Source organism: Leguminivora glycinivorella, chromosome 16, assembly GCF_023078275.1.
Source record: "Leguminivora glycinivorella isolate SPB_JAAS2020 chromosome 16, LegGlyc_1.1, whole genome shotgun sequence".
In the NCBI taxonomy this organism is placed as follows: Eukaryota; Metazoa; Arthropoda; class Insecta; order Lepidoptera; family Tortricidae; genus Leguminivora; species Leguminivora glycinivorella.
In genome coordinates this window covers 3,538,073-4,076,162 of record NC_062986.1, presented here as the reverse complement: position 1 = coordinate 4,076,162, position 538,090 = coordinate 3,538,073, and the positions used below count along the sequence as shown (strand labels likewise).

At 37.4% G+C, this 538,090-nt stretch overlaps 13 protein-coding genes, 1 long non-coding RNA gene and 2 other non-coding genes across 22 annotated transcripts; 7 read left to right on the top strand and 9 right to left on the bottom strand.

Annotated features, from left to right (window-relative positions):
* Nucleotides 1-3,039: 3,039 nt before the first annotated feature.
* On the bottom strand, nucleotides 3,040-5,072 carry LOC125234613. The gene is made up of 2 exons (XM_048140937.1): nucleotides 4,968-5,072; nucleotides 3,040-4,765 (listed from the first exon to the last, which is right to left on the bottom strand). The coding sequence occupies exons 1-2, from the start codon at nucleotides 4,979-4,981 to the stop codon at nucleotides 3,850-3,852; spliced, it is 930 nt and encodes a 309-aa protein (XP_047996894.1). The 5' UTR covers nucleotides 4,982-5,072; the 3' UTR covers nucleotides 3,040-3,849.
* A 53,584-nt stretch (nucleotides 5,073-58,656) lies between these two features.
* Nucleotides 58,657-131,758, top strand: LOC125234446 (alpha-protein kinase 1-like). The gene is given in 4 exon segments (XM_048140692.1): nucleotides 58,657-58,756; nucleotides 127,127-127,724; nucleotides 127,727-130,703; nucleotides 131,285-131,758. Coding segments are annotated over 4 exon segments (3,930 nt in total). The 5' UTR covers nucleotides 58,657-58,738; the 3' UTR covers nucleotides 131,622-131,758.
* On the bottom strand, nucleotides 91,627-94,661 carry LOC125234447. The gene is made up of 2 exons (XM_048140693.1): nucleotides 93,575-94,661; nucleotides 91,627-92,792 (listed from the first exon to the last, which is right to left on the bottom strand). The coding sequence occupies exons 1-2, from the start codon at nucleotides 94,634-94,636 to the stop codon at nucleotides 92,400-92,402; spliced, it is 1,455 nt and encodes a 484-aa protein (XP_047996650.1). The 5' UTR covers nucleotides 94,637-94,661; the 3' UTR covers nucleotides 91,627-92,399.
* On the bottom strand, nucleotides 95,271-97,534 carry LOC125234448. The gene is made up of 2 exons (XM_048140694.1): nucleotides 96,707-97,534; nucleotides 95,271-95,907 (listed from the first exon to the last, which is right to left on the bottom strand). The coding sequence occupies exons 1-2, from the start codon at nucleotides 97,523-97,525 to the stop codon at nucleotides 95,815-95,817; spliced, it is 912 nt and encodes a 303-aa protein (XP_047996651.1). The 5' UTR covers nucleotides 97,526-97,534; the 3' UTR covers nucleotides 95,271-95,814.
* Nucleotides 131,759-133,494: 1,736 nt separating the features above from the next.
* On the top strand, nucleotides 133,495-305,041 carry LOC125234813 (oxysterol-binding protein-related protein 9). Its single transcript, XM_048141219.1, has 17 exons — nucleotides 133,495-133,738; nucleotides 188,105-188,233; nucleotides 188,618-188,797; nucleotides 190,481-190,558; nucleotides 193,635-193,685; nucleotides 195,236-195,305; nucleotides 198,351-198,449; nucleotides 198,913-199,021; nucleotides 269,123-269,220; nucleotides 281,146-281,252; nucleotides 283,733-283,818; nucleotides 284,326-284,503; nucleotides 286,108-286,236; nucleotides 286,793-286,926; nucleotides 287,526-287,748; nucleotides 301,623-301,850; nucleotides 302,416-305,041. Exons 1-17 carry the CDS (start codon nucleotides 133,637-133,639, stop codon nucleotides 302,500-302,502), a joined length of 2,088 nt encoding a protein of 695 aa, XP_047997176.1. The 5' UTR covers nucleotides 133,495-133,636; the 3' UTR covers nucleotides 302,503-305,041.
* On the bottom strand, nucleotides 134,824-171,105 carry LOC125234814 (elongation of very long chain fatty acids protein). Its single transcript, XM_048141220.1, has 5 exons — nucleotides 171,022-171,105; nucleotides 165,168-165,358; nucleotides 152,649-152,892; nucleotides 142,039-142,181; nucleotides 134,824-135,118 (listed from the first exon to the last, which is right to left on the bottom strand). Exons 1-5 carry the CDS (start codon nucleotides 171,068-171,070, stop codon nucleotides 134,927-134,929), a joined length of 819 nt encoding a protein of 272 aa, XP_047997177.1. The 5' UTR covers nucleotides 171,071-171,105; the 3' UTR covers nucleotides 134,824-134,926.
* A 254-nt stretch (nucleotides 305,042-305,295) lies between the features above and the next one.
* LOC125234811 lies at nucleotides 305,296-308,380 on the bottom strand. The gene is made up of 2 exons (XR_007178027.1): nucleotides 308,159-308,380; nucleotides 305,296-307,964 (listed from the first exon to the last, which is right to left on the bottom strand). It is a non-coding gene; the product is annotated as an uncharacterized LOC125234811 (long non-coding RNA).
* Nucleotides 308,381-313,348: 4,968 nt separating this feature from the next.
* On the top strand, nucleotides 313,349-325,208 carry LOC125234810 (RING finger and CHY zinc finger domain-containing protein 1). 2 transcript variants are annotated; one of them, XM_048141218.1, is made up of 7 exons: nucleotides 313,349-313,655; nucleotides 316,611-316,772; nucleotides 317,719-317,877; nucleotides 318,673-318,855; nucleotides 318,992-319,087; nucleotides 319,525-319,610; nucleotides 324,124-325,208. In XM_048141218.1, exons 1-7 carry the CDS (start codon nucleotides 313,545-313,547, stop codon nucleotides 324,158-324,160), a joined length of 834 nt encoding a protein of 277 aa, XP_047997175.1. In that variant the 5' UTR covers nucleotides 313,349-313,544; the 3' UTR covers nucleotides 324,161-325,208. The 2 variants fall into 2 exon arrangements, with proteins under 2 accessions (XP_047997175.1, XP_047997174.1); XM_048141217.1 differs by having other exon boundaries at nucleotides 323,741-325,208.
* A 10,697-nt stretch (nucleotides 325,209-335,905) lies between these two features.
* Nucleotides 335,906-345,169, bottom strand: LOC125234732 (ceramide-1-phosphate transfer protein). The gene is made up of 4 exons (XM_048141112.1): nucleotides 344,955-345,169; nucleotides 344,670-344,881; nucleotides 341,077-341,252; nucleotides 335,906-337,471 (listed from the first exon to the last, which is right to left on the bottom strand). The coding sequence occupies exons 1-4, from the start codon at nucleotides 345,071-345,073 to the stop codon at nucleotides 337,343-337,345; spliced, it is 636 nt and encodes a 211-aa protein (XP_047997069.1). The 5' UTR covers nucleotides 345,074-345,169; the 3' UTR covers nucleotides 335,906-337,342.
* A 171-nt stretch (nucleotides 345,170-345,340) lies between these two features.
* LOC125234731 (optineurin) lies at nucleotides 345,341-376,826 on the top strand. Of its 3 annotated transcripts, none has more exons than XM_048141107.1 (15): nucleotides 345,341-345,523; nucleotides 345,840-346,057; nucleotides 352,170-352,412; nucleotides 355,494-355,688; nucleotides 356,306-356,416; nucleotides 357,161-357,262; nucleotides 359,903-360,031; nucleotides 360,538-360,639; nucleotides 361,763-361,899; nucleotides 363,686-363,835; nucleotides 366,328-366,415; nucleotides 366,943-367,091; nucleotides 368,720-368,840; nucleotides 373,598-373,738; nucleotides 374,697-375,359. In XM_048141107.1, the coding sequence occupies exons 2-15, from the start codon at nucleotides 345,854-345,856 to the stop codon at nucleotides 374,901-374,903; spliced, it is 2,079 nt and encodes a 692-aa protein (XP_047997064.1). In that variant the 5' UTR covers nucleotides 345,341-345,523; nucleotides 345,840-345,853; the 3' UTR covers nucleotides 374,904-375,359. The 3 variants fall into 3 exon arrangements, with proteins under 3 accessions (XP_047997064.1, XP_047997068.1, XP_047997067.1); XM_048141110.1 differs by lacking the exon at nucleotides 374,697-375,359 and adding an exon at nucleotides 376,353-376,826 and having other exon boundaries at nucleotides 345,342-345,523; XM_048141111.1 differs by lacking the exons at nucleotides 373,598-373,738; nucleotides 374,697-375,359 and adding an exon at nucleotides 371,534-371,902.
* A 5,135-nt stretch (nucleotides 376,827-381,961) lies between these two features.
* Nucleotides 381,962-499,994, bottom strand: LOC125234499 (CHH-like protein). Of its 4 annotated transcripts, none has more exons than XM_048140762.1 (4): nucleotides 499,743-499,994; nucleotides 388,396-388,616; nucleotides 387,024-387,144; nucleotides 381,962-383,715 (listed from the first exon to the last, which is right to left on the bottom strand). In XM_048140762.1, the coding sequence occupies exons 2-3, from the start codon at nucleotides 388,614-388,616 to the stop codon at nucleotides 387,024-387,026; spliced, it is 342 nt and encodes a 113-aa protein (XP_047996719.1). In that variant the 5' UTR covers nucleotides 499,743-499,994; the 3' UTR covers nucleotides 381,962-383,715. The 4 variants fall into 4 exon arrangements, with proteins under 4 accessions (XP_047996719.1, XP_047996718.1, XP_047996717.1 ...); XM_048140761.1 differs by lacking the exon at nucleotides 499,743-499,994 and adding an exon at nucleotides 494,028-494,669; XM_048140760.1 differs by lacking the exon at nucleotides 499,743-499,994 and adding an exon at nucleotides 449,216-449,391.
* Nucleotides 439,071-439,838, top strand: LOC125234893. Its single transcript, XM_048141314.1, has one exon. The coding sequence runs from the start codon at nucleotides 439,071-439,073 to the stop codon at nucleotides 439,836-439,838; it is 768 nt and encodes a 255-aa protein (XP_047997271.1).
* Nucleotides 498,967-499,055, top strand: Trnay-gua. Its single transcript is given in 2 exon segments — nucleotides 498,967-499,003; nucleotides 499,020-499,055. It is a non-coding gene; the product is annotated as a tRNA-Tyr (tRNA).
* Trnav-cac lies at nucleotides 499,603-499,675 on the bottom strand. Its single transcript has one exon. It is a non-coding gene; the product is annotated as a tRNA-Val (tRNA).
* Nucleotides 499,995-513,706: 13,712 nt separating the features above from the next.
* LOC125234408 (peroxisomal leader peptide-processing protease-like) lies at nucleotides 513,707-531,233 on the top strand. Its single transcript, XM_048140636.1, has 11 exons — nucleotides 513,707-513,856; nucleotides 514,548-514,741; nucleotides 517,662-517,825; nucleotides 525,589-525,692; nucleotides 526,410-526,537; nucleotides 526,930-527,096; nucleotides 527,770-527,876; nucleotides 528,383-528,551; nucleotides 529,042-529,183; nucleotides 529,914-530,074; nucleotides 530,765-531,233. The coding sequence occupies exons 1-11, from the start codon at nucleotides 513,713-513,715 to the stop codon at nucleotides 530,848-530,850; spliced, it is 1,566 nt and encodes a 521-aa protein (XP_047996593.1). The 5' UTR covers nucleotides 513,707-513,712; the 3' UTR covers nucleotides 530,851-531,233.
* On the bottom strand, nucleotides 521,111-525,441 carry LOC125234410 (NADH dehydrogenase [ubiquinone] 1 alpha subcomplex subunit 11-like). Its single transcript, XM_048140638.1, has 5 exons — nucleotides 525,106-525,441; nucleotides 524,909-525,012; nucleotides 524,101-524,210; nucleotides 521,723-521,929; nucleotides 521,111-521,257 (listed from the first exon to the last, which is right to left on the bottom strand). Exons 1-5 carry the CDS (start codon nucleotides 525,196-525,198, stop codon nucleotides 521,199-521,201), a joined length of 573 nt encoding a protein of 190 aa, XP_047996595.1. The 5' UTR covers nucleotides 525,199-525,441; the 3' UTR covers nucleotides 521,111-521,198.
* Nucleotides 531,234-538,090: the final 6,857 nt, after the last annotated feature.

Below are 538,090 nucleotides of genomic sequence, written 5' to 3'. Positions count from 1 at the left end.
GTTTCTTATGCTCACTCAATCCTCACACTTTTGAAAAGCCGAATTTTGATGAAAAACATAAGATTTAGACCGCTATTATATGTGTATAGTTTAGTAAAAGTGAAATGGGAATTTGTAAAATACAATACGAACCACTAACGTTTTTTTATAATAATTTTTTTGTAAGTGCTCACTCAGTCCACACGTTTTGAGAAAGTTAAAAATGTAAATATCTTAAGATTTGTAGCACCTAAGACACTCGAAAGTACTTCAACATTTAGTAAAAATTTTTACTAAATATCCACCATCTAATATGATCCATTGAAATCGTATCAATTAAGGGGTGTCGCCTTGCATCAAATGAGGTAGTTCTAATTTGTATTATATATTATAAGAGATGAAATAGTGATGTCAAATCCAAGTTTTCCACCTCGAAAGCCGATGGGGTCATAATTAAATTCATGAAAATTCATAAAAATTTTAGGACCTTTTCTGACTTTTGTTAAATTTTACCACCAAGAACCTTTTTAACGGCAAAAGTGGCTATGAACAATTTTATGTCTATTAAATTATCGTGTGATACTATACAGCACGACCACGGATGATTTTATTAATTCTGATGCGGTACAAATTCACGAAAAAAAATGTACTTTTCTGTACTTACCTTTTCATAAAAAGTACCCTCATGGTTTCGGAGTTTCGACATGGGTTGTGGTCGTGCTAGATAGGTACTCCCTGGCACGACCGCACTAAGTTTTTGAAGTAATTTACATAGTACACTTTCAAAACACTTGTTTAGTATTCATTTCACCATCAAATTAAACATAAATATAGTGTGGTCGTGCCAGGAAGTACCACCTATCTAGCACGACCACACCCCATGTCAAAACTCCGAAACCATGAGGGTATTTTTTTTTAAAAGGTAAGTACAAAAAAGTACATTTTTTTTCGTGAATTTGTACTGCAACAGAAATTTAAAATCTCATTAAATATAGTGTGGTCGTGCCAGGGAGTACCTACCTAGCACGACCCCGGGCCCTATGTCAAAACTCCAAAATCATAAGGGTACATTTTTTTACACGTCAGTACAAAAAAGTACATTTTTTTTCGTGAATTTGTACCGCATCAGAATTAATAAAATCATCCGTGGTCGTGTTGTATAGTATCACACAAATTATCGTTATTATGAATATAATTTTGTCTTGGTAAGCCACTCAATAGTGAGCATAAGAAACTATTTGTAAAAAATTAAATACGTCACTAGGTGAATTAGGTGATCTAAAAATAGAGGTAAATATAAATGTATATTAGTATATAAATATTATATGTTAAATGAATACATTCACTGTTTTCGTTGGTAGTTTGTGAGATCTGAGTGAGCACATGTTAATGACTGTATCTTTTGATTTATCTTTTTACAAATTCAGAGATTCGTTTTACAATTGTTTTAGAACTTTTACTAAATGATCAGCATATTTTTTTTAATTTTCGGAAGGTGCTCACTCAATCCCCACGCACACAACTTTAAGGCTCCGCGCACACGGGCGACAAAGTTGCTCGGCGACTTTCGTATTTGTATGAAAAGTTGCGTCGCCTCGTGTGCGCACCTTCATACCAGCCCATAGACCGAGCGACGGAGACAAAAGTTTTGTCGCCCGTGTGCGCGGAGCCTAAAATATTCAGTTGAGGCAAGAAATATACACAGGATGTCCCGAGACCATGGGACATGAAGGGAAAGTACCTTAAATATTGTAGATAGGGTATTTTTTTGAAACAAGACTATTTTTAAAACTTCAAAATCTTTTAATTAGGTATACGTACAAAATTTAAGGCTACGAGCATGTCATGTAATAGTATTTTATGCAACTGGTGGTTAAAAGAGGTCAAAAAAGGTGAGTGGCGTGGGTAACAATTTGAGGCGAAGCCGAAAATTGTTAATAAAGACGCCACGAGCATTTTTTGACTCAGTTAAACACCGTTGCATACAATACTTTTTCTACGACCAAGCACTTATTTTGAAAGAAAATTATAAATTCAACAAATACCTACTTTCAGTCATCTTAGTTATCTAGGTGGACCGCCTACCATTTTGAATATGCAGTTTGAGTGCAAACATGAAAATAAAACTGTCTATGGTATGGTTCTTTGAAGCCTGGCCACTAAGACGAATCGAGCCGAGTTGAATCGAGTTCTATACATTTGAATGCGATTCGACGCGTCGCCAATGAACGCAGCAGAAAACGAAGGAGTCTCGACTCTGCGAATTGGTTTGTTAAGTTGGTAGCAATGTATTTACTGAACTGTAAAACAGCTATATCGTGCGACTGCTACTAAATGTTTTCAGGGTATAGACTAGATAGACTTGTCCTGACATCTTTTATGTAGGGTTTTAAAGTTCTATGCACGACCTTGTAACTCACGAATAACAGTACGGGAGTAGAAAAAATGTTAAAATTCAACTAAGGCATTAAGGCAAAGGCCTTGATATTTTTTTTTGAAGTCCAACGCCTTATGTTAGAATCCTTATCAAACACAGACGAAGGAAATGTTTGAAACTAGGTTTCTAATTCTGTAGCAAAAACACATATCAACAGTTTTATGAAATAAGTTTTATTAAATTCTAGTTTTCATAAAAAACACTCATTTTTTTAATGAAATAAAGACAGTAATCAAATATTAACCAATAGCTTAATTTCCAAGAAATACAATATTAAACCTGATAATGAAATATATGCTTTATTAAAATTCTAGTTTGCATAAAAAATACTTATTCACAAGAAAATAAAGTCAGCAATAAGTATAATTATATTATTCAACAATAGCCAAGGAATACAATCTTAACATAAAACCCACTTAGAAGTAATAGTCGGGTCATGTAGGTAACTGAATGGCATTTGAAATGAAATAAAATAGAAACATCAATAGTAGGTAAATTGAATAAAACTCCTGTTAATTGAATGTTACATTCATATCGCTTGTCTGTCAAACTTAGTACAAACTTATCGACTTACATTATTCACTATGTTCTATGTAGTACGTCAGATTATCTACAATTTATATTGAGTTTTATAACATAATTGAAATTACTTTATTGAACATGTAAAATCCGTATTGACATGAGGAATGCTAATTCTCATTTACAAAATAACACAAATGTAAAATTTGAGAGACAAATCACATCGAAAACCTACCCATTAACTAACAAAATTACAACATACACATCATTTCCTAAATTATTTAAATTGCTCAGCATGGAGTCTAGCCCCATGCTTTCTGTTCTTAGCTTAAGTTTGGTACCATTATCAGCATTGAAATTTACAATGAGAAGAGGTAGGTTTTAATTAACATTTAAATTGCTCAGCATGGATTCTAGCCCCATGCTTTCTGTTCTTAGCTTAAGTTTGGTACCATTATCAGCATTGAAATTTACAATGAGAAGAGGTAGGTTTTAATTAACAATAAGCTGTCACATCCTTCCATGAAATAAGTCTCTAAATTTACTTTTCTGTTTTAAGATCTGACCAAAAACCACTTGTCCATGTATACTTATAATAAAGATTTACATTAACACTGAGTTATGTTATGGCTTAATATTGAAGCACAGACACAGTCAGTATTACAAGTCAGTTTGGGTAAAACCAGTTAAGGTACAAGTAAAGGTGTCCAGTTACAGCGAACTTATCGAGGTAAGGCTAACTGTACAATTTCCCCAGCGTATACATGTATAACATTTTTTTTTGTGAGGCTTACTTAGACCTAAACTTGCCTTAGCCATTGGAGATTTTCCAAACTCTGCATTATGATGCACTATAATTAATCTAAAGTCAAGATAGAATGTCAATCAGATATGTAACATATATAACAGGGAGATCATTCTCTTTCCTCTTCCTCCTCATCATCGTCATCACCATCCTCCTCCTCCGTCCGCTTTTGTAGCACATAAGCTTTGTTGACAACAGAATCTGTAGTCACCTGTAAAAGTGCAAAGGGTAACTCAGGAATATGATGCTCACAGGCAAATTCAATAATTGAGAATAATCCTTCCGGGGAAACGGTCTCCGCAATCTTCTTAATGCAGTGTTTTTCCAGGTCTTCTATAAGGTAGCGTCGGGCGATCAGCAGCAGCGAACATAGCTCATCCACAACATCAGGCACAGTACTCAAGTATATGTATTCCTTTAACTGTTTAAGTGTGTCCAGAGTTACTCCCTTCATATTTACTTGTCCTTCAACTGTCTCTTTCCACTCCCCTTTCAGCATTCTATTGAATACATCACTATGAGCAGCCAGGCATACCTTGTGTACAGGCAGAGACCCGTCGGTAGTTGAAAGGGCAAAATCAGTGAAGTCTGTGTCTAAATATAACTTAGGAAATGTCAATTCCATATTAAACTGGTAAACAGTTATCAAGATATCTATAATACAAGTTTGATACAATTGTGATTCTGATTCTTTTGCAGATTTTGTAGTTCCTATGAGTTCCCATTCTGACCATTTTTTGGGAGTGTGTATAACGATTTGAGAATACTTCAATTTTTCACTGATCAGACTTATTTTTATGCAACTTTTATTGTCAGCATCACATTTAGAAAATGAATATTTGGTAGATATTATCAATTCTGGAGTATCATTATCCTTACTAATATTTGAACTGAACATAAAACGAACCTTGACCAAACCATCAATCAATAATTCCCTAGATGTTTCTCCTTTACATTCACCTGTATATGATAGTGCAATAATCAGCTTCAAAGTAGGACCTCCTGTTTTAACATGCTTCAAAATTCTGAAAAAAAAAAACGTTTTGAAGTTAGTAGTATTGTCGAATCGGTACAATCCTTTAAAAGTTTAAGATAATTCAACCGGCGCGGCGTCGTTGCTCAAAATCTCAGAAAACATTGGACCAATCATAATAAAATTGTGACACAGAATAGAGGTGATAATCATGAATATGATGAGGAATGTCATAACAATAATGTCTAACTTACCCAGAACAAGCCATTCTGTTAATAAATTTTTATAGCAACAATAATTAATAAAAATATTCAGTGATTTGATTAACGTATTCTCTGCACTGGTCCACATGCGCATGCGATGCGAATACTTGACATCAAATTAAGCTAGGAACATACTACGCGGACGTCCGTCGTAAATCGACCGCGACCGCGACCGATCAGTGTGCACGGAACATAGGCTTGTGTCGTTCACGAACTATGAACTGTTAGGAATAAAATCCCATCAATGACCGAAATGAACTGAATCTTTCCGTGGTCTGAGAATCGGTCTTTGCTCATTTAGTTCAGTATAGGATCGGCGAGCGCGAGCGGTTTGGATCGAGAACGAATGTGTGACTGCGCCGACCGAGAGCGAGAGCTATTTAGCAGAGCATCAAAAAAAGTCAAGTTTTCATATTAAACTTCGGTTACTTACAACCTTTCGGCCCGGAATGTTACTATCTGTGGACTATTCGTATCATTTTGACACTATTCGGTCCTATTCGTTCTGATCTTTCCGACCGCAGTGGTCGCTGGTCTGGCTGAACTAAATGAGCAAAAGACCTAAAAGAGCGAACTAGTTCGTGGGAGCGATTGAACGAGATCGGAGCGCTCCGATCAACGAACGAAACGGCACAAGCCTAACGGAACAAAACATCCAGCGAGCCAGATTTCGAACGGACGTCCATGCGCTCAAGGCCACGTCCACGTCCGTCGACCGATAGTTTGCATGTAAGCTAGGAACACACTACGCGGACGTCCGTCGTGAATCGACCGCGGACGGGAATCTGGACAATGGAAATACACATAACCGTGCAAACTATCGGTCGACGGACGTGGACGTGGCCTTGAGCGCATGGACGTCCGATCGAAATCTGACTCGCTGGATGTTTTGTTCCGTGCACTGTTCGGTCGCGGTCGCGGTCGATTTACGACGGACGTCCGCGTAGTATGTTCCTAGCTTTATACACTTTTTGACCTAACTACTCATTCTGGTTTAACTGTAATTCTGTGGTTTTTAATAAGTAGGTGTTATTCATGTTAAGGCGTGTTTCATGAAGTCAATTTGCCGCTGACGCCGCTTTTGGAGCGATTATTTCCGAAAATATTAATAATATAAAAAAATTTAATTATTAATTAGATTAGTTGTAGTAAATCCCTATTGGTTTTTAAATACCTACCTAATAATTATCTAAAAATACACATAGTGAGCTACGCCCGCGGAATTCTCCAATCTCTGTGCATAAGTTACCTACTCGTATCTGCCGATGAAATCCGTCAGACCGCTTAATTAAATTGACTACGGAACCCTAAAAAGAAATGTGTCATACGGAAGACCACAATAGCGGACGCTTACACAAGCGTTTTGTACCCATTATTTACACTTCCTAGATATGTATCTGTCCGTCTGTATTGCGTAATATGCTATGTGGTCTAACTGAGACTTAATGATAGTTTTTAATACTGAGGAATTTGCGAATTCGTTGTAGCTGTAGGAAGTCTGAAAGATTTCCTTTCTTATTTCGAATGTCATAATCGCGACGTTTAATGTCTAAGAGCGTTTTCATATTATCTAATCCGATATCGGATGTAGGAAGAATATCGAATATGGCCTCTTTATATATAGGATATCGGTCCTATATCCGATATCAGACCGGATGTTGTGAAAACATACGAAAGGGTACAAAACAATAAGGACCATTTTATCAGAATTCTATTGTACCTAATGACGGATGGAAAGGACCTGCTTATTATACCTGAAGCATAAGAAAATATAAATAATTTGGATAAGAACCAATCAGGCCCGAGCCTATAGCGGCAAAATATTAGAAGGCGGTAGTCTTCGTGTAAGATGGTGGATGCCAAAACTGCCTATTATAGAAAGGGGCGGGACCACCTGGCCAAGCATGGTCTCTGGCAAGGCAATCGACTGGCATTAGACACGTAGACTGTCGGGGCAGCCTTGTGGCGTGGAGATGATTGCTTTGAGACAACATGCTGGTTCAACTGCATAGAGATGGAAGCTTAGGATCGTGAATAAGTACCTAGTGGAAAGAGCTTTATGTCCCTAATGAGTGAAAAGCCGTAGGTATTAAATAGAGCCAAAATAACCTGTAAAAATGCAACAGACTAGTAATCAATTTGATCTGCTAGCTCAACTGTATTCAGGTGCCTATTTCAGAAATTATTCTACATACAGGGTCAGATACCTACTCCGAGCCTACTCCGTTATTTTCTTTACAATAGGTACATAACACCAAATTACGTAAGGCCGGCAACAGACAGTATTATATTTAATAATCTTAAAAAATCATAATCTTATAAAATAATATTCTTCCTTGCCACACACATTCTTAGGCCGGCAACAGACAGTCTTAAAAATTCATAATCTTAAAAAAAAATTGTATGCAAATTGACAGTTCAAACTGACACTGACAGATCTGTCAGTGTCAGTTTGCATACAATTTTTTTTTAAGATTATGAAAATTAAGACTCGTCTGTTGCCGGCCTTAAAATTCAAATTATTTGCAATCTGTCAGATCAATCTGAAAAAAAATCATAATCTTAAAAAATAAGGCTTCCCACAGACAGTCTTAAAAATTCATAATCTTAAAAAAAAATTGTATGCAAATTGACACTGACAGATCTGTCAGTGTCTTGTCAGTGTCAGTTTGAACTGTCAGATTGCATACAAGTTTTTTTTAAGATTATGAATTTTTGAGACTGTCTGTGGGAAGCCTAAGACTGTGTGTGGACAGTTGAGAAATTGTATGGGAATTCGTGCACTCGATCTGATTTCATAAGATTATGATTTTTTAAGATTATGAAATTTAAGACTTGTCTGTTGCCGGCCTAAGTATCAGAGATCGTTCACCAACGAGTATTTTAGATCAATTTCCCTTAGCTATCAGTTCCAAAATACTATTAACGTTTACAAAGCTTGTAACAATTAAAACAATACTCTTCAAGGATGAAACTGCGATACCGATCGCATCACACGCGCTCAATAATTTGAAACTGATTTTTACGAAATAGAAAAATAGAGCGGTTTAGTAAAACAATGGGTTTCAAAATATAAAGACGTCGCACGGGGTTAAGGCCTGTTCACACGTTGGCGTTTCTAATAAATTAGGAGCCTATAGTTAGATACCAATTATTTTGGTAGAATGATGGCAAACAACATTATTGTGAAGGGCACTTAGGCCGGCAACAGACAGTCTTAAAATTCATAATCTTAAAAAACAAGTGTGTGTAGACAGTCGCGAAATTGTATGGGACTCCGTGCACTCGATCTGATTTTTGTAAGGTTATAATTTTTTCAGATTATGAATTTTAAGACTGTCTGTGCCTTAGGCTTGCCACAGACAGTCTTAAAAATTCATAATCTTAAAAAAAAATTGTATGCAAATTGACACTGACAGATCTGTCAGTGTCAGTTTGAACTGTCAGTTTGCATACAATTTTTTTTAAAGATTATGAATTTTTAAGACTGTCTGTGGCGTGCCTTAGGCTTCCCACAGACAGTCTTAAAAATTCATAATCTTAAAAAAAACTTGTATGCAATCTGACAGTTCAAATCTGTCAGTGTCTTGTCAGTGTCAGTTTGAACTGTCAGATTGCATACAAGTTTTTTTTAAGATTATGAATTTTTAAGACTGTCTGTGGGAAGCCTTAGACACGGGAGCCTACAGACGCTTATGGTGCTCCCACACTCGGCTGCTATAAATGTTAAATAACAGTCAGTGTGAGAGCACCATACAGTTCTATATAATTTAAATGTGTCTTAGTCAAACTCATACCAATTGTGTTTTGATAGTGGGTCAGTGAAAACGGCCTTGGAAGATCTTCCCTCGATTAGCAGCTAGCATCATTGACCACCTATCAACCCTTAATAGGGTAGAAGAATTTCGGAAATTAGTCAAATTTAAATTCTGTCAATTTGTCAAATAGTCTGAACTATGATGGTAAATATATACCCCTTGCCCTAGGTTAAAATACACCTTGTATAGTAGGTACTTTATATATATATATATATATATATATATATATATATATATATATATATATATATATATATTTATGATCTGTTCTAAGGCCTAATTTAGAGTTTAGACGGCGTGCGAACTCGCTTGCGATTTTAGTTACATTGCGGGCTGTTGAAGTACAATTTAGTGCAGCCATCAAATACCGCAATGCAATAAAACTCGTATGTACGAGTTCTCGTACTGTCTAAATGGGCTCTAACTTAGTGTAGTACAGTGCGCTTTTGGTTCTTTGAAAATATATGACGCTCTGAAGGCAAAAAAGTTGTTTAAGTAATAACAGTTACGGTGGTAGGTACATGGTTCCATACAACTGAATCCCAAACAATCAAACGAAACAAAGAGTATATATAGCAAACATGGATATACTTCTCACGACACAAGACTTGTAAACACATCAAAGCAATATCAAAATACCTGAAGCAGTTTTTGCAAAACTAGAATTCTCTCATTAGATGCCAGTAATCCAGATACAGTAACCGTTAACTATATAACTATATAACTCGCACAATTTTCAATTTCAATTTCAATTTCACAATAAGATGTTATCTTGGTACTTAGTGCGTTTTCACATTATTCGATCCGATATCGTATGTCGGACCGATATCCCATACATTACAGACGCCATCTTGGATTTTTTCTATTGAAATCCTTCCGACATCCGATATCGGATCGGATAATGTGAAAACGGCCTGGATTGTATTCGTCACTTAGATTTGTTGCTAGAGCTATTTAGTATGACAAACTTAAACGAACTTACCTGAAGTTCAATCTTGATTATATGAAGTACTAGCTTTTGCCCGCGGCTTCGCTCGCGTTAGAAAGAGACAAAAATTAGCCTATGTGACTCTCCGTCTCTTCAACTATCTCCACTTAAAAAATCACGTCAATTCATACTAATATTATAAATGGGAAAGTGTGCGTGTCTGTTTGTTTGTCCGGCTTTCACGGCAAAACGGAGCGACGAATTGACGTGTTTTTTTCAAGAGATAGTTGAAGGGATGGAGAGTGACATAGGCTACTTTTTGTCTCTTTCTGACCCCCACTTCTCTAAAATGGGGGGTGGTAGTGTGTATGGGACATTCCGCAATTTTCGAATTTAACACAAGCGTAGCCGCGAGTAAAAGCTAGTTGTATACAGAGTGGGACCTGTAACAAAGGCGAAGAATTGAACTCTAGGCTATTCTCCTTATACTGATCAACATTTGTTCGGCGACTTTTAAAAATAACTTGTATTTTGATTTTTATCACCCTTGAAAGTTTTTTATAAGAGGTAATGTATTGCGAATTCTGCTGTTAAGTCTAAAGTGTGACAGACAACGTCAATGACAACAATAATGGCGTACATTGAAGCTAATATTTATTTTGTGTGAAAAATTAAAAACTTAAAGACTTCCTAATTTTTAAGTCACTGAACAAATGTTGATCAGTATAAGGAGAATAGCCTACAGTTCAATTCTTCGCCTTTGTTACAGGCCCCACTCTGTATAGGTACTTACAGGTGGAATAGATAAAGATTTAAGTTAAAAGATTTGAAAACTAGGTTAAAGTTCACCCATAACATACTTAACCCAATTTAGCAAACTTTTCTGCGGTTAAGTTACACAAATGCGCGATTCTCGCAATAAATAACAAAAGACAAAACCTCTGCGTACCATCTGCGGACCTAGCCAATGTCGCAATCGCTTACGCCTCGTTACTAGCTGTCCCTATCGCTCTTCTGTAGATGCGCGACAGAGTTAAGGACGTAGGTACACTCAACATACACATTACACTCCACAGATCATCACATACACACATCACTCTCCCGGATCACACAAACACACACTCAGAAATAAAGCGTATACCGATAGCGCCGAATTTCTAGTAACAAACTACTACACAGGGTGGAGGGCTTTAGTCCGTAGGCGGCTAGGAGGAAACCTCCAGCATAGCCGAGTCGGGCATGCTGTCGAACACCGGGTCGGCAGTATCCAATGACGATTACCTCCACCTCTGAAAAAAAAAAAATGCGCCACAGAGTCAGACTGCGATTCTATCGCCACGTAGCGTTAACTATCATGTCTTCGGCTAGACCGGCCGCTGTCTGAGCGGCGTCTGCCTTCTTACATAACAAATCTAACTTCCACGACCTCGTATCTTCCTTATTATCGCATTGAACTTCAAACTTTATGTTCTAGAGACTAGATATATTTATTTTACAATAATATAGACAGGTATGAGGTTATTTAAATTATTTGATACCTATCTTAATTGCTTAGAAGCCGGTATTTGTTACCAGTTTCCACATTTTGTCAAAGGTTTTGCTGATCTTTGAAAAGATTGCGAAGTTAGACATGTTGCAGTTTTGTGCGCCATGGTTGGGTAAGAGATACGTTTATATTTTAATGGGTAATAAAATGGAAAGGGCGATAATTACCGAGTTGAACGGTCCTCATTTCAGCATGTAGGTACAAACATGGTTTTTTGTTCGGATGTTTTCCTCCACAGGTTTCATTTCTTAAAAGATTTTCGCGAAATGGGTACTATGAGCAGGTTAGGAACTTTAAAACTTATACCTATACATATATTTCCGAGCTCATATAAGTGCGTTTACACACTATCCGATTCGATATCGGATGTCGGACCGATATCCTATAAGTACATTAAAGGAGCCATCTTTGATTTTTGTCTTTAAAATCCTTCCGACATCCTATATCGGATCGGATAATGTGAAAACGGTCTAACCCGGTAACCTTCAAATTACAGGCGTCTTCTGGGCGAGCTCACTCCATCGTAGGCCACGTCTTTGCCTTTGGCTAGTCTGTGGCCAAGAGTAAGCTCATTTATAATAATAATAAAAAAATGACGATTAACTTTTTATGCAACAGAGTATACATTCGTGACCATCTAAATACCCTAATAGGTACTTTAAAAAAATAATGCTTATGTTCGAAAAAGATATAGATAGATAGAATACGCTGTAAGGAACACACGAGTGGAAGGAAAACATTCCTAATTCTTATCATAACAATCACTCTAAGCTAAAAGTCGTGACCTAAGGATCAATCCGTTCAGACGTAGGTAACCTTTAACACGGGAACACACGCAGGCATCTAATTTTCAAATATGTTTCAAATGTTTGATATGTGTCAGCCCTTTTTTATAAAGAGAAAGCTGGCTGCATGATAAGTTTGGATGCCTGCTTGGTTTTGATGAGCAGATAATGTCTAAACGAAAAAGATTTGTAGAGAGGCTGATAGAAATCCTTTGTAAACTTGTCTGTAAATTGTCCTCAAGTAAATATTGGAGCGTTAGACACCGAAAATATTTATATACGAGAATTTAAAGCTACATTTTATTCAGCACCCTTATAGGCAGGATATATATTAAATTTAGTACAAGCTTTGCTTAGTTTTGGGGCTAAGTAGATCTGTGTAAGGTGTCCCCAATATTTATTTATTTATTTATTTAAAAGTGGAAAATGTCTGCCTTGGTAAGTGCAATATTATGACATGTGTTTTTTTTTACGAAGCGTGTTGCGGATAATCTTTTTGTGAATTGCAGTTATGACGAAGCCTGGCCCCGTAGCCGAATGGCATTTCTACGACGCCACGAAACGCCGCGAAAGGTAGTCTGACTCTGTCGCGCCAATACGCAAGAGCGATAGAGATAGATATCTACGAGCGTTTCGTTTCGTGAGCGTGTGTGCCATTCGGCTACGCACCCAGTGCTGATTATGGTTTGTTAGTTCGTTTGGTTTATTTTAATAAATACTCAATTGTATGATATTATGACGAGTTCAATATCATCACAGTAATGTTGTTATTTTGCACTCGCCTGTACCCGTGATAGCCGATAGCCATCAAACGGTTGAGCAAATTGAGTTACAACAGGACGAAGGCTATTATTAAATTACTGGGACATTGCGTAATCGTTACATTATACGTATTAATTAGACCATTGTGTCGACATCTTTGTCTCAGATTTGCAAGTCACATTGTTATTGTTAATAGACTTATCTCAAGTGTTGCTATTTTCGGCTGCCTAACTAATCTAGATATATTTAGAGAGGTGGATTATTACACATTCTATGCATCTAATGATTGATTTCCACATGTATCTCTCATAAACACATCAGTGGAGAGGCAACTTAGAGGATTTCCGATTTATCAAATTATTAGCCTCCTAAGTCCTTGTGTACCTACATTTTACTGTACATATTCCAAATTTTTTATGAGTAACAAAAGGGTCCAAATTCAAAAACACAACAAATACTTCCGGGACAGGATAGAAAATGTCACATCGGACCGTCCCATTCCGTCCATTTTGAAAAAAAATAATTTTTTTTCATGCATTATCAGTGTAGTTATGACTTAATAGTTGGCGCTAAAAAAATTAGGTACGATTCTTATACAAATCATCTTTGGTCACAATTAAAGCGTACGTTATTTAAATATTCATTGTTGAGTTATGTAACTTATGCTGTCTGTCTAGTGTGATTGGTGCAACTGTTACGTATATAATGGTAAACAAAAAACAAATGACTCGGCACGGTCAATGACCTTATTACATTTATCAGATAAGATAATTAGAATACGTACAAAAAGTTCTATCACATTGGCTTAGCTTCCGAATCATGTGTTTTTTTACATCGTTGCCAGTCGAGTATTGAAACAGTGACAAGGCAAAGTAACGTGTTATCTATTTAAGAGGGGGTCGTACGAAATCCTCGAAAAGTGCATTCGGCGTTTAACAAATGCTGCTCACATTTCTAAATTAAATGAAATAAAATAAATGTAGTTATTATCTTAAAGAGTGTGTCTACAACTTTTGACTATTCACAATCTCCAATTATTAACGGTGTAATAACTAAACCCACACAAAGTTGACCTAAAATGAGAAAAACGTATGTCGCCGTTTAGTAAACTTTGTTAAAAAAATTCAATACTCTAGTTATAACATTATGTGATTCTGAAAGCCAGATAAATGGACTACAAGTTTTGAGGTTTTTTATATTTTTCCTCTCAAAGGCAACAAAGAAATTTTACCTTAAATTTAAACTATCGTAAAATTTCCATACATTCGCCATTGCTGTCAGAATTTTCCTTTCGATTAGATGCCGTGAGCGGCTCATCGGAGGCAGACGTGTCGCCGGTCGCTCCGCGTTGACAATTAAATTTGACAAATATTTTGACAGAAAATCGTGTACGTACACGAAAAACCATACCAGTGTAAAACTGTGCTCAAAATAAATAGGGTAAGTCGATAATGTCAGGTGGAGATCCAATCTCATTTAAAGTGTAAAGGTGCATGGCTTGTGCATCAAAAATAAATAAAAATATATCACATTATTAAAGAAAATAACGAACACAACCGAATGAGTATAAATAATTTCATTCTAGTTCGGTTAAATTGAAAAGAGTTTCATGTTTTCTTTTACTCATTGGAATAAATTTTCATTACGCTGGTATTAACAGTACGTCATTTTAAAAATATATATGACAGCACCTACGTCAAATTCTGTCAACCAGGTTGTATGCATGTTGTATGTAAACAATTATTAATTTAATTTATTTTTACATATTTAGATACTTATTAATCGATTCTTACTTAGAATAGAAGAAAGGGAAATGCGGGCGGGTATATAAGTACCTATTTATTAAATACAATATTCCGTATGGTGTGCTTCTGGTTCAAATTTTTATATAAAAAAATGTTTTAATTTCATTAAAGATTACCCTGTGCATACCACGAACACGTAAGTAACCGTAAGTTCATCGTTGTTTAGAAAGTAACGCTCGTCTTGAATGGCACTTCTCCATTCAACTAGACCAGATGTTCATGGAACAGTCACCAGCATACGTATATGACTATGAACGGCCGTGACAATATATCCGATTCTCTATAAAGGCCATAAGTATATGACGACATATTCCCGGCAAAAAATTGTGATGCTTCGTGACCGGCAAAAACATACGGCCCAGCCACGACATTGGTCTAAGCGCGACAGCGGTGAGCGGCAGCCATACGTGCGAATGAAAAGTCCCATCGCTGTGTCTCGCTTCAATGTATGGCCGCCGCTCACCGCTGTCGCGCTTAGACCATTGTCGTGGCTAGGCCGTTAGTGTCTCTTTCTAGCGTCTCGCGAGCGTAGCGTCGGGCCAACTGTATGGAAAAAGACGCCGCGTCGCGTCGGCGCGGCTTAGCCATACAGTTGGCCCGACGGTACGATCGCGAAACGGTAGATGTGGGAGGGTCCTTATTCGTATAAATATCTGATCGGGTTGCTTAAAAATATTTGTTTCCTTATAAAAATCTAAATTACACTCTCACTCGCATAAATATCTATCCATTGTTAAAGCAAATATATATCTTACGGGCTAGAAATCATTAATATGTAATTAAAGTGCAATAACAAACCCTACCTTAGTTGCCTAGGAACGTTATCTACATATTTAGGTAAATTTAAGTCACATGAGACATGAACAGAGAAGGAAAGCTAGATGATGCGAATTTTTTCTCTGTCTTCTTGTATGCTACCTTTTTTACAGTTTAATTTCTCAAAGGAGGTAAGTAGTTGACTACAAACTCAAAATAACACTCTTGAAAAAAATTAAGGGTCACTGACCTTTCACAGTAAATTGAGGTAGTGTGAGTGAAGGGTGTTTGTGTGTGTAATGGGGTAATTTGAAAGATTCAGAAAATTCTCCCTGCTCTACCCCCTCCTTTCTGGTTGCATTTAAAGGTCTCGGAATGTTGTTACGCTAAGCTATACCGGTACGGCTGCACCGGCAATGCTGAAAGTCGCAGGTTCGAGTCCTGCTGGACCGGAGGTGTATATTTTTCCATCTTTTCATTAATCCCAAAATATGTAGTATCGCTCGCAGACGTCACTGCATGATAAAAATTAGTTTAAGAACTTTAAGTAAGGGTCTTTATACTTCATCAGCAATAACTGCTACTTATAAGAAAAAAGCGCTGGTGGCCTAGCGGTAAGAGCGTGCGAGCGTGCGACTTTCGATCCGGAGATCGCGGGTTCGAACCTCGGCTCGTGCCAATGAGTTTTTCGGAACTTATGTGGGAAATGTCATTTGATATTTGCCACTCGCTTTTCGGCGAAGGAAAACATCATGAGGAAACCGGACTAATTACAATAAGGCCTAGTTACCCTTCGGGTTGGAAGGCCAGATGGCAGTCGCTTTCGTAAAACTAGTGCCAATGCCAAATCTTGGAATTTGTTGTCAGAGCGGACCCCGAGCCCTCATGAGCCGTGGCAAATGCCGGGATAACGCAAGGAGGATGATGAACTGCTATAAGAATGAGTTGCTGATAAAAGTCTCGATGAAAACGTCGTCCTTATTTGACATGAAGTGCCCCTTAGCAGGCCTACGTCACTCACTCGCGCGTTAAGTACCTACCCGGCTAGCAGTTGCCTCGAGGTAACAAGTGGCCGAGAGGCGCCACGCGTCAATGTACCTAGGTTAGTACTATTCTTCTGAGTTTTACTTAGTAAGTTATTAGTATTAGTTAAAGCGTAGGTGTTTGTCGTTTTGCGGCCAAGTATCTACAGGATCTGTTATGTTAGTAACTTAATCTGTGCCCTTAGCTTCTTCTTTGAGGGTCCTTGATCCTTTTGTGATGCAAAAGCAATAAGTATTTGTTTCGTAGTGGAAGTAATTTAATTCATCGCCACGGGCACGGAGCAGGAAGTCATGGCATCGCAAGGACGCGCTTTCTCCTCCTTTCTAGCGATGGCGCGTGGCGATGTGTTTGCACACCGTATTATGTGCGAATATTAGCAAATTAAGGTACACAGAGGAAGTAATTTTTGCAAGTAGCTAGGAACATACTACGCGGACGTCCGTCGTAAATCGACCGCGACCGCGACCGATCAGTGTGCACGGAACAAAACATCCAGCGAGCCAGATTTCGATCGGACGTCCATGCGCTCAAGGCCACGTCCACGTCCGTCGACCGATAGTTTGCACGGTTAAGTGTATATTCATTGTCCAGATCCCCGTCCGCGGTCAATCGACGACGGACGTCCGCGTAGTATGTTCCTAGCTTAATGCATGTGCAACTATCCAACTGACCTTGACAACAATATATAGGTACCTATCTCAAATAATGGTCGAACAGTCAGAATTTCGTCCAGCACGGGTAGCTTGGTCGCGCGATAGACGATAAAATATCAGGCCGTCCCTATCGCACTATTAGTAAGTGCGATAGGGACGGCCAGATGTTTTTATCATTTATCGCGCAACCATAATTGCCCGCCTGGTGACCCTGGTGAACATAAACAATCATGCATTTAAGAATTAAGGATAAAGATAAAAAATGGCGGAAAAGTGTGAAATAACTGGATGATGGCGATTTTTAGTACAGGATTCAGGCAGATTTTTTCAGAGTTAGTAACTATTTTATGTTTAAACATTTTATCATAAGGGCTTCTTAATTATTGTACCTTTGTAATTATAAATGTTACCAACAATTATATTTGTTAGACTTATATTGACCGGGATATAGACCGTGATTACCTTTTTGATTTTTGATTTTTTGTCAATATAAGTCTAATGAAAATAACCGTAAATCATTAAAAACTCTTAATTATATTTGTATTTATATAGATAAGATTGAGCCTTTTTACTTCTAAGACTCATTTAGTATTAAAATCGATGTTAAATTTTTTTTTTATTATTTTTCCTAGAGTCAGAAAGCCATTGTCTATCACATATATTAATTTCTCGTCAAAAGAAAAAATCATCCATTTAAAGGTTAAGATAAAATCAATCACATTCCTATGCGCACTATCAAGCAACACTAAATAAAATATATAAATAAATATTATAGGACATTCTTACACAGATTGACTGAGGCCCACGGTAAGCTCAAGAAGGCTTGTTTTGTGGGTACTCAGACAACGATATATATAATATATAAATACTTATATACATAGAAAACATCCATGACTCAGGAACAAATATCTGTGCTCATCACACAAATAAATGCCCTTACCGGGATTCGAACCCGGGACCGCGGCGCAGCAGGCACACTACCGATTGCGTCAGACCGGTCGTCAAATAGTAGTTATCCATTACTCATCATTACAAATAATGTGGTGATAGAAGATCTGAGTGCCGTAATTTAATTCGCTATCTTAGATAGAGTGGCGATAAGCGGCCCTTGTAATAAATTCGGTTGCAGTTAAGGGGGAGCACTTTTTTATTTAGTTTGTATTTTGTGAGTTTGATTGTTGTGATTGTTAACAGAGTTCACTTAATTGATACAATGAAATTTACAATCACTTCTAAAAAAATTACGATCACATCTAAATTACGACTGTAAGTATCTAAGTAAATAAGAAATTTTCTTTTTTAAATAAAAGTATTTTTTTACAGTTTGAAAAAGCCTGTGTACTCAAGAGGTTATCAAAAACGTACCTGTCACTTGCAAAACTTCTGATTTGTTTTTTTTTTATACTCTTCCCATCCCGATTAATTAGGTACTTATTATGACATTCATTGTAGGTAGGTATTGTCAATTATTTTACATCTAGTGTTTCCGACTGAATACGGTACCTACTGATAATATCAAACCTGTTATCATCTTGTACTATACGTTTTCTGTCAAATAAATAAATTCTATCATATTCTGTAGTAGGTACTGCCCCTTAACCGTCGGTCATCTCGATCCGTGCCCCTTTCATATTGCGCAAGCGCGGAATGCGCGCGCGTCACTCATGACCGACATTACTTACACTCCGCTAGACGTCTGCTTTCTACGCACAAAATGTCATGTTTTCGAGAAAAAGGTTTGTGCCAAGGGCGGATCTAGCTTTGTACTTAAGGCACAGTATAATAAAGAGTACTATCGTGTCATTTTCAGAAATTGGGACCCAAAATTAGTGACAATTGTTAACAAAAATTAACTCGATGTCAGTTTTGTGACGACAATTGAGACACAAATAAAATTTGTCTAAAAACAACTTTTTTCATGTTCTAAATGTAGATTATTGCTTATAGTTTACGTACTTAATTAACACAGAAGCAACAGGAATTTTTATTGAAATTTCATGCTTAATTGTCGTCACAAAACTGACATCGAGTTAATTTTTCTTAACAACTTTCACAAATTTTGGGTTTTGAAAATGCTCAAATATATCGTTGTTTCCATACCATAAATTATTAGGTAACTTTTTTGGTAAGTAAATTGTTTTAGTCACAGTAATTTGTAAACAAGTATTAAATAGTATTTTTTTATTGGCACGTGGATAATCCATACTAATATTATAAATGGGAAAGTGTGTGTGTCTGTTTGTTTGTCCGTCTTTAACGGCAAAACGGAGCGACCAATTGACGTGATTTTTTAAGTGGAGATAGTTGGAGGGATGGAGAGTGACATAGGCCACTTTTTGTCTCTTTCTAACGCGTACGAAGCCGCGGGCAAAAGCTAATGTATTATAATCGTGAATCGTTATTGAATAGGTAAGTACGATAGCCCTAACGAGACAGCAAAAGTAACAAAGCAATTTTATAATCCGCATAATCATAATGCTACGTAACTTTTTCCATTATTAGGAAGTAATAAAAATAATAAGAATATCGAATAACTATGGAAAAAGAAAGCAAAATCGTTTCTCTCACGTACCAGCTACATACTTAATTGCCTCCACTAATATCATCATTTCTGACACTTATAAAACTAAAAAATCGCTTTTTCTCACGGACTACAAATCAAAAATATACCTTACACGCTCGCATAAAAGTCTGTGTTCTATTCGTACGAGATGCGTCATATTAAATAATACTTTTATGTAATCTGGACAATAGTACATTGAATTTTGTGAGTGATAGGTTAGGTCATGCTTTGATTATATTTAGGTTATACTTTGAGTGATCTTTTATGCTGTTTTTTTAATAAGATCTTAATTGATTCGCCCTTGCTCGATAATCTTTGAAGTTATTTTTGATTTTTAATCTCTTTATTTACATGAACATATTTACATAATTATATAAGAAACTAAGACTAAACTTAAAAGCTAGCTAATGTCTAAAATAGGCCCTTGAGGCATTGTACCAAGGATACTGGCGACATTTCCTCGCTGTATCGCAATGCGGATACGATACTGATATTTTTAATTAATTATTAACCACCGACAAAAATGACGGGGTGTTATAAGTTTGATTTGTCTGTCTGTCTGTGTCATCGTAGCATTCGAATGGATGGGCCGATTTAAATTTCGTTTGTTTTATTTGAAAGTTGAATTAGTCGGGAGGGACTAGTCGGGAGTGATCTTAGCAATCTTAGTGACGTGTATAATCTTAGCCAAGTTTGATAAAAATCGGTCCACTATGTCGGGGATTTTGATGAGATAGGTAATTCATGAATATTGAAATCATTTTTTGAATATTGTATAACTAGCTTTATTAATAGTGTGTGAACCTGCCTTAGAAATCTATATTATTTGTGGTCATGGTTCGTTAATATTTCTTGTATGTGGGTAGCTTTTGCACATTTTAATTTTTCCTCAGTCACCCGTTGACCACGAACGCTGTAAAGAGTTCGAAACGTCGGGATGTATTTTAAATTCATTATACGCGATTTAATCCGTTTCCATAGTTTTATTTCATGAGTAACTATCGCGGTAACCGAAGACAATATTGAGATAGGTAATTATTAAGTCCATCAAAAACTTTAATTCTTAAACAGTAATAAAAATTATCTATTCGAATATAGTATCATTTTCAATTTCCATTTTCGAGTGAAAAGTTGAAAACTAAAAAACTCCAAATACCAGTGACAGTATAAGCAGATACATGTACAGTCGGCCAATAAAGTGGTCTACCAGTTTTTACAAGTTTCTGTGAGCTCTAACGATCGCTAAGGTTGACTTGACACACGGCAAATATCATATATAGACAGAGCGATTGTCACTGACATAATATTATTGCAAGCGGAAATCGACCTTGTTGTCTCATGACGTTTAAACGAACCTCACCCGCAGGGTGGTAAACCACATTTTTGGTCAACTGTACGTACAGTAAGCTGCAAAATTACATGGATAAACACACATTATGATGATTCATTGATAAATTCTCCATGAACTTTTGCAGCTGATAGTAATACACGCAAATAGTGTGCATAAATGTACATAATGTAGAATAAACGTAATGATAAAAGATACAAGAAAACACAAATACACTAATCGATCATGTTTTTTCGCATTCTCTCATCTATTTACGACGTGAACATGAGAAAATGCATACGGTATTATCTAATAGCATTCTTGCTACAGAACATTAAAGCTGATGGCAGGTGAGATGTACATTCGCCATAGATATCGAAACGCTGGAGGTACTCACAAACATCTACACGCCTGTATTCTAGGCGAGTGTTTAGATTTTTTACCACCCCTGTCGCTCAGATATATATGATCAGATGTATAGCATGATGAATGGGTTCGCGCTGAATGTCTTCATTTGTAAAACAATCGTAGCTATTACAATCATGGGGTCAGACAGGGTCAGGTCCATCAAAAACGTGGTATTACGTAGAGTAGATTTACAAATGGGGGATATGGTAATAACTACCTAGATTTCACATGTGAGGCATGTTGCAAATGGTTGTTAATGTTAATATTTGTGTACCTAACAGAAAATGTAGGCAATCAAGGTCCCTATGAAATATGACAAGGACAGAACGCTAAAAATATACCTACATAGCTAACCTACGCGTACATCATAAGTATATCATAACCTCGTATGTATGTATATTTATCTAGATTATTCTATTTTATTTTTATTTTCTTCATTGGAGAAACTACAGGGATGAATGCACATAAGACACAGTAAACAGTTTCTTCGAGTAAACATATAACCTTTAAAAGTTCTGACTAAAGCATATGGGTTATAAAGTACTTGATTCTAGATCGACAGATGGTAGTTTAGGTAGGTACATCAGCGGGCTGTAATCATTACAAATGGCAGGTTTAGTCCATCGACAGTGCACTTAGCAATGCGGTTAGATGTTACCACAGACATTACTTAGGAAACCACGCAAGTGCTAAGGATTTTTACTCTACAATCTACAAGGTATACGTAGCCAAATGCACAAACGCTAACGATAATATATTATCGTTATCGCAGCTAGAGCTAGCTATCTTTATCGCCCTTCCGTATTGGTGCGACAGAGACAGACTGCGTTTCGATTTCGATCGGCGTCTAGCACAGAACTAAATCAAGATAGAAGGAAAAAGTGTATCTACTTCGCGTGCGGAAAAGTTAAATAGCGAGCAACATTGTTCGCCGCGCAAGTCAGTCTGCTCCCAACCGCTGCCCGCGAGTGACATACAGTGAAAAATACAAAATGGGTCGGTATTCGATAATTAACTGTTCAAACACCACCAATAAAAGCAAGAGTGTTAAACAAAGTGTTTCCTATCATCGGTAAGTACCATTTGTCCTAAAATATTTTTTATTAAATAAAAAACACGATTTTCCTATTTTTATCATCAAAACATTAGCTGACGTACGGCCGTCAAACTAGTTTCCATTGCGGCTTTAATTTGACGAGTCCGACTTGGCGTGCGTTTAAAACAAGCGATATAAAAATAGGCTATTCAAACTGTCGAGACAAAGTGAAGGTAGATTTGTTATTTTGTCCGTCGAACTCACGTCGAACTTAAGAATAGTGGTGCACCACGGAACTATATCGTCATGTATGCTGCGATTTCCTTATTCGATTTAAATCGATTTTGCGAAGCAGTGGAAATTATAATTATGTTTTTATATTCTTATGAAACTATACATATAAAGTACGAGTGAAAAGTAAATTTAACTTTAAAATAGGTTACAGTTACGGTATTAACGTTGAATTTGTGGTCGGCAGAAAAACAAATACAAACATAATACGCTCTATATTTATTATGAATAAAAATAACTCTAAAAATGTGTTAATGGTTAATTATATTTATATACATATTACTAAAAGTTGTAACAAATAACATGAGGATAATGAAGTGAGTACATGGTCGATTTTCTTAAAAATATTACGAAATATTAACTAGTATTAATATCTACCTACTAAAATCTTTGTTCCTGGTCTTAGGCAAATTATATACCTACTAGTGAATTGTTTGTCATCACAGGAATACAGGTATATACTTACTTTATTTCACAACGAAGATGAACATCCGATATTTTTAACTTCGGCGGGCATCCCGCAAGCAACCTCCACAATCGATCGAATAGGTTACGCGGCGACAACGTTCCCATCACTAAAGTACACTCGTGACGTCATAGGCTCGACACAAAACGTTACACGCTCGGTTTCGCTGTTAATCGCCGAGCATTTTCCTTCTATCTTGATTTAGTTGTGTGGCGTCTAGCGTCAACGATTCTCATTTGTGCTAGGCCGGCAGGGCACATGATGACATGACAATCAGTAGAGTGGTGATTTGCGAATGAAATATCTGTCTTAAAATACTTTTATAATTTCTCTAGTACAAATCCTTAAAGGTTAACTATTATTGACGTGCTTTATTCTAGTAATAATACCACCCACAAGGCCACAACCATCGGAGGTGGACAAAGCAAAAACGAAATGAGGGCATACGCGTAATTCCGTACCGTAGCTATTTAGTTTTCAATTTGCAAACATGTAATTTTCACTTTTTAAATAACAAGCAGGGATAAAATACATACCTAACATCTTTAGGGACAATCAAAACTAGCTAATTAGGTACTACCACAAATTTTTTGAGATGAAAAGATGGTTTTTGAGCGGGCTCTTCCCGCCACGTGTAAATCTGGTTTGTTTGGAATAGCGAACCACAGCTGTTTTGGCGGACCCTGCAAGCTAGCAAACCTTCGTCCAATGCTTAGGGTGGCGTTAGAGCTAGGTCAAATGTTAAAGTCCGTCAGAGGCTGCACCCGAACCCTTTTCTGGTCGTAACGGTCTTCCCTTCCACCAGATACAGAAAGGCAAGGGAGAGTGAGTGCTCCTGTGTCTGCGCGCACACTTAAGCACTATATTATAACCTGTGAAATTGACTGGTACTGGTTGACGGACCACAAATAAAAAAAACTAAAGTTTTTTTTTTGTTTTGGGATATTTAATGGTCAACGTTATATGTCTGTGACTATTACCTAAGCGAATCATCCTTTCACTGCGGAGGTCACGCATCGGGCCATCTGCCTACTGCAGATCAACTAGGCTGCACTGCACTACCTAATTACTTACTGCTACTTTAGAATTTAAGCTAGGAACACACTACGCGGACGTCCGTCGTAAATCGACCGCGGACGGGAATCTGGACAATGGAAATACACATAACCGTGCAAACTATCGGTCGACGGACGCGGACGTGGCCTTGAGCGCACGGACGTCCGATCGAAATCTGGCTCTCTGGATGTTTTGTTCCGTGCACACTGATAGGTCGCGGTCGCGGTCGTTTTACGACGGACGTCCGCGTAGTATGTTCCTAGCTTTAACGATCTCTTAGCTTACCCGGTGGAAACGCTGAGAAGTAAGGTCTCCGCGGCAGGTATGTACACTTGTACAGTCAACCAATTATGACATACGTACGTAAAATTAGGGAATATAACGACCGGTCTGGCGCAGTTGGAAGTGACCCTGTCTGCTGCGCCGCGGTCCCAGGTTCGAATCCCGGTAAGGGCATTTTTTTGTGTGATGAGCACAGATATTTGTTCCTGAGTTCTGGATGTTTTCTATGTAGAGGTATATAAGTATTTATGTATTATATATATCGTTGTCTGAGTACCCTCAACACAAGCCTTCTTGAGCTTACCGTGGGCCTCAGTCAATCTGTGTAAGAATGTCCTATAATAATAATATTTAGAACGAGCAATCACTGTCTAAAATACCTTTTATTTTCTCATTGACTATATTCCCCATAATGATTAGTCGCTGGACTAAATGATTATGTTAATCACATTAATAAAATATGTCAAATATCTATTCTTTTCTGATGTTAAAAAAGAAATACTGTTTTCCTAAATAAATAAAAAAATAACCTAATAACTATGAAATAAAAAATATCGACCTACTGGATTGGTTTTTATTACTTTTTAGTTAACTTACCTACCTATGAACTACTGCAAGAAAACTTGCTTTAACGTAAAAAAACACATCGAAACAAATATAAGTAGTAGGTTTAAACGATGGGGGTTGAAAATAAGTACATACTCCCCCCCACTTACCCCTACAAATGAAATGCAGTCCATTCTATAGATGGCGCGACTGCTCAGCGTCCGTCCGTCTATTTTTACCCGGCCAGTGTAAAAGTTACCGCAAAAGCTGTGGGGCTACTTTCGTGCGCCCTTGACTCACTAACATACGGCGAGAAGGCAAGATTGTTGCTTTACACCTGTAATAATAAATAAATAATAAATATTGGGGACACCTTACACAGATCAACTTAGCTCCAAACTAAGCAAAGCTTGTACTATGGGTGCTAAGCGACGATATACATACTTAAATAGATAAATACATACTTATATACATAGAAAACATCCATGACTCAGGAACAAATATATTTGCTCATCACACAAATAAATGCCATTACCGGGATTAGAATCCAGGACCGCGGCTTAGCAGGCAGGGTCACTACCGACTGAGCCAGACCAGTCGTCGAAGTGTGTCGTGTAAGGACCACCAAACAAGATAATTTTAGACCTTTATTTCTAAAGGCCCCGTGTTTCATTTTCAACTTTTCTCGAGTGGGTGTCGTGAATTCGACGCTGGGGTCGAATTCATTGTATGTTTGCCTATTAACTAGAATGCCAATTGTGTTTACTGAACAATGAAACACATGTGCCATTTAGGTGATAATTATAGGCTCAATGTGCCCAGTTGACACATATGAAACGCTAGGTCATAATGTGCATAAAACATAGAATAACCTAACCACAAAATTAAAATTTTGAAAAATCCCCGACCGCGACATAGTGGACCGATTTTCATGAAACGGCTAAGATCACTCCCGACTAATTCAGCTTTCATAAAAAAAAACAAATCTAAATTGGCTCATCCGTTCGGGAGCTACGATGCCACAGACAGACACACACACAAACAGACCGACAGACAGACAGACACGTCAAACTTATAACACCCCGTCGCTTTTGCGTCGGGGGTTAAAAATAAATAATTATTTATTAGGTACATTACTCCACAACCAGGAGAGCTCCTTAAATTTTTTTGAAAGCCTCATCATTTTATTTTATTAACGTATATTTAACTTACAAATATCTAACATCTACCAGTTTGCATCGTATAATGATCTTTAAATGATTTATCCCATAATAAAGCTGCATATTTGTCCGGCTACCTCATTTCACGCTTATCTCTCCACCTGATACTTAACATCCATCATTTCATCTGTAACCATATTTTACAATATGAATAGTTCATACACTCTAGCACCGCCTACTCCGACAAATAAAGTGAAGCAAAATAATAGAGAGCCATACATCAAGTCAAGGTTGTGAGATGATTTGAGAAAACACTCGGAATAGGAATGCACGTTCTAAATTGTATGAACCTTGGCTGGTTGTTGGAGAAAGGTCATCCTATTCTAAAGCTTAGTTTTAGGTTTATATTTAACTATCTAGAATATACCTTAGTTCAGTATTCGTTACATTAAATAGGCCACTAGACTCATATCAGAATTGGCACAATAAATCATTGTTTTCTATAGAATTTGACTTAAGATACCAATACTTATAGGTTTGCGGTGTTGAAAGTGCATGATAACTACGTATTTTTGACTGAAATTATAACGATTTTTTTTAAATTTTGGACAACGATAACGCTGTCGGCAATATAGTGACGTCGTTGGATTCAACCTAACTTCATGTCGAATCATAAAGTGATGGGATTTATTTATATGAACATAGTTAAATGACATTCGTGCCTCATGTTTAAATGTCAGAAAAAGTTGTTTTCCAGCAGAATGACGCCAAACACAGATAATGTTCCTAAATGACACCTTTCATAAGAAAACATCTACTTACTGTTAACCAGGTTAGATTATGAACGTAATACCCCTTTCCCAAGCTTACAAACATCTACATAATTCCATGTCCACATTATGTAACAACATGGTAAAGAACAAAAAAAAACGATTACAATATTAAATTACCTCAATTAGATCAAAACCAAAGTTTACAAGTTTCCGTGTTTAAGAAAAACCACAACATTTTGTATGTTCAACAAATTATAGTTACGTCGGCACGTGGTTGTCATTACGTATGTAAATCATTAGCGATTACATTTGGAAGACAGAAGAGTGTGTTGACCGATATAGAAATATGCAACATGTTCGTGGTCCAAGTTACAAGATTTTTTCAGATTTTTTTTTTTTATTTATTACTAAGTAAAAACAAAACACTTAAATCTTACAATAACTTCGTCAAACTGCGGAACAGTTTGTTGGATACATACTCACGTTGCTGTTTTATGATGAGCACTTTCTAAATAGTGAGATTTATTTATGTGCTAATGTTTGGTATTGCCTACAGTCGTAGTATGTTTTTTTTTACTTGTTCGCCTACTCGGCTGTGAATATAAATAATTTAAAACAACTTAACCCCCTTTTAAAATAAATTTCTATTTCACTATAGGAAACACCTTGTGTACCTAACTACCTACCTAATCCTCTTGTATGATACTTATTGGCAACGTGCGCGTGAAACAGTGACGCTGATTGTACAAATAATTACTACTACTTAAATAATCTTATGGGCAAGTCAAACATTAATTTTAACGACGCCTTTGGAACGGTTTGACTCGTGGAGCTCCCACTTCATGGTTATCTTGGGCCACAAGTCGTGGACCTACCGAATAATATTATAACTATAATAGGAGTACATTGATTATTAATATTTTCAGTTGCTATAACACTTATTTATTGTGCAGCAACTGACATCTTTAAACGGCCCGCATTTGCTCTTGACTTAGACCACAATAATCTTCACTTGATGAGAGGTCATAGTGGCATGTTCTGTTTAAACCACGCTATGCACCACATGTAGGACACTAACTAACAAGCTACTGACGTAACATCGTGATGTCGAACTTAAAACCACATTAGATTGTGACTTAATGCTGATTACAGTCACTTGGGTGTGGTTTGGCGAATCTAGATCACTATCTAGATTTGGTAAAAGGCAAAGATAATATGAGTTCTTATCGTATAAGATAAATAATGACTATAAGAAACGTACCTGGAAAACGCCAAGAAAAGTTTTGCGCTTTTGTATGGCTCCTACCCTGCCTTTGTTTAATTAGTCGATTAGATGGCGACATTTTTTTAATGATATATAAGAACAGACAGGCCACCTGATGGTAGGTGGCCACTGTCGCCCATAGACAATTGGACACCCGTAATACCAGAAGGATTGGAGCTGCGTTGCCGGCCTTTAAGATGGGTGTACGCTCTTTTCTTGACACTGACAATTTTAAGACATATCAAGTAAAGCATATGGGTCAAATTATCAAAAGTGATGTTCTAAAACTTTTAATCCTGTGTACCTACGGTATCGGGAATATGGTAGTAATGCACTGTGACTACAAATATTACTTTGACAATAATCCTCTATTCTATATCCATTCTCTTTGACATTAGATAAGTCTAAAGATGATTGACCGCGTAGTCTAGCCTACAATATAATTAGCGTTGTAACAAGTATATAATGCACTTAATGTTGTATTGCTTTATTTATAGGATGACCTAACGTTATTGGCTTGTTTATACGGAATATTGTCAATAATGTCAATATTTTATCGAACTACAACGGGTCTTCCTAATCGATTACTTTGAATTTTATCTCCTACGGCGCAGTCCAAGTGTCTCGGCGATGTTTATATAAACTTTGTAAACTCTTCTGTGTTTATAAAAGTCTACAAAAAGTACTATGTTTATGCTTTTGAAGTGAGACTTCTAATGGTTCTAATGCGACTTCCAATTGATAGCGTTAACCGTTTAACGCTCAGTGTTGCGAATTTTGAAAAAAATGCTAGACTGATGCCAGGAATATGCCAAAAATTGAGTTTCACTTCAAAAATTGGCAGCTTTCAGGAATATGCCAATTTTTTGAACTTATCCGTATTTTATGAGTTTAAGTATGTTTGTTTTTTCAATAATTTGAGCAATTAGCAATGAAAAGTATTTAAAACAGTAAAACGATGGAAGTAACTGAACGCAAAAAGAATATTTTTAAGATTATGTTACGAAGTTTCACTTTTTCCGCGCGGAGGGACTCGATGCACTATTTTTTTTAACCCCCGACGCAAAAACGACGGGGTGTTATAAGTTTGACGTGTCTGTCTGTGTGTGTGTCTGTCTGTCTGTTTGTCTGTCTGTGTGTGTGTGTTTCTGTCTGTGGCATCGTAGCTCCCGAACGGATGAACCGATTTCAATTTAGTTTTTTTTTGTTTGAAAGCTGAGTTTGTCGGGAGTGTTCTTAGCCATGTTTTATGAAAATCCACACATGTCCACTATGTCGCGATCAAGGGCTTTTTTGTTCAAAATTTTAATTTTGTGGTTAGGTTATTACCAAGTAATTGTAGGTTTTCGCTCGCTTGCATGCACTCGTTGATGTCTAATGCTCGAGAGTTGCATGTTGCATGCATCGGGGTTCGTTCGAAGCCAAATGTACAAACGCTTACGATCATATCGGACCCACAAGTCACTCTAGTTTATACTTAGTTAAAAACGTGGAAAATATTACGATTAGAGCATTTCTTTTTTTTTTGCCACCATTTTCCGTACATGTTGTATGGAAAAAGAGGAAAGTAACAAAAATGTATGGAAATTCTGGGACACTTTTTGTCTCCCTGTGAGATTGAAAGTACTCGTGATTCTGAGTACAATTGACCTAAAATTCCCTAAAACAATCAAAATAAAAAAAATGGAAAGAAAAAAAGAAATGCTCACTACTTGAATTTAATTTACCTTTTATTTATTCTTCTTTAGAGTTAAGTGTTGCAACATTGCAGACCCTTGCAGCTCACAATTCCACACCTCCCACGCGAAGATGGCGAAGATGTGATCTGCCGAAAGGGTCAGCCTTCAACTGCGCTGAATTTCACAACACAATTATAGTATCCCAAATATGTCTAGTTTAAATGCAAATGTGTCGTAATACGCCTATTTTATGTGCGTGTAGGTTTCATTGCCTAAATGTCTAAATAAATATTGTCCACGCTGCTATAGTCCAAGTTGCAGAAGGTACCACTTTATCGGTTAATCATAAGGACACGTTATCATACATTAGGTAATATTAAGTTATTTCAAACGAGCTCCTTACCTATGGTATGCGACAATGGGGCACCTTTTACTTGAAATCGTCACAAATAGTCATAGTTACGCTCTTGAAAACAACTAGCCAACAAGAAACTTTTTTTTATGAAAGCTTTATTACATTGTTAATTTTATTTTTGCATTTGTCGTACGATTGCCACCTTGACTAGGCCTCCACTTTAGAAGCCAATGCATGTAAAGACTAAATATGTTCATATTTTATCATCTCCATAGGTTCCTTTCCAGTACAAAAGGGTCAATTCGTCCTTATTTCAGATTCTTAAGGACCATTTAGACATGGAAAATCACATATTGCCACAAAGCTCCAACAGTTAGGTACTAAGTGTACCTTACCGCGATTACCACAAATCTCTAGTAACGTTGCCCAAGCCTCACGCATCAATCACGTATTACCATGTGGTGCGTTACAAAACTGATCTGTGAGCGGTTACATTGAGTTACGGCACGATATCGAATAATCCGTCAAAATTTTCTGTTGAGTGACGAAACCAATATAAATATATAAATATAAATATTGGGGGACACCTTACACACATCAACCCAACCCCAAACTAACCAAAGCTTGTACTATGGGTGCTAGGCGACGAAACAATACGCTATAACAACTACTGAGGAAAAGGAAATATAAGTATGCAATGGGGGATGTCTGAAAATTTTAAAAGTGGCTGATATTTTTTCTGGTGATAGGAATAACCATTTCTATTTACAGAAAAAAGTTACAGCTTTTTTGGTAGCACCATACATTTTATAAAAATAAAAACGTGTTGCTCAACTGCACGTACGGCCCACTCCGGCTGTTATGAGATTTGTCTTAGTCTAAAAAAATAAAACCTTTTTGAATCTGTGCTGGCCAAAGACACTGACAGTTGATTGTCAGCTTGACATTCTTCTCGTAGAATTCATAACCTTATCTGGTGAACTGTTTGCGACTCATTTTCTCTCCCTGGCCTCTGATTTTGCCTCCTTCTACCGCCTACCTTCGCTCTTGAACCCCGGACCTTGATTTTACTGGCTTCATATCACATTGACATTATAAATATGTCACACAAAAGAGCATGACATAACAGAGCAACAACAAAACAAATAGCAAATGTAAAGTAAAGGACACATGTACTACAAACCTGCTTTAATTGACAAGTCGATAACAACATATTGTCCGGCTAACTGATGGCCAGTAGGCCCCTAGTCACAGATTATTAATGTTACTATGCCCTAGTGTAATGAAAACATACTCCATGATAGTAATGATGATTAATATGAAACGAACTCAAACTATCGTGCGGAAGATATACTTGTAATTAACCCGTTCGTCGCTGACCTGATGATTGGACACATTGGGCAAAGGTATTAAAAAACCAGCTACGCTTGAGCCGCGATTCTAAGTAACTTAGTCGAAGCTAGAGGTCAAATTAATCTAATTGGTATTAAAGGTTTTAGGCTCACAGAATATTAATTAGGAGATTTAGAAATTAACATCGGTTATTTATTGCACAATTAATTACGATTGGATTTTAACGCGTGCGTTCACTTTTGGAGTCAAAGTTGAACCTTTTTTGTGATTTTGTGTAGGTATTGCGTTATGTGTGTTGTGAACGCTGTTAATACTTAAATCTTGGGATTTTATACTTTTATCTTTATCTCATCAATCTCATCATTCGCTTGCCCTTACCCTAATGAGGAGGCACACTGACATTTTAACCCGCCAGGCGGCGCCTGTGCAAGTGCCTAAGCATGTCACTGTCATTCATATGTGAGAGAGAGAGAGAAAAAACATATCATCTTCTCGCTCTCACGTATGAAATTCTTTATCTGTGCAATGGACTAATAGGGTGGCGCCATCTGTCATAGTCTTTGAGCTATGCCGATAGCATTAGCTGATGACTAAGCTAATGATATCGGAACTAGGCAAAATGACTTCGCTTCGCATGCTATGAACCAAGGTTCAACAGTAATTGACAGGAATCTATTAGCCGACGGTTCCAAAGTATGGTCGATTAGACAAACTATTAATCATTTTAAAAGCTTGAACGACCACGGCAAGGCTGACGCGAAAAGCACTAAATACAGTGTAAACTCCATGTAACGTCACTCGATTTAACGGCACACTCTCTAAAGCGTCGAAACCAATTGACTTTGGTTGGTTTAGCTTGTCTACCATACAATGATACACTCTACATAGCATCACACCCACTCTCAATAACGGCATTAACGGCAACAATCTATCTAAATATATAAAAGAAGAAGCTGACTGACTGACTGACTGACTGACTGACTGACTGACTGACATATCAACGCACAGCCGAAACCGCTGGTCCTAGAGATTTCAAATTTGGCACGTAGGTTCCTTATATAGTGTAGAGGAGCACTAAGAAAGGATTTTTCAAAATTCACCTCCTAAGGGGGTGAAATGGGGGTTCAAAGTTTGTATGGGGAAACAAGATTAGTTTGACTGTTCTATTCGAAACTTCACAGGAGGATTCCTAAAGGCATATGACTAAATACGTGTTTCAGGTTTTTCGAAAATTTAACCCCTAAAAGGGTGAAAAGGGGGTGATAAAGTCAAAAAACCAATATGGGTATCGTTTTTATGGTTTATCGAGTCGCTGATCACGATAAATACAACGCTTTTAAAATCTAACGAGGCGTAAGTGATATACTTTCTCCCCTGTTGTGGTGCAATGGGGTTAAAATATTTAAAAAAAATACAAAAGAACAAACTGACTGACATATCAACGCACAGTCGAAGCCGCTGGTTCTAGAAATTTCAAATTTGGCACATAGGTTCCTTATATAGTGAAGAGGAGCACTAAGAAAGGATTTTCCAAAATTCATGTCCGAAGGGGGTGAAATGGGGGTTCAAAGTTAGTATGAGGAAACAAGATTAGTTTGACTGTTCTATTCGAAACTTCACAGGAGGATTCCTAAAGGCATATGACTAAATACGTGTTTCAGGTTTTTTAAAAATTTAATCCCTAAAAGGGTGAAAAGGGGGTGATAAAGTCAAAAAACCAATATGGGTATCGTTTTTATGGTTTATCGGGTCGCTGATGACGATAAATACAACGCTTTTAAAATCTAACGAGGTTGAAGTGATATACTTTCTCCCCTGTTGTGGTGCAATAGGGTCAAAATATTTAAAAAAAATACAAAAGAACAAACTGACTGACATATCAACGCACAGCCGAAGTCTCTGGTTCTAGAGATTTCAAATTTGGCACGTAGGTTCTTTATATGGAGTAGAGGAGCACTAAGAAAGGATTTTTCAAAATTCATGTCCGAAGGGGGTGAAATGGGGGTTCAGAGTTTGTATAGGGAAACAAGATTAGTTTGACCGTTTTATTCGAAACTTCACAGGATTTCTAAATACGTGTTTCAGGTTTTTTGAAAATTTTACCCCCAAAAGGATGAAAAGGGGGTGATAAAGTCAAAAAACCAATATGGGTATCGTTTTTATGGTTTATCGGGTCGCTGATCACGATAAATACAACGCTTTTAAAATCTAACGAGGCGGAAGTGAAATACCTTCTCCCCTGTTATGGTGCAATGGGGTTTCAAAATCAAAATTGTCATATGCATTTAGTTTTTATGTTTACTTCTGGTTCAAGAGATTTCGAATTGACACGTGATTTCCTTAGAGGTGCACTAAGAAAAGATTTTTCAAAGTTGACCTCCTAACATGATCATTTGACAGGGACAGGGGATGGGAGGGGATAGGGATAAGGATAAAGATAGGGACGTGCTGTAAGAAGATCGTCGTTTGCTTGCTTTTTATAAGTTTACGTTTGCAATAAGTATAAGCAAAATGCAAAAAAATTGTAAGCGATAATGCGAGAAAGTACTTTTTACCCACTGACCATAGATACTGGCTATGTGGGTTGTATGAAGTTTCCCCAGAGTGTATATAGAATACATACCTACTCGTACCCACTACCTACGCCGTGGTCGCTGTGTAACATTGCTACAATCTTTGCAAGCATTTCGTTAAAAAAAATAGTTATATGTGTTATCTAAATAATCGCAGACAAATGTACCTATATAGAAACCTATGGATCCAAATGAAAATCTTAATTTTTGTATACGTTTGAATAATTCTTTTAGTACGCGGGCGAAGCCGCGGGTACAAGCTAGTTAACTAATAAAAAGTACCTTTAAAGTTGCTAAAATTAGTAAAAACTGCGCAGCTGTGTACGTTCTTTTGTCGCTTTGTTATCCTAGCCGGCAATAAACTCGACGTCGGCATCAAGCGTCCCGAACTTTCTAAAAAAATGGTTCTTTTGTTTACAAATTGGGATTGCTTCCATGTGTAGGCCGTTTTTGACCATGACTAACGTATATTACTACTAACACTATTCTGAAATAAACTTTTTCTTTTTCTAATTCCGATTTTTCTTCTCTCCACTTAACGGCAACTCTCTATAACGCCATAATATGCACAGTCCCTTCAGTGCCGTTATATAGAGTTTACACTGTAATGCCCTAATTTTATAAAGCCTTGAATTCTATTATTCTTTAGATGTTAACTTGTGAATGTATTGAATACCTGCCTAGCTGAGCTAATAAATGCTAAGAAGATATTGAAGCTTAATTTAGCCTAGATTTATCAAGCAACTCTATTTTATAGACGACGATAAGATTCCCATTGTGAATTTTGTGATTTGAGAGCGATTTATCATGCAAAAGGCCCTTGGAGGTAACAAAAACTCCATGTATCTTTAAAAAACATTTTTCTCGTTGAAAAAATCCCTAATTGAAGGTACAAACAGCGAATAACGCAGGCGAGAAAAATAGTTCTAAACAGTTTGAAAGCCATTAGCTCTTAGCCCTGGGGACTACCTACGATACATATTTGCTTAGTATTAGTGCGTTTTCACATTATCCGATCCGATATCGGATGTCGGACCGATATCCCATACATTACAGGCGCTATCTTGGATTTTTTCCATTGAAATCCTTCCGACATCCGATATCGGATCGGACAATGTGAAAACGGACAGGCTGCTATCACAGAATACATAATAGTAACGTACAGAAGGGTCACTCCCTTTGATATTCAATTCACACAATGCCGCCATTCTAAATTCATTCTACATTAAGAAACGGACCGCACGCGAACATTGAATTCTATGGCACCGCGTGAAGGTCGTCACCACTGAACGGCATGTACAGTCAGCTGCAGAGAAAAGTAGACCCCCTTGCATACAAATTTTACTACTTTTCTCTGCAGCTGACTGCACTTGTAACGCGGCGATAGAATCGCGATCGCGGAGTGAGCCGCCCCTGCTGCTATGGACTTTTTAGATTGCTTTAATTACATACAAAAATTTTCAGTTTTTGACATTGAAACTATTTTTATCTAACCCAGTTAAATTGTTTGCAAAAGATATGACTTACTAACCAAAAAAAGCCAATCATGTCCAGCATTTGCATACAATGCGATATCGTTAGTTGCATCCTTATGTAACAGTTACATAAGTTACGTAAGGAGAATGTGTTATTCCGGGAAATCGGTTACTGTTTACATTTCTAGAGATGCCCGGAAATGAGGGTATGAGGTTATAATAGTTTAGAGGTTGAGGTTAATCAGTGAGGTCCATGTTAATGTTTCAGATTACATTGTTTGTTAATGATTCAGTTTTCACCGCAAGGCAATCTAAAATCAAAATATTTGATGAGAATTCGGAGATCAATTCAGATTTAACACTTTTTTGTCAGACTTGGGTTACGATAATATGATAAGTGCCTATGATACGGCGTCCTTAAACTTGTTGATTAGTCGTAGGTCGCAGGTTTGAGTCATACCGGAGGTGTGAGTTTTTCTATTTTGCCTTTTATTTAAAAAAATATGTATCTAATATCGCTCATAAACGTTTCTGAATGATAAAGAACAAATTTTGTTAATTAATATAAGTAGAATTAAGTTTAATGTAACTATTCTAATCCAATAATACAAGAAAACTATATCCAATCATCATCATTGGCCACGACATCTTAGCAGATGATTGTTGCAGTGATTTTATTGTGTGGTGCCGATACATCGTCTTTGGTGGCTTAGTAGTCCGATGACAGCCCGACACCTTTTGCCACATCTGTCACAGGTGAAACGCGAGTCAAGAGGAGCAGTAGGCCTAGCACATGATGGCCGCGAGAGTATGTCGCCGCGTATCTCGCGTGACACGTCTTCCTCTAACTGTATTAATGACATAAGGACAGGTAGTCTATCTCGGGGCGACATACTCCCGCGGCCATCATGTGCTAGGCCTACAGGAGCTCTGGGAACGGTAGGTATACAGAGAAACGTAGAATGTTATAGATCAGTGTAGCCAGCTAAAAATGTTACTTATTACAAACAAACTTTCACTTTCAGTGAATTTCGGGGGCAGGGTAGGACAACTGCGCTTAGTTTCAGTGACTTGAGTCATTTGAGTTGAAATTGAGGTAATCTTGACCCGTTTCCCATCACTACGGCCAAGTAATACAAGAGTTCGTGATCCATTAACTCGGTTTATTTAGGTTGTACCAGGAAAGATGCGTTCTTGGAAACCTCATTCGGCCGGCGGGCATTTCCATCTAAATCTCACAGTAATATATGGCCTCGGTATGGCTCGGTTGCTAAAGGCACTGGTCCCACCAAAAGCGGGTAAGAGAAGAGCTATCAGCGATAGAAACGAACAAAAGACAGTCGCTCCCGTGTAAATAAAAACCGGCCAAGTGCGAGTTCTACTCGCGTTGTAAGGGTTCCGTACACTACAAGAAGGGCGCCTCCTTTTTAGTAGGAACTTAAGTCATTTTTGCGAATAATCAATATTTTGAACAATACGAAACAGAAATGAGTTTATATGTAGTATTCAAACGCGCTCAAACAATTTCAAGAGATTTGGTAACTCCTTGCAGCGGCAGTGATTGAAATTCGTAATTTGAGTTTTTTTTCTTTTAAGTCCGACTTACGCTTTACTGTAGATTTCTAATAGGTTTTCCTGTAATCTATATATTGAAAACTATCTCGTGTATTTTTTTGAAAATGTTACGCATAGTAGTTTCGGAGATAGGGGGGGGATGGTCATTTTTTGCCTATTTTCTTAAATAACTTGAAAATTACCTTACTAAAAATTAATAAAAAAATATTTTTGAAATACTTATAAAAACCTCTTTCATTTGATATGTAACACAATATAGTTCTAGAAACTTTGATTTTTAATTTTCACTTTTACCCCCCAAAAGTGGCCCCTATAATTACATTTTCTTAATTTAAATTATATGTTCGTCTTTGGGTCACAAGTTTACATATACGTGCCAAATTTCAAGTTAATCAGTTCAGTAGTTTCAGAGAAAATTGGCTGTGACTACGGACAGACAGACACGAGTGATCCTATAAGGGTTCCGTTCCTTTTTGAGGTACGGAACCCTAAAAAGAGATGCGATGATAGCGCGAGTGAGTCGTCGTCGTCGCCGAGCGATGAAATATAAATCTCTCGCTCTCTCTTTTATTTACACGGGAGCGACTATCTTTTGTTCGTTTCTAACGCCTATATCTCTTAGTTTACTCGCTTTTGGTGGGACCAGGGTCTAGTAGGCACTATAAATAAATAAATAAATAAATATTGGGGACACCTTACACAGATCAACTTAGTCCCAAACTAAGCAAAGCTTGTAATATGGGTGCTAAGCGACGATATACATACTTAAATAGATAAAATACATACGTATATTATATACATAGAAAACATCCATGACTCAGGAACAAATATCTGTGCTCATCACACAAATAAATGCCCTTACCGGGATTCGAACCCAGGACCGCGGCTTAGCAGGCAGGATCACTACCAACTGAGCCAGACCCAAGCCAGACCGGTCATCAATCAACGTTTAGTTAATAGTGCAGTACATTGATGTAAAATATAGACAGAAGCAATGAGAACGTGCAGAACAAAACGTAGTAATGAAATACGGTTTGAACTTTGAAGTTACTATTGTTTTGGTTTACAAAGGCACAGTATAATAAATAGTACTATCGTACAGTATGGCCACTCCCGCTCCCCGCTGAAAGTGCCGCGCACCCCCTCTCGGTTACCTCACAGTTACCACCTGTCAAAAACGCGAACCGTCAACCTGTCATATCTCACTCATACAAGCATGGTACGCGTTCACCTACACGAGCTTAGAATGTGTGCTAGGAACGCGCCTCTTTCATATATTTGATCGCCAGTGTCCGAGATGTGACAAAGGCGTCAATGTCTAAGAGGGTCTTAAACAAAAGTTTCAAATTATTCGAGGAACAAGGTTAAGGATACCTACTTGCCCTGCTGATTATTTTTAACCCCCGACGCAAAAACGACGGGGTGTTATTAGTTTGACGTGTCTGCCTGTCTGTCTGTTTGTCTGTCTGTCTTTGGCATCGTAGCTCCCGAACGGATGAACCGATTTAGATTTAGTTTTTTTGTCTGAAAGCTGAGTTAGTCGGGAGTGTTCTTAGCCATGTTTCATGAAAATCGGTCTACTATTTCGCAGTCGGGGGTTTTTTCAAAATTTTAATTTTTAAACTACTTATTACTTTTGGCTCTGAATATTCGTTATCCTCCTTGCGTAATTCCGGCATTTGCCACGGCTTATGGGTATCTGGGGTCCGCCAAATTGGGATTAGTTGTCAAAACTAATCCCAATTTGGCGTAGGCGCTAGTTTTACGAAAGCGACTGCCATCTGACCAACCCGAAGGGTAATTAGGCCTTATTGGAATCAGTCCAGTTTCCTCACGATGTTTTTCAAAATTTCAAAATATCCCATATGAAATAATTCACTTAATTTAACCTTCACCACCTTTATCTCAACAAAGCGTGCGACCGTGTCGAATCCCCGAAAGTGTAAAGACAAGAGTATCGTGAGTATCTCGATCTCGTTGTGCACCGGAAGGCGAAATGGCAATCGCAATTAGCAGTTAAATGCACGATGGGTCCATCAGTGCAGTGCTGTCGCACATTTGAGAGAGGCCGCTGCCTCACACAAGGCTATTAAGACTATTTTTCTTCTTCACAATTCAATAGACTGCTCTTGTCGGTGAAGCAATCTCTAACTCGTCCGGTCCTGTGCTATCTTGACCTTCTAGTATGACACGACACTTTTTATTACGTGATATTATAATTATTTTAAAACAAGTTAAGCGTATCATTGTATAGTCAGGGTGGCTAGCCGAATGGCACAATCGCTCACGAAACGCTCACGAAACGAAGCGCTAGTAGATATCTATCTCTATCGCGCTTGCGTATTGGCGCGACAGAGCCAGCGGCGTATCGCTTTCGTTTGGCGTCGGAGAAATGCCATTCGGCTACGGGGCCTGGCGTCTCGTTTCGTGAGCGATTGTGCCATTCGGCTAGCCACCCAGGAATGCTATTAGCTTAGCACTTTTGCATTCAAAGTTCTATGGACGGGTATCATTTTTTTCTGAAGCTGACCGAACCTACGATAAAGCGTATTTTTAACCCCCGACGCAAAACGACGGGGTGTCATTAGTTTGACGTGTCTGTCTGTCTGTCTGTCTGTGTGTGTGTCTGTATGTGGCATGAACTCCCGAACGTATGAACCAATTTAGATTTAGGTTTTTTTTTTTGTTTGAAAGCTGAGTTAGTCGGGAGTGTTCTTAGCCATGTTTCATGAAAATCGGTCTACTATGTCGCGGTCGGGGTTTTTTTAAAAATTTTAGTTCTGTATTGGAGTTATTTCTTTGCATTTTAGCCTCTAGCAACTTATTTCAACAAAGCGTGCGACCGTGTCGAAACCCCGAAAGTGTAAAGACACTCGTATCGTGATCTCGTTGTGCACCGGAAGGCGAAATGGCAATCGCAATTATTGTTAATCAAATACGTGTAAATGCTCCGAAGATGATTTATTGAGTGACAACTAGAATACAATGTCATGAACATCATGTCATATTTAAAATTATATTTAGAACATTGCATTCCTTATTCAAACATACACTGTAGATGGCGCTGCTGGATATTAAAAAACAACACCCCCACTATATCTAAGCATAGCCATCAGCATCATCAGCATTAAGCGAAACAGGTTTAAAACCAACTAAACATACCTACTACTACTACTTAGGCACAAGTCCTAACTTCTCAAGGAATCTAAAGTGCTTGACAAACCCTAGACCCTTAGTCAGCAAATCGGCTGGCATCTCAGCTGTCGATAAGTATTTTGTTTCTACTAAACCTTTAGCAACTCTCTATATCTCTACTAAAGTGATAACGAATGTCAATGTGTTTCGACCTATTGTGAAACACAGGGTTGGCCAATAACTTCAGAGCACCTTGATTATCATTGTATATTCTAATCAATGAAATTTTATTTGTAATTTCATGGTATAATGACCGTAAGTACATAGCTTCTTTGATACATTCAGAAATACTAATGAATTCCGATTCACAACTGCTCAAGGACACGCTAGTCTGTTTCTTACTACACCATGAGATTACACTTCCCGACAAAGTGAAACAATATCCTGAATAGGACCTCCTATCAAGAACATTACTGCCCCAGTCTGCATCAACAAACCCGGTAAGTTTTGAATCAGAATCACTACTATACCTGAGGCAATAGTGTTTTGTTTTCTTAAGATAACGCAAAACACGTTTAGCATGAGCCCAATGTTCTTTACCATGGCATTTATTAAACTGGCTCAGATAACCTACACTGAAAGAAATGTCGGGTCGCGTCAAAACTGCTAAGTACATGAGACTACCAATGAGTTGTTGATAAGGTAATTCAGTATCACAGCACTCACCCTTATCTAAGTTCAACCTTTCCTCCATAGGAGTCTGAACAGTCTTACAGTCTGTCATATTGAACTTATGCAACAATTTGTCGACATAATCTTCTTGATCTAAAGTTATAACATTGTTTTCTTTATCAACACAAACATTCATGCCTAAACACTGTTTCACTTGACCAAGATCTTTTAATTTAAATTGTGAAGACAGTACCTGTTTCAAGCATTTTGTTTCTTCAGCGTTGTTTGAAAAAACAAAGAAATCATCGACATATAGAGCTACTACAGTCAAACCGTTATCGTTTTTCACATATAAACAAGGTTCTAATTTAGACCTTGTATAACCATGCTCGGTTAAACAATCATCTACCCTCCTGTACCACGCTCTTGAGGATTGTTTGAGCCCATATATGGCTCGCTTCAACTTAAGTACCTGCCCTTTACCTACAGGCGAAGGAAAACCTTCTGGTTTCTCCATATAAATATCCTCCTCAAGGTAGCCGTTCAGGAAAGCAGTGGTCACATCTAAATGACAAATATCTAAGTTCAACTGCACAGAGAGAGCAAATAAAAGTCTTAAAGTTGTATGCCTTACCACTGGCGCGAATGTTTCCTCATAGTCCACTCCATACTTCTGAGTATAGCCCTTGGCTACTAACCTGGCTCTGAACCGCACATTGCCCTCACTATCATACTTCTTTTTAAGCACCCACTTGCACTTTACCACACTAGAGTCTTTTGGAATACTGACAAGCTCCCAGGCCTGGTTTTCTTCAAAACTATTCAACTCTTCTGCCATAGCTTGTCTCCATTGCTCTTTCTCTGGTCCGCGTAAAGCCTCAGATAGTGACAGACCACTGGCATCGTCCCTCGGGCTAGCGTCTGAACAAAGATTTGAAATTCCATACCTTTCAGGAGCTTTTCTTTGTTCTGCTGTTCTCAGGACTGGCCCGGTTCTCTCAGGAGCAGGAACATTATCCGGAACTGAAACACTTTCCGCTGTGGTATCTGGATCCTCATACTCACTAGGATTGATCGAATCATATGATGTATCAGTCAAAGTTCTGGAATTATCTGGACTCTCATCCCCCACTGAACTTTGACATCCTACCTCAGCTTTCTGTATCTGTGGTTGAACTTCAATTTGACAATACGTCACTTTATTTTCAATAATTTTAACATCCCTTGCTGTAAAAAAGGTTCTCTTTTCTGGATCAAATAGTCTATATCCTTTGACCCCTTCTGGGTAACCCATTAGGATAGCTTCTTTAGACTTCTTCTGCCACTTCAACCTTTTCTCTTTGGGAATGTGGACCATGACAGTACTGCCGAAAATCCTTAGATGGCTCAGGTCTGGCTGTGTCCCTGTCCACATTTCAAAAGGAGTTTTGTTGTTCAAACCTGAAGCTATTGTCCGGTTCCTTAAGTAAACTGCACAATTACACGCTTCTGCCCAGAACTCTGTGGGTAGCTCAGCATCAAATAATAAGCATCTAGCTTTCTCACAGACCACACGATTCTGCCGTTCACATAATCCATCTTGTTCAGGAGTATAAGGATTTGTCCTTTGATGCAGTATCCCATTTAGCTTCAGGAACTCGTTGAACTTCTTACTTGCAATTACTGATGTCTATCTTGCCGCCAATACTGTAGCCTTGCACTGCATCCTTCATTTTCGCCATGTAGGAGCCATTAACATGTGCGAGACGTCGGTGCCAAGTCTCGGCAGACACTGCCATAGCAACGTTGGTCGTATCTTCTGGCATATTCAATTTGTAAACGCCATTTGTCAGAGCGGCCGTAGCAACATGCTGTCCACTTCTATTGTAAATCTTACAATCCTTTTTAGTGAAGTCCACTCTGTTCCCTTTCTTTATCAGTTGGCTGACCGATAAAAGGTTTGTAGTTAAACTCGGTACACATAGAACATCTTCAACTGTTATTCGAATTCACTATCTGGAGTCACAGTCGCAATCTGTACGTTTCCGGTACACAACACAGGCAAACATGCCTTATTTGCAACTATAATTTCACTAGTTGCCGGCTCGTACGATGCATTCATAACCCAACATTCGTTTGGTGTTAAATGGGTACTAGCGCCACTATCAATATAGTACTCGTCTTTCTTAAAATCGGCACTTAAAAACACAGCACTGAATGCATGAGACTGTTTCCGTATACCAGTTTTATTTTTAACTGAATTCTTTTCGTAATTCGGGCATTGATTTCTATAATGACCCGATTCTTTGCATCTGAAACAATTGACTTTGACATTTCTGACTTTTGTTGTCATTTCGCCGCCATCCTGTTTACCACAGACAAATTTCGTTTTGTTTTTCTTGTTATGTTGGTAACTTGACGTACTTGCGAATGCATTCTCAGTCTCGTTTCCATTCCCTGTCAAATTTGAATTTTTCTCTTCCATGTCTAAAAGCTTTGTTTTGATAGCGTCTGTCGTGATGGAAATGCCGGAATGCTCTATTGCCATAATCATCGGGGAATATTTCTCAGGCAAACCTGCTAATAATAGCGAGCCGATCCACTCATCACTAATGGCAAAACCTGTGCCACTTAATTTCTGACCATTTTCTACCATTTTTGTTACGTATTCTGTCATCGAATTTGAATTTTCGAGCCTTATGGAAATTAAATTTCGTAACAACGTAATTCTTCTGGCGAAACCAGAGTCGTCAAATAAGCTTTTGAGTTTTGTCCACAATTCAAACGTAGTTTTGACACCTTTTACATGGACATACAAGGAAGGGTCGATAGTCAAAATCAATTTCGCACGGGCTTTTTCGTCATCTGCAACTTCTGTACCCGTAGCTTCTGGCTTACGCGTAACAAACTTCTGCGTGCCTTCTAGGATAAGAAAATTCTCTGCTGCGAAAACCCACTCACAATAATTTTCTCGGCCACGTAACTTGGGCACATTCGCCACATAGTTTGGTGACGACATCTCCGGAGATTAGTCACAGATCACTTCACAATATAAATAAATAACACAATACACTGTAAACTGCAATCTAATACTTGACTAAACCCCCCGTATTGATCAATAAAATATACCCATAACCTATTGTTAATCAAATATGTGTAAATGCTCCGAAGATGATTTATTGAGTGACAACTAGAATACAATGTCATGAACATCATGTCATATTTAAAATTATATTTAGAACATTGCATTCCTTATTCAAACATACACTGTAGATGGCGCTGCTGGATATTAAAAAACAACAGCAATTAGCAGTTAAATGCACGATGGGTCCATCAGTGCAGTGCTGTCGCACATTTGAGAGAGGCCGCTGCCTCACACCATGTAAAATATTTTAATGATATAATGATAAACTATTATACATACCAGACATACAATCATGCCTGTATCCCATAAAGGGGTAGGAAGAACACATGAAACTACTAAAGCTTCAGTGCCACTCTTGGCAAATAAGGGGTTGAAAGAAAACGAAACAGTGACATTGCAGTGACAGGTTGCCAGCCTATATCAGCCCATATCCCATAGTCGCCTTCTACAACACCCACGGGAAGAAAGCGGGTGGTGAAATTCTTAACCCGTCACCACACAGGCACGTAAACTATTTTACATAGGTATATTATTGATTTCATCCGTATCATTGCACTAAAGTCTGTGTTTTTGTGCACTTCTGTTAGTCTAACCACTGAAATCGGATAATTTCACACAAAGCTACTTAAACAGTTGGACTCCAAAAAATCTATGTCATTTGTATTTAAATACCTAAAAAACACTCCAGATGGCGTCAGTAAAGTACCTCCGTTTTACTTGATCTGCTAAAAGCATAAAACATGTTTCTTTTGGAGAACCAAAAAACACAAAACTACAAGAGTCTTAGAGTTGGTTAAAGACGCCTAGTCTTACAAAGATGACATATAGAAGATAAATTTCGACGGCTTCCGCTGTGGCGAGGTGGCCTAGGGGTTGATGGCGTTAGCCCGGATTGCTAAAGACGCCGGTTCGAATCCGGCCTTCACCACTGGTGGTGCTCGTCATTTTTAGGGTTCCGTAGTCAACTAGGAACCCTTATAGTTTCGCCATGTCTGTCTGTCCGTCCGTCCGTCCGTCCGTCCGTCCGTCCGTCCGCGGATAATCTCAGTAACCGTTAGCACTAGAAAGCTGAAATTTGGTACCAATATGTATATTAATCACGCCAACAAAGTGCAAAAATATCATAATGTGTGCAAATGCAGAAAATTAAAACGGAAGGTTAAGTAACAGATTATCTTAACAAGAAATTAATTTATGTCAAAGTAGCATGCAATTATGCAAGCGATACGCCAAATATTATTAGAATTTCACAGGTGTAAGCATGACATTTTAAATATTAGGTAAATAGGTAATCTGTAATTTGAATATTCGAATTCGAATAACGGTAGAATATTCTCGAAGACAGACAAACAAATAAATACCTTTAGGTTCAGGGTTAGGACTAGGACATTCTTACACAGATTGACTGAGTCCCACCCCACGGTAAGCTCAAGAAGGCTAAAGGAACGGAACGATCTTGCCTCGACTATCCCGGTAGAAGTCAACACGAGGTTCTACAGAAATTGTCACATTGACCCGTTTCATCATATTATATAAGGAGTGGGGAGGGTAATTTTTACTTTTTTTATTTTCTTAGGGGGCACAGTCACAAAAAGGTGCGATTTTGTAATTAATTAGAGTACAATTTTTTTTTAAATTTTTATGTTTCATTTTTTGCCTCCGGATTTCAGTTGAAGTTTAAGTATTTTGTATGGAGTAGGGTGTAAAATAAGCTAAAGGGGCTAAAAACTTGTTACGAATTATGGTTAATTACAAGTTGGTGAATATGAACTCTTTGACGTGAAAGAGGCTCTAGTTTTCTAACTGATTTCTAACCAATATATCTTAAGATATGGTATTTACTTTAAAAACTGTATAGCAATCAATCAATCGTTCATTGATAACAAGGGTTATAATTATAACACGGCGGGGAGCTGGGGAACAGAACGGCGGGGAGCTGGGGAACAGACGCGAAGTGCTTTGCACGCGAATTAGGCCGTCGACTCAGGCAAAAAGGAGAAAGCCCCCGCTCCGAGTCGTTCCTTGTGCAAAAGCTGTCCATTGTAATTCAACGCGGAAACGCTGCGAGCGTCATGGGCACTTTTGCACCGGGAACGACAGGGAATAGTTTATTTTGATAGTTCTAAGTTTTCATTGTTATTAGTGTTTAGTTATTAGATATTATATTAACGAATTGGTTTTTATCTTTAATAAATTAATAGTTTATATTTTAATAAATAGGAAAAAAGGAAGTACAATAAAAGCAAAAATATGCATTTAATATAAATATAATGTCAAAGATTTTTTGTTAAGATAAACCAAAATTTTATTTACATGCTAAGACCATTTTATATAAAGTTATTTTTATATTGTTATTCAAACCATTGTTAATGTTATATGTTTTATCAATAAACAGATTATAAGTATAATAGATATACATACCTCGTTATTTTTTTACAGACCTAGGTCAAATATCGATCCATGTTAACTAATTGAATGATGACACCAAAACTTCGACGTTTGAATATCGATTATAATCGAATGACCTCAAAAATTCACAAAACTCACAATTAGTGCAATTAAATTGATCCAATAATTGCAGTAACTGACAACTTGTCCATTTAAATTTACATTTAATAAAAGTTTACGCAAATATTTTACTTACGTGATGTAACTCCAACCTCAATATTAAAACGACGTAAGACCTTTTACAAGAGTATGATATACGGTCTTATACTTTTAAAGCTATTATAAGTCATCAGAATTAAAAGGTCGTATGTTCTTTCAAAAATGGTTGAGTGTATGTCGTTCTGTTTCTAGTGTGGTGTGGAATGAAATCGAAATGGTCATATGAATCCTACACATGTGCACGTAAATAGGACGCCTTGCCTAATAGTGATGTGGCATACTGGGTTAGTGTAGAGTAGGTAATACAAACAGATAGGCATATGTATTGTGTTAATATCATGAAATTCATGAATTTTAGGTAGGTATGGTCAATATGGGTAAGTGTGTCATACGGGGAAGTATCTGGCCATTTAACCTTTTTATAAATTACAACTAATCGTGAGTAGCAAGTAGTAATAGTTATTTGTTATACAAGGGGGCAAAGTTGTATTTTAACGCCGAGTGTGGAATTGAGTGCGAGTGGTTCGAGAATAGAATCCTGAATTTGCGAGTTTTTTAACACACGAGAAGTAAAATACATTTGCACCCGAGTGTAACACAAAACTTTTCCCCTCACTATAGCGAGGAAACTACAACGCAAAAAATGCGTTTATCACTGCTTCCAGTAGTTCCACAGCACGGGAAGCATGGTCGCGCGATAGACGGTAAAATATCAGGCCGTCCCTATCGCGCTTACAAATACATAGTGCGATGGGACGGCCTGCTATTTTATCGTCTATCGCGCGACCATGCTTCCCGTGCAGGTGGTAAATCATCTTTATTACTAGATTCACCTACTTTTATCAATTTTAAAGCAGTTAATTTGACTTTATTCAAGGACAAATTACTTTACCCACTAGTGGATAAAATGCGTTTTTACCCGCTGGTATTAAAGGACAAAACACGTGTTTCCGAGCTAGTGAGGGGAAAAAGTATGAACTCGCAATTATACACCCGTGACAATGAGTAAAAGGCTAGGTACAGTAGGTACACTTAACTACACTACAGTTTTAAGATAGATCATTGTTTGAGATAATTTTGCCGAACATTTTCTTGTTTGAGACGTAAATAGTCACTCACCAAAAAAATGAATGTATATATGTTATGTACATACATATGTAATATGTACCTCTAAAACAACAATAAAATACAATAATATAGAATTGAAGTTGGACTCACAATGAATAGTGACTTATATCTATTTAAATTTCTGTTTCATTTTCCGCACCAATTGTAAGTTTCTGTTTGGTCCAATGGTTGACTGGTAGAGAATGCCTTAAGGCATTAAGTTCGCCATTTGTACTTTATGTTAAATAAATAAATAGAGCGAAAACCAAGTTGATGACTAACGGAGCAAAAGATGGGGTCACGGTAGATGGGCAGGATATACAATATGTCGATGAGTACATTTACTTGGGCCAGATAGCATCCTTCGAAAACAGGCAAACTCTAGAAGTCAATAGACGCATCGAAAACGCCTGGAAGAGCTTCTGGTCCATGAAAGCGCTATTGAAGGGTGACCTTCCCCTGTGTCTCAAGCGCAAACTCATTGACATGTGTATCCTGCCTATCCTAACCTATGGTGCTCAAACGTGGTCGTTAACGGAGGCTTTAAAGTCCAAACTCAGAGTTTGTCAGCGGGCGATGGAGCGCAGTATACTGGGTGTTCGCAGAACTGATCGAATCAGAAACACGGAACTGCGCTCCAGAACTCGAGTAGTAGATGTAGGTGCCAAGACCGCTAAGCTTAAGTGGGACTGGGCTGGACACGTCTGCCACATGCATCCTGAAAGGTGGGCCAAAATGGTTACCGAGTGGGACCCACGGACTACGATAGATGGTGTAGGTAGGGGTTCAGGCAGACCAAAAAGGAGATGGTGCGACGACCTGGAATTTTTTTATCCCAACTGGTGGGGAAATGCGAGTGATAGGGTCGAGTGGAGGAAGAGAGGGGAGGCCTTTGCCCAGCAGTGGGACACAAACGCAGGCTAGAAAAAAAAAAAATAGAATAGTTTTATAGCATTATTACTCGTTATGATTAAACTATTATTTTGTTAATTTAACTCTTTTGTCTGTTACGTTTTAAATTTATCTAAACCACGTGCATCTTGAAGGTTAAATATTATGCAAAGATACAATCTAATTATTTCGCTACATTTGCATCGAGGTTTCAAACTAAATAGGTAAATAAATATATACAAATTTTAACATTGAACACAAAATGTCATGATCAATAACATAATGTGGGAATCTATTGGACCTTCTGCTTGTCTTTTTATTAAGTTATTTGTAAGATTTATATTTTTCACTGATTCAAACTTTCACGATTTTTACACATATTTAAAATTGCAAACGGGACTTAATCGCGTATTTAGGTACTATGTTTTAAACACTAACACATAGTAAATACGCGATTAAGTCCCGTTTGCAATTTTAAATATTTATATTTTTTTCAGGTTAAATAAACTAAAAGAAACTCAAACACAGCAAAAAGGAACGGTAAAGGAAGGATATTTTTAGGTGTTTTCTATTTCCATACTTAGGTAGGTGCCTATCGTTCGTTGTCTAAGTACCCAAAACACAAGCCTTCATATCATGAATAAAATGATCTGTCAATCGGTATGGAAAAAAACTTAAACAAAGTGTCGCTTCTATATCTTGTATATCTACTCTTTGCCATCTTCAATCTAAATATGGCAATTTACAATGCCATAGGCGCCCTTCTTCGGCCCACTGATCCAAATCGCGTTCAAGACACTGCTATAAAATATTACATAGCACCTGCTTACAATATAACTATAGCAAACTAAACATCTTAGTCAAGTGCAACTTAACTTTATGTAATACGAATAGTAATAAAAGTTTGCAGCTTTTCGAAATATTTAGGAAGTTACAGTAAACCTACCATAAGTTAATTCAATAGCATAACTAGCTCATAAGTGCATTTCAATTCTACCTACCAATACCTACTAATACTCGTATAAAAGAGTAGTCAATACCACTAGATTCACTAGAAAAAGATAGTCAAAAGACTATCGCAAACCAAGTGTTCGAAGTTCAGAATCGTAATAAGTATTATGCACACTGACATGTTCGGGCCATAGACATATAATCACTTCGTAAGGACATGCCACGAATGGTGCAGATTTGGCGACATACAATTGCGCTTAATCAGTTGTGTCGCGACTTGCACTGTAGCAAACGCTCGAGCGTATACTGGGCGGCGATCTTATCTGTCTCGTCCATATAAATTGATATCGTTGTACGTTCCTATATGTTAATATTCGACCATTTGCAACTCCGCCTACTGCTATGGTCATTATATTGCACTTAAACACAACATTACGATATAATGACAATGACAGTTTGATATGTTACAAAAACATCTACAGTTAGATTACTTGACAGACATTTAAAGTGCGACCAAAATCGGAATAATGTCAAGTGTGATTGGAATATTGTATTCAATTTAGAACCTACATTACTTAAGAGTAATTTGGGTTATCGTACCTCTTAGTGTAAGTCCTGAGTGGACGCTCATATTGGGCGCGCAGAGGGCCGGGCGTGCGGCGTGCATATCAAACACTTGAAGCTCATACAAGTGTCCGGAGTCGACGCTGAACGCCCCGCCGGACGATCCGCTCAGGCTTTACCCTTAGGGACTATCTACACACAGGCGACGCACGTCGTAAGACGCAGAACAGACGCCAGCGCCGCGCCGCCCGAATGTAATTCATTTAAAAAACGTCTCCTCAGTACATTTTGTATAGGAAAGACGTAAGACGCGCCTCAAGCGACAGAGGCGCGCACCGCTTAGGTTACCTACGTTGTCCACGACCCGAGTCAATGGCAGAATATGATTTGCGCGAAATAATACCTCTTTTCCATTACAAGTTTAGCTACATTCGTGCAGCCGCTAATATAAAAGTCAAAAATAGTCTGTCTTCACACTCCTGAAATGATCGTTAAGCCGTCCTTACATGATGCGATCTGATATCGGATGTAGGACCAATATTCTATACAATATACCTATCCATACTTAATATTTATTATAAATGGGAAAGTGTGTGTCTGTTTGTGTGTCCGTCTTTCACGGCAAAACGGGGCAACCAAATGAATTGTTTTTTTAAGTGGAGATAGTTGAAGGGATGGAGAGTGACATAGGCTACTTTTTGACTCTTTCTAATCCCCCACTTGCCTTAAATGGGGGGGTGGAAGTTGTTTGGAGCATTCTGCAATTTTCGAATTTAACGCGAGCGAAGCCGCGGGTAAATGCTAGTATAGTATACATTAAAGGCGCCATCTTCCTACATCCGATATCGGATCGGATAGTGTGAAAACAGTCTTATAATATGTAACGTTTACGACACTCGATCAGTCGGTACTCGGTAGAATCTGAAAGGTACCATAATGAGTTTCGAGATTTGTTCCCGGTTACGATAATCGAAAACATTAACCATGTTTATTGTTTCGCTATGGCCTGTATAATGAGAACCACCGACGTGAGACGAAACTGACACTAATTTTATTTTAATTATTATAATTGTAGGCGTAAGCGTTTAGCTGTCTAATCAAGCAACCGTATTATCATTGCTATTACGGCTTCGAAGCTGTTCCTATTGTATTACGTAGCCGAATGGCACAAACGCTCACGAAACGAAACTCTCGTAGATATCTATCTTTAACTCTCTGGCGTATTGGCGCGCAAAACCAGACTACCTTTCGCGGCGTTTCGTTTTCTTTTCGCGTCGCAGAAATGCCATTCGGCTACGGCACCTGACAGCCATGTACCTATCTTTTGGCTATGTGTACTTATAATGCCTGAGTGGACCCTAGGTCGGCGATGCGTGTAGCGGGGCGGGCGAGCGTGCGTCCACCCTACGCAGCGTCGACTCAGGACACTTGTAGTTATGAGCTTCAATTGTTTGACATGCACGCCGCACGCCCTACACGCCCAATATGAGCGTCCAATCGTGCGTCGAAATCTAGTTTATACGTATTTTAACTGGTAAGTATCTATTGACCGTTTTTGGTACCTAGCCTAGTTATAATAATAATAATTTTCTATCTCGTGAAAGCCGAGAAGGACAAGTCCAGTAAGTACCTAGACTTGGCTCACGAGATAACCGCCATGTGGGATGTTGATTCAACGATCATTGTTCCGATAGTTTTTTCCGCGAACGGTCTCGTAGCGAAGAGTCTCGAACTCGACCAACACCTTAAGAGACTCTCGCTAGGTGGCTGGATCAAGGGTCAGATGCAGAAGGCGGTGATCTTGGACACGGCGCGGATAGTCCGCTTCCTCACTCTGCAGCCCTAACCACCGGCAGCTTGGGTCCTGCCCCGCTGCTGGCGGCACCCTAGGTTAGGTTTTTTATAATATGTTTATATTTTTTTATTGTTTTGTAGGTGGTTTTGTATTTTACTTTTATATTCGTATTATAAATAGCCTAGCCTAAGACTTAAAAGAAATAAAGAAAATAATTTTCTTTAAAATGTAACTGTAATAAAAAAAAGTTGTGTTTGATGCAAAAAAGAATACTATAAGTAACTTCCATAAGTACTGTACCTGTTGAGTATATTTAGCAAAGCGCCGAGATCAGAGGTTCAATCCGGTGGTCACGCGGTTATAAGTCGTAAAAATGCTTAGATAACTTAGGCGGATTCTAGATACTAGTTTTAGTCAGACTTAAGAAAGTCCTTAACAAAGATGCAAATAGCTGGATTATATAACAATTCGTTAATTTACATTTTTAAATCACATTCATAATAATTTTTTGGGCGGATCTTTCACATTTGCATTTTGGTAGCCTTTTGCAGATTGGCTTTTAAGTAATTTCCGTTTTGAAAACATGAGATTTCATTTCATTCTCAAGTTTCTGATATTTAGATTGATAAGACTTGAAAGAGACCTAGCCAATGTCACAATGGCTTACGCTTCGCAAGCATGGGGCCGATTTTTGAGTCTCACGCGTTCGAATTCAGAAAATTGTCACTGAAAATAGTAAGCAAGTCACCGTTTCCAACTGGTATTTTAATGACAAAATCCCGTATGCGAGATTCAATAACCTAACCACAAAATTAAAATTTTGAAAAAACCCCCGACCGCGACCTAGTGGACGGATTTTCATGAAACATGGCTAAGAACACTCCCGACTAACTCAGCTTTCAGACAGAGAAAACTAAATCAAAATCGGTTCATCCGTTCGAGAGCTACGATGCCACATACAGACACACACACACAGACAGACAGACAGACAGACAGACAAACAGACAGACAGACAGACAGACAGACAGACAGACAGACAGACAGACAGACAGACAGACAGACAGATAGACAGACAGACAGACATACACACAGACAGACACGTCGAACTTATAACACCCCTTCGTTTTTGCGTCGGGGGTTAAAAATCGCCCCCCATCGTAGTTAGCTTTCCTATCGCTCTTTCGCCGCAGACAGCCAGTCTGCGTCAACGGTTTTCACTTCAACTTGGGCACAAATGCACAAACGCTTGCGATAACATCGTTACTGCAACTGGGTTTCAATCGGCGTCTAGCGTCAACGGTTGTTTTTTCGGCTAGGCCGTCTAATATGCAGAAAGAGTTGTGTTATATTTGAGATAATTTTTAACCCCCGACGCAAAAACGACGGGGTGTTATAAGTTTGACGTGTCTGTCTGTCTGTCTGTGTGTGTGTCTGTCTGTAGCATCGTAGCTCCCGAACGGATGAACCGATTTCGATTTAGTTTTTTTTTTGTTAGAAAGCTGAGTTAGTCGGGAGTGTTCTTAGCTATGTTTCATGAAAATCGGTCCACTATGTCGCGGTCGGGGGTTTTTTCAAAATTTTAATTTTGTGGTTAGGTTATGTCTTATTTTTTGGCTGCGAAACCATTAGGTTATATAAGAACGGCCATGATATACATACGAAATACAATCCTCTGCTTTTTTAACGAAACGAAATCACCTCTTGACCGTAGATTAATTAGACATTATTACCAATAAATCCTATTGCCTAATAACTTAATACTTTCCTAACCTCAAATATTCTTATTGCTTAGTTTGAAACCCGACCACATTATGTTTAAAATAAAGTTCAAGTTTCAAGTGATGATGGTATTGGATTAATGAATTTAAATCGGAGTGCGCGCATCTTGCTGATAATTGGAAATGAACAGGGGGGTTACCATGACGTACTAAAGACGTTCAGTTTAGGTTGAGAGAAAGGGACACAGCTATAGCAGTTACATAGCTCCGTCCCTCTCTCTCAACCTAAACTGAACGGCTTTAGCACGTCATGGTAACCCCCCTGTTTTGCAAACTCATACGCAATGCGCGGGTGATATTGCTACCGCTTGCAGAGTCACAGAGATCAAAGTAAGCTTAGAGTATCAGGTCATAAATACTTGTAAATAAATGGTACATTAGGATTACGAAAAAAAGAAAACTAAAAATGTAAGTCTAAAGAGGGTCCCTGAGGCATAGTGCCCAAGATGCATTTCCAGTATTTCCTCGCCCAGATTTTATACAAGTATTTGGCGAAGCGGCTGACTGATACTATGGGGAACAAAAGAGCTCGCAGCTTCCTCGCTCAACGTATAAGCATTACGATTCAGCGAGGAAATGCTGCCAGCATCTTGGGCACTATGCCTCAGGGGCCCTCTTTAAATATCCAAATGATCTCAAAACGAGATCAAACATAAAATCTGAATGCTGCTCCATTTCTCGCGGAGCATTGTTAATAAACACAAACAGATGTTATTATGAAATGGTTCCTTAAATTTATAACTCGTGTTCATACGTGGGGGGTCGGAGTTCATAGATTGTAGAGCTATGCAATATGGCTTAATGGCTAAATAAGGCTTTCGCTAATACAAATAAACCTAGGAAGTAATTCCGATAGGTAATAGTAGCTTAGAAAATATGTATGTATTACTTTGATATTATGAGTAGTATATAATTTACAATGTAAAGTAAAGAATAATTATATAAGACATATCAACTAAGCCACCAACTAAGTGTAAGGTACAGCGGGGCAAATCTCGGCCAAAGTAACTGGTCCATTTTTCCATGTTTTACAATTTTTGTATTATTAAATAGAGTGTCCACCGGTATACATATATGGTATTCAGCGGATACATGTAGAACTCAACATCATAGTCTAATAATGGAAAAAATGTATCAGTTACAATTGCCCCCCCAGTCGAGATTTGTCCCGCTGTACCTTAGTCCAGTCCCCCTAGGTTAAGTTAGGTTTAGTTTAGTTTTAATGTGTTTTTATTGTTTTTCTTTATTTTTGTGTGTTTACGAATAAAGTACACAGTCAACCAATTGGAACCCTAGGCAACTCTACAACCATGTCAAAATGACAAGCAGTAAGAGATTTCTTACAACCTGATTTATAACGTCACTATGACATAGTTCTACAGTGGCCTAGGGTTCCAATTGGTTGACTGTACCTACTTAGTTATGGGTGGTTATGGATATGATTCAACTAAGCAACTTTTGCTGATGTACCTACCGTGATATTTGATATATCATGAGATCTGATAGTCATTTTGTACAGTTCTGTTTCATACACTTTGGCTAGTCTGAAGTTGAACCATGGCAGAGTTCATTTTTCGCAATTTTGGGGTTTGTGACATATTCAAAATGGTAAAGAACCTATTTATTTTTTGCTTATAGTGACATTAATACATACTTTCGAAAGAATTGGACCAGCTTTTAATATTTGTTTTTGTTTACAAAATAAATAAGGTTTAATAAATAAATGGGCAATTTTTTTCAAAGTTGTCTACCCCACTTTTTTTGTAACATGGGTATTTTTTACGCGATTAATACTCATAATCGCGAGGTCTTCGATCCTGATAGGAGAAAAAAAATGTCCCAAGATTTCCATACATTTTTCGAACCTTCCATTCCGTTACCGCCATACAAAATGTATGAAAAAATGGTAACGGAATGGGAAAAAAACCTTGGGAAGTTGGGACACTTTTTTTCTCCTATTAGAATGGAAATAGCTCGCGATTCTAAGTGGAAACCACATAAAAGTTTCCGAATCCAAAAAAAAAGTGGGTGGACAACTTTGAAAAAAATGGCCCAAATAAAAAAACAACTTTATTCAAAAGTCTTCGGTATACGTAAAACTAACGACGACGTGTGTCAGCACGTTTGCCGCCTCGCACTCGCACATCGGCCGGACAGTCCGGACTGCTGGAGCAGCGGCTGAACTAGCAGCATCACGGAAGCGCGACAAATATTCGGCGCTGCTGTTGCGGTATCTATTTGTCCCGTTGGCAGTGGAGACGTCGGGGTGTTGTTGGTGTGCGGAGGGGAAAGCTTTTTTGGTCGAATTGGGGCGGCGGCTCAGCGAGAGAGGCCATGACCCTCGTTCCGGGTCTTTTCTGATGCAAAGGCTGTCTATCGCAATTCAGCGTGGGAACGCATCGAGTGTGATGGGCAACTTTGCATCTGGAGAGGGCCCGGAACGATTATTGTGAATAGGGTTTTGTTTTAAAGAGTATGTTAATTTTAATAGAGTAGTATTATGTTAATTAGTATTTTTAAATTAGTTTTACATGTACCGAGGTTTAATAAAGATATTTTTATTTGACGATGATTTCATAAAGCACGCAACATCACACAATATTTTGACCCCACATTACGCATTACTGACCCTATATGGTCTAACTCAAGAGTTTTATAGTGGGCAATAAAAACAAACATCTCTTAATAACTTAATGCATTGCGCAACTTTAATTACGTTTAATAAAATTGGAGTTACGGTCGAGTATTCAAATTAACTATCATTTCAAATATTAGGGGTCAGTATGTGGTGTTGGTGTTGCACGTGTGGAAGTGTAGTTTTCGGATTATTAACAATGCTAAAGGAGTGTACAAGTTTCTAATGGGTCGGCAAAGCGCATGTGGCACCCCTTGAGTTGCAGGCATCCATAGGTGACCGCTTTCCACCAGATCGGCCGTATACCTGTTTGCCACCGACGTGGTATAAAAAAAACCTTTTATAATAACGGCCATTTTTTTCAAAGTTGTCCACCCCACTTTTTTTTTGATTTGGAAATTTTTAGGTGGTTTCCACTCAGAATCGCGAGCTCTTTCAATTCTAATAGGAGAAAAAAAGTGTCACAGGGGTTTTGTCCCATTCCGATACCATTTTTTCATACATTTTGTATGGCGGTAACGGAATGGAAGGTTCGAAAAAATGTATGGAAATCTTGGGACATTTTTTTTCTCCTATCAGGATCGAAAGACCTCGCGATTCTGCGTATTTATCGCGTAAAAGATACCCATGTTACAAAAGAAGTGGGGTGGACAACTTTGAAAAAAATGGCCCAAAACCGTTGTAGCAACTGCCGGCGTATCATGCTTCCAATTTTATCACTTATCCACGTGGATAAGACATCTGTCACTCTCACACTGACATACTTGCCAAAGCGTGACGGATGCTTTATCCACGTGGATAAATGATAAAATTGGAATCATAATACGCCGGCGGACAGCTTTTTAACTATTCACTTTTCTCATGATATTTACATAGCACGATATAGGTAGCCTGCGAAATAAAATTTCTGTTTTATGGCTAGTCTTCCCAATTTTATTTATCGCAACATTCGCAACCAAGAATGTCTTGAACCTCCAAAAACGTAGTGTTATACTAGGCTTTATCTAAATAAATACTTGTGGAGGAAACTCAATACTATAATATTTATGATGGCAACAAACATTTGAAACTTAAAATTAAATACATGATATATAATGCAATATGCACTTTACCTTACTTCACTCCGCCCAAATCAAGTGATATTTGGGTAAATTACCAAACGTGTAAACATGTTTTTTTTTAAACATGTATAAATTAAAAACCGATTTGCCTTTGCGATCCCTACGTGTTGCCAAACAGTTGCCAACTTTTTCCGTGATATAAGATATTGCTACAACGGGGTCGGAGATCAAGCTTATATGTATAAACATAAACAATTTCTTAAATGTATTAACTTCAAAGGTAAAATGTTTTATTTAATGCGTTTTACAGAATGTAAATAGCAATTTAAAGCACACCTAATAATTTAAAGAACATCGCCTATTAAAAATTACAAAAGTTACATCTATTCTACTATTTAAATAACGAAACAGGCATGAAATATAAGAAGTTTCACTAAATTGACATTTAATTAAGACTAACAATCTATTGTTTTCAATTAAAAACTTACTAAAACATATGTTCATTAGGTATACCCGATTAATTTATTTAAATTTAAAATTCGTTATGATTTTTACGACGTTCTAAATATTTGACAGTTACCTAATCGTAATATAAAGGTTAGTCACACGTCTTCTAATTTGGTTTGTAGAATCTTAAATACATCAATTAATATAAATAATACTAAACAGAAATTTTGAGAGCATCTACCTACGATAGACTTGATTCCTACTAATACTACTACGTACCTACGTATTTTCCAAAAAAGGAATGAAAGAAAAGAATAGAGGAATATTTTTATAAGTAAGTAGTTCATTTTACATAATTAAATCATCGATTTGAACATCAAGAATCCAAAACAATCTAAGTTACAATAGCCTGAACGAATTACAAAACATTAACATCAGTTAAGCTTAAAGCTCAAACATAAACTCCTCACCCAAATGAAGACCGACATCAATCAAAAATCACATTCAGAACAATACCCATACTCCTAATTACTGCACTCTAACCTCACAGCCCGACCATCTTTACATAATCCGAATGTGAAGGTTGACTTTCTTCGCCAACCGTCGCCGGCGCAGCCTCACTTCAGTCCGAAGTGACGCGCGCTGCGACGCGCCTGTGCTGTGCTGTTTTACTTTTTAATTTTATTTTTTTTAATTGTGCTGTGCACTCGGATACCATGAGGCTCATTTTTTGGGTAAGCATTTTTTTTTAATAAAAAAGTTTAACTTTTTTAAGTGAAAGTTTTATCGATCTTCAGTAATCAAACTGCCAGTTAAGTTAAAGATAGTAGAAATTTCGTCGTTTATGAATAATTAAGCACTTTGTATGTTTGTGCTAACCGTTTTAATTGCGTGTAATGAGCGGAAATTTTCACGTAAAGTGCCGGTTACTTCAATTTTATAACCATTTTTACTGTAATTATTACGTGAACGCCTCATAAAATTTTGATTTTTTTCAAGTGAAAACAACAAAAAAATTTGAAGGAGTTTTTTTTTTAAATAAGGCGAACATAAATATTATAAATAAGTAGGTCGCCGTGACGTGTTTCTGAAAGGACCACACAATTTTTTTTTGCAAGTGAAAACACAAAATAAGTTTTTGAAGATACCTATATCAAAAAACGAGGATTGTATAGGTATACATTTTTAATATGACAATTTATCTATGACGTTTAATAGTTTTTTATACGATGTAATAAATAAAAATATTACAAATAAGTAGGTCGCCGTGACGTGTTCGCGAAAGGACGCATGCGGATAAGACTCGCAACTGCCGTGCGCTTCCGTTTCTCTCGTCCAGTACTTGCCGTGCATACTTAACTTTGCCAGTATTTTCACTACATTTACCGGTGAATTAATTTAAGTAAATACATATTAGAATAAGGTACCTGACCCATATAATAGGCTACTTTCCTCCTAGTCAAATCAGCTTCTTTTTGAAAACTGTCAAAACGATTTTGAACGACTTGCTAATATGGAATTAATATGAAATCGAATTGAGTGACGTCACGGTCAACTGATTTACTTTATGTATTCTATCTGATTTATAAAATATAAACTGTAATTAAAAATAACTTCTGTCCCCGTTTTTCTTATAATTATCTGATGCTTTGTTTCGTGCATGGTATAAAATATTTTAAGTACCTGCAGTCAAGTTGCCTATTATTTATTAACACAAGAATAAATCTATGAATTTTAAGAAAACTAGGTACAGCAAAATTGTTTAAACCTACGTATCTTTGGCTCACAAAACAATACATCACTGTCACGATTTTTGAAATTAAAAATGTTTGTATTTGAAATTGAAAAAATGGGCTTTGTTAGGCACTGGTCTCACCGCGAGCTAGTAAGCTATGAGCTATCGGCTATAAAAACGAACAAAAGATAAGCACTCCCGTGCAAATAAAAGAGACACGGCGATGTTTATAGTTACTCGCCCAGCGGTGAGCTACCAATATCGCCGTGTCTCTTTTATTTGCACGGGAATGCTTATATTTTGTTCGTTAGTATTGTATAGCCGATAGCTCATAGCTTACTAGCTCGCGGTGGGACCAGTGCCTTAGGCACCGGGCCTGTACCTTACACTTCCTTTACAAGTTTACTATTTTGCACAATCAAATAATTTTTGTTGAATATTTTGATTTGTGTTTTATTATGGGCTGATTATGCTGCAAATTACATTTGAAAAAATTCTGTCAATGTTTAAAATTTATAATCATTACAATTTACGACATTTCATAACAAATCGTAGAAGCGATTGAAACATATTAAGCATTTTTATATCTTACACCAAAAATATATAATCAATTACACATTCATAAAATTCTCTACCACGCTCTAGCGACTCTATATGCGACATAGGAAAGCGTGTGACATCCGTGCAAGCATAGTTAAACGGCCAGCTTAGCCGAATACACGGAGCTAACGCGATTGCCACGCCATTACAATACAATACATTACAATTGTAAGCCGAAATAATTGCGGGTTATATAATTTTTGTTTGTGCTTATTTCGAGTAAATACTTGGAATTCCAGAGGCCCAGTTGAATAAAAAAATAAACATTTCAGATATATATAATTATGAGTAACTATTGTATAAAAGTTTACTAAAGTAGTCATAATTGTAACAAAACAATTTTAGATCCTCTACAACACAATTTTTTTCACAAGAATATCTCTAGTCCGAGGATGTTATACCTATAATACCTATGCATTTTCAGACACTTTAAATTCTTGATACTTTTAAAGATACCTGATACTAAAAAATACTAATATTTCTTAGTATTTTAGCTTAATAGTTGGTAATAGATAAAAAAAATACATATCTAAGTAGAAAACATTCATTATTCTCAAAAAAACGTTTGTAATAAACGCACAATTAAAAGATAAAAACACGATGAAATATAAAAAACCGCGAAAGTTCACATCACCATAACCTACGTCAAATCGTGGATTGAGATTACCGTGGCCATCACGAGTCACGACGTAATGACGTAACAATTAACGTTGTGGTTTTAATTAGCTTTTACGAATCTGAGGAAAGTGAAAGATGAGCCGAACGTGACGGATCACGGAAATGCGCTGAAGTTGCTGTCAATTGCTGTTATGTATGAGTTGTATGAGTCTTACTTGCAGTGCAACAAAAAAAAATACTCAGTAGTAGTAGTAAAAAAAAGGCACGAATTTGTACGTAATTCACATTTTTGCGTTTTTTTGTGAAAATCGTTTGGTTTTATTTTATTACAAGTGATCTGTCCGCTAGTTTGCCTACTGTCTTATAAAAAATACTTACATTTAAACTACACATTATATGTATACTACGTATGTATGTATATGTATTCTGGTGGGCCGGAATATTCTATGATATTTTTGCTCAAATTCTCTAGCTCTTTTGATCCTGAATGGAGGAAAAATGTTTAAAAAATGTTTGTGGAATATTTTTGTGTCTCTGAGTAGGAATTAAATAAAAACTTTCAAATTTGACGACCGGTCTGGCTCAGTCGGTAGTGACCCTGCCTGCTGAGCCGCGGTCCCAGGTTCGAATCCCGGTAAGGGCATTTATTTGTGTGATGAGCACAGATATTTGTTCCTGAGTCATGGATGTTTTCTATGTATATAAGTATGTATTTATCTATTTAAGTATGTATATCGTCGCTTAGCACCCATAGTACAAGTTTTGCTTAGTTTGGGGCTAAGTTGATCTGTGTAAGGTGTCCCCCAATATTTATATTTATTTATTTATTTAATTAGAATTGGAAGAATACCTACTAATCCAAATAAAATGCTAAGGTAATTTCGAGGATCTAACAAATTAACTAACAAAAAACTCTCTTCGAGGAAGAGTGTTTCAGATAATAGAAAGAGAAAATCATGTTAAGCTTCCGAAGATCTCAATCAATCGATAACACGCTAAGCTCGCTCAATCGCTTGATAAGTTGATAGCTACAGTATAATAGTGACAGTGACAGATAAAGTGCGCGACTCATACATCACTGCCGCAGGGTACGAATTCGGACACAGACTAATGCCCGCTGACATTGAACGATTGCAAAATTACCATCAGGCGACCTGTCTGCTCGTTTGCCTCCTATCCCATAAAAAAAAAAAAAAAAACTTAAGCTCTGGTGTAATCTGTGCGATACTGAGCGAACATAAAAAATGCAATACATATACTTCTATAAGTTTTTACTTACACCCATCTGTATAATAATAACTTGTGAATAGACATTTTTGAGTAAATATGCTTCATCCTAGACTGTATCGACACTTTCCCCTATAAAAAAAACTTTACCGTAGCTGCGTAGGCAAAAAAGCATGCAATTTCCGATACATCGTGTTTTTGATTGATCGATTCCAATCGATTCGATCGACCGAATTCGTTGCTAAATAAACTCGGCAAGTCGGTATCGGTAAGCTTGACTTCGTTGAGTAGTAGTCTCAATGCTTATAAGACGATTTTTTTGCGCGTTTTGGAAGTACGCAGACATTAAAAATAGTGGTTTTGAAATGGCCAGTTGTACAAAGGACAAACTGAAGGACTTCGAGAATCTTCAGACCATTCATAGAGTTTTTAAAGGCATACTACTTGAGTACTTTGACAAACATGCCATTCACACTTATGAAATCGTTCAATAATGACGCATAAACTTATTAAATTATCATTTGTCACTATTGCATTATAAATATTATAATTTACAATGGAAAGAAACAAATAGGTAGCTGTCACACGTTGAATTTCTTCACACTAAGCGACCTTGTTCTTATTGGATAATATAGTATTATAATTATGTTGAAAGCAAGGTTAAAAACCTTATATTCGGAGGTATTTAAGTTAAATTAACTAGTATTTGAGTGAAATTTCCAAATGTGTAATAAACTCGTTTGTGCTAAATTACCAAAATTACCAGAATTTTTGACCCTCGAGATCTAAAGACTTTTTATTTTTGTTTGAAATATTCACTTCACGTCATGCACCTCAATAACCTAACTCAAAATAAAAATATCATCCAGAGTGTGCTTTTGATTCCTTCTACTTATTTAGTTTAGATCATGTTACTTAGTTATAATTTGGTTTTATTTATTTGTAAGATTTTAATTTTAGTGCTTTTAGTGATTGATAACCATTAATTATTATTAAATAAATATCAACAAAAAAAAAGTTAAGATCATTAAACTTAATCGTTATTATTACTAAGACATTTCCCAGTAGTCTTACTAAACTAGGTCTTTATTGTCCTAACCTCTTCCACTTCTAATTAGGATACTATAAATACGCCAATGATTACAAACACACCATAAAAGGACATGACATGCAAATGGTCGTAAAGAAAGTATGCAGAATGTAGTTCAATCGGTTAGTAGCCTACCTGGCCGTTAGGGCAGGTGCGTGAGGCGCCTGCCGAACGACCCTTGACGATTACCGACATTATTATGTGACTTTTATTAGGACAGGTTGACTGATAAAAAAATGTTTAACAATAATAGTTTTCGAACGTTCTGAAATTAGTTTTTTGCGTTTTGTAAAGCGATTTTAGCCAAATTTTTTAACATATGTGAGTGTGCTTAGTAAACGTCCGACTTTGTCGGTTAAGGCGATTTACTTGTATCTTTATATGAATAAACTGACAAACTGACAAAAAATGGGGCGTTTTCCCGTGCACGCTCACTTATAAGCAGTCTCTGCTTGTTATCGTTTCTATTGATTTGCACGTCTATACGCGTGGTTGTTTTTAAACGTCGTTGATGGCAAAAAGTAGAAAAAAAATAACGATATTTAAATGTGGGCCTTAATACACAATACACTTATAAACCTAAGAAGCTACTAAGTGGTTTTAAAGACGTAAATATACAAAAAAATAGTCAAAGAGATTTATTAAAAAGTACAGGTAGTAGAATCGTGTGTGAGGTGCCTCCGAACGACCCTTCACGATTACCGACATATTATAGTGACTTTTATTAGGACAGGTTGCCTGATAAAAAATGAATCGAGTTTTTGTCGCAAGTTAAGTTTAAATAAGGTTTCATGGTAAAGATAAAGACTTGTAGTGCCATACTCGTATAAATAAATGCCTTAAAATTTATAAAAGATGGTTTTAACTAAGATTTTTTCGTATCACATTATTCAGATGAGGTAAACACGGAGTAGGACGACAATTATCGATAAAAATGCCGTTCTAATTTGTGACATAGGACCTACCTAATCTACCGATATATATTTAGCAAAAGCTGCAAGTAACTTTTATGGTACTTTTTATAAATATTATTAATAATATTAATAACTAAAAATAATTTTCATCTAACACATAGCTTTTATTCTGTCACTACACAGTAGGAACAGAAACATGGGACTTCAATGTACAGGTAGTGGATTTTGTAAAGTTCTGTCAGCATCTTACATATTAATCAGGCAAGTCTTGTTATGTAAGCTACTAGTCAACTCTAAAGAATGTCTGCATTTTACGAGGAAGATGTACTCAACATAAAAGTTGACATCAGACGATTTTTGTGAGTCATGGTCCATTGAGTAGTGAAAGCCAGGCGTGGGCGTTTTGGTGTGACCCACAAATAAAACATAAATAATTGACCCTATTGGTTATGATAATTTTAACGAGGACTTGTTCAGGGTATCAGGGTTATTGAGATAAGAGCCATTAGAAATTTTGCTAACCATTGTGCGTAGCTATGGCACTGGTCCCACCGCGAGCTAGTAAGCTATGAGATATCGGCTATAAAAACGAACAAAAGATAATCACTTCCGTGTAAATAAAAGAGACACGGCGATGTTTATAGTTACTAGCCCAGACGTAAGCTATCAAAATAGTCGTGTCTCTTTTATTTGCACGGGAGTGCTTATATCTTGTTCGTTTTTATAGCCGTTAGCTCATAGCTTACTAGCTCGCGGTGGGACCAGTGCCTAAGATGAGAATCGTGGTGAACGATGAGTATGGTGGTCTATATTTATCATTAATTTTCGATATAAGAGCCATAGAAAATGATTCACATTCTGGCTAAGCCCAGGCAGGTTCTTTAACCAGGTATTTATTTAAGCTTCACAATTTATTATTGTAGCCTTTGATTGAAAAACTCAATTTCGTCAAAAAGTCACTTAGTCGATATATTTGCATTAATGGAACGATATACAAAATTAACTACGAATTTATCACTAAAGATTTTTTTTTTATATCGGTAAATACCAATAAGAGTGACATACCTTTTATCATTACTACCTTGTACTTGGGGCATGTGTTTTCTTTACTTTTGTCACAATGTTTTTATTTGGGCCCCATGTAACTTATATACAGAGGTAACGCCGCCAGCGTCATGGGGTCTAAGCCGCAGACCGAATTATTGGACGGGGTTTACCCTTTATAACAGTTTTATTTTTATTTTATTTTTGTAGTTAATTATTAGTTTGTTATTTAGTTTTATTTTGAGGTATAATTTTATAGTTTTAATTGTTTAGTAATATTTATTTATTTAAACTTTATTCGTACAGTAAAAATATACAGTTACAAAAGGCGGACTTAATGCTACATGGTATTCCCTACCATTCAACCTTTAGGTCAAACAGAGAAGACCAATAAAAGGTGCGGCATTATTAATGTAAGATGTAGTTCTTAAAATAAAACCTAATAAGTAAAGTATGATATTTAAGATTATATTTTCCATTCTTCACAACACAACTGTCTTATAGAAAGGTACACTAGTAGGTAGATGTACTTCGTGTTTTATATAGGGCACTGAAAGTGATACAATTATGTCACAGCTACATCAAACTCGTGAGTTATGTATGCTGGGCCAGTATCGCGTTTCTGGCTTCCGTGTCGTCTCATTAGGTAATGCTTGCTGACCAATACTACTAATATTATAAATGTGAAAGTAGGTATGTCGAGGGTGGTCGTGAGTAAATCGGTTAGCAAAATATTGCAGATCTTATAAAGATAATTAATATATAAATAAGTAGGATACTTAGTTTATCGCGAATATTGCAATATATGGAAAAAAAATCCATACTAATATTATAAATGGGAAAGTGTGTGTGTCTGTTTCTTTGTCCGTCTTTCACGGTAAAACAAAGCGACGTATTGACGTGATTGTTTAAGTGGAGATAGTTGAAGGGATGGAGGGCGGCGTAGGCTGCTTTTTGTCTCTTTATAATCCCCCACTTCCCTAAAATGAGGGTTGCAAGTTTGTATAGAGCATTCCACGATTTTCGAAATAACGCGAGCCGCGGGAAAAGCTAGTATGTAATAAATTAAGGGGAATGAGTTTCTTTAGGTACTTAAAATTGAGGCAAGAGCACCTAAGAAGTCTTAACACTCTCAAATGTTTCCCTAAAATGGCACATGGCGAAAAAGTATCAAAAGAAATAATTTTCGATTACGAGTAATAAACCAACTAAGGTCAAAATTATTAGCCTTTTATATCCGACCGGTCTGGCTCAGTCGGTAGTGACCCTGCCTGCTAAGTCGCGGTCCTGGGTTCGAATCCCAGTAAGGGCATTTATTTGTGTGATGAGCACAGATGTTTGTTCCTGAGTCATGGATGTTTTCTATGTATATAAGTATATATTTATCTATTTAAGTATGTATATCGTCGCTTAGCACCCATAGTACAAGCTTTGCTTAGTTTGGGGCTAAGTTGATCTGTGTAAGGTGTCCCCAATATTTATTATTATTATTTATTTATATAGGTAATACAGTTCCTTTTACATAACTTGCTCTTTAACTTCGTTATAAGCTCCTCTTATTTGAAAATCGTGTCTACATAAGCATTAACATATATGACAAAATATGAAGTCAAGTTCATTTTTACCTTGGTACTTCGTTAATTAAATATAATTTTCCAGTGACGCATTAATACGAATGAAAGTTAGGTTTCATTACAAATAACTACCTACATCCAGCCCTCTAAAGGTTGTCTCTCGATATGTACTTGTGCAACTTTCTCCAGCCCCGCTTCAATGTAGTGTTCAAGCTTTAATCTTGACCATTAACCAAGTAAGAATATACAATTTTCTTACTATATTTTCATAATATGTCGATAATAGGTAGGCATTGACAATATTAATGTAGACACGTTTCAAATCTTAGGTAACTTAATACCAAAGTGGTTTGATAAGGGATAGGTTGATACTTATCAAGCAGTTGTCATTAATATTAGGCAACTAAATAGCAATATCAATAATGGAGCTTTCAAACAACAAATACATTTTAAAGGAAATATATGAAAATGGATAGCTAAAAATGTACTTACTTACTTACTTTTTTGGCGCGACGACCCAAAGTGAGTCTTGGCCTCCAACACAAGAGCACGCCACTTTACGCGGTCGCGGTCGCGGTTTTAGCTAAAAATGTAGTTGTAACTATTTTGACGAGTATACGGCTATTTATATAATTATATATAAAACTAAGACTAAATATAAAAGCTAGCTAATATCTAAAATAGACCCTGGAGGCATTGTATTGTACCATACCATAACTTATCTATTCTATAACGAGGAGCTTCGACGAATCTTTTATCTTTCCACTCATACTCTAAGTAGCGATTTTTCAAAGATTCAACAGTAGCACTTAATTTAAACCTGAATTTGTCATCCTATTGTTCGCTATTGTCAAACTATCACACATGTCGCACCTGACCTTTGATGAGACGCCAAATGCACACGGCCCATACAAAAGATCTTTTTGTACCTGTTGTCAGCCATTGACATTTGGATCAATAGCACAGTCAAGGCTGGGTGCAGTCGGGCGTGCGTTTGCATAAGATTGTGAATGAAGTGCTTAATCAATGATAGTGGTTCATAGTAAAATTCTAGACGTAACTGATTCTTCGAAGAAATACTGAGGAAAGTTGGGTGAGACATTTTTTTTGTTTCACCAAATATTAATTATATAAAATCTTGGTAAGTATAGAATGATAATTACCAAACAACTTTATGAATTGTACAGATTACACCGGTAAATTAAAAAAAAAACAATTACTTCAGATAGAGGAAGCATCAAATACTAGTCGGACAATGGTGATAGTAGATTTGAACTGGATGATGAGGTCAATTCTCCGCCATGCAACATTGTATCCGATATTATCGACAATTTAAGAGGCGTGGTAGAACCAACATCTTTTAGCTGTCCATTCAATTGTGGATAACACAATAGAGTAAAAGAGGAAATATTTTTACGCAGCTACAGGGACGGAAAATAAAATTACACAAAAAGTTTGTAAAAAGAAACATAGAAAGGCATCTTCTCGGGTGAGAACTTGCAAACAATATCATGTAGCATCATTAACGTCCTTTACGACAAAGCTGCTAGCTGACATGTTGGTAAATTGTATGGTATGATGATGATCGTGATCATTTATATATTATATCCGGGTTAATACCTATACACATTTACACAATCGTGTGAAACTTTAAAGATGATAGACAGTTTAGAAAGAGTTTGCTTGTAAACACATGTTAAGCGTGGTTTACTAATGGCACAAGCATTAGGCCTCGTACACACGTACCGATGTAAAATGTAAATCGCGCGATCGGGGTCGCTGGCCTGTGATCTTTAACGATATTGTGGTGAAAGGGTGTCAACTAGGCGCTTCTTGATTGTCGAGGCCCATGCGATATGCGAAATGTACAGGTACTAGTATTTATATGTCGATATCATCTATTGTGTACTCATATTATATGGGAATTGAGAACGATTTTTTTGAGTTAACATCATAATCACCTTGCATTTTTAGAGTAAAAATTCAATGTTTGAATCTCAAAAATAGAATAAAGAAAATTTAAAATAGGACAGATTGTCCAGGTTCTTACAAATTATGGACATTACATTTTTCACCCATTTACGTGTTTGTCTATTTCATGTAATCTTCAATAAAGAAAGAGTTAATCGATTGATATTTTGTATTGAAATTGAAATTTGAAAAACATTAACATAAGAATTGATTTAATCTTACAAAATATTACGAACCTGCGAGGCCAATTTACTAACCAGTGTCACAATTTGACAAAAATATCAACTAAAAAAATTACTTAGATTTATCATAAACCACATTCTGTTAAAAAATATGAACTTTCAACGTCATATGTAAATATGGTTACAAAATAGCGATATATGTTACATTTGCATTCAGCCGTGAAGGCTGCTTGCACAACCCACTTTTATGTAATTACCTTGAATATATAAATGATTTAAAAGCTTCTATAAGTTGTTTGGGAAATAAGAATATCACTGAGAAATACCTGTAATTAAAAACTTTAGTAAATTTCGAGAAAGATATAAGGGTAATTGTTATCTCACATTTTAACCCACTTTTTTTATACATAATACTGTAGTCAAATGTTGTAAATATAGCCGGATTAAAAGAAAAAACAAATATATTTTTGACTACTTAATCAAAAGATGGTAACATTTGAAAGTAACTAAGAAGTAAAACAATTGAAAAGTAAAAACGTTACAATTATTTTATTTGAAGTAACAAAAAAATATTGGAAGTAGCTGGTGTATGTCATTTTAAATTTCATCCGGAAATACAAACTATAGCTAATTATCTATTATATTTGCAAATACAATTTCTGCATATGTAAAAAGTAAGTCATGTGCAAAAAAGTTGTAACTCGACCTAATTTTACATTTTCAAGTTTGATGTGTTTTAATTTAACTAGTGTAACATATGCTCATTGTACACATTTATAGTCAGTGTCAAATTTACAAGTCTCTAACATCACAGTTCTATCCATATTTCACCAACCATTACTCACTTTCTTCAAAACATCGTGTTCATCGATGAAAAGATGGATTTGCGAACAGTTAACTTTCATAATAGAACTATTACTATAGTAGATAATCAATCAGCCATGCGGTGATAATTTGATAAAGCTTTATGAACTTAAGTCAAAGCTTTTAAGATAAACAATCACATTATTGTAGTTATATGTTGAGTCTTTTTTGTGAGAACATAAGATTTATATTTGAACGAGTATTGGATAGATAGGTAAGTTAAAACATGCGTGTACGCCGGTCAACTAAGAGAGTGTAACTATAGTTATCTAATTATTGATAGAACAGAGTCTATGGAGTGGTCATTGTAAAATAAAATCACTTCAATTATGTACATTGTTTTGTTGACAGTGTCAAATATGCACGTGTAAAATAATGCCTCATCAAATTGAGATGATTATTTTTTTAATTTGAAATCGAAGCAAATGTTAGGAACATTCATTATTACAGAAACTTTGGCCAAAAACTTACGTTTAAAATAACAATTATAATTTGCGATTAGCATGTAAATACTTACTTAGTACTTAACAAAGCGTTTAGCAATACATTGGTGCGCACATCAATATCTAAGCACCGATCCGATATTATCGGATTTTTGTAACCCGGATCTCCGGACTAAGCAAAAACTTGGTTTTCTATAAAGTCGGTTTACCCTGGGCGCACACGGAGGCGACAGTTGCACGGCGACATTTTTTGTCTCTGTCGTTACTACATGCGTCCAAGACAGAGACAAAAAATGTCGCCGTGCAACTGTCGCCTCCGTGTGCGCTCAGCCTTACGGACGGTAGTTTGACGTGACAACGCTCTCGCTTGCGGAACGGAACAATGGCTTACGCACGGTAGTTTGACGTGACAAGTTGACAACGTCAACCGTGCCGCGCTCTCGCTTGCGGAACGGGACAATGGCGTCAACTTTTTCGTACATGCAGCCCGTAGTAACGAGACGATGTAACGTCAAAAAATAGTATTATATTTAGGTATGGGTATGTGATAAGACTGATAATTACAACAAAAACCAACATTAATGCATAGGTATAATATTGCAAATAACAAAATACAAAACAAGATAGACGAGTAACTACTCCACTCCTCTGTCCATGGCGACCTTCTGAGAAAGTACCATCATCTGCCCATGACTTACGTCGGGAGTAAAAGTGTTTGACGTACGATATACCCGTTCACGTCATACTAGCTCTTGTGGTTTACGCAATACGGGCTACGGGGAAACTTTTACTTTTATGGCGCTAACAGACGGACAAATACGCTTTCAAGTACGTTTACGATCAGGGTTCGTTGGAGAATGTGGGAGATGGCCATACTTTTTTATACTACGTCGGTGGCAAACAAGTAGACGGCCTGCCTGATGGAAAGCGGTCACCGGTATGGACGCCTGCAACTTAATGGGTGTCACATGCGTGTTGCCGACCCATTAGAAACATGTTGGTACACTCCTTTTTGCTGTGTTAAGTACAAGTTCTAAGGAGGGTACGGGTTGCCGACTACTTTCCGTAGTTCTAGGCTTTCCGATTAGTTCCGTAGGTCTTCCCATCATCAGCACACCTCACCCTCTTTGAGCTCTGGCAGCCTTACTCACCGGCAGGAACACAACACTACGAGTACTTAGATAACATTAGTAATTATTTACGCGTATACCGGGTGTTCCTAAAATCAACGCCAATACCAAAATGGGTGATAGGACAATGCATTAGCTATGACATTAAGCGAATCTGAATATTATGCCATGTAGTTAGTCATATCGTAACTGTCAAGAACTACGTACTATTTTACTGGATAATCTGTATTTATTTTATTTTAAACAAAGGTTTTAAAAATAATAAGATCTATGAATAATTTTGTGGCCTCTGTTGAGAAGAAAATTGTCTTTTGTGATTATCATCTCTAAATAAAAAAATAAACTAAGCTAGGTAGCAACATTTGGTACAATGTCAAGAACTGAGACATTTACATTAAAATACACATTATGAAGTACTTACATAATACACAATCGGTTAACCCACACTGTTATTCAAAAACGCCTGTACTTTCTTCAAATCAAGTTTACCTATAAACTACAGATATTTATGTTCAAATTTGAATAGAAATGGGTATTTAAAAGCAAAAGCAATCAACTCACTTAAATACTGTGATCTCGTTCGCTCTCAAACTAATCGAGTTATCAATTCGTATTAATTATGTTAATGATCGTTATCGAGTTCTTAAAAAAAGTAAAAGTCTATGATTTAATATATTATCTAACATTAAATATATGTCAGTCTTACGGCCCAGCCACGACATTGGTCTAAGCGCGACAGCGGTGAGCGGCAGCCATATGTGCGAATGAAAAGTCCCATCGCTGTGTCTCGCTCCAATGTATGGCCGACGCTCCCCGCTGTCGCGCTTAGACCAATGTCGTGGCTGAGCCGTTAAGCTTAATAAAAAAACTAAATTTTTTGGAAAAGGTACATATACATACAAGATTAACTGAAGAGTCAAAATATAGATTGTTACTAACCGAACTACACGGTAAAAAATAAAACAATAATAATTAGTTACCTTTCTTTGTGCCCACAATTGCATAAATAGAACACCTACATGTTAAACGATTTATTTCTTATCTTGCACAAACATTTACGAGTGATACAATGTATTTTTAAATCAAAGGAATAATGGAAAAAATCACACCATATGCAGATATATTATGCAGATGCCAGCCGGCGTATTATGCTTCCAATTTTATCACTTATCCGCGTGGATAAAGTATCCGTCACGCTTTGGCAAGTATGTCAGTGTGAGAGTGACAGATGTCTTATCCACGTGGATAAGTGATAAAATTGGAAGCATGATACGCCGGCAGGACGGATATCACATGATTGCCGCGAGAGTATGTCGCCGCGAGATAGATCACACGTCTTCTTCTTATTGTATTAATGACACAAGGACGGGTAGTCTATCTCGCGGCGACATACTCTCGCGGCAATCATGTGCTAACCTTGCATATGCAAAGGCAATCCAAGTAGTCTCTGTTTCGAGTCCTGCCGGAGGCGTAGAATGTAAAAATTCACATTTTTCCTTTGATTTAAAATTATATTAATCGATGTCTAAGATTTATCTTCATTAATTATATAAGTAAAAGTCGTCGGTAAAGTTTCATCCGTCCCTTTAAAATAAAACCCAGTAGCTAGTTCGTGAACTTAAACTGACAGACATAATGGTTACCTTTTCTCGCCTCGAGGGCATGAAATAATGATACGATTTAACTCGGCTTTCTGACACCTTCTAATTAAACTCATTCGGTTACATTGTTTGCAGTTTGTTAAGACATATCGTCATTATCATTAAGTATCATGATAGGTACTTAATGATAATGATTTATGTCATAAAATCTTAGTTCCTAAATACCTACATAGTTGTCGAGTCCTCATAGTAGGTACGAAGTAGGTATCTGTGTCAGGAGGTACGAAGTATCTGTTCAAATTAAAAAAAAGAATTAACTGGGATATTTTACTCGTTAAGGAAAAACAGCAGATTTTTGTTCTTAAAACTGCCTAAGTTTGTCTGTGAAGCCATTTGAGTCATTAAAAAAATAGAAATTAAACAAATAATGTCGGCGCAAATGACTGTCCTCTAGATGATTTAATATAGCGCTTTTTTGTAGTGACAAACTTATTTTATCTACAAATAATTATTAATTAAAGCTCCGTCTCCGTCTTGCAGGGTAAAACGGAGAGACGAATTGACGTGATTTTTTAAGTGGGGATAATTTTAGGGGTGGAAAGTGACATAGGCTACTTTTTGTCTCTTTCTAATGCGAGCGAAGCCGCGGGCAAAAGCTAGTTATTCATATAATGACATACGGAACCCAAGCAGATTTTATCTGTTATGTCAATTTGTGAAGGCAACGGGCGGATGTGATAATTCGGCGTCACATTTTTGGGTGCTAAATGATAACAGTTGAGAAAATATGTTTTTTTTTTTCGTTACGATAGACACTTGGATGACTGGTTTATGTTTAAGCTTACATAAGCCTAAACCTACACTTTTATAAAACCTACACTTTTATAAAACTTTTATCTCGTTAAAAGTACAATCGTATTACCCAAAATAATAAATACATATCATCGATAGAATGTCAAAATAATATTATTCAGCTATTTTATAATGTGTGCGGAAAGATCAAAGCCCATAAAAGTATATTAAATTCTACGAAAACGCAAAACAGCTGTTTTTTCATAATTTGCAGTAAAAAATAAATATGATTTTTTTGCACAATTCATTTTCCGCCTTTCTAAATGGCTGGAACATCCAAAAGATTTAACTTTTTAAAATTTCTCACCGAACCACTTCATCCTTTGATATTTCTCTAACTAATAGCCACTAAAGTACGAAACGTACTCGAGATAAACCACTGACATTTATAGAAACTTTCTAACCACAAAATACTCCAATAAATATAAATAGTGAGTAGTAATAACCTCAATTAATAAAGCATTTTAAACCAGAATGAACAACATTAATCTAACTACATTCTTTGGTAAAGATTTATGTAAATGGACAGGCGGCCTAGCCAAAGTGACTATCGTTGACGCTACGTGGCGATCGACAGTGCGCGTGCGTAGCCGAATGCACATGTAAACGCTCATAATAATCAGGGATGTAACGGATGTGGTTTTAACGGAACCGGAAGCGGAAGCGGAAGTTTTGAATTTAGTTTAACGGAAGCAGAAGCGGAACCGGAACCAGAAGCGGAAGTTATAGATGTTAAAAACGAAATGAAAAAATACCACATAGGTATAACATAAACCAAAACTAATTAATTTACCTAGAACTTTTAGGTGTTTACTGTTCAGCCTGTAATCAGCAGTTTGTAATCAGCCTTTAGGCCCACTTAGGTTTTAAAAACGAAAAGAAAAGTTACCTGATATTTTATCTTAAGTATATCATTCATTACAATCCAAAAATTTAAATCACCTTGAACTTTAAGATTGTTTGTTGTTTAGGTAATCACTAAAAATCACATAAGAATCCTTTTAAACCTTTATTATGCCGTAAAAGGTTTTAGAAACGAAAAGAAAACTTACTCGTAGGTAGTATAATACAATCCAAAACTAACCAGTAAAAATTATATGTGTAATTGTTAGCACACAATTAAATTTTTAAATTAAATGGAGTGATTGTAAAAGAAGTAAACTGTATTTAATAAACAAATCTAAGGGGAGCTTCTAAGGGGATCGTAGATAAGCCCTGCACCACTGAATAGTTGTTCACTCGCTACTAACTAGGTGGACAGGACAAATATTGGCGCGCAATGGAATGAAGCGATTAATGTTTAGTATCGCAGCACGTGGCAAGCGGAGAGATGAGCGAATGATAGGTATAGACCTGTTGGTCTTTGATGTACGCCGCTCATGTCCCACCGTCGCGCTAGGTTCCGACATCCGTTATAACTTCCGTTTGAAAAATAACAGAACCGGAACAGAAGCGGATGTGTAAAACAAAACGGAAGTTCCGCAGTAACGGAAGCAGAAGCAGAACTCCGTTACATCCCTGATAATAATATCTCTTTCGTATCTCTCTATCTCTATCACTCTTGCGTATTGGCACAGTATAATAAAGAGTATTATCGTACAGTATGGCCACTCCCGCTCCCCGCTGAAAGTACCGCCCACCCCCCTCTCGTTTACCTCACAGTTACCGCCTGTCAAAAACGCTAACAGTCGACCTGTCATATTTCTCTTACACAAGCATAGTACGCGTTCACCTACACGTGCGGCGGGGCGTGCGGCGTGCATGCTAAACTATTGAAGCTGATACAAGTGTCCTAAGCTGACGCATTGGACGCACGCTCGCACGCCCCGCCAAACGCTCCGCTCCAAGCGTCCACTCAGTGGCGGAATTATGGTCGTGTTTTTATCACTTGTCACATCATGTGTCTCTTTCGCACTTAGGTACATACTTGTTAGAGCGTAACAGACATGATGACAAATGATAGACAGCCGTCCATTTAGCCCTACTGTAGGTCTTACCATAGATTAAATATAAGAAGATCATACCATCTCATACATTAAAATGCGACTACCTAAGACCGCGCATACACTACACCACACATAGATGGCGCCACAAAAAAAATGTCTTGTAGCTTTCGATTATACATGTAGATGGCGTTAAGTGTCACTTTTGACATAGATTTATGGTGAAAGTGACACTTAATACCAATCTACAAATAATCGATGGCAACAAGGCATTTCTGTGGCGCCATCTATGAGTGGTGTAGTGTATGCGTGTTCTTAGGCGGTCGCATTTTAATGTAAAGGATGGTATGATCTTCTTAATATTGAATCTATGGTCTTACACCATGTCGCGTCACTACAGAAGAGCGACAGTGAGAGCTAGCTATGATACGCGTACGAAGCGTAAGCGATTGTGACGTTGGCTAGATACAGTCTCATATTACGAAGTACGCCACAAACAGTTACATCACACAGATAACACTAAAGACTCGTTTAGGGGAAAGTATGTAAATACGGTGTACAAATTTTACCGAGCGTAGCTTTGATTACATATGTCAATAAAAAAAAAATAAAGACATTTTCGTGTCATAGAATATACCTATTTAAGGTAGCAATTAGTTTAAAAACTATATAAATCATTTAAGTATTTTTCATTGAAATCATTTAATTTTTTTATTTAAATTTTGAAAACTACGATACATAGTAGGTACTTAAATAATTCAGTTACATTCATGGACTATTGGACTGATATTAATACTGACATATCTATGAATAGGATCTGTAAAATAACAAATAAAAATTACTTATAAAAAAAAATTAACAAGTTTCGTGCGGTCATAACCTACCAAGTATTTTTCCCACGCACAGGTAAATACTATTTACTCTTGTAAAGTTACTGGTTTAAATAATTTGCTCGTCATTACACATTACAAACACATCTTCAGCATACTATTACACGCGGCTAACAAATACAAAGTTAAGGGGACAATGACAGTAAGCTATTCGACTTTTTTTTTTAATGGAGGATATTCTTCCACAGATTGATTGATTGTGTTCCACTGTAAGCTCATATTACACAGCTATATATAATATGTAAATACTTATATCAGTGCTTACCGGGATTTGATCCCAGGACCGCGGCTTAGCAGATGGGATCACTTCACTACGCGCTAGGCCAGACCGGTGGCAAATTTTGGCGCTACTTTTGAATTTCAAAATCAACTGACACTACCTTTTAATACTAGGTAGTCGAAATGAAGAAGAGATGTAACGTTCTGCAGTAACCGCCCAAAAATCTCGATAGCGTGATGTAGGAATTGTTGCTCCTGGTACAGCGCCATCTCGCGTGACTTTTGGTAAACTATTTCATATATTATTAATTAATGTAAATATTTGAAGATAGAATACTCGGAACTATATAAGCAACTCTGGCAAAGCGCTCCAACCACAGTCGGTTTGCGGGAGAGATTGTTTAAATTACCAACATTACACAGTTCCGTGATCTTACAAATGTAATTACTCGTAAGGTAGGTATATTAAGAATATTAAGATCTGCGTTCGAAGTAACGTAGGAATAGAAAAGAATAATTAATTACAGTGAAGAATACATACAGTACAGGCTTCAACAGGAAAATAACGTACCTACCTAACAATAGTTTTAAGTTTTAAGCAAATGCGGATCGGACCGGGCGATCTCGCTAACTATTACATAAACCCCAGAGGTTTACAATAGTGGCACTTTTGTAAATGTAATTTAAGAAAAACTTACAGTAAATAAATAAATTTAAAAAATAGTTTTTTTTTAGAATAGGATAATTAGGAAAGACCATATAAGATTACACAATGTATAGTAGTACCCAAATTTTATATTAAAAGCCTCTCTAAACAATAAAATTTGAGAATGAAAAAAAGTACATATTTAATTGTACAGGGTGCATAGCCGAATGGCACAAACGCTCACGAAACGAAACATATACACGGTGATCGTGAGCATTGCGAGAGACTTTAAGAGCATATTCCTGATCCCATTTTAAGACTAAAATGTCATATACACTTTTCTAGACTTCGCCTAGTTTCAGAGTTATATATGACACTTATGACCAATTGAAAAGAAATATTTTCTTATTGTTACTCAGTAAAAAAGGCTTTTTTAACGATGTTGATGCCATTATGGAGAATTAGTCTCACTATCCTCATTGATAGATGTCCAAAAGTACGAAATAAAAGCTTTCAAAAATGTGGTTATTGAAAAAAAACAAAACGTCAAAATTCATTTGAAGTGCTAGTGTTATGAATAACATTAGAAAACAGTAAAAAAAAATTCAAAAAAAATTTTTTTTGGCAAAATTTCCCCATGTGAATTAAAAAAAATCTTTCCTTTAGCCTCAGAAATGCGTGGTTAAAATTTCTCGCAATGCTCACGATCGCCGTCGATTTATGAGGTTTATTTATTAATTTAAACTTTACTGCAGAAAAAACAACTTAATGTACAAAAGGCATTCACTACCAGTCAACCTTTAGTCAAAGCAGAAAAGTTTGTAAGCGGTAGGTTTGCGAATAGGACAAATATTACGATTAAAATGTTTGTTTTTTTGCCACAAACAGATGAGGTGTACGAGAATTTAATATGGTAGAGTACTGTGACCGATTGATTAACCGAATAGACATAATTGTTAAATTTCAATGACTTATGCAATCATGGAAAAACAATAGTCACAAAACGTTATACAAAAATAATGAGCGTATAGAATCGGTAATGGATTTGCTTCTTTACTTTGTCAAATAGAAAATCGAGACTTGCCTGCTTTAAAACGCTTAATATAATGTAAAGCTTAATATAGAGAGTTGTGTTAAAACTTAAATAAATACTATATGGAACAGTGAAGGAAAACATCGTGAGGAAACCGGACTAATTCCAATAAGGTCTAGTTTACCCTTCGGGTTGGAAGGTCAGATGACAGTCGCTTTCGTAAAAACTAGTGTCTACGCCAAATCTTGGCATTAGTTGTTACTGCAGGTGCAGACCCCAGACTCCCATGAGCCGTGGCAAATGCCGGGATAACGCAAGGAGGATGATGATGATGATGGAACATTACATTTGCAACAGTTGCGACCGTCTAATATTTTTACAAGATATACCTATGTACCTATTTATTTGACCAGGGTACAGGGCAAATCTCGATAGGAGGGCAATTGTAACTAATCCATTTTTCCATTATTACACTATGATGTTGAGTTCTACATGTATCCTCTGAACACGCTTATCATATATAACCGGTGGACACTCTATTTAATAATGCAACATTGTAAAACATGGCAAAAATGGACCAGCTACATTTGCTCCCCAGTCGAGATTTGCCCCGCTGTACCTTAAACCAATCACAAAATTTCCAGATACGTTTCATGCTTAGCCTAGTCTTAATACCTATATACCTACAATTTTCTTCATTTTACAACTAGTTACACTTGTAACCAGCTTTTCGCTCTACTCCCGTTTAATCGACCAATGCTCAGTTGACCAGTTGACCATGCAATTAATCGAGATATCTGATCCGAAGTTATTACCTTCAAGCTATCATTTCCCTCCGACATCCTCAGGGCTTTCCCACGGTGCCTGCGGAGAAAACTCGCGCTGCCTGTTTACACTGATTGGAGGATAATATGGTGGAATAAGCACCTGGTAATGGAGATGAAAGATTAGCGAGCGATAGACATTTATTTAACAATATCAGGCAGATTTGATTTCAAACGTTCAATAGCAAAAACAAACACTTGCAAGACCGCAGCCAAAAGGCTACTTGACCCTTTTTAGGGTTCCGTAGTCAACTAGGAACCCTTATAGTTTCGCCATGTCTGTCTGTCCGTCCGTCCGTCCGTCCGTCCGTCCGTCCGTCCGCGGATAATCTCAGTAACTGTTAGCACTAGAAAGCTGAAATTTGGTACCAATATGTATATCAATCACGCCAACAAAGTGCAAAAATAAAAAGTGGAAAAAAATGTTTCGTTAGGGCACCCCCCCTACATGTAAAGTGGGGGCTGATATTTTTTTTCATTCCAACCCCAACGTGTGATATATCGTTGGATAGGTATTAAAAAATGAATAAGGGTTTACTAATATCGTTTTTTGATAATATTAATAGTTTCGGAAATAATCGCTCCTAAAGGAAAAAAAGTGCGTCCCCCCTCTAACTTTTGAACCATATGTTTAAAAAATATGAAAAAAATCACAAAAGTAGAACTTTATGAATACTTTCTAGGAAAATTATTTTGAACTTGATAGGTTCAGTAGTTTTTGAGAAAAATACGGAAAACTACGGAACCCTACACTGAGCGTGGCCCGTCACGCTCTTGTTTTAAAGACTGTCTTATATGATTAAGTACTGTCCAATCAATCGGAATAATATATTAATTACCATATTTTATTATCACTTAAAAACAGCAAAAAATATTTTTAAAGTATACTTTTACGTAATCAGGCGAAAACAACACAGTCATATTAATATAGATCATCTGTGCATCAGGTCATTTTACTCGAAAACAACATTTTCTGACTTTTTAAGTATGAAGGCATAAAGTTCAATATGTCAGTGATTGTTTTGACATGCAGAAAGGTTCGAATTCGATGACGTCACTACATCGCTGACAGCATTTTCGGTGGCCAAAATAAATAAAAAATTACACACATTTTTAATCGAAAATACGTAGTCATCAACATCATACACTTTTAATACCCAAAATCTATATATATTATTTTTTATGCCAAATACTACATAAAACAATCATTTATTGTGCCAAATTCGATATGAGTCTAGTAGCCTATGTAACTCTCCTTAAATTAAAAGAGGCAGCAGTCATGATGCGTACCGTTAGGTTTTTTAAAACAAAAACTTACTTTTTATTTTAAAATACCTGCTTGAATTCCTTTTTCACTACAATGTAAGCATATTTTGCAAACATTATGGGTTTTGTGGCTAAATAGTTATAATCAATTCCAAAAACCTTAGCAACCGCAACTAAGCTTTGTGGTTTTAAACATCTGCTGGATTACTCGCAAAAAGTTGGCAGAGTCTCAGTGCCATTGTCTTCAAATATTTGTGGTTTCAGTGTGCAAATTTAACCAAAAAAAGTTGGCTCTTTGTTTAAATATTTGTTTTCAAAATAACGACTATGATTTAAAAAAACTGCTATACTTAGTAAATATTTTGGCCATTATGGGACAATCAAATTGACCCCTTAGCAGGGGCGGCTCACTCCGCGATTCTATCGCCGCGCTACAAGTACATGCTGGCGGCCGCGAGTTCTCGGCCTAATTAGGGGTGGCGCGCGTTCTCACGGAACGCACGTTCGTACTTTCCATTGTTAATTTACGTCGCAAATATTTTTTTAAGGTTCATATGGGAAGTCCGCATGTGGAATGGCTAATAATGCTTAGTTAAATAGCCATCATGAATAAAATAGGACAATCTTACACAGATCTACCGACGGATGTTATATACCTGGATTATGAAAAAGCATTCGACCGCGTCCCGATAAACCGACTGCTCGTCAAGTTGGACCACTTTGGAATTCGCGGAAAATTGCTCAACTGGATAAAAGACTTTTTGACGGGCAGGAAGTTTCGGGTACGAGTTGGAGAGCACCTCTCGGACCCGCATGACGTCCACAGTGGGGTTCCGCAAGGTTCAGTGCTTGGACCAATGCTGTTTGGGATTTTCTTGACAGATCTCAGACAAGTTGTAGAGTCAGATTTGTTTTTGTTTGCTGATGATACAAAGATCATGGGAAACCCGCTTATCAGCCACAACATCATACAGCAGGACTTAGACCGTATTGTACAATGGACTAAAGATTGGCTAATAACTCTCAATGCGGAAAAGTGCACTGTACTCCACATAGGTAAAAACAACCCTGAGCATACGTATTGTATTGACTCTAAAAGTTTGGAGAGAGTTACTTCTCAGCGAGATCTTGGTGTCATTATAACTAATAACTTAAAATGGGAAGAACACATATTACAGCTTACCAAAAAGGCCAACTCTATGTTATACATGATTAGAAAAGCCTTTCGCTATATGGACAAGAAGCTCTTTATTAGAATCTACAAGACGTACGTAAGACCATTGCTGGAATATGCGTTCCAAATTTGGAATCCATATTTTCGAAAAGATATTAGTCTGATTGAAAAAATCCAAAGAAGGGCAACAAAACTGGTACCATCTCTTCGCAACCAACCTTATGAAGACAGGTTAAAAGAATTGGGTATTACAACCTTGGAGCAACGAAGACAACGCGGCGACTTAATAGAAACGTACAAAATACTCACAGGACACTATAATGTACCTTCATTAAGTGACATTTTCACTCGGAGTGTGTGTGACAGATTGAGAGGACATTCCCTGAAGTTGACACGGACACAGAGTAGTAGCAACCCTAGACGTCACTTCTTATCTAACCGCGTAGTGAGAGTGTGGAACAGTTTGCCCGAAACCGTAATCAGTGCACCTACAGTGAACTCTTTTAAAAACAGACTCGACAAATATTTATTGAATGGACAAAACACAAGTGCATCAGGACATTGACGTGCACGTATCAGCTTTAAGCTGCCTGTGCATTAGCAAATAATAATAAAATAATAATAATTGTCTCACGGAAAAGTTCAATAAGGCTTGCGATGTTGGGACATAAAAAAAAAACTGTATAATATAGGTACCTAGAGAGTACCCAAAACTTGACTATAATAGTATAACATTTTATCTGAGTATTAATTCCTTTTAATCCATAGGCAAATAATGCGAAAGTACCTAAGTTAAATTTCTAAGTCATATCAAAGATTAAAATAAAAAAATAGATTTGCATTAAAATACTTAATGTCACATTTCTGAATAACAAATAAGCTTTTGTTAACAAACGATGTCCCCATCAGTTAATAGTTAATGACTTTATCAAATAAATGTTCAGAGTGCTGCCGAGATGTTTATCTGGGTGGCTAGCCGAATGGCACAATCGCTCACGAAACGCTCACGAAACGAAGCGCTAGTAGATATCTATCTCTATCGCGCTTGCGTATTGGCGCGACAGAGCCAGCGGCGTATCGCTTTCGTTTGGCGTCGGAGAAATGCCATTCGGCTACGGGGCCAGAGCTTAAAATCATTAAATTATGACAGGCCTACTTTTTTACAGTGAAACGGTTCGAGTTTGACAATTTTATATAAATTTGGGTTGGTTTTGATGCGACCTTGTCGATCTTCTTTACGACTTTACTTACATTTTACTGAATTTACTTACATTTTTGATTTAAAGACCTAGTGACGACCGGTCTGGCTCAGGTAGTGACCCTGCCTGCTAAGCCGCGGCCCTGGGTTCGGATCCCGGTAAGGGCATTTATTTGTGTGATGAGCACAGATATTTGTTCCTGAGTGTTTTCTATGTATTTATCTATATAAGTAAGTATGTATATCGTCGCCTAGCACCCATACCTCTAGTACAAGCTTAGCTTAGTTTGGGGCTGGGTTGATTTGTGTAAGGTGTCCCCCAATATTTATTATTATTTATTATTTATTTCACTGAACCAGCGTCTTTTAGTTTATTCGTCTGTCTTACTTAGTACTCGTAGGTCTCACTTTGAGACATCAAGCTGTGTGAGGAGTGTAACGTCTTTTAGAGAAATTTCCTTTATAATAGTGGCGAAATATGCACCATCATCATCCTCCTTGCGTTATCCCGGCATTTGCCACGGCTCATAGGAGCCTGGGGTCCCTTTGGCAACTAATCCCAAGATTTGGCGTAGGCACTAGTTTTACGAAAGCGACTGCCATCTGACCTTCCAACCCGAAGGGTAACTAGACCTTATTGGAATTAGTCCGGTTTCGATTGTATTTATGTATGTATGTATGTAATAAAATAAAACCACATGAGCTTAAGGGCTCGTGTCAAAACCAGGTAAAATAGTAACAACTCCTTGTTTGCGCATCGGACTTCCGACCAGCCGCAAAATTCTTTGATTTATTACCAACATAAGTACCTACTGAAGTTTTTGATGACTGATAATCTTAAATGATCCATCATATTACAATCGCCATTGTACAATATGCCAATTTACCTATTAGGTACTTATCTAACCATCGACAATTAAGGACAGGACTTGACCCCAATAACTTACTTTCTCTTCCGTTGAAAATGAAAATGAAAATGAAATATTTATTTTTCAAGTAGGCATATTACAATGCGCATATGAACGTCAAATAAAGCTACGCCGGCTCTAACCCTACGCCTCAGCCTCGAGAAGATTTCAGTCCCCCCTCAGTTGGGAGGGGGGTATCCACTATGGGACCGGCAGGAAACTCGGCGGGCAACTTCTTTTCAAAACATTACATCTTATAATTAACATGCATTAAATGACAAGATACAATTTAACATGCAAAAGTATTCATCAAAGAATATGAACAGACTAGGTACTCTATGGAAATTAATTTCAATAAATTATATTATTGCTTAATTCAATTTCAATTCATTTATTTCAAGGACCAACTGAGATCATTGTTGTTAGTACGCAATTACATAATAATTAAATATATGGTTAGTATTCTACGAAACTAAATTTTCTATCAATGTCATTACAAAATTAGAATAAATAAATTAATTGAAAACCATGGAAGCGAAATTAAATCAAATATAACTAAAATAAATGTCAGTAAAACAATATTAGTAAATTAATTCACGTAGAATAAAATAAAATATATTAAAAATAATAATAGTAAGTTTAATAATACGTCGTTCTTCTTCAGAGAAAACACATCAAATTATCTTAGAAGAAAAAGATAATATGAATCGTTTTCAATACGATCTAAAATACCTACCTGCTTAGGATTTTGAATAAGTATATATTTATTAAGTACAGCCTAAAATAGTATTAGCTTATTACCCCTTATTCATAAAAGTTCACTAAAGTTATCAAGCCCATAAAGTTCGTTTCACCCTTTCCGACGTATCGTATCGTAGGGGGTTAGTATTTTCCTCAGAACGATCGTTGGCATTAGAATTTCGATTTTCCATTTGAATTTAATCTAGTTGCCCATATTCTTGTCGACGAGTATTGGTGGATGAACACATACAATCACGCCTGTATCCCATAAAGGGGTAGGCAGAACACACGAAACTACTAAAGCTTCAGTGCCACTCTTGGCAAATAAGGGGTTGAAAGAAAACGAAACTGTGACATTGCAGTGACAGGTTGCCAGCCTCTCGCCTACGCCACAATTTAACCCAATAACTAATATAACTGATTCTGATCTGATGATTTGTAACTAATATATTAGTAATCAGAACTGTGTCAAAGTGTATCATAATATGTACATTATTGATAATAATGTATTTTGTCGATTAGTTCATCGGACCGTAGGTTTGGAGGCAGAATCGGATTTTTGTAGTTTTGAACGGGTTTTGATACGACCTGCACGATTGCTATGGTGATTGGAGAGCACGCGGAGCACATATCAACTTTTAAATATAAAATTTAATTTGGCATTCACCAGTTTATGCGAACTTTGTTTACATTATTTAGCCATAGTACAAGCTTTGCTTAGTTTGGGGCTAAGTTGATCTGTGTAAGGTGTCCCCACCAATATATTTATTTATATATTTATTATTTAACTAAACGAGTTAGCCTAACACTTTGAGCGAAATGTTATTTATGTGTTATCATAAAAAGAAATACCGCTTCTTGAACCCAAGACCATCGGTTTCATTGTCCGTGTCATTATGGATCTATTGGTGTAAGTTATGTTCAAGAAGTATCGAAACCAGATCAAAATAATTTCAAATTATTACATTTGAATCGGTCACCAGGGTGACAATGATTTAGGTGGGGGCCAGCATATATTATAAAGGAAAGGAGGCTAATAGTATGCTTCGGACCTTTGTGATTTTCCCATAATATTCAGATTGCGTTGCAAGACTTGTGTGTTAATGATATGGCGATATTTATCTTAGCCGCGTTACGAGGAAATGAGATATAAAAGCCAAATTTTAATTAAGTTATCAACTTTATTTCATTACATTTGAATAATATGGCCAATTTGAAAGAGTTTTCATTTTTAATATGAGATTTGAAAAAGAAAATTATTAAAAATGCCATCTATGAACGTAACTCAGTGGCAGGTTATTTTTAGAGCTTGAAATTGTGCATTTTGTGTACACAATGCAGAATTTTATCTAATCACTCAAAAAAATAATGCGAATATTTTTTAATTGTATTAATAATAAATAAACAATATTGTAAAGTATGTGCGGAAAGAGAAGAGTCACAGATTGTATAGGGCCCCATATCATAGATAAGTTACAAACGTCTTCACTTGCCCGCAAAACGACAAATACCTACGCTTTATTTAACTAATACTTGCTAATACTAAAACTCAGAAGAATACACAGGGGGGCGCTGGCACCTCTCGGCCACTATTGTTATTGTTACCTCGAGGCAACTGCTAGCGGGTAGGTGTAGGTGCTTAACGCGCGACCGCGAGCGAGTGACGTAGGCCTGCCCACGAATTTTCACTTTCCGAACAAACTACATATTAGAAACCTAAGAACGACCTTTGTGTACTTACTGTACTTAGGTACATGCAATTAAACACAATCAACGCGTAAGTACATTCGAGTTACGCGCGATGTCACTACCAATAAAATCCAATACACTATAGAAAACCCATCAAAAACTACCCTTAAGCTTTTCGCCCATAGTAATACAGGTTAAAATCGATTGATGCGCCAAAACGCGTCGCAATTGCGATGCGCGCGCGCCGCTTTCTCGGCATTCCGGCTCAACCTGTCTGTCGATGGACATTTTTGACTGATCCTGAACTTTATGGTGAAGATGTTAAGGTCTATGGTTGGTTAGTTCCAGCGCTGTAAGGTGGTCTTATGGTCTGTGACTGATAATTTGTGAATCTCGTGAAAAAATATGGTTTACTGATGTGCGGATGGTCAGTTGTGTTTGTGTTGTTGAAAGCAACCGAAGACGATGCTAAGGATGTACCGGGAACACCTACAAACTTTGTGGGCAACATTTTTTGTCATGAAAATGTACGACATAGTTGGACACTTGAAATAATACCTAGCCCTCTAAATTGTGCCGATTTGACTAAAATACTAAGTTTGAAAAGGTTATACTTCAAAAAAGCTTGTAAAGTACTCTCATCCCAAAGAAAGCGTCAAAATTCATTAGGATGCCATTCATGTACAATAATTTCGTCTAGATTTTTTTTTCTTCTTTTAAATATCTAAACATGATTTCGTCGTCATCATACACTAATACAAAAAACAACTTATAAAATAATCTGATTATCTTCCTACACTTATAATAAAATTCTAGAATAATTTCTGGTTCCATAAACATTAAATTTAATTAAATTGTCACACTAACATTACCCACATAATTAACACTTAATAGATAACTGTAGCAGATATAATCGTTTTAATGTCAATGTCAGCGCAGACTAGAAGCAGACTAACCCAGATCTCAAATAGCAATGCTAGAAATAGGTTCTAATACTAGGAACTTTGCTAGCGTAACTAACCTACACTCGCACGGAGAAATAAGGTAAGCTTAGAGTGTTCGTTCACTCCATAGTTCCATATAGAGTTTTCTTGCTTCACTTGAGTTTTAACTCACGACGCAAAAACGACGGGGTGTTATAAGTTTGACGTGTCTGTCTGCCTGTGTGTGTGTCTGTCTGTGGCATCGTAGCTCCCGAACGGGTGAACCGGTTAAGCTTTAGTTTTTTTTTTGTCTGAAAGCTGAGTTAGTCGGGAGTGTTCTTAGCCATGTTTCATGAAAATCGGTCTACTATGTCTAGTAGGGGGAAATTAGCTAAAATTACCGCATAATTAATGGAAGGTTTTTTTTAATTGAAATATGTACGTTATAGACCGAAGTTATTTTTCATCAACCCTCCCCACTCCTCCCTCCTCTGCGTCACCCCTCTACCCTCCCTTAAAGTGCCGAAAATGCGGTTTTTCTCGATTTCTGACAAAACTGTTGAAGATACAGAAAAAGCGCGTATGAACGAAGTAATTCTTAATAAATTTACTACAAATCATTCATTAACACTTTGGTTCTAGCACTTATAGTTTACGCGTGATCCGTCACGAAAGTTGGTCCTTTGCTGCAATTTTCTTTAGTGAATGTTAAGTTTTCGCCCAAAATGCATACGAAATCGTCGAAATTTGTTTGATATAACTAAAATATTGTAACTCATGACTAAAATAAAATTAAGGGGGAAAAATCACTACCATGGGTGGAATTTCCAATATGTCTCGGACTTCCAGTAACTATTTAAGACGTAATATTTTCACGGTAGTAGTCGCTAGGAGTACCATTGATCTATATAGTATATCTATGACTGGGGATGAGCTTTTGGTAGCTGTTGGTAGAGCCCTGGAGTATCAATCCAGGAGCCGTGAGTTCAAGTCCCACCCATGGTAGTGATTTTTCCCCCTGAAATTCATTTTCAGTTTATAATATTTTAGTAATATCAAACAGATTTCGTAAGCAATTTGGGAGAAAACTTAACATTAACTAAAGAAAATTGCATCAAAGGACCAACTTTCGTGATGGATCACGCGAAACCTATAAGTGCTAGAACCAAAGTGTCAATGAACGATTTGTAGTAAATTTATCAAGGATTACTTTTTTCCTACACGTTTTTTCTGTATCTACAACGGTTTTGTCAGAAATCGCGAAAAACCGCATTTTCGGCTATTTAAGGGGGGGAAGAGGGGTGACGCAGAGGGGGAAGGGATGGGGAGGGTTGATGAAAAATAACTTCGGCCTGTAATGTACATATCCCAATTAAAAAAAATCTTCCATTAATTATGCCAACATTTTCATACATAACTTTCCAGAAGCAACGGACTAGTCGCGGTCGGGGGTTTTTTCAAAATTTTAATTTTGTGGTTAGGTTATTTTAGAGTCAATCCTAGATTCGTTGGCAACGATTTTAACAGCCCTGCCATAGAAAAGGTTAATTTAAACGTCAAACTTCGATGAAATTATGACTTTTATGTTGACATTAACTCTCGCAGAAGCGAGACTGACATAATCTATACAAACTTATCTTGGCGTGACTAATAACTAATAATAAATTGTACCTCGGTAGTCAAGCGCGGATCCAGCTTCGTGCCCGGGGGGGGGGGGGGGTCACGTGGTAAAGGCCCGGTGCCCCCAGGGGGTCACGTGGTCTATTTGTATGGCCAACTTAGGCTCCAGGTGGGGGTCATGACCCCCATGACCCCCCCCCCCCTGGATCCGCGCATGGGTAGCCTTACCTTACTACAATTACAGTCTGACCAAAAAAAGTAGAAATTAAAAAGTAGCAACATCGTAGTGTCGTCCCGTTTTCTCACATTTGGAAGGGTATAAGGGCATTAAGGGAGTTGAATAAAAGCTTGTAAAAAGTGGCACATACAATGTTGCCACTTTTTACAAGCATTTATTCAACTTGCCTTGTTAGTATGAGTGTGCGTCAAAACGTAGAAACTAAATTTGACCCACTCCACTTCCCGGTTTCCGATTGAGCTAAAATTTTGCACATATATGTAAATCACGTGATAATGCAATATTATGGTATCATGGAGCTGATCTGATGATGGAGCAGAAAGGTGGTCGACATGAAACGTCGTATCCCCATCGAGTAAGGGGTTTTAGAAACGTCTCGGAGAGCAATAGATGACTGTTGAAAGAAAGGAACAGTCGGCGATAAAAGCTTGTGCCAAAAATGAAATTTTTGCAAAAAAACTTATTAATTTCTACTATTTTGATCAGACTGTAGTATATATACCTACTATTATTGCGATTCACACTAGAACGGGATGGGACGGGTCGATATGTAACTTTTTGTAGAAAGTGTCACATGATCTCTATAACGCGGGATATGACGTAATAAACAAATATTAGAAATAAACTGTAAGTACTCTAAAGCCCACTTGCGCCAACCACGTAACTCAGCTGACAGCTGTCATATTCTATGTAAAATGGTGAGATAACCCTCGGGTTAACCCTTCATTTTCTTTGGTGCAAGTGACCCTTGGCTCACTAATTAATAATTTTCTATATTAAAGTTCAAGTTTAAGTTCAAAGATGTAATTTTCAGAGCGTAACTGTTAACAAGATCATTGAACAGATTTAGAATGGCTGTGTCACTTACGTTACGTTATATAACGTGTCGTGTCGTGTCATGCAAGCTAGAGAAAAATTGTGACATGAAACTTGAACTTGGTGAAAACATATCAGCCATATCAGGTGATCAGTGCTATGTTTGCGTATAGGGAACATGACTGTTCTTAAAATAAAATATTTTATACTATGCACGAAATAAAGCATCAGATAATTGTAAGAAAAACATGGACAGAAGTTATTTTTAAATCCAGTTTCTATTTAACAAAGGAAGAAATATATAAAGTAACTGAATTGACTATGACGTCATTCAATTCGATTTCATATTCATTCCATATTAGCAAGTCGTACAGATTCGTTTTGACAGTTTTTTTACTACGCAACTATGGGAACAAATCAAATTATTTTAAACAAATATTTGAAATGAGATGTCATATATTAAAGAAAAAACGACGAGCACCACCAGTGGTGAAGGCCAGATTCAAACTGGCGTCTTTAGTAATCCGGGCTAACGCCATGAACCCCTAGGCCACCTCGCCACAGCGGAAGCCGTCGAAATTTCTCTTCTATATGTCATCTTTGTAAGACTAGGCGTCTTTCACCAACTCTAAGGGCAAGCAGTAGGTGCTTAGAGTTATTTTTTACTAGTCAACACCACCTCAGAAGTCTCGGAACGGTAATAATATTACAAAAAAATAAATGTTCGCCTTGAAAGATGAAATAATTATTTCACTCTAAGCTCGTGTTCGATTATGATACGCTAGACTTCAGATTATGATACGCTACCGAAAACAGAAATCCAAAAAATCCATATGTTTAATGTCGTACATTGTAAACTTTGTCACATTTACCTATTGAATTTTTTTTATTATTAAAATACCTACAAAATCTTCGTGTAAAATTATGAAATTTCCGAGATTTTTAGGAAACTTTTGACAATTTGCACATCTAAGTCAGATTAATATCTTTAAATTCCAATGCCGCGGAAGGCCAGAGCCGGTTTGGCGGAAGCGCGCAGAAACGCGAGCATCGTGCGATTCGTGCGGTGAAAGTGTCCGCCGGCGAACTTGGGCACGGACTCCGGAGGCGATTATAGGCGCACTTACCTTCATCATCATCCTCCTTGCGTTATCCCGGCATTTGCCATCTGACCTTCCAACCCAAAGGGTAACTAGGCCTTATTGGAATTAGTCCGGTTTCCTCACGATGTTTGCCTTTACCGAAAAGCAACTGGCAAATATCAAATGACATTTCGCACGTAAGTTCCGAAATACTTATTGGTACGAGGCGGGTTCGAACCCGCGACATCCGGATTGAAAGTCGCACGCTCATACCGCTAGGCCACTAGCGCTTCTTATATGATACGCGCTTCTTCTTATAGGCGCACTTGCCTTATGGGTGAGAAATTATGATTTGACTATAGATGCTCAAGCAAATCTTGTCACTAAAAAGACGGTTAATTTGAAAAATGTAGGACTCACCGGATCACCGGCCAATATGCTAGTTTCCTAGGTACTAGTCAAATCAGCTTCTTTTTATGAATTGTCAAAACGATTTGTAAAGGTTTCGGAATAATAAACCTTTATGTTTAATTAAAATTTAAATTTTGTATTAAAATATTTTATAATGACGATCTTACATTTTTGTGTGTTATGCCACAGAGCGGCGTTCAGAGAGAGAGTTCAATGTTGCCACACGCAGGAGGCGAAATCTGTTTAAGCAGTTTTTACACGCTAGGACTTAATAATTAGGTGTGTTTCACACATAAACTGGGGGGGCGGGGCACAAATGCTTATTTGAGACCAACAGATTACTAATATTAAGTAGGCGAAACAAATTTAAACAGAGATTTGAAAGAGAAACATGACACTAGCAAGGCATTAAGCAATAATTAACAACAGTGCAACTTTAAATGCAAGGATTGAATATGAATAATAATACTATTGAAACTAACACTTATGTTCTACAACTTTAGGTATCTTATGAGATCAAGTTACATCTATGATGAATTTAATTATTTAATGAGTCAGACATCAGTCTTATTGTCAACAAATCAGTCTATTTTTAGTATCTAACAATTATGTGAAACAGAAATAACTCTTACTATAATGAATTATAACAGACAATAATGCTTAGCAATTTTCTTTTAAAACTCTACATGAAATACAAGCAACAACAAAATCACATTATACACATGTTACAATGAAACATTATTAAACTGTTGACTTTATAATTAAGTTTATAGCCATAAGCTAAAGAAATATAAAGCCCTTATTTTCATTACAAGAAGGGGTGCACTGCTTGTGCTATAACTAAAATAACAATCATTTTTATTATTTAATTAACGTTACATAATTGTCTTACAATTTGACATTACATATGGCTATGCCTCTATTGGCAAGACCACAATTTTTGACACAGCACGGGAATGCAATTTTTTATCTGAGGTCTGTACCTCCACAACTCTTACATTACCATCATTACCATAAAACACTTTGCTGACCCTACCTAAGGGCCAGGTTAGGGGCGGAGTGTTTGGAACCTGTAGCAATACCATCATGCCAACCTTTAAATTAGGTTCTGTTTTTTGCCATTTAGTTCTTTGGTTTAGCGATGATAGGTATTCCTTGGACCAGACACTCCAGAAATGCTGTCGCATTTGTTCGCAACACCTCCAAAATCTAAGTCGATTACTGGGGACTGCTGTCAAGTCAGGTTGAGGAACAGATGTTAATTCAGTACCAATCAAGAAGTGTCCCGGAGTTAAATATGAAAAGTCTGAGGTGTCATGAGACAGCGGAGTCAATGGTCTCGAGTTGAGTATTGCTTCAATCTCTATAATTATTGTATTAAATTGCTCATATGTAAATATTTTATTTGAAGCAATCCTTTTGAAATGAAATTTGGCAGATTTTACGGCGGCCTCCCAGAGGCCCCCGTGATTTGGACTGTATTTAGGAATGAAATGGAACTGTATGCCCTTCTGGATTGCATAATCATTGACCGCATTCTGAAAATAGTCTTTTTTATGTAAGTCATGGAGCTCTTTTAATTTGTTATTTGCGCCATGAAATGTTGAGCCATTATCACAGAATATGCTTTGTGGACAGCCTCTTCTACCTATGAAACGCTTTAATGCAGCTATGAAGGTGTCAGTGGTCATGTCGGTGACTACCTCTAAGTGCACAGCTTTGGAGGCGAAGCAAACAAATACGGCTACATATCCTTTACCTATTACACTGCTTCTAAGAGCTGATTGTTTGATATCAAAAGGTCCACAATAATCAAGACCTGTGTTTTCGAATACCCGAGCTGGAGTGATTCGCTCCTTGGGAAGAGATCCCATTAATTGCTGACTAGCAGTGGCCTTCATCCTACAACATGTTATACATTTATTTATTACAGATTTTACTTCTCTTATAGAATTGATGATACAATATTTTTGACAGAGGCCACTAAGGACAAGCTGCATGTTTGAGCATTAAATGCTCTTGAGTAATGATCAATTTAGTTACATGGCAGTGCTTCGGCAAAATTATATTATGTTTTTTTTGAAAAATCTAAGTGTGTGGCATTGTCCAACCTTCCACCCACGCGAAGAAGGCCTGCCGAGTCAATGAAAGGGGTGAGTGATTTCAAATTGGAGGTTATAGCTTTATCCTTCTCAATACATGAAAGCTCATTATGAAAGTAGTGCCTTTGCACGCATTTTATTATTAAAGTCAAGGCATCTCTATACTCTTTTACAGAAATTAGGTTTGATGAACCTGATTTTCCTTTACATTTATTTATAAATCTCAATGTGTATACAGTTACTCTGATCATTCTGAAAAGGCTTGAAAATCGTTCAAAAAATGGATCAATAACATTGTCATTTACAGTGGCACTTAATGCTACGTGCTCATCTGAGCTTGGAAGTTCTATGCTACACAGAGGTGGACTTATTTCTGACACATGAAAATTGTACTCATTGCCTTCTGTCAAATAGTCTGGGCCATGACGCCACAGCCTGCAATTAATTATTTCTTGAGGATCTGCGCCTCGTGATAAGATGTCACTAGGGTTAAGGAGGCCAGGAGTATATTTCCATGACATTGTGTCTGTCAGCTTATTTATTTCTTTTACACGGTTGCCTATATAGGCTGGTACCTTAAGCGAAGAGGAGTCGAGCCAGGCCAATACAATTTTTGAGTCACTGAACAAATGAACATCTGATATACTTAGTAGAGCGGCTACATGGTTTACCAACTTGGCCAGTAGGAGGGCCCCGTTCAACTCAAGCTTTGGAATTGTCAATTTAGATGAAAGTGGAGCTATTCTCGACTTGGAACAAAGTAAATGTATGTAAGGTTTGCCATTTACTACTGCCTTGATGTATATACAACAGCCATAAGCTGCAACAGATGCATCACAATATCCTATGAGCTGTACGCTGCTGGCTTCAGACAAGTTTATGTATCGTGGTATGGTCATATTAGGCATGCTAATTAAATTATTATAGAATGTTTGCCAGATTTTTACCAATTCAGGTGGCAGGGGAGAGTCCCATTCTAAATCATATTGCCAAATCTGTTGTAAAATAAGTTTTGCTTTGACGGTAAGAGGTCCGACAAAACCCATTGGATCATAGAGTCTGCTGACAGAACTAAGTACCTACATTTCTCTTAGTGGGAACCTCAGGAGAGGTGAGTACACGGCCACTCATCTTGTATGCATCCTCTCGGGCATCATAAGATAGTCCTAAGATCTTAACAATTGATTTATCCTGATCAATGTCTCGCTTGGTAAGGCCAATTTTTTCCTGAGGTATGTCTTGCAATATTTCTGTATTATTGGAAATCCATTTATGTAATTGAAAGCTACCTTTACTCATGAGAGAAATAAGTTCACTTTTTAGTTGTAAAGCTCCCTGAAGTGTATCTGAGCCGCTCTGCACATCATCAACATAACTGTTCTTAATGATAGCTTCACTGGCCAATGGAAATTGAGCTTTATATTTTTTTGCTAGCTCTACAAGACATTTAGTGGCAAGGTAGGCACTGCTTTTTAATCCATATGTTATGGTTTGTAATTGTAAACACTGCAAAGTGTCATCGGCCCGCCACAGAATGTTTTGTAGGCGCCTATGCTCAGGGTGCATAGCTATCATTCGGTACATGTGACGTATGTCACATTGCACCGTGTATTTGTATGTACGAAAAAGCATCATGTTATCAAACAGTGAATTTTGTACTACAGGCCCGTTACATAAGTAGTCATTGAGACTATGGCCTTCCTTGGTTTTGAAACTACCATCAAAGACAGCCCGCAGCTTATTTGTGGCTTTATCGGGTCTGAGAATTCCATGATGTGACAGGTAAAATATGGGTTGCTCTGCAGGATCACAGTCCTTTAAGTCAATTATTTTGGCGTGACCTAGATCAAGGTATTCCTGTATAAATTGTTTGTATAAATTATGAAACTCGGGTTCCCTTGTAAATCTTTTTTGAAGGCTATTTAACCTTTGCAAAGCAATCACAAATGAATTGGAAGGATCTATTTCACTAATATCAACCTTTAAAGGGAAACTAACCTCAAAACGATCCTCAACTAATGAGGTTGTGTCTGAAAAACCTGTTCGCTATATTGATGCTCGGGCAAGCTCTCAGGGTACACTTCAGGGACCTTCTCAGCTTCCCAAAATTGCTTTACACAAGAATCAAGATCAGGATTCACCACTGTATGCAAAGCGACTGTATTATAATTGCATGAAGGACTTACAGTTGTTCTGCCCGAGACGATGTACCCAAAACGCGTGTTCAGCAGCACTGGATCCTCAGGGCCTGCTTCAATCTTTCCGTCTTGCATAACTCTGCAGAAGATGTCTGCAGCCAGAAGGAGGGGAACTTCGCCTGGAATATTAAATTCATCATCAGCTAAGGTAATAGCGTTAGGTAAAATGAGCTTGCTCAAATCTATGACTTGCTGAGGTTGCGGTGAGGTTATTTTGGATACTATGGAGCATTCTACATCAATCTTATAATCCTGAACCCTGGAATGGACGGTCAGCTTGATGCCTTTGTTAACCTCACCACTCTTGTCCATAAGCATGTTAATGTTGAGTGGATCATCATATTGCGGTAAGCCTAACTTGTTAGCTAGCTCCGCTGTACAAAAACTGTTCTGTGCGGCACAATCTAAGAGGGCCCTAACAAGACGTTTATTGTTGTGTGCATCTGAAACTAATACCTTGACAGTAGGTAATAGCACCCTTGTATTATTCTTTTGACTAATGTGTAAATTGACAGTACCTGATTTGCTCTGGCCCGTCTCCTCGTCAACTTTTGGTTTGGACCTTTCATGAATTAATGTATTGTGAGCCCTGGAATTACATTCTGCACATTTAAAAGTGTATCTACATTTTTTTAAATGCGCCCCAAGGCATATCTTGCATAAATTGTTTTTGTTGACAAGGTCCACTCTGTTGCTGACTGTCATAGCATTAAATTTTGGACATTTGTAAAGCCTGTGTTGTTCACTACATACAATACATTTTTCTGCGGTGATGGTTACCGCAGAAGCTGCCGGGGCAGGCGAAGCCGACACTGTATGAACCGACACCCTACTTTTAACACTAGCACTTTCACTACTGGAGGGGCTCGCTTCCAACACAGCTGCTCTTTTTTCCAAAAAGTTAAGTAAACTACTTACAGTGTGTTGCTCGCTGTTGTCCCTCTCCGTGTGGTAGAGTCTCACAGTGAAGGAATCCAATTTCCTTAGCAGGATGCAGGAGAGCAGGCTGTCCCATGATGTTACAGGTTGCTCCAGATTTTGTAGCGCGGTGAGGTGCTGGCGAACCTTCGCCACCATGTCTCGCAGCTGCAGCGCAGTACCTCGATGTAGCGATGGTAAGTCCAACAGCGTGTTCACATGTCCGTTGACAATAAGCGCTGCATTGTCATAGCGCTTTTTTAGAAGCTCCACAGCCGCTGGGTAGGAAGCTCCTACTATTGGCAGCGTGTCAATGAGGTGAAGTGGCTCTCCTTTCAAATATTTCTTCAAAAAACACAACTTTTGCACCGCGGACAGTCTCGCATCATTGTGAACTACAGCCTCAAACATCTCTACAAACGGCTTGTAAGCCGATATATCACGGCCATCAAATGTAGGTATGTCTAGGTTTGGCAGGTGTGCAGTTTTCCAAGAACCCTCTGATGCATGCGCATGCACTCTCGGTTTACCATCAATTGTGGTAATTGCGCTTTCGAAGGCGGCCAAGATGTTATAGTAACGCTCTTCTGTTTCGTCCTCGGCGTCCTCTGCGATCGCGTGCTCCGTGCTCATGACCGATAATTGCACGCATATGTCTTGGTACCTTTCAAACGCTGTGATGAGTGACGCCTTCCTTGTCTGCAGGTTCTCTGAAGTGAAGACACGACTATCCTGCTGAATGAATTTTTCTAGTTTGGTCAGCGACGCCTTGCACTGAGCCCTCGACGCGACGAGTTTTTTAATTGCTTCGGTCGCCATGATGGCGTGTGCGCAACGCACACGTAGTCCCAAAGCTGTAGCCGGCGTAGCCCGTGGAATTATAAAACTGAAGTATTTTCGGATTTCGGCACCATGTAAAGGTTTCGGAATAATAAACCTTTATGTTTAATTAAAATTTAAATTTTGTATTAAAATATTTTATAATGACGATCTTACATTTTTGTGTGTTATGCCACAGAGCGGCGTTCAGAGAGAGAGTTCAATGTTGCCACACGCAGGAGGCGAAATCTGTTTAAGCAGTTTTTACACGCTAGGACTTAATAATTAGGTGTGTTTCACACACGATTTGCTAATATGGAATTACTATGAAATATTGAGGAGTGACGTCACGGTCAAATTCATTTACTTTAATATCTTTGTCTTTGACTTATTAAATAGAAATTATGTTTGAACATAACTACTGTCCATATTTTTCTTCTAATTATGTGGTGCTTTATTTCGTGCACTGCATAAATTATTTTATTTTAAGTATAGGAAAGGGATCATCCACATATTACGTCACACCAAATTTCAGGTTTTTGGACCCCCATGTCACGCTTTTTTGTATACCTTTAACAGGGATTGTCACATTTAGTATGACCCCCCCCCCCCCCTTTATACTGTGACATAATATATGGATGACGCCAAACTAGCCTATTTGTCTTCATAAAGCGCGTGATATCCTAAAGCTTGACGTTGACGGAATCATCGACGAGCCATAACACTTAAAGAAATACCTATTGAAAGTTTAGGGCAAAGGTTTATGGTACCATAAAAAAGTGACAATATTTGCATTAATGTCTTTGGTTTGGTCACTCGGCTTATAGCTGGTAAATGTCATGATTTGTAATGTCATAATTTGGTCCGGATAGTAAGAAGTTATGATTAGACTGCACCTGCAGTGAATAAGGAGGCCACTCAAAGGTTATGACAGATGGCGCCACCCTATTAGTCCTTTGCACAGATAAAGAATTTCATACGTGCGAGCGAGATGTTTTTTTTCTAGCTCTCACATATGAAGGACAGTGACATGCCTATTGCTCTTGCACAGGCGCCGCCTGGCGGGATAAAATGTCAGTGTGACTCCTCAGTTGATCCGGGCAATCCGCGCCGATTATAGATGCTTTTACCTCACGGTTTGTTAGAAATCCTTAACTATACACCGTGTTTCCGGTATCACTCAAAACCTCAGACACCCCAACTGATTTTTATTTTTTTAGACGTATCTAGAATATTCATTTTTTAATTTGATGATTATTATTTTTTTAAATTGAATATTTAATTTTCTGTGCAGCTCTACTCGACTTTTAACTCTACACTCAATAAAATAATTGCTAGCTACCATCGTAAACCTTAAAACTGATTAATTATGTACGTTACTGCAACGACATAAGGTTTACCAATATACAGCTATGTCACTGTAAAGCACGTTAAACTGTGTCACAGTAAACTTCAAATTGGACAGGTGACGCAGTAAGCAAATTTAAACCTAACATTCAAAATGACAATATAATATAATAAACTTTAAAATTAAAGTGACGCACAACGTCAAACTCGTAGCGGAAAAAATAATCGTCCAAGCAACCAGCCAGTATTAATACCCCTAAATACTGAAAAGGGTATACAACCTCTAGCAATATGATATGCACAATGTTGTATTACGAATTTGTAGAATGGGCACGTAAACAATAACTAATAATACAAATTAAAACAAAAAATATTACCCCATCAAGATATAGCTCAATCGATTCTACTCTCGATTCTGAACAAACGGTTTTCAGGTTTTTAGTGTTAAGTGAAACACGGTGTATATATATACATAAATATTGATTATTTCACAAGCTACAAATACTTAGCCTAATGAACCTCAAAGGTTCTACATTTCAACGTTCCTTTCTAAACAAACATCTTTTCAAATACCTAAAACAAAACAAAAACTATTAGACGATAATTTGCTATAACCATTAACTTAATTTTCCTTTCAAACGCATCTTTTCAAGGATTTTCTTACGCACAAAAGTTTCATTAGCAAATTGGTTATATTTATTCGTTTCTGACTTACGAAAATGTTTCAGCTCGATTCGTACTTTAAAATAAGTCTTATATTAACTCTAGATAGGATATGGTTCGGATACTTATATCAGAATCAAAAATGACGTTCGAACAAAAAATTACTTCTCACTCTCGTACCGTACTATTAGGCCACTCAGCAAGCTTCGTGGCCTAAACAATCTAAACATGGTACTCGACTGAATCTGATCCATATAATATTAATTTTAAAGAATCTTTAAATCAGGAAGTTTCTTAAATATATTTTTTAAGTTTAGCATCATACTTAAAAAAAAATAGCTCAGAAGGCATAGTTCACAACGCGCTTAGCATATCTCATATTTACCTTATCTCAATTTCAAAACTCGGTCAATAACAAGCTTTATTCTCAAGCAATAAAGTCAAAATCAAGTTGTCAACACCAATGAATAAAAGTAGCTCAAGTGACTATGAAATCGCGCTTTTTGTCATTTCATGTAATGCGCATCGTATTATCTGTGGTCAAGTGTCCATGTTCCACCATATCTAACCTTATTTCCTTAACAATATGGTCTCAAATAAGTATGTATGTTATTATTAAGTGTGTCTGATGGATTATAGCACAATAGTTGTCACAAAGTGGTAGGATCTCTCAATGGCTTTGGTCACGGCTTTTTGAACTAGTATTCTAATGTTATTGAGGTTTTGCAAAGGGCCAAAATGTCGTAAGACTATTAAACTTCGAATATATGCTTAAAATATGCTTACTTTTATTGGACATATATCTAAATTAGACTAATTTAGATATGCATTCCATAAATGTAGGCATATTTTGCTAAATTGGGGTCGATAAAATAAAACTTACGTTCAAAGTACCTACTAATTCGTCGAGAATTCGATATTTGAAACCAGTTTTTTTATATTTCGTGACTCCTAACAAAGTTGACAATAGTTTAAAAAAAATCTATCAAAACTTCTTTGCGTCTGTCATTTGGCTAGACCAGTGGCCCGTTTCTCGAAAGGTACTTACAAGCCTTGTATTACATGTGTGTTTCCATGACAACCCATACGATTTGACAGTTCGCGCACTTGTAATACAAGACTTGTACCTTTCGAGAAACGGGCCCCAGGGGTTTTCAAACTGTAGGACGCAACATTATGACGGGCTAAGGCCGTGGGACAAGTGGACAACTAATAGTTCAGTGATGTCCACTTGTCACGGGGGCGGAAGCCGTGGACATTTCCTTTTACGGCCCAGCCACGACATTGGTCTAAGCGCGGCAGCGGCAAGCGGCAGCCATACGTGCGAATGAAAAGTCCCATCGCTGTGTCTCGCTTCAATGTATGGCCGCCGCTCGCCGCTGTCGCGCTTAGACCAATGTCGTGGCTGAGCCGTTAAGCAACAAGGAGGCGTGTTTAAAAAAAGTTTGGGAACCCCTGGGCTAGATCCTCAGAAAAGAGTTACATATGTCAGTACTTTAACATAAAAAAAATATAAAAAATCTGAAGACATGTGCATGTCCTTCTTACAACATACTATTAGGTACTTATATTGGATTTCAACTAGGGCCATCTACCAGCCTCATCGAAGTTAATAAAAGTCAAACTGGTGTACCTATACCTCTACATTGACCAACGCATCTATAATTTTATACCCGTCTTGCAGCTATGTGCAAATAAGTTCACACCATCCCGCGATTGCAGAAATTGCATAATCTGACGTACCGAGTTCTGCGGGCGTAATAACACCTTTTACTTCTAGACAATGGCAATGTTTTACTTGTAGAACATTTGCATACATTGTTTACCGGATTCACAACATTACATTACATACACAGTACAAAAAGGGTAGCCAGTAGGGTACTACCAACGAAGTAAGATCGTTGGGTACTACGTAGCCAAATGCAAAAACGCTTAGTGAGGCTTGGCGGGACCAGTGCCTAAAGAGTGAAAGCGCCACTATTTAATTTTGTATTCTATTGTAGTGGTCACACTCTTTGGCTAGCCAAGTCAGTGCACAGTTAGCTTAGATCAGCCATACTCAAAGTGTGCTCCGCGGAGCCCTAGGGCTCTACAAATCCTCTCTGGGGGCTCCGTGTGAATTTTGGTTGACGGATATGCGACTTCAACTCCAAAGATTCACCAATTGTACAAATAAAAACAGTTGCATGTTATACCTCACATTAGAATCTAGTGATTAGATTTTACTATTATGATTAAGACTTATTCAAATAAAGATTGCAATAAACTATTTTTTTTTTATTATTTAATTTAAGGGTTCCGTCAGATATTTTGCTTTCTAAAAGGGTTCCACGGGAAAATAAGTTTGAGAATCGCTGGCTTAGATCAACTCTTAAATTTAATACACATACACGGTGAAAAAAAAATGCCTGTTTCATACATTTCGACTGTCATGATGCCGCTCATGTCTATGGAACTGCCATTTTTAGGGTTCCGTAGTCAACTAGGAACCCTTATAGTTTCGGCATGTCTGTCCGTCCGTCCGTCCGTCCGTCCGTCCGTCCGTCCGCGGATAATCTCAGTAACCGTAAGCACTAGAAAGCTAAAATTTGGTACCGATATGTATATCAATCACGCCAACAAAGTGCAAAAATAAAAAATGGAACAAAATGTTTTATTAGGGTACCCCCCCTACATGTAAAGTGGGGGCTGATATTTTTTTTCATTCCAACTCCAACGTGTGATATATTGTTGGATAGGTCTTTAAAAATGAATAAGTGTTTACTAAGATCGTTTTTTGATAATATTAATATTTTAGGAAATAATCGCTCCTACATGAAAAAAAAGTGCGTCCCTCCCCCCCTCTAACTTTTGAACCATATGTTTAAAAATATGAAAAAAATCACAAAAGTAGAACTTTCTAAAGACTTTCTAGGAAAATTATTTTGAACTTGATAGGATAAGTAGTTTTTGAGAAAAATACGGAAAACTACGGAACCCTACACTGAGCGTGGCCCGACACGCTCTTTGCCGGTTTTTTTTTTTTTTGCGATTTCAGCATTGGTCCCATAATAAAAGTTGTTCATTATGACCTCAAAAGTCACTATGCAGTTTGAACGGTCCTTTTTATTTCACCCTGTATTTAAGAGAACCTCGAGTTGAAATGGTGGTTGTTATGTGATACCCCTAAACTAGAAGTTCGTGACACCCTTCCTGTCATATTCATAACTTACTTACTTACTTCACTGGCTCAGCGACCCAAAAAGGATCTTGGCCTCCGACACAAGAGATCGCCACTCTGCCCTGTCCTGCGCCACTTTCTTCCTGGGTACACCAAGTGCGGACAGGTCTTTTAGGGCTTCCTCGCACCAGCGATATCTGGGACGCCACGCGGACGTTTTCCACACGTCATTGACCTAAAGTAATAATTATCGAGAAATTGGTATCTACTGGGACAATGTCGAGCATTGGTAGTACTTTAACTTTACCTTATAAGTTCTCTCCTAGAAATATCAATACCAATAAGTATTACGTACATAGTACTCGTATTTAAATAAACAACTCTGGTCATCCAATTACTAGAGAGTATTATGTCACCACGTGTCTTCCGGACCTTATGACAGCGTGCGTGTACCGACACTTACCATCACTTACCATCATTCACCGTCTTACCGTCGCTTACCGTCGTAATGGTGGTGACAGTCACGGAGATACGCTAGTGAGAGTCATGGCTCAAGCGAGAAGCTATGGCGAGTGAAGAAGTTTTTTTCTTTAGCTTTTTTTTAGTGTCCCGTTGATGAGCCAAGGCATCCCCACTCCTTTTTTCCACTCGACTTTGTTCATCGACATTTTACCACCATTTTGGGTAGAAGTGTCCAGTGTGCGTCGCCGAATGCACAAACGCTCACGAAACGCTCACGATAATATCTCCTTCGTATATCTATCTCTATCGCTCTTTTGGCGAGTTAGAGCCAGACTACATTTCTGCGCCGTTTCGGTGGCGTTTTGCATCGCAGAAATGCCATTCGGCTAATACGGGGCCTGGTCATCCCGCCATCTCCTTTTTTGGTCTGCCCGAACCCCGGCCTGCACCGGCTATGGTGTTTCGCGGGTCCCAGTCTGTAATCGTTTTGGCCCACCTTTCCGGATTTTTATGTTGTTTTAATAAAGCACATAGTTATGGAAAGTCCAATTGGCTCGAGTCAAATTTTGTGGAAAAGTGTGATCTGTAAATGAGATTGCATAGTTTTAACAAATGTCCAAGAGTTTGCAGTGCACCCGCAATTAAACTCGAAGTCAAGTTTAATCTTAATAGGTACCTAGGTAAGTAAAGAAGTTATATTATAAACAAGACAAACACCAATTTAAACAATATAGTTCGTGATAAACTGTGCAACTTGAAAGCATCAAGTTTCCAATCACTTAATTTAGTTCATATAACTATGGCTTCATAACTATAAACTTGCTATCAAAAAGAACCTTTTCAACACTAGAAATAAAGTTGCAGTGTCTTGATATAAAACAAGTGTCTGAAAGCAAAATTACATTGCCTTATACGAATAATCGAAAGTTGGCCTTTTGTTACTCTGTAACCCCACTATACTCTGAGCCCCCTATAGTTACATTACATAGCCTCTTACTGTAGAAGCTCAATATACACAGCCCGAATAACCCGAAAGATTTTAACAGTGTATTCCTGACTACATTTAGAGACTAATGTATAACTTTTCTGAAATTCGCCTAGCTTCAGAGTTATTACCAATTTAAAAAAAATGTTTCTCAGTACAAAAGGCTTTTTTAACGGCGTTGATACCATTATGGAGAATAGTCTCACGTCTCTCTATCCTCATTGATAGATGTCAGAAAGTGAGAAGTAAAACCCATCAAAAATGAGGTTTTTAGAAAAAAAATGTCAAAACTCATTTTATGTGCCAGTTTTATGAACAATTTCACGTTTTATGTGAAAAAAATTTTTTTATAATTTTTGGAGATTTCTCCAAAAATTATAAAAGTCATATAATATTTTTTGTTTGTTTTTACATCAAAAATGCGTGGTTAAAATCTTTCGGGTTATTCGGGCCCACGGTGTATATGGCCGTTTATATATACGATTATGAGAAGGTAAAGTTTTGGATTAAAGCTAGTTATTCGTGCGGCATCAAAGATTTCTATTAGTTTTATAGGCAATTTTAGTTTATGACGGCTTATGTAAGCTTCCGTCATTTATCGGTTTCTTTAGTAATAAGCAATAACCTCTCATTGGTTACTTTTTTATTGGAAATCATCTTAATCCTAAGTTACGTGAGAGACTGCAGCTTATACACAGTGTGTTACCAGCAAGTGGTCTTTTTAAAGTTACGAATTTTTTTTATACTATGTCGGTGACAAACAAGCATACGGTCCGCCTGATGGAAAGCTGTCACCGTCACATATGGACGCCTGCAACACAAGTAGTGTCACGTGCGCGTTGCCAACCCATTAGAAACTTGTACACTCCTAAATGGCCAGCAATGTAGTCTGTCCAGAAATATATGTCTACGGAATTTCATTACAACTATTTTCTTGATACTATACTGAACTCCCGACGACCGGTCTGGCTCAGTCGGTAGTGACCCTGCCTGCTGAGCCGCGGTCCCAGGTTCGAATCCAGGTAAGGGCATTTATTTGTGTGATGAGCACAGATATTTGTTCCTGAGTCATGGATGTTTTCTGTGTATAAGTATGTATTTATCTGTTTAAGTATGTATATCGTCGCTTAGCACCCATAGTACAAGCTTTGCTTAGTTTGGGGCTAAGTTGATCTGTGTAAGGTGTCCCCCAATATTTATTTATTTATTTTTATTTTATTTATAACTGTCAACCCATACATAGAATAACAGTGCTCTCCTGACAATAGTCATCATAATTATATTTTTGGTCAGGTTTTACAGCACATACTTGTCAAGAAAAGCCAATGACAGCTCGTAAGTATTAGGGATGTCAGTAATGAGTGTATTCGTATTTGTATTTATTTATTGCAATTCACATGTACATTACAGGTTTTACAAGTACTTAAAAGTATAGGTAGGTACACAAATGACACATGAAGCCCTGATGGGCGCAGCAATTAATGTAGGTAGGTAGGAGGCATTTCGTTTATACAATATGTTAGGTACAATTTTTTTCACGTCATGGCGGTGCGCCAGCAAATAAGGGTAAACAAAAGAGTGTAATGCCAATTACGAAGTGCACGCAGTACAGTCAACCAATTGGAACCCTACCCTAGGCCACTCTACAACCATGTCAAAATGACAAACAGTAAGAGATTTCTTACAATCTTACTTATAACATCACTATGACATAGTTCTACATTAGCCTATGGTTCCAATTGGTTGAATGTACATTGAATGTGCAGATTTGGAAAATTAATTTGTAGTTTCTTAATTTAAATACAATGATTAAGATTAGCTGATACACTCAAACGATTGCTAATGTATCATATTATTATCGGTTTTAATAAATGTCCGCATGATGATAACACAGTGTATAGGAATTACGTAAACTTCGTCTGAGACTGTTAGGTATTTATGCTGTGAATACATTAGGTGTATTTTGTTAGATAAATTAAAACGCGAATTTACATAAATTAACATGAATATATTTTAATTATTTAACCGAAATATTACTTAGGTGTTTTACTTTAGAGATTAGATATGGCCTGACCAAGTGGCCACTTACATAAAAACAAATGACTAATTATGCCTTGAGGCATTAAGTCCACCATTGTACTTATTTTTTTATGTGCAATCAATTATAAATAAATAAATAATTATATGTGACATTTATACAGAATGCACATTATCACCAACCAAACAAAAAGTTTAATGAATGAATCGACTGATAAGCCCAGAAAATAAATAAATCAAAAATATATTTTTGGTATTTTTAATTAGCAGCCAATGGGGCCAAAATTTTTCTTAATACTAAGAATAACAAATTAATATTGATTATCCACCGAACATGAATACAATTAAAACCCAATTCAAACAAGGCTATAATTAAAACACAAATGACCGATAATTAATCAAAATTAACAAACGCCTATTTAATAACATAAAAGCCGACAAATACAGTGTGTAATATCTTCACATACGATTACATATTAAAGATAACCCATTACAATCATTTTGATGGATGGATGACAATATAATTGTTACCAACGTAGACCTAATAATTATAATATATAGACCTGCCGTTCGTGTACCTACAGTTAGCGAGAACAATATGCAATATGACGAATTTAAAAATACTTTTTCACCACACCAACTGGTAAAGGCTTTCTTTGCTATTCGAAAACAGATAGCAAAATTGCATTTTATCCACAAGGGGGCAAAGTCATTTCATACGAATTTTAACTCGATGTCTTAATCTGGCTGATAGATTTTACCTATAAATGATGATTTTGAATCATTAATATTGAATAAATTGATGGATTTCATTTATTTTGATGTTTTATAGTCAGTATTTTGTTCGTGTTGGTGTGGTGAAAAATTTTGTGTTTCACTCGGTGGCAAAGTTTGTTTAACCTTCGTGCCTTGATACCCTCGCAACGCTCAAGATTCCACTTTTTGAACCACTCGCTACGCTCGCGGTTCAATTTTGGAATCTTTCGCTTGCTCGGGTATCAATATTGGCACGTGCGGTTAAACAACTATTTAATTGCCCCCTTGTAAAACAAATAACTATTGAAAATTGGTCTCACTCAACACATAACAACTCCCGTAATTTGGTCGGCGCCATCTTTGATTTTTGCCTTTCCTTCATCCGATATCAGATCAGTGTGTGTAGCCGAATGCCCAAACGCTTCACGATTCGCTCACGATTCGTCCACGAAGAAACGTTTGTGCATTCGGCTACGCACGCTGAGAATATGAAAACGCTCTAAGAGTTAGTGCGTTTTCACATTATCCGACGCGATATCGGATGTAGGACCGATATACCATACTTACATTACAGGCGCCATCGCGGATTTTTTCAATTGAAATCCTTGCGACATCCGATATTGGATAGGATAATGTGAAAACGGACTAAACTCTTAACAGTTCGGCCATGTCTTCTCTCCTCCCAAGTCATCTCTATATTGTGGTATCTCTATGGTAGCCAATAGCCATAGAGAGTATTGAAAACGATTGTTTAAAACCAACTTACCAATTCAATCATTAAATCAAAAGTTGCCATGTTTTTGTATCGGATTTCAATTTGGGCAACTGCACAGATATGTTGGTGAAGTATCTAATGATGGAACTAATTTAATCGACTTTCGATCAACGATGGCGTTATAGCATATTTTGTTATCGTTTTATAATAGTTTGATATTATCCCTTGAAAGTGAAAATTGTCTTATTGTTCAACGAAGTAGCCATTACATTTTTTAAATCGTGGGTCATCGGGGTCATCAGAATTTGATGTCAATTGTGTTTGTAATTTTTATCATTTATTGTTTCAGGTAAGACAACTGGACTTTCTTTTTTTTTAAGTAAAAAAGTAAGAGTAACGCCAATAGAACTTAAATAATATCCGACGACTGTGTAAGTGCGTTTTCACATTATCCGATCCGATGTCGGATGTCGGAAGGATTTCAATAGAAAAAATCCAAGATGGCGCATGTGATGTATGGGATATCGGTCCGACATCCGATATCGGATCGGATAATGTGAAAATGCACTAAGGCCTGAGTGCACGCTAGAGGCGGAGCGTTTCGCAGGGCGGGCGAGTGTACGTCCATTGGCCCCGTAGCCGAATGGCATTTCTCCGACGCGAAACGAAAACGAAACGCCGCGAAAGCTAGTCCGGCTCTGTCGCGCCAATACACACGAGCGATAGAGATAGATATTTACTAGCGTTTCGTTTCGCGACCGTTTCGTGAGCGTTTGTGCCATTCGGCTACGCACCCTGCGCAGCGTCGACTCAGCAGGGCTAAGATGGTTGTCTATCATTTGTCACCATGTCTGTCACGTTCTAACAAGTATGTAAGAGCGAAAGTGACGCATGATATGACAAGTGACAAAAGAGCATTTTCGCGAAAAAAGATTCAAAAACTTTTTTTCGAAAATAGGCAAATCCAATGTTTTTCCTACTCAGAATCACGAGCCCTTTCAATCCTACTAAGTAAAAAAAGCGTCCCAAATTTAATTTTTCCACTTCGTTACCATTTTTCAAACACTTTGTACAGCGGTTACAAAGTAATATAATAGAAAATACTATATATGCAAAATAATAGAAAATTCTGGGGCCATTTTTTGTCTCTTGTTTTGTGCCCTAGATCGAAAGGGCTCGTGATTCTGAGTAGGAAAAACTTAAAATAAATATTTTTCTACCTTAGAATAAATATTGTTGGTGATAGTTCTCGCGAAAATGCCCAAAAACCCAACGGCCACAGGACTATCACAGGACACTTTGTCTGAGCTTCAATTGTTTGACATGCACGCCCGCAAGGTCCCGCCACAATATAATAAAGAGTACTATCGTACAGTATGGCCACTCCCTCTCCCCGCTGAAAGCGCCGCCCACCCCCTCTCGGTTACCTCACAGTTACCGCCTGTCAAAAACGAGAACAGTCGACCTGTCATATCTCACTCATTCAAGCATAGTACGCGTTCACCTACAAGAGCTTAGACTGTGTGCTAGTAACGCGCCTCTTTCATATATTTGATCGCCAGTGTCCGAGATGTGGTCCCGCCCTGATGCACACCTAATATTCATGAGCGTGCACTCAGTAAGAATCCCTTGAATCTTACCATATAGGTAAAAAAACTCATTCCACTATCTTGAATTTAATCTTACCTAATCCTATTCTCCTATTTCTTACGCCCTACTTTGACCTGTTATCTCGGATCTAACAGATCCGCCGCGAAAAAAACAATCAAAGTTATCCAACCGCTGTGAACCAAATGTAATTGAAGCATTCTTCGGTGGGCCGAATGTTACAGCAATACGAGGCTAATTCTGTTTTATAGTTTGATGTGAATTTATTTCGTTTTGACACGACGTTCATTCAATGCCGTGAGCCTCGAACTCTGATTGGTCCTCACGAAATCCAATCAGTGGGGTATTCACTTCAGTGACATAGACACTAGACACTGACAAGTTGGCGCCTATTTCTGGGTTGATAAGTAACATTGTTACTATTTGTTACTCAGCATCAATATTTCCTCGTTGTCGTAGAACGGCGAATGTCACTGTCGGCAATATCCACTATTGTAAAATAGGCCTCAGAGACTTAGCCAAGACGTTAGTCATACATGGGCAACACCTTTTTTCCCTTTGATATGAAAATTAGAAGCATCGTTAGGGTCATTTCTGCTTGTTAAAATCGGCAACATTTTTTTATTTTATTTTTATACCACGTCGGTGGCAAACAGGTATACGGCCCGCCTGATGGAAAGCGGTCACCGTAACCTAGCCGGTCACCGTAGCCTGCAACTCAAGGGGTGTCACGTGCGCGTTGCCGACCCATTAGAAACTTGTACACTCCTTTTTTGAAGAACCCCATACTGTAGTTCATCGGGAATACCTCGACAGGGAACATATCGACAAAAACACCAAATGAAAAGATTTTTTTCTAGAGTCGCAAATCACGGAATCCAAGTATAGCTAAACGCCTACGCTAATGATTCTCAGGCATATCCGGATGGATTTAGTGACCTTAAGTCACGTTCTATTAATGATTGTCCATCTGCTCATCGGCATTTGTCGGCATCCACATCACATGCATTTAGGACACAGGCACACAATGTGAGTCGTGTCAAGGTCGTCTCATAACAAGCCCAAAACATCAAATCGTATAAACAGAATTGGCTTATAATTCAACGTAGGATCTGACCATCTCGGGTCGTTCTGCGCAATTTCACATTACATAACTCGTATCATTTTGTTTCCCATAAAGAGTGACGGTTAGATGGTCGATAACGGTCAGCCTTTGAAGCTAGCTTTATGTATAACACTTGCTATAGCTATAATGATAATGGTTCATAGAAGTATTGTGAAATGAATGAAACGTGGTGTTTTTGTGTCGCATGCGTGATAATTATAGATAGAATCTTAGAGTCTATTTATTTGATAGATATTTAACATAAAATGTATTATGTATTACCACAGTATAATAAAGAGTACTATCGTATTAGTGCGTTTTCACATTATCCGATCCGATATCGGATGTCGGCTCTCATACATTACAGGCGCCATCTTGCATTTATTCTATTGAAACCTTCCGACATCCGATATCGGGTCGGATAATGTGAAAACGGACTTACTGTGATACAAACCTTTCTCGAGAATCAAATCGATTTAAGGGTTTACTTAGGTACCTATATTTCATAATATGAAAAATCGAGTAATTTAAATAAAATAGGTCGTATTAATGTTAATAACACACTTATTTTTATAGTAATAGAGTAAGACCAAGCCTAATTAGTAGAATTTTCATAAAACATGTTTCCCAAGGGTAATTTTAAACGTCAAACTTATCAGGGTACGTAGCCGAATGGCACAAACGCTCACGAAACGAAACGCACGTAGATATCTATCTCTATCGCTCGTGCGTATTGGCGCGACAGAGCCAGACTACCTTTCGCGGCGTTTCGTTTTCGTTTCGAGTCGCAGAAATGCCATTCGGCTACGGCACGGCACCAGGTGATAAGTTGGCAGGTGCATAAGCTAGATTGGCAAAATCGCAGTCGAAAGTCGAGTCAGAAATCGAAGCTTGGTCTGAGGTCTTGGTCTTATGTGGTCTCTAAATTCGCGAAATCGAATTAAATTCAAATTAATTTATCAATACAGCCAAAATAAGCAACACCTACGCTTGCACCTTTCCTCGCCAATTCATTAAAAAGAAATAAGCCAAGCCATTTGTAACGTAACAAACAAATTGCGATGTCAATATGTAACCCAAATCATCAAAAAGTGAATGCACTATTGCATATCGCTTTATCTTATTACATTTATGAGCACGTTAACGTAACTGGCCTTATTTCATAACGATGCGCTGAAAGACGCTATTTTCGGGCCAAGTTTTGGTGTTATTGTTTTTTTTCTTGAATCGGCTAATGATGGATGATATAATAACGTCAAGTGCAAGCACAGACATATATCTAGGTAGACCACGTTGTAATAGATTTATTTGGATACTAACGACATAAAAGGCACTGTTGTCAATATATGTACATACTGACTAGGTTCGTATATCTAGGCCCAGGGGTCTTGTCAGTAAAAAAGACGGCAAATTAAAAATAAGTAGGCGCCGAGACTATTTTCCACAGAAATTTTTCTTCTTTCTAAAAGCTTGAGTATGACTCACTGCCGTTACTTAAGAGTTACAGAAATCTTATGTTTTACTTAAATGATCGACTAGATTGAAGTTTTGATATTTCATGAATTATTCATCGAATATAATAAATGTCATTCATATACATCATCAAAATATTAACATGTCATAACATTCGCATGCCTTTGGCATGCTGAAATAAAAATCTCATTACATGCTGCATGCAACGTCTATTCTAATATATCTGTGGCACATATTATGTTGAAAACGAGAGTCGTCTAGAGTAATTCGGACATCAACGTCGTTTTAGCGATGCCTGCGGCGGTATGCAACCACAATACATTTATATACTCGTAATGGTCGTAATGTAGCGATGAATTAAACCGATTAATTTGCTACTTATAGGTACTGTTAAGGAAAATGTACATTGTACAGTACTTAAGCTGCGGAGTTAAGTGACCCCCTGCATTAGTATTTATGGCACTTATGGCACTCTTATGGCACCTTTTTGTTATCGTAGAGAACAAGTAAAATGCTGTTTTTTAAAAAGTACGATAGAAAGCGTGAATCTTAGTAATACCAAAGAGGATCGAGTATAATATAGAGAGTTACTGTCGAAGTAAAATGTGTAATCACAATGTATAGACTGCCATCTCTTGACACAGGCTTGAAACTTTTGAACCTCAGTTTTGACAATTTGGCCCATATTCTTAGCTTGATATGTTTTAAAATGTCAAATATTAATATTAGCGCCATCTAGCTAAGCGTACCCCAAAGGTGTAATGCCATCTAGGTCACCGTACCTTTTTCTGTATGGTACTGAGGTACGTTTTTTCCTTAGACTTTATCTGTCTATACGGAGTTACATATGTCTTTGGTTATAGTGATGAATTGATGATTTAAAAAAAAAATTCAAAATTATTTATAATGTGTAATCACAATGCATAGACTGCCATCTCTTGACACAGGCTTGAAACTTTTGAACCTCAGTTTTGACAATTTGGCCCATATTCTTAGCTTGATATGTTTTAAAATGTCAAATATTAATATTAGCGCCATCTAGCTGAGCGTACCCCAAAGGTGTAATGCCATCTAGGCCACCGTACCTTTTTCTGTATGGTACTGAGGTACGTTTTTTTTCTTAGACTTTATCTGTCTATACGGAGTTATATATGTCTTTGGTAATACTGACCACTATTCTTAATGGCTATTGGAGAAATTCGAAATTAAATTAAACCATGTATTGAAACACAATTGACATTGTTTTTCGAATGCGAAAACGGTAAAATCTCATGTTGGTATATCATCGTGTATATAATGCCCGATCAAAAACGATGTCAGGGGCCTCGGTTCAGTCCGGACCCGATTCGTTTATTTATTTAATCTTTATTGCACAAAAGAAAAATCTTGCAGTACAAAAAGGCGGACTTAATGCTTTAAAGCATTCTCTACCAGTCAACCCCGAGGCTAAGCAGAGAGACTGTGAGCGGTGCCACAATTACAACAGTAAAATCAAAACAAAGGAAATAAAAGAACGAATACTAAATAAACTAAACATAAGTACACATATAATTTACAAATGTGACGAAGCCTGTGCTGTGGATTTTTGTTTGTACTTATTATTTACTTTATTTGCTTATTTATTCAATAAAACTTTATAATTTGTAATTTACAAATTATACATACACGGTGTTTCCGGTATCACTCAAAACCTCAGACACCCCAACTGATTTTTATTTTTTTAAACTCATCTAGAGTATTCATCTTTTAATCTGATCGTTACTTTTTTTTTAATTGAATTTTTAATTTTCTGTTCAGCTCTACTTGACTTTTAGCTCTACACTCAATAAAGTAATTGCTAACTACCATCATAAACCATAACACTATTTATTTGTGTACGTTACTGCAACGACATAAGGTTTACCAATAGACAGCTAAGATGTCACTGTAAAACACTTTAAAGCTTTGTCACAGTAAACTTCAAATTGGACAGGTAATCACAGTAAGCAAATAAACTCAATATTCAAAATGACAAGGTTGTAATTAGGTATGAGTTCAATTTGTTATGACTTATGATAAACATTAAAATTAAACTGACAAACAACGTCAAACTAGTAGCGGAAAAAATAATAGTCCAAGTAACCAAGTCCAAGTATTAATACCCCTAAATACTGGAAAAAGGTAAACAACCTCTTAGCAATGCGATATACACAATGTTGTATTACGAGTACAATAGAAGGGGCACGTAAAAAATAATTAATAATACTAATTTAAATAAAAATATTACCCCCATCAAGATATAGCTCAATCGATTCTACTCTCGATTCTGAACAAACTGTTTTCAGGTTTTTAGTGTTAAGTGAAACACGGTGTATACATAGACATTCATATAACATTAGAAACAAAGAGTTTTTCATTCTAGCACGAGATCCTTAATGGAGAGAATAGATATCAAAAACACTTAAAAGAATCCCACATTCCTGTTCAATAAAAATATAATTGATTCACACTTCAAATTTAATATGGAGCTGTCAATCAACCAAAACCTCATCAAAATCACATCCCAATGAGGAAATTCAATTTAGATAGGAATATGTTGCGTTTCATAGTTTCATTACAATCCGTTCAAATACAAAACGTGATGGGACCTCACGCGTTTTATATAGTTTGATTATCTCGAGACCTGGGTCTCTAGCCAAACGTACGTTGACCATGGAACATCAACGATACGCAAGTGACTCTGTTGCACCAATACGGAAGAGAGATTTTTTTATGGGATAGGAGGCAAACGAGCAGACAAGTCGCCTGATGGTAAGCCATCACTGCCGCCCATGGACACCCGAAACACCAGAACTGTTGGAGGTGCGTTGCCGGCCTTTATAGAGAAAAAACTACGAAACGATACGAAGTTTCAATGATTGCACGCTTGGCTAGAGGCAATGTGGTCACATTGCGTCATTTTGATGACATGATAACCGTAGTAATAGATAAGTGTATAACTGTTGACAGGTGTAGTATATTTTTATATTAAAGGAAAAAATGGAAAAATTTACGCTTCCGGCGGGACTTGAACCCGCATCATTTGCAATCCGTGCAAGGCTCTTAACCAATTGAGCTACGGAAGCCGCGCCGGACATCGCAAATCTTTCCACGCCTTTCCTTATGTACACACGTCTTGGGGTTTTTTCCTTTAATATAAAAATGTTTAGAATCGTTAGCAGACGTTTCTGCTTGTTAAAAATAAATTTAGTGTTCACGCCTTGTTTTAAACTTTTAAAGAAGGCCGCTCGAAGTTTAATAAAAACTGTGTTATAAATTCAAACTGGCCTAGATGATTGAACTTCACGTAGTTTATGTACAATTTAATTATCTCGAGAGCTGTCGTCACATTGCGTCATGGTGATGACATGACCGTGGTAATAGAAAATTGTATGACCATAGTATGACCGTTGACATTTGACAGGTGTAGTCCACAATAATATTATAAATTGTCTTCCTTTATCGACTTTATCATTAATCTCAGACCTATTTTAAAATTTCAGTTAAGAAATTGAATAAAACTAGACTATGTACCTGGTTCCGTTTCAAAAGCTGCAGTCACATTGCGTCATTTTTATGACATGATGAGTATGATGACCGTGGTAATAGATAATTATACCGTTGACGGCGCTGACACGTGTAATAATGGACAGTACCTAAAGATGGTCGTCTGAAGCCATTTTATAAATTGCCGTAATAAATTAATTTAGGGTACTGAATTTATTTCAGTTAAGAGCAACTTTATTATTGAATCAAACCAGAAAAACTATGAGTTGGTGTACCGTACTCACACGTAGTATTTGAGTAGGTACTCATAGATGGGAAAGGAATATAAAAGAGGTCTTTATTTGCTACCTTATATCACTTTCCTCTTCCCCATTGCAACAAATGAACAAAGCTTACAATGTAAACAGCCCTGCGATTAGCGAAGAACAGCGTTTACGTTTCGTCTCCCACGGCGCGTTGCGTGACATGGCATTAGCGTGTGGACGATCTTTATTCTTTGGTCAATGTTGAACAAGGAAATTCTGTAGGCATAAGTGGAGCAGAATACTCGGTGACACGAGTTTGGGTAGACAAATTAGATCGCTTAGAAAAAGCTGCTCTTGAGCAAGCTTCTCTTTATATCTAATTAAGTTATAATTTTGCCGCTATTATGACGTGTCGTGTATACGACATAATTCACACAACACATTCACCGCTCAGTTAGTACCTAGGTATTCCGGCAATTCCCTCGTTGGTTTACTCATTACCACTTTAGAAATATCTTGACTAATGCTTGACTTTCGGACCGGCAAAATGGCACAAAAAGACAAAAATTTCTGACTGCCGATGTTTGTTTATTATACAGAACAAGCTGTTGCCCATAGATTCGCTTGTGTTAAATTAGAAAATCGCGGAATGCTCTATACAAACTTCCACCCCCCCATTTTACGGAAGTGGGGCTTTAGAAAAAGGCAAAAAGTTGCCTATGTCACTCTCCATCCCTTCAACTCTCTCCTCTTAAAAAATCACGTAATTTTGCAGTGAAAGACGGACAAACAAACAGACACACAATTTCCCATTTATAATATTAGTATGGATATTTAGCATCTGTTTTGCCAATTTGATATATTACAGTGTAACCTTGTTTAAATTGATTGTATGAAAATGTGCTAAACAAAAACATGATACACATCTAACAAACACATCAACAATGGCCGCCCACTTTTACCGTCCTACGATTAGTATTGTTCTCGCGGAGTGCAACCAATCTGTCAACCACTTTGTAGAGCAAACATGTCACTGACAAGTCACTGACGATGTCAAATAGAAGTTGGTTTACTTTTATTTCACGTTTTGGAGTTGGTCCCTTTTCTTTATAGGTATAACCTACATAATGACCTGGTACATTATTGCAGGTTGCTAGATATAAGTGCCTAAAGGTAGGATAATAGATAAACCTTTCGTTGACAGTGCTACGCTTGTCGACGTACTATCACTGATAATACATACATAAATATGGGTATGTCTTTTCTGCGGCAGTGGTTCAGCTGTCGACGTGGGTTAAGCAATAAAAGGCTTTACTAATGCACAATCCACAAAAATGACCAATCATGGTTTGATAACACTGTTAAAACCAATTAAAACAACATAAATCAAACACCATACAACCCGCTAACATCAAATCTATCATCCAAAATTAGCCATCTTATCCGCTTTGCATAACATCCGCCAGTTTGGAGAAATTATCGCGTATCATCCTCTACACAAGCCTATTTCAACCTTACCCATACTACATAAAGGTGTACAAGTGAAAAGAAAAGTGCCAAACGAATGTGAGGTAACAGTTGCCATTGTAGTTTTTTCTTCTCACGATGAGGAGATAAGCTTATTGTTACCGTTCGGTGTTTTTGTCACTATCTGGGAGGAAGACGGGTCAATAAAAGGCGGAATTTGGATACATTTCTGAATTAAAGAAGCTCTCAGTGGAAAGTTTTTGACAGTTTTTTAATGAAATGTGACAGATGGTATTGTATATCAACATTGTATATGTCTGTTGGTAGGCCAACAGACATATTTTGATGGAAATTCTGTATAGCAATTAAATAGATATACAGCCGTAGTGTCAGTTTCCAAAACTTTAATTGACAAGTTGTTCGGATATTGACAGCATTGACATATTGTTGATAGGTTGCGATGGAAAACTATGTAAGCGTAGAAAAAACTTGTTTAGGAATTCACATTTATTTTAATGAAAGTTCAATTTATTTACTTCCTGCCCCGTACATTTAAACTGTTTACTGAACTGTCGCCTGCGGCATTTCCGGACTGATACAACCTTCAAAGATTTAATAAAAATTAGCGTACTTACTTACTTGCACCCTCTCCACGATCCACATATCGATATGCAACTTACCATCAGCGGGCCAAGCACACTAATGTGATAGTCTATAGAGATATTTTGGCAGTTATTTTCGATAAAATGACAGTTACTTTCGATATAATTATATCGCTCTTATTATGGCAGTCGTTAGAGTGAGTCGTTAGAGTATAAAGTTAGTTATAAGCAGCCGTCCCTATCGCACTTACTAATTGTGCGATAGGGACGGCCTGATATTTTATCGTCTATCGCGCGATCATGCTTCCCGTATGATCAGTATATCAGTAGCCTTTTTCTTAGGGTAATACACAGTTACTGTATAGGCATAAAGTTTTTACTAAAATATTCTCACTCTTGACCCAACGGCCATGGCCTGTTTTAAATCTATGTAAATGCTCAACAGTCAATATTTCGTAGAAATCGTAAGTGCGAGTAGGCAGTTTTCATTTCTATTTGTCATTCAGCTATTGTATGCAAAGTGTAATAAGAGTGAAATGCTAGTTTTTGCTCACTAACGCCAGGGAACTAGAAGTTTATTGTATAGCATACTTACATGCTATTATAGTTTTTATAATCATTATCATTAGTTTTGTGAAGTTCAAGGAACTAAAAGTAATACATATCGATAATATAGTAGGTAAAAGATACTGGTATAAGAAAGATAAAGATAAAGATATTTTTATTTTGCATTAAGCATTACCACATACAAGATGTTAACAATTACATATTGGTAAGTTTACATACTTAACCAAGAAGAAATATATAGGTGCATTTTAATAAGAAATATATAGGTATTATAGGTGCATTTAAGAAGAAATATATAGGTGCATTTTAAGTTGAATAATTTCATACGAAACTATCAGACACATAGTATCCAGCACGGGTAGCATGGTCGCGCGATAGACGATAAAATATCAGGCCGTCCCTATCGCACTTACAAATAGTGCGATAGGGACGGCCTGCTATTTTATCGTCTATTGCGCGACCATGCTTCCCGTGCAGTTGGCAGCTAGAAAAGTCGCAAAAGTTATTCTTCACTTTTATTTTCACCAAACCATTGTACCCCTATATAAACTGTACCTATCCTCTTATGTTGCTAATACAAAAAAATGTAAGTACGTTGTGTAACAAATCATTAGTCATTACAGTTGACTATACTAGTACATATTACTTTAGACGCACCTACGCGCATCACACTGCTTAGATAGACAAACAAAAGCTAGTCCAGTTTACACCTTATAAGAATGGCATGTTACTAAATAGCCTTAAACCAGCCCCAGACATAAGTGGCTACTTTTACTTCTCAATTCGGTAAGAGGTTTAAGGTTACTATTGCAAAACAAGTTGAAATTCGTCTGGTATGCACCAGACATATCTGAACAATCTTTAGAATTTCATTCCTTTTTTACAAGTGTTAAGAGGCCTTACTCCTAAAGACGAGCGTTTTTTGCAAAATGGAACCTTTTTCATTCAAAATTATAAAGAAACTATAAATGATTATTAAAAAAATGATAATGTTCCTAAAAGTACATATCTTAAGCTAGAAAGTCAATTGGTACTACTTTAAAATATGTCTTTTTATACTTCCGAAAAATCAGTTTTTTCGGAAGACGTTTTCAAATTTCGTAGTGGGATAGCTCGTTTAGAATCGTGATTGTGCTGTTAAAAATGTTATTTGGGGTAATAAATGATCACAATCCTATTTGTTATATCCTGTACGAGTTAGCTAATACTTTGACATTTTAAGATTTACTTGAAATGGTGGATAAATAACCTTCCGTATCCTCCCCATTTTTTCGATAAAAAGAGGTTTACATTATGTATTTTTCCTGCGATTCCTGCATTTTTTGTAACTCTTAAATAATATTATCCTAAACTAGAACTTCTTATTGACCTATAACAAAAAAATCATACATATAAGACATACTTTTCTGTCGATAGATATGTTTTTAAAACACCTAAAATTCGAATAAAAGACACTGTGCTAACGCGAGCCCGCTCAGTCTGCGCCGAGCGCTCGAAGACAACGGACCTGCGTTTGATCGTCCGGCGCACCTAGCTTTCGTAAGCAGCTCGATAGTTCCGAGAAGTGCCGTAAACTGCGACTAAACAAATCTTGATCCTTTTTACACCTTATGCAATTTTAGCATTCGACATGCTTTTTATATGATTTTGGATTTTAAGTTATACGTGAAGTTTGTTGAGAGTTTGAATTATTATTATATTTTGGGACCAGGATGAGGTTCTGGTTCTCATGATGATGGAGTCAGGCAGGAGATGTTCAACAGAACTGCTATTCTACTTATCATAACTCCACCATGTTTGGGCTCATTAGATTTGGGCTGATGAGCACCATCGATCTAGATGAGGTCCAAGGTCTCATGATGGAGTCAGGAGGTGGTCAACAGAACTGCTATTCTCCTCATCATAACCCCATCATGTTTGGGCTCATTAGATTTGGGCTGACGAGCACCATCGAACTAGATGAGGTCCAAGGTCTCATGACGGGGTCAGGAGGTGGCCAACAGAACTGCTATTCTCCTCATCATAACCCCATCATGTTTGGGCTCATTAGATTTGGGCTGACGAGCACCATCGAACTAGATGAGGTCCAGGGTCTCATGATGGAGTCAGGAGGTGGCCAACAGAACTGCTATTCTCCTCATCATAACCCCATCATGTTCGGGCTCATTAGATTTGGGCTGACGAGCACCATCGAACTAGACGAGGTCCAAGTTCTCATAATGGAGTCAGGAGGTGGTCAACAGAACTGCTATTCTCCTCATCATAACCCCATCATGTTTGGGCTCATTATAAATATGTGGAAGGTCGTTAATAATAATAAATGGAAAAAATGTTTTATTAGGATACCCCTACATGTAAATAGGGGGCAGATATTTTTTTTCATTTCAACCCCAACGTGTGATATAGTTAGATAGGTATTTAAAAATGAATTAGGTTTTACTAACTTCGATTTTTGATAATTTTCATATTTTCGGAAATAATCGCTCCTAAAGGAAAAAAGTGCGACCCCCCCCCCCTATAACTTTTAAACCATATGTTTAAAAATATGAAAAAAATCACAAAAGTAGAACTTTACAAAGACTTTCTTTGAAACTTGTTTTGAACTTTATAGGTTAGTTTTTGAGAAAAATACGGAAAACTACGGAACCCTACACTGAGCGTGGCCCGACACGCTTTTGGCCGGTTTTTATTTTATTTTAATACTTTTCTGTGCTATTCATACATAGCCACCCTAGGGGATTCAGTATTGACAGCTTCTTTTTTTCTTTCTGCATATATTTCTTTCCGCTTGTAAGTTTGTTGTAAATAAGACTGCTTGCACTTACATTGACATTATAATTACATAATGCTATTAAATTAAATCTAATGAAGCGTTGTTTTATTTCCTAAATCTCAAAACCCTCTAAATCGAATATGTATAGTAATGAGCAAAAATTTTACCGCAGACTTTCCAAACCGACGATGTTTGATCAGCTACTTTTAGAACGAACATGTACATATTTTGATTTTCACCCTTTAAAATGTTTCTAAGACGCAATATTTTGCAAATTTGGTCACGTCATCCACAGTTAAACTGTGGAATGAATTGTCGCCAGCGGTATTTCCGGACCAATGCGACCTTCAAACCTTCAAGAAAAGAGTGTACATCCATCTTAAAGGCCGGCAACGCACCTCCAACACTTCTGGTGCTTCTGGTGTCCATGGGCGGCAGTGATCGCTTACCATCAGGCAGACTATCTGCTCGTTTGCCTCCTATCCCATAAAAAAACGTTTAATATTTTTTAAGAAAAAAAAAACCGCCGCCTTTCGGGTTCTGGTGAAAGCTACTTGCGAATGTTGGATTATGTAGAAATGTGTAGGTATTTTTTAAAACTGCTTTTAATGCTTTAATTATTTGATGGCAACACAAATCAATATACGTATAACGCTAAGGTTTGAGGAGTTTCTCAATTCCTCATGAATCCGATTATAAGAAATCGAAGCTTGATAAACTTTGACTTGAAAACTCAGTATGCTTAACAAACATAACTAAATAAATGTCACTGTTCTGAACTTAAATGCATGCTTTTCTTACAAAAATACCAAAGTCACTATGAGTGTGCCGTTCAGATTTGAGGAGTTCGGTTCTGACCATCATCAGCAGTTCCACTGCACCAAATGTCACTGTTCTGGACGTAAGTGCATGCTGTTCTTATATAAATACCAAAGTCACTATAAGCGTGCCGTTCAGATTTGAGGAGTTTGGTTCTAAGTGTTCTGACCATCATCAGCAGTTCCACTGCACCAAATATCACTGTTCTGGACTGGACGTAAGTGCATGATGTTCTTATAAGAATACCAAAGTCACTATAAGTGTTCCGTTCAGATTTGAGAAGATCGGTTCTGACCATCATCAGCAGTTCCACTGCACCAAATGTCACTGTTCTGGACGAAAGTGCATGCTGTTCTTATAAAAATACCAAAGTCACTATAAGCGTGCCGTTCAGATTTGAGAAGTTCCATTCTGGCCATCATCAGCAGTTCCACTGCACCAAATGTCACTGTTCCGTACCTAAATGCATGCTGTTCCTTTAAAAATACAAAAATCACCATACGTATGCCTTTCAGATTCGAGGAGTTCCCTCGATTACTCCAGGATCCCATCATCAGAACTGGGTTCTGAGAAAAATGGGACCAATCTGTATTCATGTACATACAATATTTTTTTTTTATCGGTCCAGTAACAACGGAGATATCGAGGAACAAACATAAAAAAATGAAAAAAAAAATAAACATACAGACGAATTGAGAACCTCGCCTCAAATCTCTCAGATTTGAGGCGACGGTTAAAAAGTGACACATCATGAGCAGTTCCAATGCACCAAATGTCACTGTTCTGGACGTAAGTGCATGCTGTTCTTATAAAAATATGAAAGTCACTATAACTGTGATAATTTCCGAAAATATTAATATTATCAAAAAACGATCTTAGTAAACCCTTATTCATTTTTAAATACCTATCCAACAATATATCACACGTTGGGGTTGAAATGAAAAAAAAAATCAGCCCCCACTTTACATGTAGGAGGGGTACCCTAATAAAACATTTTTTTCCATTTTTTATTTTTGCACTTTGTTGGCGTGATTGATATACATATTGTTACTAAATTTCAGCTTTCTAGTGCTTACGGTTACTGAGATTATCCGCGGACGGACGGACGGACGGACGGACGGACGGACGGACGGACGGACGGACGGACGGACAGACAGACATGGCGAAACTATAGGGGTTCCTAGTTGACTACGGAACCCTAAAAAACAGAAACTACTATTAAACTAGTCTCTAATTTCAACTTTCAAGTTCCTAACTAAAATTTTCCTAATAAAAAAAAAAACAAATTGATCCCGCTACAAACTTTCACTCCCTTTTTCCCTCTACTAAGGGTGTAAATTTTCATAATCGATTCTTATCTCTTCGAAATTGTGTTAATGCAATCTATACAAATTTCGACTTTCTAGCTTTCGTAGTTTCGGCTCAGCGGTGTTGGTTGTTGAATCAATAAATTAGGAAACCTGAATTTATATATGTATATGTAGACTAATACTATACTTTTACTACATTCATATACCTTATTTACTACTACCATACCATGAATATGAAATTAAATAAAGAGTCCCCATATAAAATTGAAAATTATGTTATTAGCAATTTAATTCAAAACTATCAAGATTATTCGTGTTTGCGTTGAAACGCGCGTTGAGTTGCCGGTGCTCACGTACCGAGCGCCAACGCCATCTATCGATGGCCGTTTCGTGAAATTGATGAGCGCTCTAAGGAATAAGGAGTCTTAAACAAGATTTAAGTATACTGATAGTAGAGATACTAGACACCATCAGCAGATGTGTACTAATAGATAACGAGACGACATTCGCTGTGAGCACAGGTCTTAATAAAATATGGTAGGTACCCTTCGCTCTCGTTTATGCATTCTTCGAAAATATCGGGGGGATATTTCTATTGAACTTTTAAAAGTGCACTCACAGGCACAGGCTGCTGACAGGGCGCTCATTCACACACCTTGCAACCTAAATGGTCGCTCACCGTGCGGTTTCAGAGGAATGTCCTCCCGCGGACGCTCCGGCTGTGGAATGAGCTCCCTGCCTAGTTACCTATCCCCGATAAATTACAGCATGGGGTTCTTTAAAAAAGGAGTGTACCTACAAGTTTCTAATGGGTCGGCACAACGTAGGTAGCACACGGTGACCGCTTTCCATCAGGCGGACAGTATGCCTGTTTGCCACCGACGTAGTATAAAAGAGTGCGTTTTCGATGTAGGACGTAGGACCGATATTAGATTAAAGGCGTCATCTTTGACATTTGCCTTCGACATCCTTCCTACATCCGATATCGGATCGGCTTCTAAAATGAACAGATCGATGACGTATTTACTTTCGAGACAATGCCATCTATATCTATAACATCGATCTATTGGCAGATCCGGTTGCATCAATACACCTACTGTTCGGTTTCGACAATGGTGAGGTTCACGTGGGCTTAGATTGTTTTGATACAGTTTTCTTTTCATCTATTCATGTCAAAAGTCATTAGCATGAAATATTAGGTTAGATTATTTATTATATAATAATTCACGATTTTTCTCTCTTTTCAAAATTGACTCCAGGCAACCATGAGCCATGGCCAAGCCAACGCCGGGATAACGCAAGGAGGATGATGAATTCACATTTTTTCTCTTACAATTTAGGCTTCCTAACTTGACTCGATGATTTATCAAAATAGTGTAGGTATCTACTCGTATTTTCATTTTCTGTTTAATACAAAGTAAATGCTCCAAGAAACTGGTAAGGTACCTACCTACAGCGGGACACATCTCGACTGGGGGACAATTGTAACTAATCCATTTTTTTCATTATTGCACTATAATGTTGAGTTCTACATGTATCCACTGAACACGCCTACCCTATTAACCGCACACTCTATTTAATAATGCAAACATTGTAAAACATGGAAAAAATGGACCAGTTACATTTGCCCCCCAGTCGAGATTTGCTCCCCTGTACCTTACCTATTAGTCTAGAGGTAGGTTAATATAGTATAAGCCGACAATACGCTGATGGATAGAAAAGTGAAAAACGGTGAATTCAAACGGCTGTACAATTGTACATCCCTATAATTAGGTATAGAACAGAAAAAACAGTTCAGTAGCTACTTAAAATATATATAGGATACCTACTACAAGACATAATACAGTCCAATTTTTTTTTTCCTTCGCAGATAACGTAGACTCGTAACCATTAACCTCCATTACTATAATGAATAGTCAATGGTTTCTATAGCGTGGCCACCGTCTGGACTATTGTAAGTCACCCGTTAAGGCGCGGGCTACCGGCGCGGACGCCGAATTCGGTCTACTTTTATTCTTATTGGAATGCCGGCCGACAGGTTCCACGAAATTTCCTTGAGAGGCGGTCTGAGGTAACAGCGGTAGCGATTACATTCGTTTTATTAAATCTGAGTACGAGCAATAAGTTTTATGCTGTGCCATCCGTTATCTTCAATAAGGGCGAACTTTTTTTACAATTTCAGGTAAAACATGTCTTTATTACACTTGAAGGACACAATTAATGAGATTTTTTGAATTTAGACTGCAACTTGATGATTGATTAAGTATGGCTGTTTACAAAAATCTTGAAATATGAAAATCTCAAAAAATATTTGTAATAACTACTAATTAAGGTACAGAAACAAGATGTTATAATAATTGAAATGAAATTATTAATTTCAGACGTTTAAAGGCCATGCATTAAATTTAAATTTACGATTACCTACATCTACATTAAATTAAATTACATTAATCTAACTAATACATAATAACAAAATAAAATAAAAACAAAAACATAAAAATACAATTGAAGGCTATCATATCTTGAATCTCGATTCTTCTCAGCGACTTATGTTGCCATTAAAGTATTCGTACCAAAGAATCCATGGGGCGTTATATGCCCGATATTTAACAGTTTCCGCTTCTCTCGTATCTTAGGCCAGCTCCTCTCCAACGTAAACATTATCTCATACTTAGTGCTTTTACACTTTCTCCCCAAACACCTCTGGCGGCCGTTTAGAATTACCTACGCTCGGTTATCTTCCGATACGGCTCGATACGGCTCGATTCTGCCCGTAAACTTGTTTATTTCCGTTATTATAGAGTCTGTTTGTTTATTTATTTATTTATTTAATCTTTATTGCACAACAAAATAAGTTTCAAATGGCGGACTTAATGCCTCAAGCAAGGCATTCTCTACTAGTCAACCAATGGGCTAAACCAGAAAGAAAGGATTAAACTCTTCGGAAAGAGAAGAGTCGTGATATGTATGGGGTCCAATAATATTCCACGACTCTATTCTACATAGTTACACTCACTTAATACTTCTATCTTCGTTTAATTGACTCGTTGATGGACTGGAAGATAGACTAGAAAAATATTTTCAGCCTGGTCTTTTTCGCCTCAACGTCAGCCAACACCCGGATCTAGTATTAAGAATGACGACTCCCTAATTTTTTAGCTATATAGAAAGGTTTCGTTGCTCTAGAAATCGTACCTAAATTCCTATTAGAGTTTACCTACATACTTACTCTTAATCTTGCATTAAGTATAGAATCCATAGTTTTATTTCATATAAGTAGAACCCTTTTTTTCTTTTTATACCAGTTATATTTGGGCCGTTTCTTAGACGTCTCTTATTAGACTCCTAAACCAAACACAAATAGAAACATTATACAAAAAAAAGAAAGGAGTAAAACACCCGACACAATAATTTAGGAATCGTGAGACGGCGTGAAATCGATTTCGCCCACTCGTCCCAATGTCAAGGCAATAGCCGTTTACTTTATCCGTTTCTTTCGTCTGCCGAATGTTAAAAGGAGAAAATAACAACGTGATGAGACTGAATCGAAGATACTTGCACTACTTTTGTTCTGAGCACGTATTTACAAAGTCCGTAAACTTTTAGGAAGTCGTCAACTGTTGTAATCTAGTAAATTGAATGACTAGGCACCTATCTATTTAAATACCTTAAGTATCGTTTGGATTTTATGCCACTTAGATTTGTTTAATAATGTTGTATTTATATAAAGTAAAAAAAATACCTTTATATTTTTCCCGCCTACAACTTTTTAATTTTTTTTTTTAAATTAGTATTGCAACCCTAATGACTTTGAATAGTTCGGATGCTTGGAAATGGAGAAAAGTAATCGATTCCGCGTTGACTCCGAACGGAAATCGATTAAATTTACTCTTACCGACAGTTATCTGCGAAAGAACTATTTTCATCTCAATAAAAAAATGTAATATTTAGCGTACTCACCTTTGCTTTTTATTTGTTTCAGGTTACAGCCCTGGCTGTGCTCAGCTTAACATACGCAAAGAACTCAACCACGAAAGCGAAACCGAAACGACAACTAGATAATATCCGAACGCCTCAAAATTTACAATACTCTCTTGTTCTTCCTCACTCGAGAGTGGCTTCCTTCCGGTCATTAACAAGCAGCCGAAGAATTTCTCATGGCGTACCGCGAGCTGGCAAACTTCCGCCATACGCCGTCCAGATGGAGCCTGTAGTCCAGTACTCACAAAAGGATCCTCTCTATGACCCGACTCTTGATAACTTGGATGATACTGTAGTCAACCAGAATGAAATCTACGCTCAGCCTAAGATCTTGAATGTTCACGATCAATCAGCTGAAAGTTATGGCCCTCCATTTGGATCACTCCTAACAGCTCCTTTGTACAGCCAAGGAGGTCATCCCCACTACTACGAAGCCCCAGAGCCTATTATTGAGATTATCATTAAAGAATCAAATGAATCATTACCCGCACCACCACCTCAGCCAATCCCGAAAAAGAAGAAGGAACCTGTTCAAGTATTCTACGTAAAATATAGCAAGGATCCACATTCTAAGGATAAGGTCGTGTATGAAAAGCCGGTGCCTGCAATAACTCCCCGACCAACCATCAAGATGAAAATGAGCACCATGAAGACTACGTCACAGTGACTCCTGAACCATTGTACCTGAATCGCGAAACTACAACACTAAGAGCTATTATCAAACCCGAATCTGAGCAATATCACAGTGACAGCAGTGTAAAAGTAACCTTTGGAAATGAAGGTCAAGGCCGGCATTATAGTGATAGGCGTGAAGGTAATTCTCCAACTGAGGATCACGAAGAAACTGCCCCGAGACCGGCTATTGCGTATCCTCAACAACAGCCAATCCATCCACCATTAGAACGTTCAGCTACACCAAAACCTCAATATCATGAACCTGCTTTAAGACCTCAAAGTCATTCAGGTCCAACTCCGCAGACATACCGACCTACCCAACATGCGCAAAGCCGTATTCAATTCCAACAACCCAATATTCCTAACGAGCAGCAACTCCTACGACAAGGTCCTTCGGTTTCTCCATTCCGAACACAAACTCTTGTTCCTCGCCCAAATCCACAGGGTCCTTCTCCATCAGCTAGCTCCATTGGTTCTTTTGCAAACAGCGGCCTGGGACCTTTCTTTGCTAATAATAGCCCTGGACCTATTACTCACTTCAGTAATGGCCCTAGTATCCCAGGACCTGTTGGCCCTACCTTCCCTCCTGCGTTCTCTCGGCCATCTAACAATCCACCATCATTCCATTCTCGTCAGAATCCCCCATTTGCATCTAGGCCGCATTTCAATGGTCCTCCAAGAGGCCCACCTGCTTTCCATTCTGGTCCACAGAGACCATTCCATCAAGGTCCAGCTCAGCCATTCTTTGACGAACCCAAATACTTGCAAGAAAATTATCACACCATAACAACTGAGCAGATTGACCAATCTAAAGACCAGTTGGCACCAAATAAGCCCCCTAACTTTAATTTCATTCCCAAACCTAGCCCAAGCCCTACGCCTTCTCATTTCCAAGAACATCTGTCGCGTCCTCAGCATATTCCCACCAGCCAACAGATACCCCAGCAAAGACCACCTCAACAGTTCTTAGACTCTCACAGCAAACCCTCCTTTGGTGCATCTCCCAGCAGATCTCCTTTCTTCAACCTAAAACCATCGCCTCCGCAGGTCGACGACAATCGTCCTCCTTTCCATCAGTTCTCGTCCGCACAAAATCAACCACAGCAGCCTCCGTTCAGTTTCCACCAAGGACCTCAATCTCAGCCAAGACCTACACCTCTAATACCTACTCAGCAAAGCATCCGCAACCAGCACTCCTTCCCAGGCCCTTCTCCCATCCCTCATACACAGTTCCTTCCTCAACCTTCATCCCCTCCACTATTCAACTACCACGCACAACCATCTCCGACACCAGAGCTACAAAGCCAATTCCATCAAATATCACCTTCCGAGAGACCACATTTCGCTCAACCACAAGGCCCAAGTGAAAGACCATTCTTGGGTAGTCAGTCCAGTTTCCATGACCAGGGCAATCTTCAACATCAACAGAATGTTGGTCAATTCGTTCCAAACGGCGGAGAATTGGTTGCCGCTATACCCAAATATGAGCAACATATTACAGTAACAGGACCTACAACTGACTACAGTAGCCTAAGCGGATCTAATCAACCCACGCCTGCAGCCAGCCATAATGCTGAGCAACAATATCAAGAACAACAAAAGCAACAACAACTGGAACATCATCAGCAACAACAGATTAGACAACAACAACAACAGTATCATCAGCAACAACAAGATCAACAACGGCTTCAACAGCAACAACAACAATATCAGCAACAGCAGCAACAACACCAACGTCAGCAGCAACAACAAAGAGAGCAGGAGCAGCAACAGCAGCAACAATATGATGCTGAGCAAGAACAGGTCAGGCTACAGTTAGCCCAAAACGTCAAAAAACAACAAGAGGAAATTCAACGACTTCAATCCCAACTATTGCAAGCTCAACAACAGCAGCCACAGCAACAGTATCAACTAACTCATTCTCGTAATAACTACAATCAACAACAATTCGAAAGCTCATCACCTAAGTACCAGTTCTCAAATGAAAGACAACAGCAACATACTTTCTCCTCTAGCACCCCATCTCCGACCTACTATCAATCGACCTCCAGAACTGTCGAAATAAAGCCAACCACCCAAAAGTACGTCTCGTCTACATTGAATTCGATTAGCACTACTCCCGAGGCGAAGAAGGAAGAGAAGAAAAACAAAAAGCCTGCCGTAGAACTTCCTGACGAAGTTCCGGATGATCTTCGCCAACAACTGCTGTCATCGGGTATCTTAGACAACGCTGACATTAGCATCTTAGATTATGATAAGGTTGGAGAGACTCCTTTAGAATCTTTGCCTCCAGATCAGTTGGCCAACTTCTTCAGCGCTGGTGGTGGACAACAAATAGCCGCAAGCGAAAACAGGCCATTTGTAGTAAAACCCAACGGGGACTTCATTCAATCAAGAATCGATGATGAAGAAGAGGACGACCAGGAAATCGCTGCATCAGAAAATGTGCCAAGCTATGTAGCACCACCACCGTCACAAAAACAAGCTGTAGAAATGAAAGTAGTCCACTTCGATCCTAAAAGTCACAAGGGCCAGAATATTGCGAAGGAGTATGTTAAAGAAGATGCTACCCAATTAGAGCCTGTCGCTTTAAACGATAAGAAATATAACAGATACTTGCCACTGAAAGTGAGTGGTAACCAATTTCCTCTGCCTGATATCTTGAAGGGTAGGAAAGTAACTTCAGTTGTCGTGTTAGCCCCTGTTGAAACTGAGGCTTTGAATGGTGATCATTCCAGGGCCGAACGTGCAACTAGCACTAGCTTAAAAGGCATTAAGTTCGTCGCTGGTGACAGCCTGTATGACTTGTTGAAACGGCCATCAAAGGAGAATTTCGAGAAATGGCTTGAAACTGAAAAGAAGACAGAGTCAGATCTCCAGTCAGTTATTCTACTTGTGCTCGGGTAAGATTTTCTTTTGGCTTTGTCTATCTATTTCTATCTTAACATATTCATAATTATGTCTTTATTCATGCACATTATCGAGTCACTCTGAACTGTGGAACTTAGGGATTTTAATTTAGATTTTAAATTAACCCAACTCCCATAGACAAAGCTAGACTCTCCCTAATCTTCTTAATTCAACATATCAACTAAATCCTTTTAGTATTTTTTCACCATTTGCGACAAGATTAGTGAATAATACACGTTAAACTTTCGTGAGACATATTCAAATAATTAATGAATCTACAGTTGTACTCACGTTATTATATCGGCCCGAAACATGTCACAGCAATAGCGATATAATAACGTGAGTACAACCGTTGATTCATTAATTCAGATTCGTGAAATTGTGCTCTAATACTTTTTGGCCTGCCTAAACATACACCAAAATTATTACGGTATTCCCTATGTCCCAAAGTTCGTTTTTTCAGTAAAGTCTGTTAGTTGAAGTTCAACTCGTTTTCATCTGTATTCAGTTATACAAGCTAGGTATTGCTTATTATTATTAACATCGTTCTTTAAAAATACTTCTTTATTTCCAGAAATGACACGGCTCCAGAAGAAAAGGAAATCTTCATGTACGACATATCTTCAGGAAACGTCAACAAGCTCAGTGGTGAACTCTCAAACGCCTTTGTTGAAGCAGCTGAAAACAACTCACTCAGCAAAGATATTGAAAAGCTCGCAATAGAAGGAGAGGGAACTCCAGAAAACTTCGACAAAGAATCAGAAGACAAGATCGCTGAAGGATCAGAAAACGTGCCATTATTAGTAGACTTGTCTGGGCTCAGTCTAGACCAAGAAACCAGCAATCAAGTGTCAATATCATCGGGATACAGTAAAACGAAACTCGGACGATCATTAAGAAGGCATTCATAATACGCGCCGCAAGGCGTGTGACCTTGTAAATAGTGTAGAATAGTATTACTAAATTAAAACTACGTGATTTCACGTACTTAGTCCATATTTTTGTACGAAAGTGATAATCGGGTTGTACAATATAAAGTACTTGAAAATAATGCATTTTATTTTCTCGATTTTCCCTTGTGATCCCAATACTTATGCTGATGTTGTTGCGGTAACGATGAAATAAATTTGTATTTTGTTACTTTGGTATTTCATTTGTTTAAAGTACCTACACTGTACGTACAGCACAGGTCAAACAAGTTTGTCACTAAAAAAACCGCGATAGTCTAATTTCCAATGGAGAATTTGACACTGGTGCCTACATTTTATTTGCCGCTCTTTTCTAGTGACGGAAAATGGCTTGACAGACTATTTATATATATGTATCATCATCATCATCACAGGCCTTTGCGTCTATTGCAGACAATTACACATTGCTGCTTCGACAACGGGTTTGGTGACTGTGGAGGCCGATTCGCGAGCGGCACGACCTGCCACATTTTTGGCAGAGGAAACGCATACCACCTGAGGTTCTAGTCTCGGTTTGCTTTCTGCGACACCTTTTACTATCTAAAGCATTATACCATATGTATACTTACTTGATATTTAGCTACATTTGATAAAAACACTAATAACTGAAGTAGAACCTCCAGCTTGGTTAGGCAGAGTCACGGTAATCACCTACCCTCTAGGCAACGGTTTAGGCAATGTGAGTTGTAGCATTAAAGATCCTAGTAGTTTCGTAGTACTTAGGTACCTACTTACCTACGTTTTACCAGCTTACACACCAAATTTATAACTTTTTTCTACTCCCGAACTGTTATTCGTCATTTACACGGTCGTGCATAGATCTTTAAAACCCTACATAAAGGTCTATTCCCCAAAGCCAGCGTCCGCCGGCTTTCCGCGCATGCGCGCAGTATCGAAAAAACTGAAAACGCATTGTTTGGCTCTGTAACCATGGCAACGCCTTATAACGACACTGCGCGCGTGCACGGGAAGGCTTTGGACAGCTGAGCTGACAGTGCAAACCTTTGCGTCAAAATACAGGAAACAGTGTGAATTTCACGAAAGTTATTCAAGAAAACTATTAAAAACTAAGTGCATGGTCGTAGAAAAAGTATTGTATGCAACGGTGTTTAACTGAGTCAAAAAATACTCGTGGGCTCGTGGCGTCTCAATAACAATTTTCGGCTTCGCCTCAAATTGTTACCCACGCCACTCGTCTTTTTTGACCTCCTTTAAACGCCTGTTGCATAAAATACTATTAAGTACTTACATGACATGGTTAAAAGCCTTAAAAGGAAGCGTTTTAAATGCATTAGATTAGATCAACAGTATGGGATGTAGAAATAAAATCCCTCTATATCTCCATAATCAACAGTATGAGAACGACGTATGTTTGTCAGAATCAAGGAAGCAATGGAAACAGTAATTATCCTATTACATAGTTGAAATTAAAAAATATCCAAATCACCCTATAATGCATGTTAAAAAGAGAGCCAAATATAATTTTTCAGAAAGAAATTAACAATATAATTTTATGAAAATAAATAAGCAGTATTTATTTTCAATAGCCTATAATGTGTCCCACTGCTGTGCAAAGGTGTTTCTAATTTATACTCTGTCAAACAAGTCTGTCAGTAAATAAGAACAAAGAAAACTATATGCATCCTTTTCTTTTGGGTGCTAGAGAAAAGGATACCTATAGTTTTCTTTGTTCTTATTTACTGACAGACTTGTTTGACAGAGTATAGTTATATTTTATTTCTTAAATCGATTCTTCATTGCGATAATCGATTACTAAACATACTTAGAATCCGAACATGCACACGAGAAACAGCTGTTACGTTGGCAACACTGATATTCTGCCAACTAAATGTCAAACATATGGATTATTTATGGTGGTGGGCCTTTGCCGCAGTGTAAAATTTACTGTTTTTAGTTTTTTCATGACTTTCGACATTATATTTTCGTTTTAAATAATCATGATGGAGGGTTCCTTGAGTAAATGGACGAATGTGATGAAAGGTTGGCAGTATCGGTGGTTCGTTCTGGATGAAAATGCCGGACTCCTCTCCTACTACACGGTGAGTGACGTTTCACTATTATTTTCTCCGCTGTCTATTACAGTTGATTACAGTGATAAACACTTCCAGATTTTTTGTGTAAACTACGGGTTATCGACACATTAATTGCCTATTACATTATAGACGCTTCTCGATATCTACTAGAGTTAGAATCGAAATGAAAACTATATGTATACTTTTTAAAAGTTTTATTGTTTTTAATCTCTAAAATAATAACGTAATTTAAAGAAAGCAGTGGTTAGTAATGCGTACAGACATGACTCAGTTACTACGTCTTTGACTTTGTTTACTGCAAATTGCATTGAATAAATTGACAATGACTGTTTACTACTTATTGACTTAATGGCCTATATTATATTTGAATAAAAACAATATACTTACTCATTTCGAACTTCAGGTAAATTAAAAAAAGTTATTAGATACAATAAACTACTGAAGATATTTACATAGTATAATGAACTTTAAATCTACATAGAACTTAACTGTATTTTACCAATACACAAACCTGTTTCAAATTGGATTAGAATTTATAATTAGAATACATGAGATAATAGTATTGTGATTTGCTTGCATGAAACAAAATGTTAAAATAGTTCTAACATCAGAAACAGGTACAAGTAATAATAATCTTTTGTGATTTTAGTAAATTAAACACACTTTGCGAGGCTCTTTGATCTGATCTTACGGCAAAAGAAATAAATAATCATGGGGGGTCACCTTTTACAGATCAACCCAGCTCCAAACCTAGTAAAGGTTTTACTGTGGGTACTAGGCAATGATTTTATATATTTTTAAAAATTAATACAAAATTACCTCGCCTCGCCTGTGTGGTGACGGGTTTAGAATTTCACCACCCCTTTTCTTCCCGTGGGTGTCGTAGAAGGCGACTATGGGATATGGGTTAAATTGTGGCGTAGGCGAGAGGGTGGCAAACCTGTCACTGCAATGTCACAGTTTCGTTTTCTTTCAACCCCCTATTTGCCAAGAGTGGCACTGAAGCTTTAGTAGTTTCAGTGTTCTGCCTACCCCTTTATGGGATACAGGCGTGATTGTATGTTGTATGTTGTTACAAAATTACCTATATGTCTATTCATTGAATAAATGTCTTTACCGCTATCCGAACCCAGGACATCAGCTTAGCAGGCAGGGTCACTACCGACTAAGCCAGACTAGTCTAAAATAAATAAGTTATTCTGATTTCTTCTTATTCCCATTTAACTCCACCTTGCCTTTCCTGACGTAACTCTCTCTGAAGAAGTTTAAGAACATGTAGAAGACAATTATCACGTTTGCGAAGAACAAAAGTGCTACACCCGTTGATGCTGGGCAGCTCGGCAGGAATACTTGAGAGCTGTAGACAATCATGAGTGTGAATTGAATCTGAAAGAGAAAGACTTAAGTTAGCCATAGACTCAATTAAGTGAACTAGTCTAGAAATTACTTATCATCTGGACAACCTGAATAATGTTAAATACATACTTAAATAAAGAAAGAAGAAGAAATAAATAACTTTTACTTGATAAACATTTAAAATTAAAATATAAACAGTAACTATAGAAAAACAAGTGCAGTGATATATATGCATCTGCTACCAGCTGCTAGTGTATAATAATATAATAATGATTCGACAATCATTGTCCGATACTCGTATCAGCGAACGGTCTCATAGCGAAGAGTCTCGACTAACATCTCGAGAGACTCGCTAGGTGGTTGGATCAAGGGTCAGATGCAGAAGGCGGTGATCTTGGACACGGCGTGGATAGTCCGACGGTTCCTCTCTCTGCAGCCCTAACCACCGGCAGCTTGGGCCCTACCCCGCTGCTGGCAGCACCCTAGGTTAGGTTTTTTATGATATGTTTATATTTTTTTTATTGTTTTGTAAGTGGTTTTGTATTAAAAAAAAAAAAAAAGTAAAAATATTTATTTACCAAAATGAATAAATTATATAACAGTAACAGTTGGCAGTGACTACCACACTAGGCTGAGCCTGTATTGTGGAAGTCGTTAACATTTGTATTATTTCCAAAGACAGCGGCTTACTATTTTACTTTTATATTCGTATTATAAATAGCCTAGCCTAAGGCAGCGTTCCAACTTAAGCGTCGCGTGTTTCGGGGCGCGCAACGGACGTCTCCGCCATGCCGCCTGAATGTAATTCAAAAAACGTCTCCTCAGTACATTTTGTATTGGAAGCCCCAGGTGGCGCGTCTTACGTCCTTCCTATACAAAATGTACTGAGGAGACGTTTTTTGAATTACATTCAGGCGGCGTGGCGCGGACGTCCGTTCCGCACCTCAGGACATGCGTCTCTTAGATGTGGCCGGTCCCTAAGACTTAAAAGAAATAAAGAGATTAATAATAATAATAAATATGGATGTCGCTTTTTGTGGGGGTCCATCTTGTGGGGACGAGTCAAAGTCTGCCGGAAATAAAATTGGATACCGTTTTATTAGGCAGGCGTCCAGTTTTTTATCCCATAGCCCAGTATTTAGTCCATCACTTTCATCCAATAGCCCAGTTCATTTTAGATTCCATTAACTCTCAAATAGTCCTTACGCCCATGCAGGTGTTGCCTCTGCGTGTGTCCCATGAAACAGGCAAGGGCAACATCCGCTCGGTGTACCCTTTACTTTTAATTAAAGTGTCTAAAGCATTGAACTACTATGTACTACCTACTAGAAATGACAACTCTAACATATTCTGTGCGCCGACCGGCAGCGGCAGCAGCGCGAGGCGCATGCGCGTGAAGCGAACCGTGTCATAGAGTAAGACTTGACCACCTAGACGCGACACTTTTAGTGTAGACCTTTGTTTTATACTTTGTGTGTGAAATACTAAGTAGTTTACTTTTAGCACTATTATACATTAAGTTATATTTAATTTCTACTCAGTGAAATAAAAATAAGTAATTATTTTTTTCATAAATTTTAATTTCCTTTGAATAAAATTAGTTTTGTAAGTTTCTGTCGCTCAGAATAATAATCGAGCCATTCGCCTTGTTTTACCTCCCTTAAACACCGGTTGCATTAAATACTATTTCAGTTTTGGTGTCACTATTTTTCGTCAATAATGAGAATTCAGAAATAATTCAAAATCATGCTTATTGTATAATATTATCGACTAAAATTCGTATTAGAACCGTGTAATATTCAAAACTATAAATTGAAATAAATATTTTTATATTATATATTGAAAACAGAATATGATCACAATTATTATACCTTATTACCTACATGTCATGTCTGCGCGATTCATCTATGATACCAGTTGTCAAAATGGCGGCCATAGCATCGCGTTTAAGGAGCCCGTCCCTTCATTATGATAATTACTTAAATTAAGTTAGATCAAAATAGCTTGTCTACTAACCGATGAAATGTGACACCGTCACTTTTATTAGATTTTCTCGTATGGCTTCAACAGTATCTTATAGCACAGGAAGGCATTTTTTCATTTTATTTGTGTGCAGTCAGAGACAACCTCCTCCCACCACGCGCAGAGACTGACTGAGGCAACATAAGTCCACTGGACTTATGTTCGTGGCGCAAACTTTTTGTTCGCCGTGTCCTCTCTAGTACATTATACCTCAATGGTCTAAAGGGCCTCTACGCGTTGGTTTCGGCCCCGCACCTTTGTTCCGTGAATGGAAAGACATTCAAATAAATAAATTGAGGTAGTCCCACAACAAATTTAATAAAGTACCTAGTTTTTATGTTTATCATTGTTAGTTTTATAATTCAACAATCACAATTAAGATTGAGAGCTGTTGTTATCTCTATAGTAATTATATTAAGGAATTCATAACATCAAGACGGATTCTGTTATGTCAATATTGACAGTCATAACTTACATAATATCCTCAGAAGAAGCCTCATATTGGTATGCTGTTAGCATTAGGTACTAAACCTCAACATTGTAATCCAGATCAAAAGACGAATTTGCATTCAAATAGTATAAAATAAAAATAAATAAATTTTGGGGACACCTTACACACATCAACTTAGCCCTTAACAAAGCTTGTACCATGGGTGCTAAGCGACGATATACAAACTTAAATAGATAAATACATACTTATATATACATAGAAAACATCCATGACTCAGGAACAAATATCTGTGCTCATCACACAAAATAAATGCCCTTACCGGGATTCGAACCCAGGACCGCGGCTCAGCAGGCAGGGTCACTACTGACTGAGCCAGACCGGTCATCGATAAGTTTCTGTAACATCTGTCATCTATTCCAGTGGTGGGCATATTCGGCCTGCGACGGGATTGTATCTGGCCCGCCACCCGTCCTTCAAAATACTGTGTGTATGGCAAGATTGGCCATACTGTAGTAAAAGTGCATTTTAAATCGGGCCCCCTTTGAAAAAAGTTAGCCCACTGGTCTATTTCATACCATAATCACCCTTGAAAATGTTGGTAGGTCTCAGGGTGAACTCTGGTAGCCTATAGTGGCTATAGCCTAGGAAGGTAAATTGCGTCGTGCCAAATAGTCAAGGACCCAGTAGACCCAGCACATGATGACCGCGAGAGGATGTCGCCGCGAGATAGATCACACGACACGTCTTCTAATTCTATTAATGACATAAGGACGGGTAGTCTATCTCCCGATGACATAATAATAATAAAATAAAATAAAAATAAAAAGCCTTTTATTTCCTGTTATTATGTACAATGAAATCTTTGCTATTTGTTAGTAATTGTTAGTTTTTTTTTTTTCTCTAGTTCTAATTTAGTTTTTTGTTAGTGATTACATTTATATTTTAAGTAAGTTTACAATTAAATATTTTTTTTTTTTTTTTTATAAACAGGAACCCCTTAGGTGAAGGCCTCTTCCAAAGCTAGCCATTTTTGTCGGTCTTGAGCAATTTTTTGCCAGTTTGGTCCGGCGATTTTTTTGATGTCCTCATCCCAGCGTGCATTTGGTTTTCCTTGTCGGCGCTTTCCAGCAGGACCTTTCCATGTCGTAACTGATTTCGTCCATCTGTGGTCCTTTAGGCGCGCTACGTGTCCAGCCCATCTCCATTTTAATTTCCTTGCCTGGCTGAGAGCATCCATTGTTTTTGTTTTAGCTCTTATTATGCTGTGTCTTATTTTGTATATCTTTTTCAGATTTAGCATGCTGCGTTCCATGCCTCTCTGACATGTAATTATCTTGTTTTTGGCCTTATCGCTGAAATTCCAAGTTTGGCATCCGTATATTAAACTGGGGATTAGGCAAGTGTCCATAACTTTCTTTTTTAACGATATAGGCATTTCACTTTTAAATATTTCTTTATAGTTCCAGTACTTGCCCCATGTGCTTTTGACTCTCCTCTCTATTTCCAGTTCATTGTTGTTATGGTTGAAGCCAATCATTTTTCCCAAATATATATAATGGTCTACATATTCTAATGGTCTGCTGTCTAAAATTATATCAATTTTTTAAAGTTTGACATGGTTTTGGTTTTGTTTATATTTATCTCAAGGCCTACTTGTTTACTAGCATTGTGTAGAGTTGCTATCATAGATTGAAGACTACATGCTGATTCTGCTAGTAACACCAGATCATCTGCAAACCTGAGATGGCTTAGATACTTGCCTTGGATAAATAAACCTTTGTTTTTCCATTCTAGTTTGCAAATAATGTTTTCTAATATGGCTATGAAGATAGTTGGGGACAGGGGGTCTCCCTGACGTACTCCTCTTTCTACTGGAAAACTTGGACCAATATTATCTAACTTTATTTTGCTGGTGCTCTTGGAATATAAATTTCTTATTATACTTATGTATTCTGGTTCTACCTCCTGAGCATTTAAGGTATTCCATATGCAGTCATGAGAAACAGTATCAAAAGCCTTTTGATAATCAATGAACACGATGTAAAGTGGTCGTCGAAATTCTTGATATTTCTCAATGATTTGTTCTAGGCTGTGAATGTGATCTATGGTCGAGAAGCCCTTTCTGAAGCCGGCTTGTTCTATTGGTTGCTTCTTATCCAGAGTTACTTTTATTCTTTGATTAATGATTGTGGAGAAAAGTTTGTATGTAGTTGGCAGTAAACTGATGGGCCTATAATTGCTAATATCTTTGTGGTTTCCTTTTTTGTATAGTAAAATTATATTAGATTCTGACCATTGTGACGGCGTTTCAAATGTATCTAGTATTTTGTTAAATAGGTTTAGTATAGGTTCCGTTAAAATTTCCTTGGCTGTCTTTATAGCTTCATTTGTGATATTGTCAGATCCTGGGCTTTTATCTAATTTCAATTTATTTATAGCATTTATCATTTCTTTTTGATCTATTGGGGCTACATTTGACTTCATTTTATCTGTTACAGTTATTTGGCTAGGAAATTGTATTTCATGCACTTTGTTTTTAGCATATAAAGTTTGATAGAAATCTGTTGCGATGTTAATGATCTCTTTGCGGTCATATTTTGTTTCCTTTGCGTTATTTAGACCTTCTATCCACGTCTTCTTTGTTTTCAGTTCGTTGTATCCTTTTTTTAAGCTGCCTTTTAGTTCTAAATGTCTTTCAAGTGTAGTAGTTCTGTGTTTCTGGTAGTCTAATTTTATGTACTTACTGGTGAGTTTATATAAAGCTTTAAGTTCGTTTTTCATTGTTCGGGTTTTATTTTTCGTTTTTTGTAGGTCTTGTTTCCTTTTCATCAGGTTTTTTGTGCGTTCTGAAAAAATGTTTTGCTTCGTAGATGGGTAGTTTGTTTTGGATGTGCTTTGTAGACTGCTCTGGATCGCGTGTATCAATTTGTCATATAGGGCTTGCACGGTATCGTTTTGTTTATTTTCTACTTGGGCAGTTATGTGTTTTTCTAAGCTTTCTTTATAAATTAGTATTTCTTCGTCATTTTTTAGAGGATTGTACTGTTTGTTCTGGAAACGAGCTCTACTTTTAGTCGGAACTCTGAGCGATATTAATGTTCGGAGTGGTCTGTGGTCTGATGGGTAATTTATATTTATGGTTCCTATATTTTTAAATATTTCTGGTCGGTTTGAGAGTATAAAATCTATTTCGTTTTTGTACTGTCCGTTTGGAGAACGCCAGGTCCATCTGAGTTTTGGTTTTTCTTGTAGAAAGTGTTAATGATTGCGAGTTTGTTTTCTAGGGCAAACTCGACAAGTCTTTGTCCTCTGGTGTTTCTGTTTCCATATCCATATTGTTTTGTCACTAGAGATTCATTTGCTGCGGGTTGCCCAATTTTTGCATTTAAATCTCCCATTAGTATATAATCTTTGTGTGCAGCGTTGATTGCATTATTTATGGTACCATAGAAGGAGTCGACCTCTTCTTCGGATGCGGCCTCGGTAGGTGCATATACCTGTATTAAAGAAATCCGTTTTTCTGGAAAGCTCATGTTCAGTAGAGCAACTCGCTCTGATATTCCAATGTAGCTTTCTATGTATTGTTTGAGATAAGGTTTTATAATGAATCCAACTCCATATTTACCAGGCGTGTGGCCTGTGTGACAAAAAATTAAATCTTGATATTCGTTTATTTCATTTCCTACTCGTCGCACTTCTGACAATCCTATGATATCATAATTAATGTTTTCCAGGGCTTCTGTAAGTTCGATAAGTCTTGCATGGGTTGATAGAGTTCTAACATTGTAGGTTATTATGTTTAAATGTTTCTCATAGTTTTCTTTGTGTTTTGGACATTTTGTGGTTTGTGCCTTTGGAAGGTTTTGGTCTTTTTCCCCCACGATGACCAGTCGGCTTGGGGGAGGGTTTGCTTTGCTGTTTATGTAGTTTTCCTTTTTTCGTGGTTTTATTTTTTGTTTTCTGCTGTCAGTGACGTTTTGTAGTTTTTTGGTATGTTTTCGTTTCGCTCAATGTTAAGTGTACCCGGCCTTATAATTTGTTTGTCCGCTGTCTGTCGTATTAAGAGTGTATTTGGTGTGTCCGGTTTATACACTTTTGCCGGCCCTTGTTGGGAGGAAGTGGATGACATACTCGGCGGCAATCATGTGCTAACCCCACAAGTTACCGTTTTTTTACTGATTAAAATCCATCCTCACTTTCTCGACACGTGGCAAACCAAGAACAAACGGGTCTCTTGCTCGTTTTTGCCCAGAACGTGCAAGTTGTGGAATGAGCTACCTTCTGAGGCGTTTCCCTTGCGTTATGTTATGGGGTTCTTCAAGAAGCAGATAGGTATTTAGGGTTCTCAAAAGTCGGCAACGCATAAGTCCCCTGATTTTGCTTATGTCCATGGGTGGCGATGTCTGCTTCCCATCAGGCGGTTCGTCTACTCGTTTGCTGCCTATATCATTACAAAAATGTTGGGATTATTTCTTACCATCTGCAGAATAGTGAGCCACTTCTTATATTTGTTGAGCGTTGCCTTGACACCCGGGCTGCCGTCTGCCGACAGCAGATAGTACAGGTACATGACGACGTGCACAGCTGTGTTAAGCATTGTAGAGAAGGAAGCTATACCACCTGTTGACAATAATTATGTATGAGGTACCATATACATAGAAGTAACATGACAAAGAAGAACTGTCAAATATCAACAGTGAGACCAAAACTGGAACAATTTCAAGTGTCATTGGGAGTACGAAATTCAGACATTGTATTATTACGTGAATAATTCTTTTCAAACTGTTTAATCGAAACGGAAATCACCCACTGTATCCTCTAAATGCCACCTTTTCTGCTGAAAAATCCGATGAATCCCTTGAACTTAAATTCATTTGGCCGCTGTCTATGTTAATAGTGGTCACGTTTTCTCATTTGTAGTCTGCCTCTTTTGCACTCATGGGATGTTCTTATTCGCGATCTCTTATCTTTCGCACACTTCAGCAGTCTTTCAGTGTAAACGAAATGATAGGTCTGTGAGAGGTACCAGAGAGGTCTGTGAGTCACAGTGTAAAAGTAAATTTAAAAAATACGAATACGGTGTATGCATACTACTAGGTACCACACAGAACGGATCTGTTCGGAATGCAATTACCGCCCGAAGCAGCTCAGTCTGTAAAAGTGCCTCGGGTGTATAGCTTTGCAAAACGTCTTTGAGCTATGCTTTTTCGCAAAAAATCTCGTCTACTAAACTTCGGGGCATAGGTACCTAAACTTCGTGACGTCAAAACTAAACTTCGTTAGTCTGATTTGCAAAATGTGGCTTGAGCAAAACGGTAACAAAAAAAAATTCTCAATATCTAAAACGCTTTGAACATATTCAGTTTAGGCGTATTACAAAAGTTTGCTAAGCAAAGAGACAAAGCGACCAGAGCTGGGGAGTATAATATACTCGTATTACATAAACCATAAACTATTTCGGGCCTCGACTGCCTTTAGCTTTAGGTACCGACCGCTACCTAGATTCTAGAGTATATCTAGTAACATCAACTAGGTATATGAAGCCCCACCTTGTAGTAATATCCCTGCCGGACTAGCCGAAATGACAGTCGTTGACATAGATGCCGATCGGAACGCAGTCTGGCTCTGTCGCGCCAATACAGATAGAACGATATTAATATATAGTAAGCTTTTGTGCATTGGGCAGGTTGGGCTACGTACGCTGTCCTGACTTGACCATCCGAATAATTAGTAGTACATGCCTCTGATATCACGCACGTAAGCTTTGCTAATTATAACACGCATATTATACGAGGTTGTATGGTGCGTCAATCTGGGTGTAGTGGTATCGAATTCCATCTAAATATGTATACATTACCTAAGAGGGATTTGGTATTGTCGGTTTTTGTCTTGCTCACAATGCTTACAATCCTACTTACATACGCTTTAACCTCCTGGGTATCATTTGCTAGCTTTAATGTAACTCTGTAAATTTGACAAAGAGTCAAAACTTGATTGAGGTTTATGTAGTATAGGTATGTGTCGGACGCAGGTCGTCAGGTTAAAAACGAGCGTAGATATACGTTTAAAACAATCCTGAAATCATTGCTACAGCCAGAAGTTGGACGGGTAATGTTATAATGTAAAGAGGCAGCAGTTTTAATAGTCATAAAAATATAAGGTTTATACAAAATCACGGTAATCTGACTAATCTTATGAAATACTAGCGACCCGCCCCGGCTTCGCACGGGTACTATACCTACATGTAAGACTTCCTCTAGAATCACTCTATCTATTAAAAAAAAACCGCATCAAAATCCGTTGCGTAGTTTTAAAGATTTAAGCATACATAGGGACATAGGGACAGAGAAAGCGACTTTGTTTTATACTATGTAGTGAAGTGATACGTCCACAAATGTCAGTTTCCTCTTTGTGAAAGAGAATGTAAAATACGTCAATATTTTTTATCTATGAGTCCATTGATCATTTCACATTTAGCATTGTCATAAAAATCGTGTTATCAGATAAGATAACACTCGAGAATCCGAAAGGAAAGCCAGTATAGTGAGAAATGTAATTGTCGGCCGATGCGGAGCCGAGGTCAACAAATAAATAAAATAAATAAATAAATAAATATTATGGGAAATTCTTACACAGATCGACTGAGTCCCACGGTAAGCTCAAGAAGGCTTGCGTTGCGGGTACTCAGACAACGATATATATAATATACAAATACTTATATACATAGAAAACATCCATGACTCAGGAACAAATATCTGTGCTCATCACACAAATAAATGCCCTTACCAGGATTCGAACCCGGGACCGCGGCTTAGCAGGCAGGGTCACTACCCGCTAGGCCAGACCGGTCGTCATGTGTCAACAAACATGTGATCTGCCGCTGATTCTTCCTCCAGATTACCTGATCCTGTCCTGCTTAAGTGACCTAAGGAATCCGGTACACAGTGGGTGTAAAGGGCGCATCGCTTTAATTTATTTATTTATTAAAAACGTTTACATGACCTTACAGTATAACCAATGCGTCACGAAACTAAACAAAAACAAACAGAGAAAAAGACAAATAAAAAGAACAATAAAAAGAAAATTAAACAATTCGTTTGGGCGATGACGTCACAGCGGGGCTCCGTTGCGTTGTTTGCCCCGGTGTTGGATTCGGCAGGTTGCCCCGGAACCGCCGAAAAACCGCACCTTACGGCCAGAAGTGTCCTGCAGCGGCCGCGGCACGCGCACAACAAACGAACTGAAGTGCTCGTAGTGACGCGACTATAGCTGCTGCACCCTCAGCGTGTAGCCACTCTTCCGGCTAACGTAGTCGTCTAGTCGACCACCTCGTCGGCCACGGCGGAGTAGTGTAAGCGCGACATGTAGAGCGCCTTGCTCGGTGTGGCAATCCGTAGACCAGTAATGTCGCGTCGCTATTTGTATCACAATTTCATCAACATAATTAATAGGGTTGAATAAGGTACCAAATTTAAAATCAAACCGAAAAAAGTTTATATTTTACTTGAAAAATTACAATCAAATAGCTTGTTTAAAGAAACTTTAACATTTTACATTTAAAAAACAATAATAGAGTGCTATTTTTGATTAAAAAACAATGTAATGTTTTCTAAGTGGCGTTTTGCTTCCGATCCATCAAAATTTAAAAATCGCGTTATAGCGAATCCGCGTTAAACGGGGTCGCGTAAAGCGGGGTATTATTGTATCCGATATCGGATCGGATAATGTGAAAACGCACTGTCTATGCATGTATGTCCACTATTTGGTAGCTGCCAACTGTCAAATAGACAATATCTCCCACGGGCGGCGCCACAGTCACAGAATATAGAAAACGAAGATGAAACCAAACAAATTTAAAATGCCCTTTCCATTCGCGTGTTCGAGATCTCCGAAAGTAATGGACGTTTGTAATTTATCATTGTTTCAAGTCTCGCTGTTTTCACTCTTTAAGTATTGTTTGGAACTGTCAGCAAACGTTGTCGAGCCGCTTATTTATTTACCACTGTGAAATGCAAGCGTTTTTAAAGTTATGTTTGAACTCTCTGTTAAAAAGTTTAAAAACAACCGCATTGTTTTTGGTCGGAGACAGAAAATCCATCATTAAGAACCGGGCCATCTTAGGCGCCAGTGCTTTATTTAACATTATAATACATATGTATATGATTTAAACATCATGTTTGAAGACCCGCCCGCCCCCTTTAATTAGGGTGGCAAAGGCAGCCTAATGATTTCCCTGTTTTCAATTTGATGATATAAATTATTCACATAGGCTTTTAACGCCAGGTTCATAATTGGGTAAAAGGTAAAAGGCCAATCTCAAAGGTGTTTTATTTGATAACAAACTCGACCCTTGGTTTTTATTCGTGTTTAGGTATTTTTTCTACTCCCGTAGTGTTATTCGTCATTTACAGTGTCGTGCATAGATCTTTAAAACCCTGTTTGGCTCTGTAACCATGGCAACGCATTGTTATAACGATACTCCGCGCGTGCGCGGGATGACTTTGGGCAGCTGCGCTGACAGTGCAAACCTTTGCGTCAAAATACAGGAAACTGTGTGCATGGTCGTAGAAAAAGTATTGTATTCAACTGTGTTTAAACTGAGTAAAAAAATATTCGTAGCGTCTTTATTAACAATTTGAGGCGAAGCTGAAAATTGTTACTCACGCCACTCGTCTTTTTTGACCTCACTTAAACGCCAGTTGCATAAAATACCTTTGTGTTGGGAATAATTTCTATTATGCTTCCACCAATATTACAATACTTAGAATTACATAATTGTAGCCGCATTAGGTAGATAACAATAGGTTAATATGTAAATATTGTGCAAATTCATGTCAAAAATATATAAGACTAGCTATTGCCCGCGGCTTCGCTCGCGTTAAATTCGAAAATTGCGGAACGCTTCATACCATATCCATAGAGACAAAAAGTAGCCTATGTCACTCTCCATCCTTTCAACTACATGTATCTTCATCTCCACTTAAAAACTCACGTAAAATCGTCGTTCCATTTTGCCGTGAAAGACGGACAAACAAACAGTGTACACACTTTCCCATTTATAATATTGGTATGGATTAATAAGTGTTATTCATGCCGTACCTGACCTTCGATGTTTTCTAAAGACAATAGCTAAATTATTTCGGCAATTATTTTGTTTAATGTGTAAATCTGTATGTTTTGATGTGGTTTTTAAATAACTTAAAATCTGTGAATACATTTACATAATCTGTGAATACATCTGCAATAATTATTTGCGTTTCTTAAGTTTCTTAACAAAGTTCCTTGGAATTTTCTGTCGTTCTCTCTTTTTCTGCTACGAGTACAGTCACCAGCATAAATACCGGCACTTATTTATGCCGGTGACTGTACTTCAAGAAAGCGCGTACTCTCGTCTTCAAAACCCTCGACGCATTTGCCAATCATCTTATGTGTGTAAATGTCCATGGGTTACCCTGATTGATTACTTTCCAACGGGTGATTCGTCTACTACTTCCTATGTAATAGATATTAAAATTTTGAAAAAACCCCGACCGCGACACAGTGGACCGATTTTCATGAAACATGGCTAAGAACACTCCCGACTAAATCAGTTTTCAAACAAAAAAAAACTAAATCTAAATCAGTTACGATGCCACACACACACACACACACACACACACACAGAGACAGACAGACACGTCAAACTTATAACACCCCGTCGTTTTTGCGACGGGGGTTAAAAAGTGTAAGTTGACAGTTTTATATAAAATAGTAATTAAAAACCAACATGAAAATCATGTAATAACCTCTTTATCCATTTACGAGTACCTCCTTTGAACACGCATCTCCCTGTAAGCCTAACCCAAAGCTTTAAAACTAGGTCCGCAATTAAGGCACCCTTTGTCTGTAGCCTGGGTTGAATGGATTTATTTTTAGTACCCCGAAAGGTCGCGGGCTGGTGTCTGGGTTCGCAAAGAGTAGGGAAATCTTAAAAGATTTCAGAAAAAATACGGTTTCTGCTTGAGGTGACTACGTGAGGTATCGCGAAAATGAACGGGCAAATTTTCGAGCTACTTAATCAACATTTTAGTTGTTGTCGCGGTTTTGGTGGAGCGAAAATTTGACATTGAACTATAACGTACTAGCTTTTGCCCGCGGCTTCGCACGCGTTAAATTCGAAACTTTCACCCCTTATTTTAGGGAAGTGGAGGGTAGGAAAGAGACAAAAAGTAGCCTACGTCACTCTTCATCCCTTCAACTATCTCCACCAAAAAAATCACGTCAATTCGTCGCTCCGTTTTGCCGTGAAAGACGGACAAACAAACAGACACACACACTTTCCCATTTATAATATTAGTATGGATTTATACACAGTGTTCTTGTCTGTACAGTTAAACGATAGGAGGTTTAAAATTTATCAACATTATAATATTGTGCTCTTTCGCGGCACAGATTAGATCATCAGGGCGGAGATTTTACCTGATTTTTTTTTGGGCGTCTACCCGTGACCACGAACATAATGTGATGTTCGAAACGTCGGGCCAAATATAAATGTAAGTGTTTACGCGATTAAGTCCCGTTTAGTTCTAAAATTATGACATAGACAACGTAATGTATCTCTATGAAGTCACGCGAACGAGGTCATTGTCATATGCTACGTATGCTTCAAGCCCAATAAAGGGCCTATTCCCTCTGAAACTTCTTTAGGAATTGTATTAGAATAGTCCATATAGTACCTATCACCACGAAACATAAGGATCCTTATCTACTGGAAACCGTCGCATTTTCACCCTATGAGGCCAATATTCTCGCGTTCGTCACGGTCACGGCAGGGCGGAGATTTTACCGCGTTGACATAGACAATGTAATGTATCTCTATAATGTCACGCGAACGGGGTCACGCTAGCGAACGTGTGCACTTTTTAACGATCAGTGACTCTATTCGACGTGTTTATGATAGCTCGTAACATGGCGGTCTTGTGTGCGAAGCGGGTAACTGATAAATTTTGGTTAAAGTCGAAGATGCTCCAACTCCAAAAAAAGGGCTGGAAAAATGTGAAGCCTGGCCAAAAATATATACTCTCTATATTGAATAGTATGGTATAGAGTTATCAGGGTGGCTAGCCGAAAGGCACAATCGCTCACGAAACGCTCACGAAACGAAGCGCTAGTAGATATCTATCTCTATCGCGCTTGCGTATTGGCGCGACAGAGCCAGCGGCGTATCGCTTTCGTTTGGCGTCGGAGAAATGCCATTCGGCTACGGGGCCAGTCAAGATTTTCGAATGCAGCGTCATCTATTATTAAGTTACGATGACTTTTTATGTGACTTTCCATGCCTAAAGGTTTCTTATAGCACATAAAGCATGTGGACCCTTTAAACATGGAACGCCGCATATTTATGGCGTGATTTTTAAATAGGTTTGATATAATTATTCATCAACCAGTCACATAAAAAACTATTTCTACACGAACTTATTTGCCAAAAAAGATGACAATAACAAAATGTACAATCTAATTAGGCATATAATTAACCATAGAATATCGTTCGCTAGTTTACAGGTGGAACAGCGACATCTAGCGAAAAATTTGGACATCAAAAAATACTTATACATTTTACGACAAGTCGTTAGCCAGTTTGCGGGGGTAACAGTGACATCTAGCGAACAATTTGCACTACGGCATATAATTGTTTTTCACGCCCTCTGTAGTTGAGTTTCCTAAACATATTCTAAGTACATCGGATTTACTATTTCCTTTGACTGAAAACACCGTGATATTATGACTATCAAGTGGGTGCTGTATTCTGTACGAGTATGCGGTGACAGGCGCGTAGTCTGGTCAGGCTTTACGCACTAGGCACTTGACGATGTCTTACTGTAAAGTGCAATAATATTTTAGTATTCGAAGACATCAAAAATGTGTGACAGGCTATTGCAGGTAGGTACTGAACTTCGTCACGCACATGTATTCTTTCCATGATTTATAATGTAATCTGATCTGGACTCCGGACAATCTCTCAATTTTCTTTAAAAAAATAGACGGTACGATATAGGGTTTGGTTGAAGTTATCGGTGCATTTTTAGGTCAAATGTCATCCATATCGGCACGCCCTAGTCCCGAACGAAGCGTCAGATATACGACGTTAGAGGTTACTTACGTAGCTGTTTTAAGTACAGCGACAGAATAATGAAATAATATCAACAAATCGAAATAAAGTAACATCATACATTATGTACTTATAATCAAAAATGATTTCTGTATTAGTCGGTAAACGTGCAAATGATCGACTCCTGAAGAGAAGTGGTTGCCGTTAGTTATGATCATGAAGTGAGAGGCCACAAAAGCATTGCCCAGTGCCCACATGGCAACGCTCGAAAATTCTGGTCTGGATTGGCATGAACCTATTATGATATTATTCAGATTTGAAGAAACCCTAAAGTATTTTTAACAGAATACTTTATCAATTTCACTCGCAATTTCTGTCGCTTTTCGGTGAAGGAAAACATCGTGAGAAAGCCGGACTAATTCCAATAAGGCCTAATTACCCTTCGGGTTGGAAGGTCAGATATGGCAGTCGCTTTCGTAAAACCTATAGTGCCTATGCTAAATCTTGGGATTAGTTGTTAAAAGCGGACCCCAGGCTCCCATGAACCGTGGCAAATGCCGGGATAACGCAAGAGGGATGATGACTATCAATTTCACTGTGGCAACAAATTATGTGTTTTTATGCCTGTTAATGCCCGGGGCAGAGGTAGGCCAAAGAAAAGATGGCGGGATGACCTCGACGCATTTTGCAGCGACTGGCCGGAGCAGGCGGCAAATCGTGATGGGTGGCGGAAGAAAGGGGAGGCCTTTGCCCAGCAGTGGGACACAATTAGAGGCTAGAAAAAAATGATATTTATTTATCCTACTGCATGATAGACACTTTTATATTTACGTAACCGCCCAAAACTGTCACGAACCAATTTTCAATGAAGGCACGTTATAACCCATTACTTACATCGCGTGCAACATTGGCTTTAGTAAAATCACCGTTACACGCGATTTCGTCGGGTTTACACATTATAACATAATAAGGTGATGTTGAAATTATAATGATTATCGTAATGACGGAGTGAAGCCCTGATGATTTTTCAGTCTGTGAATTTGAGGTTCACAAAGTTCCTGCTAAGCTAAATTGGGATGAATTGTTGACCACTGTGTTTTGGACCGATAAGATCTCTAAGAATAGGACCTATCTTAAAGCCAAGGCTATGCAATTGCAACTTCTCGGGAAAACGACCAGGGCGCACCCTGCGTTTGTGCATTCTGCTACGCATAGCAGAATGCACAAACGCTCACGAAACGAAACGCTCGTAGCTATCTATCTAGACTACCTTATGGGGCTTATAGGGGCCTCGTATGCAAAATACAATATTGTGTGATCAATTGGGTGAATTATTGAGTTCTGTCACTGAAAGACAAAGTCCTCTTTTGGTTGGAGAACCATCGTAATTAACATGAATTTCTTGACAGTATAATCATGTATTGTCATTTTCCTGTGTTAGTATTAACCCTGTGACTGCGCCTATGGAATAACGTAATGGCTTCTTTTTTTATTTTCCAGGTGTCATGTTGATTTTTGTTGACAATAATGAGGTCAAATCGAATTCATACCAAAATTGCTAAATCAAAGTGTGTCTTCGGATTAGACAAAAAGTCTGCTAGTGGTATTAATATTTACAGTAAATAGCATTTACCAATTCGAGACTCAATCCACATAAAATTTGCTGAAAATACTTTCTGGTGCCCAGAGCAAAAAACATGATTTTTCCTTTTTAATTACAAGTACCTACAAGTGTGCCCTCGTACCATGCTGGCTGCAAGAACGCCATTTAAATTAATGGCAATGGTTGATTACGAGTGCTAAGGGGGAGGAAAGGGGGAAGGGTGGGGGGCGGTTATTGTCGAAGGAGGGAGGAAATCACATTGAGCCGGGCAGAAAGCAAAAACGCGGTGCCTATGCCATTAACTACGTTATAGGTGGATGCTAGTGAACTATGCGATAACTGCAATCATCTAAGTTCATGGGATAGGAGTCTGATCTCTCAGCGTTAAAAGTGAAGTTTTTGATTTAATGTTTTTGGGAGACTAATTCCCATTTTTGACACAGAGATCTTATCCAAATAGGCTTTGCTTGTTTATTGGAAGTTTTGGTTATAACTAAGAACCCTTATAGTTTCGCCATGTCTGTCTGTCCGTCCGTCCGTCCGTCCGTCCGCGGATAATCTCAGTGACCGTTAGCACTATAGAGCTGAAATTTGGTACCAATATGTATATCAATCAAGCCGACAAAGTGGTGAAATAAAAAGTGAGAAAAAATGTTTTATGAGGGTACCCCCCTTACACGTAAAGTGGGGAGTGATTTTTTTTGTCATTCCAACTCCAACGTGTGATATATTGTTGGATAGGTATTTAAAAATGAATAAGGGTTTACTAAAACCATTTTTTGATAATATTAATATTTTCGGAAATAATCGCTCCTAAAGGAAAAAAAAGTGTGTCCCCTCCCCCCCTCTAACTTTTGAACCATATGTTTAAAAAATATGAAAAAAATCACAAAACTAGAACTTTATAAAGATTGTCTAGGAAAATTGTTTTGAACTTGATAGGTTGAGTAGTTTTTGAGAAAAATACGAAAAACTACGGAACCCTACACTGAGCGTGGTCCGACACGCTCTTGGCCGGTTTTTTTTTGTTCTATTCTTGTGTGTACGTGTAAAGTTTGAGATACGAGTATGGGAGGCAAATGTCTCTCCTATATCTTACCTCCCCTCAACATACCCATAGAAACCGGAGGCTTTTTAAAGGTTAAGGGTTGAGGGAGTGGTAGTAAAATAAGTAACAAGAGGAGGCAAATGAGGTTGCTATATCTCCTACTAGCTTTTGCCCGCAGCTTCGCTCGCGTTAGAAAGAGACAAAAAGTAGCCTATGTCACTCTCCATCCCTTCAACTACCTCCACTTAAAAAATCACACCAATTCGTCGCTCCGTTTTGCCGTGAAAGAGGGACCAACAAACAGACAAACACACTTTCCCATTTATAATATTAGGATGAATGTCTTACCTCCCACATACTTAGTCCCCGCCCAAACAACAACGAGCGTGCCGCAATGATGGTAGACATGCAAGAACGACGCCTGCTTGTCCTTCTTCCTCAACAGGAAGAACATCGTCTCCAGCAGTTCGATTATTTTCACTATGATGGTCCACCATAGGAACCGGAGCATTCTTAAAGGTTCAGGGTTGAGGGAGTAGTCGGGAAGCATGCAGCCGAAGTGGTAGGTCGTTGTCCAGCCGGAGGTCATGATCTGGAAGAAAGGTACGGTGCATGTAAAATAGCTATCAAGTTGTTTAACAGACTTCTAGTCTTCAACGATGACATGAATGATTTCACGATCCTCAGCATTGACGAAACGACTAATGAAGAAAATCAAGTTATTAATGCACGTATCGGAGCGGCCAAGATTTTACAAACACACTGAGGCGTGAAACGAAGGTTTTCAATGCGCTAACGGGCGTGTTTAGATATTTTTTTAATACCTCGGCTGCTTCGATAAATCAAATGGTGACCGTAGTAAATTACAGCAAACTGTTCTGACCCTACTTACTTGTAATGCTAAAAAAATGAGGGCTTCCAAAAGGAAGCTAACCTAACCTCCAAAAAAAGCAGTAAAACAAGGAATTCTCGATCTGTAAGTTTTCAAATATCCCACCACTTGAAACACAGTACGACAATATTGAAAAACTTTAGAATCAGAACAATGTTCATTAGCGAACCTTTGTAGTCCGCCGTCTTCAGCAGTTTAATTAATTCTCTTAGGTAATCGTTCGCAATGCATTAGGCGAGTCGCTGGACTGTGCTTAAACAGACTACTTATTAAGAACTCCGCATAGTGAATCGTTTTAAGACGATACGGTAGGGGTAAATTCTCCATACAAACGCTCTCGACTTTTTCCTCCCTGGTTTTTGAAGATAGAGCAATGATTTTTTCAACAGATTGTTATTATTTTTATCTATGTCGGACCGTTTTGATTTTTTTAATATTCTACTTTTTATAGACTAGAGCCACTCAAAAATTTCCAAAAACGGCCTTTTTCATTGTGGCGCAAAAAAAGGTGTGATACTCAAGATTGGTAACAATTAACCAAAAAAGCTAAACGGTCCGACATAGATTATTTCATTGTTATTCAGATTCTCAAATTTCGTTCCGATTGATTAAGTTTTGAAGGAGGAAAGAGTCGAGAGCTGAACCTCAATTTTAAAGATTTTTTTGAAATATCTTTTGACTGAGTTGTTCTTAATAAACAATTTTTTTTTCGATAAATCTAGTTAATAACACTTCTATATTTAACTTAAATTCCCAAGTTGAAAGGGGGGCTCCATTCCATTTTAGCATTTTCGCTACCGTATCCTCTAAGATTTCTACATTTATATGTTGTAAATAGGACTCGTAGTAAAAGCTTAGTAGCCTGACGATGTATCTACATCTGTATATTTACTAATTGCATTTGCAAATTGTCCATGTGCTTTTAAATATCAGACTGTGTTAAGTTGTTTAATTGATTATTTTTTGGTAATCGTTTGCTATGCATTAACTATGCGAGTCGCTCAGCAGTGGTTAAATGGCAAACTACATTGTTATTTAAACTAAAAAAAATCGCGGGACTTACGAACTTAAGGTATTAAATTAATATAGACAAAGTGCCAGAAATAATGAACGAGACAAGGTTTAAATCGATTTGCGTTAAATACATGGCTAATTACATTGTCAACAGAAAAGCTGTTTTAAAAGAAGCTTTTAAGGCAATTTGCAAACGATAACAAAACAAGTTGTTTATGTCATGGTTCATAATATTCTGAAGTTGTTATTTGAGTGACAATGCGCTGTAACCACAAGTGTTCCATCTATTTGACGAATAATCTACTCGTATGCTAAAATCCATTTATTCCTTTGATGAACTGGTGCAAAACTGTTCCGGAGGACGGCCTCCTGTTTGATGTCTAAGAGGAACTGTGTCAGGGGTTTTTACATCCACGGATGCAGAAAGGGATATTTTACGACTTAAATCTTTTCAGTACAGATGATGCTTTTTTTACGCACTACTGCGAGAAGTGGTTCATTATGTTAGGTCGAAACTTCGGTGGGCCATCTGTACTGAAAAACGTCGTACGATGCACGCGCGAAAAGGAAATTTGTAACTCGTGTTTTAATTTATCGCCACTCGTTTCGAACTTCCTTTTTTACGCACTTGTATCGTAATGTACTATTAGCGATTGAAGTGAACATGATGGTTTTCTGTAAATAAATAATAGTACATTACGATACAAGTGCGTAAAAAAGGAAGTTCGAAACGAGTGGCGATAAATTAAAACACGACCGAAGGGAATGTTTTAAATCGACACGAGTTACGAATTTCCTTTTCGCACGTGTATCGTACGACGTTTTTCAGTACAGATGAGCCTCCGAAGTTTCGACCTGGCATATAATGAACCACTTCTCGCACTAGTGCGTAAAAAAAACACCATCTGTACTGAAAAAGTTATTTTGAATGACTTGCCAACTATAGCGAGAGCTCTTTTTTTAGTTTTATGAACAGACACCTCGCAACACCCATGAATTTCTCCAGAAAGTGATATGTTTTACACAATGTCATTATAAAATTGTGGCGTAGGCGAGAGGCTGGCAACAGTGGCAACCTGTCACTGCAATGTCACAATTTGGATTTCTTTCAACCCCTTTTTGCCAAGAGTGGCACTGAAACTTGAGTAGTTCATGTGCTCTGCCTACCCCTTTATGGGATACAGGCGTGATTATATGTATGTATGTATGTATGTCATTATAAGCACTTTGTCTCTTAATATCACTATCACTACATAGTATAAAACAAAATCGCTTTCTCTGTCCCTATGTATGCTTAAATCTTTAAAACTACGCAACGGATTTTGATGCGGTTTTTTTAAATAGATAGAGTGATGCTAGAGGAAGGTTTACATGTATGTATAGTACCCGTGCAAAGCCGGGGCGGGTCGCTAGTATTTAATATAATGAGTGACGTATATTGATCGTCCTAATCACATCTGTCGCGGCGGTGAACATCACTAGTCACTTAGTCAAGGAAATTAACTACTTCTATCAAGATGCAGTGGCGATGTCAACTAGTACAGAGCAAAATGCAGCTCAAGTGAACACCCTAAGACTACGATCTAAGCTAGACTATGTATTAACATGCCATGCCCATTTATTTGTTTGAGATACATCCATCCGTTTTGGTTGTGACTAAACATACTTAACCTATTCACTATTCGTGTCAGAGTTGAATCATACCTTTCGTTCAGCGGTTTAAGTTAATTCTGCACACACGACGCGGATACGGGTCTGTTACGTCCTATTGAGTCACTGTGACTGATTAAATTAGCGGTTTGTTATGTGCTAGTCTCGGTCTAGAAATTTTAGCATTTACTTTCGTGGTTGCCGAGAGTAGCAAAACACGACAAAAAAAAACTTTTTTTTGTAATTATATGTTTAATATTATTTTCAGTTACTGTGATTAGTGACTTAAGAGACCCATGGAATAAAACTATGAAGACGTATACGAAACATTTCCACTCGAGTGAAGCATAGCCAATATGAGAGCATGTCATGGATAAAGGCAATCACGAAATACAATTTGCTAAGACCCTCGTCCTTACCAACAAAAAACGATCAGCTTATCTGAAGACTACAAGTAGTACAAACTACACTCCCACTAAACTTGGTGGCTCTAAGATGCAAAAAAGATCTACTTCTGACACAAGAGATATACACTCTGTCCTATTTGGAGCTACTTCACGCAAAGCCTTACGATTTATAGGTACTACCTAGTACATAAAAAATCAATTTCATACAAAGCCACACCCACTTGAACTACAAACAATGCCCTTTGAAATCACCGTCATGTCACCGGTGACGATAAAAATAGAAGCCGATAGCCGCATCGCGATTCTATGCCGAGGATCAGACAATGGTTTGTTTGTAAACAGACGTTGGCGGAAGGAGAATGGTTTTATGTCTGTAAATAAGATTGTGGCGGATATTTTTTCCACGCGTTTTCTGCGCGACAAATGATAACAGACAGAGAGATCTTGGCTTCCGACACCAAAGACCAGTTAGACCAGTGTCATGCCACACCTCGGACACTGGATGGCGATCAACTATATGAAAGAGGCGCGTTCCTAGCACACAGTCTAAGCTCGTGTAGGTGAACGCGTACTAAGCTTATATGACAGGTCGACTGTTCGCGTTTTTGACAGGCGGTAACTGTGAGGTAACCGAGAGGGGGTGGGCAGTACTTTCAGCAGGGAGCGGGAGTGGCCAATACTGTACGATACTTACGATAGTACTCTTTATTATACTGTGGTCATGTCATGCTACTCTGTCGGTACTCCAAGCCAGTGAGCCCTATCCAAGTGAACATTTTTGAAAGAGTCCAGTCGAAAATAAATGAATAAAATAAGTTACCCATGGAAATAGTCACGTAATTTTTTGTAGCATATCAAGCATATGTCATTCTGATATTTTTTGCAAATAGTGAGTTGTGATTTTTACCTGACCATCTCTTGTCTTATTTTGAACCTCATTTATATTTTACGAGGCCATATTATTTCAAAATAATGCAATGTAAATATCTTTACACAAATATCAGAAACCGTCGTTTTACGAGCATACACAGAATATAAAATTTTTGGCGTCATTTCAGCGTTTTTTGAATTTGCCTTTTCTCTCTGAAATGTAACAACCTGCCCGAGGTAATTTCAGGATGTTTGACTTTGAAATAAGTTCCCCATTGGAATTCCAGGTAAGTCTGGGACGAGAGGTATTTTAGGAACATGGAACATTATTTGAGGTCTAAAATAAAAGACTGGAAATTAAAGTGTACGGGGCAAGATTTTATACACTTTAATTGGATCTCTAGTGCACTGTACTAGGGAATTATAAGTTTTTGTCGGAAATTTTCGTAACGTATTTTTAATTAGCGCTTAACAATTTCCCGAATCAGTTTCATAATGTTTTTTTTTTCAGTTATTTACCTACTCATACATTCAGCTTTTCTAGCCGAAATCACAATTATAGACGCTAGACGCCGATCGAAAAGCAGGTTAGCTCTGTCGCGCCAATACGGAAGAGCGATAGAGATAGTAGGAGACACAAACGATTACGATCTCTAGGTACGATAACGATATTATCTATCGTTTTTGCATTTGGCGACATACCCAGTTAGATGAATTTTAGCTACTGACTGATACAATAATTGTTTTAAAAGCAAGGTATTTAAATTTTTAATTGATAGAGCTTATTATAGTATTAATAAAAATTTTTTAGATAATAATTCATGATAACTGTGCTCAGCATGCAGCACAGTACATTAACTAAAATTGTACGCCTCACGGCACAACATAGTGACACAATGTGAAATGTATACGAGACCTATACTTATGTATATATTACCTATGTTGTGCAAATAAAAAATGCTTTTACTTTTTACTTTTAATAATATATTATGATCAAAAACATTTTGATTGAAATACATCAAAGTATCACAGAAGTCAGAACCTTATTGAACTAGTATTTCTAATATTGAGAGTTTTCTATCCCGCAAAGGCACCCTTCGCCGTCAATAAAATCCGCCCAAAGCCAGACACGGGTGGGATCTGTGCTTTTGTAAGTTACAGCTTTGTGCTGCCGTCAATAAACCTGAAAACGGGAAAGGTCGACGGGAAACAAGATGTAGTTACACTCACACTATTACCTACACAAAAATATATAGTTTAGAGCACACCTCGGACACTGGCGATCAAATATATGAAAGAGGCGCGTTCCTAGCACACAGTCTAAGCTCGTGTAGGTGAATGCGTGGTTTGCTTGTATGAGTGAGATATGACAGGTCGACTGTTCGCGTTTTTGACAGGCGGTAACTGTGAGGTAACCGAGAGGGGGTGGGCGGCACATTCAGTGGGGAGCGGGAGTGGCCATACTGTACGATAGTACTCTTCATTATACTGTGATTTAGAGTCTGTTGGGAAAGTCAAAGAGTCGTGAAATGTGTGGGGTCCAATACATTCCACGACTCTGGACTTACCGAGCAGACTAGCGATGACAACCGAATCCATGAGTGTACAGTCAGTAACAAAATTATATACCTACGTTTATAGTGCCAAAAAAATAAGGGCTAAAGGTATACTGAAAATTAAGGTCGTGTGTATATTTTTTTGCACTTTGACTGTATATCATTGTTGCTGACGGTGCTGACCACGAACGCTGCAAAGGATTCAAGAAGTTGACATGTATTGTATGTGTTATACGTGATTATCGCGATATATGTATTAATCCTTTTCCAAACTTCTATTGTATTTCAATGGTCTGATCAAATCTTTAGGGGTAAAACCGGTAGGGGTCAATTCTCCATACAAACGCTCTCGACTATTTCCTCCCTGGTTTTTGAAGATAGAGCAATGATTTTCTCAACACAGATTGTTATTATTTTTATCTGTGTCGGACCGTTTTGATTTTTTTGATATTCTGCTTTTTAAAGACTAGAGCCAATCAAAAATTTCCAAAAACGGTCTTTTTCATTGTGGCGCAAAAAAAGGTGTGATACTCAAGATTGGTAACAATTAACCAAAAAATCTAAACGATCCGACATAGATTATTTCATTGTTATTCAGATTCTCAAATTTCGTTCCGATTCATTAAGTTTTGAAGGAGGAAAGAGTCGAGAGCGGAACCTCGATTTTAAAGATTTTTTTGAAATATCTTTTGACTGAGTTGTCTTAATGGACAATTTTTATTCGATAAATCTAGTTAATAACACTTGTATATTTAACTAAAATTCCCAAGTTGAAAGGGGGGCTCCTTTCCATTTTAGCATTTTCGCTACCGTATCCTCTTATTAATGTGCCGTTTTTAAGCGTACCATATTATGACTTAAACTTAAGCTGCTTAAGGGCGCTCTTACAGGTAGTTCGTATAAAGATACAGGCAAATTTCTTCCTTATGGTAAGCGACAATTTAGTACCTTTTACTTAAAAAGGTCATATGTAGCCTCATTAAATATTTACGGTCAGTGTGCCTGCCTCTTAACGCCCACATAACCTCTGTGACGGTTGCGCTTTTCGTTCTTCGTATTCGAACAAGATTAATAAGATATGGTGCGGTACCGTTTTTTTCAAATTCACAATCTCTAGATTTTTTGGTTCACTTAACACCGACAGAAACATTAACTCAGCTTGTTTCTACATCTATTTTTTTATTATTAACCTTTTTAGCTATAGAGGTATAGGTACATCAGAAGTTTCGTTTTTTCTGCCACATGGAACTGTAGCTCAAGTTAAGGGGCTGGACTATCACAGTTACCTATTACGAGTAATAATAATAGGCCTTTGCAAGTTTGCATCTACGACTGATGATTTAAGCAGCATTCTTACGACACTTGCGTTCGTGGCTGTATAGCCCAATTCGAGAGAGGATCCCTCGTCACCACACACAGGGCAGGTGCATGCTCCCCCAGATAATAACCGTGCTTAATATCACTAATCATCAATTCATCACTATAACCAAAGACATATGTAACTCCGTCCGTATATACAGATAAAGTCTAAGAAAAAAACGTACCTCAGTATACCATACAGAAAAAGGTACGGTGGCATAAATGGCGTTACACCTTTGGGGTACGCTCAGCTAGATGGCGTTAATATTTGACATTTTAACACATATCAAGCTAAGAATATGGGTCAAATTGTCAAAACTGAGGTTCAAAAGTTTTAAGCCTCTGTCAAGAGATGGCAGTCAATGCACTGTGATTACACATTTTACTTTGAAAGTAACTCTTTATAATACTCGATCTTCTTTGCTATAACTAAACTCAAGCTAGCAGTTTCATATGCTCTGTCTATTTCCAAATGGAGTAGCCGTTCGGAATGCAGGCGTGAGTTTGTGTATGTGTAAGTATTATCATTCTGACGCTCGTTGAGAATGATATAATAGCTAGTCTTTCTTGAAATGCATGCTTTTATGACATAACTAGCTTTTACCCGCGGCTTCGCCCGCGTAATAAAAGTATTCTTATTCAAACGTTTACAAAAAATAAGATTTTCATTTGGATCCGTAGGTTTCTATGTAGGTACATTTGTCCGCAATTATTTCGATTAAGGTGCAGCGGGGCATTATACTTCTACATGTATCCACTGAACACGCTTACCATATATATTCCCCGTCCCCGTCCCTCCCCTATCCCTATTTCTATCCCTATCCCTATCCCTATCCCTATCCCTATCCCTATCCCTATCCCTATCCCTATCCCTATCCCTATCCCTATCGCTATCGCTATCGCTATCGCTATCCCTATCCCTATCCCTATCCCTATCCCTATTACTATACCTATCCCTATCCCTACCCTTATCCCTGTTCCGGCTCGTCCCCTCCCGTCTCGTCCCGTCCCGCCCCGCCCCGCCCCGTCCCTGTTCCTGTCCCTGTCAAATTATCATGTTAGGCGGTGAATTTTGAAAAATCCTTTCTTAGTGCTCTTCTAAGGAACTTACGTGTAATTTGAAATCTCTTGAACCAGAAGTAAACATAAAAAAGAAATCCATATGGCTATTTTCGATATTTAAACCCCATTGCACCACAACAGGGGAAAAGGTATTTCACTTCCGCCACGTCAGATTTTAAAAACGTTGTATTTATCGTGATCAGCGACCCGATAAACCATAAAAACGATACCCATATTGGTTTTTTGACATTATCACCCCTTTTCACCCTTTTAAATGGTACATTTTTAAAAAACTTGAAACACGTATTTAGTCATATGTCTTTAGCAATCCTCCTGTGAAGTTTCGCATAAAACAGTGAAACTAACATTGTTTCCCCATACAAACTTTGAACCCCCATTTGACCCCCTTAGGAGGCGAATTTTGAAAAATCCTTTCTTAGTGCTCCTTTACACTATATAAGGAACCAACGTGCCAAATTTGACATCTCTAGGACCAGCGGTTTCAGCTGTGCGTTGATATGTCCGTCAGTCTATATATTTTTTTATATTTAAACCCCATTGCACCACAACAGGGGAGAAGGTATTTCACTTCCGCCTCGTTAGATTTAAAAAACGTTGTATTTATCGTGATCAGCGACCCGATAAACCATAAAAACGATACCCATATTGGTTTTTTGACTTTATTAACCCCTTTTGACCCTTTTAGGGGTAAAATTTTCAAAAATCTGAAACACGTATTAAGTCTTAAGGAATCTTCCTGTGAAGTTTCGAATAAAATAGTCAAACTAATCTTGTTTCCCCATACAAACTTTGAACCCCCATGTGACCCCCTTAGGAGGTGAATTTTGGAAAATCCTTTCTTAGCGTTCCTCTACACTACATAAGGAACCTACGTGCCAAATTTAAAATCTCTAGGACCAGTGATTTCGGCTGTGCTTTGATATGTCCGTCAGTCAATATATTTTTTTGATATTTAAACCCTTTTGCACCACAACAGAGGAGATGATATTTCACTTCCGCCTCATTAGATTTTTAAAACGTTGTATTTATCGTGATCAGCGACCCGATAAACCATAAAAACGATACCCATATTGATTTTTTTACTTTATCACCCCCTTTTCACCCTTTTAGGGGTTAAATTTTCAAAAAACCTGAAACACGTATTCAATCATATGTCTTAAGGAATCTTCCTGTGAAGTTTCGAATAAAATAGTCAAACTAATCTTGTTTCCCCATACAAACTTTGAACCCCCATTCGACCCCCTTAGGAGGTGAATTTTGGAAAATCCTTTCTTAGTGCTCCTCTACACTATATAAGGAACCTACGTGCCAAATTTGAAATCTCTAGGACCAGCGGTTTCGGCTGTGCGTTGATATGTCAGTCAGTCAGTCAGTCAGTCAGTCAGTCAGTCAGTCAGTCAGTCAGTCAGTCAGTCAGTCAGTCAGTCAGCTTCTTCTTTTATATATTTAGATATAGATAATAGTGTCGCAGGTCAGCTAGGGTCACTGGTAATGACTGGTACCAAATACCCGATACTAGGTACTCGGGAGTAATCTGAAATGTTTTATTTTGACCACACATTCCATACATAGTTTTAAGCATATATTCCTGATTGCATACACTTCAAATTGACAGAAAAAAACAACGCTTTTTCGATTGATTTTTCTTTGCTTTTGTGAAGGAAACAATTGAATAGGTTCTTGGGTAATTGAAAAGTATTTGAAACCGTACCTGATTGATGAATAGAACTTCTTATTTACATTTAAAATATGTGGCACTTATTTAAAGTATTTAAACAAATAAATAAATATTATATCCATCTGTCACACAAATGAATGCCCTTACCGGGATTCAACCCCAGGACCTCATAGCAGGTAGGATCCCTACGCGCTATGCCATACCGGTCGCCAAACAACATAAGTCAGCAATTCCCGTCAACTTTGTACAAAAATTAAGGGAAAAGTTCAATTTGTTTTTATTAATTCCTATTTTGTTACCAAGATTTTGTTGATTAATTGAGATTTTATTAAGTTTTATTTCGTCATTAAGGTTCTCTAGTATCTATATTTTCTTAATTATAAGAATTATCCTGTATATATCTTACGAAAGTCGAGTTATATTACTAAATGTTGGTAACAAAATAGGATCAATTAAAATTTGCTGACGTGGCATTGTACAAAGTTGACGGGAATTGCTGAAGTAAATATTTTCAATATAATTTTAGATCAAATCAAATTATTTTCATTTGAAAATATTTTAATTTGTATTTTTTAAGTAGTAACGCTACTATTAAGTAATACTGTGACATATACTGTGTTAATTGTGTCACATACTTGGAAATTTCGACCCTTGCTTTCGTGATCCGATGGCCGAGGTTTTACAGGCATCCGTCCGGTTAACGGAGTACGCTGGTTCGATTCCAGCTCGGAACACTTGGAGGCCTTGGTCACTTTTTCTTTGTATATGACATTTATTTAATGTTTAATTTCAATATAAATTAAATTTCACATGACTAGGTTACACGTTACACATTCCAGCCATCTTGTGGGAAACCAGTCGATATTCAATCTATTTCCATATACTTTAGCACCGGATCGACCCGCGGGACCGGAATATGAGATTATGTCGCCTACTTTACGGCTCTCTGGGACGCAAATTACCAATAAGGGTCTTGAGGCACTGATTTTGACGATAGCCTTGAGTTAATTATTGGAAAATATACTAAACATAATGAGACTCTTTTCTAAAAAGTCGTAGCTAAAACCAAAAATCGGTTTGTGTAGTTCTATTTTACCCAGACCTTTCTTTGCGGCCCATTTTAAAACCTACAGTAAAAAAAATCTATACGACAAGGTACGCCAAAGTGTTATAGAAATTAGCATGATACCAAAAATGGTGCCTCAGTAATACCTACCGTATCTACTACGCTACGCGTAGCGGTAGTAATAGCAAAGACATATATAACTCCGTATAGGCAGATAAAGTCTAAGAAAAAAAAGAACAGTCAGCCAAGAAAGTGGTTTACCACTTTTTGACTCTGTTTCAAACACATAAGGCCGAAAAGTGGTAAACCACTTTTTGGCTGACTGTACCTCAGTTCCATACAAAAAAACCGGCCAAGAGCGTGTCGGGCCACGCTCAGTGTAGGGTTCCGTAGTTTTCCGTATTTTTCTCAAAAACTACTGAACCTATCAAGTTCAAAACAATTTTCCTAGAAAGTCTTTATAAAGTTCTACATTTGTGATTTTTTTCATTTTTTTTAAACATATGGTTCAAAAGTTAGAGGGGGGGGGGGGGACGCACTTTTTTTCCTTTAGGAGCGATTATTTCCGAAAATATTAATATTATGAAAAAACGATCTTAGGAAACCCTTATTCATATTTCAATACCTATCCAACAATATATCACACGTTAGGGTTAGAATGAAAAAAAATATCAGCCCCCACTTTACATGTAGGGGGGGTACCCTAATAAAACATTTTTTTCCATTTTTTATTTTTGCACTTTGTTGGCGTGATTGATATACATATTGGTACCAAATTTCAGCTTTCTAGTGCTTACGGTTACTGAGATTATCCGCGGACGGACGGACGGACGGACGGACGGACAGACAGACATGGCGAAACTATAAGGGTTCCTAGTTGACTACGGAACCCTAAAAAGGTACGATGGCCTAGATGGCATTACACCTTTAGGGTGCGCTCAGCTAGATGGCGCTAATATTAATATTTGACATTTTATTTTAAAACATATCAAACTAAGAATATGGGCAAAATTGTCAAAAGTGAGGTTCAAAAGTTTTAAGCCTATGCACTGTGATTACACATTTTACTTCGACAGTAACTCTCTATAAAACTCAATCCTCTTTGGTAATAGGAATGTGTGCAAAGTGTGCTGCTTATGTGACCAATCGGGCGTGAGGTGAACTCACCATCTGCCCCTTTAGCATAACTTGTGCTAAAGGGTCTGATCAACCAATTACGTTCATAGTTAGTCATAGAAGCATCAAACGAGAAGTTTCAATCAAAATTATATGAATTAGAAGTGTACACTTACCCCCCAAGTAACAACAGCGTTGGAGATGATTTGCACCACGTTATACCACCTGATGACACTTCTCAGTTCATAAGGTGGCCTATTCTTCATGTAGGCCGGTACTAGTATCTTGATGGCGGCCAGGTAACCAGTGAGGATGAAAAAGAGAGGCCATGGTGAACCCATAAGCGGCCAGTCTAACACTCGAGGGTCTGAAAAAGAAGATTTAGCTTTATGATCGAGTTTACAAACACATAACTCGTCTCTAAGACTGAGAACAAGGTAGTGTATACACGGTGAAATCAAAAAGACCGTACAAACTTTACATAGTGTCTTTTGAGGTCATAATGAACAAGATTTATTATGGGACCAATGCAAGTCGCAAAAAATCATGATGCCGCATTTATATGGAACAGCCAATTTTTTTTTCGCGATTTCAGCATTGGTCCCATAATAAAAGTTGTTCATTATGACCTCAAAAGTCACTATGCAAAGTCTGAACGGTCCTTTTTATTTCACCGGCCGGGCCGAGTCATACAGAAAACAACCCTAGAACTTTAATAGTCAATTAAAGCTATGATGATAATAACGTTTGCAACAAGAAAGGCTCTTCTAAAAAAGCAAAGTCATATTTCAAATAGATGTACATATTTCTTGCAAAGCAAGCACTTGACACTGACATTTCAGCAATATCAGAAAACAATACCAGAGCGCAGCTTGATGACCTGACATGATACTGACGGATTGACGTTATTCATCAGTTTCGTAAATATCGCACTAATTGACGAATTGTTTCGCAGAAGCAGCCTCAGGCCCTCGTAATTTCGAAGGTGTTGCGTTGCGTTTTTGAAAAGGGGAAATCCATTACGCATACCGCCCAGGCGCGAGGATTGGGTCGGGGATGGTTATGTGGGATTCCCTATTCTGCATGCTGATAAGACATGGTTTTCCCGCTAGAACCTCTTTATCGCTATTTCTTTGCGTGAGGTCCACGGTACAGTGGTGGTTGCGGAAGTACACTTCCGCAACCTTGCCAGTGTTGCATAAGTTGCATTTCGCCTAGTTAATAGATGTGGTGTTTTTGGGGGTTAGAGATATGGACGTGAATGTGGAAAATGTGTTTACTTGTTATGTTTTATAGTCACTGAGGCTGGAGTTTTAAATGATACCTCAACACGGCTCTTTTGAAGGCGGTACTTGTATTAGATAAGGTCCAAATAACATTCTTGATGACCTGACATGATAGTAACGGATTGAATCGATCCATCAGTTGAGAAGAGATCGCAGTCATTGTGCACTTCTAACTGTTGCTCGTATTGCAGTAACAATCTTTTTTAATTGTGTTACGTATTCGCAATAGTGGACTGTAGGAGTTGCGTTACCTATAACTGTTATGACGTCTTTGATCTAGGGGTCACTACTCACTACAGTAAAATATAGTATTTTCAAGCATATATAAGTGCGTTTTCACATTATCCGATCCGATATCGGACGAAGGAAGGATGTCAAGGGCAGAAATCAAAGATGGCGCCTTTAATGTATAGGGTATTGGTCCCACATTCGATATCGGATGGGATAATGTGAAAACGCACGAAGGTATCGCACCAGCTTGAATATAAGATGTGCATTTGTCCAACTTGTGGAATTTTCCATTTTTTTACAATGAACTGGGGGAGAAACTTAGGAGTCTATTTTCAACTGAAAATTTTTATTAAAAAATACATACATACATACATACATATAATCACTCCTGTATACCATAAAGGGGTAGTAGAGCACATGAACTACTAAGTTTCAGTGCCACTCTTGGGAAAAAGGGGTTGAGAGAAATCCAAATTGCAGTGACAGGTTGCCACTGTTGCCAGCCTCTCGCCTACGGCACAATTTACCCATATCCCACAGTCGACTTCTGCGACACCCACGGGAAGAAAGGGGGTGGTGAAATTCTTAACCCGTCACCAAACGGGTCAAAAAATGATTAATTTAAGATTTCGTTTGTTAAATTTCTACATATCTCGATTTCATTGTTTACGGTTATTCATTTCTTAACCCAAAAATAATCAACACAACTACAAAACACAATTCCATTATGAATTTTACATATTGCACAAATAACCCCAAATTGCACTAATTTTCTTATGCAATATGCAGCCATCATTCATTTTATTCGCGCATTCAATCAAAATGGCTCATTTGTAATCGTATTAATGCCTCCTATCTCAGATCTGGCGCTAAAAAACGAATTGTTTACAACATTGTGAAGATGTTGCCAAACGGTGAAAGGAATTTGCATATGAATATCGTAGCGCAGACCTTTGCCTCATCGGTTTTTTTAATAGCCTGCATTAGTGTCCCATTGCTTGGCAAAGGCCTCCCCTCTCTTCCTCCACTCGACCCTGTCACTCGCATTTTCCCTCCAGTTCGGATAATTTTTTTCCATGTCGTCGCACCATCTCCTTTTCGGTCTGCCTGAACCCCGACCTACACCATCTATGGTACCTAGTCCGTGGGTCCCACTTGGTAACCCACCTTTCAGGATGCATGCGGCAGACATGTCCAGCCCAGTCCCACTTAAGCTTAGCGGTCTTGGCATCTACATCTACTAGGTAGTCGAGTAGTACATCGGTTTTTATGGAACAGAAACTATAGTGGCTTCGTTGTATAACTTTTATATTGTACTGATATAGAATAGTTTGATTTTTTAAGTCCCTAGAAGGAAAGTATACACGATTGTATCACTGATTAATTTTACCAAGTATAGATTTCCCAAGCGGCCTAGTTAATTTATGGAGCTGCATATGAAACCGTATTTTAACTTGATACTAGTTTAAATATTATATTATTTAACAATTTTTAGGGTTCCGTACCTCAAAAGGAAAAAACGGAACCCTTATAGGATCACTTTGTTTTCGTCTGTCCGTCCGTCCGTCCGTCTGTCAAGACCCTTTTTCTCAGGAACGCGTGGAGGTATGAAGCTGAAATTTATATCAATTACTCAGGTCTACTGTCCCTTGAAGCTGTGAAAAAATCAAACTTCTAAGCCAACGCAATCAAAAGATACAGCCGTTTATGCCGCAAATTTTCGACACTTGCAAGGGAATCAAAACCTACAGGGTGCTTCCCGTGAACTCAGAATCTTGAAATTTGGTACGATGCAACGTCTTATAGCATAGATAAAGGAAAAATTACGAAAACCATAAATTTTTAGTTACATCACATAATATATTTTTTTTTATCGTAATGAACGAACTTTGTAAACCTTGCAGGTTTGTGCGGAACCCTCGGTGCGCGAGTCCGACTCGCACTTGGCCGGTTTTTTTTTCTAAAGAATCAAAAAATATATAAAAAAATGAACACAACCACTCCATGCAAAAATGAATGCCATAGTGATTATCATTAACCGCGCTAGAAACAAAGAGTCTAGCTTCTGATTTACATTCTCTGCGCATTTGATCTGGTGAACGTACTCAAATCCGGAAACCGCAAGCGCCTAGATTTAGCAAGACGATTAATCTAGACCTAAAATATGACTAAGTTTCATTGCAAAACAGAGAAAGGCGTGTCAGCTGATAAAGTACGTTTTCTACCTCATTGGTATTCGGCCTGCGAAGTTAGGCTGCCTACATATGTTCTGTAGTGTTTGAAAGTATGACCTGTAGGCCTAGCACATGATGGCCGCGGGAGTATGTCGCCGCGAGATAAATAAATAAATAAATAAATAAATATTGGGGACACCTTACACAGATCAACTTAGCCCCAAACTAAGCAAAGCTTGTACTATGGGTGCTAGGCGACGATATACATACTTAAATAGATAAATACATACTTATATACATAGAAAACATCCATGACTCAGGAACAAATATCAGTGCTCATCACACAAATAAATGCCCTTACCGGGATTCGAACCCAGGATCGCGGCTTAGCAGGCAGGGTCACTGCCGACTGAGCCAGACCGGTCATAGATGCCACGTCTTCTTCTAACTGTATTAATGACATAAGGACGGGTAGTCTATCTCGCGGCGACATACTCCCGCGGCCATCATGTGCTAGGCCTACTGGCCATGATACGGTGGATAGTACAGTCAGCATTCGATTCTTTTATACAAAAACCACGACACCAAAATTCGCACACGATTTAAAAATTTGTAATACGCATCCTAGTGTTAGAACATTTTCTACACATTAGGTACCTAGATAGAAAACCTGACTTTAAACAAATCTGGACCTCATATAGGATGACATTACTCAGAATCGTCAGCATTCTGAATCCCGCGACTTATTAAAAAATATGTCCCAAAATACCAGTGACAGCTGGTGAAAATTTCTGCTAGGCAACACCAAAGCAAAAAGAAACCTACCTTAACATTATGTACTCTACTAGTAATCAATTTTAGGCAAGCCGGTGGGAATCGGCTTGTATGGACCAGCCGCTGCTGCAAAATACCTACCCATTCCTTTGTGTCACGTTTTAATAAGGAGATTTTATGACTTGTAACAAATTTTGTCATCAAAATTGAATCTGCTAGTAGTTCTGTGCACAATCAACCCTAAATGATCAGGATCATTGAGAGAATCAGGTCTTCGGTCTCTATCTTACAAAAAGTCAATATTACACTTCCATGTAGGTACTTACGATCAATTTATTTGACGCTGACTGTACTGAACAATATCCGTTTATTCGTAACTACGGCCCGACATTTGTGATATTACGAAAATGGTAATAGTTTGAATGCACCAGGAATTAATTATACAACTGCTCTTTGAAAATGCCGACATCACGCCACTTCAGCGGGGTCCCCTTTTCAATTTGATACAATTACGTATTCTGATATTGATGTATGTTAGTACTTACAATTATTTTAAAAAAAGTTTGATCCCGATGACAAGCATGCAACTTGAAACCAGATTCGGATTTAATTTGTTACGGATTAGATTCTGATTTTACTACGGCCTTAAAATAGCCGCGATGAGTGATTGCTGCATGTCAAATTAACTCTGTCATGTCACACATGACGCCAGTACACAGGTACAAAGATCTTCGGCATCATATCAATTTTTTTTTCGCTAAATCTCGCAGCTCACAGCTTTGAATATTAGCTAAATTCTAATACACAATTATACTGCTAATAAAAAAGTTTTGGTTGTTACGTACGTGATCACTAAACTAAATTATATTTTGCATTACATTACGACTATTCCATATTGTCGATCTCTGCGCTGTGGAGTCAACTCAAAGCACACACACGGGGTAATTTTAAAATTAATCCAGCCCAGCATTAATCCGCTACGGAAGTCGTTCTTTTTTACTCCAACTATAGCGTTCCTAATTCGATTGATAAAAAAGAAAGATGCTCACAACTTGTTAACTCCGGTGTTAGTCGCAGACCTACAAACATTTTTTTTAATACCACGTCGGTGGCAAACAGGCATACCTACGTTCCGCCTGATGGAAGCGGTCACCATAAACATAACCAGTAAGGGACTTCCAATCCAAGAAATAACTCAGCTTTCAAACAAAAAAAAATTAATCGGTTCATCCGTTCGGGAGCTACGATGCCACAGACAGACACACACACAGACAGATAGACAGACAGACAGACAGACAAACAGACAGACTCGTCAAACTTATAACACCCCGTCGTTTTTGCGTCGGGGGTTAAAAAAGCTGAAAAATATGCGACCTAGCCTTAGTTTCCAAAGGGCCTATAGTGGCAAAGACTACAAATCCACCGCTTCAAATGGCTGTATATTTCGTTGCAACAAAGTAATTCACATGTACAGACCACTTAAATCTAGATAGCCGCAGGACTCGTGAGACACAGCCCAGTTTCAAAAAAACAATGCACATAAAACTGCATATTAGTGTAATTACCAGCTCTTTCATAGAACACTATGTCGTACGCTCTCACGATATGATCCATTGTGTCACGACCGCACTACACTATCGCTTTGCACTAATGCGGAGTTTGGACCTTATGCATTATATAGATGGTGAATTCATTTTGTATACAGGTGGATTGTAAATAAGAAAGTAATCAATTCGATGAATTTCTCCTTTATCTATTAAAAATTTATATATTAAATATTATGTCCCACGCAGAACATATCTCCCTACGTCCAGAAACAGTTTCGAGGATATCGGTAATGGCTCTAAGGATGTCGATGAAATTTGCTGTAAAGTGTTTTCTATAGCACATCATATGAGTCATATCTCTGGGAAAACGTGCAATTTTGAGTCTTCATTTGAGCCAATCTCGAGCCCCGGATAGTTTGTTTGAAATAAATAGGTAATTTAAAAATCTACGGAATTTATTATCGTTGCAAAACAGCTGGCAACAAGATGCCTAGTGGTGATAAGTTTTCCTAATGAGGCAGACCTCGCGCTTAAAGCACTCTTCAGCGTCCGAAACTATGAATGACGTTAGTTTATATCTCCTTCGAAGTCAAAATGTTAATTAGTGATATCGCTGAAACTTGCTAAGTGTTCGAAAATGTTACCTATTTTTAAAACCAACAAAAATGTATTATGCTCATGTTCAAAACTTCAGAGGAGAATTCGCTTCAAATCCTTACGCACTCTGACCACTTCTGCATCGAAGTCAATGGAATAATGATTGTACTGTTCATTTGCCTAACTCTCGTTTCAAATAAAGGATTAGGGGTTCATCATTGAACTCATATTATCATTGAAAATGTTTTGAATACCATTCAATACACCATAGTTTACTATCACAAATACCCCCACTGTATAAATAAAACATTGCTGTGGAAATATAACCTCCAGGTTGACATACATTCATACATTGACATTACTGGCACTGGTATCTACTCAAAAACTTAACGAACCGCCCCATCTATTATTACTACCTCTATAAACAGTCTAAACGTTACACAAGTATAAAAAATAACCTTTACGTTTACAAGTAGCATTATAAATTATAAACATTAATCATTTTTAATCAACTCTGTTGTTTGTTCCCGAAATTCACTTAAAACATCACTTCAAAGTTTAAACCGTTCTTAATGGATTTCCGTTATAATTATCAATTTAACAACTCAAGTAACTTCTAAATCACAATAATTGACTTAAATTCGTTTCGCAATTATTAGGTGTATTATGGTAATCGAGGTCGATACCAAAAATCGATTTAACCTTGGTAGAATCGATTCTTTTCGCAATACGTTATGATGATGTTGATTAATATATTTACAATATTAATATATTACAATATATAATGGAGTATCTCGCATATCGTTAGTGGAGCACCTTGTTGATGGTATACCAATAAAAAAAGTATTATTCACTAAGATTAAAGTTATAGGTCAAGACGCAGAACGAAATTATTCAAATACCTTGTAATTTTGTTTTCCAATTCACGGTAATTGCATTTCGAAAAACATGTAGCCATTGTTCGAAATTGCTTTTATCGATTGAAAATCCTTTATATATTTTTAATATATTATACAATATTATAATCCGTTTGCCCATTGTATCCTATCTGTCACACCGTTGACATTGTGTATATATATTTTACGTAGAATTTACACGTATTTGATTAATTTACACCAAATACTTAGAGTGCAGCATGTCTTTATCTTCCATACCTCTCTATCGGACGTCATCTTATCATTCATTTGCATTCGTTTCATATCATCTCTCACGTTTTCTTCGGCTTTCCTCTCCCGGGCTTCCTCCTTCCATATTCATCCGGATTTTCTGCCTTTTCTTCGAACTTTTTTAGCCCGAATTTCACGTCCCTACAACACCATACAATTTGAACTAAATGAAGTCTAGCTTTTATAAACACTGTTATTTTTTCTTTTGTTTTTATTGTAGCTCTTCGTCTTCCATCCCTGTTCCCGTTATTTGGGGTCGGACCTCCTCACATATTTGCGCCGAGAGATTCTATTTTGGGCTTTCTTGAGGTCTCCTTTTATCTTAGATCACCACGTCGATGGTTTGCGGCCGTTGCCTCTGTTTTGTTCCGGCGGGTTTAGCGCGATTTGTACGACGAAGAGGGGGTCGTACGAAATCCTCGAAAAGTGCATTCGGCGTTTAACAAATGCTGCTCACATTTCTAAATTAAATGAAATAAAATAAATGGAGTTATTATCTTAAAGAGTGTGTCTACAACTTTTGACTATTCAGAATCTCTAATTATTAAAGGTATAATAAATAAACCCACGCAAAGTTGACCTAAAATGAGAAAAACGTATGTCGCCGTTTAGTAAACTTTGTTAAAAAAATTCAATACTTTAGTTATAACATTAAGTGATTCTAAAAGCCAGATAAATGGACTAGAAGTTTTGAGGTTTTTTATATTTTTTCTCTCAAAGGCAACAAAGAAATTTTACCTTAAATTTAAACTATCGTAAAATTTCCATACATTCGCCATTGCTGTCAGAATTCTCCTTTCGATTAGATGCCGTGAGCGGCTCGTCGGAGGCAGACGTGTCGCCGGTCGCTCCGCGTTGACAATTAAATTTGACAAATATTTTGACAGAAAATAGTGTACGTACACGAAAAACCATACCAGTGTAAAACTGTGCTCAAAATAAATAGGGTAAATCAAATATGTCAGGTGGAGATCCAATCTCATTTAAAATTTAAAGGTGCATGGCTTGTGCATAAAAAATAAATAAAAATATATCACATTATCAAAGAAAATAACGAACACAACCGAATGAGTATAAATGATTTCATTCTAGTTCGGTTAAATTGAAAAAAGTTTAATGTTTTGTTTTACTCATTGGAATACATTTTCATTACGCTGGTATTAACAGTACGTCATTTTAAAAAATATATATGACAGTACCTACGTCAAATTTTGTCAACCAAACTTCACAGGTTGTATGTAAACAATTACAATTTAATTTATTCATACATATTCAGATACGTATTAATCGATTCTTACTTAGAATAGAAAAAAGGGGAATGCGAGCGGGTATAGGTATAGTGCTTCTGGTTCAAATTTAATTGTGTATATAAAAAAATTACTCAATTTCATTAAAGATTTACTCTGTGCATACCGCGAACACGTAACCGTAAGTTGAAAACAATAATAATTATAAAGTACCTAAATACATCGTTGTTTACAAAGCGCTTGTTTTGAATGGCACTTCTCCACTCAACTAAACCAAATATTCATGGAACACCAGCTGGTGACCAGCATAAATGACTATGAACAGCCGTGCAATATCTGATTTTCTATAGTGGGCCATAACATAAGTATATGACGACATGTTCCCGGCAAAAATTTGTGATGCTCCGTGACCGGCAAAAACATCGTCTCTCTTTCTAGCGTCTCGCGAGCGTATAGCGTCGGGCCAACTGTATGGAAAAAGACGCCGCGTCAGCGCGGCTTAGCCATACAGTTGGCCCGACGCTACGATCGCAAGACGGTAGATGTGGGAGGGTCCTTATCCGCATACATATCTGATCGGGTCGCTTAAAAATATTTGATTCTTTATAAAAACCTAAATTACACTTTCACCCGCATAAATATCTATCCATTGTTAAAGCAAATATATATCTTACGGGCTAGAAATCATTAATATGTAATTAAAGTGCAATAATAAACCCTACCTGGTTGCCTTACAGCCGTAAATTGTATGAGGTGATTTGACAGTTCACGAAAACGAGCCTTTATACAAGCTTTTATTCAACTTGCCTTGTTAGTAGGTATGTTAGTTTGAGTCAAAACGTAGAAGCTAAATTTGACCCACTTTCCGGTTTCCAATTGAGCTGAAATTTTGCACACCTATGTAAATCAAGTGACAATGCAATATTATGGTATCATGGAGCTAATCTGATGATGGAGCAGAAAGGTGATCATAGGAACTCTGTTATGAAACGTCGTATACCCATTGAGTCAGGGGTTTTTAAAAATGTCTCGGAGAGCAATAAATATTTTTTTTGCAAAAAAAACTTATTAATTATTATAAATTGGGAGGTGTAATTTTTTATTATCTCTTACATAGCATTAAGACGAAAAATCGACCAAGAGCGCGTCAATGTAGGGTTTCGTAGTTTCCGACATTTTACATAATGACAATTTTTAGGGTTCCGTAGTCAACTAGGAACCCTTATAGTTTCGCCATGTCTGTCTGTCCGTCCGTCCGTCCGTCCGTCCGCGGATAATCTCAGTAACCGTAAGCACTAGAAAGCTGAAATTTGGTACCAATATGTATATCAATCACGCCAACAAAGTGCAAAAATAAAAAATGAAAAAAAAATGTTTTATTAGGGTGGGGGCTGAGATTTTTTTTAATTCCAACCCCAACGTGTGATATATTGTTGGATAGGTATTTAAAAATGAAAAAGGGTTTACTAAGATCGTTTTTTGATAATATTAATAGTTTCGGAAATAATCGCTTGTAAAGGAAAAAAAAGTGCGTCCCCCCCCCCTCTAACTTTTGAACCCTACGTTCAAAAAATATGAAAAAAATCACAATAGTAGGTTCAGTAGTTTTTGAGAAAAATACGGAAAACTACGGAACCCTACACTGAGCGTGGCCCGACACGCTCTTGGCCGGTTTTTTTTTTTTAATTATAAATGGGCTTACTCTTGACCACAGACTAGCCAAAGGCAAAGACGTGGCCTACGATGGAGTGAGCTCGCCCAGAAGATGCCTGTTCACTCTTGACAATTTAATAAATACCGTAATTTGGGGTGAAAAGGGTTCCGGGGGTATATAATGTTATTATATTTCTTGACATATTCCTTCTATTTTCCGCAATCAAAGTAGGAAAATAATATATTATGTTTTTTTTTATTATTATTATTGGTATTTAGGACAACAGCCGTAAATATTCAACTTACATAGGTATTTTTACATAGTCTTAGGCCAATAACAGTTATCTGTTGAATGAAAAGTATTATACACAATATGTTACTAAAAAAAATGTGTTACATATTTAAAATTACAGTGAAAATGTGCAAGCCACACATTTTTATTTACAGTTTCATGTCTGTCAAAGTTGACGTTCAAATTTATTGGATTTTTACTCATTTTAATCGTTCATTATCCTTTTGAATGTGTATACACTTCTAAAGTTTATGTATAACAGAAAATCATAAGACATATTTTAATTTTTATAATGGTTTTCATGAAGAAAGCGATGCAACTGTGTTGGGGAATTCTTACGGGATGAATAAATATCCGCGGCCTGAGGGTGAATGGGATCAGGAATGGGGGAATCGGGTCGCAAAGGGGTGAATAGGTTTACGAAGGGGCTGATTAGGGTCGGAAGAGGGGTGAATTGGGATGTGTGGTCAATGCTTGTCACATTGTATACAATAACTTACCTAAAGTGGTATTTTTATGAATGACCTCTCTGTATATGGACGCAATTTATACGTCAATGTATTGCTTCGTAGTTAGACTAGATACAAGAAATTAACACTAAGAAATGTTAATCACACTTCTGTCTACCTCCACGTTTCTACTTAAGTCCGCAAAAATCACCCATGGTTGCTATAATATAGACGGATTACTTTAAAATAAAAATCATAAGTATGAAACTATACAACTAGGGAAGAAATAAAATTATTTTATTGAATCATTTTTGATTTGTTCTTTTTCAAGTTTATATAAATAATACATTTTCAATTCGCTCAAAGGTTGGAAGAGATCCCTTATAGGGATAAGTTCGCCTTTGTACATCATAACTATACTGTATTTTTATGTCCTAACTTGTCTTATGTACAATAAAGTGTTCACATACATACATACATATATTGAAATAGATATCATACACGAAAGAAAAAACGACAAGGCCCACGGTGGCTGAGCCGGGAATCGAATCCGGGTCTTCAGCTTACGCAGCTAACGTTATTACCACTAGGCCACCAGGCCAGGTTAAAAAAACCGGCCAGATGAGAATTTATTTTCGCACAATTGTAAAACTAAATTTTTTTTACTAGTTACCTCCAAAATACCAAATAAAATTGGGCTACATAGTACATCGTTTTCTGAAGATTTTGGGTTCATGGGGTCGGAACGGGTATAACTAACGTAATTTATGGTGAATTGGGCCAAAACCGACTTTTGAACGTCGATAGCCGTTTTTTTATATTTATTTATTTATTTTACTTAAGCACCACAAATTACATAATATTTTTTTAAAAGTATCGCTAAACCAGCAAGGTTTGTCTCGATACTCCATTCCACAAGGTAAAAAAAAAAGAAACTAAATAAGTGCACTACAGATAAATACTTACATCCTAAATAACATACTTAATACTGAGCGCTTAATACATATGTGCCATGCTAATTTTTTACACAAAAAAATCTTCCGGCAGTGTGAACTTCGGTTTGTCTTTGAAAATATGTCGTTTTATTTAGTAATTTTCGCTCACCCTAACGTTGGAGTGAATAGGGTCGGGAAGGGGGTGAATAGGGAAAAGGGTTGACTCTTTCGGATTGCGAACAAAATATGACCTGTCACGAGCGTATTATATTTATTTTACCAAAAAATAAGGATTAAATATGTTATGAGTGGTCGGAAATGAAATCTACACATATTATGATAACCCTTAACCAACCTTTATAGTTAGATGGTGCTCTGACGCGATGAATAAGTAAGTATGGTCGTGGGCAGTGCGGATAACGTGTCAAAATATAAGCATAGTTTATTGCTATTTTTCATGTTTAAATAAACTTATAAACTAACGTAGTGGGTATTAAAGTAAAAGGTTCACAGTGAATATTAGGTTGCCAGAAATGTGTTTAGCTGTATAGCTAATTGTATGGTATCATTGTATTGAATTTTGTATCATAAAGTCAAACTAGGTATTTACTACTAAGTAATGATTTACTCTGTGGGGTGTCTTTGATCACTTGCATGGGGTAACATTGACCATAATGACACATAGTTAATTATTGTCTGATTTTGTCACGGTACTTGTTGAGGCTGATAATTTGATCGCTTCTTGTGATAAATATTGAAATAATTGCAAAAAAAGTTGGTTTTTCGAAGATGTTAATTTTTATTCTTGATCAAAGTAACCCCAAAATAGCGTTAAAGAGTTGTAATATTTGACTGCAAACCATTTTTTTTTATCTTTTCTTGACATAAAATACTTTTGTAAGGGATTACATTCGATTATCATTAAAAAAAATATATAGTGTATCAATGTCAGTTTATGTTTGATCACATCGTTTTTTTTCTGCGTACATTATTTTATTTATTTATTTATTCCTTATTGCACATAAAAAAATAAGTACAAATGGTGGACATAATGCCTTAAGGCATTCTCTACCAGTCAACCACTGGGTTAAAAAGAAACATTTCATACGTGCAGGCATTGTGACAGAAAACAATAATCCTGATATCACTTATTTTGTTACCTTGTTAGCTTTTTAGCAGGAAAAGACTGAAAAAGTTGATGGTCCCATTTTTTTCTTCCTTAGTTACGTTACGTTTAAATTCCCAAATTGGTCAATGTAACCCCAGTTTACGGTAGACACCGTCAACCTATTCTAATAATTCTCTTTTTATTTGAAAGAAAATTCGTTACGATAATATGTATATAAAATATGCAATCTAAGATAAAAAATGCTTTTCATATAGTTACAAACTTAGTTCAGATTTTTTTTGTACAACTTTTAAAAATTGTTCTACCTATCAAGTTCAAAATAATTTTCCTAGAAAGTCTTTTTTCTACTCCCGAACTATTATTCGTCATTTACAGGGTCGTGCATAGATCTTTAAAACCCTACATAAAAGTCTATTCCCCAAAGCCAGTGTCCGCCGGCTTTCCGCGCATGCGCGCAGTATCGAAAAAACTGAAAACGCATTGTTTGGCTCTGTAACCATGGCAACGCCTTATAACGATACGGCGCGCGTGCGCGGGAAGGCTTTGGGCAGCTGAGCTGACAGTGCAAACCTTTGCGTCAAAATACAGGAAACAGTGTGAATTTCACGAAAGTTATTCGAGAAACCTATTAACAACTAAGTGCATGGTCGTAGAAAAAGTACGAGTATTGTATGCAACGGTGTTTAACTGAGTCAAAAAATACTCGTGGCGTCTTAATAACAATTTTCGGCTTCGCCTCAAATTGTTACCCACGCCACTCGTCTTTTTTGATCTCCTTTAAACGCCTGTTGCATAAAATACTATTTAAAGTTCTGCTTTTGAGATTTTTTCATATTTGAGAAAACAGCCCTTATGGCCTGAAATACGGCATACGGCAGTGATATTGACATTGACATATGCTTTTTCGTATTTTGATGGTATTTTGACTGCACTGTATTTTTTGCCATGCTAATTTGAACCTTATCTCTAAGCGATGTTTTTTAATTTTCAGTTACATCACAGATGTGTATGACATGACATCTAGGTATTTTTCCATTTAAAAGAAACTACAAGGGGCTTTACAGACGTGGCGACTGCAACTGGTACAGGGCCTAAGCCATAATTTAAAATTATATTGTGATTTTTATATGTATTTGTGGTTTATTTAATACTAAGTATGAGTTTCAACATTTTCAACTCAAGGAACTGAAATTAAGAGAAGGGACTCGGAAATTGGGTAAGATCAAGAGTCTGATGCAGATGCCGATGGCAGTATTGGATAAGATAAGATATGCGTCGATATTCCCTGTCTTTCTTTGTGTCTCTGACATGACTGCTGCTAGCTGTACTCTATTCATTAGGTTTTTATTTTATACACATACTTTATTTTTGTATCAAAATAAATGATAAATTGATAAAAAACCTAACGACCAAAAAGAATAAAGTACCTATCTGTTAGTCTTTAATACACCCCGCATATACGTAATGCACAGCACAGGCCTCCGAAGACCGGCAGGGCAATCATGGTCGCGCGATAAATGGTATAACATCGGGCCGTCCCTATCGCACTTACAAATAGTGTGATAGGGCTGATGGTTTATCATTTATCACGCGACCATAATTGTCTGCCTGGAGGTATCGGCCTTTAGCCCTTCACACACGTCTTTGAATAATGTTTGCGGGGATAGGCAGGCTGACGATTTTTAATCTTAAGTATAGAAAAGTAACGCAAAATGAAGTGCAAAGTAATTTTAAATACACCTAGATAAACAATCAATTGAATAAGGAACGTTATCTACATATTTAGGTAAATTTAAGTCACATGAGACATGAACAGAGAAGGAAAGCTAGATGATGCGTATTTTTTCTCTGTCTTCTTGTATGCTACCTTTTTTACAGTTTTAATTTCTCAAAGGAGGTCAGTAGTTGACTACAAACTCAAAATAACACTCTTGAAAAAAATTAACGGTCACTGACCTTTCACAGTAAATTGAGGTAGTGTGAGTGAAGGGTGTTTGTGTGTGTAATGGGGTAATTTGACAGATTCTGAAAATTCTCCCTGCTCTACCCCCTCTTAACATGTCCGTACCATCTCAAGCTGGTTTCGGTGATTTTTTCAGCAATTGGTGCAACTTTAAAGGTCCCTCGGATAAATTCATTGCGAATTTTGTCAAGCCGTGTTTTTGTTTTTATTGTAGCTATAAAGTAACGAATATGCCCCTGTATTTATGCAGTCCTAGGATTACGTAAAGCAGGCGTTCCTGAGCATTATTTGCAATTTCATGAGCGCATAACAATCAAGCGGGGTCGCGGTGGACAATACCGGTGATATAGGACAGTAAATAAGGCTATGATTATTGAAAATAGGTAGAGATAAAGCTGTCTCTGTATGGAATATGCTATTATAAAATGTGGCAGTGTTGATGAATCATCCTCCTTGCGTTATCCCGGCATTTGCCACGGCTCATGGGAGCCTGGGGTCCGCTTTGACAACTAATCCCAAGATTTGGCGTAGGCACTAGTTTTTTTTTTACGAAAGCGACTGCCATCTGACCTTCCAACCCGAAGGGTAAACTAGACCTTATTGGAATTAGTCCGGTTTCCTCACGATGTTTTCCTTCACCGAAAAGCGACTGGCAAATATCACTGTTCATGAATATAAATCGATGTATATAAATAATATTTTTTGTAGTGATATCCGAACAACAAGTAAATTTTTCGGGCCTTATAAAAATGCGACATTCGAAACGGGTAGGTATGGTCGCAGATACCCGAGCTTATTTTGAGACATAAAATGGTAATATTATAATGATATGATATATAGTTAGATGATTTTACGGTACAGCTGTCAGACATATCGTAGCGACCAAGGTGCTCACACATGTCTAGACACTTGTTAAACAGACTGCATACATTTTTTGAGTACCTTGGCCGCTCTGATTTATCTGATGGTGACGCTTCTATACCTGCTATCTCCCTTCCAACTCAATAAAAGTTCACTGAGAGAAAAAACAACCAATTTTCATGTTCGTTCAACAAGTTTTTTGGTTAAAATTGCGCCTACACGTGCTCTTTGGTTCAAACAACAAGTTAGATTTTGTTAAGTGTAACCTAGCTGTGTAACTAGTACATTCTACAAGTTTCATTTTATTTTAATCAATATTTTATTTGAATCAACAATTCGATTTTATAAAAGCAACATGACTCATATTGTTTTAAACATATGTTTGGTTGATTCTGGCCGCTGGCTGATGGCTGACAAATTCGACTTGTATCATCAACATTGTGATTTATTCCGTTTACTAAAGTACTTTTGTTTCAAACGGATAAACCCGCAACAAGTCGAACTTGTTAAATTCACAATGTAAATTTCTCTCAATGCAAATTTCTTTCATTCAGCTTAGTTGTATTGCATTGGCTTCTATGCACAAAGTTCGTCCTCTGTTGTGCACAATGCTCGTGATGTTATCGCATTTCATTGGAAAATATATCTGTTGTCAATTACATCCGAGTTAGTACCTAGTATCGGTGCTCTATAGTTTTTTTACAAGCTTTTATTCTTGCCTCGTTAGTATGTTAGTTTGGGTCAAAACGTAGAAGCTAAAGACCCACTGCCCGGTTTCCGATTAAGCTGATATTTTGCACACATATGTAAATCACGTGACAATGCAATATTATGATATCATGGAGCTTATCTGATGATCGAGAAGAAAGGTGGTCATAGGAACTAGTCCATGGGCCAGTGAAGAAGTCGGTATAATTTGGGGGTACTAAGTTTCCTTTTTACAGCAGTTAGGTAGGCTTATAAGGATGTTAAAAAACCATGATTGCCATCTCAAAATGGTAGCTAAACAAAATGGCCGCCAATCCAAGATGGCGGATATTGAGTTTTAAAAAATCGACCATAACTCCAGAAGCATTGGTCCGATTTCATTTTTGTTTTTTTTAAACGAAGGGCCTTTTTGTGTACTCAAATACTTGTCATATTCATTGTTTCGATAAATTCAACCATTAGTTAGTAATTAACGAAAAATATAAAAAAAATATCTTTTTTTCTAAGACTTTTTGTCAAAAATCATATTTCTACAAAATACCTTGCATATTCTAATTATTATTTAAATGCAGAAAAATAGTGCCATTAATCACCTTTAATTTGATGTATAAAAGATACAGACTTAATTTACACAAACACATAGAGGCTTAATTTTAATTCTGTCTTCGTTGAAATTCACCGTTGTGCATACAGTACTAAAAGCTTCAGGTCGAAGTTGTAGATTACTAATATGCTGTTTTTAGTATATTTCTGCAATTGTACTTACAAATTAAGAAAAGAACTGAACATTATAGTATCCGAAATCCATTAGCTTTAAGAATATAATAAAATATGTCATAGGTAAAGTACAGTTTTAGATATTTGTATAAAATTTCTTTAGTGATGCAGCACCAACCAACCGAGATAATACAAAATAAATAAACTAGACATAGTTGAGGTCCTATCTCATCACATTAACCTTTTGACCACCATGGGCGGATATGGCCGTCGCTGGAAATGCTTCCTAAGGACGCCAACCACGGCCATCAGTTTTGCCAATTACATTGGGGACCCGTGCGGGCCTTCTTAACGCCTAATTTTGCTCAAATAATCGCGATCCACGTCTGTCTGGTGTCCGGGGCACGACATATTCTTTTTCACTATTTGACGTTAAAAGTTAAGCCTCGAATGCAGAAACTCTGATCCGTATTCGAAAAAACTTATATTTAGTTAAAATAATCCTTGCATACAAAAGGTGAAGAACACACCCCAAAAGAAAAATAGTTTTGAGAAATGCACTATAATGCATTAATAAGGCATATCTATGAAGTATCCGACTACTAAACAACGTGATATAGGTACCTACCGAATAAACCTTAATTTAAGCATATAAATATATTACTTATTACCGCTAATGTAGATTGTAGAGCCAATACCACCAATATCAAGCCTTCAAGACAATCACAGGTAACAGATTAATTTTCTCCTAATTTTCCTAACTTTTATAACAGGTCTTGTTTCTGAGCGATGTTTCCAAAACAATACACGCATATTCCACCTTCAATAACGACTTACGTGCCCTGGCCCGGCCCAAGCCCATTTTAGAGAAGCAATGCGATCTCTATAACTCTGGCCCGTCGCCGCATCAGCATCATCTCATTTCGCTTCCATCGTAGAAAGACATACCGAACGTGTTGTGCTCTATATGCAACTTTTATCCTCTTCATTTAGTACATTGTTAGTGTCCACGTCTCGCAAGCTTATGTCACGGTGGGAAGTACCCAGTTACACACTGATCAAACATGTTGGTCTTCAGTGACTGGTATCCTTGCCCTTAATACGTCCTTTAGCCTACAAAAAGCATCCAAGTCCTCCGTGTGATCTCCGCCGGCAGCGAGGCCGACCCAAGTCTCTGTATTGTGTTATGGTTCACCATAACCCGACGTTTTGTGCCTATTTTGCGTGATGTGGGGGATTTAGCTAGTCCTGCCAGCTTATCTCCTCGAGAAATCCTATTAGACCTTTAATGCTGAGTAGGAGAACTTTGGAGAGGTCTCTCGGGGATCCGAGATGTTTTTTTCCTGTATGGAGCCACTCTGCTCACTCCATCACCAGGTGAGAGGCACCCTCGTCACAGGGGAATGTTCATAGCATCTGTTATGAAAATATGTTTGTTAAATAACTTTCCCTAGTTGAAGGAGCGTCTTTGTGAGTTTTCCATTGATGCTAGGCTCGGCTTGTTTGACTGCAGCATTTGATCTGGTTTTGCCAGTGTGTTGTGTATAGTTTCCTATTGAGCATACCTTGATGAAGGGCATCGGGAGAATCGGCAGTCGACCCCAGCTGCCTGGCCAGCTCGTAGGCCGCATCATCATCTCGAGATCCACTGTGTCCTTTGGTCCATTGGATGATTTTGTTATTATGACTTACCTCCGTTAGTCGTTTATGGCATTCCTTAACCCAAGCTTTATTTGTTGTTCCAGATAACTTGTCCTCTGTTACTTATTATAAAGGCTGAAATATGGAGCTTTGGATAAGCCTGTCCTTGCCGTAACTTTCAATTTGTACATATATGTTTAACTACTTTAACCCAACACTCACCGACGGCATACAGTTCCTCCAGCATCTGACGGGAAACATGTGCTTCTTTGAAGATGACGATGTTATCCGCATATCGAAGATAATTGAGGCATACATTCATACATCTATCATCCCTATTGAGGCTTTTAATAAATGCCTTACTGTTTAAAAACTTGGCCAGATTGCATAACCCCGGAGTTCCTCTCTGCTAATTAAGATTCGTCGATACGGGTGCTAACTTTTCTTCTGAGTCAATAGCAGGTTGCACAGAAACATTCGCATTTTGGTACACCTTTTATGAAAATTCAACTCACGTGGGTAATTAAAACGTCTGTTATTAACGTCTTCTAACGTTTTTCGTTCGGTAATGACCAACAATACAGTCATGTTAATAATATTTGGCTTTACTTTAAGCGGTGATAAATGTCTCAAAGTTTGTTCATCCGGTATTTCACGGCTTCGTTGTTTAGTAATCGGTAAAATATAGGTAAGGAATGAATGCTGCTGAATGAAATATAGGTGAGGAATGCTGTACTAAAGAACATTTCCAAAGTTTGCCCGAATTCTGGGGGTGCTCTTCACTAACCCGCTCGTGCGTAGGTTTTTTTTTCATATCTGAGAGTCCTTGAATGCAGAACGATTTTCAATCCGGAATACGATCTTAACCCTTAAACGCAAGATGATGACGGAGTATTCCGTCTCCCAGGCACAATCGCAACAGAATTGCATTGCGAATTCGCGAATATATGAGCGAAATTATCCGTCCGTATGTCCGTATCGTTGGCGTCCTTGGCAAGAATTTCCGGTGACCACCGTGGCCGTCCGTGGCGGTCAAAAGGTTAATGGTTCTATCTTGACAGTCTCGACACATGTTAGTCATAGTCATATACCTAGTACACTTAAATACTTAATTTTTATCATTGAGGTGTGTTGCACAATATGGTATCTAAACAAATTTTATCCTAGTACTCTCGAATATCTACATACTATCATGTTCAAAACTATTATTCTAATTGTACAATTGCTAAAACAAACTAAAAACAGTATATTTGTACCTATAACATCTTTTAGTACTGTATGCACCCCAGCTGCACACATCTTTTAGTACTGTATGCACTCCAACCTGAAGCTTTTAGTACTGTATGCACAACGGTGAATTTCAACGAAGGCAGCTTTAAATTTAAGCCTCTATGTGTTTTTGTAAATTAAATCTGTATCTTTTATACATCAAATTAAAGGTGATTAATGGCACTATTTTTCTGCATTTAAACATTTATTAGAATATGCAAGGTATTTTGTAGAAACATGATTTTTGACAAAATGTCTTAGAAAAAAAGAGATTTTTTTTACATTTTTCGTTAATTACTAACCAATGGTTGAATTTAGCGAAACAATGAATATGACAAGTATTTAGGTACACAAAAAGAGCTTTCGTTTAAAAAAAATAAAAATGAAATCGGACCAATACTTCTGGAGTTATGGTCGATTTTTTAAAACTCAATATCCGCCATCTTGGATTGGCGGCCATTTTGTTTAGCTACCATTTTGAGATGGCAATCATGGTTTTTTAACATCCTTATAAGCCTACCTAACTGCTGTAAAAAGGAAACTTAGTACCCCCAAATTATACCGTTTGGCAAAATTGGACCAGCTGGCCCATGGACTAAACTTTGTTATGAAACGTCGTATCCCCATCGAGTAGGTAAGGGGTTTTTAGAAACGTTTCGGAGAGCAGTGGGTGACTGTTGAAAGAAAGGTACAGTCGGCGATAAAAACTTGTGCCAAAAATGTAATTTTTGCAAAAAAAACTTATTTCTGATGGAAACATATTTTCATTATGAGCATGAATCATATGGCCTTTAAATAAAAGCCAAAAATGATTTGTTTTTTCACGATGTTCCTCCTTGCTAAACCACGACGCAAAAACGACGGGATGTTACAAGTTTCAAGTCTGTGGCATCATAGATTTCGAACGAATGATCCGATTTAGATTTCGTTTTTTTTGTTTGAAAGCTGATATAGTCTGGAGGGTTCTTAGCCATTTTCGATGAAAATCGGTCCAATATATCGGGGTTTTATATTTCAAATTTTAAATTTTGTATCGGTCCGTGTTATCCCGAATCGCGACTGGGCGTTGTTATTATGTTCTCTTCTCTCTCTCTTCTCAGCATATTTGCGTCCACTGCTAAACATATGCCTCTTTCATGGATTTCCATTCCGTTCTACTTATATGCGGCGGTTTTGTGCCAGGTCGGCCCTGCCGTCTTTTTGATGTCCGACCATCTGGCTCGTGGTTTCCCGTCACCTCGGCTTCTCGGTCTAGGTCTCCACAGCAATACTAGCCGGCCCCATCGATCGTCATCTCGACAAGTATGACCGGCCCATTCCCACTTGAGTTATTATGTTGTTCAATTGTAACTTGTAACAATGCTAATTTAAAAATTATAACTCACCGATAAGCTATGTCTTAAAGAAGTCACACTTTCCAGAGACATATTTAAATATTGAAAAATATTATTGTCCACGGCCGCCGCTGTACTCCGTGCCCTCGCTCAAAAATCTCTGAAAATTTTGAAACATATCTTTGATATCTAAATGTAGTCTAAAGGCTTTAGGTTTTGAGGTTGGCAGCAAAACTAATTCCCCGTAGAAATCCGGCTGGTAATGTCAATTTTTCTGGCCGTTGAGTAAGATTAATGGACTCCGAGTTACTGGAAACGTTCGAGGTTGTTGGGAACGTTTGGGGAAAGCAATCATTTTCTAGACTAGTAGACTAATGTTTGCTCAATAAGTGGCATAATTGGTTTCTACCTATTGTATTTTTTTTTTCATGAAAATCTTGTTTTACTTAGTCTTAGTTAGTCAAATAACCGTCCACAAATTTAATAAGGACTGAAATGACCACCGTGAAAGTCAATTAAAAGTATCACGTTTCTTCTTTGTAAATATTGTGCGGAGTAGGTAAGATATAAGGTAAATTTGACAAACCTTATATGGCTGGCAGTCCTCAGCTGTGCGTTGTGCGTTTCTCCAGAAACTTCCTGCCCTGCACAGCTAAACTGTGAAATAAACTGTCGCCTGCGGTATTTCCGGACCGATATTACGATCTTAAAGGCCGGCAATGCACCTCCAACACTTCTGGTGTTTCGGGTGTCCATGGGCGGCAGTGATCGCTGACCATCAGGCGACCTGTCTGCTCATTTGCCTCCTATGGCATAAAAAAACCTTTAACAAACTTTGAACGTACCTACATGAGTAACATGAGAATAGCACAATGCACTGTAGAGAATCTCCCAATCTATACATAATCAGTCAGATCAGTCCTACTAAATCTAACGGCAAAGCGGGCGAGGTATTTCAAAAATATTCCTATACGTTTATTGTTCAGGAAACTAAAGCCATATAAAATACTTTCAACGCCGCGCCTACGCTCACGTTGCCATATTTACCTCCTTGAAATTCCACAGAAGTTTCAAAATTACTTTCAAAGTAATTTAATTTCGTAAAGAAAAATGTCTTATGGTTTCTTTAATTTATTTCAGTCTAAAGAAAAGATGACGCGGGGCGTGCGGCGTGGCTGCGTCCGACTTCGAGCCGCCGTCATAGGTATAGACGATGAAGACGATTCTACGTTCACCATCACAGTCGATCACAAGACTTTTCACTTCCAGGTGAGTTGGACCATTTATAAATCCTACTTATTTATCTTTCTATTAAGATTGAACAAAATATTGCTGCGTCAGTATCAGTCTATGAGCCGGCGCCGTTATAGGTATTAGACAATAAAGATTTGATTACAATATCCTTCTGATTTAAGTTTGTCTTTAGCTAGTAAGGTATCTGTTTCTGTCGTAGGTAAAGAGGGACCATGGTCGTCGATCACCAGGAGTTTAAAGTTAACTTAACTTAGTTTAAAAATAACTGATTAAAAGATTTTTGTGGCTAAATTGCGAAATGAACTGGTGGACCGGTCTTAAATTTAGTAGGATAGTTTTGACAATAATTAATTTTGTCTTATTTATCTAAATAATAATTGTAACGTTGTTAAATTCCAGGCCCGAGACGGTTCAGAACGCGAGCGATGGGTCCGCGCCCTCGAAGACACGATACTCCGCCACGGGCGTCGCTCGCGCTGGTCGCGAAGCGTTCCCGCGCCGAGCGCTCGCCACGGAGACCTAGAACGACGCATCGCGGAGGCCGACGCGTACTTACAGATCATGATCGAGCTGGTAGAGGTATTAGTCACACTGGCTGTCTCTCATGCCCTGTCACGGTGTCGCCACTCGCTGTCACACTGACTATCTCTCTCACGATCTCCCGCCACGGCCGTCGCTCGCGCTGGGGCCCATTTCTCAAAACTGAAAGATACAAGTTACAAGCGGAAGTCTCTTTCCAACTTGTCATATTAGACATTGACAACCAATTGTAACTTGTAGCTTCGAGAAATGGGTCCCTGGTCGTTCCCGCGCCGAACGCATGCCACGGCGACTTGGAGCGACGCATCGCTGAGGCCGACGCGTATTTACAGATCATGATCGAGCTGATGGAGGTACTGCACAATAGCTGTCTCTTATGCCACTTCGCTGATCCCAGCTTCCCCGCGCCGAGCGTATTGGTCACACTGGCTGTCTCTCTCACGATGATGTCTTGTCACGGTCGCCACTCCCGCTGATATTAGTCCTAGATTGACCTAGAGTGATGTATCGCGCCAGCGGACGTGTACTTACAGAACATGATCGAACTGGCAGAGGTGATCACACACTGGCTGTCTCTCTCACACTAGCCGCTACACCCAGCGTTGGATCGCAGCGGTGGACGCGTACTTACAAATCATGACAGAGCTGGTAGACGTACTGCATATTCTAGCTGTTTCTTTCTAGCTATTCATGCCCTGTCACGGTTGTTACTCCTGTTGAACCGCAAAAAGAGCTACTGTTAGGGCCGGTTGCATCAAATCACCTGTCACCGTTAAAGCGTTCGTTAAATTTTATTTTATGGGAAGTTCCATAGACGTCTGCTGCTTGACGATGATGTGTCTGTCAAATGTGGTTAATGCAACTGGCCCTTAATCTTCCAATCTAGTTAAATGTTCACCTGAGGGCACTCTTGATCGAAAAAATATTTTGACTATTGCTGTAGGTACAGTCAACCAATTGGAACCCTAGGCCACTGTAGAACTATGTCATAGTGACGTTATACATCAGATTGTAAGAAATCTCTTACTGCTTGTCATTTTGACATGGTCGTAGAGTGGCCTAGGGTTCCAATTGGTTGACTATACGCCAGGTTAATTCGCAGGGCAAAACTTTTATACCTAATGAGGTCTGACCACAGAGAACCTCCTATAGAGTAGCAATCATGTATATTTTGTTCGCGATACGAGTCACCAGTGCCAGGGGTGCGAGGAGCGGGCGGGGAATGTGTTAAGCGCGCTGTGATTGGCCGTTTCAAGGACGGCGGGCAGTCGCGCCAGATGAAAGGGACTGTCCCTCTACTGACGCGTAAGTGGCCAATGTAAGTTGACCTATGCCGGCTCTGAATAAATTATAAATATGACTTTTATTTGGAATGTAATGACGTCTGTTTTTAAATTTGAGCTTCTTGTTACCTTTCCACACCATTTCACACTACAGGTGGACATCTTTAAGACATCAAAATACCCTTTTTCAATTTTTTTACTGCGAAAAACACGCGCTACTTTCGGGTCTGTTACTTGGTCGCTACTGATCGGGCACGGCGAGCGCCCGCGCTTATATCAGTGCAAATACTAGGAAGGCTGGCGACCGCGAGTCGTCTTGTAATGGATGTCTATAGGGGTTGGTCTGTGGGTCTGACGCTCATAAACTATCTGTTCTCAAACCTGGCTATTTGAAATATGTTGTACTTTATGTTTTAATGTGTATTTTGTTTCATTACAGAAAATGACACTAAGGGTATCGGAGCTGCCGGATCCGCATGAAAAGGCGAAAGGACAAGTTATACTAGACCATTCCAATGTAAGTACCCTCGTTTTTCCATCCAAGTCCAATATTTTTCACCTCTTTCCTAGTAGTAAAAACCCTAGGATAGAGAAATGCAATCTGTTACCAATGGCACAGTATAATAAAGAGTACTATCGTACAGTATGGGGAAGAAGTAACGGGAGGGGAAAACCGAAGAAGAGGTGGATGGACTGTGTGAGACATGATATGGAACTAAAACAAGTTAATGATGAGATGACGAGTGACAGAGATGTATGGAAGAGAAAGACATGCTGCGCCGACCCCAAGTGACTGGGATAAGGGCAAGAGAATGATGATGACTATCGTACAGTATGGCCACTCTCGCTCCCCGCTGAAAGTGCCGCCCACCTCTCGGTTACCTCACAGTTACCGCCTGTCAAAAACGCGATCGACCTTTCATATCTCACTCATACAAGCATGGTACGCGTTCACCTACACGAGGTTAGAATGTGTGCTAGGAACGCGCCTCTTACATATATTTGATCGCCAGTGTCCGAGATGTGCCAATGGTAACTTTGCATTATCACCAAATATAGTAACAACATTCATGTACTTAATGAAATGATGAAAAAAAAAAGCAATAGTTGAAAAACATAAGACACTGGTCCTACCAAAAGCGAGTAAGCGATGAAATAGACTCTTATCGAATTTGGCACAAAAAATGATTGTTTCCTGTAGTATTTGACATAAGAAACAAATTTTTATAGATTTTGGGTATTAAAAGTGTATGGTGGCTACGTATTTTCGATTGAAAATGTGTGAAATATTTATTTTAACTTTGGCCACCGAAAACGCTGTCAGACGTGTAGTGACGTCATAGAACCTTTTATTTTTGTTTAGGAGGGGAAAAATGCATTACGCATACCACTCGGGTACGGGGAAAGACCCGAGTGGTTATGTGGGAGTCCTTGTTAAGGGCTAATGAGACCCCAAGTCTACCCACTAAACAACCCCCCCGTCTGCCGCCATTGTGCTGTGGCGGTGGGCTGCAGGTACGCTCGCGCTTTACTTCTACAGCACCACCAGCACCAGTCCGCTTTGCGGAGCACCACCTCCGGAGGGACGTCATAGAACCTAACTTAACTTCATGCCGAGTCAATCACTGACATGATGAACTTTATGCCTCATAACTTAAATGACAGAAAATTTTGTGCTCAATTCGATTTACGTCATGCGCAGACAATCTATATATTAACATGGCTAATGATGTTTTTGCCTAATTAAGTTAAAGTAAACTTTAAAAATGTTTTTTTGTGGTTTACAAGTCTTAATAAAATATGGTAGTATTTTTTTCGGTTAATTGGACAGTAATAAATAATATAAAATAGACTTTAAAAAAGGTCAAGTAGCCTATTGGCGATAGAAACGAACAAAAGATAGTCGCTACCGTGTAAATAAAAGAGAGATCGAGCGATTTATACTTCATCGCTCGGCGACAAACTATAACTCGCTCCCGCTATCATCGCGTCTCTTTTATTTACACGGGAGCGACTATCATTTGACCGTTTCTATCGCCAATAGCTTATCGCTTACTCGATTTTGAAGGCACCAGTGCCAAAACCTGCTCTGTACTAGCAGAACGGAGCAGTGAAATGCTTTTGGTTAATTTCCCACGTCTCCAATCGTCTCTCAGTGGACAGCATGTTGCAAAGTTGCAGAATGAAATGGCTGTTTTTGCCACGGTGCCAAACTCATTTACTTCACATCGCTATGCCTAAAGCAAACACAGTAATGTAAATATTTTTAACTTTATGTTGTGATGAGATGATGATATTGTCTTTGGTAAATTGAGACTATATTTTTTTTATATATTAAGTAGTATGTCAAATATTCAAGACCCTTTGCACAACTAGCCTTGTCGCGCGCGAGTCCATACTTGAAGTCGCGCTTGATGCCGAATCCTAAACCGAGTCAGACGACGCAACGGAGCCACGCTGTTACGTCGTCGCCCAAATCTAATGTTTAATTTGTATTCTTTCAGCAATCCCCGATAAGTTTGTACATTTTGGATCGCATCCCCGATTCTGATAAAAATTGGTAGGCTGATGCTGATCAAAATCCACTAGGTTCCCCAAAATGTCTTAGGTAGATTGTATGAAACTTTCCTTTTTTGTTACCGAAAATGTATAGAAGTCTGGTAACAAAAAAGGAAGGTTTTTTTATTCAAAATCGGAGACGTGATCCAAATACAAACTTTTCGGGAATTGCTCATTTACGAGTATCGTTTGTGTTGTTTTGTATTTTGTAGTTTCACAGTGCCTTGGTGTAAACTGTAATGCTGCGTTACTTTTTGATTAAAAATAAATAAATAAATGTATGGACTCTCGCGCGATAAGGCAAGTTGTGCTTAAGGATCAGATATGAAAAATAACTAAGATTTCCGCTTCTTTATTTAAGAAATAATTTAGAGTCTACGCTCAGTTGCGTGATTTAGTGAAAAAAATCTATATATTTATCTCATCAATACTAACTACTACCAAACCCATACATTATTTATTGAAAAACTATAAAAGTACCTTATGCTTACAAAGCGTAAACACAAGAACGCTAACAGCGCTTAATTTTACAAGATTTTTATGTTTTCGAAGTGTAACTTCTAATGCGACTTCCAACTGACAGCGTTAAACGTTTGACGGCCCAGCTACGACATTGATCTAAGCGCGACAGCGGTGAACGGCAGCCATACGTGCGAATGAGAAGTCCGATCGCTGTGTCTCGCTCCAATGTATGGCCGCCGCTCACCGCTGTCGCGCTTAGACCAATATCGTGGCTGAGCCGTAACACTCAGTATTGCAAGCTCGAATGTATAAATACCCCTTCCTATTTTTATTTCCACATTACGAAGTTTCACTTCTAACGCGCGGTGGGACTCCACGCACTATTTCGTCACTACTTTAAAAAAAACTTGTATCTTCGTCTGTCAATGAAAGGAAAATTGTAGTAAGTATGTATGGAATGCATATAGACTTACTGCGTTTTAACTTTGAGGAGCAGCGTGAGATACGAGATTTTTTCAAAGTAGTGACGATTTTTATGTTTTTATTATAATTTCCAATGTTTTCCTTTGCAGGCAATGTTGGATAACATAAAACATTCCATAGTGCTTCTACAAATAGCTAAGGTACTGTAGTTTGATGCTGACATATATATTATTTTCACAATATTTTGTATTTATTTATGCAAGTGGAAACTAGAGATACATATGTACTCGTACATGGAACGCCTTTGCTTTTAGTAGATCTCAGTTTTCCACCTTATATGGTTTAGTATATCGTTCATTCACGAGGACGCCCTGAGTTGTCAAATCCAACCTTTGGTAGCACAAATTAATACTCAATTACCTATAATAAATGAAGATAAATACAGTGAAACCTGGTTAAGTGGGACCTGGATAAGTGAGAAACCTCTTTAATTAGGACAAAAGGCCCGGTCCCGACACTTTTGCACTGCTTTAGTCATACCTCTATTTGTGAGACAAAACAGACCTCTATAACTGAGATAAGCTTTTTCGACTGCATAGTCACATTTACCTCTATTAGTGAGACAGAGTGTTTTTTACCTCTGTTACTGAGACTATATTTGAAAAATTACATTCACTTAATTGTTTGCTTAGAATGTTATAGGAATTTACCTCTGTATTTGAGACAATCCATGACCTCTGTAACTTAGACTTTATTCTAATTTGATTTACATGTTTTTAGTTATTTTTAATCCATCCATGTCAATTATTTGTGTTTAGGTGAGTTGAGTTGAAGGGTTTTCTTATTTACTTTAAGTATGTAATTAAAACTATCGATCTAAAAACTAAAATCTCGATAAAAATTACATAAAAAATATTTCATAATACATAATCATAATATAAAAGTCGAACACGCAATGACATCCGAGTTTTCGATATTGTATTTAAATACAAGGGTTTTTATAGCTTTTTAGAGAGATCAACTACATACATAATAATTACTATATTATGTTCCAAAACACCTTATCTATCACATCTATAACTGATATGCCCTCTATTCTAACCTCTGTTAGTGATACCCTCTGTAAATGAGACAGACATTTTATTTTACCTGTCTAACTGAGACCCTTTATAAGTGGAATACCTCCTTAAGTGACACAAATTCTTTCGCCCCTTGAAGTCTCACTTATCCAGGTTTCATGTACAACATTCCTTATTTACTGCATATATCAATGATGCTTCGACACAGATTTTTTAAATAAGCTTTATACACTACTAGCATTTGCCCGCGGCTTCGCTCGCGTTAGAAAGAGACAAAAAGTAATAGCCTATGTCACTCTCCATCCCTTCAACTATCTCCACTAAAAAAATCACGACAATCTGTCGCTCCGTTTTACCGTGAAAGACGGACAAACAAACAGACACGCACACTTTCCCATTTATAATATTACAATAGTGTGGATCATTTTCAAATATCACATTCAAAACCTAGTGCCTTTGCCAAATCTTGGGATTACTTCTCAAAGAGGAGCCCAGGATCCCATGAGCCGTTGCAAATACCGGGATACCACAAGGAGGATGATTTTCATTTGGCTGTCAGAATAGACTAAGTACCTAAACAACATGAAAGTTTTGATCTACCCATTTACCAAATATATTTTATGTAGTAATTCTATTAAGTTCGCTTTGTAACGCCTTTTATTTTCTTTCAGAATACAGTAAATCCCGTAAACGGTGTCTACCAAGGACCAACAAGTACCTCACAAACACATATCAAACAAGGTAACATACATTACTACACTGCATATTTGTCCCTTACCCGCAGGCCTGCCTAAACCTAAGGGTGCGGCCTGAGTGCAAGCTCATATGTTTCATCTTCAAACAATTGAAGATCATGCAAGTGTCCTGAGTACATGCTACATAGCGGGCACAAGGAACACACCGCCCCGCCGCACCACAGTATAATAAAGAGTAATACTATCGTATGGCCACTTGCACTCCCGCTCCCCGCTGAAAGTGCCGCCCACCCCCTCTCGGTTACCGCCTGTCAAAAACGCGGACAGTCACATCTCACTCATACAAGCACGGTATTCTTTCACCTATACGAGCTTAGACTGTGTGCGTAGGTTGATCGCCACTTTCCGGGGTGTGGCCGCACGCCCCGCCAAACCGAACGTTCCGAGCGACTCAGGCATTACACTAAATAAAAAACGCTCCGAGCCAAGTCATACAGGCCAAGATTAGGCACTGGTCCCACCGCGAGCTAGTATTAAGCTATCGGCTATAAAAACAAACAAAATATAAGCAATCCCGTGCAAATAAAAGAGACACGGCGATATTGACAGCTCACCGCTGGGCGAGTAAGTATAAACATCGCCGTGTCTCTTTTACATATTTACACGTTAGTGATTATCTTTTGTTCGTTTTTATAGCCGATAGCTCATAGTTTACTAGCTCTTTCTCTTCCATAGATACCTCTCCACCGGACGTCATCACATCATTTACTTGCATGCCATTCATATCATCTCATATTACAAGATAAACATAATTTTGACATGTAGCAAATTTATAGTGTAATTTTTATCATGAAATAAAGAAATCTAATCCAATCTAATCTAATAGGTTTTTTATTATTTTTATTTCTTATTTTTTGCTAAATTGTTTAATTTCATCTTTTTTTTTGTAATTTTTTCTCATGTGTTTTTGTTCGGTAGTTTTAACTACATATAAAACTCCCGTGAGACTCATACATATTTAAAAAGCAAGTTACTCACTTTTAAGAGGGTTACTCACGTATTAAGTCGATATAGCGTTCGACATGTTTCGATCCAATTTTCGAGGACCTTTCTCAAGTGTAGCGACCCCGCGTTTACATGTCGAGAGCGCGACGCATACTGGCGTGAGTAACCCGCTTAAAATGTTCTGGTAGTTATGACAATAAAAATATTTTTTTTTATCTCTCACACACTGAGATCACACCTTGTCTTCGGCTTTCTCTCCAACTTATCTCGTAACATGCCCTCCACATCACATGACCGTACCACGCTAAGCAATTATTTTATTTTGATTATTTTTTTTCGTTGTTTAATTGTAATTTTCTTTTTATATTTTGTCTGTCCATGCGTGAAGCGCTGGTGGCCTAGCGGTAAGAGCGTGCGACTTTCGATCCGGAAGTCGCGGGTTCGAACCCCGGCTCGTACCAATGAGTTTTTCGGAACTTATGTGCGAAGTGTCATTTGATATTTGCCAGTCGCTTTTCGGTGAAGGAAAACATCGTGAGGAAACCGGACTAATCCCAATAAGGCCTGGTTACCCTCCGGGTTGGAAGGTCAGATGGCAGTCGCTTTCGTAAAACTAGTGCCTACGCCAAATCTTGGGATTAGTTGTCAAAGCGGACCCCAGGCTCCCATGAGCCGCGGCAAATGCCGGGATAACGCAAGGAGGAGGGGTGTGTCCATGTTTTGGCTTTTGGTCCGCTGTAAGCCAAAAATGAATGTCTAGATATAATAAATAAATAAAATAAGCGCTTCGCCGTTATTTTTTCTGTTATGGGTGCAACTTTCGGGCTTCCTAATATATATATACACGGTGTTTCCGGTATCACTCAAAACCTCAGACACCCCAACTGATTTTTATTTTTTTAAACTCATCTAGAGTATTCATCTTTTAATCTGATCGTTACTTTTTTTTAAATTGAATTTTTAATTTTCTGTACAGCTCTACTTGACTTTTAGCTCTACACTCAATAAAATAATTGCTAACTACCATCATAAACCATAAGACTATTTATTTGTGTACGTTACTGCAACGACATAAGGTTTACCAATAGACAGCTAAGATGTCACTGTAAAACACTTTAAAGCTTTGTCACAGTAAACTTCAAATTGGACAGGTAATCGCAGTAAGCAAATAAATTCAATATTCAAAATGACAAGGTTGTAATTAGGTACGAGTTCAATTTGTTATGACTTATGATAAACATTAAGATTAAACTGACAAACAACGTCAAACTAGTAGCGGAAAAAATAATCGTCCAAGTAACCGGCCAGTATTAATACCCCTAAATACAGAAAAAAGGTAAACAACCTCTAGCAATGCGATATACACAATGTTGTATTACGAGTACAATAGAATGGGCACGTAAAAAATAACTAATAATACTAATTTAAATAAAAATATTACCCCCATCAAGATATAGCTCAATCGATTCTACTCTCGATTCTGAACAAACTGTTTTCAGGTTTTTAGTGTTAAGTGAAACACGGTGTATATATAATAATTTCTTATTATCTTGTTACGCACCGACCTTAACATTCTCATCTCTGCTACATGCAACCTCTTTTTTTCCACCTTTAGGGCCCAACAATCTACATGACGACAGATCTTATGATTGTTATATAATGTTCTCCCTTCAAACGAAGTGGCATCCGGACATCTAAAATAGTTCCCGTTGTAGCCATTTCATCCATCCAGTGCTAATCCGATTTTTCACGTCCCAAAAGTGAATTTCTCCTAAAGAGTAGTTCTCCTTACATGTTTTAATTATAGATACATACATACAATCACGCCTGTTTCCCAGAGGGGTAGGCAGAGATCACGGATTTCCATTTACTACGACCCTGACAAACCACTTTCGCTTCACACAGTTTCATAACGTTTCTCATACACGCTCGTCGGTTTCGAGTACTTCTGACCTGGCCTTTTTGCAATATTTCCCCGATTTGAACAAGAAAAGTTCTTCCACTTGCAACTGACCCTTCCACTCTTTGTTCATATACTTTCTTTTAATTATAGATAAGTTCTCTTATATTTGGTTTCCACATCCAGGGTCATCAGATGTCTCTCCGCACGTGGAGCTGGGCTCCGAATGCCGAGAGCTGTCTACTTCTACACACTCACTGCCATTAGAAGCCATCGACGCGACGAGTAAGTGAATATTATATTATTATTCAAATAAAAACAAATAGCGGAGCGTGCTACTTTCAATCCGGCACGTACCGATGAGTTTTCGAAACGTATGTGCGAAATGTCACTTGATATTTGCCAGTCGCTTTTCAGTGAAGGGAAATACATACATACATACATACAATCACGCCTGTATCCCATAAAGGGGTAGGCACTAGAAACTACTAAAGATTCAGTGCCACTCTTGGCAAATAAGGGAAATATCGTGTGGAAACCGGACTAATCCCAATAAGGCCTAGTAGTTATTTAGATACCTATCCTTCGGGTTGGAAGGTCAGGTGGCAGTCGCTTTCGTAAAACTGGTGTCTAAGCCAAATCTTAGGATTAGTTGTCAAAAGCGGACACCAGGCTCCCCTGCGCATTTGTTACCAAATTTATGTATATTCTCCATGCAATTTTGGATTGAACATAATGTCTGAAACAGGGCAAGCCATGTCGCTACTAGTGCCAGACACGTCCTACTCGTCATCAGAAGGCGAAGACGATTTCTTTGACGCGGACGACGGGGTGGAAGCCACGCAGCCGGGACCTAGGTAAGTGCTAGACTTATTATCATAGTGCTTAGGCTTATGATCATTGACCCTCCAAACGCTTGGAGTTTGGCACGAACACGAAATGTGGCAAACAGCACGGAACACAAACACGGCATCATATACCTCTGCCAAGCACTCGACGAGCGACGTGGGAAGTAGCGACTGCTAGTAAGGGAAGTAGGGAGAGGCATAGTGCGGCCGCGCTACTCGTCATGCCCAACGCTCCTTATTTTGTCGGTTTTTTGGCGCGAGTCAAAGGGCTGGCAACTACCTAGTGCGATAATCGTGCGAGTAGGGCAGTGTGTGGCCGGAGAGGGCAACATCGCGGGAGCGCGAGAAGCAGCATGAGGGGCAGCGCGAAGAGCATAGTGTGGCAGAGGCAATAGAAAACCGTCAAATACCTCTCCTCATGCTCGTGTTGCTTGATATTCGCTGTTTGCCATCAAAGTAACTTCATTTTGACTAATTTCACAATTTGGTGGCTATCATCGCGTCTTTTTAGGGTTCTGTACCAAAAAGGTACAAAAGTAACCCTTATGGCGCCACTCTGTCCGTATGTCTGTCACATTATTATTAAATATCTTGAGTAACTACTTATGCTATAGCTTTAAAATTTAGAATACTTATGAACATCGTTAACCTCTACAAATTCAGAATATTTTTTTTTTATTTATTAATATTAATTACAGAAAATGGCCAAAATGAAAGGAAGGCAAACTGTATATTTCAAGTAACTAGGTTAAGTGGGGTATCCTTAGAAAGAGCTGAAACTGTACATATCAAAACTATTTTTTATAATTTTTTGGTTGTGGAAAAAAAATGTCTTTGAAGGAAAATGTAAAAAAATAACGTCCCTTATCTCCGAAGTTTACCAACATAAATTTATGAAATTTTCACTAAACATGGCTATTATAATGAATATTATAGGAAAAATGAAATCGTACACGTGTCTTGAAAACTTTTTTTTTATAAAAAACCTTTCATATTTACATTTTCAATTTCAACACCCTTGGGAGTATTTATTGTACCTGTTTTTTTTAAACAAGATAACAATGAAATTACCTGCTTTCAAATAGAGGCAAAATGGTTAAAATCGGTTCACGCAAGAAACAATTATCCCATAAAAATCATCTTCCATACTAGCTCGCGCGCATTAGTTTACTCAATTTGCCGATAGATATGTCGCTGTACGTTGAACGCTCATTTCCTACATCGCGTTTTTCCTGATATAATGAGGTCGGTTTAGGGGCGTCCTAGCGACATGTCGTAAACTATTGAAGTCGAATGATCTTGATTTTAATTGGACGTTGTCTAACAATAAAATTATTTAATATTACTTGTTATGTGGGAAATTGAATATTTGGGGATTTAGTCAAGTCTATAGAGTTATATGAATAACATTTTGATGATTCCACTATTGAAAGTTTGTACAGAACCCTCGGTGAGCGAGTCCGACTCGCACTTGACCGGTTTTTTTTATTAATCAATCTAACAGTGACAACATTTGCCTGACCGTCTTTACATTTTTTATATGAAAAGAAAAGTCTACTAAAAATGGCGAAACCTATTGGAGTAGGCTGAAAAGTGATTCGCTTGCAGCTACAGAGGCCATGTGCATGCAGACATCGAGAGCGACTGAAATGGGTCATTTCCATTTAGGGTTGTGCAAGACGCAGAAAAATTACAAAAATTTCCCGATGTATGTTTCCAAATAATAATAATCGAATTACTTAATAAATATGAAAAATAGAGAGAACCTATCTGTTCGCATTTACATTTCAAAAGGTGTGTATCTGTTTGTTTGTCCGTCTTTCACGGCAAAACGGAGCGACGAATTGACGTGATTTTTTAAGTGGAGATAGTTGAAGGGATGGAGAGTGACATAGGCTACTTTTTGTCTCTTTCTAACGCGAGCGAAGCCGCGGGCAAAAGCTAGTAAAGGAATGGTTGGTTGGAATGTTTATTTTATATTTAGATCGAGTGCAAAATGAGTTTATGTTTGTATTTCAGTCATTTGAGCAAATAGCAATGTAGCAATATTTAAAACTGCAAAAAGATAAATAAAAAATAAAAATAAAAATCATTTATTCATGTACCAAAAATAGCAGTTATAAACAGGGCATAAACTATATTAACACAAAAAAGGCTTCACCATGTCCGTGCCTGAACTAGGGAGATCCTGTATCTCAGGCAGAAAAAATAACTTACAAACTAAAACAGGGAAATTATGATGGATGGATTAATTATTAAGATGGATGTAACTAAACGTAAAAACGTGACGGTCATTTGACAAAACGTTTTTCAGGTTATGTTACGAAGTTTCACTTCTTCCGCGCGGAGGGTCTCCATGCACTCTTTTTTTTTTGCATTTACTGCATGTCAAAACTGACCTAGAGCAGATATCATCAATGTATTTTATTGTTTCATTCAAGAAGTCGGTGCCAACCAGCAGGCTGGTCCATACAAGCCGATTCCCACCCCACCGGCTTACCTAAAACTGATTACTAGATTAAACCTTAACTTCTCTAGAACCGGCTTACCTAAAACTGATTAGAGATTAAAGTACCGAATGTTAAGCTAGGTTTCTTTTTGCTTTGGTGTTGCCTAGCAGAAATTTTCACCAGCCGCCACTGGTGCCAACCCTATATCCAGGTGAACAACCTACACGGTTAGTCCGTTACACTGAACGTAGACTTGCATGCTACGTGAAACAAACCACGTGAAACCTAAGCGATACGAGTATTTATTCCAATTAGCTTGTTATTCGCATTGACTGCAGTTAAACAGAGTGACCCAGAGCAGGGGGCAGCCCTGTATTTAGGTCAACGACCTTCAGTTACGCCAAATCGGTTGCATTTGTGTACATTTTCTTTATAACCCTTCGTCTGTGTTTGATATGGATCTTAACAATATGGCGTTGAATTTTAAAAATGTATATCAAAGTTAAGACGCTAACAACACCCAATGACCTTGACGCTAGCGATGTCACTAAAACAGGGCGACTAGGTACGAAAAGTACGGAAAAATATTAAAATAAAATAGAAAGATGCATTATTTGTGCAATATGTTTCGTTAGTGTTTCAGATATGTATAATTTTGTTATTGTAATTTTAATTAAAGACAACTAAGTGAATAATTGAACGACATGGGGGGGGGGGGGTCATACTAAATGTGACAATCCGTGTTAAAGGGATACAAAAAAGCGTGAGGCTTCCAAAAACTTGAAATTTGGTGTGACGTAATATGTGGATGGCCCCTAAACAACTTTGACTTTAAACGCTTCGTATTGGAAACTATACACAACACATGAACAGGTTTAACACAGTGACCCGGAGCAGGTGGCAACCCTATATTTTAGGTCAACGATCTCCAGTTACGCCAAAATGCATTTCTTGTGTTTTTATTTGGGGGTAAAGTTTCGTTAGGAAATGTTTCATGAGGTGATATTTTTGACCCGTTAACTACCGTGTACCTTATACCTATTGTATGTAAGAAGTATAAAATCCATCTCTATATGAGCTGATGAATAAGGCACATCTTCGTATGAAATCCCACCGTAGCGGAAAACCGCGGTATTTTTGTTAAGAACTTACGCTAAGGGGTAGGGGGGTCCCAAATTCTGAAAATGCCCTAATAGGCGAGACGACTAAAATAACTAATTAGTCTATCAGTTAGAATTAGATTATCAAACAATTTTAGACACGTATTTTTTTCTTTTTTCTCGTAAACGAAAAATGGCGTCGATACAGTCAAGTGTAAAAATATGGGTGCGTACAACTTATCAAAAATATGTCCCATAGCACTTTATGTCGGCGGAATAAGATCTCGGTACATATTTTTGAGCGGATAAAATCGATACGTATTTTTGCACTTGACTGTACAGTGCGTTGAAGTTCCGCGTGACGTCACGCCTATAAATTTCGTTTCATTTAAGATTAGAATTATCTGTCAAACGGGTAAACAAAGAAGCAGTGGTCGTAGACCTTCCTTCTTCGATTTCGGCTGATACCACTGATTTCTTGGAACTTATAACTTATAATACTATGTACATAAGTTCCAAGAAATCAGTGGTATCGGCCGAAATCGAAGAAGGAAGGTCTACGACCACTGCTTCTTTGTTTACCCGTTTGACAGATAATTCTAATCTTAAAAGAAACGAAGTATAGGTACAATTTTTACTTAGAAGTGACGTCACAAGCCCCCACTCCGGAACTTTGATGCTCTATATCTTTGTATTTTTTCATTAATTAGAAAAAGCGAAAAATATGTGTTCAGTATTTTTGGACGATCTAACTGACGGACTAAACAGAATGCCTTTTTTTTATGTAGTTGCGACCCTATTACACTGAACGTTGATTTGCATGCCACGCTTGGTATTTTTCAAGCTACTGAAATATGCAGTTCAGCACAGTGACCCAGAGTAGGTGGCAGGTGGCAGCCCTGTATTTAGGTCAACGACCTCCAGTTCGCCAAATCGCTTACAATTCTTGTGTATGAGCTATTTTAAGAAGTTACCTGCAATCGACACCATGTAAACATTCGGCTCGGCTAGGTGACAAACCTAATTTTAGATGATTGAAGTTGAACTCTATCAAAGAGTATTATAAAGAGTTACTGTCAAAGTAAAAATTAAATGTGTAATTAAATGTGCAAAAGGGAATTTACAAGTTTCTAATAGGGTGGCAACGCGCATGTGACACTGTTTCAGTTGCAGGCGTCCATAGGTTACGGTGACCGCTTTACATCAGGCGGGCCGTATGCTTGTTTGCCACCGACGTAGTATAAAAAAAAATCACAGTGCATAGACTGCCATCTCTCGGAACAAGCTTAAAACTTTTGAACCTCAGTTTTGACAATTTGGCCCATATTGTTATGAAATGAAATGAAGGACTAGGGCTTTGAGGTACGTTTTTTTTTCTTAGACTTTATCCGTCTATACGAAGTTACATATGTCTTTGACTCTACTTATATGATATGCATTCATAGTGGCTACGTTAAATTGTACTTATTACGTCATTGAAAACGATTTGATTGTTCATCAACATCAATGTATGCAACGAACAATTTATTTGTTAATAGTTTGCTAAGTACAGTCAGCGTTAAATACATTGTGTCGGCCAAAGCGCCATATATACCCGAACAGATCTTTATTATCATTTTTTATAGTACGTCGGTGGCAAACAAGCATACGGTCCGCCTGATAGAAAGCGGTCATCGTAACCTATGGACGCCTGCAACTCAAGAAGTGTCACGTGCGCGTTGCCAACCCATTAGAAACTTCTACACTCCTTTTTGCTGTGTTATGTTGCTAAATGCTTGCTAAATACACACCCTCTAATGCACTTATGGTGCGGTCAACAAAAGTGTACAGCAGCAGCAAAAATCGATATTGCCCTAATTCCGGCTCTCTCTTGCCTACCGAAATACTCGAGCCACATTTGAGCGTTGAAAAATCGCATCATGATTTGAGTTTAATATTCAGTGTCATCCATTTATTCCATCACGGTATCAGGAGATGGGGGTCATACAAAGTGAGACGTGTTTCATATTGGAGTGCTAATATAGTGCTATTTCTCATGAAAAAGAAAGTGACACGGCGAGGGGGTCCAAAAACTCGAAAATTGGTGTGATGAAGTCAATGGATGACGAATATTTGCATTAACGTTTGCACGATGTCTAATTATATGATGTGACTTCAGGACAGTATCTGAAATTAAGAATGTAATGTTATGTATTCACTCACCAACTTAGATTCTACGTTTTTTGAGAGGACAATTTGCAAATATTACGCCTTGGCCCTCAGACGTATATGCCATATGCCAGTAGGTAAAAAATGAAATCAAATAATAATAAGTCGCTGCGCGGCTAGAGGTTAAGCTATTTTGGTCTCAATAAATCAAGAATTAAATGTCAAAATCCTTGGTGTTTATAACTTGTGGGCATGTTATACGAGTACAAGTATAAGCCCCTTTGAAAAGACACTCCTCAAGTAAAAACGAGACGCACTAGAAGAACGTCAAATCAATATGAAACGAGGTTCGATTTTCAAAGTCCGAATGCGCCTCTCGACCGTTCAACCGTCAGCTGATTGAGTTAATTATGCTGTATCGGATTCGGCAATTATTGTGTTCGTTATTATATACACTTCGATAATATTTCATTTATATGTTTAGTGAATTATGTTCGATTTTATTTTGTTATTGTTTATTTTACAGTACATCCACAATTCCACATCATATGTATGTATCTCTCAGTCTGATACAAAAATAATATCGGAAAAGTAGGTTCTAGGTTATAGCGTAGGTGTTATAGCTTGCTTATCTCTGCCAAATGCCCGCGGACCTACATTTAGTCCAAATACAGTACGAAACGGGTAGATTAGGTATTTGTACACCTGCATACCTTCTTTTTAGTATCCAGTATAGTTTTTTACAGCGAGAATATAAAAATAAAGTACAAAAATAATACAAAAAAAAAACCGAACCTATAGCGTCAGCTGCGGCGCAGGTCCCAAGATGTCAATGGTTACGAGTTGCAAAATGTTAAATGTGGCCAAGAGTAAGCCTATTTATAATACATAATATCATCACATCCTCCTTGCGTTATCCCGGCATTTTCCACGGCTCATAGGAGCCTGGGGTCCGCTTTGACAACTAATCCCAAGATTTGACGTAGGCTCTAGTTTTATGAAAGCGACTGCCATCTGACCTTCCAACCCGAAGGGTAACTAGACCTTATTGGAATTAGTCCGGTTTCCTCACTATGTTTTCACCGAAAAGCGACTGGCAAATATCAAATGACATTTCGCACATAAGTTCCGAAAAACTCATTGGTGTGAGCCGGGGTTCGAACCCGAGCCCTTCGGAACGAAAGTCGCACGCACTTACCGCTAGTCTACCAGATTTACAATAACAATAATAAAAAAACGCTAGGCGTCCGTTGGCTCGTTGGGTGGACGACATCCGAAAATAGCGGGTCACAACTGGATGAGGGGACAAGTGGCGTTCTATAAGAGATGCCTATGTTCAGTAGTGGGCAATAAAAGACTGATATGATGATGATGATGATGAAAGTCGCAAAGTGAGGAACCGACGTCAGCAATTCCCGTCAACTTTGTACAATGCCACGTCAGCAAATTTTAATTGATCCTATTTTGTTACCAACATTTAGTAATATAATTCGACTTTCGTAAGATATATACAGGATAATTGTTATAATTAAGAAAATATAGATACTAGAGAACCTTAATGACGAAATAAAACTTAATAAAATCTCAATTCATCAACAAAATCTTGGTAACAAAATAGGAATTAATAAAAACAAATTTAACTTTTCCCTTAATTTTTGTACAAAGTTGACGGGAATTGCTGACGTACGCGTCGTATCTTAAAATTACGGGCTTCCGCATTATGTATATTTTACTTGTTAGGTGAAAATGTAACGCCCTAACGCCACTTCAAAATGATTTAACAGCAAAAAATAGGACTAGCAATTACCTCAGTGAAAGTTATACCATAAATTATTAGGTAACGAAATCACGCACCGTCATTTGTTAACTCGAAACATTGTCCGAATGTCGCGTGTTTGTCACGATTATCCTCAAGGTTGAAGGTCAGACGACAAATATATACGCAAACGGCGTCAAATTACAATCCTGGAAGAGTGTACTTATAACATAAAATTCGACAAACCATGACAATAACAAGACATACTTACATGCTGAGATTTACCTATTTGTTGTTGGCAAATTCTCTTCGCTTTTTAAAAGGAAATGTACAAAAATATTACGAAAACGTTATCTACATAAGTTATATTTGTGCAGTGTACTGTAGTTCATATAATGTTTGATTGAAGAGATACTTCGATTTTTTTAGCAGGCATCATGAGATCATTCACCATCTGTCATTGGGAGTAAAACCAAATACTATATAAACTCTTAGAGTTAATACGTGCAGCTTGTGACGTTTCCCATACAATGAAGCGGCAACGATTTTAGCAGCGCCATCTAGCGGTACGAGTTCTTCAAAGTAGTTTGTCAGTATAGGCGCAGTACGTAAAACAACACAAAATGCGATTACTTGATGTACTTTAACATTTATGGACGGAATAAAACAAAGAAATAAAAGTATGTGACTTTTTTAAATTTTAAACTGTATGAACTAAACTATTTTGATCAACTCATGCCGCTAGAGGCGCTAGTATCGCGTGTTGCCAACTTTGGCACCAAGCTGCACGTATTATAACTCGTGAGTTTATATAGTATTTGGTAAAACTACACACCTTCCACTGAATTCTGTAAAGTATGCAAAGCGCCGAAGTCAAAATATTTGGAGGCAAAACAAAATTGAATCTTTTGTCTATTTCATTCAAACATTTTGAACGAATTGGTGAAAGTAGGTGCACATTGTGTTATATTTTCGTAATAAATATCATGTACGCAGCAGAGAACACTGCACTGTCAACTTGCCAAATTATATGAACATTAAATTCATCGCGTCTTGCCAAACTCCACATTTATTACGGTTTCTTATTGTGGAATATGCATGTATGGTTACTTGCCATTTACTTTCTCTATACTGCGTGGATATTTATATTTTAAATTGTCAAACTCACAAATCCATACTAATATTATAAATGAGAAAGTATGTGTATGTCTGATTGTTCGTAAATTATAGTATTTATCCTCGCTTCAACCCTTGTTAGTTTCTTCGTTTAATTTTTTTCTATGGCTTATTTTATTTATTTTATTTTATTTTATTTCTTAAGAAACAAACAGTCTCATATTATGACAATTATTACAGTGTAAATTACTAATATTGTAGACTTACAGTTTCCTTAATTTAACTATCTTAACCTAAACATTATCAGTTAAAAGTGTTATAACATTCAATATATTGTTTACTGGTGTTTGAGTGGTATCGGTATACATCGCTAAGTAATACAAGTGAAAATATCTATATATTACAAATAGGGTGCTTGTTGAATACATTGTAAAGATAATCGTTTGAAGCTACCAAGTGTTTCGTGAAAAATGTCTAACTCTTGGAATTTTTCATCATAAAGCCTGCATGCTCTCCTAATGAAACCGTTTTTAGAATAAGAAGTACGACTACGAGATATATGAAAGAGGGGTTTTTTCCTACACGCTCGCTCACAACGCCGGGGTACTCGAAAACAAAGTGTCTTATAATAGCATTATTGTTAAAAATGTCGGACGCTTGTGATCCTTCAGATCAGATTTCGCCTCCCTAATGCTTGCCCTCAACTGATTTGATTTCTCATCAAAAGATACCTTAGCTGATTTCCAATCGACTTATCGTGGCAGATAACATTTTGATGATTTCAATTATCTAGATGTTTTTTGATCTGATTGTTATATCCTTTATCGCGCGACCATGCTTGCCTGCCAGAAGTCTCCAACCCGCGAGGCCTTCCAATCCGATACTGATTTTTTTTTCTGGAGTGCAGTCAACCACTTTCAAACCTAAGCCACTGTAAAACTTTGTCACAGTAAACGTCAAAGTGACTTCTATGCCAAATAAAGCACGGTGTTAATGAGACAGGGTTCTAGAGAGTGGCCTAGGATTCTAATTGGTGATGAACGACTCCTTAAATGCATTGTGGCGTCATGTCCGCCACCGACGTCAGACCACTAAATCATGGCACTCTTTTGAATCCATATTTATATTTGAATGCGTCTGCAGGCTATAATGCGGACTTTTAGTGCCGATTTTTACGAGTTTTTACAACCTAGTTTAAATAGTAGTTTAAATAGTAGATACGTAAAATCTATAACCAAGTAACACATTATACGTCCGTCCATTTACGTACTAAATGTTAACTACTGATCTTACAAGTTACAATAGCAATTCCTGCTCCCCTCCCCCCCCCCACACATTCCTGCTCCCCCCACGGTACGGATCCCTACTTGCCAAGTGTAAATTTACTAAACGTTCATTTGGGAAGTGACACTATTGCGATATGATCATTGGGAAGTGAAATTAGAAGTATGCCAAAGTAAAGTGTGCACGCCGCACGGGATTGCGCCAAAATGTGTACAGAATACGTAATCCTCCTCCTTTTTATAACGCCATCAAGAATTATATTTTTACCGTGTGTGAGTCATAACGTCACATAAGCGGTATCGTAAGAGAGAGCATTACTCCCGGGGAGGAAATGAGTCACTACGACATATGCAAACGGACATGGCTTCGAAATTTGAAACGACATAACCCCATATAAACGATATTTTTATAGGCTGAGCCCTAATAAATGTAATTAACCTTTTTTGTCCGTGTATAATTATAACCGAATGTTTAGTAACCTTTTCGAATATTTTTCGAAAGCATTTTTTTCTGCTTGATTTAGCATTACCAAGGTTTTAAACATTTAACCTACAACTTTCTATCTCTTTTTATCTCTCTGCTGTCAAGACTCGCCTCTCTGCTATCTGCCGGGAGAGAATTATAGGTTTCTTTGGCCATTTGGCCAGACGAGATCCTGACAGCCTTGAGAAGGCGTTGATCGTCGGACCAGTGGAGGGCCATCGTAAAAGAGCCGGATTACCCACGCGCTGGTTCAACACAATAAAGAAGGTCACATGCGTTGGGCTCCAGGGATCCTTTAGGAAGGCAAAAGATCGGCCTGAGTGGAGAGCACTGCAACGTACAGCGACTTATGGTGGTCACGACCCTCAGTCATGAGGTTTCGACGAAGAAGAAGATCCCTAGCCTATTCGAGTGTCCCACTGCTGGGCCTTCTTTCCTCTTGATTTTCACGACTCCCAGTTAGATGTCCTGAACAACTATTGTGATGTCCAGATGGTCCCGCTAACTCCGTTTTGGCCTGCTCCATCAACGACCCTACCGGCATCCACTTGGTGGCTAAACCTATCCGGATGCATGTTTAAATACCATGTTAAATTCCTGAGATGATCCACCGTTACCCGAAGAGAGTATATTTTAATTCGACTTGTTTGCAATACGCAAATACGTGTTTGATCGTAACCGTATTAAGATTTTTGTGCAAACAACCCCTTGACCTGGTTCGAGGTATTGTTCCACATTCGTTACGTCAGCGAGGAAACTTCCGAGAAACGGTGCAGGAAATAAGTTGTTCGGGGAAATGTCGAACCTGATTTATTGCCTGTGTACCTTTGAGGGGGTTAAGCTGTGTTACATACATATTTACATATAGGTAAGTACCTAGTATATCTGTAAAAATTTTGGTGAAATTCGCTTAACGATATCACCCCGACTTAGAATAAATTAAAAAGTGGACGAACTCATGGCCTCTGGATGGATACTCAAGCGCTCTGCCTACTGAGCCACCAAGACTTCAACCAAGCCAACAAAGTTTTCCACCACTTAGGTCAATGGGACCCGTAGCGACATCTACCGCAAGAATATTAAAATTGTTAAATCTCAAACAAAAGTTCTTAAAATATTAAACCAAACGGTAGAAGTCCTGAATAACTGTGAGACCTATATCTTCCGGCGAAAATATTTAGGGCCCGTTAGGTTCGATTCGCCAATTCACTGCCCAAACATAGTTGATTAGTTGAGTATAAGTAAAGAAAAGACGCCTCTCTTAAACATGTTTGTACAATTACTGGGTGTTACTATTTCGCTCTCACGCATCACCAATAAAATAAATAAATGGAGCATATACAAGATCACATGGATGAAGCACTCCATGTTTATAAAGTCGGTCAAATATCAAAACCAACACCATTGTATTTTTAAATAACACCATACAGCACAAAAGCAATCTCAACAAAGCGATTTGATACCATTCGCATGACCTGAAAGCTCGTATTCTGTACGTTCACGTCAGTACGTCAGCTTTCACTCTCCATTATCTATTGTCCATCTCGGTTCGTTTTACTCGCATTTTACGATTCGTTCGGTCTTTTATCCGATCTGACTGACGGTTTTTCGAGTTGGAAATTGGTATTTGTTTTGGCAAAGTTATTTTTTGTGCCTGCCTACGACCTTTTTTACAAAGCCGATGACAAGGAGCTGAGCTAAGATAAAGACTCTTTATATACATTTCTCAAAACTCAAACTACTTACTTCCGAAGTTATTCACCAAGCGCAGTGTAGGCTCCGATTTCAGAACTAAAACGATTTCATATGTTTGTACGGAACTTTTTCAATCAATTCTCGAAATTTCGATTAAGTCGTTTTTGCATAAAATCTGTAGATGTGCAGAGAGAAATCTCATTTGATATTTGCCCATCGCTTTTCAGTGAAGGAAAACATCGTGAGGGAACCGGACCAATTTCAAAAAGGGGCCTAGTTTAGAAGGTCGCTTTTGGGAAAAGTACCTAGTGTCTACGCCAAATCTTTTTATTAGTTGCCACAACAAACCCCGAGTGGTAAATTACTTCAAAAATATTTCTTAGCAAATTGCTTACATTTGCAAGCAAGAAGAAGAAGTATGCAGAGGAAGTTAGTTATCCCAGTCACCTTTGCCGCTTACTGTACCAACTACCAACCCTGAAAAAGAAAACAGCCGTTTACACATTTGTCTTACCCCACAATAGGAGGTCATACAACAGCCTTGACCGCGGGTGGCCGTCATACATACAAAACCCATTATAATTATAACCCATGGCCATTTCACTCCCCAATTTTCCGTGGCAATCAGTGTATGTTTTGGTTTGTTTATTTTAGAAGGAACTAATAGGTACTTTTTCTTTAAAAGCAAAGTTATTATGAATTGTGACTCTCACTACAATTTTATTTAAGAAACTGCGAGTTACCGGTATGTTTTCACAATTGCATATGATATGATCGTATGTCCCATCATAGGATTACACTGTCTAGTGAGTTTCTATTTTGTTATCAAAACTGATCCAAATCTTTCTTTTTCCTTTCTTTCAGTCCGTTTTTTTTGTCACGAAAAATACTGCCAATACCAAATCCAGTAGAACGCATTAATCACTTATCACCCTCATTGCATTCAGCTCTTTTTGCATGAAGGAAAACTGTCTTAACTTTCTTTATTTTACGACTTTGTATTTTTCATCCTCTAGTCTTATCATCAATCCGGTTTGAAAAAGCCAAATCTTGAGATTAGTTGTCAAAGCGGACCCCAGGCTCTTATAAGCCGTAGCAAATGCCGGGATAACGCAAGGATGATGCGTCTTGTCATAAATCCCACCTCTTCCGGGAACCGGGGAGGAGGATGACAATCTAATCAGTAGAAGATACCTAAATCATCAACGAATGACAATTGAGCGTGCATCGGGGCGTGCGGCGTGCATGTTAAACTATTAAAGCTTATACAAGTGTCCTGAGTCGACGCTGAATAGGGTCGACGCCCTCGCCCGCCTCGCTGCACGCTCGGCCAAACGCTTTGCTCCGAGCGTCCACTCAAACCTTACACTTACGGCTCAGCCACGACATTGGTCTAAGCGCGACAGCGGTGAGCGGCAGCCATACGTGCGAATGAAAAGTCCCATCACTGTGTCTCGCTCCAATGTATGGCCGCCGCTCCCCGCTGTAGCCGTTAGGAGTTCCGCAGGGCTATCAGCCTTCGCGTACATGATAAAGGTTAGACTTAACTTCTATAGATATTAACGATATTTACTTAACGCCCGTAATCCAATAAGCCAATCAACCTGTGATGTGTGTGATCCTTCACCTTGCTGACCGGCTGATACATGGTGTTTATAAATAAACAATTAGACGCTCGGCGCAGTCGCACCGCCGCGGTGCGTTTATTATAGACTAATAGTTTTCAGACAGGACAAACACTAGAAGAACTAGTTTCCTTTCTGGGTTGAAGGCATCAAATGTGCCAACCTATGCTGCTAGCGAATCATGGTGTTTATACACCGTGTCCAATAAGTTTGAATACAGCACAAATAGCCAATAAAACAAAATGAACAAATAGTTACTACATTATTATTATATTTTATGAATGGCATTCTTATTTACTACATTCACAACAAATGTTTTGGAATAACTCCAGCATTAACTTGTTTACCAGCCTCAAACGCTTCTCAAACGGATCACACGCGGCACGCACCGTTTTCTTCACATTTCATCCCAAAAACTCTCGATAACCTTTTTGAAATGATCTAGGTTTATGATTTTATAAAAATTTAGTCTTCAAAGCATGTATGACCATACAAAATAGTCTAATACGCCTAAACCTGGAGGCCTGGGTGGCCACTCATGTTTCGGATAAAAAACTGCCAAATTAGTCTGAAACTACGCTAGAATACCATTTGCCGAATGTGCTGGAGGTGCGTCTTGTTGGGACACATGATACTCATTCCCAAGCATCCTTTTTAACTTTAAGGCATTTTTTCTCCAAAACCTTGGTTTTAAAGAAAAAAACGTTGATTTTAACGCTTTTATCTGTAAGTACTGAAGGTAGTTTACCTCGCTTACATACTGCATCCCACACCTGAGCCGATGGTGAGCTCTGGAACCTAGGCACATTTTTCTAGTTGCCCGGAACGTTATCTGTCCTCGGTACCCATAATAGTTTATTTTGGACACGTGGCGTCTGTTTTATCACATACAGATTCTCCTTATAAAAAATAACTCGTCACCTGCGTGCCGAGCAAGTATTTTGTTGGCACTTTACCTCTTTGTTTTTCTTAGACACTTCGGAAATTTCATGTACTTTGTGCTTGTATTTTATTAAGAGGAATATACTCTTTAGTTTAAATAAGAATTTGATGGCCTGTGATCCCTATATCTTTAGAACTGAGGTAAAATGTGAGTATTCGGACTTATTGGACACGGTGTAAATAAACAATTGGGCACCGTTTCAAGCGCTGCGGCGCGTTTAGTCAAAGAATTGCCAAACCGAATACAGTGGGTTCTAGCCGTTCCAGGGCAGATGGCAGTAGCTTCCATGAAAAAAAACCGTACGAATTTTCCACGCGAACGAAATGGCTTGCAAGATGGATACATTTAGCAAACTGGTGAAGTTTTTTCTCATGGCACACGATTTCTTGGCAAAATGGTCTTGGTCGTCATTTCTGCTATTGATTCCAAGTTATTAGTTTGCCATAGAATCTCTTGTAACTGTGTCTCTTTTATACTTTCTTTTCTAACTTGACAAAGTTTGGGCAATAGCTTCCGACTCATAGGTATGACAATTACGTTTTCGCGCTTCGTCAGGCTGAAATTGTAGACCGTATTTTTTAAAAAGTCGTCGCCTTAATACTATACCGTTTGCATCAAGCAAATTAAATTAACAAACAACACCGCAATAACTAATGCCCCATCTGCACATTCCGATTCTTTGCTCATTTCTCCCGTTCAGCGCTAGTGCACGACCGACCGTGCCGCACGGCGCACCTCCGCTGCGCGCCCGCCCCGGACCGATCGATCCCACGCGCCGCACTACCGTACCGAACCCCGTACCCCGGCAAAATTACGTACGTCCTGTACTTTCCGTGTACCGTACTAACTCTCATCAATACTTGTATTTCCGTGTTCCGTACTAATCGAGATTTGAAATTGGAACGCATGTCTTTTGTTTTTGTTTGTGTGCACAACGTCCGTGTTTGTAATCTTTAAGTCGATTCTTTAAGAGCTATTATCGAGAAGCTAACCTAGTTGTAACTGTTTTTGAGCCGGAAGTGCATTTTTTTCTATTGCAACTTTAGGGGTATTCTGTTAACGTTATATTTTGGTTGGTGTTACAGTGTCTCGTTGGTGAAAGTTGGATCTATTTTGACACAGGGCCGGCTGCATGAAACCGGCTGTCACTGTTCCCTAATATTCTATGGCAGGTTCCATAGATATATGCTGAGTGATGTTAAATGTGGTTGGTGCAACTGGCCCTTGTCTGGGTTTTCAGTTTTTTTTTTTTGGATGAGTATACTGCAGTGGAAGGAAATGCGCTTTTCAGCGGCTATTTATGTAGGCGTTTCCGTAAAGAAGCAATAATAACAGTGATTATTTTAAGTCTCACTAATCCTACTAGTAACTCTTTCTACGTTTTAAAGAAAATACCAGTGGAAATTATATCCGTAAGATTTCATCCGTACAATAACTTTTCCACGTTTTCCTCCTTCAATACAATACAATACAATACTCTTTATTGCACACCTTGATAAAATACAACAATACAAAACAAGGAAGCAACACGAACAAAGGTAAACAACAGGCGGTCTTATCGCTAAAGAGCGATTTCTTCCAGACAACCTTCAATTAAGGAAAGCAATAAATAAAACGCAGTTTGGGTGGCGTAAATTAATTATATCATACTTTTTTACCCTTTTCTAATCGATTTCAAAAAATATTCCGAAATAGATACGATAAAAGTTACAATGGTCAAAGACACAAGGGGAAACCAAGTTGAAAATAATTCATGAGAAATCGAAAAGGAACAAAGAAAGCTATTCCTTTTGTAGCTAAATTAGCCATTTTTATTGGAATTACATATGCAGTATTTTTGTAGCACAGCTTTGTTTCTAGTTTAATTTTTTTAACAACCTTTAGAAGGGCATTTTCAAATATTGGGACCCAAAATTAATAAAAGTTGTTAACAACAATTACCTCGTAGGTGACTAAGGGCATTTTCAAAAGTTGGGACCCAAAATTAGTGAAACTCGATGTTAGTTTTGTGACGACAATTAAGCATAACATTTCAATAAAAGTATTGCTTGTGTTAATTACATAAACTATAAGCAATAATCTACATTTAGAAAATAAAAAAAGTTGGTTTTTAGACAAATTGTATTCTTAATTGTCGTCACAAAACTGACATCGAGTTAATTTTTATTAACAACTGTCACTAATTTTGGGTCCCAATTTCTGAAAATGCACCTAATAGTGAATGACGTGCATAGCTACTTTATGTAGGTAGTATCATGGCTGTTTGTTTAGATTTCATGGTGTTATGTTTACACATAGTTTTTAACGTTTGATGTTACATGTAGCAACTTTATAACCTACCAAATTGATAAAATGTTTGACAACTACATTTTTTTTTCTCTAAAAATTATTACAATAATTACAATTTTACTGTAGTATATGTATGTATGTGTATGATATATTGTACGAAAAGTAAACATCCTTGTATTATATGTGTAGGATATGATATATTGTAGAAGACACTTCCTTAAAAGTTCAGTCCACGTCACCCTGAGAACATCCGATGCGGTTTTCTCACTGCAATCGATCGTGTACTCAGCTACTAAACGACATATATACCATACAAACTGTTTTGCACTTACGACGTTTTAACTTTGAGCAAACAGTCCTGTTACACAGTTTTTAAACGACATATAGACTATATAAACTATGGGCGCTTAGGACTTTTTAATATTAAGCAGCAGAAGCCGTTATAAAGGTAATAAACGTTATAAAACTAGCGGTGTGAACTGTAGCGGAAAATGCATTGTCTTGTTGTTTTAATCGTATTTATTAAACTTCACTTCGTTATGTTTGTTTGTATATTATAGCTATTATTTATGTTTAATAATTTTCTAGTTGTAATTGCCTACACTTGGAATTAAAATCGTTGTCATGTCAATTAATACCCGTCCCAAAGGTAGAAAAACATGGCAAAATACTTAGTAGCCCATGAATAGATTCTACGCAATAACCTACATAGAGTAGTTTATTGGAAACTGTGTTTACCTACTGTGTGATGTGTGATTGGTAAACAAAATGATTGATGAAATTATTTCGTCAACATGAACTGATCGATCGTTGACAACTTGACAAGTTGACATCACACAACATCGAGTATAAAAACTTACATTATGAACATATGTGGCTTTCAGTGACGTAGCGTCGATACAACTCGATTCCTAACGGGTTCCCTAAAATTGTGCAGTATCTGTAGAAGTCCATAGAAAACAAATCGCAAAAAACACTCCGGATTTACCAACAAAAATTTTCACGAATCGCCACTGGTGGCTTTCCTCATAAAATGGTTTTCTCCATTAATTCCAATTAGGATTTTTCGAAAAAATAAAACAAACGAAAAAACTCATATAGCAATAGCGGAAAAAAGCGGCAGGTTTTAATCCGAATTCCTCTAAGCATTAGCAATGAAGTTTCCGGAATGGTAGCAATTATTCATGTAGCCAGCCGGCCTAGCAGAAATGACAATCATTGACGGTAGACGCCGATAGAAACGCAGTCTGGCTCTGTCGCGCCAATACGAAAGAGCAGAGATAGATAGCTAGTAAAAAGATATTATCGTAAGCGTATATACATACTATCAGCTGCAAAAGTGTATGGCGAATTCATCAATGAATTCATTCATAATTTCTCAATTCAATTTTGCAGCTCACTGTACATTTTGGCTATGTACCTAGTGGTCCTCGTAAGATTTTTTATTAGGCTGAGAACACAATGAGAGCTCTCGCGATGAACCTTCTTGACTTTGGTATACTTGGGCCGATTTTCCTTTCTAATTAGTGATTGGACATGGGTCTCCAGTCTCCACGTACTTGAAGTTAAGTTTATACGTTATTAAAATTACAATCTGCGTAGAATTAAGGGGACAAAATTGATTTTCTCCGGTCTCGATGGTATTTATTATACCTTCCCCTAATGTATCCCTTCAGCTATCTCCAATTAAAAAATTATGACAATTCGTCGCTCCGTTTTGCCGTGAAAGACGGACAAACAAACAGACACACACACTTTCCCATTTATAATATTAGTATGGATAAATCAAACGATATACATCACATTTTTTGGGGATCAAAAACAAGATAACGAAAAAAGATTTGACCCCTACAATAGGGACAGTGTTTTAAAGGGAACAGGAAAAGCTGTAATGATAACGATTTAATCAACTATAATGTTTTAATTAATGATGGTATGGATAATGATTGTTTAATTTGTCTATAGCCTAATTTTGTAAATAATCTACGAACACTAAACTTTAGGTACAGTCAGCCAAGAAACAAACACATAAGGTCCACTTTTTTTGGCTGACTGTACGTATCATTAAACTCTAAGTTGATTTATAAATCTGTATGTTAGGTACACACGTATTGTAAGGGCGCGAATACACGTGCCCTAACGTCATAAAAGTATTATTTCACGTTCGCTCACTGTTAAAACAATCTCTTTGAGCTCACAGCGCATTGTTTAATAAAACAAACCTTTCTAAACTACGGCACAGAGGAATTTTAATAAAGATCGTTGTCATGTTTCAGGCCATGTAGGGCTTTTACGCACTCAAGGTTATTTTAAAGTTTCCAACGCCTGTGACGAATAAATCCGAGCCACAGATAGCCATAGATCTGTCACTAACCACAGGGCAATAGGTTCGGACTCGGGCAATCGACTTACATGCATATAAGTAGATACAATTCACTTTCGCTTTTGACTATTATATACAATCACAGAGACGGACATATTCTGTGATTGAGCAATTTCCGTTAAGTTTGTACATTTGGATCACGTCTCCGATTTTGATAAAAATTCGTAGGCTGATCTGATAGAGTCCACGATGCTGAGCAAGATCCACTAGGTTTCCCAAAATGTCCTATGTAGTTTGTATGAAACCTTCCTTTTTTATTACCAGATTTCTATACATTTTCGGTAACAAAAAAGGAAAGTTTCATACAGTCAACAAGGGACATTTTGGGAAACCTAGTAGACCTTGCTCAGCATCATGGACTCTATCAGCCTACCAATTTTTATCAAAATCGGAGACGTGATCCAAATGTACAAACTTAAACGGGAATTGCTCGATTAAATACCTTTTTTTAGAGTTGATTTGTTTACTGTGCACTTATTTATTTTAAATCATTTACTATTATTTTTATAGGCAATTAAGGATCTAAAAATCTATTATCTTTAAAAACGTGACCTTTTCTCAACAGAGAAACCAAACATGGCCAATTGCATACACTAAGCAGAAATCCCAAACGTGACACTAAACAATAACATAACCAAGTGCATTTACGTACAATGACTGAGGCGTGATAGTCTGTGATGTTTTAAAAGTTAAGTGAAGTTTTTTGAGAAGAGACGATGATTCGAGCGCTGACTTCCAGGAGGTGGTCATTACGACGGGACAGTGGCAGGTGAGGCAGAACATAAAAAAAAAAATTTTCTACTTCCCATTTTGGCTAAAAAGCGTTTGGTTGACCGAATAGTAGAGGTCATCGCTGTAGCCTATTTACGCCTGCAAGTCCTTTTTTTTTTAAGAAGAGACCATGATCGACTTCTATGATGCAACGAAACAGTGGCTGGTGAGATGAGTTGAACTATTTTATGAAAAAAAAAATGTTAATGGCCAGTACTGTTTCTCTTACTGATTTTACATTTCGAACGGTCACTGAAAGCCACCGCTATTGGATACATGCAAAGGGCGTGGTGGGAAACAAGCGTCGACAACGCATGTAGTGAAGAATAATGTAAAGGTATTTTCGTACTTTTTGACGACCCATCATCCCATGACCGGAAAGGTCACAGGCTTGCACAGATCGAATAGAATGTTCTACGTCTCGATGACGAAGAAAGTATGATCTGATAACTATAGAGTACTAGCTTTTGCCGGCGGCTTCGGTCGCGTTAGAAAGCGACAAAAAGTGTCACTACATCCCTTCAAGTATCTCCACTTAAAAAATCACGACAATTCGTCGCTCCGTTTTGCCGTGAAAGACGGACAAACAAACAGACACACACACTTTCCCATTTATAATATTAGTATGGATTATGTACAAGGCATTGCTGCCTGTAATCTATTTTTCACCTAGATGTTTGAACAAAAATACTACCGTCAATTTTTGTAAAGCCCAAAAAAATATAGAAATACCTACTTGTAAAACTAGTAGCATAGCTGCATTTCCAGGGTCGTGCGGAACGTTTATAACGACTAACTGCCCAAACGGTCCCCTTGGGTCGCTATAAGCGAGATTAAAGCTCACAGCCAACTATTTTCTGTCCGGATATAAGGAAATATAGACCTCTGGGCTACGTAGAGCGTGTTTTTGTTTAAAATTATCACATAATATGTATTTTATGTGCTGTATTTTACGTAAGATTCCTATTGTAAGTTTGCCAATTTATGGAGTAAATCGAAAAGTCAGATTGGTATTTCACGCCCTATTGAAATTAGGTCATATATCACTTATCAGTTCTAAAATTAGGACATACCTATCATAACCTCAGATCGATGTGGAGAATATATCCTAGCTTTATCGCTGCTTCTACCTCGTGTCTGTACTTGTTTTTGTTTGTTTTTACTTATTTACTCTTATTTACAGGAAAAAAAATGTATTAATATAAGAGAGCTGTTGCCCTGTGACAATTTTCTCTACATTCATTTTGAAAAAAAAAATCGGATGAATTTAGAAATTAGTTCCTTTTAAAATTAGTTCTAATAGGTGATGTGCTCTGTTCCCAGGAAAATTCCCTAAGCTGGAAGTACTTTCTATGAAAGGATATTTCCCTTCACGGGAAATATTTCCTACTTACGGAATTTTCCTGGGAATGGCACATCACTATTTCTAATGTACGGTCAGCAAAGAAAGTGGTTTACCACTTTTCGACTCTATTTTTAAAATCACAACGCCGAAAAGAGGTAAACCACTTTTTTGGCTGACTGTACCTTAGAAAATTGAAAATTATTTTTATTACCTTTTTAATAGATACCTTAACATTATCGTCCACGAAGGTCGTATTTCATTCCATTTGAAATACACCTTCTCCGAATTCAAATCTCTTAAATATCACCGTATTTTCTTATCTCCTACCGCGCTCCAATTATTCCCGGTATATACCTGCCCTGTTATTTTTAACTGCTTTGTATTTGGAAATGTCAAAGGTCGACCTAAGAACGTCAAGTACCTATTCCTCACAGGCACAGTCTCTGCGTCAACTTTTTTAGCGTTTTTAGGATTCCGTAGTCAACTAGAAACTTGCGCCATGTCTGTCTATCCGTCCGCGGATAATCTCAGTTACCGTTAGCGTTGATAATATTAATATTTTCGAAAATAATCGCACCTAAAGGAAAAAAAAAGTGTGTGTGTGTGTGTGTGTGTGTGTGTGTGTGTGTGTGTGTGTGTGTGTGTGTGTGTGTGTGTGTGTGTGTGTCCCTCTGACTTTTAAGAGCGCTTTCAAAAAATCTGCTTGCTCGCATTTCGACGCCGGCGGCGCTGGCGTGCGCCTGTGTGCAGACGCACACTATAACCAGATGCATAACGATTGTAGCCTGCGGTACAGACATAGCGTGCGATCCTCTTCGAACCAACCTTACGTGCGGCTAGAGCGAAAGGGATAGCATTCATGGTCGGTACCGCCACGCCGTCAGTAGCGTTGCGGACTAACCATTATTGATACTTGCGTAAAAACACCACCATATATATTACATATTTGCATACATGATTTCGTGCATAAATACTTGACCTTTTAGTTTAATTATTAAACTTATCACAGTTTTTTCTATTAAAACGTGTGTAGCCTTGGAAGAAATAAATTAAAAAACTTTTATAATATAATAAATTGTGTATATAATATTGTCTTCTGTTACCGCGATAGTTACTCATGAAATAAATTCATGAAATCAGATTATATCGCGTATAATGAATATAATCCGTTTTCTTAGTTTTATTTCATTTTGGTGTCATGTTCTTTTCGGTGAAGGAAAACATCGTGAGGAAACCGGACTAATTCCAATAAGGTCTAGTTTACCCTTTGGGTTGAAAGGTCAGATGGCAGTCGCTTTCGTAAAAACTAGTGCCTACGCCAAATCTTGGGATTAGTTGTCAAAGCGGACCGTAGGCTCCCATGAGCCGTGGCAAATGCCGGGATAACGCAAGGAAGACAAACATCATCAGTTTTCTAGGTACATATATATTATGGAACTAAGATCGGTTTTCTTTAATTTTAGGTAGTTTTTTTTATATTTAAAATGTGTTTTTAGGGTTTCGTAGTCAACTAGGAACCCTTATAGTTTCGCCATGTCTGTCTGTCTGTCCCTCCGTCCGTGCGTCCGTCCGCGGATAATCTCAGTGACCGTTAGAACTAGAGAGCTGAAATTTGGTACCAATATGTATATCAGTCACGTCGAAAAAGTGCAAAAATAAAAAGTGGAAAAAATGTTTTATTAGGGTACCCCCCCTACACGTAAAGTAGGGAGTGATTTTTTTTTCATTTCAACCCTAACGTGTGATTTATTGTTGGATAGATATTTAAAAATGAATTACTGAAATCGTTTTTTGATAATATTAATATTTTCGGGAATAATCGCTCCTAAAGGAAAAAAAAGTGTGCCCCCCCCCTCTAACTTTTTAACCATAATTATATTTAAAAAATATTTAAAAAATCACAAAAGTAGAACTTTATAAACTTTCTAGGAAAACTGTTTTGAACTTGATAGGTTCTGTAGTTTTTGAAAAATATGGAAAACTACGGAACCCTACACTGAGCGTGGCCCGACACGCTCTTGGCCGGTTTTTAAATATCATGTTGTTTTAATTGCATGGAGCACAGGAAGGTCCACATCTATGTATTAGTTTTTTGTAAGGAAATACAACTCTACGCTACGCCTACCTACTTTAATTGACTGGTGACACACTGAGACAGTGGATGCGCCAGAGTATAAAAGAGTGATTATCATCTCTTGTCAAAGATCTTGTTGAGACGAATCAAACGAACCCAAACACGAAGCGGTTTCAAGACCTGGTCGTTAAATACTCTTGACTACCTTCCAGCTTCATCATCAGATCCTGGGTACCATCTTTTGTCAAAGATCTTGTTGAGACGAATCAAACGAACCCAAACTCAGAAGAGTTTCAAGACCTGGTTGTTGAATACTCTTGACTACCTTCCGGCTTCACCATCAGATCCTGGGTACCATCTCTTGTCAAAGATCTTGTTGAGACGAACCAAACGAGCCCAAACACGGAGTGGTATCAAGACCTGGTTGATGAATTCTCTTGACTACCTTCCAGCTTCATCATCAGATCCTGGGTGCCATCTCTTGTCAAAGATCTTGTTGAGACGAACCAAACGAGCCCAAACACGGAGTGGTTTCAAGACCTGGTTGATGAATTCTGTTGACTACCTTCCGGCTTCATCATCAGATCCTGGGTACCATCACCTCTTGTCAAAGATCTTGTTGAGGCAAATCAAACGAACCCAAACACGAAATGGTTTCAAGACCTGGTTGATGAGAACTCATGACTACCTTCCGGCTTCATCATCAGATCCTGGGTACCATCACCTCTTGTCAAAGATCTTGTTGAGGCAAATCAAACGAGCCCAAACACGAAATGGTTTCAAGACCTGGTTGATGAGAACTCATGACTACCATCTGACTTCATCATCAGATCCTGAGTACCATCTATTGCCAAAGATTTTGTTGAGACGAGTCAGTAACCTAAAATGATATTCAATAATAAATAATACTTACTAAAAATATTAGTCAAGTTAATTAGTTAGTTACCAAAGTTGTCAACCCAAGGATCAAAGTTTTCGGTCGCAGTATACATGCAACAGTACAGCCAAACACGCACACAAGTGCGGTTTTGGACACGGCGGGTGCCGCACACAATTACAAAATAACTTCGCGATCGTCGAGCCGCGTGCGGAGCGGACTAACATACGTCCTGCCTCTACAAGCTCTGCCGCGGTACTGACATCGCAAGCGCGCGTAACCGGTAATAAGGAGGCATTTTTAAAAAGTCGTCAAAAATATTAAATTGCAATTAATAGAAAATTTTTGCATAAAATCTGTTTGAGTAAGCGTTGCAGATTATTTTTATATTAAAACTACTTCAAAAACACGTAAGTTTTCGATGAAATTGACACTTATTCTGAGGTGATTTCTGAAACAAATTGGATTCATCATATCCTCATTTACTCTATTCTAAAGCCTTATAACAAAGAAGTAGTCTCAGAAGATTGTAGTACAGGATATACATAATACAAATTTACCACTTGAAGCATTCAAAACTATCCAAATTTTACAAATTAGACGGACTAAGTCAGCACTTTTCGCGGGTTTTCCTAAACATGTACCAGAAAAAAAATCATAATTAATTAAGTGAGTTAGTTTTTAAAAATCCAGTCTCACAACATGTAAGTTAAGAAGATGTCCTAATCGAATCCTGAACTTTATAAGTTCTTTAGATGACGGAAAGTGTAGCATTTTGCCGACTAAAACTATCAATTTTACATTATTACGACGTTTTCGTTGAATGGCCTCTTCTTTTAACCATATGTTTAAAAAATATGAAAAAATCGCAAAAGTGGAACTTTATAAATATTTTCTACGAAAATTATTTTGAACCTATCAAAGCTTCAGTAGTTTTTGAGAAAAATACGGAAAACTATGGAACCCTACACTGAGCGTGGCCTGACACGCTCTTGACCGGTTTTTTACATAATGTCTTCAAATGTAATTCTAAATCTCTTTCGGTCCTTACTCAGCCTTTTGATACTTCAAGTAGGTACTTTATATTGGGGATATTACCAGGTTGATGATGAAAACTATTACTTGGACCAACACTTTTACTTTATTCGTTTATAACAAACATAATAACAACCAGTTTACAATAAATAATTCAAGACTTCTTCACTACAACTCGTCTGTACTCGAACTGGCCACCGTCACTGCATTTCCGCCATTTTTATAACAATCCAAGATGGCGGGAGCCAGTGACTAGTATGAGTCAATTGATATTCTTTAATACTTTCATCATAAATAACATTAAGATAAATCAAAATATAAGGCATTAATAAATAATTACTCTTACATTATTTCTCACAGACTACATAGATTCTAGGTAAATCTTTTTAGCGCTTAGTAATTTTGTCTTAAATATAAAACGTTATTTTTCAGTACACATGGAGCTTTATTTCCGCACTGACCTCAGTACATTTTCATGTCATGTCAAATTTTCAAAGGGCCATTTACGTACATACTACAAAATATCTTACAATACACGCGCGAAGGGTGTCCATGGGCGGGCAGTGTTCGCTTACCATCAGGTGACACGCCTGTGTCGCCTGTTTGTTTGCCTCCTCTTATAAAAAAGCTTGAGTTCAAGGGCCGTAACTGCAAGTAACCCGAGATCTCATTTGTTTCTAAAAGCTTGTTGAGCATAAAATTTAATATCGCTATCATATAATAGAAAGAGTGGTATAAAACCCGTATAATGTTACTGTATCCAATTCACTCCTATTTTTGTAAGGACAATAGGAGTGCTTGAGGTGTTTGAGTGCTTTTAAAAAGGGATCCGATTACGTTCTTTTATCTTTGCTAGGTTTCTCTGCTATTTATATTCTCCCTGCATAAGTATTTCAGGCCCCGTAGCCGAATGGCATTTCTGCCACGCAAAACGAAATCGAAACGCCGCAGAAATGTAGTCTGGCTCTGTCGCGCCAATGCGCAAGAGCGATAGTGATAGATAGCTACGAAAGAGATATTATCGTGAGCGTTTCGTGTAGGGAGTGCAAACCGGTTTATCGGTAATTTTTCCGAATTTGGGTCCGGTAAATTACCGGTATTTTTTTTCCAAAACCGGTTTTTTACCGAAATTTGAATTTACTTAAAATTTGACTACAAAAAACACTTCTCTCGCAATTTCTTCTTAAATAAACACTTATATACTTCTAGTAAATACTTTATTTAGCATGAATTCGTTTTTCTCCACGAAAACGTTTATTTTGTGTCATTGCTATGGTTTATTGTGGTATTGAAAGCATCTCTGTTAACTTAATGATTATCTTACCCACTGTAATACGTCGATAGTCAATATGTGTGAGTGGGATGAATGGTTGTCGTTTCATAAATGTACGTTTTGAGTCATATGGAGACATTGGAGACCCATCATCAGGCATAAGGCTACGGTCCGTGCATTGCTGCCTGTGCTGTGCGTAGCTGGATTGTCGGTACCAAGACGCAAAATTCTGATTAATTCTATAAAACCAACAAGTGTGCAATGTGGACGATCGCTATTAACAGTTGGTTTCATAAACTCCAAATTTAGACCGTGAATGAATGATAAAACCATTAATTCACACTTTGTTATATAAATAATTGATTATTTTTAAAGACAAGTTCTCCTTCTCATCGCATCGGTATCTTCATTGCTGAGGGTCGCGAAGTCTCAATAGAGTCAATTTTCTTCTGACTTTCTGTTCCGGTTCTTAGGATTGTTGTCAGTGTTTGTATGGAAAATTGACCCCTCCTGTTTCGTCTACGCTACGGAGCGTCAATGATATTAGTGATGTTGGCTAGAGGACCAGTCTGCTCGTGAAAAATTACATTACATAGACGGACAAAAAGCTAGAAAGGTCAACTAGATCAATATAACGGATGAAAGGTTACAACCTTCTTGGAATTATTTTCTAAATTGTGAAGATATAGCTCTGTTCTTTTTTTTTTTTTCAAACCTTTGTTGCCATGTCTGTTTACAAGTAAATAAGCATGAGAAATGTTCTACTGAGAAGAGGTGAGGCACACGAAAGAATAACCTAACCACAAAATTAAAATTTTTAAAAAAATACCGACATAGTAGACCGATTTTAATGAAACATGGCTAAGAACACACCCGACTAATTCAGCTTTCAAACAAAAAAAAAACTAAATCAAAATCGTTTCATCCGTTCGAAAGCTATGATGCCACAGACAGACACGTCAAACTTGTAACACCCCGTCGTTTTTGCGTCGGAGGTTAACAAGGCACACTGGTAACCGAATCTAGAATCGAACCCGGGCCTTCAGCTTACGCGCCGAACGTCCTGACCACTAGACCACCCGCCAGCCGTTGACTGAACGTATCATCATCATCATCATTGGTCTTAAAGTCCATTGCAGACGGTTTACGGTGTTCGAGAGACACCTTTTTGGTGACTGAACGCATGGCTACCATGAGAATGAAAGCAGCACTTTAATTTTGAGACCATTTTGAATGTCCGCATTTTTTCTGGTGACTGTACCTACTTCTAATAATTAATATACGGGTCACCCTCAGACTCAGCGGTGTAAATCATAAATGTTCTAAATAATTTGGTCTAAATTCCGCATTAATTTTTGTTCTCCGTTTTGACCCACTTTTTTGACTCATGTAATGGTTCAAAAGTGCTTTCATAGGCTTAATTAACTTTTTAGGATGCTTGTTATTATTTTAATGAAGGTTGATTAAAAACAAACAAATAAAATATATTTTTGCGCTACAAAACTTTTAGAAAAACATTACTAGCCCGCTGGGTTATACATTTGTAAGAAATGATCGTGATATATTCGTTTCAAGCTACTGAGACCTTTATTTTTACGTTTTTGAAATCTATGAAGGTTTACTTTTTATGTAGTTTCTCTCCCTCCTCGGGTGCCAGACTGATTTTTGAGTCATTGGAATTTGGATTTTATTCTAATTAATCAAATTTCAAATTTGATTGACGTAATCGGCCGGGAGTCGACCGGTCTCCCGGCCGGCCCGGTACTGTAGGTAGGTAGGTGTATGTTGACAAGAAAAACATTTTCTTTTTTGATTTCAGCAAGGTCACTAAAACAATACATTCACACAGAAAAAGCGGCCCCATGATTTCGTTATTCCGCAAATTGGATATGACAGGGCTAAATTTAGCTAAATAGTAAATTGGTCTGTAGTACACAGGGATTATCAACGTTGATACACCTACGTTTCTCCCAGTGACTGGTGAGGGAACTAAACGCTGTAGGGAATTAGGGCTTGTGCGTGTATGACTGTCTGCCATCTTGTGGCAAAATAAGAAACATAAACTCAACATTCAAACCACACGCTAAAGCACTGCCGAATGCACAAACGCTCACGAAACGCTCACGGTAATATCTCTTTCGTAGCTATCTATCTCTATCGCTCTTGCGTATTGGCGCAACAGAGCCAGACTACCTTTCTGCGGCGTTTCGATTTTGTTTCGCGTCGCAGAAATCCCATTCGGCACACACACAGGACCCGTAACCGAATGCACAAACGCTCACGAAACCCTCACGATAATATCTCTTTCGTAGCTATCTATCTCTATTGCTCTTGCGTATTGGCGCGACAGAGCCAGACTACATTTCTCCGGCGTTTCGGTGGCGTTTCGCGTCGCAGAAATGCCATTCGGCTAGGCCAGTGGCCCGTTTCTCGAAAGGTACAAGCCTTGTATTACAAGTGTTGCTGTCATGGAAACACACTTGTAATACATGGCTTGTACCTTTCGAGAAACGGGCCCCTGGTCCCAAGTGTCCCAACAAAAGTAAGTATTAAGCAATGAACTATCGGCGATAAACACATTAGAAACGAACAACAGCTAGTCGCCCCCGTGTAAATAAGAGACGACGATAGTGCGAGCGAGTTGTTCGTCGCTGAGCGATGAACTATAAATGATAGCTAGCGGGGTTGTGGACTGTAATGACTGACGTAAAATGATGAAAACATGTAATAAAAGCACTTATTTTAATTATTGATATTGTTAAACAAACATAAGCTTATTTATAGTTTCGTGACAGAAGGCAGACTGACTGACAAATCAATCATATTTCATAACATGAGAACAGTTTTTGAAAGTGACATAATATTAAACTATTAAGGAGGTCGCGCACCAGCCAGTCGCCAACATACCGGACCCCCAGTGGAACACTAACCACTGGTGGCTACTGGCTGGGTCGCGGCTTCCTAGGTAACAAATCGTTCCCTCTCTTTTATTTACACGGGAGCGACAATTTTTTGTCCATTTCTCATCGCTTACTCGCTTTTGGTGGGACTTGTGCCATTTTTTTTAATACCACGTCGGTGGCAAACAGGTATGTCCGCCTAATGGAAAGCGCAACGCCTGCAACTCAAGAGCCAAGAAGCCACGCCTAAGGCCTGATTTATACTTCGTTTCTTTTAAGATTAGAATTATCTGTCAAACGGGTAAACAAAGAAGCAGTGGTCGTAGACCTTCCTTCTTCGATTTCGGCCGATACCATTGATTTCTTGGAACTTATGTACATAGTATTATAAGTTCCAAGAAATCAATGGTATCGGCCGAAATCGAAGAAGGAAGGTCTACGACCACTGCTTCTTTGTTTACCCGTTTGACAGATAATTCTAATCTTAAAAGAAACGAAGTATAGACGGCGTGCGAACTCGCATACGATTTTAATTACATTGCGGGCTGTTGAGGTTACATACAGTTTTGCACCGCCATCAAATACCGCAATGTAATAAAACTCGTATGCGAGTTCTCGTGCCGTCTAATTGGGCCCTAAAGAAGGCGCTGCCGCTGCCCTAGCCACCACAGCTACATATATACAAACTAATAAATTATTTACATGTATATATTCTTCCACGTATTGTACCTACTCAAATAACCCTGGCCCCATCTTACAATTCAATATATTCATGAATATATGTAATGCCTTAGATTTCGGAATGTAATCATATTATTTGCGTCGTAAGGAAAAGGATCGTCACTACTTTTAAAAAAACTTGTATCTTCGTCTGTCAATGAAAAGAAAATTGTAGTAAGTATGTATGGAATGCATATAGACTTGCTGCGTTTTAACTTTGAGGAACAGCGTGAGATACGAGATTTTTTAAAAGTAATGACGATATGTTGTATATTTTGTTAGAGACCTTGTATTCCCTTAATACTAAATTCCATTTGCTAGCCAAATGAAATCGAAATCTTTCTCTGTATATGTATTTATAGCTGTGATACTTGAAATTTGGCTCTGTTGTTTTTGTTACGTCAATTGTTGATGTTGTTTGACAATACTAATCATCCTCGTTCTATTCCATACTTTCATGGTGTTTATTTTTGCGGATTGCTAATACTCCTAGCCCTCTCTCTGGTATTTCGGATGTCTATGGGTGACGGTAGCCGCTTACTATCTTGCGATTCAGATGCGTGTTTGCCTCCTGTAACAGAAATTGCATTCACATACATACAATCACGTATGTATCCCATGACGGGATTAGGCAAACCAAATGACGTTTCAGTGCCGCTCTTTGCAAGTAAGGGGTAAAATATAATGAATATTAATTAATATGTATAGTAGCTATTAGCTTAGAAGCGCTGGTGGCCTAGCGGTAAGAGCATGCGACTTTCGATCCGGAGTTCGCGGGTTCGAACCCGGCTCGTACCAATGAGTTTTTCTGAACTTATGTTCGAAATGTCATTTAATATTTGCCAGTCTCTTTTCGGTGAAGGAAAAACATCGTGAGGAAACCGGACTTATTTCAATAAGGCCTAGTTACCCTTCGGGTTGGAAGATCAGGTGGCAGTCGCTTTCGTAAAACTAGTGTCTACGCCAAATCTTGGGATTAGTTGTCAATGGACCCCAGGCTCCCCTGAACCGTGGCAGATTCCGGAATAACGCAAGGAGGATGATGAGTAGCTATAGTAAGCTACTTAAGTCACACATTCAGTCAAAGAAGTTTCATGGGCTTGTACAAACCATTTCCATTTGTCTATTACACTTCACTAGTTAAAATACTGCTTTCTTAATTTCTGTTGGCAATCAAATATACATATGTAGATGTAAATATACGATAGAGTTATAGCAACATACAATATATTAGGCGGCCAATCCCATTAAAACATAGTGAATTCTTATTATAAATTCATAGATCAACTCGATCAGATAATGACTAGATCATACGATAATAATTCGATATCGACTATGGAAGAGTTCTACAGTCGCAATTAAATATATCGGAGCGCTCGAGGTGGTCATAACTATCTAAACGCTCCTCTGCTGTGAAGACATGTTTAGATATTTTTACAATTTCTGGTCTGCGGGTCACAACTGGATGAGATTAGCTCAGGACCGGGAGAAGTGGCGTACTAGAAGAGAGGCCTATGCTCAGCAGTGGGCGATAAAAGGCTGATATGATGATGATGATGACAATTTCTGGCCCTCTGACATATCTGTTACGTCGTCGCCCAAATCTAATGTTTAATTTGTATTCTTTTTTGTAATATTTATCGTTTATGTCTTGTTTTGTGTTTTGTAGTTTCACAGTGCCTTAGTGTAAACTGTAATGCTGTGATTGCTGTGTTACTTTTTGATTAAATAAATAAATCTGAATCAGTGGTACAGCGGGGCAAATCTGGACTGGGGGGCAATTGTAACTGATCCATTTTCTCCATTATACACTATGATGTTGAGTTCTACATGTAGCCACTGAACACGCCTACTATATATAACCGGTGGACACTCTATTTAATAATGCCAAAATTTGTAAAAAATGGACCAGTTACTTTTGCCCCCCAGTCGAGATTTCCCCGCTGTACCTTAAAATTAAATATTACAATACATTCTTACTCTAACTGACTGAGTTCCACGGTAAATAGTATGTACATACTTTGCATTGCTACGTAATCTACAAAAGTATAGACTTTCATGCATGGCGAATTTCAATGAATGCATTCATAATTTCTCCATGCAAATTCGCAGCTCACTTTACATGGGAAAATAAAATAATCATTCTGTACGCTCAGCTTTTTCAGTACCAAAATATTCACATTTCCCCGGAAACTAAAGCGTTACCATAAAAACGAAAAGCCTTCGGGAACATATGAAAGTTCACTGCCACATTAATATGTTAATCGTCGTGGTTATGGGCCTTATCGGCGTTTACGATGATATTTACGACAACACAAACTGTAATAACCCACCACCATTTCGGGTTACGAATTCAGTGTTAAAGCCCATTTAGACAGAATAGACAGTGTGAGAACTCGCATGCGAGTTTCATTGCTGTATTTGATTGGTGTGCTGAATTGTATGGGCATTTTCAGAATTTGAGACCCCCCATTTAGCATAAGTTGTTAACAAAAATTAACTCACTGTCAGTTTTGCGATGATAATTAAGCAAGAAATTTCAATAAAAATATTGTTTTTATGTGTTACATAAACTTTAAGCGATATACTATACATTCTGAAGGTGAAAAAAGTAAAATTTTAGACAGATTTTATGCTTAATTTTACTGTCGTCACAAAACTGACAGCGAGTTAATTTTTCGTATTAACTTTTGGTAATTGGGAGGACCCAAATTCTGAAAATGCGCGTGTGTAACTTTAACAGTCCGCAATGTAACTAAATTCATATACGAAACATTCGAAAGACATGTCACGTGCGAAAATCCTATGACTAATATGACTTTGATAATCGACTTCATTGTTCTGTATAAGCTGCGTTTCCATCAGAGCTGTGTCAGATGCATAGCGAGGGTTGCGTTCGTTAAGAATTATTCGTATAGCTGCGAGGAACGAGATCAGACACTAACTAGTACCTAAATCAAACAATGCTATTAGTTCTTGAAACCCACGTTCCATACTTAATGCATCTTCTTCACATAACTCGTCAAAATATAGAGGTCGAAATCCTCAGTCCAGGATACGAAGAAATTTTCTTGCAAGCTATAACCTTGATTCTGGATACATAGTCACCACTAAAATTATACAGTAATTATTTACTCCGTTGTCGAGTCAAACAAGTTTTCCCAATTAATTTTAATCTATTTGAAGGAGATTGAAGTCGGTAATTCGTCAGTTTAACTTATTTAATTAGCTGTTACCTCAAACCTTCCACATTAATTTTGTGGGGGCTCTTTGAAGATTGAATACTTAATGTAGAAAATTAATTATCTTGAGGAAATTGATGTGTCGCTGATAAAAATTTAGACACATACTGTATGGAGCCTTTTGTATGACAAACTAATTAAATCAAGAAATTCGAGAATATAATCATGCCAAGTTAAAATCGCATGAACGACATCATGAATGACAACCTATTATAAGTTTGAATGTGTCTCCAAGTCACCGAAGCTTCCTTGACGGCGAACAATCGAATGCGCAGCGAGCCAGCAAACGGAATCGCGCTCCGCGACTTTATAGGACATCCTATTCAGCTCGGTGCAGTCTTTGTACAATGGAACTAGTCTGCTCGTGGTTACAAGGTTTTATTGTAGATCTCTTTGAACTAGACCTGCGGAGCCAGTCGTCTGGGTTACAGGAATGGCGTGGTGTTTGGTGCATCCTCCACTTTTTGTTTACGATGGGGAAATGCGTTTACTTATGACGCCTAATCCAGGGAGGACCAGGGGGATAACGATATAACATATATATATAACAACACTATCCGATCCGATATTGGATTTCAAAGGATTTCAAATACAATAATCAAAGATGGCGGCCTGAATGTATGGGATATTGGTCTTACATCCGATATCGAATCGGGTAATGTGAAAACGCACTAAAGCTTTTCTGTTCTGTTCCAAACCATACCCAATTAGTAAAAGGTTATTTACCCCGGTAGTCGGAACGTAAGGTATATATATATCTAGGAGCTAGGAGTACCCAACTACCCATTAAGAAAGTACCAGTGGAAGATTTCAAAACAGTAATGATTAGGGTTGCCACCCGTACTTTAATATAAAGTATTGTACTGTATTTTAGATGTTTGTACTTTATATTTTACGAAACACATAAAGTACGCCAAAATACTTTATTTACGCTATTTATTCATTGATGGCATTTTTATAATCGAAGCACGTGAATTTTTGAAATGTGTAGTATCTCTATGTATATTAGTAAATCTATATTAGTAAATAGTAAATCAGTAAATCTTATCTAGTAAATCAGTAATTAGTAAATAGTGAACACTAAAGTACGTTATGAATGTTTCTGAACGCAACTCAAAAACTCTGAAGTGTATTTAAATTATTGCAGCCATATATTAAATGTATTTGGTAAAACAGTTAATACTGTTAAAAGCCTGGAGGGTGATTGAATTGGGCATTTTCTGAATTTGGGACCCCCCAATTAGCGAAAGTTGTTAACAATTTTCTCACTGTCAGTTTTGTGACGATAATTAAGCATGAAATTTCAATAAAAATATTGTTTTTGTGTTAATTACATAAACTATAAGCGATAATCTACATTCAGAATGTGAAAAAAGTAAATTTTTAGACAGATATTATGCTTAATTGTCGTCACAAAACTGACAGCGAGTTAATTTTTGTTAACAACTTTTGCTAATTGGGGGGGACCCAAATTCTGAAAATGCTCAATTACAGTTTTAGATGTTTTCAATATAATGACAAATATAAAAAAAGATTTACAGAAAAGAAAACAGGATAAATTTTATGGGTTTATTACAATGCATAAAATAGAATTAGTTAAGCAATCTTCACCTGGGCAAAAAAATAAAATTTGCAAAATTTTGACTTGTTCATAGACAAATTTAAGCTTTAAGCTATCTAGAAACATGGTTTAACTTTGATAATGACAATTGGTTAGCTATGATAAGTCACTTTGATATAAATTCAGCATTAAGTCATATTCAATATACTTAGCTGAAATGATAAATATCCAATCTAAATTAGACATGGATTGCTTATATATAGAAGTGAACATGCTGAATGATGTAAGGTAGAAAATTTATAATAGTAGGTTCAAGGAAAAATAGGAATCCATTTTTTCCCAGGAAACTGCTTTCCCCAACTTGTTTAAGGTACGGTACTATCACGTTTACTGTCCGTTCCCGCCACTTCGGCATTCACCGAAAGGGTGTTTTCAGTAATTAATGCGAAATGGCGGGACGACAGAAACAAAGCATCAATTAAATTTATACGAAACGAGTTACTCATTTATTTAAACCTCTGTATGCTTAGAAGCATGAAATATATTTCAAGCCGAAAACAGATTGTTAGCCTGTGCTAAATCTAATAAAAAATATGTATTTAAGCAAAAATAATAAAAGTACTTTAGTTTTTTACTGTGTACTTTTTATTTTGGAACCGTCAGACAAAAAATACTTTATATGTGGCGTGAAAAGGTGGCAACCCTAGTAATGATATTTAGCCCCATTAGTTACCATTAGCTACTTGGAAAAAATTAAATTCTGGTAATGTTGTATAATCATAAAATACCTATACCATTGTTTGTGATTATTTATAAAACAAGTATTCAATGTCGTAACGACATTTAGGTATTTTATTATAAGTTAGGTATACGAAATTTAGGCAATAAAGTACTGATTGTTATATCAGTATATCACACTAATATCAGATATTGATTATTGCAAGCGCTGGTAGCCTAGTGGTACGAGCGTGCGACTTTCGATCCCGAGGTCGCGGGTTCGAACCCCGGCTCGTACCAATGAGTTTTTCCGAACATATATGTGCGAAATGTCATTTGATATGTGCCAGTCGCTTTTCGGTGAAGGAAAACATCGTAAGGAAACCGGACCAATTCCAATAAGGCCCAGTTACCCTTCGGGTTGGAAGGTCAGATGGCAGTCGCTTTCGTAAAACTAGTGCCTTCGCCTAATTTTGGGATTAGTTTTCAAAGCGGACCCCAGGCTCCCATGAGCCGTAGCAAATGCCGGGGTAACGCAAGGAGGATGATCAGGTATTGATTATTATGAACACATTTCAGTTACTGTAGTTGATTAAATTTAAATTCTCTTTCCTAAACTTTGGATATCCAACACGCATTTAAACAAACACTTTTAACGACGTTAATTAATACAAACGAAATTAAGATAGTAATTAATCTAAATTGAAGCCAATCTAAATTCAATTAGAGTTTAAATTGATCTTCTGTTACTGAGATAGTTATTCCCAGACAAAAGTATAGGTACATTTTAATTAATTGATTAAGTAATTACACACGTTACAACGTAAGTATAGTTGATTTTTGTAATCTACTTATCTACTTACATGGCATCTGCCAATCTGTTGTCCTAAAACACTTTTCTTTTCGATTGGCATGTGCCAATTGATATACGATTATCATATTGGCTACGCCACAGGCCTACCAAAAGATTGTCGTGTAAAAAACTCTTTTTTTCTAACTCGAAGCATTGCTATACCAACATAATTGAAGGCGGCTTTTACTCCTTAAGATGCTACAGGAGCGAAAATGCTAAAATGGAAAGGAGCCGCCCTTTCAATTTGGGAATTTTAGTTAAATATACTAGTGTTATTAACGATTTATCGAAAAAAAATTCCATTCAGAACAACTCAGTTAAAAGATATTGCGAAAAAATCTTTAAAATCGAGGTTCCGCTCTCGACTGTTACCTCCTTCAGAACTCAATCAACGAAATTTGAGAATCTGAATAGCAATGAAATTATATTTGACGGACCGTTTAGTTTTTTTGGCTAATTGTTACCAATTATGAATACCACACCTTTTTTTGCGCCATAATCAATAAGACCGTTTTTGGAAAATTTTGATAGGCTCTAGCGTCAAAACGGTCCGACACAGATAAAAATAATAGTCATTTGTGTTGAAAAAATCAGTGCTCTATCTTCAAACTAGAGCTCCTGGTCGTGACCGTGTTTCGTGTACCCGTAGCCGAATCTCCGTTGCCGTGTTACTCGGCAACGGAGATCCGCTCCGTTTGCTCCGTGTGATTCGGCTACGTGTAATTAAGATACGTAGCTACGTGTACACGGAGATACGTATCTTATTTATACGTAGATCGGATCCAGTCGTGACCGTGACGTTTAGTTAAGTGTAGATTTTATGCGTGTCACTAAGACCCCCGAATGTAATGCAAGGGGCGAGTTTTTAATTTCAGTTTCCATATTTTTGCATTTTAAATAAAGTTTTAAGAGTGATCAAAAATAATAAGATGCAAATATTATCATCATCATCATCATCATATCAGCCGAAAGACGTCCACTGCTGGACATAGGCCTCCCCCAAAGATTGCCACAATGACCTATCCTGCGCCACCCGCATCCAGCGGACTCCTGCGACCTTCACCAGGTCATCAGTCCACCTTGTTGGGGGCCTACCCACGCTTCGCCTTCCGGTACGCGGTCGCCACTCGAGAACCTTTCCGCCCCAACGGCCATCGGTTCTACGTGCAAATATTATTTTGGAGGCAAAAATAATAGACCAGTACAAATTGTAAAAGATGTGTATCAAAAGAATTCGCGTATAATCAACATATAAAAAAATAGGTAAAATTCTAATTTTCATTCACATGATACAGACTATAATTAATCAACTTTTTTTTAAATAATCTAACATGTACAGTCAGCGTCTTATAGTTGGTAGTATCCGAAGTAGTCAAATAGTTTGTTATTTTTGCTTTCACTTAACTTCACAAACAATAGGAACACATGGTACTTAATAACAGGTAAATCCCAAAGCCTTGAAGGTAATTATTATCAATGGCCCGCAAACTATTGTTTGTTATCTTTATCTGCACGTGCAACTATTTCTTAGTATTTTCACCGACGAAAGACGGTTGTCCAGCCAGTAATAATATTTATGAACAGTGTATATTATTATTTCACTTAAAATACTTTTAAATTGTTGCATTGGTCTACCTGTAGCATTTCTTACTAGGGAGTAAATATTAATTAGAGATATTAATATATTTATTTGGATGGACTTTCATATTCATCGACATCCCCAAGTAGGTACCTAGTACCTACCTGAGGTGCGATTTTTGATTCTCATCGGGTGGCTTATTTCGTACTAAATAGTCATCGGCTGCATACAAAACAAGGCACCGGTGAGATTCAAAAATCCCACCAATACCACCTCTGGTTTTTTTTGTACAAACTCATAATGTCTGGTTATCAGAGAACAGAATAATACCAATATGTTATTACTTAAAAAAACATCTGGAATCAAATCAATGCAAAGACCACGAGTATAACACATAATGCGAAGGGTCCGTTCGACACTTACAAGCTCTCTTTCAACAACCGAGCGGAGCGGAGCCGAAGCCGAGATTCGCGGGAACGTAGCCGAATCCAGAAACGGATACGTATCTTTGACGTGACCGTGTAGTACGGGATCTTAGCACCGCCGGTACTAAGGCTACGTAGCTACGGTTCCGCGTGTAACACGTATATCACAAGCCCTACTTCAAACATCAGGGAGGATATAGTCGAGAGCGTTTGTATGGAGATTTGACCCCTCCTGTATCGTCTTAAAGTACCTAAGGTCAATATGGGTAAGTGTGCAGGGATACGTATGCCAGGCCTTCTTATTCATTGTCACAGGTGTTTTTGGGAATTCATACTTTTGCTAGTCACGATTTGTGATAAACACTTACCCGTATTGACCTTATACCTTTTTTCAGTACCAACTTAGTCTAAAAAAACGCTTACAACTTGAACAAACTCAAATTACGAGTGCAAGAAAATAAGCCAGTTTTATCAAATCATCACATATGGTTTTAAACGCGCCCGCTCCTTAATATGCCTTTGAATAAGTCATGGAGTCCAATTTTATTATGCACCCTAAGCTAAGCTTCTCAACATAACATAAGGTATAGCGAAAGGTGACCCGGGTACCTACCGAACCAAAATGGCGGCGGTGACTCCTTCCCACCAGGCGGCTCGTCTGCTCGTTTGCTGCCTATTTCATAAAAAAAAACAATCGCTTACGCTTTGTAGTATCGTAGCTAGCTCTCCCTACCGCTCTTCTGGAAGTTCTGGGTACGTACCGTAAACCAATTAGAATCCTAGGCCACTCTAGAAGCCTGTCGTATTGACACCGTGCTTTATTTGCTATAAAAGTCAGTTTGACTTTTACTGTGAAAGGGTTGTACAGTGGCCTAGGATTCAGAAGATTGTTTGACTGTTCGTAGCTAAATCGGCAAACGCGGTGCCACGGTATGGGCCACATGGCACACTCCGCAACGCTGGTTTTCTGTAAGGCCTAGAAGATGGACTAGGTGGCACTAAGTAAATGGACTATGTACAATTTAGACAAAGAAAGCCCTGACGACACTGAGAAACTAAATAACATAAAAAGTCTTAGAATGTTTGTGTGTAATGTATGTACATGTAAATGTGTGTGAGTGTGCACGGTTGCCTAAGTGTTGCTTTTCTGCTTAGCCAGTATGAATTTGCGAAGATGAATTTTGAATGTGGACACGGTTTTAGAATTACGTACTGGTGGTGGCAAATCATTCCAACACTTTGTGGCAGCGAAACGGAAGCTGCCACGGAAGGCCTATCTCTATTGCTCTTCGATATTGACGCGACAGAACCGCGTTTCAATCGCCATTTGGTGTCAACGATTGTCACTTTGGCTAGGCTAGGCTGGGTTATATCAAAGACGTCGCCTTCATGCATGTCAAGTATTTTCATAAAACTTCGTAAAGTTTTCTATTTTGATATTAAACTTACTAGACTTAGCATACTGTGACAAATAAGTCAAATAACTATTGCTGGGCAAAATAGCAATTCTCTGTCCAACGGCTGCTTATATCCTCTCTCATTGTTATTGAATGTACCTAATATAACATATATTCGTCTCAAATATCTATGCTAAACTTCATGTTTCAAGTCATTACAGAGAAAATATTACGTTACAAATAAAATAACAAAACATAGAAGTCCATTAATTTTCAGTTGCGTTGAATAGGCAACCATTTTGACCTTGGGCGAATGAAATAACTTTCGTTATTTTACCACATGATGTATGATGCAGATTGTCTGGCCACAGTACAAGTAGAACAGTAACATATTACTCTAGTTTGTACAGTCAGCCAAAAAAGTGGTTTACCACTTTTCGAACTCATGTGTTTAAAATAGGGTCGAAAAGTGGTAAACCACTTTCTTGGCTGACTGTACATAGATAGATTAGGCCTGAGTGGACGCTCGGAGCGGAGCGTTCGGCGGGGCGTACAGTGGGACGGGCGAGCGCGCGTCCACACTATGCAGCGTCGACTCAGGACACTTGTATGAGCTTCAATTGTTTGACATGCACGCCGCGCCGCCCTCCCCGCAGCACGCCTAATATGAGCGTGCACTCAGACCTTGTAGGACTTGTTGACACCAACCACAATCTGTTTGATCTAAAGCTGAGTTTACACCAGCAAGTTATTGCTGCAAGTTTTGAGATACAACTATGGGTAAAAGTGAGTGGCAAATATCTGCATCTGTTTCTTGCATATACCTCTGTTTCAAAACTTGCAGGTGTAAACTCAGCTTAACTCAGGACTCTCAGGAGTCTCCAAACTTTTTGTCCTCAATGCTCCTCAGTAAATCAGGTAAATGCCTTGCGCTAGGGTTTGGAGAGCCCTGATATAATTTAACGCATACCTATCTAATGGAACTCGTTTTAACCGTGACTCGAAAAGAAAAATCGCATTAAAACATATACGAAAACCTCCTTAACGTAAATTGCATCGCGTTTTTGCCTACAAAAAATGACTATTAAAATACTGTCTGGCACAACACAATCAGACGAATTTGGCATCATCCCATTCGCGCCCACTCGAACTTGTTCACGCCAACGATGACTTTAACACAAGTAAATAAGATCCGTCAATTATTTCTGTGCGCATATACAAAAAGTCATATATTTTTCAGTTAATAACGTCCCTTACTTTCTTTTCTAGCTGGAGAATCTTGTCTACAGAAATGAATTCCTGGGTGGTTAGTAACGCTCTGACACGTGGTCGAATGTAAACAGATTCTTGTTTACAATCGGAATTACTATTTATATGTCTCTTAATTATACTTAATGACATGATACGGAATAGCATTGATTTTAGATTCTGTAGTGAGTAATCTAGTCTTCAACTTATCAGATTTTTATCGCCCACTGATGTGTAGGTCTCCCTTCGAGTACGTCATTTTCGGAGACAAATTCTGCCGGGGCAATTCCGCGTTCTGACCCGCAATGGCCGCGATTTTCCCTAGAGACTATCCACAAAGCCAACGGACGCCAGGCGCTCCTTTTGGCCTGATGGTAATGATAATGCAGTCAAATGTGGCAGTAACATGCACTCTGTATGTAGCCAAATATAGAAAAACCTTAGGTAAAAATTTTGGTCCTGTGATGAATGAAAGAAAGGGATTGTAATTAAGGGTTTGACAGCTTCTAATGGGATGAAGTTGCCATAGAATAACAAAAATGTACCTTGACTGCATTTTAATTACACCTCAGCAGAGAAGTGTCGCCAAGGACACAATACCTAAATCGATAGGACCTTGTAGCCACCCTTGGCATTGAACGAACACCAGACTAGTTCCCATCGTTCATTCGGCTTCTATCCGAGCTTAACCCTAATTTAGGGCCCGAGTTTGGAATGTTTGACCTTGACTACACATGTTACACGTCAGTGTACATTGTACCCGGAGAAATGTCGCCAAGGGCACAGTAAATCGATAGGGCCTTGTAGTCACCCTTGGCATTGACCGGACACCCGCCTGGTTCTCATCGTTAGGGCTGCCAAGCAGAAAGTCGACTGAAAGTAATGCGGTCTAGGCACGAGGATGAAAGTGATAGCAATATGGCGTTGTTGAGTCGCCAATAAGGGTTTTCTGAATCGTTTTTTTTTTCACCAGGCGGCGCTACTAAGGCCTCAGGTTTTTCTGACAACAAACTTCAAAATCTACCAATCAAGAATTTGAATTTTGCTGTCAGAAAGACCTGACGCCTCAGACCTCGCCTGAGATAAAACCATATCAAACTAGTATAACTTTCATAGAGCTAGGAAAGTTTTAAAGACTTTTAGTAGTTCTGGCCGAAACCACTTAGGACTAAGTTGAAACGTTACCTAAATATGCTTAGGAAACCACTGAACACATTTAGTGATGACATAACACTTTGGGAAAGGGAGTATAAACTTTGCTTAGAAATACATTTATCATTTTATCATATGTTTTTGGTACCGTATTGTATCGCCGCCGCATTTGTTTATTTTTAAGTTTATTCTGCTTTAGGCTGGTTTTAGTGTCACGCGGACCGTCCGCGCGGAGCGAGCCACACCGGACTAATATGTATATTATGTATGAAGTTCAGGGAGCGTTTTAAAGTGGCGCGGATGGGTCCGCGCGGACGACAACATCAACTTCATACAAATTAGTCCGCGTGACACTAAAACCAGCCATAGTCAACCATTCTTTATTAAACACTTTCGTAATATTTGTCGTCTTGAATCATTTCAGTTGTTTACCTTTTTCTTGTTTCGACACATTCGTTTTTCGCCCTTTCTATATTTGGTGGTATTCTAAATTCGTATGGATGAACTTACGACTAAGGAAAAACGTAAGACAGCAAAAATTGCTATATATTTTTTTTATTATTATTATAAATGGACTTAGTCTTGGTCACACACTAGCCGAAGGCAAAGACGTGGCCTACGATGGAGTTCGCCCAGAATATGCCTGTTCACTCTTGATTTGATCTTAATCGAAACGAAAGCAAGTGAATGATGAGATGACGGGCGATAGAGAGGTATAGAAGAGGAAGACATGTTGCGACCCCAAATGACTGGCTTAAGGGCAAGCGAGATTATTGAGAATCTGGAAAGCTTCGCCTTTTGTTAAATGAAAATCTACAGGTTTTTAGTACTAATATCTACCAACTACATGACTTTTAAATCATATAATATAGATTAGTATACAAAGTGCTGTGAGTCAGACGACCGGCGGACGGCAGCATTGTCTAAGGTCATCGTATTGTAAATAGACTTTCTGTTCAATCGTTCAATAGATATGAAAGCTAAATGCATTCAATTGAAAAGATATGGTTGAAAATCATTTGGTTGGCATTTTACGAGTATAATCGATCAGTCGGTTTAGTAAAAAGCACTTCTTTTACATTTTTTAAAGAGAATTTGAAGAACTGCGCTGGTAGTAGAAGGTTTATTTATTATACTTTATTTATTACCTACAAAAAACAGATATTATAGTACAAATAAGGGAATTAATGCGTAAAGAGAGATTGTGGGCGTTCGTTGGTGCTTCTTATGAATCCCATATTAGGTCACTCCAATGTGAAGTTCTTTTTTAACCCCCGACGCAAAAACGAAGGGGTGTTATAAGTTTGACGTGTCTGTCTGTGTGTATGTCTGTCTGTCTGTCTGTCTGTGTGTGTGTCTGTCTGTGGCTCGGAGGAAATATAGACTGGAGTAGCCTTCATGTTGCGTCTACGTACAAATAATTCTGCCAAGATTCGCGGGAGGTGAGGAAATAACACATGTAAAGGAGTACTCACAAATGCAAAAAATATTATTGTCAATACACACGCACATTATGATAAAAAAATAACACATGCTCATTATGATGCACACAGACATATCACACATGGAAATACTTCGTAGAAACACAGTGTATACGGACACTAAATGCGCACGTGTGTGTCTCAAACTATAGGGAGGAGGCAGGCATCGATAACTGAAGTCGATAATAATTAATGAAGCAAATTATAATTTTAATGATGTCGTTGTTTTTTCTATATCTGTTTAATGTTTGGCACTATTATAATCATATTAAAATTCACTAATAACAATCCTGGGTAGTAGGTATCACGCGGGTGGACTAGCGATGGATAATAAATAGGATTAGTAGGTAAAGAAATATTTGACATTTTGACGAAACATTAATTTATTTTTCCAGACTAACTAATCAACAACGTTTACTGCGGTTGGTGGTACTAAATCATTATAGACAAACTTGGTTAAATAAATAAACTAGAAATGGTTTAGTCTTCATTAACTGTTTTCAATACTGGTTCAAAGTGTAAAGTTTATTAAGTACATGTAATAAAACTCAAATCATTCTCTTTCGGAAAATTGCAAATATATTTCAAATGAATTGTGTGATCAAGGTTTGCAAATCATACTTTTTTATCGATAGTTGGTATTTCATCGACCATGCCCACATCTCTACGACGAAGTCTCGGTCAAATGATTTTTCTAATTTTCAATTTTATTATCCTTGTCAATGTTATTATAATATATGCTCTATTCTTATTGAAATTAGGTTAATTCTTAAAAAATATATAAATGAAGTCTCGTGGGGAGTGCCTCTTTTTATGAATAAATTGATATATAAATATCGACCCTATTGTAAACCACATTAGGAAACTTCTTAAACAGCAAAAAATCGAAGTCTCGTGGGGAGTGTTCGTGACGTAATTTCTACCCACCAACAAATTTCAAATCGATTGCATTCGATCACATAAATCGATATTCGATGACGTATGACAAAAATATTATCATTTAGATAATAAAAACAGTAATATAACAATATTAAAATTACTTACAAATGGAATATTATGCCATCTTTTTGCAAACTTGAGGTATTTGAGCGCTTATTACAAGTGTTCACAGCACAAGCGGGCATTTTTAATTACCAGTGATATGTGTCGTGGCGATTCTGTGAATGAGCATGAATCGATTGTGAAATTGTATTTACGTGACTTTATGAACATTTGTTCAAGTTTTTTGGCAGAGGAGTAAGTAACTGAAAGGCTACTCCAGTCTATATTTCCTCCGAGGTCTGTGGCATCGTAGCTCTCGAACGGATGAACCGATTCTGATTTAGTTTTTTTTGTCTGAAAGCTGAGTTAGTCGGGAGTGTTCTTAGCCATGTTTCATGAAAATCGGTCCACTAGGTCGCGGTCGGGGGTTTTTTCAAAATTTTTATTTTGTGGTTATGTTAGTTTAACTTCTAGATCTCTATAATCAAATTTGCTTGAGATGCTTCAAAATGTTTTTCCGAATCCTCAGTAAAAGACACCGTGAAAAATCATACCTACCTAAAAGTACCTCCTGTAAATTTGATTGTTTATTTAATAAGAAAAAACTTTATCTTTATGATGAAAATGAAAATGAAATGAAAATGAAATATTTATTTTTCAAGTAGGCATATTACAATGCGCATATGAACGTCAAATAAAGCTACGCCGGCTCTAACCCTACGCCTCAGCCTCGAGAAGATTTCAGTCCCCCTCAGTTGGGAGGGGGGTATCCACTATGGGACCGGCAAGAAACTCGGCGGGCAACTTCTTTTCAAAACATTACATCTTATAATTAACATGCATTAAATAACAAGATACAATTTAACATGCAAAAGTATGCCTTTAAATACTTACCCCCTTATTCATAAACGTTTACTAAAGTTATCAGGCCGATAAAGTTCGTTTGTCCCTTTCCGACTTATTGGTGTGATAGAAAGGGACAAACGAACTTTATCGACTTGATAACTTTAGTGTACGTTTATGAATAAGGGGGTTATTGTTCCTGCTTTTCATCTTCAACGCTGGTAAGCATTCGCTCAGCTGCATACTAATACTACATATTAATGAATGTTCGTCATACATGAACGCAGCTCGTGAACGTACCTTTATGCTTCAAGCCACTTCCAAGTATCAAGGCGACTTCAAAGTCGAAACCGCTGAACCTTAACATTTAGGGCTCATAACGCATTCAATAGGTGTTTACTTTGCTTAGACTTTAGGTTGGGGTTTGTGACCCCTGACTTTTTAAGTGGTTAGTTTGCTTACCTATAGACGTGGGTTGATAACCCCTGATTTTTTGGAGAATATTATAATGATCTGGAAAGGTGAGACATGTTAATCTAAATCAAATATTAAACCATTTTTTCCACTCCCGAACTGTTATTCGTCATTTACAGGGTCGTGCATAGATCTTTAAAACCCTACATAAAGGTCTATTCCCCAAAGCCAGCTTCCGCCGGCTTTTCCCGCATGCGCGCAGTATCGAAAAAACCGAAAACGCATTGTTTGGCTCTGTAACCATGGCAACGCCTTATAACGACACTGCGCGAGTGCGCGGAAAGGCTTTGGGCAGCCGAGCTGACAGTGCAAACCTTTGCGTCAAAATACAGGAAGCAGTGTGAATTTCACGAAAGTTATTCAAGAAAACTATTAAAAACTAAGTGCATGGTCGTAGAAAAAGTATTGTATGCAACGGTGTTTAACTGAGTCAAAAAATACTCGTGGCGTCTCAATAACAATTTTCGGCTTCGCCTCAAATTGTTACCCACGCCACTCGTCTTTTTTGACCTCCTTTAAACGCCTGTTGCATAAAATACTATAAAAGGGTCAATATTTGACGTGTGCACGTTTTTGAAGTGGTAGATTAGATTAGACTTTGATGGCGGATGCGGATGTCTGCCACAACACAAACCTATATGTATAAGACCCGATGCACGTCACTCACAGTTATTTATCATAACCCTCCTTTTCCGTTGCCGTAGTCGGGTAAAAAGAATACCTCAGTCCGCGGAAACTGAAGGTTCGCATGGTCGGGGCAGCTTTCTCTTGTACTTCTATTTATTCAGGCATTCTTTAATTCTTAACCAGAATTGCAGGCAAACTGTTCCTACAGTTTTGCAGGGAACTGTATTAGAATAAGTCATTTAAATATTAATTTACTTAATTTAGCTACCCCAAAGCATGTGTACATAAGGAAAGGCATGGAAAGATTTGCGAGGTCCGGCGCGGCTTCCGTGGCTCAACTGGTTAAGAGCAATTCACGGATAGCAGAAGATGCGGGTTCAAGTCCCGCCGGAAGCGTAAAATTTTCCATTTCTTCATTTTAATATGTTTTACAATTCAAATTTAAAAAATCCGAGACGAATACTGACTGGTCTACGATGGAACGAGCTCCTAAACAGAGATTTAGATCATGTTTTCAACGATCGTCTCAGTGAGCAGGTCATTTCTATGTAATCCTTATTGCTAAGTAGTAAGTACATACTAGCAATAGTCACTTCGTAAAGTTTATTGAATTGCCAGGGGTTTCCATCCGTAACATAAACATCTCACCGGTCACTTCGACGTGGCTCTATTGATATCGCGATCGCTATCTGTGATACCATCTCTTTGATCTAAAAGCCTTTGTTTGAACTTCATACTACAGCAACACTGACCATGAACTTTATATCTTTGCAATAAGAATAAGATTCTAACTGTCGTCAACTTTGTGTATTTTATATATATCGGCTTTCTTGGATAAGCTATTATATTTCAAAGGAATTCTTGAGACTAAAGGGTTCCACAGAATACCGGCAGGCACATGATTGGCTCGACAAAATGCCTCCGGGATGTAGATCACACGTCTTTTTCTAATTGTATTAATGATATAAGGACGGATAGTTATGCCCAGCTTATGCTATCCCTGCTGCTCGCCTGGCGATATAGACCTGTCAATCATGCCCAAAAAGTAACGGTGCCGATAACTGACAGGCCGATATCATCTTTCGAACTGGTAATCTATGGGCCTCTTTACTATACAGGAATTCTTTTCAAAGTGTAATATCTTATAAGGTACAAGATAAAATGTAATGGCTGAGCAGTTGGAGGTTTTTGTGCTCCGTTGTGAGGTTAGTGAAAGTGATCTCAATTGTGGCTGGTGGAATAATATTGGCATTTTGATTAAAGTCGTTTTTCACAAATCGATTAAGATTAAAATAGATCGACAGCAAAACTATTACAATTCGAATCAATAAACAATCCAATTGTTTTAAGCCATCACTTCTGCGTTTGTTCTTTGTTCTTCCAAAGTCCCTATATTCCGTTAGTTTTTCAGTTAATGATATCCATAACTGTATAAAAACTTCTAAAGACCCTAAATGTAATGTTAAAGTACTTGTTATACAACCCAAATCTGTGCTTAACGTACCCGAATCTAATGTAGGTCGGGATCAATGCGCTTTCCTTTGTTTCTGGACCCTGCACTGCGACAAATCTTATGTCATTACATCTTCTATATTTTGCTCCAACATTTTGGATGTTTAAAATGGAATGAGTTTTGTTGTGAGAAAAATAAAGGTGGTTCTGTTTCGACAGAAACATACGTATTATTATGTGTATTGCGTTTGAAAGGTGCCATTTGACGGTTGACATTTCTCAATAGCTTTTCTTCACATGGGTGTATAATTTATGGTTAAATTATAATTATTATTCCAACATGCGTATGTGACACTAGATAGGTAAAACAACTCTTTTGATTCCGACACATCATTAACTAGAGAAAATGGCAAGACAATGACATAATGTATGTCACATCAAAATGCACACACATTCTACAGTACCTACATTGAAAGCAAGCAAGGAAAGAAAAAACGGGCTATTAAATTGTCATTAGATAAAAGAAGCATGTAATAAATACAAGTGTGTAGCGATGAGAACTTATATTGTATGTTACGGATCCCAAAAAACTTTTAATTGCTAGAAAAAAATCCCGGCAATAAAAACAAAACTAAAGTCCGAAATTAATCGGCTACCGTAAATAAGCCGAAAGCTTCAGGTTTCTGATAAACGGTTGAAAAATCCAACGCAATACATCACCAGAATCATTGTAATACGAGCACGAGCGTACAGCCACAGTATAATAAAGAGTTACTATCGTACAGTACGGCCACTCCCGCTCCCCGCTGAAAGTGCCGCCCACCCCCTCGGTTACCTCACAGTTACCACCTGTCAAAAACACGAACAGTCGACCTGTCATATTTCACTCATACAAGCATAGTACGCGTTCACCTACACGAACTTAGACTGTGTGCTAGGTCTTTTAATATATTTGATCGCCAGTGTCCGAGGTGTGGTACCTACAGCTACGGCACTCGTCCCACCAAAAGCTAGTATTGTAAATCCACGTAAAAGTAGCTGCAAATGAAAGGATCTATGCTTTGATCGGGAAAGTAACACTTATTTAGATATAGATTATCACTTGCATCGTGAATAAATGGAACATGCCATAAAATCGTGACTCGTTACTCTTGCCGCGGATAGGCCCAGTAACCGATGAGCTATCATATCAGCGATCAGCGATAGAAACGAACAAAAGATAGTCGCTCCCGTGTAAATAGTCTGGGGCCAAGAGTAAGCCCATTTATAATTAAAAAAAAGAAAGGCGATGATAACGCGAGCGAGTTATAGTTCGTCGCCGAGCGACGTACTTCTATCGCCAAAGGCTCATCGCTTACTCGTTTTTGGTGGGACCAGTACCTGAAGCGGATTTTACCGTTGTTTTTATTTTGCCTGTGAGAATCGATACGCATCAGCGATCAATCGGAACAATATCGATAATCATGGGAACGATTACCGCGACAAGTACTCATGAAACAAAACTATTTAAACAGATGATACTTCCTTTAATTTTATTGGAAATACTTCCATTTCATACCGTTTAAAACCCAGGGGTTATTTCATTTATTTATTTCATTTATTTCATTTATTTATTTAACATTACACGTCATGTTCATTACAAAAGATGTTAATAATTATAGGTAGTCAGTACATGACACCCTGTCAGGGCACAAAATGTTGATAAGTAAGATGGTACACTGGTACAACAGCAACACCCATAATAGGGATTATTAATAGACAGTTATTTATATTTTAACAGCGTTATCGATAGTACTTACAATTTTAACAAAACGTATTAAACTAGTTCATGCGTTAAAGCAACATAGGTAGGTATGTCAAAAAACGTAAATTATGTAAATTAAGTGAATCAGTAGGTAAACAATGCAATGTAATTTCTTAATATTCCTATTTATACATAATAAGTCGCATGCTCATTCCAACAATATTAACCTAATAAAATTGAAACAATTAAAGATCGAATTAAAATATTTACCAATTTCATTCTAACAAATCGTCATCATTCAAAAATTCGTCTATTGTATTGTTGTTTTGAGTCTCACTGTCACTAAAATACCGGTTGAAAACGGTGACTTGCCTATTATTTTCGGTGACAATTTTCTGAATTCGAACGAAGATTCGAACTCAAAAATCGGCCCGCTGGTCTGAAAAATATCATTAAGAGCCACGTTGCGAAATTTCATTAGAACTATTTTTTAACAGCCGACGCAAAACGACGGTGTGTTATAAGTTTGACGTGTGTGTCTGTTTGTCTGTTTGTCTGTCTGTGGCATTGTAGCTCCCGAACAGATGAACCGATTTAGATTTAGTTTTTTTGTTTGAAAACTGAGTTAGTCGGGAATGTTCTTAGCCATGTTTCATGAAAATCGGTTCACTGTGTCGGAAGTTTTTTCAAAATTTTTATTTTGTGGTTAGGTTATCAGTCAAGCTCTACAGCGTCCGTATATCTTCTCCGTTAAAATCAATTAACCGAACACCCCACATACCTGCAATAAGAATTTACATTTAAGTCTGTGAAGCGCTCAGTTGACTGCATAAGGAATTTGTGTACTAAGGCTGACATAATTGCCCTTCAGGAGACGTGGCTATATCCTTGTGACCTACATTTCTTGGGTACCATACACCCGGATTTCGCCTACATTGGGACATCTGCCGTGGACACCTCGACGGGACCTATGCGTGGAAGGCCGCATGGAGGCGTTGCGCTGCTCTGGCGTAAGGGCGCATTTCAGTCTGTATCTGTTATCAGTTGTGATAGTGTGCGCCTTGCCGCGATAAGGATTACTACGGGTGAGCGTTCATTCATAGTTTTTTCTACTTATATGCCAACTGACTCTGTAGATAACCTCGTGGAGTTTACGCAGTGCTTGGGTGAAATTAGTGCGATAATAGACAACAGTGGTATTGATAGCGTTTTTATGTTAGGTGACTATAATGCTCATCCGGGTGAGCTATTTTATCGGGAATTATTTGACTTTTGTAGCGAACAGCAATGGAGATGTGCAGATGTGGATATACTGAATGCGGACTCAGATACCTACACCTTTGTTAGTGAGGCGCATGGGAGCCGTCGTTGGCTTGACCATGTTCTGGTGACGGAGTCCTCGTGGTACACAATCTCAGATATAAAAATACTGTACGATATTTACTGGTCAGATCACTTCCCAGTAGAAATAACTTGTAACATTAGTGTACTCAGGCCGCGGGCCGTTGCGACAAATAAATGTACAAACAAAATAATCTGGGGCGACAGGCAGCCGTCGCAAATAGAAAAATATACTTTATTATGTAACATGAAGTTAAAAAAAAAAAAAAAAAAAAAAAAAAAAAAAAAAAAAAAAAAAAAAAAATTGATTTTCCGACTGAGCTGACAGCCTGTTGCGATAAGTTGTGTAATGACTCTGGACATAAATTAATATTAGATTGTATGTATAAGGATATTATTAGTAAACTGTGTGAGTCTGCGGAGTTGAGTTGTAATTTACCTGACAAACATAATAAAAAGAAATTTAAACGTGTTGTAGGTTGGAATAGGTACGTAAAGGAAGTGCATGAACGGGCCCGGCTCAGTTTCCAAGAGTGGTCTTTAGATGGTAAGCCATCTCAAGGTCCTCTTTATACTAAGATGGTGGAATCCAGAAGGGACTTCAAACTTAAGTTAAAGTGGTGCCAAAATCACCAGGAGCAAATCAAGATGGACATGCTATCAACTCACCACCTCAATAAAAATTTTAGTAAGTTCTGGAAATGTACAAAGAAACTTTCGCCTGAGCCGGGTCGGTCAGTGAATGTTGATGGTCTAAACGAACCGAGTGCGATTGCAAACCATTTTAAAAATATTTTCAGAGTCGAACCCCCACAGAGGCACGCGAAGGGGCGGGTGTTTGATGCAAGCAGTCGTGATCGACAACCAATAACCAGCTTTACAGCCAGAGAAGTACAAGAAGTGTTAAAAAACATGGTTAGAGGGAAGTCACCAGGTCACGACGGTTTGAGTATCGAGCACCTGCAACACGCGGGGCCTCACCTGCCCAGAATACTGGCTATGTTTTTCACGTTGTGTATGAGGCACTCTTACTTGCCTGACGACCTGACCAAAACAATCGTTGTTCCCCTCGTGAAGAACAAAACTGGTGACGTAGCCGATAGTTCCAACTATAGGCCTATCTCGTTGGCAACCATTGTAGCTAAGGTACTGGACAGTTTGTTTGATAAGATACTTACGAAGCACCTCAAGTTGCAAGACGCACAGTTTGGTTTCAAAGCTGGTTTGTCTACAGAATCCGCGGTGTTGTGTCTCAAGCAAACTGTGCAGTACTACACTGATAGAAAGACCCCAGTGTATGCGTGCTTTCTAGACTTATCGAAAGCTTTCGATTTGGTTGCATACGACGTCCTGTGGAGCAAGTTGGAGCGCGAAACTGACTTGCCTGGCGATGTGATTGATATGTTTAAGTACTGGTATAACAATCAAATGAACTTCGTCAGGTGGGCGGACTCGCGCTCGGACTTGTTCCGGTTGGAATGTGGGGTGAGGCAGGGGGGGCTGACATCACCAAAATTGTTTAATTTATATATAAATAGCCTAATCGTTGAGCTCAGCAGTACCGAAATCGGATGTTCCATCGATGGAAGCTGTGTAAACAATATCAGCTACGCGGACGATATGGTGCTGCTGACCCCATCGATTGGTGCGCTTAGGAGACTGGTCAGTGTGTGCGAGGACTATGCGGGGGCCCATGGACTCAGGTATAATTCAAAAAAGAGCGAACTGTTAGTGTTCAATCCGCGCGGTAGTAAACTCAACACAGTACCGCCTGTTAGACTGAACGGAATGCAACTAACGCGGGTGACAAAGTTCAAGTACCTGGGTCACTGGGTGACCGATGACATGTCGGACAACGCTGACGTGGAGAGGGAACGTAGGGCATTGGCGGTCCGGAGCAATATGTTGGCACGTAGGTTTGCGAGGTGTACGAAAGAAGTAAAGATAACGTTATTTCGTGCTTACTGCCAATCATTCTACACCTGTAGCCTATGGGTCAATTATGCGCAACGTACCATCAATGCCCTACGAGTCCAATACAACAATGCGTTCAGGATGCTGTTGGGGCTGTCGCGTTACTGTAGCGCATCAGGCATGTTTGCGGAGGCGCGCACGGACGGCTTTCAAGCCATTCTGCGCAAACGGGTGGCCTCGTTGGCGCACAGGTCGCGGACCAGCTCCAATAGTATCCTCAACGCATTAGCAAATCGTTTAGACTGCCCACTCACTAAAGCGCTTCTCGACCTACATGTTAGACCACAGAGCTTGCGGACTGTATAAATTAAATAATTTTTTAATTAATAGTTCATGTTAGTTAAGTGCCAAAATTTGTGTTGATGTTTAAAATTTCAAATTTCAGGCACACGTCGGACATTTCTTTTTATTTACTTTATTTTATTGAATGAATTTAATTTAATATTTAATTTGTTATATAATATTAATATTCACAAATTATTTTATACTATATTAATTTTAATTTAATTTAATTTGAAATTTGAAATTTTGAATTTAATTTAATTTGATATAATTTAATTTAGTTTGATTTAATTTAATTTAATTCGTATCTATTTTGTTTTAATTGTGGTTTTCATTTTAAATTAATAATTGAATTCTATAGCTTTAATTTTAAATACAAGTGTAACGTAATGTAACAATATGGACTGTTATGTCTGAAATAAACGAATACAATACAATACAATACATTTAAACAACAGAACAGCCGGACATTCAAAAGCATTTTATTCCCAATCTGGACCAGAAACGCTACGCTCGCTCGGCAAATTAGCACTTTGTGCATCGTCTATATTATACCACACATACCTCATACTTTATTTAGCTTCTGATGGGCTTGTATAATTTGCCTCGATAGCGGAATTCATCTTATTTTTGTTAAACGAATCTATAAACTCTTCTCATCTCCCTCACTCATATCCTTCCCGCTTGGAGTGAAAGAGCTATTATAGTCTAGAGCCAATTTGGCCACAAGTCGTCTCCTTCACGATTTTCGTCGACATCTCTTCTAAATACCTAAAACAGATATGGATATGTTCCTCGTTCTCTCCAGATTACGAATTGACCTGTTTTAGTTTAAGGAGGGGGGGACGGGTCGAGAAAAAGGGGGGGAAAGATGGCGACCGACCATCATAGATATTTATTCACATCTCGAGTCCTATGGCTCCAATCTGTTCGTGCGAGGTGTCATTTGAAAGCTTATTAAACCTACTTTAATTGTTTTTAAATAACTATGCTCATAAAAGTAACCGTTTAGGAAATATTTGAAAATATGTCTTTTTTTATCGCGCATGAATTGCACAAGTACTAGTAAAAAATGCGTCTAACTCAATAAACAATAACTTTACCGCAATTGATGTTATTATAAAATTTTCGCGTCTATTCATGCTCTTTCTAAAAATATAAGTTTCATTGGTATATGATAATATATAACCATATAATTAAGAATTTTGTTTGGCAGGGGTTATCCTCCAGGTCGCATAAACGGGCGCTGACCGTAGTAAAGTAGTCAATATTTTTGAGGTCTTATTTTACGGATCCATATGTGAGAGGTATCGTTTGAAAGATAATTAAACCTACTATAATTGTTTACACATAACTATAGTATTAAAGGTAGCTGTTTACATAATATTTGAAAATATGTGTTTTTTATCGAGCATGAATCGCACAAGTACTGGTAAAAAATGCTTCTAAGTCAATAAAAAATAACGTTACCGCAATTGATTTTATTATAAAATTTACGCGACTATTCATGAGCTTTCTAAAAATATAAGTTTTATTGGTAAGTGATAATATAACCATTAAATTACGAATTTTGTTTCGTAGTGGTCACTCCGCCGGTCGCATAAATGAGCGCTGACCGTAGTAAAGTATTCAATATTTTTAAGTTCTTATTTTACGGATCCATATGTAAGAGGTATCATTTGAAAGCAAATTAAACCTACTATAATTATTTTTGAATAACTATAGTTATAAAGGTAGCTGTTTACAAAATATTTGATAACATGAGTTTTTTTTCGAGCACGAGTTGCACATATACAGATAAAAAATGCTTCTAACTTAATAAACAATAACTTTACCGCAATTAATGTTATTATAAAATTGACGCGAAATTTCATGCGCTTTCTAAAAATATAAGTTTTATTGGTGTATGATAATATATGACCAAGTAATTATGAATTTGGTTTAGCAGGAGTCACTGCGCCCTGTCACGATATTGGGTGCTGACTGACGTCGCCAAATTTTCTACGTTACTCAGATCCTATTTTACTGATAAATTTGTGAGAGGTATCATTTGAAAGCATATTATACGTACTATTTTTATTTCTAATATTTCAAGTCGAAACTGTAGAAGTTTACAAAATATTTGATTAGTAATATGTGTATTTTACTGTGCATGAATAGCATTGGCATTGATAAGACACGCTTCTAGCTCAATAAATTATAGTTTTCCGCAATTGAAATAATAACAAAATAAACGGAAAATGTATGACTTACACAAAAAATAAGTTTGGTTTGTATTGCATAAACAATTAATTTGAATTTGTTCAGCTCACCTACTGCGCACCATCATATAAATGGATGTCCACCGTCGTTGCCTTTTTTCATGATTTTTCAGATTTTATTTCACTAATCGTATAATCATAATAAATGTAATCTATCACGTATCGAATTTACTTATATACTTAATTGATCAGTAAAATAAAATCTGTAAAATGATGAAAAAATTAAGGCAACGGCGGTGGACATCCGTTTATATGACGATTGACCGTGCGCAGTGGGTATGGTGGACAAATTAACATTAATTGTTTAAGCAAATCTAACAAAACTCATTTTTTGTAAAGGCCATACATTTTGCGGTTCATTTCGTTATTATATCAATTGCGGAAAAATATAATTTATTGAGCTAGAAGCATGTTTCACTCGTATCAGTGCGAATGCTATTCATATACAGTAAAAATACACATATTGTCAAATATTTTGTAAACTTCTACAATTACGACTAAAATTATTAAAAAGTAACGATAGTACGCATAATATGCTTTCAAATGATACCTCTCACAAATTGATCGCTAAAATAGGATCTAAAATAGATCTATTTACGTCACGGGGGTGCAGTGACACCTGCTAAACTAAATTCGTAATTACTTGGTTGTATAATATCATACATCGATAAAACTTATATTTTTAGAAAGCATATGAAATGTTCTGTAAATCTTATCATAACATTATTTGCGGTAAAGTTATTGTTTATTGGTCATGCACCAAGATACAATCTTAAAAATTATGAAAACGGCAACGAAAATGGTCATCCATGTATATGACGGTGCGCAGTGAGTATGATGGATAAATTAACATTAATTCTTTATGCAATACTGACAAAACTTATTATTTGAAAAGGTCATACATTTCGCCGTTTATTTTGTTATTATATCAATTGCGGAAAAAATATAATTCATTGAGCTAGAAGCATGTTTTACTCACATCGGTTCCAATGCATATTTTCAAATATTTTGTTAGCTACTACAGTTACAACTAAAATTATTGAGAACCAATGATAGTACGCATAATATGCTTTCAAAAGATTCCTGTGAAATAAAATAGGATCTGAAAAATATAGAAAATTTGGCGACGGTCACGGACGGTACGTGGCCGGGCGCTGTGGCCCCTACTTAACCATATTTGTAATTACTTGGTTATATAATATCATACACCAATAAAACTTAGGTTATTAGAAAGCACACGAAATTCCGCGTAAATCTTATACTAACATCAATTCCGGAAAAGTTGTTGTTTATTGATTAAGAAGCATTTTTTAACATCAATTCCGGAAAAGTTGTTGTTTATTGATTAAGAAGCATTTTTTACCAGTAGGTAAAGACTGTATCGTTAAATATGGAGACAACTTTGAGTAGCCGTATTTATTTGCTATTATATTTTTTTCATATAACAAGACATGGGCTTAATAAGGCACATAATAAGGTACGCATTTTGTCCTAGAAACTCGACGTAAAGCATGTGGTTCAGACAGCATTGACTTAATCCTCCCGAGTACCAATTACGATTTCGGACAAATGCTACTAGAAAATTCACAAAGTGCGTACAAGACGACACAATTGCGAAAAAAAAATGTACAGTGCGAACCTCAACGACACATGATCCACAAAGCAAAATATCTAGACATAGTCTAGCCACTGTTAATTTTAAAAAATAAATTTCATGATCTGTGTATGGCGGCCATTTAGAGAATGTGGCATGGCGCTTACGCTAACTCCGACTTTGATGTCGAATTTAACTATCATACACTTTTTATATCGATCTGGTTTAGGCACTGTTCAAACACCATGAATGTCTATTAGACATTGGCCTATGCCTAATTTTTTTATCCATTTCTCTCATCCTGCTTGTATCAAAAATTTACGGCAATCCGGAACGTTACTCAAAAATGCGTTTTTTTTTAATTATATAAATTCACCGCATTTATTCTGTAAGTACCCAATTGAACAACCATGAAGAGGACTCTTAAAAAATATATTTTGGCAGCATATTATCCTATGTTTGTCGAAATCGTACAAAGAGTCTTTGAGATATTCTCAAATTAAGCCAGATTAGGGGTTGTCCGAAATTTATTTGCTAGACCTTAATTAAAGTACCATAAAGTCCCTAAAATAAAAAAAATATCAGACCTTCTTATATCAAATAGTACTTACCAATACCTTCAGATCATACTCTCGGACCATAATAATACAAAATTATGCACATGTCAACATTTAGACGAGGTTTGTTTTGTCCCTATAATTAACGATACAGTCCTTACTTGTGCGACTCATGGTCTATAAAACACATATTTTCAAATATTTTCTAAACAGCTACCTTTATGATTATAGTTATTTATAAAAAAATATAGTAGGTTTAATTAGCTTTGAAACGATACCTCTCGCATATGGATCCGTAAAATAGGACCTCAAAAATATTGAATACTTTACTACGGTCAGCGCCCATTTCTGCGACCGGGCAGAGTGACTCCTGCTAAACCAAATTCGTAATTACATGGTTACATATTATCATATACCAATGAAACTTATATTTTTAGAAAGAGCATGAATAGACGCAAAAATTTTATAATAACATCAATTGCGGTAAAGTTATTGTTTATTGAGTTAGACGCATTTTTTCTAGTACTTGTGCAATTCATGCGCGATAAAAAAACACATATTTTCAAATATTTCGTAAACGATTACTTTTATGAGTATAGTTATTTAAAAACAATTAAAGTAGGTTTAATAAGCTTTCAAACGACACCTTGCACGAACAGATTGGTGCCATAGGACTCGAGATGTGAATAAATATCTATGATGGTCGGCCGCCATCTTTCTCCCCCTTTTTCTCAACCCGTCCCCCCTCCTTAAACTAAAACAGGTCAATTCGTAATCTGGAGATAACGAGGAACACATCCATACCTGTTTTAGGTATTTAGAAGAGATGTCGACGACTTTTTGTAAAAGAGGTCGTTTGGTCCCTGACTATTAGGCTGTGATGTAGTTTTTCAGGTTGATTTGCGAGCTATCAGTTTTTTCGATCATTTGCGCCCTGCGACGAGTAACAGGCAGGATATTACTCGTTTACGATTGATCACTTCTGAAAATGACGTCTTTAGTAAAGGCCAAAGAGGATCAAGTATTATAGAGAGTTACTGTCAAAGTAAAATATGTAATCACCATGCATAGACTGCCATCTCTCGACACGAGCTTAAAACTTTTAAACTGCCAAGAAAACCTTTATTACTGCCAAGAAAACCTTTATTAGTTCTAAATTGAAAGTGTCGGACAACAAAGTGAAAACAACTTGGAGTATTATAAATAAAGAAGCTGGTAAATGTAAATCACGCGATTGTCAAGTCAACATTGTATCAGATAATCAACAAATAGTGTCGAACAGCGATGTTGCCTCGGCATTCGAAGATTATTTCTCAAATATAGCCGTTAACACCACAAAATGTTTACATTCTTCTGCGGCTCAAGCCCATTCATTACTTTGTGCTAATGTTAAGAAATGTAATAATTCATTTGAATTTAGTCAAGTAGACTCTGTAAATATTGTTAAAACATTCAAGTCACTCAATTTAAAGAAAACGGAAGACTTATGGGGAACATCAGTTAAAGTAATTAGTCATGTCATAGATATAATAGCACCTTACTTGGCCGTAATATATAATATTTCAATTTCACAAGGCACCTTTCCAGATCTTATGAAATGTAGCAAAGTCATACCGCTTTTTAAATCGGGTGATTCGAGTGATATAACCAATTTCCGTCCCATATCAATACTTCCTGTACTAAGTAAAGTCTTTGAGAAGCTAATGTTAAATGATCTACTGGGACACTTCAACAGACATAGATTACTTACAAGCAAACAGTTCGGTTTCACAAGGGGCCGTTCCACGACCGATGCTGCTTCGGTACTCATTAAACATATATATAATTTTTGGGAAAATTCTTGTGATGCAATTGGCATATTTTGTGATCTTTCAAAAGCCTTTGATTGTGTGGATCATGGAACGCTCATTTTGAAATTAGAACACTATGGTTTGTCTATAAATGCCCTAAACTTTATGTCTTCTTACCTTAGCAATAGAACACAAACAGTAGTTGTTAACAAAACTCGCTCTAGCGGGACTGTAGTCCAATTAGGAGTGCCACAAGGCTCAATTTTAGGTCCATTCCTGTTTTTGGTTTATATAAATGATTTGCCATGTATAGTGAAAAACTTTTGTGAAATAGTACTTTTTGCTGATGATACATCACTGCTTTTTAATGTTGACCGAAAATCTACGGATTACAATGTAATTAATAGCACGTTAGCTGATGTACTGCAGTGGTTTACTGTCAACAATTTACTTCTTAATTCTAAGAAAACCAAATGTATTCGATTTTCTCTGCCGAATGTTAAACCAATCGATACAAAAATACTTTTGAATGATGAATGCTTAGAGATGGTAGATACAACACTGTTTCTTGGTTTAACATTGGACAAAAATCTACAATGGAGTCCTCATATAAAGAAACTAGCAAGCAAATTAAGTTCAGCCGCATACGCCGTTAGGAGAATCAGGCAACTGACTAATGTTGAGACAGCTCGCCTAGTGTATCATAGTTATTTTCACAGTGTAATGTCATACGGTATTCTGGTTTGGGGCAAAGCAGCTGACATACAGACTATCTTTGTATTACAAAAGAGAGCCATTCGTTCTATTTACAACTTAGGAACACGTGAATCAGTAAGAGAACTCTTCAAAGAAATTAATATCTTAACTGTAGCTTCCCAATACATTTATGATAGTATAATTTATGTTGTTAAGAATTTAGACTGTTTCACTAAGAATTCTGATATCCATAATTATAACACTAGAAACAAAAATAAGCTTGCCATAAAGAAGTTTCGTGTCCGTAAAGTACAGAAGTCATTTGTTGGGCAATGCATTCATTTTTATAATAAGTTACCTGACACTGCTTTGAGATTACCCCTCCCAGCTCTTAAGAACTACTTAAAAAAATCATTGATGTTAAAGGCTTATTACAGAGTTGAGGACTATTTGACAGACAAACATGCATGGCCCGAACCAGAAACTACAAAAAACGAATAGCAATTAAAATAATTGTATTATGTATAGAGGACACAGTTCAGATAAGAAAGCACATCAAATATTTTATATTTTATGTTGTGTAGGTAAATTACATATTTAATGATATTGAGATTCATATTATCTTTTTCTTCTATGACAATTTGATATGTTTTCTCTGAAGAAGAACGACGTATTATTAAGCAATAATATAATTTATTGAAATTGATTTCCATAGAGTACCTAGTCTGTTCATATTCTTTGATGAATACTTTTGCATGTTAAATTGTATGTTGTTATTTAATGCATGTTAATTATAAGATGTAATGTTTTGAAAAGAAGTTGCCCGCCGAGTTTCTTGCCGGTCCCATAGTGGATACCCCCCTCCCAACTGAGGGGGGACTGAAATCTTCTCGAGGCTGAGGCGTAGGGTTAGAGCCGGCGTAGCTTTATTTGACGTTCATATGCGCATTGTAATATGCCTACTTGAAAAATAAATATTTCATTTTCATTTCATTTTCATTTTCATTTCATTTTCATTTCATTTTCATTTTCATTTTCAAACCTCAGTTTTGACAATTTGGCCCATATTCTTAGATTAATATGTGTTAAAAGGTCAAATATTAATATTAGCGCCATCTAGCCGAGCGTCCCCCAAAGCACAGTATAAACCAGTAATAACTCTTCTTACAAACTTCATGCCGCGCGGTGTGTCCCCCTCCCTCCCCTCGCATGCAGCGAAAACATGCGAAACTGGTAATTATTGGGCTGGACAGTCGGGGCCGCGTTTGCGCGCTGTTTTGATGTGTGTGTGAAAATGACGTCAGTGCCGAGGTCATTTCGTTACTGTAGTGTTTATGGATGTATGGAGAACAGTTCTAGAAATCCGGATATAACATTCTTCACAATTCCTAGACTTCCAGAAAAGTAAGTGGTTTTTATACTTATATTTTTGCAGCGTTAGGTAAAAGTGAGATATAGTGATATTAGTGATGCATTAAAATCAATAAGGATTTACCTGTAACGACATTAATTACTTTGCAACCAAATACTTGTTTTTTATTTAGGTAGATGATGCGATCTATCTTATCTCGAAAGTTTGGTACCTACTTAAATATTGTGGAACCATCTATTCAGACATTTTATGTAAATACTATTTCGTCAGTATTTAAGAAAAAAACACGTACCTACTTGAATGGTACGTAGTAGAAAGTGCGTTTTTGTTTTAAATAATATCTAAGTATAACATATAAATTACCACATTATTATAAATTACCACTACGTGATGTGAAAAGCCGTCCCCGTGAATATCTCATTTTGCTCGGGAATCGGGATCGTTACACAATCTAGTATTGCGCTTATGAGACTAAATATATGAATAATATTTTTTTGTGTATTCAATATTGACTGGTGTGGTATTGTTATACTAATACTTACAGTTACCTAATACTTCTAATAGTACCTATTAGATAACAACAACTTACTTTGTACGAAGTTGATTGATTAACTTTATAGTAATTTTGTTCAACCCTGCGTGACCTTGCGCAGTAGAGACCGCCCGCATCTACCTGCCGGAGATTAACTACTGAATATTCCTTATACTGTGCCCAAAGGTGTAACGCCATCTAGGCCTATTTAGTTGAGGTTGTAGCGCCTGACTTAGCAGTTATATTCAACAACAGTGTTGACTGCGGCGAGTTTCCTGATCTAATGAAACATAGCAAAATAACTCCTTTATTTAAATCCGGCAGCCACTCTGACCCCACTAACTTTAGACCAATATCTGTGCTGCCAACTTTCAGTAAAATATTTGAAAAATTAGTTCTTTCTCAATTAGTACGACATTTTAACGTTAATAATTTAATGCATAATAAGCAATTTGGCTTCACACGGGGTCGCTCGACAACCGATGCTGGTGTTGAGCTAATTAAGCATATTTTCGATGCCTGGGAGGAGTCACAAGATGCTTTAGGTATCTTTTGTGATTTATCTAAGGCCTTCGACTGTGTTTGTCATGAAACATTGATCAGGAAACTACATTATTATGGAGTCAGAGGATCAGCACTAGATTTACTCAAGTCCTACTTAAATGGTAGAATACAAAGGGTAGATGTCAATGGACAGAGATCAACTGGGTCATTGGTCTCTATGGGTGTACCACAGGGATCAATATTGGGGCCTTTCCTGTTCCTTATCTACATAAATGACTTGCCATTCCTTGTAAAGACCCACCATGATATAGTATTGTTTGCAGACGACACCTCACTTATTTTCAAACTCAAACGACAGCAACAAGCTCACAGTGATGTAAACAATGCTATCTCTAAAGTAGTGAACTGGTTCAATGCTAATAATTTATTATTAAATGAAAAAAAGACTAAATGTATTAAGTTTGTCACTAATAGTAACGTAAGGAATGAGCAAACAAGTGTCGTTGTGAAGGATGAGGAATTAGAACTGGTAGATAGTACAGTTTTTCTTGGTATAACTTTAGATTCTAAACTTCAGTGGGGTCCCCATATTGTTAACCTCTCGAATAGACTTAGTTCTGCAGCTTTTGCAGTGAGCAAGATCCGTCAGTTAACAGACGTGAAAACAGCTCGATTAGTTTATTTTAGTACTTTCACAGCATTATGTCATATGGTATTTTACTTTGGGGCAGTGCTTCAGAGATAAATACCATATTTATTCTGCAGAAGAGGGCTATTCGAGCAATATATAAAATGAACCATAGAGACTCACTTAGAGATAAATTTAAGGACATTAATATAATGACAGTGCATTGTCAATATATTTATGAGAATATTATGTATGTACATAAAAACATTTGTAATTTTAAGAAAAACTGTGATGTACATAATATAAATACTAGAAATAAACATAAACTCGCGGTGCCCTTCACACGGCTCTGTAAAATTAAAAAATCATTCATGGGTAATTGTGTTCGATTTTATAATAAACTTCCGAATCATATTACTGACTTGTCAATTAATAAATTTAAGAATCATGTAAAGCGTGTACTCATTTCCAAAGCTTATTATACAACACAAGACTACATGAATGATAAAACAACGTGGGATTAATTGTTATTCGAAATGGTTTCTTATTTTTACGTTTATTATTATTATTATTGTTGATGAAATTAATATTGTATTTTTTTGGACATTGGATTTTTCCTAGAAATATTCTAGACATGTATTTTTATATATACATATACCTAATTATATATTTTTTGTTTAACGATTATTTTTATATGAAATTGTATATTATAGACTCAATATTATTATGAACAATAATTTACAACAATAAATTGCTCTGATAATTAGGTTAGATTAAGATCATAATATATATGTAATGAACTATTCATAAGAGCTTGTAACTAGGCCTACATGAATAAAGATATTTTGAATTGAATTGAATTGAATAGGCCACCGTACGTATTTCTATATGGTTTGTAACATGTCAGAAACTTGCTTCCATGTTTCATCATATGCAAGCATAATAATTATATTTTTTGTTTAGTTGATTAAATTCCTGTTTCGGTCTCACGATAATTAAAATTTTGTTTGTCTCAAGTAGATCATATTTTAGAAATACGAGATGGAGAGCTTGGAGATTTATAGTGAACCAAAATATTTAGATGCTTATTTCTAGCCCAATTTGAGTCTTGTTTCAAAGTCATAAAGGTTTTGCAGTAGGGATTTTAAGAAATGCTGCCTGGTCAAATTCAAATCAACAGGAAGATGTGTCAAATTTCAAACTGTACAATTAAATGATACTAGCCAATAAAAACAAATTTGAGCCATATTGAACCATATTACAAAGGGCGTTGATTGAGACAATTTTTAAAGCATGTGCAAATGGAAAAAAGTCTAGTGAGCCAATCCTGTGTCCAAACATGTGGAAAAAAACTTAGTTCGGCCACGCCCTATGAGTAGATCAAATTGGACCTTATTCTGATCAGGAAATAAAACATGTTTTATTTAAATATTGTATGAAATTATGAATTTCAGCGTTGGTTAAGAAATACCAATCAGGAGTGAGGAAGTGGGAGCTAGTGGGGATTTCAGAGTCTTGGAAGGGATGTTTGAAATGGGATGCAAGGCATTGCATGGGATTCATTCATTAGCATTCGGGGATTAGAGAGCTTCTGCTCGACCGTCAGACTGGTTCTATTTAGGTTTAATTGGGTAAATCTAGATTACCTATATTATGCCCTAACCTTGATTTTGCTAGTATTTCATGATACTGGTATAGTTTGGGTTGGAGGATAATATAGAGTTTTGTGTTAAAAGCGTATATTTCAGTGTTTAATTGGTGTAAATTTAAGTGTCTTAATTGTTATTGTTTTGGAGCTCGATCACTGCTAGTATTATAAAGTGTACTAGTAGAGTTTAGAGTTGTAGAACAATAGTGTTGCTAAAGTTTTAAAGTTTGGTTAGATTTGTGAGTGATTCTTATTAGTTAAAGAGTTAATTGTGTTTTAATGTGTGAAATGTTTTAGCTTGGATTGCTTTAGTGGTATTTTACGCTAGAATAATCTTTGTTGAAGGATTTCATATATTACTTAGTTCTGTTAGTTAATTAATAACTTTTGTAAATAATTATTGAGATAGATTATTTTAGTAGGATGAACTGGTCTGATATTTTGCAGTTCTTTGGAGGGATAGGGCGGGTAACCTAACGGTGTTCAACTATAGCCCTAGTCAACCAAGGGACATTTCTTGGGTTATTTTAGTAGAGTCCAAGTGAGCTCTTGGTAGTTTCCTGCGTTTATTAAGACAGGATTTTGCTCCTGGAATCTGGACGATTTGAGTTGTTATCTAAACTTCTTAAATTTGCCAGGTTCTTGTCCAACTTTCCTATTTTACTTTACCCGTCTGGCTGACTTCTTGCTGTCCCAATCCCTAGTGTGAGAACCAGCCCACGTGAAGAAATAGGATGTCAGGTCAAAGGGTTATTCTTCGCCCGTCTTAGTTAGCTTTAGCTAGAGATTTTCCATTGCACTTTCGGAAAATCACGCGAGTAAATTAAATGTGCGATCCGGATCGCTAGTTTGCTAATATGTCGGTAGAGTAGATGGTTAGTTTAGCTGTTAGGGCTAGGATTTTGTTTGGTATAGGAAATATTACTTAGAATTAAAATTGTTTTCTCTTTTTCAAGTCTTTATTCATTTTCTAGAAAGTTCAATTATACATTTTTAACACGGGATTTGGCTACTTAATATGTTAGACTTTAACTGTGTGTGATTTTATAAATTAAAAATAAACAAATAAATAAATTTTATAGGACATTCTTACACAGATTGTATGAGTCCTACGGTAGGCTCAGGAAGGCTTACATTTAATGATATTCAATTATTGATTTGGGATTAATAGGGTTTATAGGAATTTATAATACTATGTTTATTTATGACAAAATGACAAACTCGACATATACATTTATGACTTTATATATATATATTTTTGATCCCTTGTATACCTACTGGTAGTAAATAAATATATTGTGAGGAAATTAAAATAAATAGCTCACAATATAATGTAAGATTGTAAATTCATTTTGTTTTTTAAAATAAAAATGATTATTTTTAATTAGCTTGTCCCTCAGCAGTTTGTCTGTCTATTCTGTTATCTATGAACCTGTGATTTTTACATAATGGCTTTCAAATATAAAGTCATATTATTTCAAATACCTATCATAAATGATTTGTCTAGACTGGATCGAGGCAGAAAGTTGCAAGATCGTGGTTTATTTTGGTCCGAAAGGTGATACAAAATGACTACATTAACAGTTTGGATAATATTATTTTGATAAATACCTACAAAAAAACAATGATGTACAAAGTTACAGAATTCTGGAGAATTGGAGTGGTCAGATACACTGCTCTACTACCAGTATTTGATATTTTAAATTGTCCCTTTGAAAGTCCTCTCTATAGTGATGAAAGTGTCACAACATAATGGCTCGGGCAAATGAAAGTAGTCCTGTCATTATGAAAAGATGTCCCTTCAGGACCACAAAATAGTTCCTTCAGAACTGGGGCAGGGGTCTGACCCGTAACTGGATGATGGCCATGGACTGTCGCGGAGGCGGAGCGACATCTATAACCCCAAAAATAAAATATTTAAAATGTATTATATTTACTATTGGTTTTTTATTTCTAATAATATAGTGACATTTTAGATTATTTACTGACAAACATTAGTTATTTTAATTTTGACATAATTATGCTCATTTGTTTATTTGTTTTATTAAACTCCATCTTTTAATTACAACTTATTATTCACTCTGATTTTTGTTGTGGACTTAATCCATCTATTTTGGCTATTGACTTTTTAGGGTTATTAGGAGTAATAGGGCATTACTGTTTCATAATATGCGAAAAGGACTGGTTACTATTTGCGGCTACAACATTGGGTTCTACATAGACACTAAACGATCACTAGGTCAAAATACTGATCCAATATAAGATATTAACTTAATTGATTGATTTCGTTTCATGGTAATTAATTTTATTTATTAAATATTAGAGTTTCAATTTCTGTATGGTTATGTAGGTTAACTAAATAGGTAATTGGTGTTAGTTAGGTATTTATAGGGTCAGAATATTACAGGTTCTAAGGTACGTTTTTTTCTTAGACTGTAGCTGATGTCTATACGGAGTCACAAATGTCTTTGGTAAAGGCTAAAGAGTCTAAAGTCCTACTTTTTTATGAATACGATGTTTTGATTACGGTAGTACCTAGTAGTAGTAGTAGTAGTAAAACACTTTATTGTACCAGAAAATAATACAACACACAAGAAAAAGAGCTTACGGTTGTAGAGTATGGAGTTATATGTCAGTTGCCGCGTATGACAGCAAACATACAACTTCATACATTACAAACTGGCTTAAATCAAGTGTGTGATTAAAACATACACATACCGAAATTAACCAACCTACAAGAAATACATTAATTTACATACCTACAAACATTTTCCTCGGTAAAATTCGTAGTTTCAATAACTTTAACTAACCGCTTATGTCTTAAATAATTAATGTTTCTCATCAATTTCCTTTCTATTTACCAACGCTTACTACTTACTTTTAAGAGTAAATGGCGGTAAAGTTTAATTACTCGGTCGTACTTACAACGACATAAAATCTATTTTAAGAATGCAATGGTTTTTCTATTTTAAGAAAGCAAAATTAGGTTTCTATTTCTACTAACCAAAGAAGTCTGCTAAGTTTCAGCAAAGATGATCAAGTATTATATAGAGTTACTGTCAAAGTAAAATATGTAATCACAGTGCATAGACTGCCATCTCTCAACACAAGCTTCAAAGGCGCCTAGCCTTCAGAGATAACATACACTAGAGAAATTTCGACGGGTACCTCGGCGGTCGGGGTGGTGTAACGGTTTTAGCACGTCAGCCACGTTAGCTGGAGACCCGGATTCGATTCCCGGCTTCGCCACCAGTGGGCTTGATTGCTTTTTCTTTAGTGTATGGTATCTACTTCAGTTTACAAGCTTAAAACTTTTAAAAATCAGTTTTGACAATTTGGCCCATATTCTGAGCTTGATATGTGTTCAAATGTCAAATATTAATATTAGCGCCATCTAGCCGAGCGTCCCCCAAAGGTGTAACGCCATCTAGCCCACCGTACCTTTTTGTATGGTGTGTAAGCATTGTGAAACATCGATTAAATCGATTCAAAATATCGCTCCTCGAGTAATTTAAGTAATGAAACTGATGCTGAGTAAGTTTGGACTAAGACCCAACTTTGAAATTGACCTGAGTGCTCCTAACGGTAGCCGAAAGTTTTCCATTAGATCTTGCCTTTGTTTGGAACTTGGAACTCACAGACAGACAGAGCGCTTACACTGAGAGAGAAAACAACCAGTTTTCATGTTCCTTCAACAAGTTTTCTGGTTAAAATAGCGCCTACGTGCTCTTTGGTTCAAACAAGTTAGATTTTGTTAAGTTAACTAGAACATTCTACAAGTTACTTGTCATTTAAATCAACAATATATTTTAATCAACAAGTCTATTTTAAAACCGAAATAAATTACATATATGAAAGAAAAAGTGACCAAGTCCTCTGGTGCCTGAGGCTGGATTTTCTTTCATATATGTAATTTATTTCGGTTTTAATTTATATACATAGTAGTGTGACCACTTTAAGACAGCACAAGTTGAAATATTTTCAATAGATTATAATTTAACTTGTGTTCATTAGAAGTCTATTTTATATAAAAGCAACATGACACACATATTGTTTTAAACATGTTTGGCTGATTCAATCAAATATGTTTTAACAAGTTTGATCTTGTTGTTTTTTTTTTAATGGGATAGGAAGCAAACGAGCAGACAGGTCGCCTGATGGTAAGCGATCACCGCCGCCCATGGACACCCGAAACACCAGAGGTGTTGGAGGTGCGTTGCCGGCCTTTAAGATGGGTGATGTTGTTCGTACAAATTGCGTAAAAAACTTGTATTATCAATATTATGATTTATTCCGTTTACTAAAATACTTTTGTTTCAAACGGATAACCCCGCAACAAGTCGAACTTGTTAAATTCACAATGCAAATTTCTCTCAGTGTACATACACTCTGAGAAGTCTGAGGGCGTCATTCATAAATAAAGTTGACTTTTTCTGGCAATCATCTACTTGTAAAACCTATCCGAGGTCCTGAAATATAGTTCGCTATATTGTTATAAATCTTACAATGGTGTAGATGAGCGAATAAATAAATTGAAATTGATCTTAAAAAATCGGACTAGCTAGAGTACAGGGGGGTTACCATGAAGTGCTAAAGCCGTTCAGTTTAGGTTGAGAGAAAGGGACGAAGCTATAGCAGTTCCATAGCTCCGTCCCTCTCTCTCAACCTAAACTGAACGGCTTTAGCACTTCATGGTAGCCCCCCTGATACCGTTTCTGCATCGCCAAATAAGACAAAATTCTAATCATCAAATTCATGAAGTCTGCTAACTACAGAGTGCAAGATACGCCGCAAAAATTTTGCTGAATTATTTCCTAACCAGTTATTGCTAAGCGCTTAAAACTGACATAGCCATACGATATTGATCATATTATTTGTATTGTTGCAGTGCAAGTCGGACTTGCCCGGCAGAGGGCGCGCCTGAGCCGGACTCGGCGCCGCCCGTCGACCTGCCGCGGACCAGAGATGGAGAAATCGACTATGATGGTAAGTACACTAAAGGGCCACCCAACACTCCGTAGAGTTTTTTGAGCGTCAGCGGCACCTAAAAAAGTATCGAGAAGCACCTTTACAAGTTGCACTTCGGGGAGTGTGCTCAAGAGCTACACGAGTTTATATTCCACTGTCCCCGTTCTACCTTTTTCTTTTAGACGCAAGGCTGGTTTCCACCCTCACTTTTTTTTTACTACGTCGGTGGCAAACAAGCATACGGTCCGGCGTGATGGAAAGCGGTCACCGTAACCTATGGACGCCTGCAACTCAACCCATTAGAAACTTGTACATTCCCTTTTGCTGTGTTAAGTACACAGAAAAATGAGTGTACAAGGTCCAAGGAGGGTTCGGGTTGCCGACGACTCAAAGGACAATAAATGGAACAAATTTTGTTCCGTAGATCCTTCCATCACCAGCACGCCGCACCCTCGTTGAGCTCTGGCAGCCTTACTCACCGACAGGAACACACTATATCACTCGGTATTCCACCAATTCGCACGAAGCGCCACGGAGTGGAATTCCTTGTCGGCGTCTATATTTTCCAGCCCATATAACCGATCAAACTTCAAATCAAGGGTGAACAGGCACCTTCTAAGCTTCGCTCCATCGTAGGCCAAGGTGTTTCCCTTGCGCTATGATTTGGGGTTCTTCAAGAAGCAGGTATTTAAGGTACTCAAAGGTCGGCAACGCATAAGTCGCTCCCCCGATGACTGCTTCCCATCAGGCGGCTCGTCTGCTCGTTTGCTACCTATTTCATAAAAAAACGTCTTCACCTCGGCTAGTCAAAAAAGTTGGTAAAAAGTTTTCTAGATGCCGACGCTCAGGAGACGCTACTATGGGCTTGGTCGCAATACTCTGTTCACAGTCGTTCACTCTTGGCAGACTAGCCATTAAGTATATTGAGATGAATGCGCCTCCACTGAGCTCTTGATACCACGAATGGTAGTTGAATTGTTCCTCAAGTTTTATTTTTGTGGTCTAGGTTTGTGCAATTCGGGGTAACCCGCGCGCTGTCTACACTACTTTGACATATCTATTCACTGCCTTTAGTTACCCGTGACCATGATGCATGTAACTGCGTCGAAATACCGGGAGCGAGCCGAGCGAGAATGAAATGTTCAACCTTAATCAAAAGAGTTGGTACATTGCAGAATACAATATTAGATAGATAGATAGAATACTCTTTATTGGCACACCTAGCAAAAGATACAGAAAAAAGATACAGTGGAGACAAAAAAAATGATGATAAATAGAGGCAGACAACAGGCGGCCTTATCGCTAAAAAGTTATCTTTACCAGACAACCTTTGGGTAGCGGAAATAAAAAAAAAAACATAATCAAAAAGAGTAGGTGCTTCGAAATAAAAAATCGTAATCAATGTTCTAAGTTATTCCAAAATTTCCTAACTACCTATCCTCGAGTATATGATATTTATGATTATGATATACCTCGTTCAATCCCTTTTATCAGATCACAAACTTAATTGAGTTTCGTATAATCGATCTCAAGAGTATAATGTATACACTTCGTTATTGTTCATCGTCCTTCATTTGCAAATGGCTTTGGAAAACAATGCTGCGAACTATAGGTCAATAAACTAACACTGCGAATTTCTGCTCACGTGTTAACGATCACTTATTTAAGCAGCGATCCATATCACACGTAATATGGGAACGTATTATATTACATTAGTCATTATCAAATTAGGCTACGACAGGGATAGGCAACCTTTTGAGAAATGCCAACTGAAATACTAAGTAAAACTAGGAGAAGAGGTATTTATCTAAGATCGTCGATCGAAAATTTTGAAAAAAACCCCCGACCGCGACATAGTGTACCGATTTTTATGAAACATGGCTAAGAACACTCCCGACTAACTCAGCTTTCAAACATGCCACAGACAGACACGCACACACACACAGACAGACAAAAAGACAGATACGTCAAACTTATAACACCCGGTCGTTTTTGCGTCGAGGGTTAGAAAGAAGACTTTTGGGTGACTTGAAGAACCACAACCATATCCACCTCATTTTTATTTTTATTGTTGTTAATTTTATTGTGATTATTTGTGATATTTTATGTGTGTACCTAAATTGTATGATCCCAGTTGGTCGAAATAAAGTCATTTAATTTAATATATCCCAAGAGCTGACGCTACCTTTACTTGGCGGAGTACTTAGACTCGAGAAGGTTCTAACCATTGGGGAAATCTAAGCCCGTAGCCAAGAGAACAATCGATCACGCTGCGTGATGTACCTCTATATCGGTCTTCCGTATAGGCGTGACAGACACAGAGCCAATTTCGTATCGTTCGCCACAAAACTTCAAAGATTGCACGCTTAGCTAGAGGGGTTGAAACTAGGGTTGCCACCTTTTCACGCCACATATAAAGTATTTTTTGTCTGACGGTTCCAAAATAAAAAGTACACAGTAAAAAACTAAAGTACTTTTATTATTTTTGCTTAAATACATATTTTTTATTAGATTTAGCACAGGCTAACAATCTGTTTTCGGCTTGAAATATATTTCATGCTTCTAAGCATACAGAGGTTTAAATAAATGAGTAACTCGTTTCGTATAAATTTAATTGATGCTTTGTTTCTGTCGTCCCGCCATTTCGCATTAATTACTGAAAACACCCTTTCGGTGAATGCCGAAGTGGCGGGAACGGACAGTAAACGTGATAGTACCGTACCTTAAACAAGTTGGGGAAAGCAGTTTCCTGGGAAAAAATGGATTCCTATTTTTCCTTGAACCTACTATTATAAATTTTCTACCTTACATCATTCAGCATGTTCACTTCTATATATAAGCAATCCATGTCTAATTTAGATTGGATATTTATCATTTCAGCTAAGTATATTGAATATGACTTAATGCTGAATTTATATCAAAGTGACTTATCATAGCTAACCAATTGTCATTATCAAAGTTAAACCATGTTTCTAGATAGCTTAAAGCTTAAATTTGTCTATGAACAAGTCAAAATTTTGCAAATTTTATTTTTTTGCCCAGGTGAAGATTGCTTAACTAATTCTATTTTATGCATTGTAATAAACCCATAAAATTTATCCTGTTTTCTTTTCTGTAAATCTTTTTTTATATTTGTCATTATATTGAAAACATCTAAAACTGTAATTGAGCATTTTCAGAATTTGGGTCCCCCCAATTAGCAAAAGTTGTTAACAAAAATTAACTCGCTGTCAGTTTTGTGACGACAATTAAGCATAATATCTGTCTAAAAATTTACTTTTTTCACATTCTGAATGTAGATTATCGCTTAAAGTTTATGTAATTAACACAAAAACAATATTTTTATTGAAATTTCATGCTTAATTATCGTCACAAAACTGACAGTGAGAAAATTGTTAACAACTTTCGCTAATTGGGGGGTCCCAAATTCAGAAAATGCCCAATTCAATCACCCTCCAGGCTTTTAACAGTATTAACTGTTTTACCAAATACATTTAATATATGGCTGCAATAATTTAAATACACTTCAGAGTTTTTGAGTTGCGTTCAGAAACATTCATAACGTACTTTAGTGTTCACTATTTACTAATTACTGATTTACTAGATAAGATTTACTGATTTACTATTTACTAATATAGATTTACTAATATACATAGAGATACTACACATTTCAAAAATTCGCGTGCTTCGATTATAAAAATGCCATCAATGAATAAATAGCGTAAATAAAGTATTTTGGCGTACTTTATGTGTTTCGTAAAATATAAAGTACAAACATCTAAAATACAGTACAATACTTTATATTAAAGTACGGGTGGCAACCCTAGTTGAAACTGTGGAAAGAGTATAATGTAGTCGTCGCGTGTTTGTTATCAAGCAGGGTTGGCTTTACTGCGACACTGTTATGTACTTAAATCATTGCCTTTTGTGCCTTTGTGCTGAAAAAAGGCTTGAATTATGCCTGTCCACTTGAAAGGGTGTGAAATATATACCTACTTATAAAAATCTAAGGAGACACTTGCCTTTTGTGACTTTAAGTTCAGGAAAGGCTTAGCCGCCTTAGCAACGCTTTCATGAAATGATCGTCCCCCTTCCTATTGTAAAACGCGATTTGGCAAGCTATCTCAATCGTATATGGACACTAGACATCGGTTTTTACAAGAAAGATGACCCGCATTTATATGAGAGATACTTTACGTTGCTACGCAAATGTGCACCCATTTCCTCGAATAATTCGAAACACAGCTTGAATCTCAATGGAGATTAAATCACCTGTAATATTAGTCACAACCACTCGAGATTACAGTAAACGGCACACATATTTCGCACAGGAATTTGACGTTTGTATACTTACCGGAATCCAGGGATATTATCGTATTGCATAAATTAGGACGAAGAGACACACAGCGTGTGACAGCTTGTATTAATTATTCCTCCTGAGGATGTTGTCTGAACGCCTAGATTGCCGCCTCACAAAATACTGGGTAGAGGTGGTGATAGGCGCAGACAAATAGCCTGGCTCGGTGTTGTCTCCTCTCACTAATTTTAAGTATGTAAATATAGTTATTTTGTATTATTTGTTATATGTATATAGTTATAAGTACATACTAACATAGTCCGTAAGTCACTATATTTTACTAACAAAATTATGGATTTATTTCAGACCAAATGGGTCTGAAATAAACGAATTTTATTTTATTATTTATTAAGGCTTCGCGTTGTCACTTAGTCATGTGTGTATGTTATACTAGTATGGTTGAGATGGCATCACGTCTAATCATGCCAAATTTTTAACACAGTAACATCAGAATGGTATCTGAATTATTAACGAAACTGACGTCTTGCATGTTGGTGCGACTACGAAACTCTGCATTCCTCATTCTTGCAACAACACAACACTTAAATTCTTCTACAACACTTAAATTTAAATACCAAACTCAAAGCATTACAGTAAAACCTTGTACACACACTCCAGGATTTCCGTCTCATTTACATTTACAGTTAGTACTTTCACAAAACCACCAAAAATGTTTCACAGAACGACCGCCATTACAGCGTAGCAAGGAAACATAAGCCGGGATCAACCTCGGGAGCAATGTATGCAAATTATTTGAGCCCTAATGGCAACCTTCACAAATGTCGCACGTCAGACCTCATTCCCTTTGCTTTTGGAGCTACCCAATCCCATCATACGTATTTGAGGCTGGTAAATACTGAAAAGTGACTAGACAGTCAAACCAAGGTAATTTATTTAGCAGCATTTTAGTGGGACTTGCTGATGAGAAAATGTGGTTTTAATCACTGATTTAAACTTTCACGATATTACGCATAATTATTTTTAAAATCGGGACTTAATCGCGCGATTAAGTCCCGATTCTAAAAATAATTATGTGGCGTTAGCCGTCAAACTTCAATATTATCTGACGTTTAACCCCTCGTAAATAGACACAGACACAGATTTCTGGTCTACGAATTTTAATCTTCTTTTAAATCTCAATCACCATTTTCTTATAATTCTTTTGACGATCAGTTGAAAATCTTGAACAAGTTCTTGGGTCATCGAAAAGGGATCTTATCCATGTGTGAATGAAAACTGTGACCTTATTGAAGTGTTTGTATTTGTTTTTAAGGTATATAATAATTAAAACCTTTTATTTAGTACATTTACTTTGTAAAAAAGCAAAGTAGGAAGCGCTAGTAGCCTAGCGGCAAGTACGTGCGACTTTCGTTCCGGAGGTCGCGGGTTCGAACCCCGGCTCGCACCAATGAGTTTTTCGGAATTTATGTGCGAAATGTCTTTGATATTTACCAGTCGCTTTTCGGTGAAGGAAAACATCGTGATGAAACCGAACTAATTCCAATTAGGTCTAGTTTACCCTTCGGGTTGGAAGGTCAGATGGCACTTTCGTAAAAACTAGTGCCTACGTCAAATCTTGTGATTAGTTATCAAAGCGGACCCCATGAGCCATGGCAAATGCCGGGATAACGCAAGGAGGATGTGATTTACTGTGTACTAGCAGTGTTAAAAAAGAGTATAGTCGGGGAACGCAGCCCAATCCTAAAATTCGTGACGGGATAATAGTGATAAAACTGATAAATGTAGTCTCTAGTTTTAATAGATCCCTGATGTTGATATCAGTTTGGAATAACAGGGAAGGATGACAGGTATTAGGCTTAATAACGATTACATATTGTTCACGAGTGAGTTATGGCTCAGTTATGATACTGTCTACATAAATACGAATTAAGTATATTATCGTTTATGTCATGTTTAGACCTGCCACGACTCAGCGACGACTCAACATAAATTATACAAAATAAAGTTTTATTCTATTCTATTATATTCTATTCTATTCAACGTTACGTTACGTGTATTAAAGCTTTCTACAATGCAGGTTTTCGTGAATTTTGACAGACAAGTATTAGGTATTTAGTTACCTTGAAATCCTTGATAGATAGATAGATAGATAGAATACTCTTTATTGGCACACCTCAGCAAAACATACAGTGGAGACAAAACAAATGATTATAAATAGAGGCAGACAACAGGCGGTCTTATCGCTAAAGAGCGATCTCTACCAGACAACTTGATGTTTCATACTTAGCCGCAAGGAGTGACCATGAGTAGTGTTTGATCTTTACGCTCATTTTTGTGTTTACATTAATTGTACGTATTTGTTTTATGCATTTTTCTACTCGTTGACTTTAATCTGTCAATTAGGACACCATAGACTAAACTATACGTGCTTTTCAGTGTTGGATAGTCTTTGACACTTAGGGCCACTTGCACCAAGGAAAATGGAGGGTTAACCCGAGGGTTAACCCACCATTTTATATGGAATTTGACAGATGACAGCCCACTAACCCTGAGTTAAGTGGTTGGTGCAAGTGGGCCTTAGTCAACTATAATATTTCATTACACTTTAGTTAACTGAAAAAAAAAACAAAAATAGACCTTCATACAAGTTCTATACTAATTTGCGATACCTGGCAATTTTTTCTGCATCTGAATCAAACACATTTTTTTAATCTATCGCGTTATCGACCAATCAGAGACGGTTATTACAAACAATTGGTTGCCAGGTAATTCGATGTTACAATACAACGGTGAACGACGCTATTAACATTAATTTTAACATGAATGATGATATTTTTCGTCCATTGATGATGAAGATGATGACTCATAGAAAAACTGTTGTATACAATAGTGATATAATTAAACTTTTCACTCTCGTACCATACTATTAGGCCACTCAGCAAGCTTCGTGGCCTAAACATGGTACTCGACTAAAAACCTTTGTATTATATCACGATTGTATAAATTACTATTTCAATTAAGTCCTAGCTTGATGCGTTATCTTTTTCAATCGAATTACAAGTGTTGTTCTGAGTCTGAGTGAAAATAAGGTTGTTTACTCGCCTTCTCTGACAGTACTAACAAGCCCCGCCTTCGCTAGCGTGTGTACAAACAAACACACTGTAGTAAGCTGTGCATGCAATAATGAATAGTATTACAACAGACTTTAAACGGAAGACTAAAGCTCTGGGACTTTAACTTATATGAATGCAAAAAACTCAATTTATATGAGCTGGGTATTGTTAAATAGATGTAGATTTTAGTGTAGGGACGCCCGGCTCGATATACAGGCTGGCTGTCGATCACATGCCGTATTCGTGCCTAATTGTATATTGTATTATTTATTGTTATTAAAATACAGTGACAAACTTATATCTAACATATAGTCCCACAAAACTCTGGAACAGAACGAGTGTTAATGACTGCCTATCTTAGGAAAGTTTAAAGTTTTAATCACAAAACTATTTGGGGTGGTTCCAGTTTCCAAATATAGGTAGGTACTATCAGCTGCAAAAGTAGGAAGCGCTGGTGGCCTAGCGGTAAGAGCGTGCGACATTCGATCCGGAGGTCGCGGGTTCGAACCCGGCTCGTACCAATGAGTTTTTCTGAACTTATATACGAAATGTCATTTGATATTTGCCAGTCGCTTTTCGGTGAAGGAAAACATCGTGAGGAAACCGGACTAATTCCAATAAGGCCTAGTTACCCTTCGGGTTGGAAGGTCAGATGGCAGTCGCTTTCGTAAAAACTAGTGCCTACGCCAAATCTTGGGATTAGTTGTCAAAGCGGACCCCAGGCTCCCATGAGCCGTGGCAAATGCCGGGATAACGCAAGGAGGATGATGATGACTATCAGCTGCAAAAGTGCATGGTGAATTTATTAATGAATTCATTCATAATTTCTTCATGCACTTTTGCAACTGATAGTAAATACGTCCAATTATTCTGTGATCAGAATATGACCTGGGTACGGTACGTAGCCGAATGGCACAAACGCTCACGAAACGAAACGCTCGTAGATATTTATCTCTATCGCTCTTGCGTATTGGCGCGACAGAGCCAGACTACCTTTCGCGGCGTTTCGCGTCGCAGAGATGCCATTCGGCTGCGGCACCTGATACAGTACAGTCGGCTGCAGAGAAAAAGGTAACAGCGTGGACAATGTAATAACATTATGACCGTATCATAATGTGATTTAGCCTAACAAGTCTTACGTGTCAGCCTTGAGACACGGAAGCACGCAAGTCTAGAGGTCAGCCTGAATCACACCTAATGATTTCAGTGGACCTTGAACTGGCACTGTTTCTTGATAACCCTAAGTCCGTTTTCACATTATCCGATCCGATATCGGATGTCGGAAGGATTTCTATAGAAAAAATCGAAGATGGCGCCAGTAATGTATGGGATATCGGTCCGATATCCGATATCGGATCGGATAATGTGAAAACGCACTAAAACTTACTACTTAACCCATATGTGCCCAACACATATATATTTTTCCCTATTTTTTGTGACAACCTTATTCTTTTACCTACTTATTTTAATGAGTAGTAGCGTGTTTTCAGCAGTGGGTCGAAAACGACCCTGTGGGCATATATGGGTTAATACAGGCGGTTACTTCTTGTTATTTAGTTTGTACTTTTATTAGGTACAATGCGTCATTTAATCGGTCGGATGAATCCCATGTAGGACATTTTCAGAATTTGGGACCCAAAACTAGCGTGTCATTAACAAAAATTAACTCGCTGCCAGTTTTCTGACGATAATTATTAATTAAGCATGAGATTTCAATATAAATATTGTTTTTGTGTTAATTACATAAACTTTCAGCGATAATCTACATTCTGAACGTGAAAAAAGTTAATTTTTAGACAGATTTTATGCTTTTTGGATTTCTTTCAACCCCTTTTTGTCAAGAGTGGCACTGAAACTTGAGTATTTCATGTGCTCCGCCTACCCCTTTATGGGATACAGGCGTGATTATGTTTATGTACCTATGTAAATAAGTTGTTGTTTATACTTGCTATGTTGTTTCGTGTATTGAGGTGTGCAATAAGGAGTATTTGTATTGTATTGTATTGTAAATATGTATGTATTTTATGCTTAATTGTCGTCACAAAACTGAGAGCTAGTTAATTGTTGTCAACAACTTACGTTAATTTTGGGTCCCAAATTCTGAAAATGCCTCATGTTACGTCAATTGTCTGTAATGTATCTAAAATGGCGTACAAGTTCGCGCGCCATCTAAATGGGTCCTTATTCAACATTTACATAGCAAATGCTCAACAAACGCCTCTCAAAGCGAATCCTTCCAAAATTGGCACGTGCCAATTTGCCTTAAGACATCTGTTACATCCTCCTCACATCACAGTCCCTACGTGCTTAAAATATTCCACACTCCAGTGAACAGTCGACCTCTGATGTATCGAAGCGGGCAAAGTGCTCACAAATATCGGAACACGACTCTTGGTAGTAGTATTATAACCTACTACAAGTAGCTTTTTCCCGCAGCTTCTCTCGCGTTAAATTCAACAAGAGCGTGTCGGGCCACGCTCAGTGTAGGGTTCCGTAGTTTTCCGTATTTTTCTCAAAAACTACTGAACCTATCAAGTTTAAAACAATTTTCCTAGAAAGTCTTTATAAAGTTCTACTTTAGCGATTTTTTTCATATTTTTTAAACATATGGTTCAAAAGTTAGAGGGGGGGGACGCACTTTTTTTCCTTTAGGAGCGATTATTTCCGAAAATATTAATATTATCAAAAAACGATCTTAGTAAACCCTTATTCATTTTTAAATACCTATCCAACAATATATCACACGTTGGGGTTGAAATGAAAAAAAATATCAGCCCCCACTTTACATGTAGGGGGGGTACCCTAATAAAACATCTTTTTCCATTTTTTATTTTTGCACTTTGTTGGCGTGATTGATATACATATTGGTACCAAATTTCAGCATTCTAATGCTTACGGTTACTGAGATTATCCGCGGACGGACGGACGGACGGACGGACGGACAGACAGACATGGCGAAACTATAAGGGTTCCTAGTTGACTACGGAACCCTAAAAATTGCGTATTGCTCCTTACAAACTTTCACACCCCATTTTAGGAAAGTGGGGGGTTAGAAAGAGACGAAAGTAACCTATGATCCTCTCCATCCCTTCAACTATCCATACTTCCATACTTACTAATATTATTTATATTATAAATGGGAAAGTGTGTTTGTCTGTTTGTTTGTCCGTCTTTCACGGCAGAACGGAGCGACGAGTTGTCGTGATTTTTTAAGTGGAGATACTTGAAGGGATGGAGAGCGACATAGGCTACTTTTTGTCTCTTTCTAAAAGCTAGTCTCCACATAAAAAAACACGTCAATCCGTCGCTCCGTTTTGCCGTGACAAACAAACAGACGCACACACTTTCCCTTTTTATAATAAATATTAGTATGGATTTACTTTACGATACTTGATAGGCTACATAGAATCGACATATCATGACAGGGCATTTTTCCGACCTTGGCCTTCAAGTAAGACGGGGCGTCGATAACGTTATGACTTATGATATGACGTGTTATGGCTCCATCTATTGCCAATATCGTTCAGTTGATTCATGAAGACATCAAAAACAAAATGGGTTTAAGAAAAAATATGAAATAACTGAGTAATTTTTTGCTTAATTTAGTTGTCTAATACTGCATGGTTATAAGGTTGAGGGCTTAGAGGGTGACTGTGCCCAATTCGAAGGTATTGATATTAATCCAGCTAAACACCCTTGGGCTATAATTAGATGATCTGCCACCTCATTCCCTAAGTCGGAGACATAAGCTTGATGCTTCGCGCTAATAATGAGGGGCCTACCTTTCATAATGTGGGCTTAGGGCTTAGTGTTTAGTACAGAATATTTTTGACTGAATAATTGACAGAAGACAAATTGGGTATCTTGGTGGCGTAATACTGTCTCGGTTTTCATAAGCCATATAGGGATTAGAGATCATATCAGGGGATAGCTTAAATAATACCGATAGCAAAGTAATGGAAAATATCACTCTTTATTATGAAGAAAATTAACAGCCACACTCACTAGAACCAAAAATTACATATGTTTTTCTATGACTTTTACAAGGACCTATACATACATACACACATGTTTCAGTGCCACTCTTGGCAAATAAGGGGTTGAAAGAAAACGAAACTGTGACATTGCAGTGACAGGTTGCCAGCCTCTCGCCTACGCCACAATTTAACCCAACAACCAAATTTAACAAGGACCTATCTAGGACCGTAATCTTAAAAAAGTCAAAATTGACGCTGAGCCTAGTGTTTTGGCTCCCTATTTACTAAAAGCATGGGTTCATACATATACTTACATATACTTACTCCTGTATTCCGAAAATGCAAAACATATTTGTTAAATAAGTCTTACAATCAACTGTTACATCTTGGCAATTTCTCCTGTGTGATGTCGGATTAACAAATTCACCACCCCCTTTCCTCGTGATGTTGCTGTCGTAGAAGTCTACTGTGGGGTGTGGGTTCAATTTATTTAACGGTTTTATCCACAGTAACTAACTAATGGTATTTGTTGCAGCGTTATACGAGGAGGAGTCAGACAGCGAACTCGGTTCGATGGAGAACCATGGGTCCGTGGTCACGCATCTGCTGTCGCAGGTCAAGATTGGAATGGACCTCACCAAGGTATGGTTATGATACTTATCATATACATTCTGACCGAAGACCGGTCTAGCTTGTTAGTGACCCTGCCTGCTAAGGCGGGCCCTGGGTCGAATCCCGGTAAGGGCATTTCGAAACGCCACCGAAACGCCGCAGAAATGTAGTCTCTGGCTCTGTCGCGCCAATACGCAAGAGCGATAGAGATAGATAGCTACGAAGGATATTATCGTGAGCGTTTCGTGAGCGTTTGTGCATTCCGCTACGCACACAAATATTTGTTACGGAGTCATGAATGTTTTCTTTGCGTATAAGTATTTGTATATTATATATATCGTTGTTTTAATCCGGAGGTCGCGGGTTCGAACCCCGGCTCGTACCAATGAGTTTTTCGCAACTTATGTGCGAAATGTCATTTTGATATGTGCCAGTCGCTTTTCGGTGAAGGAAAACATCGTGAGGAAACCGGACTAATTGTAATAAGGCCTAGTTACCCTTTGGGTTGGAAGGTCAGATGGCAGTCGTTTTCGTAAAACTAGAGCCTACGCCAAATCTTGGGATTAGTTGTCAAAGCGGACCCCAGGCTCCCATGAGCCGTGGCAAAATGCCGGGATAACGCAAGGAGGCTGATGATATATATCGTTGTTTGAGTACCACAACACAAGCCTTCTTGAGCTAATCTTTGGACTCGGACACTCTGTGTAAGAATGTCCTATTATATTTATTTATTTGATTTGTTTTATATTTATATGTCCCGTAACGTTCTATCCTATTGGCTAAAGTGTCTAAAATTAACCGTGACCTATACAAGTATTATAAAAGACAGCAAACGACCACGCCGGGTCCAATAACAATCGAGCTTCGGCAAAGTTTCGAAATAATCCTTCAGCGACGTTGTTATATTTCTCGAAACTTCGACACTGAATACTGGAAAAGACTGTCGAAAGTCGTGAGAGAGTTTTGTTTAGTCTTTAAACTTTATTCTTTATGGACAGAGTACTAAAGAGACTTTCGTAGGGTTATATATCTTTGAGGTCACTTATTATAAACAATTAGTTGAAATTGCCCCAGTCGAAATGTCCCGAGTTACCTTATAGCCGTCAATCCTTACCAGATTTTTATTTTACCACATGGTGGCAAACAAGCATACAGCCTGCCTGATGGTAAGCAATCACAAATAAGCACATTTATCACAAAAATAATATAAAAACAAACAAATAAACACAGCAAATATAATATACAATAATATAGAATCAATCAAATACAAATATAGAATCAGGTTTGTGCTATCCCTTGTGGGGTTTCTGATACGACGAATTTCAAGAAAAGATCTTGAATGACGATAACGCACTTACACAGCTGGTGTTACGGATGTAACGGATGTCAATGGGTGACAGTAATCGCTTACCATCAAGCGATGCGATGTCTGTTCGTTTGCCTCTAATAGCATGAAGAAATAATGTACGCTTCTAAAAAACATGTTCAACGTAATCTATCCTGTCATTCATAGTGTCTTTTCACAAGCATCTTAGCGTTTTTGCCTCTTTCGGCGAGCAACCATTTTGTAAGAATAAAAAGTTAGCATTCTCTTGGGAAATACAGAAATCCTTTCGTGTTTCTTTGAATTAAATTGTGAATAGTGTTGTTTATTATAATGTAAAATATGTATGCCCTGCGCGCCGTTGTTTTATGCGATCAATTAAAAGTATGGAAAATGACCTGAAGTAAAATGAACTTATACATTCTATCATACATTCCGTGATCGCATGCTTTGAACGCTGCGTCCGGTCTTTCGCGCTCACAACCGGAACAACAAATTGAATATGAAGTTTCTGTTCATTTGTCTTCTTCTCTTAGCGTTTAAGCGGCAGTAGGCTTTGTTATAGATTTTGAATGACTCGCTCCCCTGTGCCTTATTTATCACACAAAGAATGATAAAATTCACAGTTTCCAATATGTCCATACCTGGGCGTTTTCCAAATTAAATCCCGAAAATCGAATTTCACCTGATCTGGACGTGTTTGGGCTCATTCTACTCAGAATCACGAGCTGATTCGATCCCGACGATAAAAAAATGTGTCCCAAATTTTCCATACAAAATTCGAGTTTCCAATACGTCACGCTCGTAGTAAGTTCATACTAAAATCGTGACGTAAAAGGAAAAAATATTAGGACACTTTTTTTTTATCGTCGGGATCGAATCAGCTCGTGATTCTGAGTAGAATGAGCCCAGACACGTCCAGATCTGGTGAAATTCGATTTTCGGGATTTAATTTGGAAAACGCCCACCTCTCTTTTCGACGTAGTTTAAGGACACTAGGAACTGGAACGAACGTAGTTTAAAGGAGAATTCCGGGGCACGTACGTACCCGGGTTTGTTCACTTTTGTACGCTTAACCGATTCGCTGCGTATTCCATTTTCGAAAACTTTAGGCGTAAAATACCTTGATGACACGGCTCCCGTGTCATCCGCACAGAAACTTAAAAATGAATATGTTTATTTACAGGTCGTCCTCCCCACTTTTATACTAGAAAGGCGATCGTTGCTGGAGATGTACGCGGACTCTTTCGCGCACCCCGACCAGTTTGTCAAGTAAGTGCCACATGAACTCTTGATTAAGGACTTCCAAAATTTCCTTCATCAGAAACGTTAAATAAATGTTGGCTATAAAAGGCTATTCCATCGAAAATCCCCAAATTAAAATTCAACCGCTTCAAGTGATGTTTAGTGTCCTTAAAAGTATTTCAGTGTATTAAATGAAATATCATCAAATCAAATCTAGTTGCGGTTGGATCCTGCATTTTCCTCTAACAAATAAAAGAATATTGTAAAGATTGTCACTGTCATTCATATGTGAGAGAGAGAGAAAAAACATCATCTTCTCGCTCTCAAATTCTTTATCTGTGCAATGCAAGTGCAATGGACTAATAGGGTGGCGCCATCTGTCCTAACCTTTAAGTGTGCCTCCTCACTATTTTCTTCATACTATATTGAACTGTCAACGCAATACATCAGAACAACAGCGCCCTCTTGACATTAGCCAATAGCCATATATTTCTGGTCAGGCTTTAGATTTAAATCCTCCATAAATTGTTTCAGGATAGTAGACCAGCCCACACCCCGCGACCGCATGATCCAAGTGGTCCGGTGGTACCTGAGCTCCTACCACGCCGGCCGCAAGTCCCAAGTGGCCAAGAAGCCATACAACCCCATCCTGGGCGAGGTGTTCCGCTGCTACTGGGACCTGGACGCGAACGAGGCACAACCCCAGGACAAGGTCAGTTAACACTAGGATAGTAGACCAGAAACATCATCCAAGTGGTCCGGTGGTACATCAGCTCCTACCAGCAAGTCCCAAGTGGCCAGGAAACCTTACATCCCCATCCTGGGCGAAGTGTTCCGTTGCTACTGGGACCTGGACGCTAACGAGGCACAACCCCAGGACAAGGTCAGTTAACACTAGGATAGTAGACCAGAAACATCATCCAAGTGGTCCGGTGGTACATCAGCTCCTACCAGCAAGTCCCAAGTGGCCAAAAAACCTTACATCCCCATCCTGAGCGAGGTGTTCCGTTGCTACTGGGACTTGGACGCGAACGAGGCACAACCCCAGCACAAGGTCAGTTGAAACAGTAGTAGTAGACGAAAGACATGGTTCATCTGGTTCATGGTACATCAGCTACTACCAGCAAGTCCCAAGTGGCCAAGAAACCTTACAACCCCATCCTGGGCGAGGTGTTCCGTTGCTACTGGGACTTGGACGCGAACGAGGCACAACCCCAGGACAAGGTCAGTTGAAACAGTAGTAGTAGACGAGAGACATGGTTCATCTGGTTCATGGTACATCAGCTACTACCAGCAAGTCCCAAGTGGCCAAGAAACCTTACAACCCCATCCTGGGCGAGGTGTTCCGTTGCTACTGGGACTTGGACGCGAACGAGGCACAACCCCAGGACAAGGTCAGTTGAAACAGTAGTAGTAGACGAGAGACATGGTTCATCTGGTTCATGGTACATCAGCTACTACCAGCAAGTCCCAAGTGGCCAAGAAACCTTACAACCCCATCCTGGGCGAGGTGTTCCGCTGCTACTGGGACCTGGACGCTAACGAGTCACAACCCCTGGACAAGGTCAGTTGAAACACTAGGATAGTGGACTAGCGGCATGGTTCATCTGGTTCGATGGTACATCAGCTCCTACCAGCAAGTCCCAAGTGGCCAAGAAGCCTTACAACCCCATCCTGGGCGAGGTGTTCCGCTGCTACTGGGACCAGGACGCTAACGAGTCACAACCCCAGGACAAGGTCAGTTGAAACACTAGGATAGTGGACTAGCGGCATGGTTCATCTGGTTCGATGGTACATCAGCCCCTACCAGCAAGTCCCAAGTGGCCAAGAAGCTTTACAACACCATCCTGGGCGAGGTGTTCCGCTGCTACTGGGACCTGGACGCTAACGAGTCACAACCCCAGGACAAGGTCAGTTGAAACAGTAGACCAGTAGACCAGATACATTATCCAATTGGTCCGGTGGTATCTCAGCTCCTACCACACGTTTATATATAACACTGATCCAAGTGGTGGTGGTGGTGGTGGTTGTATTTAAACTACTTATACTACGCGATATAAAAATCTGGCAAAATGGCCCGAATAATTGATTTTTTTTCGGGCACAGGCCTTCTTTCTCCCTTTCCAATCCTGCCTGTGCTAAGCAAGATCCCGCCAATCCCGTGGAAAGTATCCAATAATACCACCACCTCTTTCTCGGTCGGCCTCTGCCATTCATCTGGCAGACATGACCAGCCGAGTACCTCTTTAGCCAGGCTGTCTTCGTCCTAACAAAGACGATTCGGGTTAAATATTTAATTGTATTTATTTTCTTCAGCTACAAGAAGTCGGTGACGGACCTGTGCCTTGGTGTACACCCGAGCAGCTATCGTTCGTCGCAGAACAGGTCTCCCACCATCCGCCCATCTCTGCGTTCTACGCAGAACACGTCAACAAACGTATACAGGTATGTTCAAAGGTTTACACATACTCTAACTTCTTATTCCTGCCATGCTGCGCCGAAATTGGTAAAAAATTACGATGTTTGATAATAGGATACGTCTCGCCATTTACAGAACTTGAGGCGGTTATTTACAGTCCCTTTCTTGTTAACTAACAGTGTCAAAGAGGGCTGCAATAGCTCGTTTACTCATAATCTCCGTACCATACCCTTTTTGCAAAAGCTTTCGTATATGAAATTACCCAATAACCACAAAATTAATATTTTGAGAAAACCTCCGACACAGTAGACCTATTTTCATGAAACATGCCTAAGAACATTCTCGACTAATTCAGCTTTCAAATAAAAAACTAAATCTATATCGGTTCATCCGTCCGGCAGCTACGATGCCACAGACAGACACACACACAGACAAACAAACAGACACACAAACAGACAGACAGACACGTCAAACTTATAACACCCCGTCGTTTTTGCGTCGGGGGTTAAAAACTTAAAAAATATGTATACTCCAAAAAAAAACTTATATTGGTAAAAATTGGTTGTTTTACCTTATTTGCAGTTCGAGGCATGGGTGTGGACAAAAAGCAAGTTCCTAGGGCTGTCGATCGGTGTGCACAACATCGGTAAAGGCACTGTCACACTTCTGGACACGGGCGAGGAGTACACGCTCACTTTCCCTAACGGATACGGCAGGTTAGACAATTTATCCAAAAAAAAATGTTGTTTTCGTCAAAGAAACTAAGTCTTACAGGCGGGGTTCGAACCCGCGACGTTCGTTTAACGGCATGGCCGAGCCGTAAAAGTCATTAGTCTAGTCTTCCAAAGATTAAATATGGTTGGCTTGCCCAAGTGTTTTACTTATGTATGCTTAGAAATGTTTACCTTATTGGACAGACCGGCATAAATAAGTGATGAATTTTGTACCTTGTCACTTTAACGTCGTGTAAGAAATGCCATACGAAATTGTCAAACGATTAAAAGCGACAAGGTACAGAAATCATAACCTATTTATGCTGGTGACTGGACCAAAAGTTGGACGTGAAGTTCTTTTTTATGATCGCCAAATCAAATTTAAAAAAAACAGTGTTGTTCTGTTTGCTAGCACGGAAAGTTATTATTGTATAGTTTTTCACTTTTTAAAAAAATGTCTAGACTAAGGGCTTATTACAAATAAAAATAGCCACCCCGATTTTTTTTATATAGGCAGCAAACGAACAGACCAGCCGCTTGATGAGAATCAGTCATTGTCAGTTTTCCGGCATCTGTAATAAAATACCAATATTGTTTTACAGATCAATACTAACAGTCCCCTGGATCGAACTCGGCGGCTCTGTATGCATAGAATGCGTCCAAACCGGACATAAGGCGAACGTGGAATTTCTTACCAAACCCTTCTACGGAGGGAAGAAGCATCGTGTGACGTGCGAAGTGTTCGCCGGGACGGAAAAGAAACCTTTTTATACAGCGCAGGGGGAGTGGAACACTAGGGTAGACGGACGGTGGACAGAATCTGGGGTAAGAGTTTTAAGTGTATAAAAACTGGCCACTAAGCCAACATGGTCAAAGTCTTCTACGGAGGCAAGAAAAATCGCGTGACGTATGAAGCATTCGCCGGGACAGGGAAGAAACCTTATTATACGGCGCAGTGATAGTGGAATACTAGGGTGAATGGACGGTGGACAGAATCTGGGGTAAGAATAGTATAAGGATTTTAGTGTTACAAGTGGCCACTAGCCCAAGGTGGAGTTAAAAAACTCTTCTACTCGGGCAAGAAATATCGCGTGACGTGCTGACGTGCGAAGTGTTCGCTGGGAAAGAGAAGAAACCTTACTATACGGCGCAGGGCGAGTGGAACACTAAACTAAAATTCAATTCAATTCAATTTTTGTATTATGGCCTCCATCAAATTCTTGATGATTCTGCCAATGTCAAGGTTGGATAAGACAGTGCAAGTATATTTACTTATTTAACGGTAGACTTTCGTGTTCGGTAAAATATCCATCCAACCCGTTGATCTAAAACAAACACAAACTACAACAAACACAAATACAACATACAAAGGTGTTTTTTTTTTTTTTTTTGCTAAAAGAATCGGGACATATTTTTATAGTATCCTATGTGTTCAAACATATAAGGAGGTATTGCAGGTATTATAATTTGATATTATTTTTTGTTAAAAAGTTGTTAAGAGGGGGTAGAGCAGGGAGAATTTTCAGAATCTGTCAAATTACCCCATTACACACACAAACACCCTTCACTCACACTACCTCAATTTACTGTGAAAGGTCAGTGACCCTTAATTTTTTTCAAGAGTGTTATTTTGAGTTTGTAGTCAACTACTGACCTCCTTTGAGAAATTAAAACTGTAAAAAGGGTAGCATACAAGAAGACAGAGAAAAATACACGTCATCTAGCTTTCCTTCTCTGTTCATGTCTCATGTGACTTAAATTTACCTAAATATGTAGATAACGTTTCTTACTCAGTTGATTGTTTATCTAGGTGTATTTCAAATTACTTTGCACTTCATTTTGCGTTACTTTTCTATAAGTACTTAGATTAAAAATCATCAGCCTGCCTATCCTCGCAAACATTATTCAAAGTCGTGTGTGAAGGCCGATACCTCCAGGCAGACAATTATGGTCGCGTGATAAATGATAAAACATCAGGCTGTCTCTATCGCACTATTTGTAAGTACGATAGGGACGGCCCGATGTTTTATCATTTATCGCGCGACCATGATTGCCCTGCAGGTCTTCAGAGGCCTGTGCTGCGCATTACGTATATACGGGTTGTATTAAAGACTATCAGATATTTTCTTTATTCTTTTTGGTCGTTGGGTTTTTTTATCATTTATTTTGATACAAAAATAAAGTATGTGTATAAAATAAAAACCTAATGAATAGAGTACAGAGCTAGCAGCAGTCAAGTCAGAGACACAAAGATAGACAGGGAATATCGACGCATATCTTATCCAATACCGCCATTGCCATCTGCATCTTACACAATTTCCGAGTCTCTTCTCTTAATTTCAGTTCCTTGAGTTGAAAATGTTGAAACTCATACTTAGTATTAAATAAAACACAAATACATATAAAAATCACAATATAATTTTAAATTATGGCTTAGGCCCTGTACCAGTTGCAGTTGCCACGTCTGTAAAGCCCCTTGTAGTTTCTTTTAAATGGCTAAATCCCTAGATGTCATGTCATAAACATCTGTGATGTAACTGAAAATTAAAAAACATCGCTCAAAGATAAGGTTCAAATTAGCATGGCAAAAAATACAGTGCAGTCAAAATACCATCAAAATACGAAAAAGCATATATTATGTCAATGTCAATATCACTGCCGTATGCCGTATTTCAGGCCATAAGGGCTGTTTTCTCAAATATGAAAAAATCTCAAAAGCAGAACTTTAAAAAGACTTTCTTGGAAAATTATTTTGAACTTGATAGGTAGAACAATTTTTAAAAGTTGTACAAAAAAAATCTGAACTAAGTTTGTAACTATATGAAAAGCATTTTTTATCTTAGATTGCATATTTTAGTATCGTAACGAATTTTCTTTCAAATAAAAAGAGAATTATTAGAATAGGTTGACGGTGTCTACCGTAAACTGGGGTTACATTGACCAATTTGGGAATTTAAACTTCTCTAGCTTCTACATTTAATGGGTATTTTTACCTATTAAATGTAGGAGTTAGAGAAGTATAAATTCAAAATTGGTCAACGTAACGTAACTAAGAAAGAAAAAAATGGGACCATCAACTTTTTAAGTCTTTTCCTGCTAAAAATCTAAAAAGGTAACAAAATAAGTGATATCAGGATTATTGTTTTCTGTCACGATGCCTGCACGTATCAAATGTTTCTTTTTAACCCAGTGGTTGACTGGTAGAGAATGCCTTAAGGCATTATGTCCACTATTTGTACTTATTTTTTTAAATATAATAAAGCATACATAAATAAATAAAATGTACGCAAAAAAAACGATGTGATCAAACTTAAACTGACATTGGGATTACTTTGATACACTATTTTTTTTGTAACGATAATCGAATGTAATCCCTTACAAAAGTATTTTATCTCAAGAAAAAAAAAATGGTTCGCAGAGTCAAATATTACAACTCTTTAACGCTATTTTGGGGTTACTTTGATCAAGAATAAAAATTACCATCTTCAAAAAACCAACTTTATTTGCAATTGTTTCAATATTTATTACAAGAAGAGATCAAATTATCAGCCTCAACAAGTACCGTGACATAATCAACTATGTGTCATTATGGTCAATGTTACCCCATGCAAGTGATCAAAGACACCCCAAAGAGTAAATCATAAGTAGTAAATACCTAGTTTGACTTTATGATACAAAATTCAATACAATGGTATAGCTAAACACATTTCTGGCAAGCTAATATTCACTGTGAACCTTTTAATTTAATACCCACTACGTTAGTTTAGAAGTTTATTTAAACATGAAAAATAGCAACAAACTATGCTTTTATTTTGACACGTTATCCGCACTGCCCAAGACCATACTTACTTATTCACCGCGTCAGAGCACCATCTAACTATAAAGGTTGGTTAAGGGTTATTATATACATGTGTAGATTTCATTACCGACTACTCATACATAACATATTAAATCCTTATTTTTTTGGTCAAATAAATATAATATGCTCGTGACAGGTCATATTTTGTTCGCAATCCGAAAGAGTCAACCCTAGCACTTTTCCCTATTCACCCCTTCCCGACCCTATTCACCCCAACGTTAGAGTGAGCGAAAATTACTAAATAAAACGACATATTTTCAAAGACAAACCGAAGTTCACACTGCCAGAAGATTTTTTGTGTAAAAAATTTGCATGGCACATATAAAAAAACTGCTATCGACGTTCAAAAGTCGGTTTTGGCCCTATTCACCATAAATTACGTTAGTTTATACCCGTTCCGACCCCATGAACCCAAAATCTTTAGAAAACGATGTACTATGTAGCCCAATTTTATTTGGTATTTTGGAGGTAACTAGTAAAAATAATTTAGTTTTACAATTGTGCGAAAATAGATTCTCATTTGGCCGGTTTTTTTTACCTGGTCTGGTGGCCTAGTGGTAATAACGTTAGCTGCGTAAGCTGAAGACCCGGGTTCGATTCCCGGCTCAGCCACCGTGGGCCTTGTCGTTTTTTCTTTCGTGTATGATATCTATTTCAATATATGTATGTGGACAGTTGGACACTTTATTGTACATAAGACAAGTTAGGACATAAAAATACAGTATAGTTATGATGTACAAAGGCGACCTTATCCCTATAAGGGATCTCTTCCAACCTTTGAGCGAATTGAAAATTATTCATATAAACTTGAAAAGGAACAAATCAAAAATTATTTAATAAAATAATTTTATTTCTTCCCTAGTTGTATAGTTTCATACTTATGATTTTTATTTTAAAGTAATTCGTTTATATTATAGCAACCATGGGTGATTTTTGCGGACTTAAGTAGAAACGTAGAGGTTGACAGAAGTGTGATTAATATTTCTAAGTGTTAATTTCTTGTATCTAGTCTAACTACGAAGCAATACAATACGTATAAATTGCGTCCATATACAGAGAGGTCAATCATAAAAATATCACTTTAGGTAAGTTATATATCTTTTATACAATGTGACAAGCATTGACCACACATCCCAATTCACCCCTCTTCCGACCCTAATCACCCCTTCGTAAACCTATTCACCCCCTTTGCGACCCAATTTCCCCCATTCCTGATCCCATTCACCCCTCAGGCCGCGGATATTTATTCATTCCGTAAAAATTCCCTAACACAGTTGCATCGCTTTCTTCATGAAAACCATTATAAAAATGAAAATATGTCTTATGATTTTCTGTTATACATAAACTTTAGAAGTGTATACACATTCAAAAGGATAATGAACGATTAAAATGAGTAAAAATCCAATAAATTTGAACGTCAACTTTGACAGACATGAAACTGTAAATATATTATTTTCCTACTTTGATTGCGGAAAATAGAAGGAATATGTCAAGAAATATAATAACATTATATACCCCCGGAACCCTTTCCACCCCAAATTATGGTATTTATTAAATTGTCATTATGTATAATGTCGGGAAATACGGAACCCTACACTGACGCGCTCTTGGTCGGTTTTTCTTCTTAATGCTATTTAAGAGATAATAAAAAATTACACCTCCCAATTTATACTTAATAAGTTTTTTATGCAAAAATTTCATTTTTGGCACAAGCTATTATCGCCGACTGTACCTTTCTTTCAACAATCATCTATTGCTCTCCGAGACATTTCTAAAAACCCCTGACTCAATGGGGATACGACGTTTCATAACAGAGTTCCTATGATCACCTTTCTGCTTCATCATCAGATTAGCTCCATGATACCATAATATTACATTGTCACTTGATTTACATATGTGTGCAAAATTTCAGCTCAATCGGAAACCAGAAAGTGGGTCAAATTTAGCTTCTACGTTTTGACTCAAACTAACATACTAACAAGGCAAGTTGAATAAAAGCTTGTATAAAGGCCTCTGATACTAGATTTGCAATAAGTTTACTTGTCATAATTTAAGAACAAATGAGACAGACATATCCAATGAAAAGTCTACGCCGTTTTCGTGAACTGTCAAATCACCTCATACAATTTACGGCTGTAAGGCAACCAGGTAGGGTTTGTTATTGCACTTTAATTACATATTAATGATTTCTAGCCCGTAAGATATATATTTGCTTTAACAATGGATAGATATTTATGCGGGTGAGAGTGTAATTTAGGTTTTTATAAGGAATCAAATATTTTTAAGCAACCCGATCAGATATTTATGCGGATAAGGACCCTCCCACATCTACCGTCTTGCGATCGTAGTGTCGGGCCAACTGTATGGCTAAGCCGCGCTGACGCGGCGTCTTTTTCCATACAGGTGGCCCGAAACTACGCTCGCGAGACGCTAGAAAGAGAGACGATGTTTTTGCCGGTCACGGAGCATCACAAATTTTTGCCGGGAACATGTCGTCATATACCTACTTATGGCCCCCTATAGAAAATCAGATATTTTTGCACGGCCGTTCATAGTCATTTATGCTGGTCACCAGCTGGTATTCCATGAATATTTGGTCTAGTTGAGTGGAGAAGTACCATTCAAAACAAGCGCTTTCTAAACAACGATGTATTTTGGTACTTTATAATTATTATTGTTTTCAACTTACGATTACGTGTTCGCGGTATGCACAGAGTAAATCTTTAATGAAATTGAGACATTTTTTTATATATACAATTAAATTTGAACCAGAAGCACTATACCTATACCCGCTCGCATTCCCCTTTTTTCTATTCTAAGTAAGAATCGATTAATAAGTATCTGAATATGTATGGATAAATTAAATTGTAATTGTTTACATACAACCTGTGAAGTTTGGTTGACAAAATTTGACGTAGGTGCTGTCATATAATATATTTTTAAAATGACGTACTGTTAATACCAGCGTAATGAAAATGTATTCCAATGAGTAAAAGAAAACATGAAACTTTTTTCAATTTAACCGAACTAGAATGAAATCATTTATACTCATTTGGTTGTGTTCGTTATTTTCTTTAATAATGTGATATATTTTTATTTATTTTTTATGCACAAGCCATGCACCTTTAAACTTTAAATGAGATTGGATCTCCACCTGACATATTTGATTTACCCTATTTATTTTGAGCACAGTTTTACACTGGTATGGTTTTTCGTGTACGTACACTATTTTCTGTCAAAATATTTGTCAAATTTAATTGTCAACGCGGAGCGACCGGCGACACGTCTGCCTCCGATGAGCCGCTCACGGCATCTAATCGAAAGGAGAATTCTGACAGCAATGGCGAATGTATGGAAATTTTACGATAGTTTAAATTTAAGGTAAAATTTCTTTGTTGCCTTTGAGAGGAAAAATATAAAAAACGTCAAAACTTCTAGTCCATTTATCTGGCTTTTAGAATCACTTAATGTTAGAACTAAAGTATTGAATTTTTTTAACAAAGTTTACTAAACGGCAACATACGTTTTTCTCATTTTAGGTCAACTTTGCGTGGGTTTATTTATTATACCTTTAATAATTAGAGATTCTGAATAGTCAAAAGTTGTAGACACACTCTTTAAGATAATAACTACATTTATTTTATTTTATTTTATTTAGAAATGTGAGCAGCATTTGTTAAACGCCGAATGCACTTTTCGAGGATTTCGTACGACCCCCTCTTAAGAATTTTACATTGAGGAGAAAATACTAGTGTTAAAAGGAAATTAATATTTATAGGACGGCTCACATTGGTAGGGATTAAATTATACAGTGGACAAGAAATTTTAGGACATTCTAGTAGTAAATGTTCCACGGTGCCTTCAGCCAGGCCGCACTCGCAAATCGAGCTGTCTCTTATACGTAGTTTGGCCAAAAACACCGGGGAGCAGACATGCCCCAATCTTAATCTTGTAATTATTGACGTATTTATTTTTGGAAAGGCCCTATTCGCAAAAAACCATGGCTTTGGAGGAATATTTGGTTGAAGATTCCCATAATGTCGACCTTTGATCTGTCGCGACTGCTGCCAAATAGTGTTCCATTCCTCAGTCAACAAGGGTTTCACTGAGGCTCTAATATCTCGAGAGTAATGGTTTATGCCTACACTGACTCCCATCCGAATAGCGTCCTTAGCATGTTGATCAACCGTTTCGTTACCCAAAATACCACAGTGGCTTGGGATCCAAGCAAGGACCACTTGTAGGTTTGCCAGCTGACATTCTTTAAGTTTTTCTTTGATTTTTAAAGTTAAAAAGAAAATATTATTAGAGTGAAACGGAAATCCCATTAAGTCCTGCAGGCAGCTAAGTGAATCCGTCAGGATAATACATTTGGAAAATTTATGTGAGTTCTTATGGGAGTGAAAGAAAGAGATGGCCTCGTACAAAGCAATAGCCTCCCCAGTAAAGATTGATGTTTTAGGTGGGCTTTTAAAGTTTAAAATAATTTTAAACTCTGGTATCCATACAGCAGAGCCGACATTGTTTTCTGGTGATATTTTGGAAGCATCAGTATACATTTTGAGCCAACCATTCCAGTTATTATCCATTATTCGATTAAATACATGGTTAGCATTGGCAGACTTTTTATCAATACCTAAATCTAGAATTATTGATGGCTGGAATATTAGAGTATCATAATCAAAACAGAAAATTACATTTTTGTCAAATTGAAAAATTGGAGTGGGAGAATATTTCTGATAAGATTTTACAAGGGGAGGAGGATTTTTGTTACGCCAATAGTTTGACTGGGGAGAAATATCTGAGAGAGTTCTACATCTAGACATTAGAGGGTGTGAGGGATATTGGGCTATGTTTAGAAAAAATCGGTCCGCTAAGTACTGTCTACGTAAGAAGAGTGGTGGGTCTACACATTCGACTTGAAGGGCATTTGTTGGAGAAGATTTCATAGCTCCAGTCACAATGCGCAGGGCCTTGGCCTGAATCCTGTCAAGTTTTTTTAAGGCTACAGCAGAACACGGTTCCAGAATAAAGCTGGCATAATCGAAATGGCTCCGGACTATCGCATTATACAGGATTTTTTGGGTAAACGGATGAGCTCCCCAGCGTACACCAGACAGAGAACGCATCACATTAAGACTTTTTTCACATTTGTTCGCAACGTAATTCAAATGTGTTATTCCCGACATTTTAGAATCGAGGTAGACTCCCAAAAATTTTACTGTGTCTACAACCGTAATTTCTTGCTCTTCCAATGTGAGTTGAATCTGGGGAATATTTCTTTTTCTGGTGAATACTAATGCATTGCATTTCGGGATAGACAAAGTGAGGCCGTGATTAACCAACCAATCGTTTAAATAGAATAAGGCTGAGTTAAGTCTGGAACAGCTATCCAGAATGGATGAGGAACTGCTGTACAACACTATATCATCTGCATACTGTAAGATGTTACAGAAACAATTCGCTGTTGTTTCCAAGTCACTAGTATATAGACTATAGAGTATTGGGCTAAGGACTGATCCCTGGGGTAATGCCTTCCAGACCGGTCTAGGAGGCTGCAGAGACCCGTTTGCTCTTACTTGAATAAATCGAGCCATAAACAGATTACATATGATGTTTATCAGTCTCTTCGGAATACTCAGCTGTTGCATTTTCTGCCTGAGCAAGGAGAGATCAACATTGTCATATGCTGCTGCAATGTCTAGGAAAGCGGCGACTACGTTTTCATTTTTACTGAAAGCAATTCGAATGTCAGTAGTCAATATGCTCAAGCTGTCTACCGTGCCCATTCCCCTACGAAATCCAAATTGAGATTCTGCTAGAATATTACGGTTCTCTAGAATCCACTCCAACCGGTTCTTTATAAGATGTTCCATAATCTTGACTAAGACTGAGGACAAAGCAATTGGCCTATAAGATGAGGCGAGGCTTGGGTCTTTCCCAGGCTTAATAATAGGTATCACTATTTGGATTTTCCACGATGGAGGCACTATTCCTGAGAGAAAAATGTAATTTATAATCTTTAAAAAATATTCTTTAGTAGATTGAGAGGATTTTGTAATAAATGAATATGGGATACCATCAATACCGGGGGAAGAATCTTTCAAATGATCCAGTGCAGCAAGGAGCTCTGGAAATGTGAATGGGTCATTCATTCTGTCTGTATCCGATAGATTGGGGTTTATAATGGGGAAGAGGTCCTCAGAGGGGACAAAAGGGGGGGACAGCTTATCAATGAACTCTGGAAGCCATATATCAGTATCGTTAGTTAATAACTCATTAGTCACTAGACTTCCACGAAATGATTTAACTTTTTTCCATATTATTGAACATGAGGATCGTGGGGATAAACTTTTGCAAAAGTTGGCCCAGCCTTGGGACTTTTTCTTAGAGAGGAATCGTTTTGACTTGGCTGTGATTTTTTGCAAAGAGAGGTAATTTTCCATGGTTAGATCAGTGGAGTATGTATTTTCAGCTATATTGCGTTCTTTTATTATTTTTGTGCATTCTGAGTCCCACCACGGAGGGGATGGAATTTTGTTACGAGCAGTATTTTTTATTGGAATTGAGGTATCTGCTGACTCAAGAATATATTTTACGAATAAGGAGTATGTTTCAGAAAAATTGTCAGTATTAATTTCAGGTAGATTTTTAATTTTGTTATCAAGATTTAAGGAAAATTCAGACCAATCGGCATGGGATGTCTTATATTTTAAAAGTGGATTAATAATAGGGGATGGGCGAGCTTTAAGAATAGAGGTGAGAATAGGATAGTGGTCACTGCCATGAGTACGATCCAATACCTTCCAAGAGATGGATGGTGCCAAAGACGCAGAAACCAAGGTAAGGTCTAATGCACTAGTATTTTGTAGAGGGGAAGATCTTCTGGTCGCAGAGCCATCATTAATTATACATAAATCCAAGCTGTCAATAATATCCAGAAGTATGTAAGAGTTAGAATCCGACATTTGACAACCCCAGAGAGTATTTTTACAATTAAAATCCCCCAATATTATATATGGTCCACGGATGTTAGAGCAGATAGACTGCATTTCCCGTAACAATTCAACTTTAGGGTGAGGGATATAAATAGATATAAAAGAAATATTTGAAATTTTAGCAGCTACAATATTGATATCTGGACTATGGTCAGGAATAGGTATGGACGAGTATTTCATAGATCTATCAATCATAAGAGCAGTGCCAGCATAACCATCGTCTCTGTCATCCCTGAGACAGGCATAGCCCGGAACCCTAAACCGGTGTCTCGGCTTCAACCATGTCTCAGAGATGGCAAAAGCAACAGGTTTATACTTATTAATTAAGAATATAATTTCAGATTTTTTATTATTAACACTCTGTGTATTCCACTGAAGGATCAACTGATCCATTTTTCGAAGTAATTAAAGGAATGATCGTTTGTAGGTCGGAAATGACGTTGTTCGGTAGAGAGTCGCTAGACATATGGATTAAATGAACCATTACCCCTGTAAGATGTTCAAGAAAAGTTTGATTAGGAGAGGAGTAATAATTATTATTTAGAGCAGCCCCATTAGGTAGAGACATCTTAGGGTCCCTAGTAATTTCATTGTGTGCTTGAACATCATAGGATTTACTCAGTTGCTTAGGTTTTTGTTTTTCTATATAGTACGTTTTTTTATATGATTTTTGGGGAGATGATGTGGATTTTTCAATATAGTTGGGAATTGGAGGCCGTAATCCAGCTACAGCTGAAGTAGAGGGTTGGGAAGGAGGGGCGAACATCTGCTGTGACATTTCTGCATAACTGACTTTAACAGGACGGAATCGTTGGGCAGCTTCTAGATAACCTATATTTTCTTCGGCCATTACCATTTTTATGGCTTTTTGACGGGCGTGTTCTGGGCATTTTGCATCTGTGGCCTTATGTGGCCCCCCACATAGGACACAGGTGATTTTGTTTGGTTCAACCTCACATGAGTCTCCAGTATGAGACTGGGCGCACTGATAGCAGCAGGGTTTGGACCTGCATTTTGCCGCAATATGTCCGAACTTAGAACAATTTCTGCATTGGATGGAAGGAAGGTTATATATATTTACAGGAATTGATGTGTTGTATATGTATACCTTCTCCGGAAGATTCTGTGAGTGAAAAGTTAACACTACTGTTTTAGTTGGAGTCCATTCATTGTTACCTTCTTTATGAATTTTCCTTGACAAGCGACGGGCTTTGATTACATTTACATGACCAAAACCTGCTGGGAATTCAAGACTTTCAATCAGTTCTTGTAATGGCCATTCGGTCGGAATGTCTTTTATAACTCCCATACGAGAGACTAGATACCTAGGGATGCTAGGAGTTAGCTTATTTGAAGGCAAAATTTCTGAGTTAAAGAATTGATTTGCCAGCACAGCAGTTTTGAAGTTAACAGAAATCTTATTACGCCCTAGTGATTTTATGGAGCCTTCTACAATGCCTTTAACTTTATTTTTATGAAGTAGCTGAGCCAACTTCAGGACTTGTAATGTTAAACCCGCAGATGGATCAGGCTCAGCTCTGCTAATGTGAATGACGAAAGGTCCTTTGTCCTCATCTGAGTATCTTAGGGATGGATCGTTCGCGTCATACCCAGGGGCAACATATGTGTTTTGGTAAGAATCGCTCGGTGGACTGATTTTTTTCTGAGAGTTTACGTCTGAATCAGTTTTTATCCGTTTACGGGGGTTTCTGTTCATGTCTGTTGACTCATTATCGTTTATTACTGGACTACAATTATCCTTTTGAGACTGGGAAACATTTACTACTATACTTGGGGGTAGTTCCGTAATATCCATTTCCATAAGACCCCCCCTGTCGGGGGGTTCTTTATCACCCATTTTAAGACTAAAACTACTTACCTGATAGTATTTATGTTAGTTTTACCAACCCTTCACCACTACAACACAGTTAGTAAACGATGTACGGTTATTCAACCGAAAACACTATTATTCAGGAACAATTCAACCCGGGCACGTGTGTACACCAACGCATCGACGAGCAGAATTCAAAACTAAAATTCACAATCCTGCGGACTAAATTGACAAATGACTGACAGATGAAATGTTACCAGGAACAGTGAAATAAAAATAGTGAAGGGTATGTCGATAACAATATATCGACAAATTGTAAAGTACCAATAACAAACTAGTTTAAATCAAAAATACGTATGTTACTTTTAAATAAAAGGTAAAAATTTTGGTTTGTTCGGTTTTCGAGGTAGTGGATGGATAAAATGCGTTTTTACCCACTAGTTTTATAGCATAAAAAGGTATCCGAACCAGTAGGTAAAAAAAAATGTTGTCCGACGATAACTAGTCTTTATTAAAAAATATTATTCATTCCCAGGCTCCGTTATTTCGTCATCTTTATCATCATCATCATCATCATCATCAGTTACATTTATAATAAAACGATCCGAGACATTGTCCACTAAATGGTCGAGTTGTAACATTTTGTCCTCGGTTTTTATTATGTGATTTACACAATCTTTCCATCTTTCGGCTGTAATGGCTGTAATTTCTCAATATACCCGCTTTTTTTTCTTAAAAAGATTGACCATATTGTTGGGGCTATTTAAAAAAAACACAATAATTGTAATAATTCATTTGTAAAGATTCAATAAACTATCATAATAAATATATAAATTTCATTTACATGATTGCTGGTTTGAAATTTACATTTTATATCTAATTAAGGGTCTACAGAGCTTTTGATCTGTCGAAATCACAGAAAAAGATGGTATATTGATTAAAAGATCAAATTGCCAATTTGATTGTCCCGTCTGGGTGCACCTTAAATCTACGATGTAATAATACTTTTAATATCGATAAGAACGACACTGGCCAAACTGGGGCAACATTTGTTCACACTTACTTGTCAATTTGGTCCGTAGGATTATGGATTTTAGTTTTAGGGTAGACGGACGGTGGACAGAATCTGGGGTAAGAGTAGTATAAGGATTTCAAGTGTATAAAAACTGATCACTAGGGCCACTAGGCCAGTTTTTATAGTGACTAGTCCAACATGGTCAAACTCATTAGACTTATATTGACCGGGATATAGACCGTGATTACCTTTACCGTGACCGTGTGACCGTGTTTTGCGTCGAAATATCGGGAGCTCGACAAAAATCAAAAAGGTAATCACGGTCTATATCCCGGTCAATATAAGTCTAATGAAAATAACCGTGAATCATTCAAAACTCTTATGGTCAAACTCTTCTACGGAGGCAAGAAACATCGCGTGACTTATGAAGTATTCGCCGGGACAGAGAAGAAACCTTATTATTCTGTTCGGGGAGAGTAATATAAGGATTTGTGTTTCAAATGTATAAAAACTGGCCACTAATGTGGAGTTAAAGAACTCTTGTATAGAGGCAAGAAGCATCGTGTGACGTGCGAATTTCTCGCCGCGATGGAGAATATTATTATACTATACGATAGTGTTAGTCAGGATTAAGTTAGTAGAAGTTTTCTTTGTATGCCAATAAAATACCCTGACACGTTCTACTACACATATGCGGATAGCATTAAAAAAACAAACATGATTCATTAATTCAAATTCAGCCATCGAATCAATTGTACAGTCAACCAATTGGAACCCTAGGCCACTGTAGGACTATGTCATAGTAACGTTATAAATCAGATTGTAAGAAATCTCTTACCGCTTGTCATTTTGACATGGTTGTGGAGTGGCCTGGTGTTCCAATTGGTTGACTGTACAGTCTATCGACAGTAATTTTCTGACCGTAAAATTAACGACAACCCTAAAATCACAGCTTAAGTATCTCAAACCACACTCAAAAAGCATTTCACATTCCAGCGCACCGAAGTCCTCTTCGAGGTGTCAAACATGAAGCCGCGTCGCAAACGCGTCGCGCCCGTCTCGCGCCAGCAGCCGCACGAGTCGCGCCGCGTCTGGAGACACGTCACCGCCGCACTCAGGGCGCAGGACTGCGAGCAGGCAACGCTGGCTAAAAGCAGGGTGGAGCAGGCTCAGAGGGATCAGGCTAAACAGAGGACAGCGAATGGGGATAAATGGAACACGCAGGTACGTTTCAAATTCTAATATTTCTAATACAGTATCAAACATAAAGCCAAGCTCATAGTACTTAAGACACAGGACTGCGAGCAGGCAACTCTGGCTAAAAGCAGGTTGGAACAGACTCAGAGGGATCAGGCTAAACAAAGAGCAGCGACCGGTGATAAATGGAACACGCAGGTACGTTTCACATTAGGCTTAGCACAAAGCAGTGATACTTCAGTCATTATATAATCTAACGGTAGCTGTAAGACTTCTGTCCTGTCCCATCTGGTGACACGTTACTGCAGCACTCAGGGAACAGGACTGCGAGCAGGCAACGTTGGCTAAAAGCAGGGTGGAGCAGGCTCAGAGGGATCAGGCTAAGCAAAGAGCAGCGACCGGTGATAAATGGAACACGCAGGTACGTTTCACATTAGACTTAGCACAAAGCCAAGATGTATATAGATTAAGGCTATTGTCTTTTTACTTGTATATTTTCACCAAATAAACGTATTCTATTCTATATTCTATAATACTTGTAGTTTAAAATGTTTTAATTTTCTCGTACTTATATTTGACATATGAATTCCAGCTATTCAGTCCCGTGGGCGAGGAGGCGTGGGAGTACAACACGCCGCTGCGCAAGCGGCACGAGCGCCGCGACAACAGCGAGCGGTAATGTCGCTTCGCCGTCGCGTCGCCGCCATGTCGCCATTGTGTCGCCGTCAGGTCGCCATTGTGTCGCCGTCGGGTTGCCACCGTGTTTCTCTGACTGGTTAGGCGTTCCACTAGTGTCTTTCTTCGAATGCTACTAAGGGTCGGTTGCATCAAACCGTTGAAGCGATCGATAAATTTTATTGTGTGGGAAGTTCCATAGACTTCCGCTGTGTGGCGTTGATGTGTCTCTTAACTGTGGTTGAGCTGGCCATATGTGCTGAAACTTGAGCATTCACTTGTTATGAGCATTCTTGTGACTAGAAAAATTAGTGTTTTTTAATAAACAGTGAATACTTAAGTCTGTCAGTACCTTAATACTGGAGACGCGTTTTGGTCTGTATGTCAAATATTTAAGCGATATGTTTTGATTTGTAAAACCCTTGTTTAAACTTAATTTTGATGCTCGATTAAGCTAAAATTGAACACGTAACTTTGGTAATTCAATGTTATGGTACCATGATACTGGTCTAATAGATAGTTGCAAATCTTGCAATTTCAATTATGAATTTTCATTGAGTTTGGGCTCTTCAAAATCTAGAAAATATTGTAAGTCAAAAAATCACTTCTAGCATTTTTAAAAATTAAAAAGTAACATTATGTAAAGTAAGGACGCTAAGCATATTAAATTCTTATACCTGACGCATCTAATTATGGTCTTTGCGACATTCTCTTTTGGTTGGGGTCGATTTAAAAAAAAAACCGATATGATGTTTTTTTACATTATTTTTCTTTACTATATTTTTAAATGGGTGTGCTAAAGTTCCGGAAAATGTCACGTCATTTTATTTGATAAAAAAAATATTTCCATAGAGACGCAACACTCGATGCGTGAAGTATAGTGTCCTTACTTTAAAAAATTGTAGAATGTCCTTCGGGAATGATATTAAACTAGTATTATTCAGACAAAAAAGAAGTAAAAAAAACGATTTTTTAGGCACGGAATGCCACATTTCGGGCGCGTTTACACGGCTGTTCGAAATTCAAAAATCTGCATCAGCTGTCTAATTCGAAGCTCGATTTGGTCATAGACTACAAATCTAACTCGGTGTACTTTTGACCGACGTGTGTATGGAGTTTTGGCATTAGGTTATACGGGTTTAGCTGTTCTATTTGCCATAATTTTAACGAATTTCCGCCACATTTCATGGTCAATACGTATCATGAGGAAAAAGTATTCATGATTTTCTATTTAAAGTCTGGTAAAAATTAAAAAGTAGTAAATGTCTAAAAAAAGTTACGACACTACAATGTTACCACTTTTTAATTTATACTTATTTTGCCAAGTTATCAAATTATTGTTGTTCTTAACTGTATAAAACATATTTACATTTACCTGCTGATTTTGATATCTGACCATTCATGTGGCAACTATTTTGTATCTCTATGAACATCTACTGTTATTATACTCGATGAATGATAATGATGATAAATAATACTTACTGAGCAAAGAAAGCGAAAAATTTCTATATATTGTACTTAAATTGTCATCTTGCTTATCTCGATATTTCATGTTGTACAATCAAGTGCAAAAATATGTATAGAAAAAACGTCTCAAAAATATGGTACAGTCAGCTGCAGTGAAAAGTAGACCGCCTTACATACAAATTTGTATGCAGGGGGGTCTACTTTTCTCTACAGCTGACTGTACTATGCTCTTAAACACACAGGATTTAGATTAAATGTGACATATTTTTGAGTAAAGCGTGTACATATTTTTACACATGACTGTACTTGTACAAAGAGTATGAAGTATTATTTATTATTCCTTCAATTTTTAGACTAGAGACCAGACTAGAACTAGAAAATTAGACAGAAACTTCAGTTTCATGAAGCTCGTGAGGAAAAAGGAGGGATTATAAGGTAACCCAATTTTATTGCACTATATTTTACCAATTAGATAAGCTATAATCGCAAAGAATGTTCCGATTTCTCCATACAAGTAGAATACTATTTTTTTTTTAATTGATAAAAGTGTAGAAGTTTAGTGAAACGTCGCACTTTGTTGGTAGGTAACCATAAACACGATATTTGCTTCCGTCTTTATACGAGTAACCGGTCAAAACTCAAAACATCCCTACAGCAAGCGACAAAGTGGGACTTTTTGCTGGAAAATTACACAGAAATGGGTTATTTTTTATACCTTTACCTACGCTGAATCATAGATCAGTTTGCTATGTGTATGTCGTCTGGTAAAAGGGACCTTGACACATTCACTACCAGACCAAAAATGGCGCACTACGTCAGAAACCGGTCGTTATCTACAACCGCTCACTTGTATGGCGGCAACCCGCTGGGCTGGTTGTCTGGCATCTGAGCAAAGTTCAAGGGTGTCTACCAGGCGGGTTCTTGGTTGCGAAGGTGGTAAATGCTAGTCTCCACCTGCGCAAAGGTCCCTTTTACGACTATAACACTTTCACAGTCCAGTGTTCCATATTTGGATCACGACATACTCGACAAGTCTATGTCCCATATATGGGTCAGTAAGGATCTGTATCTACCGATTTGACTAATCGGTAGATACAGATACCTATATTGATTGAAGTAATTTGATGTACTTGCCAGTCTAAATGTTTTGTATGGAGACTGTTCCAAGACCCATTTCATCGCATTCTGTGCCAGAGGCCTCTTTTTTTAAATACTCTAGTCTATTCTAACCTCCTTTGTAAATTTTCGACCTATAAGGCCTATCTATGATAAAAAAAGAGCAATAATCTTGTAAATATTCCTTAAATCGTAAAAATCACAACGCTTTTGTAATAAAATCAAATACGAGCACAAACTTTGTGAACATAGCAACACCGTTTCGACATTTCAACAGTGTTGCCATGTGATTTTTTTGATATTTGAAAAAAACAACGTTTTTATTTCACGACGAAATCTAATTTAGTGAAAAAGACTGAGATTGTTCTAACGAAAATTTAAACGAGAGCGACGACGGGCGAAGACACGTGCAAATATTATATCATTCAATCACATAGAAGTAAATATTTAATTGCATAGTGATTGCTATCATGTTATATATTTAAAATAAAATTTAAATTTAAACTAGTTTAAATTGTTTTATTTTTTATTCCTTATTAAAGTATAACCTCGGTACATGTACAAAAATAAAAGTTTCATTTTTCCGCCGAAACAGATGTGGTTTTAGAACTTCAGTATCTCTTTTTTCAGGCTTGACACCTGTTACCGAACTGCTGTTCAGTGTTCAATTACTACTTAACAAGGATAAAATTATCTAATTTTACCCGGTTGCTAAAAATATGATTTGCCAGTTGCATCAAGAAGTAGAGTGATTTTATAAATTTTGGAACTAGACTATATTTATGCTTTCGTGAGCATATTATAATTTATTGAAAAAAGTGTTGGCGACAAATATCAAAACGTGAGTCCTAGCTGCAGTATCTTACATTTATAATATATAAATAATTTTAAGCCCCTTATTCATAAAAAAAAGTTACTGAACTGATTAGTTTATAAAGTCTTTGGTAAGTAATCTTACAATCTTGGAAGTTATGAGCTATCTCTGAATCAGCAAAGCAGTCTTAATTGGAATATATTTGAATATTTTACAATCATGTCATTAAGTTAGTAAGGTACATGTCCAAGGTAAATTAGTTAAGGTACAGCGGGGCAAAACTCGACCGGGGGACAAATGTAACTGGTCCATTTTTTCCATGTTTTACAATTTTTGCATTATTAAATAGAGTGTCCACCGGTTATATATGGTAGGCCTGTTCAGTGGATACATGTAGAACTCAACATCATAGTATAATAATGGAAAAAATGGATCAGTTACAATTGCCCCCCCGTCGAGATTTGCCCCGCTGTACCTTACAGTTATTCTTTAAGAACAAAACAAGGCTCAATGCTTATAGTAAATGCAGAATCATTTCTTATCCAATTACTTAGGGGAAATCTATATCTTTGGAACTATTAGGGCCACTTGCACCAACGAAAATGGAAGGGTTAACCCACCATTTTGTATGAAATTTGACAGATGACAGCCCACTAACCCTGAGTTAAGCGATTGGTGCAAGTGGGCCTTAGTGGGGTTGTTCATCTAAAACTTAACGCTTTTGTTCCTGACACTGTTTTACTAAATGCCTACAGAAATTACTAAGTTCTCATTCCTAATTCCTATGCCGCAGGCGTAAGTCAACTTCTTACTTCTATGCTAGCTGTATAAAAATAGGAATGTTATGTTGTTGTGTACACTACTGCTGTGTCACTGGCATAGGCCGGTATATTTGTTTGAACACACATACTGGCATAGGAGTTACATTATTTTTGACCACAAATGTTGTGTCGCCGGCACCAAACGTGTAAATAAAGCAACATCTATTCATAAACAAAAATAGTATAGGTAACATTACACCAACCACTAATCATGACATTAATTTGAGTTTGCACCTCAACTTAACATAAACACATACATAATTGAGAACATTTTCAAAGTTAAAAATTAGTAAAATTAATTGAAAATGAATCAAACTGGGTCCAACTTGCCTAGAAGCAGCAGTTGCTTAATTGCTGAAAAACTTACCTACTATTGTGATTGTTTACTTTTATTTACTATTAATTGCAACTTTTTTTTTGTATTACAAAAGCCTTATTGACAACATGTTCTTGTGTTATAATCAATAGAGCATATGAGAGTTCCGGAATGTTGTTGTCACATGCAAATTCAAGAAGAGAGAACAAGGTCTCTCCTGTAGCATTTTCGGCTAGCTTTCTGATGCATTGTTTTTCTAAATCTTCCATAAGGTAGCACCTGGCAATCAAAAGTAAAGGCCGGAGTCCACCATCACCATCAGCCACCGTGCCTAAATACATGTATTCCTTTAACAGTTGAAGAGTCTCAATAGTAACTCCCTTCAATGATATTTCACCAGTGATTTTTTCCTTCCACTCATTGGTCAACATTGCTTTAAACACGTCACTGTGTGCAGCCAGGCAAGCCTTGTGAACAGGTACAGATCCTTCAGATGACACTAGAGAGAAATCTGTGAAGTCACTGTCAGTGTACAATTTTGAAAGTACTGTTGCCGTTTTACACTCATGTGTAGTGACAACAATGGCTACTGACTTGTAATATATTTCATAGTTCCCTACAGATGGATCAATGTGTCCCATTTCTAGCCATGTCGACCAATCATTGGGCACATTAATATTCAAGGCAGAATATTTCAAGTCTATACTGTTTACATTTATTGTGATGTTTTTTCCTTAGCAGACTCATGTTTTGATGATGAGAAACTGACAAAAAACTTTATTTTATCCTCTACCAATTTGGCACTGGCTTTAAATTTCAGCATTACCAAATTATCCATGTTGTATTGTAAGGCGGTAGTGTCCGATACACCTGTGGCAGTTATTGAGTAAAAGATCTTTAAGGCGGAAGGCCCCTCTCTTCTATAACCAGAACTGTAAACAAATTAGTTTAAGTTATACCTAAGATTAAGAAGTCTGTGGTAGGTACTAGTAGAGGGTGGATTATCTAAATTTGTCACAAAATGCTGTAACTGATTACAATAAAATAGTCATACAATTACTCTTAGTATTTGATTTTTTATTAATTTTGTATTGTTCAAAAATATATAAAAGTATTTTTTTCTTACCATACTGCCGTCATCTTCGTGTTCTGTAAGTAGACTGTCGACTGATAATTTAAAAAATAATGTCAGTAGATAACTGTTGCATATTATCCTTCTTTACGCGCAGGTACACTAGGTATATACTTATCTGCAAATGAAATTAGTGTTAAAACTGCCAAAGAAAAGAGCATTGAATCACTACGTTTTACCCAAGTTTTACATTTAAACTTATCACTCATAGCAGGATTTCCAGAAAGACGCGGTGTTGCAACTACAACTAAAGTAAAGCTAGCACAGAATTATAATTAAACCAGAATGAGTTGTTAGGCCAAAAAGTGTGTCCACATGAGAGGTTAAAGTTGGGGCTGGTGTCCCTCTCGCACTTATTACCACTATCAAAATCATTTGAATGACGTCATCACTGTCATCATTTGGGGATACCAGTCAATATTCAAAGTTACTACCAAATCTACTAATACCCAATTAAAGGTTTTTAATAATTGCGCAATTTTTTGGTTTTATGGCTTCATAATAATGACTTACCAATTCGTTACAAGGTATTAATACCCTTGCCTCGATATAATACGAAAATAATTTAAGAAGTTTATAAACATAGTTATCATACAGGTAAAAATACTACTACTATAGTAATTTTTTAACACTGGTCACACGTGCGAGAGGGACACCAGCCCCAACTTTGACCCTCTCATGTGGACACACTTTTGCTAGTCTATCAAGAACGCCTTTATGCGCAGGTGATAAGGTTCAATTTAGTATGGCAAAAAAAGTGTGAGCTCAGTCCCTATTGTAAGTCGATGCCTTTAATAGGGACTAAGCCAAAGACTTTTACAGGGGACAGCTCAATCACATTTTTTGCCATACGAAATTGAACCTTATTACTGAAACAGAAAGTCGATCGTATCAGACTAGCGAAAACGGTCCACATGAGAGGGCATTGTTTGGGCTGGTGTCCCTCTCGCACGTGTTGCCAGTGTTAATGAGGTTCCCATAGTAGTAGTATTTTTATCTGTATATTACCTGATTTTATAACTTCTTATATTATTTTAGTGTTATATTCTAACTAGGGTTTCGATATATTTCAAAAAATTGGAAAATAATTATAATGTAATTATTTTGATGCCAATAAATCAAAGATTTGTATAATTAAAAAATATGTTCAAATGGGTATTAGTAGATTTGGTAGTAACTTTGAAAATTGACTGGTATCCCCAATGTATGACAGTGATGACGTCACTGAATAATGATGACATTGTCAGTAAGTGCGAGAGGGACACCAGCCCAAACAATGACCTCTCATGTGGACACACTTTTTGACCTAACTAAACAATCTAGTTTAATAATTATAAATCTATGGACTAAGCTCACACTTTTTTTCCCATACTAAATTGAACCTTATCACCGGGCTAGAGAGGCGTTCGTGTCAGACTAGCAAAATCATGTCCACATGAGAGGTTCAAAGTTGGGGCTGGTGTCCCTCTCGCACGTGTGACCAGTGTTAAAGCCGCTGCACACATGAGGCCAACGGTTGGGCCAACCTTTGGAGCACCCCTAGGCCAAGCGTGTAGAGGGCTGCTTGGCCGTATGTTGGCAGTTGGCGCTACCGCTGGCCGGCCAACGGTGTCGGTTTTTTGTCCACACATCAAAGGATCTTGGCGCCAATGGCCAACCGGGCTGAACGGTTTGATTTTCTACGTAAACCGGTTTCAACCCGGTTTGACCAAACCGAGTTGCTACGACGGTCCTTAGCGTATTAATGTAGCGGTTAGGTTTGGCCCGTGTGAAGCGATTCGTCAAAATTAAACACGAATCAAGTCGATCGGGTTGAGTCGAGTCGAGTCAAGTTATGCCCGAAACACATTATATAACGTGACGCGCGATATATCGACTTAAAAAGCGTCACAATTAAAGTTGTGTTTTAACAAGCTAAACTGCTAAGTTAATGCAAATAAATATATTTCATTTCATTTCATCAAAATATTCGTAATGGAGACAGAATTCACAGAATATCGGCAACGGCAGAATAGCGGGAGCATTTAATTATAGTTGTAAACTGTTATATTTTCCCATTTATTATTAGGAAAAAGAACACCATCTGTTATAATTGATTTCAAACCAAAGCGCGCACGGCCGGGCGGACCGCGAGCGTGTTTCAGATTCTGGCCGTGGCACCACTTCCGCGCGAAAGCACAGCTGTCCTGCTTGCACTCGCTGGCTTGCAGTTCCGATGCCGATATTTATTTATTTATTTATTTATTTAAACTTTATTGCACAATTAAAAAAGTACAAATGGCGGACTTAATGCTAGCAGGCATTCTCTACCAGTCAACCATGGGCTAAACCGAGAGATCGTGTTGGTGCAGGGTCATAAAACAGTTAAGTAGAATTATATACATATACCTAAATTTGCCTAACTAGTTATATCTACATATACATACATAAATAATGCTAAATATAATAAATATACATAAAATACATATATAAAATAAAATAACCATTGTGAAACATCATGAGGACAACTATTGAACTTTTTCTAACAGGTGCTTGCGTAACATGCGCTTGAAAGACAATTTGCTCTGGGCCTGCCTGATGGAGAGCGGAAGATCATTCCACAGCCGGATCGCCTGCACAGTGAAGGAATTAGACATGAAGCCTGTGCGATGCTGGGGGACGATAAGTTTAAGACTACGGGTGGTTCGGAGATCAGTGCCGGGACGCGGAGAAACAAATTTAAATTTGGAACGAAGATAATCAGGGGTAAAAGGGTCAAATAAAATAGAAAATAAAGTGCAGAGAATACGTAACGACCGTCGTTGTCGAATAGGGAGCCAGTTTAGTTTCTTACGATATGCTGAAATATGGTCGTATTTTCGCAGTCCAAAAACAAACCGGATACAGTTGTTGAGCAATCGATCGAACTTATATAGAGAGGCTTGGGTGAGATTACTGGAAGTCACATCAGCATAATCCATGATGGGCAAAACGAGGGCTTGGACTAGGAGAATCTTGGTGCTAGATGGAAGAAAATGTTTAAATCGATAGAGACCTCTTAAAGTATTAGTCACTCTCCGGCTGACATCAGATACCAGGGGATCCCATGTAAGGCCACTGTCTATAATCAACCCTAGGTTCTTTACTTGCGGAACAAAAGGGATGGCTGTTTGTTCGTACTGGATCGGGGCTATTGTTGCTGCATTTGTCATGGAAAGCAAGCGCGTACTACCCAGTATGATGGCCTGACATTTGGTAGGGTTTACTGCAATGCCGAAACAACGTGACCAGGAAGCTATAAGGTTAAGATCTTCATTTAAGTCGGCGACAGCCCTATCCAGATCGTCAGCACTAGCCTGACTGTAAAGCTGTAGGTCATCAGCATACAGATGGTAAGAGCACTTAATGTTGCTTGTGATTAGATTAATGAAAATGGAAAACAGCAATGGAGACAAGATGCCACCCTGTGGAACCCCAGAAAGTAGTTTGCACCAATCAGAATGAGAGTTATCTGCACGGACTAACTGAAGTCGACCACGAAGGTAGGAAGCAAACCAATCGATGACAGATGAAGAGAGGTTCAGGTTTTTAAGGGAGGCCAGAAGTAAATCGTGATCTACCGCATTGAACGCATTAGAGAAGTCGATAAGGACCAGCACTGTAAGCAGCGAAGAATCCATACCGACCCTCACGTCTTCAATCACCTTGAGCAGCGCGGTAGATGTACTGTGACCACGGCGAAATCCAGACTGAAGTGGCGACAACAAATGGTTAGAAAAAATGTGATGGGATAACTGTTTATGTACAACGGCTTCTAAAATTTTTGACAGAAATGGTAGAATTGAGATGGGACGAAACTCTTTAAGTGAACTGGGATTGGAAGTCTTTGGAAGAGGGATCACATGTGCGTTACGCCATATCGAAGGAAAAACCCCAGAAGACATAGAAAGGTTGATAACATAAGTTATAACCGGGAGTATACATTCTAATATGCAAAATACCATAGTTCTACGATATTGCCGGTTTCGTTATCAACATTTTCGAGTCGAGTCATGTGAGAGTGGGACCGATCGGTACGTTCGTTCGGCTGTGTTCCATCTGCTCGTTGGAACCGGTTTGGTGAACTGTCAAACCGAATCGGGCCGAGTTGAGCCTAACTCGGTTTGAACCGGGTTGGCAAACCGGGTTGACACATCTCTAGTCAGAGAGGACAGTAGTGAAAGATATACCAAACTAATAAGTTTATCTACGCCAATAATAGTGTTGATTTTAGGAAATACATTACCCTTGCATTGCAAATGTTTAATGTATTGTCTAAAAAAGATAAATGTGCTTATCAGAATATTCAAAAAATTGTTAATATTTCAGATAATTTAATTTTATCACACGGTTATTATTTATTAATTAATTTTTGCTGACAACGTAGATGACCTAGAATTACCTAGCCTTTTCCATTCTACGTCCATCTTTTATGAAGGGCCAATGCCAAGTGATTGGTTCTCCAATGTGTAAACAGCGACTCTTATCTCGGCCAAGGGGCTGCTCCAAGGGTTGGCCGAACCATTAGCCCTATGTGTACAGCTGCCATTAAAGAGATTACTATAGTAGTAGTATTTTTACCTGTATGATAACTAAGTTTATAAAATTCTTAAATTATTTTTGTATTATATCCGGAGACCAAGGTATTAATCCGTATAACGAATTGGTAAGTCATTATTTCTGAAGCCACTAAACCAAAGATTTGCATAATAAAAAAAGGAGAGGAATACCAGCCCAACTTTACCGGCTCATGTGGACAACTCATCACTGTCATCATTTGGGGATACCAGTCAATATTCAAAGTTACTACCAAATCTACTAATACCCAATTAAAGGTTTTTAATAATTGCGCAATTTTTTGGTTTTATGGCTTCATAATAATGACTTACCAATTCGTTACAAGGTATTAATACCCTTGCCTCGATATAATACGAAAATAATTTAAGAAGTTTATAAACATAGTTATCATACAGGTAAAAATACTACTACTATAGTAATTTTTTAACACTGGTCACACGTGCGAGAGGGACACCAGCCCCAACTTTGACCCTCTCATGTGGACACACTTTTGCTAGTCTATCAAGAACGCCTTTATGCGCAGGTGATAAGGTTCAATTTAGTATGGCAAAAAAAGTGTGAGCTCAGTCCCTATTGTAAGTCGATGGTCGTGAGTGAGTGAAAATGTCGAATGTGAAATGTCAAATCAATCACGCAAAACAAGCAGATGTCACGTTAAATTTGTTATTATATTTTATTGTAATAACCCGTTAAATAAATTAGACTTTTGCATTATTTTAAATTCAGTGTTCGGATATTAGATACGTTTGTGTTTTTCGTGTTCAGTGCATGAAAATATTGAGAAATGTCGAGTGACAAAGAAGAGGCTGTGAACGGCGAATCGTCGGCAACGACCGAACAAATAGCTGAAAAACGCGTAGGCTGCGCTCATTACAAGCGACGAGCGAAATTTGTGGTAAGTTTACTGCTAGATACAACTATAGCTATGCTTATTTCTACATATAAATCTTTTATAACAAGAAAACAAGTTCAAAACCCTATCGTCATGTGCTTCTAAATATAAACGATAGCGGCGCAGAAACTTACGAGATCTTTACAAAATGATATGCAGATTTAGAAAACAAAGCAATGACAGTGACCTTCTGGAATAATATTGTTTTTTTTTTCTTTATTAAGTCACTAGGCAATGGAAAATGAGCATTCAGCCAAAGGGCAAGGGTTAACAGTTCAACAGCTTCTCTATTCATTCGAACATACATCAGTTTGGTGTACTACATTATGTAGAATATAAGTATGTTATTACAATTCTGGAGTAGATTTGCTTTTGATAATCACAAGATGTTATTTAAGACTTGAAATCAAATTTTTTGTTCTTTCATTTGTTGTTCTTATTTGCAAAGTGAGAGGTGTAGTGATGATTATCCGAAATATACTTAGGGCCAGATAAATCAACCAAATTTAACAGACACATCATCGTCAGGTAGCAGACGTCTATGGAATTTCTCATAGAATTTTTTTAACAAATGCTTTAATGGTGACAAACGGTATGATGCAACCGGCCCTAAATCTTATGGAACGGCCAGTAATATACATTTTATGTAAAAATGAACTCTGTTTAAAGAGAATTCATTTTTAATATAGAGTGGCTGGTTATTGGTAGAGAGCAGATTTCATGTAGCAATTTAAATATTAGAAGACTACCGCCAAAATGTTTAATAACGATAGAGTGGACTGTAGGAAAATTCGAGAAATTGGGGGGCGACAGGGAGTCAAGATTTAGGGAGTCAGTTGGGCAAAAAAGTTGCAGTATATTATGAAAATGGTGTTACTAAATGGATGAACTAATTGTGAAATAGTGTAACACGAAGATTACCTTTCGACGCGCCGATGATGGGACTGAATCGCTGGTCACCGTTGAAGACCTCGGGCTGGATTCTGGCTGTCCTTTGTCGCTCGCTAGAAAGTAGGCTAAGAACCGTTACCTCTAGTCGTTCAACTTAGCCCTCGATTCTGCCGCTCGACGGTCTCCGGGCCTCTCCTGATACACTACACTGATTCTAGCTAGTTTAAATGTTTGGCAGTAGCACTTTTACTGAACGGCGCGAAAGTTAGTAACGAAAGCGATAGCGAGAGATGTGCACTGGTAGTCGTTCGGTGACAGACTGACTGTCAGTTTTCAACTGACAGCGATTCAAAAATGTTAGTGTTGCCACGATAAATGCAAAATAATCCTATAAAATGGAAAATGCAAGGTCAAAGCTGAACAATATGGATATGACTCGCATAATTTATTATTTTTGTTACACACCAAAAATGTATAAAAGTAAAACCCTTTTTGGATGCTTTTGTGAATATTGGGCAAAAATAATAATGATAATAAAATTAATAAATAAAAAAATGTTTGTTAATTTTCAATAGTTTATTTATTTAAGTTCTTGTAAAAACTTCTATATTACGACTCAAAGAATAGAAAAATGCAAAATAATTCGCTTCCTGTATACAAACTCCTTTATTTAGAATAAAATACTTTTCTTTTTTTTTGTAAAATAACATTAATTTAATCTAATTAGTCAGCGAAGTTTGCAGTGTGCGATGTAATAATAATAGATTGTAAGATCTTATTATAATCCACATGACATGTAATTGAAAAATTGCACTAATCATATCCATATTGATATTTAAATCTCAACATGAAATCCACTTTCTAGTTATTGGACACTGGCCAGTAACTGGTAATTTTCCCTAAAACTTTTCTTTTTTATTAAAAGTAGAAGTTGAAGCTCTTAAGTGCTTGTCACTGTTGCTACTTAGTAGTTGCTACAGTTCTTGTAATTTTTTAACAAAGGTCACACCAACGCAGTCAGTAATGTTTGCTACACCTCGAATATTGCAGGTGTCTCTAGGCTATGGTGGCTGGTTACCATCAGGTGTGTTGTATGCTTGTTTGTCACCAACATTGTATAAAAAAGCTATTTTCATTAGAGGTTGCCACAGTGAACATGTTCAGCAACATGCAATAGATACTAATAATGTATACAAACATTAATGAAAAACCAGTTTGTGTGACTCAGCCTTTATTTACATCATGGGGCTTCCCCAAAGGCATAAATACACACTCATTATGAACAAGCTTTTAAAAATAACAATATGATCTACTCTTTTTTGCCAAGCTGAACCATCAAGATAACTGTATGGTTATCTAGATGGCGCTACACCTTTGGTTGACTCCTGGCTAGATGGCGCTAATTTTCATATTTAGCAAATTTCAACACACCAAGTTAAGAATATGGGCCAAATGGTCAAAACTGCGGTTAGCTTTAATCCTGTAGAGATGGCAGTCTATTTAATTTTATTTTATTTATATTTGTGATCAACATAGGATCATAATTATTAGGTATTAAAAATATTATTTAATTTACTAAAATTATAAAACATTAAATTAATTAAATTAAAATACAACAGACCTAAATTATAATTATCAAACTTAAAAATTAACAAAAAAGGTGAGGCAACTAAAAAGCCACAGCTCCGACTTCATGTGGGGGCCATAACCGGTCATACCCCTTTCAACAAACATTTCTTTACGTAGGGTGCTACAGACAGAGACCCCCCCTCTGCAGAACATGCATGGAGCAGAAGAAACACCCGCTCACGTCATTATCGAATGCCCAGGGGTGGCAGAATACCGGGCATGGCCACCTCAACACTTCAGATCGCCGGGGTGTTTCCCAGAAGTCGTCCGCAACATAAAAGGGTCTGCTAGGCTTTCTCCCATCACGCAAAGTAGGCGCAAAATTATGACGTTTAGTTGCGGAAACTAAGCCCGCGTTTACCTATAACCTATAACGTAACCGCTTCATATGTATATCCGCGATTTAATGTCAACATCTCTATTGTTGTATTGTTTCAGACTCCATGCTGCAACAAGCTTTACATGTGCCGCTACTGCCATGACGAGAACGAGCAGCACTACTTCAACCGCAAAAGCGTCACCGAGCTGATATGTACAGAATGCGATACCCGGCAGGCGGTGCAAGCTGAGTGCGTCAGTTGCGGCGTGCGCTTCGGAAAGGTAAAGCTTAGTCTAAGGCAAAATTGGTTATTGAAAATGAAAATGAAAATGAAATATTTATTTTTCAAGTAGGCATATTACAATGCGCATATGAACGTCAAATAAAGCTACGCCGGCTCTAACCCTACGCCTCAGCCTCGAGAAGATTTCAGTCCCCCCTCAGTTGGGAGGGGGGTATCCACTATGGGACCGGCAAGAAACTCGGCGGGCAACTTCTTTTCAAAACATTACATCTTATAACTAACATGCATTAAATAACAAGATACAATTTAACATGCAAAAGTATTCATCAAAGAATATGAACAGACTAGGTATACTCTATGGAAATTAATTTCAATAAATTATATTATTGCTTAATAATACGTCGTTCTTCTTCAGAGAAAACATATCAAATTGTCACAGAAGAAAAAGATAATATGAATCTCAATATCATTAAATATGTAATTTACCTACTTATCAATGAACTATTTATCAATGAACTCAAATAGACCTCTTCATGACGACTCGCGATGAAATTGCCGCGATAAAAAATTAACTGTGAAGACGAGCCTCGGGTGAGTAAAAAACTCCTGGCCGCATTTCTTCAGGCCCGCAACGACGGAATTGCTTAATATAGTGTCAATTTCTTCGCAAGGGAACTCATTCTGTGTGAATTGGCTAGAGTTGGTTAAAACTAGGCTCAAGTCCATTGAATCCTGTGCTTTAAGATTCCACTCTGTATTTCAGAATTTTCAGACTAGTCAATGAAGTCGAAACTTGTATAAAACCTTATTTTTTTTGCTTCATCCGAAATCCAATAAATTACTCTTGATTTCGGGTTTAAAAGATTCAGAAGTTTTTAAGTAAAGTTCTTCGCATTCAGACTGAAAAGGGCTCAAGTACAATTCTAGAATCGACACACCATCCGCTGTTAAAATTTAAATAACTATCTCTCTCTTCATTTCAGTACACATGTCTAATATGCAACCTATTCGACGACGAAGACAAACGGCAGTACCACTGCGAAGGCTGCGGAATCTGTCGCGTCGGCGGCCGCGACCGTTTCTTCCACTGCGAGCGGTGTAACATGTGCCTGCCTATGCAGCTACAGAGAGTAGGGCACAGGGTGAGTTATACACCAAATATTCACTCTACAGCGTCTCCTGAGAGTAGGTGTCTAGACAGTAAAGAATCGCGCATTTTGGGACGCTCCAGGCCTTTAGCTCTACGCAGAGTTTAGCCTTTGTCTTGGGCAAGGCTACACTGTGAAGGCTACCGCACCTGCCGCGTCGGTTCTTCCATTGTGAGCGGTGTAACATGTGCCTGCCTATGCAGCTACAGAGAGTAGGACACAGGGTGAGTTATACACCGAACTATTCACTCTACAGCGTCTCCTGAGAGTAGGTGTCTAGACAGCAGAACAATCGCGCGTTTTCAGACGCTCCAGGCCTTTGGCCCGACGCAGAGCTCGGCCTTTGTCTTCGGCAGGGCTACTGTGCAAAGACTGCGGCATCTGAGCGTCGGCGGCCGCGATCGTTTCTACCACTGCGAGTCACTGTATAGTCAGCAGAGGCAGTAACGTAGAGAGAGACTGGCAATCGCGCATTTGTCGGGCGCTCCGTACTTTCAGCCCTACGCTGAGCTCGGCCTTTGGCCTTGAAAAGAGCTAACGTTCCTCTAATTCCTCTAAGGGCCACATGCTCAATCGACTGGCTTTTACGACCCAGCCACGACATTGGTCTAAGCGCGACAGCGGTGAGCGGCAGCCATACGTGCGAATGAAAAGTCCCATCGTTGTGTCTCGCTCCAATGTATGGCCGCCGCTCACCGCTGTCGCGCTTAGACCAATGTCGTGGCTGAGCCGTTAGGGAAGTTAATTAAATTGTCCATGGAATTTTACACAGTAACCCTATTTTTCCAGTGCGTAGAAAACGTGTCCCGCTCAAACTGCCCCGTGTGCCTCGAGGACATCCACACGTCCCGCATCCCGTGTCACATCCCGGACTGCGGGCACCTGCTGCACCGGCCCTGCTTCGAGCAGCTCCTACACTCCGGCCACTACGCCTGCCCCACCTGCCAGACCAGCATGATCGACATGACCAACGTGAGTACTGTCCCGTGTGAGCACAGCCACATCCCGCGCTGCGGGCACCTGCTGCACCGGCCCTGCTTCGAGCAGCTTCTACACTTTCCTTTAATTAAAAATTATGTCAAATAACTTAAGATGTTTGTTTTCTCAGTTATGGAGTTACTTGGACTCGGAGGTAGCAGCGACGCCTATGCCGCCCGAATATGCGGACTACAAGGCCACTATACTTTGTAAAGATTGCCATAAGGTGCGTATTCATTTAGTACTATGACAATAAAGTGCATACAATAAATGAAAAATGCTCATGTTTTGTGAGTTAAATACTCACTCTAATATAATTAAACAGTTTGTAGTAAAGTAATTTTGTTACTTGTTAGAGAAATTGTTAATTTTATTGAGTGTGAGTTAAAATATAGAAAACTAGCTTTTTCCCGCGGCTTCGCTCGCGTTAGAAAGAGACAAAAAGTAGCCTATGTCACTCTCCGTCTCTTCAACTATTTGCACTTAAAAAAAAATCACGTCAATTTGTCTCGCCGTTTTGCCGTGAAAGGCGGACAAACAAACAGATACACACACTTTTCCATTTATAATATTAGTATGGATTTAAATTCTGCGGTTTTTTGCTGACAATCTGTTTTATTTTTAATACAGAAAATTTGTAATATATTAGAGGTAATATTTCAGTTATCGACGGTGAAGTTTCACGTGGTGGGGCTGAAGTGTCAACACTGTGGTGCCTACAACACGTGTCAGACTAATGGTTTCCACAAGTGAGCATAAATTTTATATATTTGTGAGTGATTGTAATTTTTAGTGCAGTATTTATTGAATGTTTTGTACAGAATGGTTAGGGTTTATTAGATAAGGTAAAGCGCAGCAGCGGCTGATCCATACAAGCCGATTCCCACAGGCTTGCCTAAAATTGATCACTAGTAAAGTACCTTAATATTAAGGTAAGTTAATTTTTGCTCAATGTTGATGGATTGTAAATTGATTTGATTTTGTTCACGAGTTCGGTTCAACTTCATACTTTGTCAATGTTATTGAATCATGTCTCTGTTGTCACAGTCATGACAGTCATGTCTCTGGTTGGACTTGAACTTACGGCCATTGGATTCGCTATAGCTCAGTGGTCTTCCATTTTAGCTATCAGAATGCCTACCGACGTAGTGAACATTTAAATTTGTATCATTTTTAGGGTTCCGTAGTCAACGTCCGTCCGTCCGTCCGTCCGTCCGCGGATAATCTCAGTAACCGTTATCACTAGAAAGCTGAAATTTGGTACCAATATGTATATCAATCACGCCAACAAAGTGCAAAAATAAAAAATGGAAAAAAATGTTTTATTAGGGTACCCCCCCTACATGTAAAGTGGGGGCTGATTTTTTTTTCATTCCAATCCCAACGTGTGATATATCGTTGGATAGGTATTTAAAAATGAGTAAGGGTTTACTAAGATCGTTTTTTGATAATATTAATATTTTCGGAAATAATCGCTCCTAAAGGAAAAAAAAGTGCGTCCCCCCCTCTAACTTTTGAACCATATGTTTAAAAAATATGAAAAAAATCACAAAAGTAGAACTTTATAAAGAATTTCTAGGAAAATTGTTTTGAACTTCAAAGGTTTAGTAGTTTATGAGAAAAATACGGAAAACTACGGAACCCTACACTGAGCGTGGCCCGACACGCTCTTGGCCGGTTTTTTTTTTGATTTATGTTTATGCCTAGTTGCTTCAATTGCAGATTTATCTGCTTTATAATTGTAATATCGATTCTCTATCTATCTCTCTATAGCGGTCTTTAAAGCGCCTGTCTTATGGGTCTTCTTTCTATTCCTTCACGCCTGTTGGTCTATTGATATCTGCATTCGGTTCTCGTTGGTCTCTTGGCAGATGTGATTTTTTTATTTCAAAGGTGGTTCGCCACGACCGCGGGAGTTGTAACTCCGTATAGGCAGATAAAGTCTAAGAAAAAAACGTATCTCAAAACCATAAAGAAAAAGGTACGGTGGCCTAGATGGCGTCATACTTTCGGGGGACGCTCGGCTAGATGGCGCTAATATTCATATTTGACATTTTAACACATATCAAGCCAAAGACATATACACCCTGTTTTTATTGAATTCCGTTAACTTTAAGGGAAGATTCTTTAGTTTAATTATAATCAATTTCTCTAAGAAACTAACTTAACTCTTACGGTTATCAAATTATTAAAAAAAAATTACTAAACACGTGTGTGGCATCCCTTACCACCTGTTATTTGTTTTGACATGTGCTGTTAATCACTTGACAATGACTTTAATGTTATGATTAAGGTCCTCTCCTTTGATTAAAGTAAAATAGCGGAAGATAGGTGACGCGCCACTCAAATGTGGCCCTCAAAAATCAAGCTCCGGGAGCTTGATTGCTTTCAGTTGCAATCGGCACTGCGTGCGCATCGGATGTCGTGAGACGTGTGACGTGAGGAAATTATAAATTATTTTTTATTGGTAAAACGTAACCAAAATGCTTTCGTGTGCTTTTATGCGTTGCACAAACCATTCTAAAAGGAAAAACAAATCGCAGGGAATCACATTTCACTCGTAAGTCCATGAAAAAAAATATTTTCTAAGATAATTTATAAATTCAGTCTTTGTTTTGACGGCCATTTTGCAGAACGGGATAGAAATATAAGTTTCATTGACGTGCGACCAAATACGCATGATACATTAATGACGCTCAAAGATTGCCTTTTGAGATTTGCCTTCGCGGTAGCGTCAGCATAAAATGTTGATCATAATAAATAATTCATATAATAATACTTTTACCTGGTATTGATTGTTGATTGATTATATTATTTTTTTGTTAAATGATATTTGACTCATTTTTGCAACAAACTTTAGTAGTACATTATTTTGTTATTTTTATTTACAAATAATAAAATGATGATCAACTAAAGTTTGTTGCAAAAATGCTTGCCTTATCAACAAGATTTTTTTTAATTCACTCGCACCAAATATGTTTATTTGTTTTCTAGTTTTCCTGGAGATGAACTTGTCAGACAAAAAAGGCGTATTGTAGTGCGTAAACAACGACAAGAGCCAGACTGGACGCCTCGACTTTTCTCGCTATAGTGAGGGGAAAAGTTTTGTAAATAACTATTATTCTAAGTATAGGAAAGTACCCTATCGTAAGCAATTTTTATAAAGTTTGTCTTAAAGAAAAATATGAGGTCACTATTTTAGTTCCATCAATTTCTGCCATCTATTCTATTTTCAAAAAGTAATAGTGTGTTGTGAGTGAGATTAGGGTTGCAAATAGAAAAAAAAACCAAATGTTTTTTTTTCAGAATTATGAAAAAAAAACCGAGCATTATGATACTTTTTTCTAAATATGTTTTTTTTTTTTCACATGAACAAATAATTCGACAATAACGGTTTTTCGTGACTTGTAACGTGTTTCAATAACAATAACGTACATTTTAATACGATTAACATTCAGTATACAAACGTTTATTGGGGAATCCCCGATGCTACGTGCAGCGTGGAGAGGCGGTCGTGTTGCCAACAGTAAATAGTGATAACTAACAACTACAGATTTCGTAAATGTTACTTTTATAAGACCAGAACTTAAAGTAATTTGATTAAATTCGTTTAATAGTTAACATTAAGTCTAAAAAAACGTATAAAAGTATTAACTGCTTTGCAAATTTTGAGATTTCGTATTTTAGAAAAAAAAATACTCCAAAAAAAAAAAAACTTTTTTTTTTCACGGTTTTTTTTTCATGTTTGTTTTAAGCCAGAAAAAACCGTATTTTTTGCAACCCTAAGTGAGATACATGTCATCAAGCTCTTATATTTTCATTTCAATTTTACGAAGTTTCATTTCTTTCACGCGGAGGAACTCCACGCGCTTTTTTCTAATGTCTGTATCAAATAAGATATTGTTGACAGTTGTGGCAAAAAGTGCCTCATCTAAATTTTGGTGAATAAGTTCATAATTTAGTTTAAAAATAAGACGTAATAAATATTAAAAAATATACTTATAATTATGTTTTTTTTGGTAACCCTACTTACACCAAACCAAACATCGCTCCACAGTGCAAAATAGTAAAGTAATAAATAATAAGTAATTTATTTTGTTTTCATAAAAAATATGTTGCATAATTCTTATACTCCAATTTGTCTGCTGACGCTTCTTGATTATTTGCAATGACATTTCTTTTTTTTAAAATCTTTATTAAAGAGCTTTGACATGACACTAGGAAAGAGGCTCATCTCGATGCGCGCGTTTGTCTCATTCGCACTACCGTCGAAATAAATCGGTGTGTCTCTGTCGTTCAATAGCGTAAATTTACATAGCTGTGGGTGTCTGCTTGTATTTAGTAGTGTGTAGTGCCCACGGTAGTGCCATTTAATAGCTGACAATTAGTATGACGTGCCGTATCTTCCGCTATTTTACTTTAATCAAAGGTCCTCTCACACTAATTAATCCATTTATTATGTATGAAAACGAAAAAAAAATTTTTTTTCGAATTTAACAAAAAGCGATATACAGGGTGGTTCCTGATGATGAACTTAACTGTGTGTCGAATTTAACGGAAAACAAAAAAAACACGGCGTATAACTCTGTATAGACAGATAAAGTCTAAGAAAAAAACGTACCTCAGTACCATACAGAAAAAGGTACGGTGGTCTAGATGGCATTACATCTTTGGGGTACGCTCTGGCGCTAATATTAATATTTGACATTTTAAAATATATCAAGGTAAGAGAATATGGGCCAAATTGTCAAATCTGAGGTTCAAAAGTTTTAAGCCTGTGCCAAGAGATGGCAGTCTATGCACTTCGATTACACATTTAACTTCGATAGGAACTATAATACTCGATTCGCTTTGATTAAAGTGATGGTTTATTTGTTAGAGAGTCAACGAGCGCGGAGTCCGGCGACTCCTCGTCGTCTTCGAGCCGGAGCGGGTCCTCGCTGCCCGCGCCGGGCTCGAGCGAGGGCGCGGGGGCGGGCGCGGGCGCGGGGGCGGGCGCGGGGGCGGGCGCGGGAGCGGCGGGGAGCGCGGAGCTGCCGCGCGCCAACCCCATGGACGAGCCCCCGCAGGCCTGACCGAGGCAGGTCTGAGGGCCAGCTGCATCCACCACTTCACAGACACATCATCCTCACGCAGCAGACTTCAGTGGAACTTCCCATTAGGGTTGCAAATAGAAAAAAAGCCAAATGTTTTTTTTTTTTCAGAAATATGAAAAAAAAAACCGAGCACCATGCTTTTTTTTCTAAATTTTTTTTTTTTCAGAAAAAAGCAGCAAAAGCTAGTTTCTAATAATCTTTAGGACGGTGCGCAGCGCGTCGTGTACGTACGCAACACATGTAAGCGGACGCGAACTTGTTCATTCACCGCTTACATGTGTTGCGTACGAACGGCGCGCACACATACATACCGCGTGACATACGTTTGTTAGAAGAGTTACTACTGGCCTTAAACTGTGCTATGGATCATTGGAACACCAACTTTTACTCTAAAATCTGCATCTTTACTCTAAAATATTGATCTAACCATAGAATGAGTGCCAAGAGATTGTTGCGTAGGTTTATTTAATGAAATTTATTTGGCTTTATAATTCCAGCTAATAAATTGTGATTAATATACGATAGCTTATAAGCTTTAGTTAATTTTGAAAACGCCAGTAGCTTAGTTTTATGAAATTATAAATTGTAAAAAATAACCAAATATGTAATGCGCACAGTTACAGTGACCGTCCATTCAAAAATGGGCCTTACGAGAGAGTGGGTAGAATCATATTTGAAAATAGCTCGAATTAAAGTAGAGACTGTTGCGTTTCTGTACATAAACAACATTAGTACATAAATAAAAATAAGGTCCCATCCCAAAATGAACTATTATTATTATTAACGTTTTGACAAGCAGAAACGTCTGCGATGGACTTGAACTCAAGGATTCTGGATCGATACTCCAGCGCTCTGCCAACTGAGCCACTAAGACTACAACCAAGTCAGCGAAATTTTCCACCATATTGGTCAATGGGGCCTGTAGCGACAGACGCCGTGAGTTCAAGTCGCACCCAAGGCAGTGATTTTTCACTTTTAAATTTATTCTAGGCTTAATTGTCATACTGTCAACCTTGTAATAGAGGCTAGTCAGCTAGCCATAGGACACAGTACATTCATAGATTAAGTATAAGATCATACCATCCCATACATTAAAATGCGACCACCTAAGAACGCGCAAACACTGCACCACATAGATGGCGCCACAAAAAATGCCTGGTACAGTCATAAATTAAATATAACAAGATCATACCATCCCATACATTAAAATGCGACCGCCTAAGACCGCGCTTACACTCCACCACACATAGATGGCGCCACAAAAAAATGTCTTGTAGCTTTCGATTATACTTGTAGATGGCGTTAAGTGTCACTTTTGACATAGATTTACGGCTCGGAATTGACACTTAATGCCAATCTACAAATAATCGGTGGCAACAAGGCATGTTGTGTGGCGCCATCTATGTGTGGTGGAGTGTAAGCGCGTTCGTAGGCGGTCGCATTTTAATGTATGGGATGGTATGATCTTGTTATATTTAATTTATGGTACAGTGTAATAATCTATGGTACAGTGTACGTGGTAAAAATACTTGTCATAATATGCTACGCACAGTTTTCTCAGTACACTATTTGTAAAAAAATAATGACGAGAGAAATGCCTTAGATAATTTTGCATCATGCCCAGGCTTGTTTAATATAGCTTTAAAGGGCAGTTTTTTATTTTATAATTGACAATGAATTTATGAATGCAATGTTTGTAGTAAATTAAATATAAGGCGCGGTCAAACATCAAGTCTAAACACATGTTGCTCAAAATATGTCTCATTGCTCGTATGTCGACGAACATTTGCGTAGACCTAGGTATATTTTTGCATTTGACTGTACAGGCCCCGTAGCCGAATGGCATTTCTCCGACGCCAAACGAAAGCGATACGCCGCTGGCTCTGTCGCGCCAATACGCAAGCGCGATAGAGATAGATATCTACTAGCGCTTCGTTTCGTGAGCGTTTCGTGAGCGATTGTGCCATTCGGCTAGCCACCCAGGGAACGCAACGCATAGACCGTATTTTTATTGAATTGCGTTAACTTCGGCATATATACCTATAGTAAGGCCCATCATAGGAAACAGAATAGCATAGTTAGTTTTTTTAATTCGTAACTTTTTTCTGAAAAATCCCATACACCTGCGATAGATGTTACATCAATTGCTGTTAAGACGGGCTTTTTGTATTCGATATGCGATTGAACATGTCATAGTTTTGACACTTACTTAGTGTGAGTTAATTGTAAAGCCCGTTTCTCAACAGCAATTGAAGTTAACATGTATCGCAGGTGTATGGTTTTTTTTTAAATGCAAATTTAAGAAAACTAACTATGCCATTCTGATTACTATAATGGACCTAACTATATGCCGACCGGTCTGGCTCAGTCGGTAGTGACCTTGCCTGCTGAGCCGCGGTCCTGGGTTCGAATCCCGGTAAGGGCATTTATTTGTGTGATGAGCACAGATATTTGTTCCTGAGTCATAGATGTTTTCTAAGTATGTATTTATCTATTTAAGTATGTATATCGTCGCTTAGCACCCATAGTATAAGCTTTGCTTAGTTTGGGGCTAAGTTGATCTGTGTAAGGTGTCCCCAATATTAATATTATATTATTATATTAAGTTAACGGAAATCAATAAAAACACAGTGTATAACTAGGACATAAGTGCGCGGGGGGACCTGGGCAAAATGTTGTTTGAGAAGCGTTTAGTTTCGCAGATTGCTAATATTGCAATTGAAAAAGTTCCTTATGCCATCAATTAATATTAATTATTAGGCTATGTTGACAGAAATTTTGACACACTCGTCAGGTGTTATTTTAAACGACAAACTAAGAAGAAATTATGTTAACCCTGGCACAGGCGGGGCTAACAAAATCGCTGCCGACTTAACGTGGTATCACTCCGTCGCGCTATGCTGTTAGCTGTTAGTCAGCCCTGTGTATGAAATAATCTCTGTAGTTTTCTTATCAAAGAATAATATATTACAATACTTATTATAAGCTTAGGATATGTATACAGTATGTAAACTAACGAAAACCATTTACTGTAACCCGTAAATGTCCAGGTGATACTGAGAAACTTTTACTATGGGATCAACCCCGAAATCACGAAAATATCTTCTGACAGTTTCATAGGTAGTTTTATTTCATAGTAAGTATTTCCTATGGGAGAGTAAATTTTTATTTCGCGTTTTGGGTGTTGGTCCCATAGTAAAAGTTTCTCAGTATCACCTGGACATTTACGGGTTACAGTAAATGGTTTTCGTTAGTTTACATACTGTATTAAGTTATATTTAAGTCGCGCCCATATTAAAATGCAATAACCAGTGTTTATGAAACAAATTATTTTTAAGATTTTGATTACTGCTCAAGATATACGAGTAAGAGTAAACATTTATATAGCTAAATAAATTAGAATAAATATTATTCATCACTAACCTAATAGTTGGTAACCATTTGGGTTTTTGGGTTACCCTATCGCAAGCGCGGATCCAAGAGGAATCATGACGCACCCTTACATGTAAATTGGCCACGTGACATCCACGCCTGCTTGGGCTGGCCAAATATACAGGGTGCCCGGTAATTAATGGACAACCTTTTAACCACCAAGAGGGCACCTTATACTGGTCCAGAAAATCGACATTAAGGTTTAGTAAAAGTCGCCTGGTTTTCGAGATTTTCACACTTTTTAAAATTTTAATACTACCTAAAATTTTGAAAAGTGTGAAAATCTCGAGAAGGTTGTCCATTTATTACCTGGCACCCGGTATATGACCATATAATAATATGACTCTCATACCCTCAGTATGAATTTAGATCCACCGTTGCCTTATCGAAAGGGTTATTCGAACAAATAGGTTTTCTATTAGTACCGCGTTTGAAGGTCATGAAAGAGCATTTCTTTTTTTTGGCATTTTTTTTATTTTGATTTTTTTAGGGAATTTTAGGTCAATTGTACTCATGAGTACTTTCAATCTCACTGGGAGACAAAAAGTGTCCCAGAATTTCCATACATTTTTGTTACTTTCCTCTTTTGTTACCCCACACAACGTGTACGGAAAATGGTAACAAAATAAGAAAAAGTCGTATGGGACATTTTTTTTTACTACTAGGAGTGAAAAAGCTAGTTATTCTGAGTAGAAATAGCATTTTTTTTTTTCAAAAATATCACATTTCATAAAAGTGGCGAAAAAAAAGAAATGCTCGAAAATAGTTCGAATCTGGAAGGAAATGTTTTCCATTACCTACCAATGGTCAGAGTAGGATAGTTAGGTACAAATACACGGTGTAACATGAGGAAACCGAAAGATTTTAACTACGCATTTCTGAGGGCAAAATAAAGATAAAATGTTATATGACGTCAAGCAAATTTCGCCAATTTTTTTTTAATGTATTTTCACATAAAAAGTAAATGTGATTCGTAAAACTGGCACTTAAAATAAAAAAAAAACATTTTTTCCCCTCACTAGCTCGGAAACACGTGTTTTGTCCTTTAATACCAGCGGGTAAAAACGCATTTTATCCACTAGTGGTTAAAGTAATTTGACCTTGAATAAAATGAAATGAACTGCTTTAAAATTGATAAAAGTAGATGAATCTAGTAATAAAGATGATTTACCACCTGTGGAACTACTGGAAGCAGTGATAAATTCATTTTTTTGCGTTGTAGTTTCCTCGCTATAGTGAGGGGAAAAGTTTTGTGTTACACTCGGGTGCAAATGTATTTTACTTCTCGTGTGTTAAAAAACTCGCAAGTTCAGGATTCTATTCTCGAACCACTCGCTTCGCTCGTGTTTCAACTATAGAATCCTTTCACTTGCTCGTTTTTCAATTTCACACTCGGCGTTAAAATACAACTTTGCCCCCTTGTATAACAAATAACTATTTTTTTCTAAAACAAAATACGTTTTTGCAATGTGTCACTAGTTTAGGTACTTTTTAATATCTATCAACGAGAATAGTTAGATTATGTCCGATAACGCCATCATCGCCATCAAAACAGCGATTTGTTCTGAGAAATAATAAGTAATTGTTATCTTTTTAAATGCTTATAATAGCAGGCGAAATCTAGAAAAGTTTATATAACATTTTACTCTTCTAATATGATGAGGAATACGCTGTTAAAAATTATTCGGTTTCCAAATGTTACACCGTGTATATGCAGCAAGATAATTTTGTATCGCGATGCTAGCAGCTGTGTTACATATACTAACTATATAAGGTACAGCGGGTCAATTTAGACTGGGGGCAATTTCAACTAATGGATTTTGCCGTTCTATTGAGTGTGCATTATTAAATACAGTGTCAACTGATCATGTATTTTTTATGGGATAGGAGGCAAACGAGCAGACAGGTCGCCTGATGGTAAGCGATCACCGCCGCCCATGGACACCCGAAACACCAGGGTGGCTAGCCGAATGGCACAATCGCTCACGAAACGCTCACGAAACGAAGCGCTAGTAGATATCTATCTCTATCGCGCTTGCGTATTGGCGCGACAGAGCCAGCGGCGTATCGCTTTCGTTTGGCGTCGGAGAAATGCCATTCGGCTACGGGGCCTGAGGTGGATATTCGGTGGATACTTACATATTCAAGTTAATAGTGTAAAACATGGAAAAAAATATCAGTTGTAATTGCCCCCATGTGCCTTACGCCTTTTTTATAATACATTAGTAAATATAATTTTAAGCAATAAGTAATAGTGTAAAGTAACTGTGAATAATAATTATGTAATAATTACTGTATGTTCATTGTGTTGTTGACTTTGTTTGTAATTTTTATTTATTGGGTATCCAATACGTTTATGTTCTTATTATTTTTAGAAATCGAATAAATACAGATTTTGATTAGTATGGTGGTTTTCTTTATGTCCCCCTCCAGACAAAAATAGAGAAGACCAGAATGCTGGCGCCATTTCCTTGCTGTATCGCAAAGCAAGGCGGATACGTTATGTGAGGAAGTCGCCAGCTCTTCTGTGACCAGTTATGTTCACCAGGGTCTAGCTAGCTACCAACAAGAATTAAATCTGTGTAAAAATAAAATTCTTAATCGACCTAAAGGAACAGAAGTGTATGATGTTAAAGAAACTTCAAAGTAAGCAAAATATATATAATATTATATTTCATAATTAGCTAATAAGTTCATCCACGCAAAGCAGTATCATAGAAAAATAGCAACAATACTTTACTCACATGATAACTTTTATCGACATGTCGCCTTTCTTTCTTAAGTCAGAGACGAAATAACGAATGATTTTATCGACTATCGCGTCGATAAATGTTACCATGCAAGCTGTTTCACTTCTAGATAAAAAGTTACAAAATAGGTACTTATGGATATTGGACATGTGACAGAAATCGATACAAAGGGTTTTTCATAAGACATGAAGGTAAATCTATACTAGCAACATAATAATAGGGATTTTAACCCTTTTATACATAATGACATTAATGACGTTAGTGCATTCGCGTTACCAGGCAGGCAAGCATGGTCGCATGATAAGTGATTTAACATCAGACCATCCCTATCGCACTTAAAATTAAGTGCTAAAGGGACGGCCTGATGTTTTTCGCGCGACCATTGCTATCGGTGCAGCAATATGTTACTCTTCGAAGGCCGCAAAAATATAGAATAGAATTTAATTTATTCATGAACACAGGTGACAAATACACATTTTAAAAATACAATAAGGAATGAAGTGCCACGAAATGGCCACATCTCAGCGTGTAGCTGGTGACAGCGCTGATCTTCCAATGAGACCATCAAGTGAGAAAGATTCGGACGCGGTCTTATTAGTAAAGTCATAGGAGCGTGTCACATATTTTTGCGGACTTAGAAGAGTAACATATTATTGCCAGTTTCTGTGCATGACAGGTTTCCATAGTGTTTTCTCGGACATGCGGATCCACTGAAATAGCATGACACCTTCGTGAGCTCCCATAAAAAACGATGAAACGAAATACTTTCCCCCTTATACGTTCACTAAAGTTATCAAGCCGATAAAGTTTTTTTTTAATACGTTGGAAAGGGACACACGAACTTTATCGGCTAGATAACTTTAGTACAGCCGAGTTCATAAAGATGTGTAAATTTTTTCACCTAATTTGCAATTATGCGAGCTACGGTGAAGAAATGTACACATATTTATGAACTCGACTGTACGAGATGATACGATCGTGAGGGTTTTTAACATATAAATGTCAATTTTAACACATAGGTACATGTCATTAGACACCATGTTGATGTCATTAGAATTAGAAATGAAGTTAGCAAATCTTGATTTCTCGTTTTGAAAGGGATATATTTAGCGTCCTTACTTTAGTATCTCATACAAAGAGACCAAAAATGTTTAGACAGTTTACTTATAGACATAATTAGGATTTTCAACACACACATAAAGTACCTACGTATATAATAAGATACAAAGTATACCGAAAATGGCAAGTTCATACGTCAATAGTCCTTTTCTCAAAGTACTTTCTCTCTAAGGAATGCCTTTGGAATGCGATAGGTAGGCCTAAAATAACATTATAATAGGCGAGACGACTAAAAAAAACCGGTCAAGTGCGAGTCGGACTCGCCCACCGAGGGTTCCGTACAAACTTTCAAACTCCCCAGTTAAAATAATCTCATGTTTTCACATAACTCTAACGACTTGACTAGAAGACAAAAGTATAGGTACTAATGAGCATTATTGTGTATAGCGCCATCTCTCGGTGAATTCGCTAACTAATTTCCGCGACCATAGTATGTTGGTTTTTCAGGGATTATTCTTTATAATGTTAACCGATTTAAACAATTTTTACTTTATTGGAAAGAAGATGATTTAAGTAACATCTCGTATTAATTTGAAGTACTATATACATCCGCAAAGGTGGGTAAATTAAAAGTAAAAATCTGAAAGTTTTGTGTGAATTAAAAAAAAAGTTTTCAAGATACAAACACTATTATATTTAAACCAAATATATTTAAAAAACCAATGTTTCCTAAAATTTTCATAATTTTTCGTTGGTAAACTTCGGAGATAAGGGGGGGGGGAACGGTATTTTTTTTTACATTTTCCTTCAAAATTCTTTTGTTTTCCACAAAAAAAAAATTATAAAAAATAGTTTATTTACGTTCAATTTGAGCTCTTTCTAACGATACCCCACTTGACCTAGTAACTTGAAATTTACAGTTTGCCCCCCTTTCATTTTGGCCATTTTCTACAATTAAAATTAATAAATTTAAAAAAATTATACCTTCTATTTGTAGAGGTTCACAATGTTCACAACTATTCCAAATTTCAAGTTGATAGCATTAGTAGTTCTCGAGATATTTAGGAATGTGACAGACGGACAGACAGACGGACAGAGTCGCACCATAAGGGTTCCTGTTGTACCTTTTTGGTACGGAACCCTAAAAACGAATTAGTCCGTCAGATTATTAAAGAATTTTAGACACGTATTTTTTTCTTTTTTCTCGTAAACGAAAAATGACGACGGTACAGTGCGTTGAAGTTTCGCGTGACGTCACGCCTATAGGTACAATTTTTACTTAGAAGTGACGTCACAATACCCCACTCCCGAACTTTGATGCTCTATATCTTTGTCTTTTTTCATTAATTAGAATAAGCGAAAAATATGTGTTCAGTATTTTTGGACGATCTAACTGACGGACTAAACAGAATGCCACTTTTTTATGTAGTCGTCATCCCTATTGTCGAATATCAAACCATAACATCTAAAACAATTTAAAATTTTGCATTTATAGCTTTGACTTTAATATGTTCACTGCAAGTACGCGTTATGAGAATAGCCGATAACATGCGTTTTCCGCTCTGTAGCTAAAAGCGCTTACGAAGAGATCTGCGGGTTGCTAACAGTGAACGTGTTAAAATATTGCACATTTACTCGTAAAGGCCCTAACAGACTACAGTAAAGTGTTAGAGGTGTAAGAGCCATATTAACTGGTGTTGCCAGCTTCATAAAAATCGTAACTTGAGAAGGACCTTAAAAATAGTAAAGGACGATTTTTAACACAGAGTTGATAGATCTCTTAACTTAGTTATTACTCTTTCAGCTAAACAAAACGACTTTACTTTGGTTATTACAAAATATATTATACTTATTATAATATCTAAATTAATTATTATAAGGTAGCCTCCTGATTTCATTCATACACATTCTCGATATTATTATATTTTTTGGAGGACTATAATTTTGAAACGTTTATTTATAACTTCCATAGATAATAATGAGGAGGAACACTCAAAGGTTATGACAGATGGCTCCACCATGTCCATTGCACAGATAAAGAATTTCATACGTGAGAGCGAGAACATATGTTTTTCTCTCTCACACATATGAATGACAGTGAATGCCTAGGCACTTGCACAGGCGCCGCCTGGCGGAATAAAATGTCAGTGTGCCTCTTCATTATTAATATTATGCGAAATCAATTAAGCATTTAAAAAAAGGTATCTCCGTACAGTCTAGCAAAAGAGTGTAAAATAAAATAGTGGCAACGTCGTGTTCTATCTAAAAATCAATGAGTTTATGGAAAAGTATGGTACTATGATGTTGCCACTGTTTAATTTCCTCTTTTTTGCATGGCTGTATCACTTAACAAATCTTCTTGTCTTTTCTAATTCTTACGTATAAACTTTACAATTATCATAACATCCTACAACAAATGCTTACAAAGCAATATTATAAAAAATTGCTGTTTATTTCAAGCGAATTATTTATTATTATTATTACATTATTAGCCAAAAGTTTACAAAATCTACTGTCCACGTTAAAGTGAGCAATAGTTACAAATTGAGCTTATTTTACGTCTTTTTTTACTCTTTACGTCCAAAAACTGATAACCAGAGATCGGATTATTGTGCGTCATCTCATACTATAAGTCATTAAAATGACGTAAGTCACTAAGAATGTCGCAAATCCGTCCGATCTCTGCTGATAACAGTACAAACAACTAAATTGTGGCGTTGAGTTAAACAGCCGAAAAGGGGACTTTCCTTCCATAGGGAAAGGGAACCTTCCATAGACAAATATTCCCTACGGAGGATATTTTTCCGGGGCTGTAGGTATACTTTGTGGCAAATATACTCTGGTACACGCAGCGGAAAAAGGCAGCCAATGAAAACTAATATTGGCGCGATACTCTCTCTCTAGAAAATTCGAACTTCGCGTCTTACCGACAAAGGATGTGTGCCAGAGTATACATTCTTAAACGCCATTAGAGATCTTACACAATACATATTCTTCAATCAATGAAACAGTAAATAAAGAATCCACCCCGCGAAACATGTTACACAGGACAACAACTTTTGTTGGTTATTAGGCCACTCTACCTACAACCATGTCAAAATGACAAGCAGTAAGAGATTTCTTACAATCTGATTTATAACGTCACTATGACATAGTTCTGCAGCGGCCTAGGGTTCCAATTGGTTGACTGTACACTGTACAAATAATAAATTTGTAACAGATTGTGTAAACAAAACTTCAAATAGGATCATCTTAGAACATTTAACAATTTGAGAACTAAGTATAATTTAATTATGTATTTATATTACAATTCATTTAATAACGGCATATGTATATTAAATCGATTTCTACGAGATCAAAATTATAAATATAAACATTAGTAGGTATTTATAATGTAATTTGAGTTGACGTTGCAAAATCACTACCAAATTTTTAGGTAAAGAGAACAGAGATATTTTTAGGAAAATAAACCTGCTTTAGGTAGCGATTTGATGCTACGAAATGGCTAATATTCGTTGTTGTATTAAAATCTAATGAAATCACGACTTAAATAATAAAATAATGTACTTTCGGTAAAATCTGAAAAATGTATGTGTATATTTATAGGTACATATTTATATGTGACGTTATCTGGGTAAAGGGAGTCGATGGCGCTTACGTCCCGCGGCGTCGTATTTGTACACGAACATCGCTCATAACGCCGTAAGCGCCATCGACAATAAGGCCCCTTTACCCAGATAATGGCACATATTCGCCGATTAGTTTTGCGGCAAGTATAGCAAATCTGCCGCAAGTGCGTATATTATACTGCAATACGCACTTACTATAGTGTTGATGCGCCTTCGATTTACATTACATATTTACAATTTTCCTGTAGCAGTGTATAAAAATAAAACTAAATAATGCAATCTCAATATTTCTGTGACCGTTATTTTTTATCTAGGTACAGTGCGGCATTATTATGTATAGTAGAAAATAAATAAGGGCGATATTTTCTACATAACTGTCACATTTTTGACAAGAAATGGTTAAACATAGCAACGTTTTTGTATGGAAATTATTTTGTTGTTTTCGATTTAATCCGTTTCCATAGTTTTATTTCATGAGTAGGTAACTTTCGCGGTAACCGAAGACAATATTTGTTATATTTTATTTAAATTCTACTATTTTATGATAATCTGTAACATATCTACCTATAATTTTGTGAACGGGTTACCAATTAATTGAATTTTACAAAATACGTATAAAATGTATGAAACGCTATTATACTCTTTGAAGTCTTTGATAACATTGACTGTTTTATTATGCTACAAAATACAAACAATGCAGATACGAAGATAACATATCTCATTGAATCTGAATCCCTAATATAAAATACGTCAGCTAGAGTTATATTATATCCCCGTACCTCGTATTTATTTAATCCCGATACAGTAATAGAGACACAGCGTTTTGTTATCGGAGCGCAAGCGATTGTCACCTAGGCCTAGGCTAACTCGGCTGATTGTGCCGTGTGGTGCCGGCATCAGAAATGAATTAGCACCACCCGATCTCATCCCGCGGGTGTCGTATGAGCATTTTCAGAATTTGGGACCCCCCAATTAGCGAAAGTTGTCAACAAAAATTAACTCACTGTCAGTTTTGTGACGATAATTAAGCATGAAATTTCAATAAAAATATTATTTTTGTGTTAATTCTTTAAGTGATAATCTACGTTCAGAATGTGAAAAGTGTAAATTTTTAGATAGATTTCATGCTTAATTGTCGTCACAAAACTGACAGCGAGTTAATTTTTGTTAACAACTTTTGCTAATTGGGGGGGCCCAAATTCTGAAAATGCCCGTATATGGCGACTAAGAGAAAACTGATGGCGGCAGATATGCACATGAGCAAGACTAGCCCGTATCCTTCGCGGGGTCCTTGCTTACGAGACCTGGCGCCGTAGCCGAATGGCATTTCTGCGACGCGAAACGAAAATTAAAGGCCGCGAAAGGTAGTCTGGCTCTGTCACGCCAATGCGCAAGAGCGATAGAGATAGATATCTACGAGCGTTTCGTTTCGTGAGCGTTTGTGCCATTCGGCTACGCACCCTGTGCATGCTGTTACTACAATAGAAAAAACCCAGCCGATTTTATAGTATAAGTATAAACTGATACCTCCCACATTCTGGGTTTACTCTAGCTGGTGCAAAATACGTATGGTATATGGATGGGAAAAATACGTAATAAAATACTTTACATTGCATTGACAGATTAAACTATTTTCTGGGTCAATATTATCAAACTACAGATAAAAAGATCCTATTTTTGGTTCAAATGATGTTTCTTTTAATAATATGTACTTACTTATATTGAATAATAAAATAAAATATGCATCTAGTTTCGAAGTGACAGTGTGAAAGTCTCAACTCAACATAAAAGTCAAAATGAAAATACTCGTACGACTCTTGTAACAGCATCTTTAAACTTTATAAAATAAACCATAGAGAAATAAGTAAGGCCTGATTTAGACGGCGTGCGAACTCGCATGCGATTTTAGTTACATTGCGCACTGTTGAGGTCACATACAATTTTGCACAGCCATCAAATACCGCAATGTAATAAAACTCGTATGCGAGTTCTCGTACCGTCTAAATGGGCCCTAAGGGAAGAGTTGTAACTCCATACACCAGTAGATAAATGCGAGTTATTAGTATAGGCATAGTTATAGTGACATATGGCGACAATCACGCGTCAACTAGCGTAAATTATCAGTACTGCTCCTTGTAAATAGATGTCGCGACGAACGAAGAGTCTAATGCTCACTAATTTTTAGCTAATATTACAATCAGTATTAATCAGTATTCTGTTTTCAATCCCTTATGCTTGTAATATTTCAAGTTGTAAACTGTTCTATTTTTTTTTTTGGCAGACGAGACACTGTTGACACCTAGTATCGAGTAGTGATACAAATAACTGGCATTTACTGATGTATGGAGTTCTTCCCTTACTTATTCCTCTGAAATAAACTTAATAGGTGAATATTTCCAATTATCTGGAGTTTGAAAATACTGTAAAAACATAAGCGATTAATACTCAAAGATCATAATTCTGAACACATCCTATCACGTTTTCACCTGGCAATGTCTAATTTCACCTGGCAACACTAGGGCAGGCCGTGGAAGTCAAAATCTGTGTATAGCTGTTGTACGCGATTGTATACTTCGTCGCACGACGAGAGGGTCTGTGGGAGGATGGCTAGCGCCGCTGTTAGGCTGTCTTCGGACCCGAAGATCTGTAAAAAAAATAAAGACATTTACATAAAACAAATATAGGGTGCATTGGGATAATTTCGAAGCACAGAAATGCTCGGGTAGTTTCGAAAGGGGAATCTTGATATGATGGAAATAATGGTGATTTTTATGTGACTTTCGAAATTATCCCAATGCACACTATAACTGAAAATAAATGGGTGAATCAACTTTTTCTTTACTGTTATTGGCATGGTTACGGTCCCATGAGTCACGCAGGTTTTATGAAAAATTATGCTACTTAAAACTATGCAAATATGCATTTTTCTGGTATTAACAAGCCCTTTGCTTAATTTGTCACCTACAAACATGGACTGCATGCATGCTTGAATAATTTCAGTAGCATAATTTTGCATAAAACCAGCGTGACTCAAGGTACCGTAACCATGGCAATAAAATAACAGGCATGAAAAAGTTGATTCACCCAAATATTACTGTGAATGGATCACGTTTGTCTGAACTCTTTGGAAAGCGGGACCGAATAACAACCAAGTTAAGTGGAATTGGCAAAATGGAATGCAAATAGCCGCATGTCTGCGCAAATGTGCAAGTTCCTTATCAGGGTTCCGCACCAAAAAGGAACAAAAGGAACCCTTACTTCAACACAAGAACGTACTCTAAAGTTATCAAGCCGATAAACTTCGTTTGTCACTTTCCGACGTATTTATGTGATAGAAAAGGACAAACGGACTTTATCGGCTTGATAACTTTAGAGTTCGTTTATGAATAAAGGGGTTACTCGTTAGCTCGTTATTACGTGAAAACTACAGCGGGAGGGGGAGGGGGGGCTGGATCTTGGCATATAATACGCTTGGTCACCCAGGGAGAGGAGGGGGGCAAAAAACGGCACAAATATGGTCACGCAGTTTGGGTATGTTCCCTTATACGGCGTCCTAGCAATAAGAACGAATTTCAGATGAAAATGTCCTTACCCTACTTGAAACAAACACAAGTGTCTGGGTCCTTCTGTCACGGAAAACCACATATTAGACGTCAACTGTGTTATGCCTATTGTTATGTTATCTTCGATTATCTAAAACATTAGCATATTTGATAATCAGAAGTACTTACTATTCAATTTACTGCCATTTTATTTTATATTATCAGTCAGTATTAACTGTTATCAGTAGATCGGCAAACGTGCGATATTTTATACGTAGGTACCTAAATGTTTTAATTTCTTTTGTGCCACTAATGTCACGATTTTGTTGATAAATTCTCTCTACAATTTTTTTGATAAATTCAATTGTGTCGCTTAACTTCAAACTCGGGTAAATCCATTCTGCTTTAAGGTAAATTATGTATAAAATATAGATGGTGCTTGTTTGCCATTATGTATTAGAATGACAAGTAATCTTTATTAAAACAATTTAATGTATGAAATTTGGAGCACATATGTATCTCGCAAGTCTCAATATATGTGCCAATAGTTTTTGAGTTATAAGGGGATCAAAAGTGGCTCCAAATGGTTCGTGTACGTCAGTTCTGTTGCTTGAACTTGGCTTGACACGCTACCGCGTGTCTAGATTAGAAATATGTAGTATTGCGTATTAGGAATCTGTCGTATTGGGAATCTGTAGTATTGGAATTCTGTAGATTTGGAATTCTGTAGTATTGGAATGCTATAGAATTGGCATCCTGTAATATTGGAATGCTATAGAATTGGGAATCTGTAGTATTGGGAATTCTATAGATTTGGAATTCTGTAGTATTGGAATTCTATAGAATTGGGAATCTGTAGTATTGGAATTCTATAGAATTGGGAATCTGTAGTATTGGGATTCTGTAGATTTGGAATTCTGTAGTATTGGAATGCTAAAGAATTGGAATTCTGTAGTATCGGAATTCTATAGAATTGGGAATCTGTAGTATTGGAATTCTATAGAATTGGGAATCTGTAGTATTGGAATTCTATAGAATTGGGAATCTGTAGTATTGGAATTCTATAGAATTGGGAATCTGTAGTATTGGGATTCTGTAGATTTGGAATTCTGTAGTATTGGAATGCTAAAGAATTGGAATTCTGTAGTATTGGGAATCTGTTGACATGTCCATAATTCAAATATGTATAATCTGAATAGTGAATAAGAATAAACCTTATAGCAAAATGGATTTACCCGAGTTTGAACGACACAATTCGCTTCCGTATATTACCTGACATGACAAGATATGTTCTACGAACTAGTACGTAAAACAAAACACCATCTGTACTGAAATAGTACATTGTGCAACAAGGGGAGGAAGTTGAATATTACTAACGAGAGTAAGTTAAATCGCGACGGCTTGCCGGAGCGATTTAAAGACTCGAGTTAGTAATATTCATACTTCCCGAGTTACACACAATGTTTTTCATCACATTATTAAAAAAAGAGTTCGATACAGTACTAGAAATTTCTTAACTCCCTAGAGAGAACGATTTTTCTATAACTCACGCTCCGCCTGCGTGCAAGCGCACATTTAGTGTGCGAGTGTGGTGAAAAATTCATTAATCAGTCCAGCAATTTAAATTTCATTTTGAGAATCACTCGAACAAGGGCCCGTCAGATGGCAGTAGCTTTCACATTTTGGGCCGGGCCCGAGCTTGATATTAGATTGCCAATGCCACAAGGACAATTAGTTCTCTTTAGGATGCAATCGAGATATCTAAGGGCTCAATAGTCATAAGTCATAAAAGGTAATATTACTTTATGACTAAGTTCAATGCCTGTTTCTAAGCCCATACTTATCTATGCCTTTGAACTATTCCAAGGTTGACCAGATTCCTTGATAAAATATGGTAACTATTAAAACCTAGACCTTAATTCCTTACGAAAAGGTTCACGTGTAGGTACAATATAGCGTTTTCATTATTACGATTAAATGTTGGTCACGACTAGTTTCCGTGCCTACTGTAAAATGCACTTTATTGTACCTTTATGCACCTTTGCACTTAATCTTATAGGTAGCAAACATTTGTTAAAAATAATTGCTTATAGTGACCAAGTTTGCAACGACTTTGAAAGCCCCGCCAGTACATGGGTTAAGTTATCATTTCATCGAAGTTTGACGTATAAAATAACATTTATTTTGCACTTTGTATATTGCCGCTTTTCTGATATATTAGGCATGGAAGTTACAAGCATTGAGTTGTACAGATGTAGTGCCAAAAAGATTTTCCTTCGTATTTTTACGGAAATGTACGAACGTGTTATGCTATTTCAGTTAGTGTCAGTACAACTTGTACAAGACGTACATACTAATACTGTCTGAACTAGCATGGCAAATACGAATGTTTCCGTAATTTAGCTTACCTTCTTTAGTAAATCCGGCCGGTTAGTAATAATAATGTTGCCGCTTTAATGATGTACCGTGGATGAAATCATGGAACTCGGCTAACGTTGAGTTGTTCGCGGTCTGGCATTCTGTACCTTCGATAACTATAATTATATATTAGTTTACCTTCTTTAGTAAGTCCGGCCGGTTAGGCAACGCGTGCATCGCCAATGTTGCCGCTTTTCTGATGTACCATGGATGGAATCATGGAACTTGGCTAACGTTGAGTTGTTCGCGGTCTGGCATTCTGTACCTTCGATAACCATATTAGTTTTACCTTCTTTAGTAAGTCCGGCCGGTTAGGCAACGCGTGCATCGCCAAAGTTGCTGCTTTTCTGATGTACCACGGATGGAATTCCGCTAACGTTGAGTTGTACGCGTTCTGGCATTCTGTACACGTGTTGACTGTGTCTTCCGAATCGCCTAGTTTTTTGAGGAATAGTCTTATAAAGTCTGAAACAAAAGAAAATTCATTAATTGCGATGAAAGCGTAGCAACATTAAAGTCTCGAAATGATGCTTAACAGCATAATATAATGCCTAGTAAATAAAAAGAAATCATGATATACTATTGAGCTTTAAAGACACACAAATACCTACTTATATAAAATAAACGTGTCGAACCGTACAATTTAATAAGCGTAATTTTAGTACGTAGTACTCTGTAGTAGTAGTGTAGTAGTGTATGGACAGTTTAAATTCGTATACAGGAATTCGTACAAGAAAGTGCTTCACCACTTTTCATGTCTGTTTTTAAACACATACTAAGGTCGAAAAGTGGTAAACCACTTTTTGGCTGACTGTACTCTCAAGTTTGATAAATTTCAAGGCCATTAATCATTTAATTAGTGTCAATAGCTACTGAGATTAATTTATTTTTATAAAGTAGATATAGATTCGGGTCAAGATAATTGAAATTGAATATGTCCATTAGAGTGTCACGTTCGGAACGGAATAATGTAGAGTGGGTCACTGTCTCGTCCTTGACTAAAATCTTTGTAAAGGCATTTATATTCATATTTATTTCCTTGTTGCATTAGAGGTTTCAATGGATTTAATTATTTAATATTTTCTACCCCAGTGTTGACTTATAGCTTTTTAAATATAAGTTTTTCATTTAAGTAAAAATGTATGCTTAAAATGTATGTATGGTTTGTATGTAAAATATTAAATTTTTTGATATTTATAAGATTATAATATTGCTGAAAAGAATTCATAAAACATTAAAATCATAAAATGTAATTATTTTTTGTACAAGTATTATTATAACCATACAATATACAAATATACAGTGGTGTAATAAAAACTAATGTTTAATGGAGAATAAAACCTTATCACATTTTAGTGTAAATTAAAATCACACAAAGAAAAAAAAATCTAAATATATAAAAGAAGAAGCTGACTGACTGACTGACATATCAACGCACAGCCGAAACCGCTGGTCCTAGAGATTTCAAATTTGGCACGTAGGTTCCTTATATAGTGTAGAGGAGCACTAAGAAAGGATTTTTCAAAATTCACCTCCTAAGGGGGTCAAATGGGGGTTCAAAGTTTGTATGGGGAAACAAGATTAGTTTGACTATTTTATTCGAAACTTCACAGGAAGATTCTTTAAGACATATACTTGAATACGTGTTTCAGGTTTTTTGAAAATTTAACCCCGAAAAGGGTGAAAAGGGGGTGATAAAGTAAATAAATCAATATGGGTATCGTTTTTATGGTTTATCGGGTCGCTGATCACGATAAATACAACGTTTTTAAAATCTAACGAGGCGGAAGTGAAATACCTTCTCCCCTGTTGTGGCGCTATGGGGTTTAAATATAAAAAAAATATATAAAACAAGATATTGACTGACTGACTGACATATCAACGCACAGCCGAAACCGTTGGTCCTAGAGATGTCAAATTTGGCACGTAGGTTTCTCATATAGTATAGAGGAGCACTAAGAAAGGATTTTTCAAAATTCGCCTCTTAAGGGGGTCAAATGGGGGTTCAAAGTTTGTATGGGGTAACGATGTTAGTTTCATTGTTTTATTCGAAACTTCACAGGAGGGATCCTAAAAACATATGACTAAAGACGTGTTTCAGGTTTTTTGAAAATTTAACCCCTAAAAGGGTGAAAAGGGGGTGATGAAGTCAAAAAACTAACATGGGTATCGTTTTTACGGTTTATTGGGTCGCTGATCACGACAAATACAACGTTTTTAAAATCTAACGAGGCGGAAGTGAAATACCTTCTCCCCTGTTGTGGTGCAATGGGGTTTAAATATCAAAAAAATATATAAAACAAGAAACTGACTGACTGACTGACATATCAACGCACAGCCGAAACCGCTGGTCTTAGAGATTTCAAATTTGGCACATATGTTCCTTATATAGTGAAGAGGAGCACTAAGAAAGGATTTTTCAAAAATCTCCTCTTAAAAGGGTGAAATGGGGGTTCAAAATTTGTATGGGGAAACAAGATTAGTTTGACTATTTTATTCGACACTTCGCAGGAGGATTCCTAAAGACATATGACTAAATACATGTTTCAGGCTTTTTGAAAATTTGACCCCTAAAGGGGTGCAAAGGGGGTAAAGTCAAAAACACAATATGGGTATCGTTTTTATGGTTTATCGAGTCGCTGATAACGATAAATACAACGATTTTAAAATCTAATGAGGTGGAAAAGAAATGTTCTCCCCTGTTGTTGTGCAATGGGGTTAAAATATCCAAAATAGCCATAAGTATAGGTTTAGTTTTTATCTTTACTTCTGGTTCAAGAGATTTCAAATTGACACGGAAGTTCCTTAGAGGAAGAAGCACTAAGAAAGGATATTTCTATGTTCACCTCCTAGCATGATAATTTGACAGGGGCAAGGACAGGAACAGGGACAGGGACAGGGATCACAGGGACAGGGACAGGAACGGGATAGGAATAGGGAAGGGATAGGATAGGGATAGGGATAGGGATAGGGATAGGGATAGCCCCGCTTTACCTTAATCGAAATAATCGCGGACAGATGTACCTACAAGAAACCTACGGATCCAAATGAAAATCTTATTTTTTGTAAACGTTTCAATAAGAATACTTTTATTACGCGGGCGAAGCCGCGGGTAAAAGCTAGTGTAGAATAAAATACTGACAATAGAACTGACTACTCTTCTTCAGTAATGACCCAACAACATTCCATTCCACATCTATTATGGTGGCCACTTATCACATTCATAGCACACATAGACACATCATATCTATTGTGTGTGTTCAATAGCCATGAACATGTTAATGACTACACTCACTCACACATACACACGCACACAACTGCTTGATTAGTTTAGAGGGAGGAGAGTAGATAAGTTTTAAACTATTATACATCAATTTATTTATAAATTATTTTATGCAAATTAAGTCCTCAGGAGAGTTTACAACTGCAATATAACTTGTTTTAAATGTCTTTAGTTTAATTAAAAATTATATATTTACAAACACATTTAATAAACAATCATTATATTCTGAATAAATATACCCATTTAGTAAACAATCGCAAAAAAAAGTGGTAGAATAATGTTATGATATCAGTTATTCGAAGATTTCGAAGTTATACCTTATTCTATAGACTTAAAACTCTTTATTATTATCAAACAAAAAAAAGTAGCTAAAGCTATTTCATGGCCACACCGATGTCCGTTTATCTAAGATTATTGCTCTAATTGAGCATGCTTAGATATCACCTGTGTTATCTTGCAAATTAATTGTTTATAAAATCTCTTATCTCATTGAAGAACAATGCCACATATATTTTTAATTGATTTAAGCTCTACCTGATTATGAATTTAATTTTCAAAAGTAATACAAACATATAAATATGACAGAAAAAAATACTAACCTAGACCTCTGTGGAGCCTCAGCATTGTCCTCGAACCAGAGACAAACCCGCTTTTCTCGTGTAAGTTTGTTTCTTTCTCGTACTTCATCATTTTCTTAAAAGATTCATAATAGACTGTATCTTCACCATCCTTATGTTTTTCCATCACCTTAATTTTGCTTTTTACATCGCTGCTCACGAATGAGAACACCGAACCGATGAGATTGAGGAACCTAAACAATTGTTCTCATTAATATTTTATAAGAAAACGAACTACAACGTTTCATAATAAAGAAATTTGCTTACTTGACTAGCTCATTGTATCCATCAATATAAGCTTCCATAACAACATCGTCGTCTTCTTTCAGGCTTCGTTGGAAGCTTTGGTGTACGTAGTGCAAATCCAAAGTGTTCTCGTTGGACATTTCTTTTAAAATTATACAAAAATCTAATTGTTTGTACTTGATACGAACCAGCTGGTTGCGTTTCCTTTCATTGAACTCTGGCTGATTGTGATTAGATGATTTGATTTGACAGTCTATGACAGTTCAGCTAGCTGTCAAATTTAGTGTTACCACGAATGAAAAATATAGATGCGTATAATCGAGTTTTTACAATCGATTATTCCGATTTCTATCTCTGCAATTAATTCATGAATGGGCAACTTGTTTGTTTGCATTTTTTTTAGCACTCTGTGGTTTCCCCGCGGCACGTCGTTGTCGGAATTTCCGCTCCGATCCGATCTCATATGTTGTATGATTACTATTTTGTGTATATTTTCGGTGTTGATAAAATTTATTAGTGCATTTCAAAGCCGATTGGAAGAAAGTGTTGTTTATTCTTCACAGTCCGCATTTATTTTTCGAAATCCACCGGTAAGTCTACAGACATTCATAAAAACTTAATAAATAATGTCAAGTGGGTAAGCGTTTCTCAATTTATTTTTAGTCTTATAAAAATATTCTTGCACTAGTTTTTTAATAATAACTCCATAACTCTTGCTATAAGTGTCTTCGGTGTTCAATAACTGCTCTTTACTGTTAATTTGATACGCCGGTTTGTAATTGTGTCGCAATTAATTCAAGTTTGTTTATCCTAACGAAAGAGTGATTATTCACCATCAATCATTATCTACGGCATTGAATTTATCGTTTATGTGCTATATACACACAATAGCTTATATTATTGTAGATAAATGAGTGAAAATGGCCTTGAATCCTGAGACAATTGAAGAAGACTCATTTATTATCTTGGGTACTTCCCCGGGCACTAGTTTGGACCTAAAGTGCAATGGCAACGGTATCCTGAGCGACGGGCCTTTAAACAAGTCACAGATAGAGGATGCCATGAAAGACCTGTCTACAGAGGCCAGCATGGCTTTTAAAGCCACATTCAAGCTGGGTGATTGTGTAAGTATTTTTATTAGTTTTAAAAGTGAAAGTTATTTTGCTGGTTTGTTAGGGTTGTGTAGTAGGCTATTTATATATTCAAAGTTATATTGTGTATGCATATGTAATTATTCACTTTTACTTGTGAGTAGTTTTAACCTTGACATTGTAATTATTTAACTTATTGGATCAAACTTGATCCTGATTTAGCATTTTTTCAGAATCACTAAGCATCAAAGCTTGAACCTTTATCAACCTAAGTAACTTGCTTTTGATGTAAATATACTGTTGTATTTATATTATTTAGTCCATAATCACTGGGCTTCACTGGGATAGGCTGCATAGGACGTCTAACTGACGGTTTGTGATATTTTAAACTGAAATAATAATTTAATTTAAATAATTTAATTTAAGTTGTTCTAAGAATTGTGATATTTTATTTTGATATTTTGTTTGTTAGATTACTTATTTATTTATCGATGTAATTAGTGTTTAATTTTAGTGTATTATTCGTTTTTGTGTGTCATGTCTCAATTATTTTGTTCTTTGTTGTTTAAGTGTATTATGGATTATTAATCTGAAATAAATGAATTATTATTATTATAATCAATGTAGCTTAAACATATTCTTTTCTTTTGTGTGTTTACACATAACATACATTATGTGTAATGTTTGCATAACATCAATAATTGTTTATATAATTTCTTTGCTTCAATCACAACAATCTTAACTTAATATTTATTACCTCATATAATATCTCCTTGAGTGTCTGACCAATTTTGGAGTTATTGGAATTTTGATTTTATTCTAATTAATCAAATTTCAAATTTGATTGATGTAATCAACTGGCAGTCGACCGCCGACATGCCAAACAATATATTTAATGGCAATACTTATAATAACAGAATACAATTAAATATTTTGAATGTAGTCTGTATAAAATAGCTTCTACCTGCAACTGTATGACGGGTGATAGAGATGTATAGATGTACTAGCCTTTGCCCGCGGCTTCGCTCACGTTAAATTCGAAAATTGCGAAATGCTCCACACAAACTTCCACCCCTTATTTTAAGAAAGTGGATGGTTAGAAAGAGAAAAAGTAGCCTATGTCACTTTCCATCCCTTCAACTATCTCCAATTAAAAAAATCACGTCAATTTGCCCCGTTTTGCCGTGAAAGACGGACAAACAAACAGACACACACACTTTCCCGTTTATAATATTAGTATGGATGGATGAGGAAGACATACTTCACCAACCCCAAGTGACTGGAACTTGAAATGAATAAACAATATGTCTTTTTATGACAATGGATCTCCATGTTGCAGCCACTTATTTAACATTAGTTTGTAAAGTTTTCTGTAATTATTTATATAGGATATTAGACGAAGGGTGTCCAAGCTTTTTTGCTTCAGGATCCATGTTCCTTCGCAGATAATTTGCATCTCTGCATTAGACAGATAGGTTTGTTATTTTGATAAGTTACTTAGGTAGGTATTTCATGACCTGCCAGATTTTAAGATTGGTCACTAACATCTATACCAAATTCTGTCTGGTATAGAGCTAACAGATAGACAGACAGACAAAGAGTTACTTTCACACTTATAATATTAGAGAGAACTTTTATCCTAGACGAAGCATATCTTTATTGACATATTACAACAGTTAGATTATTTGAAATATACTAGCATACTTAATTTTAAATGGGTTATAAAAGTCACAGTTAATTACATGACTTCTGATAGTAAACTCTGGTAGCGGCTTCTTGGTTTGAATGGTTTTGTTTGTGTATTTTTTTATATAAAACTTTATTTATAATTTGTTTTTGGCATAAGACTAATGTGGCTAAATTCTGTATGGAAGAATATGTTTTTCAACTATTTGATAATACCAAAGGGTTATATAACTGATCAATACATTAACAGAACTGTACCCTATTGATTGGTACCCTAGAGCTGAACTCCCAACTCACTGCGGGCCCAAACTGGAGAAGAGAAGAGAGACTAAATTGAATTATCCTCGTCCTGCCCAATGTGATTTATAAAGGACATATTCCATTTTTTTTGGAAATTATGAATTAAAATTCTAGATGGCCAAAAAATATCTATTTTTTTCTTATGTTTTACGTAAATCGTAGTACAAAGGAAAATCTACCCTGTTTATTCAATAATTCGGTTTCAATTTCAATGTCTCAAGCTGTATATGTTTGGCAGGACGAGGTTAAGAGATATATTCAAATTAAAAAAAGAGGCTTAGTAGATAGAATGGATGCAATTTCACACAAACACATTTCTGGTTTCTCTAATTTGGTTAGCTCTAAATACCTCAATTTGTCCAGAGACTAAATATGTTGTGGTATTTAATTGTAACATATTTCTTAACAAGTTTTCTTAAGTGATAATTTATATTGGCATTAAATAATAATTATAGATGTAGCATAGACAACTTAAAAACAGAAGTACACATACTTATGTAAGCTTCAATTAAATGCAAAATTATAACACCATCTAAGTAAGTGACTATGACTACCCCACGGACCCGAGTGTCGGTCAGGGTCTCCGTCTCCGGCGTGTCTTCGCCGGCCGGAGTGGAACCCCAAGGGCACCCGCAGGACTGTCAGCTCTGGCTTGCCTTCATTGGCCGTCCAGAGAAGAACTGAGTCTGAGCTCCAGGGGTGGAAGCGTGGAAGTGTTAAAGGGCGCGAGTAACTTCGGAGAAAGCGCAGCATTACCTCTCGACACCCCTGAGCCACTCATGCCGGTGTTACGCCTGGCCGTCTTTATGATGGCAAATCAGGTACCCATCTACCGAGTGGCGAGTCTCCGCCTGCCTCGATAACACTGTATTACAATGTTATGGCAGGTGTCCCGAACTCTTAGCAATAGCCCAGTCTTATTTCCATTCCATCCAAATCTAAACCATATAGAACAGGTATCTTTCCATTTTTCTACAATGGTCCAATGCCTGCTGAAACCGGTTCACGGGTATCTATTCATGTACCCGTGAATGGGTTTCAGCAGGCGTTCTACATGACATCAAAGCTCTCCAAATGGCCTCTACGTGTTGGATCTACTCGTATATCCCCACTCACACCTTATAAATGACCGGGCTCGAAAGACCCGAGAGTTTTAAACGGAGATAGACCATATGAATTCTGTGATAAAACAATGCAAGGTTTCTGAATGACTAGTTGTCAGTTGATAGAAAACTATAGCTGAAATAAATGTTTGTAAGGTCAACCAGGATATTTGCGTCCGGTGGAGTCAAAACGTCTTTGTGATAGTTCATAGTGACATTTAATGTCTTAGTCATATGTCTGCAGATTAGATAAGATTGTCGATCTCGATGTAGTCGATATATCACGTAGGAATTACAAATTTATAAAATAATTAAGATATTTCATGATTCATTTCATATATACATACAATCACGCCTGTTCCCGTAATGGGGTAGGCAGAGCACATAAGCAGGGCAAATAAGGGGTTAAAATAAAAGGAAACTGACATTGCAGTGACTGGTTGCCGGCCTCTCGCCCACGCCACAATTTAACCCAAGTCCCACAGTCGACTTCTACGACACCCATGGGAAGAAAGGGGGTGGCGAAATTCTTAACCCGTCACCATGCCGGCGGGGGGGCTCATTTCTGCATGTCAATAAAATATAACTATTGTTTGGAATACTAATCATATTTTTAAATAAATGAAATTGAATAGAAACTGATACACAATGATGCAATATTGTGTTGCATATGGAACTAAGAAATATTGGTAATAAACATTTCAATGTTTTAATATGGTGTTTGTTTTAGGCGCTATACAAAACATACTATACATTGTGTTACAAGTACATGTAAAAAGAAGGAAAAGGTTCATTATGTGTTAGACAATTTTTGACAGTTTTTCACCTGACCCAAGAAAATTATATACTTATAATTAATCGTTTCTATTCTAAAATAGCCGGGTCCATACATAGCAAGGCACTTTTCTCGCGCGGCAAACGTGCTATGTAGACGTGCCTCGGCCGAGGCAGTGCCAGCGTTTAGCTAGATTACAAATTACAAATCATTTATTCAGCAAATAGGCCACAGGGGCACTTTTACACATCATATATATACAAAACATTTAAAGTTGAACTGAAATTACGATTGCTATAATTCTAAGTTCTAAAGTATAACGCTATTAGGAATAAATTATTGGACGCGTCCCACTTGCGCGACTTCTAAGTGTGCACAGTCTTAAAACATCCAGCGCCCCAGATGACGTCCGGACGTCCGTGCGCTCAAGGCCACGTCCACGGCTTACGTCCAATAGTTTGCACAATTCAGTGCATATTCATTATCTAGATCGCGGCAGTGGACGGCGTCCGCCGGATGCGTCCCGTAATTTGTTCCTAGCACAGAGAACCTCCTATAGAGTAGCAATCTTGTATATGTTGTTCGCGATACGAGTCACCAGTGTTTGGGGTGCGAGGAGCGGGCGGGGAATGTGTTAAGCGCGCTGTGATTGGCCGTTTCAAGAACGGCGGGCAGTCGCGCCAGATGAAAAGGGACAGAAGTATGACTGTCCCTCTACTGACGCGTAAGTGGCCAATGTAAGTTGACCTATGCCGGCTCTGAATAAATTATAAATATGACTTATTTGTGGAATGTAACGCCGTCTGTTTTTAAATTTGAGCTTCTTGTTACCTTTCCACACCATTTCACTCTACAGGTGGACATCTTTAAGGCATCAAAATACCCTTTTCCAATTTTTTAGTGCGAAAAACACGCGCTGCTTTCGGGTCTGTTACTTGGTCGATACTGATCGGGCACGGCGAGCGCCCGCGCTTATATCAGTGCAAATACTAGGAAGGCTGGCGACCGCGAGTCGTCTTGTAATGGATGTCTATAGGGGTTGGTCTGTGGTTCCTAGCTTTTTGCTCGGTCGATCAAACTGCTTCGACCGAGGCTCTACGTCTACATTGGACGTTTGCCTCGCGACGTACCTCGCTCTGTGTGGACAGCTGACCGCGTAAAATAAATAAATATTGGGGACACCTTAGGAGCGAGCGAGACACAGCGATGGGACTTTTCATTCGCACGTATGGCTGCCGCTCACCGCTGTCGCGCTTAGACCAATGTCGTGGCTGGGTCGTTACACAGATCAACTTAGCCCCAAACTAAGCAAGTACAAGCTTTGCTAAGGGTGCTAAGCGACGATATACATACTTAAATAGATAAATACATACTTATATTCATAGAAAATATCCATGACTCGGGAACAAATATCTGTGCTCATCACACAAATAAATGCCCTTACCGGGATTCGAACCCAGGACCGCGGCTTAGCAGGCATGATCACTACCGACTGAGCCAGACCGGTTGTCAAAAAAGTTGACTTAGTTCGGCTGTCTGGTTTTCAATTTCTCTTATTTCTATAGCAACCTCGGAGTCTTTGAGAGCATTAAGTACTGCATTAATATTTTCAATGTCGAATAAACACTTGCGTTCATTCAGCTGGGAACGTATGCTAATAAAATGGTAATAAGTTATTTGTTTACACGTTGTTTAACCTAGCTGTTTGACTCGATCAATATAAGATTTTATTATGTGCAAATTCTTTTCACTACATTCAATATTTTTTACTGACAAAATAAAGTCCTTGAACAGGAAAGTGCTAATATTGTCTTCGGTTACCGCGATAGTTACTCATGAAATAAAACTATGGAAACGGATTATATCGCGTATAAGGTACAGCGGGGCAAATCTCGACTGAAGGGCAATTGTAACTAGTCCATTTTTTCCATTATTACACTATGATGTTGAGTTCTACATGTATCTACTGAACACGCCTACCATATATAACAGGTGGACACTCTATTTACTAATACAAACATTGTAGAACATGGAAAAAATCGACTAGTTACATTTGCTCCCCAGTCGAGATTTGCCCCTGAACCTTAATGAATTTACAATTCATCCCGACGTTTCGGATACTTTACAACATTCTTGGTCAACGGGTATACGCGATATAATCCGTTTCCATAGTTTTATTTAAGGAATGTGCTTCTTTACTCCCTCTTAGCAATGAAAAAAAGTCCCTTTTACGAATAGATGATGTGAGAATGAATTATCAACATGATTTTATTGATTTCAGCCATCCCCAGCTTCCCTTATGGTAGCCAGCACCATAATCTCTGAAGACAAAAGCACCGAGGAACTCCAAAAGCGCTTCGGAGAAATTCTCGACGAGAATGTCCTTCTCAAAGAGACGTTGAAGCAGAATAATGAGTCTATGAAGGAACAGTTCTGTCTCATAGCGTCTTGTCAGGAAGACATGATGAAGACACACTCGCTACATAAGGAGAAGTTTGATGAGACTAGGGAACTGGTTGAAAAGGTTAGTTTTTTCAGTTTTTTGTCTTAATTTTGTACGATTCTTGGTTAGTTTCACTACTTTCACTAGACTTATTCGTAAAGAGAAGTTTGATGAGACAACTTGACTGTAGTAAAAATAAAATATTTTATACCATGCACAAAATAAAGCATCAGATAATTATAAGACAAACATGGACAGAAGTTATTTTTAAATCCAATTTCTATTTAATAAGTCAGGTAGAAATATATAAAGTAACTGAATTGACCGTGACGTCACTCAATTCGATTTCATATAAATTCCATATTAACAAGTCGTTCAAATTCGTTTTGACAGTTCTGATTTGACTGGACGGCAAGTAGCCTATTGGTCGAAAAGGTGGGTTTTTATTGTCTACACAGAGAACCTCCTATAGAGTGGCAGTCTTGTATATTTGGTTCGCGATACGAGTCACCAGTGTTTGGGGTGCGAGGAGCGGGCGGGGAATGTGTTAAGCGCGCTGTGATTGGCCGTTTCAAGGACGGCGGGCAGTCGCGCCAGATGAAAAGGGACAGAAGTATGACTGTCCCTCTACTGACGCGTAAGTGGCCAATGTAAGTTGACCTATGCCGGCTCTGAATAAATTATAAATATGACTTATTTGTGGAATGTAATGCCGTCTGTTTTTAAATTTGAGCTTCTTGTTACCTTTCCACACCATTTCACACTACAGGTGGACATCTTTAAGGCATCAAAATACCCTTTTCCAATTTTTTTGTGCGAAAAACACGCGCTGCTTTCGGGTCTGTTACTTGGTCGATACTGATCGGGCACGGCGAGCGCCCGCGCTTATATCAGTGCAAATACTAGGAAGGCTGGCAACCGCGAGTCGTCTTGTAATAGATGTCTATAGGGGTTGGTCTGTGATTGTCTAATGTTGAATGATTCTTGAATAGTACTAGACTTATTGGGAGTTCAACATCATCATCCTCCTCACGTAGTCCCGGCATTTGCCACGGCTCATGGGAGCACGGGGTCCGCTTTGACAGCTAATCCCAAAATTTTGCGTAGGCACTAGTTTTACGAAAGCGTCTGATCGGGAGCTCCACAAAAAAACAACAAGATAATTACGGTCTTACCCTGGTCAATATAAGGCTAGTTCTAGGCGCTCTTTGTAGAGAATATACTCTAATGAAACTTTCAAGCAAAATAATGAGTCTATGAAGGAACAGTCTGTCTCTAGCGTCGTGTCAGGAAGACATGATGAAGACGCACTCGCTTCATAAGGAGAAGTTTGATGAGACGAGAGAGCTGATTGAAAAGGCTAGTTGTTTATGGTGTATACAGAAAGTATTACAGAGCAGTGATAAGCGCTCATGTTGCTATAAGAGACAGGCATATATCGGTCGATGGCGTAAAGAACTTGACAAGTCGAGATATTTTTTGCTGAAATTTGAATTTAAAACGTATTAGTCATATCGTTCAGTATTGGTCGGTCCTTACCACTGAATTTTCAAGTTAAATAAATAAATATTGAGGACACCTTACACAGATCAACTTAGCCCCAAACTAAGCAAAGCTTGTACTATGGGTGCTAAGCGACGATATACATACTTAAATAGATAAATACATACTTACATACATAGAAAAGAAAACATCCATGACTCAGGAACAAATATCTGTGCTCATCACAAAAATAAATGCCCTTACCGGGATTCGAACCCAGGACCGCGGCTTAGCAGGCAGGGTCACTACCGACTGAGCCAGACCGGCCGTCAAACACGCCATACACCGATATAGTCTGTTTAGCCGTTTCCATATATGACGATATTAAATTTGTTAATTTATTTATTTATTCAAAAAAGTAACACAAATCACTCAGGACACTTGTCCCTTTAATTCATCTATTATATATCGACGACCGGTCTGGCCTAGTCCTTAGTGACCCTGTCTGCTAAGCTGCGGTCCCGGGTTCAAATTCCGGTAAGGACATTTATTTGTGTGATGAGCACAGATATTTTGTTCCTGAGTCATGGATGTTTTCTATGTAATACAACATTAATTTGTAATATTTGTATTTATCTATAAGAGTAAGTATATCGTTGCCTAGCACCCCAAGCTTATTGCTTAGTTGGGGCTAGGTTGGTCTGTGTAAAGTTGTCCCCAATATTTAATTTTTATGTTTATTTCATTTATATATATCTGCGTGCAGAAGTATAATTATATTAATTATGAACGGACGCTGCACCGTAACGTATCTTAAGATGTTATTTTTATTACCTTTATTAAGAATATAATTCTTTGTGTCGATTAGTTACGATGGCCAAGAAACTGTTGCGCACTTCTAACGACTTTGATAGGAAGTAATACATTACTTGTTTATATAAGGACATAAAATTTAGTACCATTTTACTGGAATATCGTATTTTATACTCTCCATATTCAAATTACGCTTGTTGTTATCTAGTTATAATTTTCTTCTTAATATTTACTGTAATTTTACGTGTACTATCAGCTGCAAAAGTGCATGGCGAATTTATCAATGAATTCATTAATAATTTCTCCATGCACTTTTGAAGCTTAGTACAAGCACTAGTACAATCACCGTCGTTAAGAAGTTATGATTTCTGTACCTTGCCGCTTTTAATCGTTTGACGATTTCGTATGATATTTCGCAAAAGATGTTAATATGACAAATGAAAAATGAAAATGAAAATGAAATATTTATTTTTCAAGTAGGCATATTACAATGCGCATATGAACGTCAAATAAAGCTACGCCGGCTCTAACCCTACGCCTCAGCCTCGAGAAGATTTCAGTCCCCCCTCAGTTGGGAGGGGGGTATCCACTATGGGACCGGCAAGAAACTCGGCGGGCAACTTCTTTTCAAAACATTACATCTTATAACTAACATGCATTAAATAACAAGATACAATTTAACATGCAAAAGTATTCATCAAAGAATATGAACAGACTAGGTACTCTATGGAAATTAATTTCAATAAATTATATTATTGCTTAATACAAGGTACAGAAATCATCACTTATTTATGCCAGTGACTGTAGATGTATGCTTTTGGAGTAATAAATTAAATAAATATTAACTGAATTATTATCTGTCAACAGTTGCGTCAAGAAAACAAGAAACTGAAGCAAGAAATAGCTCAACTTAAAGAAACCAAAGTGAACACTGAGACTGGGGAGACAGACAAGGTCAAATCAGGCCCTCCGTCCGCCGTAGAGTTCGTGACGTGCCCTGATGATGACACGATTAACAAACTCACAGCGCAGTTGGAGTTAGTCGAGAAACAGCGACGTCAGGTAATAATATATGTATACAAAATATGACTGAATGTACCTACTTGTATTTTTTGGTTTTATTTGTAGTTTGTATGATTAGCTGGGTCCAGATGGGGATAAACGAACCATGACCATAAGTAATATAGATTTCTAAGGCAGGTTCACACACAGCAAGGCAGGTTTTATGGTCATGGTTCTTTAATATTTCTTGTATGTGGGTAGCTTTTGCACATTGTAATTTTTCCTCAGTTACACGTTGACCACTGTAAAGTGTTCGAAACGCCGGGATGGATTGTAAATTCATTATACGCGGTTTAATCCTTTTCCATAGTTTTATTTTCCATAGTTTTGCGGTCCCGGGTTCGAATCCTGGGAAGGGCATTTATTTGTGTGATGAGCACAGATATTTGTTCCTGAGTCATGGATGTTTTCTATGTATATAAGTATTTATATATTTTATATATATATCGTTGTCTGAGTACCCACAACACAAGCCTTCTTGAGCTTACCGTGGGCCTCAGTCAATCTGTGTAAGAATGTCCTATAATATTTATTTATTTATTTATTTATTTAGTAACTATCGCGGTAACCGAAGAAAATATTATATATACAACTTTATTTTACAATGCGATTTACAGGTGATAGTTGACAACGAGAAACTGACCTGGCAAAAGGAGTCCCTGGAACATATTGTGGACGCCACCTCCAAAGAACGAGATGACCTCAAAGAAAAACTTAAAGACGTCGAGGTAACTAGATTACAAAATATGAACAAGACCTAAAATTATATATTTACACATACAACACATACAATCACGCCTGTATCCCATAAAGGGGTAGGCAGAACACATGAAACTACTAAAGCTTCAGTGCCACTCTTGGCAAATAAGGGGTTGAAAGAAAACGAAACTGTAACATTGCAGTGACAGGTTGCCAGCCTCTCGCCTACGCCACAATTTAACCCATATCCCATAGTCGCCTTCTACGACACCCACGGGGAGAAAGGGGGTGGTGAAATTCTTAACCCGTCACCACACAGGCAATACTACTACTACTAATATTTATACTAGATGCTTTATGAATAGGTTTTAATATTGCTCTATATTTATTTTTGGAAATAAACAAGGCTAAAACTTCTAAATTAGAAAAAAAGACTAACCTTCAAAACACAGTGGATTCCTGTCTCAAAGGCCGGCAATGCGCTTCCAAATCATCTGTTGTCCATGGGTGGCGGTAATCTCTTACCACCAGGTGATCCATCTGCTCGTTTGCCTCCATATCGCAACACACAGAACAGACCCTTTAGCACAACTTGTCGCTCGACCAGTTACATTTGCCCCCCCGGCCGAGAAAATTACCAAATTACCCCGCTCTATCTTATTTATATATTGTGACATCAAAAAATAGCATACTATTAAAATCGATATTATTTTATTTGTAACCTTGTCAACCAACAACAAAGTGTATTACATTGCATAAACTGTTTTTTCTAGCTACAACTGTCAGGCAAAGATAGCGACCACGCCGCTGAGATGCACATGTTGAAATGCACCATACAAGACCTTCAAGGCCGTCTGCAGTCTACCAGCAGCATTGTAAGTGTATATCCAACCCACAGAATTATAGTTAAGCCAGAATGAATAGTTAGGTCAAAAAGTGTGTCCACATGAGAGGGCATTGTTAGATTTGTTAGGGCTGGTGTCCCTCTCGCACTTACTGACAATGTCAACATTATTCAGTGACGTCATCACTGTCATACATTGGGGATATCAGTCAATTTTCAAAGTTACTACTAAATCTGCTAATACCCAATTACAGGTATTTTTTAATTATACAAATCTTTGATTTATTGGCATCAAAATAATTACATTATAATTATTTGCAAATTCTTTAAAATATATCGAAACCCTAGTTTGAATATAACACTAAAATAATATAAGAAGTTATAAAGTCGGGTAATATACAGATAAAAATAGTACTACTATGGTAACCTCATTATCACTGGCCACACGTGCGAGAGGGACACCAGCCCAAACAATGCCCTCTCATGTGGACCGTTTTCGCTAGTCTGATACGATCACCTTTCTGTCTCAGTGATAAGGTTCAATGTAGTATGGCAAAAAATGTGATTGCGCTGTCCCCTGTAAAGGTATTTGATCCAACCTTATTATTATTACTCTATAAATATAGTATTTTTTCTGTGGCAGCTTACTGGAAATTAAGACAGATAAGAGTCAAATAATTTGATTTTTATACTACTACTACCACAGTATAAAACCAGTAATAATTCTTCTAACAAATTTTGCGCCGCGCGGGTTGTCCTTGAGTAGCGCTCGCACGCAGCGAGTACATGCGGAACGGAGGATGCCGGTCGCGTCAGTACGGGCCGCGCTGCCGTGTCGCGCGGCGCGTGCGAGAGAGCCAAATACCGCCGCGTCGCCGCTGCCGGAGATTAACTACCGAGTCGTCCTTGTACTGTGCTACTAGATATGCGGCATAATATAACATGGCTGCCTATTGGCAAATAAATCATATTTACATTACTAGCGTGCAACATTAAATGTTCAAATCTTATGACGAGGAAATGAGGTCTAATTTATCACGTGTTAGGTAAAGATTGCAATTACGAACGCATTTTTAAGCATAAGCTAAGCTCCAAATCTTAACACAAGGCTATGGATATGGACATAACGTAAGTACATTTCAAGTACGGCCTTTACATTGTCATTTCGTCGAGTTCCGTACCATTATGACATTTACAAAACCTTTTTTTAAACTATTATTATTAGCCCATATTGTCCCACTGCTGGGCAAAGGCCTCCCTCTTACTCTTCCACGTATCCCTATCCTCGGAAGTCTCCCACCAGTGTGTCTCAAAGGCATCGAGTTCGTCCCGCCATCTCTGACGTGGTCTACCTCTTGGCCTTGTAATTTTTGGCAACCGACGGGTGGCTGTTTTTGCCCACAGGCACAGTATAATAAAGAGTACTATCGTACAGTATGGCCACTTCCGCTCCCCGCTGAATGCGCCACCCACCCCCTCTCGGTTACCTCACAGTTACCGCCTGTCAAACACGCGAACAGTCAACCTGTCATATCTCACTCATACAAGCATGGTACGCGTTCACCTACACGAGCTTAGAATGTGTGCTAGGAACGCGCATTACGCGCATCTTTCATATATTTGATCGCCAGTGTCCGAGATGTGCCACCGGTCATCCGGCATACGACAAACGTGTCCTGCCCAATCCCATTTTAGCTTGGCGGCAGTGTTAGCTACGTCTGTAATCCCAGTTTTGGAGCGTAGTATTGTATTTTTAATGCGATCGATTAACTTCACGTTCAGAATACTACGCTCCATGACTCGCTGACAAACCTTGAGTTTGGATTTTTGAATCTTTGTCAAAGACTAAGTCTGTGCTCCGTAGGTAAGGATGGGGAGAATACACATTAATTAGGGTTGAGCGAAAAAACACTTTTCTGGAATTAGCAAACCTAATAGTTATCAATCAATGCCCCTTAGTCTATGAAGCTTTTGTGCAAATTTTCGGCTTTTTAAATCAACATCTTTTGCCTCCGCATTAGGGTTGAAATTTTGAAAATCTCATACAAACCTAAAAATTCAACTTTCAGATAAAAAAAAAATTCGGCGGTATTATGTTTAGTATATGTTATTGATACCTATCATTATGAGAAACTACAAAAAGTTGCGAAAATGGCGTCAAGAATCGCCAAAGTTTGTCTAGTTTCAGTACATTCGCCAAAATAGCCGCTAAAATACTGAAAATTGGCGTTTTTTAACGCTATTTTCGCAATTTTTGGTAGTTTCTTGTAATAATATGTATCAGTAATGTATACTGAACATAATACTGCCGAAAAACATTTTTTATCTAAAAGTTGAATTTTCAGGTTTGTATGAGATTTTCAAAATTTCAAACAAAATGCGGAGGCAGAAGATGTTGATTTAAAAAGCTGAAAATTTGCACAAAGGCTTCATAGACTAAGGGGCATTGATTGATAACTATTAGGTTTGCTAATTCCAGAAAAGTGTTTTTTCGCTCCACCCTAATACACATGTCCATGAGTTTTAACTTCGAAATTTCAATAGTTATTTTACAGAGTGAATGCAAACGCACACGGATGTTTTGTTCTGCTCTGTATTTATTTTTTGTAGGCCGTATTTTTATGGCCGTTTCGATGCATAAAAAATTAACGTTTAAATTTTTTACATGCAGACAAGTCAGTCTTCGGAAGAGATAAAAAGGCGTGATGCTTTGATCCTGCAGATAGAAACCAAACTGTCATCTCTGCAGAGCGACTACAAAACTTCACAGTTGAAGGTCCTAGAACTTGAAAATGTTAAGGTAAAACTGGATTGAGCAACATTTAAAGGTATAACATGTACATAATGTAGTGCAAATTAGGGATGACGACGACATAAAAAAATGGCATTCTGTTTAGTCCGTCAGTTAGATCATCCAAAAATATTGAACACATATTTTTCGCTTTTTCTAATTAATGAAAAAATACAAAGATATAGAGCATCAAAGTTCCGGAGTGGGGGCTTGTGACGTCACTTCTAAGTAAAAATTGTACCTAGGCGTGACGTCACGCGAAACTTCAACGCACTGTACCGTCGTCATTTTTCGTATACGAGAAAAAATAAAAAATACGTGTCTAAAATTCTTTGATAATCTAACTGACGGACTAATTAGTTTTTTTTTAGTCGTCTCGCCTATTGTATTTGACCTAAAGAATCTTCCCTTAAAGTTCACGGAATTCAATATAAACACCGTGTATAATCATAGGAACCTCTTGGTCATGAGACGCTACATAAGTATATATTGTGAATCTAAATTTGAATTTCCAGATGGAGTTTTCGAAACACAAGTCCGGGACGGCGGAGGTAGTGAAAATATACAAGGACCAAATACAAGATCTGCACAACAGGCTGAAGGACGCACAGATTACAGTAAGCACTTCTTATTTACTAGCTTTTCGCCCTGACTTCGCCCGTTTTTAACCCTCGACACAAAAACGACGGGGTGTTATAAGTTTGACGTGTCTGTCTGTCTGTGTGTGTTTCTGTCTATGGCATCGTAGCTCCCGAACGGATGAATCGATTTAGATTTAGTTTTTTTTGTCTGAAAGCTGAGTTAGTCGGGAGTGTTCTTAGCCATGTTTCATGAAAATCGGTCCACTGTCTAAAGGTCGGGGTTTTTTTCAAAATTTAATTTTGTGGTTAGGTTATATAAGATTACAATGACCTGTGGGCTATTTCACCACAGTGACATTGACACTGACAATACTATGCCTATTTCTGAGTTGATAAGTAACATTGTTACTCAGCGTCAATATTTCCTTGTTGAACAGTCAAGTGTAAAAATATGGGTGCGTACAACTTATCAAAAATATGTCCCCATAGCACTTTATGTCGGCGGAATAAGGTCTCGGTACATATTTTTGAGCGGATAAAATCGATACGTATTTTTGCACTTGACTGAACAGGGTGGCTAGCCGAATGGCACAATCGCTCACGAAACGCTCACGAAACGAAGCGCTAGTAGATATCTATCTCTATCGCGCTTGCGTATTGGCGCGACAGAGCCAGCGGCGTATCGCTTTCGTTTGGCGTCGGAGAAATGCCATTCGGCTACGGGGCCAGGCAATCAACGGCGAAGTGTCAGTCGGGCGACACTTGTCACTGTGGTGAAATAGGCCACAGTATAACTAATTTTAATTAGGCATAGCACTATCTATCTATGTTACCTATTATATTTGCTACAATACAATTTAAAATGAATCCGATTGAAGATTCAAATTAGATTGTACTTTTTTTTTAAATACCACGTTGGTGGCAAACAGGTATACGGCCCGCCTGATGGAAAGCGGTCACCATATGGACGCCCGCAACTCAAGGGGCGTCAAGGGGTGTCACATGCGCGTTGCCGACCCATTAGAAACTTGTACACTCCTTCGGGAAAACCATTAGAAACTTGTACACTCTTTCGGGAAAGTGGTTCTCTCAAAATAATCATAAATAAAGTAGTTTTTAAAATTATGACTTGTGTTATAGATTCTTGTCTTTTTATTAGCTGTTCCAGCCAGTCCGTCTGTCCATCAGTCCGGATGCGGAAAGCCCTAGTGAATTCTCCAGCTACCTCGCCAATGTTAAATTATACGACAGGACACTCAAACATCTGGCCGAGCTACTGAATGGCTTAGTTCACGGGTAAGCATTATTTTATTTACTTTTCCCCTCACTAGCTCGGAAACACGTGTTTTGTCCTTTAATACCAGCGGGTAAAAACGCATTTTATCCAGTAAAGTAGTTTGACCTTGAATAAAGTCAAATTAACTGCTTTAAAATTGATAAAAGTAAGTGAATCTAGCAATAAAGATGATTTACCACCTGTGCAACTACTGGAAGCAGTGATAAACGCATTTTTTGCGTTGTAGTTTCCTCGCTATAGTGAGAGGAAAAGTTTTGTGTTACACTCGGGTGCAAATGTGTTTTACTTCTCGTATGTTAAAAAACTCGCAAGTTCAGGATTCTATTCTCGAACCACTCGCTTTGCTCGTGGTTCAACTATAGAATCCTTTCACTTGCTCGTTTTTCAATTCCACACTCGGCGTTAAAATACAACTTTGCCCCCTTGTATAACAAATAACTATTTCCATTCCGTCAAGAATCATACACTCTTTTTTGTTTTACTTCTAACTGTATCCTGGACTTCGTCTGTGTGTGCTTGTCTATTCAAGACGGCCATGTTGAATTCAATGCGGAGAAAATCTAGTAATTCTAATGAACTGGGGACCGATTTTTGAATCTTGAACGCATGAATTCGCCGTTCGAAAGTCTGTGGAAAACGACTTAATGCTATTTTTGAAAAAGGACGGCTAGTAATGTTAAATCTAGTGGTAATGACCACTCGTTTTTGATCCTATTAGTAGAATTTAAATCGCTAGTAGTGGAGATATTATAGGAAACTTGACTGTTCTTAAAATAAAATATTTTATAACATGCACAAAATAAAGCATCAGATAATTATTAGAAAAACATGGACAGAAGTTATTTTTAAATCGAATTTCTATTTAATAAGTCCGGTAGATATATATAAAGTAACTGCATTGACCATGACGTCACTCAATTCGATTTCATATTAATTCCATATTAGCAAGTCGTTCAAATTCGTTTTGACAGTTCTTAAAAAGAAGCTGATTTGACTAGGAGGCAAGTAGCCTATTGAACGAAATTTATGAAATCGAATAGTCGACATTCAAAAATCGGCCCCCAGTGGCCCGTTTGTCGAAAGGTACAAGCCTTGTATTACAAGTGTGTTTCCATGACAACCCATACGATTTGACAGTTCGCGCACTTGTAATACAAGGCTTGTACCTTTCGAGAAACGGGCCCCTGGTCCTCCATTGATTTAAATTTGTACTATATTTACACATATTAAAATTTAAAAAGTTTTCGAAGCTAAACTAGACGTTTCGAGCAATTTTAATAATGGTCTTCTATTGTCATCTAGTAACTAGACTAGACTTGTAGAATTATTGAAACTACGAATATGTCTCGCATTTTAACGGCTTTCTAGGTATGGTTGAAGATTTTTGTTTGTTAGTATTTATCAAAGAGGATCGAGTATCATAGAGAGTTACTGTCAAAGTAAAATGTGTAATCACAGTGCATAGACTGCCATCTCTCGACACAGGCTTAAAACTTTTGAACCTCAAGTTTTGACAATTTGGTCCATATTCTTAGTTTGATATGATATGTGTTAAAATGTCAAATATTAATATTAGCGCCATCTAGCCGAGCGTCCCCCAAAGGTGTATCGCCATCTAGGTCACCGTTCCTTTTTCTGTATGGTTTTGAGGTACGTTTTTTTCTTAGACTTTACCTGTCTATACGGAGTTACATATGTCTTTGGTATTTATTTAACAACCGGTTTACATTTTTAGATTCCCTGTAATTATGACATTTGTAATAGTTTTTCTATTGTATTTTTCAGTGCATCAGACAGCCTAGTTCAGACGATAGGCTTGGTGGCGAGTCTCCACGATTTTAAGCTGGAGAGGACGAATGTTGAGCAAGTGCGCGCCGGACTAGCCGACGTTAAGCAACAGCTGGACAAGCAGTACAGCAACGCGCTTAACAACATGTCAGTACAACTAGGGAACAAATCAAATTATTTCTTTCTTTCTTTCTTTTTTTTTCTTTTTTTTTCAAGGTCAACTTAGCCCCAAACTAAGCAAAGCTTGTACTATGGGTACTAAGCGACGATATATATACTTAAATAGATAAATACATACTTATATACATAGAAAACATCCATGACTCAGGAAGAAATACGTGTGCTCATCACACAAATAAATGCCCTTACCGGGATTCGAACCCAGGACCGCGGCTTAGCAGGCAGGGTCACTACCGACTGAGCCAGACCGGTCGGATTTTATTGAATATTTTTGATTTATTTTTTTCAAGTAGTCACACCTACTATAATTATGTAGATTATAAATTGAAATAGATATCATACACGAAAGAAAAAACGGCAAGGCCCACTGGTGGCCGAGACGGGAATCGAACCCGCCGGGCGGGCGTATGGTCTAGTGGTAAAGGCCTTGCCGTTTTTTCTTTCGCGTATGATAGATATCTATTTCAATTTGTAACATGTCAGTTTATGTGTTTACCAACAAAATAGCCACCCGTAGCCCGAGAAGTACTACCTTTTGAAAAACATATCCAATATAGTGCTCCTACATGTATTTCGTAAAAAAAACGCCCTTTTATCCATACTATAATATTATAAATGGGAAAGTGTGTGTCTGTTTGTTTGTCCGTCTTTTAAGGAAAACGGAGCGACGAATTAACGAGATTTTTTAAGTGGAGACAGTTGAAGGGATGGAGAGTGACATAGGCTACTTTGTCTCTTTCTAAACACTTCCCTAAAATAAGGGGATGGAATTTTCGAATTTAACGCGAGCGAAGCCGCGGGAAAAGCTAGTAATTTATGCTGTTTTTAACCCCCTACGCAATAACCTAACCACAAAATTAAAATTTTGAAAAAACCCCCGACCGCGACCTAGTGGACCGATTTTCATGAAACATGGCTAAGAACACTCCCAACTAACACAGCTTTCAAATGAAAAAAAACTAAATCGAAATCGGTTCATCCGTTCGGGAGCTACGATGCCACAGACAGACACACACACAGACAGACAGACAGACAGACAGACACGTCAAACTTATAACACCCCGTCGTTTTTGCGTCGGGGGTTAAAAACGATGGGGTGTTATAAGTTGGACGTGTCTGCTCCAGCTCCCGAACGGATGAACCGATTTAGATTTAGTTTTTTTTGTTTGAAAGCTGAGTTAGTCGGGAGTGTTCTTAGCCACGTTTCATGAAAATCGGACCACTAAAGACTGTATCGTTAAGTATGAGGACAACTTTGAGTAGCCGTATTTATTTGCTATTATATTTTTTTCTTAAAACAAGACATAGGCTTAATAAGGCACATAATAAGGTTCACATTTTGTCCTAGAAACTCGACGTAAAGCAAGTGGTTTAGACAGTATTGACTTAATCCTCCCGAGTAACAATTACGATTCCGGACAAATGCTACTAGAAAATTCACAAAGTGCGTAAAAAACGATACGATTGCGAAAAAAAATTGTACTGTGTGAACCTCAACGACATATGATCCACAAAGCAGAATATCTGGACATAGTCTAGCCATAGTTATTTTTAAGAAATAAAGTTCAGGATCTGTGTATGGCGGCCATTTAGAGAATGTGGCATGGTGCTTCCTCTAACTCCGACTTTGATGTCGAATTTAACTATCATACACTGTTTATATCGATTTGGTTTAGGCACTGTTCAAACACCGTGAATGTCAATTAGACTTTGGCCTATGGCTAATTTTTTTATCTGTTTCTCTCATCCTGCTTGCATCAAAAATTTACGACAATCCGGAACGTTGCTCAAAATAGCGTTTTTTTTAATTATATAAATTCACCGCATTTATTCTGCAAGTACCCAATTGAAAAACCATGAAGAGGACTCTTAAAGAATATATTTTGGCAGCATATTAACCTTTGTTTGTTGAAATCGTGCAAACAGTCATTGAAATATTCTCAAATTAAGCCAGATAGGGGTTGTCCGAAATTTATTTGCTAGACCTTAATGAAAGTACCATAACGGCCCAGCCACGACATTGGTCTAAGCGCGGCAGCGGGTAGCGGCAGCCATACGTGCGAATGAAAAGTCCCATCGCTGTGTCTCGCTCCAATGTATGGCCGCTGCTCACCGCTGTCGCGCTTAGACCAATGTCGTGGCTGAGCCGTAAAGTCTCTAAAATAAAATAAAAATTAGACTTTCTTATATCAAATAGTGCTTACCAATACCTTCAGATCATACTCTCGGAACATAATAATATAAAATTATGCACATGTCAACATTTAGACGAGGTTTGTTTTGTCCTTATACTTATCGATACAGTCCTTATGTCGCGGTCGGGGGTTTTTCAAAATTTTAATTTTTTGGTTAGGTTTTTAGGTACATTTAAATAAATATAAATAAAATCTACCCTGAAAGGACTCCTTAAGCTACTTGAGTATGATCAATTATTCATATTTCGATTATTGTAATTCCAGTGGCCAAGTACGCAGCACCCTGACAATATTCGAAGGCATCTTCAAAGACTACAACGAGTTGCTGAAGAAATCGCTGACCATGCAAAATGTAAGTACCCTCCCTTATTTATGGCACGTTGTTTAAAATTCCTTTGAATATGGCGGAGAATTAATTTTTCGCCTCATTTTGAATTTAGATAACCCTTATAGGTTCGATTATCAAATTGTCCTGTGTGTTCAATCTCATGTTTTATCTCATTACCAAATGCCCAGGCGCAGTGAATCAGTCATAAATCTTATTTTTAACCCCCGACGCAAAAACGACGTGATCTTATAAGTTTGATGTGTCTGTCTGTCTGTGGCATCGTAGCTCCCGGACGGATGAACCGATTTTGATTTTTTTCTTCGTTTGAAACCTGAATTAGTCGTGAGTGTTCTCAGCCATGTTTCATTAAAACTAAGCGTGAGAATTAGAGAATTAACTAGCTTTTCGCATTAAAAAACAATTTATTTAAATTGCATTAAACCTTATGTACACCGTAAACACGTACACTAAATATTTGAACGACTGTTTCATATTTCACCAGCAAGTATTCAGTGTTGAACTGATTTGTGTATTCCTAATTCGTCTTACAGAGACCTTCAAGTGGCGCCAACGTGGAAGCGCTAACTACAGCTCTGCTCGCTAGAGGGCAGGAGGTGTCTTCTCTCACTCTAGAACTGAAGAATCTGCGACAGCAGAAAGAAGAAGTAGACGTACTGAAAGCTCAGCTAGACCTTTACAAGTACGTTTAATATTGTATTTCGGAATTTATTGTGTCAATGACTGTACGTATTTAGATACGATACGAGTATAAAAAATCTATTGGTGCTACTGAAGGGGCGCTAAATACTCACTAGAGGGCAGGTTACAGGTTATCCTAGAACGGAATAATCTAAGTCAACAAGAAAGTCAAAGTAAAATTTGAATATACTACTCACTACTTTTAAAAAATCTCGTATCTCATGCTTCTCCTCAAAGTTAAAACGCAGTGTCCTTCTACTTTCTATAGTACCTTTAATTTTCATGGTGTTTATTTTAAAAAAAGGAAGTGGTATTCGTAACCGCTATTCGATACCGGTTATGCTCTTAAATGGATCACCAGCATTAATGTTACACCCTGTATACATACTTACTACAATTTTGTTTTCATTGACAGAAGAAGATACAACATACAACAACACAGTTTTTTCAAAGTAGTGACGATATTCAGCTTATATGTAGAGGAAGGACTAGACGAGCATCTCTAGAATTGCGCCGTGCCGTCGTGTGCATGTTTGTGGTTCTTTCTTAAATTAAACAAAAATGGTTGCAAAGCGCCAGAGTAGCAACAGCCAGTTATTATTTTTGAGATATGACCGTACAAGTGCCTATATCGCATTGGAATTGAGCACAGATATGGGAATGAAGGAGATCAGACATAAACATTAAATAAATGTCATATACAATGAAAAAGTGACCAAGGCCTCCCAAGTGTTCCGAGCTGGAATCGAACCAGGACATATATGATATTTATTTAATGTTTATAACATAATAGTAGTGTGACTACTTAAAAAATACAATATTTAGGTGTCCGTGCCTTTGCTTGAACCACTAATGAGATTAACACCTTCATAACTCAGCCCTAATCGAGTGAATTCCTCGACTAGTAGCGCCATCTGGCGCGCCAGTCAAGTACTAGTGTCGCCCGGTTACCAGCGCTCGGCTGCTTTTTCCTCAGTACGCTTTTGTAACTCGGCCGAGAAACACGTCTTACAAAAGCAAGTCTTAAAAAAGTTCGTGAAATTTAAAACATCAAAAGATTATGATTACTTCTAACTTCGTGATATTCCGCTCGGTGCCCATGGCCCAGCGACGAGACACAGTGACCTCCTGTAGGCACCGTCATAAGTACGCGGATACATATGCCTCACTCTCGTGAGACTCGTCGCTTCGTGAGACGACAGTCGTCGTCCTGTGCGACGACAGTCGTCGTCCTGTGAGACGACAGACGTCGCCCTGTGAGACGACAGACGTCGTCCTGTGAGACGACAGACGTCGCCCTGTGAGACGACAGACATCGTCCCGGAAAGACGTCGTGCCGTGAGACGACAGGCGTCAGGAGACATGTTAGGCGATTTTTATTGAATACGCCTGTCGCATGTTTTTGAACCCACACAGACCTGATGGACGCTCCTGTTGCTCAATACACGCACGTAATTTCCTGTACCGGCGAAACGTCATATTTAACCGACTTCAAAAAAGGAGAAGATCCTCTATTCGTCGGTATCTTTTTTTTTCGACTTATTTATCTTACAGTCTCTTCTACCAAAATCAGTTTTTCTCTTATTTAGATCATTAAATCTGTTTATCTAAACATGATCGTGTGTATAGGAGCGATTTCGAAGCCGAGCGCACGGCGCGCGAGATGATGGCGGTGGAGAAGGAGCACATCCTCACCGACCTGCGCACCAGCCAGCGCCGCAACCAGGAGCTCGCGCACAAACTCGAACAGGTTAGTACTCTTCATTCACTATAGATGTCGCTCTCAACACGTTTACCAAAGACATAAATAACTCCGTATAGACAGATAAAGTCTAAGAAAAAAACGTACCTCAGTACCATACAGAAAAAGGTACGGTGACCTAGATGGCATTACACATTACACCTTCGGGGTACGCTCAACTAGATGGCGCTAATATTCATATTTGATATTTTAACACATATCGAGCAAAGAATATGGGCCAAATTGTCAAAACTGAGGTTTAAAAGTTTTAAGCTTGTGTCGAGAGATGGCAGTCTATGCACTGTGATTACATATTTTACTTCGACAGTAACTCTCTATAATACTCGATCCTCTTTGCTTTTACTTAAAATTTACGGATGGCTTTAAACACAACGCATGCAATGTTTTTGATATGTTTACATATGGGGCACGCTAAACCTCATCATCATCATTTCAGCCATTAATCGCCCACTGCTGAGCATAGGCCTCCCTTCGTGTACGCCACATATCCCGGTCCTGGGCTAATCTCATCCAGAAGTGCCCGCTAAACCTATATTATTAAAACTAAACCTTAAAGGGCTCCACATGGTTTACAACGATTTTTGACAAGTTTTGAGCTGAAACTCCTAAATTTTTCACTACAGATAGAATTATAAGACCAACGGCCATTGGTTCTTCAATCTGTTATTTCTATTCGTAAGAGCAATATTAAAAAAAAAAACAACTTATTTTTTATGAATTTTTTAAACATGGTCTTAAAAAACTCTTATCGAAATTTGATTTTAGTGAAGGGTATTACATACATGAAATCGACATGTTTGGATTTACCCTTGACTTCTAAAAATACAAGAGAAATTTTAATTTTAAAGTAATTAAAACAAAAGTTATTACAAAAAAAAAACAGTTTTTGACCCTAAAATTGGTCATCTTTGATGCCAAATATCACAGAAACAATGAGCTGTGAATGAATTATGAGATACCATTATGTTTAAAGACGATGCGGTTATGATAGGCTTTAGAAACTATCATAATATCAATGTCATTCAAATGGAAGGTCATTGGCGCAGGGAACGCCCTTAAAGTTGATAGTTAAAAATTTGGGCAATTAAACGTCTTAACCCTTAAATGCATAGTGATGTATATATGCATCATATATTTTTGACTCTATTGACAGCATGTCAAAATTCAAATTTGAATAAATCTTTGTCAAGGTCATGCATTTAAGGGTTAAGAAAATTTTCAACATTTTGAACGCATAAACATCAACCAAATGCCGTACTCTGAGGCGCTAGCAAATTAACGTAAACCTTACTTGAAAACATCGAAGTTCACATAACTTTTGTAAAAAACGATAAAAATGGGGTCTTGCCTTCTGAAGGTATTTGCACTTTGTCTCTGTTTTTTATTTATAGAAGAACCAATGAAAAATTTAGATACGGCGTACCATTGCGACTCAAAATCAGTCGGTCGATCCAACTCACCCAATCGTTCCGAATCCAGCATATCGTCATCTCTTACTATCACTAGTGACAGTTGCGTTTTGTTTACCACGATACGTAAGCCATTGGCATACTGTACGGTGTACGCAGCTAACTTCGATTGACGTTTCACGCTCACTTTACGTACACTATTGTCCCGGATCTGTAAGTTCACATTTTTGACACATTTGTTTTGAAGTATGTTGCGATGTGGCTAAGACGTATCGTTTGCCAAATCTAACGATTAATTTCGAATTGGTTGAATCGATTAGGCCCTATGTACAAGGAGACGCTTAAACAAATATACGATTTCTATCAACTTACTGAAATGTCATTTGAATCGAAATGACAGACTGTCACAGCACTAGGTTAAAAATAAAAATATAAATGACATAAAGTAAATCCTGCGTGGTAAATTAATATCGTAAAATACTCACTAACGAAGATCCGCAAAAATGTAACATGTGCTAGATTATGTTTAAAGTAAGCGAAATATTGTATGTATGTATGTATGTATGTATAAGCTTTATTGTACATAAAGGAAACAAAAGAGACACAGTTACAGAGTCAGTAATATACAATGTAGGCGGACTTATCCCTTAATGGGATCTCTTCCAGTCAACCTTTGAGGAAATGAGTAGAAGCGAATTAACGATGAGTGACGAATTCAAAAATGTACAACCACTAAAAGAATTAAATGCAATTGTTTTTAAGTACTTGATTTTTTAAAATATTATTACAGGATTTTATTTAAAATTTCATTAGGTTGCGCGAGTTTACGTATTGTGGACGCTGTCATGTGTCAAAAAGAGGTTCTTACAAATCTAGGACAATAATTTACGTCATTTTCACATTGTCAATGTCACAAAATTATCACCTCGCACTAAGGCCTGATTTAGACGGCGTGCGAACTCGCATGCGATTTTAGTTACATTGCGGGCTGTTAAGGTTACATACAATGAGGAGGCACACTGCCACTTTATCCCGCCAGGCGGCGCCTGTGCAAGCGCCTAGGCACTGTCAAAAATAAATCATCTCGCTCTCACGTATGAAATTCTTTATCTGTGCAATGGAATAATAAGGTGGCGCCATCTGTCATAACCTTTGAGTGTGCCTCCTCATTCAGCACATCCATCAAATACAGCATACGAGTTCTCGTACCGTCTAGGGCCTTTAATCAGTGATTTCAAAAGAAGTATGAAATGACTTAAGCTATTTGTTTAGTTTCGCCGGAGACGGGGTGCCGAGGACCCTGATCCGTGTGACGTGCAGTAAGGAACAAGGTTTATGTCGCAAGTTGAGAAATTATCAGAAATTACAAGAGATGTGGCGAAGTTGTATGGTGTACCTCAGTATGGCAAGAGAGAAGAGGGTGGCAACATACAATTTGACGCAATAAATCAACGAATATGCCCAGAAATTACTAAAATAATTAGTTACAAAGAATTCTTGGCAATGCACTAAATAATCTATAAGTAAATATTATAATAAATTTTCTAAAATTTAAGATGCCATGATGTTTTATGCATATTCTATTTTAATATAATCAAGAAATTTCTGTTATAAAAATTGCAAACTTTCAGAAAATGACATAGGTAATAGGTATTATGAAAATAAACATATTTAGAATAATCAACTTCTAACGCAAAATTAATTATTTATTTTTGTTGTTATTTTGAGGCTTTTGAATAGCATTTGTTTAAATGTGATATTTATATTACAGTAATTTAAAAATATTGTTATTTGTATAGATTTTAACAAATATTTAACTTTGTACTTATAGTCCAATCTTTTTTTGTGATAGAATAGCATTTATCTTATGCAGGCAAAGCCTGCTCTTTTATAAAAATAATATTTGTGATACGATCTGTAATTTGTGTGATAATTAAATTTAATAAATCAATGTTTAATTAAATGAATTCGCTTTTCATTTTAAACAATTTTAACCCTCATAAATAGGTACTAAGCAAACCGAAATGTTGTAATAGGAAAGGGCTACACCTAGGGTTGTAAATAGAAAAAAAAAACAAAATGTTTTTTTTTAGAATTGTGAAAAAAAAAACATGAAAAAAAACCGAGCACCTTGATTTTTTTTCTAAATATGGTTTTTTTTTAGATGAACAAATAGTACGACAATAACGGTTTTTCGTGAGTTGTAAGGTGTTTCAATAACAATAACGTAAATTTTAATTCAATTAACATTCAGTATACAAACGTTTATTGGGGAATCCCCGATGCTGCGTGCAGCGTGGAGAGGCGGTGGTGTTACCAACAGTAAAAAGTGATAACTACCAACTACAGCACGGGAAGCATGGTCGCGCGATAGACGATAAAATATCAGGCCGTCCCTATCTCACTTACAAATAGTGCGATAGGGACGGCCTGCTATTTTATCGTCTATCGCGCGACCATGCTTCCCGTGCAGATTTCGTAAATGTTACTTTTATAAGACCAGAAATTAAAGTTATTTGGTTAAATTCGTTTAATAGTCTCATTAAGTCTAAAAAACCGTATAAAAGTATTAACTACTTTCAATTTTTGAGATTTCGTACTTTAGAAAAAAAACATACTCCAGAAAAAAAACTGCTTTTTTTCACGGTTTTTTTTCATGTTTTTTTTTCAAGCCAGAAAAAAAACCGTTTTTTTGCAACCCTAGCTACACCCGAAATTAAAATATGTATGTTTCGAAAAACTATCTACTTATTTCTACTCGAAATCGGGAACGATTAAACAAGGGGAAAAATACAACAATAATTAAGACTTGTGGTCCTTATCACATCAATTTTGAATGAATAGAGGCGAGAATCAGTTCGCTTTGGACCAACTCTGCTCCTTAGCTTAGCATTGCTATTAGGAATTATTAGGGTTAGCGCAACTTCACGTGCCATGCGCGTTAACCACAGATAAGATAATTAGATTTATTATTTAGATTTAGTTTTTTTTTTGTTTGAATACTGAGTTAGTCGGGAGTGTTCTTAGCCATGTGTCATGAAAACCGGTCCACTATGTTGGGGATTTTTTCAAAATTTTAATTTTGTAGTTAGGTTATTCCAGAAACGTTCGTATTTGTCATGCTAGTTCAGCTTTCAGACAGTGTCAGTACGTCCAACTGAAATAGCATGACACGTTCTTACTTTTCCGTTATAATACGTAGCTTTACGCACTACATCTGTATGTAACGTAACACGTGGAAGCGTGGGTCATATCGATAATCAAAATTCTAAATTTAAAAACACTATTTTTTGGCTGACAATTTCCTCGGAATAAAGCACACTATATTGTCAACAGAACCCGACCAGTGTCAACAGCATGAGTCCACAGACCAGACCAAATCCCCGGCCTACCGGATCGCGTCCGACCACTGTCGTCCGGACCACGCCGAACAGTTCACCTTCTTCGATAACACAGGGCAACACTACAGGAAACATGGTAAGACAAGTCCTAGTAACATTGCTCAGACAAGACTAAATGCTTGCCCTACCATGTCTCGTCTGACTACTGTAATCCGGACCTCTAACAATTGGCCATCTTTAGTGTCTCAGGGCAACACTACAGGAAACATGGTAAGACATGTCCTAGTAACTTGATATCTAAAGTCTCGAACTCGACACACCGGATAGCGTTCGATTTTGGATCCGGATACAGACCAACAGTTCGCCTTTTTTTATAACACAGGGCAACACTACAGGAAACATGGTAAGACTTGTCCAAGAATCATGACCACCAGACAAAATCCTTCACCGGATTGCGTCTGACTATTATGATTTTTTTTTTATACTACGTCGGTGGCAAACAAGCATACGGCCCGCCTGATGTAAAGCGGTCACCGTAACCTATGGACGCCTGCAACTCAAACAGTGTCACATGCGCGTTGCCACCCCATTAGAAACTTGTACACTCCCTTTTGCTGTGTTGTACACAGCAAAAAGGAGTGTACAAGCTCCAAGGAGGGTTCGGGTTGCCGACGACTCAAAGGACAATAGACGGAACAAGTTAGTTCCGTAAGTCCTCCCGTCATCAGCACACCGCACCCTCGCTGAGCTCTGGCAGCCTTACTCACCGGCAGGAACACAACACTGATGATCCGGATACTGACCAGTTCATCTTCGATTTTTGATATTATCCTCTTTGATGATTTGAAAATAGTATGTTACACGTCGAAGCAAAATTATTTACATCTTGAGCGTAACATACTTTTAATCTCTCTTTACATTCAGGATTATATTTTTAGAATATCTCAATTGCCTCTGCATTTTATTGTGATACAATCTACATAAAAGTAAAAGGTATTTGTTTAATGTTATAATTAATATTATATGTACGATTAATGTATATCTACTTTCTAACACACTATTTATAAGTATACTGATAGCATATTACCACAAAGGTCCGCAAAAAGAAGAAGCTTTCCAACGAGCCAGCACCAAAAGAGAAAGAAGGGGTACAACCCCCGAAAGTCCCGAAGGAAGGGGTACACCCCAAAGAGGCGAAAGAAGTGACGCCGCCCCCTCTGCGTTTCGACTGCCCGGTGTGCGACGAGCCATTCAAGACGCTCGTGTTGTTAGAACAACATGTTGACCACTGCTTATTGTAGCGATATAACTCTCTGTAATCACGGACTAAGAATGACGTGAAGTTAACTTCGAACACTTTTTAAACTATTTTCTATCCGACAAACATGAACGTAGGTATATAAGACCCTTTAGCACAACTTGTCGCGCGCGAGTCCATACATCAAGCGCGACTTCAAGTATAGACTCGCGCGCGACAAAGCAAGTTGTGCTAGAGGGGCTGTAAAGACGGCTAAAACAGCTAAACGGGTGGGTTCCGAATTTCTAGGAGCCTAGCAGAATCTGACTAGGAAATAAACTCAAGCTTGTCAAGGGGAATTTTTAATTTACACAGGCATTTTTGACTAACATTTTGGCCGTGCATTTAGAAAAAATATTTATGTTTCATTACAAATATTTATGGCACAGTTCGTTTTTAGTTACATAATTTATTTTATAATATTTTAGCTAAATAAATGACTATATATCAATCCTTGTAATATTTATTTATCTATCTACTCATTACTTGGGTGTCACATGTATACCTATATGTTCCACTCCATCCAATGCTTGTAATGTGATATGCAATAAATAATTCTAATTCTAATTCTACTTTATATGAACATGGTGAGATTTTTTTTATATATAGGAGTGTTTTAGATGTATTAACGAATTCTAACACCCCTCACTACCCAAAAATTGCATTGATATGCGTAATAAATATGTTTTTGTTTTGATGTTAAATTACACTTTCGTTCATGACAACAGGATGTGTAAAACTTACCTACAAAGTGTACCACTTTGATTATTTTCATAACTCTCCACAGTACCTAGTTTTAAAATGGTTAGACTAATCTAATAACCTAAATTTAAAATAATTTAACCAACCAACTGCTTACCGTGATTTCCTTGTTTTTATTTTGGTTAACACATTCGCTACCAGACAAAAAATGGCGCACTACGTCAGAAATCTGTCATTATCTATAACCGCCCGCCTTGTATGGCGAAACCCGCCCTGCGGGTCGTCCGGCATTTGAGCAAAGTTCACAAGTGCCTACCGCCTGGTATTCCTGGGGTTCTTGGTTGCGAAGGTGTTCCCAATTACATATGTAATTACATTTTAATATAACCTGAAATAGATACCATATAGTAAAGAAAATGCGAACAAGATTTTTCTTTAGTGTATGGTATCTATTTCAGTTTATAATTTATATATAGTAGTGTTACTACTTCAAAAACAAATCAAAAAATATTTAATAAAATAATTTGATTTATATTGATTTAAACTAACACGATCTTCACTCATATTATTAAACGTCGGGTTAAATATAAAACGTAAGTTTTACGCGATTAAGTCCCGTTTTAATTTAATAATATAATTTGATTTGTTACATTTTATGTTCAAATATCTGCATGATTTTTCTAAAGTGTGTACGTGTGTCGTGACAGTGTGCTAAATAGGTACATACATAATAATCCATTTTTCCTTACAGGTATACAAGTGCCCGAAATGCCTGAGATTCTCTAGCGAGCAGTACAAGGCCATGGAAGACCATTTCGACTTCTGTTTAGACGACTTTTAAGGAATGCTATTCAAGACTTCGGTATGTTAGTGTCCTTGTATCTTACGGCTCAGCCACGACATTGGTCTAAGCGCGACAGCGGTGAACGGTAGCCATACGTGCGAATGAAAAGTCCCATCGCTGTGTCTCGCTTCAATGTATGGCCGCTCACCGCTGTCGCGCTTAGACCAATGTCGTGGCTAGGCCGTTAGTGTAAGGCCTGACCTGAGTGGACGGCTCAGCGGGGCGTGTAACGGGGAGGGGTGGCCCTTGTGCACGCTGCAGCGTCGACTCAGGACACTTGTATGAACTTCAATTGTTTGACATCACAGAGAACCTCCTATAGAGTACCAATATTGTAAATTTTGTGCGCGCTACAAATCACCAGTGCTTGGGGCGCGAGGAGCGGGAGGGGAATGTGTTTAGCGCGCTGCGATTGGTCGTTTCAAGGACGGCGGGCAGTCGCGCCAGATGAAAAGGGACAGAAGTATGATTGTCCCTCTACTGTCGCGTAAGTAGCCAGTGTAAGTTGACCTATGCCGACTCTGAATAAATTATAAATATGACTTATTGAGCTTCTTGTTACCTTTCCACACCATTTCACACTACAGGTGGACATCTTTAAGGCATCAAAATACCCTTTTTCAATTTTTTTATTGCGAAAAACACGCGCTGCTTTCGGGTCGGTTACTTGGTCGCTACTGATCGGGCACGGCGAGCGCCCGCGCTTATATCATTGCAAATACTAGTAAGGCTGGTGACCGCGAGTCGTCTTGTAATGGATGTCTATAGGGGTTGGTCTGTGTTTGACACGCACGCCGCACGCTCCGCCCCTCACAACGCCCAATATGAGCGTGCACTCGGCCGCGCACTTAGTAAATAATTACCTCGTTTTAACAGACTTAAAAAAAACTATGATGTTACAATATTGGTGCGGATTACCCCTTGACAACTAAGGGCCAGTTGCATCAGCCACATTTGACAGATACATCATTGTCACGCAGCAGAGGTCTATGGAACTCTTTAACGGCGACAGACGGTTTGATGCAACCGGCCCTAAGAGTAAACATTATTTTTTAATGAAACTCACCAGGGTCGCATTATGTCCGACATCATCACTCATCAGTGTGTTGCCGCTTTTGAGATTTACCTTGTTACCAACTTCAAAAATATCAAAGGGAGGAAGGGGGAGGCATTTTACGTAATCCTTTTAGAAGCAGGTCCCTAAATATATATATTTTTTAATTACAAAATTAGACTGAAAAATGTAGGTACACTACGATTCACTGTGATTTCTTGGATTTTGTTCCTTTCTGGTGCTTTAAATTTTGTTTTGGCTAAAAATTAATATTCTCCAAGACTATAATCAATTATTATAAAAACTAAAGCTTTTGATGTATAAAAAAATCATATTTTTGTAAAAAAAAACCTAGAAGTCTTCGTAGAACAAATGTAGGAGAGTAACCAATGAGGTTGGTTATACTTAAACGGAAGGATCTGATTGGTTGTTAAAACGTGGCTGTGATTGGTTGGAAGTCAACCGTTTTCGTCCGGCGAGATAACAAAAAGACAAAAGGAAATGAATTGTAAGAGATTTAGAAAATGTAGAAAATTATAATCACGTTGTAGTTTCATTAGGATATTAGATTTATGATGATCAATTGTTTATTTTTTATTTTCACCGCCTTTTCATTATGACATTTGATCTATACGTATTTATGATAATATACTGGGAACGAAAGAATTGGTATAAAATAATGTGATAAAATATGTTTTGTTGGTATTTTGGATAGAGGCTCATTTACTTTTACTTTATTTTCATTCTTGATCGATTCAAAATTTATTTGTGATAAAATATATAAGAAATAGAATGTATGTTAGTGAATCATGTATACGCAAACAGAAAAAATATTTTTATAATACTTTTTAAATGTTTAAAAACATTAATTAAAAACATAATATTTGTATTTTTTTTTTCAAAAGCTTTGTTGATAGTAGTGCGACAATGTTTACGATGACGTTTCACGCACGACAGCAATGGCATCCAAAAGATTAAAACAAAAAGATCAGTAAAGAAAATTACATATGATTTTTAGCCTAGTTTAGCTACTTGTAATAGAACTAAGATGTCTTAATATTAAGTAATTTTGTATATTTTCCTCCTTAAGATATCATATCACCACATAGTAGAATTATATAGTAGTTATCATGAGTGCCATTATATTTCAGTAGATGTATATTTTTTGTACTGCGACATACTTCACATATGGCGGCGCAATCCCAAAGATTTAAATTTTTATACACGTTTATGAATATGCACCTATTACATTCTAAAAAGGTATTTATTTAATCCTAATATGTACCTTTAAAATGCAGAAAATTACGCTTTGAAAAGGTCTTATTAAGTGACATTTCAATGCTTATTAGAACTTATTTACTTAAATATCATTCTTCTGAAACATCCTGCCGCCAATAATTTATATGACGCGTATACTTTTACCCCCTTATTCGTAAACGTTCTCTAAAGTTATCAAGCCGATAAAGTTCGTTTGTCCCTTTCTCTCACACCCATACGTCGGAAAGGGACAAACGAGCTTTATCGGCTTGATAACTTTAGTGAACGTTTATGAATAAGGGGGATAGTTATTACTTATTATTACCATAGTATTTTAAGTTTTCGATATGATTATTTTAGTGATTTATCAATTTATTGACTTTTTAGCATTTAAGTTTAATATGAGACTTGTTTCATTTATTTCTTATTCGATGAAGTATTTTTCACGACGACTGCTCGTGGTCGGTTCCTAAACAAATTACATTTTGATTGGAGTCTGTCTGTATTGGCTATTAACCTACCTTTGAAGGCGAATATCGAACGTTACGTGCTTATAGGTGAAAAACTTAAGAAAGTCACCTGTTGTATGTGTGAGTGACGTGTTCGAATAGAGAACACATATTTAAAATTAATAACACAAACAAAACAAACGCCTATTCGAACACGTCACTCACACATACAACAGGTGACTTTCTTAAGTTGTTCACCTATACAGCAGGACCTGTTTAATACGAACCCTGATAATAGGCTACTTGACCCTTTTTTAAGTGTGTCTTATATGATTAAGTACTGTCCAATTAACCGAAATAAAATATTACCATATTTTATTATGACTTAAAAACAGCAAAAAATAATTTTTAAATATACTTTTACGTAATCAGGCGAAAACAACAGTCATGTTAATCTATAGAGTATCTGTGCATCATGTCATTCTACTCGAAAACAACATTTTCTGACTTTTTAAGTATGAAGGCATAAAGTTCAATATGTTAGTGATTGTTTTGACATGCAGTAAGGTTTAAATTCGATGACGTCGCTGACAGCGTTTTCGGTGGCCAAAATAAAAAAAAAATTACACATTTTTAATCGAAAATACGTAGCCATCATACACTTTTAATACCCAAACTCTATTAAATATTGTTTTTTATGTCAAATACTACAAAAGACTATTGACTATTTATTGTCCCAAATTCGAGTCTAGTAGCCTATTGTACCCCCGCCGTTCGGATTCGCATTATAGTATACATAGATAGGTTTTTTCTTAATTTGTATGAAAGTAAACAAATCATATTGTAAAATGTTAATGCGTAGTCATCTGTAAACGTAATATTTATTAAACTTTCTTTAGAGCCCCAATATTTTAGTTTAAGGGGTAGTATTTTATGACAAATCTAATCTTTGCCTCGTTTTTCTCGCAAAAGCATTCAACATTGTGTAACAACTGGCCAGACGACAAGACAGTTTGGTAGGGCGTTCGGATTAAAGAGGTCCTGCTGTTACTGTATTAAAAAACGCCAACAATATTATAAACGCCTAATATAAAGGCAAGCTGTGAAATAAACGACCGTTACTAAACCTTTTATTTGACTGTTATATTTTGTGTAAAAAATTAAATGTGAAACAAAAACTTTAAAATTTGAATGTGTTGATAAAATTGTCTGGTGTAGGTACCTTTTTTATTTCATTACATGTTCGTGGCATACATTTTGTCAGATAAGTTGAATAGAAAACTTAGTTTTAACACACTCGTTGTGGTCTCTAATAGACCTTTACACAGAACAAAATCTTTACGTGTATATTATTGTAATTTTGTATTTCTAAGAATGAATGTCATTTCTGTGATTCGCACAATGTGTTTAAATGTGTCAAAATAGATTAATTGTATTGTTTATAATAAATGACTATAGCTTATGATTGGATTTTGTTATTTTAGAATTATTTTATTCATTATTTCCCACGTATTTCAAACTGTACAGGTATACTTACCTATTTTTATTTCTCTAGCAAGGGTAAATTGCCAGTAACTGGCCCCTTCCAGTACTAAACATGAACTCTGTAGTCTGTATATTGATTAACAGAATTAATTTTAGCATAACGTGGCCAGTAATAGAAACTTTATATAAAAACTAGCTTTTGCCCGTGGCTTCGCACGCGTTAAATTCGAAAATTGCGGAATTCTCCATACAAACTTCCACCCCCCATTTTAGGGAAGTGGGGGCTTAGAAGGAGATAACTAGTAGTCTATGTTACTCTCCATCCCTTCAACTATCTCTACTTAAAAAATCATGTCAATCCGTCGCTCCGTTTTGCCGTGAAAGATTGACAAAGAAACATACACACACTCCCATTTATAATATTAGTATGGATGAGCTCTATTCATTTATAGGGTGGCCAGTTATTTGACACCGGCCAGTTACTGGCATTTTCCCCTATTTCATTTCTTCCATTTGAATGAAATTCTCAGAATTTGAATGAAATTGTGTACTTGGAACACAGAGAACCTCCTATAGAGTGCCAATATTGTAAATTTTGTGCGCGCTACAAATCACCAGTGCTTGGGGCGCGAGGAGCGGGAGGGGAATGTGTTTAGCGCGCTGCGATTGGTCGTTTCAAGGACGGCAGGCAGTCGCGCCAGATGAAAAGGGAGTCGCGTAAGTAGCCAGTGTAAGTTGACCTATGCCGGCTCTGAATAAATTATAAATATGACTTATTTGTGGAATGTAATACCGTCTGTTTTTAAATTTGATCTTCTTGTTACCTTTCCACACTACAGGTGGACATCTTTAAGGCATCAAAATACCCTTTTTCAATTTTTTTATTGCGAAAAACACGAGCTGCTTTCGGGTCGGTTAGTTGGTCATTACTGATCGGGCACGGCGAGCGCCCGCGCTTATATAGAATAGAATAGAAAAAGTTTTATTCGTAAACACACAGAAAATAAACAATATTTATGAATGACATAGGAGAATAAAGTGCCACGAAATGGCCTCACCTCAGCATATTGCTGGCGACTTCCAGCGCTGGTCTTCCGGTGAGACCATTAAGTAAGAAAAATCACGGAAGGCAACAGACAAAACTAAAGAAACACGAGCAAATACAAGTAAGGCTGGTGACCGCGAGTCGTCTTGTAATGGATGTCTATAGGGGTTGGTCTGTGACTTGGAAGGATGGAGGTGTAGAGGTAAGCTGTAATAAAATTCACTTGTGATTTTCGAATTGAAATATATTTCACGGAACCCGTAGCGTTTCTTGGCTGTTTTTATAAAATTTATACAAATAGAGTATACTTTACTTTTATATTCTTTACAATAATACCACAGGTCCTCTATATACCTCTAAAGTATAACCAATAGTTCCTACGGTTATTGGCACCTCGGTCCTACATACGCAATGCGCAATTCTAACTAAATAGTGTATTTTTTGATTTATCAACAAATACATTATTTTATTTATTTAGCTAATAGAATTAAAGTGAGATTCGGAGAGAAAAGCGAAAGTCAGTTGTGTTAAATAAGTATAAACCGCTGTGTATAGATCAGTATACATATCAATATGTAAAGTACCGACTTTTTTGAAATGTTAGAATTTTTATAACCTCAAAAGTATTGTTTTCCGAAAACTAAAGGTTTTTTATGATAATTAATATTGCAGTACAGTAATCTGTAAGTAACATATAATTCAGAGCATAGTTATTTAGATTTAATTTTTTTGGAGGCGAAAAAGGACCACTACTTTTGAGATTATAAAAATGACAAAAAAATCGGGATTAACAATTAAATATCAGTTCATTTCTTTCATATTTCTGCATAATTAGCACCTTCTGACACGAAATATAGATTTTAAATCAACATTTTATTTTTTAAATAATACCGATTAAAATACTAAAGTTTCAACTGGCGCTTATAGCTGCATAATCCACTGTGCAAATAAATAAATCATAACAATAAATAGTTCGGAAGTATATAAAAATAAATCTTTATAAATACTTAAAACTAAATTAAATAACTAAATAAATTCAACCTCGCGCTCTTTAACACTAAACGGTAAAGCGAAGAATTTAATTACAGCGAATTATTGTTTTCAGTACAAAAGCATTAAACAGGCAAAAAATATTTTGTGATGATGAAGTCGGTTTAGTTTACATAAAAACTGTATTTAAATAGGTTATGGTCTGTGATATTAGGACATTTTAAATAATTTATTTTGTTCAAAATACTTATAAAATCTAAGTTTAAATTACAGTTAGTAATGAGAAAATGTAGGGGCGTTAAAATGTAATACCTAGTTGAAAATATTGCTATTATAAAACTTTAAGCCACATGTGTGATCCTTATCACTACAGCGTACATGTATATTAGGTCTATGTAGTCCTTTAAACAGTAAAAAAGTTAAAAAGCGTAGGTTTTTAAAAATACTGGTTTTGGAATGCTTCGCGAATTCGTTCGAGTCAGATGGCCAGCATCTTCGGGGGCTGTCAGACAGTACCTAGGAGGTGGACTGATTTATGTACTACTTCTTGGCTAAGCTTACACACAACACTTAATAAAATATACATTTTGTTTAATAAAATACATAATAATAAATGTCCTTAAATACGAATTATGATAACATTACATTAGTTGCAAACATAAATAAATTTATGCCGCATAATAGACTAGAATACGTTGAGGATAGAAAGCAGGAGGAACGTGACTTTCTGCTTCTGCGATGACGACCGTGACCGCCGCCGCCGCGGTGTACGCAAGGTGTGAGCGCTGGTTGCCCGCTCTGCGCGCTAGGTGGCGTTGGGCGCGGAGCGTGCGTGAGCGCTGGGGCTGGGTGACCGCTCCGCGCGCTAGATGGCGTTGAGTGCGTTAGCGTCCGACGAAGTCCACCATTTGATCTATTTGTTCCTCCTCGTCGTAGAGGTACAGAGACTCCATGCAGCCCTTGAAGTAGGGCGTGGTGAAACATTTGGCCCTGGAAAGCCAAAAAATATAATTAGTAACGGGCAAAGCCATATGTAACTCCGTATAGACGGATAAAGTCTAAGAAAAAACGTACCTCGAAGTCATAGAGAAAAAGGTACGGTGGCCTTGATGGCGTTACACCTTTGGGGAACGCTCGGCTAGATGACGCTAATATTAATATTTGACATTTTAACACATGTCATGCTAACAATATTATCAAAACCAAAACCAACCAAATTGTCAAAACTGAGGTTCACAAGTTTTAAGCTTGTCTCGAGAGATGGCAGTCACTGTGATTGACACATTTTACTTTGACAGTAACTCTCTATAATACTCGATCCTCTTTGGTAACGGGTTATTAGTATGTTTTGAGTTTCTTAAGCTGCTGGTGCGTAAATCTAGATTATATTAAACAAGTAGATTAGTAATAGAAATATGAAATTTCAATAGAAGCCTGCAGAGTAGACAAAAGTTCAGAGCGTAATAAGGGAAAAAGTTAATAAAATGAAGAAGGAAGTTCATTAAAGCCTACACAAGCTTTTAAGCCGAGCTTAAGGAAAGGCTTAAAGTAAGATCAAAAGCTCAAGCTCGTTGAACGATTTCAGTTTTAATTTTCGCCGAAAAGGTCAAATAAAAAAAACATTGCAGTTCAAATTACCTATCATGTATTGTATTTTAACCAAGCGTCGGGCGACGCTCAGTGTATAGGGTTCCGTAGTTTTCCGTATTTTTCTTAAAAACTACTGAACCTATAAAGTTCAAAACAATTTTCCTAGAAAGTCTTTATAAAGTTCTACTTTTGTGATTTTTTCATATTTTATAAACATGTGGTTCAAAAGTTAGAGGAGCACACTTTTTTTTCCTTTAGGAGCGATTATTTCCGAAAATATAATATTATCAAAAAACGATTTTAGTAAACTCCTATTCATTTTTAAATACCTATCCAACAATATATATATATATATATATCACGTTGGGGTTGGAATGAAAAAAAAAACAGTCCCCACTTTACATTTACCCTAACAAATCATTTTTTTCCACTTTTTTACTACTTTGTCGGCGTGATTGATATACATATTGATTTCAGCTTTCTAGTGCTAACGGTCACAGAGATTATCTGCGGCCGGACGGACGGACGGACGGACAGACATGGCGAAACTATAAGGGTTCCTAGTTGACTACGGAACCCTAAAAATGGTGATCTTCTAAATCAAAGTTTCCTATGTAATCTGGAAAGTTGAACTTTTTACAATTGGCGATTTGGGTACGATTGAAACTAATATCACAATGAACTATCCATACTAATATTATAAATGGGAAAGTGTGTGTGTCTGTTTGTTTGTCCGTCCTTCACGGCAAAACGGAGCGACGAATTGTCGTGATTTTGTAAGTGGAGATAGTTGAAGGGATGGAGAGTGACATAGGCTACTTTTTATCTCTTTCTGACGCGAGCGAAGCCGCGGGCAAAAGCTAGTTTATTATAAAAGGATAATTAATACAGTCCGATTACACATAACGTCAGTGTGAGGAAAGACTTTACAAGAAGTTTAAGTCCGTCCCAATAGCCTGATTTAAATATATTGCCCGACTTAAAACTTTGCATGCAAGTGATATTGACTTGCTTTAGTCACGGGTTTTCCCCTGACTATTCATAAAATCTGGTAGATGAACGTCGTAGGTTTTTATAGGCAGACAAATATTCTTTAAAGTGTTATACACCGTGTTTTTATTGAATTCCGCTAACTTCGGCATATAGGCCCATTATATGAAACAGAATGGCATAGTCAGTTTTCTTAAATTTATATTTTTTTCTAAAAAACACCATTCACCTGCGATAGATGTCAACTTCAATTGCTGTTGAGAAACGGGCTTTACAATTAACTCACAGTAGTAGTGTGTCAAAACTATGACATATCAATCGCATATCAAACACACAAAACCCGTTTCCTAACAGCAATTGATGTAACTTCTATCGCAGGTGTATGGGATTTTTAAAGAAAAAATACGAATAAAAAAAACTAACTATGCTATTTTGTTTCCTATAATGGACCTATATGCCGAAGTTAACGGAATTCAATAAGAACACGGTGTATAGCCATATAATGCTAACTGTATTCTCTTTATTTATTTCAACTTTATTTATTAATGTAAAGAATTATACAATAAAATTGGAGCATAGTAAAATATCGAATAAATTTAGCGATTAGGTAGGTACATAGGTATGTAGTTTTAGCAATACATGTATCTAATACTCCGCGATTTTATCGCCGCGCTACAAGTACATGCCGGCGGCCGCGAGTTCGCGGCCCATTCAAGGGTGACGACCTTCGCGCGGCGCATTAGAATTCAATGTCGAGTGCTCGCGTGCGATCCGTTTGTTATGTAGGTAAGAATTTAGAACGGCGGCATTTTGTGAACATCAAAGGAACGCCTTCTGTACTTGTACTATTATATATTCTGTGCTAATAGGTACTTAATGTGCTCTAGGGTATAGATCAGTTCATTTACGAAGGCGCGTGCTACGGGTCGTATTGTCAAGCTTTTAAAGGTTAGATTTGACAAATCTGTGCGTCATAGGATGAAATACGATAGAAAGGAGTTGAAGATTCGAGTGTCGAGTGAATGAGGATCTTCTAAGAAAAATAGTTGAAAAATAATAAGTGTGTATCTTATGGGTTACTTAAGGCTAGTAAAGTTAGAGGCATGCGATTTGGTGCGTTAGAAATAGGTGCTTGAAACTAGACCAGTGCAGAACCAGCGAAATGCATGCTGTTAAGTTGTTAAGTGTTACCCCAGGAAGAAAAATAATTAGAAAAGGAAGCAGTTATACAGGGTGCTATACGAGCATAATGGTCCATTTACACGATGCAACAACTCGTGTGCGAGTTACATTGCTAAATTGTAGGTATGTAACCTCAACAGTCCACACAATGTAACTAAAATCGCATACGAATTAACGCTCAGTCTAAATGAACCTTTATTCTCAGATTTGACCCTATAGAAACCCCTCACACTAACTAGCGTTTTGACCTTCGGCGTCAAGTCAGTGCTATTGGCAACGTGCATGACAGAGTGGCGCTGATTGTCAACATAAGGGTAAGTCCAACATTAATGCTAGCGGCGGCCGTTGGAGCAAATGGAGGGCAGCACCAGTCGTGCACGTAGCGAATAGAAAAATACGACCTTACGTAGTTGCGCCAACTAAACCTGGAGCAACAGCCATAAAGTTGACTAGACACCGACGCTCAGAAACGCTAGTGTGCGAGTTACCACAGACAAGAAAAGGAAGGAGAGGAGTCAACAAAATAAAATGATCACCTAAATCCCTGGATCCGCCCCGTGTAACTGTTTTATATATGTCTTGAAGAGCTCTAACTGGTCCTGCTCCTGTAGTACCTCGACGCACCCCTTGAAGTACTCTGTCGTGAAACAGTCTTGCCTGTTCCCCGGGAAAACATATTATAACACATATACAACAACACATTGATGTATTAAATATTGAATGAATCAACGGTTGTACTCATATTATTATGTCGCTACTGCTGCGACATGTTTCGGGCTAATTTTGGAGGCCCCCCTTCAGACGTATAGGAATGCTCGCGGCGGCTACCCTCCGTGCACTGAAAGTGCTCCGAAACATGTCGCAGCAGTAGTGATATACTAACGTGAGTACAACCGTTGATTCATTAAATATTTGAATATGTCTCACGAAAGTTTAACGTCTATAACATATTGATGGTTGAAAGGGGATTCATTTAAGGCAATAAGGCCTTTAGAACGAAGCCGACCTAACTCAATGGGTAGCGATCTGTTTCAGAATTAGGTCGGTTTCGTTCTAAATGTGCGATGTATCTAGTACCAATATAAGTAAGATCAGTTCACAGATTCTTATTCTGTTATAAAGTAAGTTATGTTTTAGATTAGGAACTTTCGCCCTGATTCGTTGTGGTAGAATGGTTGTTTTCCCACAACGATGCGATATTTTAGTAATACATATTGCTGTTAATTTGAATCCTCTTTCGTTTTAAACTTTACCTAAGACAAATGTGGGTAGTAGCTAGAGCGTCATCTGTTGACAGCTTTTTAAAAATTTCATAATATTTCTTTAGTTTTTGTGTATTTCGCGGAATCATGTTTCATTTAATGGTATGAGTTTATTTGTTACATAAAGTTAATTACAAAAACGGCGCAACATTCACTACTTACTGAGTCTATCAGAGTGATATTTTTCAATTATTAATGTCTCAAAAATTAAAAGCACAGCCTGCAATTTATTTACTGTATCGTATTACAGGTTTACTCTATTTAAACAAAAATAAACTTAAACAAGGATACGTTAAACTTTAATTAAAATTTAATAAAAAAAATATTAATTTGTAAGAATAATACTGTATCTACGTACCTATAGCGACATCTATTATGTAAATTGGTTACTATTTTCACATCGTCTGTTGTCGCGGTGCTCAATGAGGAGGCACACTCAAAGGTTGCATTGCACAGATAAAGAATTTCATACGTGAGAGCGAGAAGATGATATGTTTTTTCTCTCTCTCACATAAGAATGACAGTGACATGCCTAGACACTTGCACAGGCGCCGCCTGGTGGGATAAAATGACAGTGTGCCTCCTCATTAACGTATCCTCGCTGAAGCTACGGACACAAACATCAAAATTCAAATGTCGAACGCACCTGCATAAAGTATAAAGCTGCGCCTCCCTAAACAGATTATAGCAGTCGTCACAGATCCTGTCAAGGCGGGCGAAGATGGCGGCGTCATAGACGCCCTTGCACTGGAGGTTGAAGAAGGAACGGCGGGCCACGTGGTGCGGCGCCGCCGCGGGGGGCGCGCCCGCCGCGGCGAGCGCCAGCGTCAGGAGCGCGCACGCCAATTGTACTGAGCTTAGATGCATCTGGAACAGAGGGAGACGTTGGTTAGTGGATTTGATAATAGATGGCGCTGCCAGTTTTGAAATGGTGTTTATTCTAGACACGCGTGGCGGACGACTTTCGCGTTCAAAGGCTTAGCCCAATACATTAAGGGTTTCGAAGTGCTGGCCCAAGAACGACCTTGAAGTTTTGAATTCCAGTGATTTAACAATAGATGGCGCTGCCGGGACAGAAACTTGCTTAACTATTCTTTTAACTCCCATTAGGATTAGATTCTAAATTTGGTAACCAGAAATCTTTGTGTAACTGAAAGAAGATAGAGATTCTTTTCTCGCATAAGGCCTTTTAGGAGTGCCATGAAAGAAATATTAATAAATCTGCAACAGCAGGTGTACAAGTGACCACCTAAGTCGCATAAATATGGGATAAAATGATATATCTGAGCAGAAAACTAATTAACCTAAGGTCCTATTAACTAGTTACGCTTAACGGTTACGATTTAAACTAACTCAATTTCCTGTAGCCAAGGTCTAACTCGGCAAGCACTAATCGATTTTATAATAATTACGTCGGTAAATCGAACATTCGATACTGAGCCATGTTTAAACAGCTTACCGACTCCAAGCAAGTCTAAAGATCAGATAAATTTAAACTTAAGAATCGCGGTAGGTAACTTTGAGGTGACTGACATACACAGACACACATACGTTTATAAGTACCTACATAGCCTCTTTTTCCAAAAGGTGTAGGCACAGCACACAAAACTGCTCAAGTTTCAGTGCCACTCAGCAATTAAAGGATTGAAAGAAAAACAAAATCGTGACATTGCAGTGACAGGTTGCCAGCCCATAACCAACACCACAACTCATATCCCAGAGTAGACTTCTACAACACCCATGGATGGAGAGTGGTGACGAAATTCTTAACCCGTCACCACATGGGAATTGGGTGATTGAAGATATGATATTGGCTCTTTGGAGTATTTGGCTATGTAAGCGATTGAAATGACAACCTAATAGTGTCGCAAGCGCAACTCTCCGCGCAATCGCCATCTGTCAGGCGCGAGCCGTCATATTTGCATTTATCACGTGCTCAGGAATTACAACATTTTACTGCGAATGTAAATTAAACTTACTGCAAAAGGCATAAGATTGTCGCTATGGTTTAGATAAAGTTGTTAATCCGTAAACTGCTAAATGTAACCTGAATCAAGGGAGAATATACCCTTTTAAATATGACTAGAGTCTTAAAACACCGTGTCAGGTGAAGTGATAACGACCTGTAAGTCCTACCGTGGTAAAGTAGTGGAAACTTGTATTAAGTCCTTTGAAACTGGCAGCTCAGGTGAGTGGCTAGTTATTAAGCAAAGTGGACTTGTAAAGTGTTAATAAAGTGCGATGGTGGTCCCACTAAGTCTGTTGGCCGATTATCGGTAGATCGGGGCCGTGCAGAAAGTATAGGAGCATTAAGAGACTCTGTCGTTGACTTTTTGAAGTAAGATTAAAATTTCACACTAGATGGCGATAATAATATAATAATATTCGTGTGTTAGACCTATGAATTTATGGAATATTTTTGAGTTAATGACACTTAAGGTGCTTTATTTATGCGAAAAGTGGATTAAATATGTATCGACTATTATCGTAATATTAATGAAATATTAAAAAAAAAACGAATCTGTAAATGATAACACGATAGTTTTGATTTATAACACTTCACAGGTGACAGAATTTCATGCTAAAATTAGGTACAAATTTTACTCTTACAAAGTCACAAGCAGAAGCTACAGAATACAGGTCTTATTTATATCTTAAATGCAAATAATTGAATTGGAAAACACAACTCTTTTCTTAAACAGCAAATCATCCGTTAAATTGACGTTGACGATGAAACAATCGCAACGGAACTGTAACCCGTTTCGATTCGATTCGATTTTCAAATCGTAAAGTTCGGTCTCTTTGTTCGTAACGAGCTTGAACTACCAACTTAAGAAGGAGCTTAGCCAAGCGATGATAGCCCGTTTTTCCATGGCATAGAAGCTTTGTGGTCGCATAAATATGTTGGTCAAACTGAATGATGTATGTAATAATGTTAGCCCTCGTATGAGAACCGAGTCGGTGTATTCGTTTCGCGAGAGACGATTCGAATTCTAGGGCGCCAATATAATGTGACCTGTCGCAATAAACTAGTAAACTAAACTGACTTTTCGAATCTATAGAACAAAGTTAAACTGAAGGGGATATTTCCGGACGGATACGACGTTCAAAATATCAAGAAAAGAGCTCTCATCTGAGAGAAACATCCCTGTCGTGTTGTAGGTGTAACATACTGTTTAGTTGACCGTGATTGATGGTTATTGCGATTTATTTGCATTAGGCGAATCATGCACACGTTTACCTCCTATTTCAAAAAAAAGAGTTGCATTAAGAATAAAGATAATAGACGAGAAATGGACTACTCAGTAAAGAGAAACTGCTAAAACTACGAATTAGGATATCAGTTGATTGCCTAACTTCAACCTTTTTTTTTTCGTTTCATCTACTCTCGGTTACCTTATACATAAGAGTTTTTATTTAGTATTCTTTTTCCCGGAGTAGACTTGGTAATCGATTGCAACAGCACTGTTTAACTCAGCTGTCGATCAGCGGCCGACATTTGACTATACTTTTAAAATACGGGGAATTGCGAACGGCGGCGTCGTATATGGCCTCAGTCATCAATTAAACATAAGATTCCACGGTTTCTATGTGGATAAGGAGTGAACGCACTCTACTCGAGGCCTGGGGGTCTACCGCGAAACATGTTCGACTTGATGCCTCCCTGTCACACTTATTTACAAGTACGATGGAGGCAACGCGTCGCACGTGGTTCGTGGTAGGCCCTCTGTATACACACAGATTGATTATGATGACAGAAACATGTCTTAATAGTGGTTTATGTGGAACAAAACAAAAAAGTGGGGTCATGCGGGTGAAACTTGGGGATGGACAGCGGTTCTGGGGAATTTCGGGAAAATTTCACAGAGAATGGAAAAGTTTGGATCCCGTACAAAAAATAAGACTTCCGAAAATGTTCAATGATATTTTGCAATTTTGAAAATTACTCCTAAAATTAATAAACTTCAGAAGTTTATATATGCTTGTAAAAACAAAAATTAAATGCAAACGCATTTTTAAGGAAAGGTTATACGAATTCTTATTTTCCGCATATTTCACCCAAATGCTTTCCTCCCTCATTTATTCAAACAGCCAAAGTACTGTCGCTGCGTACACTGCACCGCTGCAATTTATCCTGCGCGCGCGGCGAATAGTAATCACGCAGGCTAGACTGCCCGGCTGCCACCCAGGAGATAATGCCCCACGTTATTGAACGATTTATAAACAGGCCTTTTAGGGTTCCGTACTACAAACACCCTGTTTAATTGTAGGTTTTCATATAGTAGGTACGAACAAAAAGTAATCAAGCAGGTTCGACTGCCACCCAGGAGAGCGTTTTCACATTATCCGATCCGATATCGGATTTAGGAAGGATGACAAAGCCAGATTTCAAAGATAGCCCATTTAATATATAGGATATAGATCCTACATCCGATATCGGATTGAATAATGTGAAAATGAACTTAAATAAACGATTTATAAACAGTTTTTAGGGTGCGGTAATATTCGCTCTGACGCGACTGGTGCTGCCCTCTCTCGGTAGGTTACCCTAATTGTAAGTCAGTCTAATTAGTTCCGAATGTTCCGATAGGTGCCGCTCGCTAGCATAAATAATGCAATATATTAAAATAAAATAATATTTTACGTCAAAATTCACACTGGTGAACGAATGCATAATTCGGTTTTTTTTAGTGTCACAGAACTCAGATGCATTGGGGTAATTTCGAAAGTTACATAAAAATCACCATTATGTCTATCATATCATGATTCCCCTTTCGAAATTATCCGAGCATTGGTATCCGAGTGAGCACATTATGTAGGTACGTATATTTATGTTATGTATAAATATGTGTTATGCAATAACATTAATAGCGTGATTAGTTTGTGTCGCTTGCATGTCTGCAAAGTTTTGTACCTAACTACTTAGGTAAGCGCTTTAGGTACATGTTGAGTTACCACTACTCTCCGTGAGAAGTTTATAAAACGTTATGTTAGTACGCAGCCGCATAAACCCGAGTTTCATAGTGTTAGTCTCCAAATATTACGCACATTATACTTCATTTATATTAATATGTCGGCCTCACGTATAAACTGGCGGGTTTATTTTGTTTACACCGAATCGTACTTGCATCGAAGTCAGCCGGTCCAGTATAAACTGAACCGAAGATTCCCTGAAACAGTTTAGGGCAAAACATGTCATGGAGGTCTTGCTTCACTGGTTAATAAGGACAGACAAAATGGCACCACGCACTGGTAACCACTACCATTCAGAACAGAAATGCAGTAAGAAAGTTTGGACTTGGTGTGTTTTTAGGACTTTTTCGTAGCGTGTTTGAGATGACTTTGCCCATATACTTGTAATGTAACGATCCTGATGGCAAGTATTTTTCCGTCGGCCTAATGTTATTTGAGTACGAAGGCTTAAAACTTGCGCCTAAGATTGCGTGGTTAACCTTTGAGTGTTGCAATCCTTTTTAGTCATGTCTGGAAAAGTTTTTCGTACATGCCCCGTAGCCGAATGTCATTTCTGCGACGCGAAACGAAAACGAAACGCCGCGAATGGTAGATATCTACGAGCGTTTCGTTTCGTGAGCGTTTGTGCATTGGGCTAGGCACGCAGGTGGACATAGAAAATTCATGGCGCTTTTTTGGGCTAAGCTCGTATAAGAAACATATTTTTTAATTAAAGGAAAAATATGTAATATCGCTCGCAGACGTTTCTGTATAATAAAAAAACAAATCTCGTATAAGAAAATTAGGAAAGTCCCCCGGTAGCCTGTCTCATCCTATTGTTATTATTTCATACAAGTAAGTAGAATTTACAATACTTACCTTTTACTTACAAGGCTTGCGATGACGCAAATGTTAAATACCTACCTAATAACACATTCTGCATTTAGTAGTTGGCAAATGAAAGGATATGTGCGAAGAATATAATTATACTTAATATTGTATCTATATTCCTAAAGAGATTACTTTCAGGTGTAAGTTTAGGTTACTTGAGTGTGTACATAAATATATTTAGATAACTTACAAAGGGACAATTTCGACTGGCTGTAATAATTTCAACTATTTAATAGAAATATTTTCCACTAACTTTATTCCCACATGTGCCTTCAACTGAACCCTATGTGACCAGTGGGCACTCTATCGAATAGTGTAAAAGTTGCAAAACATAGAAAAAATACAAAAAATCTGTTGCCCTTATATTCGAAAGATGAGAAGTCATAAAGCAATTTTCATTTCTTCATCTCAATGTCATTCGTGAGTTTTTCACCATTTTTATTCGGCATTTTCAAGCGATCACAACTTTTCTAAAACGATTGTATAATCGACGTGCATAATAACTAGCTTTGAAACAAGATGGCCGCCGAACAATGGAATATCGCACCATCTCGCCATTGTGGCAACACTGGCCTTCGCGCGACCTCTCGCTGGCCTTAGCGAATTCGGACGCTTCCTTGTTTCCCTGAATTGGCGGGTTTATTCAAAATTATTATTTGCATATCGATTTGTTTATGATATAGTTCCTTAGGTAGAATTGGGAAATAGAGTCGTATGTACTACGCTATTATGGATGTGTAGGTAGGTAAGTACCTAACATAAAAAGTCTGAAGCTTCAGGAAAAAGTCACAAAAAACGTAGGAAACTGTAACTTTGAAAATAGGCATAAATTTTCGTTAAATAAATAATAAATATAATTAAATAAATAAATATCATAGGACATTCTTACACAGATTGACTGAGGCCCACGGTAAGCTCATGAAGGCTTGTGTTGTGGGTACTCAGACAACGATATATATAATATATAAATACTTATATACATAGAAAACATCCATGACTCAGGAACAAATATCTGTGCTCATCACACAAATAAATGCCCTTACCGGTATTCGAACCCGGGACCACAGCGTAGCAGGCAGGGTCACTACCGACTGCGCCAGACCGGTCGACAAATGGTTAAAATGTTCGCAATTTTGGAAATTTACCAATGACACATCAATAATTGATGTTAGTCTGCTATCCTAATATTTATATTAGGGCAAAAAATGATAATTATAATTGAATATATATTGTACTTTGTGTAATACAATAAAAAAAAAAAAATTGAATATATTTACATAAAAAATTACGGCAAGCGGAAATAATTTAGGGTATTTAATTATTTATTATCGATCACAAATATAACATTTTGAAGCAAAAAATTATTTGCGATTCGAAGTTTAAAATAATATTATGTATCTATTATGTTTTTAGGGGAATAAATGTTGATTTAGAAAATAAGAATATTACAAGAATATTAATTATATTAAGTCTTACATTATAGTTAGGAAGAGCGGTGCCTCCTAGCACAGGTTATTTCGCAAATAACTTAAAAGGAGACACCAGCAACTGTAAGATTTAGTACAAGATGTATACGAATAAATAATTTTGAATACGAATTTTGAATGTTTAGCGATTTACAAAAACATCACTTTTTACAGATCCAATCCATATCGCATCTAGAGTTAGTATTTGATGGAAGTTCGAACCGGGCCGCTAGTGTTGTATCTATACGGGGTAGAAATATAAAATCTGGCTCTTTTTATTTAAATAAGACATTATATTATTTTTTGAAAGAAATAAAACTGCACTCAAGCTTTAAAGTAAAAACAATTGACCCCGCCTGCTACGCCGCGGTCCTGGGTTCGAATCCCGGTATGGACATTTGTTTGTGTGATGAGCACAGATATTTTGTTCTTGAGTCATGGATATTTTCTATGTATATATTATGTGTATCGTTGTCTGAGTACGCACATTACAAGCCTTCTTGAGCTTACCGTGGGCCTCAGTCAATCTGTGTAAGGATGTCCTATAATATTTATTTAAATAAATACTGCACCTAAGTATTCAAAGTAAAACTACGGAATAATTGGCAACAATGGTGGCGTGGAAACCCGCCGTGTGAATTGTTAGTTTATTTATCATCATCCTGTTATCTCTGCTAGTAGCTGAATACTAAAAGCCTTTGCCTAGCCCACAGCTGGCAGACAAGATCTTATTCTCGGTAAGGTGTATCTTAGGTATGTTACCTACTTCTTAGGTCATAGTACCTATTACCGACTTACATACGACATTTAGGTACTTACTTTAGACATTTTTACACAGTGTAAAGATGGCACATTTTACAAGTAGGTAACTAAGGGGAAACCGCTGAAATCCACAGTTTTCATTTTAAAACATGCTCTCAATGCCTACAAGGATTTAACAACATTTCCCGTAGCTAAAAGTTGAGTACAAAAAAATAAAGAAACTAGTAAGACTAAAGTAGTAGTTTTGTATGTAAGTTTGTAATACATAGGTACTTAGGTACTAATGATCACTGTAGATATTAAGAAATTATGAAATTTTCTGATTTCAAATTTGTATTATTTATTTATTTGTACGGAAATTAAATTTAAACCGATATATTCCACTTCATAAAAAGCTTCTTTAATGTATTCCAACGATGTATTTTAAACTTCGACATCTATATCCATACTAATATTATAAATATATATATATAAATGGGAAAGTGTGTGTGTCTGTTTGTTTGTCCGTCTTTCACGGCAAAACTGAGCGACGGATTGACGTGATTTTTGAAGGGATGGAGAGTGATATAGGCTACTTATTGTCTCTTTCTAACGCGAGCAAAGCTGCGGGCAAAAGCTATCTATATCTGATATATAGATATAATATAGGTAAATAAACAAGGATCCGCTCCCTAAGAGGAATCAATAGAGTCAACGTTCTTGAATGCATCGGACTGCATGCCATCGGCCTCGCTCAGCATCAAAAATATCTATGCACGATTGTACCTCCTAGCTTTGCAATAAGGCGAAAAGTGTATACTTATTATTGTTTTCAAGTAGACTAATGCGCTATGCTAGTCACATAGTATGCGTCGTGCTCGGGTTGCATATTGTCCAATCATGGACCTTGCTCTTGTTAAGTTGGTACTTGTTGGTACACAAACATTTTTATAAACCGACGAGTCAAAAATATAATACACGTCTCTAAGAATCCCGTGTGGGATTGCACGTGGGTTAAGAATTTCACCCCTTTAAGTCGACAGTGGAATATCGGTTTAAATAATAAATGGGCCATTTTTTTCAAAGTTGTACACTCCACTTTTTTTTGGATTTGGAAATTTTTATGTGGTTTCCACTCAGAATCGCGAGCTCTTTCAATTCTAATAGGAGAATAAAGTGTTCCAAGGTTTTTTCCCATTCTGTCACCATTTTTTCATACATTTTGTATGGCGGTAACGGAATGGAAGGTTCGAAAAATGTATGGAAATCTTGGGACATTTTTTTTGTCCTAACAGGATCGATAGAGCTCGCGATTCTGAGTATTAATCGCTTAAAAATACTCATGTTACAAAAAACTTTGAAAACAACGGCCCAAATAATTTAAATCACTTTATTCCATCAATATATAATAAACTATACAAAAAACTACATATAAAACTTAACATTTTTAATGTTTTTTTTACTTACTTGGGTACAGTATTTATTTACCCTAAAGCTATTTTAAAAGCATACATATGGTAAAAACTAGCGACTCGATTCGAACATTCATCAAATATTAGCTCTGGATACGATATGGATTTGATATGACAAAAGTGAAGTTTTCATTTAAATCATAATTTGATATTATTTTAAACTTTGAATCGTGCGTAGGGGAGAAACACAAAGATATTACCTACTAATGTCCATTACACAATTTAAGGTGGCACTGAAACTTGAGTAGTTTCATGTGCTCTGCTTACTTTTTATGAGAATATAGGCATGGGTGTATGTACCTATATTACATCTAAGATATTGAAAATAAGTTCGTGTATACAAGTACCCATTTGGTATGATGATTTGTAAAGATATTTTTAAACTCTTAATGTCACATTTCAATCCTAGCGTGGAAAGCTAGGGTGTTCTAAATTTAGACGGTTTCTTATTTCGTGTGGCTGTGGAACAATGGTGGAAAATTAATTGAGATCATTTAAACGTATGTTACACTAGGTTATAATTGTTATAAATTGGATGTAGGTATTCTGAATGATTTAGGTACTAGTACTACGCAGGCATGTCTGTGTATTTTATTATTTTGCGTAAATATTTGATTGAAAAATTTACTTGAAATTAAATCGAGATTTTTTATGCAATAAGAGACAAACAAGCAGACACGTCGTCTGATGGTAAGCGATCAATGCCGCCCATGGACTCCCGAAACACCAGTGTGCGTAGCCGAATGCACAAACGCTCACGATAATATCTCTTTCGTAGCTATCTATCTCTATCGCTCTTGCGTATTGGCGCGACAGAGCCAGACTACATTTCTGCGGCGTTTCGGTGGCGTTTCGCGTCGCAGAAATGCCATTCGGCTACGCCCCCAGAAGAGAAACGTTTAAGGGTCAATTATTTATATTCCATTGTTAAGCACCGTTAATTTAATATCATTACTTATTACCTTGCGCTGTATACTGTAGATTTAAGTTAAATCTAGTAATCGGTGGACAATGTTGTTGGTCTCACACCTTACTATTGTTAACACTGTAATTCTCTATTATAACCTTGTGTTACTGTTTGTTGTCCCAAATAAATTAAAAAAAAAAAATCGATCGGGAAATACCGCAGGAGATAAAGGGTCTCTATTATTTGTTCCTGAGTCATGGATGTTTTCTATGTATATAAAGTTTTTTTTTAATATTGGGGACATCTTACACAGATCAACTTAGCCCCAAACTAAGCATAGATTGTACTATGGGTGCTAAGCGACGATATACATACTTAAATAGATAAATACATACTTATATACATAGAAAACATCCATGACTTAGGAACAAATATCTGTGCTCATCACACAAATAAATGCCCTTACCGGGATTCGAACCCAGCACCGCGGCTCAGCAGGCAGGGTCACTACCGACTAAGCCAGACCGGCTGTGTAAGAATGCCCCATAATATTTATTTATTTATGCTTCGAGGTAGATAAGCCCTCTGATTCTTTTGAATAGTTCCTAGTAATAGTATGTGTAGTTAATTTTTATGAGAGTACCAAGAAAACTAGTTTAGACAGTAACCGACAGTATGGGCAACTCCTTAGACATGATGGCGTCAATTAGCGGCTAGGCCACCGCGTGACGTCCACCAATGAGCGGCAATTAACCACGTGTTCAAAACTGGGTCAACTGAAACAGAGCCTGTGGCCAACAGTACGGTGCGCAGGCGACGACCGGTCTGGCTTAGTGCGGTTTCACATTATCCGATACGATATCCTAAATAAAGGCGCCATTTTTTATATTTGCCTGTGTGGTGACGGGTTAAGAATTTCACCACCCCCTTTCTTCCCGTGGGTGTCGTAGAAGGCGACTGTGGGATATGGGTTAAATTGTGGCGTAGGCGAGAGGCTGGCAACCTGTCACTGCAATGTCACAGTTTCGTTTTCTTTCAACCCCTTATTTGCCAAGAGTGGCGCTGAAGCTTTAGTAGTTTCATGTGTTCTGCCTACCCCTTTATGGGATAGGCCCTTTGCGTGATTGTATGTATGTATGTATTTTTTATATTTGACTTTGCCACCCTTCCTACATTCAATATTATGGTTTAAGAACTTTATTCTAATAAAGTTAATATCGGGTTATGTGGAAACGTTCTTGCTGAGCCGATGGTCCTGAGTTCGAGTTCCGGTAAGGGCTTATTTGTGTGATGAGTACAGATATTTATTACTGAGTTATGAATGTTATCGATGTATTTTAAGTGCTTGTGTCTTATTAATACATATCGTTGTCTGAGTACCCACACATAAGCCTTCTTGAGCTTAGCTCCTTACAAGATGTCCTATTTTTGATATTTATAACGCTCTGATCGATCTTATACTAAAGAGCGATAGAGAGAGATAAATAACTATAGTACGCCACGGAGCGTCAACGATTGTTCTCTTGGCTACAGGCCCTGAAGTATTCGTTTCGCGATTGTTTTATTGACATCGATATAATGTCATTTACGAAGACGCGTAATGAGATGTAAATAAAGGTTATATTTGACAAATTGCGCGCCATCATGGATGGCACGAATCTGAACGATACTTGGAATCGATTAATGGGTGATTTGCGATTTCCTGTTGCGTTATTGAGTTTTTGATCGATTGATACGTAATACTAGTCAATTAAAGATCGATTGATCAAGTTCTTTACTCCTTTTATATGTGGTCAACAAAATAGTCAAGAAATTAAAGGAGATTTTACACTATAAATCCAAATTGAAAAGAAAACCACGTTTCGATTGATTAACTCATTTTATATGTTGTCTAACTTATTGAAATAACAATGAGTAACAATTTAAGACGCTACGGGAGCGAAAATTCTAAAAAAGAAAGGAGTCCCCCTTTTAATTTGGGAATTTCAGTTAAATATACCAGTGTTATTAACTAGATTTATCGAAAAAAATATGTCCATTAAGAATAAATCAGTTAAAGATATTGCGAAAAAATCTTTAAAATCGAGGTTCCGCACTCGACGGTTTCCTCCTTCAAAACGTATTTAAACGGAACGAAATTTGAGAATCTGAATAACAATGAAATAATCTGTGTCGGACCGTTTAGATTTTTTGGCTAATTGTTACCGATCTTGAGTATCACACCTTTTTTGAGCCATATTGAAAAAGGCCGTTTTTAGAAATTTTTGATTGGCTCTAGCGTCTTTTAAAATAAAAATAGCAAATAATCAAAACGGTCCGACACAGATAAAAATAATAATAATCTTTGTTGAAAAATCATTGCTCTATCTTCAAAAACCAGGGAGGAAATATTCGAGAGCGTTTGTATGGAGAATTGACCTGTATCGTATCGTCTTAACGAGGTGGTTAAACCGAAGATAGTAAGACATTGTTAAATAGAAGTAAATAAGAATGTATGTGAGAAAAATGAGCGCCAAATTTGACGTTTTAGTTCACGTTGTCAATATTGTTTATTTACTATTTTTCTTATGACGCACTACGCAAATTGAGTTATTAATAAAATATTTGTACTTATATATTGAACAAGGCTCAGTAATAATGACGAGTATCGTTATTTGTTATTTAAATTACATCAGCATGTCACCACGATGTCTGGCCGTCTCAGCGGTAAGGGTGGCTGCCAAAACTAAATATAACTTTTTAAACGAAATATCAATCACATCTGAGCTGTACTGAGAGTGTACATTAATGTTAATTATAAATAAATCAATTAAAATAGTGCTCACAATCACATGTTTTAAATTTAAACGCACAAATAGGTGAGTGTGCAACCCAATTGTTTGATTACTTCGATTCTAGTTAAGTAGTACCTACTTATCATATTTGACTGTTATACGTCTTATGTTAGGTCCACCTTGTATACCATATTTTATGCAAAATAAAGATATTTGATTTTTTTATTATTTTAGGAGCAAAAATAAACAGAAAAAAATTTCGGTTAATCTATCTTAGACTATGTAAAATATTATCCCAACACGTAAACATTTGGAGAAGAAGAAAGGGAGTACAATTGTCTGGAGAAGTTTTTACTCGTACTTCGCAAGTTAATATTAAACACCTATTTATAGGCGATTGGACAAAAAATAGAGAACTTTATATTGATAAGTCTCATCGATATAATGTACAATCTAATTCATCGGGTCTGCGGACCGTGATATCGATTGTTGAATTTCGAACGCACGAATTCGCCGTTCGGAAGTCTGTGGAAAATGTCGTAATGCTATTTTTGAAAAAGGACGGCTAGTAATTTTAAAACTAGTGGTAAGAATGACCACTCGTTTATAGTAGAATTTAAATCGCTAGTAGTGGAGATATTATTGAACGAATTTCACAAAATCGAATGGCAGAGATTCAAAAATCGGCCCCAGTCTTTTTCTTGGTAAATGGATGGTGGAAGTTTGTATAGAGCATTCCGCAATTTTCGAAATTAACGCGAACGAAGCCGCGAGCAAAAGCTAGTATATTAATAAGGTATTTCACATTCAGTTGTACTTAAACCGCGCATTGAATCTCATGTGGAACAAACTACAGTTTGCACAGCCGTGCTTTCACTTCGTACGTTTCAACGTATGCCACTCTTATGCTTTTAAATTAAATGTCAGCTAAAGTGCAAGGTTTCGCGTAGAAGGTATTGGTATGAATTGTTCACAAATGTGTCATTTCAAATAATAATGGAACTTTATGAGAAACTAATGTGTTTATGGACAGCGCGGACGTTGTATTTTATTTTAGCTTTGTTGAAATGGGAACATAAAAATATGAATATTGAAATAATTTCAAAATTAGTCAATATTTATAAAGCAAAACGATTGTGAAAAATTAAGGTTTAGACAAGTATAGTCTAACCAATTAATTAAATCACTTTTCTTGGACTCATGATAGTCTAAGATTTAAAAAAAAGAATTAAAAAGGCGGTTAATTTAGAAACCTCTGTCCGACTACTGAATATAAACAGCTTTGTACTTAAAAATCGAAATACGATGTCATATATTAAAGAAAAAATGACGAGCACCACCAGTGGTGAAGGCCGGATTCGAACCGGCGTCTTGTAGCAATCCGGGCCAAACGCCATGAACCCCTAGGCCACCTCGCCACAGCGGAAGCCGTCGAAATTTCTCTTCTATAATATGTCATCTTTGTAAGACTAGGCGTCTTTACCAGATTGGGTTTTGTAGCTTTGTACTTGTGTAGCTTCTAAGTTACTGGGAAAGTGAAATATGCCACCAAAAGTTTACTTACTAGGTACACCTAAAAGTCACACGCAGTTCCCGACGTTACGTTACGCTAACGAATAAAGTAGTCTAAACTCTAAATTTATGGTATAGGTACACTGCTGATATAAAAATATACTCTTAAACACAATCTTTTCTGCGTTGTCCGAAGGGTGTGTGTATGGTAGAGATTGCGACAGTAAGCTCGCCTTTTGCACATTACTTATATTGACCGGGATAACCGTGATTACCTTTTTGATTTTTGTCGAGCTCCCGATATTTCGACGCAGTGGCATGCATCATGATCACGGAAAACCGTTCTCCGTTCCGTTGAGTTTTCCGTGATCATGATGCATGCAACTGCGTCGAAATATCGGGAGCTCGACAAATATCAAAAAGGTAATCACGGTCTATATCCCGGTCAATATACTTAAGTCTAATGAAAATAACCGCGAATCATTCAAAATTCTCAAATAAATACTACATAAACAGGCATTTAAATGCAAAATATATCCCTTCCTTATGTGCTCAACTCATATACTCGAGCGCACGGCCGGTCCGCGCCGCCCCGCTGTCTGCGCGTGCGCTGTTGCGCAAGCTATGTAGGCTTGTGAAATTCGTTTTCCCTACTTATCATTTCGTTTTATATACGCATTTTGAACCATAGATTACTTGAACAAAAAGTAATGAAATAATAATAAGTCATAAACTGAAATAGATACCATACACTAAAGAAAAAGCGATCAAAGCCACTGGTGGCGAAGCCGGGAATCGAACCCGGGTCTCCAGCTATCGCGGCTGACGTGCTCAAACCAGTACACGACCCCGACCGCCCGGCTTGATTGCTTTTTCTTTAGTATATGGTATGTATTTCAGTTTACAAAAAATATGTAATAAAATAATTTGATTTTTTGTTGTGTAATAATAAGTCGTCAGATGACAACCAAAACTCAAAAAGAATATAGGAAGAAACATAATTTCATCATAATAAAATACATAATTTATCTGAAATTATGGAAGACGGATTCCACCTAAAGAAAATAATATTTCATTGGAGTGTCACCGGATTTCAGTCAAATTCATATGCCCGGAATTCTCAGCCAATTTTCGTGACATGCCAATGATTAGATTTAATTTTAAAGACTTTTTTTCATTAGATTCTATGATTAATCAATTTCTTTAGCCAATTTAGATTTTGGATTTTTTAAACGGACATTATGCATCAGACTTACGCACCAGTAGCGTCTATTGGCGCTTAAATCTTTTTTTCAATGCATTAATGAGATAAGGAACTAAGTATTTTCACTTTTACATTATCGCGAGGAAGCTTCTAGTGGAGAGCCACTAATAAATAGTTGAAGTAATCTGTGCTTCAAACTCTATTTGCATTGTAATGCAATATTAGAATGTGCGAAATGCCCGCGTTATGTATTCTATTTTAAATGGGTATTAAATGTAAATAAATAGGTAGATAAAGTATCGTTACAGTGAAGTGGGTAGTATATTGTCATCTCGATTTCATGTGGAAGTAAATATTTTATGTTTAAAAATATGTATTTATTCTAATAAAGTAGATTAACTTATCTTTTAAGATTACGTACAGTATTATGTTATTAGCAGAATATTGACAGTTTAGAAAGGGGTTGTATTTTGTAGGTTTTATCTTAGCTTAGGTTACACAAACAAGTGTACAGTCTGCAGGCCTATGATGTTTCCAATTTTATCACTTATCTACGTGGATAAGGTATCCGTCACGTTCTAGCAAGTATGTGTGTGAGAGCGACATGAGAATTATCCACAGTGATGAGTGATAAAATTGCAAGCTAATAGCCCGCCCGATGATAAGTGGACAAACTCAGGTTGCAGCCTATCCATACATCGCGCATCGGTAAATCTCAATCTTCTAGTCCATATTCTAATTACCGCGACGCTTCTATTTTCAGTGGAATTTGAATTCTGATAAATTACAAATGAGTTGCGGTAATTTGAATTCGCCCTTACGTCTTGAGAATGACCGAGATATCTTTACATAACTGGCAAAACCTGGGTGTGTTTTATAACTACGGTAAAATATAAGAAATTGACTTCCTGTGTCCCATTGCCAATATAAGGACGTACATTCCATAACATCAAAATGAATGCAGTTGGTACCTAGAAAAGAAAATAAGTAACACAGATGTATTTAATTGAGAGACTAAAATGTAAATCACGTCGGTACATAATTGAGAAAACCTACTTCCAATTACCTGACTAGAAACATTTGATTAATTATACTTATTAAAACATACCGCATAAGGACTTGCGGACCTACTTGCGCTGTAAATCATGCTCAATTAAATAATTAAAATAACTTGGAAATTTTAGTTTAGACAGCTTACATACGTCAGTATGTAATACAGATAGTATAGTATATGTATAATATATGATAGTACGGGGAGCCTAGTAGTATAAGCGAGGGGAGGCCTTTGTCCAGCAGTAGGAAACAAAATAGGCTAATTAAAAAAAAAATATTGTATATACTTACATGTGTACCTGCCCTACAGGAGACATAATTATACATATATATTAGTATTTGTTTTCATGTTTATCTTTTCCGTATTTTCTCAAAACTTGACTTTATTTACTTTGATTGCATGGCTATGTTTTGTTTTAATGAAAAAAAAAATCACGGCGTCTGAGCAAGATGACATTTGTAGAAACAAAAACGCAATAGTACAAATATTGTCCATTTCATTTCAAATGATCGATTGTTATTTGTCTAGGCCCCACCAGATCATCTACCAACAAAAAGAAAAATTACCTAAAAGATAAACTCGTATGCTAGATCAATTCTTCACAGCTTATGTTTCAAATTAGCTCCTTCTACTGACAAAGCTGGCTTACCAAAGTTGTTCGCAAATTTGCCTGCGCTATTTAATATCTACAATGAACCAAACTTATTCAAAGAGGTCGAATGCATCCTCACGTATGTGTGCATGTGTGCTCGTTTGCATGTGTGAGTTCGTGTGCACACAGTGCAATCGGTTTCGTTTTCATCAATTGATCATAAATGTATTGTGTGGTGCAACGCGATCCTAGTGCTGAAGACCCGCATCACACTGTCATTTGTAGAATGTGTCAGTATTATTGCAAATTTAAATTCGCGATTCGTTTCATTATGTATGTAACTGTCCTTTTTTGTTTTGATATTGCAAAAGTTAGACTTTAGGAATCATATTTCCATATGCATTTTTTTAGCTCAGTAATATAATTATGTATATAACAAATAGCAATTGTAAAAATGCAAAATTTATTTAAAACTGTCAATCACTAATTACACATTTCTAATTAAAAAAAAAAAAAACTATTCAGATTCAGGTTTGAAAATTAGATAAATATCATAGACTGACTGGCTGGGTACTGGGACAATAAGCGAGCACATGATAATAGTGATAGTGTAATACGGGGCATAGACAACTTGATTTGCATTCAGCCAGTGACTAACTATGAAGGAATTCGTTTGGTAACCAATCGATAATCGATATAAATTCGAATGCGCATTCGAATAATCGATTACAGTCTGGAGTTTAGAAGGTTCTTTAATCTAGACAATTTATACAACAAGAAGGTTAGGTTATTTATAGTGTAAATGAATTGTTTGAAGATATTGAGAATTTAATATTGGGTAAATTCCTTCTTAAATAAATGCAATAGACTGGCAGAGTTGAGGTGTTGCATATAAATATTACACGTTGCAAAGTATATAAATTTAATAAATAGGTAGGTCTAGGTAGGTACTTTATAGTTAAGGAAGCGCTTTAACTTGCAGTGCGAATCAACGCACTAAGTACTTGTATTAAAATTGCATAGCATAAGTGTAACTATATTCTTTTTTTACACTTTATAATGACATTTTTATACTAGGCGGTTACAACGTGTATACAAACCAGTTGAGAGTCAAGTTTATTTGTGTAAAGTACTCGCAACCGGTATGCTCGATGTACTGGCAGGCAAGTATCCATAAAAAACCTATGAGGCCAACTATTGGAAAATTGTCGCTGAAGTACCTAGTTGGGTAGGAAAGCCGCGAACGTTCCAGAACCACTGTCGTTTACATAAACTACGCGCAACTCCTGCACATGTGGAGCGATTGCGCTGTGCTAAATCACTTCAAACTAATTTAGAGACCTGACAGGCAAAAAAGAAAAAAATAAAGTTGACTTGTCTGCCCTTCCACTCCACCTGAACGTAAATTAAAATTGCCGGCGCGAAGTAAAATTATTTTTATTCCTCTCGTTACAATTCTGCATTATTTGAATTATAACATCTCAGCCCACCCTGAAAAGGGAATAAAAAAGATAACAAACTTCGCGAACAACTGGCATTAATCGCAAGCGTCCGGGCAGATACAGTTTAAAAAACAAAATAAAAAAAATAAACATAAATGGCGCTTTGGCGGCAAACGTCATGTAACCATAGACCGTTGGTTTACATATGGTGTCCGTGGAGTTGGGTATAACTCTGAGCATTAAGGTTGAGATCCGTGTGTGCTTGTGGTTGACACGTGTATATTTATATTGGCCGGTTAACCAGACGGACTGGTTGCGTCTAGTGCCGTTGAACCGCTCAGGTGGGCCTTGGATTACGAGAGATAAATTTAATACGGCATAATAATAGAGTGTACCGATTGATGCACTCGTGGCGCGCGACGAAACTGAGAGTTGCGGCACAGAAAGGGAAACAACACTTGAAAACTTTTTACTGTAGATTTTTTATTAAAGGACAATTTAAAAGCTCCGGCACGACTCGAACCTGCGACCATTGTACTTAATCCTATAATGCAGCTTCGAGTTTTGCAGGAGGGTAAAATTCTTAATTTTTCCTTTAAATTTAACATTTGTAGTGTCGCTCGCTAAAAATGTAGATTAGTTAGATAAAGTTTTAAAAAAAATTGTTTCCATCCATTTTATCAACATCCTATTTCCTTAAATTTTAAGTTATTTTTGCAAATTGGAAATGTAATAACAAAAAACTAAGATACAATAAAATTGTATGTTGTAAGTGGTGATTATTTGCTATAATAACTCTTAAAGGGAGTCATAGACAACAAATGTGACGGAAGTGCTGCAAACAGGAAGCGGATATAATATGCCAATTAAAAACAAATGCTAATGGAATATGCCTCACAATATTACGCATTATAGACACTACCACAATACCTTAAGTGCCTGAGAGCACACAACACAACATACTGATAAATTTACCGACGAGGATACAAATAATAAATAAAAATTCAATTAAAACCGAAAAAATTAATTATTATTAAAAATTCAAATTAATTATTATTATAAAGTAGTATTAAAATAAAATCTAATAGATATATTAAAACCTAAGAAAATCGTCACTCAATAAAGCTTCAATATTCTTATACAAATAAAAAAAAAATAGTCTACTAGCACATTTTTCCACCGATACATAACGATTTCAAACAAATAAAATGTCATGAACATTCTTAGAAATAATGCAGTTGTATGTGAGGGTGTTCTAAAAATACATATATTATACCTAACCAGCCATACAATCAAGAACGATTTTTGAAATTCATTTGTTAGAAGAAAATCGCTACTTTGCAAATGCTTGGCAAATATAAACGGTTGTCAGGCTTACATAAAAAAATATGACTGAAATCATATCCAATCTGTTGCAAAGTCTGTAGAAGTCTTAATTTGGAATCAATGTAACCCACACATTGTACACAATTACGTATTACATAATTCATGAATTAGCAATTTTCCTCATCATGAATGAATTAAAAATCGTAGTGAATCTTATGTCATTTTCCTCAAGCATGTACGACTATTTTATTATAATTACACATTGTGTATGATTAAATACCTACTCAGCACTAAAATATACCCCGCGACTCATTGATATTTTCCAGACTGGCCATTCATGACATACAAAGAGGTAAAATAAGGAGTTATGTGTTTACCTATAGGTGCTAATTAGTAGTCACAATAATAATGTATGTAGTAACTTTCCTGAAATATTCCGATCAGGGAATATGCCAGTTGTTTATTTTTTATTCAGGAAACGAATTAAAAAAAAACTCTTAATTTATACTAACTTGATTTGATTTTATTAAATTAAATAAAAACTATTTTTTTTAATTTCTTAATAGCTACCTAGTTATATTTGGGAGCGATGGGGTAGTGATGACATTGCATGTTCAAGTTTTGGCCAAAACAAAGAGAGTTTTTTGAATTAATCCATTTCTGAACATTTTCTTTCATTATGTTTTCAATTTCTCAATTTTATACTAATTATAATATGATAACCTACAATATCAAGAGAATTTCAGTCCCAATTTAAGTAATTACGTACATTTTATCCCATTTCTTCTCGCACGTGATAAATAAAATAAAATTACAATTATTTCCGGACTTTAACTCGGAGACATCATAACAATCTTGTTGATATAATAAAGTACCTACTTACATCCTGAGATGAACAAATTGCAATGAAGTTTAGAAGTGGCCTAGATCTTGCATCTCTGAAATTATTTTGAGTTTCGCTTAAATTAATACTGAGTGTGGCCAATTAGACCGTCTGTCCTTTATGCTTAAATTACGGAAACTAATATAACAAATAATGAAGTCAGGGGATTTTCCACGACTTTTCTGCAGTTGCTTGTGCTTAGAGTACAACTGTCTAAATGCCTACGTATTTAATAAAATATCATTTCTTAAATAGAATTCTTAATTTTAAAATTTATATCATTTTAAATGACAAAATATTTTTAAAACAATTTTACCTGTCACCCAAAACTGTGACCCTTTTGAGTTGTAACTAACGTTTAAGTTGTAATTAAAATAATAATAGGGGTTAGGAACATTTACTTTGTTTTTATCTCTCTGAATCTTTACTGGTTCATATAATATTGTTTAAGGTTTTACACATACAATTATACATAATAAAATAAAACGTCTACATCCACAGAGGAAAATGGGTCTACATTTGTACGTAGCAACAGCCGCTTCCTTTTCTTTATAACTTACGTGACGCAAAAAATAAACTATGTAGTAGGTATTCTCTAACTGAAATTATGAAAATTCCGTTGGCCGATAGTACTTTTTATTTACGTATTTGAATAAATTATCCGCATTACATAACAAAAGGAGAGCCTCTTGTCTAAGTACATTGACATCGTCTGTGATATTTTTAGGAACATTTTTTGCGGAGTTGTCAAGGAGAGACGTACAATGTACATATAAAAACAAAACTACCGGTTGAAACAGATTAGACAAAAAATCACGCTCATATTTCACGTTTTAGGGAAATACTTATTTTATTTTTCAAAAATAAAGTTGTCTTTTATAATGATTTTTGTATGTACGTACGTACCCTAATTGACACCTAATCAATATAATCGCTGTATTGGTTTTGCGGGCTTTTCCACGATTGGCCTGCAATTAGTGCAACTTACCGAACTATAAAACTGTACTTAAGGCACAGAATATATAATAGTACAAGTACAGAAGGCCCACTGCTTTGATGTTCACGACATGCCGCCTTTTTAAATACCTACAAAATTCTAACAAAGAAACGAGCCGCACGTGCGCGACGCCCGGCGATAGGGTTGCCTACGGATTAAAACGATTTAATACTCAGATAAAATGTTATACTATTATATTCAAGTCTTGGGTACTTTCTAGGTATATATATATGGTATTTATATATTTTTGTTTAAGTTCCAACATCACAAGCCTTATTGAATCTTTTCGGGGGACTTAATCAATAGTAGATCTGTGTAAACATGTCCTATGGTATTTATTTTATTTATGATATCTATTTAACTAAGCATTATTAGCCATTCCACACGGGGACATCGCATATGAACCTTAAAAAAAACTCGCGACGTAAAGTAACATTAGAAAGTGCGAACGTGCGTTTCGTGAGAACACGCGCAACCCCTGATTAGGCCGCGAACTCGCGGCCGCCGGCATGTACTTCTAGCGCGGCGATAGAATCGCAGAGTGAGCCGCCCCTGCTTAAGGGGCTGACAACACCCAACTACGCAAAATTGATGTTACTTGCGCAGTTTTTTAAGACAAACTATTAGTTTCAGTAAGGCAAGTAAATTATATGTTATTATTCATTATATTTCAACGAACATAGCCGTACTCGATACACTATTTAACGAAATAGGCTCGATAGAAAAAAATTGCAAAGACTGGTCTCGAGTTCGTCATTTAACAGTTCTATGTCGTTCAATTATTCACTTAGTTGTGTTTAATTGTAATTACAATAACAAAAATATACATATCTAAAACACTGACGAAACATATTGCACAAATAATGCATATTTCTATTTTATTTTAATATTTTTCCGTACTTTTCGTACCTAGCCGCCCTGTTTTAGTGACATCGCGCTCTCACTTACTCCCATGCGAATAGACAGTGTACGCTAGCGTCAAGGTCATTGGGTGTTGTCAGCGTCTTAAAAACGTATTAAACGAGATTGTGGATCCTAATTTATCCTTCTTAAAATAAATCGATCGTTGTTATAAAATTTAAATTAATTAACTAGATGACAGATGTATGATGTAGGTACACGGTACACTCATATAAAGATGTTACGTGAAGAAAAAAATTAAAAAGTTAGTTTTTTTTCTGCGCCGTCTGGCCGCAAAGTAAAGTTGTCAACGCCGTCTGGGCGGCCAGCATTAACCTTTATTTATCGTCGAATGAACCCTGATTTTCCTCAAGACAAGACTAACGTGAGCTGGCCAAAATCCAAAAACAATAAACTTTAATAATTATAAACATCCATTCACATAATATATGACGTCCATTCAGAGATTTCCGTTTGATAATGTCTTATATTTAAAATAAAGTTGTTTAACACGTAACTATTATAGATTAGTCACAGATCGCAAATCGAGTCGTAGGCGTGACTAATTTTATTTTTGGCGCCAAAAATTGGCCCCATATTCCCATAAACAAATTGTGTCGTTTTTTTTCTTTTTGCACCGTCCAAAAGTCCATGTCTATAAATAGCACTAGCAAAAACCTATGTAGGTAAAATACGAGTCTACTAAAGGAAATTTATGACGTAAATTGAACAATAGTTATGCCATTACTTGTGTTCCATGCAACGTAGAGGTTTTTTGTGACTATTATGGGAAAATATTTTTTTATCACACCCGCAATTTAAATGTGCTATTGCACGCAGGCGGAGCGTGAGTTATAGAAAAATCGTTCTCCCAACGGAATAATGAAATTTCTTGTACCGTACTTACCTTTTTACATCTATTTACATATTTTTTACATTGCGAGTGTCATGAAAAACATTGTGTGTAACTCGGAGAGTATAAATATTACTAACTCGAGTCTTTATTAATTAACTTATTCTCGTTAGTAATATTCAACTTCCTCCCCTTGTTGCACAATGTACTATTAAATACCTACCTATAAATTATATCATCAAACAAACAAATGACGAACGACATCGATGATTTTTAGTGAAGAGATTTCCTGGAAAATTATTCCCGTTTGTCGTCGCATTAGGTACGTGCCCGTTGCCCTACAAGCGGGGACAAATGAGACTATGCCGAGACTTTTTCTGTGAATAAAATAGCCTAAATGAAGTTATCCTATTGTAGGTATTGGTAATCAATAAAGCAAAATTGAATAAACGTTTTAAAGCTCCGCCCAAAAGTTGCTGCTGGCTGTGAAATTATAAGGGCCATTAATTTACGCAAAAAAACTATGTTTACTTTTTATTTCTGTCTCCAAATCAGTGCGTCATCTGGCACCGAGTTGAAAGTCATGACAATTTAATTTTTTATCGAGCTTTGAATCGATTTAACTAGCTGCGAAGAATCGAATTGGCAAGACATCGGACGGAAGTGTTTGAAGTTTAAAAAAAAAGTGTCTGGTCTCAATGGATGCAGTTTAATTTTAGTTTGTTTAGCTCTGAGACTGTCTGCCACTTTTCGACCACAGGACGAGGCAGATATAGTAACAAAATATTTATTTAGAGGCGCTGGATATACTTTTATTACGCACCATTACGATAAAAACGCAGATATTTGTTGCTCCATGGTTATACTTTGCCGCTATGTGGATTAGGTTCCGACGTAATAAAAAAATCATATTGACTTTAATATTCATATACAATTAGTTAATCAAGGGACTTTCCCATTTTACCAGTTTATTGCGTTTTATACTCATTATGTAAACAGGTTTGTTTTTATGTAATATGTAATTTACCTTAGTTTGATAAAGTGTAATAAATAAAAGTAAATAAAAGAATAGGCCTATTTTTCGTACAGTCTAGTGAAAAATAGATGGATGTAAAGATGTAGTGCGAAAAGATTTGCCTTCGTATTGTTACGGAAACGTACGAACGTGTCATGCTGTTTCAGTCAGTCTCAGTACCTACAAGTATTGAGTATTAAGTATAAATGTTTATAAAAAAGTATATTTACATATATGAAACTATAGGTCTATTGTATAAGAAATTCTAGCTTTTAGCATATTTACATACATGTTTTATAAGACTGTTTGTTTCTCAATAAATTAAAAAAAAAAAAAGATATACTGACATTGACTGAACGAGCGTGACAAATACGAACGTTTCGGGAAAAATACGAAGGAAACCCTTTTCGCATTACATCTGTACATACATATCTTACTCAAAAAATTGTCTCGTAGCCGTATGTAATAGGCGCTAGTATGATTTCTTCGATTCATATTTTTTCACTTGATCGTATACATCATAAATCTATGGTTAGGTTTACCTCCAAACTTTAAAGTAAAAGTGAGTGTCAGAAACAAAGACGTCTTGGCAACTGCAACTGTCGTCTTCAAGCTTTATCGTATAATTAACATCACATTTCACCTAATTTTACTACAGACGAAGAGGATGCACTTTAATCCACTAGTAAATTTTGCAATGTTGGTTAACTAATATGACCTCACTACACTTGTGAAATCAGAAAACTGGAAATACGTTCAAGTATATTTATAGATATGCATCACGATAAATAAACGTAAAAAAAATAATTTAAAAGGGCCAGTTGAGTCCAATAATTTTAAGAATCACAAACCAAAGATGTTAAGGTACAGAGGGAAAAAGTTTTGATGGCTGCTTGCTTGCTGCTCGCTAAACTCATCAGCCTAAGGGTGTTTTCACATTGTCCGATCCCATATCGGACGTAGGAAGGATGACAAAGGCAAAATCAAAGATGGCGCCTTTAATATAAGTATTCGGTCCTATATCTGATATCGAATCGGATAATGTGAAAACGCATTAACATGGGCGAGAAAATGCTGCTACCATCTTTGGTAAGTCAACAACGTTATTGATAACGAACGGAATCAATCCAAATGTATTCTGCTAATACTCTATAGTTTTCATTCTGTATCTGTTACAGTTGACCGTACCTTACTAATTACGTAATATAGCAATGCACAAATATATATATACAATTTACTTATTTGAGCGTTTTAGCAAAATCATCGTTTTAATCATACCTAATTTGGCTAACATTTACTAATCCTAATAAATAATAATACATAATAAATAATAACTTAATCAAAATAAAGTAGTTAATTTACAGGAAATAATTGGACGCAACAGGAGGGGTCAATTCTCCATACAAACGCTCTTGACTATAAAATATCCTCCCCTAAACATTTTTTTGATATTCTTATTTTGAAAGACGCTAGAGCCCATCAAAAATTTCCAAAAACGGCCTTAAGGCGCAAAAAAAAGTGTGATATTCAAACAATAACAATTAGCCAAAAAACTAAACGGTCCTACACAGGTTATTTCATTTTAAATTTCGTTGTTACGATTGATTAAGTTTTGAAGGAGGAAACAGTCGAGAGCGGAACCTAGATTTTCAAGATTTTTTCGCAATATCTTTTAGCCGAGTTGTTCTTAATGGACAATTTTTTTTAGATAAATCTAGTTTTATTAACTACACCAGTACAGTATTGAACTAAAATTCTCAAATTGAAAGGGGCTTTCTATTTTAGCATTTTCGCTCCTGTTGCGTCTTAAGTGGTTTTAGTAACATTTTCAACAGCAATAAAAATAGAAAAATCTTTCGCAACATACATGTTACGGGTTTATTTTTAGCTCCGATATCGAGTTACGATTTACTCATGTCTAGGGGTCTCCTTAACACGATAGCCATAAGTTTTCGTCTCTCGGTTTCTAAATAAAAAAAAATTACTATTCGTAGTTCTAATGTCGAAGCTTGTGTTTCATAATATGGAAGGTATTCTAAACTAAGAATTCGTTATTTATGTTATTTATAGCAATCTGTAAAGTCTTATCCACTTTACCTACATTTTGGTATGTTCTTAGAAATAGAAAAAATCACAAAGGTTGCAGGCACACCTCGGACACTGGCGATCAAATATATGAAAGAGGCGCGTTCCTAGCACACATTCTAAGCTCGTGTAGGTGAACGCGTACCATGCTTGTATGAGTGAGATATGACAGGTCGACTGTTCGCGTTTTTGACAGGCGGTAACTGTGAGGTAACCGAGAGGGGGTGGGCGGCACTTTCAGCGGGGAGCGGGAGTGGCCATACTGTACGATAGTACTCATTATTATACTATGTTGCAGGTTTGTATTTTTTGCATTAGCACCTACTAATGCCTTACCTATTCTTTATGCAATAAAGTTAGACCAAGATATGTTTACAATGGTTTACAACGATTTTGATTGTCCTGCCTCTGTCTCTGTACGGGTTAAGTAAACGTCATCACTTCATCATGTTGCCAACTTACCTTTTGGGCTGACTGTAGTTAGGTAAGCAGACGCTAGACGCTAGCGAATATTGTAACTGTAAACTGGGTACGTTGCCGAATGGCACAAACGCTCACGGAACAAAACGCTCATATAGATATATATCTCTATCGCTCTTACATATTGGCGCGACAGAGCCAGACTACCTTTCGCGGCGTTTCATTTTCGTTTCGTGTCGCAGAAGTACCATTTGGCTACGGCACCTGTTATTGTCAGTGACAATCTGTTAATAAAGCCTGAAGAAGGTCCTCTCTGAGCATTACGTTTTTTTTTTTGCCATTAAAAAAAATATTGTTTTAGGGAATTTTAGGTCAATTGTACTCAGAATCACGAGTACTTTCAATCTCACTGGGAGATAAAAAGTGTCCCAGAATTTCCATACATTTTTGTTACTTTCCTCTTTTGTTACCCTATAGGTACAACATGTACGGAAAATGGTAACAAATAAGAAAAAATCGTATGGAATAATTTTTTTAACTACTAGGATTGAAAAAGCTAGTAATTCTTAGTAGAAATAGCATTTTTTTTTCAAAAATGTCAGACTTCATAAAAGTGGCAAAAAAAAAAAGAAATGCTCTACGCCAGTAGGTCTACATCGTCAAGTGTGTAATTAGTTATATTACGGAGCCACGCTGTTACGTCGTCGCCTAAATAGAATATTGTATTTTTTTCCTGTTTTGTATTTTTTTATATGTGCTATATTTATTGTTCTTTTTTTTATTTTTAGTTTCACAGTGCCTTAGTTTTTACTGTTATGCTGTGTAACTTATTTGAATAATAAAATAAATAAATAATATTTAAGAAACACACGAGCAAGGCGCGTTAGGCGTGTCAAAGTGTAGTCTAAGTCTCCGCGGAGTCTGCTCGGTCACTCGACACCCCGGATTTGGGTCAGCATCGCTCGCGCTAGATACCCGATCTGTCATAATGTGAGTAGGTACATCAATACATAGCTTTGTTTCATATGTTGTACGTTTTATATTTACCTCTAATTAACTCCTAGTGGTGGCAAATAAACATACGGCCCGCCCACAGAACTACACTGAGAGAAATTTGCATTGTGAATTTCGACTTGTTGCGGTTTATCCGTTTGAATCAGCCAAACGTATGTTTAAAACAATATGTGTCAGGTTGTTTTTATAAAATCGACTTGTTGATTCAAATATATTGCCGATTCAAATGACAAGTAGCTTGTTGTTTGAACCAAAGAGCACGTAGGCGCTATTTTAACCAAAAAACTTGTTGAACGAACATGAAAACTGGTTGTATTTTCTCTCAGTGTAGATATTTACTTAGAAGAAACAAGTTCATCAATATAGAATGACAGCCGCCGAGCGTGTCAGATTTTGTACTGATGTTGTTAATTGCCTGTGATTTAAATATGTCTCAGGCTCTTGAGTGTTCATAATTTTTGTGTTGTTGCAATTAAATAGAACGTAACGAGGCATTTTTAATATTTTTGTTGACTTCAACTTACAAAAATTGACGCCCGAAAGCTGCAAGCTGCGATTAAAGACGGACAACTCAGTGGATTGTACTTTCATTTGACACGCTAAGTAGATACGTTTGCTTGATCTATGGTATATATGACATCTGTGGGTCCGCCTGATGGTAATCAGTCTTTGTAGCCTAATTACATTGTTATATGCGTGTTGCCGACCCTAACATTACCCTTATTGAGAAAATCTCATTGGCAGAAACACTTAAGTTACAACATTATTGAGTATCTTTTTGATTCGGTCAAACTGTGTTTTTTGAAAAAAAAAAATTAAGTAAATCCAAATAAAAAAAAATGCGGTTTGATACCTTAAATACCATTTTCCCCTCACTAGCTCGGAAACACGTGTTTTGTCCTTTAATACCAGCGGGTAAAAACGCATTTTATCCACTAGTGGGTAAAGTAATTTGACCTTGAATAAAGTCAAAATAACTGCTTTAAAATTGATAAAAGTAGATGAATCTAGTAATAAAGATGATTTACCACCTGTGGAACTACTGGAAGCAGTGATAAACGCATTTTTTGCGTTGTAGTTTCCTCGCTATAATGAGGGGAAAAGTTTTGTGTTACACTCGGGTGCAAATGTATTTTACTTCTCGTGTGTTAAAAAACTCGCAAGTTCAGGATTCTATTCTCGAACCACTCGCTTCGCTCGTGGTTCAACTACAGAATCCTTTCACTTGCTCGTTTTTCAATTCCCACACTCGGCGTTAAAATACAACTTTGCCCCTCTTGTATAACAAATAACTATTAAAGAACCTCATATACCTAATCGTAGCGTAAGAAATGCCATTGCCGGAAATTAGTTCCATATTAAGTAGGTATGCATGTTTGCTATTGTATAAAAATAGAACAGGTAGAAAATGCCCAAAAATTCGTATAAAATATTTTAGTTTCACCTAAATGTAGACAAAAATGCTACCACCCACACAAGGGTTTCCGAATTTTCTTTCGATTGAACCTTTGTCATATTTTTATTTATACCGAAAGGGAACACACACAGATGTCAGGTAGAAGGTATTTAAAGGGAAGTAATATTTTGAACTATTAATATCAACACGTGTGTTACTTATACTGCTTCTCCAAGACAGCTAAAACCGCCGCTTACTTTTCATCTAGAACGCAGAAATTTGCGTGCCATGATGACAACATTGACAACATTTCGTTTGACGTCACATACTTAAGTATTTGCATAACTTGCATTTCGAACCGGTAGTGTACTTTTAAACGACTTATTATGCTTCTTTGATATGCATATCTTAATGGCGTTAATTATCAATTTCACAGCATCCAAACAGCGCGTATAGAAATAGGAACTGCCGGCTTAGCCGAAATGACAATCGGTGACGCTAGACGCCAATTGTCGCGCCTATACGGAAGAGAGATATAGACTTCTAGCTACGATAACGATGTTATCGTAAGCGTTTGTGCATTTGGTTACGTACCGTGTACAGAGTGTTGTACTATTGTATTCAATTAGTAAGTAATATGTTTAGTTTAGCGTGAAATGACGCACGCACTTTGATCATATTCAATTAGAAGCTGACACGCGCAACGGTTCAGTGAATGGTCCACAGTCCACACTGGCTGAAACGCAAAGAAAAATACCGCTATGCTTACCATATTCTGCCCGCTTCATGAAACTACTAGTAAATTAACAACTTTAGAACGTGAAGGACAATACAAGGTACAAGAAAAGTTGCAAAATTTGCAACGATGCATGTTGAAATCAAGTAAGTAAAAATTTAAATTACTTAAAGAAAATACAATTTCTAAACTGGGGACCGATTTTGAATTTCGAACGCACGAATTCGCCGTTCAAAAGTGTGTGGAAAACGGCGTAATGCTATTTTTGAAAAAGGACGGCTAGTAATTTTAAAACTAGTGGTAATGACCACTCGTTTTCGATTCTGTTAGTAGAATTTAAATCGCTAGTTGTGGAGATATTATTGAGCGAATTTCACGAAATCGAAAGGCCGATATTCAAAAATCGGCTCCCTGATCCATAGACACAACCTAAAACTTTTACACCAAATCCTAATCAGAAAGAACCGTCAGTTTTTTAAAAGCAGAAGCTTCAGTAGATACCTACTTATCGACCTGGCCCCGTAGCCGAATGGCATTTCTCCGACGCCAAACGAAAGCGATACGCCGCTGGCTCTGTCGCGCCAATACGCAAGCGCGATAGAGATAGATATCTACTAGCGCTTCGTTTCGTGAGCGTTTCGTGAGCGATTGTGCCATTCGGCTAGCCACCCTGTACTTTTTGCTGGAAACGTGCCAATAAATTAACCTTAAAGCTTTCGCGTCGTCCTAAGTACATAACCGCCGTCAGATTATACCAGTCCGGGAGTGGTTAGCAACGTGTCACTTCCAGGGTTATAATTAACCAGAATCCGGTATGAATAAATATGTAGCGGCCACCGGGAGCGTTGGGAACCGCGCAAATAAATTAAATATAAAACAGGGCATACCGCGAACACTCGTCTTCTTTGCGTTCATCATCATTTATGCTCTGCATTCTCATTAAGACGATACAGGAGAGGTCAATTCTTTATACAAACGCTCTCGACTATTTCCTCCCTGGTTTTTGAAAATAGAGTAATGATTTTTTCAACACAGATTATTATTATTTTTATCCGTGTCGCTAGCTCCTATCAAAAATTTCCAAAAACGGTCTTATTGATTATGGCGCAAAAAAAGGTGTGGTATTCAAAATTGGTAACGATTAGCCAAAAAAACTAAACGGTCCGACACAGATTATTTCATTGTTATTCAGATTCTCAAATTTTGTTACGATAGATTAAGGTTTGAAGGAGGAAACAGTCGAGAGCGGAACCTCGATTTAAAAGATTTTTTCTCAATATCTTTTAACTGAGTTGTTCTGAATGGACGATTTTTATCGATAAATCTAGTTAATAACACTAGTATATTTAACTAAAATTCCCAAATTGAAAGGGGGGCTCCTTGCCATTCTAGCATTTTCGCTCCTGTATCGTTTTAATTCATTAATTTATTCAATTTTTCATTCATTCTACCATTTATTGATTCGTTCATCAGCTCGTTGCAGTCTACTGCTGAACATAGGCATTTCCTAAGGCAGGTCACCACTGCACCCGGTCTTCTGCTTTGTGCATCTAGTTGCTACGGGCCCTCTTATGCAAGTCATCCCGACATTGGCCTAAAGACAGCCCACGCTTTTTGCCCAGACGCGTTCTTCACCCCAGAACATGCTTACTCCACGCTTTGCGTTTTGCTGGTATATCGCCTGGGGTAGGTACAAAAGCGACAGCCATCTGACCTTTCAACCTTGAGGGTAACTAAGCCTTATTGGGATCAGTCCGGTTTCCTCACGTTTTTCTTCACCGAAAAGCGACTGGAAATTTTCTTTGGAGTAAGTTGAAAAACACATTCGTTCAAGCCGAGATATGAATCCACGATCTTCCGTTTGAAAGTCGTACGCTCTTACCGCTAGGCCAATGCTTCCTACCACCTCGAACAGAGAATATAGGATATCGGTATTCTGAAGATAAAGAACATCGGTATTCTAAGTAGGCCCGATCTTCCCTTGAAAAACAACATATCAAGCACCAAGACAAGATGAGATAAATATTGCATGAGAAAAATGTCAGATAATTATTATTCAGATAACGACGCTAATGAAGTTGGCAGTGGACAGGTGTATTTCAGTTATTTTGTTGAGCATATTTGAACTGAGATAAGTGCCATTTAACTGTCTACCTATAAATGTAACAGCGGTATTTTTGATCTTTCCTTATCTTATTTGGTTCCAAAGTCAAAAATAGGATATTGCATGGTCTTGGTCACATGTGTGATATCAGTGACATATCTGATTATTTAAACAAATTTTGGATAGGGCGACTGCTTACCATCAGGCGTGGTCTTGTTTGCCACCATATGCTATAAAAAAACTGCAATTTACCCCGAAAAAAAAAAAACATCAAGTTTCTTGGAACTTTTTTTTCAATTTTTTTCAGATCAGTTTGTCATTCTGTGCCTTGTGCCTTATCACCCATTACCAGGAACCTTACCGGGAATGCACTAATGTTACAAGTCGACTGTCAGCAGGTATTTAGTGTAATGTCAAATTAAATGCTCGCAGGTGATACCGACACGTTACCTTAATGGTCCCGATAACGTTTGACCTACCTTCGCCTTTGGTCAAGAGTACAATTCGTAATATTCGTATTGTCGTATTGTATCATAGTTATTATGTCTCTATAGTTAAAAACTGCCAATTTTCGCGAGGGGGGGGGGGGGGAGTTTAGGGTTTTTAGTTAACCCCTTCACGTAACCGCCAGTTCGTAACTAGTTGCGATTGCAAAACAATAAGTAGGATAGGTTTGTTAGGTATCTCTAGGATGCCCGAAGAATAAATAACCTAGAAATGGAAGCCTAGAAGGAGATTGTATGTATTAATTTTTGGCAAAAATAAATTTTCAGTAATCAAGATTTCACCGAACCGCATTTAACTTGGAAACTAAGACTGCCAGAGTTCTTCCTCATACAGTTCATTTTAACCATTTACATAGTGTGTAACATAAATTACAAAAGCGTTGTTGCACTCATGGGTTCCCACTGAATCATTGATGGCAGTCGATTTAGATACGTCACAGTTCACAGAACCTCCAGATAGTGTTCTATTCTAAGAAACATGTGTGTCAATCACGCCACTCTAGTGTACGTTAATCGCTGTCGTTAATGTGAGAATAGTTCACAAAATATGTAACAGGGACAGTGTTACTGGGCATACTTATATGATATACTAGCTTTTGCCCGCGACTATGCTCGAGTTAAATTCGGAAATAGCGGAATGCTTCATACAAGCTTCCACCTCCTACTCTAAAGAAGTGGGGGGGTTAAAAAGAATAGTTATTTGTTATACAAGGGGGCAAAGTTGTATTTTAACGCCGAGTGTGGAATTGAAAAACGAGCAAGTGAAAGGATTCTATAGTTGAACCACGAGCGAAGCGAGTGGTTCGAGAATAGAATCCTGAACTTGCGAGTTTTTTAACACACGAGAAGTAAAATACATTTGCACCCGAGTGTAACACAAAACTTTTCCCCTCACTGTAGCGAGGAAACTACAACGCAAAAAATGCGTTTATCACTGCTTCCTGTAGTTGGTAAATCATCTTTATTACTAGATTCACCTACTTTTATCAATTTTAAAGCAGTTAATTTGACTTTATTCAAGATCAAATTACTTTACCCACTAGTGGATAAAATGCGTTTTTACCCGCTGGTATTAAAGGACAAAACACGTGTTTCCGAGCTAGTGAGGGGAAAAAAAATAGCCTATATTACTCTGCATCCTTTCTTACTTACTTAAAAAATCACATCAATTTGTCGCTCCGTTTTGCCGTAAAAGACAAACAAACAAACAGATACACAAACTTTCCCATTAGTATGGATAACTTAGTTGAAATATGTAAAAAAATATAAACTAGATTATTAAATATTAAAAAGCACGGATCTGCTCACGTTATTACATACTTATTTTCTACTTCCGTACGGTTATTCGTCATTTAAGTACAGGTTCGCGGATATTTTTAAAAACCCTACATAAAAGATGTCAAGTAAGGTGAGTCTATACTGTCTATAGTCTATTCCCCAAAAACGCATTGGTAGCAGTGTGTTTTTGGTTTTTGACGTACTGCGTTACATTGCTACCAACTTAACTGACTACTTGACCAGAAAAAAAACTCAACCCATTTTTTCAAGCTGTCAAACAAAATAATGACATAAATACATTTATCACGATCACGATTCGCGAGATTTTATAGAACATGGAATTAAGTATGTATTAAGAAGGATACAAATAAGTTCATTTCATGAAATTACTTTTATAATTATGAATTATTTTAAATATAAACTCTACATCGTTATTATATGATATATTTAGAGGCTGTGGTTAGTTTTTAATTTGCTTTTTATTTTTAATTAATTAAGTAATTATACCGATAGATTAGCAGAAAAGAAATCGAAAGTTACAACTAGTCATATAAAAGCAGGCCACGTGACCTTATTAATCGACCTAATAGTTTCAAGTTGAAGAGATTAGCGTTTCGTAACCAGGTTACGAAATATGACAAAAAATGCGACCATCTGATGAACACGGTTATGATATGAGACGACTATAAAGTAATCGGTTACTTTTACTTTCACTGAAAATTCTTTATTGTAACTTTTAATTACAGGAGGGGTCAACTCTTCATGCAAACGCTCTCGACTATTTCCTCCCTGGTTTTTGAATATAGAGCAATGATTTTTTCAACACAGATTGTTATTATTTTTATGTGTGTAGGACCGTTTTGATTTTTTTGATATTTTTATTTTTAAACACGCTAGAGCCAATCAAAAATTTACAAAAACGGACTTTTCCATTATGACACAAAAAAAGGTGTGATACTCAAGATTGGTAACAATTAGCCAAAAAAACTAAACAGTCCGACACAGATTATTTCATTGTTATTCAGATTCTCAACTTGATTAAGTTTTGAAGGAGGAAACAGTCGAGAGCGAAACCTCGATTTTAATAGCAGCGTTTTACCTTACAATAAAACGCATATTAAGCGAAATACCTTATTTGAAGCCTATTTAATATATTGAGAGACAGCGATACTGTTTGTAGATGCGTAGCGGTTCACAGCAGGTACCTACAGCTGAACACCTGTAAACAACCTGCAACTCCAGTTTTACGATTCAGGTTTCCCCTTCCCCCAGGCGACCCGTGCCGTAGGGACGGCAACGATGTTTCATCATTGGTTCTCAAAATATTAATTTAACCGAAGTTGCAATATACCACTTACCAAACGGTTGCATCATTTATAAATTCAAATGTGAAATGAAATAAAGACGTATCTTCGAAACTGAATAGTCTAAAAATGTTGTTTACTAGCAGCGAACAAAAAATACCCTCAAATGGGAAAATAAATGTGCCTTGGTTTATTGCAACTGAGTGTTGTAGCCACAGGCGTAGTTAAAAATATAGGCTTCAAATAAGGTATTTCGCTTAATATGCGTTTTATTGTAAGGTAAAACGCTGCTATTAAGCTTCTGTACCGTTATTTGAAGCCTATTTAATATATTGAGACGTGTCTGTATTCGCCTGGTGGTCAAGAAACGCCAATGTGATTAATTGAATCGCCAATGGAAATAACAACTTCAAGTGCACTTCACACATCAGATACATTGTGTACCTATATGGAGGAATGTGAATTGCAGCTGACAGCAGCTGCAGTGACTGAATTGATAAGTGCACAGTGACCTATTTTTCTATTGTAACTTATTATTAGTCGGTAAGGAATGTTTGAAACATTTTTAAATTTTATCTATATACCTATTATGTATACGGATTACGGACCCATAATGATATTAAAATAAATTATGAAAAAACCTGTTACTTTTTTATTTCATCCCCCTAACAAGGTCAGGTCATGACTTATGTTTACGTTTATTTCATTATTATATCCAATCTTAGTATGTTTTTAATGTTTTGACCCCGACTCTGCAATTGCCAGTAAGTAGGGTTATTGCAGTATCATTTCTTTTAGGGTAAGTATAAGCGAAAAACTGAAGTTTTGGATTGTGTGTCAAATTCCTCGCAACTCGTTTATCTCTTTTCAGTATCATAGAATAATCGACATGACATAGGTACATTATATTAATATATTGATTTGCATGACATGATATTATTACATATGATATTATAGAAAACAGTTAAGGAACTGATCCATTCATTAATGCCTTATCCAAATAGTCACTATTTATTTCTGGCAATTACAGCATTACATAATAGACAGTGAATATTATAATTACTGCCTTATGGCTATGACATGGCAAAATTTGGTAGCGAAGAAAAATTTCGCTCAATCGGCTACAACTTTAAAAGTGTATAACACTAATGTGCGCAGCTATTGAAAACCTTAATACCAATGGTATGACTAAGGTTCCAACAATCATGGTTCTTTCGTGATGTACTTAATTCGTTTTATGAAGTCTAATTTTAGTAATTTTCCCGAGCATTCTAGTATGCCGGAAATATTCTTGGCCTCTTGAGTATAACCCATACTGAACCCATGTGTAACGTGGTTCCAATTTTATTAACGGAAATAATAATCTGGGCACGTTTGGTAAGTGCTAAAAAAATAATCTAATCATTCTAAAAAGTCTTATTATCATATAGTGAGGATAAGCACACTTGTGAATTTTTCATCATTGAAATCTCCTAAGCATAAGATACTCTTTTGGTAAACGAATCTATCATCCAGAAAGGAAGTGTAAAGTATATCAAGTAACAAGACTATTGAGGCTTTGTATAAGTATAACTTAGTCATTTGTTATACATTATGAGTATACGTATTAAGGTCATTGAATCCAAGTATGAATACAGTCCTAAACAAAGTACCTCCTGTGCAATTGGTAGTATTTGCACTACAACAGTTCAACTTTTAATTGCCTTGGTTAACAGGCTACAACTTAACCTTAGACTTTTTGTCTGGAGAGTTCTCTCCCAGTTTCCTAATATTTTTTTGTTAGCTATTTACCCAATATGTATGTACTTTCTGTTAAGCCAAGGATTGGCCATAGGCTAACAACGCCTAGGCGGCTAGACGCGCGTGTGCGAAGCGTTTTATTTGTAATTTGTACACATGTAGTAGCCAATGCTGATGATAGAATTTTCTTCGTATATAAATGCCTTTTTGTTTTGGGTAACCAGCTTATGGAAGCGCAAGATGTTACAATCAAATATTTTTCTCCTTAAGGATACGTATGTATGCGGGTAAGACCCGTGATTTTCGTTGGAAGCATAAAGATATATAATCATTCCATTATATGGCATGACGTAGCCTTCTGGTTTTGTAATGAAGAATATGATATTGAGGTTAAGGTACCTAGATCTGTAGTTCCGAGATCTGAGCTCCAAACAAAATTTTGAGATACTCATCAAAACCCATGGGTCATGGGGCTTATTCGGCATAGCTTTAAAAATTGTTTTGACGGTCCATCTTTATATGAGTATTAAAATCATTTTGAAACCACATCAAGTACTTATCCTGCAAAATATTGTTACCAAAAACAATGATTAGGTATGAGAAATAGTTTTCCGAATACCCAATGAATGTGATATATTTATTAACCATAGAGGTTACTTTATTTAAAATGCTGATGAAAAGCTGTAATATGACAGCGTTTTAAGTTTGTAGGTGGGTTTATTACCCCATACATTTTATCACTTCTTACATAGGTGTCCTTTTCCCCTCTTTTATTTTTAAAAACGTGTTATGGCGGTAATCTTAACCTAAAACTCATAATTTAAATACGTATTGTTTCATTCAGACTAAATAATGAGTAGACGAGTCACCCCGTGCTACTTTATGAGGATGTGAACACATTTTAATGTAATGGTTCTTCTTCTTTGTAACATTGCTTCAGGTCGTTCCTGGAGCCTCAAAATATGTAATAACATATCACAACTGCATTATTACATAGCGAAAAACTATGCAAAAATTTTTGCTATTTCATCCACATAGCCAATTCCTTAAAATGTGTTCAACCCACGTGGGCTTAACTGAACAAATGAATGACCTAAAACAGTCCAAAGCAATCTGATCTTTAGATTATTGGCCTCATGTGGCGCCGGAGCGGCCAGCGGGCTAGATAACTATTTGATTAAAATAATAGATGAATAACCCATTTAAGATGTTTGGGAAACGGTTAATATCCTGAACCAAAGAATACTGCGGCCTTGATATGCATCAACACTATCAACAGGTTTACTTAAATGATTAAATGACCTCAAATCCCACTTTAAAACCTAAATCAGTAGGCTGATAAAACCGTGGTTAATTTTGAATATTATCGTGTCAACCCACTCCGCGTCAGCGTGAGCTAGGTGTTTCAAACGTCGTTAACGACAAGGATAAAATATGTAGTAGATAACTATATAGTGGAAAAAGTTCCCACTAAAAAGGAAACCACGTTTATCAAGTCACCAGCAATAACTGTGATAATCTTTTTAGTCTTCAGCAGACTCATCATCATCCTCCTTGCGTTATCCCGGCATTGGCCGCGGCCTGTGAAGGCCTGGGGTCCGCTTTGACAAGTCTTCTCGAGACTATTTAATGTTTACTGGGAAGTGATTCCGCAGTAGAAATATATAACCACTGTCAAAATGACTTGGTAATTAACAAACTAAGGGCTTGGTACTAAGCTTAGGAGGCGTTATCATCTTGTGTTGTTTCCTCCATCACACGTAAGTTTCAAAAACGCCTTGCGTAGGCCGACAAAAACCGCTTTAGAACCATGCTAATTGTATTATACCTATTATACCACATCTGCTTGATCTGCTTGTGACGCAGGATATGTAAACACGCGCCTTGCGAAGGCGGCAGGTTTTCAGCAGGCTAAATAAAATATTTAATCGCCTTGCGCAGGCAGAAAATTGAGTCATGAAAATTGCAAGCCTTGCGCAGACTGCAAAATTTTCAGCTGTCTTAACAATCATATTTTTCACACGCCTTGCGCAGGCGGGAAATATGAAAATTGGGAGATGCACGTCTTGCGCAGACGGCCGGTTTATTATCTAGATAAATAGTAATACTCATAAGCCTTAATAAGCGGGAAATTTATTATCAGTACCAAAATAAATAGCCATTGGGGAATCTATTTTTCCAAAAACTGAGGAAGGCTTGTACTATGGTAGCAAGGCGACATAATACTCTTATTATAGGCATATGTATACTTAAATACATAATAATACAACCGTAACTCGGGAAAAAATGGACGTAGTAAAAGGAAAAAGATCCAATTCACAAACATATTTGAATATAATCTCAACGTAAAAAGGGAAAAGCCATTCAAATAAAAGGCTATTTTCAGAGGATGGCTCTCTTTCGTTCAACTACGTCCCGCTATTTGTGTGCATCACACAAATATATTCCCATACTGGGATTCGAACCCAGAACAATAGGCTCTGCAGACAGGGTCACTGCCTACTGGGTCAGACTAGTGCTTTTACACCGTCTTAACACTTGATAATTTTTCCACTCATGCCTGCTTCCACAGAATAATAATTATTATACCAGCCTTTTATATCCTTATATATGTTTTTATTTTGTGTATAGTCCTATACACAAAATAAAAACATACTGGTTGTAAATTTCTTCACACCTTGCGCAGGTAAGAAGTTTTTAGTAAGCTAGTGCAATGATGCACCCTTTTACTCTGCTTAAGCAGCAGCCAAGTAATCAAATTAATCAAATACGCTCGCCTTGCGTTATTAAACGCTATTATTATAGTTAAGAATTAAAGAGTGACTCTCTCGTATGCAGATTTTCTCAATTATCTTTAACCGGTATTTGGTAATTAATACAACTCTCCACATACCCGAGTTTCACTTTGTAATCCTTTACTTCCACTGGCAAGCGGCTTAGATTTGATTAAGGCATAAGAACATTACCAAACTACATTTTTCAGAGGTATCCCTGACGATACCGTACTGTGCATTTAAAATTGCCCATATTTATTTACGGAACATTTTGTTCCACAAAGATGCTAATGATATAGGTTTGTTAGTTACCTTTCTTTAGAGCGGAAAGTCGATTTTAAGGCACACAGGGATCGGATATAAAAGCCAACATGACACTTAGAATCAATACATATTTATTGACGCCCTTGCCAAGTCCGGCAGCTATAGGCTTTATCTTTCGACTTTTGATCTATTTCTGAATTCCGTTACAGAATATCGATCTATTTAAAGAGATTGTAAAGGAATTTTATCCCGCAGCACAGTACCTACCACAATGGGCACGCACGGAAATTATCAGGTCACAGCACAGGCTCATCTTCGGCCGCAAGGCAAAACAAACACTGATCGCGTCAATTACGACTTTAATAAGGACTGTTTTAGTCTCAAAGAGGACAATGAGATCATTTTTCAATTTTTACTTTCTTGACCTGTTCCGTGCTTAAGACGAATCGATTCACTGAAAAAAAAAAAATAACTGAAAAAGAAATAAAAAATCGCTTACTTACGCGACACGCTGCGCTCAAAGTGAATCGATCAGGTGCTCAGCTTCTAAAACATTTAATTTATAATAGTAAACGAACGGTAAAACCGTTTTCTAAAACGATATTTTTGATTAAACTTACAAAAAATTCCAAGAATTAAAGAATTCTAAGAATTTTTTGTAGTGAACCGAACGTTCCGACAAACAGAACGCCAATGATGAAACATCGTTGCCGTCCCTACGGCACGGGTCGCCTGGGGGAAGGGGAAACCTGAATCGTAAAACTGGAGTTGCAGGTTGTTTACAGGTGTTCAGCTGTAGGTACCTGCTGTGAACCGCTACGCATCTACAAACAGTATCGCTGTCTCTCAATATATTAAATAGGCTTCAAATAACGGTACAGAAGCTTAATAGTAATTTATACGTTCCTACTGAATGACATTACACGTTTTAAGGAGCACGACTGTTCTTTTTTAATTTTTTTTTTTAAAAGACAAGACTTATCTATAAACTAGTTCTGACATACATATCTTTGATATTTTTCAAACCAGGTTTTTCAGGAATGGTACCTCGACTATTTCAAAAAAGCTGTTAAGTTCAAGGAGCTGGGCTGGGAGTCGCTAACTTGACTTTTTTGTGCCAATTGCTTACAAAAATCGCTTCTATCTTACTCGGGCTTATAAAATGTACCCGTGAGACTCATTCACTGACGGGTGCACAGAATGCGCGCTAAAAGCGGCGCGGCGCGGCTGCGCGGCGTCGGCTGGTCTGCGCTTGCGATGCTACTCATGCAACTCGTTAGGGGCTAGGGCTGCACGAGGACTTTTCTTTTATAGTACTTACAATTTTTTTGTTATATTGGAAACAGATGAAGTATTCGAGTACAGGGTATTGAGTGTGACAAGAATCACGTTTTATACCTATCATAATTATTACACACTCACATTTTATTTTTAAATGCTACGCAGGAAAAGGGATTCAGTAGGTATATTTTTTTATTTAGTCTTCAATAAATACGAATGTGATTGGTTAATTTACTTCCCTTTCAATTTTGAGCACCAAATTTGGGACATTTTTTTAGCAAATTTAATTAACTTAAAATTAAATGTGCAATTTGGCAAAACTACATTGAAACCGCCTTTCGGGCTTTGTTTTTATATAAGTTTATGGTCATAAAGGTTTAAAAGTTACAAAATATTTTTTATATAAAATTAAATAATAAACTATATAATATTTCCTCCCAGTGTGCCCCGGCCCTAACATCCTCCGGTTGCCAAGAAGTCTACCGCGGCCACGCACACACACGCACGGAACTCGATCTCACGCACACGCGCGCGGCACGCACACAGGCGAGCGCAGATATAGGCAGGCGATAATTGCTAGTACTTTGCTAGTACTGTAGATACTGGACTGGCCCTTGGGAACTGTGCGTTATTTTACGTTGGTTGCTAATGTTTTGAAACTGTCTTGAAAATTTTATTGTCTCTTTTGAAAAAAAAAGCTAAACTTCACAGGGTGTTTTCTTCAACGAATCCGTACTAATATTATAAGTGTGTGTGTCTGTTTGTTTGTCCGTCTTTCACGGAAAAACGGAGAGACGAATTGACGTGATTTTTTAAGTGGAGATAGATGAAGGGATGGAGAGTGACATAGGCTATTTTGTTTCTTTCTAACGCGAGCGTAGCCGCAGGCAAAAGCTATTAATTATATATTTGAAATATTTTATCGTCCTGTTCACAAGTAACTAAAAGAACTCTTTATTTCATGTAATAGATTAGAAATTAAAATGTTTTTAACCATCAGAACATGCGAAAAAAATGTACAAGTTACAAAAAAAAAATTAATTGTTCCTTCAATATTCTTTCGCAAAATTTTCACGAAATTTTTTAAAACTTTAATACAACAAGTAATTCATCCAAATCGATGACGAAAGCATAGGTATAGATAAAATAAATTGAAATCATTTTTACTCAACAGGTCATTTTTATGAGAGACTGTATTTTCCAATCCACTTTTATTGAACATTCGTATACCTTGTGAAAGCGGCTTTTTAAGTGGTTGTTTTATTATTTGTCTTTTAGCACATTCTTATCAAGTAAAAGGATACTTTATTACTGAAATATGACCTTAACGTATTTCAAGTGTTAAGTTACCTTTTCGAACTTAATTAATTCCAATTTATAAACGTACTTTTTAAAACGCATCTTTGTAATATCGTCTTGTAGTTTTTATAAATATAGGTACCTATTTTATTCATTTATTTCATTAATTATTTATTTACTAGTTAAAATTGTATTTCGCTAATGTACCTGATATTCAACTAAGACATTTTTTGTGTATTTAATTCTGATTTTAATTCTTGTTAAATTTGTTTTGTCATATTTTGAGCTGTAGTGTAAATATTGTATTTGCATGCATGTATATGTGTTTTTATACTTTTTATGCAAATAAATGAAGGAATATGAATAGGAGTATGAATATTGACGATAATATGAAATAGGTATTAAATTAAAACCTAGGATGAAAATTTATAGGCTGACATTATGGAATTCTTAATGGAAAAGTCTATAACAGTCTATTCTTTTGTTAAGTTCTTGGGGAAATCTTTGAAATTACCATTGAAAACTGAGCGGTGTAGATTTATCCTTTATCCCTTAATAAAATTGGAGGAGACCTAATCTAATAAGGGACCAGCTAGAAACTCGACGGGAAACCTTTTCAAAACGTTTTAAAGTTTTTGTTATAATTATTATTATTTTTGGAAACAAATGAAATGAAAATTGTTTATTTTGATTACAACATTAAATTTTATACAATTTACAATAAGTTTTGCTAATTCCATACCATTCCATTAACATACTATACTAATGCACAATTGCACATATGTAGTTATATTTCTATCCTAACCGTACATATATTATGTTCTACGCTTACGTACTTTGAAAAGTTTATTCACAGTTATATAAAATAAAGTTCAAGCCGGTCAGCACAGGAATTAATCGAACCCAAGGAAATCCACATCGCGATACAATTACTGATACCGCCTTTCACTGCGCGCGCGCCGATCAAGGGATGTGTGTGTCTAACGCTGCCAATGAGCAAAGCTTAGAGAGTAATGCGAACTTACAGTGTGGTAATAATACGACAAAATTTAAATTTAAAAAAAAAAACTCTACATTCTGGACCAATTTCACCAAATATGGCTCAGCAGTTCTCAAAAAGTTTTTTTTATTATTTCTATTTTGTTACCAAGATTTTTTTCATGAATTGAGATTTTAGTAACTTTTATTTCGCCGTTAAGGTTCTCTAGTAAAATCGCTGTCAATAGAAATTCCCAACAATGTAAACAAACCATTATACAAAATATCAATATTTTAGCACAATTTTATTATTTCAAAGGTTGAGGATCACAATTTGATATGAATTGATTAAATAACACATGGATTTAGCCGGTATCTGATGAGTTAGAATGAAAATTAAAGACATTTTGACTACAAGGTTTGTTTACATTGTTCACAAATTCTATTGACGGCGACTTTATCTATATTTTCTTAATTATAACAATTATCCTGTATATATCTTATGAAAGTCGACTTATATTACTAAATGTTGGTAACAGAATAGGATCAATTAAAATTTACTGTTGTGTCTACGTACAAACTTTTTGAGAACTACTCGGCTAAGAACACTTCCGACTAATTTAGCTTTCAAATTTCATTTTCCACTAAGGTGTAAAATATGGCAAATCGCCGATAAGTTTGACATTTGAAAATGGCCAGGGCTAGGGGTCAAATAAAATAAATTTTGACCCAAACATCCAGAATATTAATATACCTATTTAGCTTTTTCACGCGGCTTCGCTCGCGTTAGAAAGAGACAAAAAGTAGCCTATGTCACTCTCCATCCCTTCATTTATCTCCACTTGAAAAATCACGTTAATTCGTCACTCCGTTTCGCCGTGAAAGACGGACAAACAAACAGACACAGACACTTTCCCATTTATAATATTAGTATGGATGTCTGATCAATAAATTATATCGTCACCTTATGTTTACTGTTGGTTTTGTACGATGTTCTCCAGATGGAGATAATTCAGTGCACTGTGAACTAAACAATGATAAATATTTCTTAGTGGAAATATATTTCATGCGAAAAGGAGTAAAATTGCGATATCAAAATCAATACGATTTGAGTTTAGCGGCCACCAAGTGCCATCGCGTCAAAATCTTATTTGGTACATTTGCTATAAAAAATGACACAAAGTTATAGCGGAAATTGACACATCTACAATCTACATTCAATGTTATTATTTTTTAATGTTAATTAATTATTTAATATTATCTTTACATGTAATGAAGTGCAATGTACATAAATATATTTTTTATGCCATAGGAACTGAGGAGCAGAAAAAAATCTTGATTGTAAGCGATCATGGTCAACGATGGACACCTACAATATCAGTGATGACAGTGACGCAAGCGAGTGCAAGTTATAAGCTTTTTTTCTTGTAATTTATTTTAATTTAGTTTAATTTGACAGTTGTAAAAAATGCGATGTTATTAGTTAAAACAGTAGTAGTTGTGTCAATGAATCAGGGTAAAAATATTAAATTATAAAAAAAAACTATGGAAGTATGTTATTTAAAGTCTAACTCATCTTAACCATCTTTAGTCCGTTTTCACATTATCCGATCCGATATCGGATGTCGGAAGGGTTTCAATGGAAAAAATCTAAGATGGCGCCTGTAATGTATGGGATATCGGTCCTACATCCGATATCGGATTGGATAATGTGAAAACGCACTTAGGTTACACGGTCGTATAGAAACGCACACCGCACAGAGGTTCCTCTAAGCTTTGACCGCTTGCGACTAACTTTAGATTATGTGGTCGAATCAAATCCGACATTGTAAAAGTTTGAAGTGGTTCCTCTGAACATTTGACCTTCCGATTATGCGGTCGGTACTACCATAGATTAAATATAACAAGATCATACCATCCCATACATTTAAATGCGACCGCCTACGAACGCGCTTACATTCCACCACACATAGATGGCGCCACGAAAACTGCCTTGTTGCCACCGATTATTTGTAGATTGGCATTAAGTGTCAATTCCGAGCCGAAAATCTATGTCAAAAGTGACACTTAACGCCATCTACAAGTATAATCGAAAGCTACAAGACATTTTTTTTGTGGCGCCATCTATGTGTGGTGGAGTGTAAGCGCGGTCTTAGGCGGTCGCATTTTAATGTATGGGATGGTATGATCTTGTTATATTTAATTTATTGTACTACCTTTAGATTAAGTGGTCGTATCAAAATCCCAGCTCTGAATGTAAAGCTGCCGTGTTTTCGTCGCGTGTCAGACACAACGACAGAAATACACTAGCGCCGACACGCGTGCGCCGCCCTCCCTCTATCGAAATCGTCGTTCGTCAGAAGGATGACACCGCACGCGCGCAAGACACGAGTCCTATACGAACACACACCATTCGGATATACCGAAATTGGCATGGCGTATCGTAGTAGTAGACACTAACAGATACGTGTTCCCACCAAAAAGATGAGACTCTGTTTATATGTATGCTCTTTATTATAAAATGTATAGTGGTATCTCGAAACCTTTCGATTATACGGTCGTATCAAAATCCACACTGTAAAAGTGTATAGTGGTTCCTTAGAGACTTTGATAGCCAGCGATCGGTCACGGTACCTTTAGGTTATGTGGTCGTATCAAAATCCACAATGTTAAAACAAATAGGTCGGTATTGAAACCCACATTATACAAAGTGTAATATAGTTGTTCCTCTGAGCCTTTAATCCCCAACGATCGGTCACTAGTCACCTTTACATTAATTGGTCGTATCAAAATCCACTCTCTTAAATTGTATAGTGGTATCTTTAAGCCTTTGACCATTTGGTAAGTAACTAAGTACCTACTACCTACATACCTACCTTTCGATTATACGGTCATATCAAAATCCACAAATGTTAAAAAATAGCGGGGTATCCTGCCGTTTCGCCAAAAAACGTTTCGTCAAATTTCATTTCCCAATAATCATATCGCATTTAACTTAAAATTGTCAAATGATAATTTCAGTTTTATTCCCAAGGCTTCAGTTGGACAAGAAAAGTTTGCTCAACTTTATTTTTGTCAAATTAATTACTGGACAAAATTATTTTGTCAACTATTTTTTTGTCAAAAAATGTTTCTACAAATTACACCATGCAAACCCACGTTTGACAATAAATATTACAAGGCATAAATGTAATGTAATAATTTTATTAGTATTGTAACAGAAAACTCGTGTGCGACAGGGTCAGTTTAGGTGCGACGACGAGCGAAGCGAGGAGGAGCGTGTTAGGTTGATAGTGAGCAAACCGGAAATGGCTTTTTAAAATAATTAAAAATTAATAGAACATAATGGTTTTGAAAACATAAGGTTTCTTTTTAATAAAATGTATCCGGACATGTAAGTGAAAATGTCATCCTTGACATTTGCAGCAGGAGGAAAAAAAGTACGACATACACATTATTTCACACAAATCTTGGACACAAAGTATAAAATCAACAAACAAATTTCTAGTGCGCCATTTAATTACAATATATTGGGAAATGGAAATTTTGCCTAACAATACCTTTGACTAAATAATATTTGGTAAAATGAAATTTGACCAAGTAAATATTTTGGGAAACAAATACTTGCCAAAAAAAAGTTTTGCTAAATGTCAATTTGCGATAAGTTGTTTTGCCAAACGTTTATTTGGGAAATGATAATTTGGGAATAATAGTTTGGGATGTGAAACTTTGGGAAACGTTTTTTGGCGAATCGTCAGTAAACCGTATAGCGGTTCCTCTGAACCTTCAATCGCTAGCGACCGGTCACTACCTTCAGATTAAGTGGTCGTATCGAATCCCCACTCTCTTAAATTATATAGTACTTAAGTACCTTTCACACCAATGACCACAATGTAAAAATGTATAGTAGTTCCTCCGAGTCTCTTATTCTGCTCTTATTGCCTGGGTTCGGCAAACCGTCGCCGAGTCAAAGTGCGCCGGCAGCCGTAAACACTCCCCAACATGACTTTTATTCGATATTTATTGACCGAAACACTTGAAGAATCGATTTACATTCGATACCTGGTATCACGTTACCACAGGTGTTCGCCAGAATTCAAATTTAACGATTTTTATTCGTTTTTAATTAATTTTAAATGGCAATTATGAATACATTTAATATTGTCTATGGTCGGATCATAAAGGTTTTATGTACAGAAGTGGTTCGCGAAAATCTGGAATTTTCTGCATTATAATTATGGTTGAAATTTGGGACGGTGTTTGCGTCGTAAATTTTAGTCGGTAATTTGATATTAATTAATAAATATAATATTCAATAACATACAAAGGTGGGTACCAGGTGTTTACTCATAGTAATTTAATGAATTTATAGCTTAATTTTCACCTAGTTTTGCATATTCATAATTTGTAGATTTATTGATCTTTTGCTAACAGGATTATTATATGATAATGTCATATGTTAATTATTGATTTGCAAAACTTTATACGTGAATCATAATAGTTTTTGTTTTTATTCTACTGTTTTTGTTTCTGGTTTGTTTTTGCAAATTGACAAAGGCAAACAGTGAATATATATTAATATATTTGTATTTTTTTAGAGATCTACTTATTTAATTAATACGAATGCTGTAAAAAATATGTTTTTTTTTCTAATTTCAGTGGAATACAGGACAAAAACATTTATGCAAACATAGACCATTAATATCTGTTGTTGGTAGGAATGGTAGGAAATCGAGTGTTTTGATTCTGAATTTTTAAGAATTTGGTTCGTTTAAAACGTTTTAAGCCATCGTCAGGATTAGAGTCCTCTGTCTAAATAGAGGACTCTAATAGGATTCTAAATACTTATTTAATTTTAAGTGTGACTCTAAAAAGCATTTTCCGGAAAAAAAAACACTACGCTAACAATTTTAATGGTTGGTATCTTTAAAACAGCAAAGAAACTTAACATTATTTTTTTACCTGATTCACGAGATTCACAACACGTAGATATATCGTAAAAGGACTGGAATCAAAGAGCATGTGGCGGCTTTAGCTAACCTATTTGTATAACCTATTCTAGCTTTCTGGCTGTTGTAATGATTGATTGAGAGGTGTCAATGTCTAATATAAAAGTCACAAAAATATTTTATTATTATCGTTGTGATTTTCTTTTCGTGATAAATATAATTTATTGAAATTTGATTCAAGAGTTTCTATTATAATTAGGGCTCCCACATGTGGTGACCCCGACTGAAATTTGAAAGTTGTGCAAACGGATTTTCTGCGAATAATGTCGAATGACAATGAATCCTTTGGTGAGCCTGTGCCAACCGCGCCAAACGCGAACGAATCGTCACAAGACAGTGAGGTCGCGCAGTGCAGGGCTACTTTTAAAGCACCACCTTTTTGGCCGCATAAACCCGAACTGTGGTTTGCTCACGTGGACGGTCAATTTGCACTGAAAAAGATCACTGCCGACGCTACAAAATTTTACCACGTTATCTCCGTGCTCGACTACAAGTACGCCGTGGAAGTGGAAGATATTATAACGCACCCTCCGGCCCAAGATAAGTATGAGACGTTGAAACGAGAGCTTATAAATCGTTTGTCGGCATCGAAGCATCAACGTAGAACGCAATTGCTAAATAATGAAGAGCTAGGAGACCGAAAACCCAGTCAGTTCCTGCGGCATCTGCGCAGTCTCGCTGACGACGTTGGGGACGATTTCCTTCGGTCCATTTGGATAAACCGCTTACCAAACTACTTGCAGGCTATTATTACTACGCAGGATAATTTGAAATTAGATGACGTAGCGCAACTAGCTGATAAAATCATGGAAATACCGTCAGCTTCCCGGCTACCCCATGTTGCGGCAACATCTTCTTCGCCCCCAATACCTGAAGTAGCTACTGCTTCATCAAGCTCTTCACATATCCATGACTTGGATCGTAAAATAGAAGAATTGACGCGACGTTTCGATGTGATGGCATTGTCGCAAGGCCGCCAGAGCTACAGGTCACGTTCCAGGTCACGAAACCGGCGACGTTTTCGGTCGCGTAGCCGTGCCGTTGCTGAAGATGAAGAATTTTGCTGGTACCATGATCGGTTCGGAGTTAAGGCACATAAATGTATTCCCTGATTTCCCTGGTCGTACGTTTCCCTGATTCATATCGACCCTAAGGGTCTGGAGGGGGGCTGATGTGGCGGCTTTAGCTAACCTATTTGTATAACCTATTCTAGCTTTGGAGAAAGCGTTTTTAGAATGTAAAAACAGTTTAGCAAACGCAGCACTTCTTAGCCATCCACGTTCTAATGCTGAAATAGCTCTTGTTACTGATGCTTCTGACATAGCTATTGGGTCAGTTATACAGCAACGTGTTGGTGATTCCTGGGAGCCCCTTGGCTTTTTCTCCAGAAAACTTAATTCAGCCCAGAGAAAATACAGTCCTTATGACAGAGAGTTGCTAGCAATTTACGAAAGCGTGAAGTACTTTAGACATATGTTAGAGCTCAGACCTTTTGCCATACTAACTGACCATAAACCAATAACTTTCGCTTTCAAAAAGTCTCTCGATAAGTGCTCTCCCAGACAGTTTCGATATTTAGATTTTATTGCGCAGTTTTCGACCGATATTAGACATATTGCGGGAGATGAAAACGTAGTAGCCGATGCGATGTCACGACCCGTAGAAGCGATTAGTGCTTTAGACTACGACGCATTGGCGGCATCACAAAATGTTGACACAGAAATACGTAATGTTCTCAATAAATCTTCGCTGCGTTTGGTCAAAATTAAAGTTCCTGATTCCGCCACAGAGTTGTTTTGCGACGTATCATTGTCCACGCCGCGACCTTACGTGACACCTGAATTTCGTCGTAAAGTTTTTAATCTACTGCATAGCCTAAGCCATCCAGGAGCTAAGGGTACGACGAAATTGGTGACACAGCGTTTTGTTTGGCCCGGAGTACGGAAAAATTGTCGCGAATGGACGAGGAGCTGCTTGCATTGTCAACGGTCAAAGATCAACAGGCATGTTACGTCTCCAGTTCATAATTTCGAATTGCCATCTAATCGTTTTTCTCAAGTACATATAGACTTGATAGGGCCTTTACCATTTTGCCGCGGATTTTCATACTGCTTGACTGCCGTGGACAGATATACCAGATGGCCGGAGGTAATGCCAATTGCTGATATTAAAGCAGAAACAGTGAGTGAGGCGTTTTTGGCCGGTTGGGTGTCTAGGTTTGGCTGCCCAGACAGAATTACCACCGACCAAGGCCGTCAATTTGTGTCCGATCTCTTTCATCGTCTTGCCAACATGACAGGTGCACACGTCTCTCATACTACTGCGTATCATCCTGCATCAAACGGATTAGTGGAAAGATTCCATAGACAATTGAAAGCTGCAATCATGTGTCATGGCAGCATCGATTGGGTGGAACGCCTACCTTTAGTACTTTTAGGAATAAGAACGGCATGGAAGGATGATATGGCAGCTTCCACTGCTGAACTAGTTTATGGCGAACCTTTGCGGTTGCCCGGTGATTTCTTCCATTCCTCAGCGTCGAACCCAGAGGACTTAAGTTACACCGATTTTGTACACCGCTTAAGGACGCACATGCAAGACATTCAACCTTCACCAGTCATACGCCATGGTGCTTCGAAGGTTTTCGTGCACAAAGATCTTGCTACAGCCACTCACGTGTTTTTAAGGCATGACGCGGTCCGGAAACCTCTTCAACCCCCGTACACTGGACCCTACAGAGTTATCAGTAGAGGTGACAAGGTTTTTAAAATAGATATTCGTGGGAAGCCCGTGAGTGTGTCCATCGATCGTGTGAAACCTGCTCACATGCTCGAGGAGGATATCCAGCATCGTGAAGCTCCAGAGCGACGCACACGGTCCGGGCGGGTCGTACGTTTCCCTGATTCATATCGACCCTAAGGGTCTGGAGGGGGGCTGATGTGGCGGCTTTAGCTAACCTATTTGTATAACCTATTCTAGCTTTCTGGCTGTTGTAATGATTGATTGAGAGGTGTCAATGTCTAATATAAAAGTCACAAAAATATTTTATTATTATCGTTGTGATTTTCTTTTCGTGATAAATATAATTTATTGAAATTTGATTCAAGAGTTTCTATTATAATTAGGGCTCCCACAAGCATCTTTCAGTTTATAGTCCGAGAGCGAGTCACATTTGTCACCATGCGTCCTAACCAGCCGGCTTAGTCGAAGTGACCATCGTTGACGTTAGTGGCGATCGAAACGCAGCTTGGCTCTGTTGCGCCACTATACACCCTGTTTTATTCAATTCCGTTAACTTTAAGGGAGGATTCTTTAGTTCAAATAAATTTCTCTAAGACACTAGCCTCTTAACTCTTACGGTTATCGAATTATTAAAAAAAAAAAAACTGAACACCTGTGTGTGGCATCCCTTACAACTTCCTAATGTTGTTTGTTTTGACATGTGCCATCAAACACTTGACAATGACTTTAATCTTATGATTAAGGTCCTCTCAGACTAATTAATCCATTTACTATGTATGTATGGAAATGAAAAAAAAATTTTTTTTTCGAATTTAATAAAAACTGATATGCAGGATGGTTTCTGATGACGAACCTAAGTGCGTGTCGAAGTTAACGGAAAACAAAAAAAACACGGTGTAGAAGAGTGATAGGGAAGCTGTCTACGGTATGAAGGGTAAGCAATTGGTACATTGGCTAGGTACCAGTGGCGGCTGGTGAAAATTTCTGCTAGCCAACACTGAGCAAAAAGAAGCCTATCTTAACATTAAGGTACTTTACTAGTAATCAATTTTAGGCAAGCCGGTGGGAATCGGCTTGTATGGATCAGCCGCTGCTGCTAGATACCCAGATAATCTCAACAAGAAACTAGGTTGACGGATCAATTATTCAGCCATTAGCTTTAATAGCAGTTTATAGCACGCTCTCAATCAGTTTATTAAAATAACTATTATGAATCATCGCCGATCACTGTAATTTGAGTATAAAATTAGATGATACCCGATTTACTGGTATGGCTTACTGCAGGTTTAATAGGCGTTTAATATACATGTAACATAAGTATACTATTACCGCCTTATACCGGGGCCCGGTAATTAATGGACAACCTTTTAACCACCAAGAGGGCACCTTATACTGGTCCAGAAAATCGACTTTTAGGTTTAGTAAAAGTCGCTTGGTTTTCGAGATTTTCACACTTAAAATTTTAGGTAGTATTAAAATTTTAAAAATTGTGAAAATCTCGAAAACCAGACGACTTTTACTAAACCTTTTTCTGACCAGTATAAGGTGCCTTCTTGGTGGTTAAAAGGCCTGTCTTACTAAACCTTAATGTCGGTTTTCTGGACCACTATAAGGTGCCCTCTTGGTGGTTAAAAGGTTGTCCATTAATATCCATTGAAATTTTAAAAAGTGTGAAAATCTCGAAAACCAGGCGACTTTTACTAAACCTTAAAGTCGATTTTCTGGACCAGTATAAGGTGCCCTCTTGGTGGATAAAAGGTTATCCATTAATTACCGGGCACCCTATAGATATATAGGTCAGATCCGGAAACCGGCATGTAGTACCTACTACCAAGGATTATTTATATAATATTTACATACTTCATACTGAGAATCGTACCTCGATTTTTAGCGCCACCTATTAAATACTATCATAACTACACTGATGATGCCTACACAATTTTTTTTTCGTAATGTGTATTGACTTGATAATTATCATGATTTTTAAAATAAAGAAATATGTAATTTGTTCTTATCCATACTAATAAATGGGAAAGTGTGTGTCTGTTTGTTTGCCTGTCTTTCACGGCAAAACGGAGCGACGATTTGACCTGATTGTTTAGGTGGAGATAGTTGAAGGGATGGAGAGTAACATAGGCTACTTTTTGTCTCTTTTTAACGCGAGCGAAGCCGCGGGAAAAAGCTAGTAAAAAATTAAAACACGCGAAAATATGATTTTGGCCACTTCCAGGCTGCGACAGCGCCATCTAGTTTTAAGCCTAAAAGGCCCATAGTCAGTCCAGTATTAAATCGTTCATGCTACTACTTATAGATACTTACCATGTTTTACAAAAATAATGTTTTGTGTATAAAAACACGGATACTAAATTAAAATTGCTTGTATAAGTTAGTGAACACATTGACACATTTTAATAAAGGTATTTTAGTTATTTTTTTGGCGGTCACTTTTATGTAATAGAGGTTAATTATTATCCTGAGATGAACCAATTTTATGACAGCATTTTTGCGGCTTTAGTCCGGCATAGTCCAAGAGATGGCGGTGTTATCAGAAACGAAATGTATTACTGAGTGATTATCTTTAAACTTAATAATATTCACTTATAAATGAAGCAATTTATTTTTTTAATTTGGTGGCAGTTTTTTTTTCATATTTTTGACAGTGATAAAATTTAGTGAAAAGAGTTAAAAAAAAGACGTCAAATATTGGCAAAAATAACGTGCATTTTTTCGCATCCAGCTCTTACATTATTTATTAAAACTAAGTCGTGTTGCTTAATTGATTATCTTTCAGATAATTATATATTTTTCTACATTATCAACCTTAAATCAGAATGGATTTACCAGAGTTTGAAGTAAGCGACACAAGTATGCTCGTGTCTTGTGAGTTGTCACGATGACAATAATTTATGATATTATATATAGTAATGACAAGAAACCCGTCGTAAAGCAATAAAGATAAGTTTATCTTATCTTATTATCAGATAGCGAAATTGCAAGTGGTTATGAAAGATCAGGTGCCGTAGCCGAATGGCGTATCTCCGACGCGAAAAGAAAACGAAACGCCGCGAAAAGTAGTCTGGCGCTATCACACTAATACGAAAGAGCGATAGAGAAAGATATTTTTGAGCGTTTCGTTTCGTGAGCGTTTGTGCCATTCGGCTACGTACCCAGATAAATAAATAAATAAATATTATAGGACATTCTTACACAGATTGACTGAGGCCCACGGTAAGCTCTAGAAGGCTTGTGTTGTGGGTACTCAGACAACGATACATATAATATATAATTATATACATAGAAAACATCCATGACTCAGGAACAAATATCTGTGCTCATCACACAAATAAATGCCCTTACCGGGATTCGAACCCGGGACCGCGGCGCAGCAGGCAGGGTCACTACCGACTGCGTCAGACCGGTCGTCAAAGATAAGATGAAATTGATGTTACGCCGTTCGTTCGCGTGTAGAATGATAACTAGTCCAGGGGTCAAAAAAGACCTAGATTTTGTAACTTTCAAAAATATACGCGAGCCGGTTTGTCGGTTTTTTATCCAAGAAACAAGTATAAGGCAATGAATTTCAAATTTTTAGGTTAGTTTTTGCCGACTTGTCACATTCGAACAAAAAGTGCACGTGTTTTCAAAAATTGATGAAAATTTGTATACCTATTTGTAAATTGTTTCCTCATTTTGTCAAGTACGATTGACTTACAGTTTTTCACTTTTTAAGGTGTTTATTGTAAAGTTTGTTCAAAATGATCGAGGTACTAGTACTATATAGGTTGTGATACTTATGATAGTTAATTATAGGACTATTTCATTTTCGCATTTTAATTAAAAATAACTAGGTATCTAATTCTGTCCTTCTTCAGCCATAAACAGTATTCAACGTATCTTTAACATAAATATTTCAATAATAAATCACTACACATATATTTGCAAAAAGTACAAACCTCAGACCCGCAAGTTTCTCAGAAATATCGTGATCAAACCACATCATACAGACAGACCGACAACGCAAAAGAATCAATATAAAATTAACACTCCGATTTCCATACGTCGTAAATCCACTAGGCACTCATTCGAATTTAAATCATATTATCAGTGAAGCAAAGATCTAATGTGTGATAATTTTTTGATAAGTTAATATCTTTTTGTAGAATTATGAGAAGTTCTCCGAAGGTCCAAATTGTCCGTTGATGTCTTTTGTATGGGAGAGATGCATGCTAGCGTCTTAAAAAAAAAAAAAAAACTTAGTTCTATACAAATAGGTCGTCTAGAGGAGGAATCAGACCCCCTAGCATGAATTTATATTTTTTATGACACACAAGAGCCAACATGCAATGGACGTTATACTATGATACTAAATCTACTTACATTTTGGAATGGCATAAAATTTGACATGACTATTTAAGCAATATACCTATACTTACATCTATCTATTCTATTACCAATTTTTGTTTCTAGGTAATACAAAACAAAAAAGTAGAGCAACTAAAAATAAGTACAAATAAATTTGTACCTGACATAAATACACCGTGTTTCATTTAACACTAAAAACCTGAAAACAGTTTGTTCAGAATCGAGAGTAGAATCGATTGAGCTATATCTTGATGGGGGTAATATTTTTTGTTTAATTTGTATTATTAGTTATTTTTTACGTGTCCATTCTATTGTATTCGTAATGCGACATTGTGTATATCGCATTGCTAGAGGTTGCTTACCTTTTTCAGTATTTAGGGGTATTAATACTGGCTGGTTACTTGGACGATACTTTTTCCGTTACGAGTTTGACGTTGTTTGTCAGTTTAACCTTAATGTTTATCATAAGTCATAACAAATTGAACTCGTACCTAATTACAACCTTGTCATTTTGAATGTTGGGTTTAAATTTGCTTACCGCGATTACCTGTCCAATTTGAAGTTTACTGTGACAAAGCTTTAAAGTGTTTTAGAGTGACATCTTAGCTGTCTATTGGTCAACCTTATGTCGTTGCAGTAACGTACACAAATAAATAGTTTTAAGGTGTATGATGGTAGTTAGAAGGGTCGAGTAGAGGTGTACAGAAAATTAAAAATTCAATTTAAAAAAAAAGTAAACATCAGATTTAAATACGAATACTCTAGATGAGTTTAAAAAAATAAAAATCAGTTGGGGTGTCTGAGGTTTTGAGTGATACCGGAAACACGTTGTATATATTACGCAAATGTCTATACATATAAAGTATGATATAACGTAAATAAGTAATTTCTAAGATTTGAGCTGTCTTATTATGTAATAGCGGATTTTTCAGTGGGTTTATATAACATATATAGCATGTTTCGATATTTTTGACCACGTCGTCCGCTGACATGTATCCGGCGCCTGCGCAACGCCACTCCGAGGGAAAGTAGACAAGTAATGTACTATGTAGGGCTTTCGTTTCGCCCAAGGTTTGCATTGTTCTGCACTGGAATGCCATATTTGAGATTTCTCTGTATGTAAGAATCTAGAAGATTTGAGACACGCCTTTAGAAGAATATTTAATGCGGATTTTATAAGGATTTAGATAAATATAGGTTGGCCTTAAATATTCTACTTTTTTACAGCGTCAAAAATGGTTAAAAATATTAACAACAGTAAAAAAAAATTGTACCGAAGTTAAAGGAAAATATTAATGCGATATTTTGAGTTAATATATAAAGTTTTAATTGTCTCAGTTTTAAGAAATCATTCTACATAATTGTATAGAAACTAAGACTTAACCGTTAAACTTAAGACGATACGATACCCCTCATTTCTCCATACAAACGCTCTCGCCTGTTTCCTCTCTGGTTTTTGAAGCTAGATCAATGGTTTTTTCAACACAGATTTTTATTATCAATATCTGTGTCGGACCGTTTTGCTTCTTTTGATATTTTTGTTTTAAAAGGACTTAGAGCCTCTCAAAGTTGGCCAAAACGGCTTAATTGAATTTGCCAGAAAGAAAGGCGTGGTATTCAAAACTGAGATCAATTATCCAAAAAAACGAAACGGTTCGACACAGATAATTTCCTTGTCATTCTGATTTCCAAATTTCGTAACGATTGGTTAAGTTTTGGAGGAGGAAACAGTCGAGAGCGAAACCTCGATTTTTGCGGTTTTTTCGCGGGATTTCGCGCCTGAGCTGCAGTTGTCCCTATCGCACCAAATTTAGGGGCGGGGCTAAGTTTTTAAATACGTACACTGAAATAAAGTGATGGGTAATACTCGACATCTAATGTCGATCATCTAGTGATGTGAAAAGTTATCGATATACTACGTCGAAATATCGATGTTTCGTATCGATATCGTGTTTGACGAACTTTTTAGTTAGAAATACGTAATTATATATTCTGTGGAAATACTAAGTCCATATTTTTATAAGTATAGGTACGTAACAATTGCATACAGATTTAGGGTATTGTATCAAGGATGCTAACGACATTTCCTCGCTGTATCGCAATGTTGATACGTTGTGTGAGGATATTGCCAGCACTTTGGTCACCAGTTTTTAAATTAAATTTTCATAAAATTGTAAACAATGAAGAAACTTTTTTAAATCACCGTCAATTCAAAAACACGAACTAACACTGCACCGTAAAGTTTCAATTTTAATATCACCTTTAAATGGTCAAAAAATGCTTGTTGCTAAAAGTTAAAATTCTTTGATAAATATAGACATGAAGGGCGGTTCATATACGTGGTTAACTTTTTCAATAAAAACTGTTTAAAATCCTATTCTCCAGTGTACGCCGACCCTTATTGTTACGGTGCAATGATTCACTGCCCGCCACTAAACGCCAGTTAACACCCCTTAAACGTCGCTTAGTTTAACGGCCGGTTAAGTCGAGTTCATAAAACGAGCCGGTTGCGTGGCAACCATTTTGTTGCAATACCGTTAACTTCGAAGTTTGAAGTAAATCAGAGCGTACCGCGAGTTTTTGACGCTTAATATTTTAATGTTAAGAAAAATGACATTAGTTGTGAGACTGTCCCTAACGTGTATTTTACGATTTTTAAATATTCATATACTTAACGCATATTAGCTCAATAAACACTAACCACCTTATTCATAAACGTTCACTAAAGTTATCAAGCCGATAAAGTTCGTTTGTCTCTTTCTATCACACCAATACGTCGAAAAGGGACAAACGAATTTTATCGACTTGATAACTTTAGTGAATGTTTATGAATAAGGGGGTAAAAATAAAGTTGTCGATATCTGTAACTGCTACCCATAACCGACTCTCATACGATCATCCTGTACGAAGTATAAAAACACCATTTTTTGTTTATAAGTACTTGTTTATATATTTTTCCCCTCACTAGCTCGGAAACACGTGTTTTGTCCTTTAATACCAGCGGGTAAAAACGCATTTTATCCACTAGTGGGTAAAGTAATTTGACCTTGAACAAAGTCAAATTAACTGCTTTAAAATTGATAAAGTAGGTGAATCTAGTAATAAAGATGATTTACCACCTGTGGAACTACTGGAAGCAGTGATAAACGCATTTTTTACGTTGTAGTTTCCTCGCTATAGTGAGGGGAAAAGTTTTGTGTTACACTCGGGTGCAAATGTATTTTACTTCTCGTGTGTTAAAAAACTCGCAAGTTCAGGATTCTATTCTCGAACCACTCGCTTCGCTCGTGGTTCAACTATAGAATCCTTTCACTTGCTCGTTTTTCAATTCCACACTCGGCGTTAAAATACAACTTTGCCCCCTTGTATAACAAATAACTATTTTCATATCCAACGCTAGCTTATACTGCGATCGTATACATATTATTTCACAAATAATCTCGATTCGAAAAAACATCCAGTATAAAATAATCAACTTAGTAATTCACCAAATTTTTCATAGTAATTTGTATGGTAATTTTAGGTGCTAATCGGCACGGGATCCCGTTTCAGGAAAGACCAGATTTATTTTACATTGTTAAAATTTAAAAATTACAATAAATTGTCACGTTATCAATATTGCTTACTGCTTACTTGAGTATTACAACATTTACAAATAAATCAATCAGTGTATATTGCTTACTAGTACCGAAAAGTAACATTGTCAGTGACGTGTATGCTATCGAGTACCGTATTCTAAATCGTCAGAAATTCTTGGTAGACGCTCAGAAGATAGGATCGATAACTTACGTAATTAATATATTTAACTACTTATTTCAATATCTATCTACTAATATTTTACTGAACATTAACGTCAACATAATTATGAACGTTTATTAAGGCACTTTGCACGCTCAAAATTATTGCAGTTACAGAGTGTATTTTTAATACGACCACAAATGCAAGATGGTGAAGGTTTCAGCGATAATTGAAGAATTTGAATTTTATTTATTAAATGTAACCTTAACAAAGTGCAATTGATATAAGACCTACTCACTCATACCTCATCACTTCAATCGTTTATCATTTGTGTTGCTATATTACTTATTTTGCCTGTATGATATAATAATCATAAGGAAAAGTCCTTACTTGCCTTCATATTCACATCAAACATATTTGAATTCAGTCATTTCGACCTACACCAATCTGGCTATACCCTTTCAACATGCGATCATATTAAATCTACACTTCACGGCATTCGAGTTACTCGCGCCGGTAACCCGATGCTGTGGTTACCCACGATGCAATGGCGTGACGTCTTTTATCTTATCTGCCATCTCGGCAAACTGACGTACTTCACTCGGAAATGGCGGACGATACGCCATTTTGGATTTAACAGTCATATCAGCTGTAGAATGGCGAATTTGAAATTGGAATCGTGTTGGGTTTTGGAATTATGAGTGTTTAATTTGATATATTAAGAGGATGTCATGGAATTTTCATATTTTTTTTTGGGTAAGAGAACCAATTGGCTAATCGATTCAATTGGAAATTGTTAACTTCATAATATGCATTATTTAGTTCTATTTAGTTCAAGACGAGAAGGTCCATTAAGAAAAGTTTGACTTCGATATTTAACAACTTTTACCGGGTTCGATTTAGAGCTGAGTGTTAAATTTGACCAATTTCATCAAAGGAGGAAATTATCAATTTGTCAGTAATTTTAGTTATTTCCCTTATTTCCAATAGACGTCTTTATATTTAACACCCTGTATAAACACATCAGGTCACTAGCATTCCGTAGAAAGTTATTAAATTACATCGTTGCAATAAGTGTTGTATACAGCAATAATATGCAGATGTTTATCTCAATCAAACGAGTTTGATAAGGTGCTAATGTAATAACGAAACGCCACTCTGACAACACTTTTAAAACTTTATATTGCGATAGGTATAATTTTTTTTTTGCAAAAACATCCTCATATGAAACTTTAATTAATTTTATTCTTAATTATGGATATTTATCTTTTATAATGTTGATGTTTGATTATGAATTGGCGTTTAAGGTTTAGAGAGGAAAGTAAATAAATAAACGAGGAAAACTATCGCGATTTAAGTAATCATACATCGATAAAAGTAATTAAAGCTACTATTAAAACTAAAAAACGTGTCAAAACGCTTTAAAAAGTAACTGTTGAAAGCAAAATACTTACAGTTATATCCGAAATGTATCACAAACACGAGTTAAATAACCACGAGAGTTTGCCGCGACCGCGATCGTGCGAGCTGAGCGCTAAGCGAGGAAGCATTGCGCGCAGACGGCGCCCGTTCGCGTATATAGTCGGAGCGGCGTGATGTGATTGGTCGGGCGCGGCGCGCCCGCCTGACTCACTAATACGTCACGAGCTTGAAAATTTCGGGGGTTGGAAAAGTGGGGGTTGGAAAAGTTTTTAGGTTAGTTACCCGTGTGGAGAATTTTACCACCCATTTTCTTCCGGTGGGAGAGGCTGGCAACCTGTCACTGCAATTTTTTTGGGATAGGAGGCAAAAAAGCAGACAGGTCACCTGATGGTAAGCAATCACTGCCGCCCATGGACACCCGAAACAACAGAAGTGTTGGAGGTGTGTTGCCGGCCTTTAAGATGACTACGCTCTTTTCTTGAAGGTTTGAAGGTCGTATCGGTCCGGAAATGTCACAATTTCATTTTCTTTCAACCCCTTAATTGCTACGAGGGCACTGAAACTGGAGTAGTTTCATGTGCTCTGCCTACCCCTTCATGGGATACAGACGTGATAGTATGTATGCATGTATGTATACATGCCAATTACTTTCGCTTGTTACTTGTGCGTTGTTTCATCATATTGATACTGCTTGGACTAAACTTATTTTCATTTATGTGTTGAACTAATACAAAGCCAGTATCTTAACAGTAGCGAGTATAGGACATAAGAAATGTAATAAGATAACTTTTACTTAAAATTGAAATAAAAAATATCCATACAACATAGTTCGGTCTGCAATGGCCTGCTTTTCATTATGTACCCGATCTAATTTAATAATTATTACGCTTACACACTGTATAATTTCGACTAAACATTCTCTTTTGATACGCCTTAGTTACCTTACCTGTGATTAGTTGATGATTTCGCGTCGCGCGCTCGATTGGTCGCATAGACTGCACGGTTTGCTTACGTTCGTGCGCCATTTTTAGTGCTATGCCACGTCCTTATAAAGTGATATAGTATAAGTCAACAAGTATATCCGAGAATTGTGGAATTATGCAGTAGCTACAATTATTTTTAATTATTGAGAACATTTCCGCGGAAGGAGACGACTTACCTAGTGTCTAGTTCGACACGCGGTGGCTGAATGGACAAGTCATACACTGGTCTCTATAAGTGGGTAGGTACCATTTCAATAGATAGATAAAAAAATATATCTACTTGTTATGTAAAAATATATTGACATAAATTATTGATAAAATAAGAACCGTGTATTTAAGCCAAACTATAAGTATTTAGGTATTTGCATACTTTTGTATTTTTTAGCGGTGTATAAAACTATGAAATAAGTACAATAATTCATTTACCTACACTATTCCTGGTCATCGAGTGACACTACACTGTAAACAATGCCTTGGGAGCCGATTCAGATTTCACATTTTGTTACGATTTACACGTAGTTTTGATACGACCAAGTTGTGCATGCAAGATCAAAAACAATTGTCGCATATGACGAAAATCAACTCATAGTAGATTACCGGCCTCGGGCAGTAAAGTAAGAATTGTCTCATATCACATTTAATTGTCGACCGAGGCGTAGCCGAGGTCAACAAACATGTATACTGAGGCATTTTTATTTGACTACGGAACTTTAAAAAATATTACATCACAAAAAAGTCATAGACTATAGATAGTAGAGTGGATGCCAAAAGAGTGGAATGCACGTGGAATGCATCGGATGCAATACATTCTATGAGTTTTCCTTTTCAGCACAGACTATAATTCTAAAATTTAAGACAATACAGGAGGGGCCAATTCTCCATACAAACGCTCTGGACTATTTTCTCCCTGGTTTTTGAAGATAGAGCAATGTTTTTTTTAACACAGATTATTATTTTTCTCTGTGTCGGACCGTTATATTTTTTTTTTATATTCTTATTTTTAAAGACGCTAGAGCCCATCAAAAATTTCGAAAAACGGCCTTTCTTGATTATGGCGCAAAAAAAGGTTTTGTATTCGAAATTGGTAACATTTTGGCAAAAAAACTAAACGGTCCGACACTGATTATTTCATTGTTATTCAGATTCTCAAATTTCGTTACGATTGATTAAGTTTTGAAGGAGGAAACAGTCGAGAGCGGAACCTCGATTTTAAAGATTTTTTCGCAATATCTTAACTGACTTGTTCTGAATGGACAATTTTTTTTGATTAATCTAGTTAATAACACTAGATATACTAGATATTTAACTGAAATTCCCAAATTGAAAGGAAAATCCTTTCAATTTAAGCATTTTCGCTGCTGTAACGTCTTAAGATAATTATTGTTGTATATCCGCAAACCAATTGAAATCATAAACAAGACAGGTCAATGCTTCAGACATACCTGATACAAAGTCAGCTCACACGTGCAAACCCAGGAGTTTTGATCCAAACGAATAGGTGCATGTAGAAAACATCCATACTGACTACTTTGTATTAGATATGAACCGATTGACGTGACGTAACAGAATCGCGTTTATTAACATGAGAAAATTTATATATTGATGACTAGAGTTGTGCCTGCTCGTTCACTGAAAAGATCGCTCCCAACTATTTAGTATGATCTCCAAAGTGTACTAGTTCGTTCTTTTAGGACATTTAGTACATTAATACACAGAGATATAGTTAAATTGTGCATAATTATGGCGTACAGTAACGCTCGCTCGTACTAGCCGAGAGCGTCGGCCGTTTTCGCGCGCTCTCGGTTGGATCACACGGATCGCTTTGCTGTCATTGTCACTTCTCGGCTCTTTGCTCCTTTCGATCCCATTCTGTTGCGCGTGTGTGAGTGTACTAAATGTACTAGAGAGCAGAATCATTTGGGAGTAGTAGTTCGGTCTAGTACAGTGCAGGGAATCATGTTTTTGTACTATTAGTACATGTACTACACAAGCCTATTGATGACACTAATGTTGAGGCATTATACCAAGGATGCTGGCGGCATTTTTACGCTGTATCGCAATGCGGATTCGTTGCGCGAGGAAATTGGCGATTTCCTTGGCGACTTCGTCATTAGAAATGTCAGATGCTTTGTGACTTCAGTGTCTGAGAAAAAGGTGCGTGTTGCGTGGTGTCCCACGACTATGCCACATAGAGGGTGACAACGTAGGTACCTAAAATATCCTATGATATTCCCTGGGTGGGATACCCTGTAGAATCAATGGATATTCGCTTTCGCTGTTAACAGGGCATGTAGCCAAATGCACAAACGATTACTAGAGGTATAGTTGTCGTAGCTATATCTCTCGCTCTTCCGTATTAAAGCGACAGAGTCAGACTGCGTTTTGATTGATGTCTAGCGTCAACAAATGTCATTTGGGTTAGTTTTTTTTTTAATTTATGGCCTGAATCATTAGGGTTAGGCCGCCAGGTCTATTGAAAATGAGTAAAGTCTCACTCAACCAGCCGGAAGGATCATCCTCAATCCTCACCATCATACCTAGTATACCTATCCTCCGCCTTGCGATATCCCGGCATTTCGCCGGCAGCTCATGGGAGCCTGGGGTCCGCTTTGGCAACTAATCCCAAGATTTGGCGTAGGCACTAGTTTTACGAAAGCGGCTGCCATCTGAACTTCCAATCCGAAGGGTAACTAGACCTTATTGGAATTAGTCCGGTTTCCTCACGATGTCTTTCTTCACCGAAAAGCGACTGGCAAATATCAAATGATATTTCGATGAATCAAATGAATTGGCGAATTCTTAGAATTCGTTATAATTGAATTTCAGGCGGAGTATTGGAAAATATTAATTAAGTTGCGAAATCAATCAGAGTATGTTCGGTCACGTAACTCCCACTAATTAACCGAAATATTGTTACGCGAGAAAACTTGGCTTTTCAACGGACTGCTCTTGTAAGCTTTCATTTTCAGCCAGGAAATGATGGAAGTATTTTCTAGAAACTTTAATTTACATGAACGCGTGTTTGGTTTCTCCTAATTAACTGAAGCGTTAGAGAGGTGTTTCAACTTGTTTGCGATTTTCGTTCCGGAGGTCGCGGGTTCGAACTCCGGCTCACAAACCTGAGTGTTTCGGAATTTATGTGCGAAATGACATTTGATATTTGCCAGTCGCTTTTCGGTGAAGGAAAACATCGTGAGGAAACCGGACTAATTCCAATAAGGTCTAGTTTACCCTTCGTGTTGGAAGATCAGATGGCAGTCGCTTTCGTAAAAACTAGTGCCTACACCAAATCTTGGGATTAGCTGTCAAAGCGGACCCCAGGCTCCGGGATAGCGCAAGGAGGCTGATGAGTGTTCGGTAACCTTTGGGTCGTTGTAAAGCACAAGTTTACAAAATTTCTAACAAGCTTACATTCGTTCTTTCAATAATAATATGTAAACGATATACCGGGTGTCTTTGAAACCAACACCATGAAAATGGGTGATAGCTTGATGGAACATCTCATTAGCTATCAATTTGACCTCAGTGAAAAAGATATGGATACGGATTAATAGTTATTTGTTATAAAAGGGGGCAAAGTTGTATTTTAACGCCGAGTGTAGAATTGAAAAACGAGCAAGTGAAAGGATTCTATAGTTGAACCACGACCGAAGCGAATCCGAATCCGAAGAATAAAATCCTGAACTTGCGAGTTTTTTAATACACGAGAAGTAAAATACATTTGCACCCGAATGTAACACAAAACTTTTCCCCTCACTATAGCGAGGAAACTACAACGCAAAAAATGCGATTATCACTGCTTCCAGTACTTCTACAGGTGGTAAATCATCTTTATTACTAGATTCACCTACCTTTATCAATTTTAAAGCAGTTAATTTGACTTTATTCAAGGTCAAATTACTTTACCCACTAGTGGATAAAATGCGTTTTTACCCGCTAGTATTAAAGGACAAAACACGTGTTTCCGAGGTAGTGAGGGGAAAAATTTGTTACTAGCAAATGCTAACGTAAACCTGACTATTTTATTTACCTTCGATATTACTATTGGAATAGTTTTCACACAATGCGGCTGCAGGTAAAGCTCCGGGCTTCTTGGCTAGCTTTGGCTCGGCGCGTGCGCGGCTGATGCAACAGTAGCTGCGCATGACTCTATACAGTCGACAACTGCCGAGCGATCCCATATCACTTTCGATGTCATGGGAAAAAGTTTGAAGTGTGTCTAATTAAATGTCAATAAATACATAACAATATTTTTTTACATGTTTGGCACATGTTAGAAGACATTTAACACTGTTTTTACTAACTTGTAAACCAATCATTTTATGTTTCTTTTACTAAGGACTTACGGAATAACCTAACCACAAAATTAAAATTTTGAAAAAACCCCCGACCGCGACCTAGTGGACCGATTTTCATGAAACATGACTAAGAACACTCCCGACTAACTCAGCTTTCAGACAAAAAAAACTAAATCAAAATCGGTTCATCCGTTCGAGAGCTACGATGCCACAGACAGACAAACAGACAGACAGACAGACAGACAGACAGACAGACATACACACAGACAGACACGTCAAACTTATAACACCCCTTCGTTTTTGCGTCGGGGGTTAAAAAGTAAAGAAAAACCTTAGAAAATTGTTTTTATTTTTGCCAATTCTATACGCATTCCAAATATTATTCTCTTCTTACCTATAACATATTTCTATAGGTACGAGCAAAAAGTGAGCTATAATAATTCGTTTGAAACACACCTGGCGTGTGTAAGTTAATTTTATTTATACTATTTATGGAAAAAGTGTTAAACAACTAACTATAGTTTCTTTGATTTTGCTGACACCTACCAGTCGGTACAGTACCTACAGTGTATTATTTTTTCAATTTCAGCTTCTTTAAGGTTTTTAACTTCTGATTAGCAGAAACGTCTGCAATCGATGCCACTAGGCTTAGAATAAATTTAAAAGTGGAAAATGTCTGCCTTGGGTGAGACTTGAACTCACGGCCTCTGGATCGATACTCCAGCGCTCTGCCAACTGAGCCACCAAGACTTCAACCTAGCCAGCGAAATTTTCCACTACTAAGGTCAATGGGACCCGTAGCGACATCTACCGTAAGAGTGTTAAACTTCTTAAACGGCATCCGGAGTTCCAAGTCATATTGGAAATTCACCAGTTACGATGCGCTAACCATGCTAAATTTTTAACTTCTGATTAGCAGAAACGTCTGCAATCGATGCCACTAGGCTTAGAATAAATTTAAAAGTGGAAAATGTCGGCAAGGCAGACATTTTCCACTTTAAAAAAAAAAAAAATATTCTTTAAGGTTGTCTGTAAGAAATCGCTTTTTCTTCCAAAAACGACGCGCTCGCTCTCTGCATGTTGTCTGTCGCCGTGTAGAATCAAGATGGATTTCAAATTGTTTACAAAATAAAAGAGTTATCTCTGTTTGTTTCTTACTTGCTGTTATGTAGATTGTTAAGTTTCAGTTTCTTTTCTTCCGTATAAGATACTCTTACATCTGTCGTAACTTCTAGATTTTTTAGATAAAATAGCAATGATGTCACTATCTGAAGTATGTCGAAAAGAATATTTTAAAAACGCCATATGTACTGAAAAAATCTTTCCGTTCCGACTTTCGAGGCGCAGAAGTGCAGTTTTATATAACTTTTTTGGCGCCTAATAAATTTGACCATGGATATTTCCCATATTACTCAACGTAGGTTAGGTACCTTTTAACTATAGTGTTTTAAAGGTATCTAAGTCGGACAATTAGGTACCTACCTAATTATTAGTTCTATTTAGGTACCTAATCATTTCTTCAATTCATGTTATTTTCCGCAGATTTAAATCTGGGAAATCCTAAGTTTGGACGCAGTCTACCAAAAAGGGTGTGCTTATAAAAATATGTTATTAAGTTAAAACTTTTTACAACAATACTCAAATTAACTTAGTAAGTTTAATTTTATGTAATCGTTAATTAGAACCTTATTAATTTATCTATACTTAACTAGCTTTTGCCCGCGGCTTCGCTCGCGTTAGAAAGAGACATAAAGTAGCCTATGTCACTCTCCATCCCTTGAACTATCTCTACTTAAAAAATCACGTCAATTCATCGCTCCGTTTTGCCGTGAAAGACGGACAAACAAACAGACACACACAGTTTTATAATATTAAAGTATGGATAACAACGAATGTGTGTGAAGAGTTAAGAATTTCACCACCCCCTTTCCTCGCGTGGGTGTCGTAGAAATCGAATGTGGGATATGGGTTCATTGTGTTGTGGGCGATGGGCTGGCCTCTCATCACACAAACAAATGCCCTTATCGGGAATCGAACCCAGGACCGTGGCTTAGCAGCGGGCCACTACGCGCTAGGCAGGACCGGTCGTCAAAACAAACGAATTTAAAAAAAACCGGCCAAGTGCGAGTCGGACTCGCCCACCGAGGGTTCCGTACCTACAAAACTTTTACGTTACTCACATAATTCTAAAGACTGGTCTAGGCTAGAAGTATAGGTTCTCTAATGAGCATAATTGTGTTTAGCGCCACCTCTCAACGAATTCGCGAACTAATTAGCACAGCTTGCGTGAGGTCTTTTATAATGTTAACCAAATTCAACATTTTTTATTTTATTTTAAAGTAGGTGTTTTATGTAAAATTTCGTAGCTATAAATTTTAACACCCTTATTCATACACTAAAGTATCCAGACGATAAAGTTCGTTTGTCCCTTTCTATCACACCAATACGTCGGAAAGGGACAAACGAAATTTATCGGCTTGATAACTTTAGTGTACGTTTATGAATAACGGGGTAAGTATGGTAAACATCAGAAAGGGTGAGTAAAACAATCTGATAGGTTCTAAGTTTTACTTAAAGGTTTTTTTAATCTAATCCAAATTTGGTTATGGTAGCTGAAAAAGTATACAGAATTAACGCAAGTTTCTAGCGGGAAATTACTAAATAAATATTATTTAAATTTTAACTTCTGATTAGCAGAAACGTCTGCGCTGGAGTATCGATTCAGAGGCCGTGAGTTCAAGTCTCACCCAAGGCAGACATTTTCCACTTTTAAATTTAAAAATATTATTTAGTAAATACATTATATATCGAAACTTATTACTGAAGAAGAAGGTTCAAAATTGAATGAATACAGGTGTATAGATATTTATATAGCTGACCGTACGATAAAAAGTATAATTCATACACTTAATTGTAAAAATGTAATGTATACGGATTAATTAATTTAATATAGATAGGTAATTATTGATATATGGCAAAACGAAGGAAATTGTTTACACCTCCGCAAATAAGTATCTTTTTTTTTTATGAAATAGGCAGCAAACGAGCAGACGAGCCGCCTGATGGTAAGCAGTCATCGCCGCCCATGGACATAAGCAACATCATGGGAGCCACTTATGCGTTGCCGACCTTTGAGAACCCTAAGAGCCCCATGTCATAGCGCAAAGGAAACACCAATTATCTAATGATAATTTTTAATTTACCATGTTACTTCACGTAAAAATGTCTATTGAGTTTCTGCCACAGACCACCATGTGGTTTCTGCATATTCTGCGCTGTGCATAGAATTTGCAGAGACATTGCAGAGAGCGCACGCAGACACCGGCGCGGTGCCAGTGGACGCGTCTGTGTGCGTGAGCTAGGTATGCATACAACTACAACTACTGTAGGCACCGCCCCCCTCAGTAGATCGATGCGATAACATCAATTTAAAAACTTCCCGAGCCTCGTGGCGCCCACCATACAAAATTTTTGCTAGGGAATTTTGATTCTTATTGTACTTGAGATTGAATTCAATTTCAGTTATTCGAAAAATTTTATAAACAATTGAAATTATATTTTATTTGTTTATGAGAGTTAAAATTCCATTGAAACTATTATGTACTTTAGAAAGTACATTCGGCGCCACGAGGCTAGATACACTGTCACCTACAAATTCGACACTCAAAAGTGTCCGATCGCTTAGTTGCAAATGTGTGCGTCTAGTTGACAAACGAAAACTTCGCAATGTAGTAAAAACTACTTTCATTTTTTTACAAAAACAACGTTATTTCTTAGATATTAAAGTTCAATTTCAAATGCAAGTAATTGGCGGTTATGACATTAATAAATGTGATCATCGCGCAAGCCATAAAATTTTATTACCGCAGGTGGCAAGTGTGCTTATTTTTAAACAAATCTACGTCTTATTGCAACCAACATAAGTTTAATTCAGTTCGCGCTGCTGCGCGGTAGTTTAGAACGATGCGATAGCAGGGGCGGCTCACTCCGCGATTCTATCGCCGTGCTACAAGTACATGCTGGTGGCCGCGAGTTCGCGGCCTAATCAGGGGTCGTTAGTTATTGTTACTTTGGGTCGCGAGTTTTTTTTTAAGGTTCATAATTCATATGCGATGTCTGCGTGTGGAATGGCTAATAATGCTTAGTTAAATAGACATCATGAATAAAATAGGACAATCTTACACAGATCTATTTAGGTTTTATTGATTAAGTCCCACGGAAAAGTTCAAATTTAAGGCTTGTGATGTTGGGACTTAAACAAAAATATATAAATACTGATGTATACGAGTATATACCTAGAAAGTACCCAAGACTTGAATATAATAGTAATTATAATATTTTATCTCAGTATTAATTCGTTTTACTCCATAAGCAACCCTATCGTCCGACGCTGCGCACGTGCGGCTCGTTTCTTTGTTAGAAATTTGTAGGCATTTAAAAAGGCGGCATTTCGTGAAGATCAAAGCAGTGGGCCTTCTGTACTTGTAATATTATATATTCTGTGGCGATAGTCCATCGATAATCAGATAATCACCTAAAAACGCGACGAACGCCGTCCACTGCCGCGATCTAGATAATGAATATGACACTGAATTGTGCAAACTATTGGACATAAACCGTGGACGTGGCCTTGAGCGTTCGGATGAATCGGATGGTGTCCTACCGCAATCTGAGGCGCTGAATGTTTTAAGACTGTGCACCTTACGCCGTGTCTCGCGTGGGCGACGGTCGCGCGACCGTCGCCTTCACGTCTCATCGCATCGTCTACTTCCATATCGATAAGGTTTGATTTCGTATGCGTCGCATCGCCGTCGCGCGACCATCGCGCGACCGTCGCCCACGCAAGCCATCGGCTTATCAGTCGCGGTCGTCAGCCGCGTCCGTCAGACGCGTCCCATAATTTGTTTCAAGCTTTATACACAAGTTTTCCTTTCAATAGCAATAGCTAACGTAACGCTTGACTTGAGTAATAAAAACTGTATAGTTAAATTAATGAAATATGTATAAGTAGGATATTGAAATCTTCTTTCTTCGTTGAGCCATCACAGCTAACTTTAACTTACAAACGGTCTTAAGCACCTGCACTTCTGAAGGCGCTTAAGTCATTTTTGCTAATAAAAAAAAACCACAACTTTCTATGAACATTGGTCAAGTGCGAGTCGGTTTTCGACTTTTCCATACAAAGAACTCATGAGCGCCTGAACGACTATGATGGCAAAGTTAACGTTTCGCACTTTCAAGACTTTACGTATATATCTCGGAAACGATAAGAGATAGAGCAAAATGGACTTCAGATTTGGGCTTTCGGTGGCACAAATTCTATGTTTTCGTCAACAGACACCTTTTTTTGGACCGATTTGAATAAAATTTTGCTCAGTCAATTTATAAACAGTCTTAAGCGCCTCCTTTTTAGTAGGAACTTAAGTCATTTTGTACAAATGAAAAAAAAATTGAACAAGTTCTAAAAGGAAAAAGACAGAAATGAATTTCTTTATACCTGTCCAACTCGCTTACACAATTTTAAGACGTTTAGTAACTACTTGCAGCGGCAGTGAGTGAAATTCGTAATCTAAGTTTTTTTCTCTTAAGTCCGACTTACGCTTGACTGTAGATTTCTAATAGGTTTTCCTGTAATCTACAGGGAGAGGGCTATCTCGTGTATTTTTTTGAAAATTTTACGCTAAGTAGTTTCGGAGATAAGGGGGGGGAATGGTCATTTTTTGCTTATTTTCTTAAATTACTTCTAAATTACCGAAACAAAAAATATAAAAAAAATATATTTCAGATGCTGGTAAAATGCTCTTTCATTTGATATGTAACACAATATAGTTTTAATAACTTTGATTTTTAATATTCAATTTTACCCCCCAAAAGTGACCCCTGTGATTAAATTTCATTTAATTAAATTACATGTACGTCTTTGGGCCACAGGTTTACATACGTGTGCCAAATTTCAAGTAAATCGGTCAAGTAGTTTCGGAGAAATCGGCTGTGACAGAGGGACAGACAGACACGCGAGTGATCCTATAAGGGTTCCGTTTTTCCTCTTTGAGGTACGGAACCCTAAAAAAGGCCAAAAAGGTGTTCAAAAACCTCCCAGATGCCACCATTGAATGGGCTACTCGCAAGGTGTCCAAACCATATGGTAACTCTTTCTGACAAGTTTTACAGGGCCTACGTGCTTGGACGCACGCGTGTCTGCAGGCCCTCTAACCAAAACTATAATCCTTAAGAATCCGTAGCGAATGATATGCAACTGTCCCTGTCTCAATACTTAAGAGAGACAAAGAGAGACAACTATGAAACGCTACGGAGTGTACATAATTGTTTTCTTGGCTAGAGGGTCAGGTTTATGAAATAGCTGTTTTTCTTCACTTCCGCAACGATCTCTCATTGTTTAGCAAGTGTAGCGTGTCTCCCTACTACATACGAGTAGCTTGACTTCAAATTTATATAAATAGAATGATCAGGCTTTGCGATTGTGTATTAAAAAAAGTTAACAAGACTGATATTTCACATCTCTCACTTCAAAACAGCGTTATTCTAAAAAATTTGCAAGACCTATCAGTAGTATCTGTTCTCAGCTTATGGTAGTGACAGTTTTTAACATTGACATTGTAATCTTCGACATAATTCTGAGAACGTATGTTTGAGAAGACTTGTTAAAAATGCGGCGTTATCTTCTGCCAACACGCTTAATTTGATAAGAGTGATAAGTGATAAGAATTGTGTTGATAATATTATGATGCGGTCGATAATTCTAACAGATTAGGTGACGGTGATATACGCGTATAAGTATGACGTGAAATTCCTCTAAATATCTAAGGTTGAAGGACTTTGCACTCTGAGATATAAATTTTAATAGTATTTTATGCAACAGGCGTTTAAAGGAGGTCAAAAAAGACGAGTGGCGTAGGTAACTATTTCAGGCGAAGCCGAAAATTGTTATTAAGACGCCACAAGTATTTTTTGACTCAGTTAAACACCGTTGCATACAATACTTTTTCTACGACCATGCACTTAGTTTTTAACAGTTTTCTTGAATAACTTTCGTGAAATTCACACTGTTTCTTATATTTTGACGCAATGGTTTCCACTATCAGCTGCCCAAAGCCTTCCCGTGCAGGTGCGCAGTATCGTTATAACAATACGTTGCCATGGTTACAGAGCTAAATAATGCGTTTTCAGTTTTTCAATACGCATGTGCTGAAAGCCTTCAGATGCCTGCTTTGGGAATATGCTTTTAAAGATTTATGCACGACCCTGTAAATGACGAATAACAGTTCGGGAGTAGAAAAAGGTCTCATTGACTTCTTTTTAACCGCCTTCCAAATCTCAAGGGAAGGGGTTCTCAATTCGTCTGTTTTTTTTTGTTTTTTTTTTTATGTTTGTTCCTCGATATCTCCGTCGTTACTGGACCGATTTTGAAAATTTTTTTTTTGATTGAATGTATATGCATACAGATTAGTCCGATTTTTCTCAGAACCCAGTTCTGGTGGTGGGATCCTGGAGAAATCGAGGGAACTCCTCAAATCTGAAAGGCATACTTATGGTGATTTTTATGTTTTTAAAGGAACAGCGTGCATTTACGTACGGAACAGTGACATTTGGTGCAGTGGAACTCCTGATGATGGTCAGAATGGAACTCCTCAAATTTGAACGGCACACTTATAGTGACTTTGGTATTCGCAGGTAGAACAAAGCTTCGAATTGTACGTGTGCGCGCTGGGACCTCATGGAACAAAATTGCCGTATCTATCGAGGCCTTTATGTTTAATTATACTTAATATTGAATAAATAAAATAAATAAATAAATATTTGGGACACCTCACACAAATCAACTTAGGCCCAAACTAAGCAAATCTTGTACGGGTGCTAAGCGACGATATACATACATCCATACTTAAATATATACTTATATACATAGAAAACATCAATGACTCAAGAACAAGTATCTGTGCTCATCACACAAATAAATGCCCTTACCGGGATTCGAACCCAGGACCGCGGCTTAGCAGACAGGGTCACTATCAACTGAGCCAGATCGGTCGCTACCATCCATTTAATACTTTAAATGCTATCTATCTTCAACGGGCCGCCGCTTTTTTCAGTCCTATACAGAGTGGGGCCTGTAACAAAGGCGAAAAATTTAACTCTAGGCTATTCTCCTTATACTGATCAACATTTGTTCGGCGACTTTTAAAAATAACTTGTATTTAATTTTGATTTTTATCACCCTTGAAAGTTTTTTCTAAGAGGTAATGTATTGCGAATTCTGTTAAGTCTAAAGTGTGACAGACAACGTCAATGACAACAATAATGGCGTACATTGAAGCTAATATTTATTTTGTATGAAAAATTAAAAATTGAAAGACATCATAATTTTTAAAAGTCACTGAACAAAATGTTGATCAGTATAAGGAGAATAGCCTACAGTTCAATTATTCGCCTTTGTTACAGGCCCCACTCTGTATATTCAGCATTTTTTCAGAGATGTTAAATGTTTACTATAAGTATATCTCGTTAAGCTGACCTTACTTTAGTTAAAACTTTTTAAACTTAAGAAGATTTATGAATGGCCAGTTAACTGTGACGTCTATGTGGTACAAGCACCTACTCCGCGGGAATACCCTACGCAGGTTAATCTGAACCGCTTTTTATCTGCTTTTAAAAAGGTCGTTTACTGGTTTTTCCTTGTATATTTTTAGAATGTTTTCTTTTCAAACCACATCAGTTTTTAGGGTTCCGTAGTCAACTAGGAACCCTTATAGTTTCGCCATGTCTGTCTGTCCGTCCGCGGATAATCTCAGTGACCGTTAGCTCTAAAAAGCTGAAATTTGGTACCAATATGTATATCAATCACGCCGACAAAGTGGTAAAATAAAAAGTGGAAAAAAATGTCTTGTTAGGGTACCCCCCCTACATGTAAAGTGGGGACTGATTCCAACCCAAACGTGTGATATATTGTTGGATAGGTATTTAAAAATGAATAAGGGTTTACTAAAATCGTTTCATGATAATATTAATATTTTTGGAAATAATCGCTCCTAAAGGAAAAAAAAGTGTGCCCCCCCCTCTAACTTTTGAACTGTATGTTAAAAAAAATGAAAAAAATCACAAAAGTATAACGTTATAAAGACTTTCTAGGAAAATTGTTTTGAACTTGATAGGTTCAGTAGTATTTGAGAAAAATGCGGAAAACTACGGAACCCTACACTGAGCGTGGCCCGACACGCTCTTGGCCGGTTTTTTTATTATGAGCTAGGTGCTGTTTATAGTATCGGAAACCGCAAAAGCCTAAAGTTGGAGGAAACATTTGAACGTCGAGAATTAACTAATTACGTAGTGTCTCGTAATTATAACATTAGTTTTACCTTCAAAACAAAGGAAACAAAACAAATATAACACTCATATTGGAGTAACCTAACAATGATTATTAGGTAAGCGCGCGGTTGTTTTCTGCGATAAACGCAGCGTCAAACTCAGTGCGTTAGCCACACACCCATTTTAAATCCGTTCCAATGTGTATAACAATCAAGGATGATTTATATAGGGCTTACAAACTACATACTAAGAATCGTACCTCGATTTTTAGCGCCACCTATTAAATACTATCATAACTACACTGATGATGCGTACAATTTTTTTTTCTAAATGTGTATTGACGTGATATAAAAATAATGAAGCATGTCATTGAAGTTGTTCTTATCAAAAATATAAACACACGCAAAAATATTCGGGGAAAATATGATTTTCGCCAATTCCAGGTTGCGAAACAGCGCCATCTAGTTATAAGCCTAAAAGGCCCAAATATTTCAGGACACGCTTTTTTATGGGCTTTTTCTGTCCCGGGTGCGTAGCCGAATGGCACAAACGCTCACGAAACGAAACGCTCCTAGATATCTATCTCTATCGCTCTTGCGTATTGGCGCGACAGAGCCAGACTACCTTTCTGCGGCGGCTGCGGCTACGTTTTATTGAAATATACATACATACATACAATCACGCCTGTATCCCATGAAGGGGTAGGCAGAGCACATGAAACTACTCAAGTTTCAGTGCCACTCTTGGCAAATAAGGGGTTGAAAGAAAACGAAACTGTGAAATATACAGAAATCATATATTTCATTTATTAACTACATAGTTTCAGTAACTGCACAACTATAGGCAGAAATTATAGACAAGCTCAAAGCTTTTGTTGCGGGACTTGCGGGTACTCAGACAACGATACATATATAATTATTATATAATATACAAATACTTAAAGACATAGTAACTATCCATGACTCACAAACAAATATTTATACTTGCGTAAGAAAAATTACTAGTGTAACTGAAAATTGTATGGTTTATATATATATAAAAACATATATTATATGTATATTTTTAACAAGCAGAAACGTCTGCTAACGAAGGCATGGAAAGATTTGCGATGTCCGGCGTGGCTTCCGTAGTTTAATTGGTTAAGAGCCTTGCACGGATTGCAAATGATGCGGGTTCAAGTCCCGCCGGAAGCGTAAATTTTTCCATTTTTTCCTTTAATATAAAAATATATTATATGGTTTATATATATATGAAGCGCTGGTGGCCTAGCGGTAAGAGCGTGCGACTTTCGATCCGGAGGTCGCGGGTTCGAACCCCGGCTCGTACCAATGTGTTTTTCGGAACTTATGTGCGAAATGTCATTTGATATTTGCCAGTCGCCTTTCGGTGAAGGAAAACATCGTGAGGAAACCGGACTAATCCCAATAAAGCCTAGTTACCTTCCGGGTTGGAAGGTCCCATTCCGTTACCATTTTTTCATACATTTTGTATGGCGGTAACGAAATGGAAGGTTCGAAAAAATGTATGGAAATCTTGGGACATTTTTTTTCTCCTAACAGGATCGAAAGAGCTCGCGATTCTGAGTATTAATCGCGTAAAAAATATCCATGGTACAAAAAAAGTGGAGTGGACAACTTTGAAAAAAAAAATGGCACAAGTAATAAAATACGTTATTTTTTAACTCTACAACTGCAGAGTTTAAAAATAATGCTAAAAAGTAAAAATAACTTCAAACCGACAAACCGCAGACTACGAGAGTGACTTTATTAGTTACTAGCTTTTGCCCGCGGCTTCTCTCGCGTTAGAAAGGGACAAAAAGTAGCCTATGTCACTCTCCATCCCTTCAACTATCTCCACTTAAAAAATCACGTCAATTCGTCGCTCCGTTTTGCCGTGAAAGATGGACAAACAAACAGACACACACACTTTCTCATTTATAATATTAGTATGGATTATTTATAAATACCATTAAACCTGGTATTCCCCTGGTCACAGTACCTGGTTACTGAGGTTTCTCCACAAAAAAAGGTAAGGACAAACTAATTCTGTAACTTAAGATATAGTTATTACTCTGGTTTAAACTTATGACGCGGCATGACGTCTTTACGTGTAAGGCCTGACTGGAAGCTCGGAGCGGAATGTTTGTGCGAAGTCGGCGAGCGTTCGTCCACCCTATGCAGCCTCAGTACGCTTCAAGCCACACTTGTATGAGCTTCAATTGTTTTACATGTACGCCGCACGCCCCGTCCCACTGCATGCCCTATATGAATGTGCACTAAGGCCTTACCTTATTCAACACTTTATCACTACATAATATAAAACAAAGTTGCGTCCCATTGACCCTATGTGTATGCGTCGATCTTTAAAACGTTTTTTTAGTTTAATTAGAAAGCAAACAGCTATTTACAAATAAGTTTTACGAAAAGATGTAAATCTATGCTTAAAGTTAATGTAGGAAAATTAATTTCCCCAAAACTTTTGGAATAATGGTTTGCGTAACTATTATTTCCCCAAAGAAGGATGCCAAAGTTAAGTCGAGAGCAAATATATCCGTGATACAATTACATAAGTGATTTACTATATATTTGTTTACACTTTTTGGGTAATTATTAGTGTTTAATCATTCAGTAGTCAACACCCGAGAATCCGTCGTCGCAATTTGTGAAATCTGGCTAAGGCACTTCCTCAAAAAACATCATGCTCTATGAGCTTCAAGGACGTATTTTAAGGATTTGGTGCTATAGAAAATCACCGAAAGTAGGCTTCGCTGGTATGGGTACGTGATGAGACGCCCTGAAGACCATGTAGTGCGGCAAGCCTTGGCATTACCGAACAGGGAAGCGAGCAGACAAGGAAGACCTAAAGCCACATGGTGGTCTACAGTGACCCGCGACTTGGAACGAACCCAACTTACTCCGAAGACAATTCAGGACAGACGGTCCTGGCGCTTGAGAACGAGGAGGGCCGACCCCAAATAATGGGATTAAGGCAAAGAGAAAGAAGAAGAGATTACATTTTTAAACACCGAATTCCTTGCCAGTTATGCAACCAATGACGTAACACGCTTGTTTCATTTTTCCCACACATTGCACCTATAATAACATAATAACATACGCCTTCGTGAACTCAACATTGACTGGCCGTGAGTCACGTGTGACGTCACTGCTCTATATTCAGGTCCAAAACCAGGTCCGGCCGATTCGAATATGAATTGACGATTTCATATCATTCACCCATTCTTCAAACACTATTGATGCAAACAAAATGCGCTGCGGATACGCCAGATACCAGTTACAGATTTTAAAATTCGAATGCCACTTCCAATTGCTGAATGTTACTTTGCTCGTGTCGGGTAAGGGCCAGTTTACTAAGATCACTAAGTACCATTTCCTTCTTTCTTTTTAATATCGTGGCATCGTAGCTCCCGAACGCTGAGTTAGTCGGGAGTGTTCTTAGCCATGTTTCATGAAAATCGGTCCACTATGTCGCAGTCGGGGGTTTTTTCAAAATATTAATGTTGTGGTTAGGTTATATTTTAATTACTCAAGTGATTCTCAGGTAAAATTACAAAGTGAGTAAGATAAAACACATACACATCTATCATAAATTAAAAATAAATAATAAATTAAAAACATAACATCATAAATTAAACAACACAATATACGCTTTATGGAGGTTGATTAAAAAAGAAGTAAACAGATAGTGCATTATGTACGAGTATGTTGTAGAATCATAGATATATTTCCTTTGAACTTAAATATGGCATTCTTTTTTGGGGAAACTCTAGTTATGGAAACGAGATGTTGGGTCAAAACTTTCCAGTGAAAATTTTCATATTTCCAGAAGTTTCATATTTCTAAATATGAAAATTTTGACAGTGCCGTATTTCATATGAAAGGTAGTTTGTTAGTAAACATTTCAAAGCAAGTATAGTAAGACGAGTTGACGACATTGATGATATAATTAATAGCATTCTTGTAAATTTTCGTGACTAGAAAATTTCTACACATTTTTAAACATTTAATGTCTTTGACCTCACCTACTCTGTATGTTCGAAAAACGCATAATTATTTATTAATAACAATATTAAATATTTTTAAATGTGTAGTTTACTACCTAGGTAACGTATGAAATTGGTGTAATTTACATACCCATAAAAGCTAGTAAAGTATAATTAGTAAGTACCTTTTTTAAGCCCAGTTCGATTTGAACAAGCCTTTACTATTACCAAAGAGGATCGAGTATTATATAGAGGTAGAGTTACTGTCAAAGTAAAATGTGTAATCACAGTGCATAGACTGCCATCTCTCGACACAGGCTTAAAGCTTTTGAACCTCAGTTTTGACAATTTGGTCCATATTCTTAGCTTGATATGTTTTAAAATGTCAAATATTAATATTAGCGTTATCTAGCTGAGCGTACCCCAAAGGTGTAATGTCATCTAGGCCATCGTACCTTTTTCTGTATGGTACTGAGGTACGTTTTTTTCTTAGACTTTATCTGTCTATACGGAGTTATATATGTCTTTGCTATTACTAATCGGTATGCATTCGTAGAAAAGTATATAGGGATTGGGTTATTTTAGCGCGTTTATTTTTGAAGTGCCGTTCTTGGAATGAATATTAAATTATTCTTTTGAAAATTAATTGGAGCGGAAAACCACAGGCATCGGACTTCCTGTTATTAGATTAATTTATAACTTAATCATTATGAGAGAGCTAATATAAAATCGTCGTTTTCATGTCATTTTTTACTCAATTTTATCAAGAATATTTTTGTTTTTTTTTTCATGAAAATATTCAAAGTAGATAAATAAGAAATATTTTTCTACTTCAAACTCTAAATAAGCAACAAAAGCTAATTAGAAAAAAAGCTACTAGTATTTTATTAAGTATATATTGATGTATTTTTAAAGTTTAAAACACCGAAGAAAAATAGATCAGTCAATGAATGCTCAAAAGGGGGTCTAGGTGGAATGGCCGAAAGCAGAAAGTTTCACTACGGGATGTTGTTAGGGGTAGTCAGGAGACATACATACTAAAAGTCCTCGGACTTTGGACGTGAGCTCGAAGAGGGGGGGATGAAAAAAGGTCCCATTTTTTGGTTTTTTGGTTATATTTCAAAAACTATGCGTCATACGAAATTTTGGTTTACCACACCTTGAAAGCTTATAAAATTCTCTATAACTTTGATCTAGAAACTTTTTTCTATTCTCAACCATTATCTAGGTATGAGCACCTAAAAACTGTAATTTTTTTAAAAATCGTTTCCCCCCCACTTTTTGCTTCATACATTGCTCCATATCTTGCAAAATATTTATCTTAGACAAAAGTTTTCTTAAAAAATCTTGTAGATCATTCAAATAACTTTCATAATATGTGTACTATATGCTTCTGGGTCATGTACCGTTGAATAATTATACGACTTTAAAACGAAATGAAACAACAAATGTATGTGATAAACGTGTAAAATATGTATTTCATGAACATGATTGTATTACGATGCTGTATAAATGCATTCACACAACAGGTAACAATACAATTAGCTGTATATAAAGGCCTTCTCACACCCACATCTACCAGTACTACAATCTGTAGTGCACCGGCAAAATATTGACTTCAGTATTTCTTCCGGAGCAGCTGGTACTTTAGTTTGCACAGGAATCAGTAAGTTGCTTTCGTTCCGTGCCATCCCCATTCATCATCCTCCTTGCGTTATCCCGGCATTTGCCACGGCTCATGGGAGCCTGGGGTCCACTTTGACAACTAATCCCAAGATTTGGCGTAAGCACTAGTTTTACGAAAGCGACTGCCTTCTTACTTTCCAACCCGAAGGGTAACTAGGACTTATTGGAATTAGTCCGGTTTCCTCACGATGTTTTCCTTCACCGAAAAGCGACTGGCAAATATCAAATGACATTTCGCACATAAGTTCAGAAAAAAGTCATTGGTATATTAGCGAGGGAGGTAAAAAAAGTGTGGAATACCAATACAACTAACTAACTTAGTTTCAGAGGTAAAGTTACTTAAGTACCGATTGTGCATAATATTTAAAAAAAAAATGATTACTAGCTCTTAGTGCTTTTTCACATTATCCGATTCGATATATTCTGGTGTCCTATATAATATGAAAATAAGCCTTCTTAAGATATTTGATTAATCCTCCCTGCACCAGATATCGAGTCGGATAGCGTGAAAACGCTTTTGTTCTCGAATTTATTAGAACCAAAATTGAGACGAGTCAGAACTCTGAAATTATTCTGGGCGCATATGTAAACTAAAATGATGGCGCAATTTGGGAGAGTTCCGTAGACATATATTTTTCATATCATACTCTATTTACCTATAAGAACCTGGCGAGTACTTAGTTCCTTACGATACATTAGTACACCTACCTACAGCATAGATTTTCCGGAACGCCCATCACCACTATCAAATAAAACAGTAGTAAATACCACTACTAAAGAAAAAGAATATCCGTTTCAAAACCATCTAAAACAATATTGTCACAATAGCATTATCCCATTCTGTTTACACTCCGCTTGTAGGAATCCCTCAATGGACGATCGGTTCATGTTTACCAAACTCATTCTTCGTCAAATACCTTACATTCTAGATCCATTGCTTGGTATCTATAAGAGCTGTATAAGAAGTCGCTTTCAGAGCGAGCAATGGAACGAATTCTTTTTAAAAAGCCGACCCTTCAAATTTGGAACACGCAATGCGTTTGCAGACAGCGCGTCTACGCACCTATTAAACTTGTTCCACTCTTTAGCTGATTTAAACTTTTTGTCGAAGGTTTATAGTTGAGATTGGTTCGCTGGGTGTTTTCTAGAAAAGTGTTTCAGTAGCTAAGTGCTGGCGGTCGGTATTTCCATGGATTAGCCTCGGTTCTTCAAAGAACTGCCGACGGTAATACGACTAATACGGCACACACGATACAGTAGTATAGTACGGGGTCAATTGCATTAGAAGTATTAGAACTTGATACTTTGTTACAAATTTGTATTTTTGTATTGAAATATCAGATTCAGTATGCCTTGAATAAAATGTAGTGTTAATAAATAAAGGAGAACTTGAAAAGCGTAGTGACCACCTCGGTAGCATTAGTAATACTGAATTTTACCACTCATAATTCGAAAAGAGAGTAAAAAGTAAATTCGATGAGTAAAAAGTAGTAAAGGGATATCCTTTTACTATTATGTAGTACTATTACTGTATACTACATGGTAGGTAATCAACTAATCACTTTTGTTTCGGTGTTCCTTTGCAGATTTATTATTATATTAAATAAGTATTGTAAAAAAATCCTATACCTAAAATAGGTATTGTACCAAAAATGCTGGCGACATTTCCTCGCTGTATCGCAATGGTGATACGTTGTGCGAGCAAGTTGCATATAAATAATGTTATTTCGTCTGACTGCGTCATACAGTATAATTATTTATATTAATAAGTAGTTACATATAAAAGTTAAATAATTATTACGTGTAACGGTAGGCTTTTTCATACATATACGTAATGAATTAATGCGTAGGGCGTGAAGGCGAGTTTTTAGAACTTTGTTTGACGCAAATAATATCATAGAAATGATGACTTGCCAAAATGTTAATCGATAAAAAGTTACTCAGCTTAGGCAGAGTTATGTTTATGTAGGTAAATGTGGAAAATTAGAAACCATGATAACATTTTAATTAGATACCTTCTTATAAGATATGAAAACACTAAGCGAATATTAGCAAATCAGCGTTTTAAGTTTTTTTAAAGTACGTTTAAATATATTTACCGTACCTACGGCTACTGAAAACGTTTATTAAATAAAAGCACAGTTATAATAAGTAAAAAACAAAAACTTAAATATGAACTTATAAATAAAACTATAACTAAACTAAAACTAATACAAAAAAAAAAACTTAACTATGAACTTATATAAATAAAACTATAACTAAACTAAAACTACCTATGAAATTAAAACCCTACAAATAAAAAACATAGTCCATAGGATAAATGGACGTAGTTACGCAGAAACGTTCCAATCCATCTGAAATTGTCATTAAAATGAAAGACTTGTGTTTTTCATACAAGGTCTAAAACTTAATGACACTTTCATGTGGATTGGAACGTTTCTGCGTAACTACGTCCAATTAGTGATATAGTTAATAAGGTTTTTACAGAATGAACATAGCAACACACGGCAGCACTTTGCGAATTTGCTAGTTAAGCAAGATCACCCAATTCAACAGATCATTCAAACGCTGCCGATATGTACAGTCGAGATCGTAAATATGTGTACATTATTTCACCTTATTGCTACGAGTTAAGGTTAAGAAATGTACAGATATTAATGAACTCGACTGTACATGTATATCTAAAATCGCATGTCACGATAGGATAGATCACGTTTGAAGGGATATTTTTGACCGCGGTTGTTTTTTGCGATATACGCAGATCATTGCTATTAACTTTTAATAAATTAATAGTTTAAAAAACACTATAAAACACGCTTTTATAAATGCACGTAAAAGCCAAAAATAAATTATGGATCGTTCAAGTTGTCTCTATTTGTGAGCTGAAGTTTAAAAACTATGTGCTTTTAATTATAATATTTGATTGTAAAAGCGTGGGGCGCTGGAACAGGAAAGACTTTTTGTATAACTTGCTGGTAAATCAAATTATGCTATGTTACGGGAAGGAGGTTACACAGATTGACGCGCTAACTGGAGTTGCAGCATGACTAGTAGGTTCTACATTAAACAGTCAAATCAATTAAAAGTCAGAGTTCAAAGTAGGTACCAGTTTGTCGAACTCAGACAAAATATGCGCTAGTAGCGAGGAGAGTCGACAGTCACCGACACTTAGAACGCCGCTTTTTTCCGGTAATCAAAGTACAAAAGGGGAAAGTGTCTACAGTGACAGTATGCAGAGTTCTTGTTCGTGGACGAGATATCTTTGGTTCTCTTTGGTAACCCTTAGGCGGCATATGTAAACGTTATGTTCTTATGCAACTTCATTCGCCAGGAAGTTCGGATTAGTATTTGTTTACAAGAAAGTCTTTCCTGTTCCAGCGCCCCACGCTTTTACAATCAAATATTATAATTAAAAGCACATAGTTTTTAAACTTCAGCTCACAAATAGAGACAACTTGAACGATCCATAATTTATTTTTGGCTTTTACGTGCATTTATAAAAGCGTGTTTTATAGTGTTTTTTAAACTATTAATTTATTTTATGCTTTTTAGTCATTAATAATGAAATACTTTTAACATTTATACATAAATTTATTTCAAGTAGGCGGATTTTACATGCCATTTGTGGCTTAACGTGTACTTATTGCTAATTTCTACTTAATAATAACTAGCGGCTACCTTCTTATTACGGTATTATCATAAAAATGTTTATACCTAGTAAGTTATCCGTAAAAGATAGACAATATAGACATGTGCCATCGCGGACTTTTTGAAGACATTAGAGAGACATACTTTCGCCATACATTGTTTTGAAGCTCTCAGCTAGTGGGATTTTGTTTGACTCGATTAGAAAATATTGTCACATTTCAACTAATTCAAACAAAATTTAAGTATTTCTTTTTTGCCGAGCCCCCCTTTATTTGCTCTTAAGGGTCACAGGAAAACCATTACCCAACTTATTTTCGCCCCCCGAGCCCCCCTTTGTTTGCTCTTAAAGGTCACAAGAAAACGCTAACCCAACTTATTCTAAATACTATGTTGACCTTTCTTTCATGCGGGGGGCTTCGCCCCCCGAGCCCCCCTTTGTTTGCTCTAAAAGGTCACAAGAAACCGCTAACCCAACTTATCTTAAATACTACGTTGATCTTTTATTCATGCGGGGGGCTTCGCCCCCCGAGCCCCCCTTTGTTTGCTCTTAAAGGTCACAAGAAAACGCTAACCCAACTTATTCTAAATACTACGTTGATCTTTCTTTCATGCGGGGGGCTTCGCCCCCCGAGCCCCCCTTTGTTTGCTCTTAAAGGTCACAAGAAAACGCTAACCCATCTTATTCTAAATACTACGTTGATCTTTCTTTCAAGCGGGGGGCTTCGCCCCCCTAGCCCCCCTTTTCTTTACTCTTAAGGATCACAAGAAAACCTTAACCCAACTTATTTTAAATACAACGTTTATCTTTCTTTTATGCGGGGGCTTCGCCCCCCGAGCCCCCCTTTTCTTTGCTCTTAAAGGTCACAAGAAAACGCTAACCCAACTTATTCTAAATACTACTTTGATCTTTCTTTCATGCGGGGGGCTTCGCCCCCCAAGCCCCCCTTTTCTTTACTCTTAAGGATCACAAGAAAACGCTAACTCAACTTATTCTAAATACTACGTTGATCTTTCTTTCATGCGGGGGGCTTCGCCCCCCGAGCCCCCCTTTTCTTTACTCTTAAGGATCACAAGAAAACCTTAACCCAACTTATTTTAAATACAACGTTGATCTTTCTTTTGTGCGGGGGCTTCGCCCCCGAGCCCCCCCTTTTGTTTGCTCTTAAAGGTCACAAGAAAACGCTAACCCAACTAGCCCCCTTTTCTTTACTCTTAAGGATCACAAGAAAACCTTAACCCAACTTATTTTAAATACAACGTTTATCTTTCTTTTATGCGGGGGGCTTCGCCCCCCGAGACCCCCTTTGTTTGCTCTTAAAGGTCACAAGAAAACGCTAACCCAACTTATCTTAAATACTACGTTGCTCTTTCTTTCATGCGGGGGGCTTCGCCCCCCGAGCCCCCTTTTCTTTGCTCTTAAGGATCACAAGAAAACCTTAACCCAACTTTTTTTTAAATACAACGTTGATCTTTCTTTTATGCGGGGGGCTTCGCCCCCCGAGCCCCCCTTTGTTTGCTCTGAAAGGTCACAAGAAAACGCTAACCCAACTTATTTTAAATACTACGTTAATCTTTCTTTTATGCGGGGGGCTTCGCCCCCGAGCCCCCTTTGTTTGCTCTGAAAGGTCACAAGAAAACGCTAACCCAACTTATCTTAAATACTACGTTGATCTTTCTTTCATGCGGGGGCTTGGCCCCCGAGCCCCCTTTGTTTGCTCTTAAAGGTCACAAGAAAACGCTAACCCAACTTATCTTAAATACTACGTTGATCTTTCTTTCATGCGGGGGGGCATCGCCCCCCGAGCCCCCTATTTCTTTACTCTTAAGGATCACAAGAAAACCTTAACCCAACTTATTTTAAATACAACGTTGATCTTTCTTTTATGCGGGGGGCTTCGCCCCCCGAGCCCCCCTTTGCTCTGAAAGGTCACAAGAAAACGCTGACCCAACTTATTTTAAATACTACGTTGATCTTTCTTTCATGCTTCCCCCCTCGAGTCCCCCCTTTTTTCTGTTCTTATCTTCCGGCACCATCATCAGGCCTTGAAACCTAATCGTAGTCATAGTTCATTACAAGACTTTTCTAAGAAGCCCAAAAACAGCTATGATACGATACGATGTTCCATCATGTAGTTCCAGTTCATATCTTCCGGCTCCATCATCAGACCTTGAAACCTAATCGTAGTCAAAGTTCATTACAAGACTTTTCTAGGAAGCCCAAAAACAGCTATGATACGATGTTCCATCATGTAGTTCCAGTTCATATCTTCCGGCTCCATCATCAGACCTTGAAACCTAATCGTAGTCAAAGTTCATTACAAGACTTTTCTAAGAAACCCAAAAACAGCTATGATACGATGTTCCATCATGTAGTTCCAGTTCATATCTTTCGGCTTCATCATCAGACCTTGAAACCTAATTGTAGTCAAAGTTCATTACAAGACTTTTCTAAGAAACCCAAAAACGGCTATGATACGATGTTCCATCATGTAGTTCCAGTTCATATCTTCCGACTCCATCATCAGATCAGCTCAACAGTACCATATTATTGTATTGTCATCGGAACTACATATATCTGCCAATTTTCATTACGCTACGACTCCTGGAAGATGGTTAAATTAGCTTCCTTAGATTCCATTACATACATAGTTACATACACGACGACCTAATAAAAGCGTGTTAAAAATGAAAATGCCTTTTTACTGCGAAAAACTACTGAACTGTTATTACGTTCATCGCACAAACACATGTGACGTTATCTCGGTAAAGAGACCTTATTGTCGATGGCGCTTACAGCGTTATGAGCGATGATCGTATTCGACAATAAGGTCAATTTACCCAGCAGATAATGTCTCACATAAAAATCCGCCTATTTTAGTAGCGTTCCATTCCTAAAAGGTCCTTTTGCCTGCAATCTTGTTGGAATTTCTAATGAAAACTAGGTTTAACTTAAGCATAAATCCCTTTTGTAACGGAAAGCCACAATCATCCGAACAAGTAGACGTTGCGTGTGCGCAGCAGACGCCGCGGGGCCGCGCGCAGACGGTGACGTCACCAGGCAACACCGCAAAAACGATCGAAGGGGCATGTTTGATGTAGCGAAAAGATAAATCATGCAAAGGAAATTCGACACATAATGTAAAATACCCTATAATGGACGGTGATGCCATTATGGACAGAAAAACACAAATCCTTAAAAATAAGTATTTAAAATTAGTTTCTAAAAACTGACGGCAATGTACCATAAACTAGAGATGTAGAGCTGTTTCATTTTGAAGTTTAAATTAATTCGGTTATTTCTGAAGGATTTGGCGACAAGATAAAATTCACCAGTTTACTGAAAAAATATCAAGACGAATTCTTAGTAAGTAATGTTGCTAAGAGAGTTGAGTTCATGTATAAAATAATAAAAAAATAATACTCGGTGCAAACTTAAATGAGTTTTACTTACTGCATTAAGCATGAGATAAGGTATAAAACATACTAGTTTGTTGCTCCAAAGATATAAAGAAATAGCGTTATTTTGCGAGTGTCCATTACTGGAACCGAAAAACTGCGTACCTCCTATGATGGACAAGGAACAATTTAACAACATTGAGTATCAGTTGGCTTTAAAAGTAAAATTTTAAACTTATTTCACTGTCCATAATGGGGGATCCATTACTGGAGAACTGCCGTCCATAATTGGAGAAAAAACACCTAGTTTTAATTTGGTAACTATGAAGAAACCAATAGGAGTATCTATTCTGAAATACGCTTGAAATGTAAAAGAAGGATAGGACATTCAAGATTTAATACGCTTAGCGGTAGAATTTTTACATTTGTCAGTGAAATATCAAAAACAGGCGAAATTTTTTCTTAAACTGTCCATGATTGGGTCCGTTACCTTAATTGTATCAAGTCTACTTATCGGTGATGTTAGAAGTAGCTTTTAGTACTTACGCATTTTTATTGTGCTAACTATTAAAGCTTGCTTAACGTTTATGCCATTTCCACATAACACTATTCCATAGTGAAGTGCAGAAGCAACGCAGCTATGATAAACGAGCAGCGCAGTTTTATCAGGGGCGCCTCACTCCGCGATCCTTTCACCGCGCTACAGGTACATGCCGGCGGCCGCGAGTTCGTGGCCCATTCACTGGCGACGACCTTCGCGCGGCGCTATAGAATTCAATGTCGTTTGCACGCGTGCGGTCCGTTTGTTAATGTAGGTAAGAATTTAGAATGGCGGCGTTTTGTGAACATCAAAGGAGTGAGCCTTCTGTACTTGTACTATTATATATTCTGTGGTTTTATCTCAAGTGAGACGCTCAGTTTTTTTTATGGCATAGGTAAATTTATTATGTTTTGTGGAAACTGTGTATTTGTTGTTTCCAAGTCAAATATTTATGAAATTAAACTATTGAAACTATGTCGGTCGCAAGACGTTGCGTGTGCGCAGCAGACGCCGCGGGGCCGCGCGCAGACGGTGACGTCACGAGGCGGTGCCGCAAAAACGTATGGGAACGGACATGTTTGATGTAGCGAAAAGATTAACCGTGCAAAACGAATATTAGACCACTATAACTTATGCCTTCATACAATATGATGTTTCCTAAGTACGTTTTCACATTATCCGATCCGATATCGGATGTAGGAAGGCTTTCAAAGGAGAAAATCAAAAATGGTGGCGTAAATATATGGGATATCGCTTTTTTTTTTTTTTCGGGTAGGTGAATAAAAAATAGCAAGTCACCTGATTTTACCAAATTCAATTTATTATTCATTTTTATAAGTAATACTCAAAATTTGTACATAAATAATTTGAATAACATCTAACTATCATCATACTGTGTAGGGAGTAATTTCCTATGCGGTGATAAAGTAAAAGTCATCACCAACCTGCCTGTTGACCTTTGCACCTAAGTTTGCACTTGTCACCTGTCACTTTTTATTCACTGACTGACGCTGAAAGTAAACATGGAGTCCGTGGCAACCATCCTGGAGACACAAAAGAAGTTTGAGGCGTCCATCGACAAGCGGTTCAATGAGCTGGATGCGGCGCTGAAGGCGGCATCTCCTCACTCTCACCCCACCATCGCTAGTCTCAGCAAGGAGGTCACCAACTTCAAAGAGCAAGTGTCAGCCATGATGAACCTCCTGAAGCAGCAGATCAGCTCAGTCCTGGGTATGGTTGATACAATTGAAATGCGCCATCGAAAAAAATTTCTTCTATTTTCTGGCATTCCTGAGGCGAGCGGAGAGGACATCACTGGCACTGTAGCTGCCATCTGCCAAAACCGTCTTCAGCTTCCTGATGTGAACAATGACTCCATCTTAGTCTGCCATAGGCTGGGTGCATTAAAGGACGGACGTCCTAGGCCAGTTCTGGTTCGCTTTTGTGACTCGCGGGTAAGGAGCTTAGTGTGGTCTAAGAAAACGGCCTTAAAGGGCACTCCGACAGTGATTTCTGAGTTCCTTACTCGTGAGAGACAAACTTTGTTCCATGCAGCTCGGGAACACTTTGGGATGCGTAAGGTATGGACATTAGATGGCAATATTTATGTCAAATTGCCTTCGGGGAAGAAGCAGCGGCTGTCTTCAGATGAGCATCTTCAATCGCTGATGTCGCGGCATGCAGACCGGGGCTCCGAGTCTGTCACCTCCGAGGCATCTGACTCCGTGCCGCCCGCGGTCCCATCACCCATGCCGTCTCAGGGCGCGGCGCCAGCGCAAGTCGCGAGTGTGGACCCGGCGTCTCACGTGGGTACCAACAAGGCATCCGCCGCTTCAAATTCCGCATCACGAGGCTCTGGGCTGGCCGGTTCAAGCACAGCGGCGCCCGCTGCGACCAGGAGGCCAACAACGAAACGTTAGTGGGTCTACAAGTGGCTAGTGATAGTTTTCATCATGTTTTGTATGACGTCACAAACTGCAGTTAAGTAAAACTCTAAGTTATCGAACAATTTATAAGTCTACCGTTCTTGTTTCCTTTTATTTTGTAATAATGCTCACTCTTAGCAAATTTGACAAAGCCAAACGTCAATATCCGTCAAAATGACAGCCGTCAGACTATGCGTTTTATTTTTGCAACATAAGTGTTACGGCGGTTAGCATATTTGTATATTCGAGAACTTTATTTTTTATTACTTTTGTTGTTTTGTATAAATTTAATATTACTTTTTTTTTAGAATCACAATATTGATTTGCTGGAGTTGTTTATGATTGCTATGTTACTTTTTCAACTGGTCAACTGGCAGGGTAAACCGAACTTACATAGTTTGTAATAAATACCCCACGGGGGTAATAGTTAGATTTAAATATATATTCATATATACTTTATTTATTTATTTGTATATATTTCTATTTGTACCTACGATTGTGAGATATTATGTCAGATAATGAGTCTTACCTTTCCGCTTGCGATTTGTCGGACTCTTTCTATTCACTTGATAGTTCGGTATGCGAGCCTGATACGCTTGGGGACCGCCTCTCACGTACTTTTAAGGACGATTGCAAACACATTAATATCTGTCACATCAACGCACAGAGTATTCCGAGCCACTACAACGATTTCATAGACACTTTTTCCTCGAGTAATATTCATGCCGTAATGATTTCAGAGACATGGCTTAAACCTGAACTACCCTCCACTTCTTACGGCCTTCCAGGTTTTGTGTTGATTCGTAACGACCGTATAGGTAAACGAGGCGGCGGTGTTGCCATCTATCTTCGTAGCAATATTACGTATAAAATTATTTCATCGTCGACCTCGAGATATTCTGGTTCTATAGAGTATTTATTTATAGAAATCAATGTGAAGGGCTCACTTGCAGTCCTTGGTGCAGTCTATTGTCCTCCAAATAGTGACTACTTCTCTGACTTCGAATCAGTATTGTCGCCGATCAGCTCAGTGTACGAACATCATATATTAATGGGAGATTTTAATACCGATCTTTTGAAAATCAACTCTAGGTCACGAAAACTGCATGAAATCGTCGAATCTGCGGGTTTAAATATTCTAGCACTTAATCCTACTCACCACAACAAGGATGTTTCTGATTCATGGCTTGATCTCGTTCTCACTTCGTCCAAAGATCACGTTGACAGCGTTGGCCAGTTCACAGCGCCTGCGTTTTCTCACCACGACCTAATTTTCATCAGCTATCGTATCCGGCCTCCCAAACCACAATCAAAATTTGTACAGTTGCGTAGCTTTGCGAGACTGGATATTGAAGCCCTTAAACGTGATGCATGTGCTGTGGATTGGACGCCCGTATTCGCGGCATCCTCGGTGGATGAAGGAGTAGCTTCTCTGAATAAAGAAGTCTTAAAGCTATATGACACTCACGCACCGGTTTGCACTGTAAAAGTAAAACGACCTCCTGCGCCCTGGATTACTAGAGATGTCCGAGTGGCCATGACACAACGTGATCGAGCGTTCAGGAAGTACAAACGCAACCGGTGTGACGAAGACTGGCAACATTATAGGGCTGCCAGGAATCGGTGTAACCGAGTGGTGAGAGCGGCAAAGCGTAAATATATATATGTTAATATTATTTCTTCATCCCAAGCTGACACTTGGAAATTTCTTAAATCGATTGGTGTCGTTAAATCTAACAAGTGTAATTCTTTTTCTACATTTTCTCTAAACGACTTAAATCAACATTTTGCGAGAAGTTCTTCTTTAGACCCTGACACCAAAGATTTGAGCATGTCGTACATTTCCTCTTTACCTTCTATATCTAACAAATTTTCTTTTTCTCCTGCTACTGATGATGAGATCCGCAAAATAATTTTGTCTGTTAAATCCAATGCAGTTGGTCACGATGATTTAAGTAGGTTAATGATTGTCTGCATTTTAGAATGTATTCTCCCAGTTATAACTTCCTTGATTAACTCGTCCTTATTTAATGGGGTTTTCCCTTCAGTGTGGCGGAATGCCTATGTTATCCCACTACCCAAAATTTCTAACCCCGTTTTACTTAAAGACTTTCGGCCAATTTCCATTCTACCATTCATGTCAAAAATACTAGAAGCTGTAGTTCACAAACAACTATCTGCCCACATTTACTCTAACCAACTATTGTCGCCTTTCCAGTCAGGCTTTCGTCCTGGGCACAGTACTTCGACTGCTCTTCTGAAGGTGGTTGAGGATGTGAGGCAGGGCATGGAGAACTCTGTGCTAACTGTACTGGTTTTAATCGATTTTTCCAATGCCTTTAATGCTGTTAACCATGAGCTTTTACTTGCTGCGCTAAAACATTTAAACATCTCGTCATCAGTCGCTGAGTGGTTTTCATCCTACCTCCAGGATCGTCGGCAGGTAGTTCGCGCTGATCAGTCCTTTTCTGACTGGCTAGAGCTTACTTCAGGCGTTCCACAGGGTGGTATACTTTCTCCCCTTCTCTTCTCTATTTTTATTAATTTGATCACTAACAACCTTAGCTGCTCCTACCATTTGTATGCCGATGACTTGCAGCTTTATACGCAAACGAGTACCAAAGACGTTGGATGTGCTGTTGCAAAAATAAATGAAGACCTTAACCGTATCGCGGTATGGTCCCGTGATTTCGGGATTGCTGTTAATCCGGACAAATGTCAAGCTATTGTTTTGGGAAGCCCCCGTTTGATTTCAACAACTGATTTGTTACTGGTCACACCCATTGTTTACGAGAACACCGTGATTCCCTTGTCATCGCAAGTTAAGGATCTTGGCTTAATCTTAGACAATGGTTTGACATGGGAGCCACATGTGGCTGACGTCAGTCGCAAGGTGACTAATACATTACGGGCGCTTTACAGACATAAAAACTTTTTGCCGGCTAGTACGAAAACCTTACTTGTTCAGTCCTTAATACTTCCTATTATTGACTACGCTGATGTGTGTTGCACTAACATTACACAAGCCTCACTGTCTAAACTTGATCGTCTTCTTAACAACTGCATCAGATTCGTGTTTAACCTCCGCAAATATGACCACGTCTCTCCCTTTCGCCAAAAACTTCAATGGCTCCCAATTCGTGAACGCAGGTCATTGCGAATCTTATGTACCCTGTATTCAATTTTATTTGATCCAGCAGCACCCACTTATCTCAGCTCCAAATTTGAGTTTATAAGAGCCCGCCCCGGTTGTGTACTTCGTGACTCTCGTACTCTCAAGCTAGCTGTACTCCCACATCGGACTGGCTTCTTGTCAGACTCATTTACCTGTCAAGCGATTCGTCTGTGGAATGCTCTCCCTTTGCCTATCAGACAATCTCAGAGCAAGCTTACGTTTAAAACCAAGTTGCGTAAGCATCTATTTGAAAACATTCGTGACTAAGTATTTGTATTATGTCTCACACTAGGTACGAAATTATTATATATATGTATGTATAATATATATTTATGTATAATATATATTTGTGTTTAATATATATTTTATTTTATTCGGAATATGTATTTATTATATGTATATAAGTAGGTTTATTGCGATAAGTATGAATACTGACTTGTGTTTTCTTATTTAATTTTTTAAAATCCTGCACCAAACTAAGCTTTCTGTTTAGCCCAATGGTTGACTGGTAGAGAATGCCTCAAGGCGTTAAGTCCGCCATTTGTACTCTTTTTTTGTAAATTTGTGCAATAAAGTTTAAATAAATAAATAAATAAATAAATATCGGTCCGACATCCGATATCGGATCGGATAATGACAAAACGCACTAAAGCTGACATTTCGACAAATGTATGAAAAGCACGCGTACATTCATGTCGGAAGTAATTTTTTAAAATATTTACCAAATAGAAAAAAAGCTTTTCTTCTTCTAGTAAGGTCTTATTTTCTTTCTTTTCTTCTTTGTTCTTTAAGCTTATTTTCTTCTTCTTTTCAGCAATTTTGTAAAAAATCTTCAAATGAAATATATTCATCATCCTCCTTGCATTATCCCGGCATTTGCCACTTGCTCGTGGGAGCCTGGGGTCCGCTTTGACAACTAATCCCAAGATTTGGCGTAGGCACTAGTTTTTACGAAAGCGACTGCCATCTGACCTTCCAACCCGAAGGGTAAACTAGACCTTACTGGAATTAGTCCGGTTTCCTCACGATGTTTTCCTTCACCGAAAAGCGACTGGCAAATATCAAATGACATTTCGCACATAAGTTCCGAAAAACTCATTGGTGCGAGCCGGGGTTCGAACCCGCGACCTCCGGAACGAAAGTCGCACGTTCTAACCGCTAGGCTACCAGCGCTTCAAATGAAATATATTGTCTATAAAAATCTTCAAATTAAATAATAAACAAAGAGGATGAATTTGGGAGATCCACATGAAAATATCTAGAAAAAACCAACGACCAACTTCTTTTACATATAATATGTTGGTCAGAAAAATGTAAGATTTCTCAATGTGTGATGTAAAATTGGCGTGTTTGCTGTGACGCACGTCGCCGCTTTTCCACGGTGAGCTATGATCGAACTACTATTCAAACAAGTTAAATTATATATTTTCCCCTCACTAGCTCGAAAACACGTGTTTTGTCCTTTAATACCAGCGGGTAAAAACGCATTTTATCCACTAGTGGGTAAAGTAATTTGACCTTGAATAAAGTCAAATTAACTGCTTTAAAATTGATAAGAGTAGGTGAATCTAGTAACAAAGATGATTTACCACCTGTGGAACTACTGAAAGCAGTGATAAACGCATTTTTTGCGATGTAGTTTCCTCGCTATAGTGAGAGGAAAAGTTTTGTGTTACACTCGGGCGCAAATGTATTTTACTTCTCGTGTGTTAAAAAAAACTCACAAGTTCAGGATTCTATTCTCGAACTTCAGGATTCTATTCTTCAACTATAGAATCCTTTCACTTGCTCGTTTTTCAATTCCATACTCGGCGTTAAAATACAACTTTGCCCCCTTGTATAACAAATAACTATTACGCTTTACGCCTTATAAAATAATTATAATTTTTTGTCCATGTTTCCTTTAAGCGGCTTAAAGGAAATGTGGACATAGGAAATGTGGACATGGGATATCGGTCCTACATTCGATAGGTATCGGATGTGTGAATGCGAAAACGCACTTAGGGTCAACGACCGAACAAGTCTTTCCAAACAGATAGCTGACAAGGAAACCGATTAGAATTGGTTGTTTTAAATCGCCTAAAAAACAAAAGAAACTCGCTAAGGAAAAAAACAGGCACCTGCTGCTATAGTAGAGGCTGAGCGATCAAATATATGAAAGAGGCTCGATCCTAGCACACAGTCTAAACTCGTGTACGGTGTACGTGAACGCGTACTATGCTTGTATGAGTGAAATATGACAGGTCGGTGAGGTAACCGAGGGGGGGTGGGCGGCACTTTCAGCGAGGAGCGGGAGTGCCCATACTGTACGATAGTAGGTACTCTATATTATACTGTGCTAGAGGTCACTTTCCACACAAGTAGGTACCAATTCAAAAGCATTTCCCCCGACTAAAACAGATACTGTTTGCTTCAGACTCGCACTTAGTCAAGATAGATAGATAGATAGATAGATGATTTATTTCACGAAAAAAATTATAATATAAGTTTGCGTTTCTGTACAAAAATATAAGAATTCCCATCATGATCGTCATAAAATTCAAAACTTTGGGATAACAGGAATAATATTAATAAATCATCATATTGTGTCCCCCAATAAGGATCGTCATTTTCCAAAATTTAACAATAAAAACAAATTGATAAAAATTAAAATTTAACATAAGTATGTAAATATGTAAATATCAATGAGGGTATTTTAAAAAAAATGTTTAGAAAACCCTCATTAGGAAAAAAATAAAATTACGGATAGGAAACTATCGGCAAATACTACCTATTAATAGAGTCACATAGATTTTTTGCTGACGACTGCTGATCGACCTCCGTAAAAAAATGTGTAAAAAAGTATCAATGACAGTTTCCTTTAGCCGTTTCCTGTGTCGTTGACTTCTTACGGTTAGAATAGTGACCTAATGACGTGAAATCAGGTTTATGAGTTATTAACAGACGGCCATTTTGGATTCGCGAGAATTGCGAGTTGCGAAACTCTTGCAGTTGAAGCAGTTTCGATCTGCTAACACTTTCGCTACCAAGAACCCGACTGTCGGGCACACCGCTCGTAGAAGCGTAGCCGATTACATGGGTTTCCCCGTATGTAGCGAAAATGTCGTAGCGCCGCGTAGAGCCCGGTTTCGAAAGTGTTACAAAGATACGAGAAAAATATTGTGGCGTAGGCGAGAGGCTGGCAACCTGTCACTGCAATGTCACAATTTGGATTTCGTTCAACCCCTTCTTACCAAGAGTGGCACTGAAACTTAGTAGTTCATGTACTCTGCCTGCCCCTTTATGGGATACAGGCGTGATTATATATATGTATGTACGAGAAAAATGTGGAAAAGAGGAAATTCGAACCGAGTCAACCGAGAGGCGATAAATTCAAACATGACCGAAGGGCGTGGTTTGTATCGACGAATTACGAGTTTCCTCTTCGCACGTGTATCGTACGACGGTTTACAGTAACATATGTATTATAGTTTTGACATAGTTAAGCAATTAAGACGATTCTGATGGGATCTAGAAAATAAAGCGTCTCAAACCTACCAGTGTGCGTAGCCGAATGCACAAACGCTCACGAAACGCTCACGATAATATCTCTTTCGTAGCTATCTATCTCTATCACTCTTGCGTGTTGGCGCGACAGAGCCAGACTACATTTCTGCGGCGTTTCGGTGGCGTTTCGCGTCGCAAAAATGCCATTCGGCTACGCCGGCTGGTTAGCCTGCGGGCGTATTATGCTTCTAATTTTATCACTTATCCACGTGGATAAAGCATCCGTCACGCTTTGGCAAGTACGTCAGTGTGAGAGTGACAGGTGTCTTATCCACGTGGATAAGTGATACAATTGGAAGCATGATACGCTGGCTGGCCTAGTACGAGGTACAAATTATAGAAATTAAATATTTTTTTGTGGCAGCATACGTTTTAAGCGGCGTTAAAACTGGAGACGAATACAAATAGGTACCTATAAGGTACAGCGGGGAAAATCTCGATTGGGGGACAATTGTAACTGATCATTATTTCCATTATTACACTATGATCCCCGTGTTCTATGGTTCTACGTGTATCCACTGAACACGCCTACCATATATGTAACCGGTGGACACTATTTAATAATGCAAACATTGTAAAACATGGAAAAAATAGACCAGTTACATTTGCCCCCCAGTCGAGATTTGCCCCGCTGTACTTTAGCAAATTTAAATAGTAGCTTTATTTGACGTTCATATGCGCATTGTAATTTGCCTACTTGAAAAATAAATATTTCATTTTCATTTTTCATTTTCAATTATAGTTTCAAACTGTTGTAGAACATTTTATGAGAAAAATAGGCACATTCTACGGTAAAAATGCACAATTACATAGCATGCAACTAATTACAGTGCACCGTCAGCATGTCTGATGCAATGGTGGACGAATCGTCATCACTGACGCCTTGGCACAGCCCGCGTGCAACCGGTCATGGGCATACACGGCACAGCTCTGTGCAAGAGTAGTGTGACATAAAAAGAAATGACGGTGCCACTTTCTTCATAAACGGCCATTTTTTGATGAATAATGTTTAAACAAAGGAAATTAAACAATTTAACATCAGGGGGGCGATTTTTTAATCTCGGCCATTTGATTTCGTGAAATTCGTTCAATAATATCTCCACTACCAGCGCTTTAAATTTTACTAACAAACTCGAAAACGAGTGGTCATTACCACTAGTTTCAAAATTACTAGCCGTCCTTTTTCAAAAATAGGATTACGTCGTTTTCCACAGACGTTTGAACGGCGAATTCGAGCGCTCGAAATTTAAAAATCGATCCCCTGTCAAACAAATCGCCTTAGGGCCACTTGCACCAATGAAAATGGAGGGTTAACCCGAGGGTTAACCTACCATTTTATATGGAATTTGACAGTTGACAGCCCACTAACCCTGAGTTAAGTAGTTGATGCAAGTGGGCCTTAATGCATTAAATCTGCAAATGCAAAAAACTGTTCAAGGCATGTTGCTAAATTGCATGGCATGTATGCTGTATGTTACGGCCCAGCCACGACATTGGTCTAAGCGCGGTAGCGGCGAGCGGCTTCCATACGTGCGAATGAAAGGTCCCATCGCTGTGTCTCGCTCCAATGTATGGCCGCCGCTCACCGCTGTCGCGCTTAGCCCAATGTCGTGGCTGAGCCGTTAAAGTGCTGCGCTCTGGCGGCTGAACATTAATGTGACATTCCCTATTTATACTATTTTAAGATCGTAAGATCTTAAAAATTAAACAGTGACAATGAATGTAGTGTTTTTTAAGTTACTAAACTTATTATACTTATGATTTTATAACCGTGCATAGGGTAAATTTTGAAGCTCTGATTAGCAGAAACGTCTGCAATCGGTGCCACTGGATCCAAAGGCCGTGAGTTCAAGTCTCACCCAAGGCAGACATCTTCCACTTTTAAATTTATTCTAAGCCTAGTTCATTGGTATATTTGAATTTTTAAGAAAATGATCATCAATATGAAATTAATTTAACCAATTAAATATATTTACCGTTTTGAAAGTCTCACGTTACCGACCACTTGAGCTTTTGACCGGGTGACTTTTTATCATAATCATGAAACAAGTCAGTCATCATGACATCCAAAAAAAATAATGAGATCGCACTTGATTCAGACACTAAAATATTTGTTATGGTATTCGATTGGAATTGCGTTGCTTAATGAAGAGGCACACTGACATTTTATCCCGTCAGGCGGCGCCTGTGCAGTGTGCAAGTGCCTATTGCCCCGGATTTGTAAGTTCACATTTTTGACTCATTTTTTTTTGAAGTATGTTGCGATGTGGCTAAGAATTTCGAATTGGTTGAATCGATTAGGCCCTATGTACAAGGAGGCGCTTAAACAAATACAGAGTGGGGCCTGTAACAAAGGCGAAGAATTGAACTGTAGGCTATTCTCCTTATACTGATCAACATTTGTTCAGTGACTTTTAAAAATTATGAAGTCTTTAAATTTTTAATTTTTCATACAATATAAATATTAGCTTCAATGTACGCCATTATTGTTGTCATTGACGTTGTCTGTCACACTTTAGACTTAACAGAATTCGCAATACATTACCTCTTAGAAAAAACTTTCAAGGGTGATAAAAATCAAAATACAAGTTATTTTTAAAAGTCGCCGAACAAATGTTGATCAGTATAAGGAGAATAGCCTAGAGTTCAATTCTTCGCCTTTGTTACAGGCCCCACTCTGTATACGATTTCTATCAACTTACTGAAATGTCATTTGAATCGAAATGACAGACTCTGCCACAGCACTAGTTTAAAAATAAAAATGAATGATAAATGACATAATAAGTAAATCCTGCGTGATAAATTAACATCATAAAATACTCACTAACGAAGATCCGCAAAAATGTAACATGTGTTAGATTATGTTTAAAGTAAGCGAAATATTGTTTTTAAGTACTTGATTTTTTTTAAATATTATTACAGGATTTTATTTAAAATTTCATTAGGTTGCACGAGTTTACGTTTTGTGGACGCTGTCATGTGTCAAAAAGAGGTTCTTACAGCTCTGGGACAATAGGCATGTCACTGTCATTTATATGTGAGAGAGAGAAAAAAATATCATCTTCTCGCTCTCACGTATGAAATTCTTTATCTGTGCAATGGAATAATGAAATGGCGCCATCTGTCATAACCTTTGAGTGTGCCTCTAGACCATTTTACAACAGTGCAAATATTATTAACCGACTTCAAATAAAATGAGGAGGTTCTTAATTCGTCGGGATCTTTTTTTTTAACGTAAAATTTCGATGAGTTTGGCCAGGCTGAAGTGACGATGTTTTATTTCGCGGTGGTGGCTGAGTGGATATGACGCCGCACTTTCAATCCGGTGGTCGCGGTTTCAAAGCCGGATACCAATGACTTTTTCGGAACTTATGTACGTAATAACATTTGATATATTTTACCGTTAGCTTTTCGGTGAAGGAAAACATCGTGAGGAAATAACATTTGCCAAATGCGTAGCAAACGGTGACCGCTTTCCATCAGGCGGACCGTATGCTTGTTTGCCACCGACGTAGTATTAAAAAAAAAATTAACCTTGGTTCATAGTACATCAATTTTACACATAATTCTAAGAAATAATACCCCACAATTATTATCCGCACCGCCTAAAGTGACTTGCACATGTTTTCGTTTAGGTATCGTATCATAGATCACGCCATATTGTGCAATGGTTACTAGGAGCTGCGCCTACGCATAGGCACGGAAAGCACCCGCCCTAGCGCGCTAGCCTCCATTAGCTATACCTATTAACACATGGTTAATCTTAAATCAATCTATAGCTTTTATTATTGTAATTAGAACTGGTGAAATTCAAGAATTCATACACTGAGCAATTAAAAGAGTAAGGTGCATTAGGGTAATTTCGAAAGTGGTATAAAAACCACCATTATTTCCATCATATCAAGATTCCCCTTTCGAAATTACCCGAGCATTTCCGTGATTCGAAATTACCCTAATGCACCTTACTTAAATTCACCATGGGCGTAAATTATATGACAATCATACTATTAACAAAAAACGTAAAAGTAAATGTTTTGATAGATCCTTTGAAAACTGCCTGTCATTTAATAGTTATTTGTTATACAAGGGGGCAAAGTTGTATTTTATCGCCGAGTGTGGAATTGAAAAACGAGCAAGTGAAAGGATTCTATAGTTGAAACACGAGCGAAGCGAGTGGTTCGAGAATAGAATCCTGAACTTGCGAGTTTTTTAACACACGAGAAGTACCTAAAAAATACATTTGCACCCGAGTGTAACACAAAATTTTTCCCCTCACTATAGCGAGGAAACTACAACGCAAAAAATGCGTTTATCTCTGCTTCCAGTAGTTCCACAGGTGGTAAATCATCTTTATTACTAGATTCACCTACTTTTATCAATTTTAAAGCAGTTAATTTTACTTTATTCAAGGTCAAATTACTTTACCCACTAGTGGATAAAATGCGTTTTTACCCGTTGGTATTAAAGGACAAAACACGTGTTTCCGAGCTAGTGAGGGGAAAAAAATAATACCCAGTTCTGTACAAAATTTACTCCTCTTTCCCTATGTGAACGTTTAAATATGCCCTTTAATGGCTCGACACTGTGCAGGAACAATTCCGACTCCTAAATTAGTCCTAAATTATGTTTATGATTTCAAAAAACAAAAAACCGGCATTTTTCCGGACCTTGGTAGAGATAAGTACAATGTGTTTTCTTTATTTTTAACTGGATGAAATTTTCATATTATTTCAGCCAGTCTCAGTAAAAGAAGTATGGACGTTGGCTGAACTTACCATGACAAATGCGATCGTTTCCCACCCATATCCCACAGTCGACTTTTACGATAGTACTCTTTATTATACTGTGCAGCCTACGGGAAGAAAGGGGGTAGTGAAATTCTTAACCCGTCACCACACGGGCACGTGATTTAAAAATATATAAAATTGTATCAACAGCACTTACGTCATTCTTCATTCAAGCGTAGGTAGAGATAATTGTAAAGGAAAACTTTTGTACCGAGAACTGTCATGGTTTAATCTTGGTATCTTGAAAATCCCTAATCTACCTATATTAATAAAGCTTAGTCATTTAATGGTTTCCTCCGAAAATTATGGCGTGATGGTTAAGACAATATCGCATAGCAAAGTGAAGAACGGAAAATTATTTTCCCCCTCACTAGCTTGGAAACACGGGTTTTGTCCTTTAATACCAGCGGGTAAAAACGCATTTTATCCACTAGTGGGCAAAGTAATTTGACCTTGAATAAAGTCAAATTAACTGCTTTAAAGTTGATAAATGTAGGTGAATCTAGTAATAAAGATGATTTACCACCTGTGGAACTACTGGAAGCAGTGATAAATGCATTTTTTGCGTTGTAGTTTCCTCGCTATAGTGAGGGGAAAAGCTTTGTGTTACACTCGGGTGCAAATGTATTTTACTTCTCGTGTGTTAAAAAACTCGCAAGTTCAGGATTCTATTCTCGAACCACTCGCTTCGCTCGTGGTTCAACTATAGAATCCTTTCACTTGCTCGTTTTTCAATTCCACACTCGGCGTTAAAATACCTACAACTTTGCCCCCTTGTATAACAAATAACTAATAGTACGCACTAAACGCGTTGTTTTTTTGTATACCTCGTCGGTGGTAAACAGGCATACGGTCCGCCTGATACTTTTCAGGCTTTTTTATCCTACGTCGGTGGCAAACAAGCATACGGTCCGCCTTATGGAAAGCGGTCACCGTAACCTATGGACGCCTGCAACTCAAGGAGTGTCACATGCGTGTTGCCAACCCATTAGAAACTTGTACACTCCAGGGTTTTCGCCATCTATGGATGAGTTGGGTTAGGTGAGGTTTGTTGTATGGTAACCCTGAAAAGTTACGCGTTTTTGTGAAAAATCAAATTATGACTAAAGAAAATGTGGACAAACTTAAACTTAAGACTTATGGGAAGCAATAGAGTTTTGATGGTTTTCCGGAATTTGGGAGGGTTAGGCAGAGCCAAACCCTACACCAAGAGGCCCTTTTCACTTTTCAATGTAATGTAAGGGGTAAACCGAGCGGATGCTGCCTTTTACATTATGACTGTGTCATACGCGAGCAAAAGCATCAGCTAAGGTGTGGATTCAAAGTTTTCGGAATCAAAAACTAACTATTGATATTGATAAGAATGCCTACTTATTGTTATTTAGTTTAGTATCTTAGGTAAGTTTTCTTGAACATTAAAAATATTTATGCCAAGAATCTTATAATATTTGAATACGTTTGCGAATCAAAACATTAATAACGTGCTAGCTGAGTAAAATATTACTCAAAGAACCTTAGCAAAAAATGTAGCAAGAGTCACGCCATAACTCATAAATATGGATCATTCCATCACAAACTTTAATGCACTTTTCAGATGCATTATAAGTTTTCTTGAGGATATTAATAACAGAAAATATAGTATATCTTACAATAGTCTACGAACATTTGTGCTCTGAATCGGATAGTTAATAAATGGATAGGATCGTTATAAAGCGAACTGTAAAAAATCGTAGTTTGAAGAAATGGGTTTGAGGCATTTCTATTTAAAGTTTTTTTTTGTTTACTTATGTTAGCAACATTTATATAATCGTTTAATAAAGACTATTCATTAAATGATTATAAATTACCCTTTATCAATATACATATATCACTTACTTTGTGGCTGCAGCCACAAAACTACAAGACCATATAAAAATCCATAAATTTATAATAAGGACTATTAAAAAAAAATTAAGTGATTATATGTACTCTCTAGGTCCAAATTAGATTACCTACATAGGTTTCATAAAATATTTTAAAAATACAACTGCCTAGCATGGGAAAATATTATTAGAGAATGCCACGAATATTCAGTAACGATATTTTTATGATTTATAAATATTCTACTAATATTTTTATAATTTATAAATATGCAAGTATCCTGAAGCAGGACCCTAAAACTTCAATTGTATTTGTATACGAAGTTAGTCTTTTATCGACAAAAATCGCAAAAATTCCTTGACCTTTACTACCTTTCGTAACAGTAATAAAAAAACAATTATACTGAAAAAAAAAAACAATTTCAAACCTACCTTTGGAATTGGTTAAATTAAAACGTTACCTATCATTTGGCCCATTTTTAGCAACGTGCTAAAGATTGACCAAAATACATTTAATTGCCAATTAATATTTTGTACTACTTCTCTTCATTGGAACGGGAAAACGATTTTCGTTTATTATAACACCTACAATGTTACATAAGATGTATTTCAATATTGGCTAGAAAAATAATAAAAATCGACGGGCGACCATGATTGCAAAGATTAATAATAGGACAATGAGCCACGTACAAGTATTCAACTTTATTTCAAGTAAACTTAAATATTGGAATAAATCATATTTTTATAAAATTTTATTTTTTAAATCCTTTGTATTTATTTATTTCATGAGCATACTGCTAATGAAATAAATGACGTAATAAATATAAAAAAATACTAATTTTATGTTTTTGATATTTGCGCCATCTAGCGAAATTATACCGAACTGAATCGTAAAGAAGAGAGCTAAATATACACCGTGAATTGGATGAATGGCTTTGAAGTTGGTTCATTATCACTCTGCGTAGTAATTGGTGATAGGGACTATAGTACAACAAATGTTATGTACTTGTAAAGCACAAGAACCAGCTGATAAGTGAATAAATAAAACTGTTTCGATTGAAGAAGTTTGTGTATTATTGTGCGAACTGTCAAAGCAGTAACATGTTAGTGATGTGTTGAGAATGACAATAAAATATTTGAGGTTATATTTTGAGATTTCGTCTGTGTTTATGAGTTAATAGTTTGTAAACACAACATAACCTCTACACGTGTAGGATCAAAGGTAGCATAATTATCGGCATTTACGTAAGTACTTTATTTACAGTAAAATAATATATCTTTTATATGAATTAGAATAATATCGGTTTATTTTATATAATTACACTGTGATTTGAGTAATATAACTTGTTCTTATAAGATCAAGTAGCGGTGTTGGACGCATTTGAGTGATAAGGTCCTATATGAATTTGTTGTTGTGAGCTAATCTCGAGTATACCTATATTCGGGAATTTTCCTACGTCGTTTAGGTACCTACAAATACTAAATGGATTTCTTTAAATTTTTAGCACAGTATGATGTTTCTAGGGCACAAAGTAAACTTAAAATTCTTACCATAGCTACGGCAAAGATAAATCGGGACAGTAAACCACAAGATAAAAAACGACGCACCTGTTCACTGTCCGGTACAATATTCATTAAACTGACCTCTTTCCACTAATGGAATCCAATACACTCACCTAAAACGTTATCGCATCAAGTAAATGGAACTGTGCGACTGACTCAGTAACTGAGTCGGCGAAAGTGACTTCTTTTTCTTCACACTTGATGCCAGCCGTCGGAACTCAGGCATGTCCGTCACTCTGCACAGCACTCAACCTCCTATAGAAGACACTGGCGCATCCTCAACACTGCATCCGTATACTGGAGTTCGGCATGAAACGGTTAGGAAAATTTATCGTTTTCGTTTTTCGCACGCACACATCGTTCGTTGCCGACAACCGTCGGTCTTATAACGTCAAGGTGGACCGAACTACCCACGCGAGGATGTCGTTAATAACGCGAAACGTGATCTCGACTTCTGGAAACACGACAAACCTCTAAAACTGAACGTACGAACGAACGTAGAGGAGCGAGAGAAGCGAACTCCTGACTGGACTGCGCCTGGGCCGTGCAGGATGCGACCCATTAGGCAAAAAGAGCGTCCATTATTGTATTGTCGTGGGCTTATCGTAACGCCAGTGGTTCTGTCTCAAATTGCCGACCGGGAGCGACAAACGTGTGAGTCGCACTGAATTTGGGGGCAAACGTATGTCCTTTGCAAAATCTATGTCATTTAAATTCTAGCGCGTCCAATGGATACACTCGGCTATTTATATGCGGTATGAGTAATGGTACTCATAGTGGTCTACATTTTTGTTAGTGTATGAGGTTAATTAAGTTTTAATGGCGTGTTTTGAAATTGAACCCCAAATATGGTCATTATCATAAGAAGCTGTAATAAGAGGCGAATGGAAGAAGCCTGTCACGGGACCGGATCCAGGGTTACTCACGCTCGTTTGTTCAATTGGACAGTTAATTTGAAGCTCTGAAGCCGGCCGCTTCCGTTCATGGTTCACACAGGAACCAAACCGATATTTATGACCACGACAACGCAATCTGCGAAACAGAAGCCTATGAAGAGATACTGAAAACTAGCTTTACGGATGAAGGAAAACATTATAGCATCCTATAATAATCCTTGTTGTCGTGAAGAAAATCTGTTTTAAATCGTAATAAGGATGGAAGCAAAAGATTTCTGTAACTCGAGATGGTTTAAAATCCGTGCCCAGCCACTTGCGTCTGGTTTTGTCCGGTTTCGGAACTCAATTCGATGTATATAGTTACAGTCCGAACGTACCCTATATCTATACCTTTTGACATCATTACAATAATGTACGTGATCGTGAATAATTATTTCAGGTAGAACCGAAACTTACCTGTATTAAACCGTTTAGTACAACTTAACGCGCACATATCGTCTACTATATTTTTTTATCAGTAGTTAAATGTCTTGCTTTTTAATGTTTTGACTAATTCCTTTAGACACAAGAAAGATACCTTAATAAATATTTAAAAAAAATATTTTTGAATAATTAAATCATGAATACATAATATCATCTTATAATGAACTTGAATCGAATCAAATAACCAATAAACGTTGTCAACAATACGTACTAATATGTATTCTGTGACAATACTTACAAACGACCCCTTTAATGGATGGATCAATAACCTCACCATAAATATGTAGACATAAAATTACATTATGTAAGTTAATAAACAAGATTATATTGAAATTGGATCTCATAAGTAAATTGTTGTTTAAGAGCAGATTATAGGCCAGTGGCCGATTGCCGCGGCATTGATGCCAAGTTCCCAACGAGCTCTAAGGTCACTAAGGTGTTCATTTATATCAATACCTGAAGACATATTGGGAGCATTGGTTCCTTTCAGTGTGTTAGCCTGACCTGATAGTGATCAAGGTTACGATGTAATAGTTGTGCAGAAGTGTAATGTATTGTGGACTGGGTGTTCAGCAGATCATCATTTCCATGACCTTTTAAATATACTTATTAATACATATTATCTTAAACTGAAGAGCATAATAAGTTCAATAGCAAACTATGTACCTACTGATGTATTATGGTTAGCAATAACTAAGTACCTACCTCAGTGATTCTTAAATATTTATTTATAAATTTACTCAAAACTTCACAATTGTAATGTATTCGATTTTTTCAAACTTCATTTTCATCTTGGCAAAAAAAGTATCTTAGAAGATTATTTGCCTATTTGGAACCGTTTAAAGCTATCTCGTAGGTGTATAAATAGCTTATGAATAAGAACCCTAGTTTATTCTTGTACACTTAAAGGAACTAACAAATTAAAGGATGTGACACAAAACTTATTTGCTGTGTAAGTTATACGAAGTAAAAGTAATTTTCATCATTCACACTGGAGTTGCCTGAACATATAGTAAGTAAGTATAGTAAGCGCATTGTTTAACTTAACATACTAACTGAAATGTTGTTCTGTTAATAAACTGTAGAGTTTAAGACATAATTCCATTCACCATGATTTGCTTCTGGCGATTAGAAAGCCAAATTAGTATTGCTATTTAAGAATAGGCATGAATAGTTTATTTCTTATTGTTTCATTTAAAAATCTCGTTCATCAAAGATCTTATATTCTGTTGTGTTTATTATTCTCTATGTATTTTTTGGCATACCTAGGTAGGTAGGTAGATAATAAAGTCTTTGTTTAGTGATAAACGTATTTTCTTCGACTAAACTCGGATAAACTGTTTTATTCCGCATTTTAATGCTCCAAAAGTTTAAAATGGGATTAACTGAAAGAAATGCCTTAGCATTTGTACTAATTACAAGCATTTGTAGTTTTGTATCATTTTCTTGTACAATTTAGTTATTTAGACCGGATAATTTAGTGACAAGATTTGCTTAGCCGTCAATATTCAGTTCAAATGTCTATTCTGTCACGGTAAATACACTTTGTCTTCAAATTGCTACTATCTCATTAGTCAAATATACAATATCCTTCGACTGAGTATATTATGTACCTAACTTCGTCTCATTAACATTACGAGACAAACTAAATTCCTGCTAATCGTGTTTCAAAAACAAGGTGTGGTGGGGCGCGGCGGTCATACCACCCGTCTCCACCAATCACCGACACGATTCACTTTCCTTATGCTTTAGGTGCACTGTCGAAATGGTTGCACCATCATCGTATGTGGCTTGAATCATGAGTATCATATCATGTGACATGATGAGTGACATTATGTCTTATAAAAATGCATATGAATAAATCCTTGGCTAAGTGTGTCTAGGTGTCAGGCTATTCAATGTTGGATTCGTCAAATTCGCGCATTATTGGTACCAATCATTTAGATTTTTAATATAGGCAAAAACGGCAAAAATTCATATTGATAAAATATTTGTTACCTAATTATTCAAGTGAATTTTTCGTTGTTCTTTGTAGTTGTATAATGTTATGTGGATGTTTTAATAGTTTTTTTTAAATTATAGGCTTTATATGTACTGTCTCTTTTGTTATATTAAATCTATATAAATATCTGTTACAGAAATGCTTACTTATTTTTTGTATTGATGTTGCCTATGTATCAACAAACGAATGCTGTTTACTGCAATGACATTTGCTCCCTAATACCGGTTAAAGAGATAACATTTCAACTAATAACTTGACTGAACCGAATAAAAGTAATATTTGAAATAAATAAAATTTGAACTGGATCGAACTGGTATTTTACTAGAATTCTATCTAATGCTTTTGTTATCTACGGGAACTATGTTGCTCTGCCGTAACTGCTTATGACTACTTCTAATTAATCAGTGGGTGTACAGAGTGGGGCCTGTAACAAAGGCGAAGAATTGAATTGTAGGCTATTCTCCTTATACTGATCAACATTTGTTCAGTGACTTTTAAAAATTATGAAGTCTTTAAATTTTTAATTTTTCATACAAAATAAATATTAGCTTCAATGTACGCCATTATTGTTGTCATTGACGTTGTCTGTCACACTTTAGACTTAACAGAATTCGCAATACATTACCTCTTAGAAAAAACTTTCAAGGGTGATAAAAATCAAAATACAAGTTATTTTTAAAAGTCGCCGAACAAATGTTGATCAGTATAAGGAGAATAGCCTATAGTTCAATTCTTCGCCTTTGTTACAGGTCCCACTCTGTATAAATGTATACTTCTTTATGTAGTATCTGGTATGATATGCGGTTCCTATTAATAATAGCAGCATATTGTAATTATCATCATTATCGTCGGCGTAATTTAATTCAATGTCTATTATTATAATTTTGGATTTTGATACCGTTGGCAAGGTCACGTTCATAATTTATGTTTAAAATATTGTCAGTGGGATGAAAATTCCATTCGTGAAAATAGCTAAAATATCTTCTGTATTTTTTGCTTTTAACTTATTGTTTTTTTTTGTCAACATAAATTAAAATAAGTACAAAGTATGAAATGTGAGTACCTAAATTATAGCTATTTTTTTATGCAAAATTACTTCATTATACTTAAAAACTAGCAATTGACAATTGATCCCACAATCATTAATAATAATTGCCTAGTATAATTGCAACTATAATAGATGTTCTAAAAATAAACCTTAATCGGCTAATTTGGGCTGGACACTTAACAGTTTGGTGATCTCAATTACACTCTCAATTATCACTAATGTCATTGCCATTATAGTTAGTCACTGTCTCAATGATGTTTCGGGTAAATTTGGGTCAAACCGAGTCAAGATTTCGGGCGAACAACCTGGTTACAATAACATTGATAAGATAACATGTTTAGTATGAAAATAACGCTAAATATTGACGGCACAACACTCAAGTATTGAGGTATCTGTTATCCATTATTCGTCTACGTAACACTGTTTTAAATACAATAAAAATTTCTAAACTAATGTTGAATTTTTTTTTCTACTTACATCATACAAACTATGTAAACAACTTGTCCGTTCAATTATTATCAAAATGTCTGTCATCCTACAATCTAAATAAATCAAAAATGTCGGGAGTCACACCAAATTAACATCTACAGATACCGTTCGGTAATTTCGAAGACGCTCACAAGCCTTCGATAGCTCAGTTGGTAGAGCGGTGGACTGTAGTAGGCAATCTGAAGTCATCCATAGGTCGCTGGTTCAAATCCGGCTCGAAGGAATCTTTTTGTTTATTTTTTTGGATCATTACCATTTTTATTTTTTAATTAATTTTATATAATTAATGTAATATATAATTTAAAGGTATTGTAACCATTTTAGGAAATCACATTTATTTAAATGAAAAATTAAACAGCATGTATTTATTTAATTTCATTTTTTTCTGGTAGTTTTACCATGTATTTTTCATTAAATATTGTAAAATATTTTTAAAATTTTAATTAATAACTTAAAGTTAGAAATCGTATATTTCTTTTGTAGATGATTAGTTAATTAATTTCATACATAATTTCATAAAATATTGTGTTAAAATAGGATATCTTACATTTCCATACTCAAGTTTCTTGAGTCGAATACCGCATGTATAAAAACGTGACTAAATACGGAACTCGATATTTCCTTATCCTATTTCGACGCCCCGTGGATCGTTAAAATAATTTCAGTTGTATAAAAATGACAACATTTACGCAAGGGAAAATAATGAATAAAAATAAATACAGTATCCTGGAAAAATAAAAATAAAAAACAAAAACCAAAAAAGGATAATCTGTTTCCGCCCGGGATCGAACCGGGGGCCTTGTGCGTGTGAAGCACACGTGATAACCGCTACACTACGGAAACTTGAATATTACGTGCGAAATTTCGTATCACTTGACAATAATTCACGATGTTTTAATTTTACACTTACCTTGACCACAGCCACTGTCGCCAAAAAACAAAAAAACAGCAAGCAAAATCCACGAAAAAAAACCGAGACGCGGGCGCCCTCTACAACGGCGCTTGGAAGGCGTTCGGCCTAATACGACGCACTTCTCTTTTATACCCTAACAAATTGTATGGCGCGGTGACCACCCGCTGAATGCGTTCATTACATTCGTATTATGGGAGTGTTTTATGTTCCGCAAATTTGTAATAGAGATCGCACCCTGTCTGTCATTTTTATACCCCGTACTACGAACGCTGACCAACGACTTGGCAATCGCTAGCCACTGTAACCATTGACGCTTGGCGCTGAAACGTATCAACACAACTCTTAATATAAGCAGCAATGGATATTGCGCTTATAGATTTAGTAGCTTAGGAATTTTGGCCTTGGTGCGGTCCCAAGGAGACGACCTACGTCAGTGGACTGATTATTCCATGTTAGTCAAAGAAATGTGTAGCAAAATTACTTTCATCATGTTTTATTATCAATCTCATACGTTTGATGTAGCAACTCGCTTGAATATTTTTATAGCTATCTATGAATAGCATTTAAGTATTTTTAACATTCAATGCGAAGGCGGAGTGTTTTGAACCTTTCAAATATTATTATGTGTGGTGGACTAGCGTGGTGGTCAAAAATTGTTCACGAATCTCTCATTGCTCTAAATATTTTACAACAGTACCTATTGATGGATGGACAGTACCTCGTTCATTGCTCTAAATATTTTACAACAGTACCTATTGATGGATGATATAAAGCAATGTTACACGAAATCTGTAACATTGCTTGTGTTACGAAATATATGTATTAAATTTAGTTTATTAGGATCAAATGCTGTGTTAAAAAGCCATATTTTACTATACATAGTCCGATAAGTCAAATTGAAAGGATAAAAACATCCCACAATGTATTTCAGTCGACATGATCATCATTATCATCGCGTTAATCAACAACATCAAAGACAAACAAACAACTTTATTTACCATTTCCTTTAAAGATGACGCTACCGTCTTTGTACAACTACGGTATAAGTACGAAGTGTGGTTAGTTCCAAATTCATCCACCCGCACAGATAAGTTTGTTGAACTTATTGTTTCTACTATGTCCCTTGCCGAGGGCGCCACCGTCTATGTAGATTTGTGGTATCTTTAGGCATCGCGTTTAGTTCCAATTTTGTTCACCCGCAAAGTTAACGTAGTATTCATTGTGTTCAGTCATTTATGGGCAATTTTCAATTTCTACTGGAATGACGGAAATGGTAGCGTCCTCCAAGTTAAGGGGGAGTTGGTAAACCTAAGTATACTCAGTTAAACCAAACGTGTCAGTAGAAAATGGGGCTAAATCAAATGTCTAAACATTTTCTGTCTACTGAAAAGAGTGCTGTGCCACAATACACCTTCTTTTTTCATGGAAGTGAGTCAAGTGATATTACGTTTTTTATTATACTTACCTTACTTAACCCTTAATTTGGCAGACATAGAAACATTAAAAATACCGTTTTTTTTTGTTGAATACTATTTTTATGGGTCATAAGGAGCCCCAAAAAAATAATGAAAAAAATCATAATCTTTCAGTTTTTCAGGAAAATTATGTTCGGTGTGGCGAACACTGCCAGCTAATCAAGAATTAAAAGTGTGAAATAATTTGCTATATAAATGTTAAGAAACATACAAATTTTTCGTAGAAAATGAACATAAAAGTATTGTCTACACTTTGTGTGCCCTTTTTGTACTTTGTGACCCCGAAACTAGACCTCCTTCGTAATGTTGACACCGAATATCCCGGTACTCTTGGAGACGGTAAGGGAAATGTCCTGGAATTTAGGCGCTACGTTATGTCAAATGGGGTTTTATATGCGGAAAATGTGCAAAACTTCTTACTGGGGTTCAACTAGACGAGATTATGTTTACTCCACTCGGATACCTGCTCAAGAGAGGCATCGATTTGAGACACAAGTTGCATTCTGCTTTCCAAAACCTGCTCACGATAGGCATTTGCACGACCTGTGTACTGGCTATCATCTGTGCTGTCATCCGCATAGCAATAGATATTGCTAGTTTCTAGCTTATCATTGATATGAAGGATGAACATGGTCGGTGATAGCATAGATCCTTGGGGTACACCTTCGTTAATGGGCCGGATTTCTGAGTATTGATCGTCGATGAAAACTGAAATGCTTCGCCCAGGTAGAAAGCTGGCGACCCACGTGCAAAGCCTTTCTGGGAGCCCGTACGAGGGTAGCTTGGGGAGATGCGTCTTATGATAAACTCTATCAAAAACCTTAGGTAGCGATATCTAGGCTAACTGCCAGTGCCTCTCCCTTGTTCTCAATGGCGGTGGCCCAACTATAAGTATACCAAAAGAACATCAGCGCCACGACCATGGCGGAAGCCGTATTTCCGGTCACTATAATCTGGTGTTCTTTAGGTACGCCAAGAGCTGGTTATTAACCACTTACTTCATTGCCTTGAGAGAAGAGAGGTTCTCTCATCTGGGCCTCAATGGGCCGACAGTGTGTAGGGTTTGTGCGATCACCCTTCTTTGTGGTTGGATGGACTCAAGCAGTCTTTCAGGATGACGAGCATTTACCTGAGCAGTATGAATGCCAAAAAACGCGAATTAAAACTGGGGTAAGCTCCGCAGCGCACGTTTTCAGCACAATAGCTGGAATACCATCAGGCCCATTGGACTTATTGACAACGAGGGCAAAAAGTGCATGCCTAACTACACTTTGAGTGAAGCGAACCTCGGATGAGAGTATTGAGAATTTTTTACTTGGATGAATGATGATGGATGAATCTACTCTTAGAAAGTATTTTTGGGGAAGTGGGAAGACTCATAAGGAAAAGGGGTCTGAATCCTCGCTGTAGGACCTTTCTTATGCACATCCATCGCGCTTCAACACGGTAACGCGGCAAGAACAGTGATAGGTACTTCTGCATCGGGATGTGCGTAATTAGGTTAGAGTTAGCTATTAATTTTTTTTATTTAGACATCATATTAATGTAATTTAATTTACTTTTGTGCTCTTTTGTGAAATAAATATTTTGGTATAAGGTCCACCGATAAGTTGGCAATGTTCGTCACACCGAACATGCAACCCTGGAATTCAAACACTGGGTAGCTGGCGGTGTTCGCCACACCGAACATGCAACAAACCTACTATTTCACTGTGAAGATGGCAGTGTTCGGTACCACGAACATGACTTTTTAAGTGTCACTGTCACTAAATTAAGATTTACACTAAACTAGAAACTCTTTAGTACGATTAATTACCTCATTGGTAACCGATAAATGTCGTTTTTATTAATGTGACACCATAAAAATCTAATATAATGTCATAAATAACTTGATGATACTTCGCGGTTGCCGTCTTGCCGCGATTTTGCGTGCACTGCTGACATACGAATATTGTGACAGCAATGAATTAATTTTCTACCAATTAAAATAATACAAAGCTACAATTTGAGTCGAAAGAAATATAAACAAAGATGAAAATGTGACCAGTAGATTTTTTTGAAATGTATGTTCGCCACAGCGAACACTGTCCAATTAAGGGTTAAGAAATGAAATAAAACTGCATAATAGGGATGACGACTACATAAAAATGGCATTCTGTTTAGTCCGTCAGTAAGATCGTCCAAAATACTGAACACATATTTTTCGCTTTTTCTAATTAATGAAAAAATACAAAGATATAGAGCATCAACATTCCGGAGTGGGGGCTTTTGTCACGTCACTTCTAAGTAAAAATTGTACCTAGGCGTGACGTCACGCGAAACTTCAACGCACTGTACCGTCGTCATTTTTCGTTTCGTTTCGTAAGCTTTGATAATCTAATTGATGGACTAATTAGTTTTTTTAGTCGTCTCGCATATTTTCTTAAACTATTGTTGCCATGTTTAAGCATCAATTGATCTGCAAGGAAGATGGTGAGACGAGATGTAGTGAAAAAAAAAAATTTTAATCTGTTTATTTCTAAGAAACGTACATGCATTTATTACATACTTAACTGCTAATCTTAAATTGAAAAGATTATTTGAGTGTTGATGGTTTCTGAACAATCCGGCAGTTTGCATGGAGTATAACAGGCGAAATGTATTCAGTTTGTCCAGTAAATTATGTGATAATGACTATGGTATTGGGTACTTACAAATGTGAGGTTACCAATGTTTTTGCCTGAACAAATTTGAAACAGCTTAAGAGGGGGTAGAGCAGGGAGAATTTTCAGAATCTGTCAAATTACCCCATTACACACACAAACACCCTTCACTCACACTACCTCAATTTACTGTGAAAGGTCAGTGACCCTTAATTTTTTTCAAGAGTGTTATTTTGAGTTTGTAGTCAACTACTGACCTCCTTTAAGAAATTAAAACTGTAAAAAAGGTAGCATACAAGAAGACAGAGAAAAAATACGCATCATCTAGCTTTCCTTCTCTGTTCATGTCTCATGTGACTTAAATTTACCTAAATATGTAGATAACGTTCCTTATTCAATTAATTGTTTATCTAGGTGTATTTCAAATTACTTTGCACTTCATTTTGCGTTACTTTTCTATACTTAGATTAAAAATCGTCAGCCTGCCTATCCCCGCAAACATTATTCAAAGACGTGTGTGAAGGGCTAAAGGCCGATACCTCCAGGCAGACAATTATGGTCGCGTGATAAATGATAAAACATCAGCCCTATCACACTATTTGTAAGTGCGATAGGGACGGCCTGATGTTATACCATTTATCGCGCGACCATGATTGCCCTGCCGGTCTTCAGAGGCTTGTGCTGTGCATTACGTATATGCGGGGTGTATTAAAGACTAACAGATAGGTACTTTATTCTTTTTGGTCGTTAGGTTTTTTATCAATTTATTTATTTTGATACAAAAATAAAGTATGTGTATAAAATAAAAACCTAATGAATAGAGTACAGCTAGCAGCAGTCATGTCAGAGATACAAAGAAAGACAGGGAATATCGACGCATATCTTATCTTATCCAATACTGCCATCGCCATCTGCATCAGACTCTTGATCTTACCCAATTTCCGAGTCCCTTCTCTTAATTTCAGTTCCTTGAGTTGAAAATGTTGAAACTCATACTTAGTATTAAATAAACCACAAATACATATAAAAATATAATTTTAAATTATGGCTTAGGCCCTGTACCAGTTGCAGTCGCCACGTCTGTAAAGCCCCTTGTAGTTTCTTTTAAATGGCTAAATACCTAGATGTCATGTCATACACATCTGTGATGTAACTGAAAATTAAAAAACATCGCTCAGAGATAAGGTTCAAATTAGCATGGCAAAAAATGCAGTGCAGTCAAAATACCATCAAAATACGCAAAAGCATATGTCAATGTCAATATCGCTGCCGTATGCCGTATTTCAGGCCATAAGGGCTGTTTTCTCAAATATGAAAAAAATCTCAAAAGCAGAACTTTAAATAGTATTTTATGCAACAGGCGTTTAAAGGAGATCAAAAAAGACGAGTGGCGTGGGTAACAATTTGAGGCGAAGCCGAAAATTGTTATTAAGACGCCACGAGTATTTTTTGACTCAGTTAAACACCGTTGCATACAATACTTTTTCTACGACCATGCACTTAGTTCTTAATAGGTTTCTTGAATAACTTTCGTGAAATTCACACTGTTTCCTGTATTTTGACGCAAAGGTTTGCACAGTCAGCTCAGCTGCCCAAAGCCTTCCCGCGCACGCGTGCCGTATCGTTATAAGGCGTTGCCATGGTTACAGAGCCAAACAATGCGTTTTCAGTTTTTTCGATACTGCGCGCATGCGCGGAAAGCCGGCGGACACTGGCTTTGGGGAATAGACTTTTATGTAGGGTTTTAAAGATCTATGCACGACCCTGTAAATGACGAATAATAGTTCGGGAGTAGAAAAAAGACTTTCTAGGAAAATTATTTTGAACTTGATAGGTAGAACAATTTTTAAAAGTTGTACAAAAAAAATCTGAACTAAGTTTGTAACTATATGAAAAGCATTTTTTATCTTAGATTGCATATTTTATATGCATATTATCGTAACGAATTTTCTTTCAAATAAAAAGAGAATTATTAGAATAGGTTGACGATGTCTACCGTAAACTGGGGTTACATTGACCAATTTGGGAATTTAAACTTCTCTAGCTTCTACATTTAATGGGTATTTTTACCCATTAAATGTAGGAGTTAGAGAAGTATAAATTCCAAAATTGGTCAACGTAACGTAACTAAGGAAGAAAAAAAATGGGACCATCAACTTTTTTAGTCTTTTCCTGCTAAAAATCTAAAAAGGTAACAAAATAAGTGATATCAGGATTTTTGTTTTCTGTCACGATGCCTGCACGGAATGTTTCTTTTTAACCCAGTGGTTGACTGGTAGAGAATGCCTTAAGGCATTATGTCCACCATTTGTACTTATTTTTTTATGTGCAATAAGGAATAAATAAATAAAATAATGTACGCAGAAAAAAACATAAACTGACATTGGGGTTACTTTGATACACAATATATTTTTTTAATGATAATCGAATGTAATCCCTTACAAAAGTATTTTATGTCAGGAAAAGATACAAAAAAATGGTTCGCAGTCAAATATTACAACTCTTTAACGCTATTTTGGGGTTACTTTGATCAAGAATAAAAATTAACATCTTCGAAAAACCAACTTTATTTGCAATTATTTCAATATTTATCACAAGAAGCGATCAAATTATCAGCCTCAACAAATACCGTGACAAAATCAGACAATAATTAACTATATGTCATTATGGTCAATGTTACCCCATGCAAGTGATCAAAGACACCCCACGGAGTAAATCATTAGTAGTAACTACCTAGTTTGACTTTATGATACAAAATTCAATACAATGGTATAGCTAAACACAATTCTGGCAACCTAATATTCACTGTGAACCTTTTACTTTAATACCCACTACGTTAGTTTAGAAGTTTATTTAAACATGAAAAATAGCAACAAACTATGCTTATATTTTGACACGTTATCCGCACTGCCCACGACCATACTTACTTATTCACCGCGTCAGAGCACCATCTAACTACATATAAAGGTTGGTTAAGGGTTATCATAATATGTGTAGATTTCATTACCGACCACTCATAACATATTAAATCCTTATTTTTTGGTAAAATAAATATAATACGCTCGTGACAGGTCATATTTTGTTCGCAATCCGAAAGAGTCAATCAACCCTTTTCCCCATTCACCCCCTTCCCGACCCTATTCACTCCAACGTTAGGGTGAGCGAAAATTACTAAATAAAACGACATATTTTCAAAGACAAACCGAAGTTCACACTGCCGGAAGATTTTTTGTGTAAAAAATTAGCATGGCACATATAAAAAAAACTGCTATCGACGTTCAAAAGTCGGTTTTGGCCCTATTCACCATAAATTACGTTAGTTATACCCGTTCCGACCCCATGAACCCAAAATCTTCAGAAAACGATGTACTATGTAGCCCAATTTTATTTGGTATTTTGGAGGTAACTAGTAAAAATAATTTAGTTTTACAATTGTGCGAAAATAGATTCTCATTTGGCCGGTTTTTTTAACCTGGCCTGGTGGCCTAGTGGTAATAACGTTAGCTGCGTAAGCTGAAGACCCGGGTTCGATTCCCGGCTCAGCCACCGTGGGCCTTGTCGTTTTTTCTTTCGTGTATGATATCTATTTCAATATATGTATGTATGTATGTGAACACTTTATTGTACATAAGACAAGTTAGGACATAAAAATACAGTATAGTTATGATGTACAAAGGCGAACTTATCCCTATAAGGGATCTCTTCCAACCTTTGAGCGAATTGAAAATTTATTATTTATATAAACTTGAAAAAGAACAAATCAAAAATGATTCAATAAAATAATTTTATTTCTTCCCTAGTTGTATAGTTTCATACTTATTATTTTTATTTCAAAGTAATCCGTCTATATTATAGCAACCATGGGTGATTTTTGCGGACTTAAGTAGAAACGTGGAGGTAGACAGAAGTGTGATTAACATTTCTAAGTGTTAATTTCTTGTATCTAGTCTAACTACGAAGCAATACATTGACGTATAAATTGCGTCCATATACAGAGAGGTCATTCATAAAAATACCACTTTAGGTAAGTTATATATATTTTATACAATGTGACAAGCATTGACCACACATCCCAATTCACCCCTCTTCCGACCCTAATCAGAGCCCCTTCGTAAACCTATTCACCCCCTTTGCGACCCGATTCCCCCCATTCCTGATCCCATTCACCCCTCAGGCCGCGGATATTTATTCATCCCGTAAAAATTCCCCAACACAGTTGCATCGCTTTCTTCATGAAAACCATTATAAAAATGAAAATATGTCTTATGATTTTCTGTTATAGGTACATAAACTTTAGAAGTGTATACACATTCAAAAGGATAATGAACGATTAAAATGAGTAAAAATCCAATAAATTTGAACGTCAACTTTGACAGACATGAAACTGTACATAAAAATGTGTGGCTTGCACATTTTCACTGTAATTTTAAATATGTAACACATTTTTTTTTAGTAACATATTGTGTATAATATTTTTCACTCAGATAACTGTTATTGGCCTAAGACTATGTAAAAATACCTATGTAAGTTGAATATTTACGGCTGTTGTCCTAAATACCAATAATAATAATAAAAAAAAACATAATATATTATTTTCCTACTTTGATTGCGGAAAATACAAGGAATATGTCAAGAAATATAATAACATTATATACCCCCGGAACCCTTTTCACCCCAAATTACGGTATTTATTAAATTGTCATTATGTAAAATGTCGGAAACTACGGAACCCTACACTGACGCGCTCTTGGTCGATTTTTCTTCTTAATGCTATGTAAGAGATAATAAAAAATTACACCTCCTAATTTATAGTAAGTTTTTTTTGCAAAAAAAAATATTTATTGCTCTCCGAGACATTTCTAAAAACCCCTAACTCAATGGGGATACGACCTTTCATAAAAGAGTTCCTATGATCACCTTTCTGCTCCATCATCAGATTAGCTCCATGATACCATAATATTGCATTGTCACTTGATTTACATAGGTGTGCAAAATTTCAGCTCAATTGGAAACCGGAAAGTGGGTCAAATTTAGCTTCTACGTTTTGACTCAAACTAACATACCAACTAACAAGACAAGTTGAATAAAAGCTTGTACCTATAAAGGCTTCTGATACTAGATTTGCAATAAGTTTACTTGTCATAATTTAAGAACAGATGAGACAGACATATCCAATGACACAAGTCTATACCGTTTTCGTGAACTGTCAAATAACCTCATACAATTTACGGCTGTAAGGCAACCAGGTAGGGTTTATTATTGCACTTTAATTACATATTAATGATTTCTACATACATACATACATACATACAATCACGCCTGTATCCCATAAAGGGGTAGGCAGAGCACATGAAACTACTAAAGCTTCAGGGCCACTCTTGGCAAATAAGGGGTTAAAAGAAAACGAAACTGTGGCATTGCAGTGACAGCTTGCCAGCCTCTCGCCTACACCACAATTTAACCCATATCCTATAGTCGCCTTCTACGACACCCACGGGAAGAAAGGGGGTGGTGAAATTCTTAACCCGTCACCACACAGGCATGCTGATGATGATTTCTAGCCCGTAAGATATATATTTGCTTTAACAATGGATAGATATTTATGCGGGTGAGAGTGTAATTTAGGTTATTATAAAGAATCAAATATTTTTAAGCGACCCGATCAGATATGTATGCGGATAAGGACCCTCCCACATCTACCGTCTTGCGATCGTAGCGTCGGGCCAACTGTATGGCTAAGCCGCGCTGACGCGGCGTCTTTTTCCATACAGTTGGCCCGACGCTATACGCTCGCGAGACGCTAGAAAGAGAGACGATGTTTTTGCCGGTCACGGAGCATCACAAATTTTTGCCGGGAACATGTCGTCATATACTTATGGCCCCCTATAGAAAATCAGATATTTTTGCACGGCTGTTCATAGTCATTTATGCTGGTCACCAGCTGGTGTTCCATGAATATTTGGTCTAGTTGAGTGGAGAAGTGCCATTCAAAACAAGCGCTTTGTAAACAACGATGATTTATAATTATTATTGTTTTCAACTTACGGTTACGTGTTCGCGGTATGCACAGAGTAAATCTTTAATGAAATTGAGTCATTTTTTTATATACACAATTAAATTTGAACCAGAAGCACTATACCTATACCCGCTCGCATTCCCCTTTTTTCTATTCTAAGTAAGAATCGATTAATACGTATCTGAATATGTATGAATAAATTAAATTGTAATTGTTTACATACAACCTGTGAAGTTTGGTTGACAAAATTTGACTTAGGTACTGTCATATATATTTTTAAAATGACGTACTGTTAATACCAGCGTAATGAAAATGTATTCCAATGAGTAAAACAAAACATGAAACTTTTTTCAATTTAACCGAACTAGAATGAAATCATTTATACTCATTCGGTTGTGTTCGTTATTTTCTTTAATAATGTGATATATTTTTATTTATTTTTTATGCACACGCCATGCACCTTTAAATTTTAAATGAGATTGGATCTCCACCTGACATATTTGATTTACCCTATTTATTTTGAACACAGTTTTACACTGGTATGGTTTTTCGTGTACGTACACTATTTTCTGTCAAAATATTTGTCAAATTTAATTGTCAACGCGGAGCGACCGGCGACACGTCTGCCTCCGATGAGCCGCTCACGGCATCTAATCGAAAGGAGAATTCTGACAGCAATGGCGAATGTATGGAAATTTTACGATAGTTTAAATTTAAGGTAAAATTTCTTTGTTGCCTTTGAGAGGAAAAATATAAAAAACCTCAAAACTTCTAGTCCATTTATCTGGCTTTTAGAATCACTTAATGTTATAACTAAAGTATTGAATTTTTTTAACAAAGTTTACTAAACGGCGACATACGTTTTTCTCATTTTAGGTCAACTTTGCGTGAGTTTATTTATTATACCTTTAATAATTAGAGATTCTGAATAGTCAAAAGTTGTAGACACACTCTTTAAGATAATAACTCCATTTATTTTATTTCATTTAATTTAGAAATGTGAGCAGCATTTGTTAAACGCCGAATGCACTTTTCGAGGATTTCGTACGACCCCCTCGTTGATATTCCGTGTTTTATTGTCTAATGCTATCGGCAAACGAGTGGGTTCTCCGACTGTGTAGGTACCTATACTTAGTGCTGCAACGTTCTATGACTAATTAAGATCTACATCTGTGTTTAGCTAAGATTTTTAGGTACAGTCACCGGCATAAAGAAGTGATTGATTTCTGTACCTTCACCTTGTCGCTTTTAATCGTTTGACAATTTCGCATGACATTTCAAACAAGACTTTAATATTACAAGGTACAAAATTCATCACATCACTTATTTATGCCGCTGACTGTACCTGTTCTATGTTCTTGCAATAGAGGATATACCTACACCTATTAATAAATAAACTTGAAAAAAAAAAACAGTGCATTTTCCGGCTCATAAAGTTTATATAAACACCAAGACGATTACGACTAGGGAACAAATCAAATTATTTTTCCCCTCACTAGCTCGGAAACACGTGTTTTGTCCTTTAATACCAGCGGGTAAAAACGCATTTTATCCACTAGTGGGTAAAGTAATTTGACCTTGAATAAAGTCAAATTAACTGTTTTAAAATTGATAAAAGTAGGTGAATCTAGTAATTAAGATGATTTACCACCTGTAGAACTACTGGAAGCAGTGATAAACGCATTTTTTTGCGTTGTAGTTTCCTCGCTATAGTGAGGGGAAAAGTTTTATGTTACACTCGGGTGCAAATGTATTTTACTTCTCGTGTGTTAAAAAACTCGCAAGTTCAGGATTCTATTCTCGAACCACTCGCTTCGCTCGTGGTTCAACTATAGAATCCTTTCACTTGCTCGTTTTTCAATTCCACACTCGGCGTTAAAATACAACTTTGCCCCCTTGTATAACAAATAACTATTGTTGAGTATTTTTTGATTTGTTCTTTTTTCAAGTAGTCACACTACTATACAGTATGTAAACTAACGAAAACCATTTACTGTAACCCGTAAATGTCCAGGTGATACTGAGAAACTTTTACTATGGGATCAACCCCGAAATCACGAAAATATCTTCTGACAGTTTCATAGGTAGTTTTATTTTATAGTAAGTATTTCCTATGGGAGAGTAAATTTTTATTTCGCGTTTTGGGTGTTGGTCCCATAGTAATAGTTTTTCAGTATCACCTGGATACTGAAAAACTATTGGACATTTACGGGTTACAGTAAATGGTTTTCGTTAGTTTACATACTGTATATAAATTATAAATTGAAATAGATATCATATACGAAAGAAAAAAACCACTAGACCGGCGCGGCGGCGGGCGGGTGGTCTAGTGGTGAAGACGTTAGCCGCGTAAGCTGAAGACCCGGGTTCGATTCCCGGCTCGGCCACCAGTGGGCCTTGTCGTTTTTTCTTTCGTGTATGATATCTATTTCAATTTATACCAAGACGATTGTCAATGTCGTATCCAAATCATTTGAAATAATAAATATACACCGGTCTGTTTTTAACCCCCGACGCAAAAACGAAGGGGTGTTATAAGTTTGACGTGTCTGTCTGTGTGTATGTCTGTCTGTCTGTCTGTTTGTCTGTCTGTTTGTGTGTGTGTCTGTCTGTGGCATCGTAGCGCTCGAACGGATGAACCGATTTTGATTTAGTTTTTTTTAGTCGAGAGTGTTCTTAGCCATGTTTCATGAAAATCGGTCCACTAGGTCGCGGTCGGGGGTTTTTTCAAAATTTTAATTTTGTGGTTAGGTTATTATTGATTTCCGTTACGTTTAAGGGATGGTTCTTTAGGTCAATTACAATTAATTCTTTAAGAAACTAGTGTCTTACTTGTATCGTCACTTGATCGACGTGACGCGGAAAGGCCCACACTATCCCAACCCAATGATCCATATTACTAATCCATACTTATACTATATAAGGTCCTAATTTATTAGATGCAGATATTTTTACAGCTGATAGTACTCGGTCTCTGGAGTATATTAAACCGTGAAACATTATAGCTTTTACGATGTTTTTTTGGAGAAAACGGAAAAACAAATTTGCTACGTAAAAACACCCTGTTTATGTGATTATTAAATGAAAACTCATTGAACAGATTCTAGTACCTCTTTTACGTACCACTTAACTGTAACTGGCCACTTCAATGACATGTGCAGTTTTCCCGCCGAACCTTTACGACATTTACAACAAACAATTGTTGAGATGACAGACAGTGTTATTGTGACATGTGATAATGCACATGATGATTTTTTTTAGACGAAATTTTAATTAATTTTTTTGTTAGGAAAATGAAATCAAAAAAGTTACATGAAAAGATTTCTTAATTTATATTTAAAGTTAATTATTTTAATGTAAAGTATCATGTGTTAAAATATCTGCAACTAATAAATTAGGACCGTATATACTATAATATTATAAATGGGAAAGGTTGTGTGTCTGTTTGTTTGTCCGTCCTTCATGGCAAAACGGAGCGACGAATTGGCGTGATTTTTTAAATGGAGATACTTGAAGGGACGGAGAGTGACATAGGCTACTTTTTGTCTCTTTCTAATGCGAGCGAAGCCGCGGGCCAAAGCTAGTATTATTATAAATGGGAAACTGTGTGTGTCTGTTTGTGTGTCTTTCACGGCAAAACGGAGCGACGAATTGACGTGATTTTTTAAGTGGAGCTAGTTGAAGGGATGGAGAGTGACATTGGCTACTTTTTGTCTCTTTCTAACCCCCCTAAAGTAGGAAGTGGAAGTTTGAATGGAGCATTCCGCAATTTTAGTATTTAACGCGAGTGATGCCGCGGGCAAAAGCTAGTAATATACTTTCTTTACAGAAACCATGTCTGTGGAAGGTGTAATGGTGTCCTACAACTATTCTGAAGATGGGGAGCATTCAAACATCATCACTGTCTCTGCGTCAGGGATGAAGTTCTCCAAACGTTGGGTGTTGACTCATGGATCTATCCTCTCTCCTCTCAAACAGGTTAATATATTTCTTATTGTATAGAGAGCCCACACAGTCAAGCTAAGCTGCGTCAGCTATTTTTCCAGGCCGGTGCAAACGTTATTTTAAATGGCAAACTAGCCTCAAATTATGATGTGATCTTAACCCGTGTCCAGGCGGGGCTATCAAAATCGCTATCAATTTACTTACATAAGTAGTTATAACTTTAGCTATCCGTAATTATTTCTAGGTGCCAATTAGCCATCGTGCCAATTATTTACTCTCCGACGACTTCCAAGAGTTATCATATCATAATTATAGTGTGTTTCGTTCGCTGCAGAGGATACACGATTAGTGTCTGAGATGGTCTTCAGAACAAAAATATTGTTTTCGCGCGATAGTTACTCTTTAAATCAAACTATGGAGACGAATTAAGGTTAAGGTGGCAAAGTGCGCCTACCACAAAATATCTCAAAAACTACCGATTGTATGTAGGTATCTAATAAATAATAATAACAGCTTACATTGTGCTGCAACTAAATCATAATCACACACTAAAATGTCACTACTAGTACTTGAAATTAGGAAGTTTTCGAGATATTTGTGGGTAGCCGCATTTGCTCGCTAGGCGTACTTTGCCGCCTTTACTTCATTGCGTAAAATTAATGTAAAATAAATCCCGACGTTTCGTAATTACACGTCATTGTTTCACTATTTATTAATCTTACAGGCACAAGCCATCAACCACGCGAGAGGCAACCCCATACTGAAAGAAGAGTTCTACGACAATCTGCCCGAGATCTACGTAACGTGCGAGAGAGAGACGAAAGAAGGGAATGTGTATGATGATGTGGAGAGACTTAGTAGAGAGAGGGATGAGGGGCTGGAGCATAGTAGTTACCAGATCAGAGTGCTTACGGGGAGGTGAGTTAGAGAAACTACTACATTTTATAATAAAATTAAAATTATAACACTTTAAGTTCTCGCGCTTTGTACACATATTTAAAGTCACATATAGGTCGAACGCGACCACGCAACCAACCTGCAACCTGGCAGAAACATTGGGAAAAAAGGTAAAATAATGTTAATTAATCGCGTTTGACCTGTATGTGACTTTAAAAATTAAAATTTTGTTATACCCCCGACCACGACATTTTGATGTCGGATGAGCGGACCGATTTTCATGAAACATGGCTAGGAACACTCCCGACTAACTCAGCTTTCAAACAAAAAAAACTAAATCTAAATAGGTTCATCCGTTCGGGAGCTACGATGCCACAGACAGACACACACACACATAGACAGACAGACAGACACGTCAAACTTATAAAACCCCGTCGTTTTTGCGTCGAGGGTTAAAAACCAACTCTCGTCAATAAAAAATTGGTCATCTGGCACTAGACTCCGCGCTTTGTCTGTATATTTAAATACTAGCTTTTGCCCGCGGCTTCACCAGCGTTCTAATAGTTATTTGTTATACAAGGGGGCAAAGTTGTATTTTAACGCCGAGTGTGAAATTGAAAAACGAGCAAGTGAAAGGATTCTATAGTTGAACCACGAGCGAAGCGAGTGGTTCGAGAATAGAATCCTGAACTTGCGAGTTTTTTAACACACGAGAAGTAAAATACATTTGCACCCGAGTGTAACACAAAAGTTTTCCCCTCACTATAGCGAGGAAACTACAACGCAAAAAATGCGTTTATCACTGCTTCCAGTAATTCCACAGGTGGTAAATCATCTTTATTACTAACATTAATTTTTATTGAACAAAAGAAATCATTAAAAAATAGATACGTTTAGATCCACAGCGCAGGCTTCGTCATATAACAGAGTGTCCATCCACCTAAGGTTTCGTCAAAATAAAACATTACCATAACATACACTATCCGCAACACGCATCGTCAAAACTCAAGCACACAAAAAAAAAAAAGGCAAACACAATACCCTTAATAAAAACCTTATATCCCAACCCGGTCAGTACCCGGAACAAACGGGTACGGGTCTTTATTACTAGATTCACCTACTTTTATCAATTTTATAGCAGTTAATTTGACTTTATTCAAGGTCAAATTACTTTACCCACTAGTGGATAAAGTCCGTTTTTACCCGCTGGTATTAAAGGACAAAACACGTGTTTCCGAGCTAGTAAGGGGAAAAGTCATATAATTATGTTTAGGAATACCCCTGTAATTCTAATTCTAATAAAATAATTAAAATAATCTTGTTTTCCCATACAAACTTTGGATCCAATTTCACCCCTATGAGGTGAATTTTGATAAATCCTTTCTCCTCCTCTACACCTTATAAGGGACCTACATTGGAATCTCTAGGACCAGTGGTTTCGGCTATACGTTGGTATGTCAGTTTCTTCTTTTATATATTTAGATTTGAAATATTTGAATATATGTCACGAAAATTGAACGGCTGTTAAATGTATGGCATTTACTAACTCTAAGAGTATTCTGTCATACTATAATACTTATACATGGTATAACGAAGAGCTTCAAAGATGGCATAATAATATGTCTATTAAAAAAAGTCGTGATTTCGATCGACCCTAGGATGTAGGTAGTAGGTACTCCGACCTGACGTCCGACCTAATGATGACACACTCCCAGAGGCATATCAAAACCACAAACCGAGACCAATTAAGAAAAGTCATTTCTTAAATTGATCTGAGGGGGTGTCACTGGTCCGTTAATTGTTAGTTTATTGAATCAACCCGAAGAGATTGTTGCCATGGAAACAACCTAGTTTTACAAGTACCTACTCCAATAAGGATAACCTTATCTATTTCTAAAAATAAGCAATAAAAGCATTTATCTTTAAATAAAGCATAATAAACTTCTTGTAGTCATACAATTAAAAGTGCTATAGTTTCTTCAGTTATAGTAGACTAGCTTTTGAGCGCGGCTTCGCTCGCGTTAGAAAGACACAAAAAGTAGATAGGCTACTTTTTGTCTCTTTCATCTCTCTTTGTCCATCTCTTCAACTATCTCCACCTAAAAAAAATCACGTCAATTCGTCGCTCCGTTTTGCTGTGGAAGACGGACAAACAAACAGACACACACACTTTCCCATTTATAATATTAAGTATAAGTATAAGTATGGATGTTTCTTACTTTGCTTCTCCATAAGAACTCTTTAATGTCCATACCTTCATTACCTTAAATCGAAAATTACGTTCTGTGACTTTCGTTATGCATTTTACTTACCAAAATCAACCACTGTAAAGCATCATTGAGGCTGTTACTTTAGAATCTTTCTTGATTTCTTACGAACTATAGAGGTAAAGCCTCCTCTACACATAAAGCATTTTGATAGCGTAGCGTTAGCGGAGCGCAATGATCGCGGTGCGCATTCCGCTCACAATCCGCGCTCGTTAGTTCCCGCCGGCGTCCGCTGGGCGCAACACCCGCGTTTGTCCGGCGCACCGCTGTCATTGCGCTCCGCTATCATTGCACTCCGCTAACGCTCCGCCTATGCTCTCAAATCGCGCATCTGTGGCCGAGCTTTAAGAATTCCTTTGACTTGTTGAGGTCATTTATCAAAGAGAAGCATCTGCAAGCGATAACTAGGTACCGTCAATGGGGTTCCTTGATTCGTGGGTTAAAAATTAATCGTTGAATTTTGCTCTAAAATGAATTCGGTTCTAAAGGTTTTCATTAATTTCATTATCTATTCCTGTTAAGCATGTCAGCCACATCATAACTCATCTCCCTATTCTTCAAAATTCGCTGATCAATGTTACCCCACGAATCAAAGTGACATGCGATTTTTTGAAAACCAGTCTAATATGGTCAAAGTTTAGTGAACATCTGTCAAAATCTCATGCATTTTTCAGGATAGTCCACGTCTGGCAATGTCCGATCCTCAGCCGCTGCGTCGACGATATTCTCTACAGTTGGACCATCGGACACCGAGACGGAGATATAGAAAAACAGACACAGTTGGGGAAGGCACTGCTGTCTGTTTTCGTGCTAGTGGACTTGGAAAGTGATGACCGAGGTAAGTCCCTTCTTAATCAGTCGTTCGTTCATTCCACCATTCATTCATCGGTTGGACCATCGGACACCGGGACGGAGATATAGAAAAACAGACACAGTTGGGGAAGGCAATTCTTTCTGTTTTCGTATTGGTGGATCTAGAGAGTGATGACCGGGGTAAGTCCCTTTTTAATCAGTCGTCCATTCATTCACCATTCATTCATCGGTTGGACCATCGTACACCGTGACGGAGATATAGAAAAACAGACTCAGTTGGGCAAGGCACTGCTGTCTGTTTTCGTGCTAGTGGACTTGGAAAGTGATGACCGAGGTAAGTCCCTTCTTAATCAGTCGTTCATTCATTCACCATTCATTCATCGGTTGGACCATCGGACACCGTGACGGCGATATAGAAAAACAGACACAGTTGGGGAAGGCACTGCTGTCTGTTTTCGTATTGGTGGATCTAGAGAGTGATGACCGGGGTAAGTCCCTTCTTAATCAGTCGTTCGTTCATTCACCATTCATTCATCGGTTGGACCATCGGACAGCGTGACGGCGATATAGAAAAACAGACACAGTTGGGGAAGGCAATTCTTTCTGTTTTCGTATTGGTGGATCTAGAGAGTGATGACCGGGGTAAGTCCCTTTTTAATCAGTCGTCCATTCATTCACCATTCATTCATCGGTTGGACCATCGGACACCGTGACGGAGATATAGAAAAACATACACCGTTGGGAAAGGCACTTCTTTCTGTTTTCGTATTGGTGGATCTAGAGAGTGATGACCGGGGTAAGTCCCTTCTTAATCAGTCGTTCATTCAATCAGTCGTTCATTCATTCACCATTCATTCATCGGTTGGACCATTGGACACCGTGACGGCGATATAGAAAAACAGACACCGTTGGGGAAGGCAATTCTTTCTGTTTTCGTATTGGTGGATCTAGAGAGTGATGACCGGGGTAAGTCCCTTGTTAATCAGTCGTTCATTCAATCAGTCGTTAATTCAATCAGTCGTTCATTCATTCACCATTCATTCATCGGTTGGACCATCGGACACCGTGACGGCGATATAGAAAAACAGACACCGTTGGGGAAGGCAATTCTTTCTGTTTTCGTATTGGTGGATCTAGAGAGTGATGACCGGGGTAAGTCCCTTGTTAATCAATCGTTCATTCAATCAGTCGTTCATTCATTCACCATTCATTCATCGGTTGGACCATCGGACACCGTGACGGCGATATAGAAAAACAGACACCGTTGGGGAAGGCAATTCGCTACAACAACTGCAGCTCTCAAAAATCAGAGCGTGTCATACTCGACGAAGCAGAATGGGCAATATTAGGCAATCGGGGTCAATGGCACTTCCTTCAACCTTGATACTCTTCTTATACTCTTATTATATTACCGGCCTACTTGATCTAGGACCAAACTAGTCCACCCTAACGTGAACCAGATCTGCCCAGAGTATTATGAACAATATGATCAATTTATAGTATAGATATCGGAAGTACTTAAGTAGTATTTTATGTTCTGAGATCGTATGAATGTAAATAATGATAATGAAATATTTCATTTTGGTCTGTTTTGCTTTTTTTAATAAGTTTAAATACTAACCCCCTTATTCCTAAACATAGGTACTCTAAAGTTATCAAGCCGATAAAGTTCTTTTGTCCTTTTCTATCACACCAATACGTCGGAAAGTGACAATAGCTATTTGTTATACAAGGCGGCAAAGTTGTATTTTAACGCCGAGTGTGGAATTGAAAAACGAGCAAGTAAAAGGATTCTATAGTTGAACCACGATCTAAGCGAGTGGTTCGAGAATAGAATCCTGAACTTGCGAGTTTTTTAACACACGAGAAGTAAAATACATTTGCACCCGAGTGTAACACAAAACTTTTCCTCTCACTATAGCGAGGAAACTACAACGCAAAAAATATGTTTATCACTGCTTCCAGTACTTCCACAGGTGGTAAATCATCTTTATTACTAGATTCACCTATTTTTATCAATTTTAAAGCAGTTAATTTGACTTTATTCAAGGTCAAATTACTTTACTCACTAGTGGATAAAATGCGTTTTTACCCGCTGGTATTAAAGGACAAAACACGTGTTTCCGAGCTAGTGAGGGGGAAAATGCATTTGCACCCGAGTATAACACAAAACTTTTCCCCTCACTATAGCGAGGAAACTACAACGCAAAAAATGCGTTTATCACTGCTTCCAGTAGTTCCACAGTGGTAATTGGTAAATCATCTTTATTACTAGATTCACCTACTTCTATCAATTTTAAAGCAGATAATTTGTCTTTATTCAAGGTCAAATTACTTTACTCACTAGTGGATAAAATGCGTTTTTACCCGCTGGTATTAGGTACCGGCCACATCAGAGCGTCGCGTGTCTCGGGGCGCGCAACGGACGTCCGCGCCACGCCACGCCTTACGTCCTTCCTATACAAAATGTACTGAGGTGACGCTTTTTGAATTACACTCAGGTGGCGTGGCGCGGACGTCCGTTGAGCGCCCCGAGACACGCGACGCTCTGGTGCGGCCAGTCACTTAAATGACAAAAGACGTGTTTCCGAGCTAGTGAGGGGAAAACGAACTTTATCGGCTTGATAACTTTAGAGTACGTTTATGAATAAGGGGGTAAGCATATTACCTACATATTTACGAACTAGTAAATTCTGTTTGAAGGACTAAGTATCTAAGATATCAAAAGTACGAACACCAAAATTTCGTAACACATATTGGAAAAATTAATCATTGATGGTCTCAATTTTACTACTTCGCTCACTCAGCGACCCGAAGTGGATCTGGCCCCGTAGCCGAATGGCATTTCTCCGACGCCAAACGAAAGCGATACGCCGCTGGCTCTGTCGCGCCAATACGCAAGCGCGATAGAGATAGATATCTACTAGCGCTTCGTTTCGTGAGCGTTTCGTGAGCGATTGTGCCATTCGGCTAGCCACCCTGGGCCTCCGACACTAGACTTCGCCATTCGCTCCTTTCCTGTCCGATCTGTGTGCGTAGCCGAATGCACAAACGCTCACAAAACGCTTACGATAATATACCTTTCGTAGCTATCTATCTCTATCGCTCTTGCGTATTGGCGCGACAGAGCCAGACTACCTTTCTGCGGCGTTTCGATTTCGTTTCGCGTCGCAGAAATGCCATTTATCTACGGGGCCTGATGCCATTCAGTCTCCATTTTGACGATATTATGTTGACTGTTTACTTTTTAAATAGTTTATAAAGAGGTTGTTAAAAGAGGGCAATCAGAAATAAAATCTAAAACTGAAACCAAGTAAAAGTATTATTATTTCAATAATTATATAACAAATTATGTAATTTCTACTAATTCAACTTTGTTTCGCCTTCGTTCCGTCCGGTCACTTTTTGCAATACTCACTTCCATGTTTATGCTTTTCAGCACAGAGTTTTAATTGTTCTGGAATTTTTATAAGTTAACGTTAAAAGAGTATTTGAAAATATGCCATTTATTAACACAACACAACGTTGTTATTTGACCCTAATAAAAATAACAACAAATTCAATGTAATTTTTAATAACATGCATACTTAACTGGGATGCCTGGAGCATTAAATGGAGTACAATAAATAATTGAAAATTCATAATTTCAACAAAAATCTAATTGATTCTTTGCAGGTTATTTTATTAGAAACTATAAGAACACTATTATACAATATTAAGTACTCATACAACATTAAGTATTGTTCTTCATACAATATTTGAACTATAAAAGATTTTCGGATATAAAACAACTATAACTTTTGTGAGCATCATGATTTTCAGTTAAGGTTCTTATGTAGAGCACTTAGCCGGATTTAATGGTTACCACTTACCATCAAACTGAATGTATGTATGCCTGCTACTGACGTGGTATAAGACTTACCTTTCAACGGGTCCTCAGCAAGCGTCCAGTCATTCCTCCACTTCCAAGCATTATTCCTGTGAGGAGTCGGGTTCGGAGTCAGGGTATAGCAGTTCTCAATAGCGTTTTTCTTGATCACGCCCGCTATGCCCAGGGCTATACCGCCGAGGAGCACGGCATGCTTGGAACCGAGGTAGTGCGCGAGGATTGGGCCGCAGGCGAACCCTCCTGCAATCGACAATAGCAGTGAAGTGTGTACGTAAAGTCACCGTCAATAGAACTTGTAAACAATGTAAACAAACCTTGTAGTCAAAAAAAAATGTCTTTAATTTCCGTTCTAATCAGATACTAGCTAAATCCATGTGTTATTTAATCAATTCATATCACATTATAATCCTCAACCTTTAATAGTTATTTGTTATACAAGGGGGCAAAGTTGTATTTTAACGCCGAGTGTGGAATTGAAAAACGAGCAAGTGAAAGGATTCTATAGTTGAACCACGAGCGAAGCGAGTGGTTCGAGAATAGAATCCTGAACTTGCGAGTTTATTAACACACGAGAAGTAAAATACATTTGCACCCGAGTGTAACACACAACTTTTCCCCTCACTATAGCGAGGAAACTACAACGTAAAAAATGCGTTTATCACTGCTTCCAGTAGTTCCACAGGTGGTAAATTATCTTTATTACTAGATTCACCTACTTTTATCAATTTTAAAGCAGTTAATTTGACTTTATTCAAGGTCAAATTACTTTACCCACTAGTGGATAAAATGCGTTTTTACCCGCTGGTATTTTTTTTTTATTTTTATTTTTATTTTATTTAAGGTTCGCCAACAGGTGTAATACATAATCTTACATATTTAAATGGAAAATAAAATAACTTGCTTTGGTATTCACCCAATTACAGGCAAACACGACATGCTTACGTTTAACAGTGAAAGTTTGTTTACTTAATTACATAATAAGTACTTATTCTAAATAGTAAGTTGATACATTATTACAGTTGTACTTTAAAGTGGTGAAATTAAGGTGAGGTAAACGGTAGGTACACATTCAGAGAAGTAGCAATAAGACAAAAGAAAACAGTGATCAACGATACATAGGAACTCAGCGTGAAGTAAAAATAATACATAATAACATTATAACGATTTTATAAATTAACATTGGCTTTAAGTCTGTACAAATATGTTTTGAACTGGTTACACGAGGTATTTAAGATATCTATTTTGTTTTGTTTAAATAGTAAATTATGTTCTTTACAGATTCTAGGTATTATACTATGAGATCCAACATTGGTTCTATAAGATTTACATGAGAAGGGCCGAAAATTAACTATTCGAGAGTTCCGTCGTGGTACTATCCAATTGATTTTATTTAAAAGTTCTGGACAATCTAACGTGCCTCAGACAATTTTATGCAGTAAGATTTGGTCAGAAATCCAACGACGGTCCTCGAGAGATATCATTTTAAAATATTTTAATCGCTTAGAGTATGAATTTAGAGAGCGGAGCTTCTTCTGGTGTACGGATAGAAAAAATACGAATCTCTTTTGTATATTTTCAATTCGTTCTATGTGACATTTGTAGAAGGGATTCCAAACATTAGAACAATATTCTAGCAAACTGCGGACTAGGGCGAAAAACGCTGTCTTTAGTGCAGAAATATTTTTAAATTGTTTACAGTTGCGCCAGATAAAGCCAAGAAGTTTATTGGCCTGCTTTATTATACTGTCAAGGTGCGGAATAAACGATAGTTCCTTATCTAGCATCTAGTATTAAAGGACAAAACACGTGTTTCCGAGCTAGTGAGGGGAAAAATAATAAAATTATGCTAGATAATATTGATATTTTATAGAATGGTTTGTTTACATTGTTGACAATTTCTATTGACGGCGATTTTATGGCCACACTTTGTGAGAACAGAATAATGTCCGAGGCAAACGTCACATTACAATTTATAGGCTAGCACACATCGGGTCCAAAACAGAACGGCTTGGAGAGAACAATAGGCCTAGCACATGATTGCCGCGAGAGTATGTCGCCGCGAAATAGACTACCCGTCCTTATGTCATTAATACATTTAGAAAAAGACGTGTGATCTATCTCGAGGCAATCATGTGCTAGGTCTACTGGAGAAGAGTGTCTATGGACGGTCACATTGACCTTCTAGCAAAGAGTAGGTACTCGTGCAAACTTTAACACTCCGTGGCATTTGCCTGTATGATGCTCATCTGACTGTACGCCACGGAGCCTGACTGACTGTATTCTTGGCTACAGGGCCTGATCTCACAGTAACAAGTGTTTCAAAGGCGAAGAGTTTTTTTTAGTATAATTTCGTTCTGCGAGATGAAACAGAACGTTGTTCAGGGAAGCTAAGAGAATATAGTTTAAAGTACCTAAGAAATAGTTGTACACGTCATCCTTCTGCCTGTATATGGTCAAGCCATTGGCAACACCAGCGAACGTGGCTCCCATCAGGCCCAGCGGTATTGTGTGCACCGCATACCTTTAACAAACAATCATTTATACGTCATTATCCTACTTGCGTTATCCCGGCATTTGCCACGGCTCATGGGAGCTTGGGGTCAGCTTTGACAACTAATCCCAAGATTTGGCGTAGGCACTAGTTTGAGTTAGACTGCCATCTGACCTTCCAACCCGTAGGGTTACTAGGCCTTATTGGGATTAGTCCGGATTTCTCAGGATGTTTTCCTTCACCGAAACGCGACTGCCAACAACACCAAATGACATTTCGCACATGGTAGTTCAAACCCGCGACCTCTGGATCGAAAGTCTCAGCTCAGTCAAAGCTCTTACTGCTAGGCCACCAGGCACTTTTCGGAACTTATTAAAATTTTTCCTTAAAAATTCTTTTTTTTTTTCACAACAAAAAAAATATAAAATATATTTTTGATATGTAAAATTTGAGCTCTTTCTAACGATATCCCACTTGACCTAATAACTTGACATTTACAGTTTGCCCCCTTTCATATTAATAAATAAATAAAAAATGATACCTTCAGTTTGTAGAGGTTAACAATATTCATAACTATTCCAAATTTCAAATCGATAGCATAAGTAGTTCTCGAGATATTCAGTAACGTGACCGACGGACAGACATAAGGGTTCCAGGGTTCCTTTTGTACCTTTTTGGTACAGAACCCTAAAAATAGGGTCACCACAAAACGGATTGCCGATACTGACCTCTTCAATATGGGGCCCAGCCCCGAAGCGTGCGAGTGCAGAAGGACGTCGTACGTGGATAAGACAAGTCCTGCTATCACCCCATAACGTGCGGTCACCATCATCTGTCAACAAAACGATATTTTCTCTAATGAAGAAAATGTGGGCCTAATTAAGACTGCTCAGAAGCTGCTAATAATTTTTGCATAAGTATTTACTTTTTTATCTATATCGACTCCTTCGGGTGTGTCATAGTAGCAGTAATAATTGCGGATAGGCTCCTCATAGCACTGACACGTATTTGCCGGCATTTAATGATCAATATATTATAAATTATATTATTGAAAATATTGTACTATATAGATTATAGACGTGTGTGTGGGTATGACGTGTGACAATGTCAGTGACAATGTCAATGCCATAGATTTAAGGTCTGCCAGTTTGATTTTTAAAGGTCTTGATTGAAAAAGTTTTCATTGATACTTACATTTTTACTCGGCTTGGCGGAGGAACTGCCGTGCCACCAGATTCGTAAATCCAAGATGATCCAAGGTAACTTAAGACATGCCATTCCGAATGTTACCGAATCCCGTCGACATTTAATATTAAAGCCTAGAAACTGACAGAAAAATCCAACTTGTTCTAAAAAACACGATTGAAACTTCTGGTAAAAAGCTTGATTTATATTTCTATCTTTGCAGGCTTTAGGACGCTGCGGCCCCTTTCGGAGCTACTGGACTTGGTAAAGCCTCCGCCTGACAGAGGGTCTGCCGTGGAAGTCCATTCCACTCCATTTGGATGCGAGGTAACAGAATATTGAAAATCTCTAGTCTATTTGTGAAAGTCATATCTGTAGATAAACAGAAAGGATCCCGGCCCTTAAGCTGCATTTAAAAACTATAAAAAGCTGTCTTTTGATGCGTTCCGTATGATTCTATTCAAAATAATATTAGTGGCTGATGATTCCTTAATTTTTTTTCATACATAAGATTCCCTGCGAGATATTGTACGATAGAAATCATTGTTCTGGTTGGGTAATAAACCGGCCGCTAATAAAGATGTAAAACTTGACAAATTGGCATATTATAATAGCAGATGCTCAAGAAAATTTGAACGTTAACACACACTTAACGCCTTGACAACAAAGGCGTTTTCATATTATAAAGTGAGGGCTTTCGATGCTCCAATATATTTGATGGCGACTATAGACTTAGAATAGAATAGAATAGAATAGAAAACGTTTATTTGGTGAAAATATACAAGTAAAACAACAATAGCCAGACTTGAGGCAACTGCCGGCCTACCCGAAGGCCAAATGTCAATCGTTAGGCCGTCAAGGCCGAAAGCTACACGTCCTTCGAAACGCAGTCTGGTTCTGTCGCTCCAATTTGGAAGAGCGATAGAGATAGCTAGTTACGATAACGATATTATCGTACGCGTTTGCGCATTCTACCTACTTCGTACCCTGTATTTATCGATAAATTAATCTTGCTCGATGAAACATTGTTATTAATATCCACAGGTGTTCCTAAATGCGGTGACTCGTGGATCGGTGTGCGGTGTTGTCGGCAGAAGACCGTCGCTCCTCCTTACTGATGCGGCCACAGCGCTAGGTTCTGAAGGCGGCCCGGTGTTCACAGAAGGACCCAAGTATGTACTACTATCATAGTTAGTTCTCGAGGGTTGTGCGACTCAACTCCGTATAGTAGCCTTACCACTCAAACTCGTATAATAATCGCTTTAGTAGGCAAGTTGATCTGCGATACGAGTCTAAAATTTTACTTAATTATACAAGGTTGAGTCACACAATCCTCGTTCTGATAAATCTGATAAAGCCGAGATCTGATTAATCCGTAGATTTTTTCAATATAAAAACACTCCCGACTAATTGAACTTTCAAACGATGCCACAGACAGACACACACACAGATAGACAGAGACGACACGTCAAACTTATAATACTCCTTCGATTTTTCTGATTATCCCTAGATCCCTACCTGTAACTGCCGTTGGCACACTTTAAAATCTGTTTTATATTTGCAGCAAAGAGCTTATAGGAGCAGTGGTGTGCAGCGTGTCATGGTGGCGAGGGGAATGGGTGGGACTGACATTAACAGCTCCACTTGTATCAGTACTAAGTGCCAAGCTGAGGGTGTCCCCACCAGCTGTGCCACGCCAGCCGCCCAGCCAGCATTATCAGGAGATTTTTGGTGAGTTCGATCTTTGATTCTACTACAGATGGAAGTCCTTAGTCCTTGTTTTACGTTTTCTTTACTTTCTGCAATGACTCAGAAATGTTTTTTGAGAACATCCTGCATATTACACACCGTGCGGTCACATCTCGGACACTGGCGAAGCGATATAAAAAAGGCGCGTACCTAGCACACAGTCTAAGCTCGTGTAGGTGAAAGCGTACTATGCTGGTATGAGTGAAATATGACAGGTCGACTGTTCGCGTTTTTGACAGGCTGTGAGGTAACCGAGAGCGGGTAGGCGGCACTAGTGGGGAGCAGGAGTGGCCATACTGTACGATAGTACTCTTTATTATACTGTGGTGCGGTTTCAGAGGAATTTCCTCCAGCGGACGCTGTGGAATGAGCTCCCTGCCGAGGTATTCACGGTGAACTACAGTATGGGGTTCTTCAAAACAGGAGCGTACAAGTTTCTAATGGGTCGGCAACGCGCATGTGATACCCCTTGAAGCGGACCGTATACCTGTTTGCCACCGACATGGTATAAAAAAAACTTAATGACTGTCAATCCAGCTTTTAGCTTTTATCCATTTTGCTTGTAAATTACTGGAGTATTTTTCATAGCCTTCGTGCTAGAGATGAAACTGAAGTACCAGGCACTCATAACTGGTGTGTAATAAAATTGTTGCAGATAGAATCGACAAGACGACGGTGCTGGTGAGGTGTGGGGGAGCTTGGGGCGCTGGGGTGTATCTCGGCGGCGGATACATTGCCACATGCGCACACGTCGTTAAGCATGTAAGTCCAAAATCTCATATGATATACCTATCTTCCTTCCTGACCTGACGACTAAATGCTACTAAATGATTATAGACTTGTAGTGTGTGAGAAGAGAAGGCACACTGACAGTTTATCCCGCCAGGGGCGCCTGTGCAAGTGTCTAGGCATGTCACTGTCAATCATATGTGAGAGAGAGAGAGAGAGAGAGAAAAAAAAAACATATCACCTTTTCGCTCTCACGTATGAAATGAATTATCTGTCCAATGGACCCAATAGGGTGGCGCCATTTGTCATAACCTTTGAGTGTGCCTCCTCATTAATGAAGTTTTAGTTTTCGTCTGATGTCGCTTTCGTAAAACTACTGCCTACGCCAAATCTTGGGATTAGTTGTCAAAGCGGACCCTAGGCTGACATGAGCCGTGGCAAATGCCGCGATAACGCAAGGCGGATGATAATGATACGGTCAAGTAAATCACTTTAAAATTTCTTTCAACCTACTTAATCCTCTTCGTTATTTTTTACAGTACGCAACCCACAAAGTCTCAGTTTACTGCCAAGGCGCAAGCGAAACGGCCATAGTTCGCTACAAGACTCGCGATGATCGAGCATACGATTTAGCTCTCCTCTACACAAACCCTGAAAACTGGACGCATCTCCTGCCAGCTGTTTTCGCTGAGATGCCTGCTGAGAAAGGTTTGTTCATTTGCCATTTAATCTTTTTTATGATTGAGTTGTTGTATTTTTTTTATTGTCTAAGTTTTTTTGATATATTTATAGTTTAAGTTAGTTCTAGTTTAATATTTATTATGTTTTAGTGTACTTAGTGTAATACAATATAAAAGAAATTTAATCTAGTGGTCTTCGTTTAGAAATAAGTTTTTTGCAAAAAATTCATTTTTGGCACAAGCTTTTATCGCCGACGTTTCTAAAAAACCTTTACTCGATGGGGATACGACGTTTCATGACAGGGTTCCTATGACCACCTTTCTGCTTCATATGGCAAATATCTACATCTCTTTCTTGCACATACTTCTGTCTCAAAACTTGCAGCAATAACTTGCACGTCTAAACTCAGCTTTAGGTAAACCTATCTAAACACAATAGGGGCTTTGTCTTGTTAAGTCGAGCATTTTTCATAACCTAATACTGCAACTTAAAAACAAAATCATATTCCGATTTCCAGGAGAATCGGTACTAGCAGCCGGCTACCCGTACTTCAACGAGAATATGCTGGAAAACCTAAAGCCAAACGTGACCGCCGGCCATGTGAACAGCGTCTCGCCTTCCATGATTCAGAGCAGCTGTTGCGTGCAGTCAGGGTTCAGGTAATGACAAAAAAGAAATACATATAAGTCATTCGCTTGTGCTTTTCCATGTAACATTTGACGAACTAGTTACAACGACCGCTTTTAGCGTAATAATTTAATTTAATTTTAATTAATGGTGGACATTTTCAATTAATTAAGTAATAACATATGACTCAACCTCGCATAGCAGATCAATCTGCTTAATTACACAATTTTGTACTAATTTCAGTGGTAGCGCAGGGAACAATTATACGGCATTGAGTCACACACATATAATATTAATATGGATTTCATCATTTATTTAGTCGTAGAGGCGACTCAGATAAATATAATAATTTATAACAATATCCGACACTGTTACTTTGCATGAATAGATTATGTGTTAATTTGGTAATAAACTTTCGGTTCTTGCTTTCGTGGACCGATAGCCGAGTGGTTCTGGCATTCGCCCGGTAAGCGGAGTACGCTGGTTCGATTCCAGCTCGGAGCACTGGAGGCTTTGGTCACTTTTTCGTTGTATATGACATTTATTTAATGTTTAGAACATAATAGTAGTGTTACTACTTAAAATAACAAGTTAAAATATTTTCTATGAAAGTAATTTAATTTGTTCTTAGAGGAAACTTTCGGTTCTTCCAGTATCTACATATCCCTTTAATAAAAATTATAAATGTATGTATGAATTATGTTGATGTCCCTGTTTTCGTTGCTCTATTCACATCTTTAAAAACTGATCATTAATTTACAGTGGCGGTCCCATCTTCCGGATAGTAGACTCCAACGTGGAAGTTCTAGGCATCATAGTCAGCAACGCAAAGACCAACACGGGCGCGTGCTATCCTTACATCAATATGGCTGTGCCTGCTAGAGCATTTGTCGATCCCATGCTACAATACATCACTGATAAAGGTAAACCATAGAATTATTGAATATCAAAAAAAGTCAGCCATGCCAAGACCTGGGTATCGATTTTTGAATTTCGAACGCACGAATTCGCCATTCGAAAGTCTGTGGAAAACGACGTAATGATATTTTTGAAAAAGGACGGCTAGCAATTTTAAAACTAGTGGTAATGACCACTCGTTTTCGATTCTGTTAGTAGAATTTAAACCGCTAGTAGTGGAGATATTAATGAACGAATTTCACGAAATCGAATGGACGAGATTCAAAAATGGGCCCCTGACAAAAAATACTACATTACGATACTAGTGCGGAAAAGAGGAAGTTAAAAAGGAGTGACAATACATTAAAACACGACCAAAGGGAGTGTTTTAAATCGACACGAGTTACGAATTTCCATTTCGCATGTATCGTACGTAATATAGTACACCGTGTTTTTTTTTTGTTTTCCGTTAAATTTGACATAATTATGTTTATTTTTCTAGTAACTCGGTAACCGTAAGAGTTAAGACGCTACCTAGTTTCTTGGAGAAATTCATTGTATTTGATCTAAAGAACCTTCCCTTAAAGTTAACGGAATTCAATAAAAACAGGGTGTATAGATGGCCTTTCGAAGTACATTTCTTATACTACTTTGCGAACTAGTGAGAAAAAAGACACCATAATATGTACTGAAATTAATATTTTTTACGCTTTCAGACGGCGACCGCCTGAAACCTATTGAAAACCAACAAGAAATGATCCAGTCACAGTGGGGGCTGCTTCCTTATCGATCTAAGATATGATCTCAAATTAAATATTTAGCATAATAATTTCTAGATTGTAGATAGTGAAGTGGCAGGTGCATTACAAATAGAGGGTGACTCAACCTCGTATCGCAGATCAATTGGTGTATTCATTCACTTTAACGAATATTATACGAAATTGAGTGATATGGCCGAGCGGGGTTGAGTTGAGTCACCTAGACATTAAATTACGAAAGTTTCTGAAAATACATGATGTTAAAAGATTATGCACTAGTACTACATTTGTGTTGCTTACTTTCAAAACTGGGTAAATCCATTCTGCTGTATAAGGTTGATTATCTTTCAGATCATATTATTTATATTCAACCTTAAAGCAGAATGGATTTACCCAGGTTTGAAGTTAAGCAACACATTAAATTTGTGCTATGTAGCCTAAGAACGGTGCGATATTTTTGAAAATAATTCTACAACAGTAGTTTTTTTTTCATATACAGCGTTTAATCGCAATTTAAAAAACCTATATTTTCGAATCCACCAATAGTTTGGAATGGAAGATATTAAAAAAAACTACGCCCAAAAAATAAGCGTTTTCTTTCAGCAAAATACCTCACAGTAATTTAATGGTGGACACATGTAAAAAAAAATCAGTTTTAAGGTTTACAACCCGAAGCCACCTAAATATATGACGGGAAATAAGACTTTTTTTAATGATATAGAATTTTTGAATTTTTTCTAACGTGCTCTAGAGCAAATATAACAACAGATATTTTTAAGCAGAAATGAATAGCACATAATATTTCAGATATTTAGCATATAAAAACCACCAATATATTTATATGGAAATAAAAAAATCTAAATATTTGACCGGGCAAATTAGGAACAGATAATAGTACGAGGTTGACTTTTACTGTCCCTATTTAACAATATTAACAGCATGATAATCCACCCAATAAGTTTGACCTTTATTTAATACTTTAATTTAATAATATATTTACATTTTTTGCGTGGTTTGGTTTGGACCTTAGTGTCATACATTTAGGAATCCATATGGCAAACCACCACGCCAGTGGAGCTGGGCCGAGAGTAGGTGATGAGCCGTGTCGCATGCTTTATATTCTGTTCTTCTATTACACATTAACGTAAATGAGGAGGCACACTGACATTTTACCCCGCCAGGCGGCGCCTATGCAAGAGTCTAGGCATGTCACTGTCATTCATATGTGAGAGAGAGAGAAAAAAACATAATTATCAGCTTCTCGCTCTCACGTCTCACGGACTAATAGGGTGGCGCCATCTGTCGTATCTTTTGAGTGTTCCTCCTCATTACATGCCTATTTCTACATAAGTAATATTTTAGGTAGATTAAAAACAGACGTTTCCCACCGATAATAAAGTCCAAAGTAATTTAAAAAATTACATATTTATTTTAGGCATGCGATTTGACAGTCGTCGAAAAGAGTATATACTTGTCAGTACATAAATCTATCTCACGTTTTTCTCTTCTACCATTTGACAGATCTCCGTCATCTTGTGAAATGTATTCTTCCATTCTTCAGAATCGTTGAAGCAACGCTTGTTACAAACACGCGAAAGCTATGCAAAGTCTAATTTCGACCCATATGTCACGGCCAGGTATAGCCCCGGTGATTATCGTTAGACTTACAAGCCACAGGTCACGGGTTCAAATCTCAGTCGTCGCATACGTAGGTCGTAGATATTACAGCTTTTTTAATTCATTTTTTTAATGTTTTATTTATATTATAAGTTGATAAGTACAAGCTACTGCAATGACATTAAATACAAGGACGCACAATTCATAACAAAAATGTTTTTCAAATCTGGGTCTAAATTGCATTTATAACATTCTTGTTGATGCTAATAACGTTAACTTCTTACCTGCTTAGGAAAAAAATCGTTCATGCCATAACCAACTTAGTGTATAAAGACCTAAGTATCAAAATTGCAAATGGAACTGTGACACACTAAAAACTCTTTATCAAAATACCTTTTGTCATAATATGCTCAAATGACTTAAATGTCAAAATGAATTGCGAACGAATATTGAACGAATGGAGCCGCTACCAATATATAATAAGTATGTAGGTATTAGATATTTCCAATTTATTCCATAAATAGAAATACCTAAAAAAGGCCGCAATTTTATTTTACTTCTTCATTACATAAACTTTAAAAATACCCTACTGTATCATCTTTATCTTGGTCACTTGTACTACGTTTAAAACAATAAATGTATGTAATGTATGTATGTGTAAATTTCCTGACATGTCATATCTTGTTGTCACAAAGAAAAATTTACAGGGCTTCCAAGAATCTCGAGCTGGAAGGATACAAATTAAAATATTTTCTATGAAAATAATTAAATTCGACAGCAGACAACCCAAAGGTTAATCGGATTTATTTATTATAGGCATTTGTTTTAAATTAAATACCAGTGGCTCTGATCTGATAGCGGGATATTCTTTAAAATTTATTTTCAAAAGGAGATTTAATGTTGGTAATGCCATTCAAATAATATTAGAAGTGTCTACGCGAGTGTCCGAATTTAATTATAGGATAGCACATATTGAAAGTACTGTAATATGGGTACAGAAGCCTGCCTATTAGACGGAGAGCTGGCAGGATTTTGGAGTATGTCCTTGAGGCAACCTGGAAAGGTGCTCAGATGCTTCTCTGATCATAGCCAACATCAGGTCTGCAAGTCTGGCAGCTGGGGAGCGGGGCTTTATCGAGCTATGAATTTTTAAAGATTTAATTTTTTGAGGCCCAAAAAAGGTGTTTGAGGCAACCTGGAATTATTAAAAAGTGAAAATAGAGTTCCTCAGAAGTCGCATAGTATTTATGCCAGATCATTTGGCCGGGTCCTTCACCGTGCCAGAACGGTACAAAGTGGTAAAAAAAAAAATTCCAAAAAAGGTTCTTGAGGCAGTCTGTCATTTTTACCAGTGAAAGATGAGGGTCTAAATAGCCATGGAAAAATAATGCCATGACATGAGGTGGGGTCCGTACCCTGCCATTCGATCTTGAAAGTCATTTTTTTTAGTTTTTCGTAAATAACTCGCAAACGGTGGCCCACAGCAAATAAATATGTTAAACAGAAAATATCTACATAAAATTTCCTACAAGAAAGGTTATGTACGTTTTTTCGATAGGATCAATATATACATGGATAATTTAGTAAGAAAGTTTTTTTTAATCGATTACATGCTCCGTTTTTCGTCAATACCTCGTAAACGGTGGCCCACAGCAAAAAAATATGTTAAACAGAAAATATCTACATACAATTTCCTATAAGAAAGGTTATATAACTTTTTTCGCTAGGATCAATTTTTTAGTTGGAAAGTATTTTTAAATAGATATTTGAGCCGTTTTTTGTTGATAACTCAAAAACGGTGGCTCACAGCCAAAAATAATGTTAGACAGAATTAATCTACATAATATTTTCTACAAGAAAGGTTCTATAAGATTTTTCGCTAGGATCAATATTTTAGTTGGAAAGTATTTTTAAATAGATTTCATGGGCAGTTTTTTGTTAATAACTCGAAATCGGTGGCTCACAGCCAAAAATAATGTTATACAGAATTAATCTAAATAATATTTCCTACAAGAAAGGTTCTATAACATTTTTCGCTAGAATCAATATTTTAGTTGGAAAGTATTTTTGAATAGATTTCATGGGCCGTTTTTTGTTAATCACTCGAAATCGGTGGCTCACAGCCAAAACTAATGTTTCACAGAATTAATCTTCATAATATTTCCTACAAGAAAGGTTCTTTAATATTTTTCGCTAGGATCAATATTTTAGTTGGAAAGTATTTTTCCAACTTCCCGGACCGCCGGCGAGTCCATCAGGGACGCTCCGGGCCTTAGGCCCTACGCGGAGCTCAGCCTTCGGCCTTCGCTCGGCTCCGAAGCTCCACCGTTGGGCCTTCGGCCCGCCGGTTACGCTTGTTTAAGACACTTTTGTAAGGAAATTGTATGGGAGCACTTTATGCCCGCAGTGAAATTACTTTGATTTGGCCCGGGTGGGAGCCTAAAGGTGAGCTCCGTTCCTGCGGCCCTCCGCGGGGTCGGCCTTCGGCCTCCCACCCTGAAGCTCGCCCTTCGGGCTCGCGAAAATACTTGAAAAAATTATTTTGCCATAACGGCGGCCATCTTGGATTTTCGAAAAATTTTTTTTGACATTTGTATTCTAGGGGCCCATACCTCTCCGCATGCAAAATTTCAGCGCGCTCGGACCAACTTGAAAAAAAAAGTCGGCCATTTTGAATTTTTTTGATGCAACTTTTTTCTACTCGGGCTCCTGTATGACATTTGATCGAGCACCCCCCGGCTATCTCTTACGGTTTAAAAGTTGCCATACAAAAAAAGTGGAATTTTTTTCCCATTTGTAGCATTTTTCAAATTTTTTTTATATCATTCTAATCTAGACCCTAGAGAGATTCTATGACCAAAATTTGAGCACTCTAGGATAAACTTGAAAAATCGACAAAAAACAAGTCGGCCATTTTGAAAAAAAATGGCGGCCTCAAAAACTGCCCAGGGTCCTCTATGACATTTGGTCGAGCACCCCCCAATATCTCCCCCCGTTTAGCCAGGCCGTCCAACATTTTTTGACCCAAGAGTCGGAGACCAGATTCCATATTTTTCCCACACGTCTCCCCGCTCCCTCTATACAAAGACACTTCGACCGTCGAAATCGGTTTAGCCGTTCTCCAGATATAGGGAGAGGTTAGAAATCAGTGGGGTTGCAGCTATATATAAGACCGTATGCCTGTTTGCCACCCACGAGATCAAGATTTGTTAAGTCGCAGTAGTCGCATTTCTCGGAACTAGCTACTTAGAAAGCAAGGAGCGCCGGACGATCGAACGCAAGTCCGTTGTCTACGACCTACGAGCGCTCGGCGCAGACTGAGCGGGCCCGTATCAACACAGTGTATTTTATTCGAATTTTAGGTGCTTTAAAAAAATGTCTGTCGACAGAAAGGTATGTCCTATATGTATAATTTTTTTCTTATATGTCAACAAGAAGTTCTAGTTTAGGATAATATTATTTAAGAGTTACAATAAATGCATAAATCCCAGGAAAAATACATAATGTAAACCTCTTTTTATCGAAAAAATGGGGAAGATACGGAAGGTTATTTATTAAATCCACCATTTCAAATAAATCTTAAAATGTCAAACTATGATTACCTCGTACAGCACGGGGAGCATGGTCGCGCGATAGACGATAAAATAGCAGGCCGTCCCTATCGCACTATTTTGTAAGTGCGATATCCGGACGGCCTGATATTTTATCGTCTATCGCGCGACCATGCTTCCCGTGCTGGATATAACAAATAGGATTGTGATCATTTATTACCCCAAATAACATATTTAACAGCACAATCACGATTCTAAACGAGTGATCCCACTACGAAATTTGAAAACGTCTACCGAAAAAACTGATTTGTTTTAAGTATAAAAAGACACACATACACATACAATCACGCCTGTATCCCATAAAGGGGGAGGCAGAGCACATGAAACTACTAAAGCTTCAGGGCCACTCTTGGCAAATAAGGGGTTAAAAGAAAACGAACTGTGGCATGTGGTATCTGTGCATAGCTCAGGACAAGTAACTTTAGATACTTGTGATGATAAAGCCAAGGAGCACAAAGTGCTATTTACAAATGTACTGTATATTCCTGAGCTGGCTAACAATCTTCTTTCCGTCAGTCAGATTGCAAAAACTGGAGGCAGAGTGAATTTTCACGACACAGGCTGTACTATAACAAACAAGAGAGGTCAGATAGTAGCTACAGGAACTCACATCAACAACATGTACCGGCTAGATATGCCTGAAAAAGGCTATGCATGCATGTCTGAGGTTGAAAAAGAAGAGGATACTTACCGGTGGCACCAGAGAATGGGACATCTTAACTTTCAGAGTCTAAATAAAATGACTGAAAATGCTGAAGATGTAAATTTCTCAGAGAAAATAGAAAATCTGACATGCATAACATGCAAGGAAGGTAAACAGACCCGATTACCTTTTAAAAGTGAAGGCCCCAAAGCTGAAAGTTTACTAGAAGTGGTTCACTCTGACTTATGTGGGCCCATGGAAACTCCGTAAAAAAAAAAAAAAAAACATATTAAAAAGACATATTTTAAAATATTATATTATGATTAACTAGCTTAAGATATGTTCTTTTAGGAACATTATCAGTTTTTTAATAATCACTTAAGTATAGTTTCTTTATAGTTTTGAATGAAAAATGTTACATTTTGCAAAAAACGCTCTTCTTTAGGAATAAGGCCTCTTAACCTTGGTTGATTCCGTTTCGCGCTACTTAGATAGAGGGATGCAGGTGGACGTGCTGTACTTTGATTTAAAAAAAGCCTTTGATCGCGTAGATAACGACGTACTCTTAAGCAAATTATGCAGCATTGGTTTCTCGCCTGAACTGTTTTGCCTTTTTGCTAGTTATCTACGTGATAGACGGCAATATGTGCAGCACGGATGCTTTGTGTCGAGTGCCTACCCCACCCGTTCCGGGGTCAGTCAGGGCTCTATTCTGGGTCCTCTGCTCTTTGGTGTTATGGTCAATGATCTGGTCTTGGTGCCTAAGCATGCGCAATGCCTACTCTATGCTGACGACCTGAAACTAATTTACAGGGTCCAGGAAGATTCTGACTTACAATCTTTACAAAGTGATATTGATCGGGTTTATGAATTGAGTCTTGTAAACGAACTTCTGAAACTTCAGTTCAATGTTGACAACTGTGCGGTTATTACTTTTTGTAAAGCGCGTAGTCCCCTGTGTAGGCAGTATCTCCTGGGGTGGAAACCCATCGCCCGTGTCACATTGATACGGGACTTGGGGGTTGTTTTAGATTCCCACCTTAACTTTCATGAGCACATGACAATGCTTGCTGCAGACTGTTACCGCAGGCTTGGGTTTGTTGTCCGCAACGCCAAAGAATTTGACAATCCCAGGGACATAAAGCTTCTTTATACTGCCCTCATGAGAAGTAAGCTTGAGACAGCCTCAGCCGTTTGGAATCCCCATGAAGCGCCCTACATCCTGCTGCTCGAAAAGGTCCAAAAAAACATTTTTGCGTTTCTTTTATAAAAAAATGTACGGTATTACCGATTCTTGTACCCAACAAAATTCCTTTTGGGGACGTTGGGTTTCTTCTCGTTAGAAGTTAGGCGTAATGTCGTGCTGATGTCTGTTGCATGTGGTATTTTGAAGGGGAGTCAGATTGCCCGGTT

Coding starts and splice junctions, on each gene's coding strand:
- LOC125234408 (XM_048140636.1), top strand. CDS start 513,713: ATGTCTGTGGAAGGTGTAATGGTGTCCTACAACTATTCTGAAGATGGG. Junction 514,742..517,661: donor ATCAGAGTGCTTACGGGGAG/GTGAGTTAGAGA, acceptor TGCATTTTTCAG/GATAGTCCACGTCTGGCAAT. Junction 527,877..528,382: donor GCGCACACGTCGTTAAGCAT/GTAAGTCCAAAA, acceptor TATTTTTTACAG/TACGCAACCCACAAAGTCTC.
- LOC125234731 (XM_048141107.1), top strand. CDS start 345,854: ATGGCCTTGAATCCTGAGACAATTGAAGAAGACTCATTTATTATCTTG. Junction 360,032..360,537: donor TAGAACTTGAAAATGTTAAG/GTAAAACTGGAT, acceptor TTGAATTTCCAG/ATGGAGTTTTCGAAACACAA. Junction 366,416..366,942: donor AATCGCTGACCATGCAAAAT/GTAAGTACCCTC, acceptor TTCGTCTTACAG/AGACCTTCAAGTGGCGCCAA.
- LOC125234447 (XM_048140693.1), bottom strand. CDS start 94,636: ATGGGTTTTGTCGGACCTCTTACCGTCAAAGCAAAACTTATTTTACAA. Junction 92,793..93,574: donor ACAATGCCACACACTTAGAT/TTTTCAAAAAAA, acceptor GACACCTCAGAC/TTTTCATATTTAACTCCGGG.
- LOC125234814 (XM_048141220.1), bottom strand. CDS start 171,070: ATGGATCATATCGTGAGAGCGTACGACATAGTGTTCTATGAAAGAGCT. Junction 152,893..165,167: donor ACGCTGTTGTTACTTGGGGG/GTAAGTGTACAC, acceptor CCTTTCTTCCAG/ATCATGACCTCCGGCTGGAC. Junction 135,119..142,038: donor GGCTCACTATTCTGCAGATG/GTAAGAAATAAT, acceptor TTTCTCTTTCAG/ATTCAATTCACACTCATGAT.
- LOC125234732 (XM_048141112.1), bottom strand. CDS start 345,073: ATGTCCAACGAGAACACTTTGGATTTGCACTACGTACACCAAAGCTTC. Junction 341,253..344,669: donor GAGGCTCCACAGAGGTCTAG/GTTAGTATTTTT, acceptor CTTTTGTTTCAG/ACTTTATAAGACTATTCCTC. Junction 337,472..341,076: donor GGCCGGACTTACTAAAGAAG/GTAAAACTAATA, acceptor TTTTTTTTACAG/ATCTTCGGGTCCGAAGACAG.
- LOC125234893 (XM_048141314.1), top strand. CDS start 439,071: ATGCCAATTGCTGATATTAAAGCAGAAACAGTGAGTGAGGCGTTTTTG.
- LOC125234448 (XM_048140694.1), bottom strand. CDS start 97,525: ATGGCGACCGAAGCAATTAAAAAACTCGTCGCGTCGAGGGCTCAGTGC. Junction 95,908..96,706: donor ACAACAGCGAGCAACACACT/GTAAGTAGTTTA, acceptor TTAATATTCCAG/GCGAAGTTCCCCTCCTTCTG.
- LOC125234813 (XM_048141219.1), top strand. CDS start 133,637: ATGATGGAGGGTTCCTTGAGTAAATGGACGAATGTGATGAAAGGTTGG. Junction 190,559..193,634: donor TTATACTAGACCATTCCAAT/GTAAGTACCCTC, acceptor TTTCCTTTGCAG/GCAATGTTGGATAACATAAA. Junction 301,851..302,415: donor GGGATAAATGGAACACGCAG/GTACGTTTCAAA, acceptor TATGAATTCCAG/CTATTCAGTCCCGTGGGCGA.
- LOC125234810 (XM_048141217.1), top strand. CDS start 313,545: ATGTCGAGTGACAAAGAAGAGGCTGTGAACGGCGAATCGTCGGCAACG. Junction 317,878..318,672: donor TACAGAGAGTAGGGCACAGG/GTGAGTTATACA, acceptor CTATTTTTCCAG/TGCGTAGAAAACGTGTCCCG. Junction 319,088..319,524: donor TTTGTAAAGATTGCCATAAG/GTGCGTATTCAT, acceptor GTAATATTTCAG/TTATCGACGGTGAAGTTTCA.
- LOC125234499 (XM_048140762.1), bottom strand. CDS start 388,616: ATGCATCTAAGCTCAGTACAATTGGCGTGCGCGCTCCTGACGCTGGCG. Junction 387,145..388,395: donor CAGCTTTATACTTTATGCAG/GTGCGTTCGACA, acceptor CCCGGGGAACAG/GCAAGACTGTTTCACGACAG.
- LOC125234410 (XM_048140638.1), bottom strand. CDS start 525,198: ATGCCGGCAAATACGTGTCAGTGCTATGAGGAGCCTATCCGCAATTAT. Junction 525,013..525,105: donor GAGTCGATATAGATAAAAAA/GTAAATACTTAT, acceptor TTTTGTTGACAG/ATGATGGTGACCGCACGTTA. Junction 521,258..521,722: donor TGCTGAGGACCCGTTGAAAG/GTAAGTCTTATA, acceptor TAAAAATTCCAG/AACAATTAAAACTCTGTGCT.